Source organism: Leptonotus elevatus, chromosome 14 (genome assembly GCF_054856555.1).
Source record: "Leptonotus elevatus isolate MCC_2025b chromosome 14, RoL_Lele_1.0, whole genome shotgun sequence".
NCBI lineage: Eukaryota > Metazoa > Chordata > Actinopteri > Syngnathiformes > Syngnathidae > Leptonotus > Leptonotus elevatus.
Window position 1 is genome coordinate 13,228,046 of NC_141252.1, and position 576,716 is coordinate 13,804,761.

Consider the following 576,716-nt stretch of genomic DNA (forward strand, 5'->3'; position numbering starts at 1 on the left):
AACATTAGATGTCTACAGAGGTGTCAAGTAAGTTACCTGAGCAGACATTTCAGCCTAATTTTTACTTCTGCTTCTAACATTTCGCACAAAGTGAGTTTGTCTGTGTCACCCCAAATACATGAAAGGTCGGATAATTGGAAGCTTCAAAACTTGCCACATCGCTTTAATGTTTTGTGAGTGATTTGTGACCCAGCAGCTTAAAGTGGATAAAAAAAAGTGTACACAAAACACCCCAGTTAAAATGCAAAGCTAGTGACATAACAAATATGATCATAATAGGTAATTTCAAAACGTATAATATACTGTACAATATACACATAAATGTGCACTCTCTCTTATAAGTGGGACTATAAATTCTCCAACATGTCTTCGGGAGATATCAAGTGGGTTTTTGTTTTTTTGCTAAACATCATAGCCCAAAATTTCACTCCGCCACTTTGTGAACTGATGAGAGCAAGTTATGTCAAGAGAAGAAAGTACAACATAAATTGGAGATAAGGAGCATCAATGTGCTGACTCCAATTTAACATGAACTTGAATGCGATTTGCTCATTCTGGACACAGCCACGTCTGAGTTATAAGAGGGTGTGCACACTTGTGAAACCACACCTGAGTTGTTTACTTGCCTTGAGAAAACATTTTGGGGAGGATAAAAAACAATTTTGAGTGTCCAAGTTATGAAACTTTAAAAATAATTTACAATTGCCTCTTTTTTATATACCGTATATCACAAAAACATTTTCTTTGAACAGGGGGTGTGTAGACTTCTTATATCCGCTGTGCATAAAACCCTGTAGGCTTCAGCCTTGGCATTAATCCCATCCTGCTTGATAGATGTGGTACGAATAATACCAGCAAAACGTATTGACATTAGATAAAAATGTCATTGATAATATAATATTTTTTATAGCATACTGTATAACAGACATTTTTTGAGGGTCATTTAAAAATAAAGAGTCATTTAAAGACAGTTCATATTTCTCCTAACCTAAAGCCACAGTTTTTCGTTAGAAAAAATGAAAGAAAGTGCTGGGAGAAAAAAAATGTGGTAAAGTAATGAAAAGTAGTGAAAAAAAACTTGCCCTCTCGCTTCTTTTCTTTTTAGGACCGTGATCAAGCACTGAATGACACTTCAATGACATTTCTGGTTTTGCGTCAGCACAAATGGTACTCATGCGCTTACGGTATGTTCTTATGAAAACACTGTTAAAAACCGCATCACACAGAGATGTGTCGATTATTTCCTACCTCTCTTGTAACTAAATAACCAAAATATTAACCTTTTAGTGTGATGCTGTGGAAAAAGTCCTACACTATTGTAAACTATTGTAACTATAACCTATGTTTAAGGAAAGCAATTTGCATATTTAGATTGTAGCAGTAGTAGTAACCCCTTTTGTATTCACATAATGTACATCTACTGAACGTTATCAATCACTATGTATTTGTCTGGCAGGTGTTACTGATAATATACACCAATAACACACATTTATTGCAGACTTAAGTTCATCATTGTCTCATTTAAGCTCTGTATGCAATTTAGGTTTCTAATGAAGGCATGTTTTTTTTATGAGAGTGTTATCCCAAGGTGAAAGTCCTGATTACGTATTTCTTACGTCGACAGCTGTGCTAAATTATGTCCTTCAGTTGATCTGTATGGCGGGATTTTCCCTTTTTAATGGAATTCATCTGCCCTGTCTTTTGTCTATTCAAGGAAGGAATTTTTATTTTTTTTTTAATTATAGCATTCCTCAGGATGACAACACCCCTTAAATGCATCACAGACTGGGCTTTAAAGAAGGAGAAGCTGAGTTGCAGAACAGGTATTATCGCTAGGTATAGTCATTAAAAGCAAGCTGACTGCATACAACTAATTATAGCCTTCCTGAGTGTACTTTAAGTGCATGTCAGGGAGAGAGGTATGAGTTTAGTGAGGAAGATGTTTGAGTGTCTGGGGTCAACTTTTTAGTCAACTTTATTCCAATTCGCCATAAAACATGTCAACATTCATTTCCAAGCAGTTTGATGAGCAAAGCTTACTAAACTGAATGTGCCTTGAGTAAGATCAAATAAAATATTGCAAAGTATCATTGTTATTTTGTTATTGAAGTGCCAAGTTGTCTGTCACATCTTGAAGATACCCATGAAAACGTGTTTGACCCAGAAAATTTAATTTCGAGTATGCTACTGCCACCTATGGCTGGAAAATGAAACTGCATTTTCTCTCTCTCTCTCTCTCTTTTTTTTATTTTTTATTCTTTATTCACATATTACGAAATATATCAAATAAGGGAGAATATTGAATACAAACATTGTTTACATTACAATACAATCAACTAGAACATAGAACACGCCAGGGAGGTTAGAACATATAAAAGCCAAACAGTATCACAATTTAACAAAAATAAAACAGAATAAGATAATACAAAATTATATAAATAAACAATAACGTTTACAATAATTGTAAGTTTTTACAGCTTTTGGACACATGCAACGAGACAATGATGAAAAATAACTCATGTATATATATATATATATATATATATATATATATATATATATATATATATATATATATATATATATATGCATTTTCTCTTCTTCACATAACAATTCGCATATGACGTCACATCTGCCAACAGAGGGCAGGTAATTCGAACCTGAATCCAGTCTGAAAACTATACAGGAGTCCCCAATGTAAACAGCTAAGGTGTTAAGTCTAGTAATAAAAATAAAAAAATTCTGTCATAAATGGTCAAATAAAAAGGCTATTGTAAAGATATTTTGGGCAAATTGTTACAAAGTGCAGCTTTAAGTATTACTTTCTGCCTCAATCTGCTTAAACAGGAAGTCACCTCCAAAATGTTCTTCATAATATTATGTTCTATGCAGCACCACTAGTTTAGTGACGGTATTTATGAAGCATCAAAATCCTCCTGTTTTTATCCATCTCAGGGCAGCCATTTTGACACTTGCTGTCCACTGAAAATGATATCACAGTTGCGTCGGTAACGACTAATCACGGCTCAGCTTGCGAATGTCACATGACCGCACTCAGAATGTCACATGACCAAACTCAGAAAACAGGTGATTTGTGATTGGTTGTTACGTAAGCCTTGAGCAACTGTGATGCCATTTTCAGTGTGGCAAAATGGCCGCCCTCTGACATGGATAAAAAATGAGTGGATTTTGTTGCTTATTCATAGTCCACAAACGCAATATTAATCACAATGCTCTGTTTAGGCTTGTGGGGGCGCATGCAACATATTTTTCAGAATATTTTGGGGGGGGATTGACTCCATTTCAAACATTTCAAATAATTGTATCACATTTGCAGCAACTATGGATACAATTATTGAAATGTCTTTCAGAATATTTTTTTTATGTTTTCTTTTATTAACCTGCAAGACAGTACTGTATTTTCATCCTGAAAAAAAAAGGAAATATCAGTTTATTGTTGAAACTTATTCCATAACATAGTACTGATAGATTGTTGTAACTAGACTGTATTTTGTTATTATGTTATTGTTTTAACCTTTAACTAAAAAATTATTCTTCAGATGTTTTTTTGCTTGTTTGTTTTGTTATAGTTCATGTTTTGGAGTTGTTTCCATATCAGAAAAGCGTATTATTTTAACATGTTCACTTTGTACAACCATTGTATGGCTCTGCACATTGAAAACACAGACCCGCTCATTTTAGTGTTCCCCTGTCACTTAAAGTGGGTCACACTTCTTGCTATGGCGATGCCGGATGTGTTTCAGGTAGGCAGACGCCATGCAGGAGAAAGCCTCCTACACTTCTTTGCCTCTAAGAAGCTGAGTCATCACACTCTTGACAGTGTAGATGTGATGGCTGAGAGGATGCTGCGCTTGCTTGGTTACCTTCACGGAAACTGCCTTGCTGCCTCTCGCCACCGGTGTAGGCAGGTGTGAGTAATTGGATAAGGACGATGAGGTGAGATTCACAAGTCGGGTTGCACCCACTGAGAAACGTAATCTGTTCTTTCATTGTGCCCAATGCTAAGCAATAATGCTTGGGTGCCATTAAGCCTCAGGTTGTTTTTGGAATACTCTCTCAAAGGCTCTATCATGTCCAACCGTTGCCTGCAAAAACAAACAGTGCCGCTCACTGTTTAATGAAGGCTCATTTAGATACTCAGCTTTAAAAGTGATACATGACCTTCACAATGGTCATACAATGTGTGCGTGTACGTGTGTGCCTGAGAGTGTACTAGAGAGTGTAAGGGTGTGAAATGGCAGACAGATGAGGCTGGTGATGCAATCAATCACACAAAAGGGGGCGGAACAGGAAGTTGCAACAACACAACCACTGCAGCAGTTGGCATCGATGTAGGACTATGTGGTAACTGCTTGACTCATTTCTCAGCACTCTGTTTTGATTTGACGCAAGATTAACTCGTCAGAGCCTGCTTTTGCGAAAACAAAATGTTTGTTTCAACAATTGTTAAACAATCTCAACACTGTTGAGAGGACAGGAGGAAAGACAGGGATTTTCAACATGAAAGAAGAAAATGTCACGATGGGGGAGGTTGGTGATATAAAAAAGCTCACGATACTGTATAAAACCTCACAATATCGTAAAAGAAACTCATATTTGGGGGCTCGGAAAGCACAATATTGTGGCTCAGTGGCACAAAGAATCATGGTCTATGTAGTTCACAATGTTGTGTTTGGCTGAAGCGAGCAAAACGTCACGTCTTTCGATGGAAATGTTTAAAAAATATTTGCTGGTATGACTGATTTATTGGAGCGAATACCGCCGCAGTGGCCAAAACATTCCTAATTAAAATGTAACTGCACTGTTGGGAGTCGGAGAGCTACTCGCAGGTTTGTTGGAAATAGAGCAGAGCGGGGTAAGAAGCCCCCCTTGGGTAAGACCCCATATCCATAAACCCTTCCCTGACCACTAGATGAAGCCAATTTGAATCTTGTCTCGTTCCCTGGGCCCAAAGTGGCCTTGATCAACTTTGTTTAGCGTTGAAATAATTTTACTGGTCAGCCAGGGATTGAACCCACTATCTCCCAGTCTCAGGTCAGACACTCTACCACTAGGCTACTGAGCTAGATAACCTGAATAACTGAAGGAATAAGTGATAGGATAATCCATCCATCCATCAATTTGAAAAAATGTGTTAGTGACGTCCCAACTCCCTAGTTTTAATAATTATTTATATTGATTTACATGAAGACAGTGATCATGTTAGATTTCTCACAATAATTAGGAAAGTGATACATATGAATATGTAACACTTTATTTCTATCGCTTCCACTGTTTACATTTTCAAATGATTACTTGTAGGCCCTCCATCATTCCTGGAAAATCACATTGACCCTTTGGGCTACTCCTTTATTTAACAAATGGAATTGTTCAAAGCTAACTGTTGTACAAACGTGAGGGACGCAATTATGTATTCGTTAATGTGCAAAAAGAAAAAGAAAAAAACATGAATGTAGGCCAGATGGGTACCCTTTGGGAAGCGGGGCGCCCCCTCAGTGTCGACGTTGTCTTCCAAGGGGGAGGAGCAGGCTGGTAGGCTCTGCTCCGCTCCCATGGTGATGGTGCTAGCGAGGGTGGCACTTCAGCCCGCGTACCGGGAACGGAACGGCTGGTCAACCGGATCGCCTCAACTCTCATTCGGGGAACTTTTCTATTCAACATGCGATGGAATGCTGAACATTCGCGGTGACTCATCGAGGCTCGTTTTGGGGAAACGCTGGCGCTTTGTGGACGCGCCGGCAACGGCTAGTCGGGATGCTACAGCTCGCCTGAGAGCACCCCAGCCGCGTACGTCGTCTTTTTCTTCGGATTTTTCCTTCGAGGGTTTTCGACGACAAAGTCCACATTCAAGCATTTCAACTTCTAAAATGGTGTGTTTCGCCTTGTCCTCCGCTCGTTTCAAACCTGGATAAGAAAGGGAGGAGCAGCGACGACGTGACAACACCCCGACACGACGACCAGCGTTACTTTCCCTCGGTAAGGCAGCGACCTCAGCCAGTGAGTGTAGTAGCCTCGCTCAGCAGAGAGCACGAACACATCCCGGACGAGGAAGAGACGCGGTGCTGCTTATAGCACATTGTTGACAGCCCACACACGAACGAACGTCTTTTAGTTTTTAGGCTGTGTGTAAAAGGATTTCCACAGTTGAATAAACAGCTCAAGAGGCGCAATTATATTTCTGCCTTTCCGTAAACTAGTCGCCAGTTGTACTAGTTAAATAAAATACAAACCCAAGTTCATTTGTTAAATTGCTAGTCGTGTTAGCGTTAGCTGCACTTCAGATGCTAGGTGAGGCTAGCCAGGTTGCTTGCTAACAAATATCGACTACAGTGTTGCCAAAAGGGAGATTAGACTTGGTAGCTAACGTTTAATTATGTATTTAATTTTACACATGCTCTATTATTTTAAAAGAAGGTCAGTGTAGTTCGAGTTGAGACACACAATCTTCACTTTATTTTTTTTTATATATATATCCCAGGTGTTTGTGTTAGTTGAACTAACTTCCACTTGCGTGTTGTCTTCACAGTGGCTCGTCTAGCCCAGGGATTCACTCGATCAGGGCATTTAAAAGAGCGATTGATGCATCTTGGAGTGTCCGAGTCAATGAGAGAGTGCGAGTACAGCCAAATAAGCACTCGCAGCTCCACTCCAATGGAGACCCCTTTCAAGAAGAAGACCCCCAAAAAGAAGAAGTGGGAATCCTTCCCTGGTCGGAATAAATTTTACTGCGATGGGAGGATAATGATGGCCAAGCAGACAGGGGTTTTCTACCTCACCCTTGTCCTTATTCTTGTCACTTGTGGACTTTTCTTCACCTTTGAGTGAGTATTGTTTTGAGAACCTTTATGATTCAATCTGCTATTAACGTGTGCACTTCGACCTAGAGGATTAGCGATTTCATGGGTTCACCAAAGTTTAAATGATAGAAGCAGGTCAGTTGAAGTTGCGTGTGTTTCCAATGATCCCTCTGGACTCAGTGGGATGTGTGCCTAAAAAGACTGGGTATTAACCCGAAGCTTCACTCTTTTTCCTTGTAAACAGAGTTGTAGTTGAGAGAGTGGTTGTCGTTTTTTTTTTTTTTTTTTTTTTTTTACTGCCGAGGCACATAGCTGATGAAGACATGCCTTCAGCGGCAGGTTTTTAGATTCTCATTCATTCATGCCTCTACATGATGCATGCAGAAATAAGAGTGTGGCTCAGCGGTAGAGCGGTCGTCTGCCGACCCTGAGGGCGTGGGTTCAATCCCAGGCCAGAGTAACTTTGTCAAAGCATCCTTGAGGAACATACTGAACCCCCAAGTTCCTCCTGATGATATGTCATCAGTAATCAAAAGCACTTTGAGGGCCTTATAAGGAGGAAAAACGCTATATAAATGAAGTACCTTTTATTAGATGGAAGTGTTAGTTTGGTGTAAAAAAAAAATGGTGGTCAATTTTTAACACTGACAGTAGTGTAGAGTACTTTCAACACTACTCAGTGTTTACCAATGTAGATATTTAACACTATACTGTGCAAGACTTACACTGGTTAAGTGAAAAAAAAGAAAAAAGTACCACTTTGAAAAGTGTCAGATTTACACTCATTGGTGTGGACGCACATAAACTAACTTTTCTAATGTTAGATAACACTTCTTGGTGTTAATCCAAAACTAGCAATTTTGCTGTATGGTATTACCAAATACCTGTAATTCAAATGGTCACTATTGGTCAGGATGGGCAGGTCACAACTAGAGATGTCCTGATCAAGATGTTTTGGCTTCTGACAAAGAAAAATAATGAAGATAACTAATCAAACTTTGACATTCTATATAAACCCATAATGTGGTTTGAAAAATACAGAAAATCTGAAAATATCAACATCCTCAGGAACTTCTCAGGAACCACTGAATGGATACGGCTGAAACATAAATGTCTACTATTGTGTGAAAATATGAAGTTAGGTCCTGAACAGTTAATTGTACTTAACACAACTCTTGTGAGGATAGGCGGTACAGAGAATGGATGGATAGAGGATGGCTCTATATGCCTCAAGTTGTAAGACGCCCCCACAAGGTTAGTCTTTCGTAACCTTGCCAACAACATCTTGTGAAATACTCATTATAAATGGTCGAAAATGCTTATATGCATTAAGTATCATAAAAACGCCATCAATATTTAAAGCTGTTATCTTGAGCACACAGTACAATGTATAGATTATCTATGCTTGTTGTGATAGTTTATGCCACACCGCCACGGGCTTCCTGTTCAATGTCGGCATTCTTGAAAAAAATTACACAAGACAGTGAATATTTTACTGAACGACATGAGTAGTATTATTCAGGTAAATTCATTCACATCAATACTTGAGTTCAGTGTGGACCAATAGTCATACATAGCTTAGTTAATGGTTCATGCTTGTGTCAAATATACAAGACTACACAATCATTGCCATTTTTATTAACAACGACATCAGCACATTTTCTTTTTCCCTCCACCTCCTGTGGTGACTTCAAGTAGAGAGCAGTAGGGTTGGTCTCATCATTAGAGGCATCTGGGAAGTAGATGCAACCGCACTGTTATTTTGGGATTTACAGGAGAGTTTTGTGATTTGTTAGTGGAAGAGGCAGACAAATATATTACTCAGTCCGATATTTGAAGGGAACCCCCATGTTTTTTAACCCGCCCCGAGGACATAACAATTGAATGTGCAGGTGTATGGGGATATGCGAAAAGTCTCATCTTGCAAAATCACTCGTTTCTAAGTTCAAATATGGCCTGAAAACTCAATCATACATGACATTTTGGATAATAATATTTGGTTTTAGGGAACATAATATACTGATACCTGAACAGAATGTCAGCACTCGCCCAAAAAGGCTCAATTTTCCATCAACTTTGGAGTCATCGATCATTAAATTTTGTCTGCTACTCGTGGAAACCTTTCTTTGATTTGCTGACAAGTTTTAGCTAATAATATCCACTAAAAAGCTCATACGGGCCACAATTCCGAGGTGGTCTCGAAGTGGGTTCCTTAAAATGACAGTGATGTTTCAAACTTTGCCACTTGCTTTGAAAAAAACATTAATAGCGCAAAATAAACATTATTCATGAGAAGAACAGTGTAGGCAAGACAAAGTAGCTTTATTTACCGTGTGTAGCACAGTTACACACAACATACCGGTAACTCAATGTCATTTACATAATTAATGCATTAAATGCATTTATTAAATGTAACAAGTGTTTAAAAGGGTGGGAACCATGTGGCGGGGGTTCGTAATGGCTTAATAGAGGCATAACCGCCCCACCCCAGAACATGTGTGGCGTATGGTCTGAGCGTTGACTGATCATGGCGAGACCTGTTCTGAGTGGAACCTGTCCTGTTAAAGCACTGGATGGTCTTGGCTACCGTGCTGCAGCTCAGTTTCAGGGTGTTGGCAACCTTCTTGAAACCTAGTCCATATTTACGTATTTATTTATCTATTTATTTATTTTGTCAGATCTTCAGCAAGTGCTTTGCCATGAGGTGTGCCATGTTGAACTTACAATTAAATACAGTATGCATGGGAAATGTGAGGGATGTACTCACTTTTGTGAGATACTGTAAATAGACACTGACCTGAGAACCGCCAACACATGGGTTTACCACAGTGCATTGTTTTTCTCACCCTCTGACTAATCACTGTCATCACAGAAATCCGATCAGCACTAGATAGATAACAATCCTGCACCATCATGGATCTAGTTACTCAATCAAGGCTGCCTGTCAGGGTAAAGTGCTTTCTAATACATATAAACAGAGAGAGCCTAATAGGAAAACCACTGTGTGTGTAGTGCATAATGGCTACTGTTCACTATATTCATGATGCCTTTGCTCTTTGTTCCATTATGTCATAGGACCATAAGACCAAATTTTGAGACCAGGACAGTCACATCTGAAATGTTGTCAGTGCTTGAGTGTGAATTATTAACAATTTTCTATGACTTAGATGATGTGTACTGTATTTAGTTTGTTGTTGTTGTTGTTTTTTTTAGCTTGTTTTGTCCTGTTGTAAGACCTGAGATTAAGAACGAGCTTTCTGACACCAGGTAGCGCATTTCAGTCTAGAATGCCTTGATAATCGTGAAATTTCATTCTACCCTGCACAGATTCAAAACACCCTGTGCCGGATAGCAAAGCAGCCTCTGAACATAAGTTATGTTCAGAGGCTGCTTTGCCAAATAGGTATAGTTTTGTCTATTCTGTCCAAATGACATTTTCCCAGCTTTGTTGCTTGTCAATATGCATTGTGGCAAATTTCAGTCCGGCGTTCTTATGATATGCTTTCAACAGTAGTGTCCTCCTTGGTTATTTGCCATGAAGTTCACTTGGACAGAGAAAGCCACAGATTTGTGCCATCTGACACTGATGTGTCTTGACCTTGGAGTTACCTTATTTCTCTGGAGGTTGTTCAGGGTTTTATGGTTACCTTTTTTAATCCCATTAGCCGTCTCTTCAATTTGTCATCCATTTTCCTCTTGTGGCCGCGTCCAGGGAGGTTTGACAAGTCCCACAGACCGGAAACGTCTGAGTGATATATGCAGCTGTAGTCATAGGAACATCAACATAGACATGGTCTTTTTTCTTTAATCCTTTACACATTTGTCTATATTTTTCTTTCCGGTCTCCTGAGACAACTCTCTTCTTCATTTTCTATGGTTCACTGTGGTGCGCACACTTAGCCAAATAGAAACCATCCAGATCAACTGACTCAAGGCTCCTGATGTTTTTTTTGTTTTGTTTTTTGTGCTGTATTTTGCAGTGATTGAGGCGCGAAATCGTGTGCATTGTGTGCACATGCTGTACATTAACACATCTATCACCATTGACCTCTGGACCACTTAATCTTTGAATACATTGTCACTTTAGCCGACAAACACATCCGTGGTCAAAGGACAGTCTATCAAGAGAGCACGAGTGACGTGTCATGCTAAATCTTCACCCTCCACCCTAATTCACTAGATTATTTTATGGATTTCCACTTGCAATTCATGTTACACTTATGTCAAAGTTTGGTTGATTCAGAAATGAACACAGTATGTGAATTTAAATTGATTCACTGTGTTCAGTTACAAGTTGTAATTGTTAATAGTTGCAATCAGATTTGGACAGTAACATATAAACAAATTGACTTTATGTAGAAAAGATGAAGATGTAATTTATCATTTCACAGCTCTGGGCTAAACACACAGATTTAGTTTTCAAAATTATCTTTGTTGAGTGAGTCACAAATTCAATCAGACATTTCACAGTACAGGACAAATCGCTCTTGGGTCAGCAGGAAGGAACGTCAGTACTGATTTGCAGTCTTTTTGTGGATCATATCCATCAGTAGCTCAATTATCAACAGCCAAATAAACTGTTGATCAATTAACATGGCGGCGTTTTATGCCCTTTCATGGGGTTTTGTTGTTGTTCTGCCGAGACAGCTCATTCATGTTGCTGTTTCCAGGGTAACCACGTTGCATTTCAAACCTGTCTGACATCGGATAGGTTGTCTCCATAGCAACAAAACTCCCAAATCTTAAATAAATGTACGATTTTCTAACAGACGTGTCCATTCATTCAATATCCCTCTTTTGATTTCATCAAAGGTTGAGGATGGCTCATCGTTTGTACTGCTCAAATTGTTCTCAGATGGGAAGATCTTTGGCACATATTTATTGATTTGTTTGTGGCCCTCACAATTGCATCCATCCTGCTAGAATGGCTTGCATTGAATTCTGACCATCGCTTTTGGTGGCATGACAGCCTATTCAAAATTTTGTTGATATATCATTCACTCTGCGGGCAAGCTTTACACTTTTGTCTCCACAACTGCTACTGTCCAGTGTATGGGGAAGTGAAAAACTGTAAACTTATTACTGTTGTCAATGACCACCCCCTCAAAAGATGTAGATAGTCAAGCTGTTAAAGGTGTAGTCCGACAGATTTGTTTTGGGTTGTCCGGGACGTTTATGGGCGGAGACTCAACGTTTTCCCTCCAACCAAGCCGCAGAGGCAAGTGACCATCCGTGGCATATGCAAATATCGCTGTGCGAACCCCCGCTCCTGATTGTTGGACTATTTCCGTGGACGTGTTAGCAGTCTGATTCCTGGGTCTTGTCTGCATATACAAATTCAGATGTGCGAACCCCCTCTCCTGATTGATGGACTGATTTTACGCTCATCCCTGGTTGGCTGCTGTCCTCAACTTCCTCAAATGTCAATTTTAAATGTTGTGTTTGCAAACAGCATCAGAAATCCGTCGGACCATACCTTGAAAAAACAAAACAACTCTTGTGTGGTTTTTTGTTTGGGTGGTGGGGGGGGGGGGTGGTCTTTAAAATGTTGGTCTGTCCACTATGGAGCAATTTTCACCATTATTTTTGTCAGTTTGGTAATTAGGGTTACCGTAATCATTTTTTTCTTTGCGTCATAATTGTCCAAGATGTGAATGGATTTGAGATAAAATCCTGATTTACTCATTTTATTGGCAACTCTTTTGCATCTGTTATTGGTTTACTGCTTGGGTTTCTTATGTTGGCTGACCTTTCTCTCAGGACAGAGGGTGCTAATCCCCAGCCGTTTGCGGGAGGAAAAAGGAAGACTGCTAATGATTCTTGACTTTAATTAACATGGACCAGCAATCTATGTAAATTTCCTGGGTTCATGTTTCCTGCTGTCTGCTTTTGTGGAACCCAACCCGGCGAGCCTAAAAATAATTTGGCTCTGTTTACGTAAATAACTGAGGTTGGCATATATACGCGGATGCAACTGTATCACACTATACTCCAACCCCCATCCCACCTAAGGTGTTGCCATATGAGACGGAAATGTGATTTTATTTACTAGAAACGCGTTACACATTATATTGGGAACTAATTGACTTACTGGTAATAATGAATTTTGTAACACAATGCTTTTTTTTTGGGTCTTTTTAAAAATACAGTACATCTGTCACCACCTCAGTTTTCCAAGGTATGATTCAGGTTTAGCACTGCTTGCTGCTTGTCCTTTCGCAAAAGCGTTATCCGCCGCGTATCGCCCAGAAAAATGGCATTTTGAAACCCCACCCCTTCCAATTTCAGTGATTGTATCTACAGTCACTGAGATATCAAAATTGTAAAGTTTTTCCTTTTTTGCGAATATACTTTACACTAATCTTATTTATAATAATTGTATTTAGTTAATTCTGTGATCTGCTGTAATGTAACTCATTGGTTCCATCAATGACGTTGACTTTGATCAGATCCTTGAATTGAGACATTACAGCCGCAGTGTTTCCAAAATATACATGTATCTGTGGCGGGCTGCTACAAATTAGATTTGGATGTCACTAATAGATTTTGGCACAACCTGAAAACCGTTGTATTAACTTTTAGCTTCTTTTTTAATTTTTTACTGCACGGAGATTGTGTTGCTGGGCTCCTTGTGTGCTCATTGTGTGAGGCTGCTAATCAAGACCCGTATTGCTTTCTTTCTTGTATGGTACTGCAAATACAGTACCTCAAATGACTGAAGTATTAAATGTATTCTTGTATAAGTTTGCGAAGCAATCTTAGTGGTATCGGAGGCATTGGACAGCTGAAACAGTATCGATCCCCATGCCACTCCAGCAGGCATAATGGCCATCTCGTCACAGCACACTCAGTTGTTGTCTTTGTGTGTATTTTTGCTTGGGAACACCACTCTTTGTTGGACAAAGCCTACATGCAGTCGTCAGATATTTTGAATTTAGTTGCGTAAAGACTACTATGAGAAGCGAGCCAAAGATGCAGCACCGGACTCTGCATGGTATTTTTTTTTCTCTCCACTTTTTCTCCTTTCCTCATTTACTAACGTGAAGCAAGTGTACAGGAGTGCTAGGCCAGGATGGCAGCGCTCATGACAACCGCTTTTTGGTACACTTTTGTTTTGTTTTTAAATGACTTTTACTCGATTCGAGTTTGTCATGTCCTTCCAGCGTTGCAGTAGCCAATCATGTTGCAGCGGGGCTAAATTCATAATGACGCTGGCGACACTAAGCTGCGATTGCTGAGTCTTTATCTATCAAACGCAAAATCTACTATTTTTTACATTACATGTTCAATTTCTTGTCCCTGTAACAAACAGCACAAGCGCCTCCACAGCTGACTCACTAAAACGCATTCAAATATAATGGGCGGTATCAACATGTGCCTCCACCTCTGTACAACTAAATGCGATCACCACAAATCATTGTAGGGTTAAAGGGATTACATGGGATTGTTTTATTACAGCAGATTACAATTTGGGAGACTGACGTATGTGGGAATTCTAACCACTTACTGGTCATTTAGCAGCAAAGTGCTTAATCTGTATGCATTACACTTAGCGTGTATTAAGGCTTGCATTTTGGTGTACTTTACAGCACATTTGCAAGGGTTTGTTTTAGTGCAGACAGAGACAGGCCTGGATTATTATTTTGTCATTTGTTCTTCTCTCAATCTTATCGCTTGTCTTCTCAGCTGCCCGTTCCTGTCTGAGAATTTGACGCCAGTTATCCCAGTCATAGGAGGAGTGCTTTTTCTCTTTGTGCTGGGAACACTGCTGAGAACCAGCTTCAGTGATCCTGGGGTGCTACCCAGGGCCACTCCAGACGAAGCAGCCGACCTGGAGAGGCAAATAGGTAAGAAAACCCACCAATTCCATGTTTGGTCATCAGAATTGTTGATTTGAAGAGAGATGAATAGAGATGGGAGAGTTCCGGAGCAAGGATTGCACACTTCAGAGGAAATGTCTTAGATTGCTTTTTTGTTCCTATTTGCCAAAATTGTCTATGAAAAAGTATCCCAGACACTACCTAAACAAATGAGGTCTCACAAGACAAGATGCACAAGAATGGTTCATTTATTTTGATTTCGGAGTTGTTTTTATAAACCAGTTAAGGGTCCCACTGTACATTCAATAAGTGAGGCATTGTTGCTTTTTTTAAGCCAAGTCCTCATCCACATTCTAATGACACAGCAGCAGGAACAACTGAGGGTTCGAGGACACAGCAGCATGGTCCCAGGGTCTCTGGATTGAAACCACAGTCTTTAGATTGGTAGACGACCACTCTACCACCTGAGCCATGCCTCCCCATATTCCACTTCAACCATTAAAATTATTTCTGATGCATTTTAAATCCAATTCACAATCTATAAGTCTAAACATTGGGTGCCTTAAGAAAATGAATAAAAACATCTTACCATGCAGTAATATGATTCTTGTGTGTCAGTTATGAGTTACATATTGAAGATTCCACTCTATTTGCAGTCTGTAGTGTGACGTGTCTTTTTCTGACTGCCAGTTCTTCAGGTTACTGAGACATCATTAAACAAACTCTGGAATGGTTTAATTACTCTAATTATAAGACTAAGCTCCTAATTAGCTTTTGCTTTAGTGGTGATTGGTGAAGCACGTAGTGCAGAGCAGTGCACGGCAACAACACACTGAAGACAACCCAAGTGACACTTTTCTGAGAATAAACAAATTATAAATTGAAAACATGTACAATGTCGACCACAAACTTTTCACGTCACTGGTTATGTTGTTCTGCCTGGAGCCAACTTTGCTTGTACATTTTTTATTTTTTAATAGAAACAAGTGCTATGGTGGAGGTGGGACGATGCTGCGCTGTGTATTGTAACAGTCACTACACTGTTTAACTGTTAGTGCCACTGAGGCATTACACAGTACTATATTACATCTCCCTCCTTTCCAGGCCTCTTTGCTATTGTTTGTTCATCTTTCCACAAACACTGCACAATGACCAGCCATCTTGTTATCATGCGTCATTATGTACAGTGTTAATGGTTTGACTGCACAGTGCTAGGTTGGTCTGTTTCTCTTTGTATGCAAACAACATGTCATTGCATCATACCAGATGATGTACAAAAACTCTCCTGAAACTTTCCAAGGCAATTACCATCCCCTTTTCTCTAGCTTTGTTGTCCAGTGTGTGATGCAGCTGGCCCCAGTCTTGGCATGGCAGATTTACATGCGAGACTTCCCAGGCACATCTGTTTGCTCTTATCCTGATCATCCAGCTTCATTCCGAACTCCAATAGCAATCAGCCTAGCTGTGATTTGCAAGGAAAAGACTTCATGTCCCTGTTTTTTTTCTTGTTTTTAATTGCACTGCAGGGTGCCTGACTGTGTTTAAAAAAAAATGATTGGACTGGATTAACAAAATCTACTTGCATGTCAGATACTCGATTTAGTAGATCATTTGTTTGTACTTAGGACAAATTGTTCCTGCTTTCTGATCCTTTCCCTACCCTATTCCGAGTATTCCCTTCTTTTCAAACAGAGAAATGAGTACCGCACTCTGTGTGAAATTTTACTCCTTTTCTGTCTTTGCTGTAATCAGATGTTCACTCCACTAACCAATTATTTAGACTAACCGAGTCATCCTTACATTTCGCAGGCGTCGGGCAGAATAATCATAATTCCAAAATCAACACTTTTCAGGAGACCCCAATAATTGCAGCTAGGTATGTCCCGATCACATGATCGAAAAACGGGCAAGATAACGTCGTTTTCAGCTGATTGGTGGTGAATCGAACTTGGACTCAGGTGCGGAAAAGTGTGATCGGGACATCTCTAATTGCATTTTTGTACAACCATTAACATTGCATCATCATAAACAAGCCATTTTCAACACTTAAGATTTGTCAATAATTTGTAAACAAATACAAAATAAAATGAATAACACCCACAACACGTGTTTTGATCAATAGTATAGATTTGTTTTTTTAAGTACCAAATTGTGACATAGGAGGTTCTGACCCAACGGCAGTAATATCTTAATGTAAATTACTTTACTTACAATAATCCATCCATTATCTGAGCCGCTTATCCTTACAAGGGTCACGGGCGAGCTAGAGCCTATCCCAACTGTCTTCGGTACACCCTGAACTGGTTGCCAGCCAGTCTACTTACTATACAATCAATTGGACTAATATCAATCATGTACTGTACTGTATGTACAGTATACCCGTCATTTTGTTACGGATACACTGGCCACCAGTAAGCCAAGAACATTAGCAGTGTTGTCAAGTCAATCCTATGGGGTTCAAGTTCAACACCGGTGCTATTGATTTGCTTGCAAAACAACAGTAGACCTAATGTCTGAAAAAGGAGTGACATCATGGTATAGGTCATTCTCCCTGTAGGGAGCGTATTGTGATGGCCATGACTAGGTAAAGATTTCTGTGATATATTGCAAATGTTGCCCTCATTGTGTAAACAGGCATCTTGCTAATTCCTTCATTTTGACACTTTTATGTGCTTTGGCTACTACAATTGGCCACAACAATAAGCACTAAAAGCTCAATCGCACAAACTAACGGCAGTTCATCAAACGAAGCCATACACATTGACTTTACTATAACATGAATCCTGTAACATGAATGACCAGACAACATTTAGTTTTTTTTAATTTAATTTAAGGTGAGAAACACCTCTGCTTATGTGAAAGGCTAGGTTAGAGATAATTTTGTATTTTATTACTAGTGATGGGCGAGTACCATTACCATTCTTCGGTATCAGGCAAATACAGCCTCATTTAAAGGTATCGGTACTCATGAAGGCCGATACCAGCTACTGATACTTATGGCAAAAACATCCAACATCAAGTAATTAATCGCTATCAGTTGGCGCTACACTGCGACGAATCATGGCTGTCAGAAAAAGGTATTTTTTTCACAATTATGTCATTGTGTTAATTGAAATGTTGTGTATCAAAAGTATCGAACGTCCCTATTTAATAACAGTGGAATCACTCTTAAAGTGGTATGAGCCAATGCGTGCATAATAATCAGTTGCCTTGAGAAGAGCCATTGCTGATTTATAATGTTACACGTTTCTCGAGAAACTTCACAGACAAGGAATGACATAATCGATAACTTGAAGCAATGGTCACATCTTGACTTTATTGACTGATAATGTGTGTAAATAAAGTATGAAATTCATTGCGATAACTGTAGAGTCAAATGTCAGTATGGCCAAATTTAGTGATACATTGTCATAGTCTTGCTCAGTAGCTTTAATTGTCTTTGTTTTGTATTGTAAAGAAAATATAGCCTAAAGACAATGAATAGCACACTGTTGATTGAAGAAATTGTAAAATGAAGGATCACAGCCCCCCCTTAAATTGGATGCAATTATTTTTTCTTCATTGTGCCCAATCTAATATCAATGCTTGCTTGATGGCTGGCATGTCCTCTCCGCTACAACTTGCCAAATCCAAACGGCTCCCTAAAGTATTAATCAGACTGAGAGATGGCCAGAGCTTCTTTGCTTCCATCTAATACGGGCCAAGCTCGCTGCTGAATGTTAGGGCAGTATTGGTGCCAGCAGAGGAAATTGATTTTTGATGGCTTAAGGCTCAGATGAGTGGAAAAAGGAAGGCAACATCAGTCAAAGATGCTGTGACGTTTACGTGTCAATCAACAAGGATGTTTGAAGTGGACACTTTACTGCACAGAAGCCTTATTTTATGTTAGGGGACAGGATTGGAGTTCCATGAATTAGAGCTCTTGCACTTCCCTTAAGTCTTACACCGTCTCACCGAAAATAGTTGTGTGAATCAAAACTGTTGAACCGAACTATGTGGAGTCAGTTAATTCCCTCATGTAAGATGGCAATTTAGTGCCGTCACATAAAGTTCGATATTAAATGTGCAGGTTCTGGATCTCTATTAGAGAATTCAGCTGTCAACTATTATGGCTTGACTGCATACACCTAAATATGTCAGGCTATAACATCCCTCTGCCTCTATATTTTGGGATGTCGGTTGCACTACTGTAAATATACTTTTCTGTAACAGACAATAGAGCAAGGAAGTTTGGGTGTTGAGCAGCCGCACACCTCCCCTGACCACCCAGATGGCAGAACTATTGTATCCAAGTTATAATCATGCTGTGATCGCCTTCGGTTCAACTGATTAGACTTAATAATGACACAACAGGGGCAACTTTTTTTTCCTACACTAGCTTCTCGCTTCTTAGAGCGATGCATGTCTGAACAGGCGCGTAGTCACGGCTTTGTCCACACCCGTAAATACTTTTTTTTCCATAGCATCTGTGATTCATTCACTTATTTTGTGTTTAAACAAAAAAATACTTGTTATTTAAAATTGACAATGGCAGTCTTTTTATTTATTTTTTTACGCCCTCTTAGTCTTCTATGATTTTCAGTTGCTCCGTGTTTATAGTAGCACGTAATGAAAACAATAGAAACAAAAATAGATTCAAGAAACTCACTGGTTCAGCAGTAGGAGTTGATATGTACCAGAAAAGGGGTTTCACTGAGGAGAGAAAAAAATTGCCCAGTCAATGAACTTTTTTAACACAAGCATTCTATCTTCATACAGAACAAATGGAAAAACTGCAACCAGTTTAGGGTTTACCCTACCTCTCTTCCAAAATCAGTTGAGATAGGCTCCAGCTAACCCGTGACTCTTTTGAAGATAAACTGTGTCGAAAATCAATGAATGGATGGACTTAATATCCTTTGAGCCAAAAGCACTTTGGTCTTGACAGACTATGTATAAAAGGCTGTGTACACTATTGGTATCTACAGTAGATACCAATAGTGATATAATATAGATGTTACTTAAATTTGCATGTAGCCTCAGCTAATGCTGCATTTGAGGAAGGTGGGAAGTCAGATTTATCCCACTCTGATTGTCCCATGTCCATCCTCAATGCGTTTGAGGCAAATGTAAACAACAAAGATGGCTTATTGCGATAAATTGTTTGTTGTTCTGGTTAATCCAAATCACGTTGTGTTACATGAACCTATTTCAAATAATTACATTAAAGTAACAATACATAAATGTAATTAAATACCTGTTTAAAATCTTGTAAATTAGGTTTTGCCATTGTTGGGGTCTCTTTTTTCCCCCCGACTTCGCTACTCGGTTGTACGAGTTTAAAGGGACGTTCCGGTGCGCACTTCCTGGTATGAAGTTAAAAAAAGTCAAGACTTTCCATTTTCTTTGAACGCAACATTAGTCTGTGACCAAAGCCACGGCCTTCAGTAACATGGCCGTGCACAAGACTTGCATTGTAAACAAGCTGATGTTAACCGCCGCTACTACATTGCCAGCCTGACTTATTTGTGATGGAATATTGCAGAGTGGCTGCACCACATGGGACCCCCAATTACACATGCTTATCCTTGTTTTGGATCTGTCCAATTCATTCTTTTTAACTTTTGTTGCTAACCACAGATGAACGTTCCCCTTAAACCTCAGCTTAGCTCCCGAACCGCAAGGAAAGAAGTCAGTGCAAGGCTGTGGGGAGATACGACAGGCTGTGATTGTACAGCAAATGATTGACAACACCTCAAACAATAGGTTGGAGTTATTTTGTGACCATTGGAAATTTTTAATCTGATTTGAATGGCCACAACATGTGCGAGTCCCTTAAGGGTTAGTTCGTTGACCCCTTTTGTTCAGACTGTACATGTTACCTTTGGGTCAAATTCTTTGACTTAGACTAGATTTTATTGTCATTCAAATGCACTAATTATACTAAACGTTATGTCGTTGCACAGCTCAAGCAGAAGAATAAAACTAAATATTGTAAGAAAACCAACAAAACCGACAACCACAACTAATCTTTATCAGGGTGTCCAGTGGCTTACTTACATGAGACAGGGCCACCCTCTTAAAACAAGTTGATTTCAACAATACTTTTTTTTTTTTAATCCTTTTGGTGTTTTGACAAAAGCATTTAGCATTTTATTTAGATAACTTGAAGTATTTAATGTAATTGAATTGTAAAATGAAATTGTGTCCGTTGTTTTACAATTTATTTATTTATTTATTTTTTTCTAATGCTAATGCGAATAAAGCCCTCTGAAAACATCAGCTACTGTCTCTCACGAGAGACCTATTCTTAAGTCTGTGTGGACCTAATATTCATATGATTGTGCAAGGAGTCCATTATCATTAATAAATTAAGTCCACTCTCTCACATAGCACAAAGTGGTCATACTAGGAAAATGCGGACTCTCGATATTACGTGTATTTAAACATGGCATGGATAACTTGCCGTGAGTGCAGCCTAAAAATGTCATGGTAAGCATAATGGATTATAATTTGTTTGCAATAAGAGGTTTGACCAACATTTGTGCAAGTACTCCGTTCTCACCTTTACATGCACAGCTGGGTAGCAATTCGTTTCCTGTTGTACGCCAGCAGGCAACAGTAAGTGTAGTTTGGCTGACATTGAAACCTCATCTATGTTGTTTTCATCACTTCCCAGTCTACTTGGCCTCTATCCTCTCATATGGACCACTTGCTTTTGCAGCCAGAAGTGTGGAAATGCTTAGGTCTGCAGAAAGCAACTTTATTGATAACTCTACTCTCGATTAGTTTGCATGTTGTATAAGTGAGTGTTGTTAGTCTTGATTGACAGGTTGATATGCACTAAAGGTGTGACCAAAGATGACAAGCCTGTTGTTCTACACTACATATTTTGTTTTGTTACACGAGAGTCTGGCTGCAGACCTCACCTTTGAGTTCCCGCCTCCTCTTCACGTCTCCGTAGACCTCAACCTCTAGTCTATCAATACGTAAATACATTGAATAATTTAAAAATAAAATTGCTTTCTATTTTCAGTTTCAGCGTTTTAATGAAATATGTCAAAATCAGAGGTCATTATATTGCCATAAAGATTGATTAACAACAGGAATATCAGTCTACAGTACTTTGATAATGTCAAATGTATTCTTTATATAATTAAAAAATAACAATGTTCACAAAAAAGAAATATATGAATTACCTCAAGTTTACTCTTATTATAGTTTAAAAATAACAATGAACTGTAAACCCCCCAAAATAACAACAACAAAACAGTACAGCATACAGTGTGTGTTGTCTTCTCTCAAATGCTTATTAAAGGGTATCTATTACGTTTTAAAAGAAAATAACCTAAACTACTCTTTTTTTCTACAGCTCCTTATTTTGAATAGTTAAAAAAACAATAACTAATTCTTTGTTGTGCAACAGATCAAGAAACTCACGATTGGGATCAGATCACGGATTTGAGTCGTGGATCGGATCGTTTTTATCAGCCAATTTTTTTTTTAATACAACAAAGTAAAACAAGATAAATAGAACCTTGTTTTCATTTATTTTATCAAACACTTTTGCCCATAAAACAAACAAACAAACAAAAAACAAAAGAACATTCAACTTAAAATGTAAAATATGGCCATTTGGAATTTCGGAACACTAAGTGCAATATAAGGAAGGATACCTTCTTATTTTATTTATGGACCATTGACTGCGTTGATTGTGTCAACAGAAATGAATACAGGGTGTTTAATCTTAATACGTCACTTTTACAAAATCTCATATCTCGGTAACTGGCAAAAGTAGCAGGATAAAATTGGTTTAGTTGGAAAAGTAAAGTCTGAGCTTTTTGCGTAAAATGCAATTTCCACCGATTAGTCTCTTATGTGTGTGGTGTGCAACACCACTCACTCATCACAGTGTGAGTTGAATTTCCCCTTGAGGGACACCAATGAGTTAATAATTTACAACAAAATATAAAGTAGCTGTCACATTCATCTAAATGAGGCCTGTGAAAAATATTAGGAAACTGGAGGCATCATATATAGCCTAAGCAATGTGCTAAAACCCTCGAGGAATTCTTCCAAAAGCTGGCTATTCTACTAAGAACTAAAGTTCTTGTCATAAAGGGATGCAATCTTTTTTTTAACTGTACTTGTCACCAAATGTGATTGTTCTGAATTAAAGTAGTACCAACCACTTGTAGTATGAGTGTTGAGCTATTTATATTATTTACCTGATTCATAATTATGGTAAATTATTGAAATTTTTGCACGTCTAAGGCAAAGTTTGGTTACAACTGTGTCAAATTTTGTGTCATCTCCCAAAGCATAACGTTCCTATTAGTGAGACTTTTACCAATCATCTGTTGCCTGTGGGCCAAATTCTCTTTCACTTACGCTTTGTTTTCTTTTTTCCTCGATTGTTAAGATGTGGCGAATGGCAGTACAGGCTACAGGCCACCACCCAGGACCAAGGAGGTGGTCATCAATGGCCAAACTGTCAAGCTGAAGTACTGTTTCACTTGCAAAATCTTCAGACCCCCACGTGCCTCTCACTGCAGCCTCTGTGATAATTGTGTGGGTGAGTGAAACACTTCACACTATCTGTCAGCATTATGGATTTTAGTGTCTTCTTTATTATAGCCAGCACATATGAACTAAACTGAATAAAATGACTGATTACATGCACCTTTACGCACTGCTCCAGCTAAACTATGTTGAACATCAGATCGACAGATTACGGACATCCATCCATTTATCCGTTTTCTATACCACCTCTCCCAGTCAGAGTCGTTGGAAGCTTGAGTGTCTCATCTCGTGCTCATGCTCACTTCAACCAGACATTGATAATTAAAGACATGAGTAGGTTAGTTGTGGATCTGCCACTGTGGCCAGCTGGGGGAAAACCCCACTCCAAACTAGAGAATTTATTTGTTATGACTTTATGAGAGTAATCTTGATTTACATCAGACATTATTAATGTCTGCTAAGTACAGTATAATTGTTTTCTCCTAAGAGTTGCCCTTTAAGCACTGAATTAGATGCTATTGGATTAATCCCCAGTCATTCTCAGATTCCAAATCATCAAAGTATAACAGCATTCTGACTTTTGATAACATCTACTTCTTGCACTTTTTTTTCTTTTTTTTTACAGCCCCCGTCATATCTAAAGGCCATAGTTTAGTCACAGTCACTTTTCCATTCATTTTGGACCACTGCTATTTTTTTCTACAGAACTTATTTATTTTTTATATTGTGTGTATATTTTGCCTAGGCCCAGTGGGACAGTTCACTTTGCCCCACATTTTGCACAGATGTGGACTCCCACTGTGTAGTTACATGCCTGCAAGTAACTGGGGTATTATATTCAAACAAGCAATTTTGTGTCCTCGTAGGAAGCCAAGAATAAGTGACTCATGTACACTGTCTACTTTAGTTTTTCCAAAATGTGTATTTGTTTCATAAATGTGTTTCACATGTACATTTTTGTAATTTTTTAAAATTTACACATTGTATACCTTTTGGCAACTGGAAAATACACTGCATACTGTACTACAATTTCATTCAGAAGAGACAAAGGAGAAAATGCTGCCCCCCCCCCCCCCCCCATTACACAATAACCCTACAAATAGAGAATGTGGTGCCCAGAATGGCAAAAATCTTTTGTGAGTAGTCAACCCAAAAATGTCCTGCATTCATGATTTTACTCTTTCCCTATCCACACAGAGCGTTTTGACCACCACTGTCCCTGGGTTGGGAACTGCGTGGGAAGGAGGAACTACCGCTTTTTCTACATGTTCATCCTTTCGCTGTCCTTCCTCACTATATTCATCTTTTCCTTTGTCATCACACACATCATTTTACGTAGTGAGTAAAACACACAAATGCACTCAAAATAAATAATGTATATGTATGTATGTATATGCATGCAGACAATTGTCTGTGCTGGGGCATCATCATCCCCTACATCATCTATGGATGTTAAATTGGAATGTCAATTTAAGTAGGCATTCTGACTTGCATTTTCCTCAGACAATAACTCAATGTTTGTGTGTGTGTGGGTGGGGGGGTGTATGTGTGTGTGTACAACCCAATATTTGACACTGTTAGAGCTGCTTAATAATTTCATATACCATTTTGAACACAACTGCACTCTTCTTTATGGAACCTGTTCCTCTCTGTTTCTACAGGCTCCCATCGAGGTGGCTTCCTCAATGCTGTTAAAGCTAGCCCAGCCAGATATCCTTTCACTGCAACTTAAAGTTTGCCTTATACTGTCAAATGTTGTTTTCCCCAATAAGATGTTGCTCTTCTGCTGTTCTTAACTCCTACTTGTACATTATTTTATACATAGGCGCAGTGATACTTAAATATTATGAAGTATTTAAAAAATATATTAAAATATGTATTAAAAAAACATGTCATGTGTTTCCAAAGTTTTAACTTAAACACCATTTTACATGTATTCAATTGTCATGTTTGAAAAGTGCAGAAACTGTTATGGTAACTGTTCCTGACACACAGGAGTGCAAGAAAAACTCCTGTCACAGAGCTTAACTTTAAGGGCTTCAAATGTTCCAAAAGAATGTGAAAAAATGTGTAAACATAGAGTAACTCTTAAATGTGCAATAACAGCGGCTTCTTAGCATAATACTTTCCCCTAAAACTTAACCTATCGCTATTCTACTATTCTAGACTAGCTTCGTTGAGGGACAGAATGATTCTTGTTCAAGAACAAAAGCTGGAGAGAATACACGTTCAGCATGCACCCTTGTACCCGGTATACATAAGTAGCATTTTGATAGCTTTGCCAGAAGTGGATCGTCATTGCAGTGTTGTTTCCACCAAACGAATGGAGTTTCTTTGTCACGAGTCAAGACTATTAATGTTCATCATATTTCCCACCTGCAGGGCTCCCTTCTTTTTGAACTCTATGAAAAAAATGGGACATTATTCCCATCCACTTAAAGCAGTTCCTCATCAGCAGGTTCACATCCAATCCAAAGGCCAAGCACATGAACCACTGTCAAATCTAGCGGAGCACCCAGAGCTCTCTTTTCCTGCCATCCTCTCAAAGGCTGGGTGCCATAACAGTTTGTCTGGCAGAGAAATGAGTGACAAACTGAGCTGAGATGGGCCTGTCCAGCAGCACTTGAATGAAATGTGTGCTGGAGTCAATACTGTATAATCATGGCAGTTCTTTTCACAAGATGAAAAGCACTGTGTGGACAAGTTACTATATGTCCTTTAGAAGAGTGCCGTGGTTTGAGGACTATGTGAAAGAGAGGAGAGAAAAAGACAGTCAACTAGATTTATCAGGAGTCTTTACAGACTGATGTGTGTTATTTATGTATAGATCACGCAACGGTAAGCTTCAAGACGCCTGCAGGGATTTTCCTGTGCTGCATGTTTTTGTTAGCCTCTTTGTTGATCTCATTTGAGGTATTGTAGAATGATTTGCGAAGCAATATTGTAGGTCAGTTGCAAGGCAATAATGTATTCACTGTATTCATAAGCTCAGTGTGCTTCATGTGGACCACAGCAAATGAACAATGTTCTGCTTTCCTGGTAAAGTGAGGTGATAACAAAGATCTATTGGCAAGAGGACATCAGTCCTCAGGCTATAGGTCAATATGTTAGCTCGTTAGCTATCAATTGGCCGTGTGACCATGCGTGTGTCCATGCTGCACTGTCCATTTTGTGTTTCTTTGTGTGCATGGTGTTCATTAACTTAGTCCAGAAAGAATTCTTCCTTGACTGCACTGTGTCACTGTGTTGGAGGTGGTGGTGTGTTTCTTCTCTGTGTGGTCTATCGTTGGCCTTTCAGGCTTCCATACGTACCTTATCAGCTCCAACCAGACCACCAACGAAGACGTAAGTACAGGATATTATAGACGTAAGTGCACTTACATAACTGATTTGCATTATTTGCGACATTATTTACTGTATTTAGTATTTACAGCTATATGTATAATATGTATTTGACAAATATAATTACAGTCCTTTTTTTTTTTACACAAATATTTGCTTTTTAAACAGAACAGTGCCAGTATGCCTCTTGCATTTTTTAGAAACAGATACATTTACATATTAGATGACAGCTTGCCCACTTAATTAAAATGTTACCATAAAAATAAATAATTAGCTATTATTATTATTATTATTATACAGTCTATGTATCTGCCTGTCAAAGCTTGAGCCAGGATTGACACAAACTGCAAGTCTACTCCGCACACATGATCTCTGAGCCAGCTAAAGCTGTGACTGATGTCTCCTCCAGATAAAAGGTTCGTGGTCTTCTAAAAGAGGGAAGGACAACTATAATCCGTACAGCCACGGCAACATTGTCACCAATTGCTGTGCAGCACTGTGTGGACCTCTGCCACCAAGGTACGATGTCTATCACTGAACATTCATCATAACTGTGCCATGATTATCTACAGCTTGTAGCAGTACAAAACAGTTCACACTCAGGAACAGAAATGTTCAGTTCTCAGGGATTGGCAGTCCATTGAATTGATGTGAGAAGTTGCTGTGGGTTGAGTCGCCTGCAGTCTTTTTGCCCTGCATAGCCACTAATATGACTGCAAGAGCTGAATTGATTTCAAGCACGTCCTCAACAAACGTTGGACTCGACTGCCATGGCTACATTCGTGCATCCATTTGATTTGTAAATGTCAACGTCATGCCTTTTTACAGCATCCATCAATTTCTAAAGTTAGAAAATGTTCCTGACCACCTGCACATAATTAAAAGACTTGCTATCTCCTCATATCTTCTGTACTCCCATTCGGAGAAAAATAGCCACGAGCATGTCAATATGCACATTAAGCCAGTAACAAACACACAGTCGCGAGTTGAGAGCATAAATGCCTTCTGGAATATGTATTTTTCGCATGCATACTCATCTTGTGAAAAACAAAGAAAGTACGGGGGATCTTCGTGACATTCTTTGCAGTTAGCTGCTTTGCCCTCGCAAGGCATGACTCATCAGTAATTAGTGGCGGTTGGCAAAGGAGAAACGTCATGGTGCAGGTGGCTGCCTTCTGGCTGCACGCTCATGGCTGGCCACAGTTATTGCACTGTTGGGCCACCGGTGTGGAGGGAATGTTTGAACTCAGCCTCAGACTATGCAAGTAACGCATCCTTTCACAACCCCAAACACACGCCCGTGGGGAGCAACCTGCTGCTTTTTTTTCTTTTGCTGAGGACTTAACTCTCACACTCACTCTCACTGTTAATATGCTCCTTTGCTTTTATAGTAGGGGTTCTTAAATGTTTGGGTTCCAGGGGTCAGATTTTCTCATAACCCTGAAGCTAATAACACCTTGCTTCTTTCTCCCTATAGTCTCATTGACCGACGTGGCTTCATCCAGCTCGATACGCCGCAGCTGGCACCGCCAACCAATGGCATCACTGTGTACGGTTCCACACAGTCTCAACAGAGCCACATGGTAAGATGTTGTTTACACGCGGCTTTTGTCAGACTTGCAGGAGAGGGACATATAGGACATAAAACGGCATTTTGGGTGGCTTCTTGCAAAAAGAGGGATGATTTAACCAATGTTTACAGGTAGACTGATAGTTGAGTGGAGTTATTGCTGTGTCATTTAGAAAGTAATTGCATTTCCTTTCGCATTGTTTTTGTGGATTTTCAAGGAATAAATGCACATACAGTATACAGTTATTTGATTGTCTAAGGCAGGATATTTGTGTGTGTGTGCGTGTACATATATCTACAGTATATACCGGTACATTTACTAATCCCTTCTCTATCGACGGGGTTACATTCCAGGTTTACTTCTTGGTGCTGGCGTTCAAACTCATCGCACGGGCAGGCCTTAGTTTTCTTGAAACTGCACAAGGAACGAAGATAAACACAATTATTATTTTTCTTTGTATTACTGTGTAACTTCATTCCTTGTGCAGTTCATTGCAAAGAACTTTGCTTCACATTTTATAATGCTTTTATTTATTGTTTGTATTATTTATACTTAACTATTTGTAAAAAAAAAATTAAAAAAAAACATCTTTATTTGTTATAAAGTCCTAATGTTGTTTTATTTGTTACACTTTATTTTTTGAAAAAAAATTGTTTTTATTATTAAATAAATTAACATTTAATTACCATTAACACACAACCAAAGTGCCTAAAATTGTTACAGTCGAGTACGGTACCGGGTATCGGAAGCAAACCAGTTTAAATGTTAACGATACCCATCCTTACTGGTGATGTGGAATATGTGTGTACCTTCAAAAGGTGGACCAGGCCTGTTAAGTGACATGAAAGTCATCAAATGATAATGTAGAATTGGCTGGCTGTTAACCGGCTAAACATCAGCCACTGTGTTGTTCAGTGACGGCGTCAATGGAGGCCACTGGCAGGAGAATATGATTATGTTTATTTTTGCTACCTTGCGTTCAATAAAATGTCAAATGTAACGTATATGCCTCTATTTTAACCACCTGAGGATGGATCGCAGTTTGTTCTGGTGCAATGGTAGGCTATATTAAATTAGCTAACGATGTTTACGTGACCTTAGACAGGCTTGCAGTTTGTTTGTTTCTTTTACTTTTGCAGTTCTTTTAAGCGTGAAATTATGTCAAACTTTGCACATTATATGTTTTAAAGCATTCCTTCCTACTGGCTTGCGCTTATTGCTACGTGAGCCTGCAGTGACAGTCCGTGTGGGAAAAATAATAAATAATAGAGAATAATTCATGATATAAATATGATGCAAAAAAAATCTGCAAAAGGTGAACTACAACAATAAGAGTCAAAGGCTATGTTCACATTGCAGGGCGTGATGCCCAATTTAGATTTTTTTTGTCACATTCGATCTTTTTAGGTACCGTTCACATTACAAAAACAAATGCGACATCTAATGTGAACGCAACGCGCCCGTGATGCGACGCTCATGCGCAAAGAGCACACGTCGAGTGACGTACACCCAAAACAACGTCACGTTGGAAATGATTTTGAAACCTGCCTATAGATGAGGTCCCACGGTTGACAGTACATGTCAGAGCGCCAACCAAACATGAAGTCAAAGCAATTGTCTGTAGACCTCAGAAGACAGGATTGTCAGACAAGCACAGATCTTTAGTGGTGTCCTCTGACTGAATGTTGTCAGGTCCGGAACGAAAAATTACCAAGTTGAAGTCTGGGGGCTTGTTCATGGTGGCAACTCTGTGACGATATCATTTTATGTGTGTGTCCTGCTTTGTTTGTTTTTTCTTTGATTAACTAATCATTAAGTGTGATATTGACAGATTATGTATTTCTATTGAACTTTTGATTTATTCACTGTGCTGTCTTGGCACTATATTGCAAAATATACAATAATGTAGTGACCGTTTTATTTACAGAGTGACAAATTACAAAAAAAATATCAGATTGTGCTGTCGTTTAGCAAAGCTGAATGATAAAGTGGAATATAGTCAAATATGATCTAGAATAGCAATATAGCACATCTCAACAGTCAAAATGAAAATACTGCACTGTTGTGCAAACAACATTGCTGATACTATAAATATTTAATATACAATATATATTAATAAGGGCCCTGCCGATATGGAATGGTGTAGAAGTGAATTGTCTAGACCTTTATAAAGGCTAGTGAGGCATTATAAAGTTTATGGTTGCATTGCTGAGTCATGTAGCCGAACCAAAACCGGACAACGAGAAACAGCATAGGTGGAGTACCGACCATGCCTTTCGAGTTAAACATCTGCAATCTCATCTTTTAGGTCAATGAGACTGAGACAAACAGGTGAGAGCCATATATAAATTACTTTTTCGTCTTTTTTTTTCTTTTTTTTTTGGGACTGATACCTCTTCCATCTGGAGCTGGACTTCATAGCTGCTTACTGCCATCCTGGCTCATTGGGGTCACGGCTAGGGTTGCAGAATTCCAGGAATTTTTTAATTTTCCATGGGAATTTATGGGACTTAACCATGAGTTTACACACTGGGAAAATATTTGTGTCATGTATGTTACCTTCACTTACTAGTTCCCCAAACATACAAGTTCTTAGTTATGAGCTGTCGCTTGGTGGGGGGATTTTGTGTTGCAAGCCAACATTTTAGTTGCAGACCAGCTTTAGGTATACCACCAATAAAATCCCAATATGGCACTAATGTATTATGGTACGATAATGGCCTTGCATGTGGACAAGGAGAGCTATCGATTTTGTGCGGATGACTGCTCGTATATTACTGCTTGAATATGATACCTTTCCATTAAATTACCCAACGTTTCAAATTAATTCCCACAAATTCAGACAAACGTAATGTACATGGAAAGTTTTCCAACTTGGAGTTTTTCCAAAATTCCCCATCTTAACTTCCCATGGAAATTTACCAGAAAATTCCTTCCAATTTACCGGAATTTTCCCACATTCTCACAAGCCTATTCACCGTATGAATGTGTGAATGGTCATACCTTAAACCTGTTTCCATGCGCCACTTGTAGAGGTGTAAAGCGGAGCAATAGGCAACAACTGACCTTTTCAACTTGAGCTTTTTCCTGGTGTACAGGTTCTTTGTGGGCCCAGCATTCTAATGAGGGTACTAAAATCTTGTTCCTTCCTTTTTCCTCCCCTCTCCAATCATCATTCCCTCTTGCTTCTTTCTCCCTTATCCGCCATCACCTCCATGTCCCCGTTTTCCCCTTCGCCCGCTCTTCCTCGGACTTCTTTCGTCTATTTTCAGTGTGACCAAGACCAGTGCATTCAGAGCACTAAATTCGTTTTGCAGGCCGCTGCCACGCCTCTCCTCCAGCAGCAGAGCAGCGAGCCAGTCATCATGACGGCCTCCCCGGAAAACGGAGGATCACTCCCGAGCCGCACCTCGCTCGGTCTGGGCGGTCCTTGTACTTCACTCCCCCTCGGGCAGCCCACGCCGCCGACCTCCACGGCCAGCCTTAGCTGCCAGGAGTCCGCCGACATACTGCCCATTCACACGCACGGCCACTCGCACAATCACAGTTGCCCCCTCAAGGACCAGATGGCACACCACCACTTTCTCACGCCAGAGGACCTGCCCTCACCCCCAGGTATGCTTCCCTGCAACAGCCCCCTGGGTCACAGTCACACTGTGCAGGCCGGCTTTTACATTCCGGCCAGCCAGGACTCGCTGCACGAGGACTCTGTCAGAGGACTGGTCAAGCTCAGCTCTGTCTGATAACCAAACAAACTGAACACAGCCCCGAAAACGTGCCACTTTCTGACAAGGGAGCACTCACCTTGGGTTTCAGGTTCCCACCAGTGCCATGGTTGGAAGTCCAAAGCTGATAAGGGGCATGAACACAACCCAAGTGAGCGCAAGCCACCTCAGCCAACACCTTGCCAAAACCTCTCTGCTGTGTCGACACTTTTCTCGCTCCCTTTGAACGTGATGGGAAATGTCTCCTCTAATGTGCGCAAGGGTTTGTTTTCCAAAGTGGTGTATGTCTGTTAGTCTCAGACATTTCAAGCAAAAAATGTATACATTTTTGACGGTTCTTGACATTTTTGGTCAAAAATCATAAGTCTCACTGTATTTGGGGGGCATCAGACAGTCTTAAACCTGTTTTTTGCTTGATACATCTGCAAAGTCCATGGAGCGAAATGATGTCATTTCAGCAACCAAACCTCTCCACGCGGCATCCACATTGCCCATTGCCAAACTTTCCACACAGCACACCGACAAAAATTTGTAATTCCGCAGACGGTCCCACATGTTTTCTGTAAATTGTTATTATTGATGAAGTTTATATATTAAAAAAAAAAAAAAAACTTTTATACTTTTTCATTACTGTTGTGGTGAAGTGTTGTTCATGCACCGTAGAACAAGAGTTTCAAACTCAATTTATGTGGGGGCCGCTGGAGAGAGAGTTCATCAAGTATTTTACAAAAAAGGGGATATTCAAAGAAAGTACAACTATTCCAATCTTCATTAGTAATAGTTAATAAAATGGTTGGATAGAACAGAAAGTAAATGGTTGTTGAGAAGGGGAACAAAATTGGCAACCCCATCCTCGCTCATCTCCCTGGAACTTTGCATACTTCTCAGCCTCAGCATATCTAGTTGAGTAATGACATATGATTTCTTGAGCACGGTAACTTTCTCTGTGCATTCAAATCATGTCAGGGTGGCCCCTGTGCTAAAAAAATAAATAAATAAATACATTTGAAAAACATAAAATTTTCTTGAAATTGGCTGTTCTTGTCATCAACCTTTCACTTCATGGCAAGTTTTGAAAAATACATGACTGGGACTGGGTGACAGGATGCATTTTCCTCTGTTACATATGGCAACCCATAAGTGATTAAAAAAAACACACACACAACGTACACACAATTGGGCAACAACACTGCAAAACAATTTTTTAAAATTTGGGGGGTTGCACTATGTTGTCAAGTAGGCGGCCTCAAAATATCACGTCAGCTCCAAATGACCCCCGAGCTAAAAGTTTCAGACCCCTGCTGTAGACGCTCTTCACTGCCCCCTATAGTCTGGGAGAATGTTAGCTAACAGCGGGGACAACCCGTACAGAGCACAGACTGGACTATCAATGTTGTGTACTTGCCATTGGGAGATATGACGCCACCAGCGGCCATCTTACGTTGCCACTCACCAAGGACGCCTAACTTGAATACATTGATTTCTTTTCATGTTATTTTCTGCCTCTACAGTGCCAAATGCTACTGTGTATGACGTACAGTTGTACCATTAAGTCTGGGAGAAGCGTTAACATGTACATTTCATTGATAAGAAAAAGACTTATTGACAATTCCAAACATCTTCTGGGTATTACTGATATTTCTGCAATGCAACACAATGCAAAAGCTTCGGTGTAATTAAACAGCGTATGGTATTCCTTTTGCCTGTGAGTAGCATTCTAACCAGGCAGATTGTCAGTTAAAAAGACATTTCATCACATTTTGAAATTTAAAAAAAATCCTTACAAATCAAATTACAACAACCCCAAAGTCCAAAGATTTTCAATGAGCAAAGAGCTTCCTTTCACCGAATTGACCGCCATTTTGACTTGTAAGCTAAGTTGGGAATTGTCAATAAGGTGTACCTATGTGTGCTACTCAAAAATGTGTCTGCATCATGCTGTCAGAGCCATCAACAATCATGTGAACGTAAAGCCCATCAGGAAAAAAAATTCTGCGAAATGCAAACCTCTTGTGTCACAATTCACGACATTGAGATAACATACACTGAATGGTCGATGCAAACCGTGAAGTTCGCTCTCATGACTCCATACAGGGATGCTAGCGTAAAACACGCACAAATAACAAAAGTTGTCAGTAAATGTGGCAACGTAAGATGGCCGCCCTTTGGCTTCAGCTGCCAGGGTCTTGTTGACGGTTCAATCACATATAAGTCCGTGACACAGAGCTGCAAAAGTGGTGTCAGCCAGTCTCATTTCCGCGTGGAACGTACATGTATCAAGCATAAACCAAGCTTTGCGCCTTTTTGCCAGTTTCGAATAGGACAGTTATTTGTTTTACCCCATGTACACACTCAGCAGTTACAATGGTTGATGTCACTCTATTGCATATCATTCTACTTTTTTTATGTTGGGGGGAATGACAGTTGTATTGTACCAAGGTTATTAAAAAATTATATTTCCTGTGGATATAAATAAATCACTTTTTTTTTTATCAGATGGCAAATAGTTTGTTGAAGTTCCTAACTTGTGCATTGAAAACAGAACAACCGACTTATGGCATTGATGGTTAAACGTCATAGAGGGCGCTCTTCTTTTCTTCGAGTCGACACCCTAAAAACGGTAATGGGATGACACGAGAAGGCAATCGGTATGTGGTTCCATGTTCTTCGGCTGTCTTTAGTTTGTAGTACTCTTCTGACACCTTGTGGCTGAATAAGCGTGGTGCAGGCAAGCCATTTGCCAAAAACTGAGTTTGTTCCATACACGTTTTACCAATGAAACAATGGGCATGTTCCTGAGTCCATACAATTCACTGCATTTTTAGGTAAGAGGGAAAAAAACGCATATTCTGGTTGTTGGTAATTTTATAATTGAATCCGTATGTGGTCCTCTTTGCAGCAGTGAAAAATAATATTGTTATATTTGGTCATAGTGATTCAAAGTGTAGTGTGAAGAACATTGTTCCCTTGATTCGTCTTAAGTGTTAAAGCCCCCATTATGATTGTCCTCCACCACTGCAAATTACAAAAATGGTCAGTGTCAATTACACTCAGCATTATATTTGTACTTGTTTCTTAATTAGGATTTGAAGAACAGTGGTATTGCAAACTGAAAGTGAGTAACAGTCGCTGTATTTACATGTTTTTTTTTCTTCATCAAGACAGAGCACAGATTAAGGGTCCCACATTCCATCAGCTATTCTTTACGCTTCTACACAAAAATATAGGAGAATAAACACGTTTAAAAAAAAATAATAATAATAATTATACATGGGTTTCCTCTTTCGCTGTTTGTTAGAATTGAAGTGGTCACTTTAAATTCATGGTGCAACAAGTCTCCATCATAACACAATTTAACTGTAAAGGAAATGTTTTTGAAGTAACATTTTAAGATTATTTTCTGTTCTGGCAAGTAAAAATAAAGGACTATATACACAGTACTTAAATGCAAAAGGAAGGCATAATACAAAATTCTTTTGTCACTGATATGCCCCACACATCAAATTTTTTAACATTCTTGTGACATAATGGGGAAAACAAGCTAACAAATGTCAATGGTGACGCATATAAGACTGAAGTCACACACACACACACACACAAAAAGCAGCCATCTGGATCACCACAGTTTGACGTCCATGAGCTCCAGGTCTCCCATTATCTCCAGCAGGTCGATGGTGCTCAGGTCCTGAACCCGATGTTTGAACTCAAACGAGTGCAGGCCGTTCACCGCCAGCTTGAACTGATGTGCCTGGCAGAGGAGAAGAATCTGACAACAAACGACACACTCCTCAACAACAAGCCCTTTGTTATTCAAGACGTAAACAAGGTGCAGTTTACCTCAAAATACTCTCCGGGAGAAAAAGGGAAAAAGAGCAACTCCCTCTCCTCCTGACCCCAGGATCCATTCAGGTACGAGTTCCTGACGAACGTGCCGGATTTCATGCGAGGGTTGAGGTGAAGCGCAATGCTCTGCGTTGCGCTGTTGCAGAGGTTCACTGTCACGCTGGGAGACATTTGGAGCAGCAAGACTTGGCCAGTTAGCTTTTGCGTGGGCTGACAAAGATCAACATCGCGCAGGTTACCTGTGAGGATACATGCTGATCTGTCCTTTGATGGTTATGTGCTGCCCAGGGCTTAGGCCTTTTAGTATGCTGCCTTTGTATGGGAGGCTCTTAAGGGGGAAATAGAAAGAAAGAAAGAAACTTGAATATGCAACCCTGTCAACTGTACAGTCTTTATTTCATTCTGAGCTTCAACTTTCATTGGCAATGACAATGAATGACAGAATGTTTATAGGACTGTGGCGCAAAGGGACAAACTCACCAGGTCACCAGACTCTGAGTATATTGCCTAAGAGTGACAAATGGCAACTTTAGTCACATCGAAGGCAAACTCACGACATGTAAGGACAAGAAACAACTTACAGAGTTTGGGATGTAGCCTATAGCCTGCACTTGGACCTTCCCAGACACGGAAAATGTGTTGATCCTGTTTAGTGGGATTCTATGTTTGTATTCTAGTAGGTGAGCTCCATTTACTGCTACCTGTTGTTTAAAAAAATGCTGTCATAAAATAGCAATATGCAGCACTGAGGATCAATTTCTGGCATCTCTGACCTTAAAGGCGTCCTTGTGCACCAGGATGAGGGTCTCAAATGGGGCCCCACGTTTATAGGGCAGCTGTTGCAGCGTCTCCTCTTGGCCCCAGGTCTCCTGCAGCAGGGAGTTGCACCGCACGCAGGGCGAGCCCTTAAAGCGAGGGCTGAAGTGCAAGGCCACGTCAGAAGGCGGCCTGGTACTGCCGCCGCAGGACAGGTCGATCTGAAACCTCAATAGAACACGTACGGCAAATTATGACACCATTTTTTTCCCCTGTGGATCCGACCTATCTTCTTCATAAGCCAGTGCTGCGGGGTAGGGTGGCAAGATTGGAAGTTTCTTGTTATGAAACCGAGATTGAACTATTTGGCCATAATTCCAAAATGTACATGAGGGATTTATGTACTGGTAGTCAGTATTGGCACAAAGCCTTCAAGCTGAAAAACAACTAGAAAAAAAATAAAGCCAGGAAGTACCATAAGATGCTTCCTCCCATGCAGCTAAAGCTTATTGTGATTGAAACTACAACCACAATCATAAACATACTGCTATATTAAGAGCACAGTGTACATTTATTGGACTGAAATGTATATACAGTGCTACAAATATTGCATCGTTGCTCTCCCACTAGATGGCAGAGTGTACATTACCAAATGGATCCAGCTTTGTGACATTTTGTTTGGAGGCGTGTTTTGAAATATTTGTGTACTGAAAGCATGTCGGCTTCCACATTTGTGAACTATGTGCCTTGGCTCATTAAAAGCTGGGAAGGCTGAGTTAGACTTTGTGCATGTAAATGCTGTTGTGTTTATCAGAGCTCACCTGTCAGCATTTGAAGCTACGGTGCCCTGGATGATGATGATCTCTCCGGGATGCAGGCCTCCAGGTATAGATCCTGTATATGGGATCACCTGAGGTGGAGAGGTCAGACTTAATACTGGGAAATGACGACATTCGCATTGCATTATTTGCGACAACGTCTACAGTAGCCATTTACCACAGGGACATAATACTGTAACAAGAATAATGGCAATATGTATCTCACCGGCTTCAGGACACTAAGCTTCGCGTTTGCCACCGACATGGAGCTTCTGGTGTCGGTCTACAAACAATTGCTTCGAGACAAAACAATAGCGCAAGTTAGTTCTGCGGTTAAACGTCAGCGTTTAGCTCACCCAACGCTCGATTGACAACATGCGAGCCACTCTAGGCACGCATGCGCACATTTGACACGTGATCACAAGCTCCTGTTAAAGACAACAGAGGCCATCTGTAACGGCGGTCAACCTTCAATAAACCACCACTGATTATTGTGTCACCGGCAGAACATGATTTAAAGGACACATTTAACTCGAATTGTTAAAACGATGAACGTGTTCGAAAATAAATCAATACCTTGAACTATTACCCCCCCATCAAGCTAAATTTCCTTATCTTAATGTCCAGCTCTTTCCTGAGACTTTGAACTATAAACACACACCCTATAATATTCCATAGAGATGCTGATGACGATTTTTTTTTATTATATGTGCATTATGCATGTGCTTCATTAAAAAAAAAATAATAATACACTACCCCAATACCGCATGTACTTCCAGAATGTTTTTCTTCAAAGGGACAGGAATGTGAAAAATCTACTTTTTGGAGCTTTTTGCCGTGTTAAAATGCTAATTCCTCACCAAAAACATCACCAAAGTGGTGTTTTCCGCCATTCGCCCCTCTATGAGTCATTCTAGGTCATTCTGCTCTCCAAGCACCAGCCCCTCCCAACCTGAGAAAACGAGCTGTTGCCAAGGTTTGACGTCATTGCGTGCGGCCCCATCCCCGCAACCGCCTCTGCGGACTAAACGCACGCCCACTTTCTTTGAGATCTCCCTCCATGGGATAATGACAAAAGTAGCCTTTAACCAGTAAACATTCTGTCCAAATGAATTCAAAGCAATCAATTATTCTTCACATTTGCGATGCCAAAGTGCAATGAAATGACAATTGGTTGTCTTAAAATCCAAGTAAGACTTTTGCGCTGATGGATTCAAATGAATGGATGGTGTAGTGCATAGTGCGCTCGCCCTGCAAGCAATAAGGCGCGGGTTTGTGACCTACTGTGGTGCTTTTTTTCCCCCTCTAACCTCTTTGCTCCCCTCCTCTTCCACGATTTCTTGCGGCAAAGACTCGTTTTGTTTCAAATGTTTATTCATTTTTAAAAATCGACTCGGACAACGTCATGAGAGGGGCGCGGCAGCCACAGGGAGGAGAGGCGGGGGTTTTACTGAACCGAGCGTTTGACTTCGGGGTAAGAAAAATAACCACCGAAATAACTCATATTTCATAAGAAATTACATCGCGATTGTGTCAAAGGTAAGATTTCATCATTATATGTTCGCAAGCTAACTGTTAGCTCGTGGGCTAACTGTTCACCCACACGCTAACCCTGGGATATTTCCCAAATAACCGCTAAAAAGCCTGCAGCTAACGTAATAGCCGTTAATCCGTGAGCTAGCCGTTAGCCTGTGGGCTAATAGCCGCTAATTGCTGCTTATTGGCTGTTAGCACTGCACGAACAACCAATCAGATGGTGCTGTGGGCGGGCCAATGCTGCAGGGAGTCAACAGCCGCTGACTCAGAGCAGACGGAGGAGAAAAGCGCCCATTGGAGCAATTTGATATATCGGCCATCAAAACAAAAAAACAGGCAGATGCCGATATTCATAAAATGCTGAATATCGGCGCTGATTATCTGCCGATTATCGGTCTATCCCTAGTTGCAACAAACTTTTTGTGCATTGCATCAGGATCAACTACTCTTTTTCACAGACGTGGGCAAGCCTAAGAAATCAAGGTCAAAGGCAAATGAGGCAGAAGACGAAGAGTGACGATGGTGGGAAGTCGGCGGTTTCTGACAAGGATGACTGATTGATGCGGGCAGATTCTTTGTAACATGTCAGTTTGTGCTATATATATTTTTTATTTTATTTATTTTTTATTATTATTATTATTATTTTTTAAATTGTCTTTGATTATTGATAAGGAAATACACTGCTTTTCAGAGACTTGCATTCATAAACAATCATTCATCAAACCAACTCCAGGCCAAGACTGCGAGAACTCTTAAGTGGCTACAGTGGAAGGAAACCGGTAACAATCCTAATCTTCGAGGTACACGTGTGTGCAGTAGGCTGATAAGATGTTTGGATGCCGTCAGTGGATGCGCAAGCTTAGATTGTTTAAAAAATACAATCTGATAAAATTAAAATAGACTCACAGATGAATACGCCCTTGAAGGACGTAACAAAACCAAACAAGTCAAACTAAAGCCTTATCCACACGTTTTTTTTAAACGGAATATTCCCCCCCTCGCCGGGTAAAAAAAATAAATAATTCCGTCCACACTGCCTCGTTTGTTTTTTGTTGTTGTTTAAAAAAAAAAAGCATAAACCCTACAGACCGATGTGACAAGTTATCTACTTGACTCCAGGAAAGTTTCAAAAGGCCGAGTAATTTGAAAGCAGGGAAGGACTAAACTGCCAAAAAGAAAAAAAGAATCCTGCAGAATAATCCACATTTTTTATGAATGTACCTGTAATCTATTTAAATGGGATTTTTGTTTTCGATAACTAATAGATTACAGTTCAAATGTTTTGTATACTGACTGTACATACATTCTGAACAAAAGTTGTTTTGTCATCATGCGTAGACTGAAGTCCAGAAGCAGCTGTAGGTAAAAAAATAAAATAAAAAGTGAAAGGGAGGGCTGTGGAATTTCCCGACAGACATTGGACCGTTGATGTTGATAACAGTGGACTTGTTGAACTTTCTTTTTTCAGCTGCGATAGGCTTCAGTTTACACGAGTCGCTAGCAATCACTTAACTCATTCTCTGCCATTGACGGCTAGAAACGTCCAAAATTAATTTGAACTATTTCTATTTAACATTTTTTCCACATTTGTTGACAAGAGTATGAAAACCTTTTTTTTATTTTTTTTTACTGTACATTTAGAACAGATATAAAAATGTGTGATTAATCGGGAGTTAACTATTGAAGTCATGCAGTTAATTGCAATCAAAAATGTAAATCGCCTGACACGATTTTAAAAAAGAAAAGAGAAGATTATTAAAAATTAGGGGCGCCAGGTAATTACATTTTTTTCTCGTAATTAATCGCATGACTTCACTAATTAACTCTGAAAATAAATCAAACTAAGACCCAACAATTCGCCCGGCTTCTTTCCTATTTGCTAACCATTGATTGACAGTCCTCAAAGCCAATGAGATGCATCTTGTGTTTCTGACCAATCAGAGCACATTTACTGTAAACGTTACTGGGTTCCCACTCGATTCTCTGAACCTCATAACTGCTGTGTCATCTGAGGGAAAGACGTCTTCGAACCGGTGAAAGCGACACAGACAAAATGGGACTTCGTGAGTAATAGTTTTGCTTTAGTCGATTTTGAGATTTAATCTTTGTCGTCTGACAAACGTGTAGATTAAATTATACTTTGATGACACTCGCTGGGCGGCGGACAAATGTGAACGTATGTGCTTAATGTAGCAAAAGTAGTTTGCAACAAGTTGACTTTTCCACGAGTTTTTTTTTTTTTTTTAATAAATATACAGTTTATGTTGAAATAAATGGAGCCTTATGTATTGTATCAATTGTTCTATAATCCACATAATATGTAAACATTATTTGGGTCGTTATGTAAACGCTGTTAAAAGTGTTTATTCCATAAATTTAGCTCAATGTGTACACAAATGACAAACGGTGAACCAATTGAAATCACCAGCCAGGACAAATGTTTTGAATTTGGCTAAACTAAGACGGATATAGTCTTATGCTGCAGCGTTCACTGCACACTAGCCTGAGAATTCCTAACTATCCAAATGAAGGTCGCTCTCATTTTGTGTTTCAGTTACAGCACTGGCTGTCGCAGCAGGCGGAGCGGCCGCAGCAGGTAAGAAATAAAAAGAATCCCTTCACACCCAGGAACAGTTCACTGATGTTACTATCCTTGCGTTTTTGTGTGTGTTGCAGGGAGCTTTGCCATTAATTTTTTTATTGCTCCAAAATAATACTAAAAACGATACAATAACGGGCAGAAAGCTTACATGCTCTTATGGACCTGTTGCCCTTCACGCAACAGAATAATAGCTTTCATTTCAAGTAAATTAAGATAACAATACACCACAATTCATGCAATGGTTGCACTCCAGAGAGCACCGTTAGTGAGTGGTTGTTTCCATTTTTTTTCACTTGACATTATGTATTCCTTAGCTCCTTGTCTCCCTGTCAGGCAGTCACCAGATTTTGTTGAATATGTAGTCAAAACAGTCTTAATGCTAAACCATGTTTTAAATCAATAATTAATTCAGATGAATCAATTATTTAAATAATTGTTACTGTGTACGGAACTTACGAAAATATTATTTTATGAATTAACAAATGTCTTTTTGTGCGTTTCTCTGAGGTTTTTATGTGATGTGAGATTCTTTTTGGGGCAACACTGTATTGGTGTACGAATATAGTCGCTTGACTGTCGTTCTTGTCCAGGAGGGGCTCTGATTCTGGCACCTGTTGCTCTTGCCACAATTGGGTACCCAGCCGCAGTGGCGGTGACTTCTCTGATCAACGCCGGAGCAGCGACTGGAGCAGCAGCAGCTGCAGGTATACATACCTGTAAACACATATTGAGTGGCTGCTCAAGATGCACAGCTGTGTGGTCAAACCAATAGTTTTTGTAAATCTCGAAGGTTCTAATGAGCTGCCTTTTAAAGTTTTAAAAAGTTATTTTCATACACATTGTGTAGCCAGCATGGTGATCTAGTGGTTTGCACGTCCCAGGTTCAAATCTCCATCCTTCACGGAGTTTGTACATTCTCCTTCTTCAGCATTCTCTCACATTGAATGTTGTAAATTGTCTCTATGATTGTCCGAAAGGAAAAATGAACAAATAAAAACAAACATTCTAAAAACATGCATGTCGGGTTAGGATTGTGTTTGATTTTTGCTCTCATTTCTAAAGTGGGACCTTTCATTTTAGGTTCAGCTGGTGCAAGTGCTGCTGCTGCCGCTCCTGTCGCAGGCTTTGTGATGGCTCTCTTCTGAGTCAACACCTAAAACCCGCCCGCCATTTCAACTGATGTATTTGTTCCAAACTCCGTGCCATGGGTTATGGTGGATTTGTGTTTAAGTAAGGCCAAGAAAATGTGACGATTTGTTTTTCTCATATTTCAATGTGACTGAATAAATGGCTTCCCTAGTTTGTGAGCAGGATTTTTTTTCTTCAGTTTAGTTACAGTTACACTGACACATGGCACTGTGAACATCCTGGCATCGGGTGTTTAGAAGTGGAGCTGAAAGGTTCGACACCACTGGAAGCATTTAACCTTTGTCTATGAATACTGGACTGTTACAATAAATGTCAGGGAAAGTGCACCAGTGTTGTATTGCACATACTGCACTGTGCACAATAATATGAGATGGTGAGATCTGTTAAGAACATTAAAGTGGCTTAACTCTTTGACTGCCATAAACGTTATAAAACGTTTAGCATAAACCTAGGGAAGGGCGCCGAGGACGTTAAAAGACGTCCCCTATGTTTTTTTTTTTTTTTTTCAAAAACGGGTGCAGGAAAGCCTTGGGCAGCTGTGCTGAAAGAATCAGGCTGATCTGATTAGTCAAAGACTCGTTTTGGCCCCTAGAGGGCAGCGATGACTCTCTTTGCACAAGGTTGGATGGGCCGCCCACCGTGGGCGTCAGTAGAAGACGTGAGGCGGAGCTAGAGTGTTGAGGAGACAATGGCTGATCCAAGCCACAATGGCTTGACCAAGCAACCGGTTACAAGCAGCTCAGCTTGAGCATTTTTTTCAAAGACGGAAAGCATCAATCAATACTAAAAAGCGCATTGATGTCAACGATGATGATGACAACGAGCTCTACGCCAAAGTTGGAAGCTTTGGCGTGACTGTTATGAACACGTAGTAAGCCTCACGGCTAAGCGCGGCTAGCGCGGCTAGCGCTGCTAAGGCCGGAAAACGCGCACAATAGCCGGCCGGGTACTTCTACACAATCGGACATTCGATCGGGCGATGGAGAGTTGGCATCGACCAATGCAGATTGATGATGATGATGAAGATGAAGCTCTACGCCAACGTGACTGTTATGAACACGTAGTAAGCCCCACCGGCAAAGCGCGGCTAGCGCGGCTAGCGCTGCTAAGGCCGGAAAACGCGGAGCTGCACAAGCGGACATTCGATCGGACAATGAAGAGTACCCCGAGTCCAATGCATATTCATCGGAGGAGCGGGTACAGTCTGATCACGGAGAAGACACTGTTTCTGGACTACGATGCCACCATGAATGGAGTGGATAAAATGGATCAGAACATCTCCTACCAACCCGGTATAGCAACTGAAGGACACGGGGAAGCGAGACGTAACACCACCGTAACGTAACCGTAGCATGATCCTGATATTAGACTTGATGACACACTGCAGTATATACTTGCTATTCCCCGGAAAAAAACGGCCGGCAAGAAAGTGGCGCACGCGAAGAGGCAATCTTGTGCAAATGCTGTTGCGTCTCCTTGCACGCAGGAGAGTGTTACAAAAAGAAAAACTGTCGTTGAAACATCCACATATTTGTAAATAGCACCACAGTTGCACACATTTGTAAATAGTTTGCCAAATTGTTGTCAAATTGTTACACTGTTGAATGTAAATAAACGTATTTTGCTATCAAAAAACACTTTTTCATTCTTGGTGGTAGTGTTTTATAGAAGTAAAGCACTATTTAGGTGTTTGTGGCATCATTCATGGACAAAAAGAAGTGTCAAATTCACTAGAATGCATGAAATAATATCGTTTCACTAAAAGCTTGATTTCTCCGTATTTTGGTCCAACACAGGCGAAATTGGGTCAAACTAACCATTTTCTATTGTTGATTACTAAAGAACGGAATAAGGTAGAAACAAACTCTTTTTTTCTGATGAAAGATGAAAGTCCAATCTTTCATTTGGTAGTACGTGTGTTTCCATAGTCCAAACAGAACATTTTCTGTGGACCTTGAAAATCAGTCAAAATGCTTAAATCGGCTGGCACTGGCGGCATCCCTTTTCTGAAAACGTCTGGCAGTCAAAGAGTTAAGAGAGGAGTATTTTGAACATGTTCAAAATGTATTGACGACAAGAAAAAAGGAGCATTAAAACTTTACAAACCATGATGAAAAATCAACATATGGTACCTTCGCAAACACTCGCAAGCCTTCGCCCCTCAGCTAGATATGAGACAGAAGAGGCAGGAGATTCTCCAAACACTGGATGACAGTGAATTCACAAAATTAAACATTTTACCCACGTTAATACCAAAATTGAGTTAAAATATTGCAAAAATGACCAGTGCTTTATCAGAATGTTTTGTAAGTGGACCTAAGTTTCCACACATTTAAAGTACACAGGACCTCACTATTCATTTAATAGATATTTTATTTTATGTGAAACATAAAACATAGACACACAATTAGTAAAAACATAGAATAACACAATTTCATTCCTTCATTTTCTGAGTTCATGTCCAGCTCTTTCCTGAGGCATTTAAATACACTCATGACTTTCTCTCCCACTTTCCACCCCTCCCGCTCACGCGGCGTATTCGAATAGGTTTCGTTTCTTGTGAAATGAAACTTAACTTTGAGTGACAGCTGTGCCCAACCAATAAGAGTGCTTGTATTTCCGCCCAATCAGGGTCTTTCTGCAAGGTAAATATTACTGGATAGCCGATAGGCCAAGGCTTTTGAAGCCGCGAGGCCGCCATATTACTCCTCCCAAGAAACGCGTTTGAGACCGTACTTAGTAGAAACGATATGTTTAATGATGTTTACAGGAGAAAACTTGTAAATGTTTTTAAATTAAAGAATTGTAACTTTAATTCAACAAAAGATGCCTCTGCCAAATCTAATATTGGGGTCTAAGGAACTGAGCGATAAAAGAAAAAGGGGATCTTCAAAGCCGCACTTGATTACTTGTTTAAAATTTGTGACCCACCCTCCCAGCCCGGCCAGATGGGAGGAGCAAAATGGCCGCGGTGTCGCTTCAACGGCTTGCACGGGCGTGTATGGGTTCTCGGCTACCCAGTCATTTATTCAGATCAGTGCTGGGCGGGCACTACCGGCGATGGTTGTGACTTCTGGCATTCTCATTTCAACAGTCAGTTACAGGAGCCAGTTGGAACACCGGCTTTGGAAAAGGCAGCAGTCCTTTCGAGAGCACACACATTTTGAGCAAACCAAAAGAAGATACGACAAAATGGGATTGTTTCTCGGGGTTGGAGGTGACTAAATGCTGTCATTGCTTCCTGTTTTGTCCTCATTTAGAAATCATTGAAGTGCCAAGCTGAGCCTCATCCGTTTAATTTGACATTTGAAAAACATATTTATTCAACCACAATTCAGGAAATCGTGAGAAATTGCATTCCTTGTTTATTGTCTTTCTTGTGTTTCAGCTCTATACCTTATGGGTGCTGGATTGGCAGCCCTCACGGGTAAGACGTTTTTTTCCCCCCACGTCAACACGACAGAAACACATCATTTTATTATGTTCCTTACTATTTCTCTTACATCGGGTCCATTGTAGCTTCTCCTCTCTACATTCATTGCTTGTATTGGGCCTTTCTTGTCTTTGCCCAAGCCCAGTAGGGTTGTTGTTGCCGTTAATTAAAGCTGCAATATGGAACTTTTTTCCCCCAAAAAAATAACTTTACAGTAAGCTTTTTATTTGACCATTTATGACTGAAATGTCTTCTAATTAGTAGATTAACAGTTTAGCTGTTCACAATGGGTACTCCTGAGAGAGATATTCTCTCACTTTAATCTCTGAATTCTGTCTTTTTTTCTTTTCTTTTTTTTACAGGAATGTCTCTTTTTATGGGCCGGGCCAACACAACAATTGGTTATAACAGAAACCCATCACCCGTACTTATGAGAAGGGGCAATAATATATCGTGTGAAGGTACACTTTTGAGTTACCTGTCTTGTTTTGTGTTGTGTCGTCAGTTAGACTAACGCATGACGTGCTGATAACTGCACAGAACAATTCCTTGCTCAAGGGCACCTCAGCCCCTCCTTAACAATCCCCTTAAACACAGATGCTTCGTATCAATATCCGATTTGTATGTAGCTCAGTGGACATTGAGGCAAATCGATAAATCACAAATGAAAAAGTCGTTACAAATAATTTGCATTGCATAATATTCTGTTAATAATAATAATTCAGGATCATTTTACGAAACAAATGTGAGTTAATATTTGTTCAGTACGGTAACATTGGCCGGGTGGCAACTTTTACAATAACCGAGTAATCGTTTGGAGCCATTTTTTACTTTAAAATTGTCCGAATCCTCGGATTTCAGCATATCAACAGTAATTGTTAGCTGATTTCTGTAATCCTTGATAAAAGAAGACTGATTATCTTCTGCGCTTAATCAAAATAAGACATTTGCAAACATCTGTTTTTACTTTGGAAAACAATGACTTGAACCTGTAACATAGTACATCAACCCCCGCCCCTTTTTTTTTTTAAATCACTATACAAATACTAAGTATGAAATAAAAACAAATCACTGGTTAATAAACAGTAATCGGGGGGGGGTGTTTTTGGTAATGCATTTTAATGCAAAATTAAAATGAATCTGATTAATCGATTAAAAAAATATATATATATTTATTCAATAGTTTTTTACAGCCTCATTTTGCAAAGTGTCATATGTCAAGTTTGGCCAATGTGATCTTGAGATCAAGGGGCGGGGCTACAAATGACCATAAAATTGCTGCAGATGAGCATGATATAAGAATGCTCGAGCACATAATACGAGCGAAGCCGTTTCAACAAACGTTTTCAGCTTTTTGTGCATTACATCAGGATAAACTTCTCGCTTTCACAGAACGGAAGAGACGCAGGTTTACGAAGGCACTGTGTGACAAGTCAAACTCAAACGAGTCCGAGTCCGAGTCCGAAGACGATAATTGAAGACGATGATGGGAAGTCGTCGTCGGATGACTGATTGATGAGGGCTGATTCTTCTCGCCGCATCACTTCAGGCTGCTGAGTGATGCACAACGCCCTAATCACATCTCCTATTCATCATCATATTCTTTTCTTTGCTGCTCTTTTCTTGCTTAGCTTGTAAAATAGGTTTTGCTTTGGTATAGTTGATGAAATGTATTGACTTATTTTGACCACATTTGACAGCGGATAGTTGCGTTAAAGGTAGCACAGGTTTGTGTTGAGCAATAAATTTAGAATTCATTCAGAATATTTACTGTGTTTTTTTTTTCTCATTTTATCAGGTCATTTGGTTGTAATTTGTCTTTTCTCAATCTTAAAATATAAAGTCGCATGTGGATCAAATGGGCTGCGTCTAATTTGATCTGCTCTGCATACTAAAGTGTAATACTGCATTTGATCCTGCGCCAAAGTTGAAGGAGAGTTCCCTTGATGGAATGGCAACTTCATTTCTTTTTTTTCTTTCTCGCATGTATTCATTTCCAGGTTATACCATGTAAGACAACGTGCCTAACGTTTGGTATCTTCTGTTAAAACACTGCTTGGAGATTTTGGAGTTTGCATTTTCTAGTTCAGTATTTCACTTTGACTGAATAAATGCCCCCCCCCCCCCCCTAGTTTGCCAACAGGACTTTTTTTTTTCTCTTCACTTTGGTTACAGTTACACTGACACTGTGAACATCCTGGCATTGGATGTTTTGAAATGGAGCTGAAAGGTTTCATCGACACCATTGGAAGCATTTAACCTTTGCCTATGAATACTGGACTATTCAAATACATTTCAAGGAAAGGGCCCCAGTTGCATTGCACGTACTGCATTGTGACCTGAGATGGTGAGCGAAAGGGGGATTTCCACAATTGCGACCAATTACTTCTTTTTTCCCCCTGATGTTTTTCCTTGCCCTCTTCTGGTTGGATCAGAGGATGTTGTTAATATTTGTCAATTGTGGGCGTGTGAAGCCCCTTTGGACTCTTGTGATTAAGGGCTGTAAATAAACTTGACTTGAAAAATGAACATTTGCTACCTTGGCAAACACTCGCAAGCCTTTGCCCCTCAGTGAAATGCGGGACAAAATGGCGGACAGAAGAGAAAGGAGAGATTCTCTAAACACTGGATGACAGTGAATTCATGAAATGAATCATTGTATCCATGTTAATACCATAATTGAGCTGAAATGTGGCACCAAAAAAAAAGGACCAATATGGCAATCAATATAAGCAAGTACAGTTGTACCTCGGAGTTTGAACATAATTGTTCAACCTCCAAAACATTTTTTCCCATAGGAAATAATGTAAATGCAATTAATCCGTTCCCAAGCTCCAAAAACAGAAAGTTCCTATTTTAATTTCTATTTATGTTTTTCACATTTATACCCTGTACAGTAGGGGTGTGAATTGCCTAGTACCTGGCGATTAGATTCGTATCACGATTCATAGGTCACGATTCGATTTGATTAATCCTGATGCAAATCTATAAATTGATTATTGTGATTTATTTTCTTCTTTTTTTGACTCAAATTTAGAAAATACTCATCAGAAACTTGTAAGATTTATATGAAAATGTATTTATCTGAAAATTCAGGCTTATAACTGAGCCACTGCATTTAACAAACAGGTTGCAGTCTGTTTCATGTTTGAACAGCACTAAAATAAAATATTAAGGCTTAATGTTCCATTAATATAACATTCTTCCATGCTTAAGTAAGTAAGACGTTTTGTTGAATATTCCCATAAAAAAATTGATGTTTAAAAATCGATTCGGCCGCATATCGAATCGATTCGAGAATTGCGCGCTATAATATCGCGATATTTTGCCGAATCGATTTCTTCTAACACCCCCACTGTACAGTATTTAAACAATAAAAAATACCTTACCTTTTTTGTTGTGGTGTGATGGCATTAGTGGATGATAAATGTGAGCTTTAGTTCAGTGCTGCGTTTGAGTATTTTACATTGGGCATATTGTTAGACTACTAAGCGGTACCTGCGTGCGTTGTTTAACGTCAGGCACGTTGTTGAACAGCTAAGGGGGTCCTCGTGCCAGTATTTACAGAGTCCCGAGACGTAGATAAAACCATCACTATGAGAAACTATGTGCAAGTGGGCCTAAATGTCCTCACGTTTTGTAGGTTAATTTTAAAGTATACAGTAGCTTACTGTTTACGGTAACAGATGTTTCCATGTATGTGAAAAATTTACAACTGCAGTCTCCATAAGATATATAGTTAAGTTTATCGATTTGAGGGTCCTTCCCATTTTCACAAAAAGTGTATTTTTTCTAATCTATCTTTTAGCATCAACCAATCACAGTTTTTGAAATGATGACTCATAACTAGCAACAATTAATTCCTCTCATTGAGTTATCTGAGAACGGTCTGTAATCACTCCTAAGTACTTAAGACTCCTTCATCGGAATACATTTTTGGGTTAAATTAAAATGCCTGAGAGGATTATCAGAATCTTTCCCTCCAAGTAGTTCATATCTATTGTTGATTATGTTTTTGTTTAAAAGTAAAGTTAAACAGAAGCCTCCCTTGTCATTTATTGCAATAGTTTTCATTTCACAGAAGATAAAACCTTGTATTCCTGCATAACTCGCTTGTAAAGAGAGCTTAATTTCCTTATCTTAATGTCCAGTTCTTTCCTGATACCTTGAACTATTACCCCCCCCCCCCCCATCAAGCTAAATTTCCTTATCTTAATGTCCAGCTATTTCCTGAGACTTTGAACTATAAACACACACCCTATAATATTCCATAGAGATGCTGATGACGATTTTTTTTTTATTATATGTGCATTATGCATGTGCTTCATTAAAAAAAAAAAATAATAATACACTACCCCAATACCGCATGTACTTCCAGAATGTTTTTCTTCAAAGGGACAGGAATGTGAAAAATCAACTTTTTGGACCTTTTTGCCGTGTTAAAATGCTAATTCCTCACCAAAAACATCACCAAAGTGGTGTTTTCCGCCATTCGCCCCTCTATGAGTCATTCTAGGTCATTCTGCTCTCCAAGCACCAGCCCCTCCCAACCTGAGAAAACGAGCTGTTGCCAAGGTTTGACGTCATTGCGTGCGGCCCCATCCCCGCAACCGCCTCTGCGGACTAAACGCACGCCCACTTTGAGATCTCCCTCCATGGGATAATGACAAAAGTAGCCTTTAACCAGTAAACATTCTGTCCAAATGAATTCAAAGCAATCAATTATTCTTCACATTTGCGATGCCAAAGTGCAATGAAATGACAATTGGTTGTCTTAAAATCCAAGTAAGACTTTTGCGCTGATGGATTCAAATGAATGAATGGTGTAGTGGATAGTGTGCTCGCCCTGCAAGCAATAAGGCGCGGGTTTGTGACCTACTGTGGTGCTTTTTTTCCCCCTCTAACCTCTTTGCTCCCCTCCTCTTCCACGATTTCTTGCGGCAAAGACTCGTTTTGTTTCAAATGGAGAGGCGGGGTTTTACTGAACCGAGCGTTTGACTTCGGGGTAAGAAAAATAACCACCGAAAAATAACTCATATTTCATAAGAAATTACATCGCGATTGTGTCAAAGGTAAGATTTCATCATTATATGTTCGCAAGCTAACTGTTAGCTCGTGGGCTAACTGTTCACCCACACGCTAACCCTGGGATATCTCCCAAATAACCGCTAAAAAGCCTGCAGCTAACGTAATAGCCGTTAATCCGTGAGCTAGCCGTTAGCCTGTGGGCTAATAGCCGCTAATTGCTGCTTATTGGCTGTTAGCACTGCACGAACAACCAATCAGATGGTGCTGTGGGCGGGCCAATGCTGCAGGGAGTCAACAGCCGCTGACTCAGAGCAGACGGAGGAGAAAAGCGCCCATTGGAGCAATTTGATATATCGGCCATCAAAACAAAAAAACAGGCAGATGCCGATATTCATAAAATGCTGAATATCGGCGCTGATTATCTGCCGATTATCGGTCTATCCCTGGTTGCAACAAACTTTTTGTGCATTGCATCAGGATCAACTACTCTTTTTCACAGACGTGGGCAAGCCTAAGAAATCAAGGTCAAAGGCAAATGAGGCAGAAGACGAAGAGTGACGATGGTGGGAAGTCGGCGGTTTCTGACAAGAATGACTGATTGATGCGGGCAGATTCTTTGTAACATGTCAGTTTGTGCTATATATATTTTTTATTTTATTTTTTATTATTATTATTATTATTTTTTAATTGTCTTTGATTATTGCACTGCTTTTCAGAGACTTGCATTCATAAACAATCATTCATCAAACCAACTCCAGGCCAAGACTGCGAGAACTCTTAAGTGGCTACAGTGGAAGGAAACCGGTAACAATCCTAATCTTCGAGGTACACGTGTGTGCAGTAGGCTGATAAGATGTTTGGATGCCGTCAGTGGATGCGCAAGCTTAGATTGTTTAAAAAATACAATCTGATAAAATTAAAATAGACTCACAGATGAATACGCCCTTGAAGGACGTAACAAAACCAAACAAGTCAAACTAAAGCCTTATCCACACGTTTTTTTTAAACGGAATATTCCCCCCCTCGCCGGGTAAAAAAAATAAATAATTCCGTCCACACTGCCTCGTTTGTTTTTTGTTGTTGTTTAAAAAAAAAAAGCATAAACCCTACAGACCGATGTGACAAGTTATCTACTTGACTCCAGGAAAGTTTCAAAAGGCCGAGTAATTTGAAAGCAGGGAAGGACTAAACTGCCAAAAAGAAAAAAAGAATCCTGCAGAATAATCCACATTTTTTTATGAATGTACCTGTAATCTATTTAAATGGGATTTTTTTTTCGATAACTAATAGATTACAGTTCAAATGTTTTGTATACTGACTGTACATACATTCTGAACAAAGGTTGTTTTGTCATCATGCGTAGACTGAAGTCCAGAAGCAGCTGTAGGTAAAAAATAAAAAAAAAAGTGAAAGGGGGGGCTGTGGAATTTCCCGACAGACGTTGGACCGTTGATGTTGATAACAGTGGACTTGTTGAACTTTCTTTTTTCAGCTGCGATAGGCTTCAGTTTACACGAGTCGCTAGCAATCACTTAACTCATTCTCTGCCATTGACGGCTAGAAACGTCCAAAATTCATTTGAACTATTTCTATTTAATATTTTTTCCACATTTGTTGACAAGAGTATGAAAACCTTTTTTTTTTTTTAGTACTTGTATGCAACTTCTTTTTATACAGCATTGTTCTACAAATAAATCCCCCTGCACATAACATAATAGCCCCTGAATGATCTCCTTTAAACATAAACACTTCCTGTCGCAAATTCCTTCCCCTCTCGTCCTCTCCTTATATGGTGTTGTTTTGCTCACAGCAGCCTCTGCGGTCAGCCCACATCACGATAACCTCAGAGGGCCTTTTATTTTTTTCCGAAGATAATCCTATGCAGTACATTCAACCAAATACATTGACATTGCATAACTCAATCACTGCCATTGACAGTTATAGATGTCAACATTTCATTTATTTTCATTTTCATCTATTAGTTTCACTTTTTTTTTCTCCACTTTTGTTAACAAGAGTATGAAAACCTAGAATTGTTTTAATTGTACATTTAGAACAGATATAAAAATGTGTGATTAATCGGGAGTTAACTATTGAAGTCATGCAGTTAATTGCAATCAAAAATGTAAAATCGCCTGACACGATTTTAAAAAAGAAAAGAGAAGATTATTAAAAATTACATTTTTTTCTCGTAATTAATCACATGACTTCACTAATTAACTCATTATTAATATATATATATATATATATATATATATATATCAAAGAGAAGACAATTAAGGGGCAAAAAATAATAATAATCACCAAAAATCAGTGAAAACAGGTTTTCTCATTCCGGTTGCTGTCAAATAAATGAAACTGCACATATTTTTCTTCACATACACACCACGCACATGACCACATCCGCAGACAGGTCGCGGGAAATTCTAACCCGAATCCAGTCTGAAAACTATTAGCCAGAGGCTTGCAGGAGTACCCATTGTGAACAGCTAAGGTGTTAATCTACTAATTAGAAGGCATTTCAGTCATAAATGGTCAAATAAAAAGCTTATTGTAAAGTTATTTTGGGGAGGGGGGGGGGGGGGTCCATATTGCAACTTTAATTCAGTGTCCCATCCATCACCTGTTAGCTATTTATTAGAACATACTCGTCTCTTAGATGTCTCCTGCTTGTCTGTAATTTCAGGTATGATGCCATTTAGAACTGTAGTCATTAGTAGGCCACCCTTGCCAACTACTACAGCAATCACAATGAGAAAATACATTTTTGGGGATTTGTGGTGAATATTTTTGTCAATCTTCGACTATCCTACGTGTCCATAATGACACATATGATGTCATTCCGAGCAGCCATAATTAGTGCCTGGCCAACCATTGCCAACTACTACAGCAATCAGAATGCGACAAGGTGTTTTTGTTGATTTTTGGTGAATATTTTTGTCAATTTGTGAATATATTTTGCCCCATTCAACCTCTCGTTTCTCCACAATGGCAGACAACATGTTCAGCTGCAAGCAGTGGTAACTGTTAAGAATCAAACATCGAATGTCCAGCCAACTTCACTCGCTGACTGGGCGCTGAGTGGACAACAACAACAACATGTTTGAGTTATTATATTAGGAAAGAATGTGACACGAACGCGTTTGACCTTCTGGGTACACTTTCACTTTCGGTTTCACTGCCCCCCCTGGCCCCCTCCTCTTGGTTCCCCCATACATATCGAACCAATCAGCGCGGTGGAATTCACTCATCGCCCGCCCACCAAAAGACTGCAGTTTTGCACTTGATCAAAACGCTTCCTGCTTGCTTACGACTTGGAGAGAAAACAAGAGAAAGACGACATGGGAGGTGAGTAACGCGTTAGACAAAGACGAAAGCGATTCTTTTCTATGATGCGCCTTTGTTACATTTTCGATTGAATTTGAAATTGAAAGTGCGTCGACTCAACATACCTCCAAGTGTTGCGTCGGTTGAACTTATTGGTTTGGGTTTTGATGGGAATGGTTAAATACGTAATAATACAATAGGCATTTTGTGACTCGCGGTAATATTGTACTTTTTGTAGTACATGTTCGAAATAAAGATTGCAAGCTAATTAACTTTTAAATGAAAGTGATTATTCTGCTACATATCTGAAGTCAAATGACTATAATTCACCAAGTCTTCTTTTGTTTCATTAGGAAGTTCATCTGTTCCAGCCAGTAAGATTTATTTATTTATTATTATAAATGTATACAAAGCAGAACTGCATATTTCACGGACCACTAACTTGCACGTTTGTGCCACTGCAGGCACCATGCTTTATCCGTCCTCTGCTGGGGCGACGATTGGTTATAGTCAGCCGGACCCCACACCTTTCCAGGCCCCCTCCCCACCATCTGGCATGATCTCACCTTTCCAGTCTCCTGGAGCTGGTGCAGGTTCTGCTTTTGCAACATTACTTTAAATGATGATAAATCTGTGTAACCATCGATTATCATTCATGCAATAGAAGTAGGCTGTCCTTCCTGTCGTGTGGCCTTGTATTTGCCACCATCTGCTGGTCAGGCAATGTTATTACAGGGCTTTGGCCCCACCTTGTTATAGCAAGTCAAGTCATCTTGTACAAAAATACATTTGAAAGCAACAGATAGGTGACATTTTCAGAGACTAATGGAGGAGAGGATCCCCACAAAATCTAGATTAGTGGATTACACCATTTCATGCCTACAGTGACGACCTTATGTGTTTATGTGGTCCGCTGCTTGATGAACCCCCATCTTTCATGGAAGTGAAAACTGAAGAGAATGATAACACAAATTCTGGATCACCCTCTTGTCTCTGAATTAAAAACAGTAATGATAACAATGATAATAATAAGGTTGAAAATACACTCCAGACTCGTTAAACACATTCCGTAAACAAAGCATGAATCATTGTACATACTGTAATAATTCTAACGTGTCATGTGTCATTGCAGGTTCTGCTCCTGCTCCCGGCCCGGGGATGTCCCCGTTCTGAGTCCTCACAATGGCCTCTTCTAAAGAAAGTCCACCATTTCAAATGGCCTGTTTTCATTATATAGAGTGCATTGCAATCTAAATTGGAATTATGTGACAGAAGAAAATGTTGTGTAGTAAAGAAAAGTACTCCTATTTGTCTGCAAGAATCTTTGTTACATGTTTAACGCTCTTGGGCGTAACATTCACACTTGATTATGATTTGAACTGGTGGAACAGGCCTTGTCTTTGACACGTGGGCCTTCGATTGTGTCTTACAGCATTTTAATGCTGCTGCGTACATCAATGGTATACAGAGTACAGGAGAGATTGCATCCTATTAGGCTATGACCATCTGCTTTCTGAAGCCGAGCCGTGATTGCTTGTTACTTGAGCCCCAACTCCAGTAAGGAGAAAGTATTCCATGCCAATTCCCAGTCACAACCAATAGTATCGTTTGTCTTTAAAATTGTTACAAGTACACCTGAATTACATTGTGGCCTTATTAACATTAAAGGGGGAAAAAAACTTACTCTACGCACACTAAAGAATACCTTAATTGGCATTTTTATTCTATGTTTTGTAGTTTATGGATATATATATATATATATATATATAATATTAACATTATTAACTATATATATATATATATATATATATATATAATATTAACATTATTAACTATATATATATATATATATATATATATATACATACACACACGCACACTCATAAAAAATATATATTCAAGAGAAACGATACTTTGCCACGTACTTCAGGACTCTCGGTTGAAGCCAAAGGGCAGCCATCTTATGTTGCCACTTTTATTGACAACGTCTGTTATGTTTTCCCCCTGGAAACACTTATCACTGCGTGTTTTACGCTAGGATCCCTGTATAGAGTATGAGAGCCTCACAAAGAGCAAACTACATTTTTTTACATTAACCATTCAGTATATCAACTCAATATTGTAAATTGTGACACACAGAGGTTACGTTTACATTTTACAGCATTTTTTTCTTCCTGACATGCTTTACTTTCACTCGGTTGTTGGCTTTGACAACCTGATGCAGACGACTCTTTGAGTAGCGCCTGGAGATAGAAAATTAATAGTATTTTTCCTAGCAGTGAAATGTACATGTATACTTCTCCCATATTTATTGGTAGGCTACAACTGTATGTCATACACGGTGGCATTTTAAACATAAACGCCGCGGAGAAATCAATGTATTCGTTGTAAGCGGCCTTCGTGAATGGCCACGTAAGATGGCCGCCGGTGGCTTCACTTCTCCCAACGGCAAGCAAGCGGTATAGCTTTATATTCCAGTGAAATCCGTGCGAGCGCGCCCTCTTTCGCTCTTCCTCCACAAGTTTTAAAGCAGTTTTTTTTTAAGAAAAAAGTATATGTGGTAGATTATTGTTATATGTTTAGTCATAAATAAGCAGTAATTGATAATTCAGTGATAGGCAACATTCAAATTAGAATGTAAACAGACTTATTAGGAACTTATGGAGAGAAAACGGTTTTGAAAAGAGCTTCAAAACAAGTTTAAAATGGTTGACATAAATATCGGCGCGATGCTCATTGTCGCTTGAAGTGTACTTTAAAACACTACATTTAAAATTGTGTTTATTTTTTTTTGTACTTATGTTGCAATATTTGTGTTCAAGTATATTTGTACTTTTTGTGAATGTTCAGAAGATATATATTTTTTCGCTTGAGCTGTTGGAGAAGACGCATCTGTGTCAGAGCCGCCATTAATATCTCCCTCATCCAGGTTATAACACACACACACACAGCAACTTTTTTTTTTTAAAGCAGCATTCTTTTACAGCTTATATACAGATACAGAGCAAAGCTTTGCAATAATAACTTCAGCACATGGCGTCCCGTATGTCAACATTCCGTCGTCACTCAACGCCCATGTTGGGCTTTAATCTATTATGGAGAAACGAAACTAAATTTGCTCCATCTATTGAAAAGGTTTGCAAGCCCGCCCTCTATTGGTCTTCCTCCAGTTTCGTTTTTCCAGAAACGACACTTCATCTGAAACAATAAAAACCACCCAAGCAAGCCCGCAGCACACACAGTGATCCTCGGACCAAGACGGGACAAGATGGAATTTTGTGAGTCTTTCACTTCTTTCTCTTTTTTTTAATATTTTCTTTTTTCTTTTTTAAACTATCATCACGTTAGACAGTACTGGTAAGAAATGAGATGGAGTTGTTTAATTAAACATTCTAACGTACTGTTTTGATTTTCAGTGATGACGGCTCTAAAAGTCGGTGCGGGTGCAGGTAAGATGTTTGACAATGTTGAGCGATCATAAACAGCCATTTGTAGAGGAGTACAAATTGATATCATGTCTGTTTTCACTCATGTGGTTGACTTGACTTTCGGTCCAGCTGGTATGGTGGTTGTGGCTCCGGTGACCTTGGGAGCTCTCGGCTTCACTTCGGCTGGGATCGCGGCAGGCTCCGTTGCTGCCAGCCTGATGTCAGGCTCAGCCATCGCTAACGGAGGAGGGGTGGTGGCAGGCGGCCTGGTGGCTGTCTTGCAGTCTGCAGGTAAAAAGTCGTCAAAATCTTGACCTATCCCCAATTCAGCTTCAAGATCAGAACTGCATGTTGACTGCGCGCATAAAGTCAAAGCAAATCGGGGAGTGAAATGCCAGGAAAATTATTCCAAAATGTCTCTATGTTCTAATACAAGTAAATGAGAAAGAAGGTAAATAAATGCAGTGTTTATTTTCTCGCCATGTCGTAGGCACGGCTGGTTTGTCGGCCACTGCCTCTGCAGCTGCGGCCGGTGTAGGAGGAGCTGCGGCAGCAATCATCGATAAACTTGTCTGAAGCCAACGTTTATGGCCATTGGATAATATTTCATGTACTATTATGTCGATGACATGTATCCTAAGTCAATAAAACGCCAGTTATGGCAACAGTTCCTTATCTTTGGTTGGAATGAATCAATCCAAGTTCCTGCATCCCTAAACATGATTATTCTTATTGAGTGCAAGAATCCACGTTAAAGCAAGAGAGGAGACAACTGGCAGAAATGAAAGTTAATTCCATTTAAGGTGACAACTTTTTGTAATTTTTTATTTCACAACATACCAAATTTCATAACATAAAATTGATTTGTAATGCTAAAATACATTAATAATTTAATCAACCACATGTACATGTCACTAATGTGCAACATCAAATTTAAAATCTTCTTCTTTTTTTTTAAACACTGACATTTAACAAATTTACAACAAACATGTTATAGACTGACAAAAAATAAAATTGTTCTTTCATGTGCAATGATTTCAAGCCATGTTAACATAGAATTTCTTTCTTTTTTAAACAACTTTTTACATTTCGGAGCACTTCCACCATTATGACTCCGTAGTTTCCTGTGCGTCCAGATGTTTACTGCCTCTCCATCAAGATGTCAAAGAAGTCATTTCTTCGCAAGTCTCTGCGCAATGCCGTAGGGAACATGACAGGCCACCGTGCCAAGTTGGGCCGCTCCTTCCACATGAAACATCTGGTCGTCAAAAAAAATGTGCGGCCTGATCTTCTCCAGCATGGGGCCTTTGGGCGCTCCGGCGAGAAAGAGAGCCTCGTCAATCTCCAGGCCCCACGACCGCAGGGTTTTTAAGGCTCTGGTACCGGAACTGGCGGCACTGCGAGCCGTCACCAGGTAGGTGCGGATGGGACAGTCCATGCGCAGGCCTTTGTCAAAAAACTTCCTCTGGAGTTTACCCAAAGCCTCCAAGAAGCCCTTCAGTGGGCCCTGCGGTAAGATGGAAGAGCACAGTGAGGACATAACATATTATTATTACTTTACAATAAGTGTGGCCTTATAAATTATTTTGACCCAACTTTCTGGGTTGTTTTATACAAAATGACCCATTTTTTGGACCCAAGTAAAGGATCTGACCAATATTTATGAGTTGTTTTACACTGACTCAAAGTTGGATCAAATCGACCCAAGTAGAGGATCAGTCCACTTTTGACCCATAGTTGGGTTATTTTTGACCCAACTGTTTTTTAGAGTGCAGTTGACTTCCCCTTTAACTCATTCACTGCCATTGACGGCTATAGATGTCAAAAATTCATTTGAACTATTTCTATTAGTTTTTAATTTTTTTCCCATTTTTGTTAACGAGTATGAAAATCTAGTGTTTTTTTAATATTGTATTAGAACAGATATAAAATTTGTGATTAATCGTGAGTTAACTAGTGAAGTCATGCGATTAATTACAATTAAAAATAGTACTCGCCTGACGCCCCTCATTTTTAATAATCTTTTGTTTAAAAAGGCATCAGGCAATAAAAATTTGTAGTCGTAATTATTCGCATGACTTCACTAGTTAACTCATGATTAATCACAAATTTTATATATGTTCTAAATGTACAATAATTAACAACAATGGAAAAAATAAACTTAAAATAAAAAAATAAAATAAATGGTAGCTATTGAAAACAGGTCTTGTAAAACAGCATTCTGCCACTTGAGCAAAATTACAACACACAATAACATAACAATAATAACACAAGAACAGCTCTTAACTCATTCACTGCCATTGACGGCAAAAATTCTACATTAATACTATTTCTATTAGTTTACGATTTGTTTCCACTTTTGTTAACAAAAATATGAAGACCTAGAATTTTTTTTATTGTACATTTAGAACAGATATCAAATTTGTGATTAATCGTAAGTTAACTATTGAAGTCATGCGATTAATTACAATAAAAAAAAAATTTGTCTGACTCCCCTAATTTTTAATAATCTTTTCTTTTATTTTTCTTTTAAATTAGGGGCATCAGGCGATTAAACTTTTTAATTGTAATTAATCACATGACTTCACTAGTTAACTCACGATTAATCACAAATTTGATATCTGTTCTAAACGGACAATACATTTTTTTTCTAGGTTTTCATACTCTTGTTAAAAAAAGTGGAAACAAATGTGAAATTAATGGAAATAGTTCAAAATAATTTTTGACGTCTATAGCTGTCAATGGCAGTGAATGAGTTAATAATCCAAAAGAAGACAAAAAGTGTATTTACTGTATTTATATGCACCTCGATTACATTTGATTTGTAAAATGACAGTTAATCAAATTAATTGGAGCTTGAGCTCCTCCTTTTTCTATTAAAAAAAAAAGCATTCAGCTCAAGTGTTCAAGCAAACCTGCAACTATGATTTCCATTTGTACTTAAGAACCTGTCATCCTTCAGCGTTGACTTTGTGTATACTGTACATGGTCCAGAGGCTTGTTCTCATGGGCCTTCTCGTGCTCAAAGAACTTGTCCAGTCCGTGGGCCTTGAAAATGCGTTCCGACTCGTCTGAGAAAAGGACGGCGTCGCCGTCAAAGGCGACGCGAAGCTGACTGTCCGACACTTCCTTCATCTTCTCCGGCGTGAACATGGTGGCTGCCGCGATACCTGACGACACACACGCGCACATTTATATACACTTTTATTGCTGAAGTAGTCAAACGGGGCCCAAGCAAAAATGCTACTTGCACGGCTTTGCACTGACCTTCTTCCAAAGCTTCTCGCACCTTGGCAGAGTCAGCAGAAAGGTACAAGTTTGTGTGGTATGCTTTCAGGTAACCTATAGGACTGTTTCCTCCGGTCATGCAGAAGCGCTCGATCAATAAGTCTGAAAGAGGAACAAACAGAAAATATATTATTGAATATATATATATTTAGTTTAGTTTCAGTATTAGTTTTAGTTTTTTTTTTTTAAGAATGTGTATTACTTGTGCGCAATATAAAAAAAACACCACGGGAGCAAGGTCATCTGAAGGTGCTTTTCTATTGGCTGCTGCTGATGACAAATGCTTTTTTTTTTCTTAGTAGCCTTCATCCTGCACTTTGTTCCTCCGCTTTTGACAACCACATCAGCCCTCAACTGTGACAGAAATCACAGAGCCAATTATGTTGAGAGTTGTGCATGTTTTCCGAATTATTCCAGTGAGCAATGGCTGAGGGGTCCCCAATTCTCTCGGGGGACATTATTTGGTGTGTGAACCATGAGAAAGAGTTCGTCGTAAACCAACAGAAAACTGGGAATTGGTCAACAAGATGATCTTTGCAAGAAAAATAGTTTAGCATCACAACATGAAAATCCACATCCATTCTTCCTTCCACAAAATTCATTGTAACTATTTCTATTAGTTTAACATTTTTTTCTACTTTTGTTAACAAGAGTAGGAAAACCTATATATTTGTATTGTACATATAGAACAGATACACAATTTGTGATTAATTGTGAGTTAACTAGTGAAGTCATGCGATTAATTACGATAAAAAAATGTAATCGCCTGACGCCCCGAATTTTTAATCATCTTTCAATCGCGTCAGGCGATTAAAATGTTTAATTGTAATTAATCGCATGACTTCAATAGTTAACTCACAATTAATCACACATTTTATATCTGTGCTAATAGTACAATAAAACAAAATCTAGGTTTTCATACTCTTGTTGACAAAAGTGGAAAAAAATGTTAAACTAATAGAAATAGTTCAAATGAATTTTTGACGTCTATAGCCGTCAATGGCAGTGAATGAGTTAACAAAGGATGCAAGGGTGTGACATCCTGCACACGCACATGCTTCCAAAAACAAGGTCGTGACGTCAGAGTGGAAGGAAGCTGAGCTATGCAGGGCAACAAGTATTATATTGAAGAGAAGACCACACCCAACTTCAAAATACTTAAGTGTGCCTTGGAAACACCACAGAGAAATAAAATTAAATGAAAGTGAAATCCTTTGTTGGGTAATAATTAGTGATGGGAAAATGAAGCTTCATGAAGCCCTTGCCACATTTTTTTAAATCCTCTAGATGTTGCACTTGGGATAAAGATAAAGAAATGGATGAAATCTCCACTGCAGCTTCAAACCAAGAGTGCCGTCAAAAGGAGTCCAAACAATATCACAAGTGCTTCATGAAGCTTCATTTTCCCATCACTAGTTATAATGTGTCTTGTAACTCACGGTGATGATTGATAGTATTGATGAGTCGGAGGCCCACGTATGCGTGGTTGTTGGTCACGAGCACCACGTCAAACAGCTCCTCGCTCTCAGGGTAAAGCTCCCGCAGTCGACTGTTGACAGCCTCCAGAGCCTGGGAACACGACCAAGCGCACGTTGAAGATGGAAATATACAAACCTCCGGAATCCCTGGTTGGGCTGCGCGTGTCTTTTTGTTCTTTAATCCTTATTTTTTCTTCACCACCCCCAGATGCACGAAGCAGCGTGTTAAGTCTTTGCGGGGGAGGGTTAAAGGCTCAGTTTGCAGAATACTGAGATATTTCTGACGGCTGAATTATTGCAGTGGATGTTCTGATTATTATTCTACAATCTTCGGGGAACTCACGAAATTACCAATGCTGAGTGCACCCTTGCACAGGTGTGTGTGTTATTCATGGGATTTTAAGGCAGGGGTTTGCAACCTGCGGCTCTGGAAGTCCCTTTCCTGTGGCTCCCTGTGGATCTCTAAAAAAAAATAGCAGAAACTATCATTATTATTATTTTTACATATTTATAAATTCATCAAATAGTCTTCAAATGAATTTAGATCTAAAAACAAATGAATAATTAAATATTCAAATAGTGTCGGAGTCCAAGAAAAAGAAAGACGAAAGGTAGATGAAATTGAAAGTTCAAAAAGTGACCATAAAATGTCCAAAAAGGAAGATGAAAATTAGAAATTTCCCATAAATATCCATGAAATTGCCAAAAATGTCATATAATTTTTTTTTTATATATAAAAAGTCTAAAAATAAAAGAAGGAATCTACAAAAAATAACTGTAAAATATATACAAAATTGCCAGAAAGTCTGACAATTTGTTAAAAAAAAATCTTTAAAAGGTAAATATAACATGTCCAAAAACAAAAAAAGAAATCCTGAAAATGACCATAAAATGTACACATAATTGCCCCAAAAAGCCAGAAAATTGATTTAAGAAAAGGCAGGAAAGAAATTGTTCCAAAAGTAACCATGAAATGTCCAAACCAAAAGAAGAAATCCCAAAAATTTCCATAAAATGTCCACAAAAGTCAGAAAATTTACAGCAAAAAATGCAGGGGAAAAAAAATAAAATAAAATGTCCCAAAAAATGAAGAGGAGCAGAAAATTACCACGTCCTTAAAATTGACAAAAAATGTCAGAAAGGCAGAAAACTCGAAAAACGAAGTATGAAAAATTACACCCCCAAAAATACAAAAACAGAAGATGAAATGTAGAAGAAAATGAATATTAAAGTATTGAATGCGGCATATTTTTCTCTTATGGTGCAGCTCTAATCAGCTCTTGGGCCCTCATTCAATTACACTAGCACTAACGCACTGTTTCCTTCATCACGATCCTCAAATGTTGTTTGATTTTTGCTTATTGAATTGGCCTAAAATAGCTCTTTTGACAAGAAAGGTTGCTGACCCCTGGTATAAAAGGTAAATTAGCATCATTTGATGATTTAATTCCCACCCTAAACACGGCAGTCTGCGTTTGACCTGATAGATGCACAATGGTCATTTGACTTTTCTGACCTTGACGAAGGAGAAGGCAGGTCCAGGACTGAAAGGCTGACTTTCATGCTCCAGCTGGAACTTGAGATATTCCTCCATGCCTTGCCGCTCGTAGATCTGCTGCTCGCGTTCCATGTTGAAGAGCACCCGCGACGACACGGCGATGGTGATGGCGTTCTCGGGTTTGGGCTGAGAGATGATCAATAGAGTACAGGAGTCCATTACAGTGCCGCATGGCACTCCTCATGCTGTTGTAAGTGGGTGTATAATAACGCCGTTTAAAGGGCTTTGAGTAACTTGAAGGGAGAATAGTAACGTATAAGTGAAAATATATTTGCCACTGGTAAGTTGCTAAGTCATTTGTGTTGCTCTATTTGTGGGTTACTGTTATGATTGTGCTTTCGGTTGGTGCTTTGAGTCAAGTGTGTTGTTATGGATGTATTATGCTTATGCAGTTACTATGTCACTTGTGATGAAAATGTGACGATGATGATGTTTTAGACGTATTAGCCACTTTTAGTTTGCCAATTTTAACCAGTTACTTTATTAATTATGATAATAAGTTGCTAGGCAATTGTTATGTGTTATCACAGCTTGCCCCGTCCAGTCACTCTTAGTTTATCCTTTTGTCCCACATAAAATATTTACTCATTATTATTATCTACAATTTAGGACATCTAAAATTTACGACATGGCAAACTTTCTACAATGGTTGCACTACATAATATTTTCAACTTAAAGTCATGTTAGCCATCCAAACAAAACAAGCTAGCTAGCCACAAGTAAACATTTGAGTAGAACAAACTCATCTGCTTTTACAGCGTAGCCTCGGTTATGGTTTGTCGTCATGGAGCTGGCAGCAACAAGGTGACAGTGATACAAAACACTTCATCCCCTCTGCAAGGTCACATGCCACAGTGCCTACATGTTAACACTGTAACTTAAAGCCGCAATATGGAACTTTTTTCCCAAAAAATAACTTTACAGTAAGCTTTTTATTTGACCATTAATGACTGAAATGCCTTCAAATTGGTAGATTAACACCGCAGCTGTTCACAATGGGTACTCCTGCAAGCATCTGGCCAATCATTTTCAGACTGCAATCGGGTTAGAATTTCCCGCCCCCTGTCTGCGGATGTGACGCCATGTGCGTGGTGTGTATGTGAAGAACGGTATGTGCAGTTTAATTTTTCGTCAGCAGGTGGCAGTAGCGATTCGAAAAGGAATATTCTTCGTTTCAGTAGCTTTAACCTGGATTGGGCTGAAAGAAAAGAGTTTGCCTTTTGAGTTGGTGTAAAGAAAATATTTTAGCTAGAATAACAATCTTTTATTGTTCCATACTTGTAGATGCTCCAACAGGTTCCCGCCTCATTAAACAGGGGCTGCTTCTGTTGACTGTTAGCCCGTCTTGTCTCAACTGTGCACATTTTAAAATAACCCACGCAAGCTTTTGGAAATGATAAAAGTCATTCTCCAACTTGGTTATCAAACGGGGTCAAGGAAAATCAACAAAAGCATACTCACCGGTTGAGGCTTCCTTGTCGGAGTAGAGGGCTTCACAAGTCTCTTAGTATCTTCCCAGTTGCTGCTCGCACCATTTCGGCTCTGTCCACTGACAGTCGAAGTTTCACCGTTGCTTAAATTCATTTTTGGGGGGGAAAAAAACAGTTTCTTCACTATTTCACGTCTTTACTGTTGTAGTCTCCCTTTCCTCTCTGCCAGGAGTTGCCACTAAAGTGCTGTCTCACTCCTGAGCTTCTTTGCACTCGGCATGCGAGATCAGTCAGACTGCAGCCGCACAGTCTGGAAAAGGAAGAATGGCAAGAGGCCGTGCACTCACTGAAGGAAAATCAACATTCGCGGTGACAGTTGTTTTTACCCGCAGCGTCGCGAGCGCGCTCCATCTACTCGAAATCGTCGTCGCTTCTCTTTCCTCTCACATCCACATTAATGACTTGCAGTCATTTGGCATCCTCCCCTTTATTTTAACCCCTTCAGCGGAGCAGCGGAGCATTTGATTGAGTGCGGCAGACGCTTGTTGCATGACTGGATGCCGTCGAGTGGAGCGATGTCACGATACCTGATATCATATCTTGAATTGATATGTTCAAATGAAGATATTTGTGTATATTCATTTTATCTTTATTCATTACACGCAATGTGAATTCTCCATCCTATCTTCCACTACCACTTCATACTGCTGCTCAGCAGTGTGGGAAATTGAGTCCTCTATGGGTGATTTACTCCCCTCCAGCTCTTTTTGTCTCACCTCTTCTCACGTGAGCCCCTGCAATCTAACCACCGAAGCAGCACTCGATGTTGCCAGGCAACAGCCACAGACTGGGCCCATGGAAGGAAAACCCACTACTAGAATCTGATTGGACGCGGGAACAGCATTCAGTGTCGATTCACTGGCCACTTCATTGGGTACACCTGCACAAGCTAACGAGACCTATGGAAAGACTTTGATCGTTGGGGTTGTAGTTTGCAGTGTGGCCGAACTGAGGAGTTTGTGAAATAGTTTACCTTCATATCCGTGTGGAAATGAGAGGGAGCAACATATTAGTCAATGCATTTATCTCATCATCCATCCTCTATTATTTTATGACGCAGCTCTTGTGCTGGTGTACCTGTACAGAGCTGCATTTAGAAACAGCCACACATGAAAGATGAAAGCGTTAAAAATGGAATCAAAATCAAGTTCAAAGCTACAATCGCCAGCTGCTTGGTGGTTGGACGCACCAAAGAATGTAGTCAGTTTATCAGCGTGACTATTTGGCATATCAGTTGATTACGATTATTACTGTTGTGACTCAGTGCATGGAGACTAATCACAGAAATACTTTTGAAGTTGCAGGGATTTTGACACACATGCATAATTGGTTGAAGAAAAATATATATATAAAGTTTCAACAATGATAATAGTAGTACAAGTTTTATATTATGCGCCGTGACTTAAATGTTTCATATTTCATTAGCACATTGAGTTGCATATCCTAGACAGTCTGCATCACAAATTACTTTATTCTGTGAAATCCTTTAGCGTTAGAGTCCACTCACATTCTCATTCTGCTGCAGGAGATAATTAATGTTGCTAGCAACAATAATGAAGACTTACCGGTACTTTTTTGAAGAAAAAAAAAGTCAATTATTCATGTTTTTTGCCTCTCCTTCTTGCTTTTAATCGCCCTGTTTGCTAATATGACAAGCAATGCTGTAGTGAGGGCGCGGACTTTGCTGCTTACTCGACGTAAGGAGAAGTGACGCCACCGGCGGCCATCTTGCGTTGCCATATATGATGCTATGCCATGTCACAAAGCTTGTCACAGTGGATTTGCTAACCAATTTATGAACAATGTTCGGCATGCTGTTCAAGTTGACAGCAGAAGGCAGTATATATATATATATATATATATATATATATATATATATATATATATATATATTTATGCCCTGCGTTTACTGGCAACCAGTTCAGGTCAAGGTGTACCCTGCCTACTGCCCGAAGCCAGCTGGGATAGGCTCCAGCGCCCCCCGCGACCCCTGTGAGGACAAGCGGTTAAGAAAATGGATGGATGGATGTAAATAATACTTGAAATACCATGGTATTTACTATTTAAAATACAATTACATCCCTATACTAAAACGTACAGTATATGTAATATTATTGTAAGCTGCTGTAACATTATAAACAATTACTTTAACACTTCACTTAAATATTTGTAAACAATTATTAAATGTATAAAGACAGAGATGTATACTATATATAAATATTTTTGCGAGCGGTGCAACATGGCCGGTTAGCTCAGTTGGTTAGAGCGTGGTGCTAATAACGCCAAGGTCGCGGGTTCGATCCCCGTACGGGCCAATGATTTTTTTCTTTTTCTTTCATAAATTCCTTTTTCCATATAGCTCCAACGTTTGTCAATGACGTGTTATCGTAATGTAACTCAGCTCAGCCCCCCCAAAATGTTGACGTAAGTCTCTTGCCGTTTATCAAAAATATATTATGTTGCTACTATGGGGCCATTATTGAAATCCTACTAAAGAATGAAGTTACAAGACATAGTCATTTAATAAAACTACAATCTATCACAATTAGAAGTGTTTGTAATAGTACTTTGGCTATTTCACTGCACAAGCAAGAAAATAATGTTCCCGTTTTATTTACATCTTGTCTTGAGGATTAAGAGAACTATAATTTTGGTAATTTTTAATTTTAGCCATGACCTGACCCCTGTATGTTATTTTTGTCATTCATTTATTTGAGTAAGTTATTGGTTAGGTGATTAGGATAAAGTTAGTTATAAATGATAAAACTAAAAACGACTTTTTTAAATCAGTTAATATATTGCATTGTAGTGCTATATATTAAAAAGGTTTGTCGTATGGCAATCTGCACAATACAGTTTATTATTCAAATGTTAAAAATTCACATTTGAACTCTTTTTAACCCCTCCCCCTCTCACTGCCTAAAACACACGTAACTGCTCATCTTAGCCACCAAGAGGCGTGCTACTACAAGCAGTAATGAGTGCAATCGGCACATGGCCATTTCACTGGAAACACCCAAAAAGTTCCCTCCCCTTGAAAAAAACAAAAACAAAACAAAATCGCGTGATTGTTTTGAATTTGCAGCAGCTAACTTTTAGTTTCAGTACTAATAATAAATAATAGGCTACATATAATCATATACGTCAAAATCATCATGTGGTCTCAGTAGTAACATAACATGTCAAGTAAAAAGATAAGTCATTTTTTGGCAGGTAAAGCTGTCACCCGGCCTGTCCCACTCTATTCTTTTAGGGGTGTGTCTGAGCGGTGGTGTTTTTACTTCTCAGGGGAGCAATAAAACGTGTGTGAATAATTCACATTATATGCATGCTCTTTGGTTGACTGGACCCGTTTTGAAACCTGCTCGGAGACGGGATGTACAGGTCAAAGGTTAGCGTGAGTGTCACGGAGGTCGTGGGGAAAAAGAGGGTTCCTCTTGTATAACATTGTCACAGCCAACCATCCAAATTCCTCCACTGCAGACTATGTGATACCCCTTGGAATACTCCATGGGTCATGTGACTAACATGAGTGCTCAAGAGAGGTTAAGACCACCCCCCTCTTTCTTTTCTTTACCATCCTCACACATATGCTACTCTAACAATAAAAGACAATAGTGGCCACTTGAAGTTAAAATGGGGGTGGGGCTATCGTTAGTGTTAAGCATTGTTAACCCAGCAAAGTCCCTGCTGAGGAAAAATAAGATTTTAAAGACTGATGTTCTTGTGGTTCCCTTTGGCAATATATTTTTATTTGCTAAAAAAAAAAAAAAGTTACGGTGCAGTTGTTTTTTTAAATTGTGTTTATTGCTTTGAATGTACCAGATTACTTTACATACTGTAAATTCCAGTCTATACTTTTCTCTTCATTTGAAGTAGGTGTTGCAAAAATATTCTATTGACTTGCTAACGCTAATTAGCGCGCTAGTTGTGGCACTTTTATCACTCAAGTGCATACAGAGAAGCATCTTAACGTTACTCACTGGCATATGCTCTTGCCACGCTGCAAAAAAAACTTTTGTTGGCATAATTTGATTGTGACTTTTTCTTTCTACTCTCAAATGTGGCTACAATAACAGTGTATCATGGAACCATACTGCCCCTAAGTGGCCAAATCCGGGTACAACATGAAAAGCGCTCCCAATACAGGCACACACAAACAAGGGCAGTGTAAAAAAAACAAAAAAAAATTTTGGGGGGAGATTTAAAATCGATTCTGAATCATTTTAAATGAGAATCGCAATTCTTATGAGAATCGAAATTTTGTCACACCCCTAATATATATATATATATATATATATATATATATATATATTGCAGCATTAATGTGCCCCTTTAACCTGTACAACCCAAATGGTGAGGAGGAAATATTGTCAAAAAGGGAAGTAAAAATAAACAAGTGAGACAATGTGGTTGCGTAAGTGTGCACATCTTCTTATAATTAGGATGTGACTGGGTTCAAAATTAACCAATCACATTCAAGATCATGTTAAATGGGAGTCAGCACACATTTGCCACAATTTAAAGAGCCAATGTTTAGCCCTGAATAAAATTCAGGTGTTCCAGTAAGCTTTTATTGACATTTGTTTGCTTTCTAGCAGAAGTTTGAAGACCGTGTGGTATTTGTAACAGTACAGAATTCCTTTCACCTTTATTAAGGCCCTGTTTCATTATATCAGTTGTTTATTTTTAATTTTCACAAAGTTGTTAAAAACTGAGTTACAAAGGTTTTAGGTTCTATTAACTCATTCACTGCCATTGACGGCTATGGACGTCAACAATTATTTTGAACTATTTCTACTAGCTTAACTTTTTTTTCCCACTTTTGTTAACAAGAGTATGAAAACCTAGAAAAATATTGTACATTTAGAACAAATATTTAAAAAAATATATTAGTCGTGAGTAATCGACCATTGAAGTCATACAATTAATTACAATTAAAAAAATTAATCGCCTGAAGACTATTAAAAATTAGGGGCGTCTGTTCTAAATGTACAGTAAAAAAAAATCGAGGTTTTCATACTCTTGTTAACAAAAGTGGAAAAAAAATTGAAACTAATAGAAATACTTCAAATTAATTGTTTACGTCTACAGCCGTCAATGGCAGTGAATGAGTTAATGGTGGAAAGAGTATCTTTGTTGTTTTTGCCTCACGAAGACATGGCATTTGAACCAAGGTGTGTTTGCTTGCTTGTTTTTAAAACCCACAGCAGTCCATTGCTTGGAAGTGTTGCAGTTGATTTGGCTCCAGGAAAATACTGTTATTCCACTGTGTACTTTTTATGTAAGTTTGCCCTTTGACTTCCGCAATCATGACAACAAGCATTAGCAGCATGCATGTGAAGTCATCATGAACGAACAATGCTAGCGAGCCAGTTGTTACATAAACAGTTCACCGGCTGCTTCGTTTTGGATGTTCAAGGCTGCTTGTGTCATCATCTGATCACACGCCATTCAGCTGGTTGTCACCATCACGTGCTTGACCTCGGGCCGTTTGCCAAAGACAGATGACCGTCACTAATCAATGTCGGTCACTCAGCTTGAACATGATACCGAGGCTTTTGTCCGGCCCGCTGCCATTAAGGAGAAGGCCGAGCATGTGACGATCAATATGATAGCCGCGGTGAGGCGGAGACCCCCCCCCCCCCCCCTCGGTTTGACCTGGTGTTGTCTGGCCACGAGACGTTGGTGAACTTTGGCCTTAAAGCGTTGTGAGCGTAAAAAGCGTCGGTGGTAACGAATGATATCGTCACTTGATCTCCGCTGCCTTGATGCGCGGGTCGTTGGGAGTTTTCACTCATTACTTTGTCACTGTTGTATTCAAAGATGCTCACCACGCCTTCCACTGTGCTTTACTTCACCCAACATGCCGAGTATTAGTATGGAAATGAAACAGCCACTCACTGCTCTGAATTATTTGCACCTCCATTATCATACAAATGGTTCGACCTTTACTGTATTTACCAATACAATAGTGTTTAACGACTTTCTCTGTTTTTTATCTGCCAACAGCAGGTCAGCAATAGTGCTCGGCAAATCAAAAAGGAAAACAATGAGTCTAATCAGAGCCGCCCCTCCCTACACGCAGATCACGTACTTTACGTGTGTGTGTGGGGGGGAGGGGTCCTCATTTTTGATGTGATATGATGGAAACCGCAGCCATGCATATATGTTTGCTTTATAAGGTTATCTTAACTCATTCACTGCTATAGACGTCAAAAATTCATTTGAACTATTTCTATTAGTTTCACATTTTTTTCCACTTTTGTTAACAAGAGTATAAAAACCGAGAAAAAAATGTATTGTACATTTAGAACAGATATAAAATTTGTGATTAATCTTGAGTTAACTAGTGATGTCATGTGATTAATTACAATTAAAACAAATAATCGCCTGATGCCCCTAATTAAAAAAAAAGAAAAGAAAAGATTATTAAAAAATTAGGGGCGTCATACAATTACATTTTTAAATTGTAATTATTCGCATGACTTCAATAGTTAACTCACGATTAATCACAAAGTTTATATCCGTTCTAAATGTTCAATAAAAAAAATTCTAGGTTGACGCACTCAAAAAATAAAAATAATTCAAAGAATCCCCCCCCCCAATTTTTGTTGACAAGAGTATGAAAACCTAGATTATTTTTTATTGTTATAGAACAGAAATAAAATGTGTGATTAATCGTGAGTTAACTGGTGAAGTAATGCGATTAATTACGATTAAAAAAAATAATTACCTAAAGGCCCTAATTTTTAATAATCTTTTCTTTATAAAAAAAAAAAAATACAATTAATTTTATTTTGTTTTTTTAAAGAAAAGATTATTAAAAATTAGGGGCATCAGGCGATTCAAATTTGTAATCGTAATTAATCGCATGACTTCACTAGTTAACTCTTGATTAATCAAAAAATGTATATCTGTTCTAAATGTACAAAACTAATTCTAGGCTTTCATACTCTACAAAAATGAAGAAAAAAAAGTTAAACTAATAGAAATAGTTCAAATGAATTTTTTACGTCTATAGCCGTCAATGGCAGTGAATGAGTTAATACTTAGAGTGCATTATTTGTTTTTTCAGGAGTTTAGATACCACATTTGTATTGTCTCATTAGATGCATGGATGTGAAGTGCAAATGGCCAAATCAAATCTGTTTTTTGTTGTTGTTCTCACTGCCCAAACAGAAACAAATCTGAAAAAAAGGTACATTGTACAGAAAATGACTAGATGGCTGAAACACCAATATAAATGTATAAGTTGCAAGTAATCACAGCATGCTAATGCTAATTAGTGCTCTGCTCGCGGCACTTTTGTCACTCAAAAGAACGGCTCCACAATGCAAAAAAAACTACTTTTATTGGAATAACTTGATCGTGACTTTTTCCTTCTACTCTCTAATGTGGCTACAACTTAACAGTTCATCAGACCGCGTGGAACCACACTGCCCCTAAGTGGCCAAATCGGGTACAACATGAACAGCGCTCCCAAAAAAGGCACACACAAACAAAAGGAAGATGGTATAAAATAATTTAAATACAATCGATTTTGGGACATTTAAAATCGATTCTGAATCGTACTAAATGAGAATCGCGATTCTTATGAGAATAGATTTTTTGGCACACCCCTACCGATAATACCTTAGTATTGTTGTTTGTTTTTTGCATGTAATTCCACTTTCTGCCATTAGAGGTGGCACACTATTGTGTAACACTAAATTAGGAAGAAAGGAGATTATTGAACTCAACTCAACTTTATTTATGTCGTGCTTTCACATCAGCTGCAGCTGCAACAAAGTGCTTTACAGAATAGATGACAGAAAAGTTTAACAATGCAATCATAACAAACCAACGCTATCAGAAAGCAAGAACTATAGGTTTATTTTTTACACTACTGTAAATCTTTGGGCATGATTATTGATGTATATTATGAGAAGCTTGTTAGTTTGGAGAACGTACTGCATGATGAGGGTATGGAATGATGTCAAATGTTACACACTTACACTGTATGTTTTCATTGGATCAATTTACCTCTCAATATACAAAATGTTTTTCTAGCATTTTAAAGTGTGTTTTAAAACGTAAAGTCAAGTGCCATAAATGCTGTAAAATCATGCACATTTCTATACCATGGATTTAACTGTCTAGTAACAAAAGTTAATTGTTTGGATTAACGAACGGTTTTTTTTACATACTTTTATGACATATATTATTGTTATTTAAACTATTGTTACCTTGATTCAGCTACCTCTGGTTAATTACATCACTGCTTTAATATTAGCTCGAATGTGTTCATTTAAAAATTATTTTTGATATAGCAAAATAATTGTATTTGTTGTTGCACTTTTTTGTTGTTGCTGTTTTTGCACTAAAGATTAAAACCTGTATGTAATCACAAATAAAAAAAACATATTGCACTTTGAGAATTAGGATTGCAATCATTTTCTCTTTTTTTTTTTTTTTTTTACAGTAAATGCAGCATAGAGTCTTCATTTATTTTTGGTGCTTTTAGTCACTTTCAATTGTGTAAATCTACCTCTGTTCTTGTACTGCGAATGCTACTTTTGAAAGAAAGAAAGAAAGAAAGAAAGAAAAAACGAAAAAGCTGCATGGGTAATGAGTTATGAAAGCGCATTCCCGCCAGTTAGATTTTTTTTTAAACTGTCAAAACAGAATATCATAGAGTTTATAGTAGGTGTATGAATGATCAATAATCAATAGAAACGAGGGCCCCAAATCGATTTTTGCTTAAGCCTGAGTGGCGACGCAGACGGGGAGAGGTTGAGCTTTCCGTCCCCGCCCCTTATGCAAACGAGGAGGCTTACCCGGATCTGGGAGCCGTTCTGCTGCAGATATTGGCGTGGCCCCTCCCTGCACGTTTGTGGCGGTTATAACAGGATTTGGACTGGCGCGAAAAACGCACTGCGGGGCGGAACCGCAGCTCGCTACTTGTTGGCTTTTTAAGCGACTACTACAACAAAGCCAACAAAAGAAAAGAGGCCGCCGAACAACTCGACTCGGGCACGTTTCGGCTCGTGGACTTTACCAGTGGATTTGTGGCTGAGCTGAAATTTTGCGATCGGTAAGTAGTAGTAGTTGTGACCTAATTTGTGAAAGTTTGGTCGAGGTTAAGTGGAGTTTTGTTCGAGTTCTGAACGGACCAGTCTCATCGCCAGTAGCAGTAGCTACCCCCGAAATATATTTATAGAACATTATGTAATATAACGTGGCTAACTTACTGCAATGTCTCCTCCAGGTTCTAAAGGACTAAACCCAAAGAGGATTTTTGTTTTACTCCCAGCCGAAAAATGGAGTTCGACTGTTACCAGCATTATTTTTTCGACGATTTTGACACCGAAGAGGACTTCTACAATTCGACCGCCCCAAGCGAGGACATCTGGAAAAAGTTCGAGCTGCTGCCCACCCCTCCCATGTCGCCCATCCGGACTTTGCAGAGCGGCGACGGCAAACTGAGCTGGTTGTCCCGAGTCCTGGGTCAGGACGACGAGTGCGAGGGCCAGGGGCTGCTCCGCAACCTCAGCTCCATCATCATCCAGGACTGCATGTGGAGTAGTTTCTCTGCCAGCAAGCAGCTGGAGAAGGTGATCCACGGCCGGCAGTCGACTCCGCCTCAGCCGCCTCCCGCAGCTCCCCCGGGCCCGCAGAGCCCCGCGAGGCCGGCCAAAGCGCAATGCGTCTCAGCGGCGGACTGTGTCGACCCTGCGGCTGTCCTCACCTACCCGGCGAGTAGCTGCAGGAAGACGGCGTCGTCTGGCTCCGAGTCACGGAGCGACTCTTCCGGTAAGAACGCAGCCTGACCTCCGAATCGATGCGTAATGCGAAAACATTGCCGAGCCATTGTGCTTTGTCAGCATTTGCACCACACGGCAGCAAAGCCACTCAACTTTTAGATCTCTCCATTTGGTGGACGCCTATTGACTGCCACCAGGTCCCCTCATTACAATTGCTGATGAATGTTCCTTGTGGTCCATGACAAAGGCTTGGATTCTTCTCTGCTCCAATGCCTCGAGGCTGCGTGGGGGGAAATGGTGATGTGCTTGCTTGGCTGTGGAATGCACTTCCTATTGCCACCTCATTTGGATTGCTGCTGTCCCCAATGCAGTGTTTCTCAACCTTCCGCGAGCCAGGGAAAACAAATTGACATGAGAAGAATTTAATGGCACAAAAACTTGAATAATGATGACGCCATTTATCTCTGTTTATCCACAAATTTACTTATTTAGTGTAATCGGGGGTCTGTTTAGTTGATAGTTGATTACCCTAAAATACACATTTATTCAATTTTTAGTGGAAGAGCATCGTCAAAGTAAAAGTAAGGAAAGGTCATTAGAGGCAATTAACTACAGGTGTGGCTCATTTACTCAACTCTGCAAGCAGCCAATCATATAACTAGCCAGTATTGGCACTATTGAAACCATGACTAGGTGGAAAAATAAATATATATATTAAGTGAAAAAGGATAATTAGCGTCAGACACTTCATGATCTTGTGTAGGGCTGCAACTAACGATTATTTCAGTTTTTGATTAATCTGACGAGTATTTTTTTTCTTCAATTTTATCGATGAATTTGATTACAAAAATGTTTGTTTTGACAAAACCATGAGATGGGACATTGTTTAAAATTCACAGTGCACAAACATACATTTTGATTCGGTTACAGGTTTGGTCTGTTATGTAAGGAAAATGGGCAAAAAAATAAAAGTTTTTGCTTTGGTTCAAAACAAAAATACCGTTAATAAGAAGCAATTTTGTCCTCATAAAATGATCCAGAATTGTTCCTCCACATTATACACACTCATTTATATATATTTAAAAAAAAAACATTTACTGGTTCTTAGTCATTGTAAAAGCAATTTCATACCAACATATTTCATGTCTAATGTTACTATTACTTTTATGTAATATTAAGTACCCCTTTTCAAAACCTAGTCAAGCCAGCAGCAGCGACAATTGTTCATGCTATCCATGGCAGAACACGCAGCTAATGTGGTGAGGCCCACTTCAAAATCAAGTCTGATACACTGGCATTAGTGCCGTGGAGCACTTTTATTTTGAAGTTGTGCAGACGTAAACAACGCAATGTTGAAATCAATCGCTAATTAAGGATGCTTGAAAATGACTTAATTCTTTTATACGGCGCGTGTTGCCGTTTAGCGGCCGCTCTAGCATTAGCAGCTAGCTCTTAGCCGCTAAGCAAGCAAGACGGCGAGAGATGTTGGTTTACTTTTTAAAGGCGGCTTAAAAGACGAAAATTAATGCACACTCTGATGCTGATAACCCGACACGGTTTCCGTTCCTGATGCTAAGCTAAAAATACGCACATTTTTCACATTGATATTCTTTTGAGGCTGTAACTGTCTTTGTGAAAGATGGCATTCGTTATCACAGAAAGCCTTCTATTAAATTTTTATTTCTGTGTTTCATTTCCAGATGACGACGAGGAAATTGACGTTGTCACGGTGGAGAGCAAGCACAACCAGACCCGACTGGCGAGCGTCCGCAGGCCAGTGACCCTCACGGTGCGTGCGGACCCCTGCCCCAAACGCTTCCACGCCTCGGTTCACCGGCAGCAGCACGACTACGCCGCCCGCTCCCCCGACACCGACGAGGACGACGATGATGACGACGACGACGAAGATGATGATGAGGGCGACGAGGAGGAGCTTCAAAACAAGCGTACGTGTCCGGCACCCAGCCGTCCGACCTCCCCCTCGGGAAGCTCCTTGAACTCTGATGCGGAGGACACGGACCGCAGAAAGAATCACAACTACCTAGAGAGGAAGAGGAGGAACGACCTGAGGTCCAGGTTTTTGGCCCTCCGGGATCAAATTCCTGGTCTGGAGTCCAGCAAAACCCCCAAGGTCGCCATCCTGACGCACGCCACGGAATACCTCAAGGAGCTGCACGCCAAAGAGAAGCGACAGCTCCAAGAGCGCAAACGCCTCAAAGCCCGGCAGCAACAGCTCCAGCGCAGATTAGCTGCACTAAAGCGGTCTTGAACCTCCAAATAGGAACTTTAGTCACTTTTGCAAAGCCACAGTTTTTATATGACAACATGCCTCGTGTTAATAACCTCCAATTGTGTTTGGAATAGATGAATTGCTGCCCTGAGCCTGACGTTCGGGTTTGTCGTATCTCAGCGTGTGGGGTTTCTTTCCTGTTTTGCACAGTTAGGATCATGCAAAAGATGTTTTCTGGTATGCTGTGATCGGAGCTGAGGGACTCCGATGTGTGCGTTAAGTAGTGTGACGTCCTTCACAATATGAGTTAAATCGAGCGGGGATGACTTCATTCCATCGTTGCACATTCATAATGGAGTGGAGTGCCGTGTATCATGCGAGTGTGTTTGCTTTTCGTCTGGCCGTTCGGATTTATCTGTAAATAATAGTTTATTGCTCCCGGTCGGAGGAGCATGACAAAATCATCAATTGTTGCTGAGCTTTACTCTTATGTTTTGATTTCCCATCGGGCGTTGAGGAGCCTCTATTTTGTTTAAGAAAATGTGGAGTAAAAAAAAAAAAACACAAAAAAAAGTTTGATACCGTTGCACTGCTGTACTTTATACTCACACGTCACTTTGTGAACGCAATGCATCTCTTGATTTTGGTTGATTTTAAAAGCATGTTCATTCAACAGCAACATTAAATTTTGATACCTTGTTTGCAACTAAACAATTTGTCGTTTGATATCCTGCCTTCAGCTTGTCCTTGAGATTTGCCCTTGGCAAGCATGTGCGCAATACTGCTGTGCATCCTCCTCCTCTGCAGTGGCTAGCTGCATGGTAGGATACACTCGCACACACTTAAAATGCACTTTGGGCATCTTTAGAACAGTCCCATGGGAGTGGTGTCAATGGACCTCTACTTGCATCCAACTCGATGCTATTTGCAGGCAGGACGTTGTACAACGGTACTTGGGACCTGCATTTTCTTGTCGTCGCCAAGAAGGAAATTTCATTTGAAAAACATACAGTACTTAACTACACATGCTTGTGTACAAAGTGCCTTTCAGAGCACCTTAAGAAGGGGAGACTGAACATTACAACTGAATGTTCAATGTATATCGTGATCTAAACACAGCCAAAGAGTATAATAAATAAAAAAAAATAAGGGGGGAGGATAGGTCACATAGGTACATTTATCACCTCTTTTTCATTATTTTTTGCTTGATATATTCCAAATAAGTAAAACTTAATTTGATAACAATTCTAGCGCTATAGTAGCACCACATTGCAAAAAAGTCATGCTACAAAGGTAGCAGCCATGGCTAACGTTAGTATACAGTTAATCCCCCCTCCATCGCTGTGGTTACTTTCCAGACCACCCTCGCATTAAGTGAAATCTGTGATGTAGAAATACCCTATTTAAATAAATACTTGGAGGCATCTTTTTAAAATGGAATTCACAATCTTACAAACACATTTACTGTATAACATGCGAGAGTGCAACAAACAACAGAAATGTACAATGAAACATTTACACTCAAACTAAGGGTACGAAGTCCGTGCACTACACTGAGAGTGTGTATGTTCGGAGAGACAAAGTGCGCTTCACTTCCATTCATTTCCGAACGCAGCAGTGTGTTGTGTTAGCTAGTAAGTTCTATTTATTACTCAGCTCATTAGTGCTCAACTTGCTAGCCCACACAGCTAGCTAACGTCAATGTTAGCCAGCTTAAGGTGGTGGGTGTTAAAGCCCCAGACCTAGCACCACTAAACCACAAAGGGGGGGTCGACACTAACAAAGAAACAAAATCATAATTGCAGTAAATATCTACAAATATCTTGTTAAATAGAAAAGAATCATATCAAAAACAATAAGTACGGCGCTGATTTAGCATGTTGGTATCCTGTATTTTTTTCTACCTATCCCCAACCCACCCATTAGGTGTGTGTGACCCACTTCTGGGTTCAGATCCATCAGTTGAGAATCACTGCTCTAAAGTGTCCTGTATAAATATTTCAATGGAATTCTGTATTATTCGACCAGGCTTCTCTAACTACCATTTTATTAGATACTAGGTGCTCGGTGATCCAAGAAATTGGTGAGGTTGTATGCTTGTTGAGTTGTGTAAAATGGTGTCCATTTGAAGAATTAAGTGTGAGTACTTTCACTATTTTCCACCTTAATTGACACGCATTTCATTTGCACATCCATCTCTGCGTCCAATTTTGGGTCACAGGTTAGATCAGAGGTGGGCAATGTCGGTCCTCGAGGGCCTGCAGGTTTTGTAGGTTTCTCACTTCCAACACCAGCTGATTCCAATCAACAGGATGGTTATCATGCTTATGCAGAGCTTGCTGATGAGCTGATCATATATCAGCTGTGTTGGAGAAGAGCAACATGCAAAACCTGCAGGACTCCGGCCCTCGAGGACCACCTCTGGATTAGATGGGGCCTAATTCCTGCTTTTGCCCCGAACTCAGGCAATTACAGTTACAGCAGTTGATTCGTGACCGTGTTGATGACCCCGCAGACGAGTCCCAGCAAGCCTGGGTGACTCCGGCTGTGGAATTCTCAGTCAGTTGCGCTTTAGAGCACAGATTTATTCAGGTACAGCCTGATGGACGAGCCCGGCACACCCTGCGCTCCAACCGTCTCACACCTCCTTATCGGTGGTTGGTGTTTCACCTACTTCCTGCGCACTTTCACCCCTCAGGACACATTTTCAGCTGAGAGAAAGCGAGTACAAAAATTCAACAACACGCACTGAAATTGTACATTTTGACTCTACAATCCCCCGCTACTTTTCTTTTATAGTACAAAATATATTTTGACATATTCTTCGTTTTTGACTACAAAAATACTAAAAGAACCTATATAACCATTGCGGTGTTATGTTTTTAAAAAGCAGTGGATGACATTCAGTAATTTTCAACAAAACAATGCTGTGCTTCTGATAACATCTCATTGTTTGCCAAAACAAAAAGAAGTATTATCTCCCAATATGGATGAATAACCGCACACAAAGATGGGCATTATTTATTTATCTGCCGAGATTGGCTGGCAGCCAGTTCAGGGTGTACACCGCCTACTAGCTGGGATAGGCTCCGGCACCCCCGCAAATCTTGTGTGGAATAAGCGGTTAAGGAGATGGATAGATTTATTTATTTATTTAATTGATAAAGATGGACATTATAATGAACCTACAGCTGTAGCTTTCAATCATTTTCACCAAAAACGAAACTATTCTGACAGCTTCCTGCTCTTCTCTCAAATGTATTGTCTCCAAGTACAGTACTGTAAACGGTGTGCTGCCATCTAGTGGTCAAGAGTGTAATTACACCCCAATAGACGAGCAATAGAGTTATTCACTGTACAAACAAAGCTGCAAAATAGAGGAGCGGTGAACCGAGAAGCCACGATGGAGGGGTTATTATTACTGTATGTAATTTTCTCTTTTCGACTTCTGAAATTGTTCACAAAATATCACGCAAATCCATTGTTTTCGTGAGATTTTCTGTGTACTGAAAGACGAATTATTATGCATACATTATAAAAAACCTATCCCTAAACCAAAAATGGAATATTACGTACCAGTTCAATTCTGTCACTGCAGCACATTTGCACACCAAGCATTTTACATTTTTTGGGGGGGGGACTTAGACGGAGCTCAAATTATCTTGTGTCATAATTTTGTCACCAGTGGCTGCCGGCTGGATGGTTAAACTTTTACTACACCAGGAAGTGAATAGTATCAGCGCTTATATCCTCTTTGTTTACATTCATGTGGCCAAACAGGCTGCTGTTATCCTTAACTCAAAGCAGTCCAGATCCAAAGAGTCCTGTTTCCAAAGACTCATAACGACTCTTGTGTGTCAAAAAGCACATTTTCCTGACGAGTGCCAGTCCCGGAAGATATTCTGCTCTGCCGGTTCAACTCTACAAACTTGCCAGACCAGAAATTCGGCTCTTGAATTTGAGTCTCGCCCACACAGAAGTTTAGAAGTGCACATGAGAGCACTTTCACACACGCACACGTCTAGAATGTATGTGCCTCTTTTATTTTAGGCTTTCCAATGTGGGAGCCACAAGGAATCATTTTATGCATGCAAAGCTTTTTGCTTTTAAATACGTGTATTCTTGCTTCCCTTCCATTATTTGAAGGAGCACTGATCTGGCATATTTGAATACACAACGAGATGTGTGTGATCAGGGTGGGACGGTGGAGAATAGATGATTTGGCTTTGTGGAGAGTCTTTTTTTTTTTTTTTTTAACTTTGTACTTCCTCTATCCAATCTCATTTCTAAGACAAAGTGCTTTTTTGTGTGTGTGTGACATGTAGATGTGGTGCAATCACATAGAAGTGGTAGCCTGGTAGAAGAGTGACAACATAGTCTGATTTGACCTTTGACCTCAGTTGATTCGGCAGAGTACCTGTCATTTCCCGAGGACTACAATTAGGGACTCAATCTCAACTAAATGCAAAACTATTTGTGTATCTTTACCTGATTTGTACCAGGCATCACATCGGTTGCCTGTTGGTTTTAATTTTTGGGGTGGGTTCGGGTGTGGGCAGAACTAAACCCATGCAGGTCGGATTAACATAATCTGATATATGATGCATGATCAATAACAATTGACTATATATATATAAGGTTTGGGGGGAAAAAAATCATTTGAGGAGCAGTTTTGCCAATCAATCTTCATTTGAGGAGCAACTTTCTAATTTTGTGGAACCTTTCTTTTTTATTCCCAGGCTAACCCCGGGAACCTAAACCGTAACTAAACAATAAGAATATGTAAATTGAAGGAACAAACAATTGGAGTTCTTTTTTAATCAAAAGTGTTTACTTCTTGTGTATAACAGCTGTATTTTGTTGTCTAAAACCAATACTAAATTGATAAAAAAATATATATATACAAAATAAATCCACACACGCGTTAGGATAACATTTAGTAAATGTGAGAACTTTTATTGTGCAGATGTCAAAAAATCAAAACTCAGGACTCTATTGTACTTTATACTTGGCTGACATTACAGCGTAGCGTACCATAATTCATTTCTGGTTCCGGTTCTGTTTAGCAAGTCCGTGAAGACACTTCAATTTACAAAGTTGGACATTCTCCACTTTAACGCTGGTCCAGTCACACGTCTTTAAAAAGTGGACTCGATCACCCGAAGCACTTATTCAGGTGTTAAACGTGGTAGCCCTGTTTGTCTTAGGTTAGCTTAGCAATTAGCATGGCTACTCAGTCTTTCCTTGTTATCCTTTTGTTGTCAGAACACAAGTGTATCTTATTCGTCGCTACCGAGGTGATGATTACAGATTCAGGAGTGTTTAGTTGTCAGCAGAAGTTTGTTGCTACTTGTAGCTAGCTGGTGCAGCGTAGGCTAAATAGCATCGAGCTACTTGAACCTCAACCTCCACTTTAGGGTGACGCAAAAGGAGGACACTTCCCCCAGCATTGAAATTGTGATACCAGTCGCATTTACACAGTGTACGTCACCTCCAATTCTCCACCGCAATGCCAACCGGACATTTTCATGAATTTATAAAACGCCCGGACGCCCGAACAGGACATAAGAAAATAGTCTGACACGCATGTCCAGCCCATGCATTCTTTTTGGAACCGTTTAGACACTTCAATGTTAGACTTCAGTCTCTCCTTTGGTCTCTTGAGGTCTCCCTAATTTTTTTGGAATTTAGATGTTTCTGGTGTTGGTGAAAGACTCTGGTTGGTAACCCGGTGGGTAATGTCTGGTCGGTGATGGATTTCACTTTCCTTTCTTTTCTTTGATCCTTCCTCGGGTCTCCTGACAACCTCACGACTCTAGCTGGATTCTGAAGTATTCGGTTTAGGTGAACGGTATGGGATTTTTAATAGGTTTTAGGTGAACTAATGAGTACACACTCACACGCACGCACACATGCACATGCACATACAAAAAAATAAATATATATATATATTAAATAAAAAGGAGACCAATGATGTCAAATCGGTAAAATTACAGAATGAACAATACTGAGCTCTAAATAAAAAATAATAATAAAAAAAACCAGACACTTCAATGTTGTTGTATGTGGCGCAAAATGCTAATTTTCCTTATTTTATGCCTTAACATATATAGTAGGCCAACCGGTACAGTAGCATGTGTATCGGAGGTGCTGTGTTGGGTAGAATCAGGCAAAATTCAAATATAAATGTCTTCCCCTTTCCGGGCAACCTACAGTTATGAAGCTAACGTGTGCTGATAACATCAACTTCACCTTTTCAGGCTCTTGAATTGAGCAATGAGATAAAGTGCATCTTCATTCTTGGAACGAGGGAGGATAACGTTTTGCAACATCCGCTAGCTTGTGGTGAGTCTCTTGTCTCTAAATATAAAAAACACAAACGCACCCAAGCTTGTTGGGCAATATTTCTACCATTGTTGACGGTTGTCTTCTACCTGGCCCAGCTTGCACTTGAAAAAGGACCACAAACAGACTGCAGTGGTTTATGACACCAATGGCATTCTTCCTTATCAATGACCTCCATTTTTGCCAAATAAAAGGCGGAAGATAAATAAGCTTTATCTTGCGATAAGATCAAACTTACTGTGTGTAAATGGCGGGAGTGCATTAGCCACCCATTGTGATGCTATGCAAAGAGATTTGTGGCGGTTGCATGCTCGGCTGAAGGAAGAAACTTGCGCAACACTTTCGCTCACACACCCTTCCCTTTAGTCTATTTTCAAGAGGCTGACGGTCAACGCAGCTACGGGAAACGCAAGCGGGAAGAGATGCTAACGGCTCTAGGGGGGGGCAAATAAGGCACACGCACAAACACACGCCGGTTTCAAGAAACTTTCTCCAGTCATGCTTTACTCTCTCCCTGCCTACTGACTCACATTCCAGCAGGATTGTGTCACTGGAACTGAGCCGGCAGTCACTACTCACGGGCATGCGAGTCATAATCTTTATTCCCCCGTGTTACTGCCGCTCCATGTCAGCCTCTCCCACACGCTCCTTGTTTTCATCGACTTTATCAACTTCCTGTCTGACAATCGCAGTTTGTTGCTCCCCAGGTATGTGTTTGCTGATCTGGGTCACGCTTCTTTACTCAGTTCCTCCAAGCGTGCGTGTCCCTCGCCCTCCCCATCCGAAGGTCAGCGTTACATAACAGTGGTGGTTCTGTTGTAACAGGCTTCATGTGTTCCGCTTTCACTGGGCTGGTGTTAAACTGGTTTTTGCCTTGTGGCGGCATTCAGTCAATCCGCCGACTAAATTCAAGACTAAATAAACAAGTTGCTGTTTTAGCACCTGTTGGGTTTTGTTTGGATTCTCGGTAGATAATCAAATAGTGGTCTTGGCTAGCGATGGCTCTGGAGCCACATGCGTCTCTTTAGTCCCTCTCCTGTGGCTGCCTGTGGATCTCCCAAAAAAATTTGCATAAATTGATATATATATTTGATATATTTAGTTTTAATTTTAGATAAAATATTCTTTAAATAAATTAACGAATTTGCTTAAATTTTTTTTTTAAATATTCAAAATAGGTCAGAGTCCACATTTTTAAGTTGTCAGAAACAGAGAGACAAAAGGTAGATGAAAAATAGAGGAAAAGCAGAAAATTACCATGAAATTGCCAGTTGAATAAAACAAATGTCTACCATAAAATATCTTTGGAATTGCCCCCCCCCCCCCCCAATACAAAAATAAAAGAAAATTGAAAGCAAAAAAATAAAAAATAGCAGAAAAAATCCAACAGCGGAAGATGAAAGGTAGAAGAAAATTAATGTCAAAGTTATGGTGCAGCTCTAATTACAACTTCAGTAGATTAGACTAACACTAATATAATGTTTCGTTCATCATAATGTTCAAATATTTTGCGGCTCCAGACAGAATTGTTGTTATTTATTTGGCCTAAAACGGCTCTTATGACAGTAAAGGTTACTGACCCCTGAGCTGGTCAATCATAACATAATTGAGTCCAAATTACAACATGTTCTTATTCTTATTATTAGAGACAATATTTTGGTTTGCATCATTTCTTCAAGCTCGGTCGGGTTAAATGTGTCAAAGCTGGTCAAGATAAGTGTCTATTTCTAAACATTAAAATTGGTATTCCTCAGGGCTCCCTACTAGGACATCTGCTGGTTTTGTCGCTTTAAAAATTCCGCTAATTTACCCTCAATCTGTGCTGGTGTCCATTGCCAGTTGTACGCAGATGATGCAGTTCTCTATGCACCCACTAAAATACCACCAGCGTTATTATAGTTTTAAAAATGTCATTTTAGTTAGTTTTTATATCGTTTTGAGTTTTGTTTTTTTATTTAGTTAGTTTTAATTAATTATCAGGTTGGTTCTGTTAGTTTTTATTGGTTTTAGTTATTTAATAAATGCTTAGATTTAGTTTAGTCTTAGTTAGTTTGAGTATTAGTTTTAGTTTTTTTAAAAAAATGTGTATTAATTGTGCGCAATATTTAAAAAATGTTCATTACATTAATTACCAAAGACTAAAACGAATGACATTTTTGCTATAATTATAGTTTTGTAAACATAAAATGTAGTTTCAGTTAATGCATTTGTTTTTTCAAAAAGCATTTTAGTTTTATTTTATTTCGTTAACGAAATTGTTTTTCGAATTTTAGTTTGAGTTTTTTTCGTTTTAGTTAGCTAAAATAATCTTGGATATCACAGTAGGCTGATGATGCTCTACATCTTTGGTCAAGGTCAGGAAATAGTGCAGTCAAATTCAATTGGTGCTTAACCTTTCAAAACTGTGTCAATGTGTTTCTCAATTTAATTATTGATTTATTCCAAACAAAGTTTTCAGATAAATTAGCAAAATTAAAACAGTGACAATGCAGGTTCTTATTATGTTTAATTTAAATTTTATCTGCAGGCTTGGATGTTTTTTTCATAAAAATGTCCTTATTTCTACTGAAATCACTTCGTATCAAAAAAAAAAAAAGTGTTATTCTGGAAACCGTCTACTTTGTGATGTTACTGTTGGGTGGATTTTCTTACCTGGGTTAAAATACAGATTGTAGTGTTAATTAGGGCCATGTGGCCATGCAATGTCAGTTCATCAGACCTATCAATTTGCCTGTCTAATCTGGGCGTAATCCTAATCCCGTTAGTGTAAACACTGCTGCCATCTGTGCCTGCGAACACCATGGTGGTCATTATAACAAACCCATCAAAAGGCCTTCAAGATGTCACATGCGTGAGTGTTGCTTATGACACAATCAAGTTCTGCAGGCGAGCCAGTTAAGGATCGGCAATTTAAAACAAAGTGACATCTTCATAAATAATTGCAGTGGTACTTTGATTTGCGGTTTAGATTTTCTCCGTGACCAAGATTGTAACTCATTTTACTTGTTTGAAATTTCCCTGTTGAAATGAATTGAAATACCATTAATCCGTTCCAGCCCCAAAACTATCACACTGTAATCTGTAAAAATATAGAGAACAATTTAATGAAATTAAATGGCTGTATAATGTGTATTTTTTTTTTTACGCTGGCACTCTCTCAGTTTTGCCACCCTGCACTCACATGAGAAATTACCAACATCGGGTCTATAAACTAGAGCTTTAAATCCATTGCTTTAAGTAACATTGTTATATAACAATGTTATATAACATAAAACATTGAATTTAAACTTCTTTCAAAACGTACGCACCATGCCCGTTTTCTCAACTTCATCATACGATCATCTTTGCTGTTTGCAGTTGCAATTCATTTGAATGTGGCTGTGACTGGGGTAATTTGCGACTCGTTAAGTAATTAAATCACAACACAATTTTTCACACTCGCTGTGCAAAGTGTTTGTGATTTTTGCAGGAGATGACGACAAACTCCTCTGAAGTGATTATGAAGCCTGCCAAAGAAATAACTTCCTGCTATGACATAACCACTTACAGTAACTGCTGGAACAACCAGCCAACAGCTATTTGTTTGGCTTGTACATAATGACAGACTGATCGTTATTGAGCAGGAAGCTACTGCCACCATCAAATTATAATTTAACTAAATTTTAGAGCTATTTTGGATTTTTTTTTAAATGTTTTAGGGGTGGGATGTCAGATGGAGAAGATCGATAGGCAAACTTTTCGACAAAGGGGGGGGGGGTGCAGAAAGTTGTTTACTGGGAAGGGGTGAGCTTGGCTGTTTCATTGGATGCTCGGTTGTGCTTTGTGGGGGGTCGGCTCCCACTGGCTGCCACGTAATTCGAACCCTGAAATCAATAGTGGACCAGCCAGGACAAACACTAGCACTAGCACTAGCATCGGGGTTAGCAATTAGTCCTTGATCTGTTCATCTAGTATCTAATATACTGTGTTGTACATTACTGTATAGGTAACGACCAATCATGGCGCAGCTTGCAAATATCACACGACCAAACTCAGAAAACAAGTGAAGCATGATTGGTCGTTACTTGAGCCCCTGAGAAACTGTGATGTCATTGCAAGTCGACAGCAAGTAGCAAAATGGCCGCCCCGGAGATGGATAAAAACGGGTGGATTTTATATTTCACAAACGCGATGTTAATCAGAGTATCGTGTTTAGAGCAGTGGGGACGAATATATATTTTTTTGGTTTGACTTCATGTTCAATCATTTGCATTGAAAGTAAATTACACACATGGGAATCCCCCCTGGAGCACCAAAATGCTACTCACAATTTTATTGCTAATTAGGTAGCACGCTAAAGGATGCGAGGTATTAACAAACATGGCAATGATTTGGACTGAGAAGCAGTTCAACTCGCAGCCACGCTGCTTTGTCAGCCAGCAGATGTTCCATTGTTATGCTCAGTGGTGTAAAGTTGCCTCCGCTAAAGTTGGGACTCGGGCCGCATCTTTTCAATGTTGGCTCATTGAGCGCTGTCGCCGCCAACCCCCAACGCCTTCTGCACCCCCAAGCCACTGAGGCAAGGGGATTGGCCCTCCCCCCCGCAAACCTCATCTTTGTTGCCCCACAACCATTAAAACCATTAAAGCCTCCACCCCCACAAACACACCACTTTAGCGCTTGTGTTCTTTTGTGCTCCCCAATGGGTAAGGCCTAATCTGATGACTACCCCCGCTACCCCCGCCACCATACACATCAAAAGCCAATTTATTGACCAATTACTGCATTGTGAGAGTACGCATCAATATGCATTTGAATGCAGATAACAACCTCGAAACTCATGTGGTGTTTTTGATCAGTGTATGGTAGAGTTTACAACACCTTTACTCTGTCGTCTGCCACGGTGGAAGTTTACGTAATAAAAATGCCTGCCGCTATACAACCTGTGTATTACGCGCCCTTAGCCTATTACAAGGCCCAGGAAACGCACAGGCAGCACACACTTCCTGTTTTTGTGTTGAACCAAATGGAGGCAGGAAGTGAGACGAACTGCTGTTCTGTGACTTGAACCCGCAGACACAAGTGATCTAGAAAGGGGTTCGGCTGGACAATCGCATTTGAGAGGAGCGATGGAAACAAATTGAATTCAATCACTGGAGTGCTCGGCGGATGCTTTTAGTGGTCGGTGCGCGACGTGTGACCTTCGTACGGTTCGTCTTCCCCGGAGGGAAGCGATCACACATCTCAATATGTGCAGTACTTTGCCACTGGAGAGTATTCAGGTGTCTGTCATCATCTTGAATGTTTGTTTTTACAACAATTGATTTGATGCCCTAATTAGAAAACAGATAGACACTTTTTCATTCCTTACTGTGTCTAAATGGGCTGGTTATTTTTTGCAACTTCTGCGGATGACCCCACAAAGTAAAAAAAGAAAAGAAAAGATGTAACTAGAGAGAGTTAAGGTCAATAACAGTTGAGATCTTGAGGGTTTTAAAGTCATGGAGAAATGTGACCCAGGAAGTATTGCCAAAAACAAAAACAGGCTAGAAAGATATTCTGCATTCAACCTATACATTTTCTTTACAATAGTATGTTTTATGCAGCCGCAATAGTCTAAACACAGACTTCTGATTAATATTGCGCTTGTGGAATATGAATTAAGCTACATAATCGTCCCGTTTGTCCATCTCAGGGGGCGGCCATTTTGTCACTTGCTATCGACTGAAAATGGCATCACAGTTACTCAGAGATCACAGCTCAGATTCACAGATGAGCCGTGATTAGTCATTACCTGAGCATGAGCAATTATTGATTACTAAACCTTCGATTAGATTTTTTTTTTAAGTACCTTGATGTGATCAAAAAAAAATATATATATAATTTAAATTAACATTGTAAGGTTGAAACAGTACTTCTACTTTTACCAGAGTATTTATAGATTGCGATCACCTTTGCAAATTCTGCAACTAACAACAAAGTGAAGCTATGTTTAAAGTTCTAAGTGTTATTCACAGTCTTGGCTAGCTCCAGGGCATATTTTGCTTTGGGGGTGGGGCTTTTATCAGGGGTAAGTGTACCCTCTTTGTTCTGGTCCACTCCACTCTCCTGCTTGCTTTTGTCCCCACTCACTGAGACAGGAAGGATCCTCTCCTCGATTCTATTCTATCGGGCATGTTTCCAGGGCAACCAGTGCAGGTAGTTTAGAGTAGGCGAGCCTCAAGAGCTCTTCTGTTTTTTTTTTTTTGTTTTTTTGGGTGTGCGTATTTTTGGTCTAGCATTTCCCGCCACTGAGGCTGCAGAGGGAGGGGCGTGGTCACAGCCGGCATGAAGAAAGGCTGGCTCCTCACAGCCTCGCGCCAAAATGCCAGCGTTATTTAAATCAGCTCGGTGGGTGCGGCCCAACTGTTTCGTGTCCTGTTAACCCTCTGGCTTCAGCCTACCAAGCAAAAACAATAACAAATGTTCAATCATCTTTCAGATCGAGTGTATTTTTTTTGGTCTACTTTTAAAATGATCAATACTGTTTTTAGACGCCAAGGATGTTCAATACCACTTTTTTTTTTTTTTTTACCGATACACTACTCACTGATACTGATAGCAAGTAACTGACACCACTAGTACTTTATACACTTGATAATATAATTTGTAATAAAACAATGTCTGATCATTTTAATGAAAAACCTTTCATTTATTGCTGACACAAGGCAGAAGAGTCACTCTGCAAAGGGGAATTGAAGTTAAAAAACAAACAAAACACAAACAACTCACTCTGATTTAAGATTCCTTTGTAACTAATAAAATGCAATTCATAATATTAAATAATAATACATTTTAGTCTTTGTTTAAAATAAAATGAAAAATAATGCAGGTCAAATAACAACGATGACACTATGAAGCTGGAAAATGATATAGTGGGAAAAAATATCACAATGTAAAACACAATAAAATACAACCATCCGTAGGAAAAATACCATTTATATTACAAAATATGGGTATAGGTTGCCTGTACTGCATTCAACAGGCAAAACTATCTCAGTCAATGAAAGCAGTTAAATGTGTAAAGTTTGACCAGTAAAAAAAAGAAAACGCAATATAGTGTTTTGATAGATTATCCGCAAAATAAAATACATCCGAAATATACATTATTGCATATAAACCCCCTGCTAGCAATTTCCTTCTCTGTTGATGTCATTTCTTTTGTCTGCAAAGGGAATGAATGACCTGCAGAGCTGAACAGAGCACTCAAAAGACTCGCCTGTCCTCTACTGCTCTCTAGTGGCCGCAAGAGACATCACGAAGCGCATCATTTTAAAAATGTCTGAATTTGATTATTTTATGTTTCAATGTAAATAAAATTCAAATGAATGTAAATGATTTTCTCCCACGGCCCCAATGTTTGTTGTTGTGTAGGTACAGCTTTCTACGCTGGCCGTGTCCAAATATATCTGGCTCACGTTTGTTTTTGTTTTGTTTTGTTTTGTTTCTTAAGAGCCCCATTAGCTCCTGACACATCTCAGGAAATAATCTTCCTGGGGTATTTTCAAATTCATTACGATCATTTCAAATAAACCTATAAACATATACACACCTACACTCACACACATGCACTAAACAACAACAAAAATAAATAGAAGCAAATGAAAGGCCAATGCAGTGAAATAACATTTGTAATACAATCAAAATAAACAAATATGCTTCACTTATTTTACAATTATCCCCAATATAAATGACAAAAACACTTTAGCTCATTGTTCCAATGCTCACATAATTTAAATAGTCTCATGTCATATTCATTATTGTGTAAACAAAAAAGTTGCAACTTATTTTTAAAACTTCTCTTATTATTTTCTAATAACAAAAATCCATGTAATGAATTCCATGCAACCATAGCTCGATAAAATACAGTTCGCTGCTTTTTATATGTTATATACATGAAGGTAATACACACTTTGCTTCATTAACCTGAAGTGTCCCATAACCATGATAATCTGAAAAGAAAAAATAAACTTTGCCATATATAATTTCTGGCATTTTTGTTAAAATATTATTTCTAATAAATGTTATTTAAAATGTTCGTTAATGAAAAAAAACAAATGATGATTAGGGATGTCCCATTAATACTGTATTAAAAGTACCTTGATGTTCATGTCTTACGTCAACACCAAATATTGAAATGAGCCGTTATGCTTCAAATTTAATTTTGTTTTACATATCGCTTTAGTGATTGGCCCACGCGACCAAAAATAATTCGGCAAGTAATGAAAACAAACAGTGGTTGTTCCTACTACTGAAAATATTAAAAATATATATATTTATTTTTTTAAATAGTTCCCAAAAATCCTGGCGCCCCAATTACCTCTAATAACCTCCAGATGTGAACGTGCGTGGCTTGACGTGCACATCAGCGAGGCGAGACGGAACGTGACAATCATGACAAGATATCTTTACACTTTGTTTTTTGCTTCATTACTTTTTGGCCTCGGTTGCTGCAAAACGGGCCCCGACGGCTCACCGTCAAGGCGAAATAAATTCACCAGATTGGGCACCCCAAAATCCAAACCTGTCACAATCCGAGTGAGCAATGCCACTGGTGGGTTGCCTGACCACGACCCAGCTGTAGAAAACAGCGGGCTCCGCTTGGCCCGCCTTCCGGACGTCTCCGTGACCTGTTCCGCGTTCGATGTGGTCGTCCGGGTCAAGCCGTCATTCTACGGATTCGGCGCGGATGAGTCGGAGCTGCGACTTGGCCCGAGCTGCCGGAGCAACGGTGTCCTGAGACCCCACGGAGACTTGCTCTTCACATATCCACTGACGGCGTGTGGCTACCGGCAAGAGGTAGATTCTTTTCATCATACGTGCAATGGCCGAAATTACAACTTCGTTTCCCACCCCGGCAGAGGCCACGCGACTTCTTGGTCTACAAATTCACTCTCCATTATGAACCTTCCACCGAGAAGTTTCCAAGCGCAGCGTCTCGGATTGACGTCGACATTGAATGTCGTTATCAAAGGTACGAAGAGATGACAAGAGCGCACACTGTAGGCCAATTTACGTAGAAGAAGAATATATCAGTGACGGGCAAACATTTACGTAGAAGAAGAATATATCAGTGACGGGCAAACATTCTTAAGGTAGCCACAATTTAGGATCAAGCACTTCCAAACCAAATGTCGACCGTAACAAAATGCATGCTCTAAATATTAGATTTTTGGTGACCCCCATGGAGACACGGACCATGAATGTCAAAACATAATTTACAAGATTATTAACTTGTTGAATGATGAATCTATTTTTTATTGTTACAGTAATTTAATTATTCGACATTTAACTTCACGTAACACGTGATTGGTACTGACTGCGTAAATATGTGCTGTTATCACCCTGCTTTAAGATATTCAGTGAAATGTATGACAAACTAAAAGATAATGTTCATTTATGTATATAAATAAAGGCTATGAAGGAAGGTTTGCTGGAGGACAAAATGTGTTGTGATGAACAAAAACATATATATATATTTTTTTTATGGGAATACATTGAATATATCTTTGTTGGTTCCATTCGCCTGGAACACTTTGAGGTCGCAACTGGTACAATCCAAGTGGAATGAGTCAGACTTCCCACCTTCCTCAAATGCAGCATGAGACCAAGTGTGGGTGCATTAAGCCATGTCTGCCATCTAGTGGTGGTTGATTGGTAATTTTACAACTTAACTCCACTCGGGTTTTGCATATTTGCTGATTTCCCCTCAAAATACTTTTTTTATTTTAGCCCCTCACCCCCCATTTCTATGTTCATCTATCTGTGCCAGTGACAAAGTGATAAACATAATAATTAAATGCTCCGCCACTAGATGGCAGAATTGCTAATTAACATTAAATTAGTAATAATTACTGGCGTGCAAACGTAACATTTATTTGCCAGACTTTAAAAATGAGCTCCATAGAGATTGAAAAATTAAAATTATTTCCTGTGGGAAAAATGTCTGTCTGCACATTTAGTAGCCTATGTTTATCATATTTTCTTATATTACCTCTGCCAAGGTACCATCATGTATACCAACTGGCAGTCAAGCCCACCTGGACAACCGCCCTTGTGCGTAAAACTCTGAGAGGCCAACCAAATGAGTTCCAAATCCATCTTATGGATGGTAGGCCCAAATCCAACACACGAGTATGGCGGCGCTTTACATTCAGTGCATTATGTCACAATAAACCGTGCGTCCGATTTCAGATTCATGGAGCAAACCGGTCCAAAATCAAGTGTTCCATCTTGGCCAGGAGGTCAACGTCCAAGTGTCTGCTTCACGTCTGCCCGCTGGAAGGCGACTGTACATCAACTACTGCTATGCTTCACCAGACATCGGCTCGTACCGATACACAATCATTGGCAATTTGGGGTACGGGTTTGTGGACAGGAGGATCGCCGGTAATTCTCCCTTGGTGTTCCATTTGTGATGTCACCTTCATGCCTTCCGCAGTTGCATGCTGGACAGCAAGCGAGACCCCGGAGGGGCGTCTCAGTTCGTCTCGCGTGCTAACGGGAGTCTGAGATTCTCGTTCAAAGCCTTCCAGTTCATTTCTGACCCAGACCGTGAAGTGAGGATCGGCAGTTTGCTCTCACCGTCTTAAAGGGGATGTCAACCTTAAACATTTGACAATAATGTGTGACCTTAGTAGTCTAAACATGACATTATGACGAACTCATTCACTGCCATAAGTTCATTCAAAAAAAGATGATTAAAAATTAGGGGCGATTCAATTAATTAATCACGTGACTTCACTCGTTAACTCGCGATAAATCAATTTTTTTCTAAAATATCTGTTCTAAATGTACATGTTTTTTCTAACTATTCATACTCTAAACAAAAGTGGAAAAAAAAACGTGAAACTAATAGAAATGGTTCAAATGCATTTTTGACGTTTATAGCCGTCAATGGCAGTGAATGAGTTAATATTGCACGCGTGGATTATGAGTTATGCAGCAAAATTCAGCTGTTTTTTTACATCTCAGGGGGCGGCCATTTTGCCACTTGCTGTCGACTGAAAATGACATCCCAGTTGCTCAGGTCTCAGGCAACGACCAATCACAGCTCACCTGTTTTCTGAAGCGGAGCTGCGATTGGTTGTTACCTGAGCAACTATGATGTCGTTTTTACTCGACAAGAAATGACAAAAAGGCCGCCTTTTAATATTGATTTTGCTGCTTAACTATATTCCCCTAATACCAGAATGTCATATTTAGACTAGTGGGGCTGCATAGAACATATTATTGTCCAGATTTCTTTTTTTGAGGGGCGGGGGGCTTTGTCTAGTTTGACTTCCCCTCAAAGTCAAATGTGATTTAAGGTCTTTGTGTTCAGATCAGCATTTACTGCCAAGTATTTGCCACATCGAAAGAGCCAAGTCCAGCGCAGAAATCGTGCACTTATGGAGAGGATAGGTGAGACTTAACTCAAAATTAGTTTATTATTAAGCTTTTGCAAGTGGATGTGACTTTCTTCTTCTTTTTTTTTTAGGTGGCAGGCCCTTTCAGGAGATGACTCCATTTGCAAATGCTGTGATTCACAGTGCACAAGCGCAAAGTCAAAGAGAATGAGCACTAAAGGTATCAAATATTTTTTTCCCCCCCTTCAATAGTTTGAAGTGAAAATTTTAATCCACACGTTTGTTTTTTGCAAAGGTTCCGTAAGCAGCAGCTTGTTGGTTTCAGATCAGCCACTTGTTGCAGAGGAAGGCTCACTGCATGTCAGAAGACTCGACAATCCCCTGCTTGAGGACTTTTTGTGGCAAAATGCAGACGTACTCCAGAATGATGGTGAAAAAGAAAGATATTATGGAAGAGAAAGTGTGAGTCTAGAAGAAAAGAAGAAAAAGTCAGAGAGAGGTTTAAGAGAGTTCACAGTTGGATCAGGAGATGAAATTGAGGAGGATGAATTTAAAGGAGCCAAACAGGCAGTCCAAGAAGATGAAATCAAAGGGGAAAGGATGGAGCACATTTTGGCATCGCAAAGAAATGTGCCACCAAAAACGCAATCCTCGGATGTCCGCAATAATCAGCAGGCAGACGATCAAGAGCTGACGACCTGGTATTTTACATGGACGTAATGTTACATCAATCTTCACACTGACACCTCAATAAAATTGGATATGCACTCAAGCGATGCTTTTTCAGTTTCTGACAATGAAGCACCGCACACATAGATATTGATGCAATGTAAAACTTAAATAAAAACAATGCAATGATTTTCAACCTATATGCTACACCAAGTCAAGATATTTAAAGGGGAAGTCAACCCCCAATTTAAAACAAATTATGTTCTATGCAGCTCTACTAGTCAAAACGTGATATTTTGCTTAATATTGCGTTAGTGGAATATGAGTTAAGCAGCGAAATACAGCACTTTTTATCAATATCAGAAGGCCAAAATGACAGTTGCTCAGGTCTCTGGTATCGACCAATCACACCTCAGCTTCAGAAAACCGGTGAGCTGTGATTGGTCATTGCCTGAGCCCTGAGCAACCGTGATGTCATCTTCGGTTGACAGCAAGTGGCGAAATGGCCGCCCCCTGAGATGAATTATAATATATATATATATATATATATATATATATAAAAGTTGCACTTAACTCATTCACTGCCATTGACTATTTGAACTATTTCTATTAGTTTAACATTTTTTCCACTTTTGTTGAGTATGAAAACCTATATTTTTTTTATTGTACATTTAAAACAGATGTAAAATGTGTAATTAATCGTGAGTTAACTAGTGAAGTCATACGATTAATTATAATTTAAAATTGTAATCGCCTGATGTGATTAAAAAAAAAAAGATTATAAAAAAATTAGGGGCGTCAGGTGATTACATTTTTTTTCTTATTTAATCGCATGACTTCACTTGTTAACTCACGATTAATCACACATTTTATATCTGTTCTAAATGTCCAATAATTTTTTTCTAGGTTTTCATACTTTTGTTAACAAAAGTGGAAACAAAAATGTTAAACTAATAGAAAGTTAAAATGAATTTATTGCAGTGGAGTAAAAAAAAAGAAAAAAAAAGGTGAACCTTGTAAACCCTACGCTTTCCAGTATAGCGAGTACTCGAGGTCCCAACTTTATTGGAATTGTGGTTTATATATCTTGTTAATATTAACGCTGAAAAAAGCATCAAGAATCGGTTGCAATCACATCAGAATACTCACAGCAGTAATAAAGACCATGTAGTGTCCATAAATCTTTATTTATGTTCCTTTTATAAATGATTGATATCATTAGTCTTTTAAAGTGTGGGAGGGGGCGGGTGTGTGTGTGTGTGTGGAAGGGGGGGGGGGGTGAATCAAAGCAGAACAATCCCACCATGTGCGCCATAACAGCAGCAGAAATTGTGCTCTAAACAATGAATTTCATTATTACTTGACAGTGATTATTAACTGACCCTGAGTTACATCATAAGGGCCATCAACAACAGAAAAGCTGAAATTAAAGGATAACCTTGTCAGATGTTGAACAGAAAACATATGATATGAGGAAAGGTGATACATAAACTCTAGATTCATATTATTATAGAGATTCACAACTTTACAGAGAATTGTGGGAGCCTCTATCTGAGAAATAACTTATCTTTTCTTAAACATGGTGTTTTGAAACATCTTTGGTAAATTACACAACTCATAGAAATTAGCTTTATTTTACAGCCGAGCGCCCTGAAGTCCCATTCTGACAAGCAGTGATTCAGCAGGACAAAATGTACATATGCAGTACAATCATCAAACAGTCGAGGGCAGCATATTTCAACGTCTTGCACCAGCAAAGCTCAGAACACCACGTGGAGCGGAAAACGTACTGTTATCTACCAAACTCTTGAATGTGCACTTGAAAAAAAAACAACCCACAGCACATTTGCATCAACGTGATTTTTTTCTTCTTCTCCATTTTACACCATCTTTGCAGTGAAATTCATCTCGTCTTCAGTGTGAAGGGATCATGTCTCTCCTCCATCAGCACTGCCCGCCTCTGCGCCGTTTGATTTCTCCGCTGCATCTGAAGCTGGGAAACAGAGGACGAGTTGTTTTGTGCAAAAAGTGTGCAAAAGGATCTGAGGTGAGTCATTGGATAAAATGAGTGTGATTGAAAAAAAGCTCCCTTTTTTGAAAGACTTCTATTATCCTGTATATGAAAGATTAAGTATAATTTTGATTAAGGATGTTTGATACCACTCTTTTTTTTTTTTTTAGACTGATAACAGTACAAGTATTCACTCTGAGTGCGAATTATTTTAAGAGAATCTTAAATTTTTTAAAGCAAATTTACTGAAAATGTGCAAAGCGGACATCTGTTCTTCTTTTGCGAATATTGAGGGGACTCCGCCGCTGTAGGTGGCAGTATACACCATAGAGAATGTGATCCACCAGTAATTTAAAAGAAGAAGAAGAACAGGAAGCCACTGCGCCGTGCGGTGATGTCGTTTGAGGTTTCTTTTGTAATTCTTGATAAGCCGTAGCGTTTCTTTGATGTTTTCCATCGAAAATTGCATTCATGTTCGCTTCTTTAATTCATTCCAAAAAGATTTCTGTTGCGTCGTCCCCCCAAACATACATTTCTTTATCATCCGCCATTGCTTTGTGACTACAAACGTACGTGTGACGTAATATCGGGTCAAAACGTGCGACGTGTATTCGGTCTTGCCAGCGGTTGGTTATTTGCAAAACCTGTTTCCATAGCCAAAATTTGCATTTTCCTTTTTTCGATACGCTTCAAAATCCACACCCTCTGAGCGTAAAAACTTTTTTTGCGAATTTTGGGCCCTTTTTTGAATTTCTAGCATTTCCATTCGGTTTTATTCTCACATTTGTTGAAAATTCGAATACAAATGGGTAGATGAAAACCCAACTACTGATACAGAGTACCAATAACTCTGGTACTTTTATATATAACATTTAACACATTGAATTTATTTTGGAACAAATAACTTTCTTTCTGAAACCTATGACGATTCGCCAATAGTGAGTCAAAATATGAATGAAATGTAACTTATCTAATTCAGTGGTGCCTTGAGAAAAGGTGACATCACAGTTGCTCAGGGCTCAGGCAACGACCAATCACAGCTCACCAGTTTTCTGAAGCTGAGCTGTGATTGGTCATTACCTGAGACCTGAGCAAGTGTGATGTCATTTTCACATCAGCAAGTGGCAAAATGGCCGCCTTCTGATATTGATAAAAACTGCTGGATTTTGCTGCTTCACTCATATTCCACTAACGCAGTATTATACCAAAATGCCGTATTTAGATTAGTGGGGCTATGATTGTCAAAACCTTTTTTGGGGTTGACTTTCCCTTTAATACAAATAAATTGTAAATAAAAAAAAACAGGAATTGATAGCTCTTTCTTACCCATGATGCTCTCGGTCAGTGCTGGCTGTCCTGCAGTCGGCGCCATTCCGTCGGCGTTCTCCACATCTACGGCCTTTGTTTTAGGTTTCTTTGCAACAGGTGGTGGCATCTTGACTTTATTCGTCGACTCCACCTCCTTGACCACCGCGGTAGAAATGTCTTGGCTTTTCTGCGAGAGGGTCTTGGCATCTATCCCCAACCTCTTGTTCTTTGAGAAGATGAAGCTTGCTGTGCTGGTTGGAGACGGACTGTGGCCTTTTGGTGACGTGGGCGAATGCAAGCTGAGGCGAAGTGCGGCGCTGTCTTTTGACCTGGCGGCTGCCCGCAGGCGGATGGCCTCCTGTAGGTTCATGGACGGTTGAGGAGAGGCGGGCATGGCTGGAGACTTGGGGGCTGGCGGTGAAGGTGCCGGTGGGACCACAACAACGGGCTGGGGCTGGGGAGGAGCTGGTAGGGAGGTGAAAATGTCAGGTGGAGGCGAGGATATGATCAGTGATCTTCTAATGGGCTTCTGTGGGGCCTCGGTATTGGGTTGGGGGGATGGGATGGGGTTGCTCGGTTGCTGGATTTTCAAACCGTCCTCAGCTTGACCTTGCTCCTGAGCTGCTGGAGGTTCGGGGCTGCTGTTAACGTGCCGCAGCTTGACCATCTGCAGAAGGGAAGGGGTGACAACAGGGATGGATTCCTCTTGAATGTTGTCAGGAGGAGGTTCCGGGTTTGTCTTCTCTGTGCTTGCAGGATCTGCCTGGCGCAAAAGATTGCCAAGACCCCCAACAGGAAGAGGCGGTGGCGCAGGAATGCTTACAGGTGGAGATGACTGTGGTTCGTCAGGCCTCTGTGGTGACGGAAGGGGGCCCGAATTTCTCGGTGGTGCAACGGGGGCCTCGGTATTTGGGAGCGTGATTTCAGTTGAAGGGAGAAGTTCTAAGGGAGGTGGCGGTGGGATACTTTGTGGCGGAGTAAGAGTAACGTTACATGAAATCAACTTACTTTGAGATTCTGATGAGATGACCTCGGAGTCTGATTTTAGGGATTCCCTTGGTGGTGGTGGTGGCGGAATACTTTGTGGTGGATACAGTTTGGAAGCCAGGGTTTCTTTTTCCGGTTCTTCAGGAATCGCCTCTTCGGAACATACAGTTGTGACTGTTTCTGGAGGCACAAGTGGGGGCTGGCTAACCTGAGCAGGGGGTTCTTCTTTAACATTGACCAAAGGTGGTGGGACAGGCTGCGTAGCTAACACAGCTGGAGCCACTTCTGGGGGCGGCGGCGGCGGCAGAACCTTTTGAGAGACCACTTTAGGTGGAGAAGTAATGACTTCTTTCATTCTCACAGGGATGGCGGCGATAATTGGTGGAGGGGGGGCTGCGAATGCTGGTGGTGGGGGTATATTCAAGGGAGGTGGCGGTGCAAGCCCATGCGATGCTACACAATCCTTTGGTTCAGGTTCGGCTGTCACAATAATGGTTGGCGTTGTGGAAGAGGTGTGACGTTCTGTGACAGCTACTGCAGCAGGTGACGTCAAACGCCCGCCTTCACTAATTAACGGAGGAGGCGGAAGGGGGAAATCTAACTCGTCAGGCACACTGACCACTTGCATGATTGGTGGAGGTGGTGGGGGCCAGGATGAATCGGGGGCCGCTGCGTGGTTTACCTGCTGCTTGCCGGGGGGCTCTGGGGGGAAGTGTGCAGGAGGAGGGGAAGGGGACGCGCGTGTTAATGAAATGGCGTGTATGATGTCCACTTTTGGCGTTTCCTCTGAAGCTTGCGCGGGTGCGCTTTTGACCACGCCGCCCCTTATTGCCAGTCTTTCTTCCCTTTTTGCTACAGCTTTCACCAACATTCCACTCAACATATCACTTACGCGTACCTTCTCATCGCTCTGTTTCACGTTGCCATTTTCTCCTAAATCTACATTCTCAGTCAGTCTTTCCTTGCTGATTTTGTGAACCTCGTTCACATTCAAAAGTGCACTTTCTTGAGCTTTCTGCGCAATTCCGTTCGTAGACTCCACAGTAGTAGTCGGATTGTTCCGTTTCCTTTCTCCGGGTTGACTTTTCACCGAGCTCTCCGTTGACACAGATGCAGTCGACCTCTGTTGTCTCCTGTCTTTTGGATTCTTTTTGATGATAGCATAGACGTTGTCTGGGGCTGGCGGTCCCAGAAGCAACTCAAAGGTGCGCTTGTTGTGAGCCCAAACCTCCGGAGGAGGGGCTGGAGGCGCATGGACTTTCGGGTGCGGAGGGATGTCGAAGAGTTCTCGCAAAGTCCTTACAGAAGGGCTGATCCTTTCGCAATCTATTTTTGCCGTTTGAGACTTGGGGTCCTTGGAGGATGTTGTGTTTTCATTAGTTTCCAAATGTGTGAGGGGAGATGGCGATGAGGCGCCAGGAAACAACCTTTGGAGCTTTGCAAGAATTCCTCTTTTGTGTTTTGGTGAGGAGCTGCAAGGCTGAAGCTGTGGAGACGTGCAGTCTTGGCTGGAGTAGCCACTGGACGGAGAGGTTATTTTGCTTACTTTATTCTCCTGTGGTGGTTCCCACTTTTCTTGTGAACAAGAAACCGTTTCTCCCGCCTTGTTTGAGTCACTTGCCTCAGGTGATTTTGCCATACGAAATAAGACGGAGCCTGTCGAGTCATCCAGAGAGCTGGTGTCCCCGTTGTAGCCGGGACTATCGAGGGGGCTTGCAGGAGAAGCTTCAGGCTCATCGGTTGCCCCACCTAAAGCTGAGCCGCTTTGAGGAGACGCCTCCTTTGAAACGACCACCGCCTCTGTTATATCTCGTGACCGCCGCTTCATTTTGTTGTGCAGAGAATAGGAGCGGCTTGGGGGCGGAGGCGCCCTTTTGGGCTTCAAAACAGAGAGGCTGCGCGCAAAGGGTCCCTCCCTCTTAGCGCCACGTTCCTTAATGAGCTTCCCATTGACTGTGACGGAGTCGGCATCTTTGTCTCGCGAGGTCTCCTTTCTCGACATATTGCCGCTGGAGATGGTTGAGGAATCTGACACCAAAGTCTCAGACGACTCGGAGTGGCTCCAGCCGGAAGTGTCCGACAGGTTGTAGGGATTGTGGTTGTAGGCTGAGCTGATTTTGGAGCCTCTCGAGGAAGTGGTTCTCATGGAGCTACGGGATGGTGAAGGGCTGGACAGAAGAAGACTGCTCTTGCTGACAGTGCGGAGGCTGTTGCGGCTTTGGCCTCGGCTGATCTCCACCACTTCGATCGATGGGGGCAACACAGCATTGGGAATGATTTTGGACATGTAAGCAGCCTGTGGGGACATCGACATGACTGGGGAGGGCAACTCCTGCTGGCTATTGGCAGTGGTCATTGAAGCAACAGCCAATGAGCGAGGCCTCTGCCCGTCCAGCAATTCCGGTCCCAGTCGGTGCAGCAAGTCCAGGTCGTCCATGTGACCGGCGTGATTCTGCTGAACTTGGTCCTCGCTGATAGGCCGGATGACGTTTAGGCCAGACTCCGATGCTCCTCGATGCTCAGCGTCACTCTCGCCGTTGGAATGCTCTTCCTGGTCTAACTTTGAAGACATTGTACGGCCAACTCTGTCCAACCCTGATGGAAGGAAAACTCATTAACAAAGATTCTGACCACCGAAGCAAATTCAAGGCTTTCATACTCATAAAAAAAAGTTAAACCAATAGAAATTGTTCAAAATAATTTTTGACGTCGATAGCTGTCAATGGCAGTGAATGAGTTAATGACGATTTGTTGTTTCTTCAAATTTAATTAACTTGAATAGTTTAATGACTGTTAAATTTTTTCACATGGGAAAATACAGTGTCTTTTTTTAAATTTGATTTTTTTTTTTAGGTCAACCCCCACCATGGATTGCGTTTAGTCTTAGAGATTCCAATGTACAACACACTATACGCACTTATCTTGTTTTGAATCAAAGCGGTCAACAATCTGATCTCCAAATCAGATATTATTCACTGTGATACATTTCAAACAGAGGCTCCATACCGAGTTCTCGCTGAACATGCCGAGGGATGCCTGCCACGGTCCTCCTGTGTCGTTTTCGTGTCCTGCCTTTTTCTGGCTGCTTCCCAGAGTTCAAAGGCCTGAATGTTGAACCTGGTCAAACAGAGAGGTGCAAAAAAAAAGTCTCTTGACATTATCATACAAATAAAAACATACTGAAAGTAAACTCAACATATAGGAAATAGACTAATAAAATGATTACGCTAAAATCCTCACTGATTGTTTTTTTTTTTTACCTTGCCTGGTGAGACCAGAGCGCGAGGATCTGGTCGACACAGACGATTGCATAGAGGCAACAGAGGACGCGTCAGCAAAGGTGCTGTCAGTCGTGAATCCTCCACTTTCCCCATCTGTCCGGGCTGTCATTGTCGACTGACAAGGGTACAAGACAACCGCGGTGAATACAAGTCAAATTTAGCTTGCGATGCCACTTACAGTCACTTACAGTTGTGCTTTCATTATCTTGAAACTCCACTCCCGCATTGTTATCTGAAAAAACAACAACATTTAAACCTACACTTTTGCAATGCGTTAACCAGAGTTATGGCATGTAACGTCTACAAGAGCTTTATACCTTCCTGTTGCATCATTTTCAAGCCTTCCAAGGCCTCGCTGTGAAGGTCCTCAAGGTACTTGGGCCTGCTGGCCTCAATGAACACGTTCTCCTGGAGCAGCGGAGGAGGCGGGGTCTTATCATCGTGCAGATTTAGCACGGCTTGAGAGAGAGAACAAGACAGCGAGGGGAGGTGATCAGTAAAAGTGCATTGCAAGTCTAACAGCAGATTAGTTGCCTACATGGAGCCCAAAGAGGCAATCATTTTAAATCCAAACAAATAAATGTTGAGATCAAAGAAGAGAATGAATATGTGCGAGATTAAACCGTTGTTTCACTCCTGAATACAGGATTAAACTTTGCCTTTGACAAAGGCGGATTATCAAATCAAAAATCGACTTTCCTGCAATTAATGATGGGATTTGCACATTCTTCTGGACTATTTCTAATCTCATTAGACAGTGAAAAGTGGATCAACGAAACTGTCACATTTAATTGTACATTTGTAGTAATATACTTTTTTTCTTAGGTAATTTGGGGATAGCAGCAATTACGTGGTTTCCAACCTGATTTGAGATCCAAATGACTTTCAGTCACATGTGCACCTCAAACATGACAAACATGACACAAACCTGATGAACCACTTTGAATGGCTAATGAAAGTCTCACATTCTCACACTCAGATCATCATCGCTGCGTTCCATGTAACTGTACACAGCTCTTATTTTCTTTATCCAACATCTCGGCTACACAAAAATAAGATTTTGTTAACATTCACTTGAATTCATGAGCCACTTGCCATGTGATGCAACTCTGGTTGGACCTGCTGAGACACTTATGTAATGCTGACACTGACAGCCGCTCTACATTTAGCCATTTGTAATCAATTTGCCACACAGTTACTATAAGGCCATAAGCACTTTTTTTTGAAACAGCATTCCAAACACACCAGAAATTTCCTATGAACAATATTACTATTACAATGTATCGTTCTCTCATTATAGGGAATGTTTAGTTACAGGGTTAAAATACTGAAATTGACTTCCAGAAGAAGTCCTGGTCACGTTATGTCCATAAAGCAATCTGCATTACTGAAACGATCAGAATCTGTACGTGCTGCCTTCACTTACCTTTCTTCTTGACTGTGGGAAAGCAGTAGAAATGAGAGCTAAGTTCATGAGTCAAAAGCACCACCATAACTTCTTTTATAGCCCGTCAGTGATCCCAAAGTGAAACAGAACTTGGTATAAAATGTCTTGAAACAAAACAAGGTGAAAACCCACATGTATTGTAAACAGACTGTCCGACCAGGAGCAAATGATGATGTGTGTTGTTTTTGAAAAGTTGTTTTTGTCACTTCCATTCAAAAGTGGAGAATGTCTCAACAGCCAATAGACAAACGGAGCTCAGGCACTAATCCCGTGAAGCCTAATTCCTGCCATCCCCTCTTGCTGCCCATCTGCAAACACCCTGATTGGTCAATGGGGATCAAACAGCCGTCATACATATAAACAGCGAAGGAAGAATTGTTTTCAGGGATTTGATGGACAAGAACAACTTTAACATATTGTAATAAAATTCATAGTAAAAATGTGAAGTTTCCTAAACTCCCCCCTGTATTCAAGCGTAGCCTTATAAATTAGCCACAAGGGGGAGCATGTAGACTGAAGTTAAATGAACTCCTAAAACAAGATCAAAAACATGTTTGAAAAGAGGGTCTGTAGCTCCACAGCACATGGTTACACATGTGAAATGTGTTCCCCGTAGTCTTGGCACAACTTTGTCGTACACTTCCGGATACGCGGAATCTACAACATCTGAACAAATGCAAAACGTTCTCATGCTTACAAGTCGCCTGAATAGCTCAGACAAAAAGTCGTTTGCAGAATAAAAACAACAAAAACTGGCAGCATAGAGTTGATTTGGACACGAGACAGTATCTAGTTACGATGGCTGAACACGCTTGACAGGAGTGGCGTGGGTGGGGTGCGACTGGCAGTTAATGAGGAGCTTCTATAAACTATCCCTAGTTAACACTCCAATATGTGTGCGTATTAATCACTGACCTCTTAAAAGCACCATCTGTCCGTGGTGGATTGACAGTATTAACAGGCCGGAAGTGATTATGTATCAAATCCAGGCTGATGTTTACATCTTGGATTTGAATCAACTTACTAAAGCCAGTGGACATGATCCTGCGTAACCAGTCTATTCAAGTTCCAGAGCTCAGCCACCCAAAAGGGAAAACATTGTGTGACAGAAAATCTGCTTATGGAAATATGATTACATTCAAGAGCCATAGTGTAAATAATAATTCTCTTTGTAGTTGGAAAAGGACAAAAGGGGTTCAGTAATATGTAAATAATGAATTTATTGGCTAGCACAGTATTTATTCATCATTTGGTTTCAAGAATGCCTCGTGTTAATCAAAACAGTCTTTTGTTCACAAAAGGCAGAATTGGATGCGTTAGATTTAAAAGGGGTGGCTAATGAGGTTGCTGACTTTTTTCTTTTTTAAATTCACCTGACAATATGCTTTATAAGAACTCTGATGGCCTTTTTATTCAAATTATTGTTGCCCTCAACGAGGTCAAATTGTCCTTTGCTTGAAATCAGCCTCTCAGATGAAAATATAAGAAAGAGCGTTAGACCTACACAACAATTCCAGTGACACAATTATGACTTGTTTTTAAACCTACTGTTTGACAGGTGGGGATTACTTTTGTTGCAGCTTCACAGAGGGACAAGTGACATTACATTGTAAGTGGAATATGCACAAACAACAACAAAAAATAGTGGGAATGAGTCCAAGTGGTATATGCAGAATGTGTTAGAAGAAAAAGTAACATTTTGACATTTGGAAACAACCCCCCCTTGAACTCACTTTGGACTCACAACAACATTAAGTACACCATAACAGTCAATTAAGGTCCAATCTAAGTTACAGTATGCCTAAAATGTCATCATTACAAACACAATCTTTGTACATCCACAAGATCAGAATAGAAACGGGTTTGAATATGATGTTACAGTTCTACACCAAGCAACTTGCAACATCAAGATACAATACAGACATAACTGACTCACAGTCAATCGAAAGTATATTTATCGTAACACATTTAGAACAAACAAACAAAAAAATGATAATGATCTAGTGAAAACGTTTTTGAAAAATTCAATATAAAAACATTGTTGTCAAATCAATCGCCGTTCAGACGGACCAGCAAAATAAGCAAAAAAACTAGACCCATGCACACTGTTTGTCCTCCCAGACTATTTAGAACATGAATTCTAATATCGGCTAACAAAACGGTATTATTCTATTCACAATAGTATATTATCTTCCTTTTTGTAGGATTTCTATTGGCTACGTTCTTGGCTTCCAGTACTGTACTGTACAGTACGTAGCGTACAGTACTATAATTTTTTTCCCACCATATTTCAGCCTCTATGTTTTGCCATGCCAAACTAAACATCTCCAGGGACTTCAGAATCAGCACTGCAGTGCTGGCAGATGCAACTTAAACCATATTTACAATGTGACTGTTTCTTTAACCAATCATTTTTAAAATGTTTCCCTTGAGTGGTTGATCAGAGCAAACTTGTTTACAAGCAAAACACACATACATTAATCATCATCTCTGGTGTATGATTTGTTGTTGAGTTTTTGTTTTTAGGTTTTTATCATTAATTATTTTGATTCTGAGTGGCTCTAAATGATGTATGTAGCACAGTTGCCTGCTCTTAACTCGTTTACTGCCATTGACGGCTATAGACGTCAAAAATTTATTTAAACTATTTCTATTAGTTTCACATTTTTTGAAAACCTAGGGGGGAAATTATTGTACATTTAGACCAGATATAAAATTTATGATGGATCATGAGTTAACTAGTGAAGTCATGCGATTAATTACAATTAAAAATGTTAATCGCCTGATGCCCTAATTTTTAATAAGCTTTTCTTTTTTGAAAAAAATATTATTTAAAAAAAGAAAAGATAATTAAAAATTAGGTCGTCAGGCGATTCATTTTTTTTAATTGTAATTAATCACATGACTTATGACACATGACAATAGTTAACTCATGATTAATCACACGTTTTATATCTGTTCTAAATGTACAAAAAAAAGGTTTTCTAGGTTTTCATACTCTTGTTAACAAAAGTGGAAACATTTTTAAACCAATCAGAAATAGTTCAAATGCATTTTTGAAGTCTAAAGCCGTCAATGGCAGTGAATGAGTTAAATTGCATTTTTCTATAGTTTATGGTTTCTATGATAGTGGTGGTATTAAGAAGTGGATTAAGTTGGTAAGTCACCAGGTCCAGGTATAAAAAAGCCCAGTCCACCACCGAGTAGCAGTGGAGCTACTTTACTGTGCATGTATACTTTGCAGAGAAGCATTATAAGTATAAAGGCTATGACATCACTGTGGGACTTATCACTGTTTTGGCTGTGAAGTACTTTTGAACATACGACTTGACATGCTCCATTTTGCAGACCATAGCTTTTAGCATTTAGCATTTTGAGGCTCCAAGGGTTATGTGGTCACTTAATCTAAACAACGGCGATTTCAACCATTTTCAGGTAAACAGTCTTGTAGAAAAGGCCCCTAAGGTCATACTCACACGAGGCCATTCAAACCTTACCACACTTGACCACGATTCCCCCTCCCTTTCCTGTCCCTCGCTGCATGCACACTTTTGTTTATTTTCTTTTTTAAGCATTGGGACTTGATCCCATTTTGCCATTGCTTCACTATACAATGCTGCATTCTGTTGGTTTCAGTTGGGAAAGGTGGCGGTTGCATGCCATTGACCAAGCTAGTTATAGATACTGAATTATTTCTATTTTCTATTATGCTTTTGCAAGATGCCGACTATCGTTAATAACTGACAAGGAGCAAATTTGTGCGCTGAGGTCGTTCATGTGCGTGTGCCCATCATGGTTCAAATGATGAATATCTGATGAGTAACAATCGCATTGCAGTAACTGTATGACACGTCTCTGTTGCACATGCGTGTGGATGAGCAATCGTCTAATAGTCTGTAAAGCTCCACTTACACTTTAAGTCTATCCATTCACAGAAGTCATATTCCAAGACTTGAGGGTTTCATAGTATAATCAAACCCTTTTTGATAGGCATCAGCCATCAGCAATTCCAATAAAAGCTATGTAGGAGAATGTTTAGCCCTGCTAGTGTGTGTTTAAAGTGTAGCTTTACAGACTACTACTGTATGATATTACAAGCGATAATATTGAAGTTAGAAAGTTGTGCCATGCTATAAAGGAGTTGAGAGAAATGTTTAAATAAGACTGAGTCTTTGGAATATCAGAGGAGTGTGAGCTTATCGCTGTGGGCTCCTGACCTTGACACACCACTGCGTGCTAGGAGAGGAAACAACAGCACCGTTGTTTTACTGAAACCTTCTGCACTCCAGTGCCAACTTACCGTCCCATACTATGGATTCCAACTCTTAAATCTTGTGTCTTAGTTTTCCAAAGCACTCATTGAACTCTGCATTTACTGGTGACTCACAGAACACACACTTATCAGTCTTTGTGTGTGCTTGCTCCACTGCACCGACAAACATTTTCCTTTCTTGACAATAGTCACACTGTAGCCGATGTGTGTGTGATGTCATCGGCGGAGGCCAGCCGTCCTTTTAGCTAACACCAGACAACAAACAGGAACAAAAGGAAGCGGAAAATTGTACCATGTAAAGCTCATCTACGCAAGTGACCAATTTGGGGGTGCTCACTCTACATCTATTCCGGTGGTCTGCAACCTGTGGCTCTTTAGCCCCTCTCCTGTGGCTCCCTGTGGATCTCTAAAAACATTTTTAGAAATTAATTATGATTTTGAAAAAGAATAATTAAATAATCAAAAAATGTCCCAATCCAAAATTTTAAGTTATCAGAAAAAGAGAGATGAAAGGTCAATGAAAAGTTGTGAAAATTACCTAAAAATGTCCAAAATGCGACCATAAAATGTCCAAAAAGGAAGAGGAAACGCAGAAATTTGCCATAAAATGTCCATGACATTGCCAAAAATGTCAGAGAATTGAATAAAAACAAACAAACTGAAAAGTAAACATTTAAAAAGTAGCTATAAAATGTCCAAAAACAAAAGACAAATTCCCCAAAATTACCATAAAATGTCCACAAAATTGCCCCCCAAAATGTCAGAAAATTGATTTAAGAAAAGACAGGCAAGAAAATGTTCAAAAAGTATCCATTCATTGTCCAAAAATAAAATAAATCTTGATAATTACCATAAAATGTCCACCTAATTGCCAAAAATGTCAGAAAATTGATAGCAAAGAAGGCAGAATTTTCTTTTAAAAAACAAATAAAAAAATAGCCATGAAATGTACAAATAAAGAAGAGAGGCAGAAAATTACCACAATATATATCCATAAAATTACCCCAAAATGTCATGAATTTGACAGAAAAGCAAAAAAAAAAGTCTAAAAATGTATGAAACAAAGTCTGAAAAAGATGAAGGTAGAAGAAAGTGAATCTCTACATATTGGATACTGCATATTTTATTCTGTTGTAGCTCTAATTAGCTCTTGGGCCATCAGTACATTCCACTACCACTAACACACTGTTTCCATCATCATTCATAATGTTCAAACATTTTGCAGCTCCAGACAGATTTTTGGTTATCTATTTGGCCTAAAATGGCTCTTGGCAGGAAAGGTTGCTGATCCCTTCTCTACACCAACCAAAACCAAATCCCCATAAATACCTGTTGAGCACCATTTACAGGCAGTCAAGCTAAATAACCTCTCATTAAATCAGCGAGCGGCATCACACACACACACACACAAACTTGTGAGAAACTCTTTTTGAGCCCTCTACTTGTACTCTGAGCAGAGCGCCTCCCTGAAGCGAATGCATACTAAACATGTTTTCGATCACTTTCTATAATGAAATAAGCTAGTGAGTCGAACCAGTTTTTCGGTCTGTCCTGTTGTTATGTCATCGTCACAAAGACAACAATGACAAGTTCGTCAACCACACACACACACACACACAATCGAACGAAAAAAGTGAGCGTAATACTAAATGTTTATAATGGGGAAAGTTTCACGTTAAAATAGATAATTATTTGTTTAATATATACACACACAAGTTTAATTATGAATTATATTAAAAATAAATACATGCTACTGTGTTGCTTACATAAGGGTTGGCACCCCACCCCTCCAAATGTTCACGCAAAACAACTTTTGGCATTCAAAACAGAAAAATTGCATACCAAATTTGACTGTTTGGTGGTTAAAGGGGAACAAATTGGATTGATTACACCATAACCCCTCGACAAAGGTAAAGCGCCACTTCCACGTCGATGTGGCTGCTTCTTCTTTCACTTCTCCAAAGAAAGGCAGCGCGTTTCATTTCCTGGTCCAGTACCCTACAGCTAAAAAGCACTGCTACGCTGGAGCTGAAAAACCTGTACTTGCAACAGTAGCAACCACGTCACACCTTTGCACAATCTGGGCCTCTATGGCAATCCACACAATCGCACAAAGGCTCCTTAAATCCTCCCTTCCTCGGACGAATATCTCCATAAAGGTCAGGCATGTGAAGAATCTTAGAATGAGGTGACCTGCTTCTATCTAGAGAGGCAACCGTCATCCACTCACCTCATTCTAGCCATGCTTGGGCCGATTTGACATCTTAGGTCTATTTGACTAGTGTGAGTGCTTTTATGTGACCCCAGAATTGGTACACTTCCCCACCTCTGACACACTTATAAGAGGAAATCTTGATCGTTTATGGACATGCACGCACAGCGTGTGTCATACAATTACTGTAAAGACTCGCTGCTAGTCATTCATAATATAAATTAGGGGTGTCAGGCGATTTACATTTTTTAATCGTAATTAATCACATGACTTCAATAGTTCACTCACGATGAATCGCACATTTTATATCTGTTCTAAATGTACAATAAAATGTACAATAATTTTTTTCCTAAGTTTTCATACTCTTGTTAACATCAAAGTGGAAAAAATGGTAAATAGAAATATGGCTGCATCTTTTAGTCATTGATACAGTAATTTCATAATAATTCATAAAATTGAGTTAAAATTAAAAAGATGTACTGTACTTTAAAAACGAGTTTGATATTGTTTTGTGTTGGTCTTTTTTCTGCCACTAGATGGCATAATTGCGGTGACAGCTCAGTGCATTCTTCTTTTCAGATGAAGAGCTATCTAATCTTTAACATGAAGCAACTTGTGAAATTCTGCACAGTTTTAAAATTGTAAAATACAACTTGACCCCAGTCTCCACAAATATATGCATTATTATTACATTTATTATTGCTAAATTTTGACGTGGACGTGTCTGGAACTCCCCAGTACAGGCTTTCCAAGTAAGGAGCGACCGTTAATCGCGCGTTAAAAAAATTAGTGGTGTTAAAGGAACTTTAAATTAACTAAAAAATAACACACTAATTTTGACACTAATATAAATACATACAATGACAGGAAATGAAATTTCAAAACACCTCAAGCTTGGTCATACAATCAGAATTATGCGTACGTACAGCACGCACTGCATAATGACCAATAAATGTGACTACCACTGTCCCATAAGAGAAATAAACAGAACTAGAAATAAACCACTTGCAAAAGTCATCAGCACACTCTGTCACATACAAGAGCATACAAGTGCAATGAAGAATTATAAAATTAACATGATCTCTTCTCTTAATTATTCATGAAAGTGCCACCTGGCACAAAAGAAATAAACTAAGGAAGTAAATCTAGAAGTACTTATTTCAAGTTGAAATACATACACAGGTTGCTTATCAAGAAAGGCAATGCAGAACGAGACTAAGATCTCCAAAAGGTCAAAGTTTATCACTCCAATCCAGCCACTGGGCTGGTCAAATTCCAACAGTCTTGTTTACAAAAATACAAGTGTACGTTAATGTATAGGTGTAATTTAAAATACCCAAATGCAAATGGGACCACCTTCAAGTACTATACCTTTTTATTAAAAGAAAGAAAACAATCAGATTAGTATTTTGCGTACTATAATGAACCAAGTGCTCGAAGGTCCCTGGAAATTCAGTCATCTTATTTCACGTCCTGTAATTGTAACATTAAGTCTGTAACCAAAGGGATTCTCAGGTGTTGGTATACTCGCTACATTGTGATCCTTCGTGGGCGCCAGAGAGGTCAGGAAAAACAAAACCTCTTGTTCCTCCGTCAGTGTAACAGTGCTGGCATGGCTTTTTAATGAACTGGCCCTGTGCCAGGCATTGAGTGACCAGGAGGCCCCTTTCTGGCATCAGGACTCATCATCATCACAGGCTCATGTGGAGAGATCTAATTCTCTGTGCCAGTGTGCTACACTCCAGCGCGTCCTCTTGGAAGTTTGGCACTAACAAAAAAAAAAAAAAAAAAAAACACACACACACACACGTAGAGGAGGTTGCTGTGCTTGTTGCTAATAGGAACCATTTGTACGCAAACTGCTCATTGCAACCCTCCGCAGAAGCATGTTGACTGTTAGGACAGTGCAATGATAATAAATGAAATGCATTGCGAATTTTGGACATAGGAAAGGGTTACAGTGCTCAGTACAATATCAACAACCAATCACAGCTCAGCTTCAGAAAACGGGTGAGCTGTGATTGGTTGTTGCCTGAGCCCTGAGCAACTGTCATGCCATCTTCGGTTAACAGCAAGTGGCAAAATGGCCGCCCCCTGAGATGGATAAAAACAGCTGGATTTTGCTTCATAACTCATATTCCACCAATGTAATATTAATCAGAATGTTATGTTTAGACGAGTGAGGTCACATATGTAAGATGTTATTGTCAAGAGATAAATTCCCCTTTAAATATGACCCCAAAAATATTAACAAGCATTCGCTAATGTAAATAGCATGCCGCTGAAAGTATAATAGGTAATGAAAATAAACAAATAACAAATTGCATATTTTCCTCTTTCCCGTTCCCTCTCCATAATGCATCTGTCAGTCTTGCAAAAAAACACAATTTGAGTCAGAAAATGGTTTATGATTTGAAAAAAATGTGAGTGCATCGGTACAAAAACAAATCAAATTGTTCTTTTTTTTTTTAAATGTACAATATCTAATCGAATCAGAATCCCACTGACTGGAACCGAATCGTTCCACTTTAAAATGTTACGTCCTTGAATCGTATTGAGACATGTATTAAAAAAAATTTTTTTTAATGGAAAGATGCACACCCTTGGTAGCTTTCCCTATTTTTGCTGTTGCGTTTAGCTTTATGGTCAAACGAGTGGTTTGTAACTTGTATTTATACTTATGTGAAAGTTAAGAACGTAAAAGTATAACTCAAAATCAATTTCATGATGGCAACAGTTTGACCCTGGAACATTTTCATTCACTTTACATGATTTACTATAACAAAATTGTTACTTGGAAATTAATCACTGAAGAGATTGTTTGACTTTTAGGTTCCATTGTACAGTATGTAGACTGTATGGAAAGTATCACAGACAATTTCTCAATATTGTATGTGGAAAATGTGCAGACAAGGGAATAAACACGGCCCTGCTTGTGTGGTTACCATGCAAGCTGTCTTTGCAGAACTATATCTCCTTATCTCCTATAGTTTACTTTCGCTTACAAAACTCTCCGCTCTTGTTGCAGTGGTCATGAATCACATGTAGCACTATGTACGGCAAAGGTTGCGCAATTGGCTGTCTGCACTCACCAGACAGTTTATTAGGTTCAACTCTAATAAGAACTCATGTAACAAATCTATCAATGACCTTTACAAGATAACCGTTTTATAAAATAATAGCAGGTTATATAACATGCAATGACAATCATGTTATTGCCAATGAGTCTCTAAGTATAAACAACATTCTAGGTGTTATGTCTGAACATATGTTCTTATTTAACAGTTGTGGAAATGAAACATCTGTGCGCGCCGACATTATTTTGGGCCGAGTGGAAATCCCCTGACGCTTACCCCACTCAAGTTTTGGGTTCACACTTTGAGAAGTAGCAGTGAGCGTAACAGGCCGACTCTCCCTTGTCTGGAAAGTAATCAGCCAAAACTACAAGAATGCTTGCTGCTAGAACACCGTGGACAAAACAAGCAGTACTTTTGTATTTTTGCAAGAGCCGCCTCATTTGCAAAAAAGTACTGCTTGTGTGTCTGTTTTTGTTCTGATTGTACCTGTGACAAAGACGTTTGAGTACTGTTAAATTGAGCAAAGACCAAAACATGCAATTTTGCAGTCAACAAAACTAAAAGAATGTAGAGTTAGCAAATGGTTGCACCGACTGCGCAGAGAAAACTGGTTTGGGGTTGTGTAGCAGGCATGTGCAAGCTCAGACAAGATTTGCTGAGCACACCTCTGGGAAAAGTCACTTTCAGCAGGTGAGTGCGAATTCTTTTTTTGCCGTTCAAAGTTTGCGTGTTTAAACCGCCTTCATGCGACTGTGCGAGTGTGACCTCATGTCTGGAAAAAGGCCCGATTCACAGAGTCTTGAGTGCAGCACTTGGTGGTGTAACACGAGGACCAGGTAAGTCGGTGATTGTATCACGGAACGGGACAGACAACAGCAAAGAAAGCGGACCTAAAGGTCAGCGGGTGAGTTGGAAGCCAGTCTGTTCAAACAGCCGTCCAGTAAACAAACATGTACGCCCGGGGTGAAGGAGCAACACTGGTTTCTATCAACTTGCCGGAAATGTTATGGTACCGACATGTTTAGAACAGCAACATTTTAGATCCATTTCCCTCCTTACGATTGTGTATTGCTTTGTGTCAACACAACACTTGAATCAATTTGTATTTATGCATAAACACAGTTTCCTTATTTGACACCATACGAGGATTTGTGAACTACCTGTGGTAATGCATTCATCAATTAGGGATGTAACGATAACGGCAATGCCACGACACTGAAAATGCCACAATATCATCATCATCATCGTGTCATGATATTAACTCTTAATAATAATTCACTGCCATTGACGGCTATAAACGTCAAAAATTCATTTGAACTATTTCTATTTAAAAAAAAATCCACTTTTGTTAACAAGATAATGAAAACCTATAATTTTTTTTACTGTACATTTATAACAGATATAAAATTTGTGATTAATTGTGAGTTAACCACATGTGCAATATTAACTCATTCACTGCCATTGACGGCTATAAATGTCAAAAATTCATTTGAACTATTTCTGTTAGTTTAACATTTTTTTTCTACTTTTGTTAACAAAAGTATGAAAACCTAGAAAATAAATTATTGTAAATTTAGAACAGATATAACATTTGGGATTAATCGCGAGTTAACTAGTGAAGTCATGCGATTAATTACGATTACAAATTTGAATCGCCTGACGCCCAATTGTAAATAAGCTTTTCTTTTCTTTTTATTCATTCACTGCCATTGACGGCTATAAACATCACAAATTAATTTGAACTATTTCTATTAGTCTATCTATCTATTAGTCTATCTATCTATTCTATTATTATTAAATGTTATTAGTGATGGTATGTTGTTTATGTGCATTGAGGTTAATGTTACCTGTACTATATTACTGTATTTGAACTATATGTATAATTATGACCTCAGATAATTAGTATTGTATTGACGAGATATTTACAATAAAATGACTGGCCAAGCCTATATCGTTGTCACTGCAGTTATGTACAAAAACAAAATATTGTGCTTTTTTTAATATGAGTTTTTGTTTAACATATTGTGAATGTCGATACAATATTGTGAGCTTTTTTTTTTTTTTTTTTTAATCGCCAACCTGCCCACAATATGGTGATACTTATCGTAACGTGAGGTTCATATTGTAATAGTATCATATAATGACGTTTGGAATATCGTTACATCCCTTACCTCAACATCGGCAGGCGGCTATTAAATTTGACGTGATTGAGGTACATTACTGGAACAAACCCAAAAGCCAATGAATCATCAGCGTGATTTCAAATGAGCCAAAAGGAGCTTCCAAAATTGTATTTCATCCTCGAGGGGCTGAACTTAAAACTTAGAGACAACCAAAATGGCTGACTATAACAGAACAGTATTGGAAAACTTTCAAGGCTGACTTGTTTTAAATGTTCAAGCTAATTTGACCCAAATTTGGGGAGAAAATACACCCACAAAGTTGCACTAAATAAAAATTTGAGCTGCCGTCTACATGAACTTATGCGAGACGTCATTGTACCTCACGAGACCTCTGTTCAGCTATTATTGTAATAATAATAATAATAATAATAATAATAATAATAATAATAATAATAATAATAATAATAATAATAATAATAATAATAATAATACTTATTAGGGATGGGCGAATACTGATACCAGGCACTGTTTTCAAGGTACCGGTACTCGCGACGGCAGCCGATACCTCTTTTGGCTATTTTAGGATCAGGAATGATAAATTAGAATAATTGAAAATTGCCATTAAATTTCATGCAATTTTAAGGAAAAATGCTATTTTGGGATATGTATATATATATATATATGTGTGTGTGTGTGTGTGTGTGGGGGGGGGGGTGTGTGTGTGTGTGTCTTGGTGGTATTGGTACTTGGTATCGGAATCGGTGACTACTCAAGAATTGAGTACTCTTATCAGTCTGAAAAAAAGTTCTTATCGAACATCGCTACAACCTTAAAACTTATTGTAACTTTGTGTGAGTGTTTTGCTTTTTCTTGGGCTTGTTGAAGAAGACCAAGACTCAACAAAGTGTTATAAAAGAAGACGAATGTAAATATACACCGGATAGGTATGGCAACTTGTTCAAGTCATAGAAAGATACTTTTTGTTACTCTAGTAGTGAGTAATTTACATTAAGTAAATTGCATGAGGCGTATCTTCAGCATCATTCACTTTTGCATTGCACCATTGTCACATTGTTTACATATATGAGAGGTTGACCAGCATCTTGGAACGAATTGTGTTCTATTTTAGAGGTTGCACTTTAATTTCATGTTTCTAATTAAAAAGTACACTGCATTAAGGACAGGGACAAATGTCGCTGCTAGCAAAAGGAGAATGATAGTGTGTGTAATGTGTTCTTACCATGATTGTTTCCTTGAGTCTGGGTTTGTCTTCCTGACCTGTGTCCTCCCTTGTTCCCGCTGAGATGCGCAGCCACGTGTCCGTCCAAAGCCAAGTCCAACGCGGGGCCGAGCCCTGGGTTCTGCCCATTAGCGCGGAGATCCTTCCTCTTCTTGCCCTTTAGCCAGCCCAAGGCCCGGCCCAGGGAGTGACTGCGCTTTTTCCTCCCCTTTTTATGATGCTTCTCTTGGGCAAAGATCTCAACCACATCGTGGGGAATCAGATCCCCGAAGCCCAGCGAGTCACGGTTGGACATCCCGCCACTTGCTGGATTTAAGCCCTGAAACGGACACACACAAAAATAATGGGTTCATCGACAATGCGTGTGTTGTACCTCGGAGTCTGGTCGGTACGATTTAAAGCTTTACTGGATAGGCCACAAAAGTAGCTCGAGTGACAATGACGGATTATCAACGATAAACAAGTGAGAAGCCGGGTCCATTTGCGTGCCTGTGTGTGTTACGTTTGTGCTACTCTGTGGGCACGACTCACTAAGCCGACCACATGGCAGCCAAACTCAGTCCCCTCTCCAGCCTCTAAACCAAACTTCGCAGTTCTGCAAAGAAAGGCCTGGCACCGCTCCCTTCATTCCACAACACGGAGTCATAACTCACAAAGCCGCACCCCACAGAGCACACACATCTACACGACACACATGCACAACTACACACTACGAGGCTTAAAGCAGGACAAACAATCCCTCGTGCCTGTCAATGTTCATATCAGAGAACTTTTGAGGTTATTTTCAATCATGTCCGCCGTTTCATCTTTCTCCATGAGCTCATCACCCTCCCTCCTTCACCTCACTAAACTACTCCTCCTCCTGGGAATTTGCAGCAGTCACTACTGGGCGTCTTCCAGCTGCATACTTTATTGGATATTTATCTACCACTCACAGGATAAAAGTAAGAATGTGCTTCCACAACTACAGCAGTAAGATCAATGAGCGAGGAAGGAAAAATCCAATGAAAGTCGGATTTGTAAAAATCATAAATCCTGGCTTGATTTGTCAAGATCTGTTGCTCAATTGTTGTTGGCTCCAGCTACGCAGCCAAGCGTGATTTCCCCCCCGAAACTTATTTCAGCATACTGAACAACAATATAACGGAGCGAACACTTGTCCTTCAGCATGAATCACACTGAAAGGAAACATTTCCAAATCAACTCCGGTTGTCAAAGCAGACATGCAGGATAAACATAAGAACCCATTTGGATGCAACATAAGGAACATTTTGAGCAAATTAACATTTTCGCTATCACATCTTGCCAAAGTCAGTGTGGGAAATTGTGGGAACATGCCTTTTAAATGCCATAAAAGTTAAATGTGGATCTGGTCTCTTGGTAAAAGGGTGATCCACATCAAGTATGCACACAGAGCATACATGTAGAGCTTCAGTTGTTGGGGGTTTAGAAATGTCTTATTTTCATGTGGCCAAGCTCTACTTGGCTGGAGCATATCGAGATTGAGTGAGTCCTTTAAAGGCCTTTAAAAAGACAATGCATACATCTTTATGAGACGAAATCACCAGGTCGCTGATCCCTGTGTTTCTGCTGCTCTAAATTACAGTCATTTAGCTATGACTAACCTGTCTATGTGTATTGGATCCCAAGAAAAATAGAAAAGAAAATAAGACGCCTCTCCATGGAGACAGAGGCGGGTTCCTTTGTTTACAGCCCAGGGAGCGCCACAAACTCCCCGATTATTTTCTCCAGAGAGGAACCAGAGGAGTTCCTCTGTTGTAGGATGTGGCAAAAGGACCACCCAGTGACTTACTCTGCAGTCCGCTCTCAAGGAGTTGACTCACGCTACTATTTCCACGGTTACACTTAAAAGCCTCCAAGTATTAGTCTTGCAAACACATTTAAAGACGAAACGCACACTAAGAATAAAACTGTCAAACCCATGAAATTGATGAGATCCTTTTACTGTACACTCAGTGCGGTGGTTTACACAAGCAAGCCAGACAAAATGTTAAAAATCTCAATTGGGGAGTCTTCGTTGCAGAGAGAATCATTTACAAGCACCCCCAACATCATAAGACATAAGTCACAGTACAATATTATTCATGCATCGGACTGTATTCTGCCCTCGCACAACGCAAACACAACCTGTGGTTTTTCTAGTCCTGCTAAAGTCCTCATGTGTTCCAACATGCTGTTTACTTTTCCTTCACGGTGGACGTTAGACTATCACTCTGGATAGGAGACATAGTGTGCACCCTGAAACAATGCAGTGGCACTATACAGGAGATATAAAAAGTCTACACACCCCTGTTCAAATGCCAGGTGTTTGTAATGTTTAAAAAAAATGAGAACATTAATCTTTTTTTTTTTTTAATACAGCACTAATGTGACCTGTACAACTCAATTGAAAATCATTTTTCGGGGTTGCAAAAGTGTGCACATCTTCTTGCAAGTGGAAATGTGGCATTTGAATTCAAGTTAAAATATGCCACCATTTAAAGTGCCTCTGATAACACCAAATAAATTCCAACTGTTCTAGTAGGCTTTTACAGATTTTTTTCCTAGCATAAGCCTAAAGGTTATTTACTACTAACACTGACTGCTACTTCAAATTGTCCATTAATTTCCCCACCTTGATTAAGACGACGTTCACATTTTAGGTCAATTCTTATTTTTTTGCCCATATGTGACACATCTCATTTTTTCCATGCAAAGTGATCAGTACAGTTTAAATTTTTTCAAATCCGACGACCTGGTCTTCTTTTGTATGTGGAAATAAATTGAATATGTATCCAATAAGTCTACAGTCTCTACACTCGGGTCGCACGCATCCGACCTTATATGTCATTAAAAGTCAAATATGAACTGCACGCGGGAGTGGGGCGAGGTACTACTTATGATCATCCTTGCATCATGGACGTCTAAAAATAACCTGGATATGTAATGCAGCATAACTCGCTGGCATTCGCGGCATTTTCAGGTTATTTTCTGTCTCTCTCTGTGAAAATGATTCGTCTGCATCATGTTGTCAGAACCATGATCAATGAAATGGTAATAGACCATGAGGAAAATTTTCAGCACATTGAATCTATTTGCACATCATTAATAGGCAATTATGGCTGTGAAATGTAAACCTAACCTTTGTAAGTCATGAAACTGAGATAATATACTCTGAATGGTCGATGCAGCCAGTGAAGTTTGTTGTTTGAGAGGCTCTCATTAATCCATGGCATAAACCGTACACTGATAAGAGTACTGTCAGTGAAAACTGAACAGAAGTAGTCAGTAACAGTGGCAACGCAAGATGGCTGCTCTCTGACTTCAGCCACTGCGAGTCCAGGTTATTTTTAGAAGTCTGACGGGTACCTGTTAATTTTATATTTGACTTAAATTTTATCCCAGTTAAAACATAATAAAGTAAACATTTGTGACATGCGCAACAACAACAACAACAACAACAACAACAAAATCTTCATTGCATGTGAATGCAATGAACGGCCGTGTGAATGAAGCCAAAGACTCGAGTTGCAGCTGAAGAAAAACGCATGATGCTGCTTCCCTCATGCTTCAGTGTAGGTATGCTGTTCTTGAAGTGTTTGCTTCAAACAAATCTTTTGGAATTATGACTAAAAAGTTCAACCTTTCCATACCATAGTCTCCCAAACATGTGTTACGCATAGTCTGATGAAACCAAGTTTGATCAATTGACTTGTACAGGTTATAGGTCACATTATTGTCAAGTTTGGAATCTTCTTATCTTGGTCGCAGTTTTCTAAAAACCTAGTATTTGAACAAGGGTGTGTTTAGATCCACTACCTGCAGTATTGTCCAGTGTACAAGTAAACAAGAACTTATAACAGTTTATACACTGTCATGAAACCAACTGGGAAAGCGCTGATGTTAGCAAATGGTAGGTGTTGACTGTCGAGAGCTGCCCGTTCCGAAGCTTGAGGACATGCATTCCAGAGCAAAGCTCTGCTTTTATGAACGCAGGTAAGCAGATAAAAAGAAGCTCAAAGCCATGGCAGCTGCCTTACCTGAATCAAAGGACAAAGGAACGTATTGCGGAGATTAAGACAAATCTGGAGGGACATATCACAAATCTGGCGTTTAAGACAAGCGTCTTGTTTTGCTGAAGAACAAGAGAAGGGTGGAATCTATTTTTTTGTTCAAACAGCTTGTTATTCAAAATCCTAAAAAGATGTGTGTGAAGGGTGAGCTTCAAAGAAGCCATTCATTTTTTTAAGTGGCTTTTTTCAAGCCACAAGACGCCATCCACAACTTGGACTAACTTCAGTCGTTTTAATGTGTCAAGCTGAACACGCGTAGAAACAAAGTAGCTTCAAACGGAACATATAACCAAATGTGATCCGGTTTTAAGGCATTCAAAGGCATCTGGGCGGGCATCGACTTGACTTCAAGGCCATCTTCACTGAACATGCCTATTTTAAAGGCAGCATACTGTCCTATACCTTTTTGCCTTTTGTTTGCATGCTATATTTATGGCTATGTTTATGGTTAGTTTTTTTAAACTCTGGCCAAGATGGAGATTTTTCAAAACGACAGTGTTTAAGCATTTTGTGTAACTCGCAAATTGGGAATTTATGTCCCCATGTTGAGTCACTATGGCATCAATGGAGTTAATCCACAACCCAGAATCATGGCAACACACAGCGGTCTAAGGAACACTAAATACAATCATTTTCCTTTGCTTTGTATACAGTTACTGAGTGACACTCGATATATGGTCATAATATCATCGCTCAAACAACAAACCAGTACATATTGACTAACAGGGTTGTCATGTTTGACCAAGGAGGCTGATGTTTTTATAAACTTATGATTGGCTTCGATAGCCGTCTGTCATTGAATATTATAGTGAATATTATAATTTGAAGAAGAAAAAAACCATCATCAGCAACAACATCTCCATGAACTTGTGTAAACCTAAATAATGCGAGTTCCAATTTGGGAGTCAGACTGGCAGACTGTTTCATGTGAATAAAGCACTGCCAAGAAAAGGGCGTGGCAGGACATAGAGGCAGCCACCTTTGTTTGGATTAGAACGAGCTCAGCTTAACCACGAGGACGTTCACATCTACATGCTGCGGTGCCTCACATGGCCCAGCATGGCAGTCAGTGATCAGCTGGATATCGTTAGTCAGTGTCTGCAAAGGGAAATTAACACAATCGAAAGGTCAGTACTATCCTTAAAAAGCAGTTCGTTTTGGATCCTTTCCAGCCTGCCTTCTCCAGACGAGCAGATGTTTAACTTTGCTTTGTGGAGTTGCTATGCAGCACCTACACACTTCAATCAGAGTGTTTTCTCATGTTCTCTGTGGAAGGCCAAACACAACCGAGGATAGAAATTTCAGTGGACGTATATACCGTGAAGACACTTATTGGATCAAAACTGCGCTGGTGTCAAAGAGGTGCGCATCTTGGGGTGTTTACAACTTAACACCGGCATATTGAGCTCAAAAAGTAGCTCAGAGTCAACTAACTAGCTAACGTGAAATACTGATTCAAGACAACAAATACATTTTAAGGATGCTCAAGAGTGTTTTTTAAGGTCTCTAAGAACTACAATGGTTATATACACTAACTTGATCAATAATTTTGGATGCACGGGAACAGACATTCCATTCATGTTTTTGGCCGACAGCTTCCAAAATAGTCCCTCTCTCCTCAACCTTTCTGCCTCTGGTGGGTGACTTCAACGAGTTTGAAGGTGCGAGCTGTGGCTGACAGCAGCTCCTACTGTTTATAAATGTGCTTATTGTGTTTAACTGTTCTCCCAACAATCAATCAAAAAAGTGAATCGGTGACTAAATGTCGAGTAGAGTAGAGAAGATACCGGAGGTGGAAACAAGGCTTTTGGCTCTCCCTTTCCACATTACTTAGACTGTAAATACACTTTGGGGATATAGTGAGGGTAGGACCATCTTCTAATAGCTGACCAATCAATGGTGTGTTCATTAAAGTGTTGTATTAAATTTTGCTGCAATTTCATCATGACAGCAATCAATCAATCAATCATTCCCTAACAATCACCAGAATTCTCAACAATTAGTTATGCCTATTTGTAATCTATACAGACAGCATGGCCCCAAGTGTCAGCACTTTGAAATTACGGTATTGCATCATTTTTGTCAGCTAAATATCACAGTATAGTACTTGGTGCAACACGAATTAAGTTTTTGGTAAATTTGAACATTTCAAATAAATCAGTTACCCCAAATATCATGAAAAAAAAAAGCATTATGCATGCATTTCACCCCCCCCCCCTCCAAAACATTGCTTATTGTATCAAATATCACATGACTACTTAATGCTCGGTGGGCCATAAGTGGCCTGCGGGCCATACTTTGCCCACCACTGGTCAATGTCTCATTGGTTTAAAGCCAAAATATAGGAGCTCCTTCTCTGTAGATATCACTGAATAACTGACAAAGATATCAAATGACACATGAACATTTTAATTTCTCATTTTATGTGGCACTTTTGTCTCGCGCAAAGAGGATAAAGTATCAGGCAGAGATAATGCAGTATTGAATGCAACAATGATAGAAGTCTATACTGGCATGAATAAAGCAGAAAAAGCTACACAAGTGCAGAGGTTTGGATGATAATGCAAGTTAGCGTGTTGTGAGGCTACTGTAGCCATGCAGCAGCATGTCTACTACCAGAACAGGCTGCATTCCTAAGAGATTGATAATTACCCAGCAAAGAACTCTTCTCTCCAAATTTGCTTGCACACTCCCATCATCTTCGTCGAACTCGCCCCCTCCATTCTCCCTTTCACCACCTCACTGCATCCCTCACCTCCACACCGCACATCCTCTCATGCACGTGAGTGCCAGACACCAGCCGCATGCCGCAACAAGTCAAAGGATAGTGGTGGGGGCATTAGTCATTCGGAGATAGCTTTAACATGTCCGCTAGCATGAACTGTTGAAGTATTTTCTCCTTCATCAAACGTTATCCATTTGACTCTCTTAGTGTTAGTCACAAGATTATAATTGCTGTTATTACAAGCCTCCACAAGGCCCAAGTCTTCTTTTTAAACCTTTTTTTTTTTATGTTTTTTTTAGATCTGTATGGCAATTTCAAATCATATTCCACCTTTGTCATGTGCCGTAAAAGTCAACCTTGAACATTTCTTGACAATAATGTTATATGTCACCTTGCTCGTCTAAACATGACATTAATATTACATTTGTGGAATATGAACTATGTAGCAAAATTCAGCCATTTTAATGCATCTCAGGGAGCGGCGATTTTGCCACTTGCTGTCGACTGAAGATGACATCCCAGTTGCTCAGGGAAAGGCAATGGCCAATCGCAGCTCACCTGTTTTCTGAAGCTGAGCTGTGATTGGTTGGTACCTGAGACCTGAGCAACTGTGATGTCATTTTCACTTGACAGCAAGTGGCAAAATGGCCACCAGCTTAGCTTCAGAAAACAGGTGAGCTGTGATTGGTCGTTGCCTGAGCCCTGAGCAACTGTGATGTCATCTTCAGTCGACAGCAAGTGGCAAAATGGCCGCTCCCTTCTGATATTGATCTGGATTTTGTGGTTAACTCATATTCCACTAACACAATATTAACCAAAATACCGTATTATGGTTAATATTATTTTTGGGGGGTGTTGACTTCCCCTTTAATGTTATCTTAGTGTTTTGATTTTTGCGTCTTAATGGTGACTTATTAAAGCTAAGAAGGCTCTTACGGCATTGCCTGTAATGTTTTGCCTTTGAACAAATTATTTCTATTTCCATTATTTTAAATAATGATTTGGAAATCAAAGAGAAATGTGGAGTTCGTTCAACACCAATTGTGTTCACCCTCCGAGGTTCTACTGTGTATTGGGACTTGTCACTGGGATGGTACCAATAAAAATATTGGGGTTTGTTGCTTTGACTATATGGTTTAACAGATAAATGTTAAATGTGTAAATGTTTTGTCAGAATCCTTGGAGTGCTGGTTTTGGCGTGTGCGTACGTCTTTGTGACTTGCAGTTCATGCTCACTCCAGGAGCACGCTCCTCAGGTCCTAGCTTGTTTACTGGGTTTTGGCGCATACATGATTGTGCTGGATAAGATTTGCCTAGCAAACAATTGGTTGCACAAAAGAAACCGAGCAGTTTCCTTCCGTGTTTATTAGGTAGATACATTTGCTGTTTTGTTGTTAAATTATAATGAATCATAAATTAGTTTTTTTTTTAAGTCTGCTAACTGTTGTAACAGAAAATGGAGTTTAAAACGCAAAGTAAAATAACCCCCCCCTATGGTGAGTTCCGGATTCACAGACCTGTTATTTCGCGGATTTTTAGGTACAGTTAATGGATTTAATTCCACTCTTGATAGCGACACAGAGTTAAGTTGAGACAACAGCAGGAAGCTATCATCACAGCCTAGTTTTTGTTGAAAGTTATTGAATGTCATCCACTTGAACTCTGTTTTAAAACGATGGTAGTCGGTTCATTTTATAATATACGTCTTTGGCATTGTGAGATGTTAAGTAAATTTGTCAGTTTGGGAAAAAAACTGGATATTTACTGTAAACAGAGGGATTCGCTACAGTGATGGGGGAAAATATATATTGAATATAAATTTTATACTGTAAACACATACTGTATGCATATGCTGAAATTGCATTTATATTGATGGCGAGCCGACCTGCTCGATGGACGTCCGTTGCTGGACGTAACAACAACACAACTTTAAATAACTTTAAAATGTCGTGATTACTGTGGGAAATTAACGAAAAAGAAGGTGTTACGGAAAAGGCACGGGCGCCGTAAAGTTGAAACAACGTAACTTGAGGACTCCATGTATTCGTTATGAAAACTTGATATAATTCTCACAAATCAGATTTCAATAAAAATGCAAACACATTTGTGGCTTTATCAATTCAACTTTTCATGTTTCATGAAACATGTGGACTGCACTTCTTAAGCACTGAACTGCAGTATACATATAAAGAAAAAAGCCTGCCGAGCAACTGAAATGAAGCAGTGTTTTTGTTGTTTTCTTCCAAACTGCAGCCTTTGCAGTCTAAAATAGCAGAAAATAGCATTCTACTACACTGCAAAGTCGATTTGAACTGCATTTCATCGTTCTGGCGTACCTCTCACACCCAAACCTTTCCTGACTTTGATCGAAAGAGAGAGCAAAATGCTCAAATTCAGCCCGATTTTTGCTACATATGTACACCACTTAAGAGTAAATTCCTATCAAAACTAAGTCGTTCCATTCTAACAGTCAAATGAAGAATGAAATCGAATTTTAAAAAATGGAAGCTCAAAATTTAGTATCACCATTCCATGTTTGTGCATGCCAACTAATGTTTGCGATAAGCAGCCACTGATGAGTTACTCATCAGCTAAGCCTATTGATCAACAGTGTCCCTCATCCGTCGTGAGTTTCCTCCTCGGCAGACGCCAACACACTCACACTTAATCTACATACAAACACATGATCAGAAGTGTGTACCTACTGTAACACCCCGTAGTTCTTCCCCTAAACATCTCCAGACCCTTTAGGTCAAAGAAGAAGAAAAAAAGCTTCACCTCAGCAGGAACCATGTTGCTGTCTTCTTCCCAGCGGCCACGTCTGTGTTACCGTCTTGTCTCACACTTAATACTGTATATCAACCTTTCAAGCCAAAGCATTTGCTGTGCCCTGGGTGATTGCGCAATTCACCTGCAATCTCCATGGGTACGTACGTACATGCCCCGGCATGGCAGGCCGGCGGAGAAGGAGCACCAGTATGCGACACACCCTATCTAAGCAAATGGCTCTGCCTCAGCCTCACCTATGCTGCAAGTACACAAGCTAAAAAACAAATGTTTTTCCTTTCTATGAGACCTGAACTGTTGGTAGTTTTTTTTCGTCTGCTTTTTTTTTTTTTTTTGTAGGCGGTATTAGGACCTCAACTTTCAATATTTCAAAGTCCAGAAAAGTATCACACAAACATGGGAAGCATGACACATCACACGATATCTCTGTCATGTTAATCAATTAGGAATTCGAACAGCATACACCGGCATTATGATGTACACATGCGCACACTTAAGCAGAGGTACAGATACTTGCGCTTCAAAACAAGACTAGTAAAAGCAGATTCAAGTACTGATTCAACACCCTTACATAAGTACAAAAAAAGACTGATGTACTGAAGCACAAAAGTTTTTTGCTGCCGTTTACAATATCCATTTTGATAAATTTGGCAAAAATGAGTGAAAAATGCTATATAATAGTTTCCCTCTTATTAACTTGCATAGTGCTTATAACAGAGCTTAAGATAGCTAGCGGTGGCTAAGGCTCTTATGCTAACAAAACAATGTGGCCCCTTAGCGTTTCCAATATGGTGAACTAACAGAAAACTACACCACACCTGTGTAAGAGGATTTATTTTCACATTGATATATGTATTTGTGGGATCTATGTTTTTTTCCCTTCCAGATTACACGTATCATTTTTGACCGCCAGAAACTGGTGTTTTTGGACTGTCATACAAAATGTGAATAAATGATCATAAATTAGACAATTGCTGGGGAATATCTTGCTTCTCCCAATCTGTTGCATCAAAGCGCCATGGTTCACAATACATTCACTGCTGCCCCTCTGTGTGTGCCCCCCCCCCCAATCTTCTCAGAACCCAAACCTAAATAAATCAAGATCCTCCCCATTTGCGTTGCTTTAATGGTGCGTCTCATCCGGTTGACAAAAAGTAGCTAGTGTATTTTGACAAAGTGAGTTGTAGAAAATACACATTTGTTTTTACATGTAAGGAATAAAATTTAATAAAATACTCAAGAACAGCTACCTGCTTTAGTATTCCTATAGTAACGAAGTATTTGTACCTCGTTGCTCCCCACCGCTGCCAAACACACGTCACCGAATGCATTAAGCCAAGTGTGTGAACTCCACGCTGTCAAGCAAAACCAGTGATGGGAAACAACACAATAGTCTTCATTGTCATGAGCTCCGCGGCTGAGAGAAGCGAGACAGGTCTTAAATTACCTTTACTTAGATCCCTCAAGGCCAAGCTGAGCAAATGTCCCACACCTACTTATTTTCCTCATACATGCCTCTACTCAACCTGAATCAATTTCTCACATTACAGTTTTGCTCTCGAGCGTCACCACCTGATCTAGCGTGATAAAACAGGGATTCAGCTGTGTGAATTTTGCAAATTACTTGCAAGAACACCACATGGGTACATGTGTATCAGGTCCATTGCCACGTGACGCAGCAAAATTGTAATTGTAATTGACGACAAAGAAGACGCCTACCTTGTTAAACTTTTATGATCCTTATGGCTTGGCTTCCCCTCAGCCCCTCTCCATTTGCAGCTTTTCTTTCCACTTCTGAGTCCAAAACTTTTCAGCGACACGAGCTAGAAAATTTCAGGTGCGACATTTCCGCTAAAGGCAAACAAGAGTCGGGAAGTTACACCGAATTCGAGTGTCGACGCGCTTTCTTCGGAGGTCAGCCCAAGTTTTTTGTATCCCAGCTGTCAGCCGTCTGAGGACGCCCCGCCGGGCCGCGGAGGGAAAATGGCTCGAAGAGGTGGCGCTCCGCTGGACATGTATCGGCCCACCTGGAGGAGGCTGGCCGGGTCTTGCTCAGGTGTGGATGCAGCCGTGCAGTCTGTGTAAGGATGACATCTAGTGGCCAAAAGGGGGAAACGCATAAACAATGGAGGCTGGATAGATAGATAGATAGATAGATAGATAGATAGATAGATAGATAGATAGATAGATAGATAGATAGATAGATAGATAGATAGATAGATAGATAGATAGATAGATAGATAGAGCTGCAGTATGCCTTCATACAACAAAATGTATTCATCAAAAGTCAAGACACATCCTCACAATATTATGTTTGATAAAACAATGCTGTAAATACTATAGTTTATTTTTCTCAGGAGGTTGTAATGTATATGCCTCATTTTCATATATTTTTAACAATAACGGTAAAAAAATGTAGCATTACCCCACTGAATTCCATTTTGACAAATGACAATCGGTTATGTTTTACTGATATGAGTATGGAATTATTGGCAGTTGGTATCATTCAAAAGGTAATGCAGTAATTGTTTAAAAGAAAAATAATCTACAGTAGTATTGAAAAAAAAATTTTTTTTAATGCCAAACTGTCTTTACCGTTATGCATCCCAAAATAATTTTCATGATGCGCATGATTTTTTTGAAGATGCTACTTATACATTTATTTATTTTTACAGTATATAGGCTTACTGTAAATATGACAATGATCCTACTGCTTTATGCTTTTCCATGCTAAGCTTGCTATTAAGCATTTTATGTCTTTACCGTTATGCAAGTCAGTGTGTTTCAGTTGGTCACCACCATTATATTGATCTAAGGATTTACTTGACTATTAATTCCTAAACATTTAATCATCAATAAGTTTTTGAAAATACTGTAAGACTGTTTCAGCATTGGAGACATAAAACCTATGGTGGTATTAAAAAATGCAAAAACAAATTGTGTATTTTAATTTTACAAGTGTCTTTAATGTTATTGCTCAAATTCTGAAAATGACCCATTTACTATAAGGTCAGAGCACGTCTGCAAGAGGCACTGACACCGATTTTTGATCCCCCGTGGGGGTCTGACAGACTTCAGCCTAACCCAGGGATAGGGTTACCACACTGACTCCAGTTGTTATTAATACGCGCAAAGTGGGCCTCTGTTTTGCTAGCGACAAACACAGCAGTGTGATTCTTCAAACCTTGAACAAACGTGACCTACTATTTTGCTGGACTGCAATCTTTAAACTGAGTGAGTATCGGTTGGGGGTGAAATGACCAGTAAAATTGATCAATGCCAAACGTTATTGTATTTGAAAGTGAAGACTGTTATGGTTGATTGAATTTACAGTTATCACTATGTGGTAAGCTAAGCTCATTGGATCTTTTCCCCCTTGCACTTGTTATGCTAAATAACTTGAGAAAACAACTCAAACAACAATGTAATCTTTTACAAGTGTGTTTTCTTTTATCATTATCTGATTAATGACTCTTCCTTGAATGGAAAAGTTGTTAATCAGCCCTCACTTTTGGCTCATCTTGCAGTCAGTTGCCATGGACAATCAGGAAAAGGCGCCAACCGAGGATCCACCCACGGAACCCATTCAATTTGTTGAAGACATCAGACAAAGCATTGATGAAGGCCACTTTGACAACGACAACATTTCTGAGCTGGATATGGACATTCAGGAAAAGGCGCCAAATAAGACGCCACCCACAGAACTCAATCAATTTGATGAAGACATCAGACAGAGCATTGTTGATGATAACGACAACATTTCTGAATTACACAAGTCAGACATAGAAATCATAGGACAGATGTTTGAGAACTGCATCAAGCAAGTTTCCCGTTTGGAGACACGGAGAGATGAGCTGATACAAGAGTTCCTGTTTCTACAGGAACCTATGATACGAGTTGTGGATCATCTGAGGGAAACGCTGAAGGAGAAGCGGAGACTGATCACCCTGGCTCAGATGGATCACATGGATGTGTTGGAGGAAGTGCAGCAGGTGAAGAGGAAACTATTCAACACTGCCAGAGACTGCATCCACAGCCAGGTGACGCTGGCTGAACAAGAGTACCAGGTGGCTCAAGCGGCTGTAACAAAGGTCAGACACCAACTGGGTTGCCTTTAGGCGCACACGATTCGGCTGCAGGTTATTGTTTTCTATATTCTGCAGTGCATGTTATACGATGATCGTTCAGGGTTTGCTATGATGTCATTATTGTGGTCTTTGTGGGTTTAACAGCTAATGGATGCTCTTACAAAGTGGTGGGGAAACTTTGCAGGCTTTTTTTGGGGTGCAATTTCTCCCTTCAGAAACTATTGTTTAATATATATATATATATTTTTTTATAACTAGCCGGTACATAATGACATAAAGATCCAAATCAAAGATAATAGTGCTCAGTTTGATTGACACTGTCAACGGCATATTGATTTAACAAGGATTTCTTTACTTCCAAAGAATTTGCTTTCACGGCATGGATTTATGATATTAGATTTTTTTCTTTTTTAAATGTATGTACGTTTAACCTTCCTGCAATTATTTTTACATTAAACTTCTCTCGACAGAAACGTGGGAATTTATTTTCCCTTTTTAAAGTGGAAGTCAACCTTAAAAATTTCTTGACAAAAAGTTATACGTGACCTCAATCCTCAGACCTAGTCTAAACATCCACCCATTAATTTCCGTACCGCTTATTCCTGACATTCTGATTAGTAATACATTCATGGAATATGAGTTAGGAAGCAAAATCCAGCCGTTACTTTTTTTCATTTCAGACTGAAGATGACACCAGTTGCTCAGGGAACGACCAATCACAGCTCACCAGTATTTCTGAAGCTGAGCTGTGACTGATTGTTACCAGAGCAACATTGCTGTCATTTTCACTTGACAAGTGGCAAAATGGCTGCCCCGAGATGGATAAAAAATGGCCGGATTTTGCTGCTTAACTCATATTCCACTAACACAATATTAACCAGAATACTATAGACTTGTGGGCCTGCATAGAACATATTGTCAAGAATGTTTTTTTGGGGTTGACTTCTTTAAGTGAGAAGAAACACAATCTCTTTAAAGTCAATTTGTAACATTCCCTCAGTGAAACTTGGTCTGCACTCTCTAGGTATCTTAATGCATTTCACCAAAATTTCAAAATACATTTAGGAAATTCTAGATTTTGATTCCCGACTTTACCTAATCGTTCACTCAGTCGGCTGGTGAAAAATATTTTACACTATAGTCGGCTGAGCACAATTTAAATTTCACAGTGATAATATTTTTAAACTATTTCTTTAACTTATCTTTGCACAGGAGGAGCTGAAGGCCCAAGTCCAATATCTGACAGAAGAATTATTTCAGCTTCAGGAGTCCCACCAAAACCATCTGAACTCTTTAAGGGATCAGGCCCAAAAGTCATTCAGACCGAGAGCCATGAGCGATGTCGGCCTGTGCCGTCAAGCTTCCGTCCGCCTCCAGCGCCGGCTCAGTGTCAGCATTCAGGAATTAGAGGGCTGGTATGAGCCTCGACTCATAACACTGCTAAAGAGGAGGCAGTTTGGGGAGAAGGCCTTAAGAGTGAGCAGTGAGCAGGCAGCAAGCTTTAGGGCCCAACTACAACCCCTAAAGCGGGAGGTACAAAGGTTAGAGGAGCAGAGGTCCTGTCTGCAGCGAAGGATCAACCTGATGGAGCAGGAGAGGGAGGAGATGATCGCACAGCACAAGGTACAGCACATTTGGAATTAAATAGATATAATGGATGGCTCAGGTACCCATCAGAATGTTTCTCCACACAGGAAGCTGAGGAGGAACTGAAGGAGGCTCTGGGGAAACTAGTGCTGGACTTTGAGATTCAAAAAAGACATAAAAGACATTTGGAGACTCTCACGAATGATATTTTAGAAAAGATGCAAAATTTCAGGTGAGTTTTCACAAGATAGATTCTCATCATGTCAATCAGACATCATGAAATGTGTTTGCCGATTGTAGAGGGGGGATGTGTTGGGTTAATAAATCAAGATGCAGTAAGTATAACATTACATCGAGACATGACTTTGTAAACTGGCAATTTAGTGATTTTTCACCACATAAAAGCTTAAGTGAATGAATTCCGGGCACTCAGTGCCAACACCGGAATTTAAAGAGGCTTAACATGTACATATTCTTTCTAGAGTCTGTGAAGAAGCGACAGCAGAAGAACCGCAGCAGGATTTTATTTCCTGTCAATCCAACAAATGTTGAACAGCTTTGCATGAAATTTGTTTCATAAGTTAAATCAAATACAAAGCATGAACTCTTGTTACATAAGGACTATAATTCATTTTCTTTCCACATGCCATTCATCAATGTTCTATAGTTATTGGCCTCTTTCTGATCACCGAGCTGTAGCCTACCCCTGCTGACTTTGGGCGAGAAGCGGGCACACCCTGGACTTGTTGCAAGTCAATTGCAGGACCGATATAGTGACAAATATCCAGTCACGCTACACAGCAGACCCATTTACTCCAAATATTTATTATGAATATAAGTACACAAGAGTTCAGGTGAAGCACAACAAAACGAGAAAATGCAGAGGGGAAAAGTGTATGAGATGCAACACAGCCGGAAATTTCTTACTACTTCTTTCACACAAATAAAGTGGAAACCTTCGTTATGTACATTTGTATAAAAATGGATCTTAGTAGAAATGTGTTGAGCTTAACTAACCAATTCTAGAAAAGATGAGGAAAACAAACTCAACGAAATAAAGAATCGTAATGACAAGAGACTCTTTGATGGTTTCATCACATCAGGGTTGAATAACTTGGATTGTGACAAATTAACAAATCTAAAAGAACTGGAAAAAAAAAAACTAATTCAGACTGATCACAACAGCGTGTTAGGAATTTCTCCAAAAACAATGGCGTCCAAAATGTAGATTTAAAAGAAGTGCTTATGCACCCAACAATGGAAAGAGATCATTTGAATACGAAAGTCAGAAGAAAAGAGAATCGATTCATGCTTGAACCTCAGAATCTGCTACTCCTTCAGGGTCTTCATCATTGTAAATGTTTTCAGCCTGTAGAAGAAGAAAAAAAGAATGCACATGTTTAAAAAAATTAATTAGGACAATATATCTAATTACAACTGACATTAGTTATTTATTACCATTTGCCACACTTGCATGATGTTGTCCTCCGACACAGAACAGATGACCCATGGCTCGTTGGGGTTCCAGGAGAAGTCTGATATCTTCGCTGTGTGTCCACCATGGATGAACTAATCAAAAAATATTTGTGAAGCACTTTCCATCCAAGCTAAAGGTCCAAATTAAGACGAGATTGATCCAACTGACCAGCAGCTCTGGAGGCCCATCCTCTGCATCCTCGGGAGACTGCTCCTCGCCGATCTTACTGAGGTCCCACACATTCAGTCTCCGGTCTGTGCCGCTTGAGGCCAGGATGGTTTCGTTATGAGGAGACCACTGCACCTGTTTGCACAAAAATTGGACAAATGTTACAATTCTTCTATTAGACTGGCTTACAATTAAAATGCTACAGCAAAGCTACTTACCAACATTATGTCATGTTTCAATAAATATTTTTGTGTCGGGCGCAGACATCAATGAACTCAAGTTTTGTTTTTTTATACTAGGGTCATGCTACGCAATAATCACATTGAGTCATCAAGACAACTTTTACCTGGAATATCTCATCTTTGTGAGACTCGAATGAGTGCAGCTTCAGCTTCAAGTTTCTCAGGTCCCACAGAGCCACGGTCTAAAACCACATCCACATTCACATCAACTTCCACTACTAATAGCGAAAACGGTGACCAGCGTGAAGAGAGCAAACTCACCTTGTCCGCAGAGCCGGTGGCCAGGATGAACTCGCTGTATGGATTGAAAGACAAGCAGTTGACCTCAGCAGTGTGGGCGTCCACTGCGTGACTGGGCTTGGAGGTGTTGTTGGATCGTGTGTCCCAGCTTTTCAAAGGAATAAATCATCAGGTTTGAAAACTGTTCTGAAAGGGATACTTGACTGATTGGGCCACTTTTAACAGTAAGAAGATATTTTGTCTACAATTAGTATGATAACTTCCTTATTTGTCATGAACAATTAATACCGACCAATCATGGCTCAGGTTGCTTAACAAACCCAAAAAGCAGGTGAGCCTTGATTGGTCGTTACCTATTTCTTCAGCACCGGTGATGTCACGTTCAGTTGACAGCAAGTGCAAAAAAATGTATACCTTTTTAAAAACTACATTTTTTTTAAAGGTATAAAAAAAATTATGAAAAATAATTAAGTTATCACATTAATTATAGACAAAATATTATCTTCTTACTGTTGAAAGTGGCTCAATGAGTCAAGTATAGCGTAAACGTTTACATTGCGTTTAAATTTGGCTTACATCATGAGTTTCTGGTCATCAGCCACAGACCCAAAGAGTGACTCGTGGAGCAGGTGCCAGGAGACGTCCTCCACAACGGCGGTGTGTCCCGTGAAGATAGTCTTGGCATCCACTATTTTTCCCTCCTTGGGCACTGTGCTGATGTCCCACAAGCAGATAGTCTGAAAGGCAGGTAGACAACGATAAGACACAGGCACAAGGAAATTGAGAAATGATCATTACGCTGGTCTAAATTACATGGTCATCCGAAGCACTGAGGAGGCAGCCGCTTAGGTTTGGATTCCAGGAGAGACCATAGCCCTCTTTTTGGTGACCTCTCAAGCGAAGGTCTGGAGTGCACTCTCCTGAGGGGTCTATAAAAAAAGGAACATCAATGAGGCATGACGAGGGGGGAGGGAATGGCACCTGTTCATCCAGGACTGTGAAATGTGGCCTGATTGTCACCTGGCTTGGATGGGTGCTTAGTATAATCAAAGACGAGCACATCACTGGTGGGGGTCTTGGTGGCTATGATGCAAGGATTCTGGGGCATGTAGCGGGCTCGGTTGACTTCTCCTTCATGGTTGATTTTGATCTCAATCTCTATCTTTCCACTTACAGAGCCAAAACCACCAAACTCTGCAACACAAAAAAAAAAAAAACATCATGATTAAAAATTATGAAAATAAATAATTCAGATTAACAAGTGATATATTGAAGCCAGGACCACATTACAATACCAGATCTCAATTTCATCTAGCGAGATCTTACACAAACAAAACTTAGCCCACCCCTAGCTTTCTTCTTCTGCGAATGCGGCCAATTTGACAATTTAAGTCAGATATAAGTGTTAGCAATGACATTAATTAGGGTATGAAGAGCTCCATTCAGTTAATTTTATGAAATATAATTTTACATTGTTGTCAAATAAGCTTCTCACCTTATTGTATGCATTTTTAGATATTTTTTTGACAAATTCACTTAGTTATGTCAGTCTTGGAAATGGTTCCATGGTAGCGGTACATTCACAGCATTTTTCATATTGCTTTGTATGTTTACCATCAACAAGACACCTAATGATGACTACTGCATTCACCAAATAGCTACAAGAATTACCCAGTTTTTATTATATTTAGTTTGGTGGTGGCCCATTAGATTTGTCCCCAACATCAAATATGTGCCTTGGGTAAATAACAATAATAATAAAAAAAGACACTGGCCTACATTATATTATAGTTTACCTCCTTTTTCACTGTCGTAGTGGGACGCATCGAACTGGGCATCATCATTGGGGAGCTGAACGCTAGCAATCACAAGGTGATTCTGCTCATCTGAAGTGTGTGTTCCAAGAACTAGCCTGTGTACACTGTAGTCCTTTCCTTCTGGTCTGCGAAGATAATACTATATTTCATCCCTCCATCCATTTTCCAAAATGCTCATCATCACATTTCATTTCCATGTAATTCTTTGTGATGTTTTAGTGCAGAAATTGTCCACCTACCTGGTAACATCTGGCAGCCACTGGGCAGTGAGACTGGGCCACTCCAGGGCATGAGTCATGACCAGGTCGTAGAGGAAAGGGGTGTTCTTCTTCCAAATCTTGTACTCCTCATTGATCACCCTCTCCTCCACAGCATCATCAAAGGCAGCTACAAACAGGAAAAAATAGAGCTCAACTTTGTGATATAATGCAACTTTTTCCAAAACGATACATACAGTAAATGCAGTAATAACCATGACACAGTTGGGTTACCGGCCAGACAGTGCCCGACTTCATAATTAACTCTGGTGTTCAGATAGCATTGGCAGACGTTGTTAAAGTGAACCGAAAATAAGATTAACTGCAACACAGTCGGCAACTAAAGCACAAGTGGATCAACTCATTATTACCACGCATTAGTAGGTTACAGCCTGTGCATTTAGCACGCTCGTGGCAGCTAACGCTACTGTAGCTAACAGCTAGCTTACGCGTTTGTAACAATGAAATGAGATGCGGGCAGACCCGCCAACACCGGTCCAACTAGTCCAACAATTTCGATGCTTCAGGGCTGTCCTAAACCAAGTTCTGACAAGTAAACCCGAAAAGTCGCCATCCTCACCATCTTTGTCAGCCATCTCGTCTTTGTTGAAAAGCTAATACTCGTCCAAGTGCGTATTTCAGGGGCGAGCGCTTTCAATGGCGCCAACTCCGTATACCACGATTATCCAATCGCTGTAGCGGAAATTCAACCGGAAGTGCGACACAGCGTTTGCGTCCGTGGTCCCGCCCCATCCACCATGTTGGAAACCACTTTGGAGCCTTGACAGTCTTGCCTGCGTTCAGCGACACTTATGAGAAGTTCTCTTTTGACAATCGGTACACTTTACACGACACGCCGAACAACCCCGTCAGCTAAATGGACGATCGCCAGCTAGACCTGACAGAGGCGCAGGAAAAAACCAAATCCAAGTACCCTTCAATTAACAAGAAATATGAATGTGAGTAACATATTGTTATAGTAGAAGTGCTAACTGTGTACTGTACTCCATTGCCATGGCCGTCTTTAACAAAAATAACAAGTGGGGCTGGTATGGTCTAAAAATCCGATTTATCCACCTTTGCTCAGAGAAAAAGTGAATGACATTTACTGCATTCAAAACATTTGTGTGTGCGTGTGTATGCTCATGTGAAAGTTGGGGGTGAGGGGTGTTTCTTCTTTTTATTGTACTTTGGATGTTTAGCACATTGAATTGCATTTTAACTCATTCACTGCCATTGACGGCTATAGACGTAAAAAATTAATGTTAACTATTTCTATGAGTTTAATATTTGTTTTCACTTTTGTCAACAAGAGTATGAAAACCTAGACTTTTTTTATTGTATATTTAGAACAGATATAAAATTGTGAGTTAACTAGTGAAGTCATGTGACAAATTTTAATCGCCCGACGCCCCTAATTTTTAATAATCTTTTCTTTTTTAAATCTTTTTTTTTTTAAGAAGTAAAGATGATTAAAATTAGGAGTGTCAGGTGATAAATGTTTTAAATTAGAATTAATCGCATTACTTTACTAGTTAACTCGTGATTTTAAAAAGAGAAAAGTTTATTAAAAATTAGGGGCGTCAGGTGATTACATTTTTTAATTGTAATTAATCACACGACTTCACTAGTTAACTCACGATTAAAACAAATATTAAAAATTAGGGGCGTCAGGTGATTAATTTTTTTAATTGTAATTAATCACATGACTTCACAAGTTAACTCACGATTAATAACATTTATATCTGTTCTAAATGTGCAATAAAAATGTTTCTAGGTTTTCATACTCTTGTTAACAAAAGTGGAAAAAAATGTTAAACTAATAGAAATAGTTTAAATGAATTTTTGACGTCAATGGCAGTGAATGAGTTAATGTATGAAAGGTGCTACATAAATACAATTCGATTGATTGATTGATTGATTGATGTCAATTCTGTCTAAAATTATGTCCATTTGTCCATTTATTACAGACTTGGATCATACAGCAGATGTACAGTGAGTGTCCTATATGTCACGGTTCATACACAGTTTTAGGTTTTCTGTCACTGTGATTGATGTTATCATTTGATGACCCTTTCTAAGAATCCACTCGTGGGGAGACTCACTGGAGGAAGCCTTTGAACAATGTGCCATGGGCATGTTTGGATACATGACGGACACCGAAACAGTGGAACCCACTAATACTATAGAAGTGAAGTCAGAAGGTGAAGAATCTGAGTGTATTCATTCTGTATCTGTACAAATAGTAATGCTTTCCTCCGGACATCTACAGGGGACGACTTGGAATCTCTGCTCTTCCACTTTCTCGATGACTGGCTGTACAAGTTTAGTGCAGATTTGTTCTTTATTCCCAGGGTGAGTATGTTTCTCTAACTTGCCTAAAGCCTAAATGCAACAAAAACAATCAGTTCTTCTGCTAACTGCAAGACAGAGAGGTCTGAGAATTTTGCATTTAACACATAGCGAAACAATTAGCCAAACATGAATTGTTATACAGTGTTGGAATTTGCATAACAAGTCGATAGTGAATTTCTAAAATAAAATTTTAATTCAATTGTTACAATCTTTATTGTGGGTTCTTATATCTTTCTTCCAACAGGAGGTCAAAGTTTTGTACATTGACAGAATGCATTTTAGGATTCGCTCCATCGGGTAATGTTGACCTCTTCATGAAAACGTTACCTAAAATGTACCTCACAATCATATTTCTCCCATCTTTCTTATCCTGTGCCCCCATCTTTTGTGTTTTGAAGGTGGGGTGAAGAATTCTCGCTGTTGAAGCATCCACAGGTACAAATCCTGACAAAAAGTTGCTCAGAGACGAATGGCAAACTGATAGAAAAACGTGACAGAAAATATGTTTTTTCCCCCCCTTCCTAGGGTACAGAAGTGAAAGCCATTACATACTCTGCAATGCAAATCCACGATAAGGAAAAAGCAGAGATATTTACAATCATTGATATCTGATACTTCAAGAAGTTGATTACGCGACTAGTTCATCGGGACTGGAATACACTATTGGCCAAATTTAATGGCCTTTTTATGTAAGAAGTTGATCTCTTAAATGTAAAATATTATTTGCTGCTCTTGGGTTGTATTAATAGTTTATGCAGCGTCAGAAAATTAATCATGATTAATTGTTGATATGATAATCACAATGTTTTGTTTTATTGAAATAATGATGCCTCCCTTTTAAGTACATCAATAATGAATTGCCATCCATCCATTGTTTACATTGGTCCTAATTGGGGTCATGGGTGAGCTGGAGCCTATCCCTGCTGACATTGGGTGAGAGGTGGGGTACACACTGCCAGTTGCCATTGCCAGTCAGTTGCAGAGCACAGACAAACAACCATTCATGAAAACCCATGCAAGCAGAAGGAGAGGATGCTAACTGCATTCCATGCAAACTCAGAGTTGATGTGCCAGTCAAGGGTGGCGTCTGCTTTTAGCCTTAAGTCTGCTGGATGGGCTGCAGCTCCTTGCAACCCTGAGCAGGATAGGATTTATAGGAAATAGATGGAGGGATGGAAAATGCACTGTTTTATTTTTTATATATAATTATTCATTTTGTATTTTTTATTTTTTTTTTATATCTTTGCCCACCTGGGGGCATGTTCTCACAGCTCAACAGTGAGGGGTAATTGCGATTTCCTGGAATGTAGTTCAAGTGATTATAAAAAGTAAACACTTGCAGAAATGTATAGAAAGGAAGTATTTATGATTTTTATTGTTGACAAATAATGTGAGAAGTCATCAACAGGATCAGTGTTTTCACATATATTACTATCATATAATCAACATATAAACAAAGGTAGTTTGAAAATGTTATTTCAGATGTATCAAGTAGCCCAGGGGTGGCCAAGTTCGGTCCTCAAGATGCACTATCCAGCCTGTTTTCCATGTTTCTCTCCACTAACATACCTGACTCATGATCAGGATCGTCATCAGGCTTCTGCGAAGCTTGCTGATGAGCTGATCATTAGATTGAGCTGCGCTGAAGCAGGGAGACATGGAAAACAGGCTGGATAGTGGCTCTCGAGGACCGAACTTGGCCACCCCTGAAGTAACATTATTGGCTCGCTATTCAAAAAGGTTGCTGGCCCATGTTGAATTTGCATATTTTTGTTTTGTAGCTACTATTGTTAAAAATAATAAAATTTGAAGGCAGTTTCATGAGTTGTTTGAGTGGTTCTAGTGACACATTACTATTACTGCAAAAAGCGATAGTTACTCTAGTTTGTAATTACAGTAGTTTCTCTTGACACTTAAAATACAGTGAGTAAAGTAAAAGGAGGGGGCTTGGCCAATACAAAGGGGGGTTGAGAAAATAATTGATAAATATATTTAAAATATCAAATTAAATGCTGGAGGAGCTAAACTGGGGCTACACAGATTTGTGATGGTGCTAAAAAAAAAGAAGCTCGGTGTAGCGCCATCCCTGACAGCGCTGTACATGTAACTGATTAAAATATGATTTTCTAACTAAAACAAACAGCTCCATACATCAACATTTAGCATACAGGAAGTATGTATCAAACACAAGTACAGTATTCTATGTTGACTATAAATGTATTATTGCTTTTACATTTCAGAGTTTGTACTTTTAAAAATTTTAAGTACCGGTACAGGATTTGAATCAGTACTTCTGCCTTTATCAGTATTTTTTTTTTTAACACAAGTAACTGTATTTCTGCTTTAGTACAGATTGTTAGTCCATTTGCAACATTTGGTTTAGTAGTGTCTGTGGTTTACATAGATTTCATACTAGTATTTGTACGTTTTATGGACAATTCCAAGCATCCGGGCATTTCTGATATTTCTGCAATTTAAAGGTGAAAAAAGGACATATTGTATTGCTTTTGCTTGTGACTAGCATACAAACAGGGTATATTGTTATAGTAGTCAAACGACATTTCATATTTTGAAATCAAAATGATTATTACAAATCAACAATGATCCAAAGCCCAATGGTTTTCAATGAGCGGAGAGCTTTCTTTCACCAATTAAGCCCGCCATTTTGATTTGTGAGGTGTGATGTAAGTTGTCCAATTGACATAAAAATGTGATGTCACAATTACAACATATTTCAATACAGTAAATAATTTTAGCGGTAAGGGACATGCGGTTAATTTTTTTTTTTAATTTCTAATTACTTTTTTATTTGAAGGTTTTGTTTTTTAACCATTTTTTGGGTGGTGACTTGACTACAACGTCACGTCCGGCGCCTGCATCTCTCTTTCTCCTCTCTCAATCAAATACAGCTGCGCCATCTCTTCTTTGTCCGTCGACGAAAAGCAACAATTCGCTGCAGAGAAACAACAGGACTGAATTACCACGTCGCTGTTCAGCACAAATACTTTTTTTTTTAATAGCATTTTCCGCTCACTGTTGTGGCCTGAAACCTCAGCGAAGCGAGGGACACAACGTTTTTTTTTGCATTGAGTGGTGTTCGCGAGGTTCGAGCTTAGCCAGTGCTAACAAAGGCCAATTCGAGTCCGCCGTCGAATACAGTTGGTCGCGTCAAGGCTTGTTCACGAACACAGCAAAATGGAAGACACAAAATACCTACCGGAGCTCCTAGCCGAGAAGGACAGCTTGGATTCATCCTTCACTCACGCAATGAAGCTTATTTCTGCAGGTATGTTTATTGGACTCGTGATTAGCTTTGGGGGCCTAACTGCTAACATGCGGCTTGTGGCCTATTTTTCTTGAATAATTGAAAAGCGTTGAGATTGACAGACGAACAATGGCGAATTAAACACGGTGTGTTTGTAGGTCAGCACACACTGCGTTTTGATTTCTAAAATGTACTCTTCTTAAATTATTACCAACTGTACTTGCTTGTGGTTCTTTTTTTCTTGTTACCGCCATTTTTTTGCGTGCCGGTCGTCGAGCCAATGGGTCTGGGGTGTCTTTGTAGTGTGCTTAGTTAGCATTAGCAATCGTTACTTGACTCTGTTTTGCCTAGGAAACTATCCACATATTTAATATTGACTGTTCATTCATTTGCTCTTTGTTCTTCTTGTCCGAATATTGATTTGTAACTCTTTGAGATGTTGCATGTCCTCTTGTCTTGGCTTTTTGTGTACGCATTAATTGTTCTCCTTCGGCAGAGATTGATAGGATCCAAAAAGGTGAACCCAAGAAAGAACAAGAGAAAGAGAAATACTTGGACCTCTTTACGACAAAGACTCTCCAGCTCAAAGAACGTGTACTTATTCCATCCAAGCAGTTTCCTAGGGTAAGTCGTTTTGTAAAATACAATGCTGATATTCTGCAGTCTTTGTCAAAAAACTTTGTTAATGATAGTGTTCACTAAAGGTTTTTTGCAATGCGGTCATTTGAAATGAGGTCATGTATCCAGGGTTGTAAGCTGATTTCTGCATGAGCAAACTTGACAGCTTTTGCTTCTTCTGTGGGAGGGTCTGATTTACTTATGTTTAATTCCACAAGGTCAACTTTGTCGGCAAGCTTTTGGGGCCACAGGGTAGCACCATCAAGAGGCTGCAAGAGGAAACTGGTGCCAAGATTTCAGTTTTGGGTAAAGGTTCCATGAGGGATAAGACAAAGGTATGCATGCGATTTAGATGATCGACATTTCTTAATGTATGACTTGCCTTATGAACTTTAGTTGTACTACAAACTGAATTGTGCTTTTAGGAGGAAGAGTTGCGGAATGGCGGTGAAGCAAAGTATGCTCACCTTGCATTGGAGTTGCATGTTTTCATTGAGGTGATGGCACCCATCCCAGATGCCTACCTTCGCATGGCTCATGCTATGGACGAGGTCAAAAAGTTCCTGATTCCCGTAAGTCACTCGTATTTTACAACCTTCTGTTGACTTGAATGTGTGCTATTATTTTAACAAGAATGTGTTGTTAGGAACCTGGTGAGTATGACCCATATATGGACCCTCATTTCCTGAATGGATCTCATGATGGGTCAGCCAGGGGGCGTGGCGGGCATATGGGAAGAGGCCGAGGTATGCCACCAGGTGCTGGGCCACGGTAAGACTCGTGCAAGTAATGATTGTCCTACTGTGGCTCTGTTGTCACTAAAACGCTAATGTATCGGCCCGTTCGCACAGAGGGCGTGGACTCCCCCGCGGCGGTCCTCGTGGAGGTATGCGCGGTGGTGGACCGCGAGGAGGAATAAGCCGAGGCAATTCTCGAGGCGGGCCGGCCAATAGAGGTGGGCCCGCAACGGCAAATCGAGGGGGTTCTGCCTCACGCTCTAGACCCCCTGCAGCCGGGGCACCAAGGATGCTCCCCGCTTCTGCCCTATCCCACCAGCAGGTTCCCCCTTCAGGCTCCCAAGCCAAACCCGAGTCCTATGAAGCCTATGTAAGCTATTAGACATAGCTTTCTTATTTAGACGTCCCAATAAATGGTTTATCAAACGCACGTCTTGACATCTTTTTGCCATGATAATGTACTTGGTGATTTATCTTCCTTCCAGCCTGCTTATGAGGATTCATATGCAGAGCCAGCCTATGAGGGATATGAAAATTATTATAGCCAACAACCTGTGCCCACGTGAGTGACTATTACGACATGACCCCAACAATCCAGTTTATTGCATTCCAATTCAATATATTTGCATTTGAAATCTCTTTACAGGGATACTGAATATTATGACTACGCTCATGGAGAGCCACAGGAAGCCGCCTATGAGCAATATGGTAAGTATTCAACACGATGCATTCTCCTCCAAATGTGAGAAATGGATCAATGTATTGATTGGTTGTCTTAATTCCCCCCCACCCCAATCAGGCCAGGAGGACTGGGAGAACACATGGTCCGCCTCTGCAGCCGGAGGCAAGGCTGCTCCGGCAAGGCAGTCAAAGGGAACCTATAGAGAGCATCCCTATGGAAGATTCTGAGCAGCTACTGGTAGAGAGTTGCGATGGCAACTGTCTTCGATTGTAACTCGCGTAAAGTTTCAAAAGTAATTTCCATTGTTTTTCTCCCCTTTTTATTGTTTAGTTTTTTTATGGTTTCACATTTTTAGGACATATTTTGTTGCATGTGTCTTGATTTTTTTTCCAGGGGTAAAAATATTTGTCGTTAACTTTCTCCATTTAATAACTGTTACAATTAGTAGTTGGCAATTCCAGCGTAACGAACCTTAGAGGCAATCACGTTTTAGCAAAATTTGATGGTTACGTTTTAATGTTATCATACCAAAATTGTCGCGGTGAATGAAAATCTAGGCTGTGTATTATAAAAAAGGAACAAAAGAAAATAGCGTAATTTGCAGGCAAAAATAAACCTTGTTTTATGGTCCAACACAAATCTTACATCATACAACTCTTTCTATAAAGTCACGTAAATCTTATGATGATGAAATTTCGCAAAGGAAAAATATGTTTTATAATCTGATTTGTCATAATTGCAAAAATACTGAAAGCCAACCAAGTTCAATGTGTGTACAGGAGGCTGCAGCCTCCTCAATATTTTGTACATAACTGTAGGACAACATGTATGTTGCAAGTCACGTAAAAAGTGTGTACGTTTGGCTAAATAGGATTCTAAATGCGTATATCCAAATGTCTTTCTGCATTGCGTTGTTTCAATAAAGTGTCTAGTTTCAGTTTAAACTTGAGTTAAACGTGGTATTTTGCTTTGTTGTACAAAAAAAAGATTTCCGTTGGTGAACATGTAAATGAATTTCACGCTGAATAAGCTACATGTGAACTGTCAGACTGATTTTTCTTTAGGACAAAACAAAACGGTGTTTTGACATTGAGTTAGGTATGTTTTTTTCCCAAAATTTCTAAACTACACTTGTAATGTCACCTACAATAATAAAGCTCATCATTCCACGAGATATGGTCTGCCAAATAAGTTGGACTTGATGATATCCTGCTTGAATATGTATTGTCGTCAACCTTTAGTGTATCTGCAACTAGAAGGCGTCAGCCACTTGAAGTAACTGAATCTCAACAGTATTTCAAACCAAGCTTGCAGGGGTCTTGACTTTGATGCAAAGTCATGATGGCTGCTTTTTTATAAAAGACAAAAATCGCAGAGGGGAGGATTCTAAAAGCCAAAAGATCGCCACATGAAGGTAAAACTAACCAACTCTCATCTATTAGATCTTTGTTTTATATTGTGCCACGTCTAAGGTAATTTATTGTCAAAATGCACAAAAAGCTGTTATCGGCTATTCCGAGCAAAATAAGATCAGAAAAAAAATCAGATTGTTGTGATGCAACTCTTGCTTAAATTAAAATCAGTTGTAATTTACTCCCAATACCTTATCCTGACAATTTCTGTAGATTGTAGATGGATGAAAATAGTCAATCATAATATATCCTACCTAATACATGTATAGTAATATCCCATATCGATGGAAATTAGTCCATAATATATCACATCTAACAAATACATGTGCTAGCAATACCCAAATAATGACCAAAAAAAATGCTTGAGTTGCATAAATATTAAGTTCATGTTAGATTTATTTGCATGTTTGCTTGTGCGAGTGTGAATTCTTGTTCGGTGTGCATGTTTGTGTTGCCGGGAGCTCATTTTGTTTTTTTTCATAGGTTTGTAGTGAAATGTCTCAATGCTGGAGACAAAACTGCTTCCAGTCTTCCTGAGCTATGATGGTCGGTAAGCGAAAATTGTAAGGACATGCATTGCAGACAGAAAGAAACTGACATTTGCTGTGCTTCTTCAACAGAGCGTTGAAATGTCCTTTGGGAAGAGGAGTCTCTGCAGCAGGGAAGGCTGCTTTGATGTCACTGTACCTGGACTTCACTGAGGAATGTTTACAGAGGAGACAAGTCATTTTGTTCGCCTATGAGGAATTTTTGATATACAGTATATATATTTTTTTACCTGTTTAAAATGGTATTTTCAATGTTAATAATGACTTTAATAAAGTATGTTTATTGTGACTAATGCATCAGTGACTTCTCACAAAGTAGAGAATGCTGTAATTGTGTCCGGCTAAAGTTACGCTGTTATGTTTTCACTGTACATTTCAGCTCTCAATTCTAATTGTCAATAGATGAACATCTTAGTCCACTGGTGAAAAGAAAAGCGAAATATAACCGTGCAGTTGAAACTGAATTGTCACGTCAAGTGCTACCAGTTTGATACATACTGGAATTTGTTTAATGAGTCAAAATGTCAATATTCATATATGACGATTCCTCACAATAATTATCAAACTGACATCAATAGGCAACTATTTACATTAATCTCTTTTCAAATGACCACTTTTACAACATTTAAAGAAAATCACAATATCGCATCACTGGCGAGCTCATTTTGGAACGGCTGTGTGATCCTTGTAGGGGTGGGTACCTGATGATGCCTATGGGCACCATGTTGGTGAGGTAACCCCCAAAATGGCCCACGTCTCTGTTTGCAAATCATAAGGATTCGTTAAATCCTTTATTGATACTAGTTTAAAAAAAATATTTCACAATATGTTCTGACCGGCCCAACTATTCCAAGCAGTAAGCTGCGTTGCAAAATCTACCGCTTTTCAACAGTATCGGGAGGAGGCCATTTTGCCTGTTGCTGTCGACTGAAAATGATATCTCAGTTCAACGGGGCTCAGGTTGTGACCGTCACATGACCAAACCCAGAAAACAGGTGAGCTAGCTGTGATTGGTCGTTACATAAAACCTTACCCTTAGGCACTGTTGTGTCATTTTCGACACGGCAAATTTGATACAGTATTACATACGTTCAAAATCCGATTCTAAAAAAGTATTTTGCTGCTTCATTTATATTCCACAAATGCAATATTAATCAGAATGCCGTGTTACTATTTACACTTTCATTACTAATGTGTCCTATATTTTTGTCATTCCACTTCTTGCTGTCACTAGATGCACTTATATCATAACACAACGTTTTCTTATAGTTCAATGGCACCGGAGTGCGTTTATTTTGTCACAAACACAAGAGGCGGGGCACTGCACTGTTTGCAGCCAATCGCAGCGCACAATGTAATTGTATAGCTAACAAAACAACACATTAAATCGGTTTTATGTGTTGTGCGTTGCTTCGTAAACACAAGGTAAAGTAAAGTGGACCCCCAAACCCCACTTCCGCCCACTCGTATGGAACCCTCGTGGAAAAGGTATGGACATCCCTGCTGTAGTAGATAAACAACCATTCACAATTAAGAGTTCAATAAACCTAACATGCAACTTTCAAACGCCACACAGGAACCACAATCCTCTATGAAGCAGACATTCCAGAATGTCTGATTCCAAACGTCAGCGTACGAGTAATGACGTTGACTTTGTGGCACTGTCCCTTTAAATGAGACTCCACCCTCTGATTGCTAACATCCGCGCTCCCGTCTATCAGCGGCCACTTTTACAACAACAATGAATGTGTTTGGCCATTTCAATGAAAAACACGCCAGCATCTCAGTAGTTCTTCTTAAACTATATTGCCTTTAAGTGGAAATTGATGCCGCGGAGCAGTATTTGACACACCGTCGCTGGTAGGCTTTCATCTTCCTGTTGATCAATTTAATATCTTAGCCGAATGCTAACTAGCTCGCTCCATGGACTCTTAGTAGGCCTCCGATCTTTGCATTTAATCAAGCATGGTCTTGGCGGAAAGACCCTCTGGGTTCATTTGTCATTGTGTAGCCCCCACCACGTTCTTGCAGCTTGTGTGTCTGATGGCTTGGATGGAAACGTTTTCCCGCTGATACTATAAAACAGTTTTGTGACGTAGCTTAGTGAAGTCAATGAGATTGTAGGAGTGCGAAATATTTGCAACTTTGTGCTGCATGTTAGAATTACAATCATTGCGACTACAGACGGGGTTGCTACTTTAGGTAATGAATGGATGTAATGGCTATAAGATTTCACACTGTCATCGGCTGTGCTTGTTTGGACCACACCTTAAGGCAAAATATGATTGCTAATGTACTACTTGCGGGTTGTTGTCAGCCATCTAAATACCAACCTGATACTTGACAGTTTCCCCTCCTCTAAACAGGTCTAATAGCAAGGGTAGGAATCCCCTTAGGGGTGAGCTGTGGGTGTGTGTAATGGCAGGTGGAAGGCGAGGGGCAAACCGCACCACTTACTGCAGACCTCCACTTGGCAGTGAACCAGGCTCAGTAAACAATGGCAACCACTCCACCAGCTCCCCCGTCACCGGGGTGCGATCTCGCGCGAGGTTAGTTTGACTCTTTTGTCTACAAAATGTCGAAAAGCATAGTCTAATCTTTTTTTCTTTTTTTTTGCAGGATTGGTACAGGAGCCTGCATGTCCAGCCCTCCGCTGGCTGCGCAGACAGTTGTTCCCTTGAAACACTGCAAGATCCCGGAGTTGCCCGTGGATCACAACGTGCTGTTTGAGCTGCATCTTTTCTTCTGCCACCTCATTGCCCTCTTTGTCCACTATGTCAACATCTACAAGACTGTATGGTGGTACCCGCCATCGCATCCTCCCTCACACACCTCACTCGTGAGTACCCTTACGTGACATTAGTGAGAAACTAGATCTGAGGTTGTTCTTCCTGTGCTTGCGTGCTTTTTTTTTTTTCTCTCTACCTTCTCTCTTTTTGATGCATACTCATCCAAACATCTTTTATTTTTATGTTTTTATAAGATTTAAAGCTTTGTGTTGTTTTACAGAACTTCCACCTGATTGATTATAACATGCTCGTGTTCATAGTCATCATTCTGGCTCGGAGGTTAATCGCAGCAATTGTCAAAGAGGTGAGAACATCTATTTAGCTTTTTTTTTTTACACAGATTTTCCAGAATTTTTGTCACATTTTCGCAAAAATAAGACCTATCTTGAATATCATGCTGTAGAGATGATCCAATTGTGTGTGCAAGATGTTTTGAATAATGTTGAAAATGTGAATAGACTGTATGTGTATATTTATTAGATCCTGTATGTACTGTGTAGTTTTCATTAATTTACACTCACTTCTTCTCTTTTATTTTAATTAATTTTGAAAGGCTCCAAGTTGGTGTCAAGTGTAACATTTGAACTCTGATACATATTAATAGAAATTCGGTATCTCCTTGCTTTTTTGCTCTCCTGCAGGCATCACAGAGTGGGAAACTATCATTTCCACATTCCATCTTCTTAGTGATGGCACGGTTTGCTGTGCTAACGCTGACAGGCTGGAGTCTGTGCCGCTCCCTCATTTATCTCTTCAGAACTTACTCTGTGCTAAGCCTGCTCTTCCTCTGCTACCCGTGAGTACCATCATGTCTGCTTCGTTTAAGGAACTTTGGACCTTGAGCTACTGAGTTCGTTTACATACGCACTTAATCAGGTTGCTGACGTAGTTCACTCACTCAGATTTTGGACCGATGTGCTCCTCCCACATGAAGAGCTTGTTTTTGTTATGAAAAAGATAAGAGGAACCACAATTTTTTTTCCCCCCGCTCCAAATAATTTTTTAGTTGTCCAAGTTTGAAATTGTTGTTACAGTTACAGCCTTACTATCTCTCCTGATAAGACAGAATTCCGTCATCTGTTATCTGAGAAATTGTTAACCCAGGGATAATTGAAGTTTAAAAGGTATTTGTCATAGCGTAGGAAAAGTTATCTGCCACATTTCAATTGAGAATATTATTAATTACTGTTACAACTGTGACCTTATCCACTCCACAATAATTGCATTGTTTCATTTCACTTGTAACAGGACTAAATATGACAATTCTGCGACTGTGAGCTTATTTTTAAAATTTTATTTTGTGTCCGTTTCATTTTGTTCACATTACTTCTCTCTGAACCTTTTACACAATATTTTATGTTGTGTCCTGCTAAAAGCACTCGAGTGTTTTGCTTTGTTAAAACATTTTTGTTCATTGGGAAATTGTGACCGTACACATTTAAGTAAATAATGATTAACCCACATTTTGATTTAGGCCACTGATAGCTGCAGTTTTGTGTATGATAAATAGCATGTGTGTTAAAATGTTGAAAGTGAAGAAAAGGGAACATTGGGCTGTTCCAAAAATAGCAGGTGTCAGCATTTTTCTTGGCAAAGTCAAGCATTTACTGTAATGAACTGAGAAATGCTTGAGGATTTTACCTTTCCAGTAAATCATTTCAGTAATAATTAGTAGGGGCCCGGCCGATTATTGCCCTTCAAACATCTGCCAAATGGCTGATTATTTTCCCCTTAAAATGTTATAATCGAAGAAATCCGAATTTTTCAACGCTGTGAAAGTACCCCAAATGCACCATTTTGCTTGCATAGCATTAGCATCTAGCAAATGTGTAGCATGTTATTCTGGTTATTCTGTTGTCCCTCAAGCGTCCTTTAAGCTATTTAATGACATCCCAGTTGGAGTTAACTGTAACACTGAACACACAACAATAAGAATAACATCCACTGCATATTTAAATACAAAACATGCTTCGTTTTTAAAAAATCGCTAGCCTAGCGCTAATGCTAAAAGCGAAAGGAGGATCCCATTCAAATGCTAACCGGAAGTTAACATCTTTTATGCATTTTTTTTTTTTTATATATATATAATTGGCTGATTAATTGGTGATCTGTATTTTTTTTCTGCCAAAAATCGGTATTGGCATATCGGTAGGGCCATAATATTTAAAATTGTGTCAACCAACTAATAGTACCTGTGAATTAGTTTTCAACTCCAGTATAAAATACTACCTAATAATAATAATTTAGGCTAAAACGAAATAACTATTTAATTGCCACTAACATGAAGTAGTGCCCTTTTCTGGACGGAAAGAATAGAATGTTATGAGTAGGTTTGCATCATCTATCATATGCTGTAAGCATCACTTGCCTTCAGTGAGTGGAAGATGTGATATAACATTATAGTCACAATACATTAATATGATTAGAATAATATTCCACCATCAACATATATTCTGTACTCTTGGTCCTCATTGGGACCGAAATTGAGCTGGAGCCTATCCCAGCTGACTTTGGGTGAGAAGCGGAGTACAGTTGAAAATGTATGGATAGACGTTGAGAAGATGAAAAACAAATTTTATTCACTGTTTTAAAATATTGTACAAATTAGCTGCCCGCTTTACCATAACGGTTACTTTTGGTCTCTTTGTAGCTGAGTGAATAAAGTCAGGAATTATTATATGGACCACATCCTACTGCTTGGTGGAAATGGGGCCTATTAGACACATTAGCTCACCTATCTGAGCATTAAATTGACAATTGCGATGCAGTCGGCCAGTAAAGAGGAAGAAGTCACTCTTGCTAGTCGGGTGGACAGTTCGCTGCTTGTTAATAAGGAGCTGACAAAGTGAACATTGTAACAGGGATACAAGAGCGCATTGATTTGTTTTCACTGCACACACTCGCACTCCACACCTGGTGGACGTGAAGTCGTTTCGTGTTGGGCTGTGCAACCATCTTGTGGCATATATAGGCAGGCACAACGCATTTTGAGTGGACTTGACTGTACAATTGTAAGAACTTGTCATTGTACCTCCTGTCTACTACAGATTTGGGATGTATATCCCATTCTTTCGGTTGAGCTGCGACTTCCGGCGCGCAGGTCCCCTCTCGCCCATCGCCAGCATTGGCTCCAAAGAGATGGGCAGCGTCAGCCGGGTGCGGGACTACCTGACGGTGCTCAAGGAAACCTGGAAGCAGCACACCAGCCAGCTGTACGGCGTCCAGGTCATGCCAACTCACGCCTGCTGCCTTTCGCCGGACTTGATCCGCAAAGAGGTGGAGTTCCTCAAGATGGACTTTAACTGGAGAATGAAGGAGGTGCTGCTTAGCTCCATGCTGAGTGCGTACTACGTGGCCTTTGTACCCGTCTGGTTTGTCAAGGTGGGATATTAATGTTTTTTAATATCAACAAAACTTTAAAGTTGTAGAATTCGCAATGCGACGGACATTTTCTGATGAACTCTCGTCTTATGGCGGCCATTTTGCATCTTGCCACTGATAATGACGTCACAGTTACTCAGGTCAGGTAACGACCAATCAGTGCTCAGTTTGTGAACATTACATGACCAAACTCAGAAGGCAGGTGAGCCTTGGTTGGTCGTTCCCTGAGCAACTGTGATGTCATTTTCAGTCGACAGCAAGTCGGAAAATGGCTGCCCCTGAGATGTATGGAGGACCAAAACTGCCAAAATATAAAATGAATAATTAAATAAATAAATAAAAAGTGAAAATAAAAACATAGATAACAAATATCATTAAAAAAATAAAAACAGATATAACAAATATAATTATATAAATATAACGAGCAGAGCGTATTTATTGATTTATATTTTAATTCTGTTGATATATTTTTGTATTTTCACATTTTATTTTTATATTTAAATTTTTTGAATCTCATTTTTTAAAAACTTTTATTTATTTATGGATTTTTTAAATTTAAATTTTTGAATTATATTTTTTTAATATTTGTTTTTATTTTCACTTCATTTATTTATTTCATTTATTTATTTCATTTATTTTTGATTTTGGTAGTTTTGGTCCTCCATGTAGAGATACGGGTCACCGACATAGATGGTTCTTTTTTTTTTTTTTTTGAGCACACTATAAATAGATAAATCAAAAGTGAAAATAAAAACAGAGATAACAAATATAATTCAAAAAATAAAAACGGATACAACAAATATAATTCAAACATTAAATACAAAAAATAGATATATAAAATAATAAAATGTAAACAAAAACAATATATATGAGCAGACCCGCTCAATCAACCATTGAAAGGCAGTTTGCAACGGCAGAGTCCAACCCAAGACTTGCTTAGGCCCGCCCCCTCATTTGAATAACATCGTCCTGACATAGCATCTGCAGCATGAAATAAATAAACAAACAAATAACAAATATAATTATATAAATATAACGAGCAGAGCGTATTTATTGATTGATATTTTAATTCTGTTTATATATTTTTGTATTTCCACATTTATTTTTATATTTTAATTTTTTGAATCTCGTTTTTAAACTTTTTTTTTTTAAACTTTTATTCATTTATGGATTGTTTTAATTTTTGAATTATATATATTTGCTTTATTTATTTATTTCATGTATTTGTGATTTTGGCAGTTTTGGTCCTCCATATAGAGATGCGCGTCACCGACATAGATGGTCCTTCCTTTGTTTTGATTCAGAGCACACAGTACGTGGACAAACGCTGGTCTTGCGAGCTCTTCATCCTGGTGTCTGTCAGCACATCAGTCATCCTCATGAGACACTTTTTGCCGCCGCGCTACTGCGACCTGCTCCACAAAGCTGCAGCGCATCTGGGCTGCTGGCAGAAAGTCGACCCGTCCCTCTGCTCCAACGTCCTCCAGCACTTGTACGGTTCATGACTCAGTCAGCGAGATGTGCCTTTAAGCTCAATTGGCAATCATTCGTTATCTGCTGTGTTTTGCTCTCAGGTGGACGGAAGAATACATGTGGCCACAGGGAGTGCTGGTCAAACATAGTAAGAATGTCTACAAAGCGACGGGCCACTACAATGTCGCAGTACCATCAGATGTGTCCCATTATCGCTTCTATGTGAGTAATGCAAGCAGATCAGCTGGCGGCGGACTGGTTTGTTTATACAGTAGTGCGTTCAGGTAGCACTAAATGATTTTTTTTGAGATGCAAGCCGTCGCGCAGCCGTTTTTCTGCTTTAACTTGTGAGCAAAAAAACAGATGAGTGAAGAGGGTTCATGCTGTTTATCGCTATTAACACAAGTTTGCCTTATGAACCGCTGCCATTTTGTTGCTAACACACAATAGCTAATGAATAGCATTAATACACTCCTTCGGCCATGGATATTTGAACACAAAAAGCAACACAGACAATATGACACTGCTCACAAGTATATCTTCTTTATGCGCTGTGAAGAATGATTTACTGAGGACCTGTGATTTGTCTCTTGCATCAAACATCTGATTTTATGAAGTAGATCTGGGTCATAAAACCTCTTAGCCAATGTGGCTAAACATTTTACACACTTCAACATTTTTTTGTTTTTTAAAAAGTCAATTTTTTTCTCTCTCTCCATTTTTCAAGCGCAATAGCGGTGTGTGTAGCAATTAGTTGTAGCCATTTGAATTATGTTATGATTGGTGGTTGCCAATTTAATTCAAGGACAGTATCTGTTCATTTATAATGATCCGAATTAATTCAGTTGCATGGAATCGATTCAGTAACTTTTAAGACAAAAATTTGCCCAAAGTGATTAAAAATAAATTAGAGATAGACCAATATGTTTTTTTCAGGGCCGATGCCAATTATTAGTAGTAAAGTAGGCCCATAACTGATATTTTAAGCCAATAATCATTTTTAGTTTAAAAAAAAAAGAAGGGGGGGGGGGGGTTTAATATTGGTGTAAAAAAAAAAAAAACGACAAAAAAAACAATCTTGACTCTGTTGTAATGTCTTAAAGCATGTTTATTGAACAATTTTTCAGACTTTTCAAAATGTAGATTTTTATTTATTTTTAAACCTTAGAAAATTGACATCCTTTTAAATTTCTAACAAACATTCAGGGAGCTCCCAAAGTTATCATTACGTCTTAAAAAGTTACCAAAGCTCTCAAGAGTTTTCTACAGTAAATATTTTTTTCCTCCAAATTTAAAAATACCTGAAATCTTAAACTTTCACATTTGATTGTTTTAATGTCGAACAAAAACAAATGGTTCAGAAGTTTCACAGGGTCAGTAGCATCGGTTATAAAGTTAACTAATTAAAAAAAAAATTGCTTCCTGAGATTAAAATGGTTTTAGATTGACATTATAGCGACACTCAGATTTTTAAAAAGGCCAATACCGATATTCATCAAAATGCCCAATATCTATCTTTAAAATAAATACCTAAATATAAGTTCCTTAGATTCCTGTTGCTTATTTGGGAATCAGGTAAAACTAGTTATGGTCCTTTTTATAAAATCAAGATTTTCCTCATGTAAATTGTTTTGCAGTAAAGGCGGAAACAGCAATTTACGGTTATTGATTTTATTTCAACTTAATTTTGTCTGGTTCAGCCAGTTTTTTTCCTCATAGAGAGATTTGATTATTTATATAAAACAAATATCTCCATTGTAAGGGGTCCCCGGCCCCAAAGATAATCCCTGTAAATAGTCGAATGATAAATGCTAGAAACAAAACACTGTAAGGTTTCCACAACAAAAAGCTTTTCGGAGTAGTCGTAATACACGGAGCACGAAGAAACAAGTGAACAAACATGCTCAGATAACATCCAATCGCGGCTCAGCTTCAGAAAACAGGTGAGCCGTGATTCAGCAAGTGGCACAATGGCCGCCCCTTGAGATGGATAAAGTGGTTGGATTTTGCTGCATAATTCATATTCCACACAACAACATATTGTAAACATTTTTGGGTGGAATTCCCATTTAAAGTTGTTTCGCATAGTACCACTGTACAGTAAATTCATCGACATAAGTCGCTTTGCATCCCAACTGACTCGTTCTATCTTTTCCACCCGCAGTTCTTTTTCAACCAACCGCTACGAATATTGAACATCCTCATCATCCTGGAAGGTACCATGATTTTTTACCAACTCTACTCGTTGATGTGCTCAGAAAAGTGGAATCAGACCATATCGCTGGCACTGATCCTCTTCAGTAACTATTATGCCTTCTTCAAGCTTCTGAGGGACAGACTTGTCTTAGGGAAAGCGTACTCCTACTCAAACAGTCCATCAGACCAGAAAGTCAGTTAGGTGAAGTTCTTGTGGGGTGCGCTCAAGAAAAACATGCTCGAGAGCTCTGTATTTTTTCTACAAATTGCGTTTGGTGTCATGCTTTTGTTCTGATCTGTCAATAAAAAAAAAGATATTTTTGTATTACTTAAAATGTGGTCTGGTTGTAAATGTTTCTTGTTGTACTGCAGTCCTCAGATTGGGTGTTTAAAACACATTTCATAAAATATTTCAATTACATTTCTTTGACTAACACGAGCACGGCCGTCTCCAAGTTTTGAAGTTCCGTTGAGCTCTTCGTTCGCTGTGTGCCTGTGTTAGTTTTCTCCAGGTACTCCGGCTTCCTCCCGCTACACTTTTTTAAAATGGTTATTCTTCTGCCAACGACCGCAACAGATTCACGTGACATTCCCAATTCATGGCCTTATTTAAGAGTTGTTTGACGTTGACTTTTGCCAGCCTAAATACCACCGGCTTCTGACCTTCCAATTTTCTGTCTAATATAAAATGCGTCCAAATGAGGTGCACTACCACCCCCCCCCCCCCCCAATTATTATATTGGCATGAAATAAAATAAAATACCACTCACGGGAGAGCTTTTTAAACAAATGTGCGCTGTCCCTTTAAGACTGCTCAAGCGTGTCAGTTTTACTTTTGTATAGACATACATTTTACAGTCTCCCTTTTATTTTTTTCAACTTAGGTAGTTGAATTAATACTTTAATCAGTCTTTAATCACAACTACTACTGTAGTTGTACTGTACAGTTGTGAGGACTACCGCTATCGCTGACCCTAATGACGTTGAGGAGTAAAATATAAATACAATGGTTGTTGGAAAAATATGCAGATCTGGACAACATCGTCATATGATATCCACAGAAGAATTGACAAGCGTGAACCTGTTCAAGGACCGCAGATGCTGGATGGAGAAGAGCTTTTTTGTTCCACCATGTGGACGCTGACTTGCTGTGTCGGAGGGAAAGATAAGTGCGTTTTTGTGCCTGTCAGACAGCGCTCGGGCTAAATTGCTTCCAAAACAAATGTGCGCTGTCCCTTTAAGACTGCTCAAGGCTGCAGCTGCGCTAAGAGTGTCGCTCATCGCAGCCCCGATTTAACATTTCCAACATTTTCACGCATGCTACGGGGTCGAATTATTTTTTTCTTATTTTTTTCCTAGCCTCCTAAATGTGATGAAATTTGATGTTGCAGCCATTGCATTCCCTGGTGCGTCACTGAGTCGGTAAGTGTCATTTGTTTGGAATGGAGGCGATGAGTTCATATGCGTGCCGCTTTTCTTTTTGTCATCGGTGTATTTAAAAACAGGCCACTGATTTGTAAGAACACGATAGCTTCATGTTTAAGTTTCTAAATTGTGGTCAAAATCTGCACCACAAAGCTCTGCGTGTGTGTGGTCTTCGATGTTTGTGCGTCAGATAACTGCCATCCGAGTTGACTTGGGCTGTTCTAAAAGGGATGAAGCGGCGACATCATTGTAAGAGCATTAATGTGGCTAACAATCGTGATGGTAGAAACCACACAGTAAATAACTGCAGACATTTTACAGTTAAAAAAAAAACTTATTTTAATATCTCTGTTTGCATGAAGACATTTTTGGAGAGGCTGCGAGAAACAAAGCATTTCTCTCTCTCTCTCTCTCGAGATTATAGCCCTGTTTTTTTTTATTATAGTGAATTATTTCCAGAATAAGAGGAAAATGTGTTTTTATAGGTATTAGTTGTACATGGAAAAACAAAGTTATCAAATTAACTCATTCACTGCCATTGACGGTTATAGACGTCAAATATTCATTTTAACTATTTCTATTAATTTAACATTTTTTTCCACTTTTTTTTAACAAGAGTATGAACACCTAGATTTTTTTATCGTACATTTAGAACAGATATAAAATTTGTGATTAATTGTGAGTTAACTCGTGAAGTCATGCAATTAATTACGATAAAAACATTTAATCATCTGACGCTACTAATTTTTAATAATCTTTTATTTTATTTTTTTAATCGCGTCAGGCGATTAAATATTTTAATTGTAATTAATCGCATGACTTCAATAGTTAACTCACTATTAATCATACATTTTATATCTGTTCTAAATGTACAATAAAACTAATTATAGGTTTTCATACTCTTGTTAAAAAAAGTGTAAAAAATGTTAAACTAATAGAAATAGTTCAAATGAATTTTCAACGTCAATGGCAGTGAATGAGTTAATTATCAGAAAAATGATAACTTTGTTGCTGAAAATTGTTCAATGAGTTAAATATCCCTTTTAAAAAAAATGAGTTTATTGTCATTGCATTACAATATTTTTTCTCCCCCAAAAATATGAATTTGTTATTGGCACATAGACAATCAACAAGGTCCATTGGTGCTAAAACGTAAACTAACTGAACCAGGGGTACACACCTGATTCCAATGATCAGCTCATCGCCAAGCTCTGTAGAAGCCTGATAACGACCCTGATCGCCATCAGGTGTGTTGGAGGAGGGAAACATCACCAAGTCTCTGCGGCGCTCCACAGAAAGAAGACGACAATCTGCGGACGATGGAGGACAAACGCAAGAAGCGGAGCCCCAAAGTGTCCCTCCCGCAGCCGCCGCCTCCCCCCATCAACCCACGCAAGGTCTCCGTCCTGCCCGCCAGCAAAAGCGCCACCTTCTCCCTCGGCCTGCCGCAGCCCCCATCCCCCAAAAACCGCGGCAAGTACAAAAGGTCCGTCGGGGCGGCGGGACAGCCCAAAGAGGTTTTTGCTGGTGTGGTGGCTCCACCTAAGACTACCAGGTAAATATACCAGCAAGGGACAAAATACTTAAGTCGATTATTGAGGTAATTTATTGAGTGTTTTGTAGATTTGAGTATTTAGATAACTAAAGGAGTATTTAAGTAGATTTAAGAGTATTTAGGTAAATTAGGGCGTATTTGAGTATAGGATATCTAGGTATTTAGATTACTGTTAGTTAGTCATTAGATTCAAAAGTATTTAGGTAAGGTAAAAGTTTAGAAGTATTTGAGTATATCTAGGAGTATCTACAATACTTAGTATTTCAGTCAATTTTTAGGAGTTTTTAGATAATTTAGGGAATATTTTGTAGTTTTAAGAGTAACTTTTAAGGGAGTATTTGAGTAGCCTACATATAGGAGGATCTAGATTACTTAGTATTCCAGTAGATTTAAGAGTATTTAGATAATTTAGGGAGTATTTAGTAGATTTAAGAGTTGGTACTTTAAGGAAGTATTTGCGTGCATGTAGGAGTATCTAGGTTACTTTTAGTGAGTATTTCAGTAGCTATAGATTTATTTGGGTAACTTGGGGGGTATTTTGTAAATTCAAGAGTATTAAGGTAACTTTTAGGGCATATTTGAGTGTATCTGGGAGTATTTTGATTACTTTTAGGCAGTAATTCAGTGTTTTAAGAAGTATATTTGAGTGAATCGAAGAATCTACATTATTATTTTGTGATGATGTCAGTAGATTTATTAGAGTATTTGTTCAACTTTAATGGAGTATTTGAGTACATATTGGAGTATCTAGGTTACTTTTAGTGAGTATTTGGGTAGGTAACCTAGGGAGTATTTCGTAGATTCAAGAGTATTGGGTAACTTTTAGGGAGTATTTATGTGAGTATGTGGATTACTTTTAGTGAATATTTCAGTAGGTTAATTATTTAGGTAACTTGGTTATTTTGTGGATTTCAGAGTATGTAGGATTTTAGTGTATTTGAATGCATCTTTGAGTAGCCTACTTAGATTACTTTTAGGCAGTAATTCATACCGAAAGTATTTAGGTAACATGAGTATTTGAGTTCATCTAAGTCTGTACATTACTCTTAGCAAATATTTCAGTAGATTTAAGTACTTTAATAACTTTTAGGGAGTATATTAATTACATGCAGGAGTATTTAGATTACCTTTACCAGATTTAAGAGTATTCAGGTAATTTAGGGAGTATTTAAGAGTTGGTAAGTTTCAGGGAGTATTTGAGTATATGTATAAGTATCTAGATTACTTTTAGGGTGTATTTGAGTTTATGTAGGAATATTTAGATTCTTTTTAGGCAGTAATTAGCTATTTTTCTCCCTAAAGCGTATAAATACGTTCTATTTTAAATGTTACCAGGCTCCCAAAGACATATTTATACTTTTTTTTTTAAAATGTTTTCATACAGAAAGCTTTGGCCTCTGAACTGAAGAGAATGCTTGAAGCAATGGTAGTTATTACACAAACGGCCAGTAGGTGCAGCAGAGTATAAGAAACCAACCAGGGCCATGTTGCAAAAATATTATTTCCCCACTGTTTTAAACAGATTTGTGAATAATGATGAAACTTAGCTATATTATAATGCTAATTGGTGCAAAACAGATACAAATATATATATATATATATTTTTTCCTGATGAAAGAAGAGGCTCTAATTTTTCTTTTTTATAGCAAAAGAACACAATATTCTGAATCCAGTAAAACAGCCGGAGCAAAGGGGGTTGCTTCAGAGAAAATGGCTGGGAGTGAATGTTAATTGATTAAAAAATATTTTGGTAATTTAAGCAGCGTTTGAGTATGTTTATCTATCTAGTATCTACTTTACTTATTGCAGTAGATTTCAGAGTATAGATCTAAGAGTATTTATGTAACGTATCTGTAAGATGACCTGGAGGGCTTTGCATATTTGCGAATTCGCACTTGCAAATTTGCCTCTTTGCATTTATTTATTTGTTTAAACTTGTCGTTTGTGCATCTTAAAAATCTCCTCTATTTTGCCATTTTGTGCTCACGCCAAAGCAATTACAATGTTACTTTGGTGCCATCTGGTGGAATTTTGACGCTGAAGTGAGTTGAGGAGTTTCAATAGGAAAATATAGTGAATTTGCTGCCATCTTGAGGCATCTATCGGCAATTACAGTACAATATAAGATGTTTTAGAAGGTGGAAGTGGAGAACTTTAAAAAAAAATATATATATATTTTTTTTAAATCTGTACCTCTTGGAGGAGGGCAAATAAATCCAATCCTTGTTGCTGTCTTTTTACAGTACACTGTCAACAACCTTAGGATGGTCAATCTTTGTTTTTGTTTTTTTTGTGACTCTTCCAGGGCCCACAAGGAGAAGCCTAGGGCCCCCCAGCCTGCTGGACCCAGTAAAGTAGTGCAGTCTTCCCCCCTGCAGCACTCCTTCCTCACCGATGTGTCCGACGTGAGAGAGATGGAGGGTGGCCTCTTGAACCTCCTCAACGACTTCCACTCGGGCAAACTGCAGGCTTTTGGTCAGATGAGTTTGGCCGACTTCTAATCGAGCGAATCGAGCTAATTGAGCTAATATGTGCGGCGGCGCAGGTAAGGTGTGCTCCTTCGAGCAACTGGAGCACGTGCGCGAGATGCAGGAGAAGCTGGCCCGACTTCACTTCAGCATGGACAGCCACGTGGAGGAGCTTTCCGAGGACCAGAGGAAGTGCGCCTCAGACCACAACTTGGAGCACCTGCTCGGCAACGTAAGCACAAAACTCAACTGAAGTCCGTTTTTCATGTTTTTGTTTTTTTCCCGTGAGTATTCATTTTTACGTGTTACTTTGAAAACAGTTTATACTTTTGTTTTCGATGTTGGCAGGGTCATGGCCTGTTGGAGCTGCCTTGTTTGTGGTATTTTGTCTCCCTCTAAAGGCGTTCTTGTGTAATTGTTTTTTGTTGTTGACTGCGGCTTTGTTCCGGTAGATGATCACATGACCCCTCCAGTTAATAGTGGGCAGTGCGCAAACCACACGCCAGCTTACGCTACTATTCTACGGCTACAGTTTTCGCGACTTCCTATGTTGCTTGTGCCAGAGAAAAGCAGTGTTTTTTTTCTTTTTATAGTAGAAGAAGAAATGGAAGGCAACTTTATTTACTCCAGCCTCTTCATTGATTTTGAAAACTGTTCGCTATCTGTCAAATTGTGTTGGACAGAATAGTCAGCTACAATGAGTCAGTTAAACTGCCGTAATGTAGCACCAAATGGAAATGTACATTTCTGAATCCTAAAAAATAATAATCTAATAATTCAATTCAATGCTAGCTAGTAAAATGCCAAACAAGGATGAGGAAAAACAATTGGGCCGTTGACGCGCTTAATTAGGCCATCATGGAAAACTCATGAAATATTAAATCAGGCCAGAAGAACATTCTAGCCGCCCGTCCCTTTTTGCCTCCCTGTGCCGGGAGGTGAGCTCATTCATGCAGGGAATTAGATGGAAAATATTGACAAGCAAAGTGATGCAAAAACCACATTAAGGATCAGTATCAGGTTCTGTTTTCACTTTTGTCTCTGCTCTTCCTCTTGCAGCTAGAGGAGCTCAGCACCTCAATGTATCCTTTGCATCTACTCGGGTCTAAAATAAGCAGAATGTTTGTGGTGGTCGTCTTTAATGTGCGTGTCCAGACAAAAGCTCCACTTGGCTGAGAACCAGGACCTGCCCAAGACATCTGCGCCCTGACTAAGTGAGGTGTTGAGAGGCCGTAATGTCCCAGCGGGTCAGTTACCATGGCCATTTTCCACGCGGCTGCCATGGTAACACGATGAACACAGGGGGGGGGGGGGGGTAATTTTGTCAAACAAATGAAAAAAACCAAACTCATCACAGCACAAGATCTGAAAGTAACTTATGATTGAATCATTTTTTTTTTTTGTGCAAATCAAAAGGACATTTTGACTGCTTGGGGTCACATTGCCCCTGAAAAGCACATTGTGGTTCAGTCAGACACTTTATATCTTTGCTAATATTTTGAACAGGATTTGATCAAATATTTATGTAAGACAATCTTCGCCAGAAGACCAAATGTACAACTTGGGTGTTTGATGAATGTCTAATTTCTCTGCACTGTTTTTGGGGGTTTAACTGAAGGGGACATCAACCCCCCCAACAATAAAATGTTGTCTAAACTTGGCATTCTGATTAATATTGCATTTGTGGAATATGAATGAAACAGCAAAAGGGGCAGCCATTTTGCCACTTGTGGTCGACTAAAAATGACATCATCATCATCATGGCATTACAAGGTAGCGACCAATCCGCGGCTCATCTATTCCTTGAAGCTGAGCAACTGTGATGTCATTTTCAGTCAACAGCAAAAGGCAAAATGGCCGCCACCTGGGATGGATATAAATGGTGCATGTTTGTGGAATATGAATAAAGCCACAAAAATGCAGTTTTTATCCATCCCAGTTGGCGGCCATTTTGCCACTTGCTATTGACTGATATCAGTTACTCAGGTAGCGACCAATCACTGCTCACCCGTTATGTTGAAGCTCAGCAACTGTGATGTCGTCAGTCGACAGCAAAATGGCTGCCACCTGGGATGGATAAAAACTTTATTCGTATTCCACAAACACAATATTAATCTAAATGCTATGTTTAGACTAGTGGAGCTGACAATATTTCTGGGTTGACTTCTCTTTTAAGATGTGTACTTATACTGTCTTTATATAGGGATTCAAAATGGCAGCTACTTCATCGTTGAGGGAATTTAAGCGGTGAGTTTTTGCTTGATAACAAATGTGTGTTCCCTAACGAGCAATTTCAAGTTATTGCTTTTTTTTGTCTCCTGAGAATCTATTAATAAAATTTCAAGTTATTGCGTCTTCTTTTTTTTTTTTTGTCTCCTGCGAATCTATTAATAAACACCTTTGGGGTTGCACTTAGCTTTCATTGTGAAAAGTAACATGACAAGTTGCGTACGTAATTACATAATACTCCAGACACTATGGATTGGTTAGCAATTTCAAACGTGTACTTGATACTCTCTGGCCATCACGTAATGAGCCAATATACAAATGACTTACCATCAATTAAATATGGTAGCCCAGGTAAATGGCACGGTACCACACCAAGTGGGTAGTGAGCGATATTCTGCATACGTGGTGAAAAAGGCGCAGCAAGGAAGTTGGATTTACAGAAATAAAACACTTTATATATATCAATCTGTCCTTGTCATGTTTTCCAAACAAGTTGAGTATAATTTAACAATAGAAGACGTTATTAAAAGGCTACTCGAAGACTGGCACTGTACTGTGAATCCTCCATCTGTGCTTTCTGCTTCCCAGGCAACAACGGGAGTGAAGCCCAAATTCCTTTCCGATAGCCCCTTGATGCAGGCATCAAGAAACCGTTCGCTATTTTACGAACAGTGCGCCTCGTTCCAGAGAAATGGTCATGCAAAGAAAAACAAACAAAAGTCTGCAAGATTGGAAAGGGTTACACAACAGATCAAAGTGACTCAACCATCATGACTCCTGATTACAGAAGAAACGAATACTGTGCAAATACAGAAGCATCTTGTACTAAATCTCATTTCATGACTCAGCAAAAAAACAACAACCACATATCAACCTCATGGAAAATATCACAAGATGTTTTCCGACACGGCAAAAATCATGATTTTTGTGTGCATTTGAACTTTACATTCTGCAAATGGCTCTCGGATTTGTCGTCCGCGGTTCGTGTCGAGCGGGTGAAGTAAAGCGATGGCGGATTCAAACGAGAATCTCGTGTTCATCATGATGAGCTACCTTGTCAGTGTGCAAAGAGAGCAGTGTTGTGTGGGAACAGGAACCTGATGTCAGGATGCTGCAAAAGTCCCAACATCTGTACCAGAGGAAGAAATATCACTGAGAAAAGAGTCAAAGTTCCTCATCTTGGAGGACTTTTTCCTCTTCAATGGGATAAAAGTGCAGGCACTAAGAAATGTCCAACATCTCTTTGTCTTCAAGTAAGGTCAGTGTTGTGTCTGTGTGTTCTCCTCCAAGCGCTTGCTTTATCTTTTGGACGCGTTCCTCAGAATCTCGTTTAACCCTTTGTGGACGCTGGCCGACTGGGAGGCGGCACACTCGCTCAGGCCGGGTCCCATTTGGGCGTGAAGAGCTTGGCACAGGTCGGCGGTGGCGGCGCGCACGCTGCCGCCGCGTCCGTGCAAGCTGCCGCTGTGGCTCGACGTGCCGAGGAGGTGCCACAGCAAGGGCAGCACTTTCTGCTCCACCATTTGGGGCTTGCGAGGGTACAGCTCGTTCACAAGTTCTGGAATCGAAAGACCAGATGGTCAAAAGAGCTCTCACGCGTTTCTGGAAAATCTGTACAGGTAAGGCAAAAATAATTGCTGCTTGGAAGCACATGTAACGTTGCCACATAAATGTACATAGCACAATTTCATTATTTTAAGATCTTCATGTGAAATTGAAATATTGTGCATACATATTATGTATATCAACAACTTCCTTGTATATCTAGTAAACAGAGGTGGCAAATCCAGGTCCAGAAAGTAGAAACCCTGCCACAGTTTGGCTTTAGCGTCTGATGCTAGCTTAATAGCTCCCTAGCAGGTAAATGAGCACCAATGGAGCTAGCTAGCTAGCTAGCACCTGGGGCTAAATGCCATAGTTTGGCTTTACCCCAAGATGCTATCTAGCTAGCTAGCACCTGGGGCTAAATGCCATAGTTTGGCTTTACCCCCAGATGCTAGCAAGCTAGCACCTGGGGCTAAATGCCTCAAATTGGCTTTAGCCCCTGATGCTAGCTCCCTAGCAGGTAAATGAACACCAATGGAGCAAGCTAGCTAGCACCTGGGGCTGAATGCCACAGTTTGGCTTTACCCCCCGATGCTATCTAGCTAGCTAGCAGGTAAATGAGCACCTGGGGTTAAATGCCACCGTTTGGCTAGCTCCCTAGCAGGTAAATGAGCACTAATTGAGCTAGCTAGCTAGCACCTGGGGCTAAATGCCACAGTTTGGCTTTAGCCTCTGATGCTAGCTAGCTAGCACCTGGGGGTTAAAGTCAAACTGTGGCAGGGTTTCCACTTTCTGGACATGGATTTGCCACTTCTACTAGTAAATGTATCATTTAACACTCCTGTTATGTTTCTTTGTCAAGAAATGCAATTGAGCTACTGGGTCAATTTGACCCATTATCCAAAGTGCCTGACACAAATATAATAATAAAGATCTAATAATTGATTCTCTTAATTAACATTCATTGTTAGTTCATTAAACAAGTACACTTAAACTTAAAATAAATAAAATAAATTGCAATGGGTCAATTTGACCCATAACCTTAGGTTAGGGTTAAACACTTGGCAAAGAACTTTTAACATTTCAGTACTAACAATAAGTTGTGCCATTTTTTTACCCACTAGGAATATTAATCCTGCTATCCAAAAAGTGTTGGAAACAGGAATTATATACATATATATATACACGTTATTATTTTCACTTTCATTCATTTATTTATTTAGTCATTTATTTATTTTTAATTTTGGCAGTTTTGGTCCTCCGTAAACTTCAGGGTTTGGTCACGTGACGTTTCGTTCATACACAATATATATCGTCTCATTTCAGGATGACTGCCGTGGAGAAGATATAGCTAGCAAGGCACTTGTTTCCGATTTACCTGCAACCTTCTCAACAAGATCCACTTTGGCTTTGCCGCTTGAAAACTGAGCCTTAGTGCAGAACGGCTGCAGAAGGAGACCGTTATCTGCCAGTAAGAAAAAAAACAAGTGTTACCTGGAGACGGTGAACCAAATCAAAATATGAACGGGTTCATACATACCAAGGTTGCCGATAAGAGCATCAACGGTCCCGATAGCAGCAGAGTAGATGGCGTTGTTTTTGGAGTTGAGGTGATTGTCCACGATGGCCGGCACGAGCATGTTCACCACTTGAGACAAGTTGTCCCTCATCAAGGGGATGATTTTCTGCAGCGACTCGAGGGCGTACTGATTGACTTTGCTGTTGGCCTCTTGCAGCCTGGACTTGAGCGCATCAAAAACCTAAAAAACAAACAAAGAGGTCAACGGCTCTCTTCGTTGACATTTTACGCTGAGATTTCTCCATACCGGGAACATATTCTGGATGACAATGTTGGGGTTGTGCTGGCAGTCGGCCACCAGCTGGTCCATTCCCTTGATTCGCTCTCGGAAGTCCTTGGAGCCCAGCAGGGCAGTTATGTGCTTGATGTCGTTCTTGTCTGCTATACTTTGTGTCTGAGATCTGTTGCTGTAATTACTGTTGGACCTTCTGCAAAGGACGCACAATACATTCATGTGATATACTGCTGTCAGCCTTGCTTTTATCGCACACCGTATGTGCAAAGCAAGACGTCTCTTTAGCTTAATTGATGTAAATCGTTTTGTACGGGTCTATGCGTTCACTTGTCATTATTGCTTCTGGTACATTTGTCTTTACGGTGCATTTATGTGCAAGTTATCTTTTTTCCTACTGCTTAGTAGCAACATGGCTACCTGACGGGGTAGTAGAGTGGCTCTCTGGTGAGCGACAAGGCGCGGACTGTGCCGCTGCCTGGGAGGGAGCGTCTGCCCCTGGCTGATTGGCTGTCGTGGGGCATCTCGCCGAGCCCCTAAACCAGCCCCCCGAATAAATAGGGTTACTCAAATGAAAAACAACAATGCTGTTTTAAAAGCGTAACAGTTGTACCTTGGTCTTGAGAGTGAAGATGGTGTCTCTGGTAGTCGGCAGGTCTTTGGAGGGGATCGTTCTTTCCAGGATCTTCTCAAAGTCTGGGTGGTAGGACAGGAACAGCAGCATTCGGCGGCCATGGTATCTAAAATTTGATTTCAGATCTTCAGACGTGTACATGGATTTTCGGGCAAAAACGGTTTATAAAATCTCCCCTTCGCTTCCTCTAGTCCAGGGGTCAGCAACCTTTACTGTCAAAAAAAAACATTCTACGCCAAATAAATCACAAAAAATCTGTCTAGAGCCACAAAACATTTGAAGATTGTGATGAAGGAAACCATGTGTTAGTTTATTGTAATGTACTGAGGGTCCAAGGGCTAATTAGAGCTGCACTAAAACACAAAATGATGACATTTGTAGACATTGTTTTTCTTTTTCAAATATTTGTTAGACTTTTATGCCTTTCTGTCAAGTTTCTGACATTGATTTTTTTTTTTTACAATTTAATAGACATATGGTCATTTGCCTTTCTTCCTTTTTTTTGGGTACATTTTATGGCTATTTTTTTTCTCATCGACATTTTGGGATATTTTATGGTAATTATCGGGATTTCTTCTTTTGGACATTTTATGGTTATTTTTTTAAACGTTTTCTTTTCTGCCTTTTTTACAACTCTTTCTCTGACATTTTTGACAATTTCGTGGCCATTTTATGGCAATTTTTCACTATTCTCTTTCTTTTTGGAAATTTTTAGATAATTTAAAAATGTCGTCTTTTTCTGACTACTTCAAAAATTTTGGATGACATTTTTTGAACATTTAATTATTATTTTTTTTAATATAAATTGTTAATTCATTTAAAGAATATTTTATCTATGTAAAAAAAATATTACTAGATTTGACTCATTCTTTTTAGAGATCCACAGGGAGCCCACGGGACTAAAGAGCAGACCCCTGCTCTTGTCCATGTTTAATGTGGGACACGCATGTCACCAAACAGCACAGTTACTACTTGTCATAAGCATTTTTGTTGCATATCTTGATGTAAGATCACGTGAGCCTAAACAGACCTCCAAGTCCCAAGTCATACCTTGCTTCCTGCGAGGAGTCTTGTGACAGCTTGGCGACTGCGGGTAAGATTCGTTCAACTAGATCTCGACTTCCAGAAAGGAGGCGAGCGGCTCCGACCTTTTCCACCAAATTTGCCAAGTGTTGGGCAGCGCACTTCCTTACCAGTCCATTGAGATGACTAACAGAAAAAGAAAAGCATTTTTACTATCCCAATTCAATGTTGTGAGGAGCGACATATGTGTGTGCTGACAGCATACTGACTGACCTAAGTCCTCCGGAGAGTAGCGCTTGAATGCCTCGGGTTGGAGTGCAGTGCTGGACCATGCTGTCGAGCGCAGCATCAACATCCTGCCTAATGAAGGCGTTACTCTCCCCCGCCTTCTGTAGCAAGGCTTTAACGGTGCCCTCCAGCTCCTGGTCCATTGCCTTCTGCAGGTGCATGTAAAGGTCGCCCAGTGTACACACGGCAGTCCGGGACACGCCTGACCTGAGGTTCTTCACCTGAATGAATAATAAACAATACAAGTTGAATGCTTCTAGTGTAACGGTTGCACATTTGGGAATTAGTCCCCCAAAAATTATCTTGAATGTTGTGAATTTGAAACCATGTTAATTGAGTCAATGTGTTTTACTTAATTTTGCCTCATGGATGTATTATATTATATATATATATATATATATATATATATATATATATATATATATATATATATATATATATATATATATATATATATATATATATATATATATATATATTATATTTTGCATTGATCAGCTCCACGAAATAAGACACTACATATTATATTCAATGTTTATCAGTGGTTTTTGAAAAATTGTTTGTTTATTTCCCCTCCATGCATTTCGATTGTCAATTATATGTGAGTTTTCACTATCTGTCCCTATTGCTCCATCTCTTCTGATCGAATTGGTAATCGCTGGCTATCATTTTTTTCTTCAAAATACACTGATTGTTGATCTGACGAAAAATCCTGATTTGTAAAGCATAACTGGGATATATATATAAAGTTGAGTACTTGTACTGGTAAGGGTTTGAAAAAATGGTATAGAACATCCCCTCTATTTTTAGTATTAACCTAGATTTTTTTGCGAATCGAATCAACTTTAAATAACAACTTTGTCATTAAGACTTATTCAGTTTATTATCAGCAGTGCTTAACTATTTTTTTCAAAGACATAATACTGTACAAACAAATCAAGAGTTAGACAGGCCTCTCGGAACAGATTTGTTCGACCTTGGAAGTTGAAGTTTATGTTTACATCGTCATGACATGATACCCAGTACATGCCGTTACCTCTTGAATGAGAGACAAGCAGACATCACGAAGCCTGCTCTGGAGTGTGTCAGCGTGGTACCGGGTCAGACAGCGTAGGAATGCAAGACCTTCAATCTTCTTCTCCCTGAAAAGCACAACAGTAACAGCAAGTTAGCAAACATCGCTGTTTAAACAAACATTGATATTCAATTACAGGTGGGATGTATGGCGATAAATGATTTTCTTTTGTTTTTCCATTCCATTAACTTGAGCTCTCAATGCAATGGGCTGGATTTGTCTTTGAATGGGTTTCTCACCAGTGTGTTGAACTCAGCAGGTCGAAACTCTGCATCAGCGCCAGGTCCGGTTTGGAAAAGGGACACAGTTCTGGAGGCTGAGAGACATCTTTCTTGTGGCCCACAGTAACAGGGGACAGCTCATCTAAAAAGAACCATCAAGACAACACAAGATTCTTACGCCTATCAGGCTGAAAACAAGCAGTGACGTATTTTATGAGTTATCAAAATAAGCCAGTGTTGAATAATAGACGGAAGAAAAATACAATTTCCTCATGCTCCAATAGCCTTAATGGTCTCAGCAAATACGCCAAGTGCAGTTAAAGCCTTGCTTTTACATGTATAATTACAAACCAATATATAAGGGGCAACAAAGACAAACTCACTGGCCACAACAAAAGGTAAACCTCCGCATTTAATTACAATTGCCGAATCACATGAAAATTGTGCCATAAAGGAGTTGGCCTTTACTCGCGTGTTGCCTGAGAAACTGTGAAGGCTGCTTGTTCATTCAAAGCCAGTCAACACTTGTGGTGCTCAAAGCTGATTCAGCTTGTGTTGTGAACAATAGATAAAAACTGTGCAAGTGTACCTGATGTCATAATTATTATTTTTGGGCGCATGTTGGTACCGCACTGACCTGAGCAGTGTGAGAGCGAGGGGCGCCTTCTGCTGAGGCTGGGCGCCCTCCTCATACGGAACATGTTTTGGGGTTTGGGAGGCACTGTGGGGGGGCTGGGTTGATGGGGCGGAGTGAGGCACTTGACAGGGCTCTGGGGTCCTGGTGGACTGACCGAGCTGGTGAGGCTTATAGGCGACCCGTCCGAGGGGAGGTCATCGATACAAGAAGTGATTGTACTACCGTTCAGATGCAGATCTAAAACAGAGACCATCATTATGATGTCAAAAATAAAAAGAATGCACATTTTTGATTGATATAGTCAAACTGCCCAGAGATGCCACACCTTTATTATTTATATTTTCCTCATTGGGTGAGTCAGAGAGCATCTGTCGGACACGGTGTCGAATCTTGTCCCTTTGACTGGACTGCTCCTCGAACTGATCCAAATGCTGCAGCTGGATCTTATCCCGGATGGACCTCGTACTTATCACCTACTTGGAAATACACATCAGGCACGGCCGTGACAAATACAGACGCCTCGTCGTCATCTGAAAAATAGTGCCAAACGTTACCTCATCTGGATACAAGTCGTCACGGCCCCTGTGATCACCGGCGATAACGGGGAGGCTTCCCAAGGGGTCAGCGGCGGGTTTGGCCGCTGAATCGCCCTGCTCCAGTGACAAGGCCAAGTCCAAACGAGTGGAGGACACCGCAGTGCCAAACACACCTGCGACACATTAGGGGGACATTTGGAGATAAATTATGCGACAAGCATTTCATTGTAGAATTGGTTTGATGATCAAATCTAACATTAATACAAACCAACAACAACAAAAAAAAGTGATTGTGCACACCCACCTCTTCCAACGACTCCCTCAGGCATGTCCGTGGATGGCGAATTCCTGCTTCCATTGCTTCGAGATCCTAAACATACAGACCAAAAACCTCAGTCCAGCCCTGAAAACTTGGCATTTACATTTCTCCATTGGCTCACCTTTTGTAGACTTTACAACTCTGAATGATTCACCTAACAATGGTTTGACTAATGGAGGAGAGGGTACCGTCGTCTCTTCACTGGCTCGGATTGTTCCATTGGAGTAAGTGACTCTCTGCCCAACAACGCCCGCCTCAGATGACAAGTCATTCCTCTGAGAGAGTCCTTAGAAACATAGCATCAAATATAATGCAAATCATAAAGCATCGGAACTTTTTTTTATTTATTTTTTTAACTACAGACTCCTCCTACCTGGAAGGCTGCTAAAGTCCATGGACACAGAAGACCTCAGGTTTGCAGAAGGCACTCTTGCAATACGAGGTTTCATTCCTGGGGAGGCCATGCTTCCAGAGCTGCTGACAGGTGTGAAATATTAACTTGCATGATCCGACAAATTCACAAGTGCCACCAGATTCCGTTGACCTGGCTGAAATATACCAAAATCCTATGCAATAAAATCAATGATTAGGTGTTCTCTAAGCTTCAGTTGTCCCGTCAAACTCACACAAAATAACACATACTGCTATATGGGTCCTTCCGGAAATAAGGAGCATTTTCTGCCCCTACAGAATTTCAAATAATCTATAAACAACACACAGAAACATGCATTTCTTGCAAAAACGGTACAGCAGCATGCAGTCAAGCCCTTTTATGTGTTGCCATGTAAATCTAATGTAAAATTTTCAAGGCCTGCAGAATGCCAAGCGCTGGCATCAATCACACACACAGCCTTGAAACCTTTTTTATTTTTTTTTAAACTAATCAGATTTGAGATTCAGGGGGGAAAATCCTGCAAGTTAGCTTAGTTACATTGGCATGTTTTTTGTTTCATCCTCTGATTGGCTGATCTTAAAATGTGCACCAAAGATTAGTTTACATGAGAGGTGACTATGATGTATTTTAGTTAAAGTTTTTAGGTTGATAAATATTGATTGTGAACTACTTTTCAGCATCTACTATGTTGTAATATGGATGTTTATAGGTGATTCTCAAATATACAAAATGCATCTGTCTCCTCTTTAATGCCACATATAGTCACATAGCATTTGCATGCATTATTTAGAGACATGATGATGTATTAAGGCTTGGAATAGGCCCAGGTCCAAACTCACTGCAAAATGAATGCTGTAGTAAAGGTGATTCCTACATACTTTAAAATAATACCAAACAGCTCTTGTGCACCCCGTAAAATATCCCGCTCCCCACCCCTACCTCTTTATGACCAATAACATTTAAATTAAATAGCTTTGGTTAGTCTTAGTTTCTTGTCTTGCCTTGTTACATTTTTTTGATTTATTACAGACATTTTAAATAGTACTTAACTAATGATGTCCTTAAGACGAGTCTGTCAACAGTTACTAAACCCAGCTGCTAGAACCTTTATAGCCACAAGTGGAAGCAAAAAATTATGAGGTACATGACTGAATAAATAACATGATGAAGCTTCTTGCTTAAGATATATTTTTTAAGTCTTCTCACCATACATATTTTTTTTTGTTTTCAGCTGCACTGATGTGTGTCACTGAAACTAACCAAACCCGGTTCCTCTTATTATCAGAAAAATACACTACTAGGTTTTTTTAAAATGATTATATTTCTAAATTTGTTTTTGACAAGTTAGCATAACAGCTAACACAACTATCATGTACACTTGGCATTAGCATTGATTTGAAACCCTATTACTGTAATTACAGTAAAACTAAATAAGATTACTACTTAAATGTAAGGATTATTCAGATAGGCTATGTATTGAAAATGTTTTCAGGTCCCAACGTATCTGCAACGGGGTTGCACCAAACACAGTAAAATAAGCTGTATGACAAAATATCTCATTTACAAAATGTTCTGTTGATAATTGAGCTGGATGAATGAAATCGTATGATGAAAACATAAACATAAAACGGTCCCTTAAAAAATGTTGGTGCCTAAAGTGTCTTTAAAATCTGGAATGATCCATCTACAGTACCTGCCGTTTTTGAGTGTTAGCTCAAATCCACCTGACTGCAGTGGCAACGCATTCATTAGCTTTTCATTATTAACAACGTCATTAGCTTTTCATTATTAACAACGTCATTAGCTTTTCATTATTAACAACGTATGGCGCTAATTGAGTAAGTAGGTGAACCAACAAAGGTCGACTTCCACCTCTAGCGCAGGTTTGCGAGCGTCATCTTGCTATTTGAGACGGGCTTCAAGGGGGAGCGTTTGAAAAGCGCACCCACGTAAGGTGGCGTCGATGACACGTGGTGGTGACAAATGCCGGAACGGCGATGTCAACATGCCGTCATCAGCGCGAGTCATATTTCCGTATTAGTCGTTATGGTTATGGATTACTCTTGGCATATACAGTAAGAAACGGCGTAAATGCCGTAGCTAACCGAGCACATTACATGCTAGCAAGGATGAAAGCGACAACGTACTTATTGTTGTTCATTTATTGTGCACTGATTATCTATTAGCTGCTCAAAAAAAAGGGATGTTTGGCTGAACTTCCGACGTTCACTATTATAAATGAATACAGCAACTCTCCACTGGGTGTGAGGAAATACCACTAAACACTGCAATAAATGTTATACTGCACATGTAAAAGGATCACTAACAATTAATGAATATTAAAATACAGTATGTAATATACACTGTCGTTCATCTCGACTTGTGTATTGTTCAAATGCAACTTCCAACGTGCAATATTATGAATATCATATATACTCCTAACATACTGGTGTATCCTAATTCATCAACAGGACATTATACAGTAGAACTAGAAACCACTGCCACTATTATACGAATATACTATTTATATTACACTATTTTGATATAGTGACTGAGAATCCAGAAGAGCGCCTATTAATAAAATGTATTATTATTATTATTATTATTATTGCTGAAGCATAATTGAACTATATTATTTAGCAGAGATCAAAATTCACTACCATAATTTTCTATACTTTTTCTTCCTGCTTAGGTTATATTTAATTGACATCCTCCCAATGCTGCTTGTGTATTTTTATTTTTTAACTTTGGTAGTTTTCACCCTATATTTATCAACTAGTGTATACTTGTAGTTGAGAATACAGTGCTGCTGTATGGTTCTATCACTTTATATATCTATCTGGCAAATAATTAGTTTTTGTTAAACAACAGAGGTCAAAAGGAAACTACTGTAGTGTTCATCTTGACTTTACATTGTTTATAAATTGCCAGTTTTAAAACATTTCCACTGAAAACTAAAGCAACTAGAGAGTACTTCAACATTTCATCAACACATGAAGTACATTTTTAAAACAAAATGAGTAAGATGAGCAGAAAAAAATGATTTTTTTTTTTACTCAACAGTACATCAAATGGAGTCTGGAGACCAATGTAAAATAACAGTGAGCTAATAAAAATAGAGCCCTCAGTAAAAATGAATTATGCCTTAAAATGTTAACATTATAATTTTAAAGTTGTGACGCCCCTATCCGTGTTACCATCATTGCTGCTTGCAAAATGTGCATATCAGAAATTTACATAATTGATTGCTGCTTTGGTCTAGTGGTTATACAGCTAGTTAGTAGCGGCTAAACTGCTAATGCTATACGCGCAGGCTGTGAAAAAAACGCCAGCATTTTCATGCTTTTCACATCAGCATTTGGATGGTACTCGCTCAAAAGATTCAACAGGATTATCACGTTGCCTGTCCTTGAGACCATACCACCATGCACAACAGCTTCATTTACTCCAGGTTACTTTGGAGATACAGTACCACCACATAAGCAATGGTGAGGGACTTCTCTTGTCAAAATAGCTTCCTATTTGGAAGATGATGCAAAGTCATGGCTGCACGTTTGGTCATTGTTTACTCTGTATTCTTACTGTCTTTTTACAGTACTTCTTCAACTTGCAAACCAAAGAGAAAGCTGGACTCTGATTGGCTGCTACAGTAACACACACATTTCTGCGTCTGATTGAATAAATATGCTCACAGCTGCTTACTGAGCCCTACATATTATTGTCCTTTGGAAGGTAATCATGAAGCAGTGAACAGCATGCATGGATCCTTGGAACTGTGCCTTTAAAATGCCATAGCGCCATAACAAGTAACCCTCCCAATAAGAAAAACGGATTGATTTGGACTTGCAAAGTGGGTATTCAAGTGAAGTTCAAAAGTGATCCAATTTGTATCTCCACAAAAACAGAAGGACGCCTATTTACCTTTTTATGCCAAAGACGCTGGAGGTGGTAGGACTCAAACTAGAAATACCGCTCTCGCTGGCTGAGCTGCTAAGCATTGGAGCGGTATGCAGCATTAGGTCTTGTCCAAGGGGTAACCTTACAGCAGAATCTAGGCTGTCCTGGTCTGGGTCTGGACTGCTTAGGCTCACTTTGGCCCTCTTCTTAGCAGCGCTGTTGCGCAACGAACGCAGCGAGTTCAACATCTGTGAACATATCAGATGGGCAAATATTGACAGCAAGGGCAATGCCTGACATTTTAAAATACACTACACATCCACAGACCGTATTTACTCAGGACTTTGGGCGTACATGATCGATCAACAGAATCCAGACGTAAATACAAAGGCTGTTTACCTCCTGCACATCCACAGGCTCCTCCTCTTGAGTACCCTGTGTTGTGTTAGAGCCCACAGGCTCGACTTGAAGGTCCCTCTCTAGATGCTGATTCTGGGGGCTGCTGCGTGCATTGGACCTCTGGTCATTGTTATAAAATGGCTCTCCTGAAGGAATGACTGGTGAGATGGAGAGGGATGTCCTGCTGCTGCTCAGGACTCGGCGGAATGACGATGTTGACGAAGAACTCTTTAGGGAGGCACGGGTTGGCCTAGGAGAGCATCTGCTCGAGAGGTCACCTGGTGCGAGTGAAGGGCAGAAAACTGATTACTACAACATCGAGATCAGCTAATTGTACATTCAGCGGACAAGCTAAACCTTGCCTTGGATTGCTGCGTGCCCCCAGGAGCTGCTGTCTCGCTGGTGCGGGCAGTTCTCCCGCTTGTTGGGCCAGGTGTTGGACATAGAGAGGGAAGAGTCGGCATGGCGACGGGATAGTGTTGGAGTGAGCACGCCTCCTGGGAGGGCAGCCAGAGGGTAGGAAGGCAGCAGAAAGGAGCCTGGTGTGGTGTGGTTAGAGGGGAGAGAAAGTGTGCGCTCAACACTGGCGTTCTTTGAGAGCATGTGTCCTTTGGATAACGCTGGAAGACACATTTTTCACACATTAGGACATTCAAACAAAAAAGTACCTTTCAAACAGTATGGTAGTACCTGCATGCACCCAGAACATTTCAAGTTAGTCAAAGGCAGTCCAAATTACGGCACGGGGGCCATCTGCGGCCCGCCAGCCATTTTTCAGTGGCCCGCGACATATACTAAAAATGGCATTTGACACAGTTCAAAAATGTTTGGAGATGGTCAAAGTAAGAAGGGAGAGCGTCAAAAATAAAATAGGTGCCACTTTTACAAATAAATTGGTTTATATACTGTAGCATTTTTCTAGATATGCAAAAACAAAAATCATTTGTGTATATATATATTTATTTTTTAGGAATTAACACAATTTCTCTTCATAACATTACGCGGCCCTTGCATCCTTCTGATTTTCTGTATGTGGCCCTCAAACAAAACAATTTGGACACCGCTAGTATAAAGTAATGGAGTCATAGTACAGGATTAAGGCAAGTCAAATTAAACAAATTTAAAGAGTTGTTTTATTTTATTTTTATTCCATTTTAAATTAATTTTAAGACCAAATTAATTCAGAATGTTCCGAAATCCCATGTTGTCCAAAGTTTACAATCGCATTTAATCAACACAAAAATATTAGAGCTGCTCAAGAATTATTATTTTAATAACCAATGAATCTGTCTATTATTTTTTATTTATTTTCTATTAATTTATTTACTGTACAAAAACAGGATATTATTTCAAATTCACAGTGCAGAAAATGTACAGACATATTATGATTCAGGGGGAGGACGCTATACTGCACACAGGCTGGTTTCTAATTGGCTGCAGGCTACAAAGTACGAGCTGCGATCGGTTAGTGTGAACGGCAATGAAAAGCATTGATCGGCATATGCCGATCATGTACTTTTCCACGTAAATCCGCTATCTATATATAACTATCGTGGCCGATCGATTAGAGCAGCGGTTCTCAACCGCCCTCAAGTACCCCTGTTTTCCATGTCTCTCACAGCCAACACAGGTGTTTCAAACGATCAGCTAATCAGCCAGCTCTGATAGCGATCCTCAGCTGTGTTGGCTAAAGGAGACATGGAAAACAGGCTGGATAGGGGTACTCGAGGACTGGGGTTGAGAACCAGTGGATTAGAGCACCACTAATAATTAGAGCTACCAAGTTGCAACACCTATATAATTTTTTCTTGAGGCGAGAAAAGTTTATTTGGCATCAGGTGTTTATTTGTATAAGTGCAGGTAGATGATCCTGGCAATAATAAGCGAATGGATACTATTTGAGTGGTCACAATGTTGCACCCGGTCAGCATTTAACATTTTTAAGTCAATTTACAGCATGAATTAAAATAAAACAGGTTGATGTGTCTTAAGTGTTCCTTACCGCTATCAGACTCAGTGAAGTTTGTGGTTTTAAAGATGTCAGGGTCTAAGTTGAGGCTTCCGCTTCTTCTGAGCCGAGCTGGAGATATCCTTCTCCTGGATGTTTGAGGTGTCTGTGGTTCTTCAGAACCTTCACACAAAATACACATTTTTTTCAACTTCACATTATTGTAGAGTCGTCTGGTGGCAGCTAACATGGCATTACCCAACCTGTCAACTCAAGGCTGCAAAAAGCGAAGTAAAATTAAGATTAAAGTAAAGGCCGCTCACGAGATGCTGTGACTATCGCGAGACCTACAGCGAGACCAGAAACCCTAACATGGCGGCGTCCTGCTGCTAAGATAGAACTAGCTCTATTATACTAAACTAATCCAAATTTAACCATCATATATCTTGCATTTTCTCTTCTCTCTTTTTCATCCGGCAGATCTGAAATACCACCCAACGTGGAGGACCTTGAACGTTTCATCGACGGATATTTTTACAGCTGCGCGATGGAGGATCCTGCCGTCGAGAAACCATCAAAGAAACCCTCTTCGTAGAAGAGGAAAAACGATTCAGCGACGGACACGGACGACCTAACCACCACCACTACGGACGTTTCGGTCAGTGTGCTGGAGTCCATAAATAAAAAACTTGACGTCCTCGGCCTCATCCTCGAGGACGTCAAAGAATTAAAAGTAAGTATGGAATTTATCAGTCAGCAGGTAAGTGTCCTTAAACAGGAAAATGCCGAGTTACATTCTACACTCACGACTGTTTCAGCCGAGCTGGAAACTATGAAAAAAGAAAATAAAATGCTAAAAGAAACAGTTTTAGATGTACAATCCCGTAGTATGCGGGAGAATTTAATATTCTCAGGTATATCTGAGACCTCTGATAACCCAGAGGTTGAGATAAAAAAAATTATGACGAATTCATTAAAAATTCCTCAGGAGACGGTAAATAACATCTCTTTTGACCGGGTACATCGGCTTGGAGCCCGTAGAGGCAACAAACCCCGTCCTATTATTGCAAAGTTTGAGCATTTTAAACAGAAATTATTTGTTAAAAGTAAAGGACGGGAGCTTAAAGGGACCTCATTTGGAATGAATGATCAATTCCCGAGAGAGATCAATGAGCGGCGAAAGGTACTGTTTCCTATAATGAAACAAAATAGGCAGGAGGGTAAGCGGACTACGATAGCCGTTGATAAGTTATATATCGATGGCCAACTATTCCGGAACCCCAATTCCACTCCCTGGCTGTTCTAATTAGCATTGGTGGAACTAAACTTAGTTTGATTACTAGGTGTATACATATACTGTATATGTGGTTATAAAACCAAAAACATGAATACTTATTATGTTTAGGCTATATTATAAATATAATATTAATACACAACTATATCTAAAGTATATTTATAAAAAATAAAATAAAAAAAATCTCGCTGGGGTTACTGGTGTATTGTTATGTTTAATCCCCTGTTAATTTCCCTCACTTTCACCGCCCTACTCGTTTTTGCACTGTTTTATTTACTTACACGTTACCTTACACGTTACCTTACACGTTACCTTACACGTTACCTTACACGTTACCTTACATGTTGCCTTATACGTTACCTCATATTTTATACAAACTATATAAATCACCTAACCACTTTGATTCTATCCTATAACATGCCAGTGGTGGCAAATGGCCTATACAGATATATACATAGGACTGTGTTTATATTATTTGTATGCATAAATTAGTTCTGGTTTCCTGGAATGTTTGTGGCGCTCGCTCACAGGCAAAAAGAATAAAAACTTTAGACCATCTCTTAAAATTAAAAGCAGATATTTGCCTCCTACAAGAAACCCACCTACAAAAATCTGAAGAAAAATTACTTATTGATAAAAATTTTAGCCAAGCGTACTCTGCCCCTTATAACAGTAGACAAAGGGGAGTCTGTATACTCATACATAAGAATTTACTCTTTACTCTAAATAATACAATAACAGACCCAGAGGGCCGATACATTATTATTCAGGTGACTATATTTAATAAAATATATACATTCGGTAATTTATATGCCCCTAATAATGATGATCTGGCTTTTTTCCATGAATTTTTCTCTAAACTGTTTGAATTAGCAGCGAACTCTACTATTATTATTGGAGGAGACTTTAACACAACCTTAAATCCATTAATAGATCGTTCTAATAAAACAACATGTATAAGGCGATCACAATCCACAAAAGTAATAGGGGAATATATGGATGACTTTGGCCTCGTCGACAGCTGGAGACTTAAAAACCCAAATAAGAAGGAATTTACCTTCTTTTCCGCTGTGCACCGGTCCTTTTCAAGAATTGATTTTTTTCTTACAAATAATTCTATTGCTGATAAAACCGTTACAAAAATACATCCTATTATTATTAGCGACCATGCACCAGTCTCCCTTTCCCTACAAGTTGATTATACCTTTAAACCACCACCTACATGGCGTTTTAACATCTCACTACTAAACGACGCAGAATTTGACAAAATTATAAGAAAAGAATGGGCGGACTTTTTGGAAATAAATGACTCTCCAGACCTATCTCCAGCTCTTCTCTGGGAAACCGGGAAAGCAGTAATTAGAGGTAAAATTATATCATATTCATCTTATAAAAAGAAACAGGATCAAAAATTAGAAAAAGACTTGGAAGATAAAATTAAACAACTGACGGATGAGTACGCAATAAACCCAAATAACCAAATATGGACTGACTTACAAAATACAAAAATACAGTTAGACGATATGTTAACTAAAAAGACAGAGTTTATAATACAACAATTGAGATACAACAACTTTGAATATAATAACAAATCAGGTAAATTTCTTGCAAACCAACTTCAACGTAATCGGGAAAAATCGCTTATAACGGCTATTAAAGGTACAACTGGTGAATGTACACAATCACCAGAAGAAATTAATCAAATTTTTTATAATTATTATCACAACTTATACTCAGAAACTAATAAACCTAACCCAGAGCATATTGAGGCATTCCTCAGTAGCTTAAGTATACCTCAGGTAACTACTGAATATAAAGATATGTTAGATGCACCACTTACTATAAACGAGTTGTACAGTGCTCTAGATAGTATGCCAAATGGCAAAGCACCCGGCCCGGATGGTTATCCGGCTATATTTCTAAAGCACTTCTGGTCAATGCTTGCTCCACTATTCTTAAGAGTAGTAACAGAAATTAAAACTAATGGTCACATACGCCCACACATGAATACAGCAGCAATTAAACTTTTATTAAAGCCAGAAAAAGACCCCACCCTTCCATCAAGTTACCGTCCGATTTCACTAATTAACACTGATATTAAAATTATCACTAAGGCTTTTACATCTAGATTAGAAACAGTAATCCCGACAATCATTCATAGCGACCAAACAGGCTTTATTAAAGAGCGTCACTCTACTAATAATATTAGAAGGCTCTTTAACCTTATTAGTATGTCACAGCGGCATGATAAAAAGGCAGTTATTATATCATTGGATGCAGAAAAAGCTTTTGATAAAGTTAACTGGTCCTTCCTCTTTGCTGTTTTAAATAAATTTGGCTTTGGGAAGTCATTTATTCACTGGGTGTCAGTATTATATGATTCTCCTAAAGCTACTGTTACTACTAATGGGATTATATCTAAGAGTTTTACTCTACAGAGAGGCACAAGACAGGGATGCCCACTGTCGCCTTTATTATTTGCAATATTTATTGAACCGCTTGCATTAGCCATACGCCAGGAAAGAATGATTCAAGGAATTCACTCTGGGGTAACAGAACATAAAATTAATCTATATGCCGATGATATTTTACTTTATTTAGAAAAGCCTGCTATTTCATTAGGGGAAGTATTTAACTTAATAACTAAATTCTCACAGTTATCAGACTATTCTATTAACTGGACAAAATCAACACTTCTACCTATTACAGAAAATTCATGGAACCCTGCAAGCCAGGACCCATACTACTCATTTCCTATAGGTAATTTAAAATACTTAGGCATAAAAATCTCACCTAAATTAACTGATTTAGTTCATTTAAATTTCACTCCACTTCTGGATAGCATTTATAGTGACTTGGAGCGCTGGAATAATCTTCCTATTTCTCTAATAGGACGAATAGCCACTATTATAATGAAAGTTTTACCCAAAATAAACTATTTTTTCTCAATGATTCCATTTAAACCTACGGCTAACTGGTTCCAGTTGTTGGACTCAGCCGTTACAAAATTTTACTGGAAAAAAAAAAGAAGCAAAGATTAGTCTATCTACTCTTCAGAAAAATAAATCCAAAGGAGGTCTAGAGGCACCAAATTTTATGCACTATTATATAGCCAACCAGCTACAATATATTATTTTATGGGCACAACCCAATAGAGATACTAACTGTTGGCTGGAACTAGAACAGAAGGATTGTAATAACCTCAGACTCCTAGATTTACTCTTTATTACAACATCGATTAAGCGCCATAACTGCTTTAAAAATCCAATGATTTCCGCCACCCTGACTGCCTGGTGGAAGGCACTAGAAATGACAAAAGCCAAAGTGGAGCCCAGCGGGCTTTCTCCCCTATGGCATAACCCCGACTTTCAAATTAACAACCAATCGTTTTATTTGAATGTGTGGGAGCAGAAAGGAATTACACATCTCCACCATCTCTTCTCAGATAATATGTTTATATCATATACATCCTTGCTCCAAAAATATAAAATAAAAAACGGAAACTTTTTACATTATTTGCAAGTTAAAAGTATGATAAAGAAACAAATTCCAACACTCCAGGGTACGCTCCAACCGCCTGTTTTAGCTAAAGATATTACCAAGCTTTCTCCGACAACAACAAAAAAACTCTCAAAAATATATAAGTTACTTTCATATACTGATAAAACGTCTTTACCCATCTCAAAATGGGAAACAGACTTGTCTATAGCTCCGGAATCTGTCTTTTGGATTCAAGTTTGTGAAAATGTTTTTAAAATGACAAAACACACAAATTTACAACTTATCCAATATAAAATTATTCACAGAACATACATTACTCAATATATGATGAAGAAAATGGGACTCTCAGACTCCGACATTTGTCTCCAGTGTTTACAAAACACTACAGACACTTATTTTCATGCTTTATGGTTATGTACTCCGGTTATGTGTTTCTGGACTAAAGTCTTAGAAAAACTTTCCGCTGTCTTGGACTGTAGGATACCGTTCTCTCCAAACTTGTGTTTGCTAGGTGACTTAACAACAATTGACTTACCACATAAACAATTTCAATCTATACTTGTAGCCCTTACTATCGCAAAAAAAACAATTCTTGTTAACTGGAAAAATAAACAAACTTTGAATATCGACCAATGGTCTAACCTCCTCATAAATCATATTTTAATGGAAAAAATATCTGCCTCAAATAAAAACCAAATGTCAAAATTTAAAGAAACATGGTCTACGTATATAGAATTTTTTAACCTAAACTTGGATTTTAATTCTGCCTGTTAGCGAGAGCCACAGCAGCGTTATAACTGGCATTGATGTTTCTGTATTAGGCAATTTGTAACTAATGGTTGTGTTTCCATAGTCAGGAACCCGGCTGCTGCCAGCGGGATCGAGCGGATTCACCTCCGATGGGCACCAGGGGTTGATATTCGGATTCACGGCATGCCAGTGGGTTAATTCTGTGGGTGCTGTCCCCCCTGGCGGGGAGTGGGCGGGTCTGCCCCTCTGTTGGCTGCTGGGTGGCGGCTGCGTCTTGGCCGTTCCCTGGGTCTCTTGGGGGGTGCTGCGTTGCGGGGCTTTCCCTGGTGTCGGGGGCGGCGCCGTTCCGGCGCGGTCCGTCGCTCTGGGCCCGGCGACGCGGTTCGGGGCCTGTGGGTCGCCGGGGTGCCCGGTGGTTCCCTCTCCCCTCCCCCTTCCTCCCCCTTGCTGCCTCTCCCTCCTCGCCTCTCCCCGCCCGTCCTCCGCCTCCCTGTCCCCTCTCCCTCGTCGCCCTTCCTCCTCCTCTCCCCCTCTCCTTGCGTCCCTGCCGCTGCCCCCTGCCCTTCTTGTCGTCCCCTTCCCTCCTCCCTTCCCCTTCCCCGGTACGCCTTCCTTCCCCTCCCCTGGGCCGGGGGCTCCATCCATGGCCCGGGTCTCGGTGCTATGGGGGCCGGCGGGGGTGGCTGGGGTTTGGTGTCGTGCCCGCCCCGCTCCGGTGGGCGTCCTGACACCTCGGGCGGGACCCAGTATCCGGGGGGCGAGCCCTATCGCCCCGCCGGACGGGTCCCATATGCCCGCCGGGGTCCTGGTGGGGTGGGTGGGGGCTTGGTGGGCCGGTGCGCCTCCTGCCCCCGCCCGGTTGGGGGGGGCCCCGCTGGTCACACCTCTTAACTCACTACACTAGGTTTGCACAATACACTTTTATAGACATATAGGGCACATAACACACTTTGGGGGGTGGGGTAGGGTGGAAACACCGTCTTCACCCTACAACTCCCCTCCAATTTTAATACACCACACAACTTGTGGGTGGGGTGGGCGCGGCTGCCCTCTCCGCTCCGCTGTCCGGCCCCTCTTCGGCGCCGGTGCCTGGGTGCGGGTGGTCCCCGGGGGCTGGGGGTCGGGGGTTGGGGGGCTGCCGGTTGGTCGGGGTGGGGTCGGGGGGGGGGCGGCTTTGTTGGGGGGGGGGGCGGTGGGGGTTGCGGGGTGGGGGGGTGCTGGGGGTGGGGGGTGTCTGGGGGATTGGGGGCATGGGGGCGGCTGGGGCTGGGTTGGGGTGGGTGGCGGGGGTGGATGGGGGGCGGGGGGTTGTGGGGGGGCGGGGCTTGGGGGCCGGTGGGGTGCCTGGTGGGCCTGCAGTGCCCCGTCCTGCTGCGTTGGGCCGGGGGCGCGGGCCGTGTTGGGGCGGGGGGCGCTCCTGCTCCTGGGTTTGCTCTCCGGCCGGTGGCCCTGGTGGGGCCCGGGGGTCGTCCTTTGGCGCTGCCGCGGCCTGGGGGGCCCTGAGGTGTTGCGCTTGCTCTGTTCCGGCGGGGGTCGACGGCTCCCCTCTTTGGTGGAGATTTTCATGCATGCCAGATCCACCACACCAGCATCTACCGAAACTCAGACACAATCTGTTTCCTCCTCAGGTTATTGAATCGGTGGAGGCTGGTGTCTCGGATCTCACGCGGCTTCGTCTGTCCTTCCTTCCTTTTCTCGGTCTCTCCGTTGGTCTCTTGAGGCCTCCCTGATTTTATGTTTTTTGGATTTGTTGGGGTCTGGATGTTTCTTGGGCTGGGGAGGAGTTCTGGTGGGGGGTGTCTGGTCGGTGCTGGATTTCACCTTCCTTGGTTTTCTTCGGTCCCCTCGGGTCTCCTGGTGTTCGATTTAGGTGAACGGTATGAGATTTTTTTTTTCTAATAGGTTTTCTGGTGAGCTAACAAACACACGCACGCACGTACGCACGCACGCACGCACACACACATACTCACCCACACAAAAAAAAAAAATGTATGTATGTATGTATGTATATATGTATATATGTATGTATATATGTGTATATATATATATATGTATATATTAAAAAAAAAAAAAAAGAAAAAAAAAAAAAAAAAAAAAAAAGAGCAATGATGATGACATTTCCGAATGAACAATACTGAGCTCTTAAAAAAAAAAAAAAAAAAAAAAAAAAGATTAAAGTAAAGTGAAGCTAAAAGTAAGCAGGTAAACTTAAGCTAAGTAAAAGTCTAACAATGTGTTGTATTTGATCCGTTTTTATCATTCTTTACTCCTGGCAAGCTATCTAATATGATGAGTATCTTTCAGGTTTCCTTCCAACGATATAATTTGCAGGGCTTTCTTTAACACATAGCCTCGTGACTCCTTTGGCTCAACATGCTAATCCACTTCCGAGCGGCTCTAATATGTGCCAGCTGAAGTGGACCGGGACAAGCAACATCAGATTCATGTGAGCGTGAGACATGGACTATGTTTACATGCAGGAAATAACCCTTTAACCCGGGTTGTGAAAGGCCATGTAAACACGCGCAATAACCCGAATATGCTCTTATTCGGGAACCGCACTTTTGGAGCGAGTAGGAAACCGACTAATTTTTTTTAGCGTGGTGAGTGACATAAATACAATGTATTTTATTGACCGTTTAAAGTTTGAAGCGGAAATGACGTCCGTCCTTCACCCCCTTACATTGAGTTATTCTAAACGCCATGTATACAGGGGTAACTCTGTCGACTTGCGCATGTAAACGTGTTATTCCGATTGTTCCAGAAACCCGAATTCTGACCACAACCCGAATATTGCCTGCATGTAAACGTAGTCACGGAGAGATTGTCACTTACTAAATGTGGATGATATGTAAGTCTCTGGACTCAACTTCCTGGACAGCGGAATAACCTCTTCAAGGGTCACCTGTGAAAAGACAAGAGTTGGTTTTGCATTGATTGCAAGAGGCGGGTGGTTATTTAGTGGAACTCCATCCACCGGCCTATACAAAATAACGAAGCAGAAACGTTCTAACGGTCTCATCCATTTGTCGTAAATTCTCCCCATGCCCCGTCCAGGGACGTTAGCTACAGTCCCTTCGAGATAAAATGTGAAATTGTAGTCACAGGAAATGGAGCTGGTTGGAGATGATCTTGTAGCCTTGACCTTTAACATGCTTACCTATTGGGAAATTATGTATCTGGTCTCCTTTTTTTAAACCACTAAAATCTGTTTTCAAAAGGGGTGTGTAGCTTTTCTTTTTTTTTATCTACTGTACATGAAAAGAGCTTACTGAACATGATTTGTCTTGTTTTAATGTGCAATCTGTAAAACCTTAATTTAGACAAATAAAGCACAGAGAAGAGTCTGCTTGCTTGATAGCACTCCAACAATTGCAGCCTACGCCACAGTTGTAAATAAGCCATGCTTTGCAAGTCGAACCTTGTGATATTACCAATTGTATTTGCCCAAACGCATAGTTGCACGCGCACGCGCACCCATAAGAGGCACTCCGCAATCATGGGGTTGCTGGGAAACAGACGCTGCAGTAAACAGAAGGTTTTGAAATGAACATGAACACTAAAAATAGTTCCCAGAATAGAACTGAGTCAATTAACACCTCCAGAAACACACCACCCTCATCCTGATCCAAGAGCATCATTAGTAGAATGTGTCTGATACTTTTAGCGCTGTTGGGCTGGTATATATATATATATATATATATATATATAGTGTAAATATCTTGGAAGTGTTCTTGTAACAAAAATTCAAAAATGAGTCATCAGATGCAAACTTACTAACCAGCAGAAATTCGCTTCCAGAACAATTTATCTCCGTTTTTGGTGAACTCGGAATTCCTGAATGGCTCAATTGAACAGCGACCCGCGTTTCCGAATGGTCAGAATGAACCAGTGCGTGCTCAGAGCATATTTCTAAACGTGCACTGACTGACCAATCAGAGGCTCTGACTTGACTTTAATGTAAAAACGTGTCGCTATGTGATATTTTTTTGGTAAAAAATAAATCACACTTAAAAGAAGAAACAAAAATATGAATTAGCATATTGTATTGTGTGAATGTCTGGTTCTGAATGCATGGATCATATACAACTACTTCGCGGTTCACCAAAACATTCCCTTATGAAAATTTACCAGCACTAAAAAAAACTAGCCCCCCCGAGAGTAAAGAACTACACAAAAAAGAAATCAACCTGACTTTTTTAATAGATGCGCTGCTTTTAATAGTGACACGACGACGACAATATTGTGGCAGTTTTAACATCCTGATATCACGACAATGCCGTTATTGTCAACTACTTAAAAGGTGTATTCAAGGATATTCTCGAAAAGTAGAAGCCAAACGTGCGTTTGTCACTTTTTAAAAAATGCGTATGCGGAAGACCATCCTCCCAGCTCTCCTGCTAGTCTGTCGGGAACACGCAGGCTCATCTTCATCATCATCTTCATCAGTCTCTGCAGCCGGCGGATGTCCTCTTGCGGGTCTCAGCCATTTTTAAAGTATGCGGTGTGATCGGTGGAACTACGATGAATGGCTGAGTCCGAAGCTCAGCGGCTACATGCTACAAACGCTCGAATTGCGCATGCACGGCTATTAACGAGCACGCTCGACGTCGTTACGGCAGATCGATTGACAGGATCGGGAAGTAATCGGTAAGATGATCCGCCCCGGAAGACGCAGCGACAAAAGATCCTTGAATACACCTTTAATTGTGGCATTTAAGCACAAACTATAAATGTTACGTTTGTTGAAACTGATTTAGAATCAGTATACATTATTGTTGTCTGAACATTTTGCATAGGAATTATTTTTGAAGAAATTAAACCTTTAAATACATATTTGTTGGGTTTATTCGATTAAAATTGGAATTGTCCTGAATGACTGGGGGGAATTTTTTTTTGGAGACTTTACATTTTGGCCATACCGCCCAGCTCTACTGTATATGTTGAAAAAGTAGTTTGAGCTCACCTGCTCGGAGCACTTGCCGTTGGGGGAGTGGCACTGATGGTTATTTTCCGTCAATGAATAGCTCAACATCTCCCAAGGTAGTTTGTTCTTCCCTTTACCTGCACTGACAATCCTCCTTTGAGATGGAAGCTCGTCAGTGAGGGATCCTAAGCTGCCGTAGCCATAGAGTCGCTCATAGTCTGGCTCAGTTCGGTGACTCCTTGCACTGCTAATCCGCCCTCCGTTCATCACCCAGTCCAGATCAGCTCCTGAACTACCCTGCGGAGAGCAGAGCAAGCCTGATTTTGGCACCACCAGACCGTACTCCACCACTCCCTCTGGCGAAAGTTTGGGGAGAACGTGTCGTGCACGTCTGGCTTGTACAGCTGCCATAAGACCCTCCGCGTCCTCTTTGAGCTCAACGTTGTCCACGGCTTTCATGAGAGGCTGTTTTTTCCCTGTATCCAGGCAGGAGTCCAAAACTGCAAACAGCTCAAGGGCAGCATGGCGGACCTTCCTTTTGCTGTCTGCCAGATATGGCGCAACTTCAAAACAAAGCTTGGGGATATTGAACTCTTTCCTCGGATGAGTGAGCATAGCTGCAATAATGATGTTAAGAACGTCCTCGCGGACTCTGGAATTCTTGTGTTTCAAGTTACAGACAACAAGATCTAAAACTTGTTGCGGGGCTACAGTTTTCATCATCAGGCGAAACATGTTCAGGTATTCATTTCTGGCGATGGTACGAGTGTCGCCGAGAGCCTTGACGGCCACCAAAACTATCTGTTTGATATATTTGTGAATACTTGCTTCTAACCTCTGAATAAATAAATTTAAAACTTGTAAGGTGCCATACAATACTTTAAAATTACTGTCATCCAAAAGTCTGGGAAGAAAATTGATGAACTCTTCAATACTGTCGGATGGGACCGATTTCAAGTCCGCTTCCGAAAGGATTCGCTTGAGCTCTTCCACCCCATTTGTGCGATTCTGGTAATTCTTGGGGTCTAGAAGTTGCTGGTATAACTCCTGGGAGATTATTCCAAGAATCATTATTGGTGATCTGACGAATGTGGTCAAACATGAGATGAATCAATCTCCATCTTGCGAGGATGATTATATTCCTCTTCGCTCCCGTTGCCGTTCATCCTGAGTGGGTGATGGTGGGAAGTCACTTAACTGCGGAGAGAACAAAGAAATCAGCAATGACACAGGATTGGTGTCAAAAGTGTCAAATTGGGTAATCATACACAGATGGCCAAGAAATACATATCATTCCAGCCATTTACTTTCCATTTCAGTTATAAGGTTGCGGGTGAGCCAGATGGAAACGTCTAATAACTGTTTGCCAGTCAACTGTAGGCAATCGACCATTTGTACTCAGAGTACAAACCTAAGAACAATACAGTCTTCACTGCATGCATGCTTTTGGACAACATCCATCGCCACGCAGTAAAGCCGGAGCCCGGATTCGAACCCCAACCCTGAGAACTGTGAGGCAGACATACACAAAAAAAAAACCTCATACATAATGAACAATTACGGCATTAAATAATCATGAAGGCAGACTTATTGATGTAACAATCTTACAGCACTGATTCACGTTAGCATGATTGGACACAATGCACTTAATTTGGACATCCAACCACTTGTGGCTGTTTGCCACACAATCGCAGGGTTCAGAACAACATCCCCCCCTGATGTACACAATTCCCTTCTAATGTAACATGTCAACGTTAAGCGACAGAAATGTCGACTGCAGCAGCCCACGCACTGAAACGTTAACAGTGGCTTCGGTGTACTTCTTAAAAACCGACCCCCAATGCCACCGTGAAGAAGACGCAAACTCGTGTTAATAACATTGCGTGCGCTGTGCTAAGCTAGCTCGCGACTCGGTTATATAATGCAGGCTGACTTCAGAAGGCAAAGTTAAAGCAAAGCAATAAGAAAACAAACCTTGTAGTGCCTCACGGTTCTTTTAGACTTCGACAGCGTTCGTCGAGACTATTAAACGTTACGTAGTCCGCGTTCCCATGTCTGCGGAGCGGTCTGCTTATTCGCCAAGCGTGAACATTTTGGTTCTAGTGTGTGGAGTGTTGAACGTTCGCAAGCTACAGGGGTATTTTCACCGACAGGCGCCCACGCACACACACTTACACGGACAAGCATTCACACGCTTACACGCACGCACACATGCATACACTGGCACGCCGCACACTCAGAAGCACCCGGAGGCAAAATGGCGTATCCAGGTCGCAAACTGAGCGCTTCCATGGTGACGCGAGCTGCGGGCTCGTGCACGCGCAGCCGCCGCCACCACACGGCCGCCCGTATGTCAACGCACGCGCACGTCGTTGACGGAAGTGCCACTACACCAGGGGTGGGCAAACTTTCTTGCTTGAAGACCACGTTTAATTTTTAAAATGCACAAACGGCCAGGTAATGCGTAAATGAGGTTAAATAAATAAATAAACGATCACGATTGGTTGCCAATTGAACGGCGAACGTATCGATACCTGTCAATATACCACCTACTATGATCCCGGTTCACTTCAGTATTTTTTTTTAAAACTCATCTTACAACATTATCCTTCTAAAAATTGGTATTAATTGTTAAGCAATAACTAGATTTGTTTCCATTTTTGTTTGGATTTTGGGCTTTTTAATACATTTTATTTTAATTAGCCAACTTTAAGAGGGAAACATATTATACCGATATTACAGTTTGTTGATAATGTAAATTCACAGTGGGACGAATTAAAACATGGAGCAGGATGTACTGCACTGTATGTGGCAGTTTGTGGCACCTGGGCCATATATTGCTCACCCTTACTCGACACAGAACATTTCTTTCCTTTTGCATATAGGCAATAAGACTATTTCATTTAATTGCTTGTACTATACTCGTCTGTCACAAGGCTACAGTAATTACACAGTTAGAGAGTGATTTAGTATTGATGTTTTAAGAATAAAATGTAAGTCTCCATTTAATTTGTTGGGGATTTACATTAACAACAAATTACATTATAATTATTTTTATTTTTCCACTGAAGCAGTGCAGGTGTAACTAATTAAATATTTTCATGTTCATTTTTTGTTTTACAATTGTTTTGTTCACATCATGATATTTAAATGTTAAAAAAATAGCTCTCATTTTGTATTTGTAAAGTTGACTATTGTATTTACCGTTTCTCCATCAATTAATATCAGCATGTGCGCTTTTATTTTGAAAGAAGTAGGAGTGGTCAGTGCTGTTAGTTTGAAAGTAGCGGAAGTAGTGTGCTGTTTACTCGCCCATTTATAATAAGAAGTCATCTGTAGCTTGGTGGCTAGCTTGGCAGTAGGTTGTTTTCCTTGATAGTCGCCTGGAGTTCCCACTCGTTACTGCTGAACTCCGTCACCGCAAAATCGATCAAGCAGCGGCTCACCAGACAGTTCCAGGTTCGTTTGATTTGTATCGCAAAGGAAAACAACTTATCGGCAGAGGGCAGACAGCTTACCAAAACGTTATGTTTTGTGTGTCTCTGTCAGCCATGTTACTGTATATCAATCAATGATGCAGCTAGTAACCGTGTTTATTTTTAGCAGCTATTTTTTGCAGTGCCACGAAACACAGAAATAAAGAATAGACTTGGTGGTTTTCCCCTGTAATGTTATGCTTTTGACAATTCCGTATTCTAATGTAAATGCGAACACGCGGCCGTCATAAATGTGTTAGTGCTAAATTTAGCGGTGTTTGGGTTGATTGTGCTAGCTGGCGCTCCAGCTAATGTCACGCTAAGAGGCAGCTAGCAAGGTTTTGATCGTGTCATTACTTATTACCTATGCGTTATCGCAAACCCTGGAGAAGCATTTGCCAAACAACTCGCTACTCTGTCGTTTGTGATAGAATATCGCACGCGCTACAGCTGTATATGTTTTACTACAAAAGCATTCACCCCCATTAGAGTTGATTAAACATTCTGCATCTTTAGCATTCGATGGTCACGCTTCCCTAAAACCTAACAACTGCTCTGAATGATGGCAGCAGTTCACTAATCTCTCTTTCGATCAACACCAGAGTACTAGACACATATCCTTGATACATGTGGTGTAGCTAATGTTATACAACATGTATTTTCAGGTGTCTCTGAAAATATGCAATTTGGAGTGTGACTTTGATATTTGTTACTGTAGATAAGGGCTGCACGATATTTGAAAGGGAGGGGGGGGGGTGCAATATGCGATTTGGATGTTGGATATTGATATTATTAGGTTAGGCTGTTGTCAAGAAAATTGCAGTAAAAACATAATTTTAAAAATTTGCAGAGCGGGATTCAAACCTACTCCGCACTTTCGGGGCGAACGCATACCACGAATTATGCTGCATTCGAGGAAGGTGAGAAGTCGGATATATCCCACTTGGATTCTCCCAGTTCAAAGGTTTTGAGTCAAATGTATTCAACAAAGATGGCTGAATGCGATACATTGTTTGTTGTTCTGGTTAACGCAGTCATTCCAAATCACGTGTTACGTGAACCTATTACAAATAACTAATAAATATCTGTTTAAAATCTTGTAAATAATGTTTAGCCATTCATGGTATAAAGTCGGAAAAGTCAGACTTCCCACTTTCCTCGAATGCACCATTGGTACACATTCACTGCCGCAGAATTTGCACTTGTAGTTCTCGCGTGAAAGTGATGCCTATTTAAGGTTGCATTTGATTGGTTAAAGTCTGATAAAAGCATACAATTCCATATTAAACTTAATACACATCATTGTTATACGCGTATGGCACGCGGCATTCATCACAATAACGATAATGTTTTTCGATTGATTCTTAAGCCCTATAGATCAAGTCGTTGAGACAAACTGTCAGTATAACACTAAATAATGTGCTTCTGCTTTCAGATGGACCAGCAGGACCAGTCCTATATGTTTGCCAGTCTCACACGGCCACATTCTGAACAACTGCTGCAAGGCCTCCAGCTCTTGCGGCAGGATCACGAACTATGTGACATTGTGCTCCGGGTGGGTGACGCCAAGATCCATGCTCACAAAGTAGTGCTGGCCAGCATTAGTCCCTACTTCAAGGCCATGTTCACTGGTAACCTGTCAGAAAAAGAGACGGCTGAAGTTGAATTCCAGTGTATTGATGAGACCGCCTTACAGGTAAGATGGATTGGAAGCTGGTTGATGTCAAATAAATCAATTTACTTTTCTATATAAATATATATATTTTTTTGGTATGATTCCCCCCCCTTCTAGGCCATTGTTGAGTATGCTTACACTGGCACAGTGTTCATCTCCCAGGAAACTGTGGAATCTTTACTACCGGCAGCCAACCTACTCCAGGTCAAGCTAGTACTAAAGGAGTGCTGCTCCTTCCTGGAGAGTCAACTGGATGCTGGGAACTGTATCGGCATCTCTCGCTTTGCAGAGACGTATGGCTGTCATGATCTGTGCCTGGCCGCCACAAAGTTCATCTGTGAGAATTTTGAGGAAGTCTGTCAGACTGAGGAGTTTTTTGAACTGACGAGGGCAGAGTTGGATGAAATTGTGTCCAATGACTGTCTTAAGGTGGTAACGGAGGAAACGGTATTTTATGCCCTGGAGTCGTGGATTAAATACGATGTAACGGAACGACAGCAGCATTTGGCTCCGCTGCTGCACTGCGTACGCCTTCCACTCCTCAGCGTCAAATTTCTCACTCGTTTATATGAAGCCAATCATCTTATACGAGATGACCACGCGTGCAAGCATTTGCTCAACGAGGCCCTCAAATATCATTTTATGCCTGAACATAGACTCTCCTATCAGACTGTATTGTCTGCAAGACCGAGGTGTGCCCCAAAGGTACTGCTGGCAGTAGGAGGCAAAGCTGGACTGTTCGCCACATTAGAAAGGTATTCACCGAATGGTAGCAGCTACATTTTCTTACCCGTTTTATGTAAACACTACAGCTAAAACATGTAATCCTCTTTTCTCTTGCAGCATGGAAATGTATTTCCCTCAGACCGATTCATGGATAGGACTCGCGCCTCTCAGTGTTCCCAGATATGAGTTTGGAGTGGCAGTGCTTGACCACAAGGTGTACGTGGTGGGAGGCATTGCCACGCACATGAGACAGGGCATTAGCTATAGGAGGCATGAAAGCACAGTGGAGTGCTGGGACCCTGAAAGTAACACGTGGTCGTCAGTTGAGCATATGGCCGAGTGTCGCAGCACGCTTGGGGTGGTGGTCCTGGCTGGAGAGCTGTATGCACTGGGAGGCTATGATGGACAATATTATCTCCAGTCAGGGGAAAAGTACGTCCCTAAATTGAAGGAGTGGCAGCCTGTGGCACCGATGACCAAGTCCCGCAGCTGCTTTGCCACCGCTGTGCTGGATGGCATGGTTTATGCCATTGGAGGATATGGACCGGCTCATATGAACAGGTACTATTCATTTTTGTTGTGAAATATTGAAGTACGGGGCGGTACATAGAATGAGTGGTTAGCATAGCTGCCAGTTCTGAGGTTGAGGGTTGGCCTCGCTGCATGCTCTCCGCGTGCTTGCGAGCTTTTTATCCAAGCGCTATGGCTTCCTCTTATATTCCAAAAACATGCATATTATTTACTGTTAGATTAGGCCTCTTCATGATTCGATGGGGGATTTGAGATTGCCCATTGTGTCGCTCTGACCTGTCCTAGCTCAGCATCTTCCTATCGCTAAATTCTTTATCTGCACTTTGGCACACAAACAGTATCGAGCTAATAGCCGTTAAGATCATCAGGTCACACACTGTCACATGGTCATGGACTATGCCAAGATGCCCCCCCGTGTGGGTGGGCGGCCAAGCCAGCGTAAGAGTAGAACCCATTTTGGACAGATTAGACCTTCTTCCTCATCCAGCAGAAACCACTCCACAGCGCTGCACTCAATCTTTCCGACATCCAGTAAACATATGCAGTCTTCTGGTTATTGTGTGTATAGAGAGTATCAAAGAACTGGTGATAGTTCCCATCAGAACTTCACTTCAGCCTTCCGCAAGCTAGGCTCTTATTAGCTAAAGGAGTAAAGTGCAATCGGACCAGATGAGATTTGACTGCAGTGTTCTTATTTCCGCAAATAGCGGCCTCCACTTCAAAAAGACTCCACGCCCCAATTAATTGCTGGGTGCACCACTTGGCGACTTGAATGGGTCTGTTTTCCTCCCATTGTACATTTTAAGGACCTTAATCTGTAGATGCATCAATGATAGAATTCACATCCATCATAAGAAATTCAAGTTGCTTTATTGAAACCAGGAAGTGGCACACCAAAATAAAATAAAAATAAAATCTTCCTCTGAAAACTTTGGTAGTTTTTTAATCTGGCAATCAGGATGTCAAGTGTTGCTGAGAAAATGGCCAGGGGCTTGTTTATGAGTGAAGTCAAAAGTGAAGTGGAGGCTGAAGTTTCATTGAGTGCTGTTGCTGTGGCTCTCTGGTAAGCACCGTGTCTCTGTTGCTCGTTTCCTTGACTCCCGAAAGCCTTGAGGAGTTTGTGTTTGGACAGAGACTCTCTGGGGACTGATGCTTTTTTCCCCTCCTCTTTCTCCCAATGGCTTTTGTTCACTTGCCTCATGCAAAACAATCCCAGATTGCTAATGTTCCCGTATGTCTTTCGGGGATTTGTGGTACCAATTATATGTTGTATGGGTCACGCTTGTTTTATTTGGTTGCAAACGATGTCGGTTATTGGTTAAACAAGAGCACTCAGAGTGCTGCCATCTGCCAAGGGCCAACAGAAATGGCAGGTTTTGTTAGTTTATTCCTTCCTAGCTTCATTCAGTTTTTTTTTTATTTCAGTTATTATTATTTTTATTTCAGGCAGTGGTCAACAAACAAGACAACCAAATACAAATGTTCTAATCAATACTTAATGAAAACCTGGCCTGAAAAGGAGTGGGAGGAAGAAAACTTTTACGATCCCAATCACATTAATCTTAATCTTGGACAGGAATCTACTTCCTGCAAGCTTAATGGGGAAGTCAACCCAAAAATATTTCTTGACAATAATATGTGGTATGCAACCCCACTATATGAATTAGGCAGCAAAATTCAGCAGTTTTTACCCTGTATCAGAAGGCGACCATTTTGCCACTTGCTGTCGAGTCATAATGACATCACAGTTGCTCAGGTCTCAGGCAACGGCCAATCACAGCTTACCTGTTTTCTGGAGCTGAGCTGTGATTGGTTGTCGACAGTCGACAGCAAGTGGCAAAATGGCCGCCACCTGAGATGGATAAAAATGGCTGGATTTTGCTTCATAACTCATATTCCACAAATCTAATATTAATCAGAATGTCATGTTTAGACTAGTGGGGTCATATATAACATACTATTGTCAAGAAAGGTTTAAGGTTGAATGACTCTTTTACTTTAAGTTTACCAAACATCATTAATTTTGTTTTAAGTTTAGAGATAATTTATGTCTGTCCACTTTTTGATAGGTCATTATAATTTTTACTACTGTAGAATATGTTCATATCATCTGCAAATGGTGTACATTTTAGTAGTTGGCATACATTAAAAAATGTCATTATATATATGTTGAACTGCTACGGAGCCCTGGGGAACCGCACAAACAATGTCAAGGGCCTCTTGATAGCTTAACGGCTATTGTCTAGTAGACTACTAGTAAAATGTATTGTTAACTAAGCCTCTTCTTCACACAGCGTGGAGCGGTACGACCCTAGCAAAGATGCCTGGGAAATGGTAGCCCCCATGGCAGACAAGAGGATCAATTTTGGCGTGGGCGTCATGCTTGGCTTCATATTTGTGGTGGGTGGGCACAATGGAGTCTCTCACCTGTCCAGCATCGAGAGGTATGATCCGCACCAGAACCAGTGGACAGCCTGTCGACCAATGAATGATCCACGTACTGGTGAGTGAATATTATACAGCAGTTGAAAGTTGCGTTTTTAGCTTTTCACGTCAAGTGGAACAGACAAACTAATGAAATGAGGATATACAGTAGTACATTTATTTGAAAATAATTTAGTACTGTCAAAAGTTAAAGCTTCAAAGCTTCACTCGAGTTAAAGCTTCAAAGCTTCACTCGAGTTAAAGCTTCAAAGCTTCACTCGAGTTAAAGCTTCAAAGCTTCACTCGAGTTAAAGCTTCAAAGCTTCACTCGAGTTAAAGCTTCAAAGCTTCACTCGAGTTAAAGCTTCAAAGCTTCACTCGAGTTAAAGCTTCAAAGCTTCACTCGAGTTAAAGCTTCAAAGCTTCACTCGAGTTAAAGCTTCAAAGCTTCACTCGAGTTAAAGCTTCAAAGCTTCACTCGAGTTAAAGCTTCAAAGCTTCACTCGAGTTAAAGCTTCAAAGCTTCACTCGAGTTAAAGCTTCAAAGCTTCACTCGAGTTAAAGCTTCAAAGCTTTAACTCTGCAGTTAACTTTAGATTTAAAGCAGGAGTTCAAGCTTTAACTCTGCAGTTAACGCTTTAACTCTGCAGTTAACGCTTTAACTCTGCAGTTAACTGTAGATTCAAAACTGAGTTAAGGTTTTAACTCAGGAGTTCAAGCTTTAACTCTGCAGTCAACTGTCGATTTAAAGATGAGTTAAAGCTTTAACTTTGACAGCACGAAAAAATATTCAACATGCATCTGAAGGGTTTTCTTATGAATTTCTCATAAATGGTTGCAAAATGTTTTGTAATAGTACTTTAGATCGCTGCATGGGCCACATGGTACAATGAAGCCATGACATTGACAACTACATTTCAATTTCATTCAAATGTACCAATCGATACTATTGTGTCTTGCAGGTGTGGGTTCTGCCATAGTGGACAATTACCTCTATGTCGTGGGGGGTCACTCAGGATCATCTTACCTGAATAAGGTCCAACGCTATGATCCCATCTCAGACAGCTGGTTGGACTCCAGCGGCATGATTTACTGCCGCTGTAACTTTGGTCTGACTTCCCTTTGACCCATGGCCCAGCCAGCGAGCGCCTAATGAGTCGACTTGAACACAAAGATGTTTTTTTTTTCTCCACCCCCCTCCCCGTTGAATCCTTTTCATCCTCCAGGTGTAAAGGATTGCACCAGCATGAGCAGCAGCGGACAAGAAGCTGGCTGGCTGGTCGGACGGACGGACGGATGTGATAGGCTAGCTTGCTGGCTGGTCAGTGGGGTGTTGGGGGATGTGTCCGCAGAGAAAATGAAGAGCTGTCCTCTTGTGCTGCAACGGCCGTGAGGACACATCTGCTCTATGTCTGCTGGACCACAATGAAGACGAGGAGCTATTTCCCAGAGGATTATGGGGGAAAAATGTCACGTTTTGTTTCAGAATTCTTGTACTTCAACAAACTTTTCCCTCCGTTAGCCATTGATGAGTTAAATGTTTTTTCTAAGGACCATGTGTTCAACTGCTGCAGAACAGTAGTTTGTGTAGTCGTGTGAATGTTTGTTGGCCACGTACATGTCAGTCCGTGTGTGTGTGTGTGTGCGGGTATCTGCATGTCGGATAGGATTGTTTTGGTTGAGTGTCTGCATGCAGAACAGATGCTCGTGCTTGCCGACACGAAGTTCTGCATCACAATATGTGCTTCACAACGATAGGAATTTAACTATATTTTCTCAACAAGGGCTGCGTTTCTTTCACTTGTAAATAGTTGAAATTAAATATATAGATATGAATATATCCTTAGTGCATCGCCTGTCAATGTTTAATCACACTGGGTCACTTGTATGCGTATGAAGAGTTGTCGCGCTTCTCCTTGGTTCTGCTCTCGCCCCTCTTGCATCTTGCTTCTCTTCATTTTGTTGCACCCGACCCCCTGTGCGCCCTTTGGTCTGTTTGCAATACCAACTGGTGCTATATTTAAGATTTAATGCGGGTCTGTGTTGCCTCGCACAACTGGGTCAACTTTTTGTCTGCTCTTTCTAACCGTCTTCGGTGTTCATCTGTTAAAGCACATGCAGCCACCCATGCAAAGAGCACCGAAAGAGAAGCCCTCGCACTCCCACTCCCACATTATCGTTTCCAAGAACAGGCACTCCAAAGAAGACACTAGGCAGACTCCTGTCCCAGTTGCAGGTTTAAATGCATTCCACATTTAAGCAAGACTTTGGTCACGAATCCAATAAGTGCCAAAGCATCTTTCCTTCCCTAAATTGCAGCCATTATTCCTCGTGTGCCACAACTTCAGAATGTTACATCCCATCATGCCGACAACAACAACAAAAACATTAATGCATATTGTAGAATGTGCATTTCGGATAATGGCATTTACATCATGCAATAAGACTTAAGTTAATAAGTTGTGCGTCTCTTTCAAAAGCCAAGGCAATCTTGTTATTGCTGTAACGGAACGCGTTGATCTAACACTTGTGGCTGCCATTGTCTGATGAAATGCCACTTAGCCTCATTTTGATGCACGTACTTTCCATTCATGTTTTCTTTTTAGGTACACAGATTCAAACAGACTGTTTCAGGCATACAAGAATAACTACTTTTTTTTTTTAATCATAGTCGTGATAACAAGCCAGATGCCCTCTTCCCATTATTTTTGATTTTTTTTTTTAAATCAACTAATTTCCTTAACTATCATAATGAGAGGCTTTAAATTAGGTCCACCTAGAAAATGGATAACGGTTGTAATCTTTGGAATGTTTTTCATGTATTTCAGAAAGATCTGAATGATTAATGTATTTATAATTTATATATTTGTTTCATGTCCTCTTACCTTGTTTTATCAACTTTTTTTTGTGTGTGTGTCAATACCCTTCCAGAATGGGCAGCACAAATTATGCGGGCGTAATTATGTTCTGCCGCCACCATGTCTGTTAAAAACAATGCTTTTGTTTTTTAGTGTACACAAACTGCTTTTGGGGTGAGGCTGATACTAAATCTGCAAACGTGAATCTGCAAAAAGGAAAAGGATGTGAAATCTGAGTTTGTACACTTGTGGCCTAACTAATGTCATTGCAACCACTCTCACCAAAGTGCTTGTTTAAAGAAATCTTATTGACGACCACTCGTACGTTTGTGTTTGAAAGAAAGCTCTTTGAAACTGATGTCAATGTTAGCCAAATGACCACTCTGCTTTTTTTTTCTTTCTCTCCCATGTCTCATTGTGCGGTCGGAGGTGATGATGTTGAATTTAACTATCCTGTGGATTAATACTGGAAATACAAGCTAACCTTAGCAACAGTAGCCTTCCACGTTTGATTGAAATCCATTTTACATACATTGTAGTCAGTCTGTGAGGTGCAGTTGTACCCAGTTTTAAAATAAATGCCTGCCTTAAAAGGTACAGTCTGCTTTTCTTATACATGTCAAGAATGCAAAGCATCATCAAATATTGTGTATCGCGTTTTTTAAAATGAACTTCACATTTGGCAAAATGTAGCTCAAATACTTGAATTGGGCCACAGAAGGCAGTTATAAGAATATGTCACTGGTAAATTTCAAAAATTTTCCACATATCTATAGTGCATTCAACATATGCGTGCTATTTATTAATTATTATTTTAATTAATTATTATAATATTTTTTACAAATTATTGCTGAATGTAAAGTGTTAAAAACGACGTTCTCTCTTTTGACAACACAGTAATGGCTGTAGATTCTACAGCCATAACAACATGTATGTTTCTAGTAGTGTAGAAACATGTTTGTTGTTTTGGTCTCCTGAAAAGTGAGGATTTGGGTGGCAGGATTCCACCGGACGCCAGCAGTACTTGTATAAAGAATGACAGTTTGCTATAAAAAAAAAAATATATATATATATAATTTTAAAAAGATGAAATGATAATTTATCTTTAGGAATTTACTGATATGCATCCATGTAGCCTATATCAATTAAATAATTCCCAAAAGCGATTTGGTGCGTCTTTTGCTAATTTGAATATGCATGAGTGACGCGTGCAGTTGTCCGACATCCTGTGCGGCCCATGCAGCCCTGTTCCAAATAAAAGTGAGGCATAAGTATGGTATTAAATGTAGAGGCTCCTGCATGTTGAGAAAAATAAATGGGGGTCCATGGAAGAAGACCCTCTCAGAAAACTTTCTGAGGCCATCAAAGCTGTTTCAAGGGGATTTTGTGACTAGTGCAATATTTGGAATCGGAACTTTCAATGGACAACATACCTTCCAACCAAGTTCTGTGCAATTTGTCAACTTGGGCCAGAAGAATTTGTCCACAGCTGAGTGAATAGGACGGCTATGAGGAATCTCTCGAGGGCTGCGTGGGGAATGTCATATTTGTTGGCATAGTTGTTAAGCTAAAAAAATTAATAAAAGTCATAAACGTATGACATCAATATAAGATACTTTTGGAGCACATCCACACACTTTCCTAATGTTGGCAAGGTGACTTAGGTATCTGACATTCGTTTTAGTCCTGAGGAATATGTGCTGTTGGAATTTTCTAATGCAAAATGACTATCTACTCAAGTATATAATGTTTAACAACAACTCAATGTAACCACCGCACTTGTTTTGACTCATGTTGAATAAAACACCCAAATCTCAAAATATTAGTGCCATCTGCTGACATTACTCGGACATTGAAGAAACGCCCCTTCGCTAAGCACCAATGGCTGTTAAAAATCGAAGAGGATGGTTTTAATTGGTGGATAGAATCTGCAGGCGTGCTAAAGCAAGCCCTCAATTGGTTGTCAAGTATTGACGGTCACACCATAGCCCCGCCTCTTACTCCCATCTTCACGCCTATTGGTCAAAGTGAGTACAATCCGGGATACCCGAGGAGAGGAGTAGAGCTCTTTACGTCACTTTTCTCACTTTACGTCCAAAAAGTTTTTAGGCATATATTTATAAAGAAGTGCGTGTTGTACGAGAAACGATATTTGGGTGGTCTGTCAACTCACCAAGATGCCAGCACAAGTCATAAGTGGGAAGGAGGTTTCGGCGTAAGTCTTCTTTGTGTGTGCGTGTGTTTTCATGTCATGTGCTTTTTATTGTGCTAACTTTTAACAGCTCAGCGCGGCATTGTCATGTGTGCTGGCTAACTAGGCAGCTCCACGAGACAAATTAATCCATTTTTTTTTTCATCACGACTGCACAGTTAGAATGATTTTTTTTGCGCGTCATACCTGGATATATCATGCATTTATTCAAACTATATTTGCAGTATGTAAATGAACGTCAATGTAAATGAACTGCTGTTTCGTCTTGTGCAAGGTGCAGACCACGTGAATGAATGTCCTCATACTGTACTGTTCTTGCAAAATAGGTCATAATCTGGTGAAGAGCGATTAAAAAACCCGACTGTTATGCAATACTGACTACCACAGGCATTACTGTGCCATGGGTGATTATAACTGGTTCAGTATTGCGTAACAATTTAGTGTAGTTGTGATCTGATCTTTGACCTCTTGGCCAGGTAACCTCAGATGGTTTGTTCATCTGGAACATGTGTCTGCTGGTGACGTCTTTCGTAACACAATGACGTTTAATATTAAAATGCATTTCAAGCAATAATTGTATCATCACTTGTGAAAGTCAGAACATTTAGTTGCACGTCGTATCAGTTGCAAGACCTGGCAGCCAAGCACTCAATAGCTGATTATTGATTACTTCACAAAGGAATTGTAGGAAGGAACTGTTAATCTGACACTGTCCAAGATTGGCTTTAAATTAGATTTACTCGGATCCCCTGTTTTTTTTTGTTATTGCTGTTTTTTTTTTTAAGTGAATTTGTCTGGTATATTTTGAACTCATAGTTTTGCCATGCAATGCCAATTACTAAATAAAAATATACAAATTCAGGATATCGTCACCAAATCTGTAGAAAACCCCCACAAAGTTATTTTTAATATTAAATCATATTTCTGCATTATATTTTGCTTTAAAAGTAATTTCTGAATCTCAATTGAGAACTACATAATTCAGGTAACTTCTAAGGTTGTTCCATAATTGGAGAACCTGAAGGAAATTGATCTTACACAGAATTCTTGCTTTAGATGCTTTCAACTTAAATCACCTTTGCCCTCAAATTCTAATTTCCTTTCCTTGTTATCATCATTTTAAAAAATGCATACAGGCAGTCCTGTTGTACTTTTTCTTCTCAAGTTTGACTGAATACTCAAGGATGTCGTTTTCATTGTTGTGGGTTTGTGATAGGAAAATATTCTTCTATGGATATTCTCCTAAAATTTTGGTGCGCATCTACAACTCATTTTTTAAATAATTAAAACAATCAACTAACTTGTTGTTTTAATCACATTTATAGCCAGCCGAAGATGAATATTTCCCCTCCTAACTTGATATGAGTAAACGCTGTCATGCATGTGCAATCAAGAGCCATTAAATGACTTGCTGTGTGCAACTCGTGCAGCATCACGCTCACTCCATCCTAGTTAAATTAGTTCACCCCTTTTTTAAAAGTCATGCCCCGTCTCCCACGCTCATCTGATGTGGTTAAGATAACAGCGAACAATTGCAATCAGTGTTGAGCTTGGCTCACATGGAGAAAACGATAACAATAGTTTGACTGCTGTGAAGTACAATTAAGTCCAGAGAAGTCCAGCGTCACCGTTGTCTTGTGCGTTTGACCTTTGATTGGCTCAGCTGACTTAGTTTAGGCTTATCTGTTGCCTCAACATGAAAATCAGCTTTGTTCCCGATTTCCCTCACCATTAAGTAATTAAGGTTAAAAAGCAACAACAAGGTCATTGTTTGGTGGATTTAGGTGGGCTGTTTTTGCATGTACAACCCAGACTAAGTACCAAGATAGATGTACCGTAAATTTATTAATAAAAAATATGGTACAACAAACCCCCACTACTGTATATCAGTTTTGGTTGTCCCTAACAGAATTTTTTTTTTCATATCTATTGCTCTTTCCTGCTCTCAATATATTATGTGTTTGTTTGTATTGCTTTAAAAGTATTCAAAGACTAGGTATGTTCAATACTAGGGGTGGGAATCTTTGAATGTCTCACGATTCGATTCCGATTTTTGGGTCTGCGATTCGATTTTTGATTACGAACGATTTTTAATTCAAAATGATTTGATTGACCATGATTTTTGCTTCAATCTATAGGTGTGCAAGGAATTGTAATGATCTACTCCAGACTCGCTTTTATCGCTCAAAAGAACGGCTCCACACTGCAAAAAAAAAAAAAAAACTACTTTTATTAGAATAACTTGATCGTGACTTTCCTTCTACTCTCTAATGTGGCTACAACTTAACAGTGTATTAGACCGCGTGGAACCACACTGCCCCTAAGTGGCCAAATCGGGTACAACATGAACAGCGCTCCAAATAAAAGCACACACAAGCAAAGGCAAGACAATATAAAATCATTTTTAATAAAATCGATTTTGGGACATTTAAAATCGATTCTGAATTGTACTATATGAGAATGTTGATTCTTATGAGAATCGATTTTTTTGGCACATACTCAACTTTTAAGTACTCACCATCCCAATACGATTACAAAGTACCGACACCACTTGTACTTTCGATACATAAAATTTACCCCCCCCCCCTCAAAAAAAAAACAATACCCGATAATTTTAAGTGTTATAAAAACATTCCTAGGGAGTAAATAGTGTATTTCTAACAGGGCTGGACTGGCCATCTGGCAGAGAGGGCAGATGCCCGGTGGGCCGGCGTCTTTTGGGTCCGATGCAGTGCTTTTAGTTATTATTTTTCTCCATTTTACCCCAAGAAACTGGCCCACAATTTAGAGGGACTAGTCCATTCAAAAATATCAGCGGCAGAATAACGTGTTAGGCAGGTATGGTCAGGAGTCGGGCCGGTGGGCATAAGTTAAAATGCCAGGGCCAATTGTTTTTGTGCCAGCCCTGATTTCTATATATCAGATTTCACTGATTGCGGAGGTGATTTGGGATGTAACCTCCACAATGGAAGGGAACTGAATTAATGGTAATTCTATCTAATATATTCATTACATATTACGTACAATTGAAAATATTGAACAATTAAAAATAAATAGAAACTACTAGAAGACAAATTACATACATAACTCTACCCAATTAAAGTAATATAAAAAAGTAATGAAACCCCGCTTCTCAACAAAGATTGATCAAGTAAATTGTGCTTGTGTTTCTTTTTTTCCTCAGTAAAGTGAGGGAGAGCTTGAAGAAGGATGTAGAGCAGATGAAGCTTCAGGACCCCAACTTCCAACCTGGTCTCGTGATTTTACAGGTTAGTAATCAGTTGCTTTGTGCACTGTTTTTTTTTTTTTTTTTGTGGATCATCTCCTGCATACTAACATGATTTACCATGTGGGATCCGGATGACAGATGTCCGTTTTCTGTATTTCTTAAAGCAAAGTTGCGTGTCTCCATAGGTTGGGGATCGCGATGATTCCAATCTCTACATTGGCATGAAGCTGAAGGCCGCATCTGAGGCAAGTGTTTTCATTCCCACTTTCATTCCTGTAAGATGTCTGCAGTCATGTCTAATATGACATCTTTGTCATTGTTGGCTAGATTGGAATAAATGCCAAGCACTTGAAACTTCCCAACACGGCAACTGAGGAAGAGGTGAGGACGAGGTCTTGCATGTCAACTTGACCTGAATGTGAGACAGTATGGAGAAGTGCACACGTTTTTTTTCTTCTCCCCCGCAGATTCTTCACAATATCACAGAAGTGAATGAGAACTCTTCTGTCCACGGCCTCATTGTCCAGCTGCCCTTAGATTCGGTCCACAAGATTGACACCGAGAAGGTGACGAATGCCGTGGCACCAGAGAAGGATGTAGATGGGTAAGCACAGGCGAGCGTCATCTTCTTTGATATGTAGTGTTAATTAGCTCCGTCTATGTGTTTCAAATATCTGCATTATTATTTGTTTTTGCTAAACCTAAATAAATAAATTCTCGGTGAATAATGCTCAGATATCATGACATAATTCTTTCATATGCTAGTGGGGTGGAGTGTGCAAACATCTTAGCTCACTTTTGATTGAACATGTTCCATATATATATATATATATATATATATATATATATATATATATATATATTTTAGGGGTGTGAATTGCCTAGTACCTGGCGATTCGATTCGTATCACGATTCATAGGTCACGATTCGATTCGATACTGATTAATCCCGATACAAATCTATAAATTGATTATTGCAATTTATTTTTTACTCAAATTTAGAAAATACTCATCAGTAAACTTCTACATGTACACTGCAAGATTTGTGTGAAAATGTATTTATTTATCTGAAAATTTAGGCTTACAACTGATCCACTGCATTTAACAAACAGGTTGCAGTCTTTTTCATGTTTGAACAGCAAAAATATTAAGGCTTAATGTTCCATTAATATGACATTCTTCCATGCTTAATGTGTGAATCCTAACCCTAAGTAAGACGTTTTGTTGAATATTCCCATAAAAAATTGATGTTTAAAAATCGATTTGGCCGCATATCGAACTGATTCGAGAATTGTGCGCTGTAATAGCGCGATATATTGCCGAATTGATTTTTTCTAACACCCCTAATATATATATATATAAATATATATATATATATATATATATATATATATATATATAATGATAAAATAAAAATGGTAGAAAATGGATGCATGGATAATTTATTTGTGGAAAGTACATGATCAAAATGAATGCAAAAAACATGGATGTGAATAGAATAATAGTAAGCAGCAAGGTTCTATGTGTCCTGATTAGTGCTGCCACTATTGACTATTTTTAGAATCGATTAATCTAACGACTATTCAATCGATTAATCGGCTAATCTGATTCATTTGAATTTTGCATTTAAATGTATTACAAAAGCATTTTCCCCCTGATTACTGTTTATTACCAGGGATTGGTGTTTATTTCGCCCTTCATATTCTTGTAGTGATTAAAAAAAAAAAGAGGGGAGATTGATGTTTCACTGTGTTACCGGTTTGGTCATTGTTTTCCAAAGTAAAAACAGATGTTTGCAAATGTCTTATTTTGATTGAACACGGAAGATAATCCGTATTCTTATATAAAGGACTATAGAAATCAGTGAACAAGTACTGTTGATATGCTGAAATCAGACGATTTGGACAATTAAAAAAAAAGGCTCCAAACGATTACTCTGTTATGAAAATAGTTATCGATTAATCGAATAATTTTGACAGCTCTAGTCCTGATATGTGTTTGTGTGTTGTATCTGTTCTAAGGCTTACAAGCATAAATGCTGGGAAGCTGTCTCGTGGCGACCTGAGCGAATGCTTCACCCCGTGCACTCCAAATGGCTGTATGGAACTGATCAGACAGACTGGTAAGCACAGCAAGATAACATCCCTAAACACCCTGTATAAAGTGACAAAAATGTTTGGTAAATTTGACACACCACAGAGAGGATTGTTGTTCATAAGTGTGACAAATTCGCAAGCCCAAAAAAAAAGTGCCCATGGCGGCTAATAGAAACTAGCTGGCGTGGGGCAATGTTGCTGTCAAAATTGTAAACTTACGGACTTTCCTCTGCCGCTTCCTTGCAGGTGTGTCAGTGGCAGGGAAACGAGCGGTGGTGATAGGTCGCAGCAAGATTGTAGGTGCGCCAATGCATGACCTTCTGCTGTGGAACCACGCCACCGTTACCACATGTCATTCCAGAACTGTGGAATTGGCTGAAGAGGTAACGACAACTGCGATATTTATTGTAACTAGTACAAAAAAATATATATTTTTTTTACATACAATGAATATTTATTTTGTATTTTATTAAATGTAGTTAAAAAAAGAATTTTATGAACAATGCAATTAAATGAGACTGAATTCTTTTAAAGTATTAAACACAATTATTTCAAATAAATTAATATGACACATTTTTATAATACAAATATAATATTTATAATTTAATGGTGCTCAATGAAGTAGTTTGCAGAATAGCGATATGTGGTCCTGCGGCACAAGAAAACGCGGTCAATTACCGCTTTGATAAAAAAAATTATAATTCTCACAATAAACCAAAATCTAATGAATTTTTTCCCTTTTCCTTATACACAAAGCATATGAGAATGACATTATTAACTCATTCAGTGCCATTGACGGCTATAGACGTCAAAAATTATTTTGAACTATTTCTATTAGTTTCACATTTTTGTATGAAAACCTAGATTTTTTTTTAATTGTAGATTTATAATTTAGAAACAATATAAAATGTGATTAATTGCGAGTTAACTACTGAAGTCATGCGATTAATTACAATTTAAAAAAATCATTGCCTGATGCCCCTAATTTTTAATAATCTTTTCTTCTTTTTTTTTTTAAAATTAGGGGCAATGAAAATTTGTAATTGTAATTATTCACATAACTTCACTAGTTAACTCACGATTAATCACACATTTTATATCTGTTCTAAATGTACAATCATTTTTTTCTAGGTTTTCATACTCTTGTTAACAAAAGTGGAAAAAAATGTGTAACTAATAGAAATAGTTCAAATAAATTTTTGACATCTATAGCCGTCAATGGCAGTGAATGAGTTAAAATGACGAGACAATGGGATTTCAGCTAAATATTATCATCTTGGAAGCAGATGCCTCATGTCAAAAGTTTTCAACCCGTTGATAACTAGCTGCTTTTAGAACATTTGAACCGGCACCATATCTTTGGTCATCTTCAGCGAGGTTGGTTTTGTGATTAAATTCCTTTTCTTGTCAAGAAAAACAACGTGGAACAGATTCTGCATGTCTTTAGTAGCTTAGCATGGAGCAAACTCACTAGATTGGTTAGAAAAGTTAGTCGCTGGACTGGAAGTATTTTCATACAATTATTTTTTCCACAACATAAACCGAGAACCCCCTTTATTATTACTGCATTATCTTTGCTGCTGATAACAATTCCATCCTTATGCTCGCGTCTAGGTTGGCAAGGCCGACATCCTCGTCGTTGGCATTGGGAAAGCAGAGATGGTGAAAGGGGAATGGATCAAGAAAGGAGCAGTAGTTATAGACTGTGGCATCAATCTCATTGCAGGTTCCTTGCCTTTACATTAAGGATGCACCGAAATGAAAATGTTTGGCCGAAACCGAAAAAAATGATGCCAATTTTTACTATCATTGCATTTATTATAATTCATTACAATTATAATATTATTAAAAAGTATTTATTTAGCACTGGCATTTTAACAAAGCACAATAGAAATTGAAATGCGGCCACACCGCAGACATGTTGACCAATGGTACATTAAACACCAAACGAGGGTTGAACATTTTCTGGCGGTGCGATTGCACTTTATAGTCAAATGTAGTTCGCACAGGCGGGCACGGATGCGTGCGGCGCACTTAAAATCCACACATTCACATATTCACCAACGTTTAAAAAAATAAATAAATACATTTGTTCGCACCAGCTAATCGGCTTCGGGAACGGACTGCAAAGTCACACACGGCGTCCTGTACAGGGCTGTCGCCACCCGGAGATGGCGGTAAGTGTTTAAAACTGTTGATAGCGATAGTGCTAGCATTAGCTAAAGTATTTAGCACGGCTACCGGGATGCCGGTGAAAAAGTGGAAGCGTTTGAGGGGCTCTTATAATAATTGTTTTTAGAAAGAGTGGCTCACTTGTACTGCAGTACACGGCAGTGCCGTCTTTTTTTCGACTCACTTAAATGTGACACCCCTCTCCTCCGGGAGCTGCTGCGACCGACCGGTGCAAACTCACATGGTAGAAAGCGGACACTCACCAACGCGTTCGCTGTTTAATTCAAACAGACGCTAGCTTGCAGCGTTTTATTTTTTATTTTTTTTGCTTGCGCCACCACAACATCCCATTTCGGCCATATTCTTTCGGCTTTAATTTCATTTCGGCCGAATGCCGAAAATGGCAAAAATAGCGAATTTTTGGTGGCCGAATATTCGGTGCATCAATACTTAACATTTTCATTTGCGTTGTTTCTTTTTTTCATAAGGAGGTGTGTTGTAGTTGCGTGAGATATTTGTGTTTTCTGCAGACGACAGCAAACCCAATGGCAAGCGCGTCGTGGGCGACATACACTACAACTCAGCCAAGGAGCAAGCAAGCTTCATCACGCCAGTGCCTGGAGGGGTCGGACCCATGACAGTGGCCATGCTGATGGCGGTAAGGTTAATTTTTAAACTACTAAAATGAATCAGTTTATTTTAAAGAATGTTCGCTACAGTTGGTTTACTTTTTGCACACATGAAGAAATTGTCTTCATTTTCAGTGACTTTGTGAGAGACAAAAGTGTATATTTGTGTGTGTGTGTTTAGAACACAGTGCTGAGTGCAAAGCGTTTCTTGGAGAGCCATCAACCAGGAAAGTGGACTATTTCTTATACCAAACTCAATCTTCAGAAGCCTGTGCCAAGGTTTGTCACCTAATCTGCATCAACAGAAAACCAAACATTTAATTATGCACAAATAATCGGACATGGTTTTAATGCTATATATATTTTTGGGATACTTTCACAGCGACATTGTGATTTCTCGCTCCTGCGTGCCAAAGCCCATCGACCGTCTTGCAAAAGAAGTTGGTCTGCTCTCAGACGAGGTGGACCTATATGGTAAAACCAAGGCCAAGGTCCAACTGAGCATCATCAAGCGGCTGCAGGCGCAACCGGATGGCAAATATGTGGTGGTTACCGGGTATGTTCTACTTTTGTCCCCTCCACATTACTCTTTGACTTGATGCATTGATTTTGAAAATGCCTGCTTGTTCTTGGCTAAATGTACAACATAGTTATTCTGTTTTAATCCTAACATGCTTTTTAAATATTAAAGGTAATTTAAAGACTTTATCTCAAATATGCTTTTTTATACAGCTGTTTTATTGGACCTTATTAGATGGTAAATGTCAGTGAGATGTAGCGCTAATCAGACTAAAATTACTCACCTAATATCAGTATATGTTACTTTGAATAATACAGTAATTTTTGGAAATATAAGCCCGCTACCTTTTTCACTTTCATTCGACCCTGCGGCTAATACAAAGGTGCGGCTTATCCATCAGATCACAAGAAGGCGCATCATAAAGGAAGCGCAAGAGCGTCAGGCAGAGCAAAACAAACCAAGTGAGCCCAAAATCAGTAGAAGAGACAGAACGAGAGCGAGATAATTTGCACCCTCATTATGGAAAAGAAAGTAGCGGGAACCCGGTGCGGTAACATAAAAACACCAGCGGTTTATATGTGTAACAAAGTCGAGTATTCCCCAAATTTAGCTAGCACGGCTTATAGTCAGGTGCGCCTTATAGGCCAGAAATTACTGTACTTCTACATGTACAATACTCAGGGTTGGGAGGGTTACTTTTAAAATGTAATCCGTTAGTTACAAGTTACCTGCAAAAGAATGTCGTTAGTAACATAATCCAAGTACCATAATATTAAAGTAATGTAACTGGATTACTTTTGGATTACTTCAATATTGAGTATGCTCATGAAGACAAAATAAAAATAAAAATATATTCTATACAATGTGCCCCTGCTATTTGCGGGTTATAGGGACCCGGGCAAATCCTAGTGTAATTAAAAAGCATGTAGGCTATTGATTGATTGATTGAAGGCTGTTTTCGCACTGTCACTGAAAGAAACCACACCTCATAGATAGATAGATCCAATGAAGATGATGATGCGTGACATCAACTGCAAAATGAACTTTTATCCCAGTCACAAGTTTAGCCGTGTATATGTTGTGCATGATGTTTAAATAGTGAATTGGTGGGAGAAAGATTTGTTTGGAAGGTGTAACTCACATTCTGGTTGGAGACTAGCGGGCTAGCTAGCAAGAAGCTACAGCGCATAGCATGCCGCTGGACTCTTAGCTCAAACTTTCGCTCCGAGTAAGTTCCAGTGAATACCGGTCGCCATTTCCTCCTTCCATCCGTGAAGCTTTTTCAAACTGCCCGCGTATGGAGGACACAACTAGTAGTTCCCACCTCCCGACATGTAGCAACGGTCCCACTCGCGCAGGCGTGCACGCGCGCTCTCTCGTTCTGTCTCTCTCTCGCCCTCTTTTGCACTCTCTCATTGTAGAAATTGTAATCCCTTGAAGTAACCCCCATTTTTTTCCTGTAACTGTAAGTGAATACAGTTTAAAAAAAAAATTGTAATCTGATTACATAATGGCGGTACATGTATTCCGTTACTCCCCAAGCCTGACACTACGTTACATAAGCTGTTGTGAGAATGGCGCATTTTACTACCACAGGTAGTAGCACTTACAAGCCTGCAGGAGGCACCAGAGTTAAAGGGACAGCAATGTGGAAAAATCAACTTTTTTGAGCTTTTAGCCATGTTAAAATGCTAATTCCTCACCAAAAATATGACCGGAGTGGTGTTTTCCTTCATTCGCACCTCTATGAGAAATTCTAGGTCATTCTGCTCTCCAAGAACCAGCCCCTCCCAACCTGAGAAAGCGAGCTGTTGGCACTTTTTGACGTCATTAGGAGCGGATCCATCCCTGCACCGCCTCTGCGGACTAAACACACGCCCACTTTCTCTGAGATCTCCATAAAATAATGACAAAAGTAGCCTTTATCAGTAAACATTCTGTCCAAATGAATTCAAAGCAATGAATTATCTTTCACATTTGCAATGCCAAAGTGTAATAAAATGACAATTGGCCATCTTAGCTCCATTAGCAGCAATGGAAGGAGGCCGAGATATTTGCGTTTTCAAGCTGGAAGTACAGTCACTATTTTGAATTTGTGTTGGCTAAAAACAAAAATGTTAAGTTTAATTGCACACTCTGCGTTATCTACAGATGTTAGCCTCAATAACACTATGTTAAAAAAAAAAATCATTGATCACAGTGCAGTCTGTATTCAAGTTTCAAGTCCTGGTTGTGTGAGTGCAGGATGTCTTCAGATTGTTGTATTTATAAACGATGTACATTATAAATGTTGCGTTTTGCCAATACAACGTTAATAGTTAAATAAAAGACTGCCTTTATTTAAAAAATAATGTAATTTAATAATGTATTTATGTTAAGTGAAATTCATACCAATTTTTTTTTTAATTAAAAATAATTATGTTAATGTTTTGTTTGATTTTTTTATGAAAACAAACCTTATTTTTAAATCACACTGTTATGAATTCACACTTCTTGGGAATCACTGGTCTACAGATTTCACTGACAGTATTTTCCATATGTAGTATTACTCCGACTCCACTGGGGGAGGGAAAGAGCACTACCACTATCGGCCTGGTCCAAGCGCTGGGAGCCCACATGAAGCTGAATGTTTTCGCCAACGTCCGGCAGCCTTCGCAGGGGCCCACGTTTGGCATTAAAGGTGATCTTTGAGCTAATTGAGATTGAACTTTTAGTGCCACATTTTATTACTCAAGAGTTACTCTTTTATGTCTATAGGGGGCGCTGCAGGAGGGGGATATTCTCAAGTCATTCCAATGGAAGAGGTACTTCAAAACTCTGCCAGTCGAGTATAAAAAAATAAAAAGCTCAAATAGCAAAAATCTTAATAATTGACAGACCCCCTCAAAGGGTTGATTACTTATAGATGGCAGCAAAGTGTAAATGAAGATCCTCAACTCACTTCAAATTGTTGTCATGGTGAAAGGTTGCCACCAGATGGCGCTAGAGCAGTTCTGTTAATATATTCGCCTAAGCCAGGGATGGGCAACTGGCTCACACCCCTACACTTGGAGTTGTCCTCGATGTGGCCAATTTTAAAAGGGATACTTGTAGTTTTGTTTTGAAATGCATAGTTTGTGACGCCAGCCGTATACACATAGTTTATAAATGTTTTTTTTTTTTTGAAGTTCAACCTTCATCTGACTGGGGACATCCATGCGATCACAGCATCCAATAACTTGGTGGCTGCTGCCATCGACGCTCGCATGTTCCATGAGGCCACACAAAGTGACAAGGTGGCTCCTCTCTTTTGTTTGTTATTACAAAAAATATATATATATATAATAATAATATATATATATTAATCACTGCTGTCTTTGTGTCTGTGTGCTTCTCAAGGCTCTGTACAATCGCTTGGTCCCCCTCAGTGGAGGGCAGAGAAAGTTCTCCCCGGTCCAGATCAACAGACTAAAAGTACTTGCTCTAATTATTTTCACTGCTTCCCCTAACCTGTGTTTTATTGCAGTGCAATGCCTTCTCACTCATATTTTGCACTTTTCTTTGTAGAAATTAGGAATCAACAAAACGGATCCCACCACTCTGACTGAGGATGAGATCACCCGCTTTGCCCGTTTAGATATTGACCCAAGCTCAGTGACATGGCAGAGAGGTGAAGACATACCAGAAGTGTATATATATATATTTATATATTTAAATATATATATTTAAATGTATTTTATTATGAATAATAATGTATATATATATATATATATATATATATATTTAAATGTATTTTATTATGAATAATAATTTATATATATATATATTTATTTATTTATTTATATTTTTATATTTATTTATTTATATATTTATTTATATTTATTTATTTATATTTATTTATATATATATTTATATTTATTTATATATATTTATTTATTTATATATATTTATTATTATTCATAATATGATTAAATTAAAAGTTAATTTAATTGAAAATAATGTATTAATAAAAATAAAAAAATCATTCAATTGTGTTGTGTTTCGTACCTGTAGTGCTGGACACCAATGATCGATTCCTTCGGAAGATCACAATTGGACAGTCGCCGACTGAAAAGGGCTATACAAGAGAGGTAAATAAAAAAAAATACAGAGTGGTAGTAATTGTGCATATATACAACAACAAATGACCAGTAATCCATGCTTCTTTATTTTTTTTTTATGTCTGTTAACCTCCAGGCCCAGTTTGACATCACCGTAGCCAGTGAAATCATGGCGGTGCTCGCCCTCACCAGCAGCCTTGAGGACATGCGCGAGCGGCTATCCAAAATGGTGGTGGCCACCAGCCGTGGTGGACAGCCCATCACTACTGAAGACCTGGTCAGCAACTCGAGCATCAAGTTACTAAAATTAGGAATACAGTGCGACCTTGACTTATATTGATTTTCAGTTACAAGCCGTCGATATTTGTATTGATCTATTTATCGGTTTGATATATGATTAATTATAGTTATTGAGCTGAGTCAAGGAATTATTGTAAATTTGCATCACAAGTGACAAGATGACAATGTTGTTTTTATATCTTATAGGGTGTATGTGGTGCAGTTATTGTATTAATGAAAGACGCTATCAAGCCAAATCTTATGCAGACTTTGGAGGTGGGTGAAAATTCAACTCCTACCCGCTACTAATTCGTTTATGACTTGAGTTAAAGACTTGTAGGGGAAAAGTGAAGTGCATGCAAACGACCTGACTGAATTAAAATTCTCCAGGGAACTCCTGTGTTTGTCCACGCTGGCCCTTTTGCCAACATCGCTCACGGCAACTCCTCCATTTTGGCTGATAAAATTGCTTTGAAACTGGTTGGACCGGAGGGCTTTGTTGGTAAGCGGAGAAAGACGGTTCATGTTAATGTTGTGTGTTTGTGGGCTCTAATTTATTCTTGGCAGCATAATTCAGCGTACGCTCCAGTTTTGAATCCGATTGATTGTGTTCTCATTGTGCATTTTGACAAACAGTGACAGAAGCTGGCTTTGGCGCTGACATTGGCATGGAGAAGTTCTTCAACATCAAATGCCGATACTCAGGCCTGAGACCCCACGTGGTGGTGTTGGTGGCCACTGTCCGAGCCCTCAAGATGCACGGCGGAGGGCCAACGGTGTGTTTTCCCTCAACACGATATATTTTTTTTTAAATGTGCTTTTTTACTTATTACTAACACGTTATACAGCATGGCCGCAATTACTTCCCCACTGAAATAGTTAAGTTCATCCATTTTGTTATAGTGCTGGAGCGTATCCCAGCCGATGTGTCTCCAGCCAATCGCAATTGGACGTAAACAGTGGCCGAACAACCGTTCACATTTGCGGTCACATCTACAGACAATTTAGTCCTTGACCTTAATCTAACATTGTAGAAGGCAAGCTGGAGTCAACAGATAAAACCCTGTTAAAATGACTTTCAATGTGTTCATTCCATTATTGAATAGATACGACTCTCATTTATTCATTCATTCATTTTAGGTTACTGCCGGAATGCCTCTACCAAAGGAATATATTGAGCAGGTAATATACTCTGCTGCTTGACGTTTCCCACTCACACAGGCTAATGTATGCTTAGTTTCTCCTTTACAGATACATTTCATGTTGTTTTTTTTTTCTCTCTGTAAGAGAACGTTATCTGATAAACTCCTAAACAGGTGATGATGGTATAGTGCGTGCGCGCGTTGAATACAAAAGAAGCTACTATGTATTGCTACCTTGGAAAAATGCACACAGATCCACAAGCAGACATAGCTTTGTGTGTTTATGTGGGTAGAACCTTGAGCTGCTGGAGAAAGGCTGCAGCAACATGAGGAAGCAGATTGAGAATGCCAAACACTTTGGCGTGCCTGTGGTGGTGGCTGTCAATGCTTTCAAGTAAGTACTTCTTCATTTCGTCAAAAGTTTGCTGCCTAGCTGGCCGGCTAGCAGATGGCGGCTAATGCTAGTAGCTGCTTTAGCAATGGCGCCTGACATACTTAACATTTTTATTTACCCACATGAGTTTTTGAGTCTCCTTGAAAGGAACTATTTACATCGAAGTTATTATTTGTGTTGAATGTTGGGGAAATGTATTTAAAATAAGGGTGTGACCGACCCTTACTTGGAAAGCCTGTACTGGGGGACTTCCAGTCGCAGCGCAGCAGACACGTCCACGTCAAAATTGAGCAGTTATAAATTTAATAATAATGCATATATTTGTGGAGACTGGGGTCAAGTTGTATTTTGCAATTTAAATTTTTTTGCTTCATGTTAAAGATTAGAAAAATGCACTGAGCTGTCACCAACTTCTTACAAATGTAATTATGCCATCTAGTGGCAGAAAAATGACCAACACAAATCATTATCACACTCGTTTTTTTATAGTACACTAAATCTGTTAAATTTTAACTCAATTTTATGAATTATCATGAAATTACAGTATCAATGACTAAAAGATGCAGTCATATTTCTATTAGTTAAATTTTTTCCCCACTTTTATGTTAACAAGATTATGAAAATGTAGGGGGGGGGGGAATTGTACATTTAGAACAGATATAAAATGTTTGATTAATTGTGAGTTGACTATTAAAGTCATGTGATTATTTACGATTAAAAAAAAATTAATCGCCTAACACTACTAATTTAAAACAAAATATAGACCCAATTATTAAATAACCTTAGAATAATGAATAAAGCTGGCTACAGAGAATCAATATTTTTTAAACGTATGGATATTTCGTTTATAAAAACACTTCAACTTTTCTTTTTCGTGCAGTAAACAATAGCCTACCTGTTTCTATTTCTTTAAATGAGAAGAAAGAGTTTGTTTATGTTTGAAACATGTAAAGTGAGGACCAAAGTAAACTACCGATGTGTTTCACTTTTGGGCGTAAAATTGTGAAACGGACTGATGATGTGTTTTAAGAAATTATTATTTTTTTTTTAATAATGCTTATAGTGATAAAATGTAAAACATTTAGGAAATATAAAGTGAGTGTATTTTTTTGTGACTCATGGGATCGTATAGGATAGGCAATAATAATCTTCTGCCGACCTGTGTACCTTTTTCGGCTTATCGATTTTTCTGAAGGGATGTTTGTATTTTGTTTTCTGTGTTCCGTGAGCCGAAATAAAGCATTTATTAATTTGATATATGGCCGGTGCTATTGTTGTTGCTGCGCAGGACCGACACTGACGCTGAGCTGGACCTGGTCTGCAGCATGGCCAGAGGTGCCGGGGCCTTTGACGCTGTTCGTTGCAACCACTGGGCCGAGGGTGGAGCGGGTGCGCTTGCTCTCGGACAGGCTGTCCGGAAAGCTTCGGAGGCCCCGAGCAGCTTCAAATTCCTCTACGATTTGGAGGTACAGTGCGTGAGCTGAAATGTCCACTTCTGCGCATTTGTGTTCAGCCCAATTCATTTAGTGTATATCCTTCCTTCATTTTTAGCTTCCTATTGCCGACAAGATCCGAATCATCGCCCAGAAGATTTATGGAGCAGATGATATTGAACTTCTCCCAGAGGCCCAGCACAAAGTGGAGCTCTATACCAAACAGGTTTGCAGCTCACAACTGCTTTTTTTTTATTTATTTTATTTTTTTTACATCATCTCAAGTTGACCATGAATACATTCATGAATTTTTAACATGAATTCAAACAGATCTGATTTGTGATTACTGCTGGATCTGCAACTTTTGTCCTTGTTTAGGGGAAATTTGTTCACTGTTTGTTTTGTTGTTGTTATAATGCTCATAAACCTTGTGTCGATGTCCACCTTCTTTGCGGTGGCAAAACCATGTTTTTGTTAACTTCTTTTTCCCCCCCTTAGGGTTTTGACAACCTCCCAATCTGCATGGCGAAGACTCACCTGTCGCTGTCCCACGAGGCAGATAAGAAGGGTGTGCCAACAGGCTTCGTCGTGCCAATCCGAGACATCCGAGCAAGTGTTGGCGCAGGCTTCCTCTTCCCGCTAGTTGGCACGGTTAGTTTAATTTATAATGTACTTTTTAAGCCTATGAATAACATCAATTAATATCCCATATTTTTTTCTGCGGATAATTAAATGGTTTTTTTAATGATTTTTTATTATCTTTATTTTATTTATTTTAAGATGCCCACAATCCCCGGCCTGCCCACCAGGCCTTGTTTCTATGACATCGACTTGGACCCTGAGACTGAACAGGTCAACGGGCTCTTCTGAGCTTCTGCACTGAATGCTGGTAAGAAAATGTCCTGCCGATATCAGTCATGCAGCACTATGCAAAATTATTGGGCCACCACCAGATTTGTCGCAAAACAAAAAAAATACCCCTCACAATTATAATGGCATCACTTGTCTATTTGAATCCTCATTGAATTAGTAAGTAGCGTGATAACAGCTGGACAAAGGAGAAAACCTTTTATAAATTATTTTCACTCAAAATAATGCACAGTACTGTATTCAGGATTTATCAGTAATGTTTTGTTTGTGTTTTTTTTTTAATTCTTATTTATTTTCCAGAGTGGTACACTGTTGCCCCAAGCAGAGTCATAATGAAGATCTAACTGGAAGCACCTTTGACTCTTGTCTGTAAATAACGCATACCGTAATTTCTTGAGATAAACGCACATTTCTTTGTCCCCCTCCAAAAAAGGAAATAATCCCCCAAAAAATTATACATAGGTCCAAGGAGAAAAATGAAATTTTCACTTTGATTAGATGTTAAATCGATACCCAGGAGTTGTGAAAAAGGTGCACTTTCATTCCAATATATTTAATATTTAATGTCCAATGTTACAAAAAAAAAAAAATATATATATATATCAAATTGAAACAAATATGTCATTCTCAATGTTGTATTTTGTATAAAAGTGTCCATATAGCTATTTTTACAACGCTGAATCATCTTCGAAGACACTTGGCGCATATTCAGAATTCCATCCATCCATCCATTTTCTGTACCGCTTGTCCTCACAAGGGTTGCGGGGGTTGCTGGAGCCTATCCCAGCTGGCTTCGGGCAGTAGGCGGGGTAACACCCTGAACTGGTTGCCAGCCAATCACAGATATTCAGAATTTGTTTTCTTCTTCTTCGCTTATGTGATGTTATGCGAGAGGCTTCAAACAAGGTAAGGGAGATTCTCTTTGCACAAAAAAAAGGTGTCAAGAAGTCCCAATCCATCAAATTACTATGCGCATAATCCTAAAATCTGGGGACCGTATAATTGAAGGGAGATTTTGAGGGCGGGTTTATAATATTTGAGTGTGTGTTATTCTCAAGAAATGACGGTATCATTGCCTGGCTACAGAACCTTTTGGTCATCAACAATTCTGTCGCATCAGTGATAAATACTGTATAACGCCAAGTCTACTTAAATACCATCACTTATTAAAAACATTCCATATCATTTCAAGAAAGAAAATAAAAAAAGAAAGCCTGTGTTTTTAATTGCCTTACAATGTATCACAGTGCCTAAAGTGATGAATCGGACCATAAAATATTTTTGTCAAAATGAGATATTCCTTTACTTTTTTTTGTTGGTAGGGGTGACTGTGTGAATGTGAAAGGTTGTTCATCCTGTCAGCTGGAAAAGACTCTAGCCGGCTTTGTATTGCTATTGAAAATACATGGCAGACGTACTGCATTTAATCTAGATAGTACCGACTTTGGACTCCCCCCCCCCCCCCTTCAATAACAGCAAGTCATCCAGGTCCTGACGAAGCAGAGCAGCCCCAGATCATCACACTGTCACACCCATGTTTGACTGTTGATGTGTTACGTTTGGGATGTAAAAAGACACACACCTTCACATTGAAACTTTTAGCTAATCAGTCCATAGAATATTCTCTCAAAAGTCTTTGGAATCATTCAGATGTGTTTTTACATAATTAACATGCAAAAATGCATCTTTGTTTGATCTTTACATTTGTTTAATGATCTTTCACATTAAAGTGGGGAAACTGAAAAATAATACATTTATAAGGGGGGGGGGGGTAATACTTTTTCATGGCACTAGTGTATGGTCATCCATACAATATTCACACATGTATTTTAGATAGAATTGTTTCTGTTTAGCCAGCAGGGGGCGATGTTATATTATGTATTGTGGCGACTGGAGCTCAGCCCTCAAAGGAGCCATGTTTTGCAAGGTATCATCCCTCGTGCTTGTCAAAAGAATTTTATTTTCAGCTGTCTGGAATAAATAGCAGTGCTACGTTTGATTGACAAGAACGGTTGTTAGAATGCTACATGGAGCAAGCAAAACAAGATTCAAAGTCAAGAAGAACCTGTGTTTAAAATTCTGCATTTAGTGTCAGCCATGGAGACCACTGTGCAGTTGGGTCATCATTTTGACTAAACAACATGACGTAATGAGATTTGCGCACACAAAAACGGAATGAATCACAAGCTATAATTGTGCATCAAATATTTGACCCTAAAAAAAAAAATCAAGACTTTTTTTTCAGAGACAAAACAAGCCACAGGGAACATTTTATTCTGTCCATGTCCTGAATATAAAATGCCAAGTAGTCACTTTGTCTCACTTAAGCAACTCTGAAAGCAGCCCTAGTTCTTTTTCTCTCTTAAACTGCACGTTTAGCAAATAGTGTACACATTTTGCCTACACTCACAGAAATATTTCAAGCCTAATTTAAGATTTATGTAATTTTTTACATGACAAATTCCCATTTACTTTTTTTTTTAGATAATTTTAACACAAACATACCAAATAAAACTTGTATGATATATATTCATTAGTTTAACAAAGCCCATTTGTTTGAAATGCATATTCATCAGGTTTATGTATTTAATATGAATAAAGTGTAAATAAGAGTATTTGTTACATTTTTTTCTTTTTTAACGTTTTTGGGGCGTCTGCATTCAGTTTCATCCCCAAAACATTAAAATGTAAAAAATAAATAAAAATGGACGTGTTTTTCGCAGTATATTTATCATGTATAGGTAACATGATTATTATGCAATTCAAACAATATACTTTATATATTTTAAATAAATACTCTCATTATTATTAATTTAGAGTAATTACACTTTATTAATACTAAATACATAAACCTGAAGATTTCCAAATAAGCTTTATTAGACTAATGAATATGTATCATATAAGGTTTATTTGGTAGATTTGTGTTAAAATGATCTAAAAACAAGTAAATGGGAATCTGTCATGTAAAAAAATTACATAAATCTTAAGTAAGGCTTGAAATATTAGCAGTAAGATTGAATTTAAAATGATCACAATTGCTGCGTAATCAAGAATCATCACACCGTGTTTCAAACTTTTTTTTTTTTGTCCAAAAATTTAATCGCAAGAATCATTTACATTGGATGATGACAAAAATGACTAAATTACGTACTCCAAAAAGGCAAACTCCTTTAGCAGGTCTTTCCATAAATAAAATCAAATAAATAAATACACACACAGACAAACATATATCTGATAAAAATAAATATAACAAATGTAGGCTACATCAGTAAAATGACTTAATAACAAATAAACAAATAAAATGAATAAATAAATACATAATATAAAATAGTCTACATTCAGAATCAGTTTGCATGCCATCATATCAGTTTATAAAATATTCCGAAAGCAAGTGACAACAGAACAAGAGCAACAGCAAAAAATAGTTATGTTTTGGTGGAGCATATTATATAATTATATACTGTATATCTCTATGTATATATATTTCTTTACAAATAATGAATATTTGGTATCATATTCATTCACACTATAGATATGATATACATAAGATGAAAATAGTTTTTGCTAAACAACTACCTTTTTTTTCCTCTCCATTTTGGCATGTAATCATAGAATTGTTTCACAAATTCAAGGAAATCTTCAAGTTTCTGTTCTAACGTTTTGATTTAGAAAATGTCTCCTTATAAACATCTCATGTGTGTCTGATTCTTCAGTTGAAAGCGGAGATGTGAGGTTGCTGAAATATTGATGACGGCGAGTGCGTTAATGGAGTGGAGAGGATTTGCTTATGCAAAACCGCGAAAAGACATGTGGCCGTGTAATGTTTTTACAATGTGTCAGATAAGTGAAACCCCCCCCAAAAAATGGCGCTGGTAGTGGATTGCTGCCGTCCCGGTATTTGAATGTGAAACCATCATTCCTGCCCTTGGCGTTTTCACAAGGTTACGGTGGCTGACTTGCTATTAATTCATCATCACGCCAGTGACTTCCTGCCAAAGGGGGATCTCCTCCACTTCTCACATCCGGCAAAAACAGCCACGGAGGATGTGAGGTAAAATGGGGTGAAATCTGGGAAGTTCTATACGACCATATTTCAAACAAAGCGTACGATGCCGTATTTCCTCACATAGTAGCCACGGGCTTTTGTTTGCTCATCTGTACAAATGACCAGGATTTATTGGCGAGGATACGTATAAATACTCGTGTCGGGTTGACAACTGATTGTTGATTGGTTGAGAATCGTTACTTTCGCATTTCAATGCGCTTTTTGCACTTGCTAAAAACGCTTAAAGGTATTTGAACGCATGAAACACATTTGAACGCACACCACAAGAAAATAACCATAAAATACATGGTAGTGTGTGTGAATGTGTGGGTGTGAGCTGTGATCAACAGCAGGTTCTGTGTTATAATGTTCTCCCGGTATTCAATTAATGGCTGAAAAGTGCATTGGTGACTGTCTCTCCTTTCCCAAATGTGAGATCACCACAATAAGTGCATTATGTAAAAAAAATACATAAATAAGCCAAATAATTTCTTTACAATAATTTTGTTCTAACACGGTATTTTGATTTAAATTGAAAGTTTTTATCCATCTTAGGAGGTGGCCATTTTGCCACTGAAAATGACATCACCAATGACCAATCACGGCTCAGCTTGCAAATGTCACATGTCACCAAACGCAGAAACCGTGAGGTGTGGTGTGATTGGTCGTTACCTGAGCCCCGAGCAACTGTGATGTCATTTTCAGTCGACACCAAGTGGCAAAATGGCCGCCCACTGAGATGGATCAAAATGGCTGGATTTTTGCTGCTTGGATTTATATTCCACAAACACAATATTAATCAGAATGCTGTGTTATGTTCTACTTGGCAGTTGTGGCCACTTTGTAGTGTACATGAAGGGAAAAGGGGGGTGGGGTCCATGGAGAAACTCGCCCAATAGAATTCAACAACGAAGGCCTTGCAAGATTCAGCAATACATTTATCAACAGCAGCTTTTGGAGGGTCCTGTGCGGCTGTTTGCTTGATCTCACCAAGGACCCCAAATCTTACATAAGCTGCTTTGCCTCGTGAAAGGCAGACTGAAAATGCCCAGCGCAGATCCTCACATAACACAGCCCCGCAGCTACACAACAGCACCGAACGGCAGCAGTTTGGGGGCGCAACGCGCCGCTCGCGTCTCCTCTAAGCCAGCATATGTCAGGCCGGGTCTATCTCTCTCCCTGCCTGCTTGCCTGCCTCTGAGCGAACAGCAGGGGATTGTCTCTGCCTCTGCCAAATGGCCGCCATCGCGTTCACACGCTCCTTCTGTCAAAGTGTTGAATGTCTCTCAAGTCAAGTGAGGTGTAGATGTGTGTCACCTAACGGAGAGACGCAGTCTGGTTTTAACGCACATCTTTTTATACGCAGCGAGACACAAATCCATCAAATGTTCTGATGTTAAAAGACACACACAAAAAAAACAAACAGGAAAGCAAATTGGGTCAAAGTCAGTCATGTTTTTAAGTAGAAACAGTGTGTACAGTTGCACAATGTAATACAGATACAGTACTGCATTTTTCGGACCATTCTTCGCAACAGGTATATTTTGTGTATAAGTGAAGCATTGTATGTTAAATAATTTATTCAAATTGTACCATATGTTTATTTGATAGATTTAGCGCTATGATGCTAGGCTATGTTTATATCGGGTAGAATGTTGTCCACAAAGTTTGAACATCGCTAGTCAATCTGGAGACTGGTGGTTGTCTTATTACTTTGGCTAATGCTAAATGCTATCTTGGTTGACAGTTCAACAGCTGTAAACGAGTCAACGCACTCACCATTATTGAACTTTTTTTTGCTCACTCCCCCTCAGCTATTGGAACTTGGCTGTGTTGTTTACTATGCGCCCGGCTGGTTTGGAAATATGCCACCATGAAAGCTTAGCTTTTGTTTGCTCTCACACTGCAGCGTTCGGCTAGTAGGACTACATTTCCCACGATTCTTAGATACTGAAATAGGAAGTAGTTCAAGTTCCAGTATGATGAAAAAAAATAGACGCCTGCTAGCGGTTAGATGCAAATGAGAAGGCGAACATGACAAGAAGGAATTTGAATTAAAGACGAACTGAAAAGGTGACATAGGTCCATATATACTGTCTATTTTTTAACTGTGCTTTATGTTAAAAAAACAAAAACAATAATACTTTATTTAACGCAACCACCCAGCAATAGATAAAATCCACAAATTAGCAACCAAGAATTTATTTTATTATTTATATATATGTTTTAAAGCTCCATGTCCACCCCCGCCCCCCCCCTAAATAAAACAAAACTGCACCTTTCAGAGTGGCCTTTTATCGTGGGCAGTCGACTGCACACCTGTGCACTAATCATGGTGTCTAATCAGCATCTTGATATGGCACACCTGTGAAGTGAGATGGATTATTTTGGCAAAAAAAATAAGTGCCCACTCTCACAGGTTTAAGACTCGTTTGTGAACAATAATTGCGAGAAGTGGATGAAGTTTTAGATCTTTGAGTTCATCTCATAAAAATGGGAGCAAAAACAAAAGTGTTGCGTTTATATATGTATGCTTTTTTTTTTCTTTTTTTTTAATCAGTACTGAATCTGATTACATTGTGCATATGTACCAAATGTGTTGTGGCCAGTGAGTGTTATATATTTCATAATAGTCCTTATCGGTTTCAAAGTGCTGAAGCAGAACATGTGCATTGCGTGCGTGCGTGTATGAGACGTGCGATATGCCACCGGAGGGTTGTGCTGGTGAAATAAAGTCAACACAGTCTCTGACCTCATATTCACCTTCTCTTTGTCTCTGTCAGCACAACAGCACGAAAATAAACCAAAAGTCAAAAATGTGGACTCTTGCTCTTTTCTTACGCGTTATCGGGAATTAGAACGCTTCATCAGAAACTTTTTGTGAATGTGAAGTTACTCACTGGACATATGTTAAATGTCCAAAAGTACAACAGCACAATGAAATAAAGATGAATACAATTCTGCCTGAACAAAGATAATAATTTGAGTCAAACTGTCATAGAGATGTTAATATAACAAAATTGCTTAATATTAAGATCTCACAGTTATACTAAGGGCTATTTGTATTGTCTTAACAACAACAACCACATTGTGTCAGTCCAGATTGAGCGTTATTATCTTTGTAAAGGCAGAACTTCAATTTAAATGTTGCATTTTATTGAATTGTATTAGATTGAGCAGGTGTACTTTATGTTGAGGCTTGAGTGAGTGCAACGAGCCACATAACATTCAAGCGTAAACCCGATAGAAATTTGTGACAAACACAATTTAGCGAGTTTTCAACATGCTAACTTCACGAAAGAGAAAATCGTATGAAGTGAATATGAATATTAAACGGTATTTGGTGGCAAACTGGCAATCACAAGCTTATAGTCTTATAATCTTACGACTTGGTGAGACTTTTTAACAACACGTGGTATAAGTAAACTTTTTTTATGGATGAAAACGAGTCATGACATGCTCAAGGATACAATTTGGCTGAGCTTGAGCACTGTGAATTAGCCCTGGGCATGGTGGGGTAGACTGTACATTAACTCATTCACTCGCAGACATTCACTGAAGCAACCCCCTTTGCTCCCGGGTATTTTACTGGATTTTGACTGATTTTGCAAGGCCCACAGAATATTCTGTTCTATTGCTGTAAAAACATGGAACCTACCAAAAAAAAAGATAAGAGTCTCTTGTTTCATCAGAAAAAAATCTATCTGTTTTCATTTTGCAGCAATTAGCATTAGAATATAGCTAAGTTTCATCATTATTCACAAATTGGTTTAAAACAGTGGAGAAAAAAGCTTTTTGCAACATGGCCCTGGTTGAGCTCTTATACTCTGCTGCCACCTGCTGGCCGTTTTTGTAATAACTACCATTGCTTCAAGTGTTCTCTTCTGTTCAGAGGCTGCATCAAAGCCTTCTGTATGCTCTAGCATTAAAATAAAAAAACGTATAAATACGCTTTTGGGACCATGGTAATATTTAAAATAGAACATATTTATACGTTTTTGGGAGCAAATGAGTTACATATATGTTAAATAACTGATACTGAGAAAATAAAAAACAACTCTTGTTCCATTACTGTACATTTCCCTTGCAATAAGTGCATTAGTGCAGTCAGCATGTTTTGAGCTAAGAACAAACATACAATTTCTCCTACTGCCACCACATTATGCAAAATTTGGCACAAGGTTTTGAGTTTCAAGTCAAAGTGAATATTTGATAGCTTGCAACAAGAACGTCAGCTGTATGGGAGAGATGTTTCAAATGTGCATGGCATGAGGTAATTTTGCCAACCAATTAATTCCATGGAAAATGATCACACCCCGATTTAAGAAAAAAGAGCTGCATTTCCAACACGGCCGGCCGGGGGCTCATTGACTGAGGTATCTTAAGCATTGGCACTTTTCACAATTCACATTAAGTTTGGGAAATAAAAGTCAAATACCGAAAAATTCAAAGAGTTGGCAATTTCCCTAATCTATTTAAAATACTCTTTTTCTTTTGTAGCTCAAATACCTGGTTGCTAATAGGCTTCCCAAAGCTACATTTTTAAAATGGCACTTTGCAAATGTTGGAAAAACACAGAAAAACAAACAAACATGCATGATGCTGGATGAGAGCGCGGTAACCAGATTAGCAGTGAGAAAACGAGTCAACCCGTGTCCGATATAGAACTCTGCTAACTTCAGGACGAGAGGCACATCCTACAGGCCGATGGCGTTGGCGAGGGGCACTGAGGATGGCTTTCCAGATGGCATCAATAAATAAAGAAGGAGAGAATAGAAGTCTAGAAAAAAAGGCTAGCTGAGCAGGGAAACGAGTTTCCCTTCAACCTAACTTCTCAAAGTCGAGTCTGAGCCTCGGGAATATAGATCTCGATGCTGTCCGCTCGTTCCGAGGCGGAGTTCTGCCGGAAGGAGGCCGCCCGCTTGGCTGCCATGAGCCGTCGACGAGCCTCCTGCCGGTGCCTGTCGGGGAGGTCCAAGGATTTCTCCCTCGTCACCAGACTCTTCTGTCGGATTGTCTTCTTTGGTACTGGAGCTGGAGCCTTCGGGAGAGAGCGGCAAACTAATTAGGTGACGCTTTCACAACATGTGCAGCGCTTTGTCTGGATCAAACGAGCCGCTCAAATTCAGAGCTGAAAAACAAATGAATATTGTCCGTCGTATTCTTTCACCACTCCGCTAATTAGTTAGAGTGTAGCTGAGTTATTTTTGAAGAAAAACTAAATAAGTAAACCATTACTCATTGTTATTTACTACTAGCTTTCCCCAACATTATTTCCTTTTATGCTAACATTTGCAGCTATTTTATTAATTGTTCATAATTCCCTCTACCTTGACTATGGCATTAGTTCTAGCTGAAGAAAAACATTCATCTCAGAGCAGGGTTATTATAGTTTGGGAATTTTCTTTTTAGTTTAGTTTGTTAAATTGAGTTAGTTTTCAGGGCGGTGCTGTTTATTTAATTAATTAATTATTTAAATAATTAAATATTTAGTTAATTTTAGTTTTCTTCTTCTTTTTAGTATTAATAGTATTAGGGCCACGTATAATATGGTTTTTTAGAGGGCGGGGCCAATGTTCCGAGAAAAAAACTCACAAAAAACTCCTACTACTCGGATGTTTGTGCCGATACTTTTCGGTCGGGTTTTCAAATAAGGAGATAGTAATGGCTTTAACAATATGATGTTAAGCATTCGCACTTTGAAGCGTTGGCTACTGCCCAGTGGCGTAACACCATGCTGAGAGGCCCCGGTGCAAAAAACCCGCCAAAAAACTCGCATCACATCGAGACTCATTGTGACTGACAGATGCCAAAGTCAGGTGATTAAATGATCATTTCCGACATCGTATTTACAAAATAATTCTGGCCACTTATTTCCCTGTTTTTGTTCTTTCTTTCTCTTTCTCTCTCTCTTTCTTTCTCTTTTTCTCTCTCTCTCTCTCTCTTTCTTTCTTTCTTTCTTTCTTTCTTTCTCTTTATTTTTTCCTTCCTTCTTTCTCTCTCTCTCTCTTTTTCTTTTTTTAATCTATTTATTTAATTGCGCTTGCCAAGCTGTGTGTTATGAAAATAATGTAAATAAGTGCGGCAAATAAATGTCATTTTTCAAAATCCCCAAAAAATCTTTCTTTCTCTCTTTTTTCCTTCTTTCTCTCTCTTTTTTCTCTCTCTCTCTTTTCTTTCTTTCTTTCTTTCTTTCTTTTTTCTTTCCTTTCCCCCCCTTCTTTCATGGGCCCCTGCACTGTCTCTGGGCCCCGGTATATTTTTTGTACAAGTAGCTAAGCTGATATGTCAAATCTGCTGCTCTTTGGCATTCACCTTAAGTATGCTAGCTTCTAATTGGTTAGTTAGTGTTTAGTCAGCTGATAGGGGATCAGGAAGTGTTGTTGCTCTGGCTGTCGCGTATGACAAGTAAAGTTTCCGTTAAGAATGAATCCGTCTCCATGCTGCCTTTTTATTTTATAAACAGTGTTTCATTAACCACCAACGAATCCTCACATTAGACTATAGCTACGCTTATGTGTATCTCTCGTAAGTTTATGAGTTTTTTTTCTCGTAAACCTGACACTTTATAATGTGGCAAATTTGCAAGTTTTTTTCTCGGAATATTGCCCCGCTCTCTAAAAATGTTTTTTTATACGTGGCCCTAATACGGCGTTGTAGGTTTTAGTTAGTTTCAGTATTCGTTTTTGTTTAAAAAAATATGTATTACTTGTGTGCCATATTTAATAAACACAATGGTAAAATGAAAAAAGTAACATTTCTTACCTAGCGTTGCATTTCGGCTGAGTTAAATGAAAGTCATCTAAAGGTGCTTTTCTATTGGCTGCTGCTAGTTGACGTTACTTCTGTGTGACACACTTTCAAACGTCCTTATTCCGGTTAATATAAAAATAAATATATTTAAAATCACATTTAAAATCAACCACAAAGGCTCATGTATTAAAGAATCTTTATGCAGTTTGTCACTTTTTTACTCGCGCCTGCCACCTCTGGCCCAAAGTGTAACTGCAGCATCTGTGTCAGGCTCGTTCATGGTGCGCGTGCGAGTACGTGCACGATCTTAAAGCGACAGCCACAGTTGACAAACGAAGACATGACTTCAAATGAGGTAAGAAAAACTCCGCCCAACTCTTCCCCCAAGAAAGTGTGGAGTGTGTGGGTCCGTACAATCTACTATAAAGGGAAGATAAAAGCCGATAGGTGCAGTCAGAGTAAGACAGTTAGGGCTCTTCGTACTCATCTGGGCATTGGTGGAGCATGCATGATGTAGAAAAAGCTTTAGCCTTACCTTTTTAAATTAATTACCAAAGACTACAACGAAGGACATTTTCGCTATAATTACAGTTTTGCAAACGTAAAATGTCATTTCAGTTTTCATTTTGTAAAAAGCATTTTCGTTTTTATTTTATTTCGTTAACGAAAATGTTTTTTTGAATTTTATTATTGTTATTTTGTTAGTTTTCGTTAACTAAGATAACCTTGTCTCAGAGTCAGGACCCAATTACCTTCTTCTCCGGACTATCCATTGGCCTCCAGTTGTTGCTCTTGATCTGCTGCAGCTGGTCAAACTTCACGGTGACGTCATCGACGGAGAGCTGCAGGAGGTCCCAGAACCCAGCCAGGTCCTGTGAGGTAGGCCGCGGCATGGCGCTGGGATCCTACAGGACGTAGTGAGGACAATGTGATGATGATTACTGGCGCCAATAGCAGTGCAAAAATGGACTAATAAACATTCGGACTTACATTCACGCCAGGACAATATCATCTGAAATGGACCAAATGGTTCCATGTCGAATCAGCAAGTGCGTTTCACCAAGCAGATTTGGATTTTGATTAAGTTTGGTGTCCTTGTTGATAGTGATGGCAAAACACTAAATCTCGAACTTTAGGTAAATCGGAGCGGGATTTGGGAGCTACAGCTCGCCAAGTTTTGACATTTTCAGTAAAAAGAAGGCATGTCCACCTTTGTAAATTGTGCACTACAGCTACCAAAGGACGAAGCTCGCCAACAGTTCAACATGTTTATAGAAAATGCTGCGAATATTGAATGTTGTTTTCTTCATCATTAAATTGCTAGCCTCAAAAATCAAAGGTAATGGGGGGGAAGTTACACACTTCCGTATAATACCTTTCAGCATTTAGCCCACGCTTTACTGATACGTCCGTATGTGTACTGTGAAGTTGTCGGAATGAGTCCAGATATCGCCCAGTCAATAATGTTTACTCCACATCAGACATCAGAAGCATGGACCTACATTTAGATTTATAATTGACAAGAAATGGTAATAATTTATTTCCAACAGTTTTTTGTCTTCATTCCATAGTGTGTGTCTTTTTGTCCAATCAGATTTCGGTTTCAATGTGTTGCCATGAAAATATTATTTGCTCAATGCCTTCAGAAAAAAAATGCTGTTTCTTTTTTGTTTAATACTAATCAGAGATGCACCACTCTGTACCTTCACAAAGAGAGACATCATCATTTGTCTGTCCTCTGATTGTTTCAGTTATGCTTATCATTATTTTCGTCCAAGCCGTCATTTATGACTTTATTTGTATTTTTTTTTTAAACAATTCTGTTACACCACAATTCACAATGTCTGATTTTCGTTGGTTAATTGTCATTATTATTATTATTATTATTATTATTATTATGAACAGAGGGGTACCAACAATTTTGTCCATGTGTGTAGCCTATATCGCCATCAATATACTGTATGTAATGACTACATTTAAGAAGTGCAGAATAACGTGTTCTTTTGTGGTCAAAAGTTCTTGAAGTTTTCTCCCTGAATGCTTAGTTTCTGCCGCTCGCATATAATTAGTAATAATGTCTCACAACTTGTCCATGTGCAAAAGGTATTTACCCAAGGCTTTTGTGTGAGCTTCTTTTGTATTCAGCGCGTAGCATCATCATCCAAACTGCATTCATCTTCTCTCATGTAGTCCCCCCCAAAGCTTTTAGGAAGAATAAACATGTCCCAGATAGATATCGATTCTCATTTTTGTCGCTTTCTAAAATCAATTGCTTTCAGTGGTGTTGGTTGAGTCTGTTAGTGTGTCATTGCAGTTTTGTAACTATAATAGATTAAAATGGCTTAAGTTACTGAATAACTTGGGAAAGGTATCCCATGAGTAAGACTTGCCTTAAACCTGTGTATGACATTTAAAAAAAACTGATTTGAATTTTAATATTCAGTTCTTTTTATCACTTTTTGCATCAGATATGATTAAAAAAAAAAAGAAAGAAAAAAGAGCAATGATGATGACATTACCGAATGAACAATACTGAGCTCTTTAAAAAAAGAAAAAGAAAAAAAAACTAAAAAAAAAAATATATATATATATATATGATTCAAAAACAGGCCCAGAAACCTGAAAATTGGTTGAAAAGGCTACCAGGCAAAAAGATGGCACTGTAGCCTACTACAGTATATAGCTTTGACTTCAGCGAGCCAAGATGACCATATTGCCTCTGATAGCATGCCAAATCCAATTACAGTGTTCCCCCGCAGAAATGTGAATTTACTCATTTGCATATTTTTTGGGGGTAACCTATCTCTGTCATTCGCGGAAAAACTCACTTATTCACATTTTTTGTGCTCTATGTTGCTCTAAGACGCTACAAGATGGCCAGAGCACCTTGTCGAAATAGGAATTGGTCAACTAACATAGTTGAGTCTTCGCCATGTGCATTTCTTTTGAAATCAAAAAGTGTAATATTGAAAATATTATTAAAATTATGCTAAAAATGTTCTTTACCATAATACTATGTTCTGTGCGCACCCACTCGTCTAAACTGCATTAATACTGTGTTTGTGGAATATGAATTAAGCAGCAAAATACACCCGTTTTTCTCCATCTCATGTGACGGCCATTTTGCCACTTGTGAAGCAATGGTCGTTAGAACAAAAACGGCCAGCAGGTGGCAGCAGAGTATAAGAGATCTACCAGGGCCCTGTTGGAAACAAGCTTATTTCCCCACGGTTTTACATAGATTTGTGAATGATGATAAAACTTAGCTATATTCTAATGCTAATTGCTGCAAAATGAAAACAGGTAGAAATATACTTTTTCTTGATGAAAGAAGAAACTCTAATCTTTCTTTTGGTAGGTTCCATGTTTTTATAGCACTATAACACAATATTCTGGGGGCCTTGCATAATCAGTCAAAATCCAGTAAAACAGCCAGGAGCGAAGGGGATCGCTTCAGTGAAAATGCAACTCTTTGAAATTTGGTTTTTGCCTGTACATATAAGCATAGGCATTCAACAAAGTTACTATCAGTGAAAAGTAACTATATAGTCTGATTACTTGTTTGGACAAAGTATCAAATGTCTTAATGTTACAGTAATGTGCTACTTTGTAACACATAACACGTGCAACAGCATAACTGCTTACAGCTGGTATTACAATCTGTGGAGTTGTGACACATCTCACCTGAAAGTTGACATACTTACAAGATTTTGCTGACACAGCCAATAGAACTGCTGGAATTTCTGTGACATTAGCAGCTGAGCGCTCCCCACAGCACTTCGGATTTTTCCCAAGACTGTAACACAAAGTATACATACTTGATATTGTAATTAAAATGACCATATTTTTATTATATGGAAAGGAAGTTTGTGTCACTCACTCTCCTCTGACAAGTCATTTTCTTCAGCTTCCGCCTCCATCTCTTTACACCAGCCCTCTATCCTCTTGGTCTCGGTGTGGAGCAGCTGCATGAACCAGCTCCCGTCTCTCCTCAGAGAAGGGGAGCTACGTCCCGACTCGCCAGATGTGACCGCATTCTCCTGTGGGGAGGGGGGCTCCAGCTGCCACACGGGTTCACTCGTAGTCTCTCTGGGACTGGGGGGCTCAGCCGGGGTCCGGTAGTCCTCGCGGTAGCTGAAGAGCCCCTGGGTGCGTACGGTTCGCACGGCTCCGTACTGTGTGGGTGTGCTGGGCTCCGAGTGACGCTGGAAGCCGCCGCCGAACTGCAGGCCTTTGTCCTCCATGGTGGGGAAGCCCTCCAGCTCCATGTCAGCCTGCACCGCTGTCGTCACGCTGTTGGAGCGCTTGAACCGGCCTTGTCTGAAGGCCAAGGTGGTAAAATTGTATTGAGAAACATGTTGTTGTTTTTTTATAACAACAAAAGACAAAACAAGTAATGAAAGTGACAGTTGTCGACTTGCAGCAAAGATTCAAAAGCATCCTCTTACCCTTTCTTGTCATCCTCCACCTGGATTCCAACCGAATGGTATTCCCTGCAGCCTTTGCTTTCAGATTCCGAGTCTGTTGCAGCCTCCACCTAATACACAGTCAATACAAGCCAATATTCCTGTCATTATGGGAGCTACCACCCATTGCTTGTGTCTTTATTGAACAGGGACTGGGCTTAAAGCTTGTCAGTAAATATCTGGTGATTTATGGAGGTTTCAAAGACAACACGGTTGCTTTCTTTGGGTCCTGTTTGCTTGCTTGCTTGCTGTCGCCTGAAATAAGTTCATATAGAAAAATGAAAGCAATAGAAAAACTAAACTAAAACTCTACAAAAGCCTAGCTTAGCATTTTTAAACGTCATGTTGGGGATACCGCTGAATAATGTCTCCAAACTAGGGCTGTCAATATTAGCGCGTTCATTTTGATTTCATTTTAAGTTCCTTTAACGGCACAATTTTTTTTTTTAACATACAATTAATTACCGCTCCTTACTTGGAAAGCCTGCACTGGGGGAATTCCAGTCGCAACGCAGCAGACACATCCACATCAAAAGTAATACATTTAATAAACATGCATATCTTTGTGGAGACTGGGATCAAGTTGTATTTTATATTTTTAAAAATGTGCAGAATTTCACAAGTTACTTCATGTTAAAGATTAGATAGCTCTTAATATGAAAAGAAAAATGCACTGATCTGTCACCAATGTCTTATGAATGCAATTATGCCATCTAGTGGCAGAAAAATGACCTCAACACAAATCCATATCACACTTTACAGTACAGTACATCTTTTTAATTTTAACTCAACTTTATGAATTATTATGAAATTACTGTATCAATGACTAAAAGATGCAGCCATATTTCTATTAGTTTAACATTTCCCCCACTTTTATGTTAACAAGAGTATGAAAGCTTACAAATATTTTATTGTACATTTAGAACAGATATCCAATTTGTGATTACTCGAAAGTTAAGGATAGAAACATTTCCTCACTAAAATTGCAAAATGACTATCAGCCAGTCAATGATTGAGAGCTAGCTAGAAAGCTAAATAGGTGTCGTAGAAAAAGAGATATCCTGTATCTGTAGCATTCCCAGCAGTTTTATGATTGACCGTGTTGCCATCTTGCAGTCTGTCTCTCTTCTGTTTTGACTCATTTCCTTCTTATCTAATTTCTTTGCTTCCTTTGTCGAGTGATCATAATTTCCTGTTGGCTCCATGTCGTAAAAACTCGGTCTGTCTGCCCTCCCGAGTGGCCACTGCGCATTTTGTGCCTGTGTCTGTAGAAGAAAGGCCTCACAGTATGTTGATATTGAGACATATGGACTCCGCTGCAAGGCAATGTACCATTTTCTCCCTTTGCTCACTTCACTTTCCTGTATGATTCCTCTTACACTGAGCGTTAACAGAGCAGTGCATACAAGACCTGTGGAGGAAATTCATCTTCAGCTCAGACACTTTTATTACAATGAGGCTAAATTACTTTGAAACATGACATGATTCAAATGCAAGGGAATATATTAAGTGAAGTCTCGCTACGTATATATCATGAAGTGGATATTAAAAATATTTTGTTATTTTGGTAGAAAGTCTGAAATGGAAGTATAATAATGTTGGTGGAAGCAAAACAAAAGGATGAACAATGAGTAAATTGTCATTTCCGTCATCATGTCACCTACATTACGCTTTCAGGCAGGGGTGTAGGCAGAAATTTTTCATTGGGGTGGCCAGGGTGAAACCATGACTCATATAGGAGTGGCCTTAAGTTCATACCTGAAATGTCTAAATAAGTGTTTCTTAATCATGCAGCCATACTGTTCGGCAGTTACTGACGTGTACACAATAAGTAGAAAAGGAAACCGAACAGCGAAATTCATGACTAAGTATTACAAAAAAAAATTGTTGTTGATTTTACACACATTTATTTGTTCAAAACACGAAACATACAAAAAAAACAAAAAAACAAGTAAATTATGCCTTTTCATGGACTAACAGCACTAACATAGGCTGACATTCAGGCATCATGACAACTGTGTCCAAAAACACACCTGCAGATGCGACACAGTTGTTTGTTGATTTAAAAAATATATACATTGAAGTTACGTAATAACAGGGGTAAGCTCTGAAATGTTTTTGGAATTATGTTTATATCTGCTTCAGGAGCTGAGATATCAATTATTTAGTAGGCATTGACAATATTGTTGAATATCCAGGATCTTTGGGGGGGGGGGGGGGGGTCGTGCCTCCGCCATTGCTTCCAGGCACACAAACAGCAATGGTGACACTTCCCAGACACAATGACTCTGAAAGGTTAAAATTCTGCAGCTTATGCTATAAATTGGCCTTCTAGGTTGCAAGTTGCATAATGACAAGGTGAAAGATAAAATACTACAAATGTGTTGCTTTTACAGAAATGAGCTTTAACAAGTGATATGGGGGAAAAAACAATAATGAAGAAGGCTAAACTCAACCCTAAATTCATTCATTCATATGCATTATCTTGCAGGAATACCTTTTCTACTGTGGCAACTCAATTAGAATTAGAACAGTAGGAGAAATCAGTTGGATTGGAACTTTTAGTGAGCCCCCCCCCCCCCCCCCCCCACATAGGAGTAAAAAAACGATTAACTTTGGTTCAGTTAGACGAGGTCATAATAAAACATTGTGGCATAACTGGTATGAAACATGTTTTTATCAACCGCCTCAAGGGTTATGGCCGCCCTTGTACACGAAATAAGACGTCACTTGTGAAGCTATACAAGTTGAGTAAACGAGATTCTTCACTCTCACAGCCACTGTGTGTTTATTTCCACGGCAGTTTACACGAATGGTTGAGGATCTTAACAGCTCTGACAACTTTTAAAAAACGCTGCTATTGACTTCTGCGTTTATATAGTTGCACTTGTAAAAAGTAGAATGGAAGAGTAGCAGGTGAGTTCTTAAGGAGTTTTAAGATGCTTTGACTCCTTATTGAAATAAATGCATCTCTCAAACTGTTATGTGTTATGCGGAATGTGAGAAATGATCTTTCATGAAACATGTTGTGAAGGTCAATTGATGCACAAGTTCAATTTGAAAGTCAAATTATAGGGCAAAAGGTCAAATTATTAAACTATGCATCGATTTTCTACATGATCGCATATCCCTGTTGAATTCCATTTCCAACAACATGCGTTTTGTGACGATTCCTTCCTTTTCGACAGGCCGTAGAGCTCCCAAGCCTTTGCTCCGATTGACGTATAAATTGAGATTTATCTTTGTGCCATCAATATCAACAGGTCCACCAAGTTTCATTAAAATCAAAATCTGCTTGGTTCAAACAAACTGGCCGATTTGGCATGGAACGACCCCCTTGAATTCCTTTAAATCAGGGACCTCCAAGTCCGGTCCCCGAGAGCCCCCATCCAGCCTGTTTTCCATGTTCCCCTCCAGCAACACAGCTGAATCAAATGATCAGCTCATCAGCAAGCTCTGATAACCATCCTGATTATATGATTCAGGTGTGTTGGAGGAGGGAAACATGAAAAACAGGCTCAAGGACCAGACTTGAGCCCCTCTGATTTAACACTGTCCGCCTTCTCATTCCCCGCCCGCTCGATCTCATCCATTTTGGAATCCGCTAGTACAAAATGAAGTCATTCAGAACCTGTGGGCTGGTTCGGGATTGCATGTTACTCCTTGTCAAGCTTTGACGGCAGCAGGTCATAATCAGTCTCGATCATGCTCGGCTGGCTGATTTGTAGGGCAAAGATCAAAAGTTGAGCGGATCATGTGAGCAAGACAGTTGAGTACTTACTCTACATATATTGGGATGTTCTGTGAGGAGAAGAAAATGTGTGTGAGTGAATGGGGATATGCAAAGGCTCAAATCCCAGATCTCCTCTATGGGTTAGCGTTGGGTTAAGATGAGTTTGACTTTTTAACAAGTACAACTGAAGCCCTAAGTGCAGCCATCACTAACCACGCCCCGAATCATCATGGCAACAAAATCCATTTTGCTACTGACTGTCTACATAAGATGACGTCACAGTTGCTCAAGTCTCAGGTAACAACCAATCACAGCTCAGCTTCAGAAATCAGGTGAGCTGTGATTGGTCATTGCCTGAGCCCTGAGCAACTGTGATGTGATCGTCAGTTGACAGCAAGTGGCAAAATGGCCGCCCCCTGGGATGGATAAAAACGGCTGGATTTGGCTGCTTAACTCATATTCCACAAATGTAATATTAATCAGAATGTCATGTTTAGACTAGTAAGGTCATTCATAACATATTATTGTCAAGAAATGTTGAAGGTTGACTTCCACTTCAATATGATCTTTATGCAATGACTTAAATATGTTACAATGAATACATTTGTGGCGTTTTGTTAGAATGCATGAAAGGCAAAAGAGAGAGACAGAGGAAGTCGCTCACGAGATGCTGTGACTATCGCGAGACCTACAGCGAGACCAGAAACCCTAACATGGCGGCGCCCTGCTGCTAAGACAGAACTAGCTCTATTATACTAAACTAATCCAAATTTAACCATCATATATCTTGCCTTTTCTCTTCTCTCTTTCATCCGGCAGATCTGAAATACCACCCAACGTGGAGGACCTTGAACGTTTCATCGACGGATATTTTTACAGCTGCGCGATGGAGGATCCTTCCGTCGAGAAACCATCAAAGAAACCTTCTTCGAAGAAGAGGAAAAACGATTCAGCGACGGACACGGACGACCTAACCACCACCACTACGGACGTTTCGGTCAGTGTGCTGGAGTCCATAAATAAAAAACTTGACGTCCTCGGCCTCATCCTCGAGGACGTCAAAGAATTAAAAGTAAGTATGGAATTCATCAGTCAGCAGGTAAGTGTCCTTAAACAGGAAAATGCCGAGTTACATTCCACACTCACGGCTGTTTCAGCCGAGCTGGAAACTATGAAAAAAGAGAATAAAACGCTAAAAGAAACAGTTTTAGATGTACAATCCCGTAGTATGCGGGAGAATTTAATATTCTCAGGTATATCTGAGAATACCTCTGATAACCCAGAGGTTGAGATAAATTTTTTTATGACGAATTCATTAAAAATTCCTCAGGAGACGGTAAATAACATCTCTTTTGACCGGGTACATCGGCTTGGAGCCCGTAGAGGCAACAAACCCCGTCCTATTATTGCCAAGTTTGAGCATTTTAAACAGAAATTATTTGTTAAAAGTAAAGGACGGGAGCTTAAAGGGACCTCATTTGGAATGAATGATCAATTCCCGAGAGAGATCAATGAGCGGCGAAAGGTACTGTTTCCTATAATGAAACAAAATAGGCAGGAGGGTAAACGGACTACGATAGCCGTTGATAAGTTATATATCGATGGCCAACTATTCCGGAACCCCAATTCCACTGCCTGGCTGTTCTAATTAGCATTGGTGGAACTAAACTTAGTTTGATTACTAGGTGTATACATATACTGTATATGTGGTTATAAAACCAAAAACATGAATACTTATTATGTTTAGGCTATATTATAAATATAATATTAATACACAACTATATCTAAAGTATATTTATAAAAAAAAAATAAAAAAAAAATCTCGCTGGGGTTACTGGTGTATTGTTATGTTTAATCCCCTGTTAATTTCCTTCACTTTCACCGCCCTACTCGTTTTTGCACTGTTTTATTTACTTACACGTTACCTTACACGTTACCTTACACGTTACCTTACACATTACCTTACATGTTACCTTATACGTTACCTCATATTTTATACAAACTATATAAATCACCTAACCACTTTGATTCTATCCTATAACATGCCAGTGGTGGCAAATGGCCTATACAGATATATACATAGGACTGTGTTTATATTATTTGTATGCATAAATTAGTTCTGGTTTCCTGGAATGTTTGTGGCGCTCGCTCACAGGCAAAAAGAATAAAAACTTTAGACCATCTCTTAAAATTAAAAGCAGATATTTGCCTCCTACAAGAAACCCAGCTACAAAAATCTGAAGAAAAATTACTTATTGATAAAAATTTTAGCCAAGCGTACTCTGCCCCTTATAACAGTAGACAAAGGGGAGTCTGTATACTCATACATAAGAATTTACTCTTTACTCTAAATAATACAATAACAGACCCAGAGGGCCGATACATTATTATTCAGGTGACTATATTTAATAAAATATATACATTCGGTAATTTATATGCCCCTAATAATGATGATCCGGCTTTTTTCCATGATTTTTTCTCTAAGCTGTTTGAATTAGCAGCGAACTCTACTATTATTATTGGAGGAGACTTTAACACAACCTTAAATCCATTAATAGATCGTTCTAATAAAACAACATGTATAAGGCGATCACAATCCACAAAAGTAATAGGGGAATATATGGATGACTTTGGCCTCGTCGACAGCTGGAGACTTAAAAACCCAAATAAGAAGTAATTTACCTTCTTTTCCGCTGTGCACCGGTCCTTTTCAAGAATTGATTTTTTTCTTACAAATAATTCTATTGCTGATAAAACCGTTACAAAAATACATCCTATTATTATTAGCGACCATGCACCAGTCTCCCTTTCCCTACAAGTTGATTATACCTTTAAACCACCACCTACATGGCGTTTTAACATCTCACTACTAAACGACGCAGAATTTGACAAAATTATAAGAAAAGAATGGGCAGACTTTTTGGAAATAAATGACTCTCCAGACCTATCTCCAGCTCTTCTCTGGGAAGCCGGGAAAGCAGTAATTAGAGGTAAAATTATATCATATTCATCTTATAAAAAGAAACAGGATCAAAAATTAGAAAAAGACTTGGAAGATAAAATTAAACAACTGACGGATGAGTACGCAATAAACCCAAATAACCAAATATGGACTGACTTACAAAATACAAAAATACAGTTAGACGATATGTTAACTAAAAAGACAGAGTTTATAATACAACAATTGAGATACAACAACTTTGAATATAATAACAAATCAGGTAAATTTCTTGCAAACCAACTTCAACGTAATCGGGAAAAATCGCTTATAACGGCTATTAAAGGTACAACTGGTGAATGTACACAATCACCAGAAGAAATTAATCAAATTTTTTATAATTATTATCACAACTTATACTCAGAAACTAATAAACCTAACCCAGAGCATATTGAGGCATTCCTCAGTAGCTTAAGTATACCTCAGGTAACTACTGAATATAAAGATATGTTAGATGCACCACTTACTATAAACGAGTTGTACAGTGCTCTAGATAGTATGCCAAATGGCAAAGCACCCGGCCCGGATGGTTATCCGGCTATATTTTTAAAGCACTTCTGGTCAATGCTTGCTCCACTATTCTTAAGAGTAGTAACAGAAATTAAAACTAATGGTCACATACGCCCACACATGAATACAGCAGCAATTAAACTTTTATTAAAGCCAGAAAAAGACCCCACCCTTCCATCAAGTTACCGTCCGATTTCACTAATTAACACTGATATTAAAATTATCACTAAGGCTTTTACATCTAGATTAGAAACAGTAATCCCGACAATCATTCATAGCGACCAAACAGGCTTTATTAAAGAGCGTCACTCTACTAATAATATTAGAAGGCTCTTTAACCTTATTAGTATGTCACAGCGGCATGATAAAAAGGCAGTTATTATATCATTGGATGCAGAAAAAGCTTTTGATAAAGTTAACTGGTCCTTCCTCTTTGCTGTTTTAAATAAATTTGGCTTTGGGAAGTCATTTATTCACTGGGTGTCAGTATTATATGATTCTCCTAAAGCTACTGTTACTACTAATGGGATTATATCTAAGAGTTTTACTCTACAGAGAGGCACAAGACAGGGATGCCCACTGTCGCCTTTATTATTTGCAATATTTATTGAACCGCTTGCATTAGCCATACGCCAGGAAAGAATGATTCAAGGAATTCACTCTGGGGTAACAGAACATAAAATTAATCTATATGCCGATGATATTTTACTTTATTTAGAAAAGCCTGCTATTTCATTAGGGGAAGTATTTAACTTAATAACTAAATTCTCACAGTTATCAGACTATTATATTAACTGGACAAAATCAACACTTCTACCTATTACAGAAAATTCATGGAACCCTGCAAGCCAGGAACCATACTACTCATTTCCTATAGGTAATTTAAAATACTTAGGCATAAAAATCTCACCTAAATTAACTGATTTAGTTAATTTAAATTTCACTCCACTTCTGGATAGCATTTATAGTGACTTGGAGCGCTGGAATAATCTTCCTATTTCTCTAATAGGACGAATAGCCACTATTAAAATGAAAGTTTTACCCAAAATAAACTATTTTTTCTCAATGATTCCATTTAAACCTACGGCTAACTGGTTCCAGTTGTTGGACTCAGCCGTTACAAAATTTTACTGGAAAAAAAAAAGAAGCAAAGATTAGTCTATCTACTCTTCAGAAAAATAAATCCAAAGGAGGTCTAGAGGCACCAAATTTTATGCACTATTATATAGCCAACCAGCTACAATATATTATTTTATGGGCACAACCCAATAGAGATACTAACTGTTGGCTGGAACTAGAACAGAAGGATTGTAATAACCTCAGACTCCTAGATTTACTCTTTATTACAACATCGATTAAGCGCCATGACTGCTTTAAAAATCCAATGATTTCCGCCACCCTGACTGCCTGGTGGAAGGCATTAGAAATGACAAAAGCCCAAGTGGAGCCCAGCGGGCTTTCTCCCCTATGGCATAACCCCGACTTTCAAATTAACAACCAATCGTTTTATTTGAATGTGTGGGAGCAGAAAGGAATTACACATCTCCACCATCTCTTCTCAGATAATATGTTTATATCATATACATCCTTGCTCCAAAAATATAAAATAAAAAACGGAAACTTTTTACATTATTTGCAAGTTAAAAGTATGATAAAGAAACAAATTCCAACACTCCAGGGTACGCTCCAACCGCCTGTTTTAGCTAAAGATATTATCAAGCTTTCTCCGACAACAACAAAAAAACTCTCAAAAATATATAAGTTACTTTCATATACTGATAAAACGTCTTTACCCATCTCAAAATGGGAAACAGACTTGTCTATAGCTCCGGAATCTGTCTTTTGGATTCAAGTTTGTGAAAATGTTTTTAAAATGACAAAACACACAAATTTACAACTTATCCAATATAAAATTATTCACAGAACATACATTACTCAATATATGATGAAGAAAATGGGACTCTCAGACTCCGACATTTGTCTCCAGTGTTTACAAAACACTACAGACACTTATTTTCATGCTTTATGGTTATGTACTCCGGTTATGTGTTTCTGGACTAAAGTCTTAGAAAAACTTTCCGCTGTCTTGGACTGTAGGATACCGTTCTCTCCAAACTTGTGTTTGCTAGGTGACTTAACAACAATTGACTTACCACATAAACAATTTCAATCTATACTTGTAGCCCTTACTATCGCAAAAAAAACAATTCTTGTAAACTGGAAAAATAAACAAACTTTGAATATCGACCAATGGTCTAACCTCCTCATAAATCATATTTTAATGGAAAAAATATCTGCCTCAAATAAAAACCAAATGTCAAAATTTAAAGAAACATGGTCTACGTATATAGAATTTTTTAACCTAAACTTGGATTTTAATTCTGCCTGTTAGCGAGAGCCACAGCAGCGTTATAACTTGCATTAATGTTTCTGTATTAGGCAATTTGTAACTAATGGTTGTGTTTCTATAGTCAGGAACCCGGCTGCTGCCAGCGGGATCGAGCGGATTCACCTCCGATGGGCACCAGGGGTTGATATTCGGATTCACGGCATGCCAGTGGGTTAATTCTGTGGGTGCTGTCCCCCCTGGCGGGGAGTGGGCGGGTCTGCCCCTCTGTTGGCTGCTGGGTGGCGGCTGCGTCTTGGCCGTTCCCTGGGTCTCTTGGGGGGTGCTGCGTTGCGGGGCTTTCCCTGGTGTCGGGGGCAGCGCCGTTCCGGCGCGGTCCGTCGCTCTGGGCCCGGCGACGCGGTTCGGGGCCTGTGGGCCGCCGGGGTGCCCGGTGGTTCCCTCTCCCCTCCCCCTTCCTCCCCCTTGCTGCCTCTCCCTCCTCGCCTCTCCCCGCCCGTCCTCCGCCTCCCTGTCCCCTCTCCCTCGTCGCCCTTCCTCCTCCTCTCCCCCTCTCCTTGCGTCCCTGCCGCTGCCCCCTGCCCTTCTTGTCGTCCCCTTCCCTCCTCCCTTCCCCTTCCCCGGTACGCCTTCCTTCCCCTCCCCTGGCCCGGGGGCTCCATCCATGGCCCGGGTCTCGGTGCTATGGGGGCCGGCGGGGGTGGCTGGGGTTTGGTGTCGTGCCCGCCCCGCTCCGGTGGGCGTCCTGACACCTCGGGCGGGACCCAGTATCCGGGGGGCGAACCCTATCGCCCCGCCGGACGGGTCCCATATGCCCGCCGGGGTCCTGGTGGGGTGGGTGGGGGCTTGGTGGGCCGGTGCGCCTCCTGCCCCCGCCCGGTTGGGGGGGGCCCCGCTGGTCACACCTCTTAACTCACTACACTAGGTTTGCACAATACACTTTTATAGACATATAGGGCACATAACACACTTTGGGGGGTGGGGTAGGGTGGAAACACCGTCTTCACCCTACAACTCCCCTCCAATTTTAATACACCACACAACTTGTGGGTGGGGGGGGGGGCTTGTGGGGGTGCCATCGGTTGGGGGCCGCAGTATAGAGCAGTGCTGCGGTCCCCTGTCCGTGTCGCCACCCCCCCCCCCCCAACCGGGGGTTGGGGGCCGGTGGGGTGCCTGGTGGGCCTGCAGTGCCCCGTCCTGCTGCGTTGGGCCGGGGGCGCGGGCCGTGTTGGGGCGGGGGGCGCTCCTGCTCCTGGGTTTGCTCTCCGGCCGGTGGCCCTGGCGGGGCCCGGGGGTCGTCCTTTGGCGCTGCCGCGGCCTGGGGGGCCCTGAGGTGTTGCGCTTGCTCTGTTCCGGCGGGGGTCGACGGCTCCCCTCTTTGGTGGAGATTTTCATGCATGCCAGATCCACCACACCAGCATCTACCGAAACTCAGACACAATCTGTTTCCTCCTCAGGTTATTGAATCGGTGGAGGCTGGTGTCTGCGGATCTCACGCGGCTTCGTCTGTCCTTCCTTCCTTTTCTCGGTCTCTCCTTTGGTCTCTTGAGGCCTCCCTGATTTTATGTTTTTTGGATTTGTTGGGGTCTGGATGTTTCTTGGGCTGGGGAGGAGTTCTGGGGGGGGGGGGTGTCTGGTCGGTGCTGGATTTCACCTTCCTTGGTTTTCTTCGGTCCCCTCGGGTCTCCTGGTGTTCGGTTTAGGTGAACGGTATGCGATTTTTTTCTAATAGGTTTTCTGGTGAGCTAACAAATACACGCACGCACGCACGCACGCACGCACGCACGCACGCACGCACGCACGCACGCACGCACGCACGCACGCACGCACATACACATACTCACCCACACACACAAAAAAAAAAAAAAATATATATATATATGTATTAAAAAAAATAAATAAAAAAAATTAAAAAAAAAAGAGCAATGATGATGACATTTCCGAATGAACAATACTGAGCTCTTAAGAAAAAAAAAAAAAAAAAAAAAAAAAAAAAAAAAAAAGAATGCATGAAAGGCTCTTAAGTTCATTGTCGGCCTTAGTGGTCTGGAGAGTCGGATGACAAGCAGACGTGTATTGTATTTAGGTAAAGGAAGGCAAATACAAATGTGTAACAAAAAGGAAAACTAAGTAGAAAGTTATGCTGGGGGTGAATAAAAAATGGCAATCAATCACTTTAACTAAAGGGATAATGAGGGCTAATGAGTAAAAAGGACAGAAGGGCAATCATTAAAGAAAGCACATTTTTAGTCATTGTTCATTCATTGCGAGTTGGGCTTTGGTGTGTTTTTGCAAATGAACTGCTCAAATGCAAACCTAATTGGAGATGGAGTGAATGAAGCCTGGAGGGAACCATTCACTAGAACAAGCTATCGCACGAGTTGAATCCTAATTGATGGATTGTGCGATGATGACTCACTGGGTCTATTTTTAGCAGCTGAATTGAGAACTCGCTTTCTCTCGTGCGTCTGTATCATTAGGCAAGAGTTGCGGCGTTCTTTGAGCCCCTCACAGAAAAATCAAGACTGACCTGTATTCCGATGGAGGATCGAGGTGTCTTCAGGTACTCCTCAGCCTTTGACACCAGGATGGCTTTGTCACAGGTGAGGACTGAGCTGTGGCTGTCGGTGGACGGGTGCCTCTTCCCAGCCATGACCCCAGCTGCCTCCATGGCTATAGTTACAGCCTTGGCGCTATCCAAGCTGTCAACCGAGTTATAGAGGACCCTGCCGGGGTTCAGGCCCAGGGTGAGGCCATCGGGGCCCCACATGCCGCCGTGGAGGTGCCTACCCTCGTGGTAGGCGTCCTGAGTGGACTCTGTGCTGCTTTGGGCTGTGATGGAGATGAGGGGTTTGGAGGTGGTGCGGGGCGGGACGGGTGGAGGGGGCTTCTTGTAGCTTGGTGTGTAGGTAATGGCTGCAAAAGAAGACATGTAAAACAATAGGGCACAGAATGTAAATCTAAATCCATGAGACAAAATCGCACTCTTGTCTGGTACTGCCACAGGCTATTATCCAAATTCTGAAATTTGACTTAAAATTATTTATTTACCACAAATAATCTTTGTTCATCTACACTGTAAAAAAAACTGGAATATAACAGAATTTTACTTTTTATTTTACTTTTTTTTTCTGCATTTAAAAAAATAAACTCTGATTTTAAATGTCAAATATAAACTAACATGAAAAATCACTGTAACTGTAAAAACACACAATATTTATGTTCTTTAAAAAAAAAAAATCATTAAAAATACATATATTGATTGTTAAAATACGTTCACAAATGTATCGTAATTTCAAAAATATTTGTCTGTTATTTAATGTAATAAAATGTAAAATTTTACTTTAAAACCCTAAAAAAAGAAAATATATATATTTGCTGAGAAATTAACAATAAAAAGTCATAATTTTTTTGTGAATTGACAAATTTTTACAAGTGAAAATAACTACAATATCTGCAATGTCCTATAGATGGTAGGATTCATTGTATTAACATTTACTTTGAAAGGACATCTAATGAGATATACAATGTAAAAAAACAAAAAAAACATATCTATTTTTTATTATTTTCCAGCAGCTGAGGCACTACAAAAATATTGCGAAATAACAGAAAATTACTTTCTCGTAAAAAAAAGGGGGAATTTTCTGGCAGCTGGGGCCCCAGAAAACTATTGTGAAATAACAGAAAATTACTTTCTGTTGTGAATGTTAAACAAAAACATATGATAACGTGAAATGGCTTTTAAACTGAGTTTTATATTTTATAAATACTATTTATGAATATTATTTACATTTTATAATAATTACCAACCGGTATAACTAATATAAAAAAAAAGAAGCTCTTATGTGCCCACCCATGTTGTGATGTGTTGCTCTTCTTATAGTGAATATATTTTTGCAGTACAAATCTTGAATTTGTCTCAAGTCTAAAATAAAATGCCCCTGACATGGAAACATGGAAAATCCTTTTTCTGAATTGGCACAATGCCTCATGGGCTACTGTTACTGTACTTCTAGTGTGTTTTATAATATATAATAATATAATAGTTTTCAAGATATATACTGTACTGTGCACTAAATAGTGGATGAGAGTGATTTCCCCTCCAAAGTGACAGAAATCATAAATATTTTGGCGTTTTTTCCCCCCAAATTTATGTTGATTGCTGTTATTTTCTTCAGATAAAACAAAAGATAGAGAGCTTCACTAGATGCCTGCTAATAATGACCTCACATTTAGCAAAATGTTCACATTTCACCGTTGGTCGTTTTAAGGTACGATATTATTATCCTATCAGTTGTCACCAATGCAGCAGACTGACCTTTTTCCACGGTAGCCATGTTGACGCAAGTGTGTGTAAACACAGCTGTTGCTGATGTCATTAATTAGGGCTCTGTCCTAGCTTGCTGGGAAGCTTCAGTTATGTAATCAGCAACACCTGTGTTTATCTAGGACATTAGTTGAATTTTGGGGGAGGAAAATGAGTTGGAGTAACACACTGCAGTAAAAGGGTTGTTTATTTGATTTCATAATCACATTTATTCTAATTGTCTTATAGTTTGCATTTTTTTTTAAATATACTTTTAGTAAAGAAAAAGAAACAATACAAGACAGCTAAAAAAGTATATAGAACTAAATGCCAAAAATAACAAGGCAAAATTGTGAAATTCTAACCTAAAAAAGGTGTAAACACAAAAAACAGTAAAGAGAGAGAGAGAGAGAGAGAGAGAGAGAGAAAGAGAGAGATAATATAATAAAAGTTAAATTAATAGGAGTGATTGGTATTTTTAAAGTATTAATATAGAAACTTTTTTAATTTTAATTTTTTTAAATGACCTGCTGTTTTCCCGCTATTCGTGTTTAATTCCAAAGGAAAATGGTCATGGAAACCTCATGTTTGACATTTCCAAGAGTAAAGGAGGAGTGTAGTTAATTTAAATGCAAAACCATCTTAGTCCATATTCTGCTGGATTATGATCAAAGATGCACGCAAGCAGAAACCTCTGAGCGAGGAAGGCAAGAGGATAAGCCCTTGGCCACACGATAGGTGATGCTATGGGTTACCCTTGGGAAAAACTGGAGAGCTGTGTGGTTTCTGTTTTTTTGTTGAACACATGCTTACATCACACAAGGCAATTAATGACGGCCTCGTGAGATCTCTTTTGGGTTATAATGAGAAGCACCCTCTACGCAAGGCCTCCCAAAGGTTGGCGCCAAATTAATAGCATTTTCCCATATAAATTGCAGCCTTAGCAACACAATCGCTTGAGACACCTCTATCAAAAATGAAAAGAGAGATGTAATTTGCCAATAAAAGCAAGCTCCTCAAACCTCTCAATACAACCTGACCTCCTTCTCACCCTTAATTTGGTTGTGTTTATTAATAGTCAGAGAAGTCGCATCTGTGAAGATTGTTCTGCTTCGGGGAATCGATGACTCATGCAGCCGTCCATTCACAAAATGAACTCCCCAATGATGAAGAGATGCATTCGAAAAGAAGCAGAGATGTGGACAGATACAGGAAGCAAAGCGCGTGTATTTGTGTGAGATAGAGAGTAAGTAGAGGTGCATTGTCGTGCATGCAAAAAAAAAGAAAAAGAAAAAGAAAAAGCTTATTCAGAGGGCATGACTCAGCAGGAAGACCAAAAATAGACTCCCTAAATTGTGCAGAGGAGGGGCTGGATGCTATGGGGTGGTAGTGGTGAGAGTTAGGACCTTGGTTCATAATTCCTACTCCTATCTCGACACAGGCAGCATTACTCAGCAGTTATTTCATCCAAAGTGAAGACTCATTCAGAGATTGTTTACATGACACTGGTAAAATAAAAACCCATTAAAAAACATTGTTGTTCTTTAGATAGTCCTTACCGCAACAGCCTTTTAAGTGGCTGTCAATTCCAACAAGCCCTAAACCCTATCTGAAGTATTGACCTGTCCTATATTTATTATAAAATACTGAAAATTCTAATATTTGTGTGCAGCTACAAAGGTGCGTTTGCGGCGTTGTGGGAGTGAACAAAGCCGACTTAGTTCCTTGCCATTGAAAGCAGCTCCTCTCATACCCATAAAATTCAGCTAACACAGTCTTCGACATCGTAGAAGCAGAAAAAGAATTGCTGGAGTCCACAAGGAAGATCGATGACAGGTAAAAAAAAAAAAAAAAGGCTTGAAACGACAAAAAAATCAAGAAATTAGAGTTTCTGAAAATGGTAACGGCGAACCACAGCATTGTTGTGCTATTTGTGTTGATCAAATTAGCAAACCATTCCCTGACATATGCTTTTGTGTAAGATCCAAGAGGACAAGCAATTGGTTCACATGTATGTAGTGTTTACTGACAAAAAGACATCTCTTGGCATGCATATCCCCTTCAGACTTACACAGAATTATCAGTTGCTTTGACTGGTATATATGATCAGAATTTTTTTTATGGACAATGTGGTTTATTGAAGAATACAAAAAAAGGGGAAAAAAACATTCCCATTTTAGGTCACACTGCAGCAATTCTTTGTACCTTGTGCATTAAAGTGACCAAAAAATGGCAGTGCGGACGATTTGTGCAGATTTTCACCCAACAGAACATCATGGATTCATAAATCTGAACAACTTGAAAGGCAGTAATGGACAAAGGCTGACTTACCAACAGGACAATAAGCAACTGCAACAAGGCACCAGAACCTAAACAGGCCAAACGTCACTAATGTTCATACCTACAATTGTGTTCTATAAAAAGTTTTTGACCATATTAGATTACAGGGTCTCTGTTAACATTTTATTACTAGTTTATTTCCTTTTGGACATGACCTTAACTCATTCACTGCCATTGACGGCTATAGATGTCAAAAATTCATTTGAACTATTTCTATTAGTTTAACATTTTTTCCCACTTTTGTTAACAAGAGTATGAAAACCTAATTTATTTTTTATATTGTATTAAAACAAGATAAGAGATTAAAAATGGTACTCGCCTGACGCCCCTAATTTTTTTTAAATAATATTTTCTTTAAAAATAAAAATATTATATATATATATATAAAGATTATTTTAAAAAAATTAGGGGCATCAGGCGATTAAAATTTGTAATCATAATTATTTGCATGATTTCATGATTAATCACAAATTTTAGATCTGTTCTAAATGTACAAAAAAAAATTCTAGGTTTTCATACTCTTGTTAACAAAAATGGAAAAAAACTAAACTAATAGAAATAGTTCAAATGAATTTTTGACGTCTATAGCTGTCAATGGCAGTGAATGAGTTAAGGTAAAAATCTGGTGCTAAAGGTTTAACCGGATTTTTTAAGGAAAATAAACAAGCAACGGGCATATGGTCAGTTTTCATCTGCTCAATAAAAGACTGGAACATGGAAACAGAAGTGCGGGACATTGAGAGATTCTCTCATCCCTAGATTACAAGCCTGATAAATGCTTTTAAAGTGTGTGAGTGAATGGGACTCTAATGTTTTACTATTTTCTGGGGCCTTGCTCAAGGGCAGAAACAAATCTCCAGAAACCAGCCAAGCTTCAATATTGTGAACTAGGAAACCTGTGCCTCCTGGTCCCCAAGCCAAGTTCTTACAGAGTGAACTACCCTCCCCTTTTTTTTCCTACCCCAAATCCCAAGTAACTTTCGGATGTAAAAGTGTAAATGTGCTTGCATGACTGTGGTAAGCAATGCGGCAGCATTTCTTTGCCTGGCCATGTGACCTTGAAAACATATCATTAACAGTGAGTAAAAGCAATGCCAATAATAGACAGCAAGGGATTTAATCTTTTTCTCACTTTCTCGCTCAAGCGCAAACAATTAGCATGGTATTAGCAAGGCTGACAAACACAAGGCAGTGAGTCCAGCACTCCATCTCTGTTAGCACCACTCTATCAGGACTGGCTAACATGCTGCTGAGGTGGGGGTAGTTGAGTGACACACCATTAAGAGTCTTTCTTCCCTCGCTGGATTTATCACCATAAAGGATATGCAGCACTTTGTTTTGCAGCAGGCTATTAAGGATATGTAAATGAAAGGGAAAGGAGGATGGACTGCAAACAAGACATTATTGGCACTGTCACTTTGTATTGCTGGTAGAAACCAAGGAATAAGAAAAGCAAGGAAAACCCTTTTGGGACATTTGTTTGTGGCATTGCACTTCACTCATAATGCTAATAACACATGATTTTCTAAAGAAAGTCTACACCCCCCTGTTCAAATGCCATGTTTTATGATATAAAAAAATAATAATAATTAAAAAAAAACAGCAGCCATATTTTTCACAATTGTGAGCATTTAGTTGAAAGCAGATATTTTACAGTCTCTTATTTGAATTTTGGCCTCAGTGAAAATGGCAATGATTTTCATTACAAGGTCAGTTATTTGACACAGTTCAATTCCATTTCATTGGATTAAAAAAAAGTCGTACGATATCGGAGCACATCATATTACATTCTGTTGGCATAGATGTTTTGTAAATGAAAAGTTGGATGTGGATGAGAGGGAAAAAGAAAGATGGGCTTTGCTGCTGAAAGGACAAAACGGGTACAACAATACAACCAATTAACTTCCCATCGCTTTAAAATCTTTCTGCCTCAGCCAATTTAGCAAACTTTCATGAAGTGCCCAAAAAAAAAAAAAAAAAATTCTGGAAGCTCACTGATGCTCAGCTCAAAAGGTTCCTTTTGTTCCAGTGTGCTTTATTAGAGCACAGACTTCAGTGGGCATGTGGAGCCTATTAATTGGACAAGGCAAAGATATATCTTGTGATTGATCTGGCTTTTCAGCTGTTCCCTACTCTTAATAGAATTGTGCCGTCAGTGGCTATGTAAGCACTTTTAATTGCACTAATTATAAGGCAGAAATTAGGAATTGGCTCAAATACATACTGTAAGGAATGCCACAGTTTGAATTACTGAAGATGCCATGCACCATTCATTGTCAAATGTATATATATATATATATATATATATATATATTAAAAAAAACAAAAAACATACAATAATGTCCACAACTATTTCGGAGCATTATGTAATTCTCTTCATTCTGTAGGATTACATTCACAGTCTTTAGATTCCTGAGCCCAACGACAAAGCTTTACAGTACAAATACACAATATCATCACTCAACATGACCTTTTATTTTTACTCGTGGGCGCGTCAATGACATTTTGAGCATCCGTCATTCGGCAGTCGTCAACGTTATTTTTAACCGAGCTTTTGTCAATGCTAAATTGCAGCTGCTATTTTAGGACCAACAGTAAATTTTAAGGGCGTATTTTAACCACGCTTCCGTCTTGCTAAATTACATTTTGTCACAACTATTTTCCGCTTGACATTGCTTGTTATGTTCCTATTGTTTTTCTCACTAATGTCGCCACACATAGTATGTGCACCGGGAATACCGATGGACAACATTTTTTTAGGACCCCCTTCGCTGTTCAATAACCTGCCTGATGTAAAATGGGGCACTTAAGGACCCCTTTTCTGTCTAACAACATGACTGATGTCAAATAAAAGAATTGAGCACTAAACAAATGCGCGCATAAATGTAGCAAGAACGAGGAATTTACAGCAGGAGGAAAACTTTATCATCACAATCTGTAGTCATGTTTTGGAATAGGTTTACTTTTATGTATTCTTAGGTTATCATATTTGATGTTAATGTGAGTATTCATTGTGTGTATATAGAGCTACAGTATATCTACAGTATATGCCAGTAAGGTTTACTTTGGGAATATATTTGAGCATGAATGCACTTTCATTAACAGTATTCCAGATTCCAGAATTTTAGATGACCATTGGTTCATACTTCATACGACTTTGTCCATCCATTAGCTCACATAGTAAACACCCTTGCAATTCATAGTTATATAATAACTGTCCAAATGACCTCACTCCAACTTGGAGTGAAAACACATACACACACATAGCAAGCAAAGGAAAGGAAGGTTTCCATTGTCACTGCAAAACTGTTCAACTTTCTCCAGAATTTTCATAGTCCAAAAGAATTCCTTAAAATAGTTGACATTACTGAGTCCTTGAACAGTAGCCATTTTGTTGCTGTGCCCATCCGATGCAACATTTCCAGTGTACATTCTTGAATCATTATTGTTAAGTAAATTTGTCACAGCTGAAGACAGTTCTTAGAATATGATAGCTCTTACTGCTATAAATACAGTTCTTTGTGGAATTGTATAAGGAAGTCCTTGCTTTGAATGCCAATGACCTTATTACATTTGGATCGGCCCATTGCTCTACATCACCCTGGCAGCTATTAATTGTGAGTTATGGATAGACTTCGGGCTACATTTTGTCTGCCGAGACTGAAATACGAGCTCACAGAGTGAGAGATACATATGTGATTTCTGCACTGTTGTATTCATATCTCCCACTCCAAAGTTCCACACTTGCACTCCTCCGTACTGATTCTTTTCTCCGGGTCCTTTTCTGCCACCTGTACCATAGAAAGGCTTCCTCATACAAAGACCGTTCCGGACTATCTGTAGTCTTTTGCTTCACAAGGTCCCCATGCACTTGGGAATACTCCACGGACTCAAGAGACTCTTCTATTATCTCATATGGCTTCATGCTTGCCTGAACTAATGAAGTTACCACTATGTCCTCCGGATCATGTGAACATGGATCAATATCATGTAATGAAGGATCTGGTGATTGACTTGTGGGTTCAAAGTCCATTTCCAATGAGGTATCGGGAGATAGTGAACTAGGAGGTGATATTGTGACAGTAACGTGTGGTAGTGGGGTTTTCTTTTTTACTGACACGCTACCAAGTTGCTCAGAATTTAAGCAACACTCTGGAGCTGGTTTAAAACAGTCATCATCTGCTGACAACGACTGATCCATGGGGCATAGTGAGGTAGAGTCTGCAGCGAGAATTTGCGGACAATCTGATTCGTTGAAAGGATTGTCTAAGTCCAAAATAGATGGAGAGTCAATACTTAGATCTAATGGCTCTGGTTCAGGGTCCATGAACACTGAATCAAGATCTTCTTGATCTAGAGAAGTCAGCATGACTAAGTCAAAGTGAACCAGATCAGCATGATATATTGGGGTGCTATCAAGAGGTTCAGGAAGGGGTGGCCACTCAGAGTTTTCCGACTCTGGTTCAGTGTTTGGTTGACTTTGTGCTGAAATAGATGAAATGTTTGAATCCAGTTGCATTTGCTCTGAGACAGGACCAGCGCGACGATCCGGAAGGGACACAATGGGGTCAGGATTTGGATCGCTGTTGGTTGGACTCTCTGGAGAATCTATGTCAAAGTACTCTGTTACCACAATAGAAGGACATTGCTCCACATTACATGATGGAGCGGTATCTTGATCACTTGTGGGTGCATCACAAACAAAAAAATGGCTTTTGTCAATCACGTCGGACGTTGAAGCCACGGGTAAGTTTATATCTTTTGGCTCTGTTCCCTTTGACTCTTCTAATCCTGCATTTGTTAGACGCACTGGCTTTGGTTCTGACTTGTCTCCAGCAAAATCATCCGGGGACTCAGAATCTGATATAATGTCATACTCATGCTCTTCTGGAGGAGACACTGTAACTACAGGGACTGGAAACGGTAGGTGAATAGTTTCCTTCTCAATGTGGTCCAATTCTGTGGATTTTGATCCATCTTGATGAGGTGGTTTAGCATCCAAGCCATAATCATTTGAAGGGTTGTCACAGCTTTTCTGTGCAGTAATTACCATGTCTTGTTCAACTGTTACCGAACTCTGTAGCCTTTCAGGGGATATTTCTCCAAGCTGCACCGTACCATCGGAGGTGAGTGGCTCTTTCGTTACAGGATCACATGACATCCCAGCATCCTGGTCAGGCAGCTCCAGTTCTGTTTCTGGTTTTACTGCAGAACCCACATTCGGCAATTCCAAAGGCTTAGTTTTGGCTGTTTTAGCAGAGAATGGTAGAATTGGATCCAAGGAAAGCGGTATGGCACTTTCCACATACATTGAATGTGGACGCGCAAGAATGCTTGGATCCATAGAGAGCTGCTTTGGGAGTTTTTTTCGTGTCCCTTTCTTTTTCTCCTTCTCTTCTGGACAATTGACGGCTGCATCTGCAGTGCTTTGCCGCACCAATGCTTTGCTTCTGGCCTGAGTCCCCACAGAAACTTTAGATACATGTTTTACTTTCTCCTTTGCGCCGGAGGTTCCAAATCCTTCAGCACCCAGTCCTGCATGCGCACCAGTCATTGTCTCCGCCCCAGCCCCAGCCCCAGCCCCAGCCCCAGCCCCAGCCCCAGCCCCAGCCCCAGCCCCAGCCCCAGCCCCAGCCCCAGCCCCTCCACCCAAACCCACCCCTGCTGGCATTTTACAACTTTGAGGAGACCACGTGTTGTAATGCTTCGTGAAAGTGTTGAAATTACTGTTGAAAGCACGAAGCTCTTTACAGAGGTCCCTTCTGAGTTCAGCTAGCTCGAGACGCATGGCAGAGACCTCCTCCTTCCATTGCATGCTGATAGCTGCAGCCAGTGTTGCAGACTCTTTAATACTGGCCTGAATGGCTTTTGGCGAAGGCCTTTCTGGTCCAGTAGGTCTCGGGGATCTGAAGAGGATCGGAGAGACTGGTGGTCCAGACAGGGGTTTGGCTGTAGCCACCATGTTATCTCGGTGATAAGACCTGTCTCTTCTGATGGGGCAGCCTAGATCATCATGTGCCAAAGGGGCTTTATCTGCTGCCACATCCTCAAGTGCCCTGGCTTGCTTGGGTAAACAAGAGTCTTCCTGCACATAATTTCTGTCTGGAAGACAAATGTAAATATGTATTTGTGATATGGCCACAGGTGTGAGCAACTGGAGAGAATGTGCTTTTTATTGCCACAGAGCAGTAACACCAAGTCATGCACTAATTGTCATGAGTCAAAACAAGATTACAGCATGGATCGACAATGGAAAGGTTTGTGTTGCTATTTCAACAATTTGTTCAGATATCTATTCTAAAGATTGTATTGTTTTACACTCTGTAATACCATAGCAGAGTATGTCCATAACGTTGATAAAGTTTTCCCGTTTTGACTCATTTGATGATTTACACTGCCTTCTCAACATTAAAAATTTAGCATGCATTCTTAACATCTTTTCAGTGCACAAAGGAAAACCTCCTAGCTTCTAGAACACAAAAGAAAATAGGCATCGTATAAGGGATGTCAAGAAAAAAAGCATGCTGTTCTTCTATCAGCTACGATCCAGAAACATGAACTTTGTGCAATGAAAAGAGGCAAAGATGAGCACAGCTTCCAAACCTTCTCCCACCAATCAGGAAGTATAGTATGAACCCTATTGAAAATGTGACGTTCACTCTGACCGACATCAATCTCATCAATTACCAAGTTTATTTCCCTAAAAAAAAGTTGACAGAGAAAGCAGTGTAATCAAGCACCAATCGGGATGAAGTATTGATGATAAGCACATCTCCAGATGGACACACCTCTAACCCTCTCTATGTTAATCCACATGCTGTTGTGTGGCAAGGGGTGGAATCCATTCTGTTCTCTCCCCCCCCCCCCCCCCAGTCTTCTTCTGGGCTTGGACGTATCATTTCCTTGGAGAATCCATTATGCGAGAGGAGTCAGGAAACCACCAGCAGCTTCCAATTTCTAATCACGCCTTAGTTTCAGAAATAAATGGACGTGTCAGCTGTCAAGTTTTTATATGTGATGTGTGATTAAACACGGTAAATGTTTTCGAAATGTTAATTATTCAAGTTGCCTAACGGTCATGTGATACCAAAAACAACCGAGGGGCAAGGAAATCATATGGTAAATCCTGGGGCATTTAGAGATTTGCAGTACATTGTAAACTAGATTTACAAGTTGAGAATTCATACGACACGTTCACCATACCTTTGCCCAATTTACAGTAAAATTCAGTGCAATCATCTTGTGGCATAGTGGAGAAAGTCAGACATCAAATGTAGTGTAAAAAGCCTGTCCGTCGCCTGTTTTTTCCTCTCTTGAGATTTTCAATAGGGTTCATAGCTTTACTCTCTGATGCATCCGATGGACGAGCAGATGACATCCAAAATACAAAACGATGAATTTACACAGCTCAAAAGGTTGTAAGTGTCAAAGTCCTACATCCATCCAAAACAATGGAAACATAGAATAAGTCATGCAAGTGCAAGTGTTGCTGACAGTTCACAATTTTATGCCAGCTGCTCCAGCCATGACCACAAGTTCATAGCAAATATAAGCGTCTGCTGTGGTGTCAGATGAATAGAATGTACATTAACTCTTACCTGTGGTAGATCTGATGGTGGAGGTGACGGTGGGGGCCATGGGAGAGATGTACTCATCATCTTGAGAATATCCAGCTTGGATGGCTCGCAGGTAGCTGTGGCTCCGGGTTCGAAAACAGCCAGGTAAGTCCAATGCATCCATGGCCTGTGATTCCACCTCGCTGAACACGGATTCACAGACTGATTCAAATTGGCCATTTATTTCTGTTTCGCTCACCTGTGAGAAATAAAAAACATCAGAAAGGACAAAAACACCTAAGAGACGTACAATTTGCAGACTAACCTGGCTCACTTGGCTAACACAGCTGGCTTGGCTCAGAGTGCTGACTGCCCGCATGTAGCTCTGGTTCCTGGAGCGAAACTTGGGGGAGTTGTAGTGTGCAGAGGGGTCCAGGGCTATGCTCGGGTGCATGGCTGTTTGCAAGTGGTAGCTCTGGCTGAACACAGAGAAAAATAGGCCACACTCGAAAAACTGTTGGATCCAAAAGAACCCAATTTGGATCAAGAATGGACTGATTAAACTTTTTGAGATATTTAACCCAAAACGTTTTTGGGTTAATTAAATTACCCCATTGATTTGGGTAAAAAAATGAGCTGACCCAACCCAAGGAGTTATTACAACCCACAAAGTGACACGTTTTATTCTATTTTTAAATGTTTTTTTGAGTTATTCATTTCACCCTACTTTTTGGGTTATTTGAAAAACCTAACTGAATTGCGTCAAAAATGGTTCGAACCATTTTTTTGAGCTATTGCGTCAAATTAAATTAACAAACCGCAAAGCAACCCATTTTTTGGGTTGTTTCCGGGTTATTCATTTGACCCAACTAGTTGGGTTAATTAAATAACCCCAAAAAGTTGGGGCAGTCCCTTTTGACCCAATTTGGGTTATTTTTTACCTAACTGTTTGAGAATGCAGGAGTGTCACTCATGCCATTTACTTTTTTTCAGGAAATTTAACCAAATTGAACAACTTTATGAAGGGTGGCTAATGGCTACAGGTGATACTAACATTGAGTAAGGGGTTCCTGGTTTCCTCAAAGCACCCTGAACTTGAGAATAAATCAGTTAATGATCTTTCTTCCTCTTAAAAGAGACACACCGTTTGTGTAGCAGTGTCCTTTAGAAGGTGATTGGATTTATGTTGTGCTGACACATCAAATCAATGCCTGCAAATGAGGGAAATGCAAACCAGGAGCTAGTTAGTGAGCAAGCACTTCAGGGAGAACCCCGTTATCAACCACATCAATTAAATATGCCAACCAAGCAGAGAAGGAGAGCTCTTCAGAACTACGTGCCAGGAAAGGAATGTGCCAAATTAATGTAAGAGAAAGAAGGTCTGTAAATAACCTCAGAATACCAAGTGACATTAGGAACACAAAACGGAATTTTGCACTGCCACAGCTCTTTCTGGCATCAGGTAAGGATGAGTTAGAACCCTTCTATGGAGATAAGTGCTTGGCAGTAAAGGAAATGCCAGTGTGATAAAACAGAAAAAGGCTGTCAATACATCATGTCATGCTGGAGAACTTCTCTACTCCATGTTGGAAAAGCCATTAAAAATAAAGGAATTGAGATATTGAGGCAAAAGCGGACTATCGAAGGAAATTATCTAAAAATCTGATAATGCGCTCTGCTTCACATCTTAATAAGCCCGTCCTGTTTTGGCAAAAGTTTGTATTTTATAGCACGACTATTTGTCATTCTACCTGACAAGATGAAAAAACAACCAAAATAAATTTTCTGATTTTTCGCATCATTTTTTGACCGTGTGCCGCCATTTTTGAAATGTTCAAAACTGTGAAATTCGGAACAAGGGCTCACAAATAAAATTGGTGTTAAATGTACAAATGTTTTGAGAGTGTACTGGAAAGCAAAATACAACTGACTAGGCTTCATTAGTGTCGGGATATGCCAACAAATATCAATTTACGTGATGGTATCTTCTGTTGAAATGTCGCGATTTTCAAGACATACAAAATGGCGGCAGTCAAAATTGGCGGGAACATTCAATAGCTGTTTTTAATATGAATAATAGCCCCTAATCATCTCGTTGGTCCAAAGAAATAACCAGAAACACCAAATGAGCTAATAGCAGCTATGCTATACATTACATTACAGTTCACTGAAATGTCCCAATTTTCAAAAATTTCAAAATGGTGGCATATGGCACAAAATGGTGGGAACATTTTGCAAATTGATTGATTTATTTTTTCCCTTATCTATTCAATTAAAATGGCAAACGGTCCCATTAGAAATTCTAAAATGTTGCCAAAACGGGTTGGGCATATAGTGGCCAACACTTTTAGCAACAGATACTTCAATTCCATTCCCATTAAATGAGAAAACTTGTTCATGAATGGAATGTGTTTGATCTTCGAGGTTCCATTGCTCTTTGTTTACTGCATGAGAAAGTTGCCAAGTGATCTCTCATTGACCTTTCATTGGCGCCAATATCGAATTGTCAGCAATGGCACAAGTCAGCCACCTCTGACATCTGACCACTGCAACGGGGTGGCAACCGAGAGCTAACGGGAGACACTGATCACGTATTCACCTTAAGTCTGCAGCAAAATTGGTGATGTAGTTACGCATGTCACTGTTGATTTTATCCAGGCGATAAGAGCTGTGGGCAGAGAGGAAAACAGAGTTACAGGGTCCCACAAGTGGGAGTTGGATGGAGATGACTTCACTGGGCATTAGTCTGCTGGAAGTGGCTTGGTACGGAAATTGGGGTGACTTCAATGTTTGCTTGGGAGTTTTCACTAAAGTGCTGCAAACATTAGGGTGACTCAACATGACCAGCATGGACCCATGGAAGTGATGAATAAAACTGGGACAATGTTGCAATAACATTTAATTGGCAACCAATCAAACAGGCTGATTGGTTTGAAAGTTGAGATTGGCTGAGAAAGATGTTTGCTACTGATGTTCGACAGGTAAAGATAAATAAAAAAATAAATACATAAATAGATTTAAATGTCAATCAATAAATAAAAACGCTCTGCTCTCATGTTTCTTTATTTCAGCATAAAATGTGTCATGAAATGATACATTTATTTATTTATATTTATTTGGTCATTTATTTTTCTATTTGTTTGATTTTTTGAATCTCGTTTTTTTTCTATTTGTTTTTGCTGTTATTTATTTGATTTTTTGGGTTGTTTTTATTTCTATTCCTATTTGTTTTTTTTATTAAATTATATTTTTATAGTTCATTTTTATTACTTTTTTTATTTTGGCATTTTTGGTCCTCCATACTTAATGGGGGTGAAGGGCGTCCACAATCATTCATGAAAGCAATGATTGTCATCTAACGTTCCCTTCTGGCTTTTCCAGCTGAGCAGGCCTGTGCCCGTGCTGTATTCTTCATGGGTGAGATGAACAAAGAGGCGACCCTGTCAACCACCAGGACCTCAAAAAGAGATTGAAAGAGAAAACGACAGAAGAAGGTGACACAACCCGACAACCTGCTCTTGACTCATATGCTTTGCTTCAGCTGTCAAATTTGAGTGTGACCCCTTTGAACGGCCCCACAGGGCGTCAAATTGTTGCAAGTGCCGGGGAAATCCAACTCACACCGTCTGTCCAGACCGCAATCTAATTCCCTCCCAACGAGCCCAACGAACCATGAGAAATAGCACGAGAGCTCTTGCCAGGTGCACCAGTTGTACATTCGTGCGTGTAGAATCATCATGTGTATAGCTTTCTGGATTCAAAACACATTTATTTGCCTGTAGGAATGTAATGAAAATATTGCATCTCCCCTTTTGAGTCTTGTTGTGCCTGTTCTACCCAATGAGCTTATAAACACATCATTTGTAGACATTATTCCAAGATGACCTTGTATCTGACTTCAAAATGGGGTTAAAGCGCAACACACACACACACACACACATACACACGCCAGTTGCTGTATGTGAAGCCAGCTCGTCACATATTAACTAACAATAACGAATCCCCCGCTTTTTGTGTCACATCCTCATTCCTGCAGATCGTGCTCATTGCCCCACAATTGTATGAGATAAGATAAGATACACCACAATCTCAATGTCTATTCCCTGGATGTTCACCGGAAGAAGGTGGGTTAAATGCACTATGCGCATGCACTCAGCCAGTTAGAAAGAAGTGACATTTTTTGCGGCATCTCAGCAGGTGGCTGGGAAAACGAACAGAGGAGCAGTAGTTAGAAGAAACTTGTGGGTTATTTATAACGAAACTGTGCATACTGTGCCAGTGGGCTCAATTGCAAAGGCTCCTCAGTGAAATGACCTCAGTGGTCAGGAGACTCTCTAACTGCTGTGAAAAGATCCTTTTTTTTTTTTTAATATAAAGTATTTAAGGATAGGCTTTCAGCGGTTTCAAAATCAATGCTTTCAAGAGACAAAAAAAATTGGGTCATTTTGTTCAAGAAAACGCAGTAAATCGTGTCAAAATGTCAAAAAAGTCCATCCCCAAAATTGGGTCATTTTGCACAAGACAACTTTAAAAAAAGGGTAATTTGTATAAAATAACCCAAGAAATTGGGTCGTTTTGTACAAGACAGCACCAAAAATTAAGTTATTTTGTACAAAATGACCCCCCAAAAATCTGGTTGTTTTGTAAAAGTAAACACCCATAATTGGGCTTTTTTGTCGTGTCTTTGTGTACAAGATAAAAAAAAAAAAAAAAGAGTAGTTTTGTACAAGACAAGCCCAAAAATTGGGTCAAATTGACCCAAATAATTCAGCGGATTATTATATTTAAAACAACATTTTGTACACGATAATCCGAAACATTGGGTCGATTTGTGCAAGACAACCCAATAATTGGATCAAAAAGAAAAAAAAAGAAAAGAAGGGATATTTTGTACAAGACAACCCAAAAAACTGGTTCAATTTGTACAAGATAGCCCAAAAGGTTGGGTCGCTTTGTACAAGACAATCCCAAAAATTGGTCCCTTTTGCACAAGACAACCCCAAAAATGTGATTGTTTTTCACAAAACAAACCAGAAATTTGGGTCCAATTGACCCAGATAGTGGATTTGATCCAAATTGGGTTGTTTTTGACCCAACAGTTTTTAGAGTGTAGGCAACATTGTGGATTACCTCCCTGACAGTGTCAATGAGTTCTGAGCATTGATATATTTAATGATGAATTTCTGATATATTCTGTGACAGAATGCATCCAAGTGTGTTCATATGATAACCTTTTCACACATCACATATCCACAATATAACAGGTCTTGTGTCGGTCATTAGATTGAGCAGGTGTACCTGATGTTGTTACTGATCTGCTAAGCGATGAAGTAAATAATTATTATGACATGACACTTGTATCTTCACAAGGTCTTTCCTTCACATCTTTCCTATAAATCTGGATGTTGCGCAATAAAAGACGCGACTCTAAATACATGCCCAAAAACCAAGTCGATAGTATATGACGACAAAATCGTATATTAGGATTTGCGATCGACGATGATTACAGTGCTATGTATTACTGAAAAAGCATTTGTCCCTTTCAACAGCTTGTGATATACGAGGCCGCTGTGCTGAGAGGCATGTTTCCACATCTTCCAAAACTGGCCCAGACTATCCATTTTGAATGGCTGTAAACGATATGATGAATGATTCCAAATGATTCAACAGCAGGGAGGGCGATCCGCTGCAGTTATTGCACTCCAAGGCCTCTCTGAATAATGACTCGCTCAGTGCATAGACGCAGACTCTGCTGTGCTGTGCTGAAAAGACGCTATTGACCAGCATGGATCAGGCTGCGAGGCCTGACTCGGAGTTCACTGATTGCAGCTGCAGTATTATTGAGTCGAGAGGATCGGCGTTGTTATTGAATTCATTTCAAACACTAGGAGTGCCCCCGAGGGTGTCATTACACAGGAGTTCTTGAAGAACGCCTGTCATTTTTTGGGCTTCTTTATCAATGCGCTCTCTCGGTGCACTCTATGAAAACGGTGCTGCGCTGATAATGAAGTTAAAAGTAAGATGCAAAATGGTTTTGTAATATTTTTTTGCGCCCCCTCTCCATGATTGAACAGGGTGCATATACTGAGCTTAAATCCAGCGCGTGGCTGAAAGAAAGTTAACCACAAGCTCATTTGAATAAAACATTTTCAGTGGATTAATAAAGCTTTTATAAGTGTCTTGGGCTCACTTGCAGAAATTAGATTTTTTTTTTTTTTTTTTTACGATTTAGGTACAACGCCTTGAAAAGCTCTGTCACCTTGGGTTTTATAGTGGTAGCAGGGATATTCAGACATTTTTGTTTAGAATATCCAAGAGACCAGTTGGCTGTGTAAGGGAGGACAAGGTCAGCAAAGAAGTGCGATGTTTAACCAAACAAGACCCACAAGATAGATAATTTGCTGTAAAATATTCAACTTTGCAGTGACAGAGGGTTGCAACTACAGTGGAGCTCCGCATACTCGTGCTTCGGATTCGCATATTCGCGGATTTATTTCCTCACTTTTGAAAAAAAAAAAAAATTTGCAAAAAATGTTTTTGTCCCCCTCTAGTTTTTGTAGATAGCACATATTGAATGCTTACCAGCATGTTCTTTACATTTTTAAATGCTTTTTTTCCTTCTCATTTTAGATATTTACAGCCAGAGTTAAAAAACAACAACAAACAAACAAAAACTTGGGAACCACTGGACTAGCCTGTCTATCCCTGACATTACATACACTCTATTCTATACACATTTTACTGACAACTTTTTTGTTGTTGAAATAAGTTAATAAGTGTGATCAAAGCATGTGGCAAGTGTAATGTAATATAACATCAGAAAAATACTCATTTTTTTTTAATATGGTGTCCATATGGCAGATTTGAACTTATCGCTACTAATAAGACGTATAATTATCAAGCTTCGTTGAGGCATCACTTCATCACCAAGATGCCAAATGGCATCAGTTAGTATGTGGATCCGTGCATGTGGCGCTGCAGCTGACACATGCCAAAAACAAATATACGGAACATTTGTATATCTGCCAGTAGTTCATTCATCCTCCAAATAGCATATCCTTACCAGGGTCGCGGGCATACTGGAGCCTATCCTATTGTCATTGGGCGAGAGGCGGGGTCAGCCCTGAACTGGCTGCCAGCCAATCACAGGGCGCACTCTGCCAGTTTTCCAAAGCTGGTGTTAATAACAGCTAGCTAATGCTAACCTGTGAGGTCACAATTCTGCAGCTTTTAGAACTTCTTGGCAGCAAATAGACAGCTCACAGCCAAAAGATTTACATCTTTGAGCTCATGAAAAATGGGAGCAAAAACAAAAGTGTTTATATTACATTTATATTTTTGTTCAGTACATATCACCTGTATTTTATTTTGCAACTCTGTCAGAGGGTAACTTAAGAAAAACAAAGAAAAAATGGCCCCACTTTTCTAGGTCATCGACATACTGTCGCCTCAATTGTGGACTGAGTAAACGTGAATATGGATTCTCACCGTTATCCAACTATCATCGCAGAAGGCATTTAGCCCAAACAATCTCGAACCTCCTGCAAAAGTTTGAGCCACTTACAGAGACAACTTAAGGTTAATTGCCTATCCTCTCTGGAGCAACCTCCACTAGATTGAACAAACAAAGCCTCTTAGTAATAAATCACCGGTGGCTGCAGATTTTTGTATTGCTACTGGCTGCTCTAAGCAAACTACCTTTACTGACTAAAATTGGGTGTCACCAGCCAATCACAGGGCCAATAAAGAAACATCCACACTAACAAGGAATTTAGAGTCTTTAAATTAAAATGCCATAAATGTTGTGGAATGGGGAAGGAAGGCCCCAAAAATGTATGATCTCCATCTTTTCCCCACACATATGCTGCTGTTTTTTTTAAGTTTTACATAGTGAACATATTGAAATGAACATATTTCAAATACGGGAGAAAACAAAAACTGACAAATTTACTGCAGTAAATAAACAAAAGCCCTTTTCACACTGCATTTAGCAGGGCGTAAGTGTGCCGTTGTCAAACCCATTCATTGTGGAATGCAGTGTTGCATGGAGTGGCAAGGCGCCTTGAATTAGGAAATGTTCTATTCGACAGCACAGACACAAACTCCCTCTCACTTCCTGGTTCTCCACCTAAGCCACGGCCGACTCTCTCACCCAGACCCAGCAACATTACGATCTGCCTGAACATTCAATAACTCGTAATTACATCTGCAAACGTCAACGCAACAACAATTTGAGCTTTCCTGTTATTTTACGACGAACATTTCTGCCCATGAGCTTTGAATGTTATGGTATAGGCTTAATGTTACATTACATAAAATGTTAACATAGATAGAGCATTGATGTTGTTTTTTGCAAATAGCTGTTCAATCATATTTCCCTTCATATCTCAAATGTTGAGTGTTTGTGGTGCACACAATTATTTACTTGCATGAACATTATAGAACGCTAAGCAAATTATGCTATCTTATGGGGCTCATGCACACTCAAATAATTTGATTTGAATAAAGCCTCCACGTCTTGATTCTGTTTTTAAATCCACTGTTTGTTTTCTAATTAGTATGCTATGCAGAGAGATTGTGATTTCCAACCATAAAATGTGCTTGTTTAGCAAAGCATTTAACAATCACAGGGACTGTGATGCACAAATCACCCACAAATTGTATTTATTCTCAGCAGGAAAACTAAGTTAAGTGACCTCATGTGCATATGACCAATAAATATAGTTCTCTTCTATTCTATTATTTTTTAAGTACTGTATTTTAATAGGCAGTCTTAATATTTCATTAGGTATTGAACTTGCTACATCTCAAAACCATTCGAATGTTTAATGCACCAGTCCAATCTGAACACCATTTATAAATATTAACAGAAAATACTTTTTGTGTGTGTTAATTTATTAGTTAGTTAATTATAGGGTTTAATTTTAGTTAGGCATGTTTTGGTCACCTACTCTATGTATAAGACAAACAGTGATGACCAGCTGAAAGGGAACGTAACACGTTTGAGTTCCTTCACAAAATTGACTCAAATCACAATGTGTCTCTGCATGAGCAAGTATGATAAGCGCCTCAATAATAAGTGTTAATTAGTGACTGTAGGTTGTTTTTGTACATCGAGGTTAATGTTACCTGAGCTATTTGAACTATATGTAATATTATGACCTCAGCTAATTACCCTTGTATAGATTAGACATTTACATGCAATTCCTCATGTTTATTTGATTTGATGATAATGAACATATGGTGAGGTTCATATCATGATAATATCCTATCGTGACATTTGGATATCATTACATCCCTCTCACATAGTGGCATGAAAATTAGCAGGCCAAATAAGTGAAGCAAAGTGAAGGCATAGTGAAGCAGAAGAGTTGAACTCTACAGGAGTTGCATGTGATGTACCTCTGAGAGTCCAACAGCTCTCTGGGTCTGATGATGGCCTTAACCAAGGCGTCTGGCCGCACCAATTTCTGGGGCGAAGTCTTGGGGCTTGAATCCGACTCGCCACTTTCTTCATCTCCCATAGCTTTGACGTAACTGCTGCTCCGCATCCGGCGACAAGGGATCTCGTCATCCTTACCGTCTCCGGGATATCCCCCCCATTCATCCTGGGGAACCTGGGGATAGCGATAGACAAGCATTTTAGCATTTACTGATGGCCCCAACAAGCAAAACATCTGAGTGGATAGAAAAAGTCTACACACCTCTTTTCAGATATTAAAAATATGACACCAAGATAAAGCCTTTCAAAACTTTTTTCACCATTAAGGTGACCTATATCCAAGGTTGGGAGGGTTACTTTTAAAATGTAATTCGTTACAATTACAAGTTACCTGCTAAAAAATTTAGTTAGTAACGTAATCCAACTACAATAATATTAAAGTAATGTAACTGGATTACTTTGGGATTATTCCAATATTGAGTATTCTCATGAAGACAACATAAAAATAAATATCACCACAATATATATTCTATACAATGTGCCCCTGCTATTTGCGGGTGATAGGGACCCGGGCAGCCTGCAAATAGTAAAAATCCTAGTGTAATTAAAAAGCATGTAGGCGATTGATTGATTGAAGGCTGTTTTCCAACTGTCACTGAAAGCAACCACACCTCATAGATAGATAGATAGATAGATAGATAGATAGATAGATCGATAGATAGATAGATAGATAGATAGATAGATAGATAGAGAGAGCGAGAGATAGATAGATAGATAGATAGATAGATAGATAGTCATCCAATGAGGATGACGATGTGTGACATCAACTTCAAAATGAACTTTTATCCCAGTCACAAGTTTAGCCGTGTATATGTTGTGCATGATGTTTAAATAGTGAATTGGTGGGAGGAATATTTGTTTGGAAGGTGTAACTCACATTATGGTTGTAGGCTAGCGGGCTAGCTAGCAAGAAGCTACAGCGCATAGCATGCCGCTGGACTCTTAGCTCAAACGTTCGAACCGAGTAAAATCCAGTGAATACCGGTCGCCATTTCCTCCTCCCGTCTGTGAAGCTTTTTCAAACTGCCCGCGTGTGGCGGACGCGACTAGTGAGTTTGTTCGTTCCCACTTCCCCGACATGTAGCAAGGTCCCACTCGCGCGGGCGTGCACGCGCTCTTTCTCGCTCTTTCGCTCTGTCTCTTTCTCTCTCTCTCATCGTAGAAATTGTAATCCCTCGAAGTAATCCCCATTTTTAATAAATGTACCTGTAAACTGATTACATGTTTTTTTTCCTGTAACTGTAATGGAATACAGTTTTTTGCAATCTGATTCCGTAACGGCGGTACATGTATTACGTTACTCCCCAAGCCTGCCTATAATCTATACAACATAATTTTTTAAAAAATATTTTCAAGCGGGGAAGTAAAAATGGACAACTTAGACAATATGGTTGCACAGGTTTATACACTCTCTTATAACTGGTGCTGTTTTCAGAATGAGACAATCACATTCAAATTGATGTGCTTATGTTCCTGGTTCGGTGCCCGTTTCCCAGGTGAGTGTTGGTGGATGAAGCCTCCTCGTCGCACCTGCAGTCAATGTTCATTTACGAGGTTTATAGGCACAACAGTGGCCCTAAGGAGAGTTCAGACTTCCACACAAATGTCGGCCGAGCTCAGAATCTGTCTGCCTGTGCGCTAATCAAATCAATCAAAATCATGTTAGATTAGCTACGTCAGTATTTAGCAGTCGTAAATCTAGACCGACTTTCTGCCATCAAGGCAACGCTAGGCAGCTTTATTTATATAGCGCATTTCATACACAATGAAACTCAATGTGCTTCACATAAGCAAAGACATAAAAACTGTAAGCATCAGCAAACACAACAGTTATTGACATTCAGAAGCAAAGCACAGAAAAATACAAAAAATTACAAAAAAAATCCATTAACAGAAAAATATTTAAGAGTAAAGAAATGAGTAGAAAACAACAAAATGGAAAAAATGCTTTACTTTATTTTTTTTTTTAAAGAATACCTTTATCAAAGATATGGGGGGGGGGGGGGAGCAACATTTTTAACCAGGGTTTAAAAGCATTTTCACTCTGGACTGATTTGACTTCTGTTGGCAGTTTATTCTATTTATGTGCAGCATAACAGCTAAATGCAGCTTCACCATGTTTACGTTGAAGTTTGGGCTCCACTAATTGACCCAAGTTTGCAGATCTCAGAGCACTACTGGGTTTATATTCAATCAGCATTTCTTGAATGTATTCATGTCCCAAACCATTCCGTGATTTTAGACCAGTAGCAGAATTTTGAAATATATGATATAAAAATAGCTGACTGGGATCCAGTGTAAAGTTCTGGTCAGAATCGGAACCCGAGCTGCAGCGTTCTAAATGAGATGCAGCTGTTTGAAGCCCAGTCAGAAGGTCATTACAGTAATCAAGTCCATGTGAAAATTGTTCCTGTGTTCACTAAGAACTAGCGATATATGATTCTACAATTTTGATTTGTTAATCACGCACACATAAAAAACACACTAAGTGCTAGAAGTCATTATTTTTGTGTGTGTGTGTGTGTGTATGCCCAGGATGGATATGCACAAGCTACAAAACTGAGTCCAAGGGTTAATTAAGTCTTGGAGGAGTTTGGTATTTTTAGATGTCTCATTAATGAATGGAACGCCAGAGGAAACGCACAAGTTGTGGTGAAATTTGTTTAATTTGGATTGGCTGATAAACTGAGAAGATTCTCAGGTGCCTCCCTGGTGAGATAAAAACAACAACAACAGTCAAGGCAGTGAAGATCCTCATCCTAGCCGTGAGAGAAGACACAGTTCTCACAGGACTGCACACGCTGATGGTGTCAGCAGCATGTGAAACTACTCTAATAATTATGGACGTATTTGATGAGTCTGTTACTAAATAAATACGCCTTGGATGACGACGCCCTTGTGGGAGAGCTGTGAAATATCGCAGCTCATATGTGAGGATTCTTATTTAAAATGACAAAATCACAACAGCCAAATGCATTCCTCCTTTTCCAAGTCTATGTTATACATGTATAGTAAATGTACCGCAGAAGCTATAATACCAGAATAAATAAAGTACAGGCAATAAAACACAAGGTCGAGTGCCAATCTGTACTTTGTGCTATATTTCTCTCCTTTTCCTGTAAACCCAAACATCTGACAGCATTAAGATAATACATGGAAGGAGGCCGTGTAGGAAGGTAATCTTTTACTGGAGCAATATATCTTCAAAGGAGATGGCACATTTACGGTGTTGACAAGTTGATTCATATGTATGTAAAATGACAAGAACCTCGTTGCATTATTCCCCTCTTGATCTGAGCCATCCATATCGAATCAAATCGTAATCCCACTGAATCGAACCAAATTGAATCATTCAACTAAATAAAAGGTCCTTAGATTGTTTCACATACCATGTTTCAAGATTTGTATCAACCATTTTTTATTAAGACAGCATTGGTGGGCAAAGCTGGTGGAAATTCAGCTTCTTGTTTAAAGCATAACTGGAGTAAAGTGTGTCAGAAAAGTGTCGGATGTGGTACCACAAAAGACATATTATTATTTCAAACCAAAACTAAAAACGATTAAATGTTATTCACTTCAGTGTAGGTGAGATGATCAATCATTTATAATCAATGATTTTGAGCCAATAAAAAATTCTAAGTCACCAAAATTTTGGGGGCCAAAAATGGCATAAAAGTGATTATTTTTTTTTTTTTAAAGACTTTTATTAGTTAATGAGACAACTATACCAAACAGCATGTTTTGTTGATGCATGGAAAAAACACTTAGCCACATGTTGCTAGCTTTGGCTAGCATGATCGCTGCTATCTTTAAAATATACCAGCGGCAGCGGGACCACAGAATGGCAAGAAGGAACAAGGGCAGCAATGCAAAGTGAAGCGTCATTGCCAGATTATTGTGTCCAATATTGCACGGACAACTGCATTCTAATGAGAACATTATTCAAATAATCATTGAAACTTATCATATTAATTACAGGGCCAGTACCGATTCCAACAGGTCCACCCCAACTTGGCTTGTAGTGTCCTGGCGGGGGTTAAAGTCGACCCTGATACACGAGAAGAGATATGAGATGTGTTTTCTTCACCATGACAATCCACCGGCTCACAATGCCCTGAGCATCCGACAGAGAATATCACCGCCATGCAAGGGCAACCTCTCTGCTCAGCCGAATTTTTTTTCCAAGCTCTAAAGAAGGAGTCATTAAATTAATTCACTCACAGCCATTTTCACTGAAGCAATCCCCCTTCACTCCGGCTGTTTTACTGGATTTTAACTGATTTTGCAAGGTCCACAGAATATTCTGTTCTATTGCTATAAAAACATGGAGTCTCTTCTTTCATCAGGAAAAAAAGGATATTTGTATCTGTTTCCGTTTTGCAGCCATTAGCTTTAGAATATAGCTAAGTTTCATCATTTTTCACAAACATTGGCAAAAAGCTTGCTGCAACATGGCCCTGGCTGATCTCTTATACTCTGCTACCACCTGCTGGCCGTTTTTTGTAATAACTACCATTGCTTTAAGCGACCTCTTCATGTCAGAAACTGTATCAAAGCCTTCTGTATGCTCTAGCATAAAAAAAACTCAATAAATATGTTTTGGGGAGTTTAGGACAAAGTATTACAAAACCATATTTAAACGTTTTTGGGTATGAATGAGTTAAGGTGACCCATTTTGAAGATGTGGCTAATATCAAGATGGCAAAGATGCCCAACTGTGAAGAATTCCCAGAATAATCCTTGCGGAGCTCATTTTTGGTGTGGCAGGGAGAGAATCATTTGAAATATATCGTTCGTGACGCCAGTCTTGAGACTTTTCAAACAAACAAGACAAATGACTACACAATAATCATATAGAAATTAAATTTTCAATTTGCTGTATATTTTTGTGTTGCAGGGCTGCAAGCACTACCCAGAGGGAACGCGTGGATTTGTGCGTGCTTGTATATGTATAGGGAAACTTGTTAGGCATCAGCCAATACTCTGACATCGGCGGTGCAATCAATTGATTACCCCTGCAGCTCTATCCATACGAAGAACCTCTCTCACCACGAAACAGAGAGAGAAAAAAAGTCACGCCCATCAAATTAAAAGTAGTGGAACAAAGAGAGAGCTGTAGGCACAGAGCTGAGAGAGATAAAGCGAGACAGGATGCGTTTGAGTGCTCTAAAATGGTCAGTCAATGTCAATCCCACCAATAGACACCCCCACCCCCCCATGCACAATTGCAAGGATAGATTGTGTTCCGTTTCTACTTTTTGTTATTTCTTGGCTCCACAAAGGAAAGGAAGAATGACTAGTTACAAGACGACAGGATGCAAACCTAACTAGCTCCTACTCCAAATAAAGTATACTCATGCGCACATGTAAAACCACCATCATATGACGTCATTTAGTATAAAGCTGCAGATTCACTAAAGAGACTTAAAAGGTCCCATGCCATCAAACTATTTTTTTTCTCCAACCTAAATTCTACAAAAAAATATTTGTTCCATATAGTTGTAATATTTTCTTTTATTTTTTTTGCCGCCAGTCTGCTCTTTTCCCTTTGGAGCATTTCTATTGGCTCTTGCTTCCAGTACGCGTATATATAAATGTTAGATTTTTTTTTTATGTCAATCTTATCTGCCCAGGACCTTCAAAATCAGCAGTGCTGGCCAATATTTGAAATGGGACTATTTCTTGACTCAATCAGATTTCAAATTGGTCCTCACAGGGTTAAAGTGCTGGCCCTTGATGACATCGCCATTTTTCCAGACCTCTGATTGGTTGGCCGGACTCAGAACAGAGTTGTTGACTTCTAGCAAAACATTAAAGTAATTAATAAGAAGAATCTGAATGTGACTCTTGTTTGTCTACATGTGCCCAGCGAATGGCTGGCGACCCGTCCAACATGGATGATAGATAGCTGTTGCCTGTTTAGGTGCAACTAGAACTTCTGAGGAGCTCTCTAAGCATTTACCAAACCCTCCTCTCACACCTGATACTAATCCTGAAGCTAAGCACACACCGGCCACACTATCAGTGTAAAGCAGAGGAGATCTTTGTGATCATTTAATGTCATCCAATCCAAATACAGAGTACTCCTGCTGCCAGACGACAAACACACATGCTTAATGCTATATGTTACATTTCTGTCGCCTTGGAGTAGAAATTGATATTCAAAAGATCTCAAATCATCCCCTCTGTGGCTCCATCTTATGCCTCAAATTCAATGATTTCAAAACACGCCACACCGTGACAATAATAGCCTATCAAAGACTGTGAAGGCAGAATGCATGATTGCGGGAGCTTGTCAGTCATTTGCACATGCCACAGCCTTGCAGGCAAACACACAAGCCTCGGATTATTTATCGCTGGTCGGCAACAAAAAGTTAAAACGGAGGATTGGACAGCTGTCAAAAGCTGATACAAAACAAGGACAGAAAATATGGTATACTATGTGTCAATAACTTATAATATAGGACTCTATTTTTCATCTAATTATGTGCATGTGTGGAGTTTTCTTTCTTTGGTCTTTTCACAGACGGTCGTAGTTAGTAAAAGAGTATCTACGCTGTTGTGGGTGTGAACACAGTAGCTTCTTGGCCAATGGAAACGGCTCCTTTCATTCCCTTAAAAATCAGCGCGCGAGGGTTGTCTTTGACAACGCAGAAGCAGAAATGGGCTCGAGTAAATACCGAATGAACGTGAATAGATTGCTTTGTGTACTTCTCCCTAAAAACACTTAGTACAAAAAAAATTAAAAGAAATGTTCATAAAAATTGTAGTTGGAGTAGCCCTTTATCTACATCCATACATTGGACCAGAGTGTACACAGGTGTGTTGACGTAGCAGTGTCATTGTACAGAAAGGTTTTCCTTTTTAGTTTAAAATAACTTTAATTTCCAAGACCTCTGATGCACCCTGGCCAAATCTAGGGTGTTTTTCTTGCTTTGGTCCAGTGAATCCATTTGTAGGCGAGCTTTTACTTGCTTTTATGTTTGATTCATTCTTGGGTTACATTCCGTTGCTGTTTACAAAGTTTCTGACTGCAATAAGCGAAGTGCGCATCTCGGCAGCGCGGTGCATTATGGGTAGGCTGGCTGGTAGCCTGCTACCAACTTGTCATTGAAAAGAGTCTAACAGGGGAAGCGCTGATTTGGACCATTTCCGCCGTTGAAAAGTTGATGTTTTTAATTGAATCTATTTGAAACTTTGTTACTAACTGCCCTCTTCCGTGAGACGTACAGTTAAGCCTATTTAACTGCTTATTATTTGACTGAATGTGTGCACTTTACCGGGAGTTGGACCGAGGACACAACACCGGGACGCGATCAAGAGACGGGTAGGAGCTTTCTTCACTGAAGGTTGAAGCAGGTTCTCGCGTTCACGATATTGACAAAATAAATGTGTTAAAAAAACAAAAAAATAAATTTTAGCCTCTTATACGTCCGTTTGGATCTTTCTTTTCTGTCTGGAAATTGGGAAGAGTGAACAGAGGTTTACAAGCGTACACTTCCGTCTTCTCCAGCTTTGCAATGGTGTTTTTTTTTGCCGATAAACTCCATTAGGACAGTTAAAAATGGCACCAAGTGCACCTGTTGCTTTGCCACTTAAGGCTAAAGGTCGTTTAAACAATTCTTGCAAGCTTTAAGGTGTGCAGTTACACAAACACTTTGTTTGTTTTTTGTTTTTTTTAACTTGGTTTTCACGCATGCGCGTACTTAATGCGCACTTCGCTTATAATGCTTGCGAGCTGGTTAATCAGTATCCTTGACTACCTAAGGGTGAGCTGACATTCACTTGGAATGCAACAGTTTTGTCAAAACTTGGCAACATGTCGTCCTCATTAAAAGAAAAGCAGAGAACAGTGCCGGATGCTTGATGGAAGGTTACCGTTCTTTCCCACCATGCTTCATTACTGCTTATCAACCTAATGCTGTGTAATTTGTACTTTGGCGGCAGTGCACGCCTGCTTGATCTAATTCTCACCCTCCTGTCTCCCTTCAGACGAAATCTTAACTAAGGAGGGGTTTGCGATAGCTATCTAAGAATAACACCTATGGGAACAAATCTACTGTATGTAAAGGGGGTGCACTGTTGTAATAGTCTTCTTTCTGTCTCTCAAGTGTAACCTTCGGCAAGTCAACTTTCAACAGTTTAATTGCCCTTTTAAATCCCTCTGAAGCATCCTTCTGGCAAAAATGTCAAAATACACTTTTGAGTTACAGTTTTGTTAATGGAGAGAATTGCGAATGTAGAAAATAAAGGAAGAGTAGAAGCAGCTCCAGCTGCTTGTTTTCATTGTCTGGGATCCTTTAAGTATCATTCTCGTAAAATGTACGTTTGTATTTCCAGATTAGAAGGAAGCCAAAGGGGCCATGATAAATCTTGAAGCTTGAAATTCCACCAGATGGGGTCACCTGGCAGCAGCAGATTGATGTGTTTCGGCTACCCGGTGCTTTCATTAGGCACATGTGAATAAATGGAAAGTGTGCACGTGTGTGTTGGTAAAGGCTAACACGGGCTAATTTGTGAAATGACTTCGCCACAGACAGAGAGTGATAGCGAACGTCCAGCCTGATTCTGCAACATTTGTCATTTCGGAGAAAGATCAGCCACTATGAATCTATCATTGTCCGACCCAATGACCATTTAATCTATCTATCATCGAACCCTCTCACACACGAAGCACCTGCTTCATGCCCGTTCATATATATCTGTCATCTCTTTTCGAACCATTTCAAAGTTTTTATTATTTCCTCTGACATCAAGCAAGGACGCAAACAAGGTGACTAGAACATCATCAAACCATCTGGCGTGTGATGAATACCGCACCCCCCGCACACACTCTCTCATTCTCAATAAGGACGGACAGTCCCTGGATACGTTATTGCCCAAGTGCTAAAAAAGTTGTGGCTGCTTTCAAATCAGTGACCGCAGTAAAAATAAAAATGTGACTCAATCTTTCAAATACAGTACAAAAACAGTAGTACACAAATGTGTTGTCTCGGTCATTCTGCAACCAATGAATCGACCTCCAACAAGGCTTAGCTGTTAGCCAAAAAAAAGCCGAAGTGATTCTAACAGTACATATGATTTCTTGAAGCCATAGCCTTAGTAAAATTCTCAACAAAATGAGGTAACATTCTAGGTTTCTGTGATGCGCCTCTACAAACTCGAACAGAAATTGCTAGAAATGTGGACCTACTAAACTTGACTGTTTCTGCCCTAGTACGACTGCATTTCTATGTTAAAGTGGCTGCTGTGAAAAAGCTAATTAAAATAACAAAGTGGTGGCCTAATACTTTTGCCTACACAGTAAATTCTGTAGAGTAAATTTGACTCTATTTAGAGTGGGACCAAATAGAGTTTTAGAGTAATATTTACACTTGGAAGACAGTAAAATAAAGGGCTGGAAAATAATAATAAAATAAAAGTCATTCAAGGGATGAGGAACAAACTCACAACCTTCAGCTTGGGAGACAGTTGATCTACTCCCTGAGCCATGCAACTCCTGCTGTGTGTTAGTATATCGCTTAGTAACTTGGAATCTTCATAACTCTTGGATATATAGCATAGCTCATGTGGTAGTGAAGGTCGTGAGTTCGTTCTTCAATCCTTGAGTGAGTTTTATTTTATTTATTTTATTTTTTATTTTACTCTCCTCCAAGTGTAAATATTACTCTAAAACTGAGTTTATTTGGTCCCACTCTAAATAGAATCAAATGTACTCTACAGAATTTACTGTATATTACTGTACCTTTACACGTTGTCTGGCATTTCCACGTAATCCCAACTCGGTTTCACTTGAGTTTTGCTGGAGTTAAAATTTCAAATTCTCTGTCTAAGTGCCATTTTGTGTGTTTATGTGAAGGTCACACTCACAAAGATGATCATTTGGTGTCACCATTGCCTGAGGTCGTACAGCTAGTGCTCATCGATTGGCAGGTGTGCGTAGATACAAGAACCGCATATATTTTTTTGGAACGCGAGTTTCCATGTTGTTTATAGGTTTGACAGGATTTAACACATTTTGGAGCTTTTTTGTTACACTTAGAGGAACGATAATGTTTGTAAATACGAAAACACAATAACAGACTTCCTCAGTGGCTTTTATGCTGGACTTAGCTACTACACTTTTTTTTTTACAGCCTCTAGATGTACTGGAGATTTTTTCTTTTTTATTGTTAATTAGATCCGAACGTTATTGTTTTTATTGTTTTATTTCATATTTATATTTCAAGTGAAATTTCACTATCATTTCACATGTATGATTTGATTTCCTAATGAAAAGCCCTTTCGCTATTATACATGTAATGATGTAAATACAAATAATTATTTTGTACTGCTGTTTGTCATCCTGGGTGTGCCTAATATTTGGGCCAAAATGGCCGCTCCACTGGGGAGGGACACACAACAATCCGGGCTATACCTAATATTTTGGCCAATATGGCCGCTCCACTGGGGAGGCCCACACACAAGAATCCAGGGTGTGCCTAGTGTCTTTTGATATTTTTGCTTTTCAGAAATGGCACTAATTGGCTGAAATGGTTTTAAGATGATTCGTTATAGCATTCATTTGACAGTCTGCCAATGAGTTTCTAAGTATACCAGTGCCATGTGAGCTGGCAGCGACTTCAGATGAAGAAAAACATATTTTTCACATCATCCTTTTACTTGAGGAGAAAAAGAGAAAATGTTTCCTTGGAGCACTGGTGAGACATTCCATGTTTGTGGATATGCTTGAGGACCCAAAGGATTCCTTTCCTCATGAACCCCTTTTAGGAGGCTCACATATTTGACTTGATTGTATTTCCAAGCTCGTCTCCTTCTCTTCATCTTGGTGAACGCATTCATGATTCTCCTGCAAGTGGGAAGAAGTGTCACCCCGCGTGAATTGGATTGATAACGCTGGGCTAAATTTAGCCCTGCGGCAGGAAGCAGGAGAAGAAGCTATTTTTAGAAATGTTTATGGCGCTGCAAGAGTCAGGCACTGCCTAAAGTGAGTGGACAAATAGGGGAAAAGGGTAAGATTCACTGCAGACAACTGCACTCGACTTGATGGAAAAACTGTCTACCGACATCCAAAATAGTCCTCCAAACATTTTATGTTGATACAAGCTTAAAGTGAGTGTTGTTTTGGCTCCACTGGCCAATTTGAGAGATGCATCGGCTTTCTATTTACAACCCACTCAAATATCCATACAACACACTCTCCCTGTCTCTCCCAATATGCTGACTTGTTCATTTTATTTGGGCCTGAGGCGAAGCGTACATGAATCTGTCAGATATATATTGCTGTAAATTAAACAGCATTAATCTGATATTGATTTTTATAAAACAACCATCACATGGTTGTATGCCCAAAAATCATGAACATCAGGCAGGTAACACAAAATGGGATACCGTATTATGTACAGTAACACGTCTGTAATTACTTTAGGACTTAGACTTTAACACTGGAAAAACGTGTGCAGGAGGATGACAACAATCTATGACTCTATTTCTGTCAATGAAGTCCTGAAGGTCCATTCACAACATGTTGGTCTTGTTGATTTTGAGAGTCAAAAAGAAGTCTGCAGATTCTAGAGCATTCTATTCGGGCTGCAGTACTCTGGAATAAAACTTAAATCAATGAATAGATATTGTTTTCAATTTTTTTTTTCAGAATTTCCTATCATTTTGACATTTTCGAAAATCTCATTTATAGCACTGCTACTATTGGCACTGCCCTGCGATAACCAGTTCAGGGTGTACCCCCCTACTGCCCGAAGCCAGCTGGGATAGGCTCCAGCACACCCGCGACCCTTGTGAGGACAAGCGGTTAAGAACATGGATGGATACTATTAGCAGATTTGGTGTTTGTGGGTATTTTTATAACAAAGAGGTACGGTTAGTCATATTAAAAATGGTCATTTAATGTTCCCGCCAATATTGAATTTCTTGACAATCATGGCATTTTGCTGGAAGATACCACCAAATTTTTTTTTATTTGCTGGAGTTTACCAACACTAATGAAGCCTAGCAGGTTGTATTTCGCTTTTCTATACACTCTCAAAACATTTTTACATTTAACACCAATTTTCCTTATGAGCCGCTGTTCCGAATTTCACAATTTAAAAATGTTTCAAAATGGCTAACCTCACTAGCCAGATTGATAATTGTGATTCACTCAAGGGAGTTCTTCACATTATCAATCTGGAACTTCACTCAGCAGATACGTTTGGGAAAGGAGGGACATTCTGTCCAATATTGTCCAATACTTTGAGCTGATTGGACGATGCTGCATTTTGTGCGCATTTGTTTTGACCAATCACAGCAACGGATGGAAATGCCTTCTTCTGTCTCGTCTTAGGAAAAAAAACAAAAACACGAACATCTTTACCAGATAAAATGCATTCAACAAGGAAACGGTGAGTAATTCTGCGAGAACAGAATTAATTGCAACGTCCATTCGTCTATGTAAGGTTTGTTTGTTTCCCCGAGCCATCGACGCATCTTGGTTTCGTCATGCCCTAAACAACGTCTGATTGGTCCGACCTAAAAAAGGTAGGTTGCAAACTTATCAGGGGGAGCGGTACACGATGTATTTCTCGTAGTATGTGTGAACAAATACCGCGAGAATTCAGCTTGCTGGTAAGGTTACAAAATGGCGGTACACCGTCAAAAAATGGCGGGAATTTTTTTTTGGTTGTTTTACATAAATAGTTGTTATTACATTTAACGAGAAATTTTCGTCCAGTTGAATTTTAAATTTTTGGGAAAATTTGACAATGAAAAAAAATTGTCTCGTTAGAAGTTCCAAATGTTTCAAAATTTGTAAAGCAAAGCAGACATTTTGTAAATTCCTGTAAGAAAACTACAGGGAGTCCTCGAACTACGTCACACCCTATGTCGTTTCGACTTTACAGCGCCCGTGCCTCGTTCGTAGCCCGTTCTTTTTCATTAATTTCCCACAGTAATCACGGCATTTTTAAGTTATTTAAAGTTGTGGCGCATCACATTTCTGTGTTTAAGCTTGAATTAGCTCCGCTCTGCCGTCCGTCAGCAATGAATGTCCGTGCGGAAACACGGAAGATTGGTTCCGGCGTCTTGCCAAATACCTTTTTTCAAAATTACTGTAGAAAGTATTTTGACGTAAATATCGACTCAAAGGGAAAATCTGACTTAAGTCGAAATTCGGGTTACATCGCCAGCGTACGAACGGAACTCCGCCGTAACTTGAGGACTCCCCGTACTCCAAAGCCAGTCAACTTTGTCGGACATACAATGAAGGGATAAACTTATCTGCAAACTCACCTGAAGATAGTGACACGGTCTGAGGTTGGGCTTGAGGTCTGTTGGCGTCATGGGTTTCTCCAGATTAAGCGAAGACTTCCTGTAGGCCTCCTTGGCTTGGCTGACTGTTAACGTGGACCAGGAGCTCCTCTTCATGAACTTGCCTTCCGGTGCCATGTTTATGCTCTCACACGCTGAGCACTTAACATCATTGTTACTTTTGGAAGTCTTTAGCGATAGATCTCCCGCTAAGTGGCTGTGCACCGAATCAGGGTAGCAGTGACTGATTTGGTCCATGGGGTGTCGCGACATGACACTCGGCGGTCGGTATGTGCTGTCACTGTCCAAGTTGTCGTCCGAACTCCACCAGCCGCCCGAACGTTGCCTCCCGCTCCCGTCCCCTTTGCGATCTTTACTCTTGCTGCGCTTGTTGTGTTTGTGGTGGCCTTGGTGGTGGTGATGATGGTGCGAGCCATCCCGATGCGAATCGCTTTTGGTACCGTTCATCTTCGAGGAACCTTCCAGAGAGTGCGACTTTGTGAATAGCTTCTGCACCGAGTGAACTAAATGGCGGATCCTGCCGGGGCTTTCATTGCGCTGCTCTGTCGTCGTTGTGGTGGATGTGCGTTGGTACTGCAATGTGTGGAAGCCGTCCCGGTGAAGCGGCAACTGCTTCTCAAATTGGTCGAGCAGATTTGCTGGGATTCGGTTCATTTTGCCGCTGCCGCCATGCGAGGAAGAGCAGCCGTCATCCCTGCCGCCGGGGGTGTTGCCCCCGCTGTCCCGCGAAGCGCTTCCGTAATGCATGCGTGGAAAAGTGCTACATGCTACAGAGTGGTCCGTAGGCGCCATGGACGCCGGCATTACCATGCACTCCGAGTGGATGGAACTCCTCGGGGAGATGCGATGACGACCTTCAAGGGGACAGCTCTCGGTGGGGCTGAGGAGATATGAAGGAGGCCGAGAATCTCCGTGGTGAAGATGGTGCTCGAGGGAATGGTCAACATCTACAAAGCCACACGTGTGGGCTGAGGTGGGAGAGGTGAGCTGGAGGTGGGTGGGGCGCCCACCATAGAGACCCTTCATGTTTTTGCGTGGAGGGGAGTAGCTTTCCTCATCGAAGTACGGCGAGGTTGACCATGAATACTGATGGTCTGAAAATGAGTAAGAGAAAGAACGTTAGAAGACTTCAGAACTAAAACTGTGCATTTAAGTGTTGAAATGTGAGTCATCGATCACCATTCAGTTCTGTGTATTTTTGGGTGACTGGCTATTAAATTAAAGTGGGAAAAGATGGGTGATATTTTGAGATGAGATGACGACATTTTGATGATTTTACATTTTTCGCATATGTTGAAAAAAGTTGTCTTAAATGATTTAGTCATCCATACAAACACAAGGCCTATGGGCCATATCTAGGCCCCCCACATCATTTTATCTGGCTCGTGAAACCTAATGAATAAAATCATGTCGCAACTTCCATAATTCTTGCACAAATCTGTATAACAATGTACAATAAACAGCGTAGCGATATTGCACACATTTTATGTTCTTACCAAACCCCTTTTTTATAGTAACATGAACAATTGTTGAACTGATTTTCAAAACTAGTTACCCATCGAGTGGATTTAATAATGCTCGAGTCTTCTTTACACTCCCTTTGAGCATGGAAAACATGTTTTGGATGTGCTTTGTAAAAATGTTCTTGCGATGCTGTTATGTTTATTGTTTTTGTTATTATTTTTTATTTTTATTATTACTTTACACATACACACAGATAGATATTGATGAATTGATTTCGGCTGCTGTGTGCACTCATTTCACCCGTCAACGAACGACAAACAGTAATTTCTGGATGTTGGTCTAGGTTCATATTGTGCTAATATTGTTTCGCGACGTTTGGATAACATTACATCCCTAGAATTTAGCATCACAGCTTTTGTTTGTTGCCACTATCTTGTGTTATTTCTAGCAATAAACCAAATTCACTTTAAATGCCAAATGTTGTCAGAATAAATCAGTGGTTCTCAAATAGGGGTATGTGAAGGCACTTCAGGGGCAGGTGAGATTTAAAAAATCCCAAAGTAGGACACTTTATATTGATAAAAATAATTATGTTCACAAATCTTTATTTCTAATTAGGTTAGTTATTTCTTTTTTAAAGTTACATCTTTTTTAGTTATATATTTTTAGATATAACAAAAAAAAAATATCACTACAAATGGATTGATGGCAACTACTTAGTTTCAAGTCTCTTTTAATCCAAAAATGCTTTGCGCTGTTGAGGGGGTACTTGGCTGAAAAAAAAAATTCACAAGCGATACATGTGACAAAAGGTTGAGAACCACTGGTATAAATAATGGGTCCTTTTCACAAATCCACTTCTTCCTGAACTCAGCACCACTCCTTAATTTCCTGCCTTACATGATTGGACAAACTGATTAATCCAGGTGTGCCTGACCTCAGTAACCACGACGACAATGGCCAGACACACCTGGATTAATCAGTTTGTCCAATCATGAAAGACAGGAGATGAAGGAGTGGTATCGAGTTCAGGAAGTAGTGGATTTGTGCAAAGAGCCCATTGTATGCTGAATTCCAATAATAAGATCAGATTGATTTATACTTTTAAGAGACATTGAATTTATATAAAGATTAGTCCTTAGCACTCATTCCCACCGACGTTCCACAAAAACTATTTTCCACAACATCACTTGGAGATGTTACCCCCTGCTCAGAATGTGTGAAGGCATACCGCTAAAAAGACAAAGGATGAAAAAGACAAATAAAAATAAGACAGAGAACAGCCGGCGACAGGTTGGATGGAGCCTGCATTATCATTTGTCCAATTCAAAGTGAAATAATAGCCCATCAGTGTGCGGTTCTGCTGCAATCCATCAAAGCCCAGAAGAGAGTGTGAGAGATGTAGAGACGTCCCCGACTACTTTGCATCCGTTGGCGATGTAGCCCTTAAAGGGGACAGCGATCCAGAGAATTCATGAAGTGTCAAATAAAACAACCAAGTAATTGTTTTGGTAGCTGCTTAGTTCCATAAATATTTGAATGGCCCCTTGCGAATTTTGATCTCACACTTGTCTGAATCTTTAAGATCTTTGTCATGTAAATTTACAATATTTTTCATTGACTACATAACTTTTCTCAACTGTACAGAATTTATTCTATTACTGAATAATTAAGGAAGGTTTTAACATTCAGGGTTGAGTCTACAAACTTCCTGTATAATACACATCATGGGGCGGGGGGGAGCCTAAAAATATGATTCTGATTTCAACATTGTCCTCATTTTGTTTGGACTAAGGCTGGATGTTAATTTTTATCTTTCAAAGCGGATCAAATGTATTCCTCTCAAACTTATTTTTAATGAGGGCTAAGATATCAACCCCTGAGGTGCAGCCGTGCTCTGCTGTTTCTGTCGTTATCCATCTGCTGAGATGAAAACAAATTCCCGTTGTTTACCAGGCTTACACGAGGAAATCCACTTGGCAGTCTGATGTAAAATTAATCTGGGCTACTCTAAGCATGATTTGGGGGGGCAGATAAGACATTCTCCCTCAGGAAAAGCTGATTTTGTACCGGCGGAATGCAAATGCTTCTCAAAGATGTTCTACAGCGGCTGGGCTGCATCAGGTGAACCCGTTAAGCTCCAGTTCACTTGCTAGTAATTGCAGCAGACGGATGATGGTAGATTATTGATGGAGACGATACTACATTCTTTTGCAACTTCCGTCACTGTCTTCCTTCCTCTGACTGCGGACTCTTGCAGGTACACCAGAGAGCTGCACTGAATATATTATCTCCAGGCAGAGTTTTGGCATTTCCAAGGATTATACCGCAAGATGACAGACTAATCTGTCCCACCTCTCTTTCTTCATTACCTATGCAGAATTTTGCAGTTTAAAAGTTTAACGAAAGGAAGGAAAATAGAGCGGATGCATTATTCAAAAAAAATTTCTAAACATTTTGAGGATACTATAATTCAGTTTATATGAGCTGTAAAAGCGCTCTCTCTATGACAATGGCTTTGCAAACCCAGCGACACGTTTGTGACATCTTTGGGCAAGAAGGGGGTGGTTTTGTTTCTACAGGGAAATCAGCACCCCCTACTATCGTTAGTGGCTGTTCTGCTTCCACTGACTGCATGGATGGAGGGTGGGTGGCTGCGTCCTGGCCAGATAAAAAGTGGACAAGCAACGTAACACGGCCAGCTTCCAATACGAGCCCCAAAAATTAGCAGGCAGCAGGAGCAGAATGTGGGCTGAGCTAGTTAGCTTAGCTAGCAAATGCATGGGTTTGTTTACAGCTGTTGAGCCAAGATAGCAATAGTATTTAGCATTCGTTTGAGCAAATCCCCATCTGAATGACTCGCGACATTCTTTCATCTTTTTCATTAATGACAGAGAAGGAGATGTTGTAAATATTGCGTTATATTTAATATGAATATTTAATTACATTTTTGTGTTTTTTCCCCCCAATGCATTTTAATGGGCATTGGATTTTCGCTATGACAGGGATCGTCATCAATCTTCTCATCAATCGTTTATTTCAAACTTGTGGATCGCTGATTGACCCCAAAAATCCTGATCACGTAAAGTAAAAAAAAAAACCCCCCAGCAACAACAATAGTAAATATGAAATGCTAATATACTGCTAATAAAACTAACAGTGATGGAAATCTAAAACTTTTGTGGTAGCAAAAATCAAATTCCCAAATCAGCTACCTGTCACATTTACTTAAACAAGGAAAGTTGATTTGATCAACATTATCAACGCAATTTTGATTTGCAAGTGATAAACAAAGCCTTTATTAATGACATGGATGGGGCTCATTTGTTGAGTTTTTGTTTGACACTGCTGCACAGCCCACAAATACAGAACACGTAAAGGTCGTTTTGCCCCCTCAAACACATTAGCATTTAAATAGCATTATAGGCAACAGAATATCACTGACAGCTCCCACTCCTCTGCCAAGCCGGACTCTTACTGGAGTGAAGGTCAGAGTTTAAACATAATAAAGTGGACAAGTGCCAAATGAAACACATGCAGACTTGTCAGTGGTTAGCTTCTATTCTGGTGGCAACTCTTTCACGGGCCAATGGGATGAGAGCATTTATGAGGAAAAAAGAGCAATGAGATGTCATGTTTTTTATTGGATAGTTTTACATTTCTTTTCATGTCAGGTTGTTTTCACTATCAGAAAAAAAATCGTATGAATTATCTGATTGATGTTGTTGATGATTTGTTATTTCTTAAATGTAACTACTTTATTTTTGGACTATAAGTTGCTCTGAGGAAATGTATTTTACAAAAAAACGAGAAAAAGAACAGCAGAGCTTGGACTGGCGCTCAAACTCCCCGTTCTCCAATCGTTTTGACAGCAGCACGAGTATTGGTTGGATTCATAATTTTTCCACTTGTAACTATGGAAAGGTTTTTCCTTTTAGTTGAAAATGGCTTACTTTAACTAGAATCCCACCTTATATTATGGCCAAAGGTATAATCTTGGGTGGTTATTATGCTTTTTGGTGCTGTAAATAGTAAATCCTAGTGGTGACAGATGCAGCATGCTAATATAGCGAGCTAGGTCTGTGCGTCACACATTAGTTGCCATGACTACTTTACTTTCTTCGTCTTTCAGTCCTTGTTCTACTTTCTTTTGGCTGTTGGCAAAAACGTTGGTGCCACACTGCCACCTTCACCTTAAAGTAAGACATTTTAAATTAAAATATTTTTTTTCTGAGGCTCGAAGCAGAAGTTTTGAATCCAACTGGAATGTGTTTGCTACTGTCAAAACGATGAAGGAACAGGGATTTTGGGTGCCAGTCTGAACTCTAATTTTAATATTTACAAGTCGCAAGACCGGCCCAGACAATAAAAAAAAAAGTGATTTATAGTCTAAAAAAATATGGCAATCTGAAGAGCTTGGGCATGGACATGATAAAGGCTACAGCCGTAACATATCAAATCGAACCACAATCCGCAACCCTTCTTGAATCATATTGTATCCCATGGATCAAGATATGAATCGAATCAACTTTTATTGGAGACATGCTTGAGAGGATGAAGCCAAAAACCAAAAGATGACCTAGGTCATGGCAGCAACATAGCAAGGTCCAAGGTGAGATTCAAATCCAGAACCCTTGACGCACGTAGATTTAAATGGCCAGTCAAAAAAGACAAATCTGATGCAGGCAACAAAATTGGAAATTAGAATTATATATTGTATGGAAGTTGAACATCTCTAAAGGCTTTTCGGGTTAAACATATCAATCACATGTGTGAGTTCCCCATCTGCCCTCTGTCAAGTCATTCTGGCAGCATCTCTTCCACATGCCCGCAGTAAATTCAGACTCGTATTTTCTGAGCAAAGCAAATCAATAGAGAGGCTTTCTTATCAATCTCCTCAAAGGTTAAATGTTCTCTCACCAGAATTGTGGCCTTTGTCTAGGAAACGGTAGGAAGGAGAATTGTGTCTTCAACCCTCAGGGCGAATCAGCAATGGCCTGAGTCATTATGTTTGAGAGCAAGCCAAGGGAAAAAGTGTCAGAGCTGCAATCTGTCAGCTCGGCAAGCCTTGTAATGGTCACCGTAGCGCTTTTGATCAAAATAAGGCAGCGGCTTATGGCTTTGGCACATATCCTGCTCACTTGTCCATCTAAGTGACAGCGCCGCATGATTCATGCATACATTTAAACTGTGACGACTGTGGGCTAAAAATGAAGCCGCAGCGCGGCAGTTGTAACCGCAACTGTTCCGTTTGCCGCAATAACCGAGAGCAAGTCACTGATGCGTGCCTTCACAGAAACTACGAGATCAAATAGGAATGAACAAAAATGTTCCTTTTATTATTGAGTGCTGACTCAGCACACTTTAAATTACATTTTGGTAATTGTTTAAGAGACAGAAAAAATATCATGTGACCCATCATGACATACTTAATTAACGGCAATGTGCTATTCCTTTATAATATAAAATCCATTTTTTTTTTATTCTTATCCACACTTACCGACTTATTTTCTGAAATTGTCTTGATTAAATGAAAATGGAATAAACAAATCATGACTTTGTGTTTTATCAACCACTTTAAATGATTATCATGACTTGTCTCTGAAGTTTGGCATTTTGGGAACTCATGTGGACCAGAGGCAAAGGGCCTCAACTTAAATGAGCCTATTTGCATGACCATGAAAAATTGATAACTGGGAGTACAGTAATCCGATCAGTTCAATGATTAGATCTGAAGTGTTGACAAGTGGTGAGCACAGCAGCCTCACAGTTTCGGGGTCCAAGGATGAAGAAGTGTGTGAGAGTTGTGTTGAGAGTTCAAGCTGTTTTGCTAAAGAGAATCATTTTCGTTTTTATTTAAAATACGACTACAAACAGTCCACTCATGAATATGCAACAATATCATCAAAGTTAGGCTATTTTCAATGTGATATTTTAACAAAAAAACAACAACCTCGTATTGCCTTATCAATATGGAGCAGTGACATGAAATATTTCACCCCGAAATGTTTAATTATTCACTTTGTCGACGGATGTGCACCCTCTGCACGTTCCAGCGTAGCCTCAGGCGGTACCTGTTTGATTTAGCGCGCTGCATGTGGCAGTGCGCAGAGTTTTGCATGCAACAAAGGAAAGGATTAAAGCATGGAGACTTTGTCAGAAGTGAGTGTAAATTTTGCCTGAAGAGTTTGTGACCGACACATATGCACGCAATTACCAGGGGGACACAAACGTGGATTGAAGAGCATTGATCCAAAGGTTGAGCAAACTTTAATGTGCCGTCCAAAGACCTGTCAGCACTACCAGCACCAGTACTATGACGGAGCTACGTGTTAGCGGACTGTCCCCAAAAACGTGAAATGGCAATTTTACTTCTCGAACACCAGTTTCACCAAGCGGGTTGCAAAAGCCACAGCATTTAGCAGCCCAGAGATGATTGTGACCTGATAAGTAGAAGCTGCTGAATGCTTGAATACTTATCACAAGGCCGTTAATGATGCAGCATGTTATCTGCGTTGCGCTCAGCACTCTTCATCACTTTCAGCCTCTGTGCCAATCAAAACGGGAACAAAGCGGGAGATGTCATAAAGGATTCTGATTTGTCAGGGTGCGCGTTCTTTTGTTCCTCCAGGAAAGACAATACGAGAGGCTTTTGTGCGATTTCAACATGCTCTTTTATGCCATTCACGAACAAATAATTAGAAAAGCACAACTCCTATTTCTGTTTTTTTTTTAAACCATAAATTGCACTTAAAATAGTTCAATTTTATCCAAAATCGACAGTGTGCCTTGTAATCTGGCAGAGGTGGGCATTCCATCAATATTGACGGAAGATTTGCCAATCTGTCAATGATGGACACCCATTTTGTTGATAATTGACGGGAAACTTAAAAAAATTGACAAACTAAGTATTGACGGAAGGGGTTTTTCGTCAATGTAATTGTCAACCCATCAATACATTTGTCAATCCGTCAATGACAGATGTCCCATTTTGCTGACAGTTTGACAAATGATGACTGACGGAACGTTGACGGATGCCCACTTCGAATGACGGAAACATCGACGGACGCTCATTTTGCAAAGCAATCGATGCATGACGGATTGACAGTTCAGCTTGAAATATTGAAAATGACGGAAGAGTGTCCCGACTGTTGACGATTGCTGAATGACGGAGGCTCAAATTTCCAATGTTACAACATAGGACTGGACCGGTGCGAGGTAAGCAATACAGCCAGATTCCACTAGAAGTCGGGACCGAGAGAAAAAGGTTGGATGATGATGAGTGCCTTGTTTACAGCTGTTCAACTGTCAACCAAGATAGCATTTATCATTCGTCACATTATTTTTTTTAAACGTCTAATATATTAAGTGAACAAATAGCAGTTAGAACAAACTTTTTAACACACAATGCTTCACAATAATAATACGCCTTATACCCTGGAACGCCTTATGTATAAAAATATTTTAAAATAGAGTAATGCATTGTGCCCAATGGTCCAAAAATACGGTACATTTTATACATTCTTAATGTTATAAACATATATAAGTGCAGAACAACAGCATAACTAGAAAGAAAATACAGCCAACACTAGTCCTAACTCCAGTCAATAAATGTTCTTACATTTTTTTATTGCATCAGTGTCAACTACCACTCTGAAAGTATCCATGTGATGTTTAACCATGCTACTACTAGCCTTGTATGATGTTTTTTTTTTTTTGTAAGTTGTTGCACCGTTCATAGTACTTCCATACTGTCACAAATCATATACACTGACATCTTTACCACAGCATCCAAAAAAAAAAGCATAGAGCAGAGGCATATCCATTATCCAAATATCACAGGAGACCCTGAATCAACCTGCATGCTTCGATATTCAAATTGCACGTAAATTATTCCAGTGCCAACACCAGGCAGTGACAACAAGGTAATACCCAAAAAGTGAATCACTCGCATGATTTTTTTGGGGCACCATTTTTACGCTAGGTGCTCTTTCAGACCTCACTCCCATTTTTGTAGCTGTGCATTGGGGCACTAGCCAGGAATCAAACCCGCAAAATCCGAGTGAACGATAGCATGTACCATGACACTACAAGTGGAAGTAAACAATACTAAATGAAAATATTAAAAGTTGCATACCACAGATCGACTGATTTATTGTCTTTATGCTGCCATGTAGCATATCCTTCTAGCCTTTATCAGCTGGGAAAGACGCCAGCCCCTGCCATGACCTTGAACAGGATAATTGCTATAACAACTTATGATCACATAGAAGCAATGTTGTAAAACTGTCTTATGCGCACCACAATCTCCAATTGAATCCCCTCAAAGCTTAAAATTACATTTTCCACAGCCATACAAATGCTGAGAGTTCAACGAAGCCCTTGTACATTTGTCATGCCAAGCGAGGTACTAATATTGCACGGGGCGGCATGTGCATGCTGGAATCATAAATCCAGTGCATCTGTAGTCTAGTCACAAATTGTGTCGAATGCGAATCACATGAAAACCTTGCGTGACAAGATTTGATCACGTCAGAGGAAACAGCCACTGCTGCATTTTTCATGCAAAATTGTTTGTAGCCTCAGAACAATTTCTGGTTACCGTAGCAACGCAACCGGAAGTATGTCCCCAACCTTTTTTTCCACCACGGACCGGTTTATACAAGTCCACAACTTTTGCGGCCCAGTAGGTTTTTGCTTTAAAAGGCAACAACAACGCTTTAATATGGTGAGGTCTCTATGGTAATGCTTATGCTTATGAATGATACAAGCAACACAAAAACGGGGGTATTTTGTAGATATAACAATAAATATGAAGCCACATTAGCAGTGCCTTCCTTAAATGCGCCAACATAACAAGGCACCGCACAACAAATATAAAGTCCAACTCACTCACCATAACGCTAAATTAAGTGCCGCTCGCCGCAGAACGGGCCATCATGCGTGGAAATCACCCGTAGCTGTAAGTCCATGCACCTTTCTTTTTCTTCTTGGTCATAAGCTCCTTTGTTGTCTCATCACTGGGCCTTTTCTCCGTTGCAAAGAAACTTTCCAAATGTGTCTGTTTTTTACTGATTTTGCTAACTTTTCGATTAGCATCAGCGCTACGCGACTGAGATAATTAGCATCTTGACATGCCTCAAGAGTCCGTCGTAAACAGAGAGAATCCGGTCGCTAATCAATTAACCAGAAGTCGGTGTTGGATTTCACTTTCCTTTCTTTTCTTTGGTCCTTCCTCGGGTCTCCTGACAACCTCACGACTCTAGCTGGATTCTGAAGTATTCGGTTTAGGTGAACGGTATGGGATTTTTAAGTTTTAGGTGAATTAATGTGTACACGCACACACACACACGCACATGCACACACGCACATGCACATACAAAAAAAAAGAAAAAAAAGAAGAAAAAGAGATAGAGCAATGATGATGACATGTCGAATCGGTAAAATTACAGAATGAACAATACTGAGCTCTGGAAAAAGTAAAAAAAAAAATTACCCAGAAGAACAGTATTTAAAAATTTTTTATTTCAACTATGCGCGGTCCAAAGTGGCCCAGGGCGGCCCTGTGGTTGGGGACCACTGCACTAAGGGATTCATTATGGATTGAATAAAAACAGTTACAGTAATTTCTGGACTACAAGGTGCACCTGACTATAAGCCGCGCTAGCTAAATTTGGGCAATATTCGAGTTTGTCACACATTTATACCACACTCGATTGTAAACCGCAGGTGTTTTAATGTTACTGCACCGGGTTCCCGCTACTTTCTTTTCCATAATGAGGGCGCAAATTGTCTCGCTCTCGTTCTGTCTCTCCTACTGTATTTGGGTTCACTTGGTTTGTTTTGCTCTGCCTGATGCTCTTGCGCTGGAAATACGTAAAAGCTAATACACTTGCCATGCAAACCCTGTTATGACATCAATGATCACATCTACGACGACTGTAAATATTATTCCGAAAACGCCCGTCAGTGTGCATGGAGACACTTACGAAGCACCTTCTTTAGCACAGACTGATTTGGAGTGAGGACAGTTGCCCCATGTCGCTCCAGGGAGTGGAGGTGAACCTGGACGCGTCTGACGGTAAAATGCAATTAGTTTAAGTGCCTGTCCCAGTGTTTTACTGGCCTGATTTCACAGCAGGGAAATGAATAAAGCACTATTGACAATGCCTTGGTGTGCTCTAAACACAGCATACAATAAATATTTAGCAGCCAGTGGCAAGCAGCGCATATGCCCATTCAAGTGCTTTCAGTTGCAAATATTATAATATGACTGCATTCAATTGGTGTCAACTTTATTTATACAGCATCATACCACGACAGCAGTTACCTCGGGCTACTCTTCATTTAGAGCAAGTCGATCTAGGACTGCCTGTACACACCAGCTGAAATGCTTTGTGAGATTATAAACCTTTCAAGAGTACTGCTGCAAGGTTAGTCGTTTCCAGACCCACAAGACTGGAAGGAAGATATTAAGACAAAGAGCAAATTCTGGTACATTCCCAGACGGATGAGTTGGTATTAGAAAACTGGACAATTTACAAATTGACAACTATGACATAAGATGTTTTTTTTATCTGATTAAATAAAGAAGATGAAGATTGAGACTTTTATTATTTCTAACCAGAGTTGCCTTGTTTTTAGTGATTAAAAAGAACATTACACACGCAGAACTCACTTTTGAGTTTTGTTTACTTTCAGGACATCTGCCTGAATGATTAATCTGTTACAAAAACTGTCAACTGAAGAAGCAGTAAAAAAGAAAAAAGAAAAAAAAAAGCAGTGTTATTGTTTAGTGAGAAAAAATATTGATTCGACCTTTCTTCCTAATCTATTATGTTCTCGCTTTAGCGTAGAGAAGCTTGAACTGCAGCACATCACAGACAAAAAGCCGCAGTTGAACAATACGGAAATGTGACTGAAAGGATAAAGAGTACTCTAACCAAATTTATTTTTGTCCTTGATATTTTTGAAGATGCTATTCAAAATTAGTGTATGGTGCACTGATTAATAAGCTCTAAAAGATTGAAACATTTCGCAATTGTGACCACATGTTACTTAATAAAGTAACTAGTAAAAAAAAAGTAAAAGTAATTAGTTACTTTGGTAAGCAATTACATTAACAAAAGTAACTAGTTTTACAAATGTCATTACTTTTACAAAAGTAATTAGTTACTCAGAAAAGTAATTACGATATTTTCCACATGTTCTACAGTGTAGAACAGTGGTTCTCAACCCCGGTCTTTGAGTATCCCTATCAAGCCTGTTTTCCATGTCTCCCTCAGCTAACACAGCTGAGGATCGTTATCAGGCTTCACGCAGAGCTTGCTGATTAGCTGGTCATTCATTCATTCATTGTTCATTTATTTCAGGCAGCATTCAAAATTAACAATTTATCAATTTCTCCAGACAATACTCAACTAAACCTAGCCTGGAAAGGAGTGGGAGGAAGAAAAACGTATTAAGGTCCCACCCCCGATCTCATTAATATCAAACTTTGAAAAAAAAGCTTACAGTAACCAACGGCGGTTTCCATGAACACTGAGAAACAAACAGGACTAAAACAATGTGTTCATGAACTAGCATCAAAAGCTCATACCAGCAATGGTAATGAAAACTAACAATACCAGCTTAGCTAAGAGACAAACCAGAAACAAAACTAAAGCAAAAACAGCACATATCAATAATTCTAAGACGAAAGTATACCAACAATGGTAATGGATAATATAACCGCAATGATAAAAAAGCAACACTGTCACAATAAGATGGAAGATTGATGGAAGTGTAAGATGCACTCTCCAAATACTGAAACCAAACCGTATCTTTATACAACAGTTTGAATCGGTGGATGTTTTGTACCTCTAAGCTGTTTGACACAAAAACTTTTACGAACAGTTCTAAATTTAGGTTATATAAAATCTCCATATCCTCTCAAGTTATGACAGACTTCCTCTCTTTAAAATATATATATTTTTAATATATTGTAAGTTATTATGTAGTAATCAGTAGTATCAAAGTATTATACTTTATAAGGTCATGTAATTTAAACAACTTTGACTGAATAGACAGACCCTGGTCATTTGAAACACCTGTGTTGGCCGAAGGAGACATGGAAAGCAGGCTGGATAAGAGTATTCGAGGACTGCGCTTGAGAACCAGTGATGCAGAAGATATTTGTAAGAGCTGAATGAAGAATAAAAAATATATATTTTAAAACATTCTGTATGTATTGGAACTCAACAGATTGCAACTTGCTACATGCATAGATAAAAAATACAAACAATTAAAATTTGGAAAGTAAACAATATCCACACACATTTAAGTGCAAAACTAAGACACAAAATCTAAACTTAAATGTAAAACAACAAAGTGAAATTAGGAAGTGCGATTCTCTGTATTTGTACATTATTGCACAGTAAACTGAGCTTTATCCAAACATGCTAAGCTATCCTCATATACACAAGCGCGAGCGCACGAGCTCACGCACGAGTGTGAGCGAACATAAAAAATATTGTTTGCATGCTTGTTTACCCAATAGAAAGCTAACAAGTAACTTACTGAGGTCCAGCTGGGAAGGAAGGAAGACACGCGCCGATAATCACAACAAATGTGAGCATTTTCTCACCCTTTTCGATCAAAGCCAATCAGAAATCGTCTCTGTAAGATTAAACCTAACCGACTAGCAAGCATGGGGTGCCTTAACACTGATTCTCATTCCCTAATTTGTTCAGAAACAATCGGGGCAGACTGTGATTGTGACGTGAAACGGAACAATGGCTAATAAGAAAACCTTAATAATAATAATTACACCCTTAATGGGCCACCAGCGTATTACAGGGAGGTGCCAGAGTCATTCGCCACAGAAAAAAAAAGACAATTTGCAACCACAATGTAGTTACCAGATAAGCTAACCGTTAGCCTAGCTTCATCTTCAGTTAGGGGACTTGCGTATCGAGTGCACCCCATGTGTCATGGGTGGAGTCTGACATTTTAAAAACTAGTTAACGTTACAAATCAGTACGTGCGTACCCTTATTAAGGTGACTGCTAAGAGAAATGTAGTGGAGATAATCATAATGATGCTGACTTGACAGTCAACATCTGTACCGAAGCACCCTTCTGGGAGCAGGCACACTTTCATGCGCTTCCCCAGGCAGTTACTAAAAGCACATGATTCGAGTAGTAATTCAATGGAGGGAGCGGGCTGATTTAGTTTCCCTCTCAGATCCACAACACAAGCAGCTGTAATGGGATTGCCGTGAAACGTGGAAAGCAAGGACGCCGGACTTTTCTAATCACTGGATTGGATTTGAGCAGCTGTCGCGTACTTGCCTCACACTTTAATGTATAACAGAAGGGAAGAGGAGAGAAATGACAGCAACAGCTCAGCACGTGATTGGTAACAGATCAAACTGCTTCGTATTGTTGACAATAGAAGCTAGTTAACTGCAGTCGATGGATTTCCGTAACACTGACGACACACTACCTATTTTAGCCCATTCTTCATGAGCAAACTGCTCCAGCTGTCTCAGGTTTGACAGGGTTCCTTCTCCAAACTGCATATCGTAGCAAAGCAGCACCAAATAAACAAACCCACTTCATTTTCTTGCTTCTTTTTTAGATCTGTAAAAAAAAAACAGGGCGTCTATTCATTTTATTTTTTTTATCTCATCATCCTGTTCTCCCAGAAGCTTTGTGGCTTGTCAGTATGCATTGTGACAAATTCCATTCTCATCAGCTTCGAGTTATTTCAGCAGCCATTGTGGGTTTTTCTTTCTTTAACACGCGAGCCTCTGTGTGTATTTGTATGAGGGAAGCCGTGTGCTGTCAGCTGGAGGCATGGAGGAGAGAGAAAGGGTGACGCATAGGTCACCAAACCAGTGCGCACATTATGACAGGAGGTGCTACATACAGTATAGATGGAAATTTTGGAAGACTCAAATAAATTATATAATAATAATAATAATTTCCTATCCAAAAAGGTCAGTACCAGCATTTTCATCCCGATCACAATGGCTTGATGTCAGTACAGTGGATTATTGCTGAACACAGTTCTGAGGTTCAGGGTTCAAATCTTGGCCTTATTTTGCATGGCGACCAGTCCAGGATGTTCTGAAGACTTGGCACCCAGAGAAGATACAGGAGTTGAGAAACAGAGAGTCTTTAGATACAAAAATACAAAGTAACAACAGAGAGCAGGGCCGGATTCAGATAGCCTTGAAAAAAACACATGATAGAGAAACCTTGACTGTCTGTTTCTCACTTTCCGTGTCTTGTTTGCGTTTGGGTCCAACCTCCGCACCTCACATGACATGTTGCCTGCCTACTGCTCAAAATGAGCCGGGAAAGTCTCCAGCTCACCTGTGACCCTAATGAGGACAATGGAAGGATGTTTGTAGATATTTCTTTTTTAAAAGTCCAATTATGACAAAGGGTATTAAGAGAAGAAGGTGGGAAGAAAAGAAGAATATTCACCAGGAGTAATGTGGAGGAAGCACATTCTTGTTTAAATCAGTAAGCATCGAGCATTGTAATTTAGCAACATGCTGTAGATGAATCATGAGATTGGTGCTACAGTATATCCGCAGGAGGAAAGAAACCCTTAAATGAGAATTGCTCATTAATATGATTGGCTGCTAAATACCTTTAACGAATCCAAATGGATTTCACTCTTGAATGTTAATGAGCACATCTTCCGTGAATTAAATCGACCGTTTACATACTGTCCATATTTAAATATGTTGACAAACAGAACATGGCATACACGTATGGAATAAAAAAGAAAAAGAAAAAAGTGAGTCACGCTCTCTGGAATGATTTCATATTTTGAGAATTTAACAATGTGTGTTTATTCTTAATCTCTGTCGCCAGAGCTTCTAAAGGAAATAACACAAGCGGAAACACAATCACAACAAACATCTATCCCATTCATGACCCCACCATCAACAGACCTCCCCAGTGGCTTGATCATATTTGAGCTGTAGATTGCTCAGTGAGAAAGACTAAGAGCATCACAGGAAGGACGACAGTTTTAGTCATTACCCGGCGCCGCATGCAGTCCATCGCCAGCTGTGTCCTACTTCATCAACAACAAAACACTAAAGTTACTGTTCCGAAATACAGTATGTCTAATAAGGCAAATGCTGCAATTATTCTCTGACATTCCCCAAAATTTTTTACGGACATGTTCAGATCATTTTGACTCAGAAAAGTAACAATATGTTCTAATTAAGCCCTTAAAATAAGAGCTTTAAAGCAACTGGGATGCTGCACTGATAAAGAAACAAGTGCCTGTCAGCCACCTCTAAAAGAACAAAAAAATAAAAAATAATTTCTATTTAAATATGTAGTACTAATTAAAGGGATACTTGACTCATTGAGCCATTTTCAGCAGTAAAAAGTAAAAAACAAAAAAAGTTTTGTCCAGAATCAATTTGATAAGTTCATAATTTTACATGTAGAATTAATAATACCTTTTAAAAAGTACATTTTCCACTTGCTGTCGACTGAAGATGAGATCACCTGTGCTGAGGGTGAGAGGGTCGTTACCCACTTCCTCAGCACAGGCAACGTCATCTTCAGTAGACAGCAAGGGGAAACATTTGTTTTTAAAAGTATTAATTGTATCCCGCAAAAATAATGTACGGTAGTTATCAAATTCATTCTGGACATAAATACTAACTTTTTACTGTTGAAAATGGCTCATTGAGTCAAGTATCCCTTTATGAAACTTTTCATCTCATTGTATAAAGGAAACGTGCAATATGCATGAAATAATCATGACAACTATTTCTTAAACAAAATCACCAAATATGAAAATGACCATATCTACGCTGCATGAAAAGATGAAACAATATTATTAAATGAAACGTACTATAAAGTTAACTAATATCTAATTGGCTCCAACATACTCTTAAAACTACTTGGCTAAGATTAACTCAAATTGGGTGAAAATAGATAACCCAGCAATGGGTCAAAAAGGGACCAGGAGGAAGTGGCCCAGCACGTTGGGTTAAGATTTTGATCCGGCAAGTGTTAAAAAGTACTACCCATACTAATGAGTTAAAGCTAACAAAAAAATGGGTGACCAGGTTATCAGTATAGCTGTGGTTCAAAATAATACAGCATTTTATTACCAACATTTTCTAAGAAGAAAAACTTTTCCCTTTCAGTGGTCACCACACAAAGAAACTCAAAATACGTTACCCACTGAGCCCTGCAGTCTCCATTAATATTTTCTAAGGATGTTACATAAAATTTACTTCAATTTCAGTACACAAAATGGCGACCGGCTTCAGCTCTTTCAGCCCGCCCAAATCCAATCTTGAACTCAATCTGCTAGGTCAAAATAATTAACCCAACCATGGGTAAAAGTAACCCATTTTTTTTTTACATCAGTCAAAATACAAAGGTTCATCACAGTAAACAAACACATTCCAAACTTAATTACATCAATATTGACCTCACGGCTACTGCGATTCTTTAATTATGCAGGAAAACATTCCGCCAGCAGAATGTCCTCTGTGTCTGTCTGCGTGCTCTCACCATTTAACTGTGTGGCCATTACAAATGCACAACATGAGGGCGGTCTGAAATCAATTAAAGTGCCTGTGATATCCTTCCCACCCTCATTTGCATATCCAACAAGATGAGACCCAGAGGCTAACCATGGAATCATCACCATGCGTCTAAATTAGCCTCAAATGTTTGTCCCTGAGGCCTGCTCTTGAAATGTGTTCCTTGCATATAGGCACATATGATACAATGAATGAAGACGTCTGAAACAAACAAACAAACAAACAAACAAATATTCAGACAATGTATAACGGTTTCAGGTGTTTATTCAGAAAAAAACACATACAAGTCATCATAAAAATGTGACAATAAAAAGACTAAATAACAGACATTAATGCATGCAGCGAGACACGCTTTTAATAGATTTACACTGCAAAAACTAAAATCTTTAGTAAGATATCATTTCTTAAATGTAACCTAAATTTGCTTATTTTGATTTGACAAGTTATTTTTTACTTAAAATGAAATTGTCAGGCAAGATCATTGTGCTTATTTTAAGATACTTATTACTTAATTAATCTTATTTGATCAAGCAGTCTTGGCATTGAGTGTTAACAGCCAGTTTTAAGTACTGTGAGGATTAAAACAAGCATTTCCCACATTTTAAGATGACAACTAACCAGCATTAAAGACCCTGAACTGGGCTTTCATGAGTTTTCTTATTTTAAGATTTGGCATAATCTATGAAAAAAGACGAGTGCAGTATGGTTCATTTCGTTATATTTGCTAAGCTAATTTTTCCTTCTTTCAATACCAGCTCAGTGGTCTAGTGGTAGAGTGCCTACCCTCAGACTTAAAGGTTGTGGGTTCAATTCCTGGCTAGGTCATGACAAAGAAAATGGGACCTGTTACCTCCCTGCTTGACACTCAGGCTAAGTTATCCAAGTGTAAAAAAAATAAATAAATACTCATGTATTTTAAGAAAATAGTTCTATTTATTATAGCTTGAAAAAAGTCGACATTACTTGTTTTTAGTCTGAAAATGCTATTTTCAAGACAGCAGTGGTTAATATGGGGCTGGTATTATTTTCTTATTTTTCAAAATCTTACATGTAAATTTAAGTAAAAAAATTTTGTTCTGTTGTTGCTTATTTGAAGTAATCATTTTCTTATTTTACTATATTTTTTTCTTACATTTTCTACAGTCCTTTTTATGCTTCTTATTCTCAAACACCACCTGAGATGTGTTAATTTATTTGATAAGTTAACCACTACTGATGCAATAGGTTTCATTTTGTCCATCAAGAGCTGAATAGTCAGAAGCTTGAGTTAACAATGAGTGCTTTAAAAGAGGGCAGAGTAAAACATAGCGGGACATCACTCACACTTCAGTACACAATGGGATCGTAAACATAAACACGAGTGTCGACCATGGGTCCATTTCACAAAGCATCCTTGACATACGCTGCAAGTGGAAACTCTGCGTTTTTTGGTTTCAGGACAGCTGATTTGAGGTCGTTTTATCAACGCGCCGAGTCACCATGGCAACGGGGAAGCAGCGCGCAACTGAAAATCTAAATGCGATTATATGGCGAATTTGAACATGTCTTTAGAAAAAAAAGTGTAACGCCGCAGCAGCTCCCCATAGAGGATGGCGGCGTGGGAGAACGTTGCTGCTCGGGTGTCGGGTCAATGCGTACATTTAAATGTCGTCCTTTGCAATCAAAATAATATAATAGGCAACCCCTGTTGAATGGTAGGCTCATTAATTTATTTCATTTAGGTGCAATCCTGCGCGGGAGAAGCGCACTTGACTTAGAGATGAAATATAAAAACATGATGCAAACGGTGTGCAACACACAATATATGCTGTGATGTGAGTGCATGAGTACGGCGCCGGTGATGTTGCAAATAGGAGGACGGATTAAGTTGTGTATGTAGATGATATACTGTGATGCGAAACGATACCGCTCAAAAAGATAACTATCCAGAAATGCCAGCATATCCATGCGCGGTCTGATAACATTCTCACGACGAATATTTAATTCCTTGCGCAATAAAGCGGCACCTTCATCAATAGGGACTTTACGCTCTAGACTATAGGCATATTTATGTAAAAACTCGTCGCAGCGGACTTTCTGAATGAGGAAATGAAATGTCGTGTGTGGCTGAAAGGAGGCGGGGACAGAGAAAAACTCGAGTTTCATTGTGAAAAACCTGCTATTGACCAGGTTAGGTTCATGGACGCCGTTACTACGGTAACTAACCAGGAGCTTAAATGACCTCTTTTTATGCAACAGGCTAGACTTACCTCTTTTCCTCTGGTTTCAGTTACCTCCCTTTCTGAAACGAAGACGCAGAGTTTCCCACATTTCAGGGTTTCTTGACCCAGAGTTCCGACTAAACCTGCTTTGCGAAATAGACCCCATGTCAAGGTGAGAATATAACAACATGCTGGATTTGAGGTTTCAGCTAGGAAAAAAACTCGCTGACATCACAGCTTTTTAAATTGCCCTCATAATCTTCTAATTAGTAATGCATCATCAATAAATTTGTACTAACCCATTGTATTGCACCTCATCTCATTTGCAAAAACTATTGAGTACAAGGTGAAACTCATGAAATCACTCTTGCAGTGTGAAATGACTTTCTTGTGTCTTCTGCACCACCACCAAGCTTTAGCCTAAAATTGAAGATAATTCACAACTGAGAACACAGCGCCCTGTTGACACTTCAGCCATCATTTCTAAAATTATTTTTTTATTTTAAAGAATTTCATTGCAGTTCTATCAAAAATGCTATGCAAACACACACTTCTGCATCATAGATCATTTCCACATTGAATGTGCGTTATCATTTCCTCACTGTGTAAGTGCCTAATTTACTATATGAAAAAGGCCTAGTGGACACGGTCATTTTTTCCATGGCTTAAGGAACCGTTAACTCAAATTCTGTCCGACGACAAGTGGCCTCACCTGTAAGCCAAAAATCCGTTTTGAAGTTTGTATAAAAAGGTCTTTGTGTCTGTGTTGTTTTGTGGAGGAGAAAACTAGAATAATAAAAAAAGATGACTTGCATTTCCTTTTTTTGTGCTATGTGTAGTCTATCTAAGTTGTTCATGCACCACTTACTGTTGATCATAACAAAGCCACTGGGAAATACTGTCTAACCTACTCTAATTTGCCTTGGCAGACAATGAAGGAATAACCATTCGGAGGGCGTATGCATAGTTTTGACCCCCATTCACAATTCTTCCTCTGAGTGGTCGAAGAATGCAGTCCTCTTCTACAGTTCAGCATTGTGCCTCAAGTGACCCTCATTGAGGATGAAAAATCAATGAATGTGTCCAGAGGTCCACATCTGACAATATGGTTGGTCTCCCCCCCCAAAAATGTGTGTGTGTATATGTGTGTGTAGCGGGGGTGTCTTTGGGTTCAGGACACTGCACACACAATTAACCTATGTGATATTTTGGCAAACGGCAGATGGTTGATTGGATGGAAAGGGTCAGCGATTGTGTCCGGAGATTGGCTTGACGCAGGAAGTGCTTGATTGAACTGTCACTGACACCAAAGAGCGACAATGTCAGACTATTTCCCCCCAAAATAGTTCATCGTTATTAGAAAGTTTTACCAAATTTTTTTTCTTCTTGAAATAGTGATGACGGAAACAATGTTAATTGCATACATTTTCGATACATTAGGTGGGCCCCACCTACGACAGACGGCTAGTAGTGCTTGTTGAAATTATTGTCTTTGGTTGAACATTTGGGTGTTTAATTCTCAAATTGTTCTTTTTGTCAGTTCTGCAGTAAATCTACAGTAAATGTCAACTGGGAGAGACGGCCTACCTTGAAGCAAGGACACTTTGTCTCGTATTTTGAGTGAGAACAGTTGCTGAGGAATACTGCACTAGTGTGGAGAAGGAGCAAAACTATATCACAAATATTTGTCATATGGTCTTAATTGCAGATTTTCTTTTACCTGGGTCTGTAATGTATACCCTGTGACAAACCAAATCTGAAAGTTTTCGAGGTTGACACCAAATTTGCAGTAAAACCAGAATCTGTATTCAGCGAGAAAAAAAAAAAAAGGACAAACGTTTTTGGGAAATGCTTTATCTGAATTAGGGCCAAATCACACATACATCGTTTTTTTTCATCCAGAAGGGAAATACAGTATAACAGGCTACACAATTATATAAACAGGAATATGTATGGAGCTTAAAGTTGCTTAAAATCAAGCAACGGCATGCAACACCATAATCCCACTGCTGAAAGTAACTCATTCACATGATTATGTAAATTTTAATAATGCAGGACCCAGCTTTGTTAGCTATAATGAAGATGCTGTTACCTCAGCATCAATTTCCCAAAATGTTACTTTTTGTTCCAGTGGGTATATGTTTCTAGATTGCTACGAAGCCTGAGTCAAACTGGAGGCAATGGATTTTAGGGCCACTGGGAAATGTGTCTGACTCTGCTCAAATCAGTTGTTATTCACCGATTTGCACAGAAGGTTAATAGCTAATATTACAGCAGTGTTAATACAATAAACAATGGCGGCCCAGAATTTTGAAATTTGGGGGTGGGAGTGGGCGTCCATCCAAGGACTTGACAACTCGCAAGTGTCTGAAATGTATATTTAGATAGCATTCATGTCAACTGTGTAACTATATTGTAGACTGCATCGACCTCAAGTTTTAACATAACTGACCACTAAAAGTTACACAACCCAATTGCAAGCTTGTTAGACCAGGAATCAAAGTTTCTATAACACCAGCTGTGTGAAAGGCACCCACTACAACAGCAATAACCAATTCAGTTCATCATAGTTGGAAAAAAATTGAGCGTATACATTGGCGAGTACTAAAGATATATACGAAGTCAGTTGAGTTTTGAAGGGTTTTGCCACTGTGAATAAAATTCTCGAGCACCATGTCGTAGCGATCACGACTCACCATTCTCATTTCATAAGCCGCTCTGGCAGAACAATGTCAAATGTCAATGATGTCAGCTCAGCTGCAAAAAACTGAACTAAAGGAGACAAATCTGCTGACAGAAATTTCTCAGTTGGAGCATGATGTGCATATTCAAATGCAGGTTGGTGAAAATAGCAACTCTCAATGAGTCACCAAAGTTCCGGCAAGACAGCAACCATCAGTCATTCACATTCCCAGTTCACTCTTCTCACATAGTCTATACATAGCAACAGTGCTCGTGATTCAGAAGTGAACTCGCGCGTTATCTGATATCCGCGGACCTGCTTTCTGCTTGGCTAGCCATGCATTGAATCTTCAGAGCTTTCATAATAAAGACGCAAGCAATGAACTTTGATTGTAATCAAATATGATGCTAGGCTTAAATACGGCACGTTTGTGGTACTCTATAATCATCCTCAGGGTTTCCCTCAGTGTGGGCCACCATGGCTTTTCTTGCCCCCCTAAGCGCCGTCACCATGAGCACACTCACTTTCACAGTTGACGAACGACGAATAATCATCAGTGCACGTCAGTAGGTTGAATATTTTCCCGAGTCGATTTTGGTTCCCAGTCCGTCCTGGGACGACCAGCAAGTTTTTTTTGCGGGGAAACTTGATGTATATCGGTGTAAGTTCAAAGATGATGAATTACTTTGGTGCTTCATACAGCACTCTATAGTGCTGAACTAGATAAGTGATGAGGAGTTGAGAAATTTAGTTGTTGTGGAAATGTCACTGCCTCACGATTTCCCACTCAACTGTCTCTTATTGCGCATTGTCTTAGTAAAAGCCGATTTATTTTGAAAAAGAGCATATTTTGGATCTCATTACATAGTGTAGGTAGGCCTCATGAAGTGCCAGGTAATTGTATGTTGTTGTTTTTTTTTTCCACCTAAGAGGTAATTTGTTTTCATGGGGTGGCGGGGGACGCTAGATAGTTAAAATAAATCAGTCCCTGTAAAATTTTAATGAGAGTTTTGCATTATCTGCGGTAAGGCGGGCTTGTTCATGGTAGATGTTGAACACAGTGGATGTCGGTTCCTGTTCGTCATGGTCATGTGCACACTAACTATCTGCAGCCTTGGCGCGGAGAGTGTCCGGTTTAGTGGCCCAAGCTGGGGTTCTTAAACCTTTTGGGTCCAGCGACGACTGGCGTGGAAGCCATTTTTCAAAGGGCTCCCTCGTTATACATTCATGAACGGATGATAGATGCACATAATATGTCATAATCGTGACAGGGCTTTTAATAGTCCAAAGCTGAGGCAAAGGAGGAGTTTATGGTTTATTCATTTTGTTGTTTTTGTTTGTTGTTTCAATGTAGGTGTGTTGAGTGGTGGGCATTTTACAAAATTTTGCTGGTCCGTCATCTGTCATTTATCAGCCCTAGGGAACCCTTTCATCATCATCAGTCCGTCACTTTTTCAAGCCAAACTAAACTATAATTGTCAGTCCGTCATTTTATTTGAACTACGCTTGCGTCATCACTTTGTTACTACTATTTTAGGACCGACAGACAAAGGTGGGCATTTTGTCAGTACTGATGTACCGTCCGTTCATCATTCGTCAACAAAAACGTCAGTAGTTGGGTTTCCATCCCCCCATTTTTATTCGAATTTTCAGGAAATGCGAAAATAAAACTGAATGGAAACGCTCGAAATTCGAAAAAGGGCCCAAAATTTGCAAAAAGGTTTTTATGCTTGGAGGGGCTGGATTTCGAAGCATATAAAAAAAGAGGAAAATGCAAATTTTGCGAATAAACGCTGACAAGACCGGATACACATCGCACGTTTTGACCAGATATTACGTCACACGTTTGTAGTCACAAAGCAATGGTGGACGATAAAGTAAGGTATGTTTGGAGAGACGACAAAACAGAAACCTTTTTGGAATTAATTAAAGAAGCAAATATTAATGCAATTTTAGATGGAAAACAACAAAGAAATTTTACGGTTTATCAAGAATTACAAAAGCCAAACTCATACGACGTCATCGCACGGCGCAGTCGCTTGCTGGTCTTCTTCTTCTTTTAAATTATTGGTGGATCACCTCTCTATGGTGTATACCGCCAGTCTCCTCTCAAAATTCGCAAAAGAAGAACAGATGAAAACGGTCATAAGTCGCTTGTCCATTTTGCGCATTTTCAGTAAATTCGCTAAATTCGAAACAATTGGATGGAAACCCGACTTGTGACTGACTGAGGGTTCCAACAGTACTTGACCCCTTTAGTGACGGTACACTGACGGATGAAAACCCACTTCCATTAGTGCGCAGTCCGTCAATTAAAAAAAAAAAAAGTAGAATGCGTGACGGTCAATACTGACAGAATTCCCACCTCTGGGTATGCGCTTATCGTGACATTTATGACGAATTATCTTGCTGGGCCCAAAATCCATGACCAAAAGAACTAATCTGTGCTTTTTGAGTGATGTGTTCCCGATGAGCTCAGCAAGCTTTGACCTTCATTGTCTTCTAGGGGGGTTGAAATGTGAAGCTGCCAGAATCAGTGCCTCCAGATCTCAGGTCTTGGCTCTCAGTAAACTTGAGCGCAGAGATTAGGAAATCCATGGCCAGAAAGTAAAACCCCTGCCACAGTTTGGCTTTAGCCACAGGTGCTTCTATGAAACCAACAGGTAAACAAACAAGCGTTTGAGTCGTGGGGGTATACGGGCTCACACCCTCAAGATAGGACAAAGGGCTTGGTCCTCCAGAAGAGACTGCTGCTGTCCTAAAGACCCGTACAGGTCAAATGGATGTAAAAAAGGATGGATGGAAAAATAAGCAAGGTGTTGCCATTTTTCCCGTTTTTCTGCTAAGTTGCTATGAAATTCAGATTTTACATATAGACCAGTAAAAGTCACTCTATATGCAAATGTGTTATTTTTGGCTCTAATCTTATCAAAAAAAAAAGGATCACCTGGAGAGAAAGATCGACAAAACAAAATATACTAATCAGCATAATTGGGTGTTCATACTTGAGGACTAAATGGTTCATAGTGAATTCTGTGTTAGCCCGGGGCATAAACAGACTGTCAACCACAGTTTGATATTTTAAACAGGTAAAGGAGGAGGAGAAAGTTGGAGGCAACACACAAGCAATCAGTAATCACTCCAGTAGAAATCATTTTCCTACCTGATCTGAAAACCAAATGCTCATTTAAAGCTGGTTCAGAATCTTCACCCTTTGTTTCATTTTCACAGTATTTGAAATAATGCTTTTATATTGGCCATTACACTTCAGTCAGTCACTTTTCTTTCTTTCTTTTCATTTTTTTTTTTATATCTGTGATGCTGGTCATTAGACTCACATTAAGATAATAGACTTCAATTGACTCATTCATGTCCACATTCCCACTAATGGTTTGAAAATTTTGGTTCCTATCATGGTGATTTTCCAGACGGCACATCGGCAGGCCAGATGTTACTGGATCTACTGCAATACCTAGCATGCAGCTGCCAAGATAACATACAGTATATCACAGTTTTGGGAAACAGTGCTACCACGCAATTTTCCAATAGCTAACATTAGCATAATTCTTTTTTCTTTGAGCACGGAAAGCTCGCTTCTAAAAAGAGCCGAGTCCCCGCAAAGGCAGCGTTGTTAGGAAATCCCCCGTCTTCCGCCTCGCTTCGCCTATACTGTGCTTTTAACCAAATCCAGGTAGGCTTTTTAATCACCATTATTATTGTCGCTTCAGGCAAAAATCTTCGTTTCTTGGGGTGTTTTCTAGCTTCTGCATAACAGTAAACGCGCATAGACGTTCGACTAGACTTCCGTCTGTAACGACTGGGGAAAGTACGGTATGGAGTAAAGCATTCTGCACGTTTTTTGTTTTTTTGTGTGTGGCAGAGTTCTCACCATCCACCTCAAAGTTGTTTAGTGCCAGTAAAAATGATACAGACCTCCCCGAGGCCATGACAAAGGCAGAATTATGAAAATATGAATTGAAGGTTCAAATCGTATTTAGTGTTGCTTTAAAACAAATAGAAAAATGATGCTGGTATTAATACCGAACATATTTAAAAAACAAACAAAAAAAACAAACCCAGAGCCTACCCACTGCTTGGGGCCCTGGAACAACATTCCAATTTTCCGCCCACTTCGGCGCTGTTGGTAACCACCCCCACACTGTGTTTCTCAGCCATTGACTTGGCAGCCAGGCTGGACGGCGTTCCAGAATGAAAGCACCACTTCGACGCAGCGGCCAAAAGGAGCTGCAGTGTTGGCAACATGTTAGTGTTTGCTAGCGGCGTACCAGCATTAGCTTCTGAAACGATGTTAAAACAATGTTGGGAAAAGTTGGAGACGTCTGGGTTTTGGGATTTTGCGTATGGCAATATCTTGCGTCACACTGCTACATTAATGAACAAGTGCGTTTTGGTGGCTTTGTGATGAAATGGTGCATGTGATAATACAATTACAGCTCTGTGGGTGCTTGCTTGTAGCGTTTAGAGTTTTATTGAACACACAGATTAGTGTTAGCAGTGTTTGGCACTTGATTCCTCAGTGATGTCAACACAGGGGGTGGGGATAGGGGAGCGTTTGTTTTGGGCAATGTGTTCAAATGTATTATTCCACACTCTGAGCTGTGCCCTCTGCTCGGAGAAGCAAGCACCCGGCCGCTGCGAACACTCGCAGCCAAGCGAGGCGGAAGAGAAGACGGTTCCTGCTGGCGACATTCAGCCCACTTGTTGTCAATCTAACAAAAGCCCAGCTTGCCATTGGCCCAGCGGTATGTGGAGCGGGATGAGGGCTGGCACCCTGCACGAGACAGATTGGGCCATAAAACAAGCTGGTTACACCATGGCAAGAAATATGCTGTAAAAATATGTCTGGAATTTTTGATCCTTGGGGTATTTTGACAAAAACATGCCACGGTACCTGACAGTAGTACACTGGTAAAATGATCTGTGGAAAAATATCAGCCCTTCCCGGCACATCTTTGAAGCAAGTATAACGTAATATCCACCTCCGTTAGCGACAACAGTTAAAAAGAAGGAACCAAAACAATTGTGAATATTTGGAGCTTGCCTTTCAGAGGTGGAGGGGCCACAAACAGCAGAGAGGATTCAGAACCAAAGCACAATTAGAATGTTTATGCTTGACATGTACATTTATCTATTTGATCCGTAATTGATTAGAGGCGGGAGAAATTTCCGATTCTTAGATGCATCGCGATTCAGACATGGACGAGTCTGAATCGAGCCACAAACGTCCACATACCGATAATTAAAATATCTCAATAAAAGTATACAGAAGGTTCAAAATATGGCGGAACTCAGAAGCGCTGTACCGTCATCTTTGGGAAGCACACACGTCACACGCAACACGCGGCGCCTCGCACAGACGGAAACAAACCAAAGAGCTGCTTTTAATTTAAAAGCACGTTCACGTGACGGCAACAAGATCAGTCCACATTCACTGTGATGGCAGAAAAAAAACCTTATCGATCATGTAAGTAGCATGTATGGGAGCATTTTGAGTGACTTGCGACTAGTCTGTGACTTGTCAAGAAAGCTACAAACATTCAATAAAGTACCATGCCGCCTGAACAAAGCTCAAGAAAGAATACGTTGATGCCATGCAATAGCCTTAGTACGCTTTTATTTTGATGTTGGCCTGCGTGGCGTGACCGGCTGACGGCAAGCTTGACTTGCCTTCTACACATTTCGGCTTGCCTTATCGTAGTTTTTCATTGCCATTACATGCCAGCATCAACACAAGCAACACGTCGTCATCCCGAAATCATATCAATTGATAATTTAGGGCACTAAGAAAGATCTAGTTTATTACGCCGTCATAGTGTGATTGGTCTCCGGTGTTAGCGACTAGTCGCTAGCTGCTAGCAGTGAGTGCACAGCTGTCTGCTTTTAAAGTACCGGTAGTCCGACAACTGTGGCTTTGTTATCTTTCTTTGCCTCTTTTTCAATGATGTGAACGTAGGCTAGTTTGTCATTCACTCTCCATGTAGGAGTATGTGCCTTAAATTGCAGTTTGATGTATTTTTCTTTCTTTAAAAAAAGGAAAGACAGAAAGAAAAGATAATTAGAATAATTTTTATCCTCATTTTCTTTATAACTTTTTTCCCCTTTAAATAAATAAAAACATTCATCTTAAAATGTCAAATATGGCTTGTGTTCCTACATTCTAAATTGACATATTTGACAATTTGAGTTGAATATTGTTATTTAATGGAAACAAGTGTTTTATAAAATAAAAGACAAAATGCAATTTATCTTTTTTTTTGCTTATCCCAAAAATGATCTGATCCGTGATTCAAAGCCGTGATCTGACCAAACCGTGAGGCTTTTTTCAATCAATACTTATTGAGATGAATAGAAATGAGTAGTGTAAAAAAAAGTGCATCAATATACATCAATTAAAAATGGATCGTAATCGAATCGTGAGGTCCAAAGATTCCCACCCCTATAATTGATTGTGTATTCCCAAAAATAAAACTTGCAACTACTATAACATTAAGTGTTATAGTAACACTCCATTCCGAATAAGTCAGCTTTGACCGTGATTCGATATGGGGGATGTATTAGTGAAATGAGGCACCATGCAAATCTTGCGGTGGTTTTTAAAAACTGCAAACTCCCCTTTTAAATTGTGAAAAAACAACAGCATTATGCATCTCCTTTAACACAGTATAAGGGCCACACTGAAAAAGATAGAGTACAAGAAAAAGAGTCGTCATACAAGGCCCGTAATCATTTCCTTTTCTTAGCTGAGCAGTTTTGTCATTTAATTACTTCATTTGAAGAGCAACTTTCTAATTTTGAGGAGCACTTTTTTTTTTTTGGCATGTTAATCCCAGGCACCTGAAGCAGTTTTGTTTTAATGGGTAGAGATTTGTTTTAAAATTATTCACACACATAAATTTGTGATTTTCATGTGTTTTGAGATCCACGAATAACTCGCTCATTTCTCACTTGTTTTTCATATCCACAAACACATTTATTATTTTCATGTGCTTTTGAGATTCACAAATATATCTGTGATTTTCACAAAAAAACGCACCATAATAAAAATTCATGCTGACTCATTTACAGACATTAATACAGCACGATTACGAACTCCGTACCGTTAAGCCTTTCCATAAAAACAGGTGCGGCGTAACAACTGGATTCAAACTCTTGTGTCAAAAGGGGCACGTGTCTCCTCGTTTACATTCCCAAGCTGTGCTAAACGCAGACCCCAGAATCGATCTTTTCTAAATTGCGCAGTTAAGAATCATGTGCAACTTCTCTACCAAGATGGTGGGTATAGTGATTATGCTATGCTAATTTCCCACACAGCATCTGAGTGTGAAAGACAGTTGCTATAGTTCAATCTAAACTCAAGACCCGCACTGTCATGGCTGTACTCAAACTTCTCTGCCACAACTTCTCCCTTACAGCTTCCAGTCTCATTATTTTTGCCAAGTATGTTTTTTTATGTCACATACTGTATCTCACTGGAGGTCCCCCCCTTGTGGAATTAAAATGTGATTTTCACAAATGTACTGAAGGGTGCCGGTGTTAAAAATATCAAGGTGAGGGAGAAAGACAATGCGCGCTTCAGAAAGCTGAGAGAGCAACTTCCGTTTCTTGATGATGAGCTCAAAAGATTGCTTTGCCGCTGCACTTTTACTTGCCACCTGCTGAAGGGAAAGAAATTGCTTGCAGTTTTAATTGCATGCAACCTTAATCCCACTTTACTGGGCAGCTGCAGGCAATCTTAAATGTCATATTTTCTTCGAAATTCCTCTCTCTCTCTCTCGCTCTACCCCACCATTTAATGACTTAATGGCATGGCTTAAGAGGAAGCAAAAAATACATTATAAAGCCTTCTGGTTACATAGGGCATCAGCATTCGCCTCACATACTACCAAACCTCCTTTGTTGGACACTGACCTTGGGCAACAATCTAGTAAAAATCCTGCTCGTCTGGCCAACATACAATGTAAATGGGTTTCTTGAAATTAAAAATCTATGATATTCAATTGAATAGCGGACAGGGCACAGGGAGGGGGTATACGCTTGAGTCATAATCGTATTATTTGTAGGTTCAAAATAACCTCCATGCTCCAGAGGGATACAGTGGTCTCTATGCAGCTTAAAGATAGTTGAGCTGGACTAGATTTGCTCAACTTGGCATTGCAAATCAAGCAGTCTGACTCCCGTCACTCAGCTCTATGTTTATAGAGCACTTTAAAACAAACTTTGTTTTTGTTTTTTAGATGGAACCCAAGGGTGAGCAGATACAATGAAAACAGCAAGGGCCCCAGAATTGAACCCTGTTGAACACCGTGCGTTCCGTTATATAAGTGAATTAATATCTTACATATTCGTCTGACCACTTTCTTTTTGCTCGACATAGTATGAAGGGATTACAATAATTAAGAAAACACACGACGTACCATCACAGCAGCCACAAGTCGACTACTGAACACACCAAATTCCTTGCAGCACAGATAGGCCAAGCAATGTAGTGTGATCACTTGCAGCCAATGATGTCCAAGCGTGGCATATCACCACGAATCATTTGATTCAGGTGTGTGTCTTGACCTCCGCCAAACCCCTGAGACTGACTCACTGATCTTTAATTTTATTCCACGCAATTTATTCACCCCCCTATTCCTCACCCTTCAGTTCCGTCAACTCCTTCATTGCTCCTTCCCTTTTATTGTCACCTCTGTATCCCTGCAGTAAGGTTCAGGGCCCCAGTGAAAATTTGGTTAATGATGGACATTTCTGTTTGGCGACAGAGTAAATTGTCCATGCACCTGTTGAAGGATGGGGCTCATTTGTTGGCTTTGAATCAGCCTGCGTCTATGTGAGAAATACAAAACGAGATGTCAGAACTTGACAGAATGTATTCCAACACACATGAAAGATAATACATATTTGGGTGTGAAGGTTTCGGATTATTTCAGGATGCCAAGGTGAATCTGAGACGTTCACTTTCCAGTGATGTTTACAATAAAATTGCCTCATCACTTTCCAGCCTTTCATCGCTCATTTTTGACCAGCAAGGTCATATTTGAAATAGCACATGTATTGTCTTTCCATTTGAGAGATTTTGATCGATAGTCTAAAAAGTCCTCCATTGTTATGCGAGGTTGGATTTACAACATGATCCGAGCATAAACACAATGAATCTGATGAAGATCTGAATCAGGCCTCAATTATAACGTATATATACACACATTTTCACAAAACAATACATTTAGATTAGACACAGAAAAAAAAAAAAGCCCTGAATTTTAAATGGGAAAAACTGACTTGACTTTTGAACCTTTTACGGGATCAGACAGTCCTTCCAAACTATGACATATGTAACATTATTTATAAGTGACTGTAAGCCACTATTTTTTCCCCCCACACTTTGAACCCTGCGACTAGTTTATGTTCATATTTGTTTTTATGGTTAAATTTAGCTGTTGTGGCTTTTAATCAGCTGCATTATGTAGTCCGAAAATTATGGTAATTCTTATTATAAAGTTTTTTTGTTTTTTTTTACTTATGTGTTTTCACTGCGATATTTTCACTCCGTTTCTCACTAGGCAGCAGTTATTTCGTTCTTGGTGTCTAGATGCCCATTTTTTGGGATTATCTTAAAAAGCACTGCGACTGTATATTATATTTTCCTCCACTTTTGTTGCATAATCTGTGAATGTAAACAAAAAATTGCATTGGAATTTTACTGGTAAGTACCTTATAAACAGAACTAAGACATTGTTGCATTAGGCCAAAAGGCATTATGTGAATGTAGGCAATGGCAAAACACATCAAGATGACTGAACTTTTTTTTTTTTTAATCAGCGTTTCTTAATACAATAACTTTAATAATGGGTGACGATGAAAACGAGGGATGGACATGTACCGATACCAGGTATTAGTATTGATAAATAAAATTGCCATTAAATTCATGCAATTTTTTGAGAAAATGCTATATCGAGATGTCATATCTTTAAGCCTTTCTTTAAAATGATAATGTCCGTGTTTTTTGGGGAAATTTTATCGGTACTTGGTGTCAGTATCGGTGACTATTTAAGTGTTGAGTATTCGTACTGGTATCGGTCTGAAAAAAAGTGGTATCGAACATCCCTAATGAAAATGTATAGTTTGGGGAAATGGGGAAAATTCAATTACAAGAAGGTATATTAAGGTCATCACGACTAATTATAGTAACCCTACAAGTAAAAATACTCCCAAAATTATAAACAGTGGGAATAGATCTGCATTGTGTATAATACAATCCAATGTCATACTTGGCAAATATCGTCATTGGCAGCCCTGCAAGTCTTAAAGATTTAGCTACTTTTGTCTCATTGTGTTGGGTCTACTTTTAGCTATTGCTCTTTCATTAAGTGCTGACAGATTTAATGATCGTGTAGTTAAAAAAAAAAAAAAGTAGGGCATTCAACAACTAAATAATCTGATATTGTCCTTTGGGGGAAAAACACTGCTGGCTGAACTTTGTTTCATTAAATAGATGAATCTGATCAAGTTGCTGAAAATAAAAAGGATTCCAAAAGATGTTTGTCCGAATGAAACACAGCTCGGGAGAAGTGAATGCGCTGTATGTATTTAACTGACTTTTCGGAATCAAAACTCACACACACACACGTTTTCTCCCAAGGATCTCTTAACTCCTCCACAGGCCCTGCGGTCCCGATGTCATAGTGAAACCACGCTGAAGACAACCCGCTTATGCTTCCACAATGAATGCAGTTGGCGTATGACACGAAGCCTTTTCTTCCTACTCTCTTTCTGCCTGTCTGTCTGTCTTTCCATCTCAGGCGGAAGGTCACTGTTATCACGCTCAATTTGATTATGGCTTAATCCAATCAGGCAAAGCGCAAGCACCATTGATTTTGGAGTCATAGAATAATGCTTATTTGGGCGTACAGGTACATTGTTGATTCCTGGACAAGGTTAAGCCCAGGGGAAAATATCTGATCCGTCACTGAGCATGTTTGCTTGTTTCCTCGATTCACCTCTCTTGAAGCCAAATGCAAAGTAAGCTGTCAGTTCCTGTTGCATTCACAGGCCATTTCTGCCCACTTCTGTTTAGTGAGATTGTCTCTAACTGCAGACTTGCAAGCAAAATCCCCACAATAGCCGCAGAAGATGAAATGCCTGATTGCACCTCACAATATAATCCATCCAAGAGGGAGAGATTGAGACGCTGGCTGGAGAGCCAAACAGCAAAGATGCACACAGGAATAGTTTGCATTTGGAGATGGATGATGAGGCAGCGTGAGCTGCATGAGAAGACCCCGGAATGCAGACGAGCGGGATTGCTGGAGCGCTAAGCAGCTTTCTGTCTCTCATATACATCTGAAGCAACGTGACAACGCACCAGAGAGCATTTGGGGGGTGGGGGTGGGGTTTTGGGGGGGCTCTCAGAAATCACATGAAGCTTAATGTTTAGCGAGATGAAGCAGAGGCAAATGTGCTTAGTCAGCACTCGGAAGATTTGTCCTTCAGCCGTCATGCTGCCAATCAGTCACTTAAAAGCACATTAAGATAGCGGCCCGCTTGGAATTACATTTCGATGACCTGCCCTGCCCCAGTCCACGGCTCACAGTGTAGCGATCAGCTTTTATAAGAAAGAGAAGCACAGTTGTTGAAGGTTTAATTTTCACTGAAAATCAGGGTGACCCTTTTTAAAGTTTTTTTTTTTTTTTCCCCTGTGCCTGCGGCGCTGTGCCCCCACGCATGCCCACCCTCTCAAAGCTGCATGGAGCAAGCTGGTTGATGACAAGAGCTTTTGGGGAACGGCCAGGCCCACTCACCTTCTGGTTCACCACACAGTGTGCACAGTGATTCTAGACAAAAAGCACAGAGACATAAAAGGGACATTAAAGACATGCAAGTTTTGTGACTGTTTCTCGCAGCATCTCTCTTTGCAGGGAAACAACAAAAACAAAACAATAAATCCAGCACAAACGACAAGGAGAGCAACACGACGTTGCAATGTCGTGCTGCTTGTAATGTCTTTGCTGTGCAGCACCCGTGTGCACCACAATAGAGAGGCGGTCATCATGCATAATACCACTATCAGCCACATGCAGCTGCATAAAAGGAAAACGATGCAGTGCCATCAAATAAAAATATGACTTCAGATTGTAGCATGAAGCAGTATCAAAATTCAAATGATGTAGTTTTTTTTTTTTATAGCCATGGTGTCCAAAAGTCCATAACGGTTTGGTCAACTATTAGAGCTGGTAATGCGCCCTTTTTTCATGAATGAGAAATATGCGTGCGTATTCATACCAAAATACCATCAAGCAAATTATGTCGTTGCTATACTCAACAGTTAAGTCAAGCCAATTATATTCGCAGCAGAAGTAATCCACACTCCACAAAGGAAGAAACCGTGAACAGAAACCAGATTCTTGGGCCGTCTGTCTCGGACAGAAGGTACATTGTGGAGCAACCGGCGGAGGGGCAATAGAACAATAGGCACAACATCTGCCGTATCAACAATAGTTATAGTCATGATGACAGCAAAAAAAAGACGATACTGCTGCCAACACCACCATCCCCGCAGATAAATATCAAATAAACAGTTAGTTTATGTACTTTTCAGCTACTTCGATAAATACAAACCAATGGAACGAGACGTGCTGCTTGAACTGAAGATTTTAGATTACCATTTGCTCCTCGACTGTCTAACGGCCATAATTAGGCCGTCTACATTTCAACATCATATCATATTTATTTGTGAAAAAGAATTCAGACATATTTTTCACCCTACGAGGAGTATTTTCTCATGCTGATGGGGAGCTTGGAGGTTGGAAGCGCCACACACAAATAGTGTAATGGCGCTGTGAGTTAGATTTGGAATATTTTGTTTTTATTTGATCTACGTATGCCGGTCGTCAAATCTGTTTAAGTGACTCACCCTCGTGTGGCGTGACGTGCAAGCATGGTTGCTGGGCAACACTGATGAGTCTTGGTTTTTCTGTTGACGCACCAGCTCCAAACACGTTTTCAGTCATGAGCACAGTATTCAGATTCAATAACGTGTATTGGATACAATACAGAGTAAAAAAAAATAATTAAAAAATCACATGCAATTGCAAAGTAGCCTGTTAGCTGCCCATCGCGTCAATGACGACAATTAGCATAACTTCTGGATTCGCTACACAAGTTAATTTCATATTTAAAGTGATATTTTCTAAATAGAAACTCCATGCTCCAGGAATTACCCCTTCAGAGTCATACTATAGTTGGTTTTCCATCCACCCATTTTTATTCGAATTTCCAAGAAGTATAAAAATAAAACTGAATGGAAACACTAGAAATTCGAAAAAGGGACCAAAATGTGCAAAAAAGTTTTTAGGCTTTGAGGGTGTGGATTTTGAAGCGTATCAAAAAAAGGGAAATGTGAATTTTGGCTATGGAAACAGGAAACCGCTGGCAAGACTGGATACACGTGGCAAGTTTTGACCGGATATTACGTCACATGTACGTTTGTAGTCCCAAAGCAATGTCGGACGATGAAGTAAGGTATGTTTGGGGGGACGACGAAACAGAAATGTTTTTGGAATTAATTAAAGAAGCGAATATTAATGCAATTTTCGACGGAAAACAGTAAAGAAACTCTACGGTTTATCAAGAATTACAAAAGAAAACTCAAATGACGTCATCGCACGGTGCAGTCGCTTGCTGGTCTTCTTCTTCTTCTTCTTCTTCTTTTAAATTACTGGTGGATCACATCTCTATATATACCGCCAGCTACAGCGGCGGGGTCCATTCTCATTATTCCCAAAAGAAGAACAGATTGAAACAGTCGCATGTCCGTTTTGCGCATTTTCAGTAAATTTGTTTGAAAAATTCAAAACAATTGGATGGGAACCTGACTTATAACAATTCACGTCCCAACAGTTTGTGCTTCAATACATAAACGGGAAATAGTGTTTTTTCCACCTTCCTATTCCACTCTTACAGTATATCAACACCAAAGAGACCATTGTTTGTCAACCAATCAGTGGACAGCAGTGTGTTAACTCCACCTCTAAATTAATGCACTGTATTGAACTACTGCAACTAAAAACCTGGCAAAAGAGTGCTAAAAGGTGGGTTCAATATTTTGAGCCATAAAATGGCAACAACAGAACGGAACCCTATTACATACAGAGGAGACTAAGCTTATGCATACAACATGGATTTATCAAAAGACAGTTCTGAGCAGCAACCAAAAATGTGCTTGACTATTTATTCAAACAAACACGATTGTTAAATTGAGAGATTATTACCACAAAGTGGTGATGAAGTCATCATTTTACATCCACAGGCTGTGTTTGCGATACAAAGACATCTAAAGGGGTGTTGTGCTTGGAGCTTTTGACGACACTGGCCCAAAAAAAATGCCTGGTTTTTTATGCTAAGGCTCTTCTTCAACTAATTAGAGGTTTATTTAGCTCAGCAGCAACCTTGGTCATAATTATTTATTTGGAGATATAAATATTGGAACAGTTCTTTGGATGTTTTGTGATTTACATGTCATCCCTTTGAGAAAAATAAATATACATGTACAGTATCATGAAGGATGAAGTGCACTTTAAACACTAAGCATAAGATAAAGATGAACATAATTTCAATCTAATATGGGAGTAACACACTAAAATAATTTGAAAAGTTGTGTTTTGAGGTAGACTCTAATGTAAGATTATGAGGTTATTTATGGATGTTGTTTGTTTCACTAAATGTGTTGATTTTTTAAAAATTTTAATTACACATACTGTATATCCTTGTTCATCTATCTGTGCCAATCAAGTATAGTTTATTTAGTTTTCAATTAGCTGGCATAACTTGGTAAAATAAATCTGTATACCCACCTGCTGACAATCATCCAACAAAATAAGTCATGGCTTCCTGTGAACATATCAACTTTGTGTTCATACGTACAGGCCTAGAAGTCAATTTGTGACGAGACAATATCATCATTATTTCATTATTTGATTATTATGTATTGGGAAGGTCAGATATGGCCAAGTTTGAAGCATTACGGTTAGAGGGCATTGCAGACAAAATCCAGATTTAAGAGTTGGCGTGTCAAGCATGTACTGACAGCATTCTATGCAATGTAACATCAATGCATATAAATAAATAAAGATATTGTATATCCCAAATACCACATAAAGAGAGGCCTTTTGGTTTGGGTCTTTGACATTAAACCCTACACACAAACGGTCTACGTGGCAGTGACAGTGGCAGACATCTGATGCCTGGAGTAAATTTACTGGTTTAATTACCGTCCTCTCCCTACAGTATAATTCCAGAGCCAAAGCAATTGGTGCACTCAGCTGGTCATGCCTGTTAAAATCTAAAGCTCTCCTAAATTTCCCTGCGTAGGGCTCTTATTGATCTAGGTCACACCGCTTATGCATTGTGGGAACTGGTCTTGTGTAATTCTCATTGGCTTTTAAACGACAGGTTTTAAAGTGACTTAATCCTCAGATAAACTTAATAGGTTATCGTTTTTGAGCCATTATGCACTCATAACGCTGTAAATCTAGTTAAACTGTATCTAATCTATAAAGATTGGAAAGGCTTTGAAAACCTTTCGTGTTCTCTTGGTGGAAAAAAAGAAATATCTAATGAGCGTGATGTGACCTGCCCGAGTGAGAGCGAATTAAAAAACTGCGGTTATGACAAAAAATATTTCAAATGAAACTTATTGACAAGTTAACCAATATAATATGATACAAAGCAATACTAAGTAATACAAAATAATAAATATTATTTAAAGGGAGAGTCCAACGTTCACTCAGAAATAAACCCTGGATGTATACACAGGAAGCCCTTCTCAATCTACACCTCCGGGCTTCTGTTAATGTGTGGTGGTGATTTTGTCATCAATCAATACCGCCCGACTGTATTTTGCCATTTTGTTGTGTTTTGCCATAAGAGGGACGTTTCTGGGGGGAAAGTCAATGTTTACCTCTCCAGCTAATCACAGAGCGTGGGGCGTGTCGCTGAAGGCAGGCGCAATGTTGACGAGTGCGGTTAGAGGCAGGGGCGGGAACGTTGAGCCAGTATGGGTTGAGCCATGGGAGGAGCCCATTTTTAATTGTTTGTTTACAAACAGAAACGGTCAAAACTTAAGACCCCACTTTTAAATAATATATTATGTAAACTACTGAATATGAATATGTTCATATAAATATGAACACATGGTCTATAAAAAAGATTTTTTGTTATGTCAATGCAAAAAAAAAAAAAAGAAGAAGCAGATAAAATGTAAACAATCTTGAAGTCACTAATTTGACATAGGCCTGGGCGCTACCTAGCCCAAAACCTGACTCCAGCTACATTTCCTGCTGAAAAAAATAACAACAACCCCATTATGATGTTGACGCCTGTGTGTTGTTGAAGAGTAGCGGTGGCCTGATGTCCCGGCGCCACCAAGTTACCGCCGACCCCCCGAAGTTCACTGAGACTCGTCCGACCAAGCAACCAGTACAAATCTCAGAAATAAATGGATTGAAATCAACACATTCTTGTTTTTATTTGTAAATATCTGTCTATTTTATATCTAATAATTATCAATATTCTTCAATCATCAATCATCCCTGATTATGAGTTTCCTTCAATATTGTTTTACATCAGAGCCAGTGCCAGTTCTGGCAAGGCCACCACAACTTGGCTCATGGTGACCCACAAAATATGATTCCATTCATGTTGTCTGTTAGCGGGAATTAAAGTCACTAGTAGCTTCTTCTGAACTTCTGACTTTGCTTTTGTAAATGAGCTTTTCTCTTTTTGCAGCCATGTTAGTGCAAGCAGTACACGTGAGCAAGAATACCAATTGAACTACGAAAGCTTAAAAATTGCTTATTCACCCAGCCTTGTGTTGACATTTGATTTTTGTTTGACAGGTCATCGAGAAACTGATAATAGCTCAAAAGTATGAAACACACAAATAGTCATTTGATGGTCTTCACCAGTCCGGGTCATCAGTTGTAAAGATTAAAGATAAAGAAGGAGAGAGGGATACTACTACATTATCGGAAACATCTTATTCACAAAATACAAGTAGCATTGCTTTTAAGCAGCCCAAAATGTCCCTCCATGACCTCACATGCTCTCTAAAACATTGTGTGCTGAAAGAAGCTTAAGGACAATTAAGGACAAGAAGAAGAAAGGAGCATGGATCTCATTGTCAAAGGAATGGAAGCATAAAATAAAGAGTGGCGTGTGAAATGGAAATTGCAGACGAAGGACAAAAGTTCACTGATGACAGGTGATTTAAACTAAACAGCAATAAAACCTGCACCGGCTCTTTAAACCATAATAATTTATTATCCAAGCCTGTGTAAACAACCTTAAAGCAAATCTTACTGCTGATTGCTTGTTGGCTGCGCAGTAAACTAACACATGGAAATTCATGAGGGTCTGTGGGTGTCCCCTGGCATCATAACATCTCCAAACAAAACATACAAGAGGATCAAGTCTAGTGCCTTGATATTATAATGTATTCATGCATAATTAAAGCCTTCATTTCCCATATTAGTAGGACTTGCTTGCACCTTCCCTCTTCGTCGAACACACACATTTGCAGACGAGTGAGAGACACAGGTCCGAATGAGGAACGTTGGGCAGCAGCGACTTTACGAGTTTAACTATATTTCTCAGTAGCACTTTTGTGATCACAGCAAGGTATCACTCACAGAAGTTACATTTACATTAAGTTCCTGTCATTGTCCAACATGTCTAGCACATATTTAAGGACATACTACATTCGGGTAGAGTAGTGCTGCATTCGAGGAAAAAGGGAAGTCTGACTTTTCCGACTTCATACCAGGAAATGTTTACGGGAATGCTTATCCTCAAAAGGTTAATTATTTCATATTGACAATGATTAACCTTCTTGTTAGGTTCTGGAGTAAAACTACTCAACCTACCTCAACGACCGACTTCGATGTGACGTCACTCTACAATGGCAACCACTATGGAAAAACATACCGTGAATGGTAAAACACTATTTATTGGGTATGAAACTAGATAGCTTTCTTCATTCATAAATATCCAACATAACTTCACGTAACACAACGTACGTGACCGTATGCCGCTATCTCCCGGCATGAAATGATACGGTGAACTACTGAACTCTATAGAATGCGTAGGAAATAAGTTAAATACACAAATGAACCAAATTGCGAGAAGCAGGGTTCTTTCTTTTCCTTTTTTTAAAAACCTATTTAGACCATTATGACAATAATTTTAGACCAACTTCGAGACCAATTTTTTTTTTAAGCGCACGCATGTTTCTTTTCTCAAAATCGACGGCGCGGATGCACATTTTAAGACTTTGGAAAATACAATTTTAGACCTGGAATGAAATGAAAAATCCTCTAAGATTACATGACCCCAGTCACACTCAAAATATGACAAATTAATGAACGTGTGAACAATAGCGTTAAGTGACCCTAAACCTTTACACCTGGCTTGGCATCAATAAAAATAGAGCCAGTCTATTAAAAAGGTTCTTTGTTTATTGAGACAGGGTTAAAAGATAGTCAATAAAGGGAGGTGCACACTCTCCCTTATCTTGTTCCCCTGATGAACGGAACACGCACACGCATCCACATATACTGTACACAAAACAACGTACTGTATATATCACACGTTTACTCAGCTTCAGTCGAGCAAATCGCCAGCGAAACACTCGCACTCGCTATTCTCATCTGTGTGGACAATCACCGATTTCAGTTTACCTTCCTCTTGACTGGCACCATCCATCTTCAACAAGCCCCACCGCGTGCGTGTATCGTTGCACGCGTGTGAGTGCAGCCTCCCCACGGAGCTGATTTAGCACTTCTCAGAGGAGACGCTGTGTCGAGCGCAGGCCTCGAGGAGCGCTCATCAGGCCGGCATTGTAAGCCTTTCCGGGCCTCTTTGGGGGCTAATTACAGTGCATCGTCACACACAGGTTTACTTCTCACTCACTCAGACACACACAACCGTACATGCATTCAGGTCTGCTGCTATTTGTATCACTTTTAAAATGGTAAAACTACATGTGGTCCGTCACAGTGAATATGAATTGAAATCATGAAGGTATGACAAAGACAAAAGAGATAAAAAAGACAAAAGAAGAAAGAAAAAAAGATGACAGGGGAGAAAGTTTTAAGCTGGAAAGGGGATGGCAAATGGCCTACCCAACCATCAAGTGGGAAATTACCGAACTCAGTAAACTTTTTGTGCACTGCCTATGTCAGTAAATGTGACTGTAAACTTTTCAGAATTTGGCTCTACTGTTAAATAGTAAGACGCTCGTGCCACTCACACGTTTCTACACCCATTACTTGGCAGCTACCTGGTTGACACTCGACAATTCTGCCAAAAGCTAAGCAGACCTTGAGTGTTGCTGGATTCCAGCAGCGGGTCCTGCATCTGGCACATGGGCCTCCAACTCTTAAAGGGGAAATCTTTACAGAAATGTGTTCTACGCAGTTAAGCTGCAAAATCCACCCTGGGGCGGCCATTTTTGCCACTTTTTGTCAACTGATAATGATAAAAGAAGATAATTCTTATAATTAGTAGATAATTATCTGGACGATTCTTCAATCATGATGCTATTGTAATATTATTTAATACCATTGAGCCATTTGCAGCCCGGCCCATTAAAATTTCGGTGCCATCAATACAAAAAAAAAAATCCCCACATGTTTTTATGCTTTTCTGGTCAATTCCAATCTGGCCTTGTTTACACTAGGTGTGTTAAACTCCCTTTTATTTACATTCATTAGGGATTCCGTTGCTTGCGATGACTACTTTATTGTATCAAGGGAAATACCCTTTTACTTAGACTGGAGAGCATTTTATGAAATCACGTCACGCAGCCACTCATGATTGTAGACCACGTTACTATGGGGACACTAAAAGCTGCTCCTTTTATAGATATAAGGGCTCTAAAATTTGGTACTGGGGAGTAAATGGTTTAAAAGGCTCTTAGTGAACGTAGAAGAAACCCCGAGTGGGGTTCGCTGTGACGCAGGGATGTAAAACAAAATCCATAGCCATGCAGTGGAGAGAATAAGTAGAGCCATCACATATGGTGTGCTACCTGTCCGTTGAGGAAAACATTGTGTACACGTGTGCCTGTGAGGCCTGTAGAAGGAATATCCTACAACAGAGAGAACATTAAAACAGTGCTAATGGGAATATTGCAGCTGCTGAAGACTTTCTGTTGTGCTTGCAAGTTTAACTCTGTGCAATTAATCTGGGATGCAGATACAACGAATAAACAACCTCAGGGTCACTTGCATTATGCATAGTAGCATTATTGTCTCCTGAAGCCACCACAGTCACTAAAGCAGCCCTTCTCAAATGGTATAATGGTAATATTATGTCATCAGGTTTGACTTATGTTTGAGACCATCCGAGGGTTCTTATAATGACAAGTGAAATGTTTACTATCCTTGGACTGCAGCTCAAAAGCAAAATTGGCGGTATGCAACCAGTTAGGCTTCAACAAATATCGCTTTATGTGTGCAATTTTTAAGAAATTAAAAATGGTGGCAAATAGTCACACTTTGTGAGAAAAGTCAATGACCATTTAATTAATACTGTATGAATAACAACCCCTAAAAATATCTTTGGTCCAAAGATAAACATAAAATGTGGAAGTCGTAGCAGTGCTATACGTTTCATTGAAATTTAATGTTCCCGCCATTTTGAATTTCTTGACAATCACGACATTTCGCTGGAAGATACCACCATATAAAGTTATATTTGTTGGCATTTCCCAACACTAATGAAGCCTAGCAGGTTGTATTTCGCTTGCCTATACACTCTCAAAACACTATTACATTCAACGGGAATTTTCCGTCCAGTCAAATTTCACAATTTTCAAACATTTCAAAATGGTGGCACACGGTCAAAAATGGCGTGAAAATTCTGAAAATGGGTTGTTGTTGTTTTTTCCATCTATTTGATTAGAATGACAAATGGTCTAGTTAGAAATTCAAATTTCAAAATGTATTTGCCAAAACAGGACAGGCTAATAAGCACACAACATATTGTTGCTACTGTGATTTAAATTATATTGAAGAATATTATTGTTTCCCATTTCATCTCATGATGCAGTTCCACAAAATCTCAATTTTTAACTAACGTGCACAACTAAGGGCAATTTGGGGCTTCACTTAACCGAACATGTGCAGTCGTTTTTTTTGGATGGCTGGAGGAACCTGAAGCACATGGAGGAAACCAATGCAAGCAAAGGAAGAACAAGCAACCTTAAAGTGGAGATTCAAACCCAGAAACTCCTTCTGTGCCAACCACACAACTGTATTGCCCAAGTAAAATTATCTTTCTTTTCTAATATTTCATACCTTATACAAGGTACTATATTCGGATGAAACTGAACGAATTAATCATTCATAATCAAAAAGCACTTTAAAAAAGTTAAGTGCTAGAAATGGATGGAACATTGCATATGTACTGCCTGTCCTTTTGAACATGCAATATGCATGTAAAAAAAAAACGGTATATAGGGGCCTTGAATCTTGAGGTATTTCTGCATGCAAACATTTATAGTACACTGTGATTTCTCTACATACTGCATTCAAACTGTGTTTCAAAAGTACCCTGACTGTGTAATAAGAGATTTAAAAAAGAAAAAAAAGAAAAGACAATTGGGGTGCTCGGTGGTAAAAATAGTCATGTCTGTAACCCTACGTTGGCTTTTCACCTCCTGGGTGATAAAAGGAGATGGAGTGGCGTTTTTGTTGAATGATTTGAATTGCGAAGGAACATTTTAGATAATAACTTTATAAATGTGGAGAGGCTTCAAGGATTTATCTGTGACTGGGTTTGAGTGATTTGCTTCCTGTGAATAGAGTTGAAAAGTGAATGAAGGAGAGAGAATATACGAGGACAAGCCGGGATGGAAAAGACAAAAGGGGCTGTGTATAGACAGGAGCAGGCCAAGACTCGCCACAAAAATGATATTGATGGTCTCCTTCACGCCCCAGCGGCCTGCCGGCTTTGGGCCGGTGGATGAACATATCGGCACGTCCTGACCGAGAAGGGAGTAGCCATCAATGATGAGTCCCACACTGCTACTCCTCCTAAATTCTAACGCCCTCCTTGGTCATGCCAACCTCTCATCTGTTTGTCAATTATCGCTTAAAAAAAAAATCACAGGTTTTAGTTGTACTTAATCTGCTCAGTTTCCCTTTGCTTTCATTTCATTCATCATGCAGGATGGGAGAGACAACCCTGCAAAAAGTCTTCACCAGCCATCAAAACGTTTCTCAATTAGACTATATTCTGATTCAATGTGAAAATTATGTCTCACAGACCCCAAATTAACCATTTGAGCTCAATGTTGGCATTATTCTCTGGTAATTCTAAAATAGCAGTTGTCATTTTGCAATGACGGAAGCCCGGTTCAAATTGGTTGATCGGTTCAGCTTGAAATATTGACGGAAGGTGTCCCGATTGTTGGCGATTGCCGTATGACAGACACTCAAAATTCATTGATGCGCCCATCCCTGGATTTTAGTTATGAAGTTTTAGAATAAATCACACATTTTCTCTGCGTCTTGAAGGATTTTGGCAAAGGAAATTGGCATTTTAAAAAAACACAACATACTCCTTCAATGCCCCACTTCTCCTTTTTCATACAAAAGTTCCATTGCTGCATTTTTTCTCTCTCTTTGAGGAAATGTGCCCTCATTCCTATTTTATTGATTTTATTTCACTGAATGTTTAAGTGATCGCCAATAACAACAAAAAAAAATTCTAAACAAAGAAGATTGACGTTTTCCCTTCAGCTCTCAATAATGTGGTATACGTCCCCAAAAGATTTTTTTCAGTCCTGTCGTCTGTTTTCTTTCTCAACAGTAGGATACTTCGCACATAGTTTAACAAATGTAAAACAACTTTGAGTAATGCGGAACAGATTAATCACTGCAATAGTTTTACAATAGAAGGCTCTGAAATATTTGCTTGGTTAAAATCAAAATCACAATTGGGAATGTAGTGTAATATACCGGTAATTCATATTGTGTAATATAAGTACCAACAAAATACATTTCATGATAAACCTAAAACAATAACAATAACAATAAGATTCATCATTCACATTCTTCTCTAAAGTGTTTTTGTATTTTTTCATACAAGTTGGACAATTTGACATTTGGACTAATATTTAGTTGCAGATTTTCCGCAACTCGTAAAAACTATCTGCAGACAATAACTGAATTGTTCAGTGGCATTTAGTCGTGCTGCTTGCTTTGAGGCTGGCTAATGAATAAGTCAACTACAAGCAAGTGTCAAAACAGGAGAAATGACAAATGACCCGGATGACCCAGACAAGAAAGCAAGAAGACCAATCCCAAGGCTGAGATATAGGTGTGAAACACAAGGGCAGGCTGGCTGTTGATTGGCTAGCAGGGATGTGCCGATAAGACACGGGCAAATCTAATAAAAAAAAAAGGAATAATATCAAACCACTAAAAAGCCAAAAAGCAAACTGAACCTGAAACTCAGCTCCAAAATGCAGACGGTTGTTCTTCTGTTGTTTCATTAACTTGATTATGTTTAGTGATTTAATTTCTATGCCATTTGTCATTTTGATTGGTACCTCAAGGACACCATATTGCAGTCTTGTGAGAAAGGCAGCAACATCCACCTTTTGTGGAAGTCAAGGTCTGCTGATCTGATGACGAAAAGAAAAGAAGGCCAACACATTTACGCCTTTGTTTTTTTACTTGAATAAATAAGAACATGGCAGAGTCAACATATGCAGTATTATTAGGTATGATGGTATGAATTGTTACGTCAAAAACATCCCTAATTCTCAGTCAGTAAATACCAACCATGGTGCCGTGGCACATTAATGTGCCTTGAGAGAGTGTGCTGCTTGATTGGCTTAAAAATTATAAATTCACAAAAAAATGATGGATCTTTGTTCATAAGTCTATGCCACGACCTTTAGTGACAGTCAGAACAATAAATGCTCTTCCACTAGATGGCAGGAGGTGGATTATTAACCACTGTATCCACATTTTGTTTAGCGGTGTGTCGTGAGATGTTTTCCAATGTTGAATAAGTGACTCATTATTTTCAAATTGTCTTATTCACAGACAAATTATTTTGCGACGCGGTTTCATCCGCAAATGTGATCAAACATATTCAGATTGGGGTGGGGCGACTTTCAACGTCATTGCCATGAATCAATAAATGTAATCAAGTCCCATCGCAGCCGCTTGCTGCCTACATGTTCTGCACCGTGCTCAATAACGGTGGGCGAAGGAGCAGAGAAAGGAACCTGTCAAGCATGAAAGTAATCAGCAAGGTTGGTGACGGTGATTGCGGGGCCGCTATCTATTACTCTGAATCATTTAGACATGTTAGCTTTTGTGCAAACATGGGCTAGCAATCAACATATCAGATGATAGATGATTTGTATTATAAAATGAGACAAAAATGGTGGCGATATCCTTTATAAGATTGAGGCAGTAATAGGGGGCGGCATGGCTCAGTGGTAGAGTGGTGGCACCAACCCAGAGGGTCAATCAAAAGTGAGCATTAGTAAAGTTATTATTATTATTATTATTATTCAGCCCTTGGATTATACTCAAATTGTTTTACAGTGCAGATGTCAAATTGGACGTTTAGCACATGTATGATTTTGGGTGTTACTTTTCAAATGTGACTGCTTTCAGAGTCCGGAGTGAATGTACTACGGGCCCGAAGCTAACCGCGCGAGCAGACACAATCACGTTCTGATAAATGAAACGTGACCTCGCCTGACTTGTGCAAATCACGCAGGGCAGCAGGCAGCATCCTGCACAGAGAACGCCAACGATTATGTGAAACTTTGAATAATATTAAAGTACAGCACAACAACATGCCAACATTTGTGGGGTGTTCTAAAAAAAACAATGTGGGCATGATGGAAATATGAAGTATATATATATATATATTTTTTTTTTGTTCCGATTATTGCAAATATAAACAAGTAACCATGATACCAAGAAGAAGGAACATTTTTTGAAGGAATGACTGCTACCGTTGCTCAGTGGCGTTGTATACTGATGTCTGTTGACTTGTCCTCTGGAGTAACCAAAACATCCAGAAAAAACAGTCATTCTATAAAACTTATATAATAAGGGTACCTTCACGAAAGGTTAATAAATGGTTTATAAACACATTACTGGGTGGTTTGTTGCTACCATTGCTTTATAAAGATTTAATGAGGGGGTTAATTCGCTAACAACAGCTAGTGACCTCTTTCTTGCCAAATTTAATTCTACTTCTATGCCCCTTTGTTTGATGATGTCCGTCCGTCCAGCCATCTGTTCATCCATTCTCTATCCCTGATTCTGTTCAGAGGCACAGTTAAGTTGGGCCGCATTTCAATTAATCACAGGTCATGTCAAGGCAAAAATCAATTAACAACCCCTTTTACACTGGTGGGCAATTTACACAGCAAATTCTGTAGTGTTACATTGAATTAAAAATCTAGTGTTAGTTATTTTGAGTTACTGGGTGTTGATTTGGATGTTATTTGAACACTAACAGTGAAGAAAAAGCTGCATGGGTGGTATTATTTCAGGAAACTAATTGACTCCAGGCTGAGTTGCCTTTAAAATCCGGGCTCTTTTCCCTAGATTTTAAGGACAAATCTAGGTCTGGAATATTCGTTTTTTTTATTAATTAAGGATACAATTATACAGTTCTTGAATTATTTTGTTCATGAGTTAATGTAGAAAAAACGTGTGAGACATAAAACAAAAAGTTTCCGGATTTTCATGAATAGAGTAATTTATGTTCATTATTTTTCTGTAAATCTGAAAACGAAGTGAATATTTTGCCGTACCGGCAATTCATATTTACCATGAGTCGAGTGGGAACTAGGCTTGCAAGAACGAATTTTGCGGCAACGAACGTGTACTCTCTCGTGGCGTACTTGTTAGTGTTGTTGCCCCCCAAGTCCTACGTACTAGGTTCGAGTCCCACTTTCTCCATTTGAGTTGGAAAATAAAAATTTGTCAAGAAGTAACGCTAAAACTGTGAGAAATTAAGGGAATTAAAGGAATGAATATAACAGTTCATAGTTAAAAGTAACAACAAAACTGAGAGAAATTAATGACAGGAAATAACATTTTTAAGTGTTAAGAAATAAAACTGATAATGTGGAAAAAATAACACTGATAGGTGAAAGAAGCTAACACTTCAAAGTGTAAAAAGTTCACTTTTATGTGTCAAATAATAACACTATGGGTGTTGTAATTTCACTCTACCAATGAGTTCAATTTTTTACACTTTTGCAAGTGTAAATTTAACTCGTAACTGGTGAGTACTACATCAACTCAGGGAAAGTTATAAAGAAATTTAACACTATGGGAGTTCAATTTACACTTCCGATTTTACTGTTTAGAGTCCTAAATTAACCTAACATGCATGTTTTTTTGTTTTTTGTTTTTTGGAATGCGGGATGAAGGTGGCGTACCAAAGGCTTACGAGATGGATATTAAAATCCGATTCAAACCCACAACCTCTCGACACTGGAAGACGTACAAACCCTATGCATCAGCATGTTGGCACACGGCAAAGATTGGAGTGTTAAAATTCCTGAGTTAGATTTGTGGGAGTTAACTTTATCTCCCAAAGTGTAATTTTAACATTTTCAGAGTTAAGTGGTGTGAGAAGTGGGTGTTTCACAGAGTTAATCACCTACAGTGGATGTAGATTAACTTTACAGCGTGCTAGATTAACACTACTATCTTTGCACCTGCACTTCTCCAGTTTGAGAGAGACAAGTCAGCGCCATTTTCCTCATCCTCCTTGCTTATCACTGGGGAACCGTTGACATTCAAACAAAAGGATTTTGGGCCCATGAAGTCGTTTTCACCCACAGAAAAGAAGAGTGTGGTCAACAGTAAAATTAATTCTTCAAAAGAGTTGTTTTCAACTTGTTGGGTTAAAGATGATGGTATTCATTTTTTTCTGAGAGAGATGAAGTTGATGGTATTCAATACAGTTGGATTTATTTACAGTGAAATGAATGATGACACTTTTAAGGAGTCGAACTAACACTGTCTGAGAGAAAACAATACGTACTGTAATCATTTGGTTTACATTTTAATATGGAATTTAGGATCAATAAGTGTGTACATTTTTGAAATATATTATTTTTGATCATCTTTTCACTGTGCTGTACTTTTTCTATGCTGGATGACAACTCAAATGTGACAACATACATGGATGGAAAACAAGGAGTGATGGGTCAACCCAAAGGTACGCAGAGTGATGGCGGGTCAAACCAACAATACGCTGCCCCGAAACTGAGGCTGCTCAAGAGCAGTTCCACAGTGTTCGTCTCTTCAAGTGCTATTAGTGAATTCCAAATTCCTTCGCATACAAGATTTTAATTGTTGACCCATGGCATACTAAACTACTGCCATCCCAAACTGATGCATTTTATAACTGCCTTTCATGATTAATGACTCAGTAATGTAAATCAACCTATTTTAAATTAATTAAAAAAAAAACTATCATTATTGTAAACGAAATCTTGTCATTCTTGCACACAACCTTCACCACCTAAAATTTGAAGGGGCCAGCGATTGATAGACGTACAGATAGAAAAGTATCCTGGAAATGGACCGGCCGCTCGGGAAACTCCCGAAATTCCGAATTCCAGTGCGCCATAGTCCGTGCCAATGTTTTCCCCGCACTTGAAGATATATTGACTGTCGGCCATATTGATTTTATCCATAAGCCACTTACACATCGAGCAATGCGACTGAACTAAACAATCAAATTGATAACAAGCAAATAGCAATAAGTCAATGACCCTTGCTCACCTACTGAAAAAAAAAATGACGAATGACTTGTCGTTGGCCGCTGGGCTGTTGCATTGTGTCGTAGAATCCCGCACGTGCAATTTGACTGGAAACAAGGCTAAACTATCTGCAGATGATCGACAAATTATTATTATATACAAATGTGTTGCGGAAATGTGACGCAATTGAATAGTTGCATTCAATCCCATCGCTCAGTGTGTGGCAGGATTTTGTCTTTGTTGTTAGTAAAGATGAACTAAGGAATACATTTAAAAGGCAATTAAGATGAACATTTGTATGCTGGATGTCAGACCTTTTTTTTGTCTTTTGGCATATGATCATGTTAATTAGTTAGATAGAGAGCACTTTTCCCCTTGTGTTATCTTCTATTTTCAATAACTAGACATTCATTTTGCATGCGTTTGCTCCTTTGTAGTCACATGGAATGTTTTTTACTTATTAAAAATGCAAGATGCAGCACTTGGAAATGACTGTCTTCCACCACTACCAACACACACAAAAAAATCCATCACACTTAAACTGACCTGAATAGGAATCCCAATTGATGCCTCTCACTACATGGTGAGTGACTCAAACCATTGGCTTTAATTATAATAACAATACAATACAAAACAAGATATATTTAAAATTATGATTTTTTTTTTTACATCTCTAGATTAATTATTTATATTCTGGAAGCAGTAAATCCAAGAGATTTGGTTAAAAAAAATAATGGGGGGGGTCTAATTTTTGTACTTTTTCTACTACTTAACATATAAACACATCGAGCAATGTGACTGAACTAAACAATCTACAATACCAACGTTGTACTTAGAGTTTGTATTTAATCAAATGACAATGTTATCAAGCTAGGAAAATGTCTACTCAACTCAAATAAACTCATCTCTATTTATATAGTGCTTTATAGAGCAATATTTTTTGGGTTCCGAACCATCAGAATGAAGTTATGATCATGTGGTGGTTCTTACATATTGAGCTCTATTTACATACCCAGCGCAAGATTAGTATGAGGAGTGGTCTAAAGCTGCGCAGATGTAGTAGAGCTTGTTTTGGTGTTTGCAAGTGGGCACAGCGTGCTGGGAAAATTTGCACCGTTGTAGACGTGAACACAACTCCTCTCATTCACTTTAAATGCAGCTTGTGAGGGTCACACTGATAGTGAAAAAAGAAACAGATTTGCTTGTGTCCTGCAGCAGGTCGAGACATGCAAAGTACATTTATAAGAAAGCTCCAACAAGACATTCCTTCCATCCCAATTGTTTGTGTCCGTGCTTTACACCCCCGATCCTCCTTTTTGCCGCGGCCAGTAGGATGATCTTAAAAATATATCAAGTTGTAAAGAAAATAACAACAATAATAATAATGTTTGCAAAGAATAGATTTCTGCAGTGATTCAAAGGGTCCAAAGCAGCCAAGCTCAGAATTTGTCTTCCTGTGCCTCAATCAAATTCCCCAAAATGTGATCTACCTTGTGCCAATTTTTAGACGTTGTTCCAACAAAACGTCAGAGCAGTTTGCCAAATTTTTGAACTGTTAAACGATTAAATTTTTCAATCAGATTAATCACATTTTATAATTTTGATTAATCGTGATTAATCACTTAATTACTTTTTTCTTTTTTTTTATCAACATCCTTTTCAACATTAGGAGCAAGCACAACATGCAACTGATGATGACTTCCAAAGCTCCAGAATGTAAAATGCGACAAATAATAACAGAGGGATCCTTCAAGGGTTCTCCGTGTTCTACAGTATCTTAGCAACCGAAATGCAGCTTCTTCTTTTTTTTTCCTTTTGCTCTGCAGTGGTACAGGAAGCAAAACACTCCCCTCCGTTGCGGCAGGTTATAACTGCAACATGCCTGAGAGCTGACAAGCAACACGGGACAAGAAGGAGTCCAAAAACTCAAAAAAACTCAACCGCATGACAAAGTGACACAAAGGCAGTGAGAGACTGTGGGAAGAAAGCGCTAAAAACACATTTTGGGAGACTCAGGAGGCCTTTATTACACACACAGAGAGCTAACACAGTTTAGTGAATACAGAACACACGCACATGCCCGCAAACCATAGCTCTCTTATGAAGATGTCCTGTTGCCATGACGATGGGCGAGGAGGTGTTTGCGGAGTCTCCTTCCCCGTCCATAGTGTTTTCCCTCTTGCTCTCCCACTTAAAGCAGATGCATGAGTATAAAGCTAATCTGCTGTCTCCACCCAGGCTGAATTAATGTGGCCCACTTCTATTCCTCATAGGGAGATGCCAAAATGGAAGATACTAATACCGTTTGCTGCCTTTTCAAACCATGGAACTCGTTAGTATCACAAAGGTTTATATTACAAGATCAGGGAGTTCACCTCAACTCGAGATGAACTATTCGTGTAAAAGCACTTCCATATACTTGGACTCCCTCATTCACATTATAATGTATTGACAAGAAAAACAAATGTTAACTCATCCAGGCAAAGCTAGTTCTGCTGGTTCGAATCCTATCTTTATGATTGATTCCAATTCAATACCATGAATAATTGTATATCAGTCACAATTCTGGACTCCCACACTCTTCCGTAGCCTCCCTATTGGGGTGGCATGGCTCAGTGGTAGAAAGGTGGGTTTGATCCTCACCCCCGGTGACCATGTTGAAGTGTCCTTGAGCAAGACACTGAATCCCGATTTGCTCCCAGTGGACCTGGCAGGGGCCCTGCATGGCAGTAGTCGACCACTGGTGTGTGAATGTGTGCGTGAATGGGTGAATGTGAGGCTTTGTAAAGCGCTTTGGGCACCATAAAGTGTAGTTAAAGCGCTCTATAAAAAACACTCCATTTACCATTTAGTCTACATACTTGACGCCCCATTCAGAGTATTGCCAATACTAGGCTGAGGACATGGAGATTACTGCTACTTAAAACCATTAACGCACCCACAACAAAGATTTCAATTAAATTCCTTACAGTGGTAGTCAAATTTCCCCGTTTTCCTTCAACACAATACAAGTCTAGTGTATTACTATTATTATTGTACTTGAGGTGTGGAAGCATGCTGGGGCATGATTTATTTTCCTTACAGTCAAATCTCGTTTTACACTTTCAAAGTTTCATGTTCTCACAGTTGGTGTATATATCAGGTACTGTAGATCGTTTCCCTTTCACATTCCAAAAAGGTTCGGTTGGACCAAAAAAAGTTTAATTTAATCTAAGATTAGCTATAATCAGAGTTGAGTCAAATTAGCCTTAAAATTAGTTAATCCGGTTTCCAAATTAAGCACAAATGAATCCCAGTGTAGTAAAACTCAGTTTAACTGATTTTAAACAGAGTTTAACGTGATTTGAATCAGGATTCACCAAATCCGGTCCTAGAGATCCGCAGTTCTGCAGGTTTGAGATGTTTCTGCCAACTGGCACACCTGATTCTTATAATCAGCTCATCAGCATACCTGATGATCTTTAGTATTAGGTGTGTTGGTAGGCGGAAACATCTAAAACCTGCAGGACTCCGGACCTCAAGGGCCGGAATTGGGGAACCCTGATTTAAATCAAGAGGGATCATTGTGGATATTGAAATTAAAATTAATTATGCAATAAAATTGGCTAACTCATCGAAAGTGTGCTGTCAGGACCCCAAGCCTGTTTCAACGGGTACTTTTCGATTATGGTAAACATTACATGTTAGCTACCAAAAACGTTAGCCTAATGGTAAATGATACGCTTTTCCACCTTACAAGGCCCTCAAAGCGCTTTACATTTGACTACTCATTCATCTACTGATGATGCAGCATCAGAAGCAACTGGGGGTTCAGAATCTTGCTCAAGGATTCTTCGACATGATCACAATGGCATGGGATCGAACCTGCAACCTCTGGGTTCGAAGAAGACCTCTCTACCACTGAACCACGCCGCCTCCATGTTATGTTACTTGTTAACTTAATCGGCTATATTCTAATGGCTCAGCAGAGGCTCACCCTGTGTACCAATCTTGCTAACCAAATGAATGGACAACATGGGCAAGTAATAAAAAGACAAGAAAATGTCGCTCATCTTAAAGCTTGCTGGAAAAAGGTACAAAGAAAAGACAGAATTTTTGCATTGCTGGGACAGTTGCATTTCTATCACTGCCATGTTTGATAGTTGGTCCAGTTTTTCTATCCAGCTCCAAAATAATTTCCTTGGTAAACTGGTGCCTCACCAAAAAGTTCCTCTTCATTATACAATTTAAGATGATTGAGCCTGTCTCTCAATTTACTAAAAAGAACCACAAAAATGCAACCCTAGTTAAAGTTAATCCTTCCAAACCGTCAGATTAAATTTAATTCTCGATCACAGTTTAAAATCTAGTGCAACAGAATTAAATTTAAACTTGTTTTAAAAGTAAAAAAAATAAACAGAGGTTTAAAGAGAGGATTACATTTAATCTGTCTTCATTTTAAACAAGGATTAAAGTTTGGTGCAACAGAATTTTAATTAAATAAAAATTGTTGGTGCAATCCTCCCTAAATTGCCCGTGTGATTGTCCCCTGTATTGTAAGTACTGTATTATAAATATCTGTACCGATCATACTTTGTACATGCAGTGACTTTTTCCAGCACCCGATACTCGATATGAATGAATCCAAGAAGTAACTTCCTTTCGTAACAGCTTTGCAGCTGAATACACGGCGGCAACTCTCAAATTATTCTGAGGTATATTAACCCTGCCCTTGTGTTCGACGTGACTGTGCTCCAGCGGGCTGACATCACCATCAGACCTGTCTTTTAACGGCTATGACAAAGTGGAGGCGAGCTTCCTTCAGTGTTGCAAAACACTGTCAAACCCTCGTTATACTCTCAAACCATTTTTCAGTGCTGTTTTCTTAAGATGGAATCCAGAAACAACAAATACAATGGAAACAGCAGAGGCCCCAGAATTGAACCATGTGGAACACCATATGTTCCATTATACATGTGAATTCATATTGCACATACTCATCTAACCAATTTATTTCATTTTTTTTTCAAGTTATGATCATGGCCAAATGACAAAATGATTCAAGGATTCACCAAATGTAATCAATACAAAGTGTGAGATAGAACGAAGAAATAATTTGAATCACCATTTCACAGATGCTTGCAGCCCATGGTTCGCGTTTAGCAGCTCAGATATCAATTTCACTGTGTGAAAGAGATAAGGAATGTTGCCTTGCATCTCCATTAGTCAACAGTTTATTTTGTAGACAGTAAAAAGAGACTGATGGCACAGAAAGAGTAAACAGCAGCAAGAAGAAGCGTCTTGAATCCCAAAGGAACAAAGTTGGATTAAAACCTGACTCAACAGGGTCAAAAGGGTATTGATATTGTTTTCTTATATTACACATAATTCAACTGAATTTTGTGTCCAAGGCAACAAATGCAGCAGATTTATGGAATGAAATACAAAATTGTTTCACAGACTGAAATGCAAACCAATATATCTTGATGACTAATGTAGGAGAGGTCTCAGAAACAATATTTAGGAAGCACATCCTTGGGCTAGATTGTGGAATTGTTTTAGAACTGTACAAGAGATCTAATTTCCCATGAGTGCATGTATAACCACACACGTACACAAATACCCTCTTAATTCCCGCCATTCTGATTGAGGGCAGCCATCACAATGTTGATTGAAATCAGATTTTGTTGACGTTGAGGCCGATGCATGGAGCTCCCAGGCAAGTTATGCGCATGGGAGTTGATCATTTTGATATTAATGAAATCTCCTCAGCCACAGAAAGATTTGTAATTTTTCTAAGGAATCATCAGCATATTATGGGATAGTTCTCCTGACACCAAATCAAATGCCTAATTTGTTTGTTGAATACCATATTATTGGCTAATTAAGAGTTAACCAAAGCATTGTATGTAGAATTGAATGGTTTTTTTTCCAAAGTTTTAGAATGATTCCGAAAGCAACAATTGTTTATTAAACTTATATAGTCTAAAACAGTAGAATTGCTGGGCAGAAATAAATAGAAATGGCACAAAGCTAGAAATAAATGTACCGGTATATGTATGTCTGCTTAAATAGAGTTAGTGGTGTATGATTAAATTCCTTGATGAAATAATTAGGGCCCAACCAATTAAATCGGACGATTATGGCCCTTCAATCATTGGCCAAATTGATTTATTAGATTTTTTTAATTTTATTTTTTTTTTACAAACCCACCCAAAATTCTTCATTCAATTCAATTCAATTCAATTTTCCACATAAAACGGGGATCAAATCCCTTAAAAGAACAGGACAATTCTAAAATATGAAAAAAATATTGAAAATAAATAAATAAATCCACAAATGAATACCGAAAATCAGTGGAGAATTGACACCCATTGAAATGTATGGGGTGGGGGTTAATGGGAGTTGAGGGAAGGATATGGATTATGTATTTATTTTTTTGTTAATCTGTTGATTAATCTCTAATCAGTATTTTTTTTTTTCTGACAAAAATCGGGATTGGCTTCAGCATAAAAAAATCAGCATTGGTCAAAACCTTGATTTTTTTTTTTTTATTACGTATCACAAGTTGTTCAGTATAAGCTTGAGCATTAAAAGCAAGACGTGTCAGAACCTGGGATGTTTTACTTGCCAGCTTGAATATCATAACTGAAAGCTTTGTAAAAGCCCGGTGGACAAATCGAGAGCTCTCCTCATATGCTTGACAATGAAGAAAAAAAAAAAGCCGAGCATCCATCTGTATTGTGCATCTGCTCACTCACAGTCTGTTCAAAAAGCTGACGTAGCAATCGGAATTGCCTTTCACACGTCGTGTTTACTCTCGCGTTTGGCAGGCAAGTTGAAATGTGGCCCAAAAGCTGTCTTCATGTTACAAATTCCCAGATGATAGCAAGAGTGGACTTATTTGCCCCAAGAGGTCCACTCACCCAAAAATACCTCACAGCACACGTGGTCGTTTTTGAAAACAGTCACACACTTGATGTAGCTCATGTTGTTATAGCAATGAAAACGAGCTCAGCCACTTAAAATACTGCCGACGTTTTTAAAAATGAACATTAAAGACGTGTTTATTTAAGTCCAAATTTAGTCACACTGATGAATGATGCAAATCTGCTAATCTATAGTTACGTCTGTAGGTGATAATGTCAAACATGTGCTGCTCAGCGGGTATCACAGCAGCACCACCTGGCCTGATGACCCTGCTCCTTACCAGTCAGCAGGATTCTGGCTTGAGCAGCCTAAAATCAGCTGTGAGGAGGGGAAGGTTGCGGGGGAGGATACGGCAGTGTTTGTTGCATCACCGCACAGACCTGATGATGGGGTTGTTCATATTATCCCGATTGTCTCCCATTTATACTGAGGCCTGATTAAGAAAGTGCAAACGTTCGTATTTTTTCTGTAACATTTCAAACCACACTCATGCCAAATTCATTCAAGAATCATCCATCCATTTTCTGTTTTTCTTTATTCTGTCGCGGGTCACCTGGAAACTGATGTTAGGCCATAAGGAGAGGCTCACTAGATTCATCACATGGCAATAACATGGCTGACACATAGAGACAGACAGCCTTTAACACTCACATTCACACCGTCGTCAGTAAGCGGACCTGACGCTCCGACAGAAAAGTCGCAGCCAAGATGAACCCCGTTCCCAAACCTGAAACTTTTTGCAACAGCAACGGTGATAACTAATGCGCCACAATACTGCAAAATCATTTGATTAAAATTTGGCAATGTCATGGGCATGTCACATTGATGATTTATCTGCCGCTGTTAACCGTCAAGCAGTAGGGGAATGGTCGTAATTGCATTCTTGTGGTGACTGACTGCATGATACGGTGAGTAATAGAAAGCAGTACAGTACTACATCGATGGGAAGACTCAAAATAATCCACTTATATAGATTGATAAATATTTTCTTATTCCTGGGAGGGAAATTCAGCATCGTTCAGGTTAATATGTATCATATCATATGTACATACATAAATTATATACAGTACATGTATTTAACAATTGGCCGTTTTTTTTTCTAGCACGTTCAACTTAAAAAAAATGTCAATAACCCGTTGTCTTGGTCGTTATTATTGCGACTAATTCACTCCCAGCCATTTTCACTCCCTGCTGTTTTACTGGACTTGGACTGATTTTGCAAGGTCTACAGAATATTCTGTTCCATTGCTATAAAAACTCTCATCAAAAAATAGTTTTTTAATGTTTCAATTTTGCAGCAATTAGCATTAGAATATAGCTACGTTTCATCATTATTAACAAACCTGTTGAAAACACTGGCAAAAAAAATTTGTTGTAACATGGCCCTGGCTGATCTTTTATACTCTGCTGCCATCTGCTGTCCGTTTTTTGTAATAACTAGCATTCAGTGACCTCTTCATGTCAGAAGCTGTATCAAAGCCTTGTCACGGAGTAGTGGTGTTGAGGACCTACGTGCAAGGAAGTAGAGGCGCGGAGAGAGGCGAAGTCCAAAAAAAGGTTACTTTAAAGCTACTGAACGTAGAATATTCCATTTTGATTCGCTACTGCCACCTGCTGACGAAAAATGAAACTGCACATATTGTTCTTTACATACACACCGCGCACATGACGTCACATCCGCAGACAGGGCACGGGAAATTCTAACCCGAATCCAGTCTGAAAACTATTGGCCAAAGGCTTGCAGTAGTATCCATTGTGAACAGCTAAGGTGTTAATCTACTAATTAGAAGGCATTTCAGTCATAAATGGTCAAATAAAAAGCTTATTGTAAAGTTATTTTGAGGAAAAAAAGTTCCATATTGCAACTTTAATTATCAAAAACAAGTAAAAAACAAACAAAACAATAAAGTCCTAATCAAAAACGTGGCAAGGCGTGGGGCGAAACAACAAGGAGATATACAGCATCACCGACAAACAATGGACCAACAAGAACTGGACAAAAGACAGGAGACTAATGCCCAATCCCAATACCGCTCCTTAGCCCTCATCTCGTCCCTCCCCTTTATGAATGCGCGTTCACGCAAACAAAGGAGTTTCCCAATTCTCCGTAAAATGTAGGGGGAGGGTTAGAGACGAGGGCTGCAGGTCCCTTTTCACGAAGATAGATCCCGACCTCCCTCGATTTTCCCTTACTACAGTCACGCCCCCTCGGCAACACCGCGGGGAAGCAATGGCGGAAGTAATGGCGACACCAGGAAATAACAAAACGCAGGTGACACGTAAATGTAAGTATGCTAATATTTATTGAATGTCATAGTAATGATAGTGCTTTTATCAAATGTTACTACTTCGGCAGAAATTGGCACAAGTGTGTGCTTTGGTAAACGCTCGCTATTGTCACGTCCATTACGTCACAACCAGCACGCAGCTGCGGCGGTTCGAGGTGACGACGTAGCGGATTGGATAGCGATAGTACATTCTCAATTCCTAGAGGGATTTTTTTTCCTTTCCCTTCCCAAAGAAGTAGAAAGGTGAGGGGCGCGATAAACGAGACAAAGGGTGCAGGGTGAAAAGGAAGTAATGGGATTGGGCCTAAATACAACAACACTAATTGACATGACGAGACACACCTGGGCAAGAAACAAGTGGCTGGGGGCACTGATTGGTTGACACGTGAGGAAGGTCAGGCAAACACAGGTGGATCACATGAAGCTTGACGAGACAAGGGAAGGACACAGGGACAACATAACAAAACAGATGACACAGAAGGACGGAAACACCCAAAACTAAACAACCCAACCCCATAAAACCGAAACATAACAAGCCTTCTGTATGCATTAAAAAAAAACCATAAACATTTATAAATATGTTTTTGGGAGTGAAGGACAAAGTATTAAAAAACATATTTATACGCTTTGGGTTGGAATGAGTTATAGCGGCATACGCAGGAAGTCAACGATCAAAATTTGGTCAGTAAAAAAACTTGTCTAATTATGTCACAGTAATATTTACACAAAATCTGCACAGCGAGAATTAGTTTATTGACCGTGAAATATAACCCCCAATGTGTACAGAGCATATAATATCTACTGGTGTGCATAATATGTATAAATAATAGAACAGGGGGATTAGAAACATTAAAATAATTAAAGATGTTAACTTATGCAAATGTTTTATTTATATAGTCACATTTCAGTGTTATTAGTGTTAGTGCAAATTGAGAGTTAAAATGAGAATGATAATGACAGTGCCTGTATATTATGCTACATCTAAATGCATATATACTGTAAGTACTGTAATCATTTTCTATTACAGCTCTTGGAAATGTAAAAATAGTTCAATGGAGATCATTGTTAGGGCAAAACCAACTTGCAAAAGTATCCACAACCAACATCAGCTTCTCCTGCTGCTGCTTTCCATCTTTCCACTTTTAGCCCCTTGAAACATCTCCTCACTGGTCTGACTTCATCATTCTCTTTGTATAATTCTCAGAGCAATGATGACTCACATTTGCCACGGCCGAGCTTGCACCTTTTGAACCATCTCCCTTGGTGACTTGTCTGGAGGGAACGCAGCGAGTCTTCTTCTCATCAGAGGTCACGTTCGTCAGTCACAGATCTCAGCATCTTCATTCACTTCATGTCATAACACTCTGTGACAGCCGTGTCTGCATGGTAATATCTCTCACATGCATAATAACCTGTTCCGCTGCCTCGCCGCAACTTAGACCGAGATGTGGCTCAGAATTCAAATCCTGTCATTTAATAGCCAAATCTTTTTTCTCAAGTCATTGATGGTGCAATCAGTGGTTCGTCCGCCTGATGTCCGTGAAAGCAGTGTGGGTTCGGTTCCCGCTCAGTGACGGTGTAAAAGTGAGTGTGAGTGATTGTCGATATGTGTCTTGTGGTTGACTGACCAGCAGGCCAGGATGTAGAATACTTTTCGGCCCAAAGTTAGAAAGGAAATTACACACGAATCACAGTCATATTCATTTTGGTCCTGAATTACAACTCTGTATTAAATCAAAACCTTTGCAGTTCGATTTAATTTTAAAAGCTATTTTATTCTCTTTCTCAAAACAGACATCTCCTGTGTGTGTTGATGTGAACCCATGAGAAAAGACAGAAGTTATTGGGATCCGTTCACATTGGAGAAAATGTTTTCCTCAAAATTGTCGTCCAATGACATCCCAGGTAGGAATATTTTTACGAATGCGAATACGAAAATAGTCAATATTTAACATTGCTTACACAACTTCTTACAGTATTTTAACAGTTTCTTCTAATATCCAGCCTGATGATACAAATCCAATAAATATAAATATTTAAAATTTGGTCATCCGTGAATAATTCTGGCCTTGTTTCTATGATTTAGAACTTTCAAGGCCAAAGGTCAATAAGTGGTGGTTTTATCAGTGCAAATGAATCGATTCATTGACAAGTAATCGATTAGCAAAGTATTTAAGTCATCGACCCATTTTTTTACTTGCAATTGTCAGAATCGTCTGCTTTTAGCCTCTCAACAGTAACAGTTAACTATAGGCATATAATGATTAAATCTTGGCGATGTAATTTTTAATGAAATATTAGGTTTTTTGCTCGTTAGTTTTAGAGTAAAACGCCCGGTTCACTAAAACCCCGCCTCTCTCCATGTGCTTGCCGCGCCCCCGGCGAGCTGGCTTCTGTTGGGGCTCTGCGTTTGAAAACTCCTCTGAATGGCCACGCAACGCAAGCCATCAATTCTTCAAGAAACATTTGAAACAAAATGGCTCCTTGCCGCAAGAAATCGTGGAGGAGGAGGGGAGGAGAGGGAAGAACGGGGATTTTAAGATGGCCATTCGTCATTTCATTGCAAATGTGAAGGATAATTGATTGTTTTAAATTCATTTGGACAGAATGTTTACTGATAAAGGCTACTTGACGTTTAGTCAGCAGAGGCGGTGCGGGGGTGGATCCGCTCCTAATGACGTCAAAAAGTGCCAACAACTTGTTTTTTCAGGTTGGGAGGGGCTGGTGCTTGGAGAGGAGAATGACCTAGAATTACTCATAGAGGGGCGAATGGAGGAAAACACAACTTTGGTCGTGTTTTTGGTGAGGAATTGGCATTTTAACATGGCTAAAAGCTCCAAAAAGTTGATTTTTCACATTTCTGTCCCTTTAATCAAAATAAAACATCTGCTCTTACTTTGGAAATCAATGACTGAACCAGTAAATAAATCCCTTTCAAAAAGTTAGAAAGTAAATCAATCCCTCCCATGTGATATTGTTGTGGAATCTTGTTGAGTTGCTTTTTTAATCTCTAAACAATACCAAATAAACAATAATTGGTCAATAAACAGTAAGATTGAGAGTAATCTGACAAAATGTTTTTACAATAGACTAATGCAAAATAAAATGTTATCCAATTATTAGAATTAACAGCAAAAGTCTACTGTCTCTCCTGTCAAACAGCAACTTTTCAGTTTTGCTTCACTTTCAATGGCCTCAGTGCTGTTTGCAGCAGCTGCAGCAGCGACAAAATGCTGAGTACATAAAAGCAAAAAAAGACAATTAGCAACTAGCGAGTGAAGACAAAAAAAAACTGAATTGGCTAAAAAGCAAGTAAATGTTTCTCGCTCACTGCTAAATATGGATAAAACCACATTTGCCTAAGTTGACCAGTTAAAGTTGCTTCAAGGATAACAAGCAAGGTGGAATTGCAACTTTTTCAACTGCCCCTGATGTCGAAAAACATTACACACGTTACATGTTTTTGTCTTTTTGAATCAATCGGTCGAGCTAAGCATTTTATTTTGACGATGCAAGCCATCACGGCAACTCACTGTGTCAGTAAATATTTTCCAATTTTAGCTCTTCACCACTTCTTGTAACATCAAGCTCATTTGGTGAATCATTGTTGCGTGCTGCATAATTAGCAGACATATGAGGAATCTCTGAGTAAGCATTATGTTAATGCTTTCCGAATCTCAGTCACTCTCTGCTTTGACTCAGCTCCTGCAGGAAATAAGATGGCTGGTAAAAAAGCTTATGAATACAAGAATAAAACCAAAAAAAAAAACAATACGAGATGAGAAGATGAAAATAGGTCACTTGAGAGAATGGTGTAAAGTAAAAATGATGGGTAAACTTGACGTGCATCCATTTTCAACTGTTTGCAACCATGTTGAAGAGGCGGGGTACCGACACCAGAGACAAGTCACGAGTCAGTCGTAAAATAAAATAAAAGTATCTCATTAAATTGCAGGGCTCAAATAAAATAAAAATAAAAAAAGCAGCACTGATGTCCCCCCTCCAACCGTCCCGTCCCCTCAGCCCCGAACCTCCCAACTTGTTTTGATCTTCCTCATTCTGCTCCCACTCGCTCACCGTCACAAAAACATGCACATGTGCTTGTGTGTCCGCCCACACAAACCGCCGGCATGGGTGAGTTCCCAACATGAGGCAAAATTTGGATAGGTGGGGGGTTTATGCAAAGACACAAAAATGAGTGCAGCACTGCTGACAAGTGGTGCTGTCTCCATGGCAACCAAGGGAGCAAGGCCTTGCAATGCGGTGTCAAACAAACACGGGATTTGAGAACGTTCAAAAGAAATGAGATGTGAAGTGGTGGTCGTAATGACAGGATGGGGTCAATAAAATTGAGTTTGGTCAGAATTTGTGCTGTATCAAACGCTTTCTAAAGTAGTTATTGCAGACTACCAGTATCAATAAAATCATTTCAAACGGTTTGTCATAAAAAATACTGCCACTAAAATGAGTGACAGTCATTAGGATCTCCGTTTATGTTACAAGCAGGTAATCAACTATAGTGCTGGAAATTAGGAGTGATTATTTATATAACGTGTACAGTGTAATATGTACATTAGAGGTGTTTTTAATGTTTTTTTTGTTTTTTTTTACCTATTGTATTTTACTATTTGATATATTATCAAATGCACTATAGAAATAAAGTGGATTGGATTGGATTGGATTGGATAATACATCATCATGCATTACCATCATAGGGGACATAGTTCTGCATAAGACAAGACAAACTAAGAATGGCTAATACATCATCATCAAACATCATCATAAGAGACATAGCAACTGCATAAGATTAGACAAACTAAGAGTGGCTAATACATCATCTTACATTATCATCATTTAGGACATAGTAACAGCCTTACACTATCATAACAAGGGAAAAGGAACTGCATAAGATATGGACATGATAAGACTGCATAAGATTAGACAAACTAAGAGTGGCTAATACATCATCATCTTATATTATCATCATAAGGTACATAGTAACTGCATAAGACTAGACAAACAAAAATCAGCTAATAAACCATCATCATACATTCTCATCATAAGGGACAGAGTAACTGAATAAGACGAAAGATACTAAGAGTGGCTAATGCATCATCATAAAACATTATCATCTTAAGAAACATAGCAACTGTATAAGACTAGACAAACAAAAAGTGGCTCATACACCATCATCATACATTTTCATCATAAGGGACAGAGTAACTGCATAAAACTAGGCAAATTAAGTCTGGCTAATACATCATCATCATACTCAACTCAACGTTGTTTATAAAGCACTTTAAAACAACCACCGCTGCATGCAAATTGCTGTACATGGAATACAAATCATTATCATCGTTAAGGCCATAGTAACCACATACGACTAGATAAACTAAGAGTGGCTAGTACATCAACCTCTTACATTAACATCATAAGGGACTTGGTAACTGCATAAGCAACTGACAACATCAGCATCATAACACAATGACCACGTGACTCAACACAAAAACAGTCACATATGACCCAAGCCAAACACAGTCATAACAGCCTCTGCATGAGCCAACTCATGAAACTGTCAGGAACTCACTAGTGGAAAATAGAAATGATACAACATACATCTATTTTTATACTGTATATTAGTTACAATTGACTGTATGTTCCTCGCTTGGGTCGCGGGTAAGGTGGAGCTGATCCCATTGAACCTTAGCCAAGAGGTTAGAAACATTTTATAGTGTTCTATAGTTTTTGTTGTTGTTGTTTTTACTGCATTTCGGTGACGATAGGTTGTATTAGGACAGAACCTTGCTGCGACGAGACCACAATTTAGCATCTTAATGACCTCCAACATGTTTGTGCGTGTACACCCGAGATTTGGGAATGTTTTCCAACAGGAGAAGTCGATGCAGTCAGTTGGACACTGATTGAAGTCAAAAGCATTAACCCAGCAGACAGAGCGCGCTGACAATCGTTTGTGCTTCACACGGTCTCATGAGCGCAACTGACACATCACAAACGCTCCAAAATGACACATTTGACACCAGCGCTGTGGATCAACTGACCACTCAATTGAGGGAACAAGCTGGGCCACACTCTGCTTTCAGCCCATGTCATGCAAAGAAGTGTGAACCCGAAGTGTTACCTCCCAAAATGTCATTAACAATTCTTGACATGTCTCTGCACGTTTTGGTCCTGTTTATCATGTTCCGGTCTTATTTCAATGTTGATGGCTCCCCACTGATGGCTGCCTACTAAGGTAGTTGGGACATTTCCAAATCCCACGTCATTGCAATGTCCGTTTCACTTATGTCGTTGATATGGACCAAAATCGGCCATCTCTCGGGGCCCACAACTCACCACTAGCCAGCGACAATTATTAAGGGGCCCTATACGTGGGGATTCCCAACAGAGACACGTTATCATTGGAGTATTGAAGCAGTGCTGCATCATTCATGTTTGCCAATATCTTCCATCTCTTGAGGCCAACTGCATGGTTTGTGGCTTCTGCACACACTCAGTTCTCAAAATGCTGGAATAGCTTAAAAAAAGTTGATGGACTTTTTATTATGTTACTGTTTAGTTTTGTGTGCAGTGCTTATGTAAGCATGGAGGAGCCAATATGGAGTAAGCAGTTTTGACTGGGCTATGTCATTCGAACGTACTGCAAAATTGTTCAAACCTATTGGTGAAATGTAGGCCAAATGCTAAAAACATAGCATGTTTTTTTCCCATAATGGGAAAAAGGAAGTTAGCATACCTGGTATATTGTCGCTGTCCTGTGAAAAACACTTATGTCTTTTTATTTATTTATTTATTTATTTATGTTTTTGGGATGTCTGCATTCAGATTCATCCCATAAACGTAAAAAAAAAAGAGACAAATACGGACATAAGTGTTTTTCACAGGACAGCGACAATATTCCTTATTTACTGCAGGAGAAAAAGAGTAGCTCGGCCGCAGTCCCATGAGAGAAGTGTTAATTGACTACATTTAAAGGCAGGCATTATTCGGGATATGGTCAGAAATCAGGTTTCTGGAACAATTGGAATAACACGTTTACATGCGCAAGTTGACAGAGTTACCCCCGTATAAATAGCGTTTGGAATAACCCGATGTAAAGGAGGCGAAGCATGGATGACTTCATGGCAAAAATAGACGTCATTTGCGCTTCTAACTTTAACTAGTCAATAAAATGAATTTTATTTATGTCACCCACCACGCTAAATATAGTAGTCGAATTCCTACTCGCTCCAGAAGTGCGGTTCTTGTCGGTACGCGCCAGAAGCTCGGACTTACTCGATCGGATAAAGCGGAACTATGTGTGTGTCATCTAATGTTCCTACACAGACGGGTATTGTTGAACACTGCAAGGTGGAGATTAACATTGTTTAAGCATTACGAGTGGTGTCGCGTCTGTCTCACATGAATAGTTAACGTGTCACAAACTGTGGCATTTTCGCCACAGAGACACAATATAACGTGAAAACGCCGCGGAGAAATCAATGTATTCAAGCGAGGCCCGTGTAGCGAGTGGGACATCGGCGCTGCGCATACAAGTCGTTACTACAAAGACCGAGATTCCTTGCGACTACAAATAAGCGAAGAAAAGGAGACGAAGAACAAGTTGTGAGCGTGCGCACAACAAAAATCAATGCCCCGTTAATTCAAGATATTCCGATTGCGCGTGTTTACATGGCCTTTCAAAACCCGAATATTGGCAATATTCGGGTTTTAAAAGGGTCATTGCCTGTATGTAAACGTAGTCAGTATTTCATTCATCAACGAAACAGGTCCATTGATACTAACCCGGTTAATAATGATGATTACATTGATGGACGAAAACCTACTTCTGGCAATGCTTGGTGCGTCAATTTTTCAAAGTTTCCCATTATTGGTTAATCATCAACAAAACGGGCATCCATCATTGATGGATTGACGAAATGCCCAACTCTGATATCAATGATATAACGTATACATATATCAGCCATTTCAAGTGCAATATGTTTACAAGCAAAATAAAACGTTTCTCTGAAACCCATTTCAAGGCGCATTCAGCAGCAAGGCAACTTTGAACAATACAGTAAAAAGTCAACTGAGGTTTTGTGGTTGCGGTTTTGTTTTCTTTCGAATGTGACCATTTCTGTTGGTTTCCAAATGCATGCTTGCCACTGCATTTACACTCTCAAGCAGATGAGCCTACCGCTCCTTTTCATTTTTAATTCCGCCAATGAAAACTGATGTGTCCCTATAGCAATTCAAAATCACATCACATCCACAACAAGCTGCAAACATTCAACCACAGACAGATCAAATCTAAAAACCTCTTACCCACTTTGGATAAATTGCTCCTTTTGTTGCTATCACCGAGTCGTATAAAATTATGGAAATTAGCATTGCAATCTGCCCATGGCGATATTTCACACACGCTCTCACAGCAAGAGCTACATGTCAAGATGCAGAGTGATGACAGGATATTTGACAGCTGTTTTAATTGTTTACTAGCCTCAGGGTTTGAGTGACCATGACTGTTGGTGTCACAATAAGTCTTAATCTTTGTATGTTTACACCCAGTACGTTATTCACCCTGGGAAACACCTAAATAAAATCCGAGAACAAATCAGGGAAATAATGACAAGGTCAGTTACACTATGAAACAAAGCCTGACAAACACACGCTAACCTAATCAAAGCTAAGGAAAACGCATTATGTAAGCAAGCTGTAGTCGCAATCAAATTCAAACCACACTTCTGAGTCATTCATTTTGGTTAAGAAGTGAATGTGACAGCATCATTCTCTGTGGTTCAACAGAAGTATTTGTCCCGCTCTTGTTGCTCTGTGATCCCCTGTCAAGTTTTTGAAAGCATCATAGCAGATGACAAGACTAATCTTGATCCTGTTATTGTCGGCCAAGTTAATGCACCGGACACTGGCCAGTACACCTACTTTATCGGGGTTTTGTCAAGTACTACAATACATGGCATGTTATAAATGTAGCTGCAATTATTCAAGGTTCAGTGAAAATAGAAAAAATGTTTTTATAACTGAAAAACATCAACCGTTCCAAGTTATTCGTGTAAAATTAGGGTGTGTAAATTTATGTAAACAGCGCCTTTGTTTGTTTTCCACACAGTATTCATATTTTTTAAAGGTGAGTAAATTACAGGATAGTATAGAAAACCTGTGTTGTTTACTTTCTATATCCTCTGCTTGGTGTCCCATCAGTTGTTGTTGTTGTTTTTAAATATAAAAACAACATTTATAATTACTGTACTTTATTTAGTCATACATTTTCTAGATAATGATGATACTCATTAGCTATCCTGGCTGACTTAGTATGGAGGTCCAAAACTGCCCCCAAAAAATTAACAATTAAAATAAATAAATACAAGTGAAAATAAAAACAAATATAAAATATAATTCAAACACAAAAAAATTATATAAACGGAAATAAAATTAAATGTATCAATTTTGTTGTTTTTATTTCCATTTATATAATTTTTTTGTGATTAAGTTTTGTATTATATTTATATATTCATTTTTATTTTCACTTCTATTTATTTATTAATTCATTCATTCGCTGATTTTTAATGTTGGCAGTAGTACGAGGGGCAGCGCAAATATAGATAAACAACCACTCGCACCATTGGACAATTTAGAGCCATCAAATTATTGTTAATTAGTTTGTGCAAACATTCGACCAAATTCTGGTGCGAAAAAACTCAAAGGTTATGCCTGCAAAAGTGCAAAACTGCAAGGGCAATGTGAGCCCATTTGAAAATCTTTTTTTGTGGGCTGTGTTGACAGAAAGGACAAGCAGTATTGTTTATTGATCATCAGCTGCATTGTTACTTTCATATCTTTAAACATGCAGCTCTCTAAGCTGATTTCATTCAGGACTGCCGAAAGCCATGAAGTCGCCATACTTGGGTAACAGCATGCACATGGGCTTGGATGCTAATATAACAGCCATGGAAGTTTGATGAACTTTGTTTTAAAGGATTATTGTGAAGAACGAAGTGCCTGGTCTTGACAGATAAACAAGCAGGCAACTGCAAGAGTGTGGCAAGGAGATTAGTTTTGTTTTCAGTCATTTGTGACAAAATGTCTGTGGCTATACACAGTGCACTCAAGGCCTGGAAATCCTTATTTATAGTGGCTGTTTAGATGATAGCAAAAGTTCTTGGTGTGAATGAAAACCACAGAGCTGGCTTGAGATACAATAGAAGGAGGGCCATGTCAGATTTGGCCCTCAAGGAGTGAATGGCCACTATATTCACAAAAAGGAGACATAGAGCACATCGGGATACATAGGGGAAAGACTACATCATATATAAAAAATGTATACCAGATAAAAGACCAAATCAGGTATATATTTTGTATTCATGTCATTTTCATATTTTGTATCAGTGCTGAGTTATAAGCAATCAAACCGGCATTTATAATAGGTAAGTTGTGGGTAAGATGTCACCCTGGATTTTGCAACTAATGAAACAGCGACAAAATTATTGTCACTCTTTTTTTTTTTTTTAATCAAAGTCAACAGAGGCACAGAAAACACTTATTATTGTGCTTGAAAATGTTGTTGCGCGTAGTCAATGAATAAATGTTAACATAATATGCAACATGCACTACATAAAAGTCCTTAGGAACTGATGGCACATAGGCCATGGCTCTCAGCCTTAAAAGTCAATTTTGTCTTTCTTAAACTGAAAATTCAAGATTAAATTGAAAAAAAGAAAAAAGAAAATTGGTCATTAATTTTAAACCAGCCAACAACCGGAAGATCCATTTCTAACACTCAAGCAAAACCTGACAAAAAAAATCCACTCATCATCTGAATGGCAATTCTGGCAAAATTTTTCATTGGCCCATTCTTTGCACATGTGACAACTAACCCCAAAAATGACACATTGTACCAAACTACTATGTTTGCAGATACTAGCTCTAGTTTAAAGTTAGCTCAAAGCAGAACAATGACTGAGGTATGAGAAGATGCCTTAATCTCTCCTCTACTGTAACAATTCCACATGTATCACGAGTCACGACTAAAATTTAAATCTGGAAGAAGCTTGTTTTATTCTATTCTCTTCTCAGACATGACATGACCTTTGACTCTATACAGGAAGATAACTAGCATTTTACTTTTTAGTTGCACCCTTTGGTAGAGAAGATAATTACAATGTGACAATTTACCCATGTGACAACCTTCCCCTATAGTGCCATCTTCGGTATGTTTATTGATTGGATGCAATCTTATAAACACATTTGTGTTTCATTTTGTCACAATGGTTGGATACAAAACTTCTACTCTGGTATTCCATGCACCACACATTCACATTTATTATTGATGTACAATCTGTTAATTATGAATATGGACAATTTGACTCCATTCGTAATGCAATAGTCATATTTTGACAACAACTCTTCTAAAAGCGTCCTCGTGCTGTTTTGTATGGAATCTTGCCGTTTTAATCGAGGATATAGCCTCATGGGTACATAACACAGTCAGTGTGAAGCACAGTGCGGCAGGCAAGTAGGAAGAGGCCCCAAGGACGGATGACGGCGAACCATTTGGTGACTCCAAACATCGTTGCGGGAGATCCGCTGTTCATTTAGAGCAACAAGGGATCCCTGAGTCGTCAGCAAGGTGGTGTTACAGACTTACTCATCAAAGCAAAGCAACGGGAATGCCAAACTCAAACTCCCAACTGATAATGCCACCTGCACTTCCAAATACACCATGGTGCCGACTGCTGGGAGGTACTCGGCTACAACCATCTGCTCAAATGGCACAGTCTGATAGATGAAGAGCCTCTCTAAGCCTACACTGTCTGGATTGAAGTAAAGTAACACGTAGCAGCCTGGGCGGGAGAGAGTCTGTCTGCAGTGCAGCAATGGACAAGGAGGACCTCAAGCATCTCTTCTAACAGCCTGCTCAGTGCCAAAAGTGGGATGACTTCAAACAAGAAATAGGAATACCCTCATGAAGTAATGACAGCCAATAACTGATGAAGCACTGATGAGAATTTCCTGAAAGTAACCTTACAACCAGTCAGGAAATGAGACTGATGATATACATAAAAAAAAAAAAGCATTCAATGATACACATACAGTAAGTACATTCCACGCACGACCCACCCTCCATGACAGTTTACATACAACTGCGCACACCCCTGCAAGTTCAGACAGTATTCCCTCGCATGCAAGCATGTAAACGGTGTAAGAATGCCTCCAATGAGAATGACATAACAATAATGCATTTTTCAATAAATACACTTAAAACAGAAAGCCCAACAAATACCTTAGTAAGGTATTTGCATTTGTCTGTACAATAACAAAAAGTATGCATTGTGCATACAGCAACTCCTATTTCTGCACCAGGATTTCAAGTTGCTGCAGTCAACCCGAATTTATTGCACTGCTCAATAGCAAATATACAGTGTGGCTGCATTATCAAACAGGCACATTTGAATTATATAACTTTTGCCAAAATAGAATCCCTCTGGGGAGAATTAAAAGCAATGCAAAAAGCTCCCCACTATAAATCAGCACATGCAGAGTAAAACACATGAGGACCAGATAACTAACTTACCTGGCAAAGTGTCTACAAGCAGGAGGCATCTAAGAGCACGAGCTGATTTGCCAGCGAAGACGGCAGAAAATCACACAGTCATGTGCAAGGTACACTGAATTATAGACTTCCTGAGCTCTCCACCTGTATGCAGCCTCGCTCTTATATTTATTCAGACGCACTGATCACAAGTGATGGCGGAAAACCAAGCAGGGCTAGAACGGCGGTTAAATGTCAGTGAGATGCTGTGACCGCCGCTGCGATGAGTTGCGAGCGCACTGTTTGGAGCATCCACTGCAGCACAGCAGAGTGGCGGTGCAGCAAGAGAGAGGAGAGGCAGACAACACGCACATTTGCCGCTGCTGGTTCCCACAGCATGGCTGGAGCTAAACTGTGACTGGAACATGGATTCTGGACTTCCAATACGGAGCCTTTTTCCAGAACAGATGGAGAGTTATGTGGTGAGGTGGCGTGAGACAGAGAGGACAGAAAAAGAGCAAGAAAGAGTGAGATGTCTGTTATATTACGTACTGTATGTATACAGCAACCTAGAAGAGTAATGCTATTCCTCATTTGAGGTGTCAGTGGCAGATTGAGATTAGAATATGAATTTAACGAGTGCTGAACCCCGACCAAAGGGGAACTTTATTTATATAGCACATATGTGCTTCACACAAGCAAAGACACAACAGCTAAACACGTTCACAAACACAACCGCGAATGGCATTCAGTAGCAAAGCACAGAAAATAAAAGTAGCTTACTAAAACAAAAAGCAAAAACGTACATTGACTACATTCAAACACATAAATAGGAGACTTGAAAAACATTTAAATGCATAGTGAATAAATCAAAGTAGCTTTCTAAAATTACTAAAAGACAGTATTGTGAAATTGATTTAAAAATATTTTAACAACCTTAATCAAAGGTATGAAGAAAAAAAGCAGCATTTTTAACCAGGATTTAAAATAATTCTCACTAGGGATTGATTTCACTTTTCTTGTCATCTTATTCCACTTGTGTGCAACATAACAGCTAAATGCTGCTTCACCATGTTTGCTTTAATCTCTGGGCTCCATTAACTGACCCGAAGCTTCCTTGCAGACCTCAAAGCTCTGCTGGGCTTATATTCAATCAGCATTTCTTTAATGTATTCAGGACTCAAAACATTCAGTGATTGATAGACGAGTAGCTGAATTAAAAAAAAAAAAAATCTACACCTGACTGGGAGCTAGTGAAAAGCTCTTTAAAAAAAGTCTTAAAAAAACATATTTTTATGAAAATCCTTAATTCAGTTTGGCACACATTGCACACACACAGTGTCCAAAAATAACGACACAATTAACAAACAAAACAAAAATAGGGTAGCTGTAGTAAATAGAGAGATGATACACCAAAGATGTACACGTAATACTACAATTACTGAGTACAGTTTTTTAATGCTTTAAATAATTTCAATTCATTCCCAAAGTCAACATTCAAAATAAACAATGCCTCTAAATCCCCATTTTTGTCATTATTGAAGCCCACATCCTCTTTCTACAGCAGGCTGTGTGTTCCTTGCACATCGTGCACTGTACGACGACTCTAAAGAGGAAAGTGTGGATATATTGAAAGACAAGTTAGCTTTCATTTACTTCAATGGACCGGATGAGGTGCGTTGCACTTGCGTATATTTCTACCACAAGCTTTGTTATTTCATCCACAGGTACATATGAAATTGTAAATATGGTTGTAGTACTGTCGTAAAACAGAACATATATACTTTATAGACTGTATTTTTATGACAGCTGTCTCGCTTAAAGCAACATCTACAATTCTACATCAATCTGCCATTCAAATGACCGTGACGTCACGGCCTTCCTCAAACTGAGTTTTCGTACCAGGTTGGTGCCATTGTCACCGCCCGGCATCGAAAAATTCAACTGAAAGTGACCACACTGCGGAACCAGGCTGTTTCATGGTAGAAATGGTACAGAAGATATGATCATAAATTTATAAGGAAAAAAGTAAACACTTTTGAATTGTGGTAATCTATTGTTTTTGAGCAACAGTCTGAGGAACGCCTCACTTACTCTAACAAGGAAGCAGGCTTTTACGTGTAGTCCCTTGTTCCAAGCAGGACTCAAGGTCGCTTGTCAGAGCTGCTTGCCGGCAGCCCGAATCCTTCAGTGATTAACAGTGGCAGACAGGATGGAGCAGCTGTCAATCTAGATCTATAATGACGGCCAAGAGAGACGGCCAGCCGGCCTGGCTCCAAACATCTCATTGTTCAACCAGGTAGAACAGAGATTTATGAGACTATTGCAAAAAACTCATTCCTCCTTAAATGGGTACATGCATAATACTGATGCTGTTTCCTGTCATGCTTAGGTTAAAAAAAGAGGAGAATTTTTAACAAGACTCTGTAGGCAGCCAACTAGTAGGGGAACTCAATTGAATTAGAAATGTGCATTTGAAAAGTATGATCAATGCAAATAAACACATACAATTAAACATCCATCCATCCATTTTCTTACCTGCTTATTCCTTAACAATATTAAATTAGTCATGTCTATTTTACATATAGTAGAGATGAGAACGGCAATTATTTTGACTTTACCGAATCACCAGAATAATTAAAATGATCTGTTCACCAAAACATTCATTGCTTTGTCACTCAGTTCATGATTCCGTCCTGGGTTTTATATTCACTTAGCCAGGGACGGGTGTGTTCAAGAACTTTAATTTGACTGGGACACAAGCACTACAATTCGTGCGGATTGAACACAGTAGTACTCTTACTTTTATAATGCGTTTACCAAATATTGCAAACTACAAAAGGTGGGAAGAGTTTGGAAAATAAAAAAATGTCAATGTAGTATACTGTACTGACCCTGCAGTTGTGTTATGTGGATTTCTGTCATTTGGATTTCTGTCATTTCCGGCTGCCTGTGAGGCCGGAAAGGTGACTGTGATTTGTGTTTGGATGAGTGAGTCGGAGAGTGGAAAGTGAGGAGGAAAAGTTGAATTGGTGAGATGAAGGCTGAGGAAAATACTAGTTAAATGGATAATATATAACAATAATTGCAGTTGAGGCACAGACATCAATAACAATGCTGGCAACTGGCCAAAGCCACCTACATCCAAATTTGGTCAAAGAGTAACACTAGTGTATATTTTTCAGTGTCTCACAAATACAGTCCAAGCAAGTGATAAAACATCTCCTGGCTGAAGACAGTTTATTAAAGTTTGGTACCATAATAAATTAGAGCCAAAGAAAGCAGCCCTCTGCCGATATTTACTCATGCAGTGAAAACACATGGATCTGACTAAAATGTTCAGGGTCATTTTACAAATGTATCATAATTTAAATGTCACAGTCAATCATTAAAATGGTTTCTACAATTTGCTGTACTCAGATAGCAAATGGCACACGGCATATTGTATCTACAATAACAGTAGGAAGCTATCATGTGAATAAAAACTACAATCTATGAGAAATGGTGACAGGCAGCACCTTGTTGAATCTATGATACAAAGAATTCAAGACAGTTGTATTTTTTGCATGACTACAATACATAATGTTTCTCCTAACTTACATATTGTGCGTGTTCATAAATACAACATCTGCTCATGTCTTGAGTGTTATTCAATCAGCACCAATCCTATTATCTTCCATCCATCCATCCATCCATTTACTACCGCTTATCCGGGGTCGGGTCACGGGAGCAGCAGCTTTAGGAGGGAAGCCCAGACTTCCCTGTCCCGAGCCACTTCAACCAGCTCCTCCGGCGGGATCCCAAGGCGTTCCCAGGCCAGCCGAGAGACATAGTCTCTCCAGCGTGTCCTGGGTCGTCCCCGGGGCCTCCCGCCGATGGGACATGCCCGGATCACCTCTCCAGGGAGGCGTCCAGGAGGCATCCAAACCAGATTCCCAAGCCACCTCAACTGGCTTCTCTCGACGCGAAGGAGCAGCTGCTCGACCCTGAGCCCCGGATGGCCGAGTTTTTCACCCTATCCCTAAGGGAGAGCCCGGACACCCTGCAGAGGAAACGCATTTCGGCCGCTTGTATCCGGGATGTTGTTCTTTCGGTCACGACCCACAGCTTGTGACCCGCTCCAGTGAGAGTTGGAGATCATGGCTTGATGAAGCCAACAGCACCACATTATCTGCAAAAAGCAGAAATGCTATACTGAGGCCTCCAAATCCACAAAACACATGTAGACCGGTTGGGCGAACGCCCATGCACCCTCAAGGACCCTGTCGAGGGTGTAGAGCTGGTCCACTGTTCCACGGCTGGGATGAAAATCACACTGCTCCTCCTGAATCCGAGATTCGACTTCCTGGCAAACTCTCCTCTCCAGCACCCCTGAATAGACCTTACCAGGGAGGATGAGGAGTGTGATCCCTCTATAGTTGGAGCACACCCTCCGGTCCCCCTTCTTAAAAGGGGGGACCACCACCCCGGTCTGCCAGTCCAGGGGCACTGTCCACGATGTCCACGCAATGTTGTAGAGGCGTGTCAACCACGACAGCGCCACAACATCCAGAGCCTTTAGGAATTCCAGACGGATCTCATCCACCTCTGGGGCCTTGCCACCAAGGAGCTTTCCAACCACCTCAGTGACTTCGTCCCCAGAGATAGGAGAGCCCACCTCATAGTCCCCAGACTCTGCTTCCTCAAAGGAAGACGTGTCAGTGAAATTTAGGAGGTCTTCGAAGTATTCTCCCCACGATTCACAAAGTGCACTGCTTTCCTCTCCTGAGACGCCGGATGGTGGACCAGAATTTCTTCGAAGCCATTCGGGAGTCTTTTTCCATGGCCTCACCGAACTCCTCCCATGTCCAATTTTTTGCCTCAGTGACCGCTGAAGCTGCATTCCGCTTGGCCAGCTGGTACCTGAGGTACCTGGTACTCTGGGCTCCGGAGTCCCACAGGCCTAAAAGGCCTAATAGGACTCCTTCTTCAGCTTGACGGCATCCCTTACCGCTGGTGTCCACCAGCAGGTTCGAGGATTGCCGCCACGACAGGCACCGACCACCTTACGGCCACAGCTCCGATCGGCTGCCTCGACAATGGAGGCGCGGAACATGGTCCACTCAGACTCAATATCCCCCACTTCCCCTGGGACAAGGGAGAAGTTCTGCCGCAGGTGGTCGTTGAAACTCTGTCTGACGGGATACTGCCAGACATTCCCAGCAAACCCTCACAATACGTTTGGGTTTACCAGGTCTGACCTGCATCTTCCCCCGCCATCGGAGCCAACTCACCAACAGGTGGTGATCAGTTGACAGCTCCGCCCCTCTCTTTACCCGAATCTCCAAAACATGCGGCCGCAAATCCGATGACACGACTACAAAAACGATCATCGAACTGCGGCCAAAGGTGTCCTGGTGTCACATATAAGTGCACATATGGATACCCTTATGTTTGAACATGGTGTTTGTTATGGACAATATGTGATGAGCGCAGAACTTCAATAACAGAACACCACTCAGGTTCTGATCGGGGGGCCCGTTCCTCCCAATTACGCCCCTTCAGGGTTCACTGTCATTGCCCACATGATTGTTGAAGTCCCCCAGTAGAACGAGGGAGTCCCCAGGGGGAGCGCTGGAGAGGTGACATTCCATGTCTCAAGAGCTAGCTTCTGTAGTCGGGGATCGGACCGCCAAGGTTCCCGCCCTTGGCTGCCGCCCAACCCCTATGGCCCCTCCCACCGGTGGTGAGCCCATGGGAAGGAGGACCCACATTGCCTTTTCGGGCTGTACCTGGCCGGGCCCCATGGGTGTAGTCTCGGCCACCAGGCGCTCACCAACGAGCCCCTCCTCCGGGCCTGGCTCCAGAGGAAGGCCCCAGTGACCCGCGTCCGGGCAGTTGAAATGTCTTTGAGCCGTGCTTTGTCTGGCCCCTCACCTATGACCTGTTGGCCATGATTGACCCTTCCAGGGGTACAAAGCCCCAGACCACATAGCTCCTAGGACAGGGATGGGCAAACTCCAGCTGATATATGATCAGCTCATCAGCAAGCTCTGCATAAGCCTGATAACGATCCTGTTGATTGGAATCAGCTTGTGTTGAAAGAGGGAAACCTCCAAAACCTGCAGGATTCCGGCCCTCGAGGACCGAGTGTGCCCACGCCTGTCCTAGGATCATTGGGACACACAAACTCCTCCACCACGGTAAGGTACCGGCTCACTGAGGAGATTTTTTTTAAAGACTTTTATCTTTGTGTAATTAAACTGTAGTTTCATCAGAAAAAGAAATGAAAGTCAATATCCACATAGCATATTGGACAGAGCAAAGATGAGGTGTGCCAGAGAAAATTTCCTGATGTACGGGCTTTGTCCTTGCAATGAGGATAGAGTCAGTGAAAGAAATACTAAACAGTCAATCTAATCATTCACCAGCCTGCCTTATCAGTGCTCTTGTTTGACTTTGGCCAAATTACATGCAAAGGTGACATACTTCAACCTGCCTTGTGATGCATGACTGATCTGCTCCGCATTGGGCAGCTTGCCACCTTGTACAAATAAACATCACAAACCCTATACTTCCCCCTAATCATTCAGATTAGACGTTTGATTACGTCTTGATATTTAAGAATTAATACATGTATCACTTGGAGATGCCATGATGACAATAAATGGTAATGCTGTGTGCAACTTAGTAGAAAAAATTTACAATACAATTAAAAATAAATAATAAACATGAATAATTTGACATTTGATAATGACAAACATATACAGGAGGTCCCCAAATTACGAACAAACGCTGACCGATGTCCATAAATGTCATAAATGTTTGTAAAATGCTGTATTGCATTCATAAGTTCGTATTTACCGCGCCTCGTATCATATTGAACAGCCCTTTCTCTCTGAACCATTGTGTTCATATCTCAAGGACCTGCTGTACTAACTGCAGGATCAGTATCAATGTTCCCAAAGCACGACAGTTTCTATATTCACGTGACTTCAGCTCACCAGGGAGCCGAGCGGGAAGAATGAGAGAGAGACAAAATGACTGAGCTTCAACCATCATGGTGAAATTGTCTTGCCGAATATATAAGCTTGCCATTTCAATTGTAGTCAGCTCCCTGGTAAACGTGTTAAAAAAAAAACTTAGTTGAATTGGTGAAAACAAAACATAATTGACAGCATAACTTAAGCTAAACTATCACGCTATCTTAGCTAGCTTAGCATCACGGTTTACACAGCTAGCTTAACTGCATCTGACAGAAGATCAACGTCATAGATGTTATGTCTACCTTCGAGTTGCAAACTTTGCATGTTGCTATTGTTTATTTGTATTTTTTACCAATTTCATACAAAAGATAATCCTTGAATCCAAATGCATTCATATTTGCTGCTTCTTCCATGACACTTGCTCAACAAGGCAGCCTTAGCCCAGATCTCATAGCGTAGTCTACTGGTGACCAGGTTAGTGTACAGCACAGCCAAACACAACTTTAAAAAACAAAAGGCACACTGTACAATCAAAAATTATTTTGAAACGTAGTACAATGACCTGTAAAGTCATGGAATTCAATTTAAAGTAAAGTTGAGTCTCATGACTACCAAATCAAAGTCAAGTCAAATCTTTCATAAATTTTAGCCAATCAAATCCCAAGTAACAAAATCAGTGACTTGAGTCAACTGGAGCAGTGGAGTCCAAGTCATATGACTCGAGTCCTGTACTTACGACTATCACCAGAGTGGAACACCGGCACAATATCAAAGCAGTGAAACCAGTGGGACATTAAATGTATCCAAGAGGAAATATAAGTCTGACAGACAAATCAAATTGGGAGCTAATTTAATTCTCTTTCTGCATGCTGGGAATATCTGGCTCTGCTGGCTGCAGGGATAATGGTGTTCTTCGTTTATCTGCTCTCTCTCATCTCATCTGCTGCTACTGCTTTGTTTGCTTCGTGTGTAAACGTGATGTGTGTTACGTAAGCACAGAGCCACCATTGCTAAACAGCGCCACAGTCGTTCAGGGTGATGGGTTCACATCTTCTAGCAAAACCTTACTGCTTGGTAAGCTAATCATAAGTTCCTCAGTCTACGAAAAGCTGCCTAGTTAATTACTCACTTATTTTTTCATGTCACACGCATATTCATATCCCTGCAGCAGCCCGTATATTGATTGAGTCAAGACATGGCTTGATGAATTACTGCATGTTTGGCAAAGCTCTGAGAGGGGTTGAAACAAAAACAATGCGCTAAGCCGTACTGTTTGCAGTTAAGGAAAGCACAAGAAATGACTTACAGCAGGTGTGAACACTTGGCTGAATTAAATGGCGCAACAGATTTTCCCCAGGGGAATTAACACTGTGAACTAAGACGAATGTGCGAACAAAGAAACTGCGACTGCAAGTGGAGAACAAAGTGGCGACAAGCACATACAAACATACACTTTGAAGTGATGAGATCTTCGTGTGAGCAGCTAGATAAACATTTGCTTGCGTCTCATATACAAGGTTTTAAATTGATGTACTGTTTCATTTTCAAAGGTAAACTGTTACAAGTTAAACCCGTAGGGTGAATTGAATCGATTAATTATTAAATTAATAATTGATTGATTCATTAATTGTAGGAGACTCAAGTTTAATATTTAAATTAATCTTAAACTCGCCTCTGGGTCACCACATCGGGTTTTAGATCATTATATCAGGATAACAGAAGAAAACCTCAGTTAATCAGTCATTAAAGAAGATTGCTACGCTTTAATAGTTTGTGTTTTTTTTTCCAGTTTAGAAGTTAAAATAAATTGTTAAAAGGAACCCCGACTGTCATGACAAGATTGCTCTAAATATTATTTATTTATTTATTTGGTTGTTACTTACATAACTATGAGATTCATTTTTCAAAAATAATTTCCAGTTTTGTTGAAACTTTATTTGGACGTAAGCCGCCATTGTTATTTACGTCGCAACGCATTCCGTGCATAGTGACGTAGAATGGCGGCTGGCTCTCTGCCGAGCAATTTGGAACGCCGTTAAAGAAAGCAAGGTAAGCGTTTCTAAAGAAACAACATGCGATCGGGAGAGTCATCCTCTGCGCCCCTTAATCACATTGTCCTAAACCAGCTGCTACCTGCACCGCCCACAAAATGGTAAATATAAAATAACCTATTGTGGAGCCTCACATCCTCCAACCAGTCAAGTGGAAAACTTTATACATTATTGATGTACTATTTGGAAAACTATATACAGCATTGACGTACTATTTATTCATGCACATTAGAGATGGGCAAGAGTTATTTTATGAACTGAATCATTAGAATCAGTTCATTAAAAAGAATCATTCATAAGATTCGTTCATCCCACTTCAGGAAGTGATCCGTTCACTAAAAAGATATGTTCTTTTTAAACGACACATTCGCAAACTACTCAACGGTAAAAATGCACATGGTAATGTGTGTAACAAGTATGTTTATTTTTTATACAACAAAATACGTCTGGTAAATCGTGCCTGACAACCTAGCTGACTTCAGTGCTTCATGATAATATATCATCATTTAGTAATAACCAGGCAGTCATCTGAGAAATGACAATCACAGACAAACAGCTGTTGGATCGTCTGTCGCCGGGGAGGCTGCGTCATAGCGCCTCTATCCCGGATACCTATGTCGGGCATCCCGTTTGTCTTTAAAATAATTCGAAAAAGCAGAGCTCTAGCAAGGGAGGCCGGCCCCTCGGCTGAGGTGTCAGCTCATAGCACCTCTTTCCCAGATACACTTGCCGAGCGTCCCGCAGGCTGCTTGGAGAAAGTGGGTGTGTATTTAGTCTGCAGGGGCGGTAAGGTGAAGGCTCCTGGGTCCTCACTTATCTACGTTAGAGCTGGCGCTTGGAGAGCAGAAATGTGCAGGAATGCTCAAAGACTGATGAATGGAGGAAAACACCAATTTGGCTGTGTTTTTAGTGAGGACAAAAACTGATTCAGCATGTTATGGAGCCCTTACATTTTAGTACCGTACACGTTGTACCAGCATACTGGAAGGCACATATCATAATCATTATGATGTAACTATTGTAATTCTTGTTTTCTAAATGTCAGCCAAATTCCTGGATTTCCAGGCATCTACAAGTTCGGACCTCCATAATGTGCACCTGGGTGAAGGACACCCAGAAGGTGACAAAAGCCTCTGTTAGGACGTGACCAATCGTTTCCCGTCACATGAAATAGAAGAGCGAAAGGGAAATGAGAAACATTCTAGAGTGAGTGATGGTGAATATTGTACTCTTGAAGATGTACTGGTATTTATGGAACAAGCTTTTGACTCAGGTAAGGACAGCCTTGGATGAAGAATAGTGCTTCACTCAGTCTAAGTTCACAAAATGCGGCGTCTGCGGAGTTGTTCGGAGGCAACTGCTCTGAATAAAAGGTCATATCATGATGATTATATAGACACAGTATGTGTTCCCATTTCATGTAACACAAAATCCTCCTTCTGGTTTAGAGTCTTGCAACCAGACAAGCAGCATTAATCATCTTTCAATCAAAGTATTTATGGGCACAGATGTAAAAAAAAATATATAAATCATGTTTTTCCTAATATACGCCAGTGAAGTCTGATGTAAAGTTGGTAGGTTCAAAAACCCCTGACTGGATCAAATAGATTTTTCTCATTCTGAATTTTACAAAGGTGAATGATTCCACTAAACACCAATTTCTCTTCAGTAAATGAATCATGATTATGCAGGAAAATTCTCAGCCTTGCATCTGGTGAAGTGGCAAAACGACAAATTAGAGGTTGTATGTGACGCTCTGAGGACAATTAAAACAAAGTGCTTATACATAAAATTATGGTGGCCTAATGCAGCATAGCCATGTACACATTGGGCTCCCTTTGATGAGATTTAAAAAGCAAACACAGGCGGAACATGCATCTGCCCCATAGTGAAAGGAGATCACGCATAAAGACAAGCTCTTGAGATGGATTTTCATTTAGTGTGTTTGTTTAAAATTAGGCTCGTGACAAGGAATATTAATTTACTTTGGGGAAAACAATTGCAAGTCTTTCTGAGATGTAATTTGTGTCTGACTCTTTGCAGCACGAAAGCAAAACAAACCCTTGTGTTGCTACTAATCCTGTGCTTTAAAGCAAAAATTATTTGGCTTGCTAACATCAGATAATCTTGTGAATATTTGCCTACTCATGAGCTGTTTTCGATCAGCAGAAAACATGATGACATGAGGATCACGCTGGATAATATGAAACTGTGAGCAATCTGATCTGACTGGCTACCAAGAGCATGCACAATGCCAAAACGCAGTGACGGAGAGTAATTCCTTTTTTGGGTCTGATGCACATATTTCAGAATTTTTGTTCCAGGGCAGTGATTCCCAACCAGGAGTATGGTACGCTAGGCTAGCACATTGTAGGAGGTACGTGGAAACTGATTCTTTTGATGATCATTTGTAATAAATACTAAATTTCTGACAAAATAAAATAAATTGGGAATCCCTGTTCTTGAGGTTGACAGACATAACATTTATACACTGCCTAGCTGTTATTTCAAAACTGTTCAACTACAACAAGAAAATGTTTGCTAAATAACCCCAGGAAAGAAAGTTTTGCATTGTAATCTCTTGATTCTCAAAGTCTTAAATCTAAATCTTAGCCATGTCTGCATCTAATCTCAATAAAGTGCATCATAGTAATCATGCCAAAAGGGGTTATTATTATGTACTATGATTATGAGTCTGACAGTGATGCTGTCCTCAGCCTAACCAAATTAATCAATGGCAAGCACGAGTATTCATTTTAAATTATTCCGACAGCATTCATCCAAGACTGTGTGTACTACATATTATGTTGCTTTCCTTTTCCACAACAAAGAGGACAAGCTTTCCAGAGAGATGACCGAACAAATAATAGCAGATGGTAGAATAATAATTAAAGGGGAAAAATAAAATCATACTGTAGTTCAAAACAGACTAACAAATACCATTAAAAAAAAATGCAAACAACATGTGATTTATATCTTGGAACTTGAACTCCTATTTTGGAAGGTCAGCTACCTGTTCCTGAGAAATTGTTGTGAAAAGTTGTTCTTGGAAACGGGATGAATCAATAATTCAATGGTCTAGCAAAGGAAGTCTAAGAAGGGAGACAATTCAAAGTCTGTCCATCCATCTATCCATCTATGATGTTCCTTTGCCCTTCCCCACGAAAAACAAAAAACGGGTGATTCTTAGAAATGACCAAACAAATAACAGAGGCTGTAAAATAAGCATTAAATGGAAAGAAGAAAAAACGGTAATCATATCAAAACAGGATGCACTTCATATCCTGAAACTTGAAACGTGCATGTGCGTTTACAAGGTCAGCTCTCAGTTCTTGAGACATGGTTTTGAAAAGTCAATCTTGGAAATGGGGAAATGTTGTAAAAATTCACAGTTCAATCAAGAATGCAGTGCTTTGGGCGAACGAGGTCTAAGAACAAGCGAGATGAATCGAAATCTTCTTGCTGCCTCAGTAAGTCTCTCTAACTGTGTGCACTTTAAGGATTTTCTTTGTCAATGAATGTATCATTCAATATGAACAAAAAGTACCTTACAAAGCTATGATTAGAAGTGGAAATCATGCTGAATCCTAACGAATGAAGTATGAAGTACATTAAAGTTTAAAGTTATCATTTTCACTAATGCATGCCTAGTTGATCTTTACTGCCCTTCTGGTCCTTCTGGAGTTTTAATTGAATTATCTGAGGTTTTATCAAGCCTAGAAATTGGTGCAAATAAAATCTCTATAGTGTGGGACTTAAACATTCACATAGATATAAAAATGAGATAAGCTTATCAATTATTTCTTTATCAGATGCAATTCAGCATTCTCTGATAGAAGATTGAGCACCCCTCTGTCACAATCACACAAACAACATCTGTCCATCCATTCGTTGTTGCGGTTGTAGGGACCCAGAAAAACAGTCAGTACTGACTAAATTTTTGTGTGGTTTTTTTTTCATTTGCTGTACTGTTCAGTTTTTGCATTTTGCTCTTCAGAAGCACCTCAAAGAACAAAGAAAAACTGTAATACAAGGAAGGAAGACAGCCATTGTATCACAGTTTTATCTTCAATCTTTTTGCAGTTCTTTTTCAATAAGACTAGCATGTCTACTTTTTTTTTTAATAATAACTAATGCCAAGTTCAAAAGCTAAGATAGTATAAATGTATACAGTAGGCTTATTTACCTGGGACAGTTGACAGATGCCTTACTTGTAACTTCTCAAGCATGGCACTATCTTGCTCCAGTTATGATTAGCATGTTCAAGTTTTTGTTGATTTAGTTCTAAGTTCAGGCTGGCGAACACTGGTGGCCCAATTTATTAGTTGTTTCTTTTTAGGCATGGCTAAAAGCCTAATCGTCAGAGAGTATAAAATTATAGGGGCGCATACCTTGGGTAGATAATGTCATTGTAAAAAACAAAAACAAAAAAAACCAGACCATTTCATATTAAAGTCCCTCAAACTGGGTGACACATTTCCAAAGTCAGAGGGATGTTGAAGCAGCAGAGGACACAACCACTCTGCTAGGACTTACTATAATCCTTCAATTTCATATTTTAGTTGGTTGCAATAGTCAGGCCACTTTATCTGCCTCACACTGCTGGGCACTGACGAAGAAACAATAGACAGTCGGTCAAAAGATCACTTTCCTGCAATTAAAATCTTCCTTGAGGGGTCGAACACAATACATGAGATTTGGGATACAGTATGGAATGCAACAGCATAAAAGAATTTAATTCTTTTGTATACTTTTTTATATTTTAATGTCAGCCTGAAATAAAACACAAGAGCTCCCCCATGAGTAAAGACGTTGGCATGAATAGAATAGATTTTGAAGGGCAAAAAGAGACTCGTCGTGCATGATGGACGCAGTTTACAAAACATGGGGAAAGTAAGAAAAAATATATTTCAGTGTTGACCGCAGACCCATCTAAAAAAAATGAAATGACTGCAGGAGACAAAGTCACAGATAAGAGCATAAGCTGAAGTGATCCTGAAGAAAAAGCAATGATTTGGAAAAGGCACATTACTGAAGTGTATCATGCTGTGAAACGTAGTGTGTTTGATCACGTATCCCAGTAGAAACAGATCAACACACCGGACAGATAGTTGTTTTTCTGACGGCAAACCAAGCCAGCCATTTTCATTCTTTGCCCAAGCTTTTCCATTCATTTCTTTAGGCATGTAGCCAACATGGAAGAATGGCAGCTAGCATCATCTTGTTCCCCTGCATGGAGGCTTGTTCCATTACAAAAACTGGCAGGAGATGATGTGTGAGAGTGTGTTCCGCTGAGAATAACTATTGAAAAGTAAGCACAGCGGATTTAAACACAAGAAAATGCAGTTTTGTGTCAGGTACAACAAAGTGTGGGAAAGACAATGAGTGTCTACAAACTACAAGCAGATTCATGGAGCTCCTGATGTTGACACGCAGTAATACCCAACGGCATCTTTTGAATACATTTATCAATAATGAGCCTTTTTGCATGACAACATACTCCGAATGAGTGTCCCTGCTTTGATTATTAGCCACTATCTTGCAAGAAGCTTGTACAGCACTTTAAAAAAAAAAATCTACTCAGAACACTATGAATTATAAGATCATGTATATGACCAAGAAAGGACTGTTGTTTTAATCTAAATATGATTGGAAGATCTTTAATGCAGGGTTTAAAACAAAACATATGTTCCATGAAAATATACATGAACAAGTAATGTGATCGAAATCTCTACCGAAGCAATCTAGTTTGTCTGTAATTGTAAGAGAAGTACTTTCAAAGTAATTAAAAAAAAAAAAACGTGGCTATTTTTGTTTATCAGAATGGATTTGTTCCACATTCAAGGTCCAAATGTTGCCCCAAAAATGTTTGGTAAAAATAAGACGGACTATATTTGTACAATCCTGCTAACAAAAGCTGTCATGGTATATGAGGGTAAAAAAAGGGCAAAATAAAATAAGGCTGTCTTGAAAATATGAGCCTGCACACGTCACCTCTGCGGTCTTGTTTTAGTCATTGCTCCAAACTGTGAACTAAGAGTGTGTTTAAATTCAGCCTCCCATTCTGTGAGCATTGACCTTGTAGTGTTTGGGCAGGCTTCTAAAACCTCACCTAAACAGTCTGCTGGTGTGATTGGTAGCTGGGCCCAGACAGCAAGCTGATGCATTGTGATGGCACACAGATTGAATACTTTATGGGTCCTTGGTTTGCTCCCATATGCCAGTACACAGACTCACAGAAGCTTCAAGTGCAGAGAAAGTGATGTAAATCTACTGTTAAGCTTTTCACTTGGACCTGGAAATTCAACCATTTAGTCATACAGACTATAGTTACTACTTGCACAGTACATACATGTATACCAGGGGTGCTCAAGTTCGGTCCTCGAGAGCCCCTATCCAGCCTGTTTTCCATGTTTCTCTCCACTAACACACCTGATTCATGACCAGGATCGTTATCAGGCTTTTGCAAAGCTTGCTGATTAGCTGATCATTAGATTCAGCTCAGCTGCAGGAGGGAAACATGGGAAACAGGCTGGATAGGGGCTCTCGAGGACCGAACTTGAGCAACCCTGATGTATACTATAGCGCAGGTAGAGTGAATGCTGCTGCCTGTGACACATTTGAATTGTCTCTTAATCATTCTGCGCTTCAGATACTATATCATATATATAATCATGGCACCATGCTTGTCCTTTTTGAATATAGCACCATCTCATGGTTCCAGTGATAAGTTGAGAATCAGATGCTACATTTCTAGACTGGCACCACATGATAAAAAGACCCTAACATAGTAACATACTACTTTTCAGAGATAGAAAATCGAGATCACATTCTTAAAGAAACACACATAGAAGGCGGCCTGACACCCCTAAAGGCATACTTATCTATTTTATCAGTGGTGACATCATTAGTCTGTGTACTGTACAACAGTGTTGCCACAGAACTTCAGTCTTGTAAAACGGACAGCCAGATCATTTGGGGCAGCCGTGGCTCAGGGTGTGGAGGCAGTTGTTCAGTAACAAAAAAGGTCGGCTGTTCGATTCCCCGCTCTCCCAAAGTCATGTGTCGTTGTGTACTTGGGCAAGGCACTTAACACACATTGCCTCCAGTGCTACTCACACTGGTGTATGGAAGGTGTGAATGTTTGGTGGTGGTCGGAGGGGCCGTAGGCGCACACTGGTAGCCACGCTTCCGTCAGCCTGCCCCAGGTCAGCTGTCGCTACTTAAGTAGTTTACCGCCACCAGAGTGTGAATGTGTGAGCGCACGAATAATGCAAACACTGTGAAGCGTCTTTGAGTGTCCAAAAAAGGGCTATATAAATCTGATGCATTATTATTATTATTATTATTTGAAGAACCATTCTTCCCAATATATATTTAACTCAATACAGTACAGTCATGCTAATGTTAGCTTGGTATACAAAGTTCAAGGGTGACTCTCAAGCCACAAATTCTATAATATGGTTTGAAGTGGGGAGTGAATAATTGATGGAACCAATACTAATGGCTTTAAAATGGGGTACGTTTTAGTTAAAAACAGTAGACATGGAATCAACATGATTTTAAAATGAAAGTTATTTCAGGTCAAAAATAGCATCAAAGTACAAAAGCAGGGCCGCAGTATGGAGCACACCCTAGTTTGTCAAATAAGAATTGAATTTAAAAAATAAATAAAAGTTTGTTGTTTGTTGTTATAGAACGGTTGACAGAAATTCCATTCCTAAGAATGTTTGTTGTCTGCTTATCGATTATTTTTAGAAAAAATTGATAACCATAAAAACCATGGCATTTTAACTGACCGGGCCTCGGGCTGCTGGTGGGGCCACTTACATACAGTATGCGCCTTGCTCTTGGGTGTGATTTGGTCGACGCAGCGGAGAAGAAAGCAGGGAATGAGAGGAGGAGATAAGAAAAAGGAGGGAAAAAAGAACCAACTGTGTGACCACGGCTCGGCCACCTGTGAGGTCGCTTATGCGCCTCGTTCTCGGGTGTGAGAAGTAAGAGGCTTTGGGATGGTGTGGCTCAGTGGTAGAGTGGTCGTACCATTTTATACAAGCATACAGATTGGTTGAATTGGCCAATAATGACATAATTTCATTTGTTCTTTATAAAGACCAGTTACTGCATGTATAAGCATTAATAAGGTGACTTGACTTGGGACTTGAATTGACATATTACAGAATTTGACTTGCAATACAGTAACCAGTGATTTAGCTTAGGACAAAATTATTTATGGCTTGCATAAGACTTGATTTTGTTTTTTTCTTCAGAAACGCAGGAGTGATTAATAGCATTTCACACTGCAATTGCACACTTGCATTGCACCATTATTTCAGAGATGGAAGTAGAAAAGTATTTCTTACGTTAAATTAAGCCAGAAACATAATAACATTTCAACCCACAACGACAGAAGCCACATTTTAGCTCTGGATCAGTGAACAACTGTTGTGACCCCTGGTTAAAATGAACTAGGGCTGCAAACTTGATTTTATTCCGTATTAAATTCAGACTCATAGTTGAGGCTTGTATAATCTCTGTGATGCAGACTGAAGGGGGAGATAAGATGTCACCTTGAGTGAAAGCAGGCTCCAGTTAAAACTAATAGGGAAATGAATGGGTTGCTGGTGCAGAAAATTAAATAGGCCATGCATTACCTTCATGAATAGAGAGTAATGCATGGGCTGCAGTAAAAGAATATTTACGCAAAATCTGAAGGAAAAACTAATGATGAAATAGTGCCATATTATAGACCAGGTGTACTCAAATAAAAGGGCCAAAGAGATTTTTTTTTCAATGAGTCAAAGGTCAATTTATTGAGGTTGGTCAGGCCACGTGCGATAATACTTCGGCCTATTCATTGTCATTGACTGCACTTGCGCATTTCGATGACAGACACTCAACGCTACTCTTTAGCCACAATTTTACATTAAATGCGGTTAAGTATTATTGTTAACAGCAATATACTGTATTGAAATGCCTTGGAGGTTGCGAGTTGGATCTCGCGTAACTGGAATTGAATTAAGTAATTTAATTGTTGCTGTGAAAGCTCATGTGAGATAACTCATTACATGTGCGATGCTGCAACACCATACGGGCCAAAACAAATATTTCGGACTACACCTTTAATATATTTAGAAACAAGTCACAAAAACAATTCCAGGGTATTTAATCTCCTTTTTATGAAGCTTCTGTGTGCCTGGAAAAAAATAAAAATATAGGATTGACTCAACCTTCGCTATCAAAGTGATTTGCAAAGGCTTTTAAAAGTTAGTTTGTGACAAACTGAAAGAACTTAATAATTTTCTTTCAAGGGATGATGTGCATGATTTTATAAATATGCTAGAGAACAAAAAAAAAAAGTCAGAAGTCATGAATTCAAAGAATGACTAGAGATGATTGCCTCATGATTGTCCTTGAAAGAAAGATGTCCATTCATGTTGATTCACGGTGACCTATCACGACGCGCCAAAGGAATGTTAAAGAGTGTAAGGGAGGGTTTTTGTGGTGATTAATTTGAAGGCTGATTATTGGCCTTGTTTGGATGAACAAAATCATTTATATTCAATACATTACAGTAGCGTTGAATGGAGTTGTAAAAATATGTGATTCCGCTATGATGTGACAATTAGTGTCCTGATACACAAACCCAAACAGAAGAAAATAGTCAGTAAGAGGCAGGGTGGAGCATGTGGTGTCTGCCTCACAGTCTCGGTTCAAGCTTTTCTGTATGGACTGTGCATGTTGTGCAAAAAGTATTGAGTGGACTCAATAGTGTTGAGTAAGTCTTCTCTCGTGTATTTAAGTGCAACAGTTATTCTTCCAAGCTGTTAGGCTGTCAAGGACTTGTCTTCCCATAGCACGGGCAATCACAATATTGTTGTTTGCTAGCATTTCACAGAGATGGGAAGTAACAAAGTGCAAATACTTTCTTACTGTACTTGAGTAGTTTTTTTCAGTACTTTGTACTTTCCTGAGTATTTTTTAAACTACCTTTTACTTTTACCATTTACATGAGTATTTGTACTTTTTACTTGATACATTTTCAAAACAAGGACGTTACTTTTGTTTTTAAAAGCAGGAAAATTAAATACTTGACCTGAATGTCTCCCGGTTCCGCCAATCATATGAAACGTTACACACTGTCCCCTACATCCCAGCTTGTGATTGGCTCCATGACACGTTATCACAAGCCATGCTATTGGCTAGATTTAGAATAACTCAACACTGTGAAATTTAACGGAGGGCATGTCAGAGAGTCAACTGGCCGATGTATACTCATTTTTGCTCCATTAGCTAATATATTTCAAATTGATGTATTGTTGTAGGAAACATCTGGTAAAAATACTTTTTACTTCTACTCGTCAAGTACATTTCAGAGTATGTACTTTTTTACTTTTACTTGAGTATTTATTTGAGTGAGTACTTTTACTTTTACCAAAGTTGTTTTTTACACAAGTAATTGTACTTTTACTCAAGTAGAGAATGTCAGTACTTTTCCCATCTCTGACTATCATAGTGCAATAGCATGCATGCTATCCGATTACTTGATGCTAATGTTCACCCCATTTGTGTCACCAGTTTTGCACACCGCAACGTTCATAAAACAGTACAGATATGCTTGCAGAAATATTTTTGTGCTGTTTTATGCTGTTATTATACTTTGTACTCTCTCTCTCTCTCTCTCTCTCTTGCTCTCTCGCTCTTGTACCTCCAAAATCATCACTTTTCTGGAGACCCCAGAAAGTGCTTTTTTTCCTAACCATTAATTGACATTGCATCATCAAAGAGAACAAGCTATTTTTATTTTATTTTAGATTGGTCAATAATTCATCAAAATGACATACCACACGTGTGGACTGACCAAAAGTATAGATTTTTGAAAAACTATTACATTTGCCAAATTGTAACTTAAGAGTTCAGTGTGCCAAGCCACTAGTGGAAAAGGACTGAAAAAAGCAGATTTAGCATCCTTTTTTTTTTTTTTTTTTTTTTTTTTTTTAAGAGCTCAGTATTGTTCATTCGGAAATGTCATCATCATTGCTCTTTTTTTTTTTTTTTTTATATATATATATATATATATATATATTTTTTGTGTGTGTGGGTGAGAATGTGTATGTGCGTGCGTGCGTGCGTGCGTGTGTGTATTTGTTAGCTCACCAGAAAACCTATTAGAAAAAAATCTCATACCGTTCACCTAAACCGAACACCAGGAGACCCGAGGGGACCGAAGAAAACCAAGGAAGGTGAAATCCAGCACCGACCAGACACCCCCCACCAGAACTCCTCCCCAGCCCAAGAAACATCCAGACCCCAACAAATCCAAAAAACATAAAATCAGGGAGGCCTCAAGAGACCAAAGGAGAGACCGAGAAAAGGAAGGAAGGACAGACGAAGCCGCGTGAGATCCGCAGACACCAGCCTCCACCGATTCAATAACCTGAGGAGGAAACAGATTGTGTCTGAGTTTCGGTAGATGCTGGTGTGGTGGATCTGGCATGCATGAAAATCTCCACCAAAGAGGGGAGCCGTCGACCCCCGCCGGAACAGAGCAAGCGCAACACCTCAGGGCCCCCCAGGCCGCGGCAGCGCCAAAGGACGACCCCCGGGCCCCGCCAGGGCCACCGGCCGGAGAGCAAACCCAGGAGCAGGAGCGCCCCCCGCCCCAACACGGCCCGCGCCCCCGGCCCAACGCAGCAGGACGGGGCACTGCAGGCCCACCAGGCACCCCACCGGCCCCCAACCCCCGCCCCCCACGACCCCCCGCCCCCCATCCACCCCCGCCACCCACCCCAACCCAGCCCCAGCCGCCCCCACGCCCCCAATCCCCCAGACACCCCCCACCCCCAGCACCCCCCCACCCCGCAACCCCCACCACCGCCCCCCCCCAACAAAGCCGCCCCCCCCGACCCCACCCCGACCAACCGGCAGCCCCCCAACCCCCGACCCCCAGCCCCCGGGGACCACCCGCACCCAGGCACCGGCGCCGAAGAGGGGCCGGACAGCGGAGCGGAGAGGGCAGCCGCGCCCACCCCACCCCCCGCCGTGTGGAAGGACGGAACACCGGGGGCAGAAGGGGGAGATGGGGGCACCGGAGGGCGGCCGACACCCCCGAACCCCAGGCCCAGCGGGGGAAGGCCCCGGTCGTCACCCCAGCGTTCTTTGTGAAAATTAACCCCTGTTACTGAGTCCGCCAGCTCGCGGACTGGCGAACTCTACCCCTAAACCGTGAATGTGACCCCACCCAGTGTATATACAAGTGTGTGTGTGTGGTGCATTAAAATTAGGAGCAGGTGAACCGGAGCCGATGGAAATGATATTCCCACGCTCCGATCCACCCGCCACCCAAGCATGTTGCTGAGTGTATGTGGTGCATTAAAAAAAATAGATAGGGCGGGGGGGGGGGGGGTGGCGACACGGACAGGGGACCGCAGCACTGCTCTATACTGCGGCCCCCAACCGATGGCACCCCCACAAGCCCCCCCCCCCACCCACAAGTTGTGTGGTGTATTAAAATTGGAGGGGAGTTGTAGGGTGAAGACGGTGTTTCCACCCTACCCCACCCCCCAAAGTGTGTTATGTGCCCTATATGTCTATAAAAGTGTATTGTGCAAACCTAGTGTAGTGAGTTAAGAGGAGTGACCAGCGGGGCCCTCCCCAACCGGGCGGGGGCAGGAGGCGCACCGGCCCACCAAGCCCCCACCCACCCCACCAGGACCCCGGCGGGCATATGGGACCCGTCCGGCGGGGCGATAGGGCTCGCCCCCCGGATACTGGGTCCCGCCCGAGGTGTCAGGACGCCCACCGGAGCGGGGCGGGCACGACACCAAACCCCAGCCACCCCCGCCGGCCCCCATAGCACCGAGACCCGGGCCATGGATGGAGCCCCCGGCCCAGGGGAGGGGAAGGAAGGCGTACCGGGGAAGGGGAAGGGAGGAGGGAAGGGGACGACAAGAAGGGCAGGGGGCAGCGGCAGGGACGCAAGGAGAGGGGGAGAGGAGGAGGAAGGGTGACGAGGGAGAGGGGACAGGGAGGCGGAGGACGGGCGGGGAGAGGCGAGGAGGGAGAGGCAGCAAGGGGGAGGAAGGGGGAGGGGAGAGGGAACCACCGGGCACCCCGGCGGCCCACAGGCCCCGAACCGCGTCGCCGGGCCCAGAGCGACGGACCGCGCCGGAACGGCGCCGCCCCCGACACCAGGGAAAGCCCCGCAACGCAGCACCCCCCAAGAGACCCAGGGAACGGCCAAGACGCAGCCGCCACCCAGCAGCCAACAGAGGGGCAGACCCGCCCACTCCCCGCCAGGGGGGACAGCACCCACAGAATTAACCCACTGGCATGCCGTGAATCCGAATATCAACCCCTGGTGCCCATCGGAGGTGAATCCGCTCGATCCCGCTGGCAGCAGCCGGGTTCCTGACTATAGAAACACAACCATTAGTTACAAATTGCCTAATACAGAAACATCAATGCAAGTTATAACGCTGCTGTGGCTCTCGCTAACAGGCAGAATTAAAATCCAAGTTTAGGTTAAAAAATTCTATATACGTAGACCATGTTTCTTTAAATTTTGACATTTGGTTTTTATTTGAGGCAGATATTTTTTCCATTAAAATATGATTTATGAGGAGGTTAGACCATTGGTCGATATTCAAAGTTTGTTTATTTTTCCAGTTAACAAGAATTGGTTTTTTTGCGATAGTAAGGGCTACAAGTATAGATTGAGTGCAGATTTAGCATCCTGATAGGCAGTTGGCTGCAAAAGTGAGGATCATTTTCTCTGATGATCTGGTGTTATGGCTTCCGGAGCGACATGTCAATAAGCTACAGCGCACTGCAGCAATTTTGCTCGGCAAAGATCGTGCCATAAAAATAAACTTATGGATTTTCCTTCTTTGACATCGTAAAGACCAATGAACCATTTCATATGAATTACAATTATGTGTTTGGCTGTCTGCTCTGGTTATAAATCCCAAGGCTGCCACAAACAAGACATCTATCACAGTATTCTAATGCCAAGAAAATTAGGCTTTAGGTAAATCTTCTTCTTACAGTGATTACTAGTACTAGTATGGAAACCAAAGAGGGGAACAAAAGCAGAGTTTGCATTTTGTGTTTTTGGATTGAAAGCAAATGTTAATTGTGACAGCCTGTAACTTGAAGCACGGTTCCAACATATATAAAAAAAATAATGATAAAAGATGATTTAATCTGATTTTATCCAACAGTATTTGAATACAAAGAAACAAAACAAAGGATCCATTTCATTTCCTATACTGCTTATTGTATCTTTTTTGGGGTCACGGGTTAGTTGGAGCCTATCCCAGCTACAGCATATAAGGAAAGACAAGCTTTCACACTCACATTTCTACAATCACCGAGTAGAACATGAAGCCACGTTGGCTGTCCTGAAGTCTGGTGAGTGAACAAATGGCATAAAAGCTGTTTTGAACCCCCTGATATTTTGGTAAATAGCAATGCAGCTCAACAAAGTATTTTTGAGCGGTGCTGAATCTCACAGACAGCAATGTAAGAACATAATTGTTTTTGTTTTTTGGGGGTGTGGCCTCCTTGTACTTGTTGTCCTCATATATGGCCGTGCAAACACAATCACAGGCACTGAAATGTTCAGTTTTATTTTTTGAGAGCTGGCAGCGGACTTTTCTGGCTGCCTATTTAGTTCCACAGAGAGAAAGTCTGGTTCCAATGTGATGACATCTCAATGTAATGACACTGCTTTGTCAATTCAATTGGCAAATTGTCTTTCTACTATAGTACCATTCTGTTCCACTTTGTAATTTGCAGTGCTAATGCTGAACTTATCTACAGTCATTAATGACTCTGTGTTAGAGTAGTGACAGTCACAATGGCTATAGTTTGTCTCCTGTCTTTTGGTTGGGACTTAAAGACAAATTGGGACTCGGGACACAAAAGGCTCTTATTTCTTACAGTATTTCCTTATGCTGATTACAAACACTGCAGCAAGTTGGTAGGTAGTTCTGGAGCAGATGAGCATCACTCAAAAAGATAGTTCCAATTTCCTTTTGTTATTTTTTCCCCCCATTGATTGCAGGGTTTAAAGTAAGACCTAGATTCAAGCAAGTCCTCATTGCCTGGCCCAAAACGTTTATTGCAATAACTACTTTTTGTATTCCATGGATTCAAATAAACTGTTTTATTAGGATCACTTCATTGATTCACATTTAAAATGAAATATTAAAAAATATATAGTTCTTATTAAACTGCTTCATCTACCATTCCCTGTGTTTTCTGTATCTCAATCCTGCACTCTTCTCCAAATCAATCAGCATCAGTGCACCATTAAAGTAGTATAGTTCTATACGTCTAGATGGCACTCATCGCTCTTTCAACATAAGATCAAAATGAACCACTGGCACGTGATGTACAGTATAAGCAGTATAAGCACTGTGAATTGATGAGCGTACCATTGAACTGTAAGTAAAACAAGTTAATGATACAGAAAGGACAGAAAGAATCACAAATCTACACAATACATTTTATAAAGTAAATTTGACTCTATTTAGAGCGGGATTAAATAGACTCCGTTTTAGAGTAAAATTTACACTTGGAAGAGAGTAAAATAAAGAATTGAAAAAAGAAAAAGTCCTTCAAGGGTTGAGGAACGAACTCACGACCTTCACCTTGGGAGACTGCCACACTTCCACCTGAGCTATGCCCCTCTTACTGTTTGAGTGACTTTTATTATTATTTTTCAAATTCTTTATTTTACTCTCTTCTAAGTGTAAATACTACTCTAAAACGGAGTCTATTTTGCCCTTCTCCAAATAGAGTCAAATTTACTTTACAGAATTTATTGTCTACCGATTTTCTCTTAATTCCCTTCAACCTCCATTTATCATGAATGAAGCTAGAGAGTGACTACGGTAAATCAAGGCTTCATCCCAAGATCACTCATTTTGTCTGTGACAAGCGAGGCAAACAAACCACACACAGCAGGTGTCACCCCGCCAGGCATTGCGTATTTCACTGACAAGAGTCCCTCTGGGACATACAAGAAGAATTACACTCACATTTTTACTTTCCTGGGCAGGTAACACTGCAGAGCACATCAACTGAACACTATGGCGCCATTTTAACTGCACATAGCTGTTTAGCTGCTCGAGTTGGATCCTTTTCTTTGTCCGAATCGATAGCAGGACAAATTGCCGACAGTCTTGAAGGCAACTATCCCGGTGCATTAGGGTGGTTGTAGCTTTCTTCTTTTGGGAAGAATCTGTTGACTTTCCACTCAATGGGCATGATATGATCCGACAGAGCGTGCGTGTTAATTGCCTGCACCGAGAGCAAAAGCCAAATGTGGTGTGGTTTGTGCAGCAGATCATTCACAGCAAGATAGAGGCGCGTTGCAAAGCTGCGCTTGCTTGTAACAGTTCAATGGATCTGCTTTGATTGCACTTGAGGGCTCTCAAGGGAGTGGGTGGGGTAAAGAGTGCAGGGCACAAGGCCTGAGCAGGAGAGATAGTGCAACACTCATTATCAACCATCGCACTTGAGAATTCAGTGGAGTTAAGGAGCTGTGAGGGCCACCAACTCACACACACAAACACATGCCACACAATCGACTACAATTCTGCTCAATTTAAATCGAATAGCTTCAGTCCCTTAGTCTGACTCCTTTTTTCACATCGTGTGGTGATACTTGAGTTTATACTTTAATTGTATTGTGCGTATTGTGGTATGTCTTTTGTTGAACTGCAGTGGAAAGAAGTGAGGCTCGTATTCTTGAGTCTCATTAACCGGCTATTAAATTAGATTCGCCTGTATTAATGGGAGCCCAAAATAAATGCTACCAGTGGTTCAAATGTGTACTCCGTGAAGGACGTTTGTAAACATGATTATCTCCCGCCCAGTCCATACAACTGAATGAAGATGACATTTAGGGATTTTCAATGATACCAAGTGTGAAGGCGTGCATGGGGCTTTGATTGTCATTTTTTATGGAAGTCCCTTGACAATACATCAAAACATTGTCTGAGATATTTTACAGTAACTGTAGCATGGTATTGGAGTAAAAAAAAAAATCAGCAGTAGTGGACATTTGTAATAATTTCCTCCATTTTGCTCTGTTTATTTTTCCTGTTGCTAAAATAATGAAAATATCAAACTACGGACACATAATATCTCGAAAATAAACGTTTGTTTTTTCTTTTTTCCAGTACTCTTGCACAAAGATTGGGAAAATTTAAATTGCTGAAAGACAGACAATGATGTCAATCTAAGGTTTACAAATAGTAATTCAATGATTAACAGTTTTTTAAGAATTTTAGACATCAAGGACATTTAGTCAAATGTCCCTCCCGAATAACAACCGTAATGAAAAATGTTAAATAATACTCATTGACAGTGTCAGTCAAAACTGAGCATTATTAATTATTTAGTTTGTAAATGAAGAAATTGTGATAGAGCTTATGTATTGGATGGATTGTGCTGGCATACCCAAACGTGGGGATGGACGAATACCGGTACCAGGTCTCGGAATGGGTGCCGATACCAGCCTTATTTTAAGGTTGTGGTACTAGTGGAGACTACTGATACCAGTATTGACCACCCTCTTGTGGCTATTTTATGACTAAATAAAAAGGCAATAAAGGCCTACTGTACATGTTGGACCGATGCCCATTAAGATGCCATTTCTCTAAGTATATGTTAAAAATAAAAAATAAAAAAAAAAAGAGGGGAAATGTCACTGAAAATTGCCATTAATTTCATGCAAGTTTAAGAAAAAATGCTATATTGGGATATATAAATCTTTGTTTAAAATTATCTGTCATTGCATTTTTTTAAAAAAAATTATGTACAAGTACGAGTGGTATCAGTGCTTGCTATCAGTGTCGGTGACTACTCAAGAGTTGAGTCCTCGTACTACTGGTATTGGTCTGAACAACAACAACAAAAGCGCAATTGAACATCCCTACCTAGAAGAAATCCTAAAACTAGACTACAATAGGACTGCATGAATGGACAGTAGCCATCTAAAGTGAGCACAGTGTATGTGTGCACACAAAAGCAGGTTGAACACACGGAGGCATAAATGTGACCATTAATTACAGCAGGTAATAGAGAGGCTGCTGATTCAATCTTGTGTCAGTGGAATTTACTGAGTGGGATGAAATAATGCAGACAGAACATGCAAAGCATCGATAAGGATAGCCTCAGAGACAAAGGCTGGGAGAGGAAACATTGGACTGATGCAATATGGAGTTGTAGGTGTTCGGGGGGGGGGGGGGGGTTACGTGTCTATTTGACATGAGTTTTATCTAGAAATTTCACGTGAATCCAAATGCTCTACAACAGAGGTGCTCAAGTTCAGTCCTCGAGAGCCCCTATCCAGCCTGTTTTCCATGTTTCTCTCCACTAACACACCTGATTCATGACCAGGATCGTTATCAGGCTTCTGCAAAGCTTGCTGATTAGCTGATCATTAGATTCAGCTCAGCTGCAGGAGGGAAACATGGGAAACAGGCTGGATAGGGGCTCTCGAGGACCGAACTTGAGCACCCCTGCTCTACAATCATCATGGAAGTTTACTATATCTCATACACACACATCCCCTAAATTGGAGGAACATTATAAAACACTGTTAAATAAAGTACTTACACCTTTAATATGTAAGAAAATGCTAAATAGTCCAGGACAATGACAGATATTCAGCATGGACAAATGGCAAGAGAATAATGAAATACTAATGCGGTAATTAATGTCTATAAATAGGAATATCCTAAATTGTCTGCATAGAAATGCTAAGTACTCACCAGAGCAGAGGAGGCTTGTATATTACAAGTGGAGGGATACACTGATAAAAGAGAATGTATGATGATGATAAGACTAATCACCACAGTTTCTTTGCACAAGCTTATGAATATGACAATCAGATGAGAATTAGAGATGGAAAGCAATGCAGCTTTGTATTTGTATAGGTGCTCAAAAACAGCCCAGGAGAGGGCGCCCTTTATTCAATTAAATAGCCTGTGCGCACCCTTAATGTAGAGAGTTAATCAAATAAGCCAGCTGCAAAACCAATCTTTTTGCAGTAATGACATTTCAAGTCTCCTCTGATCTTGCGTCCTCTTCTTCTTCTTCTTCCTTTTTTGTGGTCATATAATTTACTGCCCTTCAGTTATTTCTTACATTTTCCAACGCATGTCATTTATTGAGGACCCAAGTCTGACTCAACACTAGATGCTCCCTATTCACCATCTTTTCGCAAACCCAGGAATTATTCCTCGAACCGTGTTTACAATCTGGAAAAATGACAGTCGTATATTCTTTGTATCTGAGGATTACTCAAGTGCAAGATTGCCCTTATTTAATACAAAGTTAAAGTCAACCTTTCACACGGTAGGACAATTACATGAAGCGTTTTTATGCTTTAAAACCTCAATTCGAAGTTTCCAAGGCTCCCTGAGCAAGGTTACTGCACCCTTTACGTCAGAAAATGTTACGTGCATGCACTATTGCTCCGAGGTAGTAGACATCAGTTTAGAAATTCATTCATATCCACAAAGACAGCAGGAAAACATTTTTTTGCAGGGGCAGATGTTGCTGTGATGATAATGCCAAAATTCTAATAATAAACAAACCAATGCAAATTGTGTTGCATCTCAGCAGACATAGAAAGGTTTTGTTTGCAGGACAGAAGAGCTGCGTGCAATTACACTGCAGTCGACAAGTATATTCTAATGAGGACTGCTGTTAGGTACCTGAGTATATCTCCTTTTTCTTAACTTTTATCAGCAATTATGAATATAGATTATGAAAAATATATGCTTTAGAACACTGGTTCTCAGCCCCGGTCCTCGAGTACCCCTATCCAGCCTGTTTTCCATGTCTCCTACAGCCAACACAGCTGAGGATCGTTATCAGGCTTCATGCAGAGCTTGCTGATGAGCTGATCATTTGAAACACCTGTGTTGGCTGTGGGAGATATGGAAAACAGGCTGGATAGTGGTACTTGAGGACCGCGGTTGAGAACCACTGCCCCGTCCACACGAAAGCCAGTTTCAATGTATCCTCACAAGTTTCTTACTGTTTAAGCCGTTCGTCCACATGACAGCGCGGTTTCGGAGCTTGAAACCGATCACTTTTGAAACCGGGCTCCAGAGTGGAAAGATTTCAAAACGCGCCCCGTACGCTTCCGTCTGGACACCATACGCATGATACTCCTCCAGTGATGACGTAATGGTCGCAGCTCGATGACGACGCATTGTCGCAGATTGATGACGTATGCTGTAATTCTCGCGTGACTGCAAAATAATTTGCTTCTTTATTCCCACGTTCAACAAGCGGTGTTGTACTTGAATCACCCGCCATTGTCACTTCTCTTGTGTTTGTCTTTTTCATGTTGTTTTGATACACGCAAAGCCATGTTTGTTCTGTAGATTGCAATAAAGTTGGGGGGAAAAAAGTGATTCTTCTTCTACGCTTTCCGTTAACTCCCTGTAGCTGCGCTACAGCGCCACTCCAGAGTTGGCGTATACATTACAGCCGTTAAACATACTCAGCGTCTTCTTTTGGACACACGCAAGTCTTTTTCTGTGTGTACGAAATTTGTTTGAGGAACAAAGCCGGCTTTGCTTCCGTCTGGACGGGGCCTTAGAATATTGTTATATTACCTATGTGTATGTGCTCCTATGGAATTTGTGTGTCAATCACAGCTGGAAGTCAATGCTAATATCCCGTTAGTATGTCAATGGTATTTTACATTGGCCTTAGCATTAGCACTTGCAATGTTTTTAAAACAATGTATGTTTTATATTTAAGTATTGACCATTTGCACCAACGTCACGTGATCACGTGACTGCCCTACGACGGATGGCGGAAGGAAATGATTGTTGAATGGAAGTGGACGTGACCCGGAGCGACTTAGTCACTGTTATTTTACAAATTAAAAGTTATAATTGCCCATAGAGCCATGGAATCTATTACTTCAACCGAAGGTCGCCTGTCAGTCGAAGTTGCACATTTAGTTGGGACTCATAGAACGCAATATTTACTTAAGTTGGAGATGGCTACTTTGAAAACAGCCCTTTACCTTCTGTTGCCTGCTGTTTTTACCAAGTTAATCAATCTTACCTGTATTCTTGTTTGAGAACATACAGCAATGCTTCTGAAGAATGCCTGGCAACACCTGTGAAGAAACGTAAAAACAAAAGTAGTCAGTATTAGCAATGCCAAGAAGAGAAAGATCGTAGAAAATGTTCAAGTTTACAACAACGCAATTTAGAAACACAGCAGTTTCTCATTTGTGACTCTAATGTTATCTTTTAAGAAGATCTAAGCATCTGACCACCAAAGTCTTGTTTCCGGTTTGCAAGTTTCAGTCCATGACCACAGAGGATGCCACCACAGAGACCACCCCGACCTGCGCAGACTGAGGTATATGTATCACTTCAACCATCCTTGCAGAACCAGGAAGTTGAAACAGCCAATATTATACTGTGCAAGAGCCAATTATTGAACTGCTCACTTTCCAGAAGTTCCACATCACATTCTAATCAATAATGAAAGCTGAACATCTATTCTCTTGGGAAATATAAAATTCTAATTGATATAAAATACCATATTAGCTGATAATAATCTGGTCCCCTGAGGATGTTTCTTTGAAACCCCATCCTTCTTAAAAAGTAGCAACGTAGTTTGGGATAATAAAGTAAAAGACTGAAATTACCTTCAATGTTAACTGTATTGTTTGAGGATGTGCTTGTCACCAAATATCAATAATAGTGTTTAAAAGGATTCCCGACCTGAGAAGAAACAACGTGACTCAGCAGGTGCTATCAGTTTCCTTCTCTTCTCGCCACTGACTGACAGATCCATTGTTGTAAAGATTAATTTCGCAATATCGACATGCCCATCCGACTCTTGTAATTTTAGTGCGAACATTCCTCTAATATAAATCTAATAAACTTTACTGCTAGCTGAGAGTGAACAAGACAAGATCTGATAAGGGTCCCCTTTAATTAAGCAAAGCAGCGTACAAAGGTATCTCTCAAGAGAAGGAGAAGATTAAACTGAAGAATTGGAGATGAACACAGTACAGTATAGCCGGTATAGCCCTCTGTGCATCACCATTTTATTTATTTATTGCAAAGTGAAACTTGCGAGGAACGTACTGATCACGACCGGTGGACGATCAATCGGAGCACCACTAATTTGAACCATAATGCATGATCAATGGGATCGGTTCATATGACATTCAACCTTAAACATTTCTTGACAATACTATGTTATATGTGACATCACTAGTCTAAACATAACAGATTAATATTACATTTGTGAAATATGAGTTAAGAAGCAAAATCCAGCTGTTTTTAATCCATCTCATGGGGCGGCCATTTTGCCACTTGCTGTTGACTAAAGATGACATCACAGTTGCTCATGGCTCAGGCAACGACCAATCACAGCTCACCTGTTTTCTGAAGCTGAGCTGTGATTGGTTGTTACCGGACACCTGAGCAACTGTGATGTCATTTTCACTCGACAGCAAGTGAGAAAATGGCCGCCTTCTAATATTGAAAAAAAACTGCTGTATTTTGCTGCTTTACTCGTATTTCAATAACGTAATATTAATCAGAATACCATATTTAGACTAGTGGGGCTGCATAGAACATATTATTGTCAATAATTATAGAAATATTATATAACTGAAAACATCCTTTTAAACTAAACCTCCAATTTCTGGATGGCAGCACAGCTCATTCATTCAACACTAATGTAATACATCAAGAGAACATCTTTCTATCTTATAATTACAACAGCATAAAGATTGCCACCATGACGTTTCATAGGTCAACTCGAGCTACAAATTTCGCTTCAGTAGTCAAGTGTGAAACAAGTGATGGCTACTGTTGAATAGCCTTGCAGCCGCAGGGATGCAGGAGTTGGTTTGTGGTGACTAAAGCAATTCCAATAGATGCTGGTTGGCAGCTATGTACAATATTGGAGGAGTGAAGAGAACAAACTGTCAGCGCCTCATCTACGTCTCAGACACACAGAGCTGTCGCTTGCCTTGTTAAAAGGATTACAGACAAGCCATCTAATTTTACATACATCAGTGCTTCAGGCGTCAGTGTTTTGTCTGTTCAAGCGGGGAGGATTGATGACAAGCACAATTACAAAACACACATGGACGATCCCAGCGACGCGTAACTGGGACATTTATATTTAGGGGCTCTGAAATGCAATTAGTTTCCTCACAGTAATCATCAATTTGAAAAGATGTTACATTTTGAATCACATATAGGTTCATTTTACGTGAAGCACACACATGCTCATGTCTAAACTGCTTGTATCACAACGAACTGATTGTTGATTATAACCAACTAGTTTTACTTAACTCATTCAATGCCATTGGCGGCTATAGACGTCAAAAGTTCATTTTAACTATTTCTATTAGGTTTTTTTTAAATCCACTTTTGCTATCTTGAGTATAAAAACCTAGAAAAAAAATGTATTGTAAATTTAAAGCAGATATAAAATTTGTGATTAATCAGTGAAGTCATGTGATTAATTACAATTTTAAAAAAATATATCGCCTGACAGGCCTAATTTAAAAATAAGGGCCGTTTAATCGAAGTTAATCGCATGATAATTTTATATCTGTTATTAATGTACAATAAAAATATATAGGTTTTCATAAAAAATATAATTAAATGAAAATTTGATAAACTAATAGAAATAGTTCACATGAATTTTTTACGTCTATAGTCGTCAATGGCAGTGAATGAGTTAAGCATGATACATTTTGCAAAACATCGAGAAAAAAAGGTCCTTAAATACATTTAAAGTTGTGCCCTTTGAAATTGACTCACAAGTTTCAAATAAAATGTTCCATCATGTCCTTTCCCTTAGATTGGATGCCTATAGTTTCATATTCTCATATTCTTACTTAATAACAACCGCCTTGTTAAATATATATAGTGACAGAGACAATACTGTTAGCAAAACATTAGCATCAGGAATAGTGTAGATTGATTGCAATAGAATAGATGTTTGAACTTTTTATTTTTCGACTCACATGACCCAACTTGTATTGGAGTTGATCTAAAAGTCTCATCCCGGTCACTGAAATCTCTGTATTATTTTATTTTAGTAATGCTACAATTAGGGGTTAGAAAAAATAGTTTCGGCAACATATCGCGATATTACAGCGCACAATTTTCAAATCGATTTGATATGAGGCCGGATCGATTTTTAAACATCAATTTTTTATGGGAATATTCAACAAAACATCTTACTTAGGGTTAGGATTCACACATTAAGCATGAAAGAATGTTATATTAATGGAACATTAATCCTTAATATTTTATTTCAGTGCTGTTCAAACGTGAAACAGACTGCAATTTGAATTTTCAGGTAAATAAATACATTTTCATACAAGTCTTGCAGTGTACATGTACAAGTTTACTGATTAGTATTTTCTAAATTAGAGTTTTAAAAAAATCGCAATAATCAATTTATAGATTCATATCGGGATTAATCGGTATCGAATCGAATCATGACCTATGAATCGTGATACGAATTCAATCGGCAGGTACTAGGCAATTCACACCCCTAGCTACAATGCTCAATACACTTAATGTCAAATCAGTTTCAAACATAGCGGAGAATGAACATAAGTTTACATTAGTCCACATAAGGCAAGACAAAGTATCATGACCGGCACACTTGCTGCAAAGATCTCCCCCCCCCTTTTTTTTTAAGAGACTATAGTGTGACTTGATTTATTTTTTAACATTAAGACAACCTGTGTTTTCTCCAAAAGTTGGAAGCAGATAACTACAGAGCTCGTTGAATCCCTGGAGCGATGGAGTGGATGCAGAAACCGCTTACAGGCCTATAATATAAAGACTATTTTGGGATAAATTTATATTCCCAAATAGCCCTTCATTTGGTTTTAATGATGGCAGATTATCTCAAGTGTACACTTAGGGTTAGGTCAGGTGATTGTGAGAGATATACAAATGATTAATTAGTTTCATAAAGTGGAAAATAGTCTTAAATGGAAGAAACGTAAACGAAACTAGACATATTGACAGTTTGTTCAGACGGAGGGTAATCTCAAGTGCTATATAAATAGACCATTGCTTGACAAATGACCATTTTCTTGAGTCATTCAAAGCTACTTGAGTGCAATTCCGTGGCTGAAAATGGCCATAGTATGCCCAATTTGTAGCCTTACAAACTACCTGAATGAAACCTGAGGCACCAAAGCAGTGACTGGCCATAAGGGGTTATTTAATTTTTTATTTTTTTCAAGCAAATGCTGTACATCTGAAGGTGGACAAAATATATAAACAGATTTTGCTGTTAACCAACATTAATCAGTATACTGTGTTTAGACTAGTGGGGCCGCATAGAACACTTTTTGGTTGACTTCATTCTTAAGTTAAAAGAACCGATTAATATGACAAAGGACTATAATATACTATGGCATGTGGTGTAACAGCAAAAACACATTTGTGCAGGTTAGAAAGGCTGAGACAAGAGCTTGCTAAATGTTTCAGGAGTAGATCAAAATGGCATCACCACTCGCATACATGAGAACTTCCAGCTTTGCTTTGCATCTTGAAACACATTCTGAGAGCCTTATCTTGTCACTGTCAAGCAGGCAAGGTCCTCACAAACCTTGTATTGACATCTTTGCGAGAGCATGGGTTGATGAGGCGTACGTGTGTGTCTGTGTGTGTGTGTGTGCATTGTTGAAACACTGTCACTTCCAGAGTGCTTACTTAGCGCAGTAAGAGGGAGTCAGTGCCCTATTTTTGTCTTCTGTTCTTTGAACATTAGTGTTAGTTTTCCTGATCCTTTTATGTAACGTAAAAGCTTTTTGGAATGATTTTGTGTTAATATTAAAAATTGATTGAATTTGCCAGATGATCAACCAGCTTGTCGACAAAATCATCTTGCGGCGTTTGCTTGGTTCAGTGCGTGAGAAAAGGCAAGGGTTATGGGAAGACAAATCAGGGCTGCTTTACCAAGGCAATTTGTCTCCTTACAAGGCCCCTGAGCATCTGACAGTTCCTTGTCGAGAAGAACATCACCATGCTGGAGCAACCTCTCTACTCTACCGACCGAGCTCCGCCTTGAGGGGGTGGACATGGTGATCCGATCTTTTATGACACCCGTCCTGGAACCTTTCTGACACACCTCGTCTCTCTCTCTCTCTCTCTCTCTCTCTCTCTCTCTCTCTGTTTCTCTCTCTCTGTTTCTCTCTCTCTCTCTCTCTCTCTCTCTCTCTCTCTCTCTCTCTGTCTCTCTCTGTCTCACTCTCTCTGTCTCTCTGTCTCTCTCTCTCTGTCTCACTCTCTCTGTCTCTCTCTGTCTCTCTGTGTCTCTCTCTAACTCTGTCTCTCTTTTTTGTGACACTCTTTTCAGCCCTGGCACGGACTTGGCAGTTATTGAAGCATATCCACCCACAGCACACTACAGTGTGCATGAAAAATATTGGGTTCCTTGTTAAAGAAGTTAACCTTGTACTCAGCAGGCTTCTTTCAGCCTTAGTTGCTCATCATCCACACGTCCTATCCCACGATGTACTGTACTGTATATTCAGAAAGCTGAGGGATGCTAATTCATGTGCATGCAATTTTAAACAAAACACCTCCGTTTTTGTACAAAATGCTGCTCTTACAATTAAATCATGAATAATTAAGGGAAGAGGGCAATTGAACTGTGCCACTATCTCTAAACACAACATGCATACAGTATATATAGCCTATTTCAAATTCTCTTTGTGCATCTAATATAGTTTGCAATAAACCTCATGCACATAATATTTTACAATGTGTACACAAATATTACTAATAAGGAGGGAGGGGAGGGGGTTACCTTCTTAAAAGCTGGCATTCTAGGTGGATTCTCCTTCTGCAAAGTCCGTTCACATGTTGAAATCCCAAGCCAAGTTGGAAGGCACGACAAGCCCAACTCAGCCTGGTGATGATGACGAGCCAGGAGGTGCACTCGAGTTTTCTCGTCCTCATTCTTCCCCTCCTCACTCCCACCCTGCAGCTGGCTCGAGTTGACTAATGTTATTACAGCGTTCAAACACCGGTGGGGCTGTGGTGCACAATACACTACTGTTTACTGTACAGCAATTTTAATTGACCAAACAATATTCACCTGTCCGATAGTATTTTGGCCGGGGAGACACATGTTCAGTCAAAGTAGATTTTTAGAATCACTTATTCCACTGAGTTGTCTCATCAGTGTACTTGTTGACGACATGTAGCATAGCACTTGCTTTACACGCCGAATAAAATAGAACGTATATAGCAGATACTATCGATGCACGGATGCGTGGTAAAAAGTGAGCGCAGCCTTTCTGCTATGAACGTCAGCATCCAAATGCTAATATCTTGAATGGAGTTCCGGCCGGCTGTAATACAACTCCGGATGCTGTCACTGCAGTCGTGATGCTACAGTGAGGAGAAGAGCCACACACGCCGCCGACCTGTATTTAGCCACAAAGTCTAGTGTGTTGGTTGACGCATTATATTAATTAATTTGTGAGTAGGTCAAAACTAGAGTAATGCAGCAAGCTAATGCTAATGTTTATAAGGTTGCCCGAGAGATAGCTAAGTTAGCTAGCAGTAGCAGTGCTCTCGGATCTGCTTCACGACAACTAACAAATTGTCTTCGCCTTCAGTCGGCCCAGCAGACATGACAAACAGGAAAGAAGGTATGTATCACATGTGCCGTCATGATTAACTACATTTCACACTGCGAGAGCGTTTCGTTTGTTTGAAGTGGCTAGCTAACGTTGCTAGCTTGTCATGTTTGGAGCTTCTAGCTGTAAACAAATACACGTGTTCCTCTGTCTCAGGCATCTCGACGAAACAGTGTAAAATTATGGAAGAGTAAAATTTTTACGGAAAGATACACGCACAATTCGGCTTTAATGATTAACTGTGACAACGCAGTGCCTGCCCTAAGGTGAGGGAGGTAAACAACTGGATACCTGACAAAATAAGATTCCAAAAGAAGCTCTTTTTAAGGCTGTTTGAAATAGTTTGCATGACCCTCGTGCTTCATGCTGAACTCACATCTTAATAATCATAATTTAAAAACTGCATTTATTTTTGCTTGTGTTATCTTTGTCTGATCTTGATGATTTTGAAAGTGGGGAACCTGCAAAAATGAACACATTTGAGAAGAGGACAATGAAACCTAATGTGTTCATCTTTTATTAAAAGTGTGAGTCTACTGCCCTGTATATAAGATTAACTATTTATAATATAGCATATGTGTGTATTCCATATAGTGTTCCAGTCCAAGGTACTCCAGAAGCTTTACCCTGCAGCCCCTAAATTGGAGAAAGAACCCTCCCCACCATGCATAGTAGTGGATGTGAAAAGAAAAATCACTCATCAGGATATTCCTCACAGTAAGATTTCTTGTATTTCTTCACTTTTTGTGTTGCTTGCATTAATTCTTTGATAATTAATATTCTCTAATGGGGTTTGTGATTACATTAATATTTGTTTCCCTTTTTGTAGGAAATGACGCAATGACGCCGAATACAAGTACAGCAATTCAAAGTAGGCGAATGTACACAGTTCTACCTCCTCCTGAAGGCTACAATGCAGATTCAGTGAAATGTGTTCCATTACTACAGCTTGAGAGCATACATTTTGGGGAGGGTCCATCTGGTAAGGCAGCTAGCTTTAATCTTCTGTTATTGTAAACTTGTGATTTGCATCATTAATGTAAATCCCAATAGATTTGCAAAAGAAATGTACCTTAAGGTGGTCTTGGTTCTTGAATTGCACTCAATTATTCCACTCTGTAAAACAGACCATGAAAATTTTGTTGTTCCTTAAATGCAGCACATATGGTCTTCTAAGCCTGCTGATTACCTCAATGTTTGGTAGAAGAAATTAGTATACCAATGAAGCCCTATTTCATCAGATGTGATTTTTTTAATGGATAAATGGTTTTTAAATTGCCCAATGCATTTTTAAAGCAGTGTGCTGTGTTTGTCTGTCTTTGCACAAATTGTAAGAATTATCACATTTTAATTGCAGTGTTGTCTCATTTCACAGCTCACTGTACTTATCACCTATCTTAATGTTGAATCCCACCTGACGTTATTTGTTTTACTTCAGTGAACAGGACAAAAATAGATGGAATGTGGCAGCATCTGTAGGTTCATTTTATTATACTTGTCTGTGATTTCACTGGCCACTACATTAGGTACACCTGTAAGATGGGTCAATCAAAACTAATCCGAAGTTTTTATACATTGTCCGTTTCGATTAAATGAGTGAATGAATGATAAGCTCAACAGGTATACGTACTCTGAGTGTTAAAGTGAATCTTATTATGTAACTGATTTAGGTAGCTTCTTTTTTTGGGGGGGGGGGGGTGCTTGTGTGCGTACAGCAGTCAGAATTTTCAGCATGAATGCTACTTGTCTGATAGCCTCTTATGTAGCAATTAGAGCTGTCAAACAATTACATTTTTAATCAGATGAATCACATCTTAGAATTTTGATTAATCGCTTAATAAAAAAGCCTTTTTTATCTACATTTTTTTCCTGCCAAATTTGAAGAGCGGCAGTTATGTGTTAATTCTTTTGACATTTCATGTTGTGAGGGCGTCTTCAAAATTTTTTGATCGACTGCACACGCTCATCCTCCTTTTTTTCTCCCTAATCAGTTAATTACTTACATAATTTTAATTGAAAAAAATGACCCCGATATTTCGACATGAACAAATATTCTGAATGTGATACGCAAACATTCATTAAATGCTTTACTTTAATGCATGAAATTATGTTTATTGCTCAAACACAACCTGAGCTACCTTAAACGAAGCCATCCGCTGTCACGCTAAAGGATAATCTATTGTCAAAATTAATAGTGCGATTAATCTGTGTTAATTCATGATTAATGCAATATTTTTTTGTGATTCATTAATCAATTAACGCTTTAACTTTGACAGCACTAGTAGCAATATCAAGAAGTAAGAAATAGGGATGATTGCTATGTGATGCTACCCCACTCTTTCATCTGCGTAAATCTCTTTAGATTGTTGTTTTTCCCAGCCCAATTAAACAATTTCTTACCTATGGCCTGCAGGTCATGATATACAGGAATGCAGTGAAGAGCTGGAGCAGGATGTAGAAGCAAATGAACAGAAAAGAAGGAAAAGAAGAAAAAGGCGACTGAAGTTTCATGAAGGTACAGATGAAACAACGTCAACTATAGTGTCTAGTGTTGTTCAGAAAGGGACACTGATGAATGAGGAAAAAGTGCACATTAGCCGGAACAAGAAAAGGAAACTGAAGAAGAAACGCCACAAGGAGAAGATGCTCTCAATGGGTTTAATGACCCGGGCGTCTGCCCTGGAGTTCACATACCAAAGAGAAACCGATGAGGAGGAGGAGGAGAAGGAAGAAGACGGGATGGGAGCTGAGGTGGCAGATTTCCTCAGGACCACAATGGAAATCTATAAGTCAGATTGTGAGTGCTGTGCTGTTCTAAACGTTTTTGCAATATCACAGTGCTTTATTCAAGTGTGAATTTGATAGCATTAGACCAAGTAATGGGAGGTCCTGTGGTTCCTCAGCTTTACTACATGCAGAGAAGTTTCCTCTCCTTCCTGGTGTGTTGGAGGATCTTGTGAAGAGCGTTGCCAGTGGAAGCAGGCCTGCGTCTCTCTTAAAGTGTCTTCACGCTCTGAAGCTATGTATTCAACACAAGGACCCAAACAGACTGGAAGAAGCACTGCAGGATCTCAACAACAACACCCTAATGGCCGCAGGTTAGTGATTGTTCAGAAATTATGCTGTGGGCCAGACCCGGCACTCCACGTCATTTTATGTGGCCCGCAAAAGCTTTTTCGCAATTTGTTCTTGCTTGATGCTATGGAGCTCTGTCACGCTTGAACAAAAAAAAGAGCCTTTCACAAACTGCTCCCACAAAGTTGGAAGCATAGAATTGTCCAGTTAATCATGGTAAGATTAAGACGTAAGAGTCAAGGGAACAAACGAGTCTAATCCAACCCCTGACTGATTAATGTTATTAAGAGATCTGTGTCAATCAATGCTGTTGTTCATATAGCCCAGGGGTCAGCAACCTTTACTGTCAAAAGAGCCATTTTTGGCCAGATAAATAACCCAAATTCTGTCTGGAGCTGCAAAATATTTGGACATTGCGATGAAGGTAACAGTGTGTTAGTGTTAGTCTAATGAGGGCCCATTTGCTAATTAGAGCTGCACCAGAACACAAAAATATGCAACATCCAATTCATTTTCGTTGAATGATTTCTCATATTTCCTTTTTCATACATTTTTAGACTTTTCTGTCTTTCTGTCAAAATTTCTGACATTTGTGGCAGTTTTATGGATGCATGCATTTTCTGCTTCTTCCTTTTTTAGACATTATAGATTGTTTTGTTTTTTGTGTTTTAAAAAAAAATCCGCATTTTTTTGCTATCAATTTTCTGGCAATTTGATGGTAATTTTCAGGATTTCTTGTTTTGTTTTTAGACATTTTATAGTTACTTTTTAAATGCTTTCTTTTCTGCCTTAAAAAACTAGATTTTTGTCTTATGTTATTTTTATTTATTAATTTATTTGCAATTCCAAATACATTTTATGGTAATATTCTTGCTTTCTTCTTTGTTTTTGGCATTTTTGGTTACCTTTTGAACATTTTTTTCGTGTCTGCCTTTTTTTTATTCAATTCCCTGACATTTTTTACACAATTTCATAGAGATTTTATGGTAATTTTCAGATATATTTTTTTCTTCCTTTTTTGGACATTTTTAGGTTGTTTTTTTCACTTAAAGTTTGGACTCTGACTTATTTGAATATTTACTTGTTTATTTTTTTAATTAGTCCTATCTAAAAAATAAAAATAAATATATTAAAAAATCTAAATTACTCCTAGTTTTTTTCTCTCTAAGAGATCCACAGGGATCCACTGAAGTGGGACTAAAGAGCCACACGTGGCTCCAGAGCCGCAGGTTACAGACCCCCTGATACAGCCAATTAAAGTACAGATGAGGTAAACAGTCCAAAATGGCTTCCTCTTACTTGGATGCTCAGGCACATCATTGGCAGGTCCGTGCAAGTTTGTGCTTGCCTTTGTCAGCCCGTGCTTGCCACTCGTGCCATACGCATTCCTGTTGCTGTATGCTTCACCTGAGTAAACGTGCCCTGACCTGCCCTTGTCGGCCTTCACCTGCACATACATGCTCTTAATGTCCAAAATCATGCACTTGAACTTAACCACGCATCTCACACATTTAAACCTGTTAACCTGGCTTTAACCCTTTGTCAGCATCCAAAGCACCCCAAGTGTTCAGGCACGTTTTTATTCATGTGTGATTGGTTAAATGCTCTCATAATAGGATTAGCAGTGACTTGTCAGGGGTCCACTTGTTTGTGTGTGTCTCAGAAGCGGCAATGCAGGAGACACTAACAAGGAGATTCAACCTCTGAATGCACATCTGTCCATCCACATGGGCAGGATGGGGCCTTGTGAAAGCCACGTTGTTGCCAAGACTGCTGTAGTTTTCCCTTTCCTCTTTGTGCACCTGCTCCACAACAGCTTGAAAGCCGCTCAAACATGCCCACGGTCTTCATGGCGAATGAGTCATCCTTATGTCAGTGTTTCATAATGCAACTCCCCCACCAGATTTGATCAAAGAAGCAGCGTATAAATCGAATTCAGAAAAAAAAAACATTCAGAATCTTTTTCTTTCCTTTTTGCTGGTGAAGGTTCTTTCTATTGACTCATCTTTTTCTTATAATAATAATATCATTTTAGAGAATGGTTTGGCCTTCACATCGCATTCATGAGTTTTGATATTCCGAGAATACTATTTTTTTTAACTCGGTCCACTCCAGTTTATTTCAATCCCCCTCAGCATGTTTTTCTATGCTGTGGAGTTCCTCTGATAAACGACTTGACTGATGCAGTCCCAATGTTCATTTTATGCAGCCCTAAATAGAATTCTTACTGACAGTTTGTCTGCTTTAATGTCACCATGTAAGTACTTAATATTTTCTTCCCAGATGTATTATGTTCAAGTACCACATTTTGTTGTCTTTGTGTTTCAGAGGAAACCACTGCGGTTGCCACATTGTTCCAATACTGGATAACAGACATTCTTACCATAAATGGAGCCAATGAGACTGAACTCTCTAACAGACTTAGTCATGCATCAACACCGTGTAAGGATTAACTCTGTGCTACTTCCATATTGACATTCATAATTATGGTAAGTTTGTGTCGCTCTGATGCTATGCAAATATTTTTCTTTGATTAGTTTGTGGATTTTTCTATACTTATTGGACTAAAACAGTATTAATCAAATAAGAAACGGTAGTTGTATTGATCTGTTATTTACCGTATTGCTGTAATATATGCTGTTCAAATGAATGGGAACTGGTAACACTTGTCTGTCTTATCTTACCCCCAATTACCAGCATGGCAAATGTCAGCACTGCAGGGAGTCGTGTTTTGTTTACTTTCATGACATTTAAACTATCCAACAAATCAAATGGCTTCTCAATTATATTAGAACAACTGTCTGCAAAACACTGTTGTAATTTGAAATGATCATGGTGTGATTTTCAAACTGACTGTGAAGTATACATTCATTTCAAATGACAATTTTTAATGATTAGGCGTACACCGATCGGCCTTGGGGGGGATCGGTGATCGGCGGATCCCTTAAAAAATAAACCGATCTTTTCCACCAATCCCATCTCCCTCCTTAAAGGAATACTTGATTCATTGAGCCATTTTCATCAGTAAAAAGTTTGTATTTTGTCAAGAACGAATTTGATAACTATATTATTTTTTGTATACATTTAATACCTTTAAAAACTCTTTTTTTTTTTTACTTGCTGTCGACTGAAGATGATATCACCTGTGCTGAGGAAGTAGGTAACGACCAATCATGGCTCACCTGTTTTCTGTGTTTGGTCAGCAAACTGACCCATGATTGGTCGTTACCTACTTCCTCAATACAGGCGATGTCATATTCAGTCGACAGCAAGTGGAAAATTTGTTTTTAAAGGAATTAATTCTACATGAAAAATAATGAAATGATCAAATTCATTCTGGACAAAATATTAACCTTCAACTGCTGAAAATGGCCCAGTGAGTCCAGTATCCCTTCAAAGGTCTGAAAAAGCAAGCCACTGTCCTCTGTTTTCCAATAAAATAAGATTGGAACACTGAAAGTGTATGCTGCTTTTGAAAAAAAAATCGGGATCAGCAAAAATCCCGATCGGCAGGTCAGACTTTTTAAAAGATCTGTGATCGGCCAGAAAATTGTGACTGGTGCACCCCTAGTGATAATTTATAACAAATAACTACTGTAATTGAGCAACTTGCCTCTCACAAACACTTGTTGCAGTTATCTAACTTAGTCTACACTAATATAGAAACACAGCATGTTGGATGCATGTTGGACTCATTGCCGCCTGGTGAGCCTGACGCTAGCTGTAATCTTTTCCGGTGCATTTACCCAAAGCTTGTTGCCAGGGGAGGAGTTCATGAAAAGGACAGAATTGTCATGGCTGCGAGGTGTCATTGTGTCATGTTGAGTAAGAGCTGTTGACTTTTTCACAACTGAACCAGTTGCAGTGCAGCGATCGGAAGGATCTGTTTATGTACATAAAGCTCACAAAAATATGAAACTTCAGTTGTTTATCAATTATGGTATTGGACAGAATATTAGTTGGAAATACATTTTAAAAATCACAAAAGTTATAAATTGTTTTGCACTATGTTGCCTAAACAAAGTACAGGTATTTGTATTACCTACAACGTAGATAAAATTCTGACGGATTGTCTGATACCCATGTGGCACACAGGTATGTATCAACCTGTTACTACGGAGCCCCTCTGGGTACAGATTGCTAAACTGTGGGTACAGATTGCTAAACTGGGGGAACATATTAGTAAACTGGGTACAGATTAGTAAACTGTGGGTACAGATTGCTAAACTGTGGGTACCGATTAGTAAACTGTGGGTACGATTAGTAAACTGGAGAAACAGTTTGCTAAACTGTGGGTACAGATTAGTAAACTGGGGGAACAGATTCGTAAAGTGTGGGTATAGATAAGCAAAAAAAATTGTTTCATACCCTGGCACCAGAGGGGCTCTGTATATTACAAATGTCGTACTCCTGATCTTTATTCATCACTTGCAAAAGCACACATGTGTCAAGATCCGGAACTCGAGGGCCTGAGTCCTGCATGTTTTTGAGGTTTCTCTACTCCAACACACCCAATTCAAGTGATCATGTTTATTATCAGGCTTCTGTAGAGCTTGCTGATGAGATGGTCATTTAAATCAGGTGTGTTGGAGGAGGAAAACATCTAAAACATGCAGGAGAGTGGCCCTCGAGGATCAGAGTTGCAATGTTTTTAAATGCCACGAGCAGATTGCCCATGTTGTAATGGCATTGGTCAATACAAAAGTGTGATTTAATTTGGTAATTCAGTTTTTGTTTGTTTGTTTGTTTGTTTTGTCCATGAAGAACGGTTTAATCTAATCGACACAGTATTTTACTGAACTGTATTAAGTTATCTGGGGCCAGAGACGATATCAACTTTTTCTTACATTATTAACGGTAAGCAAATTATTTTAATATAAACCCCCCCAAAAAAGCTTTAAGCATTCAAGTGGTTTGTGAAGATGAATTAAATTTGCTAATAATCACTAGTAAACATTACAAAACTTGCTTTCAATAATTATTTTGCATTTACTTTTGCTATGCTACAGCAAAAGTATGAATGACACTCTCTTTTATTTGTCTATTTTGATGCTATTTTATGACCTGGGTCATAGAATGGGTTTGCATTGCCTTAGGCAAGTCAAACGCTCACACCCCAAACCAGGTCTTGTAGGACCTGGGGGAGTAAATAAGAATCTACAGTACATTCCTGACTGAAGTCGTTCTGTAGGTCTACCCAAATCCAAATAGAGTAACGCACAAGCCTACACTACATTTATTTCAACAGAATTTTGATAAACATTTCTAGATATCCCCATCTTCCACTTAAAAAAGAAGAGTGTCACCTGCAGTATATCTGCAATAGGATCAGTCTTGGTTCTGTTTACTTCTCCGTCCTCGTATGCCAAGTTTTGTAATCCCATTAGAAACAGCAACTGCCCAAGCCTGTTATAAAAGGAGACATTATCAGGGTGGACAAGTCCGCTTTGAACCAGGTAGTTATCTGAGCATAGGCGGACGTGACCGCGCGCACCGAGTTAGACCGTCTGTCGGCGGGTTTCCCCTCCTGGGAGTCCAGGAAGGGGAGCGGCAGAGACCCAGGTCTTCTTGGTTCAATCATCAACAGCACCGGCAAAATGTTTTTCCGACTCCCGAGACTGACTCCGGGCTACATCAGGTTACTGCAGGTGAGATTTAATTGTTCTTTTGTTGTGGTGTTAGCTTTTTATTCAGTACTTATGTAATGCTAAGGTCCTATGTTGCTTGTGGATTTTTCTGTATAGCTGCCTGGTTGTCATGGAATTCCCTTTGATTTCGATCCATGTTAGCAAAAATGAATCAAACTGAATCTCAGGTCGCATAGTGCTTGTTCACTATATTGGTCCTTGGAGGAGTAGTTCTTTAAGACTGATGTCATGACTGCTTTCAAGGTTGTGGTTTTATAGGCGCATACACGGCTTAGCCTCAGGCTAAGTATACAGCAACTTTATTTCACTAAGCTTTATGCTGCCAGCAGGTGGCCGTTTATCTGCCTGGTGGTGACTCGACTGCAAATGTAATGAAATGCATACATATCGTTCTATACGCACAGTCTTTCCATGCTACGATTTCCATAATTATTATATAGGACGCATTTGGTTTTAGCTCACGTCACACAATTACCTTTTCAGTGACACAAACAATGAAGAAATGTAAGCCTGTGACAGCCCAATGAGTTGTAAATGGAAATGAGAATTGGGTGAGTGAGCTTCAGGAATGGCTTTTTAACTGCCTGTGACACAACAGTTTTGGAAAATGAGCTTTCTATTATTTGCTCTGCTTTATTATTGTCTGCACAGGAAATTGCCCATGTCGCAAAATAGACACGTTCTTTGTTTGTTGGAAGAAATATAGTAAAAGAGAGATGGTGGGCACTATTCTGATTAGGGTTGTCACTATTTTTTAGAATAGATTATTCTATCGATTAATCGGATAAAATGTTATTTCGCATTTAAGTGCATTACAAGACCATTTCCCCCTAATTATTTACTGTTTATTAACCAATTATTGTTTGGCCTTTAGTATTTTTTTAGTGATTACAAACCAACAGAACCTCAATTCAGCAATATCAATGAGAGGAATTGATGTTGTACTCATCGACCTTTTTGAAACAAATTTAGTCATTGGTTCAGTCTTTGTTTTCCAAAGCAAATGTGTTATTTTGATTAAATGCAAAAGATAATCAGGCTACTCTGATGATGGACTGCAGAAATCAGAGATTAATTATTGTTGAGAGACTGAAATTGGAGGATTTGGACATTTTTAATTTAAACAATGGCTCTAAATGATTACTCAATTAGTAAAATAGTTGTTGATTCATTTGATAATCGATTGTTTGTCGATTAATCGATTAATTTTGAGAGCTCTAAAATACAGCTGTCAATCGACAAATAATCGATTATCAAATTAATCGACAACTATTTTGCTAATTTAAATAGTTTAAATTAAAAAGGTCCAAATCCTCCAATTTCAGTCTCTCAACATTAATTAATCTCTGATTTCTGCAGTCCTTAATCAGAGTAGACTGATTATCTTTTGCATTTAATTAAAACATTTGCAAATAAAATGTACGTTTACTTTGGAAAACAATGACCAAACCAGTGACTAAATTTGTTTCATAAAGGTCTGTGAGTACAACATCAATTCCTCTCATTGATATTGCTGAATTGATGTTTTGTTGATTTGTAATCACACACAAAAATAGACTAAAGGCCAAACAATAATTGGTTAATAAATAGTCATTAGGGGGGAAAATGTTTTTGTAATGCACTTCAATGCGAAATAAAATTTGATCCGATTAATCGATGGAATAATCCATAGATTAATCGATTCTAAAAATAATCATTAGTAACAGGCCTGCTCAATTTTGATGGGCATTGCGGGACTGAGGTGAAGCTCAAGTGAGAATATCTATTGTTACTTATATTGTATGAGGACATAATGGTGTTGTTTTTTTCATGATGTGCTAGTATTGAAGCTTTCAGGTAGCTCGTCACAATCTGTCAAAATCCATCAACTGATTTGTCTTCTTTCTTCTCTCAGACCCAGGCCTACCACAATGTGTGTGTGGTGCGTCCACCCGAGAAGACCATGCCAGGATTGGCTATGCTTCTCGGGGCGGTGGGGATCGGGATGTGCGGGTACAGCTCCAGGCAGTTGGCGCTCTACCACCGACCTTCCAGCCGCGTGCTGCAGAGTGTTGGCTCGCACACCGATGCCAGCATGGCGGGCGCGGCAGTGCTCAGGAACCCCTTCTTGGATGCCACCCGCAGGGCTGGAGCCTGCCAGGAGATCCCACCTCCTTCCTTTGTGGGCCAAAAGTTTGTTTAAAATAAGATCAATGGTCGGGTAAAGATGGGCCACCATAGGATGAGTTTCGGTAACCACGCTTTTGCGTGTTGAAGATTGTAGCTATGCCGGCCCATTGTCTCAATGAGGCCCATGTGCTCTCTGATGACATGCAAATGGAGTTACCGGAACGATTCGCCCTGTGTTGGCAGAAGGCTGGACGTGACATTAGTTGTTTGGAGTCATGTAGTTCCTACATTTTGTCATTATCTGTAACAGCAGTGCAATAACCATTTACTGTGAAACTGATATCAGAACTTCCCTCACCGAACCGCACGTATGTTTAATTTAGAGTCCTTGTCTGTTTTCATACGGCAAAAAAAGGAATGAGGGACAACGGTAGTAGTCCTTCATAAACAGATGGCACGCAGCAAGCAAGCAGAAGTGAAAGAACTTTACTTTAGCAGGCTGTCTCATGATACCAATCAGCAGAACAGGTCGCATCCTTGAACAAAGCCTCAAACTAAAACCATCAATTAAGGGACAATGCGGAGGTCGGAGGTTGGCTTTGTGACTCAATTAATGGCCCTCTAAGAATGGGCTACTAATTGAGTAACAAAGCTTAGTCAAGGTGATGAAGTACAGCAGGGAGGAGCAGCAACTTGTTTATGACAGATTATGTGATGGTGGCACAGATTGCGGCATTATTTATTTATTTTTTACTCACACAGGTGGAAAACCCCACCATAAACGTCCCATCCCATCATAGATAGACAGTCCATGTGCCCCCAAACCGTACCTTCCTCCCTGCAATGCCCACCATTTGTCTCTCTGCCATGCATGAGTGTGGATATTACAGTGTGATATAGAGTGTGTGTTCACACCCAACAATAAATAAAAAAAAGAAGCTGTAACAGCTCAGAGAGGTGGATCCAAATTGGCGAGGCATTGAGCGTGGTTGAGAATGCGTGCTGTGCCTTAGGGAGAGCACTTGGTCTAACTGTCAAACTGTTGGGAAAAAAATTCCCACGAGCCAGATCATAGACTTGGTGTGTAATATGAGAATGTATTTTTTTTTTCTCATGTTGCGTTCCGTGCTGAAGATCAAGTATTTCCTGTCTAACTTAATTGTGACAGGTTGGATATAATTTAGAAAGACAATCGCCAACCTCCTGAACTCCATCCCAATGTCTGATTTGAAAGAAAACATTTCTAATGTTTTTCACCAACAACAGGTTAAGTGGAATCTGACTGGACACAGAACCACGTCCATGTGGACAATATGTTCTCTCGAGACTGTGTAATCAATATAGCGTGAGTTGCGCAGAGGTTTTATTTTTTGGGGCCACTGCAGTCTTGCATACGGACTATATGCCACGGAGGAGGCGGAACTTCCGACTTCCGGGATGTCACCCAACAACTTTGTTTCTGTTTCCGGTTTGCGACGTGTGGGCCGCGTCCCAGTACTTGCGCTTCCGCCTTTGTGCCCCTCGGTTGCGCGTTCCCGTCGACGGGTTAGAGGCTGCGAGTGTGTAGTGTCTGTCTCAGTGTCCGAAGCATTTCAGATAGCCGAGACGCCCTCCCGCCGTAAACTCTGACTTGCTGCTCTTCTGTTTATGAGGGATTACTGCGGAAGATGCGCATTTAAAGGAGAAATTACAGTATAGGCAATTTATGGATTTTCCCCTATAACTGTTCCTCCATGGATTTATTGTTTGAGTGCAAAAAAAAAGTCGTCCTATCTACCCCTCTTGAATGTTAGTTTTGCTCTGTTAGTGATACAAGTGAAATGTAATGAAAATAATTCATGTAAAATAAACAATTTAGCAAATTCCATGCGTCGATGTTGCCTGAAGACCAATTTTTTTTCTGTGCAAGTAATTCAATGACTATTTATGACATTACTGCTTCTTTTCTTTCTTTTTTGCATACAAATATACTCTATTTACTCTAGCCTACTTGGCAAAGTGAGATCAGTTCATCCCTAGAAATTAGTACTTTTGAATAAGGGTACTCGTCTTTTTACAGAGTACATCTAGTTAAATATGTTTTAAACCCAAAACTGTTCAATATATTTGTTGGGCGTGCAGGTACTGTTTGAAAATTAGTCGTGAGCTATCCTAATTCTCCTCACTCCATTAATACACAAAAACAAGACATCATCCTGTATAATGATACACTATCTTACTACCATTAAAATCGTTCATCTGCACATTTTAGTACCACTTTTCGTCACCGGGGTTCAGAATGTGAAACGCCTCCTGAGTAATGGATGACTTCACATTGGGAACAATGTGGAATTCACAACATTGTGCAAAAGGTATGTGACATGTTTAATCGTTGCGTGGTGTGGTCATGTTCGTGCGCCACAGCGACGTCAGCAATCATATTAGAAGATGACTCAAGAAGCAACAATTTTCTTTTTCTTTTTTTCCCCCCAACATCAGCAGCTCAACTCCTCCCTCTGGTGGACACGCAGAGCGGAAATTCTCGCAGGCACTCTTCGCTTTGCGTCGTTTTAGCTCGTCTCGCTGTAGGAGGACTTACGTTCATGTTTGGATTATCCTAAAAACTGTTAACATGAATTAAAATGTGTTTAAAGTCGATGTAGCGACTTCTAAGAAGACTCGGCGAGGCAGTGCGCCTTGGTGGAGACGCGCTGGAAGAAGCAAGTGTGGGGAAGAGACAAGTTGACCAAACTTAAACGGATTTTTGGATTAGGTTGTCCGCTTTCAAAGGTCTGTGTCCATTATCATTCTGTTTTAGTAGGTGCATGCTAGTTTTCCCTCAAGTGGAGTGCTTAAGTGTTACTTTTCAACACTTTTGTCACGCACCTTACAGAAGTTTGATTTAATTTATATGAAACTAGTGTATTTTATATGTCTCCGCTCTAGTTTTGCCACATTGATTACAGTTTCTCATTGAATATCTGTAATCAGGAATGTGTTCAAGGTCCGGCCCGGGGTACACTTATGACCCGTTGCTGATTTTGTTCATTGTTTTTACACAGACTCTCGCATATTCCAAGAATGAAATTTAACACGGCTCGCATCAAAAGGATAGGACGAAAAGTTGAAATAATGTTGACTTTTTTTTGTGTGTAACAAATGAAAGTTATCACATTAAGATAGTCATAATGACATTTTGTCGCATTTTTTGTTTGTTTGTTAAAAGTTTTAACTAGCCTGATGTCACACTTTTTTGTATTGCATTTTAGATGTCACACTAAGATTAACTTTTGTTTGTTTGTTTGTTTGGCCGCCCTTCCTTCCACATTTTTGCATGTAGCCCTCTGTAAAACGTTTGGGCATCCCTGCTTTAAGCACAAGCAGTTGTTCTGACCTCATTCTTGATGATGTGTTGTCTTCTTTTAAAATTGTAATTAGAAGCACCAGTCACATCTGAAGCTCACGATCATGTGAAGGAAATCCGTTTAGAAAGTTTTCAAAGAGGCTTGAAGTCACTGGCTTGTTTTTCAGCTTTCCTGCAGTGCCGAAGAGGTAGGACCTCATCCATCATCTGGACCGGATGTGCCGCATGTGCAGGTCACCCCAACCGCCACTTTGATCTGGGCTGGGCAGGCGAGCAGCAAGCACCAGCAGGGTCCTTCTGCGGCCAAACTGACTGCAGGATGGGAAGCTTTTCTAGCAAGGACAGCCATGGACTCACCGGTAGGTCACTACATGTTTCGAGCTTGTGCAAAAGTTGGAGAGAAGGATATGTAAGGGCCGATGAGGAAGAGAAAGGTTACAAAAGAGGAAGCAAGCGGAACGGCTGCGCATGCGGAGGCAGGAATCTTGGCAGCCCTCCTGGGTGTTGCTCAGCGAGTGGTCATTCTCCTCGCGTCCCCATGTGATCCATTCGGGCCAGCTGTGATGAATCGGCAGAATTTCCCGGCTCAGCACAAGGGCAGCGGATTAATCATAGAGGCTTAATGCTATCAGACATCCACGCCCACTCACACACACACATTCATTCAGTCAATCTGCCACCCATGTGCATGGATGGACGAGCACATTACGGTCTGGAATGAAGAAATAAAAAGGGAAGGGAGGTTTGAGAAAGTTATTAAACAATCCTGCCATTCTTTCACGATGATTAGGTGCATAGTTGCTGCTTTCACATCATTTAAAAAGAAATCCTTCATTTTGGGGGGCTTTTGTCTGAACAGGGAGAAGAGAGAAGGCCGAGGAGGTCTGGTGCTCAGTGCTTATCTGTAAATCTTCGTGATTTGTGGCAGGTTGTGAGAGCCAAGCAACATTCAATGAAACCACAGATCCCAAACAGCGTTTGCTATGATTCTGTCGTCGGTCTGTCTGTCCCAGAATGTTGTGGTTAGTTGATGTTGCTGCAGCCTTGTCGACGGGCAATCTCCCTGTTAAAGAATTCCCACTGGCATAGGCAGCTCATTGAAGGGTGTTTTCCCTGACATGCCAGAGGAGTGACCGTTGTCCCATCATTCTTCCATGACATCATTACCCGATGATGCAGATGCTCACTTGGCCATTGTCAACTGTTTTTTTTTCGTTCTTTCTTTAATTTCAGTCCACTCAAAATGTTTTCACACTAGCTTGCTTAAAAGTATTGCTTTGTGTTTTGTCTGGATGTGTTTTTGAGAACATTGGCTTTGTAAGATGGAAACTGGAGGTTTGGTAGGTCTACTGTTGCTTTAAAGTGTGGTTTGCCATTCTGCTGTCTTATAACAAAAAAAAATATGCAGGTAAAATGAAATATAGTTAACTTAGTAGGTCCATAAAAGTATATCTTAAAGGGATACTTAGCTCATTTAGTAATTTTCAATGGTAAAAAGTTAATATGTTGTCCACAATTGATTTGATAATTTTATAATTTTTCATGTATTTACAATTAATACCTTTTAAAAACAAATGTATCCACTTGCTGTCGACTGAAGATGACATCACCTGTGCTGAGGAAGTAGGTAACGACAGATCATGGCTCAATTTGCTGACCAAACCCAGAAAACAGGTGAGCCATGATTGGTCGTTACCTACTTCCTCAGCACAGGTGATGTCATCTTCAGTCGACAGCAAGTGGATACATTCGTTTTTAAAGGTATTAATTGTACATGAACAAAAAGTTATCAAATTAATTCTGGATAAAATAGTAACTTTTTACTACTGAAAATGGCTCAACGAGTCAAGTATACATTTAACATTATGAAACATGATTGCGTTAAGGCAAGATAAAACATAAAAAATATGGAAACTTTTACATTATGACCCTATCATTTTTGGCATAACTGTATTTTTTACATACAGACAACATGCAATCTAGAATTTAAGTATTGAACCCAGGCCTTGACCTATTTATTTTTTTTGCTTCTCAGCCACAGACCATGCTCAAGGTATTGCGATTCCCTACGAATTGCGTGTGACTTGAGCAATTGGTCACCAAGCCAAAAAAGGAAGTCACTGATCGAGGACTACAACGCGATATTTTACCAATCCCTAGATACCATTGCAGCTCGGCTTGCACTAACAATGCAACTAACTGGCAGAACTTGTTCCACTGGTGTCAAACTCAAGGGCCGCCACATCATTACGTGGCCCTCTGAGGCAAATCATGTGTGTCGACTTCATGTTTCTTGCTGACTTGCTAGCAAATTGTCTTCAGTTTTAACAACATTGAGATATTAATATATAACTAGTTGAACATAATTTATTTTTATTTTTTACTGGATTGTGTTGTAAATATGTGATTATGTGAAGGATCATATTGTTTCATAAAGGTCCTTTGAGGTCAACTATTCCTATGACAAAAATAAGTTTGACACCCCCAAATTGCCAAATTGTTTCTTATATTGCTAAATTTGGGAATGTCAGACTCCCCTTGCGTTGCAGAAACATAAAAAATAACTAACTTGGCTTGCTCAAATGCTAAACTGCATTGTCTCTTCCAAACCTTTTACATGTTGCTACATAGTAAAAAAAAAACATACTTACATCAAATCAAATCATAATCCCACTGAATTGAATCTTTCCACTTGAAAATGGTCTGTTCTTGACTCATATGCCCCATTAATCATCATCATTGAGTAACTTTTAGCAACAAATAGACCCACCTTCCCTGCAAAATTAGCAAGCACCACTGATATTTGTACAGTATGTGTTTAATGCCAAAAAGATTTTGACATAATGCTAAATTTGTGGTTGTTTCCTCCAGGAAACCACCTGGATAGTTTCCACACTCCCCCTGCTTCCCCACAAAGTGACAATCCCGGATTTGTACCTAGCGCCCCCCAAATCCTGCCCAACGTATCGCCAAAACCTCCCAGTGCATTTTCATCTTCACCTCCTGTCCCGGTGCTCGCATCCTCCAGCGTCAAGCGATCACAGCCAAGTTCTGCCATTCCTCCACCTGAGTGGAGGCCTCCTCCGCCACGACACAACTCAAACAGCTCCGCAACTGTCTCCGCAGTCAGTCCAACTTCCACCAAGCCAGAAAGTACATTAGCAGTGAAAGGACACATTACCTCGGGCAGAAATGGGAGCCCTTCTACTTCTACGCCTCGGACTGCGGTCGCACAGGGCAAGTGTGTGCCCGTCAGCCCTGCAAAGAGCCCATCCGCTACTTGTAGCTCCTCACCGGCTGTGTGCAGCTCCTCTGGACCAAAATGGAGAGAAAGGGACAGCAGTCTGAGTCCGTCTTTGTTACCGGCTCCAGAGACCAGAGATGTCCAATCCAAGGAACTGGACAGGCTATTGGACGAGTGTCGGACAACATTAGGGACCTCTAATAGTCAGGATGGACCCACGGATGTCATAGGTAAGACCCGCAAAGCATTTGTGTGGAGATCTTGTTCCATCACAGGCTCATTATTTGCTTGTATCGAGAAGGGCCAAACGTTTCTTTGACCTTTTTCGTTCGTTTCATATTCATGTGACGTTACCTGACATTTCTCCTCCATCAGAAATGCTGAAACATCTCCAGGCAGAAGTGAAGAATTTGAAGAGTGCGATGCAGGTGAGGTGGTATTCAATTATCTATCAATCCATTTTATCTCATGTTTGTCCTCATGCAGCTCATGTTGGTCTTGCGTGAGAGGCAGGGTGTGCACCCCGCCCCGCTCGGCATATATAGACAGATAACCTTTGCACTCGCAATTACACACGTATGGGCAATTTTGAGTCGACATTTGACATAACATGTTGGTTTTTGGAACGTTCGAGCCAGACGTAGTACTTCACAGGCCAGAGCTGAGATTCGCCGCATGTATACAGGGTGGAACAATTTAACTCATTCACTGCCATTGACGGCTATAGACGTCAAAAAATTATTTGAACTATTTCTATTTGTTTCACATTTTTTCCCCCTTTTGTTAACAAGAGTATGAAAACCTAGAAAAAAAGGGGGAGGGGTGTTATAATTTCATGAAAATGTCCTGTTTTCATTGTTTTTCATTGAACCAAGCATGTTTTGAATTTGACTAACGCTTGTGTGGGAGGCGGTGTGCACCGTGTTTTTACCGGCATATTTGGTATATGATGTGTGTGACGTGAACATGAGTGGCAGGAGAGAACCTGGGAAAGAAGACAAGTTGTGGGAGTTAGGGTAGCTACAAGCTATATAATATTTTGTTATGATGTGCGAGTGCCATAGAAGACTGTTAGCTGCTGAAATGGGGTAAAATATGTATATAACATATATAATAATAATAATGCAAGCAATATGGCATCCTGTTCATTCATCTGCATTCCATTCCCGTTGTTGAAGTCTTAGAAGTTGAAATAAGGTGCAGAACTGTATGGGCGGCCCGGAATTTTAGCTCACAGGTAGAGCTCTGTGCTCCCAAAGTGCTTTACATTTTGACTGCTCATTCACCTACTGATGACACAGCATCAAGAGCAACTGGGGGTTCAGTATCTTACTCAAATATACTTCGAGACGGTCACAATTTAGCCTGGGATCAAACCCACAACCTCAGGGTAGAGAGGCAACCACTCTACCACTGATCCATGTCACCCTACTTTAAAAATATATATTTACAGTATATATATGAAAGTACATATGCAAATGATTTCGGATCAACGGCTCACATCTGTTCAGTTATTATGCACGCACAACTCTCCCCCCCCCCTCATTTACTAGAGAGGTGAAGCCGTGTATAGTAGCGCTTAAGCTAGCTAATATAGCAGCTCGCATGGTTCCAACAGCTCCTCTACAGTCCTCTTTTTGCCCAATTTTCTAGCTAATTTATGTATATATGTATTCCAGTGGTTCGAAAGGAAAGATTACACAGCCATTTTAAAAACCTTTATGAGCTGTTAATACATTTAAAACAAGAGGACAAAAAAAAGATGCAGCTGTTTATCAAATTGTCCAATATATACGACCCCCTACAAGCAAGTGACCGTGGGGTCAGTGTTTGTGATTGTTCATCCTGGAGATAGCATTGATGCTATCACAAAATAGTCTGTGAATTGGCCCTGCTGGCCGTCTTGGGAGCTGAGGGTCTGGAAATGGCGGTCTTCCTGTCCTCTGTTGAGGACCCTGAAGGGAAAAGATGAGCTTCTCAGTGTCTCACCGGTCATATATTTATTGTTAAGTCAACACATATACACTGTAATAGATGACCAGAATGTATAAGTGTGCAATGAAGGAAACGTTTGTCGTGATTATTACAATTTCATCACATTAGGAAAGCATTTCCACAAACATTCCTCAGTTTTCTTAGATGCTCCCCGCTCCTCTGAAGATGTTGTAATCTGCAGTGATTTCCTGTTTCCAATTCTGACCCCTCCCTTAGGATAGCAGCTACAACAGATGAAATATGACCCAAAATGGGCTCTCCCTTCTTAGCTTTTCCATCTGCAATTGCTATGCTGTGTATGTCGTATAATATCAAGTCATGCAGGTAGAATTTGAGCAAAACGTTCAGGAATCTACTAATATGTGGACTAACCTTTTTACACTTGTGAAACAGTCAATAATTCTAAAATAAAAACACTACCTATATTTTTGAGCAAGGTTTTATGATGGCAGCTGTTTAGCCCAGGGATGCAGTAGATTGAGGTGTAAAAATGTATTCCATGTGGGAGGTCACCCTGCATCTTGTAATACAGGTTAGACTGCGCGTATGCTTCAGTTTTCAAATCTCATCTCGCATGCTTATTTGTCTTCCTGGACGTCTCTCCTTTATGTTTTATGTCTCCGTCCTCTCTTTTCCACTTTCCCACACCCTCGAAGAGGCTTGCAAATGTAATCCCTGCATGGGCCAGCACAGACCACAGGGAGAAAAAGCATTGAGAGGTAGCCGTGTATTAGAAATCAAGGCAATCCAAACCTGTGTTTACATGGGCCCTTGCTGGGCCAATAGAATTTGCAAAGCCTGACTTTATGAACCCACTCAGTCTGCTCTGCTGTCCTGGGAGCTGGTGGAAGGAGGAGGGGGGGGGGGGGGATAGCAGTGCGGAGGTGGGGGTTCACAATCGGCCGTTCAGGAGACAAAACTTGTTTTGTTTTGTGCAGTGTAGTGAGGAAAAGGAGGGGGTGAGGGCTGATGCGCTTGATCACACTGGCCATTTGTTTTTAATGTCTGTTGCACACGGGAGGCAGAGCAGAGGCACAAATACACACAGACAAATGCGCCGGAGAGTATGAATGATTTGTACTTTGTGAACTGATGTCTACCCCTATTGTGCCTCTCTATTTTCTTCAATTCTTCCATCAGAGATTTAACCTTTTATTCCTGCGCACAAGAGTTTGAAAAAGTACAGCCTTTTTTTCTGCAGTGTTTTCTTCACCTCTTCCCTCATTACAACCCATCTCTACCAGCTCTATTCCTTTCATATTTTAATTGCCGTTTCAAGAAGTGTATTGGGATGCACTGTTTCTCTTAGCCAATTAATCAATCAATTACACAGTGTCTGAGAATGCCATCCATCCATTAATCATCTACCGCTTATCCGGGGTCGGGTCGCGGAGGCAGCAGCTTAAGCAGGGAAGCCCACACTTCCCTCTCCCCAGCCACTTCAGCCAGCTCCTCCGACGGGATCCCAAGGCGTTCCCATGCCAGCCGAGAGACATAGTCACTCCAGCTTGTCCCCGCCGTTGGGACATGCCCGGAACACCTCTCCAGCGAGGCGTCCAGGAGACATCCGAACCAGATGCCCGAGCCACCTCAACTGGTTCCTCTCAACGCGGAGGAGCAGCGGCTCGACACTGAGTCCCTCCCGGATGACCGAGCTTCTCACCCTATCTCTAAGAGAGAGCACGACCCACAGCTCGTGACCATAGGTGAGGGTAGGAACCTAGATCGACCGGTAAATCAAGATCTTTGCTTTTCGGCTCAGCTCCTTCTTCACCACAACGGACCGAAACAGAGTCCGCACCACTGCAGACGCTGCACCGATCCGCCTGTCGATCTCCCGCTCCAACCTACCCTCACCCGTGAACAAGACCCCAAGATACTTGAACTCCTCCACTTGGGGCAGGATCTCATCCCCGATCCGAAGAGGGCACTCCACCCTTTTCCGACTGAGGACCATGGTCTCGGATTCGGAGGTGCTGATTTTCATCCCAACCGCTTCACACTCGGCTGCGAACCGCTCCAGCGAGAGTTGGACATTACAGCTTGAAGAAGCCAGCAGCACCACATCATCTGCAAAAAGCAGAGATGCAATGTTGAGGCCACCAAACCAGACCCCCTCAACACCTCGGCTGCGCCTAGCAATTCTGTCCAGAAAAGTATATTTGTTTGTTTCCGTTTTGCAGCAATTAGCATTAGAATATAGCTAAGTTTCATCATTATTAACAAATCTATTTCAAACTGTGGGGTAAACAGCTTTGTTTCAACTTGGCCCTGGTTGATCTCTTTTGCTCTGCTGCCACCTGCTGGCCGTTTGTGTAATGACTACAATTTCTTCAACTGTTCTGTGCAGTTGAAAGGCTGCATCAAAGCCTTCTTTATGCTCTAGCATAAAAAAACATAAATACATCTTTTGGACACTTAAAACATTTAAAATATAACATATTTATACGTTTTTGGAAGCAAATGAGTTAACGGCCCAATGACCTCACTGGATGAACTTAAAGACTTAGAATCAGTGGTGGCTCCTGGCATTTGCAAAAGGTGTGAAAAGTAAAATTTGTATTTGTATATGCAAATAACAAGAGCCGAACGAGTATGCTGCGATAGGCTCTCGGGTTGTTTATATGCCGCTCCCTGGCTGATCACAGTATGTCAGTCAGTGGTCATGGTGAGGAAAAAGAAACAAAAGGCGTCAGACAGTTTTGTTTATTTTGTCATTTTTCCAGCCAGTCTTGTAACCATACTTTTTAGTGTAAGGGTTGTGTGCTGATTTTTAAACATTGTAAGAAACTGAAATGCTTCCGTTAATAGAACATTATGGGGCAGTTTGCCTCAGTGGTGGAGTGGTCGTCTCCCAAACCGAATGTTGCGGGTTCAAGCCTCAACCCTTGTTACCATGTTGAAGTGTCCTTGAGCAAGATACTGAACCCCCAGTTGTTCCTGATCCAGTGGCATCAGTTGGTGAATGAGAAGATAGTGTTAAAGGGGAAGTCAACCCCCCAAAAATGTATTGACAATAATATGTTCTATGCAGCCCCGGTAAATACGGTATTCTGGTTAATATTGCGTTAGTGGATTATGAGTTAAGCAGCCAAATCTAGCAGTTTTATCAATATTAGAAGGCGGCCATTTTGCCACGTACTTGCAGTCGAGTGAAAATGACACCACAGTTGCTCAGGTCTCAGGTAACAACCAATCACAGTTCAGCTTCAGAAAACAGGTGAGCTGCGATTGGCCCTGAGCAACTGTGATGTCATCGTCAGTTGATAGCAAGTGGCAAAATGGCTGCCCCTGAAATGGATCAAAACAGCTGGATTTTGCTGCATAACTCATATTCCACGAATGTAATATTAATCAGAATGTCATGTTTTGACTAGTGAGGTCACATATATCATATTATTGTCAAGAAATGTTTAAGGTTGATTTATTTGTCGATAAGCACTATAGCCTACAAGTGAAAGCCTGTTTACCGTATGATACGGCAATCATAGCTCAACATTATTCGTCTCAGTTAGGAAGAGGAAGCCAGGGACACACACTAACAATTGACGCAAAAAATTATGAAACTAGCTGGTTATTTCATTGATTTTTGCAATTCAACCACCTTTTTTCTTTTTTATGGGAAAACTTGGACAAAGGCTGTTTTCAGTGTACAAAGCTATGTTCTTGGTTGGATGAGCTTGGTGTGGGAGAACCCCATCAAACACTTTTGGGATGAACTAGAGGTGAGATTGCAAACCAGACTCTCAACTGGCCTCACTTTTGTTTTTATGGATCATTGGACAAACGTTCCCAGCCTGCAAAAAAAAAAAAGGGGGTGGGGGGGTCCAACTCCCACTTCCATTGGAATGCGTCCCAATACTTTTCTCTATATAGTCTAAATATAATAAGTAAGCTTCCTTCATGTATTTTTGCTGCAATGGTATACAATAGGGGTGGGAATCTTTGAATGTCTCACGATTCAATTTGTTTCTGATTTTTGGGTCTGCAATTCGATTCAGAATCGATTTTCAGTTTAGAACGATTTTTGATTCAAAATGATTTGGTTGACACTGATTTTTGCTTTAATTTTTAGCTGTACAAAGAATCGTAATGATCTACTCCAGTCTGACTCGCTATTGCTAAGTAGCGCGCTACTCGCGGCACTTTTATCACTCAAAAGAACGGCTCCACGCTGCAAAAAAACTACTTTTGTTGGAATAACTTGATCGTGACTTTTTTCCTCTACTCTCTAATGTGGCTACAACTTTACAGTGTATCAGACTGCGTGAAACCACACTGCCCCTAAGTGGCCAAATCGAGTACAACATGAACAGCGTTCCCAATAAAGTCACACACAAACAAAGGCAAGACAGTATAAAATAATTTAAATAAAATTGATTTTGGGACATTTAAAATCGATTCTGAATCGTACTAAATAACAATTGTGATTCTTATGAGAATCGATTTTTTTTTTTGCACACCCCTAGTATACAACATGTTGATTAAATGAAATATTTTTCATTAGCTCAGTGATGACTTCAATTAGATCTTCTGATGCGCCATCTGTCTGTGTTTATGCGCACCATCAGTCTTCAATTGTCCTAACCAACAAAAATTAAAATGCTCCATTTCTGCCTGTGTAATCATATTTGTTTCCCTTCTGGATATTTTTCAAAACACAACTTGGGAATCAGACATTTCCAGGAATTTTCTCTTGGTCCTCTGCTCCCTAAGCTGAAGTTTACGTTAAGGTTACAAAGGTTGTGCGGAATGAAAAAATATTTTGTTTGTCTAGTCTTTGAAGAGGCAGTAGTGATGGTGAATGTGAAGACTGTGCTGAATTACATGGCATTGATTTGGGCCCCTTTGCGCTTTGATGTGCATTCAATGCTGTTTCACCTCCTGGGCTCTTTTCAGGTGCAAATAATATGGCTGGGTTAGATGGTATTCGATAAATTTTTTGGTAGAGAGCTTAGAGAAAAGCACTTTCTGAGTTTAGATGTTTCTCCAAGTATGTGTCAAAAGAGAGAAACTGGGTGGAGAAGACAACTAGAGACAGATGGATTGAACAATAACTCTTTCTGGGAATCACCAGAAATATCTAATGTCAAAGTAGGTGTTGGTGTGTGTGCGCACGTGCACGTGTGAACGTGCACCACATCTGGTCTTGCTGTGGGCCACGGGTCAGCTCTTCCGGGACTGTTTGCGTCTGTGTTCATCCTGACTATCCACACCCTTATCTCATTATGAACCGAGGAGCACCCCTTCCTGTTTCCTTAAACAGACTTGCTCCAATTGGAGTGCTCATGCTCAGATAACCAAGACTAAGTGAAGACAAGATCATTCAAACTCTAATGTTTTTTTTTTGGGGGGGGGGGGTAATGCTTAATATATGGCTGAGTCTTAATCGGGCTCTTTGACATGTTTCCTGGATAGAGCGCCAAATAGCATAAAACTGAAAAGTCAGATAAGCGAGTTTGGTGGCGAGGCAAACGAATAAGGAATGTGTGTGTGGGGGAGAGAAAAGAAATGTGAGATGTGTGCGTCGAGTATAATGTGGTCCAGCTGTGGTCTTGAGTCACTGGTCAGACTAGGGAGCGTCGACTTGGCTCAGTTATTACTTCCTCCTTCGCGTCCCCATCCGTTGCTCATCTAATTACTCACCTTTCTAACCTCTGCTCCTTCATCAAACTTCAAAACCATCTGGCTGATATTGCTTCCCAGTCCGTCTGCTGCCGCCATTAAATATGTACCCCTCTTCCTTTATTTGTCATTTCAGCTCTGCTTTAGTACTTGGTGACTGCTCCTTTTTTTTTGCCATGATATCAAGCGGGGCTTTTGCGTTTGTGCGTGAGCGCCTGAGGGATAGCTCGCAACGTTTTATCACGCAATCATAACACGGAAACTGTTTTGGCATGATTGTTACGGAAGGGAGGAAAAACCCTGTTTAGATGGAGTAGGCTCCAAGTATTAACTCATTCACTGCCATTGACGCCTATAGACGTCAAAAATTCATTTGAACAATTTCTATGAGTTTAACATTTTTTTCCACTTTTGTTAACAAGAGTATGAAAACCTAGAAAAAAATTATTGCACATTTAGAACAGATATACAATTTGTTATTAATCGTGAGTTAACTTGTGAAGTCATGCAAATAAATTACAATTTAAAAAAATCATCACTTGACGCCCTTAATTTTTAATAATCTTTTTTTTAATCGCAAGTTAACTAGTGAAGTCACAATTACAATTAAAACATTTAATCACCTGACACCCATAATTTTTAATAATATTTTCTTCTTTAAAAAAAAGATTTAAAAAACAAAAGATTATTCAAAATTAGGGGCGTCAGGCGAATTTGTCGCATGACTTCACTAGTTAACTCACGATTTGATATCTGTTCTAAATATACAATAAAAAAATTCTAGGTTTTCATACTCTTGTTAACAAAAGTGGGAAAAAAAAGTTAAACTAATAGAAATAGTTAAAATGAATTTTTGACGTCTATAGCCGTCAATGGCAGTGAATGAGTTAATGACACGTCCGGTATCATTTGCTTTCCTCATAATCATGAGTTGGGCTTTTTTTTTTTATTATTGTATGGTTTCACAGACATGCTTTTTTTGCATAGTTGGTTTCTTCTTTCAGAAAGATACGCCTTCATATTTTACACCTTCATATTTGCTTGTCAGGGCTCGCCACAATATATCATTGAACTCGCATTGATCTCCACTAATCACATCCAAATATTCGTCAAAACAATAATGTCAGTTAGTGATGGATTCATCCCTCTTTGTGGAGTTGCGAAATGTAATACTGGTTTGTGAAGAAAAAAGAGCTTTTAAAAAAAATCATATATAGATATTTTCCAACTGTTAGTTAAAAAAAATCAGCAATCCATACAGACACACACACAAATACACAGAGTGTACGACCAATGTTACGTTTTGTAGTTTAGCAACCCCTATCGGCCATGTAAATAGCCCAACAAAAAAAAAAACGAACCATAATTGGAGTTACTGGGACTCAAACCCGGGTCATCTGGTTGGAACATGAGCGTCCATCTGGCTGAACTAACAGGCCAGTAATTGTTTTAGTGTTGACTACATGTAACAACCATACTACAACCTCAGCCTCTTCCTAACCTCAACCATTATCGTCCCATGTGAAGAGGTTACATGTACAGTCTCACTGAAAAGCCTAATGCAAATCCGACTCGCTCAGGCTTTTGGCGTCACTCGCCGGGCTTCACGTCGGCTGCTAAGTTGCCGTCGCTCGCAGAGATGCTCGTGGTCTCTCTGAGCCACTGTCGAGTGTGTGCTTCAAAATGCACGCGATTCAGTTGCATTCTATGATATAGTGACATCTAGTGGTCAACTATTACACACTGTCACTTTAAAACAAACACAAAATTGTTGCCATTTTTTAATCACACTTCTTGCATTCAGTGTACACTTTTACTTTTACTTTACTTTATACTTTTTACTATTAAAAAACAAAAAAACGGTAGCCTATTTTATGGCGCATGGCTAAACCATAGCACAACATAACATAAGGAGATTATTTACTCTCAGCAAATGTGCTTTTTCAAAAGTATTTATCAAACTGGTAGCTCTTCACAGTTTCGTTGCTACCAATCAAGCAACAATTAAAAGCACTCGAGCCAGTTCGTCTAAAAGCATGTTTGTCCTTTCAGAGTGAGCGAACGGAATGGCTGCAATTCCAGGCTGACCTTCAGGTGGCGGTGTCAGTGGCTGATCGTCTAAGAGCCGAGGCCGAAGAGGAGCTGACCGCACTTCGGTCGGCTCATAAGGATGTAGAGAGGGAACTGGCTGCTGCCCTGCACAGACAGAAGGAGGCTGACATGCAGCTTGTCACTTTGAGAGGGGAGCTGGACGAGAGCAGGCGCAGGCTGGCTACTCTGAGTCACACCCCAGACAAAACGAATGCCCGAGAAGAAGAGAAGACCGAACCGCCGAAGAACTCTGACTGCAGTGAGGAGAGCCAGAGGGGCAAGGAGAGGGGGGTGTATCGGCTGGCGGGGAGTCCGGATGACACTTTGAAAAGTGTTGTCAGAGAGGATTGCGTAGCTGTCACGAAACGATACCTGAGAAATGTGACCAACGAGGAAAGGAGGAGGGAGGAGATGCGAGCGGGTGAGGTGCGAAGAACAGCAAACGCTGAGAGGTCAAGGTGAGGTAAACACTGTGAAGTCATGTAAACCTGCCCACAACAACCTTTGCACTATATGCAGAAGTCGTGATGAACAGTTGCTGTAGCTTACAATACTACTAATAGGCCTACTAATACGGAAGCGTATTGCATTCACTTAAAAAAACAAAACAAAAAACTACTAATTTTTGGGGGGAGCTTTGTTGTTTTTTTTGAGTAATTTTTATTTTTATTTTCTGTTATTCTGAATATTTTTTTCTGTTTTACTATTTTTTTTCTGTCAAAAAAATATTCAGAAAAACAGGCTGAAAAAAATCATTCAAAAAAACAGGCGGAAAAATAACTGGAAAAAAAAGGGGGGATTTAGGAAAAACAGGGGAACTTTTAAAAAAAACTGGAAAAAAAATATTTGTAAAAAATATTTTATTTTATTTTATTTTGACCTCTGAACTCCAAGTGACTTGTTGCAGACTCGCTAATAGCGGAAGCGGACACTTTCCCGCATACCTCCATATGCAATAAGATGGTCATGTTTACTTACTGGCTCTCAATAAAGGAATGAATGTGTATACTGTATTGTGGTTTGTTCTCTAATCTCTGAGGGAAAACCCCTTTAAGAAAATATTGAAAAAAAACAGAAAAATAATTATTTTATAAAACGGGGAAATTACTCAGAAAAACAGAAAAAAAATATTCTAAAAAACAGAAAAAAATTTATTTTATAAAACGGGAAAATTACTAAGAAAGCAGAAAAAAAATATTCAGAAAAAACAGAGGAAAATATTTTTTTAAACAGAAAAAAATATATACTAAAAAAAAACAGGGGGAAAAAATATTCAATAAAACCGAAAATAAATACTCAAAAAAACAAAGTTCCCCCAAAAACTGTGTTAGAAAACAGGACTTTTTTTTTCAAGTGAATGCAATACACTTCCGTATACTAATAATAGTATCAAAAATAATTTGTTAGTACTTGGTCACTGAGTGTGAATGGTTGCCTGTCTCTCTATATGTGCCTTGTCTTGTGATTGACTGGTGACCAGTTCTGGGTGTAGTCCATCTTTCGCCAGCATCCCATGGCCCTGAATAGGATTAGTAGTATTAAAAATGGATGGATGGATGTTAGTACTCTTTCTCGATTTATGCTTAGTTTAATGGCTATTGCTCAAGTATTATAAAAGCACTGAATCAATGAACAAAATGTGTGGCTCATGAGTAGAGGCCCTTTCACACTGCACTTAGCACACCACAGTGCTCCATCAACCAATCCATTCACTGTGTATGTGCTGCCAGTAAGTGCACCTGAACTGAAAAATGCTCAATTCATTATCTTAAATAAGAGAAATGGCGGTGGAGTGATTGATTGAACAGTAAACGGCAAAAACTGTTTTCTACAGTAAAAACAGCATACAGGAAAAAATGGATGAATCACAAGACAGATAATGTACTGCGACGTAAACAAGAAATTGCTCCCTGTATCTCACCGTGGAGCCTAAACTTCCCCAGATCCTGCCGTGCCATTAGCATCGGAAGAACCCATACACTTCTTTAAGCTGTTCTTTTTCCTCCTCATTATAAGCAAAGCCAGGGCTTTCCTTTGAAATGGTGACAGTTACATATTGCTGAATTGAAGCTTATTTTCAGCCACTAGGCCACTTCTTGTTCAGTCGCTATGCAACCAGCACCAAATCTGGGCATTTTGTGGCATCTCGCAAGTCAATCAACATGGCTGTGTTGCGAACAGAATGCCCAGTCTGATCCCACAAGTGTATGGGATGGCTAATGGTTGCTAAATGTCATCTTATCACTTTTAGTTTAGGTTGCCTTCATTGATCACGAGAGTTCTTTTTCCAGTGAGCTCTACTCTATAAACTGACTATATAATCAAATCAAACTTTATTTATATAGCACCCTTTATACATTAAAACGCAACTCAAGGTGCTGAACAATTAAAACATCCATAGTACAATAAAAAGATGGCCCAAGACCATCAAAACATTTAAAAACTAATAAAAGCACCTTAAAATCTCACCTTGAAGCACACGGGGAGCCAATGCAGCGATTTTAAAACTGGTGTAATGTGTATTGCCAAGAAAAGCAGCGTTATAATAGAAATCGCCAATTGACTTACTTTTTACGCTATATTTGTCTTTCGTTGTCATTTTAGCTACAATTTGTTTTTGTGGTGTGGAATTAGCAGTATTGCAGTGTCCCAAAAAGCAGAGGTTTGTTGCTGCAACTTGAGTCCACTTAGCATTGTGCAATTCACTGCTGAAATATCTTTAACCATCTGATTAAACATTTCTTCTCATGTGTCATAACACCACAGAAGCCTGTCCAGATTACCAGCGTACTCTGACTCAATCACATTACAGAATGGAACTTCCCAGTCAACTACTTCCACAACACCTGAATCAACAAACAAAGTGAGAAAGCTTATTTTCACAGAGTAATACAATCTGAAATATGCTTAAAAAAAAAGTAATACTTTTTTTTTTTTTTTTTGGAGAATCTGGTACAATTTAGAGGACGAAGAAATCTGGACCAAGAAGAGAGCAGGTCAAACACTGATATAGGTGTGTTTATTTTTCTATCATGATATGCCTGTCTTCAACATTTTGTTTTCACCGTTTTGTTTGCACGTTGTAGCACTGTGTTTGTCACGTAATAGTTACTTTTTCATTGCAGGGAAACGTGAAGAAACTCTAAACAAGTACAACTCAACTCTCTCTGACCTGCCACCAACCAGGTGAATGGACTGACTACACACCACACACTCATTTTGGTCACAATAGCTGTTTTTCCACCAACAGGGAATTTATAATTGTGTTTCCACAGCGTCTTAGAGTTCTGGGTAATTAATTCAAATGAGTTTGATGACGTATGAGTTTGATGAGCCCAGCCGATGTAACCCCCCCAAAAACCAAATTTGAACAACCAGTCAGCCTTGGTCAGTGCATATGGAGGACCAAAACTGCCAAAATTCTAAATAAATAAATGACCAAATAAATAAACAAATGTCTAAAAGTGAAAATAAAAACGAATATAAAAAATATAATTCAAAAATGTAATCCCCCAAAATACATACAAATAAAAATAACTATATATATATACATAAATAAAAGTTGAAAAAAATAAAAAATAAAAAAACAAGATTAAAAATATATATATATAAAAATAAATGTTAAAATAAATACAAAAATAAATACAAAAATAAATATACAAGTAGAATTAAATATCTATCAATTAATAAAACACACTGCTCTCACATTTATTTATTTCATGCTGCAGATGCTCTGCCAGGACGAAATGTTAATTATTGATTGATATTTAATACTATTGATATATTTATTTTTGTATTTATTTCGACATTTTTTTTTATATTTATTTAAAAAAAATTAATCTTGTTTTTTATATTTGTATTTATTTTAACTTTTTTTTTATTCATGCATATATGTATTATTATTATTTTTCCATTTATATATTTTAATTTTATTAAATTTTTGAAAACATTTTTTTTTTAGCGGTTTTTATTTTCACTTTTGGTCATTTATTTATTTATTTTGTCATTTATTTTTTAAATTTTGGCAGTTTTGGTCCTCCATAAGTGCAGCCTGTCCCCTCAAAGTTCCAGCTTGGCTCAGCAAGACCCTGTTGCTCGGGTAGTACTCGGACGTCCCCTGAGGAATTTAATTACCCCGGAAATTTTTGTTGGTGGAAAAACACGCAAATTGAATTTTACCAAGGTAAATTGAAAAGTTCTCCAAAAGTTCCGGCGGTGGAAAAGCCCCTTATTTAAGCCACTAGAAGATCTAAAACTCTTGTCTTGTTCAGATCCCAGGATGGCTTCAACCTTCTTCTGCGTCGCCACGGAGGCTCAAAGAGGAATTCACTATTACGTTGGTGTCAGAGCCAAACACAAGGCTACAAAGTAAATGTTGATTCGTGCCTTTGTATCCAGTCGATATGGTAGTTTGTAGCACATGACAAATATTAGCATGTTGTTTTCTTTTTCTATAGAATATTGACATTACCAATTTTAGCAGCAGCTGGGTGGATGGCCTCGCATTTTGTGCCGTTTACCACAGCTACCTCCCCTCACACATTCCATACGGCAGCCTCAGTCCGGACAACAAGGTAAGCTTGATTCTTTTGGATAATACAGTCATGAGTTCTGTCTTTGGGAATACTCTTCAGTAATATTCAGAGCATCTTGAAAATGGATTACCATATAGTATACCATATATATTGCCAGATATATTGCGCCATTACCAACCCCAACACAAAACCACCTGCACAGTCATCATACTGCCGTGAAACCAACATATTAGGAACGTCACATAAAGCTCTCGATGTCACCTCAACACAAGTCATTTGCATGATGCCACAAGATGGCGCCAAATGCCTGCCTAATACAAAAGTAGTACTTCTTCCCCGCCATTAACAGGCATTTTGTGGCATCGTGGAGTGTTTCAGAAAGCACACAAAAATGGCGACTAGGCAAGTTGATGTGAATAACAGGATAACCTCCAAAATAAATAAACAATATCTCTTTTTGTTGTTAAATTTGCAAGTAACTCACAAATAGGTTGAGTGATGATACCTTCCTGGTGAATCAGATCATTTAATTATTTAAACTAAATGAATCAGTAAATCTACACAAAATTCCCAAACCAATCATAAAAGTTGAATGGATATAATGAATTTATTTTTATGCTCCACTGATTCCGTTTCTCATTGTATTTCTTTGCAGAGGGAAAATCTCAGTCTAGCATTCAAAACAGGCGAGACTGTTGGGATTGTCCAATCTTTGGTAAGTTACTGAACCAGAATACGCTAGATGGTCACCACCAAGTCAAACCTGACTATGTCTATATATGGTCAATTACAAATTTCCACTTGTGTATGACAAGCAAAAACAGCTGCTCACAGACTAATAACCTAATAAACTATCTGTTTACCAGACTGCTGAGGACATGCTGCGTGCAGGTGGTCCTGACTGGCAAAGGGTCCTGAACTATGTGGAGAGCATGTATCGTCACTTTGAGATGTGACTGTCTGATGGAGGTACTAAAAGTCAGTGCTGTCTTCAAATGTAATCCAAGGGCAAATTCATTCATTCATTAATCACGATTAAGCACTTAATTAAACATTCAACATAAATCTTCTACATTGTTTTGATCCACTGCACACGCTCATCCTCCTCTTTTTCTAATCAATGAATTACTTGCTTAATTTAAAATAGGAAAAAAATAACCCCAATATTTTGGCATGAACAAATATTCTAAATGTCATACGAAAGCATTTATTAAATGCTTTACTTTAATGCATGTAATTATGTACCTGTGCTACCTTAAACATACGCTCTCACGCTAAAGGATAATCCATGGTCAAAATTAATAGTGCGATTAATCTGCGTTAATTCATGATTAATGCGATATTTTTTTCAGTCAACGTCAATATCAGTTGATGCTTTAACTTTGACAGCACTAATAATAATAATACATATAGTGTATACTGAGTCTGACTGTATTTATTTTTAATCTAAATTGTTAAATTGTAACACTGGAAAAAAAATCTTCTTATTTTAGAAATATATTTCATTTAAAATAAATAAATACATAAATAATAATGAAAAACATCACCTTGTATGGGTTATATTTTAGTTCAAAATGACACAAAATTGTGTTTAAAAGCAAAATGACATCTCGAGTTAATTGTCTAACTACTTATAATGCAGTCTGAGGTCAAATTCTTCCAAGAAATTGTTTGATTGAGTTGGTTCATGAAAACATTATTTTTGAAATAGTTTCATTGAGTTTTGTAATTGTGATTCAGATCTCATCAGTCTGAGTCAAAAGTGTAAACCATTGATTTATACAAATGAATGCAGTTATACCTGTAATTTATTCAGGAAGTATCATAAAGTTGTGTTCAAAGTGAAAGTTATTGTACATTATTGCACTTTTCATGACCCGTTGGTAATGTTGTTCTAAATGTCTCCACACTGGTACTTAAAACTCATTCACTGCCATAAATTCATAAAAAATTAAAAAATAAGATTTTTAAAAATTCAGTGTTAAGCGATTATTTTTTTAAATTGTAATTAATCGCATGATTTCACTAATTAACTCACGATTAATCAAAACTTTTATATCTGTTCTAAACGTACAATATAAAAAAAAATCTAGGTTTTCATACTCGTAACAAAAATGGAAAAAATGCTAAACTAATAGAAATAGTTTAAAAAAAAATTGATGTTTATAGCCGTCAATGGCAGTGAATGAATTAAAAAAAAAAAGATTATTAAAAATTCAGAGAGTCAGGCGATTACAATTTTTATTTGTAATTAATCGGTTTTCATACTCTTGTTAACAATTTCAATGGCAGTGAATGAGTTAACTTCCGCAACAACAAGTACTGTATTTCATTATACTTTTTCCAAACCTGCATGCAAATTTTTGTAGACATGCTACTTTCTGCCTGCATGATTATCATTTCACATCGAATGTTAAGTTTAGTCGATACCTCGTTAGCAATTGCCTAATGTGCACTTAAGTTGTTTATCTGAGAATCTATTGTAAATATTGACTCCTGCTGTGGTCATCCATGGACTTATTTGGTTACAGGAGCAGTGAACTTGGAAGGTTGAAGTGTCCAAGCCTGGATGGTAATAATCACAATGTTAAAGTGGTTTGACGATGTTTAATAATACTCAGTAATGTGCATTAGAGGGGGCCTCTTGCAAGGCAGCACTGGCTTGCACATCTAATACTGACACACCAAATGCCTTCCGGTGTTGAAAGTGGACTTTGTACTGGTGGTTATATGTACATGCCAAATATTTGTCAAACCCTCCTTGTAAAATGTTAATATGTAACTAGTGTTAATACCAAAGAAATAAAGTGTTGATGTGAAGTAAAAGTCAAAGCCAGACTGTGGTTTTTCTAGTATTTACACAGAAAACGCTTACATTCAAAGAATGGCTAAAGATGGAAAGATAATTCACATCAGGATTTGCTCCATTTCAAAGTGGAGGCGGAGGACGCTCAAAACAGGAGTTCATGATGGATGAAGACGAAGGCAGCCCACCCTGTACTTTGGGGGGAAAAGGCGGAGGAGGGCGAGGAGATGAAGGTGCTCAACATTAGAAGGGTTGTATCAAAAACAATTTTGTCATTGTTTATTACTATGTGGTTGTACGTTAAAATGGTGTACAGGTGCACTGCATCATACACGAACTTATATTAGACACTGTAAAAACGGCTATTTGATTGGATATACTGTACGTGGTAATGTGACGATGATGATGATGATCTGCATCGTCTCTACCACCACCCTGTGGTAGGCTTATGGCACTACAGCTAATTTGCCAATCCTCATGCTTCTTTTATGTTGCTGGCCTAGTCGCAAACAATAAGATTTTAGAATACAAATAAAACAAACTATAACTGTACCACAAACAGGAAATTTACAGTTAGCTAATTACTTGTGCAATAAGTTGAATCTTAAGCAAGTGAGTTGTGTTTTATGCTGAAATGATTGTGACATCTCTACAAAATCAAATAAAACGTTTGATTATGTTTATAAAAATGTCAAAACAAATATGGGGGGGGGGACGGTGCTTCCGTACAAATGCCAGGTTTTTGCAGTGGACATGACATATTTGCGTGATAAACCAATAGAAACGCAGATTTTTGGATCCTAGCTAATCAATCACAAGTTGATTTGCATGATGTTCATGTTAACAATGTTACATATAAGCTTGGTAATGCGTTACTACAGCCATATATTATCCATGTTGGTCTTATGTGGGAAAATAGTCCATCAGTAAAAAATAAAAAAAATTCAAATGCATAGCGGATTAAAAGGGATTGAATCAAAAAAAAAAGAAGATAATTTTGTTCCACTTTAATATACTATAAATGGAACCTATAACCTTTACAGCTAAATTGGAGAGGGAAAAAATTAATCATTTAATAAGGAGAAGAAAAAATTAACAAATTAGATGATGTAGTTGCACAAGTGTGCACACCCTTTTATACTATGGTGATGTGGCTTTGTTCATTATTAACCAATCACATTCAACTTCATTTAAATGGGAGTGAGCATACACCTGCAGCCATTTAAAGTGCCTCTGATTAACTCCAAGTCCAGATGTTCTAGTAGGCTTTTTCTGTCATGTTCTATTGCCTTAATGGTACAACACTGAAGAAGTGACATTTCGCCACAATAAAATCGTCAGTTTTCAGATGGTCTATAAATATAAATTTAATGTCTGCTAAAAAAAAAAAAAAAAAAAACAACAACACAACACAATACCGTATCAAACTGAGAATATGAAATCGAGTTGAACTGAACAGGTTGTCACTGGAATCCTTTCCCACTCATCCATGACGTCACAGAGCTGGTGGTTGTTAGAGGGACCGTTTGCTCCTCCACTTTCCATTTGTGGATCCCTGACAGATGTTTCGTACAGTTTAGGTCTGGCCACCAGTTAATCATCTTTTCTGTATAGTGATGTGGAAATGAAGCTTCATGAAATGCTTGCGTCTTTCTTTCTTTTTTAAACTCGTCTATTGATGGTGCTGTTGGTTTAAAGATAAAGGGTATCGCAATGGAAATTGTTAACTTCCCACTGCATCTTCAAATCAAGAGTTCCATCTAGAGGAGTCCAGAAGTATCACAAGTGTTTCATGAAAGTGGAGCTTATTGGTGGTATTCAAGCAGAAACCTCAGTAATCTGTGTGGTAGCAGGCAGAGTAAATATGGATTTAATTTGGAACCTTGTGTGTTTGGCAGTTTGTTCTGTTGCAAACTGGCTCCACTCACGCATGAAAATAAAATTTTGGTACTGTTTATTTTCTTGCTCCAGTGACCTTAACAGTGCTCTGTGTGCCAGGACATTATTTGTGCTGACAGGACCTGAGGTGCTGCCTGCTGGGACGCCCTTGCTGCTGGCTGTAACGGTTTTCCTTGAGCTTCTTGTCACGATCAAGGTTGAAGTTTCACATCACAGCACTTTAGTCACCTCAATAGAGGACTTCCAATGAGGTGACTCACACAGCACATGTGAAATATGCAGATTGTCAAAAACATTTAATTGAGTTAATTAACGTTTATAATTTGTGAAATCCTGTTGTACAATAATCCGAGTCGGGTTTGTTCGTGAACTCCCTTTTATTCAAGACGGCAGGAACAAGTTACCTACAGGTCTGTTTGGCGCGTGAACACAACTGCCGGAAAACATACTGTCGCCAAGCATGTCGTGACACTGCTGCAAAACATCCTACATATTTGCATATGTGACATCTCCCCCTTTTCCAAGTTAATCATATTAACTACACAGTACCACATATCAAGGATCAGCGGCTGTCTCAAAACACCAATTTGCGTCTAACAGCAACAATACAGTCATTAGAACTAGCAAACTTAATTCAGCGATCCCTTACAATTAGTATTGTGCTAAATAAAACATGCAAACATTGGTCAAGTTTGTACTAGCATTTTTTCCGTACATTCAAACGTCATCGATTACATAACAACCTTTTCCTTAAAAAGAAAGAAAAAAGTATTATTATATATATTTTTTGTTTTTTGTTCGTGAACTCCCTTTTATTCAAGACGGCAGGAAATATTTACACACAGGTCTGTTTGGCGCGTGAACACAACTGCCGGAAAACGTACTGTCGCCAAGCATGTCGTGACACTGCTGCAAAACACTCTACTTATTTGCATATGTGACACCTGTTGTTTAGTAAAACCTTAATTTACCTATGAGATGTTGAGACTCTTAACTACATAATGGTGGACTTGCGTGATATTTCAGTGCGATGCTTCATCATTTGTCACCATGGTAGTTTAGTACTGTTGCCGTTCACGCAAACGATGCACGTTTGATTCCCAGCCACTGTCAATCCTAAGCATGGGAAAGGCTTCCGGTGTAAAAAAAATGCGCCCAACAAATCATGCGAGTGACTTGTTGTGATGAGCCCTGGCAAGGCAAAGCCAAAAGGCACTTATTCACCATTAGATGTGTATCAAACAATAATGATGTTGACATTTGATCAATAATGTGTTACATGTATCATTTATCCTGGTGATGTGAGAATCCAGTCAATAAAACAAGTTCTGAAAGTAGTGGGAAATAATCTTAAAATCATGTTAACATTTAAATTATAGTTCCTTGTTGATTATATAACTGTGTATATTATTGGGAAATACAATCTTGTATTGTGTCACTCTGTGTAGTACATGTATGTAATATGACTTGACTGTGACTCGTAAGAAAACATTTACTGTTGAGCATGAGGGTAACACATCGATGACTGCATCCCCATATAGCAGTACATTTGAAATGAAACATTTAAAATCTCCAATAGGAAGTAGGCAGGAAAGCATTAACATTCAATGGAAGAGTCAAAACAAAGATACAAATTAAAGCTAAATATGGAGACATGACAGAACTACCAAATGTACTTTAATAATGTAATATTTCCCTTCAAATCAACTTGTTGAATTATTGTTCAAATTAGTTTTGGTGCCGATTTTAACAAGGGCCATGGAAGTGTGACATACATGATTTGTTTTCACGGGCCACATAAAATGATGTGGTAAACCGGATCTGGCCCCCGGGCCTTGGGTTTGTTACAGATGGGCTATGATGAGAACAATATGGTTGGTTGATCCAATCTTGAAGGCCTAATGTGTGTATGTGTACCATAAATCCAATGAGTCGTGTTTTTTTTTATTATCTCTCTTTCCTCCAGATCTATAGATCAGCTCAGTTTTTCTTCAGCTTCAGAGCCTCCATGCATCATTAAGAGTGGATGATGATGATCATCATCATCATCATCATCATCATCATCATGTCATACTTATTAAAGCGTGCATTACTGACATACTGTATATTTTGATGGAATTGATTATGTTCCTTTTCAGATCAAAGTTGACAAGGACATGCAACTAAATATCTCAATGGAAGGAAGAGGATTTGCCGTCTTTCTGGTGCAATCATGTATTGTTTCTCTTGATCCTCTCATGTCTGCTTGCAATAATTAATTTACAATTACAGAACTGTTCACAATTTGCAGCTTTAAATCAAGCGTGCCATGTCCCAAAAAAAAAGTTCCCTCTGATTCCCAACATATTGAACTTCCAATAAGTGATCGTTTACTTGCCAGAGCATTACAAGAGTCAGGTGAAAGCTGCAGCTGTGCATGAGACAATGTATCACATTGTTAGCGGCAAAAAAAATAAAAAAATGCTAAATGCAAATGTAGCATGATGGCCTCCCGCTGATGAACATCTGGAACACATAGTGTAGTTTAGAGTTTTGTTTGCGTTAGTGTCTCCGCATGATTCCACTCAAAAGATGTTGGTTAAAGGTTAATCTTTTCATCCTGTCTTATTTCCAAGCAATCTCAGAGCTTTTCCACCTGTTTTACTGTCTGTAATTCATTATGCTGGAATTGCCATTCATGATTGCAATGCAGCAACTTTTCCTTAACGTGCTACAGTTTTTTTTTTTGCGGTGCGCTTGTGTCCCGTATAATCGCTCGTTGGCATCGGTATCAGTCAGTACACGAAAGCGTTTCATCATAAAATCTAATAAATTATGTCTTAAATGTCGCTTAAATCCTTCCAGATGTCTTTTACAACCTGGAGAGCAAAACTTTTTTACAGAACTACTTTTTCCATGCCGGAGAACTTTTGAATTCAACGTGACAAGGAAGACTACAATCACTTGTTGTTATCTGTATGTGTCATGTAACACATGGCTTGGTTGTACTGGATGTTGTGCTCAGTGGCTTTGCTCTCTCCCCTGGAGCTGCTGCCCAAATGCAACAAACAAGACAAGTGGAGAAACTGCATCAGAAATCGTCTTCTACCTGGATTAACTAAGTATCTCATCAGTCATTTAGAAAGAGTGCAGTATTAATTTTGTCACAATTATTTGTCTCCAAAATGCTAAGATTGTGGGAACACTAACGAGGACATGTCTAATATTGCACAGGAGCAACAATATCCAGTATAATGTTGATGCCTGAGAGAGCATATATTTTTTAATTTACATTATAGATGGGCGAGTGGTGCCGGTACCAGTATCAGCTGCCCTCTTGTGTCCGTTTTATAAACATGAGTTAAATATTAGAAAAATAGAAAATGCTATATTGGGATATAAAGATCTTTCTCAAAAATTATTTGTCATTGTTTTTTTTTTTGGGGGGGGGGGGGATTTTGGTGCCGTATTGATGACAAGATTTAAATTACATTTAAAAAAATACCTAATTTAAACAAATAAATGGTGTCCCACACCACAGCTGATGTTGATTAAAAAAATTTGTAACTCTGTAATTCTAACTTTCTTTTTCCATTCTCTCTATTTTGTGCAGCTCAACAAGTCAGAGGTTTTTAAGTTTTTATAAGGAACCCCGACTGTAACGACAAGTTTGCTCCATATGATTTATTTGGTTGTCACTAACATATCTATGAGATTCCTTTAAAAAAAAAAAATCCAGTTTAATACATTTTGTAGAATCTGTATTTGTACGCACGCCACCTTTATTATTATTTTTTTATTATTATTATTATTTGTTAATGCTTTATTAGCAACAAGGTAGGGCCAGTGTGGTTTCTGCGTAGTGACGAATGGCCACTCGCTCTCGAGCAAAGTGAAACGGCTAGAAAGAAAGCGAGGTAAGCCTCGTAGCGTTCCTAAAGAAACAACATGCGATCGGGAGAGTCACCCTCACCCACGGCGTGCTCTTGAGAGCTCTCCCCATCGAATGTTGTTTCTTTAGGAACGCTACGAGGCTTTCTTTATACCCGTTTCCCCTGTTTCTTTATTATAAATCCTAAAAAGATCCTAAGAAGAGCTCCCCGATCGCATGTTGTTAACGCTATGAGGCTGACCTCGCTTTCTTTATTAGATATTTTCGCATTGCTCCGCAGAGAGCAGTATGTACAAATAAAGTTTCTACAAAATGAAAATTTATTGAACCGGAAACTATTTTTGAAAAATGAATCTCATAGTTATGTTAGTAACAACCAAATAAATCATATGATCAAAAACAGTAGAACTTGTCATTACAGCCTGGGTTCCTTTTAAAGTGGCCCGCATTGATGCACTGGTTCAGGTTTATGACTACTATGAGCCTAGTGAGTGCATTGCTTTCCAATTTGACTGTCACTAAATGCAAACAACAATTATCATGACTAAGCAGATAATTAAAAATGATTTATTGCCCTCAAAATGCATAGTGATAATTTATTTACAAATTACACATACTGTATACGCATATTAATCATGATGTCATCCTCGTAATACATAAAATAATGATTATCTTGTCTCACAGCGAGAAGAGCAGCGACAACGTATAATTCAAATGTTCTTCGCCACATGGGCACTTGAGTCTATAGGCTGGCTGCTTTCGTCACTCAATAGCACCACCTGCAGCATTTGTTGCCAACTACTTGAAATTATTTTTCTTTATTGTAGTCTACCGCGACCCTTGTGAAGAAGAATACGCGGTTCAGAAAATGGATGGGTATAGTAGTCTATTTTGACTGAAATAATCCACATAGTGAATATGAGTTTGCCTGTGTCCCCCACATGTTTGTTGCTCAACTTGATCCGTGTTTCACACCATGTAACCTTGAGCCAGAGGAATGCAGGCTGACTTGCAGGTGAACAGTACGTAGGTGGGGCAAACACGCACATGCGACTCATCGCCGATGAATAATCAAGCATCTTCTTTGCAGACAATATTAACGTTCAGGATTTCACTACACAGTCCAAATCACAGCGTCATTACATCCACCTAATCCTCCGGACCAGCACGTTTATTTAGACAGCCGTGAATATTTGTCCAACTGCATGGTACGTCCAAAGTAAAATGTGGCAAAAGTCAATTTGGAGTCCAACATTTTCTAGAAAATTGTAAATGAATGAATATTTGATTAATGACCCTTTGGTCAGATTCTATCCGGTTACATGTTAAACCCGATACAGTATCTTTTGATCCTTCACTGGAAACACGTATTTTATTGATGGGCTGGATGTTTTATAAGGGTTTCTTGGACAAAGATATTTCCATTTAAAGCAAAGTAATAATATCAGTATCGGTTTTCCCACAAAAAATAGCATAACATCATTTGAGTATAACATCCACTGTTTGATGCTTGTGTTTGGTTAACTAGCAAGTGGTGGTATTTGAGTAACTGTTCCTAAATCTTTCCTCCGGGCTATGTGCACTGCAGCCAAGGTTCAACAAAAACTTTCACAGTGAAAAACACTAGATGGCAGGCTTGGCATCGGAATGGCCATTCTTGAGCGCTGTGTGTTTGTATTAACTTATTCAAGTTTTGGAGGGAGAAATGTGTCTACTAAAAAAAAAAAAGGCTACCTATGGTCATCAGAATATCATTTTATATCACCACTGCATACAACTACAATAATAAAGATTGTTTTCCAAATTGAGCACTGGATTCCTGGATTTCACTCTGGTGGCGCCAGGGGTTTGACTTGTAAGGCCTTTGAGTTTTGGAAACATGAAAGCGTCTTTTTTTCTAAACAAAACAACTTGTTGTCGGTGGGATGTTAGTCTGATTCCTGACTACTCTTGAGGTGCTCTTGAAAGCGCTTAACCCCAACCAAACACATCTGAAAATACTCACAGGAATGCATTCCTTATCCTCTGTGGAGAAATACTAATATTACTGCTGTATTGTAACCGAGAAAGGAGCTCAGTCTCAATACTGTCCAGTCAGTGTCCATCCATCCATTATCTGAACGGCTTGTTTATGTCTTATACTGCCCCCAAGTGGCTACGTTGCAATGTTTCAATGAAGGCGGTAGTGTCGCCTAACAGAAAATATATTTTTGGGTTTGGAGGCTGGAATGAATAAATGTCATTTCCATTCATTTCAAAGGGGAAAGATGCTTTTGAGTGTTTTGAGCATGGTCACAGACCAAATTGAACTCATATCTCAGCCATCTTGTGGCATCGAGAAGCAAATCTTTGAAGTTTTGTGTCATTTGCTCACAGATTCTCGCTACTTAGTAGTGCTTATGGCTGGACTCAGTCCCTCATTACTGCATTATTGTATTACATATTTTACTATATTACATGTGTAACTAATACTGTGGCTGTTAATATATAATCATACATGTGTGCTGCCTCGTGAAGGTGAACGTTTGTGATAACAACACACACACACAAGAAGGTCAAGTCAAATAAACCTCGCGCTCCACAAGCCTTGTTTGTGGGTCACGTTCTAATAACAGTTCATCAGTCACGACAGGCATGATGTCATGCGTTCACTATGTCACAGGCAAAGGCGGCCCTACCCAATGTGGCGCCATAAACCGAGATTTTTTTATGGTGCACCCTCCATCGGCTGTATAAATACACTTACAAAAGAAATGTAACAGCATTGCTTTTATCATTGTATTTAATGAAGGAATTTAGAAATGACTGACGCAGTCCAACTCATTTATTTCTCTTAATTCCATCCTTTTTCTTACTATGGTATTCTATATTATCTTGTGTTTGTACCCAGTGGTGTAGGGATCCCTGGATAAGTGGATATACTCTAAATTTAAAAAAAAATCAAAGTCAACCCCCAATTATTATTATTTTGGACAATAATATGTTCTATGCAGCCCCACTAGTCTAAATGTGGTATTCTGTTTAATATTGCGTTACAACCAATCACAGCGCAGCTTCACAAAACACGTGAGCTCTGATTGGTTGGTGTCTGAGCCCTGAGCAACATTGATGTCATCTTCAGTCGACAGCAAGTGGCAAAATGGTCGAGATGGATAAAACTAGCTGGCTTTTGCTTCATAACTCATATTCCAAAAATGTAATATTAATCAGAATGTCAAGTTTAGACTAGTGAGGTCACATATAACATATTATTGTCAAGAAATGTTTAAGGTTGACTTCCACTTTAAAGTAATCCAGAAAAACGTCCTGTTTTAGAATAAAACTGTGACATGTAAGAAAAATCCTTCATTTGTACTTGCTCATAAAAATAAGATTATCATGACTTGTTAAGTGAAGTTTGTAGTTTCATTATTTATTTATTACCAGTGACACAAACAGCCTGAAATACTGTAATGTAAAATGTATTTATCATGAGACAAACATATAGTATAAATAATATAAAACAATATTCAGTGAACAATGAACAAAAATACAGAAAAACAGTCTTGTTAGACCTTAACATTGTTTTAGGATGACTCTTTAAACTGTTTGTCCCCTTTCTTGTGTTTACCAGCCTAGCTCCTCCGTAGCTCAAGACAGCATTTGAAGGATTGTTTTCCTCGGCATAACCCGCCCTACCCTTCCTCTGATTGGCTCATCGGTTTTCATGCCTAAAATTACCCAATCTAATCAGTGAAGGCAGGGGGTACTAGCCAATTAGAGGCACAGGAGGGTGAACCACGGCGTCACCATCCTTGAGTTCAAAAATGGTAATCTGGTTCACAGATATTACTGAACGGTGTGCATCAAGGTTGATTTGAGTTGATTTACGCTGTACACCCTGGCCTAGACCACCGTCTGTACCGGCATATTTGTCACAGCTTATATTAAGAAGAGTGAGAGCTTTTAAATGACTCAGGCAAAAGGTTGCATGCGACAGAGGAGAAAGGTGATCGCGGAGCATTTTTCAGCGGCAAATCAGCGTCCGCTAATGGTGAAGCTTCTGGATTCCGCATAGGTTTCATATCAGTAAATCAAACCTCAGAACATTTCATTCCCATTGCTGAAGCTGAAGAGGAGCAAGATCGGCACGTAGTCTGTCCTCATGGCAATTGAGGGAGAGGAATGTATTCCTCGTTGTTTCCTCTTCTGATGGGATAAACAGACAATATTGTCGTTGGAGTCCTTGTGACAGACTGCAAAATAAAGTGTTTGTTCACATAAGCAACGGACAGACAGCAGGTTTTTCAGGACGAATGTTCGCTCGGGGATTTATTGCATAACCAAGGCGATGAATAGCTGGACCCAAAAGGGAAAGTTTTTGTCACCGATGTGATATATTCTGATTGAATAATGATTTATTCAGAACCTTGTAAATGTATAACCGGAGGCATTCAGGAGAATGTGGTTAGGAGCTCCTGCCAAGTGGGATGCAGAAATCTATAACAACAAATGAGCAGAACACATGGAAAGCCAAAAGCTGCTGATTGCATGACAAAAATCGAGGGTGATGTCGGCAACAACAAAGATGAATCAAAATGGGAAAACCTCAAACTCTCTGGCGACGCGACCCAAACGGCTCCCTGCGTTAGCCGCGGGGAGGCGGATGATGCAGTTGTTTGGCAAGACGCGTTTCACCAGGGGCGAGTCATTGGAAAATCTGTTTGAGCTTGCATCCCACCCAGCGTGAGTGTGTATTTGCACAACTCCCATTTGACCCCGCACAGGCCGGCTAAGTGTGTCCCGCTCAGAGGCAGACAAATACATCCCTAAAAGAGGAACCAAAGAAGGACGGATGGTCCCCGCTATCCTAGCCGTACTTTGTCCTAATCAAGGGAGGGAGCACAGGTGGCTGACAGCCTCCCGTGAGTCATTGTGGTGTGTCAGTGTTTCTGTCTGCTCTACTGCATGAGTATGCGCCAGATGAGACATGATACTGCCAATCCCTTGGTGGACCTGTTATCAACGCTGCTTTCGGAATTCTCCATTCCCGGAGGCATGCATGCAGGTATACACTGCAGATGAGGATTTTTTTTTATTAATGTGACTTATTAAAGTTATGGTGTTGAGTCATTTGGTGTTCCGCAGGGTTCTATTTTGGGGCCTCTGCTGTCTTCTTTGTATTTGCTGCCCATGGGTTGCATCTTTAGAAAATATGGTATTTCCTTTCACTGCTACGCAGATGACTGTCAGATCTGTGTCTTGCTGAGCAAAAAGGAGCCTTTTAAGGCCACATCTGTCCTGTCTAGAGGAAATCAAGGCCTGAATGGCACAACATTTCTTAAAGTTATAGTCTTTGGTCCCAGGGGGCCCTTGTACATCTCATCCTGCCAACCTCAGCTCCTTAGTAAAGCCAGCAGTGCACGCACCCTTGCAAGCCAGCGCCGCTCAGTGAGGCTTTAGCGGCCTCCACTTGTATCCACATTCTCATTCGTTTGTTCACTCCGCAACACTCGAGACCATAGGGGAGGTTGGGAAACTTTAGAACAGGGGTAGGCAAGTCCGGTCCTAGAGAGCCGCAGTCCTGTATGTTTTTGATGTCTCCCTTCTCAAACACAGCTGAGAGGATCCTGCAGAACGTAATTATGAGCTGATGATTTGAAACACCTGGGTTGGAGGCAGGAGACACCGAAAACGTGCAGGACTGCGGCTCTCTCGGGCCGAACTTGCCTGTCTCTGCTTTAGAAAGTCCAATGAGAGGACCGTATTTGTTGTCTTTGTAAATGTCATGATGTCATTCCCTCACTTGTCAACAACTCTTCGAGATATTCAAATTTCTACACCTTAGGCGGTACCGCACTCCCACCTGGAGGACACAAGTAGTTTTCCCTCTGGTTTAGAGGTACTGATTCTCATTCATGAACGTTTCGACTAGGCTGCAAACTGTCAGAGACAATGCTAAAGGTCAGGGTTTGATGAAACCCCCAGGACCGCAACATCTGGTTATAGCAGACATAACTGGACACCATCTATGCCTTGACTGCACCTAGAAATTGTGTCCGTAAAGACAATGACCAGAACTTAGTGACAAGCAAGCTCATGCTCTAATCATACAAGGACCAACTGACCCTGGATTTTGTTCATTGTCAGAGCTGATGACAAATAATTTTGATGACAAATGTTGTAAACATGAATCGCCGTCCAATATGAAAGCTTTTTTGGCTTCTTAACTGTTCCTCCTACATGTTGTGGCTAGAAATAAACTCAAGCAGGTGTACGTGAACGAAAAGAGAATCTATTCATCTTCCAATAAAAAAGATTTAAACCATCGCTGTCTTAGCTCTGGACTAAATCACTGCATGTTTTGAGCGCAGAGTCTGCACTCACTGGAAACTTAACACAATAAAAAGCCTGTGAAGCCTTGATTTGTGTGTGTCCTCTTGAAGTGTGGTATTCTTCCACACTGATGACAGAAGGAAAAGGGGGGTGGGGGGGGGGGGGGGTTTGCGAGAGGAAAACTCTTCTCGGAAATGTTTCAAAACCTTTTGGAGTCTTTGAGATTTTGTATCACATAAGTATGGAAGTATAACACACTGTGATTATAGCGTGATCAGGAGTTTGTAGGTGCCTTATTTACTTAAAGAAAAAATTACAATGATTGAATCAGTCTGATAGATACAAACATCAAATATGAACAGCTTACTCAGTTAAGGTTGTGTTGAGGCAAGATTAGGGTTGGGTATTATTTGGATGATTACAGTTTCATGATTTGATTCGATTATCAAATGCAATTCTTAAAGGCATAGTGTGTAATAATTAGCGCCATCAAGTGGTAAAATAATCATTCATTTTAAAAACCCACTATTGATTTCAATAACATGCAAAAAATGTGTCTTATCACATCAACGTAGATTTTTTTAAATATGTATAATCAAAGGTCTAGTAATCTGTAATTATATTACATGGCTGGAGCCTCACCTTCCAAGAGGCTGCCATGTTTCGCAGCCATTTTCCTGCAACGGATGCCCAAAGGGCAACTGTTTGCAGCTAGTATCGGACCCAATGGGTGACACCGCCGCTTACCTTCCACAGCTGGGGCCTGCAGATGGTCATCACTGAGTCCTGTGATTCGGGCTCCCGCCACTTGTCGCCCTCTGCTTTGCTCTCAAAAGCTTTTACTATAGCTTCTTCCACTGCTATATAAATAAAGATGACTTGACTTGACTAGCCGCTTTTGTTAGCCGCTCGATCCGGCCTACGGCTCGGCTAACTTCCACTAGCCACTCCTGTTAGCTGTTGTTAGCTGCTCCGGATAACTCCAGCTTGCTTGGTGTTTTGGCGTTGCTTCCTGGGGTGCCAGGTCGCCGTCGCTCGCCAAGGTGCTCCCTCACTCACGGCAAATAATAATATTGGCGGTAGGCTTGCGAAGTGTGGTCTCTGTGAGTCACCGTATTTCGCATGCTTTGAAATGCATGCGCTTCAGCTGTACAGTATTTTTTGTTGGGGGGGTCGGGGGGGGGGGGTGTGATATCTCGTGGTCAACTTTTACACACTGTACCTTTAGGAATAGTGGGACAATAAATGAATAAATGAATGAATGAAAGAATGACTGAATGAATATGTAGCCTGTGGTGCCAGGTTGGGGGTCAGAGCCAAGGTTAGAGGCAGCACAAGAATGTTTTTTTTTTTAATATGCCAATAACCTTATGCACATAAAACAGAAACTAAATGCAAGCCACAGTGCAAAATCCTGTGACGTAGTTTCTACCCTATTAGCCGCACACATCTTGGAGGCCTTCGTCAAGGAGAGTGTTACAAAATATATATTAGGAGGTTACCGTCATTAACTTTCATTGCACAAGTCTGACTGCGATGGCTTCCTGTCTTTTAATGATGCATTTCTGTGGCAAAAGCCATCAAGAGTGGTGCCTAAAGACAGTTTGGAATCCTCCCATAAAGCATAGTTGGAGCGCATCAAAGTGTCCACATTCCACAGAAGAACATGGCTGTGGACGACGCCTTCGTATCTTTATTTTTATTTTATTTTTTTTTACTCTTTTTTTTCTTTCAACTCTCCAACATGCTTCATCTCTCCTCCTTTACACATTTCACCACTACTTCCATGTATGTTTCCTTGTGTATTTATCTTTCCAGCCTATTGATGTGCAGTGCGGCAGAATGAAGCTGTTTTCATCGCGCTGAAAATGCATCAGTGGGGAGATGACTCCAACAACACGGGCTCTTGGAGTGTGATTGATTGGTTCTGTCTGGCTCCGGATGGCTCATTGACTCACTGGCTCTGCAATGCCCCGCACTTCTCGAAGCGGCTAGGTGAGCCGTACTTGTGAAAAATGTGTGTGTGTGTGAGAGAGAATGAATGATTTCACAGTAGGAGTCAGGCTAGACTAAACTGGTGTTGTGCACATGCCCACCGGGAGCAAACCGGGCCTTTGCCTCATTTTCCACTCATTTTTCGCCAGGGTCAGGTTTTTTGCCCGAGATTCAGCTGTCATACATTTCCCCAACCTCACTGGCCAATTACAGTAATCAAAAACAGGTGCACATGGGTTTGTGCCTGCGCTCCTGTATGTGTGAGGGTGTTTGTACCGTATGCGTATGTAAGAGCAAACCAGTCAGAGAGAAAAAAAGGACAGCGAAAATCGTGGCAAGATTTTTGGTGTGTACAAAAGACGGCAAGGAGAGGCTTGTGAATCACTTGTGTTTGAACAGGCCCACATCTGACTGACAGGGGATTATTATGCGTCTCAACCGCACAACGAGCGGGAGTTCCTGCAGTACTGATTAGGACTCAAACACGGTTTCAGACGTCTGGAGTTGCGTGATCAGCCGTTCTGATTGCTCGCAAAGGGAAATGCAAAGATCCATGTTTCCTTGCCTTAAATGCATGTGACGTGTGAGGTTATGCAGTAGCAGGGATCGCAGGTTTGATGAATGGAGAGAGGAAAGCAGACCAATGGGCCTGCTCTGTTTTTCCACTAACGTATGGTAAAGCATAGTGAACACTTAATGGCTGAGTCACAGTTGAGATTTAGTTTACCACAAGGACAAAACTTTCTTCACTCTATATCTATCTATCTATCTATCTATCTATCTATCTATCTATCTATCTATCTATCTATCTATCTATCTATCTATCTATCTATCTATCTATCTATCTATCTATCTATCTATCTATCTATCTATCTATCTATCTATCTATATATATATTAGGGGTGTTTAAAAAATCAATTGGGCCATATATCACGATATTACAGTGCGCAATTCTCCATTCAATATGTGGCCGAATCGATTTTTAAACATCACTTTTTGATGGAAAACAAAATGTCTTACTTAGGGTTAGGGTTTACACTTTAAGCATGGAAGAATGTTATATTAATGGAACATTAAGCCTTAATATTTTATTTTAATGCTGTTCAAACATGAAACAGACTGCAACCTGTTTGTTAAATACAGTGGCTTATAAGCCTGTTTCAGGAAAATGAATACATTTTCATACAAATCTTGCAGTGTACATGTACAAGTTTACTGATTAGTATTTTATAAATTTATTTATATATATATATATAAATATGTCACAAATTTATACTATTAGTCAGTCCACGCGTGTGGGTGTTATTTTGACAAATTATCTAAAGTGTTGAAAATGATTTCTTTTTTGATGATGTAATGTTATTGATTAAATAAACATGCCATTTTTGGGGTCTCTTGAAAAGTGACTATTTTGGAGGTAAATGGATTCCACCCAATGCCAGCAAATTGCCATTACTACGGTTAACTACTACTGTACTTCCGGTCTTCCGGCGGAAGTTCCGTCTCTTCTTGTAAAGCAGACAAAGTCAAAGTCAAGGCAATTTGGTTTGGGTTTCCACGAGGATCTATAAATCGCATTGTACCTTTGGCTACAATGCGACGTGGGATTTTGGTTAAGGTAAGCCATTTTGAGATAAAAAGTTGTCATTAAGCGAACGCTCCGTCGCCCTCTCTTGTGTTATCAGAGGCAGTGCATGTGCCGCTCCAATATTTTAATACAACTGGGCTCTGTTTTTTTGGGACACTCTGAATAACTCAATGGCACATTTAAAACAACGTTCTGAGTTCCAAACGGTCGGAGTGAAGCGGCACTTGGAAGCGTATTTCCAAGCGCACCCCCGTGTGATGCTGGAGTGCAGAGCGCCCTCCGTTTACATTTCTAAACACAGCCTATAATCAGAAGCTCAGTATTTATTCAAAATTTTGCAATTTAAGGTTCAATTCATTGTGTAGCAATTATTTAGAAGGGTGGAAACGGTGTGGGGGAGGGGTTAGTAATGTCTTAACAGGGGGGGGGGGGGGGGCAAGCTCTACTTCACGGATTTCGCCTATTATGGGTAATTTTTGAAACACAATCCCCACGATAAATGAGGGCCCACTGTATTAGAAAGTCTGCATTACTCATCATGACAGATTTTGAAGCGTGGGCCTTTGCAAAGGGGAATAAAAACATTGCCTTAACCAATGGGGGATCGAGTATTTTGGCTCATATTTCAGGAAAATGTTGGCCTCGTGTTTACTATCGCATACCCTTCTCTTTTAGATGAGTCTCCGACGGAATTTGTTTTTGACCACCAACTGTTTTTGCATCTGCTTTTGTAATACCAACATAGCAACAAATTAAGACCGCGATTAAAACTTAAAAGGTTGCAACTAAGATCCATCGTGCATTTTATACTGTACTCTTTGAAGGGAATTTTATTGCATCTGCAGTTAAACATTGTCATATAATAATATTATGGTCATGTACTGCTATGCCTTTCTGGTCACATCTGTCTTGCGACTTCAGCAGACTTAACCTTGTGTAAATATTTCCTGTCACAAGTTAAGGAGTTTAGCAGGAGTGTGGCATACTTCCTTTTAGCTACTAGCCACGAACTACGATACAATGAGAGTCAGAGTTATCTGGTGGCAAGAGAGCGGAGGCCTGCTCCTCGAACTGTAAACTTTTACAACATCATTACAGCAACCGCTCCCAGCTCAGGTGTGATATTGTGTCAACATGTCATCAATTTAAAGTGTTCAAGACATTTTCTGTAACTTGTGTGGCATTCCATAGATCACAAAATACCACTTGAGCCAACCACAGCTTTTGCCTAAAACCTGGTAAAACAATAAACCTAGAGGTGGCGCAAGACTTTTGCACAATTCTACATACTACAGGGTTAAGGTTAAAAAAACGTGTGTCAAATAACCATCATGCTCAGCAGCTTTTCCTTGACAGAAAAAAATAAACCCAAACCTAGACTTAGATAATGTAGCCTATAACCTCCACAATATCTGCTATTTACAGTGCAGACTTTTACTCAGAGGTCGTTTGAATCCATGTCAATGCGGTCACAAAAGTTCAAAAAGGAATCACCATGTCTGGTTTGAAACCATTATGTTGCTTTGAATCCATGCTGCTGCTTCGTCAACTTGTTTGTAGAGATTGTCCATCAGACACGATTTGTGCATACATGCATCGAACCAATGAGGGACAAGTACTCCACCCCATGTGGAAGCTGCTGACACACCAAACACCTGAAGGAAACACACCCAGTCTGCCTTTGAGTTCAACTGTAAATCCTCCAGCTGACACGATGAGCAGAACGTCTGTTAGAACAACACAAGTGACTGCCAAGGATCCAAGCTGTGGCCTGCACAACCAAAACACAACCTTTGAAATCTCACCGAGGTGTATATTGCTGTATGACACACCTTAAATGTATTTGAACAGTTGCACTATATCATCTTTTATTTATTTTTTATTTATTTTTTTAGCTATTTGTAGTCCTTCAAATGACATGACATTGGAAAAGGCGATATAAAGTAGCAGATGCTAAGGGTGCTGTGGCCTCGACGGGCACCAAAAATCAGGTAACAAAAAATCACTTTCAATAACATTATATTCAAACAAATTATTACTATTACTTTTAACTCTTAAATCGTATGACGTTGCAAATTAAAGGCAACGTTGAAAACGATGCTATTCGACTTCTTTTGTAAGCACATATAAATCGTCGATGGAGTGGTGCGCCACATAAAATCTCGCCTCGGGCTGGCCCTGTCACCATCTGCCTCACCAGGGAGAATTCTGAATCCAAAATCCAGCTCCAAATCTTTGTCTATGGTCATCAAAAAAATTAACTGCCACAAGCCTTCACAAGCTCCTGGCTTACAGAACTGCAGTTCCCCGCAGGCTTAGCTACTATAGTGCGTATTGTTGTCGAGTCACACAGCGCAAGCCGGAATAGCAAAAAGGGGGGTGGGGAATAAAAAATAGACGGACTGAGCAGACAGACGGTCCTCATAAGGCACTCGCCAAAAATGGTGGAAGCACTCGCTGAAAGGCGGGCATCCGTCAATAAAGGGTCAATGTAACGACGGTTTTGCCCATCTGTGATGGTTTCATCTACGTAAGCTTTTACACAGGCAACAAATATATTTTCAGGTTTTACACCGCACATTCACTTCACTGGTCAGTCCCCTCTGGCACGTACTGTATGAAGTCATGCAGCATTACCATGGAGGTGGGTTTAACATGAAGATCAGTACAACTGAGAACCAGAGGGGATGATACGGGCTGTTTGGTCCCTGCACCACCAATGTCAGAGTTTGGTCCGCTTTGGTGGCAGGAAGTCGGATTTGTTTTCAGTCAGGGTTGGACTCGCCAAGGCTGCCCTTTGTCACAGATTCTAGGCACAGGTGAGGCTTTGAGTGGATCCGGTTTGATGGCCTAAGTATTGCATCTCTGTTTTTTTGTCAATATCTCAATCTGAAGCGACTGGGATGACAATCAGCACCACCAAACCTGAGACCATGGTCCTCATTTGGAAAAGGAGTGCCCTCTCCAGGTCGGGAATGCGATCCAGCCCCAAGTGGAGGAGTTCAAGTATCTTGGGTTCAGTTGCAATTTTCAACCCCTTTATTATGACACTTTACTGCATATGTTTTCTTGAAGTTGCACAACGGCCAATGGTTCAAGAGAATGATTTACCTTACACTTCACGTTTTGGAAAGAGTACTACAAGGTTAGGATATATTGAGTTTCTATTGTGAGCAGCACCAGATTTACTGGCTTGAGTTTTGACGTCAAAGAATCAGTGAGTTGGAGTTTGTCAGTGTCACGTCACGCTGTTAATGCAGCCCAAGTGTGGACCAATACAAAATGGCTGCCCAGCTTTGCCTACCTACATAACAATAGCATCATAACTCTGTGTCTATGATCAGACACATTGTTCTCGCTCCCTGTACACACAGACCGCTCAGTTATGATGGAATGTTCTTTTTCTGAATGCTAGCTTCAGACATCTGACGTCCACATGAGGAAACTTGGTCCACTGCTGCCATGGATATTATCCAGAAGTGGGTTTGTGTAAGTGCCTGTACCTGGAAACATGTCCAGTCTAGCACATCCCAGCAGACACTTTTGATTTACTGCATAAAGTACAGTCTCACATCAGACATTTTCAAAAGCAGATATTGTTAGCCTTGGAAAATGTCTGTTGGTAATTGGTTCAGGCCACTGTTTGGGCATACTGGCAAAACGACAGTAGTGATGCTTTGCAAATTTTATGAACTGAAAAATGATGACAAAGCCCTACTTCTTAGATTTTTTGTCTGTTGCAAGACAATCACATAAAGACAGATTAAAAACAGACTTACCCAGGCAGATTTGTGCTATACTTGTGCCGCCAAACAAAACTTTAATTTGCCATTTTCCAACCCGTTGTACCGCTCCTTTTTATGTATTTTATTCTTTGCATGAAATTTGAGTCAGTCTTTCATGAAAAGCATGGAAACGTGTAAATGTCAAGAAGATGAAAGTGTAAAACAACATGCACGCAAGATGACCACCCCATTTAGCTGTTTTCATTTTCTTAACCGCTGTGCATCATTGTAAGAGGTGTCCTCTTTTTGTCCGATAAACCATGTACCATAGAAAGGGGCTGAAATATAATGGAGTGAAATGGAGTCAAGACACCGAACCCCTGAAACTGCTGAGACAAGAAACAACAGTTGAAATGTTAGAGCTCTGACCTAAATAGATTTTACAGCCTGTGCTGCCGCACTGGGGGAGCCTCCATATGTAAAAAACATCAAGCAGAGTTGAGCATTGGCAGACATGATCTTCCTTTTTACACAGTCTGGCATGAAATTAAGCCGAGTTCAGCTCAATGCCATGCAGGCCGCAGCCTGCACTGTGGTGAACAGGTATGAGTTGAGAATGGTGGTAGCAGGCTTACATAATGCACAGCTAACATGCCCAGAGGCGTTTAGATCGAGTGATATGTGCACATTTTGTGTCTTGGAAAGGGAACTTTGTGTTGTAGAGACACACTGCGACTTTTGGGTGGGAGAAAATTCCATCCATCCATTTTCTGTACCGCTTGTCCTCACAAGGGTCGCGGGGTTGCTGGAGCCTATCCCAGCTGGCTTCGGGCAGTAGGCGTGGTACACCCCTGAACTGGTTGCCAGCCAATCGCAGGGCACACAGAGACGAACAACCATACTCACAATCACACCTATGGACAATTTGTAGTGTCCAATTCACCTGCCATGCATGTTATTGGAATGTGGGAGGAAACCGGAGTACCCGGAGAAAACCCACGCAAGCACGAGGAGAACATGCAAACTCCACCCAGGAAGGCCGAAGCCCGGACTTGATCTCACAACCTTTGCACTGGGAGGCGGACGTGCTAACCAGTCAGCCACCGTGCCGCCTTGGGAGAAAATTATTAGAGATTTTTCTTTTTGCTCACGGGGAGCTTGACTGAGGGTGCCGACCTTGGGTTAGCAGTCAGTCAAAGGGTGATTGTGTTTGGAACCGAGTCAGTGGTGTTGCAGAAAGCTTTGTAAACCACACTGCCAATGGCTTTCTGTCATGCGCTTGTGTTTGTGCTTGTAGGCACTGCTGGTTTGTGTTTTTCAAGTCCTCATGGTAAGCGGTGGGTTATTCTGTATGTTTCTAGTCTAGCTTTTCTCGCTACTGTACTTCAACTATCTTGTTGAATGAAAGTACCACTGTGACTTTCTGTGTTTTTCTATGTGTCACTCCTTGTGTAGGTGTGTTTTTCTTTGTTTGTGGATCTGCTATTTGCTGTCCTTTATCCGTAGTTTCCGTTAGTATTCACTGTCTTTGTTATTTAGTCTCCTCGACCTTCGGTGTTTATTGTTTTATGCTTTAGGTTTGTTACTTGTGCGACTTGCATGCACCCCAGTTTAACGAAGTTTTGTTCCATTGATCATTGACTAAGCGGCACAGTGGCTGACTTAATAGCACACATACCTCAAAGTGCAGAGACTGTGGGTTGAAAATCCAGGACCCGACCGTCCTGTGTGCATGTTATCCCTGTGAATGTGAGTGTTTGTTTGTCTATTTGTGCCCCGCGATTGGCTGGCGACCAGTTCAGGGTGTAACTCTCGCCCAAAGGACAGGCTCCAGCATGCCCGCGACCCTTGTGAGGATAAGCGGTTCAGAGAAATGACGGCTGACTGTTGACTTTGTTGTGTCTGCTTTTGGTGGCCCATGTTTAGATACTTTCCATCGGTCCTAACACCTTATTTCCAAAATATATATTTTATAATTTATGTTACTGTAATTGCATTATTGAATATAATTTCATTACTCTCATAGTGCTTTTTTTTCTTCTTTTTTCTATTCTGTTTATACTGTCTGCTATATGATGCAATGAAGCCCTCTAGCCACAGTTGCAAAGACAACAACATAGTCAGCACATTTACTGTATGCCATTTTGTAAAGGCTCAAGGCCACAGATGATTGCCTCAACTCGTGGAGTTGGCCAAAGACAGGGCAATCTGTCTGTCTGTCCATCCATCCAGCCATCCGTCCGTAATGGTGAACAAGTCACTATCATGTCTGCCTCACAGTTCTTTGTTTTGGATTTGAATTCCTGGTGCTCTGGTTTCCTCCCACATTCCTAAACCATGCATCTTAAGCATTCATGGAAAACAGTTTACCTATATTTAATATTTATAATGAGTTATTTATTTATTTATTTGTTTAATCAAATTTGGTATTGGAGTAATCCAAAATTAATTATACGCAATCCTAATCCATTTATGTTATTTTAATATTATGGTATTTGAATTACGTTCATGACTACATTTCTTACCAGGTAATTATTAACTGTAGCAGAATTCATTTTTAAAGTTACCCTACCAACTGGTGTCCATTGATCTGTATCAGAAACCACCATTTCCCTGTCTCAGGCCCCTTTCCTGGAGACGCCTCCATGGTGAACACCAGATGAAGTCATGGAAAGTATGGGCCCCAAAGCTTGTAATTGCCTAATTGTATCATTTCACTCCCTCAAATATTTCTTCTGGTCTCCTTTCCCCTATCTTGATCCATACATTGAGCCAGAGGATTCTGGCTGTGGTGTGTATGCATGTGTGGCTGCACGTGTATACAAGTGATGGTTGGACCCAGCTTGGCTGACTGTGATTTGCGGTTCTCTGACTTAAAACCATTTTTCCAGCTTCCTACCTCAAGGCTCACATGCCCGTGAGCCGATCGTGGCGGATGTGAAGAGGATGGAGCGCTGGGGGCTGCAGTTGTTTGCTCCATTGATGATTTATGTCGTCTGACCACCAGCTTGTCCGCCTATTAACAAGCGGTAAAAGTGAATCCTGTGGATTAATGACATCATGTTAAGATACTTGTTCCAACCTCAGTGCTAGTGGCTAGACATTAAACACTTGTGTCATATGGCCTAAATGAACATGGTTATCTTTATTATGATGTTATTGTATAAAATTATGAATAAAGATATACTGTATAGACCTAAAGCATTTTAAAACAAAACATAAATATTCTCCTGTGTATAAAGACAGCTTTATATTTATCCGCAGAATTTAGAAGTCTTGAAAGACAACGTGCTGCCGCTAATTTAACTAGCAAGTCAGCAAATGTGTTTGACTGCGCTTACTGCTAGCATGCTAAAGCAAAGTCATATTCATTAATGCTGTAATCTGTTTACAGGCCAACAGTAGTTCATTAATCAAATAAACTACAAATGATCATGAATGTAATGATCTATGCTACCAAAAGCATGTGTACGTGGTTAAAGGCTTGAATCATCCTCTATTTGCTTTTACAGACTCACAAGGAGGGGATTTTGACGCAATATTGCCCCTCTATACACCTTGCACAATAGAAGAAATGGTATTTACAACTCATGGGGGCAATCCATTGACAGCAATATTTACATTGGTGCTTGGTTTTATTGGGGAAAACCTTTGCGTCTGTTGGCTGGCCAAACTACTCTTCTCTGAAGCGCTATATGATAGTCAGCAGAGTAGCGGACCCAGAGGACTGAAGTCAGGGTCTCCCCAGAAGAAGAACAGAGAATTTTATTGCCCCTACAACGTGGTCTCCTGCTCTAGAATGACTTATGCTTAAGGAGTAAGTCTTGTGTTACGTAACTGTTCAAATGCAAAAAAGAAAGAAAAAAAAGAAAGTGCAGCGCAAACTACTGATGTGCTTTTATGACATTATAAAATTAATATCGATCTGCTGTGACTGTGCTAAATCCATCTTGAACCGTGTCTTAACAATCTTGGAAGTTATTGGCTGGTAGATACGAAAGCCACACACTCAAACATCCGCTGAGTTGAGCTACCAAACAGATGCACATGCACCGGATTTCCTTTTTGTCCTAAATCTCTGCTATCCTTGTCAGCATGTACAAGATTTATTTGGTATTTAATTGCAATACCTTCTGCAGACCTAAGCATGTATGGCTTCATTTCACGGTAAAATATAGATGGGATTCTCCTTTTCTTTCACAGACCTGAGTACAGAAATTTGGAAACACAGAATTAGAGAATGTGCTTGCAACTTAATGGCTGTTGAACAGGGATAGGAATGTTTGATGGTGATGTGTGTGAGGGCCATACTTTATGTGTTAAGTTCTGATCACATCACAGATCACAGTAACAACGGATTTAAAGGTTTCGTTTTTTTTTTTAAATTAAAGCTCAGACAGTATTATTCCTGGTATAAACGTGTCAAATGTCCAAAGCCAAAACCTCAAGATATCTTCTACAAAGTAAGGTAACCAAAGTGGTCTGAATCCACTGAGTTGGAGGAGAAAAATCAATACAGTTGTGTGGTTTTGGACCAACTTGGAGAAGCCAAACAAACCAAAAACAGCTATGCAACAAGAGAAAAAACAGGATGTGTTGTGGGCTTTAAAAAAAAAAGCTAATGGGTGGAAACATTGATGGGCGGACTAATAAATAATGCTGAACCATTTTACTTGTTCGTATAATCCTCAGTACTGCAGTGCATTCACATCCTATACTATATAAGTGGTCCAAAAAAAAAAGAGTTTTAAACTGAAAATGAAAGGGTATTTTGCCCAATATGTTATTCTACTTTCCCAGTCTAGTTAATATTTTAAGAATTTAGATTTATGATGAGATAGTCCTGATGTTTAACTATTCGTCAACAAGGCGTGAGATGTCTCTTCAAACAACAAAAATGAACCCAAATGCATTTCCCTCTCCTGTCTGAAAGTCTGCGCTGATCATTTTGTTCCAATCTCCATGTAGATCAAATTTAATCTAATCCAACTTTATTTATACAGCACTTAATGCCTTTGAGGAATACTTTTTTTTTTTTGTCCATATAGGCTTGCTTGAATAATGGGTTGAGGAAGAACACCTTTGGGTTGAACTTGTACAGATAATGTGAGCGAAGAACTCAGTCAAGTCAGTCACAATACGCTTGTGGATGAATGGATTGCACAATAGCTGACGCAATGGAGTCATTTATATTCTCTCCTTTACACAATCTGCCATCACCCTGTTAAATCACACCCAGTTAATTCAGTTCATTGCATGCTTCTCAGAATTCCGCTGAACTTTATCGTTTTCCAGTTGACCTCATTAGAGGCATTCTTCCCGGGAAATCATTCTTACTTAAAAATATATATATATCTGATGATATCTGAGGACAATCAGTGCCTCCAAACACTGTGAGAAAGTTCCACTATGAGAGGAGATTCAGGTTGTTACTGGATCTAATTTGCAACGCGTAATAGCTCCTGCTTATCGCCAAATGTGGTCAAACAACGCTAATGTGATAATGAGATTAACAGCCAGTTATACCGCTGTTTACGTGACAAAAGAGTAGCAGGAGAAGAAGTTATGACATCATTCCAACTCAACGCAGTCTCCCTAATTAACAATCTTTGCTTCTGACACAATGAGTCTGCCTAAAGAGTGACATCATAGTAAAACAACACTGTTGGAATGGAAAATGCTGAGAGCAAATTTGTCGATGCAACAAATGCCGGAATGAAAGTTATGACTTTAACCATACAAATGATGTCATGAAGTGTCTCCTTCTTCATGCACGTGTGAACGCTTTGCGTCGATAGAAGTAAATCTCATCTTTGGGTTTCTGCCAGCTATAAAGCATGCCGCTTCTGTTTTTTCCACTGCCTACTGGGATTCATGATTAGTTTCCAAGCCATCCATGCAAATTCAGCTTTCGAGTCTTCATTTTCCACTCATTAAAAACAGGCCTCGAAAGCCTGGTCCAGAACGACAAATCTCTTCGCTCATCATATTTCTCCACTAAAAACAATACATCAGACTGTCGACTCAGCACTTCTTGGCCTCTCTTACGTTTATTGTGGGAGTGCGTCTGCATGGCTGCTAAACTGTTTTATTGACACTTGGGGAGAAGGTATGCATGCTGTGAGTGCTCAAGAATGCCCAAGCACACACGCTGACATAGATTAGAATTTGTGGGCGAAATTAGGCCGTTTTGAGTTTTCGGAAAACCTTTTTTTCTCACTTCAGTCCGTCTAGTTCTTCTGTCTGGCAATAAAACTGAGTCATTCTGTAGGACGTTAGGTGGATAGAACATTAGCGTGAAACACATGTACACGTGTAGAAATAATCACCATTCAGCAGGAAATAGTGTTGCCTGTAATCAGTATTTAAAAGCATGACCTCATTTGGCTTTGGTCAGTCTACATTAAATGAAACTCATGAGCCTCATGAAATGGCTCCTATAAGATATTGGTAGCCCGCAGCACCGGCACGTCATCACTAATGTAGACTGTCACACGCTTGTCTCTCATGAAGTGACCTACTTTTAACGAAAGTAGGTCAGTGTGATATTGACCTTCAGATCTGGTGAATTTTTTATAGTTTTTTTGTTTTTTTTATGTGTGGGGGTTATTTCTTTAGCTAATGCTAAATGCTTTCTTGGTAATGGTTGACAGTTCACCAGCGCTAAAGAATACAATGCACTCACTATCATTATCATTATCCAACCTTTTTTGCTCAGTCCCGGCAGCTATTGGTAGCTGGGTTTGTAGTTTACCTCGCACAGGTCCCGCATTGGAAACATGCCGCCAGAAAGGCTCAACCATCTTGCGTTGGCTCGACCACCAGCAACCACAGCAGTAGAATTATATTTCCCATGACTTTTAGACACGGAAGTAGGAAGTAGTTCTAGTTCCGGCTCACTATCGATTAGATGCGGATGCTAATCAGCAATGCAAATGTAAATTTGGAAGTAAATAGGAAGGAATTGAGAGAATTGAGACGGGACCCGCGTAATATCTGGACTAAACAATGGGGCTGGCAAAATCTGCCAAGATGGGACCCAACACTCAGAACGGGACTGTCTCGGAAAAGGGACGTCTGGTCTGGTTATGCTAGCTCTAAATATGTTTTAGGGGCACACAGCCATCAGGCCCTGTGGCAACGTGTTTGGCATAAATCAACTTAGTGTGTACATGTATATAATGCGTGCATCGATTGCCATTTTACACTATTTCACACTGCTAAAAGGCACAATAAACCCCCAGGACTGCAACTTTGGCCACAATGCGATTTGGGATTCTTCTTGGACCAAGAGATTTTGGACAATCCCATGCTCCGGGTGTCCTGCTCAAAGGCAGCCCCCATTTCACATGACACGTAACTCCACACAGTGTTGCCATGAACAATCAACGTCCATCCATCCATCCATCCATCCATCCATCCATCCCATCCATCCATCCGTAATCTGATAATTTGATTGGCGCAAGTCTTCCATTGAGGTCAGGGCATGATGACATCATCACCAGCGTCATTTACTGAGAATGTGCGCTCACCTTGCCTTCAGCTGCAGGGGATTACTACTAAGCAGTGACCGTAGGCTATCACTATTCGCCTATATGCAGAGAATGACTGAGGCTGCTGAGGCCTTATTTTCTCCCAAAAGGCAGGATGTGACTAAATTTACCAAAACTTTGGTCAAGCCAGACAGATGAATCGCTCTGAGGCACTTTTATGGAGACACACAGATGTTGAGTGCAAGTGTGGTGAGTGTGTGTGGTTTTTTTTAAGCCTATCTTTGACTTTTACATATAGGCTCAATATGTTTTGACCTGACAGGTATTTCAGGAGTAAGGTGGAAAGTTTCTTTTTTCGTCATTTATGTTGCTAATAATGCATAAAGGGTCAAAATATGTACAGTTGACCCAGACAAAAGAGCAGTAGCTCCATCTGACTGTGTCCCAGATGTGGCTTCACACTAATACCGAGAAGCAGGGCAGAGTTCCAGAGCAAGTCATGCGCAACTTAACAGGCCTTTTATTTGTTATTCTTTGCTTCCTTAAACCTTTAAAAAGGTCAGGGGTCGAAGTGACTGCTTGAGGAGAGCTGTAGGCAGACTATTAAGTAAACATGGTAGCCGTATCAGCTGAGCGCAAAGAAATCGAGACATGACAGATACTTCGTGGGGGGGGGGGACTGAAGAGGCTCAGGATCTGATAATGGGATCCAGAGAGGTGGGGGATGATGTCATGGGGAAAAATAGGGGGTTGGGATAAGGGTGAGAGTTGGCCAGTCGGTGTGTGGACGGATATATGAGGCAACAAAAATCATTCGTCAGCTCTGGAAAGCTGTTTAAGTTATCTTGTTTATGCTAAGCAATCCTTTTTACTCAGAAAAGTCCTTCACCTCAGTTTTAAGTTGATCAGAAACGGCAATTATTAAAATAAAGAAAGAAAGAAAGAAAAAGTAGATTTAAGATTGTAAATTTTAAATAACCGTCTTCAATAAAGTTGATGCTAGGGTCATCATTGAACCAGCAGGTGTCACTGTCCAACTGTACCATTGGCAAAAAGAAACAGATGCTTCTTATCAGATTCAGCATACTAAAAGTGAGTCGGAAAGTACATTTTTGAATGCGTAAAATCTGTTTTCATCTACGCCATAGCATTCCTGGAAATGCCGAGCTTGTAAACACTTGAGTGTGATTTGAGTCTTCCCACCATTGAGGCAGTTATGTCATTGAGTCTTATAAATGGGTTAGAACACTTGAGTTTACTGCATGCCATAAAAAAAAATTAAGTAGTTAGGACTCATTTTTAAACTCTTAGGTTGCACCACATCTCTTAAACATTACAGCGCTACTAAATGTTTGTAGGTTTACATATAGACATGCGATATGCGAGTGTTAACTGCAGGTGTTAATTTCACAACCCTGAATGTAAATTTTCATTTTATTATTTTTCTAAATGAAAATCTCCACAAGTTTATTATTTGTAGTGAGCGAGTGAGCAACTTGGCGGGCAGGAGCTAGCATTAGTGGTGAGCAAGAGTGGCTAGCAAGAACTCACTGGAGTGTCTAACAAGAGCAGCTAACAGGAGCAGCTAGCAAAAGCTAGCAAGAGAAAAGTAGAGGGAGACAAGCTGTGGAGCCCAAATCACGGGACTCCACAACAACCACCTGGCAGGCCCCAGCTGTGGAAGGTCAGCGGAGGTCCACCCATTACGTCCGACATTGGCTGCAAGCGCGACCAGAGGCTAACTACGTTCTCAAAGTTCTTCTCTTTTAAGTGTCCGTAGCACAGAGGTGGCCAATCTCGGTCGAGATGTCAACACAGCGCGATTACTAGGCCTACGATTATACGTATATATTTAAAAAAAAAAAATGCCGATGTGATGTATTTTTTTGCATATTATTGGAAGTAATAGTGGGATTTTAACATGAATGAATTATTAGTTCACCACTAAATGGCAACAAAAAAAAATCCTACACACGGTGACTTTAACATCTCTGTGATTTATGCTTATCCTCTTTGTCTCCAGGGGTTAGAAAGCAAAAATGTGTGACTCTCCTATCTTTGTCTTTATAGACTCAAACCACAGGACACATGAACCTCACATCTGTCGCATCTGAGTGCTGCAGTATACCAACATGCTTTAGCCACGTTACATATTGTACGCTTTTAAACACATGACCACACAGTCTTTAAAAGTTAATTATTAGGGACAGCTTTAAAAGCAAAAGTATTTTTTTCCCTCCCCAAAACTCACTAACCATCACCTTGAGGATGCTTCTTCCTGCAGGGTACAATTCCCCACATAGCTACAAGTGTATTGTTCGTAAAGCCTGCATACAACTCTCAAATTGAAAGGGGGGGGGGGGGGGGGGGTCCGTTGAAAGAGCTCTAATAGCTCTTAATTAGCAGCTCTTTTGAGTAGGGGCATGCCACAGGCCTGACAACATATCAACAAGCTTCAGAACACATGCGTTTGAACATGAATGGCAGCAGATGAGTTAGTGAATGATTGAACACGACCACAGTTTCTTCACAACGTTCCCATATGTTTTAAATCTGTTCTCTGATCTACAAGGCTAAAAGGGAGTCAAACGGGTCTGATTAGGAAACACAATGCAATTGTAACATAACTAAGCAATGACATACTTTTTCCCAGAAGTGTGATGTAAAAAAGCACGGCTAATAATGATCTATCAGTAATTTGTCAATCATAATTAAACAACATTCATCCAAAAGTGTTTATGCTTTCAGTTTACCAAACAACAGCCCGAGGAAAAGCCCAATCGCTCATACTGTATACGTTTACAGCCTTCTTTCTATATGGGGGACATCAATGCATGCAAGTATGCGCAGTAAAAAAAACATCTGTGGCCTTCCGGCTCTCAGTTGTGGCAAAATGGAAGGATTATATTTTGTTGTTGTCGGGTGGATATTTGCATGGTGTGCTGTTTTTGTCAGCTCAGCAGCCAGACAGCAGACTGTTGCAGATGATGAGGATGGAGGGCAGTGGACCAGATGTCATGTGGCCTGCAGTCTCTCGGATGCAAAATAAAACAATAAGTTGAGGATAAAAATAATGCTTTGTTGTGATATCATTTAGCACATCTGCTAACTTTCTGAAAACAGGCATTGTAGGTTCATTGAATTGTCCGTGAATGTAAATGTGACATTCTGTTATGATTGGTGTCCTGTCCTTTTTTTGTTTGCACCTGTTTGCACCTGTACTCGTCATCCTGTTCCCTTGTGTCATCCAATCATCTCCCCCAGCCACTTGTGTCTTGTCCACGTGTCTCTCGTTTTCTCGCCAGTTGGCTTGTATTTAGTTTCCTGTTTTCGTTCCGTCTTTGTTGGATCATTGGTGCTTTCACCACTCTTGCATTTTGTTGTTGTTTTGATTTTTGGCCTTTTCCGAACTTTGTTGGTTTTGTTTATTTAGTGTTTTACCCAGCACCCCTGTTAGTGTTTTTGTTAACTAAATTGTGTTGAGTATTACATGCATCCCTGCATTTGGGTCCTCCACCCCATCGTGACACATTCAATGGTTGTTACTTACCAATACACGGTGTGCCCTGTCTCTTGCCCTGTCAGCTAGGATAGGCTAGAGCTAGTGATGGGTATATCGATTCCAAAGTATTGATATACTCTCAAGAGTATCGATCACGCTCATAAAGTATTAACACTAAGGGTGCATTCGCAAATGTACTGGAGCGCGCACTCTCCATTCATCTGGCCGCTCTGACTTTATTTAGGGATGTTTAGACCGAACATCATTCATGCCGATCCCAGTACGATTACTGAATTCTTGAGTAGTCATCAATACCGATTCCAAGTACTGATATCACTAGAACTTTTGATGTGTAAAATTAATACATAAAATTTCACAAAACCCCCAATGACAGATAAAACAAAGAAATACCTACAGTACATAAACCAATATTGCATTTTTACCTAAAATTGCACGAAATTAATGGTATTTTTTTGTACTTAAAATTTCAACAACAAGAAGGTGCCTGATACTGGTATTGGCTGCTTTTCTGTCATGACATTTCTTTGATGGATAATCCTGGTCACAAAGGCCTGTTTTATTAGTAACATTTATTTTTGTTACTTTCATTCATATTTAATTACATTCATTATTATTTCCATTATTCATTTGTGTATTCATAATTCTCTCATTTGATTGTTTTGAATGTAATGGTCTGAAGTGCAACAAGTTCAAGTGTGACTTTGGAGGGGATTTCATCACTTATGAACCAAACACATTCAAACTGTTGAATGGTCTGTTATTGTCATCAAAATGGTCTGCTATCGCCCAGGTTTACCTCGCGCCAAATTTATCCTTATTGAGGACAACAACTACAAAAAAATAGGTGGATAGATGGAGTTACACAAAAAGGAAAAGTAAGATCATTTAAATGTACTTCTTTTAGATTGATCCAGCAGGCGTTATCACTTAGTGGTATGGTTCGATTGACGGTAAGCTGCTCCTCAGTTTCTCAAACATCAGAGGTCATGCCAACCAAGTTAGCCATGAGGTTAGGCCTGTAAAGAGAATGCGTCCTCTTCCTGGACATGCGGGATCCTGCGTGCTCACTAGAGATTAAAAGAAGTTTATTTTAAATGTTATGTATAGCCAAGACAAACCTCGAGCTGTAATTGACGATGTCTCTATTAAAACACGCTTACTAGAAAATGGATGGACACACTGCAATAGGCAAATGAATTGTCTCATTTGACCCCCCAAAAAAGTCATTTGGTTTAGCCACAACAACAGGTGGAAATATTCTTAATGTGTAAGGCAGTAAAATGATGTTTGTGAGGTTCATGCGAGTTCCAGATGAATGGTGACAAAAAAAGCTTGTATTGTCTCAGTGTCTATTTCCAGGCAATGCACCCCATGAGGGTCTTCTTTTAACTGCAGATGATGCAGAATGTCACCCAGTTTGCTGTTGAGACAAATAAATTATTACAGGTCCACGTCCCTTAAGGTCAATAAAGAAACATTCAGTCATTCTAATTGGTCACATGTGATCACTTTGGCAGGTGAAAACCCTGCTGGGGTAAACTGGAGCTCAACAAGCACATTAAAGTACAATTGTCATTGTTGACGTTAAATTCTCATGAAAATTGTTTCTAATCGGCCTCATGTTTGGAGCTGCTGTAGTCAAACATGTCAAAGCCATCTTGATTCATTCTTTTAAGGCTACAAAGTGCCTTTTATCTCTGCAGACACAGCAACGAGTAAACACAGATGCCCATGAAAAAAAAGCTCATAATAAATCTCCTAAATTGTAAATGATCGTTGAAGGGGTACAAATAAATTATTACCTCCTGATGCCATCTGCAAGAGGACCACAGATGTGAAGAGCACGCAAAGCAATCGGTGCTGGCTGAAAGAGAAGATGATAGCATAATTGTCAAACAAATTATCTTTGCTGACATTTCAAAAAGTAGGTCTATCATACGAAATGAAAGAAATGACCTTATGTAGGTAAGAACTTGGTCATTGTACCTACAGGGGTCAAAATGGAACATATGACAATCAATTAGTAATTTATTTTATTTTATTACCAAAGCAACTATTATTTCAACATTTAATCATTAAATGCATTGTCACAAAAGAAAAAAAACACTTAAAAGCCTGAGGTTCAACTCAGTCTATTCACATTAAACGTACTATAATAAAATAAAATAAAATAAAATAAAATACTGGTTCTTGTTGAGAATTATTAGCATGTCAACATGGAAACAGTTGCAATAGTGTCAAACAAATTTTTGTCAAAAGCCAATTTGCAGTTATGGCTTCTCTCAATGGGCAGTTATGAGAGTGAAACCAAATAAATGTTTAATCGTAATTGATCATTATTCCATACTGTAAACACAACAAATTGATGAATTATTAGTTATGAAATCATAATAATAATAATTTCTTCAATTTTTGTTCAAGTAACTGTAAAAAGGGTAACAAAAAGTTATTTAAAAAATTGTATCATTATTATTTCTTACACATGACAATTTGACAATTTTGGTGCAGTCTTTCTTTTTAGTTTTTATTTCGTTTTGAGTTTTTTATTTTTTTATTTAGTGAGTTGTCAGGGTGGTTCTTAGTTTTAGTTATTTCATAAATGCTTAGTTTTAGTTAGTTTTAGTATTAGTTTTAGTTTAAAAAAAGTGTATTACTTGTGTGCAATATTAAAAAAAAAAACACCATGAGAGCGACATCATCTGAAGGTGCTTTTCTATTGGCTGCTGCTGCTAGATAAAGTCACTTTCAAAATTACTTATTCCGTTTAATATAAAAATAAATCTACTTAAAATCACATTTAAAATCGTCCCCAAAGGCTCATGCATTAAATTAATTACGAAAGACTAAAACAAAGGAAATTTTTACTATAATTATAGTTTATAAACATAAAATTAAGTTTCAGTTAGTTAGTTTTTTTAATTTTTTTTTAAGCTTTTTGGTTTTTATTTTATTTCGTTAAGGAACTCGTTTTTTGAATTAGTTAACTAAAATAATCTTGCTCCTGACCACTCCGGCTACCAAGTAGCTTTGAATGGTTCAGTTTGCTTTCTATAGTGTAAATGGGCTGGTCCCTTTAAATTGTGGGCTGGTATCTTGGGGTAAAATGGAATGAAAATAATACTCAAAAAGAACCGCATCAGCCCCAAAAGGCACCGGTCCACCTGCCACCATACAAATTCAGTATGTCACAAAACGTAGATACACAGACTCATTATGGAGCGTCTGCCAACTAGTGGAAAAATATTTAATTGTTCTGCTTTACATTGTACATCACTGGCATAGATAGACAAATACAATATATATATTTTTTATTGTAAATAAATTTGTTTCTGACTAATTGATATTATTTTGTCCTATTTTGCATACTCTTCAGTAAAAGCAAGCTACACTTCAACTACCCCAGCGATGAAACGGCCACAACTTCTACCAGCACATCTTTATGGAACAACTCTTTTTGTGGAAAGTTTGTGACATCTTATGGATATTTAAATCACTGCCTGATTGTGTAATTGTTCTTCAGGGACAACAATCTATCAAAAAATAATTAAAAAAAGAAAGTTGGAAAAAATATATATAATTTACATTTTACCACAACCGTCACATGTGAAATACTCTTGCTGCCAATTTCATTTTATGAACAGTTAACACAGTTAAATTTCACCACAAACGCGGAAAGAAAACCATGGGACCATGAGCAACATCATGCCAGACCTCCAACCTGTCATGCGATCATTGCTTCCGTGTTCCATGTTGGCAGACGACACAACACTGCTGTCAGCAAATGTGGGAAGGGATAACTAGGGGGTGGAAAACATGGTTGCACTTTTTTCATGTTGGTGGGCTGTATCTCCCCCCTCCCCATCCACTTCCTTTGGTAGACACAGACCTCAAGTGGCTTAATTCAAGCAACGTGACTTAAAGAACATGTGTTCCATGTGCTGCAAAAATGGCATGTGCACTGTTTGTTAGTAAGACCGATGGGAAGGAAAACAGACTTTGCTCATCAATTCAATCGTCACTTCGTCACTACTCTTTTGCACATCTGTCTGTCAGTCTATCATCACCATTGGCGAGAAGCCATGTCTTTGTTTGCATGTTGTAAAACAACAATCAAAGAAAGCAAATGGACTCAGGCTGTGTGTGTATGCGTGTGCGTGAGTGCATGTGAGTGTATACACATGACGAAATGACAATAAACCAATTAAACATTTATAAATAATGGTGCAGGGATTTGTTTACTGCACACCTGTTCATGACATGTCCGTTCGGCCCTTATAGCCCAGCCATTCAAATGCATGGGGATTTCGGACCCCTGGTAGCGCTGCCAATAAAATGAATGGGGAATTCAAACGACTAATGTTTATATATGTATTTTCAAGCCAAGAAAAACTAAAATACCCTGCAAAGTCGTTTTGGTGATTTGCTTCTAAATACATTAATGATTGAAGAAAAGTGCTAAAAACATGCAAAGACAGAGAACAACAATACTCTGCTGCTGAAAAAACAGTAGCGCTAAAGTCTTTTTCACCTTCTCAGTTGTCCAGATTTTTGCGGGACAGGGCTAAAATGTGTCCAGATCTCTGCTATCTGTCACAATTGGGAGTTATTTAATAATAAAACCTTGGCTCATTTCTACCACTACAATACGTAGTTAGCCAGTTTGCCATCTAACTATTCCTACAACCTCCCAAAATGATCCCAAATCTTCCCTAAGCTATTTTGATCCTCACAGAGCGAGCTAATAGCAAGTTGGACATCTCCCCACTAAAAATAGCCTGCTAATTAGCAGCTAATAGCTATTAGCTGCGTTCGGTCCATCCAATTACTCCACAACCTCGCTCCATTGCGTAGATCCACACAACAGAGTCACTTAAGACAGCTCGCAAGCTAACAAGCGGCTAGCTAATAAGCAAACTCGCAAGCTCGATCGTGCCGCGGTTGTCCAAAATGTCAGCGTTTCGTTTTGTGTTGTTTTGTGTGGGTCCTCAATATAGACACTGATGTGAAAAGCTAATTATTTATTAAACTGTTTCTTCAGCCTGCAACTGACTCCAGACACGTTAGCGCACGCTGTACAAACGCATTTGATTGACAGGGGAAGGTCAGGTTCAGTAGACGCGCCCACAAAAGTCCTTCAGGTGGAACGTGGTCTTTATTCGTCATGATTTTGGAGCCGTACTTTATGTCCATGGCGATTTTTCTTTTTTTATTCAAATGTATAAGGCTTGTTAACAATACTATTCTCTTTGCTGTGTCAAATTTTTAAAACTTAACAGGGTGTTTAAGAAAAGAAAACCTTTGTAGGTTCATACCAGTGTTGCCCATTCACTCAAGTAGAACAAAGTGCCATTCTGCTGTTGCTTCTTTCTTTTGGATTCTCCTTTGACACGAGACACTTTTACTCCCTCGACTGCTTCCACCCCTTTCCGGTATAACCTCTTAAATTATCCTCTGCCAAGGGCAGTCACTTTCATGCTACTTTATTGCTGTTGAATGAATTGAATTATATTTAAGTCTCCCAAACTTAAAATGTACAAAACCACATAATCAATATGTTGGGTATAATATAGAGTATGTGGTTTTTTTTTTTGCTTAATGAAACATCAGTTTGTGGGAGCAAGGGGGCACAGATGGAGTGGACTGGGTGTGTGTGTGTATTTTATTAAAATTTTTAAACTCGTCTTTTTTTCTTTACTCTTAAATGTTTTCAAAGTTTTTTGTTAATGTGCTTTAACATTGTCAATGTATACGTTCTTCTAGTAATTTAACTTTTACTATTTAATTTTTCTCTGCTTTGCTTCGGAATGCCATTAACTGTTGTTAGTAATCCTGTACCTGGTTCAGCTGCAACACACCAACATACAAACAAGAATCAGTGTGTTCAAGAGTGGAGGAACAGAACCAATTGCGCCACGTAAGGGAAGGTTTAGAGAACTTACACCCACCAGAAATTTGGAGCCGTTTTCTTCATTCTGTTACATAACCGTATTCCTGACCACACTGGGACTATGGTTTGATGACACTGCCATTCGTGGTTATTTATGAGTTTGTGTTGGACTAATATTATGCCAGATTTGTGTGGGTAGTAAAGTACTGAACCTGTCATAGTAGGGGGAATATTTTGTGTTCTTCAAAAAGAATGTGGGCCCCAATAGTTACTTTTTAACCTTAGCTCAGTCTGGAGGATAGATTGTGAGGACGGTCAAAACTTTTTTTTGTATGACAACTAAGGGAACCAAACAAGGAAGTGTTCACTCCTATCTCTCGTTTCCTCTCATTCCGCTCTGCTGGTCTGACTGTTGATTCAATTATCCACTGTAAAATAAACTCAATGTGTAATTTCTGTAATTGGGTATCATTACATTGATAATATCACAATATATATGAAATAAACAGACACATTCCACACTGAAATGAGTACACACACAAAAACCAAGGGGATTTTAGTCCACTGAAAAGTCAACTTGACCAATATCATTGTTTTTTTTTACCTTGCTAGTAAAAAACTTTAACATCTAATGAAATCGCAAAGCATCAGTCATGTAACTAGGGCTGGCTTTTGCCAACAGCCTCACGATGCAGTGCGTATCACGATACAGAGTCACAATACGATACATATAGCAATAGTGTGTATCTCGATACATGACCTTCAAGGCGACGTGTATCCTGATATTTTACATTTCTTTACATACATTTTAATGGAAACTTGCAGAATGAATGTCCAATATCAATTCTGACGCCTCCGTGTCGATACGTGTATGTATTGTAAAGAGGCGCCAAACGATAGATCGCCATATTGATTTTCTGAGCACACACCTACATGTAAATGGAAAAAATTTGTGTTTACCGTACATCATCATCACTGTATGTTGTAGTTGTAGTAAATGATAACAATTAAAATGACATTTCCACCAAGCTTAGTGTATCAGCACATTGCCTTTTTTTTTTTTTTTTTTAAGTTGGCATCAAGGTTATTTTAGTTAACAAAAACTATACGAAAAAACGAAAACAAAAATTCAAAAAAGCTAATTAATTAATTTAATGCATGAGCCTTTGGGGATGATTTTAAATGTGATTTTAAGTATATTTATTTTGACGTTTGAAAGTGTCACATAGAAGTGACATCATCTAGTAGCAGCCATTAGAAAAGCACCTTCAGATGACGTCACTCTGATGTGACAATGAAATGCAATGCTAGGTAAGAAATTAGTTATTTTCTCATGATTTTACCATGGTGTTTATTAAATATTGCGCACAAGCAGAGGTGACAAAATCAGGTCCAGAAAGTAAAAACCCTGTCACAGTTTGGCTTTAACCCCATGTGCTAGCTAGCTAGTGTTGGAAATCAGTCCTTCATTTCTGCGTGTTCAAATAAATTCAAAGTTGAAATCTGTGAACAAGTTTGCCAGCTTTTATTTCAGAGTCTGAAAGACAAATTAGGGGCTGCTCAATCCTAGTAGCTCACCCACAAATGTGTTCTTCTCAAAGTTCATGCATGCATATATACACAAAACGTCCCCACCCCCTTCATCGGCAAGGAAGTACCATTTGCCCTTCCAGGCATAGCCCCCCATGTGACATTTCCTGTCAAAACAAGTCTACACACCCCCTCTCCTTATCTCTGGCTCAGGATGTGGGCAAACACTTTGATCTTGTTCTGTCAGCAAAGCGAAATACAATTAGGCCATCTCCCATTGAGTTCTTTTAGTCCTCAACAGATGTGGGTAAATAATTGGCTCCTAGATAAACAATTGACCTCTGGAGCATCCTCGCACCAGAGACTCACGCAGACGGCCCTGTTGTTCAGACACCTCTTATTTAGATCAAATCAGACACCTCACTTCCCCAGGGGAGAGGACAAAGACCACAGACTAACTAACATATGGGGAACAGTTGTAACATATCTAACTAAAATCAAAAACACTTTGAAAAATATAAATTGAAACAGAAAAACAATGTTAATAATCCAACACTAGCTAACTAGCTCCCTGGCTAGCTCCAATGGTGCTCGTTTACCTGCTAGGGAGCTAGATAGCTAGCTAGCATCAATGGCTAAAGCCAAACTGTGGCAGAGTTTTTACTTCCTGGACCTGGATTTGCCACCTCTGCGCACAAGTAATATACATTATATATAAAAACAAATATTTAAAAAAATAAACACGAAAACTAATACTGAAACTAACTAGAACTAAACTAAGCATTTTTTAAGTAACTAAAACTAAACTAAAACTAACAGAACCACCCTGAAAAGTAGTTAAAACTAACTAAATTCAAAAAACAAACTCAAAACGAAATAAAAACTAACTAAAATGAAAATTCCAAAACTGTAATAACCCTGGTTGGCATAAATCAAATTATAGTTAAAAATATGCAAACTACTTTGTGCATCAACTCTTCCCCTCAAAACATTGATATTTATTAACCAAGGTTGTCTGCACTTGATTTATTAAAAACTGAATAATTTACAGTTTATTGATACTGTATGTTGATTTTTATTTTATTTTTTTTGGGGGGGGGGGGGTGCAATATATCATGATACTTCTCTTCCCCCCCCCCCCCTGCCCACTCTTAGCAGTACCTTATTGATCCACGTATTGAAATCTTCTCCTATAGTATCTCTTTTCTAGAAAAAAATGACTCTACTTCTCTGTAATTTCACAAGAAACTATACAGTTATGAAAGCTGGAAGAAGTCAAATCGGCTGTATGCACATGTTTTTATCTTCTTGTATTACCATTGAAGCTCTGCGTTTAGGAAAGAATAACAGAGAGGAAGTCCGGCTACACATGTAAGACATTTTGCGAGCACTGCATGCTGTAATCAAGCATCAGTAATCAGTTTTCAGGTTGCCTCCCAGCCCCTTTTTCTGATGTGTCTCAGCTGCAGCGGCAGAGCGCACCCTTTGTTGTGGCAGCTCTTCAGCCCCAAACTGGAGTAACCCGTAAAAGTCCCCCCCAAAAAATTGACAGCCAGCAATCAGAGAAAGCCAAGGGTGCCCCTTTTTCTTTGAGCTACACCAAAAATACTAGTACAGTTAAAAGTGCAAACAAACTGGATTTTTTTTTAAGGAAAGGCGACCACCCTCTGTTTCCTAAAAATAAAAATGAAAGAACCCAATAATTACATTTGGGCTTGACCCAAATAGTGTTTACTTACACAAGCTAACACCCTTTGCACCTGTCAGAGAGCTGAGCTGCGCCACCACAGTGACCTCAAATATTTGTACGCACACTTTGAAAAAGAAGCAACATTTATTACAATTCTTCAAGACAGAGTAGGCTGTGCGTAAAGCTAATGTTATGCTATATCAATGACAACAATTGAACTGTATATTGGAAATTGTGTCATGGGTCATGACAAAAAACAAAATAATCTTTCCCTGTGAATGAATAACAGATTTATATTTTACAAAGAGATCCTTGGCAAGTGTAATTGAATTAGGAAGTTCCTGGTGTACAGTAGTGTGGCCACTTCCATAAGGTCAAAAAGGAGGACATATTTAAAAAATTCATAAGCGTTCCCATGCTATAACGCGGTTCACTTTTCACTGTCTCGCTGTTTAGCGGATTTTTTGTGTGCAATTTTGCGTGCATTTTTTTTTTTACAGTAATGTGCCTATTTTATAAAATTTATGAAGGTTTGAACATGGTTAAACAGGAGAGAAATGTGACAAAATGTAAATGCCTCAATGAGAAAAGTGTATAAACTGTGTGGTGAGGGGTTTTAGAGCCTTAAAACATTTATAATAAATGTAAAACAAAGCTATAATTACTTTGCGGATTTCATTTATTGCGAGTAGCCTATTTTGGAACCTCACCCCAGTGGAAAACGAGGGAAAACTGTATATCAGACTTGCGGTGTATTTTCATCAACAATAAAGTTTTGCATGGTTTATAGATTATGTTTGTGCACAAAATGGTAAAAAAAATATCAATAAAAAGTCAAACTACTTTTTGACAATTTATTTTCATTTATAGTACCATGTACTATACCATGTTTTTAACCCGTTAAGGCCGTTAAAGTTCCAGCGCTCTTGTCCCTTTAAAACCTTGAGAGCAGATAAGTAAGCAGATAAGAATTGATTAATTCTTGGTCTCTTAGCTGATTAAATTCATCAGTATATGCACAACAGGTTGACGTGGGCCTCATAGTATCTCCTGGAATTGTATTCAAGCATTAATGGTTGACGCAGATTGGTGGGAGTTATGGAATAAATGACGCGATTGACGAGAGCACGGGAGGAATTTGAATCAGTGTAACCAGTCAACAGTGACATACTGTTAAGAAATTTGTTTGTAGACAATGATTTTTAACTGAAGCCACTTTTGGCCAATACAGGCCAGTCGTGACAAATGGGGGAGGGGCTGATGTCGGCTCACATAAACTCAACCACGGCTCATTTTCTTTAAAAAGTGTCCGGCTTAGGGTTGAGCAGGACTCAGGACACATTACTGAAAAGTAGGACAGTCCGGCCTAAAGCTGGACATCTGGCCACCCTAGTGTACAATAGGTGTCTAAAAACACCTCAAGTTCCACAGCTGAATTGTAGATTTTTTTAGATTTTGTTTACTTAAAAGGAACCCCGACTGCCATGACAAGTTTGCTTAGTCATTTAGTTGTTACTAATATAACTATGAGATTAATTTTTCAAAAATCATTTCCAGTTTAATACATTTTGTAGAAACTTTATTTGGACCTACGCCGCCATTGTTATTTACGTCGCAACGCATTCAGTGCGTAGTGACGAAGAATGGCAGCAGGCTCTCTGCCGAGCAATGCAAAACGACTATAAAGAAAGCAAGGTAAACCTCTGTAGCGTTCCTAAAGGGACGATCAAAACTCTTGAATGCGTCTGGTGAATGACGAGAGCACGGTGTGGGGGAGGGTGACTCTCCCGATCGCATGTTGTTTGTTTAGGAACGCTACGACGCTTAACTTGCTTGCTTTATAGGCGTTTCACCAGCCGCCACTCTACGTCACTACGCACGGAATGCGTTGCGACGTAAATAACAATGGCGGCGTACGTCCAAATAAAGTTTCTACAAAATGTATTAAACTGGAAATTATTTTTCAAAGATGAATCTCATAGTTATGTTAGTAACAACCAAATTAATAATATAGAGCAAACTTGTCATGACAGTCGGGGTTCCTTTTAAACTGCTAATGCTAATTGATTGCTAATTGTTAGCATAGGCTAATTTTGTAGGTATCTATGATGACTCACGTGATGTCGTGCATATACTGACTGTATTTTATGTTTCTGTCTCTATTAATTAATTCATTATTAATTCACTCTAACTTAGATGTATGATGGGATGGGAAAACAATCAACTTCAAACGTCAATCAAGACTAACTTTGCAGATTCCGCAGTATTCATATCTTAAACCCACAAATTCCAACCTCATGGTGGCACCACGGGAGCGTCTGGAAAATGAATGTGAGGAACATTCTGATGGCTAAAAGTGGGGGGAAGAACGCTCTTCTTTTTTTTTTTTTCTTCCTAGTTCGCCTTTCCTCAGTTCTGGAAGTTCAGAAATATCCCCTGACACCAATGGCATGACCTTGTGTAATATGACAAGAATCATTGGACGGCAGTGATTCTATGTTGCAAAGAACGATGTTAATCATTTGAATCGCATCACATATCTAAATAGGACAATGTGTCTAAGTGGGCCTTAAGTGACCTGAAGATTTGAGATGAATACGTAACGTCTCAATGTGACTGTGAAAAACTGAAAGGAAATTTGACAATTGCAACGTCATTTCTCATTATCCAACCAGGGATCACGCTTCCCAGCTGCAATAACACACACACACACATACAAACTCAGACCTGGAACATCTGCTTGAAACATTTATTTGAACTTTTATTTTGTTCTTCTAAACGGTGACACTCTACTTCTTTGAAACACTGAATTGAAACTGACAGAATTATTTTAAAACATCTTTATGCAGTTTATTAGTGTTGAGGATGGTAGACTCACAGAAGTTTTTTTGTTTCTACTTTGATTTCCTTCACAAAAAAACAACTGGCTGCCTCTGCCACTTTCGGAATCGTGGCAGAAGTGAGCCAAGTGGATATAGTGGTTTCCGCAACACACGCAGCTTTGTCAGCATCTGCAAAGCTGCACAAAGTGACTGATCTCAGCTTGCATTAAAATGTGCAAAACCGTCAAGGGACTCGTGTGCGCTCTCTTCTTTCAACTCAGGGTAAGGTTTAACTGTTGGTTGAGCGGCATTTAGGCGTGTGGGATGCTTTGATAGGAAGTGGCATGATGCCCAATGTCAACAGCAGATTATAGGTCTTGAACATCTGCAGAAACTCTTAAGAGGTCCCACGCACGGGGCATTTTGGAGATCCAAGTGCGTCCCCGAGCATTGATGATGCCAAACAATCTTCCTCTCACTGTGACTAACATCAGCAGACTGTTAAATATTGTGCAAAAATGAAGCTAAATAGTTCAAATGAATACACAGTGGTACCTCAAAGCTCAAATGCCCCCAATCGTTGGACAATTTTAAAGTTGTCAGGAGTGGTACGGCTTAAAAGCTGGACAAAAACTTAGGGTTTAAGCGATCATAATGCACGTCACACAAGACGTCGACGTACCTCGAGTGTTCAGTATAGCCACTTACTCATACTCAGACTCCAGACTTCTGCGTGGGTGGTAGCAATGCACATGAAAAATTGTTTGCCGATAAACATGAGACGAAGACTCCTGCTTGTTCCAATCCAGCTTGTTGTACTTCATTGCCGTGCCAGCCAGAGATGACGCAACATTGAGCCAGTCAGCGTTAGTAGTAGCACCAAGGGGGAATTCATGTAGTAAGGATTTTGAGAGTAAAAAGACATGAAAGTTCAATAAATGCAAGCTAGCTGGCTTTTGTCTTTTCTTTAGTTTAGTTTAGTTTGTAAAAATGTTAGCGCAAATTTTCGCACTGGCTTGTGCGCAGTTAATGTTAAAAAAAAACTAGTCTGAGGCTCATTTACTTTTTTTACATTCTCAATAATCCCTCCATCCATCATCTACCGCTTATCTGGGGTCGGGTCGCGGAGGCAGCAGCTTTAGCAGGGAAGCCCAGACTTCTCTCCCCAGCCACTTCAGCCAGTTCCTACGGCGGGATCCCAATGCGTTCCCAGGCCAGCCGAGAGACATAGTCTCTCCAGCATGTCCTGGGTCGTCCCCTAGGCTTCCCGCCGGTGGGACATGCCCGGAACACCTCTCCAGGGAGGTGTCCAGGAGGCATCTGAACCAGATGCCCAAGCCACCTCAACTGGTTCCTCTCAATGCGGAGGAGTAGCGGCTCGACACTGAGTCCCTCCCGGATGACCGATTTTTAAGTGAAATTTAAGTTAAGCGACTGCATCTATTCATTTTCGACACTTCTTATCCAGGTGGGTAAACCACAAATCTACGTTGACACATTTTCAAAAACAAACAAAAAAAACGAGACACTACTCTGAAAATATTGAAAATCACAGCTTACAATAAATTTACTTTAACTCATGACCTTACATCTCGCATTGTAACATTGGAAATATGATGCTAGCTTGTTTTGCGTTTCGTTTCCCATGATTCTTAGACAAGGAAGCAGGAAGTAGTTCTAGATCCGGTATGTCTGCTAGCTATTAGATGCGGATGAGAATGCAAACGTGAATGTGAAAGTAAATATGGAGAAATTTGACAGTTGCATTCATTTTGAATTGCTTTATAGTGTAAATCATCATGACAACTGTGTGATTGACATACACGTGGCTCAAACAATTGCCTTTGTGACTGGACTACTGGGAGACCGCGATGGGACCTGCGTAAAAGTGTGACAAAACAATGGAGCTTGCAAAATTCAGTGGGACACAAGGCTTAATCGGTTGTTTAAAGGTGGGGTCTTTAGTTTTGTCCGTTTGTGTTTGTAAAACTGACTCCTCCCATGGCTCAACCCCCACTTTTCTAGTCAACATTGCGCCTGCCTTCAGCGACACGCAAAAATGTGTTCCATTTTTATTATTTCCAATAAAAAAAATAAAAAAAATTGAAATCAAATCCAACTGGAGGTTCACCACCATCCTGGAAGTTCAAGTTTGCTGACGACATCTTGCAATAAAAACACATTTACAAGTTGTACGGCAAATTCCGCAAAGTTTGAGCTTTAACTAAGCGTATTTTCTCTTAGACGCACGGTCCAAAAGGAAGATGCAGCCATAACAACCTTGTGCGCCAAAATGGAAAACGCAGAGTGCCAAACCAAAAAACAGGCGCCTCGAGTATGAGGTGAAACACAAAGTGCAGACATGCAATGAGGCTCAGGAGGTTGAAAATGTGCTTATTTGTGAAAGCAATCTGTTGTTTATCCTTGAGATCCAATTTTCAGTTCAAATGTTGCATAATTTTCCCTATTTTCAATAACCTATTCATCGAATGGATGTCAAACCTGTCAGCATAGCACTTAAATAAACTAGAGGAAACAATTATGTTGTCCTTTAACTTCACGTAAATGCTGACTGGATGATGCGCAACTGAACATCTCACTGTCTTCGGTCTTCTAAGAGGTAAAGCGTATGCCAACAGTGCATCACCCTTTCTTTGCTTCTAAGCCCTGCTGGACCTCGTAGCACATCCCTGGAAAAATCATTTAAACTTTGTGTTTATTTTGGAGGACTCAGAGGAGCTCTTTCCTACTGACTGGCAGGATGAACAGGGATTGCCGTTGCAGCAGTCCAGATTGTTTATAGTGGCATTAGTGCTGAAATTAAGATATGGTCAATAAATAACAGGAGAACTTAAACAAGAGGTGCCTTGAAGGAAATGTTCTGTTATCAGTCATTTAAAGGCTGGTAGCAGAAGTGAGCCTAAAACGGACAACATGTTATGCTTTCCCATTATAGGGCGATGGTTTAGTATTTATAAATGCTGCTTTTACAAATGGATCAAATGTGCGACAACATCCTTAATGGGAAGTCAACCCTTTTTTTTTTTTTTGCAAACAACATCTTCTATGCAGCCCCACTAGTCTAAATATGGTATTCTGGTTAATATTGCATTAGTGGAATATGAGTTAAATCCAGCCGTTTTCATCCATCTCAAGGGACGGCCATTTTGCCACTTGCTGTCATATGTGTTTCTATGGATAAAAACGGCTGGATTTTGCTTCATAACTCATATTCCACAAATGTAATATTATTCAGAATGTCATGTTTAGACTAGTGAGGTCACATATAAGTTATATTGTTGTCAAGAAATGTTGACTTCCACTTTAATGGATCAGTCTGTGGTGCTATATTCTTTGTGGCGCCTCAACATAATCTCTTTCCTTTTGCCATTGACTTTCTGCTGATTGTGTGCATTTGCGCATCAGTCTCTGATTAACTTCATTTAGAATCCAGTTGAGGTGTATTCCGTGTTTGTTCGAGGCCTCAGACACATCCCCTGGAAATACAAGCTTTCTCAAAAACCACAGGTTAGGAAAAGGCAGGAAAATGTTCCAGCATGACATGTGGAGGAGTTTAGGCAGTATTGGGTGACACTACCAGAAACCACTACACAACAAAAGTTTATTTTATTGAAAACTACTGCACTTGGTGCCTATGAGTGCATGTGTGTCTTATGTGCCTCAGACGCTGTAATGAGTCTGTTTGTGATGTAATTATGGGAATGAGTTTGGGACACTCATGTGGTGGCCCATTTTTGCGCCATTAAAGTTGTAAAGTTTATAGAAAAAACATGTCAAATATTTATTTTTGTGAAACTATTGTTCTGTTGACTGCTTGCCACAGAAATGATGTTTATTTTTGTACTTGGTGTAATCCTAGCATATTGTATTTGTACGTGAAAGTCACCCCCCTGTTAGCCGCTCTCAAGCCTCCAACACACTCCAAACTGTTTTTTATTGCTCTAGTAGCTCAATTGTAGGCTTTTCTTTGTTGTCGAATCTTGAAAGCCTGAATAGTTGCTAAATCAATTTGCAAGGTTGCCAGTACCACAAACATTTTGTTACCAGATGAACAGGGCATGTGAGGGCAAGCATGAGGTAATCACCCTCCTCTGAAAGGATCCATAAATAAATATTTTCTCACATAATTATACCTCACAATCCTTTTTTTTTTCTTCAGCCAGGATTTAAATATTACTGTTGAAAATAAATGAAGTATATAACAGTATCACGCCTGGTTACAGAGTTTCGACGCACACCGTTATCATATTTATGACTAAACAACGATGGAATCCACCACACAGAACTCAGAATCTGCCTGCCTGCACCTCGATTAAATTCACATTACACTACCTGCGCCAATAGTTAGACATGGTTTGAGCAGGCGTAAAGTTGAGTCTGAATGTGAATACATGTCATTGGAAACTCCCTCAGTATTACGGAATGCCTAGCATGGCGCAGAGAGTTGAATGAAATTCCCATACAAGCACATCCAGACTTGCGTCGGCACAAAAATCAGGATCCCCTAATGTAAAAAACATTCCTCACCTAGATTTATCAAAGCAAATAGATAAAGGCACCCCTTTGGCCAATTGCTACAGTTTTATTTGTTCGTCACGTCTGAGAGAGACATCCTGTGGTATTCAGAGAAGATGAGCTGTGGTTCGAGGAAAGCTACTGGGGTCAGAAGCCAAGAAAACAACTTAGGAGATAGCTGAATATACTTTTTTGTTTAAAAGACTATAATTCATTTTAACATTCATAAGCAGGAAGGTGGCTTCATTCCAACAATTTTAATACTTAAACCAAAACTGCTTGGCTTGGTTACAGCAGAAGCTGACAGGCAGTACATCAGCCTGCATGATAACCAGGGTACATCTTTCAACTCACACTTAACAATAATCTGTGACATAATATAGACAGAAGGAAAAAAAATATAGTCCGCGGATTCATCACTCAGCCAAACGTTATATGGAAATTGATTAATTGTGTTTCCGTGTTGACATTGTGTTGATGCAAGGGCGAGTTCAGATGACAGCAAAAGATACGTTTGCTTTAATATCAAACACTCTTTCAAAAAGCAGCACACGTGTTTCCTATGTGGGATGTTTGAGCAAGACAAATGACAAATATCGGACATGCCGGAGACCCACTTGGCCACGCGTGCCATTTCCGCTGGATGCCTGGCTTTTGCTGGAGTTTTAAGAAATGTTTAGTCTTCACTCTAATGAAGAAAGATTAAATGCTGTCTCTCCAGCTTAGAGGCTTCCGCTGCTCGGCCTTTCTGAAACACACGTGTTGTGAATTTGCCTGATGGTTACAGTCACAATGTGGAGTCTTCCCTGAATAGATGCGGCCCTGGCAGACTTTTACTCATCATCCCCCGTTGACAGAGTGGACTGGAAAATCTGTATCCAGTTAAATGTAAATCCAGTCAAAATTTGAGAGGAGCCGATCAGTAGCAATTATGGCCCAAGAGACATTTTTTTCAACAAAAAATGAAGCTACTGAAAAGTGCTTGACAGATACATTTAAAATGACATTGATGTTTTTGAATGAATGGCACAATATTTTGCATAACAAAAAGGGCTTCTAATTTTTTAGGTTTCATTACCTTGAACAATTGATTCAGTTTGGTCCCTGATCTATCAGACAGAATCATTAGGGACTGACCTTCTGCATTGCATAATTCTCTACTTGGATCAAAAATCTAAAATGATGAATTGGTTACTGTCACACAGAAGCCAATTCATGACCATATTATGATACACAATGGGCAAAAGAGAAAAGGAACTAGAAAATGCAGGCTGTAAGGCTTAATGAAAACCTGTGGAATAGATGGAAGCGCTCATGGCGTGAATTGGTGGAATATATTGAAGTTGAAATGAAGTGATTGGGATGAAGAATGAGTGGGGAAAATGAGGGTACAAAATGGGGAATTGTGGGTAAGGCGCGAATCCTGGGAATGAAAAAAATAAAAGCGTCCACAGCCTTCACACAATAAAATCAAGCCTAAGTGTAAGCACTCAAATCTTATCCTACAAACTGTTTCTATTGAGTAGATTCACTCTTAGGGTTTGTTTGTGTCTGAGCACCAGGTGGTGCTGTGGCCCTCTCGTAGTCATTGTTTATTATTAATCTTCCACCAAATCATTCAAAACGCACTATTTTTGGCAAGTGTGAGTATCTTGGTGAAAGCGTTTGTGTTTCATGGGTCCGCAGTAAGTCCTGGAAGGTTTGTCAAAAAAATTGCAAATTGACACCAGATTCAGTGAACACGTGTATCATAAAAGAATGCACAAACAAACTTCCTAAGAAACCATGCCTAAAATGGAAAAGGAAGTTGGCCATTTTGGTTTGAAGCAGCCACTTTGGACAAAATCTGGGGTTCTTAATAGGATATTTTCCCAAATAAGCCCCAATTGGAAGCAGGTCTACGAGACCGTTGGACGACACTAAATTGAATGAAACTGATTTATTTATTTATTTTTTCAACATGTGTTGGGTGTGTGGATGTTTGATGATCGTTTTGATGATTCCCCTTGAAAAAAAGGTGTGTGAGGTTCTGTTGATAACTTCTTGCAGCTTTTGAATAATTATTGCATTTCTTCAAATATTGTTCTTACCCAGTTTCACTGAGTCTTGTGTGGTTGACACCGGAGAAAGCCGAGTGGTAAGATGTTGTGAAGAAAGATCTGGATTTCTATTAGCAGCAAGCTGATCAGCTGGCATGGCAACAAATAGCTTCTAATTGTACAGTACAGTAAGTGCTGAACTAAAGTTGCTTAGCATATGTAATAAAATAATTCAACAATGGTCATTACAATCCGCTGTGCAAAAATGATCCATGCTTGTCTTTAAATTTCCTTTCACGTTATGGCTGCTCAGTGTCTACATGGACATCTGGCAACACTTTGAGATATTTTTCCATCAGTGTGAGGATCTGCTGTGCATTTTTTTTTTTTTACTTGATGATCTTCAAGGCCTCAGGGTTTTCCAAACACTATGGAAATGTAAACCAGTGTGTTTCTGTATATGGATTGTTTACAATGGTGTTTACAATTTAGCTGTGCCATGTTGTTGGAATCTGAATCAGTGACACCTCAAAAGCTTTGTTTACACAAAATTTTTGATAGTTATTTTCAGGTCTTTTGTATTTTGATCTGTATTTGTGAACAGGTGGTGAAATATAATCATTTGAAGTTTTATTTCTGGGTATGTGCATTTAGATCTGATACATGACTTAGAAGAAAAGTCCTTTTGTTTGAACTCACCCGTTTTTCATGAGAGTAAAAGTGCTGGAGCCTACCTGTGAAGCTGAACGACAATGGAAAATCCTTCTGAGCAATTGCACAAAAATTGGCCAATACAACCATTTGGACGGCCCTGGGCAAATAAATCATTGGCATACTAAGTAACAGAAGGAAAACAACTGCCATTGACATCATGAACATTGTTGAGAGCTGAAAAGAACGTTTGTGACATCAGCAAAAACCTCAGGGCAGGGGTGAAGGTAAAAAGACACTTCATCTATTGAGCAAAAATAGAAAGGCCAGACTGGAATTTGCCTAAATGTTTTAAGGACTGATGAGACAAACAAAATATCAAATATTTTCTTTAGGTAACAGTAATCTCATGGACTTTGACAAAATGGGAAATGCTTCTGTCCACCAGTTTCTCAACATGCCCATATTTCCAGGATTTTGCAACTGAAAGCAAATGACTGCGGTTGCAACGGCGTGTGCTCATATTCAGACCTGCAACTAGAAAGACACAATTTGTATGTTTTCCTTCCACCCATCCATTTTCCGAACCACTTATTCCTTATATATTGTAAGACCAGCATACTGTAAATACAGTACAGTCGAGCAGCTTGTCTGATGACTTATTAGCTTGGATGTGAACGTGCGTAGAAGAAATCACCGCAGTGGATGTTCTGAGTCACAGAGTACAGACGAACCAAAACTCCTTCCTCTCTTCAGGTAGTGGGCCCCAGTCATGGCGGATCTGCAAGGTTTGGACCAGCACCATGGAAAGTATGGTTCTTGCGGTTCATTTGAACGGACAACAGAACTAGACCTACAAAGGCGCCTTTCATTTTACTGCAGGTTTGATCGCAGAAGCCTTTCTGGGAATATTATCCTGCAACCATCTTTGTTACTTGTTTATGCTAATCTGTCATCTTGACAAGGTATGCAGTGTTTCACACTAGCAATTCAGTACACGCTATTACTTGCATGTTTTTAAGTGTGCATCAACTTGAAACAAATACACTCCTGTCCCCAAACAGACGCCCTAAAGACTTGCTTCGCCGCTTTGCTAAACAAAACAGGAGCACCTACTGATGTGAAAGTGTCGGTTATCTTGTGATATGAGTGAAGGAAATATTTTAGGTTTTTTAGTTCGTTTTATTAAATACTGTAATGTATTTAACATATCACCTTTTATTAAATTTATTTGAATTATTTTATTATTTATTTTAACAAATAAAGGCAAATAATAATAAATGCCTTACACCTAATAGCTATCTGGCCCTGGCCACTATAAGGACATTTACATACAGCCTTGGGATGGGAATAGAATGTTTTTTACTACCACTGACATATGAATTAAATTACTCACCACATGTTGTTCATTTAGATAATCTATGCAGAATATTTATGATGGTGAATAATGGCCATGGTTACCATTACAAACACCTGGGAACACAGGAATATACAGTTTTTTTTTATTGAGGGTTGATTAAGCCATTTCCATCTATAAAACCACATTCCAGGAAACTAAAGCTTTACTTGGGGTGAATAAAACACATTATGAGATTAAAGATGTGCACCATATTGTGGACAGTCAAGTAAGGAGTGTGCTCAAAGATGAGTAACTGACATCAATTTATGCTGACTGACCAGATACATTTTCCGAGCTTAATAATGCCTCATTTCGGGGTTTTGACGATGTTGCCTGCATCTGCCATATATTGTATCGCAAGTGTCAACCTAATGTTACCCTTAACTTGGGTTTGTATCTGGTGATTGGGGTAGTAGCACAGAAATCAGAGCAAAACGATAAGAGTCCAATATGCGTGATTGGTCCGATGAGTCACATGCTGTGATGACGTTCTCAGCATGACGTCGCGAGAGGTTATTCATGATACTGAGATACTTGCTTAAAACACGCATTTATAACTGTTTTCATCGAAAAATAAGATTTTAGCAACAGAGGCAACGCAAGATGGCTGAATTGGCCGTCGCCGTAATGACACCCCTTGACCCGGGACCAGTATTGTGTGAGACAGAGTAGAGTAGAGTAGAGTAGAGTAGCGTAGAGTAGAGTAGAGTAGAGTAGATACCGGTGGTGTTAACAAGGCTTTAAGTGCTCGATCCAGAGGTTAGGAAGGTTGTTATTCATCATGGCAATAACAAATAATTAAAAATATATATATTGGAAGTCACAGTCCAGGTGAGTGGCTACAAATAACAGAGCAGTTTATTAACCGTTATCAATACAGTACATATGAGTGCATATTTGTCTTACCATCTTTTTCCCATTTTTTTGTACAGCACTAAAGACTTTTGCGCAGCGGCCTTCCAGTTTATCAGATAATCTTAAAAGACCACGGTGGGTAAAACTCGAGAGAGAAATCACAAGTAGACATTCCTCAAACAACAGGTCATGGCAAACTGGTAGAGCTGCCCATGACTCTAAAAGATATGAGACTAATCAGTGCAATTTTCAGCATTACAAGCTCCCCCCTAATGGTAAATTAAAGAGAGAGTCAGGATGTGCTATTTTTGCAGACTAATGTGAAGCATACCTCTGCACGATCACTAACAGAAAGCCGAAACTCAAGCGATCGGACGTTCATCATCTGAGATGACCAAAAGTAACTTTGGCCATTTGGACTGGATGGAAATCATGAGTAGAGTATGCAAAAATAGTGATAAGGCTGATTTTTGGGACCAGTCAGCGTCTTTAAAATGTGATCACCGTTCAGATCACAAGATGGAGCAATATGTCTATTAACAACCTCTTTATTTACTGTATATAGGCCTACTTGTGTACTGTTTACTGAGTATCAACAAACGTGTTCCCAAGCATTTTTGTCCATGTATAACAATCTCTGCTAACAACAGTGATTTATAAAATAAAAATAAATAAATAAATAAATAAAGCTTTTTTTTTTGGTCGTGTGTTTAAACTGTATGACCTGACAGTACTGTATAATTATAATTATCCAAATGATCAATGATCTTTTGGAAAACCATCCTTCCCTGGCCCCATCGTATGCCTCTAATTACATTTTTGATTATTATTTCTTAACTTGTCACGGCATGACTAAAACTAATCAGAGATTGTAGAGCCAGATGGCGTGACTGAGGCATGTGTCAAAGGCTCGTAGGGACCCACAAAGGCTTTTTTGCAAAGGAGACTATTATAGTTTATTGGCCAGTTATCTAACTCAGATTAGTGATGAGTTAAAATGAAGGTATTGAAAAGTTCTTTACTTCATGTCAAGTATAAAGTGGCTGTTTGAGGCGCGAAGGCTGCATACTGCAAACATAACCATTCCCATCGGGTCATTGACTAATTTGATCACCTCTCTTACTTTCTAATTGATTGTACATTCCAAAAACATCAACATCAAACTGGTAACAGTACACTTTTGGCAATACTCCATCAGGAACACGTCATGCTAGCAACGTAGCAACATTGGCATGCCACCGTGCATTGGGCTAGTAGTGAAGCTAGGCTATATTCAAATCTTGCTAACAGTTTCAAAATTACATCCTCCAACTTTAAATGAGTTGAAGTGGCGCGGTTGCTCAAGGAGCAAAGCGACATTTCACATCAAAAGAAGTTAATAGATCGACTACATATTGATAGATAGTGACAAAATCTAATCTAGTGACGGCCAAAAGCAATTTATGCAAAATGCAAAATATCAGCTGATCTGATAAAGCCGATCCAGGCCATTAGCAAAGTTGAGAAGAAATGCAAGGCAGCACTCGTTTTAGTCCACTGAGGTGCTGTCATTCTTAGTGAGCCTTAAATTACATGTTTGCCGTTAAAAGATCAGATGTCAGTGTAAGTCTGCTGTCTTCTATCCGAGTGTCCCTGTTATTACAGTACACATCAAGCCTTTGGAAAAAATCTTTTGAGAAAATGGTTGAGGGTTTTTTTTTTTACTGATGACCCGAAAACTATGTGACAAGGTGAGGTTAGCAAAAGGTCAACCCTGCAAGAACAAGTTTCGACCACCAACAGGACAAATGGTGTGCTTGGTCTGTGGTTGCCATTAAACCCGAAATATGATCTACAACTGCTGTGGGGCTCAGATGACGCTGAGTGGCACTTTTAAGGCCCTGCTTGAAAGGCAGGCAAGGGGAAAGATTATTGCTCATAGTTCTCGTGCTAAGACCGATTTTTAATAGAAATCAAGGTGCATCATAGGCAGTCAAGGAGCTGATGCATCCGTATGGCCTTGTTAAGGCACTTGAAATGACTTTCAATGATGAAGTGCTATATCCTGCAGTGGTAGTTCTAATATCACACTTTTTTCCCCCCGAGGGGGTGGGGGCAAATGTGCCCCAAAGTTCACAACAATTCATCATGTTATTCTCTCGGGGCTTCAAGCTATCTCCAAAAGATTGCTAGACTTGTACTAGGCATACAAATAGGGTCCCGAATGTCCCCACATGCTTTTTACTAAACAGGAATTGGTTTGAATGTCATCAACTGCAAGAATGTTTATCATTGCTAGCTTCCAGGCCTCTAAGTACAACATTAATCACCAACAGTACTTGACATAAGGCACATAGAAGCCAAACATGCTTGAAAGCTAGACAAAACTACTTATTCTTTCAGCAAGTGCTCGTCTCATTTGTCACTATTTATTAGAAGTAAAGTATGTGCATTTAGACAGATTTTCAATACAAATTATGTCTATAGGTGAAAGTTTATGGTACCCTCACTCTAATCCCGTAACAAGGAAATTCCAAAGCCCAAATGGAAAATTATTTGCTAGGTTTAAAAATAAATCTTAATATTTTAATGCCTTTTATATGGTCAGAGCAAGGTATGATATTTTAACATGACTGTGGTTTCTTTTTATCTGAAAAATCTCTTGGCCATTTTCCCTCAAACCGAAATGATAGGGTAAAAGAAAGAAGGCCTTACTCTTTACATGTTGGAAATTAAACTTCCAGAGCAGATGGAAAATGTGAGAGAACGAAGCGCAAAGAGTGGAAACGTTTCCAGCTATGGTTCGAAGATTTCTAATTGAAGCTGACAGTGCCTGAATGCACAGACACGGAATTAATGGTCGGGACACATGTACCTCCCGACAGGCATGGAACAGCATGGATAAATCAATCAATGTCAACTTAAAGGTGTAAAAATTCTGTCCCTGGAGCAAAACATTAGGTAAAGCTTCACATCCACTTAATGTAATTGACTGAGATTTGATCTTACAATGTCTTGATGGGTCACATACTAAATTGATTTATCATATTTATCTTGTTATGGACTCAAATTGAAAATAATCTTTCTAACCTCCAGAAAACACACCCAAAAAAAAAGAAGAGGAACAAGCTAGCTTTTCCAGTAGTTAGCCATATATGCTCTTGCATTAATAGTGTTCATAAAATCCATCTACTATAATGTGACTGAATATGTCTGACTCTTATTTCTCTATTTAATTATTTGTTTCAGTCCATGCCTTACTCTGAATATGTTAGAATATATTAGAACTAAGTCTAAGTTAGGACCCAAAAGCAGGTAAGACAAGTTCGGAAACAGAGAGTCTTTATATACAAAAATACAAAGTAACAACAGATAGCAGGGCTGGATTCAGATGGCCTCGAAGAAAACACTCAAAACCTCAATTGAGAGAGCATGAGGGCTGCATGGGGCATGGCTGTAACCTCGAACACATGGAAGAACCGCTTGCAGGAAGACAGGAAACCTCGACACACTGACTAAAGTGTAACGCCGAAACTCCAGCTCAGACAAGGCACAATTCGATGACAGAATAAAGGCCTTTTATGATCAAATAAGAGTGACTAGACAAACTAGTGACTTGTAGCCTATAGCAGAGCAAATGACACCATTCTCATCATAAGGAATGGCTAACACATCATGTATAATGGGCATAACTGTATAGCAACTACAAATTAAAATTACTCGACAAAATAAGACAAATACCTCATCATCATAAGGGACAACATAATACAAGACCATAACAATTTCATGACCCCGTGACCCAAACAGTCACCTTCTCAATCTGCAACTCATTTGGTCGAGCGGACTGCCATTTTTCAGACCGCAGACAAATGAAACTTTTTTAAACAAAGGCATAACCAACAAAAGGGTTTCGTAACATCTGTGTTATTTTCTAAAGAAAACATCTGTAAAAAGTACTCATAACTATCACAATAAGCTGATCATTATCTTATTAAAGATGTCTGGATTGAGTAATATTTTGTTGGAAGTGCTCAAAGAGTAGTACAGGTTTTTCATGGGCTGGCAGCCATTCGTCGATTGGGGGGTTCAGACGGGTAGGGTGCTGTTAGGCTCTTAAATGACGTATATTCCCAATCATGACGTAGCTTATATGATCTGCTACAAAAAAAAGGGGGTGGGAATGGCTCAGTGATTGGGAACCACTGCTGCAATTTCCAATCAACAGTGTACAACATTTTGATGATCTCAATTTGAGTCAGTTGAGTTTTTCACGTTTTATACTGCCTGGTGACAAGCATTGATAGAGAAATTTTTCAACGATATCACAGTATTTCCAGATGAATTAACTAAATATTAACATGCCTGTCAGGTTGTGTCTGTGTTGTTGTGGACCAGACCAACCCAAACAAATCACAGATCATGACAATTACACAGATTTCTAAATATTAGCATACCTGGCATGACTGATATTACTACCATGAATCATTGACATGATTCACAAAGTATACAATAATTTTGCCAACCCGTTCGTTTTGGGCATTTCTTGTCTTAGATTACTTTACATTACACATTACAAAAAATGTGAGACACATCAAGTGTGTCCTTAGGTTAGGTCCCAGCAGATTTCGCCAGCTCCCTTGTTTTTGTTTTACTTTCACGCAGTTCCGTCCCGGAATCCCGTTTAGTTTTTTTGTTTATCTTCCAGTCCAGTCAATAAGCCAATTTTTTGTGCCACATGTATGTCAATCACACCGTTGTCATAGCGATTCATACAATAAACACCTATTAAAAAGGAATTCAACTGTTAGATTCCTTCCTATTTACTCTCACATTCACACATTCTCACATTCCGTTCACATTCTCATCTGCATCTAATCACTAGCAAGCGTATTTTCATCATATCGGAACAAGAACTACTCCCTGCTTCAATGTCTAAGAATCATGGGTAATGTAGTCCTACTAGGCTAACGCTGCAGTTGCAGTCAAACACAAGCTGAACATTTCTTGCGGCATTTTATATATATATATTTTTTTACAATGTTCGTCACAGCAAGCTTTCAAAAGCAACAAAGGTTGGATAATGGTGAATGCATTTCTAGCGCTGTTGAACTGTCAATCAAATTAGCTTTTAGCATTAGCTAAAGTAATACTAATAACACAACCACCGGTCACAAGAATGACTTAAATATAAAAAAAATTGTTCCTGTTGATAATTTATAGTTCATTTGATTTAGAGCTAAATTGTAGTGTCCTGTTTTTTTATTTTGAAAATCTGGCTGCCTTAGTCATTATTGCTCTTATTCTCAGTTGTTATCAGGGTTATTATAGTTTAGGCATTTTTTGATTTTAGTTTTTATTTCGTTTTGAGTTTTGTTTTTTAATTTAGTTAGTTTTAATTCGTTTTCAGGGTGGTTCTGTTAGTTTTGATTAGTTTTAGTTATTTCATAAATGCTTAGTTTTAGTTAGTTTTTTTTTTTTAAGTGTGTATTACTTGTGCGCAATATTTAAAAAAACACCATGGGAGCAACGTCATCTGAAGGTGCTTTTCTCTTGGCTGCTGCTAGATGACGTCACTTTTGTGTGACACACTTTCAAATGTCCTTATTCCGGTCAATATCAAGATAAATCATCCCCAAAGGCTCATGCATTAAATTGATTACCAAAGACTAAAACGAAGGACATTTTTGCTATAATTATAGTTAGTTTTAGTCAGTTTTGTAAACATAAAATGTAGTTCCAGTTATTTTATTTTTATTTTTTTATGATTATTTTCATTTTTATTTTATATTTAAAAAAAAAAATTCAGTTAGTTTTCGTTAACTAAAATAACCTTGGTTGTTATGTAATGTTTTTATGCCTGAGAAACATGAAACTCGTCTGAGGCATAAAACCCAGTTGTAGCTTTAAGAGATGTTTTTATTTCCCCTCACTCGAAGTACACACATGCCAGTTTTTAACCCCTTAAACCAATTTTTAAAACGTGAGACTTGAGAGACACCACGCAAGTAAAAAGTCACCATGATGCTTAGTGTACTCAAAATGACCAACCCAGCGCACCACGCACTTAAAAGATGTCCATTGACAAGCTCGAGTCTCTTCCCGCAAACCAGATGTCTGTCTTAGTATCAAGAATTAGAGCTAGCACGGTGCCACGGGCCATCCAGGCTGCTGGGAAATACAACGAGGATTAGAAGAAGCTAGGTTTTGTTATCTTATCTCCTAACTACATTGTGGTTGCATATAGATATCATCAGCATGATTCATTTAGCCTACCATCCAAGCAAGGACATGATAGAAAGCTTTAAAAGGCACAGATCAATCGAACCACTTTTTTTATGGGGTTATGATTTTTTTATGATGTTTATCTCAAAAGTTGAACAACGTGTTCTGTAAACCAGCAAACATATTTTCATAATGATAGCCTTTTAATCTGCAAGCAGGAAAATGAAATCATCTTGTCCTGAAGCATAATCCCTATGCAGGTGTTCTTGTAAAATAATATCGGGGGTGTTACCCCAAAGGAATCCCTCCAGGATTAGCTTGGAACCAACTTCAGGTCACGCGAGAACCTGTTGTTGACATCCTTTGTCAGTCTTGGAGAAAGGCGATTATTGTCTGACTTATGTACAAACCTGCGAGAAGCCAGAAAGTGGTTGGTTTATAAGCACGCCGCACACTATCACCGCACGCTTTCCGATCACGTCCAACTTGCTGTTCATGGTAAACCTTAGCAAGGGAAAGATGGAACAAAGAAAGCAAACCAAAGACATCTGCTGAAACCTGGCTCGACCTTCCCCTCACATCACTGACACACTGCAACTTTTCATTTGGTAATGGGGAACACATGGGGAGTGTTTTCATAGATATCCGAGGTAAATATGACTTGAATCATGAAATGGAGCTTCTTGCCATGTATTTAGCTATTGTCTGCTTTCTTTAATAGGTGACCACCTGAGACTCACGTTTCCAAAGCAGACATGTTTTAACACATGGACTCCTGGTTGAGTACAGCGTATGTATATGGCCAACTGAGATCGATGAACACAATAGTGAAAATTCAATATCTCATGTAAACAATTTACTGATAACTCTAACCCCAGTATTTCGTCTCTTGTTGGTGTTTAGGAACAAAGGGTTCAGGGATCCAGGGGTCTTTAGTAAAAGTTATTTTTTTTTTAAGTCAGTCTCATACATCTTGCTGTCACCATTTTACTCTCCAATAGAATAAAAAATGTGCGCGAGCCAGCTGCTGATTAGTTTATCTTATATGAACACAAAGTCTGGAACCAGAGTGCAGGAATGCTTTACTGTATGTGTTCATAGATGTTTTCACTTTGGTTTTCCACTGATTCATCCGGCCTGATCTTCATGCTGATGGCTTACGGACATGGAAGCAACCCCAGTGGTCGCATCCAAGTACATCATTGTACACTTGTTATTCCAGTTCCACAAGGACAGTCTTAATTAACACATTACCGTGTGTGTGTGTGTGTGTGTTTATGTCTTTGCCAGATTACAAAAACTGAAAGCAATTGTCCTGTAAAGGTCAGTTCACAATCTTACAAGAGAGCACAAATGAACCGAAACGTTCACAAGCTCTTTGAGGTCAATGATGACTATTCGGTTCCACATTAGATTGATATCTCTCTATTTAATTTTAAATCAAAGAAGTTGTTGTGCCACTTACAGTCTTTCACAATTTAATTTCCTTTATTTAATGTAAGACTTCTGTTGTCAAACATTTTCCATGTGTCCTTAAGAATCATATTCCCTATTCCCTCTTATTACGAATAGAAGCTGGCCTCTGACCGACTTCTGTGCCCTGTGACTACTAAAACTAAACAACAGTAGCTCAAATCAAATAATTTAAACATTTATGAGCTTCTCTGGAAAATCATTTTTGCTTATGACAACAACCCCCCAAAAAAAAGACTTTCCCTAAGTGAAAATAAGATTTGCAACATGGATTTTCTTGACTTCAAACTGGCTTTGCAGCTTGGTGTGAGGCAGTAAAAACACTTTCCCCTGAGCCTCATATGAGTGTTAAGTAAGAACTGCATTCAGGATGAGTGCCAGGCTGATGTCAGCACATCTGTCCACTCTTGTATTGCAGTACCGTATCAATCCTTATCCTTCCCTGGCAGTCGTCCCTGTCAACACCAAGACTATCGCTGGTTCTTATCTGTCACCTGCAGTCCCCCGAGTCACCAGACGGGGTGCTGTCGAAGTGCTTGTGAATATCAAGTCTCCAGAGACTATGAAGCAGTCTTCCCTGGCTCCGGCTCCCTGCATCCGCCTGCTTCTCGGCAGTTTTACTGACTGACGTATCCTCCCCCGCTGGGCCTCCCACTTGGGCCCACCACCTCAATTTATTTCATGCTCTCACACAATCCCCACGTGACTATTTCATGGAATGTTGTCTACTGAATTTAGTTTTTTTCCAAGATTGGTTGCCTTCCCCCGCCAAATAATCACTGTATCAATTACAAAAGCTATGGAAGCGTTATTTCTCTGGAACTTTGTTGAACTATTTGCCAAACGTCGTGTTTCCATTCTCTTTGTGTTCCAACCTCTAATATTAAAGACTTTTCATTTGACAGTTTTCCCTGCGGCTCGTGGGGAGATTCAAACATTCGTGTCAAGTTTTCTGGTCCCTGCTTGGTGATAGATGCATTTACATTTGTCACTGAGTGGGTTTATTGTTAATGTGACATTTGTTTAAGGCATAAAAATACTTGTTATTTCTTTCCCAATTTTTAACATCTTAACCAATTTTTAAAATGTGAGACACCAAACAGAACAAGTAAAAAAAAATAAAAAAAATAAAAATCCTCTATGTATTCATGTACTCCTCCCCCAAACCAAATATCTGTATGTAGTTCCAAAACTAACCTGTGAGAGGCAGCATCATGCCACTGGGCATCCAGGCTGCAGGAAAAATACAATGAAGAACAAAAAAATGTACTCTAAGAAACAACAAAAGAAGCTAGGGTAACGATGGGCCTCTTCAGAAACTTAAATATCCAAACTTTTATGCCACGTTTCCTTAACCTTTGTTGGAATATGTCATTGGGTCAACGAGAAATGAAAAGGTACTTCCTTTTTAACATAGCATTAATATTAGTCTGTAAAAGTTCAATGATTAATTGATTTGGGTGAAACAAGGATTATCAGACAGATCTTTAAAGATGATTCAATGGGGTAGATGCCACGGACTTCCGACTTCAGCGTCATTTCCAGCCACTGTTGGCTGCGTTCCAACACTCGCACCCCTGCGCCCCCCAACTGATGGTCAGGAGCGCGCAGGCCGTCTCAACTCTCTGAAATGCTTCGGACAACTTAGACAGACACATTACACACTCAACGAGAACGCGCAACCGAGGGCCACAAAGGTGGAAGTGCAAGAACGGGGACACGGCCCACATGTCGCAAACAGGAAATGGAAACAAAACTAATGTGTGAAAACCAGGAAGTCGGAAGTCCCGCCTCCTCCGTGGCACATTCCCCATTGCTTTAGGTATGTTGTTTAAAATAATTCACAGATATTACCCATGATTAGTTGGTAAAGGAAATATATATACATATTATTTCTTGTTTTAGTAAAGGATCCCCTGAAGATGTTTTTCATTTGTTTTGAAATTGCCCATTCTCCAACAAATGATGGAAAGCTGTTTATAATTATATTCCCGTTTGTATGGAACCACATTTTTTCTTTTGCTTTGAACAGCCTATATATAGTTTGTCTTTATGAACTCTCCTCTTGTTGACAAATGTATTAATTTTATCATATTATTGACTAAATGGCATATACACATAGTGATACACTAATCGAAAACCACTGTTTTCCTACTAGGGATTGTTTTGTACGGTATGCTAATTTTCTGAATAAATATTACTGAAAAAGTCTCGAACTTGCTTGCTTTTTTTTCAGTGCTTTTTCATTCTCGCAGAAGGCGGGGACGTAGGATTGTGTGCGAAAGTATGTTATTGTGGAGGTGTGTGCTTTTCAAAATGCTCCAGCTGGTCTGCCAAAGCATATCGTCTCATTGCCCTGGAGACAGCCTTCAGCATCCTTGTCAGGACGGAGTAGTTCTCAACCACGGGAAAAATCCAGATAATGATTGTTTCAGTCGACCTTGAGTCTTTGCATGTGACTCTCAGGGTACATCAATTAGCCGAATTAGCAATCAATTCTTCAAGACAAGACGGCAACTTCTCCACGGTGTTTCGCAATATGCGCAATGACTCAAAAGTTACCTGTTACTCTTCTATTTTTGTCCAGCAACAGCGCAAGCTTCTGGTTGCTTCTTAATCGGCTATTGTTAAGTTTCACGTGACAGTCAGAGTCCATTGATAGTGGTCAGCCCTGAATGTTTTCCAAACAGACTGGGGATTAAATAAAAAATCCTTCCTGACGCCACATACACCGACCGGTTAATCTTTTATTAATCTTGGGCCATTGTTGATTTTGAGCAGAAGGCAGGCAAAATACGCCAATTCGACACAATTGTCTGTTTATGTGTAACCGCTTTATGCTGTTGAAGGTCACAGATTTGTTGCTGGCTAATTCTAAACAAACAAAACTATGGTACAGACACATGGTTCTTACAGGTACAATACAGTGGCCAAATGACAGAATCGTTTTTAACAAGTGTTATCTTTATCTCTTTCTTTCGCTTAGTCATTATTCGAACAGCTGATACAGATTAACGAGCTATCATAACTTTTTCTTGAGTTGAGGGTTTTCTAAATGTGTACATATGAATAAACACCCAAACGTGCTTTCCCCCAGCATGTCAAACAATTCTCTGCGATATGTATCGGGGGATTAATTAGGTTCCAGGAAAATTAAACTTGATCACTTCAAGCTCGGTGATTGCTTTTTCTTGTCTTTGGCTACTTTGGCTCAGCGTCCGAGTGTGAAAGCAAGAGATGAAACAATGCTGCATTCAAGGAGCAGATAAATAAGCTGACAGAATTACAAAGTAAGCTGTGTGACGCGAGAAGGTCAGGGTCATGGAAGTGCAACTCCACAGAGTTCAGCCTCTCGCTGAGACTGGATATGAAGATATTTCTGCAACAACAATCAGTGGTTACATTTTTTTCCATGTTTCTTTTTTTAACAATTTATCATGACTATGAGAGTCAAAAGATGAATGATTGACAGAAAAGCAAAGACTATTCTACACCTTAAATCTCAAAGGTGCCAATTTCGATTATGATTAGTCCAAATCGTTTTCAGTTGTTGTATTATGTAAGACAGTCAGAGAAAAAAGTAACAGTGGATATATCCAAAGGAAAGGTTGAACGTATAAGATAAACAAATGGAAAATGGAAGGTTTGCAAAAAAGTAAATTGTGTGTCTCCTGGCTGCGATGAAAGATCTCGGAATGCGATCCAAAATTTCAACATTTGGACTAGAATCATGCATATCATGTACAGAAGACCAAATCTGCTGTGCAATTTTGAGGTTAAAGAAATACTGTGTGGAAATACATTTTATTCTCTGAGAAATTAGAAATGGCTGGGCATGGGCAATACTATGCAGCCACTCAAAAGATGAAATATTATTGCTTGAAACAATAGATTTAGTTTTAAGAGAAACAGAACATTTGGAATCATTTAGGATTTGACATAATGTGCCCTGAATTTCAGAAGATGGATGGATGGATAATTGCTTCAGATTTGGTCATGCAAATAAATTGTGGCAAGAGAATAAAAATCATGCAGCACTAATAAAAGTCTATACAATACATGCAGTCGAACGAGTAAAAGGTCCTTCCATGATAAGCCACAGCCGAACAGAAATCATATATCAAATATTCAGTACTATTAGAACGGAAGCCGAGTTTGAGCATGTGATTGACACCAAGTGATTAGAAGCATGGTTCGATGGATGAATGTTTTGTTTTGCAATGGATTCCAAGTCAATAACAAAATATGTTGCTGATTGAGGAAGCGTGAGCTATTGTTTTGCTCTGTCCAAACAAACATTTATTGTGAAATATTGAAAACCACTACGAGGACACAGTCTAGTTAAAAAAACAACAACAACAACAATAGCCAAGAAAGAGGGGCTCCTTTATGTGCTTCACAATGTAAATTTTGTATGGAAGGAGACAAATTGAATCCAGATCAAGAAAATGGACCGCTGCAAACTAGAACGGCATGCGAATACGATTAGCTTAAGGTGTATGTAAACAGTATTATTATTATTATTGTAGAATACATAATAAATAATAATAATAATAAATGAAATAATTATAAAAAATTATCAATGAAAAGTCTGACATTGATTTTGAATTGTGGTTTAATATAATTAGTTAAATAAATAAATAAATAAATAAATAAATAAATAAATAAATAAATAAACAAGCCTGGACAAATATGATGGTACTACTAATAATTTAACCAAAGTGTGTCCTCTAATTAGCATCACAGGTGTCTTTAAACTTGTAATCAGTCAGTCGTCCTATATGAAAAGTGAAAAATAAACACTGTGCTTTTTGGTAACCTAGGGTTCACGAAGTAGGTTTAGTGAGAACCCTGAGTCAAGAAATCCTGAAATGTGGGAAACTCTGCGTCTTCCGTTTCAGAAAGGGAGTTAACTGATAACAGAGGAAAAGAGCCAGTTTCGTAAAAAGAGGTCATTTAAACTTACGATTAGTTACTGTTGTAACACAATCCATGAACCAAACCTGGTCGGTTGCAGGTTTTTCACAATGAACCTCGAGGTTTTCTCTGTCCCCGCCTCCTTTCAGCCACACATTTCATTTCCTCATTCATAACGTTTGCTGCGGCGAGTTTTTGCGTAAATACGCCTATAGTCTAGAGCATATATGTCCACTTTTGTCACAAACATGGCATTGCCTTTTGACAATGACCCTATTGATGAAAAAAAAAGAAAGCGGAGGCAGAGGGCGGCGCCGTGCTCTGCTTCTCCGTTGCCATGGTGACCCGACGAATCGGGGCTCCAATGATGTGGTCTTTTTAATCTAGTGGTAACGCCAGGTGAAACTACTCCGCGTTGATATAACTACCTCAAATCAGCTGTCCTGGAACCGAAAAACGCAGTTTCCTCTCTCAGAGTATGTCAACTCGCTGTTGAAGGTTAGTCTCGGTGTTTGTTGAACATACTTGAAATACGTGAAATGGACCCATGGTGTGCACCACACTAAACATGGACCAGAGAAAGCAAAGGAGAGCCGTATAAGAAAATTAGAAAGAAAATTATAGACACATATGTTGAAGGTTGAAGGCTATAAGGCCATCTCAAAGCAGCTTGATGTTCCTGTGACTGCAGTTGCATATATTATACAGTAATTTACTTTGTAAGATCCACAGTACTAGTGACAAGTTTAACAACCTGTGGCCAGAGCAGGCTTGGGGAGTAGCGGAATACATGTACCGGCGTTACGTAATCAGAAAAAAAAAAAAGAACTATATTCTGTTACACTACAGGAAAAAAACATGTAATCAGATTACAGGTACATTTATTAAAAATGGGGATTATTTCAAGGGATTGCAATTTTCTACGATGAGAGAGAGTGTGAGAGAAAGCGAGTGTGAGAGAGTGTGAGAGAGAGACAGACAGACAGAGCGCGCAAGAGAGAGACCGTTGTTACTGGAGCTGTACATGTCGGGGAGGTGGGGAACTGGCTTGTCGTGTCCTCCACACGTGGGCAGTTTAAAAAAGCTTCACGGACGACAGGAGGAAATGGCAACCAGTACTCACCGTTTGGAATTTACTCGGCTTGCTGAAGGACTGAAAGTTTGAGCTGAGAGTCCAGCCGCATGCTATGCGCTGCAGCTTCTTGCTAGCCCGCTAGCCTACAACCATAATGTGAGTTACACCTTCCAAACAAATCTTCCTCCCACCAATTCACTATTTAAACATTATACACAAAATGTACTTTAAAAGTAACTCTCCTAACCCTAGGCCAGAGGATACGCGATGACGAATTGAATTGCCGTATAATACAAATGGTAGCATAGAGCCCCGAACAATAAACATTTAATCTTTCCTTCCTTCCTTGCTTGCTTGCTTCCTTCCTTCCTTACTTACTTTGCCAACAATTTTGTCAAGATGAGTTCATGCTACACACGGTGACAGCCCAGGTACTGAAAAACATACCTTTTAGTATCTTATAATTTATATTTTTGAAATACAAAAGTGCCAATAGCAAGTAGAGCAGAGGCGATCTATGTCCTGTTCAGTCCTAGTGGGTAAAATTGAGCGGGAAAGGGGCATAACTCAGCGATTTATTTTACATCATAATAAAGCCCCCTAGTGGGCATATTTTCATAGAATCTACTGCACGCTATTAATTTCTTTCTATTGTAATATGTGCTTGACAACAACATTCACACGCCATTGGCAATTTGTTGTAATGATTTCCATATCTGCAGATGATCAGCACTAGACCGGTGTCTTTGGATCTGGCCAACCTTTCAGTGTCTAACCTAAACTGTAAATCAAGCAGAAGAAAGGACCCTTGTTCTTCACAAGATTAATGACCCCCATTAAAGAATGATGTGTCAGCCCTAATTGCACTCTCTGCAGTGAATTACAAGGATGTTATGATGCACTGCTTTGGTATCGGGGGTTCATTCTATTTAAGTAAGCGGCGATGTACGTCTTGAATGAGGAGTGTAGAATCTGGAGTCTAACAAACATGTGAACGTGATCGGTAAATTACATCACTTTGTTCAAACGGATGTGTCAATTTTCACCTTTCTGTTCATTTCAGCGTGTGGGTGCTGCTCGCTCGCTCCCTGCTTTACATTTGTCCGTCGTTCAAATTGGAAACAGAAGCGCTTCCCCTGCCTGGTATTTGATGACGGATGGATGTTTGCTTCTTAGAGGGGGAAAAGGAGGGCGGGAGACGGAAGACCGCAACACCTAAGGCCGTCATCCGGTTTCCCTCAAACGACGCAGCACGGAGCACAGCCTTGAGTGATGATCTGGGAAAGCCATCAGTGATAGGAGCAACATCAGAAAAGTTCAACCGCTTGGAATTTCCCTCCCACGCAAATGAAGAGCTTCAGCCTTCATCGCTTATGTCGAACACGGCGACTCACTCACAGTCTGAGGGAGGAATTACTCATCTCGCACAAGGGAGCGTTTTTAAGGAAGCGAGGAACGTGTCGGTTTATGGTACAACTCAGCTGTTGTGTCTGAACGCGTACATAAAGACACCGTTATCATTTTTATGTACGCACTTCATCAGCTATTTGAAATGCAAGAATGGAAACTCTGAGTCACCTTTGTGTGTGTGTGTGTACGTGTGTGTGTCATGATGGACGGCGTGTTCTGTAACCTTCAGCTAACATGTTCCATGGACGCTCTCAAAAATGATTTCAGTGTCAAATTGTAAAAAAAAAAAAAAAAAAAGCCTCGGAAATGACCAGCCAGGGACACGAAGGATGATTGCTGCTCCTTTTACACAGCTGGCTTGTACTTGTTAACTGCAGCAGGATGGGCGGAATTACCATCTCATTATCATCATCTCATTTAGCAAACCCCCTGGAAATATAAAAGTTTTTTTTCTTTTATTTTTTTAAGAATCATGTACACATGCAACGCAGCTAATAAAATCAAAAGATCTTTATTAAAATTGCTCCAGTCCTGAAAGTGGCAGTAATGAACATACACAATCAGATATTTAAAGCTACTGAACGTAGAACATTCCATTTTGAATCGCTACTGCCAACTGCTGACGAAAAATGAAACTGCACATACCGTTCTTCACATACACACCGCGCACATTACGTCACATTCGCAGACAGGGCGCGGGAAATTCTAACCCGAATCCAGTCTGAAAATTATTGGCCAGAGGCTTGCAGGAGTACCCATTGTGAACAGCTAAGGTGTTAATCGACTAATTAGAAGGTATTTCAGTCATAAATGGTCAAATAAAAAGCTTACTGTAAAGTTATTTTTGGGATAAAAGTTCCACATTGCAGCTTTAATTATTTCATTTATTTTCAACACTGAAGAAGTAACACTTTGACACAATGAAAAGTAGCCAGTGCAACGGTAAACGTAATTAAATTATTTATTTAGTTTACTGATTTCTAAATTATTAATTAATTAGTGTCAAAGTAAAAGCGTTAACTCATTGATTAATCACAAAAATGATCGCATTAATCATGTGTTTACACAGATTAATCGCACTATTAATTTGATGAGATGATCCTTTAGTTTGACAGCATTAAATTTAGCACAGGTTGCGTTTGCTTTTAATGCATGTTTGCATATGACATTCAGAATATTTGTTCATGTCAAACTACTGGGGTGATTTTTTTATGCAAGTAATATATATATATATATATATATGTATAGTATTTAATTTGATTTATTATCCCTTTTTATTTTCACATTTATTTATTTATTTATGTATTTATTATTTTGGCATTTTTGGTCCTCCATACCTGCCAGCTTTACAATAACTTTACACACACACACACACACACACACACACACACACACACACACACACACACACACACACACACACACACACACACACACACACACACACACACACACACACACACACACAGTACTAGATTTGCATCTTTCTTATTATGAGTCCCGTGATCCGCAAATGCTTCTTCAAACAATGTGAGCAGGTTCCAGCAAGCTTGCAATGAGTTTTGCTATGACAAATTGGATAGAAGTTGTATGCGCAAATCATCTTTCTTGTCGTTCCCACAACTGCAGGCTTTTCCCGTCCTCTCACAGGCATTCACAGACGCCGCTGGGATTTGAGTCACAGTCTTTAAGTGGGGGTGGGGGTCGGAGGTCATAATGATGGCTGCTCTGCCAGTTGCTGAGGCCTTGGGGGAGGAGGAGGAAACTCAAGTGGGTTTTCTTCAAGTTACCGCGCAAGGAAAGAGTGACTCAGCGCAATGTGGAACTCCTCGCTGACCTCGCGGGGAGCAAAGTGCTGACTGTCCAGGCCCACACACGGCATCACCCGTGCAAATATGGAGTTGGGGAAGTTCTGCTCTTCGTCTCATCTTGTTATTTTCTCATTGCATTCGTCGATTGGAAATGTTCCATTCCCACTGATGATCCAAGGTTTAATAATAATCTCTGCATTAGCCCTTTTTTTATTCTCCTGATTATTGACATGAACTATTATTTACAATTGCAACGATTGCCATCATAAACGTCTGATGTTTACATTTGACCATTGCTTCAATTTTAACCTAATCACTTTTGTTTTAAGATTACTTGTCTTGGGATTGATACCATAAAAGGACACTACCTAGTTATTTATAATGTAGTTGAGCATACTGCAAACAACCCTGTTGCTTGGTGGGAGAGGAAGAAATGTCAAGTACACTTATAACTGAGCAGGAATTTCCTTTTGACATTTTTTATTTTAGTTTTAGTGAATATGACGTTTGATGTGGCGCCAGTTGAAATAAACTATTTTGTCTTCGGCTGTCATAAGCAAAACAGTCAGATTTTTGGGTGGGTTCAATCTTATCTCGGAGATGTTTTTATCAACTTAGATATTAAATTGAATGTGGAACTCTCATAAACCTGCCAACTTAAATATGTCAAGATTCCACTTGTCTGTGAGCACAGCTCCAAAAAGATTTCATGTCAGGAGCCAAAAGGGTTGGGCAAGACTTTTAAATGAAGATTTATTTTTTTAGGATGACTATGTATGATGCATTCATCATATTTTGAAGACGTCTTCATCATTACCATAATACATTTTCAATTAATTTTATTTTTTTAAATATATATATTTTTTAAATTTTATTAAATTTTCAAAACTAAATCATAATAAACGCTTTTAAACATGCAGCAAGTAATCACATTAAATTTAATTACTGCTTTAGCATTTCCAAAAAATTCAGCCCATAGATAATCAATCAATCAATCAATCAATCAATCAATCAATCAATCAATCAATCAATCACTGCATATCAACCAAACATGATCTGGAGGCATTTGGAATATGGAGCCGGTCCCACCCACATTCGAGAGAACCAACAGAACCCCACATGAGCGAGCACTTTGGCAAGCGAGGCAAGGAAAATTGGAAGTCTAAAGGACGAAGCCTTGAATAGAACCAATACAAAGCGCTGACATTTTTTATGAAATTTTTGCCAATATCTGGAGACTTTTACAATTTAACAGACGGCTTGAAGAGAGATGAGAAAAATCCCTCGCTGTCTAAAATGTTTGGTGAAGAAAGCCAGCTAAAGTCCCTCTGCAGCAACACTAACCTTGATATCAGCACACTGGAAACACTGATGAAATTATTGACTTCTAGTAAAAGCAAATGGACTGTTTTAAAAGTTGGAGAGGATTGTTTCAAGGAAGGTTTGGGGGGGAGTCCAAAATGCGCTCATGGGGAAAGAATATGCTTGTAAACTGATTAGATGACTAACGAAAATGATGCCTAATGTTTGAGTGCGCTGCAAGTGAAAAGACACGAAGGCAAAGGGATGACATAACTTCATATTCCAGCGTCTGCTCGTAATGTTCACCCACTGTTTCAAGTTTACGTGGGTGTCGCCCCATGAATCCTGACAAACAAAGCATCTGAGACCACCCTCATCTCACAATAAATACACCGGCCCAGCTGACGCCCTAAAAAAGGTCAAACAGTTTGCAAACTCGGCACTGTTGCGGGCCGCGTCCAGCAAACCCTCGCTGGTCCGCAAGCAGACATCTTTCACATCTTGCGTTCTGTGAAGCCACCAAGAAACCTCCCAGAGTTGAAAGGATATCTGACCTGAGATGGAGAGATAGAGAAAGGCTTGAAGGTCAAATAGGGCGGGACTTGAGCTTGTCGGCCCTCGGTTGGACACGGGTTTTGAAAGCAAGAAAATATTGGCATGAAAAAAGTCCAATTTGAATTGTTTTTTTTTTTATCTCTCTGTCAAAGCAGGAAAACTTCTGGATCCGACATAAATGGTCTTCAAAGGGGTCAAAGTGCACACTGATATGGTTGTTTTGGGCATTCACAATTTTGTGTTGGCTGTTGCCTGTTTGGACTTTCAGTATCAGGTATCATGTACAAGCATGCATCCGGCACAGAGAGTTACAGAACTACAATGTAGCTTAACGAAAAGGAACAACTTGGAATTTTCATTATAGTTAATTTTCATTTCGTTTTGACTTTGTTTTGTAAAATTCAGTTAGGTTTAAGCTTTTTCGACCCCACACCCCCCCCCCCTTTTCGAAAATGTTGCTTTTTATTTCTTATTTGTTAGTTTAACTATTAGATTTATTTTTTTAAGAATTTGGAGTAGCCTATTTGTCAAGTGCAAAAAAAGACCATTAAATTGTGAAATAAAGTAATGTAGCAATAAAGCACTAAAGTTACTAAAATTTTCAAACATTTGTTTGACCTTCTTTCCAAAATAAATCAGATCTAATGTGGAACCCGAAAGTTATTATATTAATTGACAAAGACAAAAACTTCATATTTCACTACCATTAGAGCTAGTTTTAGTACAAGTAAGATGTAGTTTTTGTTATTTTAAAAGCATTTTTGTTTTTATTTCATTTTATTAATGTACATGTTTTTCCGTTACAGTTTTAGTTATTTCATTAGTTTTTGTTAACTATAAAAACCTTGTTATGCATCCAGCCCACATTGATGGGAATTTGGACTCTTTTTTTCAAAAACTGGTTCCAATAGGCTTGAGTCCCTAAAAAGAGACGATCTTTCGGCTCCTCAATTTTTTGGGTAGCTTCAATTAATTTATAACCAAATGATGTGTGCATTCAATTAATAATTTTAAACTTGTAAAATACAAACGGAATGCACTATCAAGGTTTAATATTTTTGTGTAGTTAATAAACTATTGAACTTATATTTGATTATTGGCTCTCATTTTATAGCAATGCTCTCTTGCGCTCTCGTGTCTCACTTGTGCTAACATTGTGTGTCACTTTCCTCTTCCTCCTTCTACTCGCACATTTTGACCAATCACATGCGGCTTCAAAAGAAAAGAAGACAACTTTATTGTCATTATTTACATCAACATTAGGTTTAATTGTTTGGAAATAAATACAAGTGTGAGTACATTTGATGGTACCTCCTATAAGCCACTACGCTATTAAATATCCTGCGCGTATACCGTATGAGAATGTATGTACCATCAAGGAATCAACACTCAACAGTGTGTCGTTTGGTTCATTTAAAACTAACTCTGGTATGATTTCTTTGACGGCATGCTTTGTTTTCTCAAGTGTGAACATTATCATATGATGTCATCCCGGTGTGCGCCAAACAAGCGGACCAGGACCGCCTTTTCTTCTTCAAGCATTCTAAAACGAACTCTGCTGCAGTTCAGATCATTTCTGCTCAAGTGTGAAGAACCAAAGACAGGGACCAGGGATTTGAAACGACAGCAGACAGCATCGGGAAATGAATACATAAAACAATAACAGTAATGATTACCACAACTTCAAAGGTGTCATGATATCCTTTACGGCAGATATCAGTCTGTGTGTATGTGGAACTCAAGACATGAAATCACGGGTTCACCAACCTGGTGCCCGCAGGCTGGTTTTAGCCCCCAAGGACCACATGAGTAGCTACCCCGCGGGCCGGTTGTAAAAAAAGCTCACCAGTGATGGGCCAATTGTGATTTCCCGGGAATGATAATAATCATTTGAAAATGTGAAAACTGGAAGATATTTGCAGAAATAAAAAGTTGTATATTGATATTTGTCAGTTCCCAATTATTATGTGAAATCATTAACATGGTCTTCACATTAATAAATATCATTAATCTCTAATAATAACAAATAATAATAACTAGGGGCCAAAGCTATTTGGATTTTTATTTTAGCGTTTACTGATTCCGATATTTGGCAGAGTAAAATTCTGATAACCAATTAATTGGCCGATGTATTAAAAATAATATAAAGAATAAAATAAGTCTCTCTTAATTCTTACAGCAATAAACGTGTGAATAACAGACAAAATATTTGACTCTTTTACAATACTCTTTGTCCTTTAGTATGTTTCTCTTTACAACAGAGGGAAAAAAAGCAAAAATTAGCCAATTTTTCTACCTATTTCTTTTGTTTGAACACCTTGAATATCTTTGTCTTATGTTTTAATGCGTTGATATGTCTTTTTTTGGTGCCAATTTTGGACTATTTTAAAATAGCCAATATTGGCCTGATTAAGTCATTACGGCCCTAACAATACCATCATTAGTTGACTCTGGAAGTAACTCTCAAATGTGAGTGCCAGTTGTTTGTCTGCATGCGCTCTGTGAATGACAGGCAATAGATAGAGTGCAGTTTCTTGTGACCTGAATGAGTTTCGCTGGATGGATGGATGGATTTTAGGTCACTAATATGTAGTTTAGGGTCAAATTAAGGCTCAAGGTCAACAGTGTGAACACAACTTGAACAAGAAAGAAACAGAATCTAAAAAGTGTACTCGTATATAATTTCTAGTAAGACTATATTTGTTTAAAACATTTTTTTTTTTATTATTCTCTAACTTTTTTTCAGCACAGACAGAAAATGTAGCTTGTGAATGGGAGTGCGTTTTAAACTAGTACAAAGAGCGTATTGGATTATGATTGCTGACTGCCCCTTTTTCACAAAAGGAAAATTCACACCCGCTTGTATTGCTTTTATTTTTATGAGGTCAGCTGGAGTTGTTGGCTCTCTCTCTCTGACACATTCAAAGGGGAGTCCTGCTCGGCTGTTGCTCTTGGCATGATGCTGGATGGAAACCTACTGTATTGTCTGCATTCAGCTTGAATACTTGCCCATTGGCCATTCCACTTATGTTGAAGAGGGCATTCCTTCTCTGATTTCGGTTGGAATCAATCTGCTTTAATGGCTGCTCGCTTCAGGCAAGTCTAATCTTACGCAATCATATACTGTTTACGTGATTGTAAATTGTCTGTTGATGTTTGGATGGGGTATTATACTCGCCTTGGTTGGATTATCAGAAAATATGTGTTGCATTGTCTAATGGCTGGTTTAAAGTCATCCAAATAAATCTATTCATCCATTTTTGTCTTTTGTCCTTAATAAGGTCATGGACGAGTTGGAGCCTATCCCAGATGATTTGGGTTGTACACCCAGGACTGGTCCACACACGTCAAGCACTTTTTACACAGACAACCACTTACGCTTACATTCACACCAATTCAGAATCTTCATTAAGACGAACATGATTTTTGGAATGGAAGCCGGATAACAGGAAAAATCCACACGCAAACTCCACACAGAAAGGTTAAAAGCCGAGATTCAAACACCAAACCTCAAGAGCTGTAAGGCAGACGTGCTTGCCACAAACTCACACTGCCCCATTAAAAATATATGAACTATATACTTTGCAGTAAAAATGGACATATTTTGGAATTAAGTTTCAGATATGAAAGCATAGCAAAATGTACTCTAGGTCGGGATGTAATGCCTCAACTAAATTTATATTCGACGTGACAGGTTGTGTGCTATTATAGCTGTTATTGCTCACTATTGGCATTGTATTCCGCCATCCTGAAATGGTGCGTAAGAAATGACACTAAATCTTGATTATATGCTTGTAATGGAGCATATATAGTTTAAAAGTGATACAAAATCAAATGGCCTGCAGTGCCTTTTAACTCGGTTATGACATTGCTCGACAGTCGATCAAACCGATGTAGATCATTTTAAACATTTGGACGTGTTAGTACATATGTCCTGTCACGGAGATGATATGAACTACAACCTGAATCATTGTGTAATAACCCTCCATTATTGTACAATGAAGATTTAATAATATATCCAGCCAAACACTAAAATACAGTGTAACAGAAAAATACATACATGAATTTTTTCCAGCATCATAACAAAGCATGATTTTGCATGGAAGAAACAAACAGTACTTTTTTCTCTCCAAAAGTTACTCAAGTAAAAGTAACAGAGTAAATGTAACTCGTTACTAACCCATTATTCTGCCATATATAATTGTGCCTTGCTCTAGCAGGAGTTTCTGAGTGACACTTGTGGCAGTACGTCGAAGTTCCTTCGCCAATGTTTATTATTAAATTATCAAAATTATGTATTATTTCCTGAGGATTTTTTTTTTCTAAATCTGAACAAATCGGACTTTGACCGTCATCCCAGAACTGCTGGTGTTTGATGTTAGAGCTCCACTGTAATTCCATATAAAGCAGATTGTTGGACGTATCTCATGTTGAAAGCTTGATGATGATGATGATGATGATGATGATGATGCCATTGTAAGGAAATACTTTATACTGTCCTAACTAGAATGCTTCGGTCATTCCATTCCCAAGGTGCTCTACTTACATTTTACAGCTGAATCGAATATTAATGAGAGCGTTTCCACCCAATAACCCGAACCCTGTTTACCGACAGATGCCATTCTGCCATACTACCGTTTTGCATCCCAAGAAATGATACCATTCATGGAGGTGAGGTGTACCTCGATTTGGAGTGTAAATAGTTGACTTGGGTTCTTCCAGCATTTCAGTCTCTGAGCTAAACGATTGCGCTACAACTCAAGATGAGCAGTGCATTGAAAGGACGCTAATTAACTAGATGTTCCCACATAGGCTTTTCTTCTCAACTGTGAATGACTTCTTAAAACTAAACAGACATCGCCACTGCGGAAAGGACGTGTGGTCTGCCGCTTGCGAGGGAACAATTCGAGATAAAACAGGGAGTTGCAACCACAGACTCCGAAGCGGCCCCTTTGAATCCCACTGCCGCAAAGTGATCGCAGATGCACGCTGGATTGTCAGCAAAGAAATCAGCAAAAAAATGAAGCAGCAATGAAGAAAATTACTTTCGAGGGAAACTCGACATAATTGGTTGAGATGGAAAAATGGGACAGAAGCATACTAGTTACTAGTAGACAATATAAAGTATTTCCTTACAATGACATCATCATCATCAAGCTTTCAACATGAGATATGTCCAACAATCTGATTTATATGGAATTACAGTGGAGCTCTAACATCAAACACCAACGGTTCTGGGATGACGGTCAAAGTCCGATTTGTTCAGATTTAGAAAGAATTGTTCCTCAGGAAATAATAAATGATAATTTAATAATAAACATTGGCTAAGTGTCACTCAGAAACTCCTGCTAGAGCGAGGCACAATTCTATATGGCAGAATAACGAGTTACATTTACTCCGTTACTTTTACTTGAGTAACTTTTTGGGTATTGGTGCCTTGAAAAACGTTGCTTAGTCTTTTCTTATTAAGTAATTAATGCACATAGCTTCATTCATTTAACAATCAATTTGGTTAGATGGAGGGGGGGTTGGGGGGGATTCAGAATCTGGACCAACTCAATTGGTGGATTGTCCAGGTGTCCTAATGCTAGTACAGTGTCTCTCTGGTGTATTGTTTCTCTGATCAAAGTCACATATTGTCATGTGGTCCTGCATGAACCATGTCAACCCAATTGGACACGGTTTCAACATAAACACTACTAAGCCTGTCTCATATTGTTTTCATTTTGAGTCATGCCAAAGAGATTTCCTCATTATTACGTCGTACATAGCATACTTTCTTGTCTATTAATCCATTTGACATACTGCTAATCAGTGTTTGAAACTATGCAAGATGTCAAACAAGAGGTGTGGTACACTTCCACCAATCACCATTCAGCTTCAAACTTGTATTTCATCTGTGCACACATACTGAAATATCTATGCCTGCATAATATAGATCGAGGGCTTTATCTTTATTTAGATTATTTTTGTAAACAAGCGCTCATGTGCTCGCAACAGAAAGTAGACTAATCTTTGAACCAGGTGAAACCAGGTCTAAGTTGTGGTGCAGGAGGTGTAACATGATTTTGGTGGATTTTAACCAGGCGCAGGCAGATTCTGCGCTCCTCTGATGTATGGTGAATGTCATCAAACCCTCTAAAATTTTGTACAAATCAATTTATTGCGCTCATTATTATTATTACTACAATTATTATATTATTGTCAATTTTAATAGTGTGCGTGCGTGTGTGTGTGCGTGCGAGTGGTCTTGTTTTTGTTACATATTGGGGCCAACATTCTGGGATTTCACACAGTTGTGGGGCCATTATGCTGGGCCCCACAAGTTTAGACCTCTTTTTGAGGGTCAAGATTTGGTTTTAGAGTTTAGGTTTGAATTGGGTTATGGTAAGGAATAGAGGTAGGCAATCATTTTTGATGGTTGGGGATAGGGGAAGGGGCTAGGAAATGCATTATGTCAATGAGATGGCCTCACAAACATAGTAAAACAAACTTGTGTGTGTGTGTGGGTGTGGGAGGGTGCAAGGGGAGTTTGGGTTACGCACAGACGTAAGATCAAGGGTTGAAGGCGGTTTCCAGGTGCCTACTTCATAACCGCCGACTTTACATAATCCGTGAGTGTATGATGAATTTTGCAGTTTCTTACGAACGTATTTTGCGTGCACACGGTCCCCAGGGTCAAATTTAAAGGGCGAGCTGTGTTCACTCCCACAACGGCGACATAACAGAATTTCTATAAGCGCCGGTCCTATGAAAATACCAAAAGAAAGAAAACTCCATCCATGTGCAGCTAACCTGTGAGTGGCCGCTCCATGACGCGGTGTGCCGTTTCACCTGGTAAGTTGAATAGAAAATGGATGGATAATTTGCTTCTGTGATTCTTGAAATTTGTTGCAATTGTTGAGAGGAGCCAATTGAATTCGCTCTAACAACTACTATCGAGTGGTTTGGTTTCACTTTGTTAAAAGGTGAACTGCAAGTCATGACCAAACTCAGATAAACACAAGAAAATGGATGGAAGAAACATAATTGTTGCCACGTGTGTTGGTAGACTGGTACCAGGTCTCCATTAGAACTCTCAGCTGGATCGGACATCTTCCTCAGGTCAAAGTCGTGCGTCTCAATATCGCACTTTGTACAATTGTAGTCTCGCATCCCCAATTTGTCAGTTCGTCGTCACTCGTGTATATATTTAGAAAGTGATAGCCTACCTCGGAGGCCTGTTTGGGTTACGTGAACATTGATTCAAGATACCGTGTTGATATCATTCTGCGGGACCCACGGCAGTCAGTTTTTCTCGACTGTTATTTTCATGTCAGTCTCTTCTTTGCACGCCAAGTGTTTTGACAGATTTTTTCCCCCTCCTGTGTTAGGTCTAATATGAACCAGCTGTACACACTCCTACTGTACTATACCTGCAAGTGATACCAGCTACCAGGAATAATACGTTTCACAAAGTTGTACTTCATAGGTTCCCAATCGGTAATGGAGATAATATTTCAAAGTGTGAAAACGTTGGTCTCTAATTTAGTCTAGGTTCACCACTATTATCTTCAAGCCACAGCAGTGTTTTTCAAGCATGACGATCTGTGTAAAAGAATGAATAAATAAATACATTATATATATATATATATATATATATATATATATATATATATATATATATATATATATATATATATATGTTCTAAATGTACAATAAAATGCACAATACGTTTTCATACTCTTGTTAACATAAAAGTGGAAAAATATGTTAAATGGAAATATGGCTGCATCTTTTAGCCATTGATACAGTAATTTCATAATAAATCATAAAATTGAGTTAAAATTAAAAATATGTACTGTACTGTAAAAAAAACGAGTGTGATATTGATCTGCGTTGGTCAGTGCATTTTTTTTTTCATGTTAAGAACTGTCTAATCTTTAACATGCAGTAACTTGTGAAATTCTGCACATTTTTAAAATTGTAAAATGTAACTTGTCCCCAGTCTCCACAAATATATGCATTATTATTACTGCTAAATTTTGACGTGGACATGTCTGCTGCATTGCGACTGGAATTCTCCCAATACAGGCTTTCCAAGTAAGGGGCAGTCATTAATTGCGGGTTAAAAACAAATGAGTGTCGTTAAAGGAACTTTAAATGAACGCTCTAACTTTGACACCCCTAAAATAATATAGTTTCCTTTATAGCACATCTACAACGAGATTCTGCATCGTTCACTACATTCAGTGCACGATAAGAGGCACGAGTCAGGGCAACTTGTGGTGCTAACAACCCCCTGAGCATCTGACAGTTCCTCGCATGTTGAAGCAACATCTCTACTCACTTGGATTGTCTCTGTGTGGTTTTTTTCTTCTTTCCCAAGCTGAAGAGGGTCACCAAGGTGACCTGTTCTGAAGACACTGACGACAGCAAGTTGGCTTTGATGACAGAACTGCAGAGGAGGGTCCTTTCCAGGGTTGCATGAAGGCGTGGTAGAGACGGCTGGCAAAGTGTGTTATGACTCCAGCGGGATTTCTTCAAAGGGAAAAAAAACCTTGTACAGTAGTTTGGATTTGAAAGATATCTTTATTGACACCAGTCTTGAATTTTTTTTTGACAAACCTCTTTTTGACAAACCTCTTATAAATCCATAAAAAACTACTTTTTAATTTGAAAAAGGGCTTTTTATATGGTACTAGATCTTTTTTAAGTAACTTTTTTATATAGTAAGGAAGCACAGAAAAGTCAACTTTTACCAAAAAGTTTCATGTTGTCATTATAAAATAATGCAATCACTCAGTGTTTTGGTGGTGACTTTTGATACTCGACCCCATTCTTTATTGTGAGCACAATTCAGGCTTAAAGTCTGGACAGGAACTTCCTTCCCTTGTGTGTCTCACATTCCCTCCATTAGATATGGATGATTTGAGAAAATGTTTTGCCAGGTCTATCTAATATCTACGGTGTTCGGTAAGTCTGTGCTTATTCGCTAAAAACTGAAAGCTGCTCTGCCGACTGTGAAGCAAGTCTGAACAGTTCTGAATATTTATTTTCACACTCCAGCTCCTCTTTTCCTGTTGCACTGACATGACCTGACATTTGGAGTGGCTGAATATGTATTCTGCTATCAAAATCAAACATATTTCTTAAGACTTGAATGAACATGTTATGTCACTCAAAATTAAGAAACAGAACCATTAAACCCAAATAAGAGAAGCAGAAGAGAAAAAATAGCCGACACAAAAGCAACATTTTCAGTAGTTTTATTGAAAAATGCCTCTTCTGTTTTTCAGAAATAAATAAGAAAATAAGGCTGTGGGGAATTCACAACATATGTGCAGTTAAAACATGAGAACAGCAATCCGATGTCCCATAGTCTTGCATCCAAATCTAACTGCATTAATAGAACACAAATATATTCTGACTTACAAATTCTCAGTAAATTATACAACACAAACATGCAAATTACACATGTGGTGGCAGAAACAAAAACATTTGTTGAAAAAAGTTTGGTGCATTACAAGTCAGACTGTTTTGTTTTGTTTTACAAGCCGTACAAAACAGGATTCAGAACAAACTTTGTGGGGATCAAATTAAAGACCTAAGAATTCTTGCTACAAACATAAAATTGGGCAAAAATAACACCTGGTGGTTGAATTTCATTCAACACTGGAGTCAGATACTACAAGCAGACATTAAAAGGAGCACTAAGCGTGATGAGCGACCTTTGTATTGCTAAGTTCTCATGTCAAAACAATATATGTTCAATATAACTATGGGTATCAAACCCATATACATATGTTCTGAATAGCACTTTATCCTCACATAAATGGATCATCAAAGTTATGTAAATACTACACTCTAACAACTCCTCGTGGTAGCTATGATGCTAGTGTCTCTGTATCGCCTTTTGGTAGTGATCGCTTTCTTCGCTGGTTTTGCGTGTAACCTGATGATTGTATTGACTCAATTGCTCCAGCCGGCTCCACGGGTAGAGACGCTACCTCCGGTTCGGGCTGGGAGTTGGTGGCTATAGAAAATATGCGTCCAAATCAAACAAGTGCTGCACAATTTCAAATGGTATTGCACATAGTTTTTTTCCCCTCTCCCTAATATGTCCTGTGTTCAATTTTTCATTTTACACAAAGGAGTATTAGCATCATAGAAAATACATATATTTTTAAAAGGATACTATAAGAATAAAATCAAAATATTACAAGAAAAAAAATGTTGCAATTTGTGAGAATAGAGTCATAATTTTAGCATTAAAACGTCATTTTTGCAGGAATAAAGTTGTAAAATGACAAACAAATTGAGCTGTTGAGGATATTGTTAAGTTACACTTTAGCAAAAGTTTGACAAACAATTAAATCGTCAATATCCAATAAAGTAAAAACATTCCTTTGGGGGGGGGTGGGGGGGTCAATCTTCTTTCATAAATTATTGCGTTTGTGGAATACAAGTTAAGCAGCCATATCCACTTGTAGGGCGGCCATTTTGTCACTTGCTGTGGACTGACTATGACATTACAGTTGCTCAGGGCTCAGGTAATAACCAATCACAGCTCAGCTTCAGAAAACAGGTAACACCCAATCATGGCTCACCTGTTTTCAGGGTTTGGTCATGTGACATTCGCAAGCTGAGGCGTGATTGGTCGTTACCTGAGCCCTGAGCGCCTGTGTTGTCATCTTCAGTCGACAGCAAGTGGCAAAATGGCCGCCCCCTGAGATGGATACAAATGTTGCTGCTGAACTCATATTCTACAAATGCAATATTAATCAGAATGACGTTTAGACTAGTGGGGGCACATACAACATATTGTAAAGAAAATTTTTGGGCTGACCTCCCATTCATCCCATTATTGATATTACAACTTTATTCCTGTTTGATGAACACGTTTGTCTTCTCCTACCATTATGACTTTATTCTTAGCTTGAGTTATTGCATAATAAACATTAAAAACAACAACAACAACAACAGTTGCGCTACACTTAACTGGCATGAGCGCACCACTGAGCACCGATTTGTTCGACATACACACAAAATAAAAGATAATGGTTAAAAGTAACAAATGGAACATGCTTCAGTCTGGTCACTTTGTAAACAGAGGTTATTGCTGGTGTAAGTAAGTTAGCGGGGGTTGTTATAAGGCACAAGCTCAGTACAGACGTTAACTTGGATTTAGTGAAGTGTCCGGGATCAAACATCATTTACATAGCACAACATTAGTTTTATTTACAGTCTCACCTCTACATGTACACAAATCCTCTTTGTTAGTAGTTGTGTTGGTTGGGGGTTTGTACATGCTCCTTCCTTGGCAGGAATGCTCTGTCTCGGTTTTTGTGTTCCCAGCGCTTTTGTGGTTCAAGATGCAAACAGGCCAGCAGGTTGCCATCACGGTAGCTTATAGCTGTGAGATGATGTTAGTGCCAGTCCACTTCCATTCTGGTTTTTGCCTTTTTGTAATGTTTGTTTTAATGTTCATTAGTCATGTCCATGGTGTTTATCCTTTATTAATGCCCTGGAACAAATGGGCAAAGGTCTCAGAAACAGGACTTCAAACTTTAAAGCTGCATAGTAGATTCAGAGAATTTACTGTGCCCAACCTGCAAATATTCAGATGGGTGAGTTGTCTCTGTGGGGGGGGGAAAGCTACTACACCGCATGCTAATAATCATACACTGCTAGCTAGAGTGATTTACATGCATGTTTTAAATAGAATATCAAACAAATGCAGTTGGTGGCAAGTGGTGAGTCCCAACTGACCGATCGCTAAACACTTCCCAGTAGGGATTGTCCAATCCAGGCTTGGCTAGGCACAGCTGGCCTATTAAACTTTGGATTTAAATATTGCACATGAGGCTTGAGTGAGAGCAAAATAAAGAATTCCAAGTTGGCAGTCATGAAGATACACTTGGAGTTAGTTTCCGTGTGGGGAAGTCGATGTTTTTCTACCTCTGTCCAAATTCATTGAATGGATCTATTGTTCATAGAACAGTGCAATCTCTTCAATCAAATGCCCCTGAAGTTGTACAAATTGGAATTTGACCAAAATTTTAGAACGGTATAAGAGGCGGTAGTAAATTTTGTAGAGCATATTTTACTCTGGAATTTTTTTTATTTGGTCCCAGTCTAAATAGAGTCAACTTTACACTTAGAAGAAAGTAATTAAAACATTTTTTTTTTTTAATCCTTTAAGGGTTCAGGAACAATCCCATAACCGTCAGCAAAGGAGACATCCACTCTATCACTTGAGGTATGCCCAAAGCAAAAAAGTCAAGGGAACCATTTTGGTTTCTGTGTTAAGAACAGAAATTCTGTATAGCAAAAGTTATTTCTAGTATATGCCATAGGCCGCCCAAAAAAATGGATGGCAGGCTGCAAAATGGGCTCGAGGGCCCTATTTTGGACACCTCTGCTGTTTTCAATGATTGGCCATTTAGGGATCGAATTTAGTGAACGGTCAGTTTTCTCGCATTAATGTTTTGTTTTCACTACTTTCACAGAACATGCATGTTTCTAAATGTTACCTTAGAAAGTAGTGCACTGAGCTGCTTGTAATTAGTGTGCTATGTCATGTAGTAGCATGCAGGAGTGAGGCAGTTTGGCTTTTACCTGGGTATCCGTTGTAAGGGATGCCGACACACTGAGAGGAGTCGCAGTATCCTTGGGGTCCTGGTGGTCCCCTCACCCCGGCATTACCATTACGGCCTGGAGGGCCACGAGACCCGGATGGGCCAGTGGAACCCGGGGGTCCCGTTCTTGACTCTCCTTGTGGTCCTGAAAAGAGAGGAGGGGGTGTTAAGGGGGTGCCTTGTGACATCGCTCGTAAATATTGAGTGGAAAGGGTTTGCAGCTCTGTAATTTCACAATTCCAGTTGCTCAATTATAAAGCTTGAAAAAAAAAAAAATTACTTGTGTCGAATTTGTGGAGGTACCGGTTTCTACCCACCCGTCCCGCTCCCCCAAGCTCCATCTGTCTAGACAGTGAGAACTCAGCATGGAATTTTCCCCCTCGCTCGCTCTGCCTTAAGTGAACCCATGTGTTGTCAAGTAAGCCACCAAAGAAAGCTCGTTGTGCAACATTCTGCTGCTTTCTCCTTCACGCACACCGAGTCACACTCATATTGAATTGAGTCATCAGAGTGGACTTCCTCCCACCGGTCTTTAGTTGTGTCTCACATCATTCAGTATTCGGTCTTGTGAGGCCGGACTCGAATGCTTTACAAATGTCTTCCTCTCACCAAAAGCAAATCTGAAGAAGTGATGAGTGATTGATAAAAATCCATTACATTATTTTCAGCGTTACAATGAAGACATTGGAAGTCTACAAGTAATCTTGAACTGTATCATGACTGATATATGGAAATTTACAAGACAAGTAAAATGCTAAATTGAAACGCATGCTACGGTATGTAGTCCTTCAGATGTGCACAATGTTTGGAGAAGCCCAAGCACATAAATCCTATAGATGGGTTCGGAAATATCTTTTGGTGTTTTTCAAAGATTTTATGTGATGCAGCTGCCCAAAGAAGGTGCCTGCAATACACACATTTTTGGTCAAAATGTTCCGCCATTTTAATTTGACAAAGGGGACTAGTCCATGTGTTCAAAAGCTCCACGCAAAGAAAAATGGAGCCACTGTGCGAGTGTGATTTAGTGTAAACATCAAGTCGCACGACTGCAGCTGCTACCGAGAGATGATAAACAGAGCACCTACACGCACGCTTGTTACTTGCCTCATTGGCCGCAAGGTTCAACAATGAAAGCCGTTGTCAGACTAAAGAGAGAAGAAGGAACCTGGTGGTCTTACCTGGTGGTCCAGTTGAACCTCTTTGTCCTCTGACACCTGTGCCTGGAGATCCTCTCTCTCCCTTCTCACCTGGCACACCTAAACAAATAAGCAATTAAGAGTGACATCAGTTTTGTGATGATAAAACATTAGCGGAAAAAACAAATTCAGCAGCATAGATTACTGTCTGATACCGATATTGATCCGATACACTATCAGCTAGAATGACACAAGCTTTTTTTTTATTTCTTAGTATGAAATGATAGAGACTTGATCAAAAGATAATATTCAAACAAAGAACAATAGTCAAAAACGGTAGGTATGAGAAAATATGACCCATTTATTCCCAAAAATGTGAGACATGAGAAAACTACACTTGAATAAAATAAATACAAAATAAATTAATGGCTTAAAATATAAAAAATTATTACACCAATATAATACAATTGTTGTTGTTTTTTGTGGCTGATATCAGACCGAGATCCGATATCAATATTGGATTGGAACACCCCTAGTTCTATGCGCCCCTACTAAGTCTAACCATGATTAATATTGCGTTTGTAGTATATAAGTTAAGCAGCAAAATCCACCCATTTTTATCCATCTCATGGGGCGGCTATTTTAACACTTGCTGTCAAGTGAAAATGACTCAGATAACGACCAATCATAGCTCAGCCGAACGAATGTCACATGGAAACAGGCGAGCCGTGATTGGTTCTTACCTGAACCCTGAGCAACTGTGATGTGAAGTAGCAAAATGGCCACCCCGTGAGAGGGATAAAAATAGGGTGAGATTTTACTGCTTAACTCATATACCACTAACACAATGTTTAGACTAATGGGGGCTCGTAGAACATATTTTTGCAAAGACAATTTTGGGGTTGATTTCCCCTTTAATGCTCACATATGGAAAGGAGTTAAGTTGAACCAGGTGCAGACTACAGCAGGCTCTTATGTAATTCAGTCACAATTAGCATGACCTTAAACTGAACTTCTATGTAGCGAATCTTGGCAGAAGAGCTCAAGTACCTCTTTCTCCTTGACTTCCAGGTAAACCAGGACCTCCTGGGAAGCCGGCTCGTCCGCTTTGTCCGGGCTCTCCACGGGTTCCCGGTTCGCCGGCTGGGCCAGCTGGACCCGCTGGCCCTGGATTGTTGCTACTGTAGCCAGAAGGAATCTGGTTGAGCATCTGGTCAATTCTACTCATCTGACCTGGAACAAATAAACAAACATGTTAGAGTGGGACGATCAAAGTATTAAAAAAATATATTCGGGTGAAGAAATGTTTTGCTCACTGTTCACAAGCTGCTCGCAAACTTGTCTTGCAATGGAACGCATCATGTTTTGGGATGCAAAGTCTCCCTGGAAACACAAAGTTTGATTCAATCAACGTGACAGTGATGGTAGTAAATGACTGATTCAACAAAAGTGTACATACCCGCTCGCCCTTCTCTCCTTTAAGGCCAACGGGACCCTGTTAATGAGAGCAATATCACATGTTTACTTCATGCACCAAAAAGCTATCCTTTGATTGTTTTGTCATCACATACTGAGCGTCCTGCGTCTCCTGTTTTCCCTGGTTTCCCTGTAACTCCTGGTACACCTGGAGAGCCAGGATTTCCCTGAAGAAGGACAAAGAAAACAGTGATACATAGTTAAAAAATCATCTTTTATTGGAGCACAGTAAACATGGCGGTCACATGACTTGACTCGAGTCACACTCCTATCGCCAGCGTTGTGACTTGCTTGGCTTAACTTTAAGATACGATGGGATAAGAGAAATAACTACTACATCTAACGCCATCCATCAATAGGAAACCCACAGATCCAGGCAAGTTACGTGTTAGAATAAATGTACATACGTTATCCCATATTTACTCTTTTAGTAATTGCAAAGCATTTATTCAATTGTGACCTATGTTTGGACTATGTGGGTTGGGGTCGCCTGTGGAGAGAAGAAGCTTCAGTTGCAACACAGGAACTGAAATGTGACAAGATAGCGACTGCAACATTTTGTGGTTGAACTGTGAACTTTGACTGAAACTTTACGCGCTGAAGAAAAATGTCTGCATTATTGTCTGCGCAATGAGTCATATCCGGGATGATTGTCACGTTGCTGCTATGTACTTCCCCAAACCCTTTAGAGCAGCAATAGGCTATGTAACCAAGGCCTACCCAATAAAAAGAGGAGATTTGGCGGAGTGCGCTCCAGAGCGGAAAGGAGATTGTAATCTGTGCACATCTCTGTTTTGTTCTCCTCGCGAGCAAAAATAATCAAGTCAGTTGCCTTTCTTCCTGGTCTGTTTTTATTAAATGTTCTCGGTTGACTAAACCTGACACTATGTTAAGATAAAATTTGATTAGATATCTTCACAGTTTAGCTCACTGGTAGTTGTTCAAACCTGAACAAAGCTTTATGTCATGTTATGTGTTTAACTTAGAAGGCAAAAAAGTGACAAGACAGGTTTGGGGCCATTCTAAAAGGACACAAATCTGAATGTGTCAACAAAGACACGGCTGCATTTACGCCATATGTGATGTAGCAAATCTTCCGGTAATCTAACACAAGTAAATGGACTGAACGTCATAAAGTGACAACCTAAAAAATAGGGATGGGTCTTATTTCAAGGTATCTTACTCGCGACGGTGACCAATACCAGTATTTGCCAACCTCGATCAAGAGCTAGAAATGAAATACAAAATTGTCACTAAATTCATGCAATTTTAAGGAAGAATTCTACAGAAGGATGGATGTTTATTTGGGAAAATGTATGTAAATATTTGTATTGATATCAGTCTGAAAGAAAGTGGTATTGAACCTCCCTATTACAACGTATATTACATTGTGTTACATGCATTAGTAACTGTAAACACTCATGCATTTTATTTCATAATCAATAGTTCATTTGACTTTTATAGGTGTAAGTATACTTTTTTGTGTTATTATAAGTTTAAAAAAAATCATTTTATTATCAGTCCAATTTATGTTGTGAGACATCAAACTTTTATGGCTTGAATTACGACTTGCTTGAAATTCCGTGGAGACTTGACTTGTTTTAGTTTTGCCAGAGTAACTTGAGACTTACTTGTGACTTGCACATATGTGACTTACACTCAACTGCATTAGAGGACAAATGTTGCCAAGGGCTCTAAATGGAGATGGAAACACTCCCATGTCAAAACATCCTCTGCTCATAGCACTCATGAGATGCACTGAGGATATTTATTTATTTATTTATTGTATGTTGGCATGACGCCTGTCCTCAGCAGAGCTGGATTAATTACATTCAGACATCCCTTAACCACAAGGAAAAGAAAGGGGAGGATGCGTGCAGAATCATTGTGGTAGCACAAGTATGACGAGACGACAGTAGAAAAGCAATGGTTGCGCATCAATCAGGGTTTTAAGCCCATTTAATGCAACATACACTTACCATTGGCCCTGATGGGCCTCTGGGTCCAGATGGTCCGTCCTTTCCTGGTGGCCCCTGCGTAGAAACAACATACGTGAGCTACAACACACTGGGGACACTCTCCATGCAATACATCAGTGTCATGACTTTGTATTGCTTTCAGTCTTTAGTCTGTCTCAATTACTTTTTTGTATAAAAGAGTGCCTTGAATATTGCTGCTGGAACAAGTGAGAACATGTTATGTCAGCGCACTCTTCACAACAGCATTTTTTTATACACAGTGGGTTCAGTAAGTATGTGATCAACTTCAAATAAATGAATGGTGCATCCATTTGTGTCCACACCACTGTAAGTGTACTTACCCGCACTCCGCTTGGTCCAACAGCGCCCAGAGGGCCACGTGGTCCAGGACGACCCTGTGAGAAAAAAGCAGACACAGTCAATCAATGTGCAACGATCAGGAACAACCAATTCATGCAGTTAGCAAATAGCTCTGCTTAAATGGACTATAAAGCTTCTTTTTTTAAAACTTGCTTTTTCTCAATTATTACGCCAAAATCAACATACTAAGGTCAGACTCAAGATATCAAGATATCCATGCGCATTAATGATGGTATACAAAAAAACACTTCATTCTTTTTAACCACAGTTGAATGGTGAGAATCTCCAACTGCCCAATTACAATCCAGGCTTAGGTACACTATGTTTCAATGTCAATCTCCAAATGCAAGTGACTTTGGACTGGTTAAGCAATATGATCACGAAGATCACGAAAACTCAATGTTAATTTCAGCATTTCGATATTATCTTGAGTTACAAGGCTGGGCAAAGAACATGTTCCATTTCCATTTTTCCTGTTTTGTAACCGGACTCCACACTTAATAATTGAACTGCATCACCGGTCTACCGTTTGTCAATCATCGAGCCCCTTTGAGAGTGTGGGTGTCCCCGAGGATGGAGGGTAATCCTTCCACTCCTGAGTGTGGTTTTCCATGCTTGCCGTGTCAACTGAATCCAGGCTCCAGAAGCAGCAATTCTCTCCATGAATGCTTTCTTACTTCTTGTTCATAAACCACAAGAAGAAAGGTGGGGGTACTTACTTGCAGGCCAGCTAGGCCGGAGTCTCCACGATCTCCCTTTGGTCCGGGGCGACCCTGAATGTGGAGAAATGCTTATTTTTTACTTTTGCTATAAATTGATGGTTGGTGGAGGGTAATATAACATAAATGTTGCAGCTAACTTTTTTTTTGTATACATGAACTTACAGGTGATCCAGGAATAGACAGTCCATTAGGACCTTGAGGACCTGGTGGTCCCATTGGTCCGACAAGTCCAGGCTCACCACGTGGACCCACTGGACCCTGCCGAGATATACAACACAATCAAATATTTTTAAAAGAAGACAACCCTTACCAGATATTTCATTTGATAATAGAAGACTGACTACATCAGTTTGTTGTTTGAGTATCGATGAGACCAAGCTTTCATAACTAAATTCAGATGTTGCTCCTTTTGTTGGTGTGATTGAATATATTGTTGCGGCATACTATCAATATTTCTGGAAAACCATAGCTATGAGATTTGGTGTTTTAAAACTGGGAATTGTCTTTGTTATTGGCATTTGTTGACTTAAATGACAGTGAAAACATTACAAGATGTTAAAAGCGAATGAAGGTTTTGCTCACAGGTTTGCCCGGGTCGCCTCGATCTCCCCGCGGTCCCTTGGATCCTGGGCCGCCCTAGAAAGGCAAGCAATCAAAAGACGTGTGAGCGCAACAACAGCAGTAGAATCCAACAGCCCCAACATGCACAGCCACATAAATGATCCTCGCACGAGATGAGTGGGGTTATGAGCGCACATTATCCAGTCGTTTTTCCAACAGGCATTTATCTTTTGACGCTAACCCCTAAACCAATATTTCATTGCATGTGACTGGCCTCATGCTCAATTGCTCTCCTCAGAGGAAAAGAAAATATCTCCTGAGGCGAGGGACATCCTCAGACTTCTGGAGATCAAACTGTATCGCAGGCAAATGTCAAGCTGCTCTTTATAGTCGCGCCATCATAAGAATCGATGGCATTGTCATCATTGTCATAACATATTTGACATATTAGGGAATATTTTACAGGGTTTCTGTCGGTATCAGCAAATCTAATGTAATGCTTTTTAAAGCCGTTTTTAATACACCCTAAAATGCCCACATTGTACTGCAAATACATAGGCATACGTTTTATATATTAGGGCTATCATTTAGTTTAATTAATTATATAATTTCTACAGTTAACAAATTAATCACACGTTATACTGTATATGATCTAAATGTATAATTAAATACATTTTTTCAAGTTGTTCACACTCTTGTTAATTAACATAAAAACGGACAATTGTGGTTACCAAATACAAATTTGGTTGTATCTTTTACTTCACTGATTCAGTAATTCATAAAGTTATTTTAAGTTAAAAAGATATACTAAACAGTTGAAAGGGGTGTGAAACACTCAGTCATTGATTTGTGTTGAGGTAATTTTTCTGCCACTAGGTGGCATTTGTGCTTTATCTTGGACGTTAGTGACAGGAACAGTACATTTTTCTTTTCAAATTTAGAGCGATTGTCCTATGGAACATGAAGCAACTCGTGGACTCTAGGCCATTTTGTTCATTGTAAATTACGACTAGTCAAAAATACATATATTTTTATTACATTTATTATTGCTAAATTATGTTAAAGTGATTCATTTGCACAATTTTGTATGTAAAATGAGCCATAATTTTAATGGGGTTTTTTCAATTGTATTTACATTTTAATGACTCTGGACATCATATTTAAAGCTTTTTAATTGCATTTAAAGCCCTAATTTGATCAAAATCCATTTCATGACTTTTAATGCTTTGTAAAAACCCGCAAAAATACTATTTTATCAGCAGTAGAAGAGATGAAGACAGGACCGAGGAATAATGGTACATGCAGTGACTTTACCGAAGGACCGGGAGGCCCCTGGGGGCCGATGCTATCCTGTGTGCATGTGCAGGAGTGGGGGAGGGACGGGCATTTAGCCTCATCTCGCTGGAAACAAAAGAAAAAAGGATTAGATGAGGGAAATACACGTGTAGACCAGTAATAATTAGCGGTCAAAAAACTCATGGATGCCATCAAGATTGCTTCATCCTAATCAGAGAGAGGTCGTGCTGCAAAACCTCACAATCAATGGAAATTAGGGAATATAATTGAAAAAATGTGTGTATGCATTCTCCTGGTACAGCCAACAGAATCTAACAAATGTGTTTAATTGCCAGAACTATAATGATTGTAGAAGCACTCATTTTCAAATTACCGTAAAAATGTGGTTTATAACATGCACCCTTGTATAATAGGCCCCCTCAAAATATCCCTTGAAAAGCATTTTTTTCTCTTTACTTGTATGCAGTTTAGTCCCCCAATTTGCTGGTATCCTTTAATATCAAAATGAATAATATGAATGAATAAAACAATGTAAAAAATTACAGTTTGTCGTTATTATACAGAGGGCAACACCATTTTTTTTTTACACATTTGTATAATTAAAAAAAAATGTTATTCAGGGTATTTTACAATACCTTTTTGTCAAAGTTCCCATTTACTTCAATAGAAGTACAATTTATAACGCATTTAGGTCAACTTGAGAATTTGTCCAACATTTTGAGAAAAAATATCCCTCCAAAGTTGCACTTCACAATCCCACCCAGTAAATGACAATGTCGTCGAACACTAGTGTTTTTCAAAAGAAACTTACTGTGGCTGGCAGGTCGCAGCATTTGTCTCGGCCGATCCAGCTCAAGCTGCAGATAATATCGAACATCTGGAGCTGGAACTAAACAGCGGTAGACAAAAACATTGAGAGGTGTTAAAAATGGCTTCCATACATGATGACAATGCACGGTGTTAAAAACAGACAGCGGAATACTGGAAACCGAACGCTTTTTACTGTGCATATTAGAAACATATAGGAATTCTTTCAAATAATTCATTTTTTATTAGTTGTTCAGTGAAGTTGTGAAATAATTGAGATGATTTTGCACATGTGTTTTGTGACAGTCTTGTTTCACTTACTGTTGCAGACTGCCTCCTTCCAGACCGGGCCACCTTGCCAAGCACTTCGAATCCCTCCAGTGTGATGTTGCTGGCCTCCTTGATTCGCTTCTCCCCAACCTCTTGACAGTCCAAGTTGAGTTTGACTTTCTCTGGAGAGACGGTGATGTGGAGCTGGAGGGAGAAGATGATGGACAGGTGGCAACACATTATTGTCTTTTTCAACCTTTGCAGCTGCCAAACCTGCAGCTATGCTAATATTTGATCATGCGCAGGGATTTTGAAAATATGGGTTTGACGTTCCCTTTTGGATTTGTCTGGGGTCTGACTGACCTTTTAAACGTGAAGGAAATGAAGAATTAAGGAAAAGTGCAGCCTTACGGATAAGAACAGCCTCACTGAACCTTTCTCAACTTTTTTGTATTAAGCTTCTCAAGAAACTCATGCTTCAATCCACATAATTGCTTCTTCCGGGAAACTGTTTAGACTTTCCGAAACTGCGTTGATTACCCACTCTGATATTACCATCCAGTGGTTCCTGTTTCAGTACACAACTCCTGTTTGTTGCATTTGCTGATGAATGGCGCACAACAGAAGGAAATATACACCATCTGACAGCAGCCTGCCGTGTGTATGTATAACAATACAGAATGACTTAAGTGTCAGTTTGTGTCCGTCGAGCCTTGCTTGGCATCATGAAACTATATAATTTGTGGCATACCGAGCTTTCTTTTCACCAGAGCACATTTTCCCCTACTCAGCGGTTAGGCAAGCTTTCTTTATCTTACAATAAGCAAGACTCTTTTCCTTTCTACAAAACCTTAACAACCACGAACTTGACCAACGTTCTTGGAAACTAATCACTCATTACGTCCTCATTATCTGGGACTTGGGTGGGCTACACTTTTATCCTGATGATGGTACTGTTCGAACCCAAATGCTGTTCCATCTATAAATGCCACCGACATACAGTGGCAGGCATTTCACACTGAGACAAAATCCAGAGGTGTACATTCTGTCAAGGACTGACGGTAGGTCCGTCAACTACTAACGGACGGCCATTTCGCTGGCAACTGATGAATGATGTCTATAACTTCTGACAATATCAACATTATTTCGGTATTGAAACTTTTGGTCAGATTTTGAGTAAATGTTTGAAAAGAGTGCTCTAGTGGATGACACATGCAGTGAAAATATTAGGTGACTGTTGAAACAGGTATAGGCTTAAGTGAACACCTCACATGCATACGTATGCTCGTGTTCTCAAATTTCAGGCTGATCTCTTACTTTCCAGGATTTCTTTCAGAATATATTTTGTTGCTTTTGGTATATGCCAATCCATAACCTTAAGGGCAAAAGGGATTCATTGCACGCTTGATCTAATGAGCAAGTATGATTAAGTTTGACTTCATTGAGTCCATAAAATCAGAAACTTCATTAGATTGATGTTTCAAAATAAGCTAATTATTACTTTTGGGAGGCTCTTTTGTCCGAATTTCCCCTCTACATTAAACTGAGATAAATTGTAACCAGTGCAGCCCCAGAGAGACAAACCCATCAATATTTAAAGTGCCCTGGCAGTCTTTTTTGTTTTTAGTTGGGCTTAGATCATTTACTGAAAAGCCTTCATATCAGCTAACCACACATTTAACACTACCACTTGCATCTCAAGGATGTCTTGATGCAGCGATGCAAAATGTTTTACAGTGACATGAACTGAAAAGTGTCTTTGTGGATTAACAGGAGCATCCTCGCTATGGACTCCAACCCCTCAAGTGTGGGAGTCAGGGAGTTCCCAAGAGGGGTAGCGTGGCCCTCATCTGCAAAAGTCATCTTTGAGAGTTTTCCCACATGCTCAGCTAGCGGTAGACCACGACCTCTCAAACCCGGGTTGCTCTTTATTTACAAGTTTGAGGGGGAAAGCCAAATGCAAGCACTCTATGACTCAATGCTTTCAGTGGATTTGAACCACATTAAAGGACTCTTAATACATGGCAAAAATGAAAAGCCTGAAAATATTAGGTATAAAGAAATAAAAGGAACATTGTGCTCCTTACCAAAAATTAAAAGACATACCAGTCAATATTCACTGTATTTTCCCTTTTCCTTAGGGTGACTATTTAAAAGTACAATAAAGGAGAAGTTTTTACAGAATGACTGCACTACCTACATACATACAATTCTGAATGTGGTTGTTGGATTCAAACAATGTTTTAGTTGTGCTATTTTTACATTTATTACTCAGATTACGAATGTTTATACTATCCATTACTGGGAAAGTACTATTATTGTAATAGTTAAAGTTAGATTTATAGTATTGCTTCAAAGTGAACTTCAGAGAAGCAAGAGATCTAAAGTTTCATTGGCAAAGTACACATCTGTGGTCAACTGAGCCACGACGTAAAATTTTTCTATGAGGTTTAAACAATAGTGTCTTTGGGGTTGGGACATTTGAACACTACCTACATTTTTTTTCAAATATCAGCATTTCAGCTAAAATCTCAAAGCAAACATGAGTGAGGGGAAATGTGTTTGATGAAAATGACAGTTCGGGGAACGACTGTCAGACTGAGACATAAACACTGACTGCTATTTGAATAACATTTCGACTGATACCTCTTTGTGTATAAATCAGCAAAACATGATGCCTCATTTGCTGGCGTCACTTTTTTGAGGAGTAATCAGTTATCAGTAATCACTAGCGGTGTTCCGATACCGTTTTTTTGGCCCCCAATACTGATTCCGATACCCAGCTTTGCAGTATCGATACCATACCGATACCTAAGGTTTGTTTTTTTTCTCAACATGAAAAAGCTGTCCTGCCATTCGTTCAGAGCATTCAAGGGCCAATAGGATATCTTAGCTTGGCATGCAGTGAACATGTCACACATCGGTGAATGTTGTGCATGAGCAAGACACAAGATGCTGCATTCAAAGTCATAAATTAGCGTCAGAATTAATGGTATCGGCATGTTACTTGTTAGTACTCACCGATACCGATACCACTGTTTTAATGCCGTATCATGGCCTCTGCTGATACCAGTATCAGTATCTGAACAACACTAGGAATCACATTACTTTTTCAAGTAATCTGTGACAACTCTGCTGTTGACTAGTGTTAATTTTATCCGCCATTTTTAAATTTAGGCTCAGTTTCAATCACGCTTGTTAGTTTTTAATCATAGTTAGTCAACCTCATCCCGTTTTGATTTAGTCCAATTTCAGTCAGTTATAAATCTAGCATTTTAGTCTTTATTTTAGTCAAAGAAAACAATTTTTATTCGTCTAGTTTTAGTCAACAAAAACTGTCAATGTTTTAGTCTATTTTTAGTCAGGACAATCATTTTACCTCTGTATAATTTTTTGTCAAGTGTGTTGAACATTTCAGATCTCAAACTATTTCACATCAAATTTTCTCTCATCTTTTTGATGAAAAACAACTTCACACACACTGAAATAGTGGCTACTATGGCGCCATGCCATGAGCTAGTAAGTCAGCTAGCATTAGTTAGCGGTCACATTAACATTATTGTTCGAAAATTATAGCCGTTGGATTAATGTTAAATTATAGCTATAATTTACTCTCTCTTTTTTTACCGTTCACCGTGAATCCACCTCCTGTCTGTCCCATGTGTTTGTGCATGGTGCACTCACTAGATGCAGATTTGAAATGGGGTGTGTCATCGTGTGTTAGCAGAGACAGGATTTTACAAAATCGTATCATTTTCATCTAGTTTGTTTTATGAACTAAAATCTCCAAAGATTTGTGTCCAGTTTTTATTCAGTTAAGTACATTTTCGTCTCGTCTTCATTAGTCGACGAAAATGCATACTGATTTAGTCCCACTTATTGTTTATTAATGAGGGTTTTATTCTAGTCTAGTTTAGTTTTGGTCTGGTGAAAAATGTGTGTTGACGAAAAAATATTTTTGTTAAGTTTTTATTAATTAAATTAACACTAATGCTGACTAACCAATAGTATAAATTTGTGGAAAAAAAGGTTAAATTCATAAACTTACAGCCTACATGCATTTTAAGTTACACATTTTCATGGCATTACACGCATAGACACATTACATACTATACTATGAGGTGAATCTGTAACTCTAGTGGACAAAGTGTCAAGAAACCACATCAATACGGTCTGCCAAAGCATGGAGAAGTGGCACTCAGTCAGCAATCCAGTAAATAAGCGGCTAGGTAGACCGCTGGGCCACAAACTAGCCACCAAGTGTACATTGGGAATACAGTCGGCACCATGATCACGCTCTGAGGGCTCACACATAGAAATTATGCTGTCCGATGGCTGATGTCATTAAATCACCAGCAAACATTTTCCAGATCCAGAATCCAGAATCCCCCCAATTTAGGTTTGTGGTTTCTAAATAATGACACTGGGATGCCAATATTTCATTCTATACTATCACAATGAACAAAAAAAATGATCAACATAACTCACCAAAAGTAATTATTTACATATTACAATTAATACTATTTTCTTTTTGCACTTATGTACTAGAATTACACTTATAGTATTTACTAGAAGAATCATTCTATTTCTTTTTTATTCAAAGAAATTGATTTATTCAAAATCTGACCGTGTGGAAGTTCCAAAGGTCCACTCAACCGAGATTATTCAGGCATGATTGGATGTTACCATTGGATAGGTCCCCTGAACATTATTTGGTCAGTCATTTTAGAGGACCCACATATTAGTCTTTGGGATAAAAACCGTAAAAGCAACTGCACTTGAAACGACTATTTTTCCCTGCAGTGTGGGAGATAAGCCATAAGTAAGAAAACACACGATGATTCATTGTTGTGATCCCAACAGCCCGCTGAGTTCAAACAAAACAGTGGATGTTTTACAGTCACTGCTGGTTTTGGTTGGATTTGATACAATCTGATTTCAGTCATCCCAGGAGATGATACACAAGCAAGCGGGCCTAATGTAGTGGCAATTGATCTGAAGACAAAGGTTTCGTAAAAAGAAACATAATCTCGTAGGCGGTTTAGTTCAACTGATGACTTGTTTTGACAGATTGTTCAGAGGACACGCTTCTCTTAACGACTATTCTAATAAGGAAAGTTTCAACCCTACTAGTGCAATACCGTCGAAAATGACGACATCAAAGCAGCTGCAATCATTTTAGATTGAAAAAGTAGTTTGTAAAACTGTTTACGTTGTACCTAAATGCGCCATGACTAATTCACGTTCAATCCAAATAAAATAGAATAGAAGGCAATCCAGCCTCCTGTGTGCAGAGCTGATTGGTTTGGAAATCACTCAACATCTTGTAGAATATTCCGCTGTCCTCATTTGGCTATTGGATTATTGAAATTGAAGAATTTATTTTAAATTGTATTTATAAACTCCAAAGCGCATTCATCAAGTAAGTAATTGAATGTTAAAATACCACTTGGACATGCGACCTCAGCTGTATAATGGATTGCAAATGACTTTTTGGAAGGAAAAAAAAAGCAGCATGATCTTGGCTCTTGAGCTGTCATGATCAAACAATAAGATCCAAAGGTTGAGCTATATTTTTTTTTTTTTTGATTTTTTAACCTTTCTGTTATGCTGTGGGTCAAATTGACCTTCAAGTTTAGCTTTGCACTTTCAAACTTGGCACTAACAGACAAAAAACATTTGGAGATATTTGCAAGGAACATGCAGAATATTGGGTTTATTTTCACATCAACAGTCTATAAGAAATTATTAATTTCAACATATATGAAATGAAAACCCATAATATAATAAAAAACAATTTTTTAATTATTATTCACTTTATTATTCACTTTTCAATTAAATGTTAAATGTTTATTAGAATGGTTTTAGAGCATTAAACATACACTGGGTCAAATTGACAAATTTTAATACTGAAAACTATAATGTATTAATTATTTTTTTTGCTACGAACCCTCTCAATTAAAATGGTTCACTTTTATATATTTTCAATTAAATGTTAAATATCGGAATGCTTTTGGAACATTAAACATAGCCTGGGTCAAATTGACCCATTTTAAATTGAGTTGTTTTTCACAATGAAACTTTATCAACAAACAATTAAAATGGTTCATTTTGACATTTGCATTAAAAACTATTAACCATGAGCCATAATTCATTGCTTTTGGAACATTAAACATAGCCTGGGTCAAACGGACCCATTTCTACGTTACAGAACTACGAATAGTAGTGTTTCATGATGAAACTTAAAAATGGTTAATTTGAAATGTTTGCAATGAACGCGGTTAATAATGTTATTGAGATGTGTTTTAATCATTAAGTATAGCCTGGGTCAAACTGACCCGGGACCATTATTGCTGTTCCTGAGAAACCAACCTAACAGGAGGGTTAAATGGTACATGAATTGAAATGAAGACACTGATTGGGACCAGTACGCTCCTCATCCCTTCAAGGATGGGGCCGTGTGTTTACCTTGTGGAAACTGCCATGGAAAATGCGCTTCACTTGTTCCTCATTAAATGCGGCTTTCTGGATCTCTCCTCGGGTGTCCTTGTTGTAGAATGTGATTGTTTTGCTTGAAGCTGGAAAGAGAGGAGGCTTTGATGAAGGCTATGATGAAGCGGCACGCAAAAGCACAGACAGTACTATAGGGAACACATGGGGGTAGACGGATGAGGGGGATAACAAGAAGGTTACGGGGGGATTTAGTCCATGCTCCTAATCATTTGCATGCACTTACCACATGTGCAGTTACACAGTGGTAAAAGATACTCATTGAAAAATAAATGCCAATCTTACAAGGAAGCCAAATCCTAAATTAGCGTAGAAGAGTACAGACAGTTATATGCATTTCCTGGTTCCCATGACTATCCATAATTAAGCGGATATGTAAAAGTTTAATTTGCTACAGCATCTTTCCGAGCAAATGACAAGAGGAGCCTTACGGTTGATGGTGAGCCCGACCTCCGGGTTGCTGTTTTTGTCAGCAATCTGCCAGATATCGAAAGGATCCGAAGATGTGTCAGGTAGGAGTCGGAAGAGGAGGACGATGGTGTAAGATGGAGGAAGACCATCTGGATGAATCTCCCTGTTGGTTGGTGTTAACGAATTGTTTAGTGACGAACCAAAAGCCGACACGGTCAATCAATCAAGCAAATGTTCGAAGATTCGAAGATATTAACAACTAACCAGAATGGTACAGTCCGTCAGGAAAAACTTTTAAAAGCTAAATTATTACCAGTTACCCCTCTAGGTGTGCACAAATGACTCACATGTTGAAAGTATTTTCCATCCGCTCTTCCTGACTACAATGTGAAATGTTTACATTCCACACATACAAATAAATATACTTAAGAAGTTCTGTAGTTGCATAAAAGCACAAAACGTTTAGCCCACGGGTGAGTGTTGTTTCACTAAGACAGGACAGCTCTTCCAAGCTGTATAGCTTGTGCTTCATATTCTACAACAATTAAGCGGTATTGCCAATGGCGGATTTGAGTAATCCCTTTGACTACAGGGGAAATTGAGTATCGCTATCAATAATAACTGGGGGCTGCACATTATTAGCGTCCACTGAAGAAGCCCATCGACTGATTGTACATACACACAGGATTTTGCACCCGCTCTTACTTGGTGGGCTGGTTCAAGAAGGCATCCTTATGCAGCCTGTAGGCAATGTAGCTGTTGAATGAACCCGACTCCATGGACACACCATTCATACCAGCGAATGTGCGGTCTGTAATGTTGAAAGCCTCAAGCATCCTGAATCCTGAAGATGGACAAACAACATAGTCATGGCAAGTAGTGAAAGACACCAGAAAATAACAACATGCTAGTCATGCTAGCAAGGCGTGTTGGGATCAGTCAGCGTGATGGTTACCGGGTGTGGTGTATCCATCCATGTAGATCAGAGGGCAAGCTAAAGAAAAACAGAAAGTGATAAAGGGTTGGAAACCACATAATGCAAGGGTTGAAATGAGGTGACCAAACACTAACAGCGGCAGTCTCGGGTTTGAGCCTTGATTTCACCAGCCCATATCGTTTTGCCCAACTTTTTTACGCAAGCCCCGTCCTTGCGTCCAATTAGTTTTCTTTTCTTTTCTTTTCTTTTTTTGGGGGGTGCATTTTTATGTCAATCAATCAGTTGTCACATCGATTCATACAATAAACAAATTTAAAAAAGGAAGTTATCTTTTAAATCCCTTCCTACTTCTTTTCACATTCACATTTGCGTCATATCGGAAATAGAACGACTTCCTGCTTCTCTGTCTCAGAATCATGGGAAATGTAGTCAAACCAAACATGAGCTGAACGTTTCTGGCTGCGCTTTTCACCGGGAATTGTCAACAAAGTTAGCATTTAGCATTAGCTAAAGTAATAACACAACCACCGGTCACCAGATTGACAAGCCATTTAATTTGCTATAAATAGTTCCTGGTGAGAATTAATGTACATTTATTTTCCAGCTAAATTGTCCCGGCTTTGATTTTTGAAAATCTGGTCAGTTTAAAACAAGTACTTATTTTGGCAGTAGATCAGTAAAGGACATAACATAAACTCTGTCTTACTGGAAGTTGCCGTTTCGCAAATGAAGGTGATCAGGTTGTCCTGGATCTTGGCGAAGGCATCGTAGTCATCCACCACAAACACGTGTCTTTCGCTGGGTTTGCTGCCAATGTTTCTCAACTCTGCCATGTCCACATCGGCCACGCCAACCACAAATACACTGTAGCCTGTGTAGGCAAACGCACAAAACAATACAATTGTTAAAGCTTACGCAAGAAAATGTAATTCCAAGACGTTAGTCTTAACTCCAAACTGAACTGGTACCAAAAGTAGGGGGGAAAAAAGGTGGATTGTTTGTTTGTTGGCAGGCTACTTTCTGGTTGAGAAGGATGACATAATATTTGACAAATGGATAGCTGCGGTAGACTGTAACATTAACATAAACAAAATAAATCAAATTCCTTCATCCATTAGTCCTTGCTTCATTCACCACAGCTCCATGGTATGCAGAACTTTGAGCCAGTGCATAATTGTGTAAACAAACTAACTACAATACAAATGTGATGAATTTGTAACCTTTTTCTTACGCTTTGTCATTGAGGTAAAAATCTGCAAACAATTTTGTGGGGGAAAAACGGAAATTCCAATCATTCAAATTTGCGTTTGTACACTTCACAGATGCAAACACTTTGAGACATACCAGCTTGCTGCAGCTGCAGGGCGCTCTTCTTGACGTCATCCTGGGAGCGTCCATCTGTGACCACTACGAGAACCTTAGGAACATTCCTCCTCATTCCATTGTCATAGGTGAACACCTTATCGTAAACATGTTTCAGTGCAATGCCTGTACAAAGGAGCAGGAATCAACACCATTACCAAATTGGATCTTTTCATCTTGCAGATACATGCACACTTGTAAGATGAGAGTACCTGTCTTGGTGTTTCCTCCTCTGTAGCGGACATTCTGCAAAGCTGAGACGACGACTCCCTTGTCATGGTATGTGTTGAGCTTAAATTCAGTCTTAGCATCATCGCTGTATTGCACAAATGCAACCTGTTCGAAGGGAGGGAAGAATGAGACGAGAGAGACATGGAAATCTAAATGTGCACATATGTTATTGTACATCTTCAACTTTATTATAGATTGTTATCCATCATCCATCAATTCACAAATGCATATGTTATTCAATTCTATTTATTGATTGATAGACACAATTCAAAATTTCAAAACATTCATGCTATTTCGGGGCTACTATTTTTCTCATTCCAAAAATTCGAATTTTTTACAATATTCAAAATTTTTCGACCAAAACATCACATTCAACTTAAATTTAAATGGTTCCTATTATTTAATTCACTTGAATGATTTTCAACATGCCAAAAATTCACACTTACTAAAAATTCACAATTTTCACCATTAAAATACTGCCCCCCCAAAAATTGAAAATTACATATTAAAAAAAGTTTTTCTCCTATATTTTCAATTTTTTTTTAGCCATTTAAGCTGTTCCAAATTCCAACTTTCTTTTTTTTTACTGATTCAAACATTACAACAGCTCATCCCTACTTCCTTTTTTTCTCAAGTTAAAACTAAAAGCCAAATATTACGATTTTTTTTTCTCCAACTTTTTTATTTTCCCCTTTTTTTTTAACGTTTGGAACGATTCAAACTGTTCCAATTTTAAACTTTTCATCTTATTCCCACCTCTTTTTTTTCAAATTTTTAAAATAAAAGCTAATCCATTAAATTCTTTGTTTTTCTCCTCTAATTTCTACATTTTGTGTTCATCTTATCCCTACCACATTTTCCCCCCCAAAATTAAAAATAAAAGCCAAATGTTCAGATTTTTTTTCATTTTTCTCTCTTTTTTTAACCAATTTACACCATTCCAACTTCAACATTTTCAACTCATTCCAGGTAACGCCGTATCATTTTATGTCATTCAATATCACTCCAAATCATTTCACAAATTTTCATTCAGCCTCTAAGCCTTCACACGCAATTTCTCCAGGAATTCCATTCCCTAGTTCTTTGCATTCTACATAATCCAAACAATCTAACAATTATAATGTTCTAATCCAGCAGAGAATTCCTTCTGACCTGCATGCCAGTCGGGCTGATGACATCAAAGGCACCAGTCATGCTTTTCACAAACTGGATGACCTTGAGGAAGCTCTCATCTCCGATACTCCAAGACCCATCAATGAGGAAGACCACATCGGCCTTTGCACCTCTGCAGACTGTGATTCAAGCACGTCACTGATTAATTACGTCCATCCCAGTAGATTAGTATCATTATTTAACATGTGAAAGCTCTCCTCACCATCCAGCGCCGATGGAACTGTTGCTGGTGGAGGAGCGGTGGGTGGCTCGGTTGGTGCTTCGGTGGGTTTAACCACTTAAGGTAAAACAGAAATTAAATACATTTAAAAAACATGCTAGTGGAAATGTCATGCATATTTAAGAGCATACAATGAAGCATAATGCCATCGTACGTGTTCGCTCCTTTACAGTGACGCCAGGCCCTTCCATGCTGGGGGTCTGGGTGTACACAGTGGCAGTGTAGAGGGTGTCAGGTGTCAAGCCGTCAAAGCAGTGACTACTCGCAGTGCTTTTGACTGTGATCTCCTGAGCTCCTCGCTGAGAGGCTAAGGTGGGAAGGGAAATGAGATCTAATTAATTGAAGAAATAATATTTCAACAGAGGTCATTCAAAATAAAAATTCCTGATGTACTCACGATTGACAGGTTGGACTTTAAGCCTGTAGGACGTTGCAGCTCTGTGCTGAGCCCACATGATGCAGAAAGTGTCATAGCCCACGTTATATGTTGTCAAGTCTGTCACATTCAGGTACACTAAAAAAGACCCAAACCATATTTGACTGGGATTGCCAATACCATTTAGAGGATATGTACCTCAGTTTTCAACTTACATGTGGTGCCCTGGCCAATCAGAGGTCCACTGATGCCTGTGCTGTACTGTGCCAACACTTTCAGATCATAGGTGGTTCCAGGTGTCAGGTTATTCAATTGGTGGGAAGTGACGTCGCCGACAAACACCTCTGCGGACTCATCAGATCCTGGGAGGAAACACAAACAGGATGAAATGTGAAAAATATGTGGTAACAAAAGCACTCTTTTCAAGAACAGCATAATCATACCCTCAGGTTGGTAGATAAGCTTGTATCCCGTAACCTTTGATGGTACGGGGTCCCAGGAGACCTTGAAGCGGGTGTACCATTCATCAGAAACTCGAAGGTTCCTGGGTCCAAGCATAGCCGCTGTAGGAAAAAAGCAGGTTTGGATCACAGCGACAACATGCAGATGCAATTCCATGTGATTGTGATCTTATCACTGATTAATGTTTATGAATTATGAAACTACAAGAAGCAAGCCTCAGGAAACTGAGTGTGTCATGATACAGGGTTTTGTTTTGTTAGGTATAATGCTTGCCAGGACTACTATAAGAAGCAGTCTCTCTGGAGTGCAGCCATTTTTAAATCCTCTGGCAATAACTTTTGATTCTTTTGGCCATTGTGACACCTAGTCAAAAATGTCTTGTTCTGGAATTAATCAGAATTCTAATCAAGTAGATGAGTCTCTTTCTGACTTCTGTTGTGAATTCCAAGCATTTGTGCCGAATCCGGTCGACGCAGATCGAAAAAGCTCTCTTGCTCTCTCCCTCAGCTAATTGGAACCTCCTGCAGAAGCATGGCTTGAATAGTCTGTACCTGTGCGACCATCTCCTTCCAGCTCTCCTCCTGGTCCTTCAGCATAGATGGCCGTAACTCTTATGTTATAAGGGGTGTCTGAATTCAAGTTCTGCAGAACCACATTGTTTCTGTTCCCTGGGACTGTAGTCTGCAAGTCATATGAGAGAAAGCTAAAAGTTAACTGAAAGTTAACTGCAACGTACACTAAACATCATGTTTATGGTGGCACATTTGAATAAGATCTTATATGTTATGGAGAATTTTCCAGGATTCTACAAATGCTTACATATTCGTCAATGGGGTCTCCAGTGGTTGGGGTGTAGGTGATGCGGTATTGCGTGACCGGGCCATCAGCATGTTCCCAGCTCACAGAGAGAGTGGAGGTAGTGGGATCGTACACACGCATGTCCCTGGGGCCGCCGCGTGGACCTACATTTGGAGACATTTCAGTACATATTGTTACTGAACAGTGTTTTTCTATTTCTAATCAAGCCAGTGTTATAATCTTAAATTTCTTACGTGTTTTGCCATTGTCAGTGATGGTGGCTCCTTCTCCATCACTGTATACCGCAATGACTGCAACGTTGTAATCAGTGTCTGGAATCAGATCCGGCAAGACGGCCGTGGTGGAGGTCCCTGATACCAAAAGCTTCATGCAAACACACAACATAAATGTTATTATAAGATCACAATCAGCAGGAATTGTAACTATCTACATTTACATTTTTGTCATCCCCAGCTGTGTAAATTGCAAAATATTATTTTTTTTCCCTTTATCACCACCACCTCCTTCTTTTGTTGGAAGGTTGGAACAGTTATTCGGTCTGCTCCTTTGACCAAACACTCCTTTTCCAGAAAACGTGAAGTGTATCATGACATGACATATTCCTGCCAATTGCTCCCACAAAGACCTTTCCCCTCTCTCTTGATGCACACGTGCGTTGTACATTCTACACAACACCTCCCTTTGACTCATCAGTCCCATAGCTGTCAACACTGAGAGAAAGAAAGAGCCAAATATTCCTTTGAAGTTGATGTGTGTGTTTGACAGCCGCGAAGGCCACATCTTTCACACACAATATATATATATACGTTTGCGTGAGAACTGAGTTGCTGGGGACTTACTCCAAGAGAATATAAAGGCCAAAAACAGGTAAAGCTGTCAAGCCTGAGTCAGTTACGCAGATGAAATAGGCCATATTGTTGTGGCGTCATATCACATGCGCCTCAGAGAAGGGCTCAGTTCTGAAATCCTCACTATTTGAAGTAGACGGCAGAGAGAGCCAACGATGTCACATCAAGTACAACTTCAAAAGTTGTTTACATATTCCTAATTCTTTCCACGTTAAGATGTTTAAACACTCCTTCCAGATGTCACATACAGTGCTATGTGAATTAAAGAACCCAGTCCCGGTTTACAGTTCATGCTAATGTACACGTATAAAAGACGTGACATTTGGTAAGCAGACTGTTTAGCTTTTAATGTCATATTATGGGGCTGTTACATTCCTTGTGGCAAACGGAAGAGTACTTTAAATTCAAGGCAAAAGTGGCTTGTTAGGCTGTAAAAATACATTTTATACATTTGTGCCCACTTGCTTGCCGGAAACTCACCGACTCAGGGGGCTTGGCACCAGTCACAGGAGTGTAGACCACCCGGTACTGCAGAACTGGACCTGTGGCATGCTCCCAGCGTACGTTCAGGCTGTTGGTTGTGGGGTTGAATACTTGAATGTTCCTGACAGGTCGACGGTCCACTGCAGAGCCAGTAATGGTGGAAGGTGGTTGAGGAGGCGGATTAATTAGGTAAGAGGTCAGGGTTGGGAAAAGTAAGACAGAAGGTGGAGTATGATGAGAGGATTGTTGGACAGAGTGAAGAGTGATGACAGAGCAAGGTGAAAGGGCAGCAGTGCAAGTGTTTGCACAAAGATGAGAGAGGATGAGACAAAACAGACCAGTTAGCTCTTACACCAATAATCTACAGATGTCCCTGAAGCCTGAAGCACATGTACTTCGATGTTCTTCAATGTACTACAATTACAAGGACAAATGTATTGAAACTTTTGGGGGTTGAGCTTGACACTTCCATTCCGCCTCAGTCTTCATTGTTCAGTATGCTAATACATTCGCGACACTATGCTAGCACTAGCAGCGCTACAGAAAAAGTTAAGGAAATTTCTGTTTCTTTACTTTCATGTTAAGGTACATAATTCTATTAGAAATTAGACTTTTAGCTAAGTGGATTGTGAAGATTGTGGCGAATATTGCAATGTACCAACCAAAGGTATAGAAACACAACATGCTATTTTTAGCCATGTGTTGCCATGCCGTGATTTGAAATCTCTTCGAACAATGAGGGCCCAACATTACTCCAGGTACTGAAAATTGTACCTGCTGGCACATGTTTTCACCATGGAACTACATCAATACATCCCATGAGAAAAAGAGACAAATGCACTTGTGTTTATCTTTAAAATGTTACTTAACAGGAAACTTCTATGCAATGAAAGGGGAAAGGATGCACAAGGTGTATAAGCAAACGCTCGCATTCAAAAATCCAAAGCAGATGTTTAGAGCTTTTGTGCCGCTCCTCCATTATAACCCCATAAACGCAGGGGAGGAAACACAGCGGGCTAAACACACAGAGTACTTCCGTACTTTCACAGGCTAAAGCTGGTTGCTTGTATCTCCTTTGAGTTTTTAAAGCACAATAAATACTTAGTGAATGCTTAGAGAAGATCCTGAAGTTGAATGAGACTGATTAAAAGCACTGTAGTTGACAATATAATAGCCGCAAAGTCAACATAAGTGTGATGTAAAAAGTCTGTTTTTACAGGCATTTGGTTAGATTAGTGGCACATAAATGGGATAGGTTAAGAAAAACATAAAAAATATTCTATAGACTATTTTAACTAAATGGAAATAATAGGCACTACGTGTGACCTTATTCAAGTGAGTCTAAGGCCGTAAAGAACATAAAGCTCCCTATTCATATGAGCACCCCTCACTTCTCTTCCCTTTTCCCCAAAGGAGAGCAATTAGTCAATGTATCCCCTCCCTTGATACCCCAAGCCCACCATTATCGTGACCACCACCCATCATTCCAACCTATAAATGGACAATATTACGGTAAAGAAAGAGGAGACACCATTTAAGGTTGCCAGCTGAGCAATTCTTTCCTACGCAATCACCCCACAAAATGCTGAATCATTCAAGGGTGGAGGTTGGTGGTTTGAAGTTGTAGCCTTGCTCCAATCCTTGCTCCACATTTTGCTGACTCAGCTGCTCATTTTTTTTGATTGATCTACTGAGAAGCATACAATCAGTTTTCCTTTGTTTTTGTGATATCATGATATTAATTAATTATAACGAGGTTTCTAGAAAGGGGCTGTGGGGAAAAGTCTTTACAAAGTTCACTCTGGTGAGGCATGAATTGATTCCTGTTTTTAACAAAGTAAAAGAGAAGATCAGATCATTCAGTTAAAATATTATTTTAAAGATTCAGTATTTGATATTCCATTGAGTCTGATCATTTATATCGATCAACCATTTTGTATATTGAGGCAAATGCATTTGCCATCAATACACAAAATTATAAACACATTTGAACGTGCATATGTGTGAATATCAAGAATGGATGGATGGATCAGGCCTTTGGATTAATGGATGGATCAGTAAATGCAATAGATGGATGAGAAGATGAAATGATGTATAAATGAAGATGACTGGATGATGGAATGGACTTTAAAAACAAGAAATTCTCAACCCATGCGCATTTGAACTCTGTCATCAGCCATTTAACATGACTTTAAGTGGATCATTCTCATGAAAATGGTTGGGATAAGCAGCAAGAGTGACAACCAAGCCCACTAGGGTTGGCCTCACTTGATGATGATGATGATAGTGACAATAATGACGACGATGATGATGATGATAATGATGATGTTTGACAAATGAACAACGGCCATATAAATAAAGCATGCTTTCACTTAAAAATGAAAAACATAATTTTCTCTTTGGCATATTTACTTACACGAACCACCACTGCCGGACACTATGGATGCAAAAATAGAAAGGTATAATGGATGTAGCCTTCATTGAAATCTTACTCAGAAAGTTTATCAATAACTGATTCCACAAATACAAACTGTCTTGCAACGAGGATGGGAAAAAATGATTAAACTACTGGAATATATATATATATATATATAAATTTAATTATACACTAGTGTTTATTCACAGGCTGAACTTACGTGTTTTGCCATTTTCCGACATGCGCTGTCCCTCTCCAACAGAGTACACAGGAACCACAGTCACAGTATAGATGGTATCGGATTGAAGGTCCTTCAGCACGGTGTTCAATGTGTTGCCAGATACTTGGACCTGAAGGAGTAACAACAAAATATACACTTCAAGGGAAGATCTGACTAGTGGAGGCAGTCTCGTAAAAGTGGAAAGTGGGGTATGGGAAAAGGGAGACTCCGGATGAAAAGTTCAATTCCAAGAATTTTCTTCTTGTATTAACATTCCAACCTTATTGAAGACCCATAAATCAGTTATCTTTACTGCTTATCCTATTTGGGTCACGGCATGGACTGAAGCCTACTCATCTTATTTAAGACACTGCAGATGGGTTTTGAGTCAGAGTTGATTCCAACAGCACAAGAGTCTGCTACACCAAAAGCTATACTACCAATATAGCAACTTTCTGTAAATTATGCAAACTTTTCTTACAAATATTTTCATGAACAAATTCTACTATAAGACCCAATGATGATGTGGTAACGCCCTCCCTGCTTACCATGTCTTCCCGGCCTCCAACTGCAGGTTCATAGAAGATTCTATACTGTCGCACGTTGCCATCAGCAGGCTCCCACTGGACATTCAGGGTGCTAGTCGTGGGGTCAGTGACCTGCAGGTTCCTGACACCACCCAGAGGCTCTGAGGTAAAAGAAAGCAACTCAATACCAACGTATAATCACATTTAACTGTCAGACTCCTGGTTATCGTTCCAATCCAATTTAAATCATATTTTACACAACTCACACATGCCTCCTTAACCACTGTAAAAAAAAAAAAAAGATCAATAAGGAGTTATACAGAAGCATGCAAATTATAAACATCTTACTGGTTGTGCCAAGTCCAACGAGTTCATTGCTGACTCCTCGGGGGTAAATTGCCACCACACTGATGGAATATTCAGTGTCAGGGGTAAGCTTGGGCATGAAGAGATTGGTCTTCTTCCCTCCAACTTGGGCCTATTAGGGAAATAAGGGACATTTTAGGATATTCTCTTTATATTTAAATACAAAATCATGTGATCAAGTACGACAGTGCTATCAAATGTTGACGGATAAAATGTAAACCGGATCAATGTGCTTCCAAGATGTACCACAAATATGGGACCTTTACAATCTTGGGCAAAAAGGAAAAAAAGACAATTTGTATCATCCTGATATTACAAGGATTTTTGTGTCTTGTGTATATAACGCCAAATGTGCCTGGCATAAAGAAACCAGCAATATTGCCCAAGCTATGGCATCTTCGCCAAGGTAACTAAGCTGGCAAAAAATTCCAGTGGCCTTTAGTGTCATATCCTGCAACCAATTGGAGGGTAGCCACATTTCATCAGGTTCCGAAAAGGAACACAGTCCATTTAGATTGCAAATGTAAGCAAAGCCATGCGAGGTTGAAGGTGCAGACGGCCTCTGACTGCATTTCGAAGTTTGCATCCTACATCCAGTAAAAACATTTCAGGACATCTTTTATGTGGCGCTCACATCGCATATCGTCACCCTCTTAAAATAATTGCCTAAGTCATGTTTTCATAAAAATGATTGTTTTTCCCAAATCGCCTCCTCATGATGCAAATAGCTCAATGTTTTGTGTTTCCTGAAAATCTGAAAAAATGACATAGGCAATTATTTTAAGAAGGCGTCGATATATGTATATTAAGTGACGATAAAAAAATTCACTCTCAAGTATGCCGAATAGCAAATTAGATTGGGCCGCTCTCTGTATACTGCTTGAATGCATGCAAGGGTACAATTTAGAATTCCCTATAAGCCTGCATTGTGGAAGCAATGCCAACCAATTGAAATTAACATTAAACTGCCATCCAGTAAGACTTTCACGAAGAGTGCCCAAGACCAGCAGCACAAAGTCTCCACTGCTCGGAAACATTGAAGGAGAAGAAAAGAAGAAAAAAAAACACAGATGGGTCCATCAAACTTCCAAACAACATCTTAAAAGATTTGACTTGGAGTAAACTATATTAATGCAAAACTGCTGCTGCTGTGTTGAAGCAATGCACAACTATTGTTTGGAGGAGACTGCTCTGAATGAAAGGAACAAACCTACTGATTGAGTTAAAAATCGAGAGAGCCAATTTGACTGCTGTAAGATGGCTTGTGTCCTGCCAAATAATGAAATGTGTTTACTGCCAAACTTTTAATGTATACATGTAATACCATAAATCCTTTTTTTTATTTTCATTCTTTGGCACTTATTGGAAATAGCACATTTTCAAACAAATTGAAAACATTACCCCTCTGTTGCTACTCCACTTATAGAGCAACTCAGAAGTAATCCTGATTAACCTTAACATCTGGGTTGACTTTCACTACTGTTAATGCAGATAATAATAGGTATGACCAAACAGTTTTCATCGGAGCTTAACGTTTGACTTACAGTCTGGGTCCTGCCTCCAGAAGTGGGAACATAGGTGACCCTGTAGTTCTGGACACGGCCTGGAGCTGGGTTCCACCTGGCATTCAGGGTTGTGATCGTTTCGTTGTACACAACCAGGTTGGTAGGAGGAGCAAGAGGTGCTAAAGAGTACATACATAACAATTACGACCTTGTCAGAATGGTTGGTTATCCTTTTAAGGCCAGAGCTGTTGCTTCATCATTCCTTTAAAACTGTTTTTAAAGATGCTGTCCTTGATATTCCAGCCATTGACTCTGATTGTTTACACGTCAATGAATCCAAATGTATTTCTCAGCAGAACGAGATAACCAACATATTGGAATGTGCATGCTTCATGTGAATATCAAGGATTGCTGTTTTAAAGGAGAAAAAAATACTCATCCAAGGGATGGTATCTTTTCTGAAGCAGGGATGGACTCGTCAGTGCAATGGATAAATGGATGGATGGATGGAACGATGGAATGATGAATAAATGAATGATGAATGAATGATGAAATGGACTTCAAAAACAAGATTGCCAATCCTGTGTGGCACCACATGCACACCTGAACTCCGTTTTCAGCCATTTAACATGACTATAGTTACTGTAACATCCTGGGAATAACACTCATTTTTTGCCTGTATTTTTGTTTTTTGCCCAATTTGAGGATGGGAGTATTATACTGGGGGCTTAATAAAAAATTAAACTTTGTCACAGAGTTAAGCAAAGTAAATAAATACAAATGGCAAACACAGTTCTGTGCTTGAACAAGATTTTCAAAAAAATATTCTGAAAGACCTTAATCATTGGTATGGGAAAAGAGCGTCATTTTTAACCTGGATTTAAAAGCATTAGCATTAGGGTGATTTGGGCAGTGCCGTATTAGGGACTGGTGTTTGTTATTCACAGGATTTTTACAGTAAATCATTCTCAAGAAGAGAACTGGGATAAGCAGAAGGGCAACAAGAGCACAGATGCAAGATGGATAGCACTTCAAGTAACCAGCTGTCAGCGGCAGCACAGCTTGATGATGATGATGATGATGATGATAATGATGATGATGATGATGATGATGTTTGACCAATGTACAACAGTGCAGATTGGCCAAAATAATAAATCATGCTTTCATCACTTAAAAAGGAAAATTATCATTTTCCTTTTGACACATTTACTTACACGGAATACTTCTCCTGGGCACTACAGAGGCAAAAATAAAAAGATATAATGGGCGCACCCTTCACTGAACATAACACGCAGAATATTATCCACCATTGACAAAACCTTTCAGCAAGATACCACATGGACATTGAATGCATGTACATTTGTTCTCATTACTGTCATCTTACATGTCGACTCAGTGCCTAGCAAGTCTTCGCTCTCAGACTCATCTGGATAGATGGCGGTGACTGACACATCATAGGGGGTGTCTGGCTCCAGGTTCTCCAGAACATGGGATGTGTCATCATTGTTCAGAATGGCCTGATGAGAAAGACAAATCATGTGAGACGCTTCTTTAAAAAACAATTAAGGAACAAATAAGACAAGCATTGAAATATACTTGCAGTTGTTTTTAAGAAATATGTGCAAACGTACATATTGGAAGTTGTTGTCTCCCCTCTTTGTCCAGCCGATGCGGTAGAGTGCCACATCAGGAGCTCCATGCTCCCAGGTGGCTCTGAAGCTGGTCTGGGTAACCTCTGAGAATCGAAGGTTCTTTGGGGCAGGAACCACATCTAAAAGATGGAAGATTGGAAGTTAGGGTGACTTTTCACCAAGTTAACAAAAACGTCACTCTTTGTCATTGTAGTTGTGTTGTATTTTCATTCTTACCTGTGATTCCTTCACCCAACATAGTCTGGCCAGGACCTTCATCATAGATTGGAGTAACAGCCAGGGTATACTCAGTCTGCGAGATCAGGTTGTCTAGTACTGTAGTGGTCCGTGTTCCCCCCACTTCCAGCTGTAAACATTATTATTGCGTAACATTATTCCAAATTTGTCAACTGACTTCAGATATTTGTTCCCAGTTTTTTTCCCCAAGACTTGCATACGTTTCCAGTTTTAAGAAACTTAATTTGGAATCCGAATCAGACAAAACAATATTTTTATGTGTCTGTGTTTTGAGTGGCATGTTCTCGCTGAGTGGGTAGGAATCCCATGATCCATAAAGCCAACATTTTGCTATTTTCTGGCCAGTACACTTTTTCCCCTACTCGCTACATTTTTCATAATCAAACTGACAGGCCACGAGACACATCCACATATGTTTCCAGAACAAGAATTCTCCCAAAAGGGACAAGCAACCCTGTGGTCTATCCATTCAACAACACCATTACCCACCTTTGATTCTGGTAAAACCATACTGTCTTAACCTTTTCAAAGTTTCTGCAGGTATCATCAAATCTAATGTAATGTTTGTCATGCCATTTTTTAATGCAACCTAAAGCTAATGAAATGCCCACATTGTACTGCATAAACACATAAACACGCAATGAATGAATATACTTAGGGCTGCCATAAATAATCGCACTATTTTCATAGCAAACTCGTGATTAATCATGAATTAGCCGCATGTTATATCTGCCCTAATTTACAATAAAATATATTATTCAAGTTTTTCATATTATTGTTAATTAAAAGGTGCATTCTGCCGTTTAAGAAGGTAATATTAAAGCTTTTTCTACATCATGCATGCTCTACCCACATGCCCAGATGAGTACAAAGAGCCCTGACTGTTTTACTCTGACTGCACCTATCAGCTTTTATCTTCCCTTTATAGCGGAGTGCGGACCCTCACACTCCGCAGTTTCTTTGTGGAGGGGAGTGATGGAGTGGTGGAGGGTGACGTAATGCGCGTCCCCGCGGAGTAGCGGACATGTGGCATGCGCTTAAGATCATGCACGTACTCGCACGCGCACCATGAACGAGCCTGACACAGATGGTGCGGTTACGCTTTGGGCCAGAGGTGGCAGTCGCGAGTAAAAAAGTGACAAACTGCACAAAGATCCTTTAAAATAAAAGTGGACACGTGTGGTTACCAAATACAAATGTGGTTGTATCTTTTAGCTCATTGATAAAGTAATGTTAAAATAAGTAATTAACAAAGCTACAATTAAGTTATGGTTACAAGGAGTGTGAAACATTGAGTCATAGATTTATGTTGAGGTATTTTTTTGCCACTGGATGGTATCAGTGTTGCATGTTGGACGTTGGTGACAGAAACACTACATTTAGTTTTTCAAATCAGAGGTATTGCACCTTGTGGAAACCAGGACATTTTGTTCATTGTAAATAACAACTGGTCCCCAGTTCCCACAAACACATATATTTTTATCACATTTATTATTGCTTAATTGTGTCATAGGGACTCCTTTACACAACATTGTATGTAAAATAAAGAATGAACTTTTTTTTTTATGCCCCTTTATCTGTATTTAATGTTTTTTAAGATCATTTAAGGCCTTAATTAATTGAATGGCTTTTTTTTTAATGACCCGCTGGAACCCTGCTAGACTCAAACATTTTGAAAGTTCATAGAAACAGATGCTGACTGAGACGTCACTCAGCAAGTTTTCAGTGATATTAGATCCCCACTGAAAGAAAATAAATAAATCAAACTCACCTCCTTAGCTTCTCCAGTCTCGGGTTTATAGGTGATGAGGTACTTGCGGACAGGACCAGGAGCAGCGTCCCAAATCAGCCTCATGGAGCTATGAGTGGTATCCTGGACCCTTAGTTCACCCACAGGTGGCAGGGGCACTGAACAAATATATCATAGTCAGTCATAAATGTTGTCTAAAATGGGCCCGCTTGACATTTTCAGGATTGTGCTCGATCAGAAATATTATCATCTGAATTCAGTTGCTACTTGCTACTTACGGGTGACTCCCTGTTGTGTCAGTGGCTGACTGGCTTCTGCCCCATGTAGGGCCAAGAGGGATAGCGAGTAGGCTGTGTTGGGGAATAGTCTCACCAGCTGAACCTCAGTTGTATCGCTGCCCACTCTGATCTGTAGGAAAACAACACAAAGTTGGAGATAAAAGTAAATACATGACAAAGGTCAGACACCTGTGAGACACATTTGGTTTTAATCACTGTTTTGAGCACCTCTGAGGACAAATTCAGATGCTCCCTGGGCTGAGTGAGATAATACATGATCACACCCTCCTTTTTATAAGAATGTTACTTCTCCTTTGAGACACATTACTGGTAGCTGTGTGTGTCTTTTAACAAAGACTGTTCACGAGTGTTAATCATTTGTATGTACTTTTCTTTTGAAAGAATGAGTGTTTGTATATTTGGAATAGCATGAGATCAACAGCGGACAGGCATTTACCTCCTGCTCGACTGTAGGCTCCGTGGCATTAATGGCTCTGTAGAGCAACATGTAACCTGTAGCACTTGGTACCACCTCCCATCTCACTCTCATTGTGGTCATCTGCTCATCAAAGACGTCCATCCTTCTCACAGCAGGAAGGGGCACTGCAGAGTAGACAGTGAGGAATTATGTGATAACATAATAATGCTGTTGGACAGTCTTTTTTTTTTGTAACTGGTGTCTCTACACTGTATTTTATTGGCAATAATAAATCTTGTTTTCTAGAGTGCCAATAAAATTGCAATCAGCCACTTGAATAAATAAGTCAAAAAGAGGCTCAAACCACATGGCAAGCATGTACAGTCAGTTGTTTGTAAATGTACTTGATGAAGTTAGCATTGTTATTTTGGTTATGTTGCTTAAGAATTATGATGGGGCTTCCTGGATCTCCTGTATTATGGGAACCTGGACCGCAAAACTTTGAAAACCCCCGCCTTAGTATGTTTGATTCAGGCAGCATCTTGGTTAAATAGCACATCTGTGTCTCAGTTCTCGAGTTTGCATCGTTTTCCCGTGCTAGAATGACCTATTTCTCAGAGTAGTCCGGCTTCCTCCCACATTTCAAAAACATGCAAGTCACAATAATTGAAGACTCTAAAATTGTCCATAGCTGTGAATGTGAGTGTTAATGGTTGTCTATGTGCCTTCTCTCCCAAATTCAGCTGGGATGGGCTCCAGCTTACCAGAGGAGATTGAGCACAAGTGGGAAAGAAAATGGATGGCGACAGTCACACACGAATCAAAGTCAAAGACAGTAATTAACATAGGGAAATGGTTTTTAAAATGAAAAGGCCCGAAAGGCCATGTGTGATCAGCCTACTGCTTCAATTGTTTGATCTCATTGGATGTTTTCGTTTCACTCCATCTGGCCAAAGCTACTGTATGATGATAAAAGTCTTGTGGGCCTTTCTTTAATGTTGACATTATTTGGCGATGACGATCGGAGTTGACATTCACACTGGAAACTTTGACCATAAATGGAATGGATGTTTAAAAATGTCTTTAATCAAACACTACATGCTGAGTAGTAAACCAAAACCCCAGAGAGAAAAAACTTACATGTGGTCTCGACGCCCTTCAGTGGCTCGCTGGTCTCTTCTCCCACTATCGAGTAGACGTTAACCAGATACTCAGTCAAAGGGTTGAGCTGCTGGAGTACCACTGTGTTCTGAGTGCCATCCACAAGCACCTAATAACAGAGAGAGGTCACTTAGACCGAATCAGAATTTTCGGATTCGAGTGCAAAGTGCAGTGTAAAGCGGTTTGAACATATGGTGTAGATAAAGTGCACTCCATTTACCATTATGATCAAATTGAATGTTTCTTTTATTTTTGGACTGTTAAGTTTTTTCCCCGCAAAAGTGCATTTAGTAACCCATTCGAATGGATTCAGGATTTGATGTTTAAATGGCATATGCGAACATAGATTTGGGGGGCGAATCGAGGCTATATTAACTAGCAATCTAGATCTCTAATATTATTTGAAAAGTAGTGGTTGTGCACAACAACAAAATGTCGCTAAGAGGCTTTGGAAAGTCGTCAGATTTAGCGAGAAAGTCGCCAAGTTGGCAACACAGCATGTAGAATGAGATTCCCTACACACAAATGATGCTGATTTACAAAATAATAATGTTTGCTTTGGCGTTTCTTGCTAACTAATAATGTAATGTAATGTTTATTATTGTTCTTGTAGTTTTCAGTGGTATACAAAATATGCAGATACTAATAACACTAGGAAATAAATAAATGAATACCACTGCAGTGGCAAGCAAAAATAATACAAATGTTTCCTTATTATGCATTTAAATGTTTTAAATTGGATTAATTTGGGCCTATTTAGATTGTGCAGGCATACCTTATACTTTGTATATCGTAAGTTGTTTTACCTCATCAGATTTGGGTTATCAGTTAATTAAGAAAAATGAGCACGTCATGTCAATATACTTAAGAATTAAAATTTTCCAGTGCTGTTATTGTTCATGAGGTCATGATGATATGGTTTCTATTCCAAACTGAGACCTGTGTGTTAATGTTTCCTGGCCCTGCATCCGATCATAATGTTATTGGACACCCATTCAGCAGGAGGCCAATACAAACAGGAGGTTGGAAATTGAAGTTTTCGAACAGTATCCCATTAGACGTTGAAACAGTGGCTCATTACATACAGTATTTTAGGCCAAACTTCTCTCAAGACCGCAACTCTTGGGAACTGCACTTAACCTTTATGTGTTATGAGAATGAAATACTGGCTGCATTTTTGGTAGTCTAAGCGTTATATAGTTACCTGTTGTGTGATTCCTGATTCAGACACATATTCCACACGGAATTTTTCCACTGGTTCCTCAGGGGCAGTCCATGTGGCTCGGAAAGAACTGTGAGTCACCTCAGATGTTACCAGATTAGTTGGCGCATCGGGCGCACCTCCTTTAGCAGACGGAAAGTGCAAGACAAACCACCATGGTCAGCATTATATGCGTAATAAAGTTGTTTCCGACGTGGGTTAGCACCTGCAAATTCTCATAAACTGGAAAGTGGCAACTTCCTCAGACCACAGCCGATTCTCAACTCTTTAATTTAAGTTGCATGCATATTACCTAGTGGCAATGTGCAAGTATTTCTACTTGTTTGACTCTTTCTGGCTTCTACATCACACTTAATAGTAAGCCAAATAGCCTTTTTGGACAAAAGTAATGGGACTTTTTTTTTTTGCCTTTACACAATTTACAGGAACTGAGACTGGAGAAATAAATGGAATTACAGCAGCTTCCAATCTTTCGACAAGATTTTGGAATGCGTCTGTGGAATCCTTTTCCACTCATCCAGAAGAACACTTGAGGTCAGAGATCGCTGATGTTGGATGAGAGGTCGTGTCTCAGAATGTCTGTTCTCGTTCATCCCTAAGGTGTTTTATGGGGTTGAAGTCAAGGCTCATAAGGTCCATACCAAACTCATCCAGGCAAGCCTTTATGAAGCTTAGTGCACTGGGGCCCAATCATGTTGGAACAGATAAGAGCCTTCACCATAATGTTCCCACAAAGTTATTGAGAAACATAGTATGTTCAAGAATACCTTAAAATTATGTAACAATATGGGGAACCAGGGGTAATTGTAACCTTTTAAACAACCTTATCATGATACAAGATCAATTTAAAAAATCTGCAATTGTATGAACCCCTAAAGTGAATTTGATGATAAAAACTTAAGAGTGCCCAAACGTCTCAGATTAATGGGACAGTCTTGAGCCTTGTTTCCTGAGTCCTGGTGGATTTCACCAGTCCCATTGTTTTGTCCCTCTTACGTGCAGGTCCCATTCTGGCGTCTCATTTTTAACATTTAGCATTAACTAAAGTAATAACCAAACCACCGGTCACCAGATTGACTAGTGAATAAACTTGTTATAAATAGTCCCTGGTAAGCGAATTGTGGTGTCCCGGATTTTAATATTGAAAATCTGGTCATCCTATGAAAACTGATACACACCTGGTCCCTTTACACTGTTACAAAGGTTGTCAGTTAGCTTGTCCACGATGTCCAGCAGGAAGGAGAAGTCGGCCACATTGTACATGTGAATGTCATTCGGATCCGAGGCAATGGACCTCAGCTCATTCTCATCAGCGTTCTTCACACCTGAAACGTAATATACACTTGAGCTACTATCATAATAGCAAAGTCGGTTATCAGTACTATTGTACCATAGTCTTTGGAAACACTTATTTACCGATGGCATAGAGCTCAATGCCTTCCTCACGCAGTCTCTGAGAGTTTAAAATGACATTATCCTGGGACTTGCCATCAGTGACCAGAACACCAATTTTGCGAGCGTTTGGTCGCATGCCAACGTTTTCTTTGAAATTGTTCTGGAGCAAGTAGTTCAAAGCCAGACCTGGAGGATGTAGGACATGGATTTGTAAATCAATACATTTCATAAATGGTGTTTTATTTAATTTATCTTGATTACATGAACTAAAGTACCAGTCATGGTGTTTCCGCCCTTGTAGGGAAGGTTAGAGATTGCATCCAAGAGGGATTCCCTGGTTTGGTGAGCATCCAAATGCCATTCAGTCTTTGGATCTCCACTGTACTGAGCAAGACCTAAACAACCCACAAACTTTAATTAGACAAACACGCACAACTTTAAAATTGGGAAAATGTTTAATCTTCTGGATAGACTCACCAATTTGGACTCTATTGGGGCCGATGTCAAAGACTCCAACCATGCGAGCGATGAACGAGCGAATTGTCTTAAAGTTGAGACGTCCGATACTCCAGGAGCCATCGACAAGCAGCACAATGTCAGCCTGTGCATTGGTCTTACACATCACATCTGACAGGGCAAAGAGTTCAGTGTCTTCATTGGATGACATTTCATACGAGATGCAAATGCTTATGCATGATTTATCAAAATATAAATGTAGAAGAATGGTCATGTTACTTCAGGATATGGAAGTGGTAAAGAAAAGAAGGAAATGAGAGAATATGTTAACACATCCAAACAAAAATTTTTAACATTTACACAAGCAGGCAATAAAGAGCCTCGTAATTCTTTCATCCATCTCTGAGGATTTTTTTCCCATTTATTTTCCAGGTGTCGTAATTATTGTCCTCTCGTCTTGTTGCATGTCAGGGCAGTGTCTCTTGGCAGTGGGGTTTTTTTTTTTTTCATCTGTGTGTTCATCCCAAAGGCAAATCAGGAGAATAGAGCCATAATAGCCCATGACATATCAAAGGCAGAAGGAACTCCCATGCCCTCCTTCGCAGGCAGGTAACGTTCAAATGTTGTTTTCCAAATGTGCGCTGGAATCCTCAGCACCTAAAAGGAGCCTGCAGATGTGCAACTGGCACAGGCAGATGTTGCACTAACTGCCGGTGTCTGCAACTGAACACAGGTTACATATTTGATTTACAGCCGGGTCATTCCCTCACCCCCCACAACAAAAATAATATATAACAATCTCACAACAAACAAGCAGATCAAACAAATAGAGATGCGATACAAGTAGTAAACACTTCTAAACTGCTTCAGGTGCAAAAACAAAAGGACTGATATCTCACAGGAGAGATTTATTTTTAGCTCTTCTGTTGCTTTGAAGTAGACAGCTCTTTATCTGTCTCCTTATTAGGAATGGCCCTGTCAAACTGGCCTTCCATGCTCCTACAAAACACGTCATTTTTCTATTACAGTACTCATATTTGTGTGCTGCCCTCTGACTCAGAAAGTAATAAAACATATTGAAACCGAAATACGTGAAATATACACGGACCAAGTCTGCACTTGGACTGAAAATTGAAGGTGTAATCCCAATGTGACACACTGCAGACAGCAGGAAGTTCTCGATTGATGTGGTACTACTGTAGATGTGAATCAATTGGTTTTTATTTCACTACAATGTCATGTAGTGGCAAAGTTACCTGGTAGTTCAATAGGAGGTGGCTCAGGTCCACTTGTGAGTGTGGTTTTCTCCTCTCCAGCCAATGGCATACTTTCGCCACCCTCAAACATGCCAAACACGTTCACTGTGTATTCGGTATCAGCTCTACAAAAAAAAAAAAAAAAAAAAGTCATGTAATATAAAGTACACAAGATGGTTTCTTAAAAGTTGCAAATATTAAAATAACAAATAAAAATAAAATGCAAGATGGTAGGGTAAAGTAGATCTACCTTAACTCCTCCAGTACCACGGTGTTGTCATAGGGACCAACTATAAGCTCTCCCAGGTCAATATCATCCTCTTTAGGGTGAAAAGTGACTTTGTATCCCTTCACCTGACCAGGCGCAGGGTCCCATGTTACACGGAAACTAGTCTTTGTTGGTTCCGAAGTATGGAGATTCCTGGGACCTTTGTAGGGGGTCACTGGTAGGGACAGATATGTAAATATTTATTTTATTCTATTTTCGTTCTTGCTCTGTGAAATAAGAGATGAATGATGGATTTTCAGAAAAGTTCCCCAACTATGAATTTTCCTGTTGAGTGTAATTCCCCTGGAGTATATCGATGTGCTAAAGACTAAGATCTTCATTGTCAGGCAGAAACCTAAGTCCAAATTTGGCCAATTTCATATTTTCTCACAAATGTGTACTATTAGTCACTCCCAACATGGCATGTAGTCTTCACAAATTATTAACCAACCGAAAGCATCTTGAGAGCAACTCTATTAAGTCTATTTAACACCAACTGTCTGAGAAGTTCCGAAAACTCCACCTCCTCCTCACTCAGCAGGATCCTTGCGAAATTATATCTCCTCAATATTGAATGTTGTGACGAGTAATAAACTCTCGATAGACAATGAAGACTGAAAATAGTTAAGTTGGATACATTTAAGTAGATCTGCCTTGTTAAAAATTGATAGCTGTCATACTTCATTGCAGAAGGCAGCCTGTTCAGCCAAGTTTGCGTACAGATGAATTTCCGCCTATTGCACTGCCTATTCAGCGTTTTCCGTATTGCATCATTCATGGCTCTTGGGAAGATTATGTAAATACAGTCATTAGCTATTCTTAACTATTAAAGTATTTTCTCTTGTCTTGCCAAAGACTTTGATAGGCACTGCCTGAGGCAGTGACAGTCTAATAAACTGAGTAATAAATTACCGATTTTTTTTTTTCTTGAGCAAATTAAATTGATGGGGCTGGGGGCGGGGAATCATTCTGCCTTGAAACTATAATGATTTTATTGTTATTATATTTTATGACACCCGGGACCAATGTTTGGTATGCAATGTATGTTTTTTATGCACGGACATTTGTTGCTGATGAACCATGTCCAACTTCCTTCCTATGGAGCCATTCTCCAAAAATAAAATAAAAGCTTCTTTAAACTTATTTAAACTTAACCTTTTGTTTTTTTTCATGAAACATAGTGGTTTTGGAGATTCGAGGATTGCGTCTGATAGTGACGATATACAGAATATGTATCGCCTGATAGAACAAAAGTCAGATTTCGAAGCCAGACGTAACCAAGGCAAGACAGGATGAGAAGAAGCAAAACTGTCTCTCAGTTCATGCTTTTCATTCTTTTCATTCTATTTGTTGTATTTTTTTATTTACTGATGTATTTATTTATTTACTTACTTATTTATTTTACATTTAAAACCATTTATATACTAACAAATGAAACAGCATACTGGAACAGGTTGTGGTTCTGTTTGATTTCTGAGTGTCGACTTCCTATGTGATATTTTACTTAAAATGTTGTGATAAACATGCAGAGAGAACATTTGGGTATTGCAAACTTACATGTTGTTCCTGCGCCTTGTCTTGCTTTGCCCTCTCCGGAACGGTATACCGGCACAACAATGATATCATAGGTGGTGAGGGGAGTAAGGCGTCTCAGCACCGTTGTGGTATTGCCACCGGGCACCTTGGCCGCCAGCTGGCGCCCTCCTGACTGTGGTTTATAAGTAACACGGTAATTGACCACGTTTCCAGGTGCTGGCTGCCATGTCACCTTCATGCTCTTCTCTGTCTCCTCAGAGACATCGATCACTCTGGCAGCATCCGACACTGCAAGGAAGAAAAACAAAAAATATTTGTGGTTAGAACAGGAAAAAAGTTGAACGAATGGTTTGATGGAAAATGTACACTACGTTCAGATTCTAACGTGCGCTATGTGTGTACTTAGCAGCTTGTGTTCCACATTGTGTAAGCATTACGGCTGTCCTAAAGCTTGTCGAAGTCTTTCATCTGGGTATCTGCTTTGTTTCCACATCAGTGAGAATAACACATTTTATTTTAGATTTTCAAACTATACATTAAACAGGCCTTATATGATTGATTATACATAGCCTGTTGTCTTTGGAACGGATGGTATAGAAAGGGGAAAATATGCGTTTGAGAAAATATTGATGACACTCAATGTGTTTTTTTCAATTGAAATCAGTCTTGCAGGATTCTGAAGCAAACTGGTGTTAAGTCATCAAAAAGAGTTTGCGGATTTAAATGTAAAAAGCAGAGGTGGGCACTTTGTCTCTCCGTCAAGCCCTCATTGACGGATGGCCACCTTTCGGCGAGTTCTTCCGCATTTTCGGCGAATACTTTGTGACGCGAAGCCTTGAATAAATACACGTACTGAGCACCAACAGAAGAAGGTTTACATCTGATGGTCCTTCTCAGTCTATATTTTTTCCAGGCTTTATGTCATAAGGCACTTGCCGAAAATGCAGAAGCACTGAAAGGTGGGCACCCGTCAATGATGGGCCAACGTAACGGCGGAGGTGCCCACCTCTGGTAAAAAGCAGCTTTCTTGTCATTGTTTGTGAAAAGCCAATGACGGTTTGACATTGCTTGAATTGTCATCCTTTCTAGCCAAGGAGAAACTCATAACACATTTGAGGATCCAGTGGAAGAGATAAAAGAAAGGGAGTATGTTAAATCAAAATAATCAACTTACTATCGGTGGTTTCCTCGCCAGTCAAGTGCTGACCTTCGCCATGACCATAAACAGCATACACAGCCACCTGATAACGTGTCTCGGGTGTGAGACCATCCAGAATAGTGGATGTGAGCTCTCCTGGAATTCTCTTTTCTCCAGACTCCGCGGTGAACATAGATTGCCAGGTGATCCGGTACTGACGGACTTTACCCGGGGCCGCATCCCAAGACACAATAAAAGTGGTGTCTGTGGGGTCTTTGGTCACTAGGTCTCTGGGTGAACCAAGTTCTGTGGATAAATTCAGAGACATAGATATAAATCAATAAAAGGAATGTACATATACATTTGTTTTGTAATGCCTTCCATCGGGCACTAATGTAGAAAACGACTAAGACGAATTATACAGTGTCACCATTTAATCCAAACAACAAACCATAATCACTCATCTGTCTTCTCTTTAACCCTGCAGGATCTGTACTACACCATGACCTTCTACTTTTATAAACAAAAACTGTTGAAAAAATCTGCAAAACAAATCACAGATTGCAGATCGTCTACACCTCTCCTTGCTGCACTTTACTTTTCCAATTAAACAAAGGGAACACGATCCATGATTCTACAATTGCAGATGTTGCACTACCTCATGTCCTCACTTATTTTACAGCTTAGGGATTTTGTTGGTGGTGTTTCATGAGAAGCAGCCAGATGCCGAGTGCGGTGAGCCCATGTTAAGACTCTCACCAGTCCAACCTGGCTGAAACATGAGATGCCGTATGGCAATCTTTTTTTTCTTCCTTTTTTTTTTGCCTTTATCCCTTAATGCTGGTGCTTAATGACAGAGCGGTTTAGCTGGGTGGTAACTGTTAATCACATTTATCCAAAACAATGGAAAACAAAAAATGTGAGATGCAGCCACTGTGTCTAATTTATGACTCCTTCCTAGCATCCCATCTATCCATTACGGAGGACCTGGAAAGCGATCTGAACAGAAATAACAGCAGAAGATGTTCCAGCCAAGCAGAGTGATCTGCACCTTGAGAGTAGACTTTAGAGATGAGGAGTTCCAGACTTTGAGGACTATGAAAACAGTCAAGGCTACACATACTATAGCCAGACCATCCCAATAACCAGAGTGCCTTTGCCAAATCAACAGCAAAAGATGAAATTGATTGACTGTTCCGGCTGTGTGTAAACCGTGGGTGAAGGGAAAGAACACAGGATGATTGCTTTTGCAGACAGTGGCCCACATTTTGACATTTGCACACAAGTGAAGGGGCCACTCCAAAAGGTAAAGCACGCATGCATGAAACACATGGTTCACAGATTAAGCATAAACTAAATCTGACTTTTTCCACTCTGAAAAGCTAAACCTGAAGACAGCTAGCATAAATCAAATCATGGGCATTCCCTGTAGTACCAGAAATACTGTAATTGTATGTTGATAAAAACATTCAATAGGATCGGTGGCTTGCTGATAAGAGTGGTATTCTCAAATTAAGACAACTAGGGAGAAAAGATGTTGCGGTTTTGAACCTTGTGTCCCAAGTTCCAGCTGAATTAGCTAGCCCCAATGTTTTGTCTCACTATTATGCAAGTCCCTCCCTGGCATCCCGATTATATTGTTCAGTCAGCAAACCAATTGTTTGGACCATGTGCTTGTCATAGTGATTCATACGATAAACCAATTTAAAAATAACTTAACTGTTAAAGTGTTAGCAGGCGTGTTTTCGTCATACCAGACCTAGACCTACTCTCCGAATCATGGTCATTGAATCATTGATTTTCTTGGACAAAAGTACAATTAAAAGTAAGAAAAAGCCAGATAAATTCACACAAAAGCCTTACCCACGTTCATAAAACCTGGTATAACACAACTAAAGAATATCAAAAAAGCTTTCCCTGTGGGGCGTGTGCTGGCATAGCCTTTACATCTGCAACCCAAGATGCCTAAAGCTCATTATCCAAACAAAGAAACGGCACCCACAAAAATGCACCAGCACTATCTCATGCACTTTTAATTACATTCATTATTTTAAATGCCATTAGGCCACTGAGTTATGGACTAATCACAGGCACCAAGTTCTGACACGTCCAAGCTTCACCTTCTCTAAGTTGAAAGTCACATCGCAGCTCTGCATGTCACCCTTAATTTAGCTTACTTCTTTTCTGCATGTCACCCTTAATTTAGCTTACTTCTTTACTTATATTACTTTTATGATATGCATTTTAAACACAAATATGACATAGTTTTCCAAGCAAGACGGTCAGTTGAACGTAGACAAACATCGGGCAAGCAGTGACAAAGGATATACATGCAGATAAAAATGAATTTATAAAAACAATATCAAATACTGTAAATTAGAGAAACCAAACAAATATGGAATTACATGTTGAAAGGCAACTTTATTTGCTACCAAGCTTGAAGCCTGAACATATGACCTCGCAAAATACAGACTGAATTGTCAATCTTCCAGGACACCCTGAAGCATTTTCTAAACTCCTTTCTATTCATCTTCACTCTCCCAGGTCCTTGAAAGTCCTTTGCCCCACCCTTGAGACAGCTCACACACCTTTCCGATGTTCCCATTGGTAACATCTTCCATTATGGACAGAACTGCCTCTTCATAAGTAAATAATCATGTTTGTTCATGGTTGAATGGCACATTTCATTATATTATTTGCAGTTGCACCTGGTTAGTGTTCTGCCCTCGTAGACATTTCAGAGTAAGAATTCTGCCTACCCCCTGGCTTCTGTGTTGGCTACCACCATATGGGCTTTGTCATAAGAGCTTGCTTTGTGTAGCCCACCTACACGGACTTCACAGGGAGGGTCACTCAAAACAAGTGACCCCTAAAGACAATGAGATCAGTGTTCAGAGCATGCTGAGATCATGACAGCTTAATAGAGCCGCCCAAACAAAGTGCTTTGTCATCAGGCCTTTTCCTATGGGGGTGTGCAGCTAGTGACGGCACATATTTGACTTGTGGAAGTTAGCTATAATAGTGTCATTTTGGTCAAGAAGGAAAACACAAGGGGATTTTTGTTTACATTAAACTTTGCACAAAATGACCACACCCAAAGGCATCTGGGCTGCAACAACATGATTGTGGTGTTGAGTTGAGGAATATGAAATGTTTACATTGTTGATACAATAATGGTTAGGAAAGGAATGGAAAGCACCTAATGTGTTTATGTGTCATCAATAGCTGAAGGCTGAGACCATTTACTGCAGGGCCAGACATTGTTTCATTTTTATTTTAAAATCTTAAAGCATAATTCACGTCCAACGTATGGTATAATTTGAATATCAATTCCAATCAGATCTTATAATAAAATACAATTATATCCAACTTCTTTCTCAATAAGGCCTCTGTTGCATATGTGGCCTTACCGCGGAGAGTTATGATTACTGCTCTCACCGGCAGAGCCCAGATTTTTCACCACTACCTTGTTTTTAATACACATTTAAATGGAACTGACATTCTTCTCTGATGGAAACAACGCCTTACTTGTTGTTCATAATGCCACAACACTCCTGCCATTCTGTTACTAATACTTTATTTTACTTCCTTTCATGAGGCGGTGAGCTCCAATATTACTCTTTGGCAAAGATGGAGAGCTTGCTTTGTATTTCAAAACTGTCTTAGCATATTAAACTGCATTTGAAGATTATACAAATATATTCATACAGTATTGTAGACTTAGTAGGGCTCCGTACAAATTGGTGGTAACTCAAATCAAGATGTGAATTGGCCGTTATAAATGAATGCTGAATCAGAATTTTCGGATTCGAATAAGAATAAATCGTAGCTTATTGCCGTGTGTATTAATGCCCCAGGAATGTTTGAGTGGCATTGCATGTGACGTAATACGTATGTGGGGAGTGCACACTGTCATGAGACCCAACACCCGGAAATGTTTGAGTGTTTGCGTGTGTACGGCAATGTCTAGCCAGCTAATGATTATTGTATTAAAATGTTAAGCAATCACCTAATAAAGCCCATCTAGGCAGTGCCTTTGTCGTAACTTCACTGCTGGCCTCTAATGATGTACTTGCACAAAGAACACTGGACTAGAGAGGAACCCTACTATGTTAGCTTTGCGCAAGCTAGCTGTTACGACATGGATGGATTTAAAACTTTCCCAAAAACTAAAAAACACCCGTTTGCCCGTGTACTGCGAGGGATCCTGGAGGTCAAATTAAGTATTTTTTAACTAATTATGGTTGGCACAGCTGGCCACGTATAGCATGGTACAATACACTCCAATAAGTTTTAAAGAAATTGAATATGAGGCTTGGCAAAGCGCTTTGGACAACATATGGTGTACATAAAATGCTATGTACAACAAGTGCACTCCATTTACCATTATGCTCAAATTGGAATTTTCATTTTTGGGACTATGACATGTTTTTCAGCAAAAGTACAATTAATAACCCATTTGAATGGATTGAGGATTTGGTGGTTAAATGGTAAATAAATATGCAAATGCACATTTGGTGTCCGAGTCCAGGCACTAGCGTGTAGTAGGCTATATTTAGGCTACCTTCTACGTGGTCGTATACTGAATATACCCATGTACTGTATGGGGCACAACTGGCAGACAAACCCAGATGTAACAGGATCAGAGTGCAGGCTTTCTGCTGCAAGCCATTCACATTTTCCAGATTTACAAGCAAAGATTTCCTCCTCATTAAACCTACAGTCAGTGCCAAAATAATTAGGTCTAGTGCTGCATTCCAAAATGTTATTTCCAATCATAGCACATTATAAAAGCAACAACCTCATGAATAAAACTTAGTTCAGCTTAATTTCCTAAGCATGCATGGCTCGCACTGCCCGGAGTGTGATAATACATGTGTATACCAAGCACCACTGATTTGTTGAGCATATAACCCCATTGCATGTCTCTCATGCCTTTCACATACTGAGTGGTGTAGCGTGGGATAGATTGGGTGATGGCCTCGGTGTGTAGGGTGGGGGGTAAACAATTAAGAAAAAAATCTGAATGCGTAGTAGTAAAAGTCGTAGTAGGGTCTTAAGTTTTGATTAAAAAAAGTGAAAGAACAGCACTCTTTTTAAGAGTTAATGTCTGACATGGCTGTAAGACAGTGGTGTCCAAACTTAGTCCTCGAGGGCCGGAGTCTTGCAGGTTTTTGGATGTTTCCATGCTCCAATGCAGGCTTATGCAGAGCTTGCTGATGAGCTTAAGGTGCGTTGGAGAAAAGAAACATTCAAAACCTGCAGGACTCCGGCCCTCGAGGACCCAGTTTGGACATGACTGCTGTAAGAGATACAAGCTTTACTTATTTGGGGCACTTCTACATTGTTAAACACAAGTAAGAACTATGGTAGCTCTAAAGGCTGATGACTAACACAAATAACTGACACATCTCAGGTTCTGGTCACCCATACAACACCACTGATGGCACCATTTTCTAGACTTAAATTCAGATGAATAAAGTGACATTCTTTCTTACCTTCTAATGTTGTTCCTGTCCCTATAAGAGGATCACCCAAAGCAGAAGTATAACGTGCGCTGACAAACAGCTCATATTCGGTGTCTGGTTGGAGGTTCTTGAGCATAGCCTGGGTTGTATCTCCTCTGATGGTGACCTCCCTCCTCTCACCTCCCTCAGCAGGTTTAAAGGCAATGATGTATTGGAGAACATTTCCTGGAGCAGCCTCCCATGTTAGTCTCATGGTATTGATTGTTTCATCAAACACCCGAAGGTTACGAGGCGAACCAATTACTGAGGGAAAAAATGAAATAGCCTATTAGTATTCATTGCACCAGATGACATGTTCTCAGAATTGATGTGCCGTATTGTTATAAATAGTCATTATTGTACTTCTGTTCTTGGCTCACCTTCTTTGGTTGTACCATCCACTTGCAGTTCATCCCCCATGCCTGTGATATACTCAGCAGACACAGACACACGGTAGGTGGTGATGGGGAAAAGTTCCTGGAGTACAATGGTAGTCTCATCTCCAATAGTCTGTGCCTCCAGTATTTCCCCAACACCGCTAAGTGGGACGTATGTCAGGCGATATCTGAGAACTGATCCTGGAGCAGCATTCCAAGATACCCTGAAACTGCTGGTTGTCTCCTCTGTAACTTGTAGGTTCCGTACTCTCCCTTTTTCTGTAAAGATAAGATAAATCAATGTTATGATATGATGTATACAAGTTTACCAAACCGTCCAAATGAAGGCAAATAGCTTACCTTCAAGTGTAGTTTCTTCACCAGTCAAAGGAAAACTGTCTCCTTTTTCATACTGCCCAAAGACGTTGACCTCATATGTAGTGAGGGGGGTAAGATGTGGCAGAACAGCTGTGGTAGTATCGCTGGGAACTGCCAGTGTAATATAGACCCCGGTGACATCTTCAGCCTTACGGAATCGCACCAAGTAAGACAGCACTTCGGAAATAGGTGCGGTCCAGGTAGTGCGGAAGCTGCGGGAGGTGATCTCAGAGAATTGCAAGTTTTCGGGTGGAAGTAGACCTAACAAACAAAATTATAACATATTAAGTGGGCTAAAGCACCTGACGTTTGAAAATTAGTAGCATCATGAACATGTTGTACTATAGACTCAGTATTTGTCGGCCTCGATTAATATACTTGAATTATTCTACTACAATATGGAATTTAATTATATTTGTATCGTCCATAGTAATGGGCCGTCATTTGGTCTTTTAATTATATCCAACTTAAAAGGTTGAAAATATAAAGTAACCAAGCATGCCTGCATCCTTTAATTGATGTTGTTGTAGAGCTGCATGCATTATAGTATTTTACAGACGCAAATACATCATGGCTCAACATGACAGCAAACAAATACTTAGCTTAATCTTAGCTCCTAATCGGTATGTTAAAATCATTTATCCTGGAACTTACTCTTCTTTTTAATCTTGAGCAGTTCCTGTTCAATCCTCAAACAGATGGACTGGGTAAGCTCTTTGGAAATCCTCTGGAAGGCATCAAAGTCCTCCACCTCGTAGACGTGAGTGTCTGACGGTTCATTGGCAATGGCCTCCAGCTCTGACCTCACTGCATCTTTCACACCAACAGCAAAGATCTCCACATCATTATTTCTCAGGTTGGTTGCTGCGTCCTTAAAAGAGTCTGATGACTTTCCATCTGTGATCAGCACCATGACACGAGGGACATTGGCTCTTGCACCACGTGCACTGATATAGATCTTGTCCTTCACGTAGGACATGGCCTTGCCAGTATTGGTGGAGCCTCCGCGATAAGGGAAAGTGCGGACAGCTTTGACAACCGCATTGATGTCATGATGGGCGTTGAGCGCAAACTCAGTGTGTGGATCTCGACTGTACTGGACCAAACTAAGCTGGACCTTGTTGGGGCCAATGTCAAAGGAATTGACCAGTACCTCCAAGAAGGCACGGACTTTGGCAAAGTTTTGTAATCCAATACTGTATGAGCCGTCCACAAGCAGAACCACGTCAGCCTGCACATCCACCCCCAGAGAGCATTCTAGAATGACAACATGCAAAACAATTGAGTGATTGGCGTTTCACCACAAAGTAACATCAACGACAGGAATGACAATAAATCACACAAACAAATCTTCTCACCTGTTCTCACTTTGACGGGCTGTGTCCTCTCCATAGCCATAATGGGTTCACTTGGTGTCAGACCCTTAAGGGCATACAGGTTTATCTGATATGCAGTATCAGGAGAGAGATCACGTACGTTGATGGTCGTCTGTGTAGCGCTTATGTACAACTCTTGACGATTCATGCCAGGTAACATGGGAAGAAGGACAAGTTTATATCCTGAGATATATCCCTGAGAGGCATCCCACGTCACTTTCATTGACTTTGATGCAATTTCCGTAACCTGCAAGTTGGATGCTGGCTCCACCACTGGGGAAAGGAATCAAAGAATTCAGCAACTTGGAGACTACGATAGCGTTCCAGTTGTGTTGTAAACAACATTTTCCAGGCCATTAATAATAATGTGAAGCAGTGTATTTTATAAGCAGAATCTTGGACCTACTTTCTTCACCGCTGACGAGAACGCTGAGCTGCTCATCAACACCAGAGCACACTTCTGTGATGATCTTTCTCTGGACATCTTGGATCATATCAAAATTGGGTACATTGTACACATGATTGGCATATGGAGTGGAAGCCATTTCTCTAAGTTCATCATCATCTGCACCTTTGATACCTGAAATGGAAAATGAGAAGCAAAAAAAAAAAATGCTCTGGTTATAGTGTAGCATTTATGACAGGCATCTTACAATTAACCTTCAGTGGAAAGTCAAGAAGTTTCCAAGAACAGGTTGATAGGACACATGGGAGAGCAAAATAAAAACTCTTTGTGAAAAACATACCTAGGACAAATATTTCCACTCCAATGTTCCTAAGTCTTCTAGCATGCTCCTCCACTGGATCCTGGGATTTTCCATCAGTGATGATCATGGCTATCTTTGGAAAAACTTTCCTGGATCCAGCTTCCTCCGTAAAGACATTTTGCAGCAAGTACTCAATGGCATCACCTGAAGATAAAGGACATTCCATATATTTGTTTTACTTTCTTTACATTCTTGTGTGGAATATACTAGACTGAGGAGCTCCTCACCTGTCATGGTATTTCCTCCTTTGTATGGCAGTGAGTTGATGGCTTGGAGCAAGTCTCCTCTCCTGGTGTAACGTGTAAGAGGGAACTCTGTGCGAGTGTCCGTACTGTATTGTACCACGGCCACTCGGGTTTTATCCTCGCCAATGTCAAAGGCCCCAGCCAGGCCAGCGATAAAACTACGGATGTGCTTAAAGTTCTCTCTGCCTACGCTCCATGAGCCATCCACCAGAAAGACCAAATCTGCAATAGCACTGACTGAGCATTCTGCAGAAAGAAAAAGTAGAAATGGGTCAGAAATTAGAGTTTTCACATTGTAGAATTTGGACCGGCCTAACCTGGGGCTGAGTGTAAGAATATTTTTACAATGACTATTTTCTTCCCATGTGGATTCTGACACCAAAAGAAATATGCATGTGTGCCAAAGAGTGGGATTGGTATAGTAATTCCACCCTGAAGCAGGCCTGTGGTCTAAATATTTACCAAAAGTCCCAGCTGCAATATTCACTTTTATATTCTGCAAAATTCTGTTTATAGTAGATTGTATTTTCTATTAGAATAATGTTTATCCATTACAATCTCTGATGCTTTTGTGGGTGGACTTGAAATTCAATCAGTCTAATTCACTCCAAATGTGCCCCTCTTTTTTCACCTCAAATTCTCTGACCAAATGTTGAAAATGATGTAATGTGAAAGACAGTGAGTGCTTAGCCATGAACAAGGGCAAGTGAAATCTGGAAGTCGTTTCCAGAAGAATCAACAGGTGGGAGGGGATGTTAAAGATGTTTAAATCCCTATGACGTACTTTGTCAGATGTTGCCTGTTTCTATGGGGTACAATGAACGTGTCATTGCTGTGTCACCCTCCCCTTCCTGCTGTCTTCCCCCTCTATGACGCACAAAAGAAACTTTGTATTCTGACTTGAAGCCTCCTTTTCCTTTTTTCTTAATGCGGAGACTGCTGTTAATTAAAGGAATCAACGCTTGCCTTCCCAGCCACTGTCAGAAACGTTGTGCGCTCACCAGCAGAAGGTAAAATGACCAAATTATTCCAGAGGGAATTAAACTGTCTTGAAAAAAATATATTTTGGGAAAAAAAGAGGATGGAGAAGAAGTCCTGTAAGTATTTAGCTGGGCACTAGAAAAAATACTTACTGATTGCATCTGACGGTGGCCTCCTGACACGTCCACTGGAGTTACTGGACTGGACTGAAAGACAAGAACACTTTAACAGTCAGAAGAGCATATTGTCGCTCTGGTCCTTACTGTGTTATTTTCTCAGCAGGAGAAGGCAAGAAAATCAACACATCATAAAAACAAGCCAGCACAATCAGAACCATCTGCTACACATACTGTATGTTTTTGCATAAACAGTAGCGGATTGAAACGTTAACAAATACATCATTCTAACTTCTCTTCCCTGATGAAGATGCAATTTGGATGAGGAAAATTACATTTCTTGAATATGGCTTTAATTACAAAGTGCATCATTCATCTCTGGAGGTTTCCAGATGTCAATCTAAACTGAGCATTGTTTTCTATGTAGACATACCGCTAATCATTAGCAGTACAGCTCTGGCATTGGATCTCATTAGTTTGTCTGTAGCTGTACCAAATGAAGTGTATGCTAAGAATCTAACTTTCCCAAAAAAAATTCACTTACTTGTCAGCTGACCAAAGATGGGAATACTCTCCTCAGATCCATAATAGGAGTTAATGGACACTGAGTAGTCCAAATCAGGTGTCAGGTTAGTGATTGACGTGGACGTAGTATAAGCATTGAGGGCAAAGTCTCTTGTCGGTTCATCTGCATACGAAATAAAGCCATAATTAGGATGTTAGGTTGCACTGTATATGTTGGAAAATATGTCCTCTGTTTCAATGCCCCCAAAATATGCAGTCTTTACTGACCTGCGTCTGAAGTAATTTGTACTCTGAAGCCATCTATCCTTGTCGAGGGCCTTACCCACGACATTTCCACTGTGTTCTCATTTAGAATTTTAAAGTTCAAGTCCGAAGGGGGATCCACTGGAAACAACAGATCAAGCAGTATTAAACACAATAAATACATATGTTATGTATGTTTGTAGTAATATTGTTGATCAAATGTAAGATGGAATTTCTAGTCAAGCATTCACATTGATCCCAACGACAAACACTTCACGGCTGAAGTGAGATTGTTTCGTTGTTGGGAAACAGACACAAAACACTGATGTCCATGTGTCACGTGACGAGTAAGGAAATGTGACAACACTAGAAACAGCGTGAGAAGCCATTTTGGAGTAAAAATGGCATTTGTTTGAGTTGCCCAACCATGGAGGCTAACAACTCAAGCACTGGCATACATAACATGTGCACGACTCAAACATAACCACGGTGCAAACATGAACGTGAACCATCCAAATAACATGCCGAGTGCTGTCATCACAACGCATGCAACCACTTAAACCACAAAGTTGATCCCAGCATGACAAAAACACAACTCAACTGCAAGTTACTGATTATACAATGGAACTGAAGATGCCATATTGAAGTCTTGACACAATTGAACACCATATGTTTTATATACGTACAGTATATAAACATATTCCATGTTGTTTATTTGGTTCAAGAGGCCTTATACGAGCCAGTGGCACACATCCATTGCAAACCTTTTAAAAAAGAATACACAATTTGTCACATGAGACTCTTGTGCACTTTTTCCATTGACAGAAACATGTTTTTTTACATGTGCAATAAATACACACTCTTAAAAAAAACAGACACATTGGGAAAGAAGACAAATTTTTCGGATCACAGCGTCATGCATCATGTACATGTGAAAGTTGTTCGGCTCAACAACTTTGATGGGTTTGCTTCTCCATGTACAGTTGGGACCACACAGACAGATGACAAATATATTTTAGAATGATATTCCGTTTTATAGGTAGCCTAAATGTAAAGCAATGTTAATAGATGGAAGTGTGAGAAAATTGGCATGCATTAAAGTCCTCTCAAAGTGCTTAATGTTTCATTTGTCCTTCATGTTAGTTGTGTTATCATCTTTATAAACCTACTCATTGGCATAACATTAATGTCAGATATGTGCTAATATGGCGGTGAGTGAGAAAATGTATTATCATCAATTAGTTAGAGTGACTTTTTCTAATATGTACTCAAGCACTGTAACGAATTAAAAAAAAAAAAAAAGTCAGAAGGGAGCATGCAGATACTTTTAGGAATCAAGTAAGCTGTTAATAAGAGTTTTGCATGAATATCATTGTAAAATACACTTTAGGGGAAGGAAGCCATAGTTTGGGAACATACTGAATGCAAAGGCAGATGACGAACAGGAGCTCATCAAATAGGTAAAAACTGGGATTTGGAGGATCACCAACCTGGCTTATAAACTCAAGGAGCCCCGATGGACCGTGTCCCCACGCAATTCTCCACGAGTTCACTGCTCCAACAATGGTATGAAGGTGTGAATATGCATGTGTGTTCAGGAAATGACTCAATGGGAATTGTTTAGGGAAGTCTTCACTGGCAACCATTACCACCTTTGTTGATGTATACTTTCTTTTCCTGGAGTTTAAATAGACTTGAGGACCAAAGGTGGTCTCTGGTGTGTTTTTAGGAACCTGTGGCTGTTGGTGTTATGTCCCATCAGCTCCTAATAAAGGACACCCGCTCTGTGTCTGGCTACTGTTCTCTGAGTAACCTCAGACTCCAGGCAGTCAGCCACCCTGGGTTGTGCTACTGCCAGAAGGGGAGACCAAGTAGAGGGGGGAAGGAACACGGACCCTCCCAAGGAGGCAGGGAAAAACGCCAAAGTCATTCGGCAACATGTGCTGACATTAAACATTACTGCATATTCGTTTTCCATACGTTTCGCAAGTCAGCGTTTTCGCAAAAGCCCGCAAAGAAGGTCGAGAAAGGCTCTTTGTGCGCCTTAGTGCTGTCTGAGGATCCATTTGCTATTCTCCTATTTCATCTTTCCATTGCTCCGGTGGAGATATGTGAGAAGAGAGCTTAGACTCCACTCACACTGCCAAATTGCTTTATAAGGAAGGAAAAAATTACAAGGTTTCCATACCATATTTGACATGATTTTCTATGTTTGCACCTAAAGTCACTTTTCATTTTACACCTTCGCAACCAAGAATAAATGACACGAGAAAATTTAAAAAAAAAAAATAATTCTATCATCACTGCAGATAAATCAATTTAGGTCAAATCGGATGGTAAAATGCTTTTGGAAATTATACTTATTTTTTTCAATGTGATGACTTCAATGCACTGAGAGTTACTGATTCAACACTATTTTAAAATTGTCTAATCATTCTTTCCAGTGTCCTCGTAGTTGGGATTTAGCTAATGTCACCATGGAAAATAAGATATTTAATGGTGAAACACTAAGCAATAAAATTACATTTGATGACGTCTTTAATGTTTGCCCTGCTGTTTTAAGACTTATAATTAGAAGTTGGAAATGGAAAACCATTATGTGTTGTTGATTTTCTACTATTTGCCAGATTGTAACATTTACTATGAATAGTTGAAACTCATTTGAACTGCAGTCTAAATTTGATCCAATATTGAGTCATGGCATTTAAATCTGACAGCATACACCACAATAGCCCTGGGTCACACAGTCACACATACACATAGAATAACAACAACTTTATTGACTTCACCATTACACGTTGTCATATATAGTCAGTGACATTAAAATAAAGGGCTAGCCCCTTGCAGACTAACAACTGGACACAACTGGTAAAAGAGGAAAGGGAGGAGTAAAGAAAGAGAAAGTGCTTAAGTGTGTTTCATTAGAGTGATTGACGGGTGTGTTTAGTTTACCTTGAGCATCGATGGAGGATATCAGAACTGCAAACAAGGCAGCCGCGGCCAGAGACAGCCCTGTCTTCATGTTTAGCCTTCGGGGGTTAGCAGGGCATCAATGGGTCTGAATAAGAGCCGGGCATTCATAGTTAGTCAAGGCAATGGCGCCCCTTGTGGCGTGTGTGTATACTGCATGCCATGGATATATTTAATTGGTCACCTTAACCCCTTGGAAATTCTGCAGCTTATAAACACAAAGGATGCAGCCAACGTAAGACACAAGAATTTCACTATTAAGACATAAACTTCCTTTGAAACATGCCATTTATTAATTCAAAACTCGTTTTACCCATATTGATCCTATAAACCACGTCACTTGAAAATATCCATCCGTTTTCTGCACCGCACTGTTTTTAAACTATCCTAATATGCATGTTTTTATGCATACACAGAAAGCCAAAATACCCATAAAAACCCACAAAGTGAGACCATGAGGCAAGATTCTATCCCAGGACCTCAGAACTGCGAGGCGAATGTGCTAACCACAAGTTCATCAGCTGCGCTACTTTAACACATATTTATTTTATTAATCTCTAGGTGTTAACCAATTAGAAGTTCTATGCTTGAGCAGCCATAAATAGACTGACAACACAATGTAATAAACTAAAGTGCACGTGATTGTATTGTATTGTATTATCATTATTTTTAATTATTGCACTGGATAGAAATGCGCACAAAATTAACATACAGGATACATTGGGCTGCCTCAAAAGCAGAACAGCTGTGAACATTAGGGGGCCAAATGACTCCTTGGGCCCCTCTTCTTCCCAAAAATATATATATTTTTTTTAAATTACGAAATTGTCAAAAATTGACAAATTGACAAAAATAGACCAAAAATATATAGCTCAAACTATGCCAGATAGATAGATAGATAGATAGATAGATAGATAGATAGATAGATAGATAGATAGATAGATAGATAGATAGATAGATAGATAGATAGATAGATAGATAGATAGATAGATAGATAGATAGATAGATAGATAGATAGATAGATAGATAGATAGAAAAAGTTGTGATTGAAAGTGTTGTCGAAACATTTTCAAAAATCGGCAAGTGTCAAATAAGTCATTAAAGTATATGAATTTGGATGGCTCACCTACTGAAGAAGCCAAAAAAAAAGGGAACGATGAAGCCTTGTGTGCACCTTCTCTCCTCTCTGGCTCCTGCGCGCTCCACCAGCAGATGTCCAAGGAGGAAAAGCTCCCTTCCAAGTGGGAAGATTCTTTCCACCACCGGCTTCTTAATAGGGGGGCAGTTCCCAACTCTCAATTTGCCATCGTTTTGCTCGCTGACGAATTTCCCCGCCTGTTACTTGATATATGTCCCCCTGCTGGGACCGCGCGATTCCTTGGAAATTACATTTTTTCCCCCCCTTCAAATTCCATTGGTCTGGCGGTTTAATGAGTTTCCAGCGCCAACGTGACCTCACAGCAGTTTGGCCAGACAGCGCTGCGGGGGTTGTGCGAGCTGAGAAATACAATTTATTTGGCTATGTGTCAAGTGATGAGTCAAAATGTTTGCTCAGGGAAAAGAAGCAGATGGGCTCTTGGTGATCCGTCGCCTTTACCTAATATGCTCAGAATGCTTTTAGGCATCATCGACGATGTAATCAAGTGAAGAGCGTTTATCTTATTTTGTCATGAGAATTTGGACATGTTTGAAATGTCAGTTTAGTTAAGAAAGTTCAAAGACTTCATCACGCGTTAACGCACACTGACTCGTTGTTCTTTGGTGCTCTCTAGAGCTCAAAACTTAAAACTGCACGTGAATACAAGTCACTGCTGGAGGAAATGTTTTCTTGAAAATCAACCAAAGCACGTTTCTACATGCAAAAACTCTCTTTTATAACCACCATTTTATTTTTAACACGCAATAAATTTCTTGTAAACAAAGTACAGACAAAATAAAAAAGTTAATGAGATTTACATTTATGAGATTCGTTTTTCAACCCAAAAGTCAATTTTATTTCTCCAACAGTCTGATCTCTTTTTGTAGCATTTCTCTTGGCTACACTGAAGGATGTCTTTTTTTCTTCTTTTTTTTTTTGCTTGTCCAATCAGATTTTAGCCTCTATGAGTTACCGTGTACGTGAATCTAATCTGCCCAGGGCCTTCAGAATTAGTAGTGCTTCCTGATCTTACTTCATTTCACAAACTACATTGACTGGTTATTTAACCAATCAGTTTTCTAATCTGTCCTCAAAAGGCCAGCGATGGCTTCAACATATTATTTCTGTCCTCGGATTGGTTGGTCAGAGCAAAACTTTGACTAGCAAAACTTTGACTAGCAAAACTGTACATATTTAATAATCAGGATCTCTGGTAGTATGTAATTTAGTTACGTATTTTAACTTTTTGTCATGTTGATTGATACATTTTGATTCCGAATTTCTCCAAATTATGTTTGTGGTATGCTGTTATTGTGTTTTTGTACAGTATTGTTGGTATCTGTAATTAATTGTAATAAATAATGGTGATAAAAGGTGGAGTCGGATAAGTCCCAGGTACCAAATACATGGCCCACCAAATGCAAAATATACATTTAGGACATGTATGTGTGCAATTGCCGTGTAATACAGAACAGAACAGAAACGTGCAAATGGTGCAAACGGATAACGCTACATTTGATGCCGTATGCCTAATAATGGCACTAAATTTATAGGCCAAAAATGACCAAGTGTCACTTTAATTTTTTTCAAGAGAAAATAAGATGTTGGGCCTACGGAGGGATGTTTGTTGCAAAAAGGAGCTTTCAGGAGGATTTGGCATTTTTGAATTTGATACATTAGGTCATAGTTCTGAAACTGAATCAAACGTTTTTTGTTTGTTTTTTCGCAGACGTGACCCATCAAGTCTCAGTGGGGGATTTTTGTGTATCAGATATTTGATCCACCCTACAAATGACTAAGTAATGCCATCCTGTTGAAACAGGATTATAGAGTGAAAGCTTCAGAACATAACACTCGCTGGTGTTATTATTAACTGTTAACTTGCTCCATCTGTGTTTACTTCATTAGGCCTACAGGGGGGATACACTAGCCTATAATGAAAAAAATCTTACCTTGTGCACTTGACAGTGGCACTTGCCTTTTATAGCACATTTTCATATCTGGGAAGCGCTTACCTTGCAGTCCAAAAATTGCCCCTATTGGCTACATTAATGTACGGTATATTAGACTGGAGAGGAATGGCAATGATTGACTCATGCTGTACACTTGTGCATAATATAGTGTTTTTAATATAGTGTGTTTGGATGACATGTTCATAATAGCTTCTTATTTATGCTTGTTTTCCTTTGCAGCTGTGACCTTTAACACCACTCAAGAGGAGAGGGGTGAAATGACACTGCGAAGGATCCTAACCTCAGTTGGGAACATATATTTATGTAATACTCATCTGTTTTCTATGCTAAAGTATTTCATTAGGGTATTAGGGTATCCCAGCTGAATGGGTAAGAGGCGGGGTCAACCCTGGACTTATCGTCAATCAATCATAGGGCACATACAACAACCACACTCCTATTCACACCTATGGGCAAATTAGAGTTTTTATTTAATCTGTGTTTTGGGGGGGAGGATGCTGGAGTAATCCACACAGGAGGGTGTGAAAATAAAGATCAATTTGAATACCAAAACCTAAGAACTGTGATGCAGAGTGATAATCACTACAGTATTTCATCATGCAGCTATTATATTGTAGTGTTGGCGGATTAATCAGGCCAAGTGTGGAGCTAACAACTCGCTTAATGAACAATTTTCAAGTTACTGTAGGCCGTAACTACGCCAGAACACAACAGCTCAATAACACTTACAACAGCAGTCTGTGATGCCTTCCATTTGGTTTCTGTCAGGTCATTTATTTTAGTTAGCTACTTAATGTGTGAAAAGTGAAAAGCTGTAGGAATTGGATTTGTTGCAACGGCTCAGTAACTGTTTCGATTAGAAAGTTGACAGCAAATAGTTTTTACTCGGTTTCAATATATGCGTAATAGTGACACCTGCTGGGAAACTACTGTTATCACATATAAACAGTCTCGTGACAACTGATATAACACAGCAAAACCACAATACGAACAAAATACTTCAAGAAGCAAAACCGTACTGTTTACATGATTGAACAGAATAACTAAAAATGTCAATAACATGTTAACTTCCCAAATGGCCTGCTTTAGTAGACTAGTACAACCTACCTTTTCAGCCACAAATACATACGTTCAAAAATATACCAGCAATAAGTGAAATCCAGTGTGGCTGCAGGTTTCATCTTTGATTTGAATGGTTATTTACATTTGAAAACAAAAATACAACTATCAGTGTATCTGTAGCCGCTGAATAGCTTAGTCCGGTAAGAATAACATCATGAATCAGCTTTGCCTCCGGCAACCAGATGATTTCTGGGTCAATAGTTTCATAAATATATGAAATAGTGGATGTGGAAATAAAATACAATATCCGGAAGACATTGACAATTTCTTTAATTGGAACCTATTAGCCTTGTAAAATCTCAAACATTTCAATTGCAAACAAGAGACTCCACATTATAACAAGGTGTCTTACGACTGGTGGGAAACTGGAGGGAAAATAAAAAGTGTACATTTTCTACCACTTAATCTTGTTATGGGTGAGGTGTAGCCTCCGCTGACTTTGGACAAAATAAAGGTTCTTATAAGTGCAAATCATTTGGTCAACACTGACATACCGGTAGTTGTGCAATGTAATTTAACCGTTAAAAAAAACAACCTTACCACTTATCATCCAGACAGTAAGCTCAAGTCACGGTAACACTGGAGTGCCAAGTTAGTTGCATGCATAAATAATCAGATTGTCCGTTTTTGTAAATGTTTGAAAAGATGGAAAGGGAGCTGCGAGTTTTAATAATTGGTCATTATGAGGGCATATACTTCATTTGACGATGCACAAGGAAAGGCTATTTTCAGTTTCAACATCATCTCAAAGCCTGAGGTATGTCAACGTAATGTAATTGTACATTCATCAGCAGGACATTTTGTAGTACACGACATGGACAAAAGCTGACATACAATACACATGCCCTTCAATAATTAAGCCATTTGCAAAGCTGTGCTACAATACAACAAATACTTTGATATAGAGATAAATAGAACATTTAAAAAAAAAAAACAAACATAAAATGACATTCGCAGCAGCCAACTTGAAGCAGTCAAGACTTGGGCATTGTACTCTGCCTTCAAACACAGCTTTAGATGACACAACATGAGACTGCTCTTGCACAAACATACATTTGCAGATGACCAGTGTATTTGCATGAAAACCGTCACGCAGTCCAGAAGGGACGCTATACTGGCGGGACCTAGTTTGGAATATCTGCGCTGCTGTTGCGCGAGTCGTATTTGTGGTGGATGATGAGCAGGACCACGCCCAGGAAGAAGCAAATGGAGCCCACGGTGATGTAGGCGATGCCCAGGAAAGGGTTCTTCCCTCCCATCCAGGAGATGGTGCTCAAGATCATTCGCTTGCGGCCGTCAAAGCTCAGGACAGGGTAATCTGATTACATAACGTTAAGGAAATACGACTACAAAAAGGAAACGGAGTAATTCTGCAAGACCAATTAATTGCAGCGTCCATGCATTTGTCCACCTGTGTCGCCATGTAAGGTTTCTTTCCTACGGTTTCTGCATTTTCGTCACAGCTGCATATCCCGACCCCAAACACAATGTTGCTTTGTGATTGGTGGTTCGGATCGGTGAAAATCCGCGGGCTCTCTACAAGATGGATTCTTTGGGGAATTCATCTTGCAGAGCAAGGTTAACATTTAAAAGGAACAAAATGTGCTGAAAAATAATCCAGTGATACCTTGAATTACGAGTTCAATTTGCACCATCACCAAACTCTTAACTTAATTTACTTATAGCTATATAACAACAATTTCACCATTAAAATTGATTGCAATTCCATCAATCCGATCCAGCCCCCCAAAAACAACACAAATTGTTGCTAGTTTTTAATAACGAAAGCATATGTAACGTACTTTATATAAATAAGACACAAAAGGGATTGTAAAAAAAAAAAAAAAGGTTTTAAAGTATAATTACTGTACATATTGTAGTATTTGCTGTGTGTGTGCCTGTATGGGGTGTGGCCTAGTGAGTAACATTAGGCGCTTCCTGCAAATGTTCTAATTTTGTATGGATGTGACAGCTTACTAGTGTTGTTCTTGGCTCGGTATGCAGTGAACGCGTCACACATCAGTGAACGTCGTACACAAGCAAGACATAAGATGCTGCATCCAAAGTCCTATATTAGCGTCGGAAATAACGGTATCGGCATGTTACTTGTTAGTACTTGCCGATGCAGATACCACAACAAAAAAAAAAAATCTAAAAACTGCAAAATATTAAATCAAGGCAAAAATAATTATCTTGCAGCTGTTGTATTGCATATACATTGTGCAGGTTTGCCAATGTTGTTTTTGTGCATAACGACATTAGCGATTAGAATCATCAGATTTCTCCTTAGTCATAACCAAGTGTACAAAAGGATACTGTAGGTGATGTCCAAGATGTATCTGCCGCTAGCTAGGGTTGGGGTTGAGCTCGACTTCTTCTGGATGATCCTGTAGAGCTTGCGGAAAGTGGGTAAGGCGGCCGTGCGCATCCACACAATGAAGTCTTCATTGATGAAGCCGTTGTTATCGTGGTCGTCCGGGTCCAGCTCGAACACCGGCTTTCTCCAGTTCACTGGCTTGTTAGTACCTGAGACACAACACAAACAAAATAGTCAATTCTTTAAAGACCTTGTAAAAGGAAATTCAGAGATTTGTTTCCGAATTCGTTATGCATGTTCGAAGATAACTGCTTATAATGTGCAAAGACTAAGAATGATGTAGTATTCAGTTTAACAACAGGGACTTTTAATAAAAATGGCACAGAGAGCTAGAATTACCTTGAAAAGCGATAGTAAGATTGTCGTTTCCACCAGGATTCCTAAACTTCACATGCTTGTCTGTCCACCAAGCAATCCCCTTCTTTACCAGAGGGATTCTGATTTTGGTGCCATTGGAGTCAATATGATAGAGAATCAGAGTGTCTGCAAAAGAAAAAAATAAATATTGCGTAACATCGGTGCTGTGAGCATTTATAAAGAGCCATAATGATGGTTTCCTCTTACCATTGAAGAGGCTGTTAGCTATGGCCCCGCAAGGAGCAATGGGCAGGTTGTCACTGGTACGATAAGGCTCGCATTCCTTGCTCGGATTCTGTGAGGGGCAATAAGTGTTAAGTTCAATTATTTGATTAAAATATCTGCTTCATGGATGACAGTGCAACATCTTTACAACTATACCGTCAAAGCAGAACGGTCCCCATTCAGCTGGCTGTCATCTCTGGATTTCACGTAGCGTCTGTGGTTTTGGTAGAAGTTGGATAAGCCATAGTACATGAAGACGTTGCTCTGGACAGGGAAAACACGTCGTTACTGATGGTATTAATGGAGGTTATTTTTGGTCACTTTCCCACTACACTGAACCAATCAGCTACAACCGGCTCAGCCCTACTTGCCACAAGTTTTTCACTTGAAAAACGTACACAGTAGGACTGAACAAGTCAGCATTTTTGGATCCAAATCATCAACATTTCTTTTCTTTCTTTAAATAGTCTTTTTCCCCACAAAGCAGCATGCTACTTGCGGTCAGGTCCCACTGAGCAATCAGCTGTGAGTTGGTCAAAACGGCATGTTTATGATTAACAATATTTAAAATAAAGTCTTCAGAAAGTATTCCAAGCATATTTCAAAATTAGAGTAATCAATCATAAACCTTGAGTCTCCTTTACCTGAACTAAAATTGAATGTTAATGGAGATTTTCTGCCTGCATAGATTTTCTTTTCCCTCTCAATCATGTCACTCACTATCAAATATTGGACAGTGGGCTTCGCTCTACTTTCGACACGCTCGAAGCAACCCTATCAATACTGGACCTTGACATGTATTATTCATTGAAGAGTGTGTCAAGGAGAGTGCAGTAGTAGTAGGTAGGACACACCTCAAAAGGCTGCTCCAAAGTGAAATTCACAGAGCACACGCAGGATGTTGTGCTCTCCCAGCTGTAGTTTTTGGCACAACTAAAGCATGGGCTTGACACGTCCACACCGGTGTAGTCAATCTGAAAATAAAATGCGAGTAAATGAAAAAGGCACGTAAAACACAGCAAATGCAAATATTAGGGAATAGGGATGTTGACACCAATAATATCGGAGACTGTGAGCTGTTTTTCAGTATGCGCGAATGTCATGTGATCACGTTGGTGCGAGAGCATACATTTGAACCAACACAGGCACTAAATTAGACACTGCTCATTAAAAATCACACTCTTCTTCAGCTTTCACCGCTTAGGACTTGCATGCGGACCGCAGACTCCACACATGCACATTGGTCCGTGCATGATGCAGCCCCACAAAAGCAAAAACAACCAAAAAACAGCTCTTTGTTTGCTGCTCTGATTCATGTATGGTATGATGACCACAGGTGACAAAATCACCTCCGGGGCGGAGGTGATTTTACATATTAGGGGTGTGAATTGCGTAGTACCTGGCGATTCGATCAGTATCACGATTCATAAGTCACGAATCGATGCCGATTAATCCCGATACAAATGTATAAATTGATTATTGCGATTTTTTGCGTTTTCTTTTTTTTCTCAAATTCAGAAAATACTAATCAGTAAACTTGTATTTGTACACTGTAAGATTTGTATGAAAATGTATTTATTTATCTGAAACTTCAGACTTATAACTGAGCTAATGTATTTAACAAACAAGTTGCAGTCTGTTTCATGTATGAACAGCCCTAAAATAAGGTATTAAGGCTTAATGTTCTATTAATAGAACATTCTTCCATGCATAAAGTGTGAACCCGAACCCCAAGTAAGACGTTTTGTTGAATATTTCCATCAAAAATTTATGTTTAAAAATCTATTTGGCTGCATATAAAATCGATTTGAGAACTGTGCACTGTAAGATCGCGATATATTGCCGAATCGATTTTTTTTTTTTAAACACCCCTATTACATATCATTTATTTATGGCAACACAGACGGTTCCACGTAAAAGTTTGAGATGGTCTACTCTGCAGCCACACAATTATGATGAGGTAACAATGAGGTTAAAGACATCAATACCCTAAGGTAGTGTGTGTGTTTCCTGACACAATTCTAATGAAAAACGCTCTAAAAAGCAATGTAAAAGTAGTCTTGCATTTACAATTTAATGTAGCTGCTATACTTTTTAGGGGGGAAAAAACTCAATCAATATTAATAGATAAATAATTGATAAATGTATGCAGACATATTTATCTGCCCTCTGCCGGTTTCATTTGTTCCCATTAAACAATTTGGCTGCTCCTTAATTTATGCAGCAAAACATTAACAACTGTTTACCATACATAACTGTTAACTGAAAACAAATAGAACAGCTTGAGCTTGCTTGCAAGGATGAATTGGACAAGACAAACGTTGTATGTACTTTGAAATTATTTGCATTCAAAATGTTTATCAACACATTACATTACATAATTAAAAGAACAATTACATTAACATACACTCAATTTCAAGTCATTTTATGTACTGTATGTTCTACTGTACGAGCGCACTCAACTAGATGAGCCAGCTACACTCGCTTGCCATTATGGGTCTTTCTGTCGGCCTACGAGGCTGATGGCAATGTTAGTGGTTCGTGTAAACGAGGCTGGGGCTGTCTGGAGGATGCAAACGAGACCAGTGGAAGGTAAAAGCTGGTCCTACCTCGAACTCCTTGATATTGTTTGACGTAACATACAGGCCGATGCCAATGGGGATGAAGATGAGACCTATGACAAAGAAAGCAGGGAGCACGGTTCCAGCCGTCAAAATGGGTTGCCAGGCAGGTAGTCTCTGTTGTTTAAATGCTGTGTTGTCCGGTTTCTTGCTTTTCACGGCCCCTGCGCCGCCATGATTAGAGGGGCCTGAGTGGTGGCCGTCCTCTTCCTTAGCGTTGTAGCTCGACGCCATCATGGCTGCAATCCGCTCAGAGTAAATACTGTCGTGGGCAGCCGCTCACTTCCCGTTCTGTTCCACACCAAAGACACGACACGAATCTTTAAACTTGTAAAATCCCGAGACTAGAGTTAAAGTCAGGCAATTGAGTCTTAAATAGCTGCTCGGGATAGCTTTGACTCTTTCTGTTTTAATGGTGCCATCCTACACCAAGAAGCAGGAAGTAGAAAAGCCGATAGGTTTTTGAAACGCAATGGTGACGTCACCATAGTGCATGATGACGCCCACTGACACGGCCATGCGCCAACAATATGCGACAGCAAAGTACGTTATTTTTAGCATTTATAAATATAATCCATATAAAATATATGCATTGTTTGCGCACGCATTTATTCACAAAATGGTGAACCTCGCCCCATCCTGAACAACTGAGCCTTTTCGGGATGCTTTTATGGAAAATTCTGAAAATCCGGGCATTTATTTTAAAATAAATTTAAAATGTAGAATCTATGCAAAAATCATTAAAAAAAATTATTATTCAATATAATATTATATTATATTAAATTATATTATTCAATATAAATATTAAATATTAAGTAAATATTTCAGAAAAATGTAAGTTCATAAAATGAATGTTATATTCAGTAGGCTATCTAATTTCATTCAAAACGTTATTTAAAATTTAGTTAGTGATTTCTGTTTGAGAACATTTCATTACTCTATGACCCAAAAGGAGGCACAGTTATTGGTGATAATTAATATGCACACAAATCTTTATTCATAATAATTTCATTATTTCTTTATTTTTCTTTTTTATTTCTAAATAGTTCAAGGGAGACTGCTATAGAATGCATTTCCAAAGTATAATAATAGATGGCACAACACATTTTAAGTCATTTCTGTTTTTAAACCAAAAATGCTTTGAGCTGGTTACGGCTGAAAAATATTTCACAGGGGGTACATCACTGAAAAAAGATTGAGAAACACTGGTGTATTGGGATTGGTTGTTACCTGAACCATGAGCAACTGTGATGTCATTTTCAGCTGACAACAAGTGCAAAATGGCCGCCCCATGAGAAGAATAAAATGGTGACTTCTGCTGATTAATTAATTTTCCCCAAATGCAATATTAATCAGAATTCCATGTTTAGACTAGTGGGGTTGCAAAGAACACAAAACATATTTTGGTTGATTTTACCTTTTTAGATACAGAGCATTGCGACCTTTAACTTTAAGTATAATGAGAGTGTGACATTACTGACTTGCTTGTTCATTTTATGAACTTACATTTTTCTGAAATATTTACATAATTGAATAATATTTTTTTTTTAATGATTTTTGCATAGATTCTACATTTTAAATTTATTTTAAAATAAATGCCCGGATTTTCAGAATTTTCCATAAAAGGGGCATCCCGAAAAGGCTCACGAACAAGGGAAGGATGGGGCGAGGTTCACCAATTTGTGAATAAGGTTTCATTTAGCAATTTGGTTGCTCGTTATATTATGAAACAACAAATTAACTCATTGTTAACCTTTTACAAGTACTTACCATAATTGAAACATATAGGGCAGCTTGATTCTGCTTGCAAAGATTCATCCATTCATAAAAGACAAACATTACATATGTGCTACTTTTTTTCCAGTGAATATGAACACTTTAAAATGATGTTTATTCAAAATATGTTTAATAACAAATGCTTTACATACAATTAAAACACAAATTACATTAACACAAACTGCATACATTTGAAGTTTTTTTTCATTTTATGTGTCACAATGAAGAATTAGTAGCAACGTGGTTTGACCTTTTTTTCTCTCTGTACATTTTAGTAATGTAAATAAAATAATTATATATGATACTGCATGTGATAGGGAAGTATAAAAGGCTATGCATAAATGTAATGTTTTAAATCAAATATAATCCTTTTAATCACTCACTTGGCTGTTGTGTTATCAGTGCGTTATTGTCTCTTAAGCACCGTAGAGAATTTTGGTTTGCTAATCAGCCTTTTCCTCCATTTTGATAAGTGATGCCATTTACCGTTGATTTCTTAAATTCTATTCTCATAGATTGACTCTCAGCACGCGACTCTGCCTTCACTCCACTCGATATGCCCAAGGAACCAAGCACCGTCTTCCCTGTTTTCAGGCTCTTGGACATTGGGATGCGGGTCAGCCCCGTACGAGGGGCCTGGGAATCGTGCCCACACTGTTTGACAATAGAGAGACAGAAAGACAGAGGGAAAGAGAGAGAGTACAGTTTCTCAGGCAGGAAAATGAAAGCATTTGGCATTTGAATGGAAAATGAAGAGTAATTCATTTTAAAAAGGGCGAAACAGGAATTCAATATTTCTAAACAGTGTAACTCATTGGACAGAAACTGAATGAAAATGCAAATATTTATTCATTCTTTCACTTGCAACCCAGTTTGCCGGGTTTGGTTTCTGTGCTGTTGCTGCTGCAAGGCTGTTTTTTGTCAGCCACGGGGCACAAAGCCCTGTGAATCTGTTTGTGAATGTAAACACTGTGAAACAAATATAAATTGCAGCATGCCTGTAGCAGGGTGGCAGAATGCCACATCATTAGCTCTGCTTTGCTGAGGCCAGCCCATAGGGCCTTTTTTGTCACGCTAGCAAGCTGAGTCACAAAGAGGATATCATAAGGTCCACTGAAACATCAACACTCCTTTGCTCTCATGGCCTTCGGTCCACTCAGTGATACATGCAAATAAAATAATAACCATATAAAATTAATTTAGCTAGTCTTTAATGTGCATAACTTTGACTGTTTTGGGTTTGTCTTCTAATGCTATTCTATTATTTTCTAATGCTAAATTCTAGTCATGTAGTTTAAAAAAAAAATGATAATAATTTGACTGGTTTCTCCAAAATACTGAAAGTACAAAATGCCTTAAGTGTAAAGTATTCTTTACTTTTAAATTCTTTGAAATTGTTTTAGCACAGTACACAATTACCACATGTCTGGAATGCAAAGAGTAATAGAAGAAAAGTGCAGTACTGTGCAAACGTCTTTGGCCAGCACAGTAGATTTGTTGTTTTAGCCATGACATTATGATCACTTGCTGAGAATAATGATCTCTAATTCAAGAATTGCTCTTTCATGTACTGTAAATGAGTTTTGACGTAATCAAAATATTACTCACATTCCTCATTATGATGCAGTAGAGTTTTACACTATTGCAAACTACAATCACCATAATAATAAACATATTATTAAATGAACACTTCTCTGACACTGTCAATCAAAGCGTTATCACCTTTGCAAAGACAGAATATTTGATATGGCTCTTATGCATATATGTTATGTATATGATATCATATTGTGCAACTGGTCATAATGTATTTGTGTTTATAGGTTTGTTAATTTATATCTTCATTATTTAGCAGGCTACTTCCTGGTCTGTGGAAGATGATGAATAGATGTATTTAGATTCTGGGGTGTGGGCTGTTTAATTGATGCAAATGTTTATGTAGCCGTACTGTATAGGCATATCTATATTCTCATCAAAATACAATGGGCCCATGCACAAAGCGTCCTAGTTATCCATTTAAACAATGACTTGTGAATGAGCAACAATACTGCTGGCCTTAGACCTTTGCATCCTACTGAATATCATTTTACTGTTCTGGTGTGATAAGCCTGAGAAAAACATACCATGCTTTGTGTGGGTCTGGTAGTGTTTGATGCAACAGGGGAAATGGTAATGGTGCTCATCACTTTGTTCTGTGTTGTCCGGGTCGTGGTAATTTGGCGAGGGGATCGCAAAACCGTCCCAGTCGACAGGGTCAGTTCCTTGCTCTCAGTTACTGGC

General features: G+C 39.6%; 24 protein-coding genes, 4 long non-coding RNA genes and 1 other non-coding gene across 50 annotated transcripts in view; 19 read left to right on the forward strand and 10 right to left on the reverse strand.

The window, feature by feature from the left end:
• The first annotated feature begins 5,512 nt into the window (after positions 1–5,512).
• Positions 5,513–34,273, forward strand: zdhhc14 (zDHHC palmitoyltransferase 14). Of its 3 annotated transcripts, none has more exons than XM_086095190.1 (10): positions 5,513–5,997; positions 6,548–6,842; positions 14,505–14,665; positions 23,040–23,192; positions 24,338–24,478; positions 24,802–24,850; positions 26,383–26,485; positions 26,892–27,001; positions 27,960–28,065; positions 31,371–34,273. In XM_086095190.1, exons 2-10 carry the CDS (start codon positions 6,601–6,603, stop codon positions 31,794–31,796), a joined length of 1,491 nt encoding a protein of 496 aa, XP_085951316.1. In that variant the 5' UTR covers positions 5,513–5,997; positions 6,548–6,600; the 3' UTR covers positions 31,797–34,273. The 3 variants fall into 3 exon arrangements, with proteins under 3 accessions (XP_085951316.1, XP_085951313.1, XP_085951314.1); XM_086095187.1 differs by having other exon boundaries at positions 5,514–5,997; positions 31,326–34,273; XM_086095188.1 differs by lacking the exon at positions 5,513–5,997 and adding an exon at positions 6,059–6,435 and having other exon boundaries at positions 31,326–34,273.
• A 545-nt stretch (positions 34,274–34,818) lies between these two features.
• Positions 34,819–38,081, reverse strand: LOC147163055 (galectin-8-like). The gene is made up of 8 exons (XM_086095602.1): positions 37,422–38,081; positions 37,199–37,287; positions 36,395–36,605; positions 36,203–36,322; positions 36,102–36,128; positions 35,861–35,949; positions 35,616–35,781; positions 34,819–35,544 (listed from the first exon to the last, which is right to left on the reverse strand). Exons 1-8 carry the CDS (start codon positions 37,458–37,460, stop codon positions 35,395–35,397), a joined length of 891 nt encoding a protein of 296 aa, XP_085951728.1. The 5' UTR covers positions 37,461–38,081; the 3' UTR covers positions 34,819–35,394.
• On the forward strand, positions 38,017–40,122 carry LOC147163056 (uncharacterized). Its single transcript, XR_015097160.1, has 3 exons — positions 38,017–38,669; positions 39,190–39,315; positions 39,423–40,122. It is a non-coding gene; the product is annotated as an uncharacterized LOC147163056 (long non-coding RNA).
• A 547-nt stretch (positions 40,123–40,669) lies between these two features.
• Positions 40,670–42,640, forward strand: LOC147163057 (uncharacterized). The gene is made up of 4 exons (XR_015097006.1): positions 40,670–40,794; positions 41,286–41,327; positions 41,924–42,037; positions 42,414–42,640. It is a non-coding gene; the product is annotated as an uncharacterized LOC147163057 (long non-coding RNA).
• A 2,841-nt stretch (positions 42,641–45,481) lies between these two features.
• On the forward strand, positions 45,482–48,444 carry LOC147163058 (uncharacterized). Its single transcript, XR_015097176.1, has 4 exons — positions 45,482–45,699; positions 45,871–45,909; positions 46,278–46,376; positions 47,308–48,444. It is a non-coding gene; the product is annotated as an uncharacterized LOC147163058 (long non-coding RNA).
• A 7,793-nt stretch (positions 48,445–56,237) lies between these two features.
• Positions 56,238–58,373, forward strand: LOC147163059 (interferon alpha-inducible protein 27, mitochondrial-like). Its single transcript, XM_086094594.1, has 4 exons — positions 56,238–57,548; positions 57,687–57,719; positions 57,828–57,989; positions 58,189–58,373. The coding sequence occupies exons 1-4, from the start codon at positions 57,539–57,541 to the stop codon at positions 58,272–58,274; spliced, it is 291 nt and encodes a 96-aa protein (XP_085950720.1). The 5' UTR covers positions 56,238–57,538; the 3' UTR covers positions 58,275–58,373.
• A 128-nt stretch (positions 58,374–58,501) lies between these two features.
• On the reverse strand, positions 58,502–67,173 carry LOC147163060 (cytosolic 5'-nucleotidase 1A-like). Of its 3 annotated transcripts, XM_086094592.1 has the most exons (8): positions 67,078–67,173; positions 65,484–65,595; positions 63,981–64,148; positions 62,884–62,926; positions 62,426–62,555; positions 60,966–61,088; positions 60,684–60,868; positions 58,502–59,205 (listed from the first exon to the last, which is right to left on the reverse strand). In XM_086094592.1, the coding sequence occupies exons 3-8, from the start codon at positions 64,025–64,027 to the stop codon at positions 58,870–58,872; spliced, it is 864 nt and encodes a 287-aa protein (XP_085950718.1). In that variant the 5' UTR covers positions 64,028–64,148; positions 65,484–65,595; positions 67,078–67,173; the 3' UTR covers positions 58,502–58,869. The 3 variants fall into 3 exon arrangements, with proteins under 3 accessions (XP_085950718.1, XP_085950717.1, XP_085950716.1); XM_086094591.1 differs by lacking the exons at positions 62,884–62,926; positions 67,078–67,173 and adding an exon at positions 65,839–66,573 and having other exon boundaries at positions 65,484–65,762; XM_086094590.1 differs by lacking the exons at positions 62,884–62,926; positions 67,078–67,173 and having other exon boundaries at positions 65,484–66,573.
• A 580-nt stretch (positions 67,174–67,753) lies between these two features.
• Positions 67,754–67,827, forward strand: trnai-aau (transfer RNA isoleucine (anticodon AAU)). Its single transcript has one exon. It is a non-coding gene; the product is annotated as a tRNA-Ile (tRNA).
• Positions 67,828–74,355: 6,528 nt separating this feature from the next.
• LOC147163062 (protein L-Myc-1b-like) lies at positions 74,356–78,196 on the forward strand. Its single transcript, XM_086093979.1, has 3 exons — positions 74,356–74,588; positions 74,763–75,307; positions 76,959–78,196. Exons 2-3 carry the CDS (start codon positions 74,815–74,817, stop codon positions 77,525–77,527), a joined length of 1,062 nt encoding a protein of 353 aa, XP_085950105.1. The 5' UTR covers positions 74,356–74,588; positions 74,763–74,814; the 3' UTR covers positions 77,528–78,196.
• Positions 78,197–92,217: 14,021 nt separating this feature from the next.
• Positions 92,218–95,949, forward strand: LOC147163063 (zona pellucida sperm-binding protein 3-like). Of its 2 annotated transcripts, none has more exons than XM_086094991.1 (8): positions 92,218–92,650; positions 92,713–92,825; positions 93,856–93,962; positions 94,046–94,211; positions 94,293–94,410; positions 95,175–95,254; positions 95,331–95,419; positions 95,495–95,949. In XM_086094991.1, the coding sequence occupies exons 1-8, from the start codon at positions 92,246–92,248 to the stop codon at positions 95,917–95,919; spliced, it is 1,503 nt and encodes a 500-aa protein (XP_085951117.1). In that variant the 5' UTR covers positions 92,218–92,245; the 3' UTR covers positions 95,920–95,949. The 2 variants fall into 2 exon arrangements, with proteins under 2 accessions (XP_085951117.1, XP_085951118.1); XM_086094992.1 differs by having other exon boundaries at positions 95,161–95,254; positions 95,495–95,638.
• A 1,087-nt stretch (positions 95,950–97,036) lies between these two features.
• On the reverse strand, positions 97,037–129,429 carry LOC147163064 (uncharacterized). Of its 3 annotated transcripts, none has more exons than XM_086095598.1 (8): positions 129,132–129,429; positions 117,828–118,146; positions 103,773–103,913; positions 103,644–103,687; positions 103,435–103,570; positions 103,181–103,291; positions 99,206–102,769; positions 97,037–97,861 (listed from the first exon to the last, which is right to left on the reverse strand). In XM_086095598.1, exons 2-8 carry the CDS (start codon positions 118,120–118,122, stop codon positions 97,797–97,799), a joined length of 4,356 nt encoding a protein of 1,451 aa, XP_085951724.1. In that variant the 5' UTR covers positions 118,123–118,146; positions 129,132–129,429; the 3' UTR covers positions 97,037–97,796. The 3 variants fall into 3 exon arrangements, with proteins under 3 accessions (XP_085951724.1, XP_085951725.1, XP_085951723.1); XM_086095599.1 differs by lacking the exon at positions 129,132–129,429 and adding an exon at positions 128,860–128,908; XM_086095597.1 differs by lacking the exon at positions 129,132–129,429 and adding an exon at positions 127,404–127,506.
• Positions 129,430–130,554: 1,125 nt separating this feature from the next.
• On the forward strand, positions 130,555–133,448 carry sync (syncoilin, intermediate filament protein). The gene is made up of 4 exons (XM_086095400.1): positions 130,555–130,646; positions 130,940–131,503; positions 132,713–133,123; positions 133,195–133,448. Exons 2-4 carry the CDS (start codon positions 130,949–130,951, stop codon positions 133,321–133,323), a joined length of 1,095 nt encoding a protein of 364 aa, XP_085951526.1. The 5' UTR covers positions 130,555–130,646; positions 130,940–130,948; the 3' UTR covers positions 133,324–133,448.
• A 444-nt stretch (positions 133,449–133,892) lies between these two features.
• On the reverse strand, positions 133,893–138,005 carry LOC147163066 (histone-binding protein RBBP4). Its single transcript, XM_086095398.1, has 11 exons — positions 137,869–138,005; positions 137,271–137,418; positions 137,011–137,156; positions 136,235–136,408; positions 136,028–136,143; positions 135,791–135,951; positions 135,236–135,362; positions 135,079–135,156; positions 134,733–134,867; positions 134,546–134,656; positions 133,893–134,456 (listed from the first exon to the last, which is right to left on the reverse strand). Exons 1-11 carry the CDS (start codon positions 137,882–137,884, stop codon positions 134,394–134,396), a joined length of 1,275 nt encoding a protein of 424 aa, XP_085951524.1. The 5' UTR covers positions 137,885–138,005; the 3' UTR covers positions 133,893–134,393.
• Positions 138,006–138,049: 44 nt separating this feature from the next.
• On the forward strand, positions 138,050–141,464 carry tslig1 (tRNA splicing ligase complex subunit 1). Its single transcript, XM_086094847.1, has 7 exons — positions 138,050–138,247; positions 139,259–139,283; positions 139,371–139,492; positions 139,561–139,643; positions 139,888–139,940; positions 140,042–140,078; positions 140,169–141,464. Exons 1-7 carry the CDS (start codon positions 138,166–138,168, stop codon positions 140,253–140,255), a joined length of 489 nt encoding a protein of 162 aa, XP_085950973.1. The 5' UTR covers positions 138,050–138,165; the 3' UTR covers positions 140,256–141,464.
• Positions 141,465–142,511: 1,047 nt separating this feature from the next.
• Positions 142,512–147,194, forward strand: khdrbs1a (KH domain containing, RNA binding, signal transduction associated 1a). Of its 3 annotated transcripts, none has more exons than XR_015097130.1 (11): positions 142,512–142,929; positions 143,405–143,532; positions 143,745–143,861; positions 143,952–144,098; positions 144,173–144,297; positions 144,378–144,633; positions 144,749–144,825; positions 144,910–144,971; positions 145,063–145,237; positions 146,841–146,907; positions 146,978–147,194. XR_015097130.1 is itself a non-coding variant. In XM_086095290.1 (9 exons), the coding sequence occupies exons 1-9, from the start codon at positions 142,839–142,841 to the stop codon at positions 145,170–145,172; spliced, it is 1,113 nt and encodes a 370-aa protein (XP_085951416.1). In that variant the 5' UTR covers positions 142,512–142,838; the 3' UTR covers positions 145,173–146,119. The 3 variants fall into 3 exon arrangements, 1 of the variants encoding a protein (XP_085951416.1); XR_015097129.1 differs by having other exon boundaries at positions 146,841–146,903; XM_086095290.1 differs by lacking the exons at positions 146,841–146,907; positions 146,978–147,194 and having other exon boundaries at positions 145,063–146,119.
• Positions 147,195–148,276: 1,082 nt separating this feature from the next.
• Positions 148,277–157,071, forward strand: tmem39b (transmembrane protein 39B). 2 transcript variants are annotated; one of them, XM_086095758.1, is made up of 9 exons: positions 148,277–148,393; positions 149,272–149,454; positions 149,525–149,744; positions 149,915–149,998; positions 150,336–150,490; positions 152,742–153,075; positions 154,380–154,567; positions 154,650–154,770; positions 156,713–157,071. In XM_086095758.1, exons 1-9 carry the CDS (start codon positions 148,374–148,376, stop codon positions 156,944–156,946), a joined length of 1,539 nt encoding a protein of 512 aa, XP_085951884.1. In that variant the 5' UTR covers positions 148,277–148,373; the 3' UTR covers positions 156,947–157,071. The 2 variants fall into 2 exon arrangements, with proteins under 2 accessions (XP_085951884.1, XP_085951885.1); XM_086095759.1 differs by lacking the exon at positions 148,277–148,393 and adding an exon at positions 148,585–148,765 and having other exon boundaries at positions 156,713–157,070.
• An 853-nt stretch (positions 157,072–157,924) lies between these two features.
• On the forward strand, positions 157,925–164,547 carry ccdc28b (coiled-coil domain containing 28B). 3 transcript variants are annotated; one of them, XM_086094552.1, is made up of 6 exons: positions 157,948–158,166; positions 159,417–159,724; positions 162,030–162,199; positions 162,270–162,424; positions 163,252–163,274; positions 163,348–164,547. In XM_086094552.1, exons 2-6 carry the CDS (start codon positions 159,489–159,491, stop codon positions 163,400–163,402), a joined length of 639 nt encoding a protein of 212 aa, XP_085950678.1. In that variant the 5' UTR covers positions 157,948–158,166; positions 159,417–159,488; the 3' UTR covers positions 163,403–164,547. The 3 variants fall into 3 exon arrangements, with proteins under 3 accessions (XP_085950676.1, XP_085950677.1, XP_085950678.1); XM_086094550.1 differs by having other exon boundaries at positions 157,925–158,166; positions 163,252–163,491; XM_086094551.1 differs by having other exon boundaries at positions 157,927–158,166; positions 159,465–159,724; positions 163,252–163,491.
• Positions 164,548–164,849: 302 nt separating this feature from the next.
• Positions 164,850–191,940, reverse strand: togaram1 (TOG array regulator of axonemal microtubules 1). 4 transcript variants are annotated; one of them, XM_086094549.1, is made up of 23 exons: positions 191,595–191,940; positions 189,660–190,817; positions 187,529–187,598; positions 179,203–179,331; positions 177,563–177,739; positions 177,201–177,478; positions 176,826–177,049; positions 172,884–172,987; positions 172,632–172,796; positions 172,496–172,561; positions 172,210–172,364; positions 171,981–172,128; positions 171,656–171,892; positions 171,037–171,160; positions 170,759–170,864; positions 169,708–169,943; positions 169,462–169,620; positions 168,391–168,517; positions 168,198–168,313; positions 167,793–167,973; positions 167,507–167,726; positions 167,345–167,431; positions 164,850–165,979 (listed from the first exon to the last, which is right to left on the reverse strand). In XM_086094549.1, the coding sequence occupies exons 2-23, from the start codon at positions 190,689–190,691 to the stop codon at positions 165,720–165,722; spliced, it is 4,401 nt and encodes a 1,466-aa protein (XP_085950675.1). In that variant the 5' UTR covers positions 190,692–190,817; positions 191,595–191,940; the 3' UTR covers positions 164,850–165,719. The 4 variants fall into 4 exon arrangements, with proteins under 4 accessions (XP_085950675.1, XP_085950674.1, XP_085950670.1 ...); XM_086094548.1 differs by having other exon boundaries at positions 172,884–172,984; positions 177,563–177,820; XM_086094544.1 differs by having other exon boundaries at positions 177,563–177,820.
• A 975-nt stretch (positions 191,941–192,915) lies between these two features.
• Positions 192,916–201,907, forward strand: klhl28 (kelch like family member 28). Its single transcript, XM_086095558.1, has 6 exons — positions 192,916–193,079; positions 194,532–194,792; positions 194,889–195,526; positions 195,615–196,058; positions 198,323–198,531; positions 199,415–201,907. Exons 2-6 carry the CDS (start codon positions 194,532–194,534, stop codon positions 199,576–199,578), a joined length of 1,716 nt encoding a protein of 571 aa, XP_085951684.1. The 5' UTR covers positions 192,916–193,079; the 3' UTR covers positions 199,579–201,907.
• A 1,433-nt stretch (positions 201,908–203,340) lies between these two features.
• On the forward strand, positions 203,341–221,657 carry mthfd1b (methylenetetrahydrofolate dehydrogenase (NADP+ dependent) 1b). The gene is made up of 28 exons (XM_086095055.1): positions 203,341–203,525; positions 206,707–206,791; positions 206,937–206,996; positions 207,079–207,132; positions 207,219–207,355; positions 208,772–208,872; positions 209,093–209,229; positions 210,461–210,572; positions 211,549–211,676; positions 211,829–211,926; positions 212,030–212,203; positions 214,711–214,847; positions 214,925–214,971; positions 215,335–215,442; positions 215,546–215,620; positions 215,714–215,816; positions 216,200–216,276; positions 216,383–216,523; positions 216,733–216,801; positions 216,916–217,027; positions 217,162–217,301; positions 217,666–217,707; positions 217,961–218,061; positions 219,350–219,527; positions 219,613–219,720; positions 219,993–220,145; positions 220,275–220,383; positions 220,665–221,657. Exons 1-27 carry the CDS (start codon positions 203,488–203,490, stop codon positions 220,362–220,364), a joined length of 2,805 nt encoding a protein of 934 aa, XP_085951181.1. The 5' UTR covers positions 203,341–203,487; the 3' UTR covers positions 220,365–220,383; positions 220,665–221,657.
• A 5,573-nt stretch (positions 221,658–227,230) lies between these two features.
• LOC147163074 (disks large-associated protein 2) lies at positions 227,231–249,553 on the reverse strand. The gene is made up of 7 exons (XM_086095166.1): positions 249,535–249,553; positions 247,747–248,132; positions 235,611–235,699; positions 235,043–235,482; positions 234,867–234,958; positions 231,915–232,067; positions 227,231–229,450 (listed from the first exon to the last, which is right to left on the reverse strand). The coding sequence occupies exons 1-7, from the start codon at positions 249,551–249,553 to the stop codon at positions 229,244–229,246; spliced, it is 1,386 nt and encodes a 461-aa protein (XP_085951292.1). The 3' UTR covers positions 227,231–229,243.
• Positions 249,554–252,475: 2,922 nt separating this feature from the next.
• Positions 252,476–390,693, reverse strand: LOC147163075 (uncharacterized). The gene is made up of 8 exons (XM_086094305.1): positions 390,634–390,693; positions 384,877–384,931; positions 282,205–283,337; positions 268,821–269,035; positions 262,018–262,086; positions 259,744–259,897; positions 259,461–259,677; positions 252,476–257,964 (listed from the first exon to the last, which is right to left on the reverse strand). Exons 1-8 carry the CDS (start codon positions 390,649–390,651, stop codon positions 255,536–255,538), a joined length of 4,290 nt encoding a protein of 1,429 aa, XP_085950431.1. The 5' UTR covers positions 390,652–390,693; the 3' UTR covers positions 252,476–255,535.
• A 222-nt stretch (positions 390,694–390,915) lies between these two features.
• Positions 390,916–405,931, forward strand: erich1 (glutamate rich 1). Of its 2 annotated transcripts, XM_086094370.1 has the most exons (7): positions 390,916–391,483; positions 392,066–392,188; positions 392,301–392,453; positions 393,885–394,268; positions 394,375–394,569; positions 396,875–397,035; positions 405,814–405,931. In XM_086094370.1, the coding sequence occupies exons 1-6, from the start codon at positions 391,465–391,467 to the stop codon at positions 396,997–396,999; spliced, it is 999 nt and encodes a 332-aa protein (XP_085950496.1). In that variant the 5' UTR covers positions 390,916–391,464; the 3' UTR covers positions 397,000–397,035; positions 405,814–405,931. The 2 variants fall into 2 exon arrangements, with proteins under 2 accessions (XP_085950496.1, XP_085950495.1); XM_086094369.1 differs by lacking the exon at positions 405,814–405,931 and having other exon boundaries at positions 396,875–397,209.
• LOC147163077 (uncharacterized) lies at positions 399,964–404,165 on the forward strand. The gene is made up of 2 exons (XM_086094371.1): positions 399,964–400,194; positions 402,089–404,165. The coding sequence occupies exons 1-2, from the start codon at positions 400,144–400,146 to the stop codon at positions 402,374–402,376; spliced, it is 339 nt and encodes a 112-aa protein (XP_085950497.1). The 5' UTR covers positions 399,964–400,143; the 3' UTR covers positions 402,377–404,165.
• On the forward strand, positions 405,863–425,957 carry LOC147163078 (uncharacterized). 2 transcript variants are annotated; one of them, XM_086094368.1, is made up of 12 exons: positions 405,863–406,005; positions 408,518–409,120; positions 409,266–409,318; positions 418,563–419,059; positions 421,368–421,464; positions 421,548–421,614; positions 421,727–421,787; positions 422,873–422,969; positions 423,059–423,175; positions 423,792–423,851; positions 424,003–424,105; positions 425,668–425,957. In XM_086094368.1, exons 1-11 carry the CDS (start codon positions 405,966–405,968, stop codon positions 424,090–424,092), a joined length of 1,782 nt encoding a protein of 593 aa, XP_085950494.1. In that variant the 5' UTR covers positions 405,863–405,965; the 3' UTR covers positions 424,093–424,105; positions 425,668–425,957. The 2 variants fall into 2 exon arrangements, with proteins under 2 accessions (XP_085950494.1, XP_085950493.1); XM_086094367.1 differs by having other exon boundaries at positions 424,003–425,957.
• Positions 425,958–505,737: 79,780 nt separating this feature from the next.
• On the reverse strand, positions 505,738–564,300 carry col12a1a (collagen, type XII, alpha 1a). Of its 5 annotated transcripts, none has more exons than XM_086094280.1 (67): positions 563,977–564,298; positions 562,833–562,938; positions 559,905–560,021; positions 559,657–559,800; positions 559,149–559,202; positions 557,998–558,261; positions 557,750–557,914; positions 557,410–557,583; positions 556,986–557,276; positions 556,282–556,884; positions 555,610–555,888; positions 555,253–555,528; positions 554,864–555,136; positions 549,402–549,671; positions 548,249–548,515; positions 546,674–546,866; positions 546,424–546,548; positions 545,189–545,338; positions 544,987–545,106; positions 544,733–544,897; positions 544,495–544,641; positions 543,299–543,438; positions 542,074–542,203; positions 540,973–541,118; positions 540,516–540,645; positions 540,259–540,395; positions 538,467–538,596; positions 538,230–538,369; positions 537,983–538,115; positions 537,813–537,833; positions 536,638–536,777; positions 535,076–535,205; positions 534,749–534,888; positions 534,201–534,330; positions 533,981–534,001; positions 531,562–531,704; positions 530,467–530,596; positions 530,234–530,376; positions 529,966–530,095; positions 529,396–529,515; positions 529,168–529,314; positions 528,974–529,090; positions 528,731–528,883; positions 528,559–528,633; positions 528,336–528,475; positions 527,165–527,288; positions 526,935–527,078; positions 526,297–526,461; positions 525,609–525,647; positions 525,359–525,497; positions 524,674–524,816; positions 524,201–524,310; positions 517,784–517,936; positions 517,467–517,544; positions 516,674–516,760; positions 515,381–515,434; positions 514,961–515,056; positions 514,796–514,849; positions 514,058–514,111; positions 513,717–513,770; positions 511,833–511,904; positions 511,721–511,756; positions 511,578–511,644; positions 511,312–511,494; positions 510,304–510,381; positions 509,106–509,270; positions 505,738–506,520 (listed from the first exon to the last, which is right to left on the reverse strand). In XM_086094280.1, the coding sequence occupies exons 2-67, from the start codon at positions 562,900–562,902 to the stop codon at positions 506,372–506,374; spliced, it is 9,357 nt and encodes a 3,118-aa protein (XP_085950406.1). In that variant the 5' UTR covers positions 562,903–562,938; positions 563,977–564,298; the 3' UTR covers positions 505,738–506,371. The 5 variants fall into 5 exon arrangements, with proteins under 5 accessions (XP_085950406.1, XP_085950408.1, XP_085950407.1 ...); XM_086094283.1 differs by having other exon boundaries at positions 506,375–508,096; positions 563,977–564,300; XM_086094284.1 differs by having other exon boundaries at positions 506,375–508,011; positions 563,977–564,299.
• A 3,036-nt stretch (positions 564,301–567,336) lies between these two features.
• On the reverse strand, positions 567,337–573,137 carry LOC147163080 (cell cycle control protein 50A-like). The gene is made up of 7 exons (XM_086094650.1): positions 572,652–573,137; positions 570,897–571,016; positions 570,199–570,306; positions 570,025–570,112; positions 569,800–569,943; positions 569,400–569,609; positions 567,337–568,401 (listed from the first exon to the last, which is right to left on the reverse strand). The coding sequence occupies exons 1-7, from the start codon at positions 572,898–572,900 to the stop codon at positions 568,208–568,210; spliced, it is 1,113 nt and encodes a 370-aa protein (XP_085950776.1). The 5' UTR covers positions 572,901–573,137; the 3' UTR covers positions 567,337–568,207.
• The window catches only part of LOC147163081 (uncharacterized), a 16,569-nt gene continuing 12,391 nt past the window's right edge, over positions 572,539–576,716 (forward strand). Inside the window, exon 1 of the long non-coding RNA XR_015097068.1 lies at positions 572,539–572,634. This is a non-coding gene — a long non-coding RNA (uncharacterized LOC147163081). The remainder of the gene's footprint in view (positions 572,635–576,716) is intronic.
• LOC147163082 (filamin-A-interacting protein 1-like) overlaps positions 574,548–576,716 on the reverse strand; it is a 22,323-nt gene continuing 20,154 nt past the window's right edge. Inside the window, exons 5-6 of the mRNA XM_086094649.1 lie at positions 576,560–576,716; positions 574,548–575,093 (exon numbers count right to left, since the gene is read on the reverse strand). The exon at positions 576,560–576,716 is cut by the window's right edge and continues 2,616 nt beyond it. Of these exons, the coding sequence (XP_085950775.1) occupies positions 574,887–575,093; positions 576,560–576,716 (364 nt within the window). The 3' untranslated portion in view covers positions 574,548–574,886. The remainder of the gene's footprint in view (positions 575,094–576,559) is intronic.

Bases quoted from the DNA above. Each gene is read 5' to 3' on its own strand.
- zdhhc14 (XM_086095187.1), top strand. From the start codon at position 6,601: ATGCATCTTGGAGTGTCCGAGTCAATGAGAGAGTGCGAGTACAGCCAA. The intron at 6,843-14,504 runs GTGAGTATTGTT...TTGTCTTCTCAG, and splicing joins GGACTTTTCTTCACCTTTGA to CTGCCCGTTCCTGTCTGAGA. The intron at 23,193-24,337 runs GTGAGTGAAACA...CTATCCACACAG, and splicing joins CCTCTGTGATAATTGTGTGG to AGCGTTTTGACCACCACTGT.
- LOC147163055 (XM_086095602.1), bottom strand. From the start codon at position 37,460: ATGTCGGTGGCAAACGCGAAGCTTAGTGTCCTGAAGCCG. The intron at 36,606-37,198 runs GTGAGCTCTGAT...TGTTCTATTGAG, and splicing joins GTAGCTTCAAATGCTGACAG to GTTTCAGATCGACCTGTCCT. The intron at 36,323-36,394 runs GTCAGAGATGCC...TTTAAACAACAG, and splicing joins TGCACAAGGACGCCTTTAAG to GTAGCAGTAAATGGAGCTCA.
- LOC147163059 (XM_086094594.1), top strand. The intron at 57,720-57,827 runs GTAAGATGTTTG...CTTTCGGTCCAG, and splicing joins AAAAGTCGGTGCGGGTGCAG to CTGGTATGGTGGTTGTGGCT. The intron at 57,990-58,188 runs GTAAAAAGTCGT...GCCATGTCGTAG, and splicing joins GGCTGTCTTGCAGTCTGCAG to GCACGGCTGGTTTGTCGGCC.
- LOC147163060 (XM_086094591.1), bottom strand. From the start codon at position 65,606: ATGAATTTAAGCAACGGTGAAACTTCGACTGTCAGTGGACAGAGCCGA. The intron at 60,869-60,965 runs GTCAGTGCAAAG...GTGTGTCGTCAG, and splicing joins GCGAGAAGCTTTGGAAGAAG to GTATCGCGGCAGCCACCATG. The intron at 59,206-60,683 runs GTACAGTATACA...ATCTTACCGCAG, and splicing joins AGAACAAGCCTCTGGACCAT to GGCCCACTGAAGGGCTTCTT.
- LOC147163062 (XM_086093979.1), top strand. From the start codon at position 74,815: ATGGAGTTCGACTGTTACCAGCATTATTTTTTCGACGATTTTGACACC. The intron at 75,308-76,958 runs GTAAGAACGCAG...TTTCATTTCCAG, and splicing joins GTCACGGAGCGACTCTTCCG to ATGACGACGAGGAAATTGAC.
- LOC147163063 (XM_086094991.1), top strand. From the start codon at position 92,246: ATGACAAGATATCTTTACACTTTGTTTTTTGCTTCATTACTTTTTGGC. The intron at 92,826-93,855 runs GTACGAAGAGAT...ACCTCTGCCAAG, and splicing joins ATTGAATGTCGTTATCAAAG to GTACCATCATGTATACCAAC. The intron at 95,420-95,494 runs GTATCAAATATT...TTTTTTGCAAAG, and splicing joins AAAGAGAATGAGCACTAAAG to GTTCCGTAAGCAGCAGCTTG.
- LOC147163064 (XM_086095597.1), bottom strand. The intron at 102,770-103,180 runs GTATGGAGCCTC...TCCTTCCATCAG, and splicing joins GCATGTTCAGCGAGAACTCG to GGTTGGACAGAGTTGGCCGT. The intron at 97,862-99,205 runs GTAAGAAAGAGC...TCTGTTTCCCAG, and splicing joins ACTGACCGAGAGCATCATGG to CTTCAGATGCAGCGGAGAAA.
- sync (XM_086095400.1), top strand. From the start codon at position 130,949: ATGGACAATCAGGAAAAGGCGCCAACCGAGGATCCACCCACGGAACCC. The intron at 131,504-132,712 runs GTCAGACACCAA...ATCTTTGCACAG, and splicing joins CTCAAGCGGCTGTAACAAAG to GAGGAGCTGAAGGCCCAAGT. The intron at 133,124-133,194 runs GTACAGCACATT...TTCTCCACACAG, and splicing joins AGATGATCGCACAGCACAAG to GAAGCTGAGGAGGAACTGAA.
- LOC147163066 (XM_086095398.1), bottom strand. The intron at 136,144-136,234 runs GTGACAATCAGG...CTTTTTTTATAG, and splicing joins TAAGCACCCATCCAAGCCAG to ACCCCTCAGGAGAGTGCACT. The intron at 134,457-134,545 runs GTAATAAATAAC...CTTCTTCTACAG, and splicing joins TCATGCAAGTGTGGCAAATG to GCTGAAAACATTTACAATGA.
- tslig1 (XM_086094847.1), top strand. From the start codon at position 138,166: ATGGACGATCGCCAGCTAGACCTGACAGAGGCGCAGGAAAAAACCAAA. The intron at 139,284-139,370 runs GTGAGTGTCCTA...ACCCTTTCTAAG, and splicing joins GATCATACAGCAGATGTACA to AATCCACTCGTGGGGAGACT. The intron at 139,493-139,560 runs GTGAAGAATCTG...GGACATCTACAG, and splicing joins TATAGAAGTGAAGTCAGAAG to GGGACGACTTGGAATCTCTG.
- khdrbs1a (XM_086095290.1), top strand. From the start codon at position 142,839: ATGGAAGACACAAAATACCTACCGGAGCTCCTAGCCGAGAAGGACAGC. The intron at 144,099-144,172 runs GTAAGTCACTCG...ATGTGTTGTTAG, and splicing joins TCAAAAAGTTCCTGATTCCC to GAACCTGGTGAGTATGACCC. The intron at 144,972-145,062 runs GTAAGTATTCAA...CACCCCAATCAG, and splicing joins AGCCGCCTATGAGCAATATG to GCCAGGAGGACTGGGAGAAC.
- tmem39b (XM_086095758.1), top strand. From the start codon at position 148,374: ATGGAACCCTCGTGGAAAAG. The intron at 149,745-149,914 runs GTGAGTACCCTT...GTTGTTTTACAG, and splicing joins CTCCCTCACACACCTCACTC to AACTTCCACCTGATTGATTA. The intron at 154,771-156,712 runs GTGAGTAATGCA...TTCCACCCGCAG, and splicing joins TGTCCCATTATCGCTTCTAT to TTCTTTTTCAACCAACCGCT.
- ccdc28b (XM_086094550.1), top strand. From the start codon at position 159,489: ATGGAGGACAAACGCAAGAAGCGGAGCCCCAAAGTGTCCCTCCCGCAG. The intron at 159,725-162,029 runs GTAAATATACCA...TGACTCTTCCAG, and splicing joins GCTCCACCTAAGACTACCAG to GGCCCACAAGGAGAAGCCTA. The intron at 162,200-162,269 runs GTCAGATGAGTT...GCGGCGGCGCAG, and splicing joins GGGCAAACTGCAGGCTTTTG to GTAAGGTGTGCTCCTTCGAG.
- togaram1 (XM_086094544.1), bottom strand. From the start codon at position 190,691: ATGATTCTTGGAATAATCTCCCAGGAGTTATACCAGCAACTTCTAGAC. The intron at 172,129-172,209 runs GTAACGTTTGGC...ATTTCCAAGTAG, and splicing joins ACGACTTGTATCCAGATGAG to GTGATAAGTACGAGGTCCAT. The intron at 165,980-167,344 runs GTAAATCGGAAA...TTTCGATTCCAG, and splicing joins TCTTGTTGAGAAGGTTGCAG to AACTTGTGAACGAGCTGTAC.
- klhl28 (XM_086095558.1), top strand. From the start codon at position 194,532: ATGGACCAGCAGGACCAGTCCTATATGTTTGCCAGTCTCACACGGCCA. The intron at 194,793-194,888 runs GTAAGATGGATT...CCCCCCTTCTAG, and splicing joins TTGATGAGACCGCCTTACAG to GCCATTGTTGAGTATGCTTA. The intron at 196,059-198,322 runs GTACTATTCATT...TTCTTCACACAG, and splicing joins GGACCGGCTCATATGAACAG to CGTGGAGCGGTACGACCCTA.
- mthfd1b (XM_086095055.1), top strand. From the start codon at position 203,488: ATGCCAGCACAAGTCATAAGTGGGAAGGAGGTTTCGGC. The intron at 210,573-211,548 runs GTTCCTTGCCTT...TGTTTTCTGCAG, and splicing joins TGGCATCAATCTCATTGCAG to ACGACAGCAAACCCAATGGC. The intron at 219,721-219,992 runs GTTTGCAGCTCA...TCCCCCCCTTAG, and splicing joins TGGAGCTCTATACCAAACAG to GGTTTTGACAACCTCCCAAT.
- LOC147163074 (XM_086095166.1), bottom strand. The intron at 235,700-247,746 runs GTCAGTCTTGAT...ACTGTGTATTAG, and splicing joins GATCCTCCATCGGAATACAG to GTGGAGGCTGCAACAGACTC. The intron at 232,068-234,866 runs GTAAGTATGTCA...TACGTCCTGTAG, and splicing joins GGCTGTGTCAGCAAAATCTT to GATCCCAGCGCCATGCCGCG.
- LOC147163075 (XM_086094305.1), bottom strand. The intron at 259,898-262,017 runs GTGAATACGTGA...CTCTGTGTTCAG, and splicing joins AATTTTGCTGCAGACTTAAG to CCAGAGCTACCACTTGCAAA. The intron at 259,678-259,743 runs GTTAGTCTGCAA...TATTTCTCACAG, and splicing joins GTGTTAGCCAAGTGAGCCAG to GTGAGCGAAACAGAAATAAA.
- erich1 (XM_086094370.1), top strand. The intron at 392,454-393,884 runs GTAAGGCAGCTA...TATGGCCTGCAG, and splicing joins TTTTGGGGAGGGTCCATCTG to GTCATGATATACAGGAATGC. The intron at 394,570-396,874 runs GTTAGTGATTGT...TTTGTGTTTCAG, and splicing joins CAACACCCTAATGGCCGCAG to AGGAAACCACTGCGGTTGCC.
- LOC147163077 (XM_086094371.1), top strand. From the start codon at position 400,144: ATGTTTTTCCGACTCCCGAGACTGACTCCGGGCTACATCAGGTTACTG. The intron at 400,195-402,088 runs GTGAGATTTAAT...TTCTTCTCTCAG, and splicing joins GCTACATCAGGTTACTGCAG to ACCCAGGCCTACCACAATGT.
- LOC147163078 (XM_086094367.1), top strand. From the start codon at position 405,966: ATGGGAAGCTTTTCTAGCAAGGACAGCCATGGACTCACCG. The intron at 409,319-418,562 runs GTGAGGTGGTAT...TTGTCCTTTCAG, and splicing joins ATTTGAAGAGTGCGATGCAG to AGTGAGCGAACGGAATGGCT. The intron at 421,465-421,547 runs GTGAGAAAGCTT...TTTTTTTTGGAG, and splicing joins CACCTGAATCAACAAACAAA to AATCTGGTACAATTTAGAGG.
- col12a1a (XM_086094280.1), bottom strand. From the start codon at position 562,902: ATGAAGACAGGGCTGTCTCTGGCCGCGGCTGCCTTGTTTGCAGTTCTG. The intron at 559,203-559,656 runs GTAAGTGAATTT...CTTGTCTTTCAG, and splicing joins CATCTTTGGTCAGCTGACAA to TCCAGTCCAGTAACTCCAGT. The intron at 527,079-527,164 runs GTACTCTCATCT...TCCTTTGTACAG, and splicing joins AGGAGGAAACACCAAGACAG to GCATTGCACTGAAACATGTT.
- LOC147163080 (XM_086094650.1), bottom strand. From the start codon at position 572,900: ATGATGGCGTCGAGCTACAACGCTAAGGAAGAGGACGGCCACCACTCA. The intron at 569,944-570,024 runs GTAAGAGGAAAC...TTTCTTTTGCAG, and splicing joins AGCTAACAGCCTCTTCAATG to ACACTCTGATTCTCTATCAT. The intron at 568,402-569,399 runs GTATCCTTTTGT...TTATGTAATCAG, and splicing joins CATCTTGGACATCACCTACA to ATTACCCTGTCCTGAGCTTT.